This window comes from Lepisma saccharinum, chromosome 15 (assembly GCF_977018435.1).
Source record: "Lepisma saccharinum chromosome 15, izLepSacc3.1, whole genome shotgun sequence".
Classification (NCBI taxonomy): domain Eukaryota; kingdom Metazoa; phylum Arthropoda; class Insecta; order Zygentoma; family Lepismatidae; genus Lepisma; species Lepisma saccharinum.
In genome coordinates, this window is record NC_139243.1 from 297,682 (window position 1) to 874,397 (window position 576,716).

Genomic DNA, 576,716 nt, shown 5'->3' on the forward strand with positions numbered 1-576,716 from the left:
GAAAATTAGTGACAATTTGTATTTTCAATAACTCGCAGAACATTTAGACATTTTGTATGCTATGGGGGGGGGGGTGCGGGTCTTGTCTCCAGAAGAATATCGACCAGATGACGCTGTATAATTTACCTGTTTCATTTGAGCATCATTAGAATTGAGGCGTGAGTATATTAAATACAAAGGTGTTTGCCCTAAATGACTAATTTATCCCTGTAAACAGATGCATAGGCTTCCAGTACAAGATCTCATTTCAAGGATCAACAATCGTTCAGTTTCAATTCTCTTGTGCCTAGAAGTGCCTTTTTGACTGTGCCTATTTTAATTATTAGTGCCCAAAATGCTTAAAAATGGGAGTATTTTTACATACATGCAGATTAAAACTGTTATGATAATGTATCTCTAGAAATAGTTATACTGATGAAATATGTCCTAATACTTTACTGCAAAGTTGGGAGAATTTCTTTTAGTAAAAAATAAGGGAGAGAAATTCATTACTTGCAGAGAATACAAATATTCTCTTATCTCAGAACTAAATTTATTAGTTTTCTGTTTTAAAAACAAATACAGAATGTAAAAATGTACAATACTGTTTTTTTGTTTGTTAGTGCAAAATTCTTAGGTTAGGAAAGTACAATTGATCAATATTATAGCTGTAATAAGTTTTACATGTAAGGGTTTCATTATTCACAATATTTCAAGCTAATGTCTATTGCTTCTTTCACATATTTATGCCTATTTGGGCAGTTGTTATTCCTTAGAAATCTGTACTCTAGTAATGAGTAAATGGTATGTATGTATATGTATAAATTCTTATATTTACAGTGAATTTTATAGAGAACTTAACATGGCTTTCTTTATAACACATGATCACATGACCCTCGTAGAACTGTGGGCCAAAGAATTTACTTTAATGAGGTAAAAAAGGTCCTGCATCGCCACGTGGTTATCACTCTTGGCCAGGGTGCAAGTGATTCTGGATGTGATTCCAGTGGGGGCTCCTACTAAACTTCTGGTGTTGGCCCAGCATTGCGGAAAATAGTAGCCTCAAAAGACAGAAAAGGGCAAGGATAGAATTTGATAATTGACCACCCATTTCCCAGCATAAACATGTAAGGCTGTTGAACCCCAGAGTTTAGTTTTATGTACATTCAATGCATCCACGTGACTGTTGGCTTCATCATTTCTCAAACAATTTCCATTTTATTCTTACACATTTTACATGGAATTCATTGTGAGCTAAAAGTTAGTGATATACTCTTCAGTTTTTTCCCCAAATCTCTTTTATTACTTTCACCTCCATTGGTATGTTTTTCATTTTGTCTTTCTGTATCACTTTTGTTTAAATATACTACCACCTTTTATGAAATTTGTTTTCCACTCTTCAAATTATCCACTTGTCTCTTCTCACAGCAGTTCGCAGCAACTTTCAATAATAATAGTTACTTTTTAACACTTGTTACTAATTTCTAATCATCTAGTCAAGATTTTGTATTTTGTCTAAATCTTGCCATGACATTGTGTTTTTTCCAGCACATGATACCATTTCCAAAACTGAAATTTGTAACAGCTGAAACTTATCAATGAGATTATTAATCCTAATAATGACGTCATGAAAAGTTATCTGGTGAAGATTGTAAGCATTTAAACTTTACTAGCTTAGTTGTAAAACAAGTTTTAACTGTGACCAATTACTGGTATCTCCTCTGTATACCTCGAGAGAAACAAATGCCTTTATACCATGTAGTCATTAGAATTGTCAATTCTCAGATTAAATATCATTTATTATATCAATATATGCATTGGTTAGAAATATGAAATGATTTTTGACTGTTTAACTTGTAACCTGAAGTAAATGTTGTGGAGGCTACGTAGTAGTTCAATGAGTTTGATTTTCATGCAAATGGTTGGATTGCTCAGTCCATGAAGTTAACGATCTAAATTGATAGCATTTCTCGGGAAGTTTGATTAAGGGGGGTGGTTCTTACAGAGAAAATGTTAAGAATTGGTAACTTACTTATTTCAAAGTAAGCTCTTATTCAAATTCAAAGTAAGCTCTTATCTTGCACTTACGCGGTCATTTTTCTTTGCATAGTAACACACTAGAATGTGACAGTGTAAGTGACCCGGAAATTCCAGTTGACAGAATTTTTGTTACACAAAGGGATTATGCATGCATACAATAACCAACCAAGCAAACTTGGATTCCACAGAAACTCTTGGGATTTTTTTCTGCTTCTCCTCTCTTTATTCCATTTCTCTCCAATATTTCTGGTAGTTTTGGAAGAGAGGGACCTTGGGAGGGAGGGAGGTGGTCATTGTTGCATTTGCTGTAAGATTTCATGAAACTATAAAACATTCACATATTTTGTCACAAAATGTTCATCTTTTCAAATAATGAAAAACTGTTTTGGCATTTAAAATTACATGGTGCCCCAACCCCAACACTTTAATAATCATATTCTTAATGATAAGAATAATGGAACATCTTTCTGTGCACAATGATTACTCTAATTTGTCTAATTGTTCATTCTTCCCCATTCATAGTATACTTTTGATAAGTTGTAAGGTTCAGTGAAAAGTGAAGCGTCAAATTACTGCCTCTGTACAAATAGAATTCAGTATTCAGCAATTTTTCATGCAACAATAGAAACAAATGCTGATCATTGCCTTTCAAATGAGAAAAATGCACGTGACTATTTGAATTAAGATAAAACTCTACTAGAATCTACTATTTATGTTATTTTGCGTAACGATGAAATCAAAAGTATACTACCTCATCACCTAATAGATTCTAGTAGTCCACCTCTCTTTGGCCAACAGTTAGAACTGGTGATGTATTGTTCTCTTTGGGATATTATAAGTTCGTTTCATTCTCAACACATGGTGTTTCTGAGTAGTTGGAGTTCAAGGCAACAATTAGGCATGAGTAGGAAACTTGAGTGTTTCAGAAGAAATTGATCTCTCGCATTTTTCCAGACCTCTTGAAATGACCTGAACGTTTTTGGTTCTAGGCCCCTTATCTAGGGAGCGCTCCCAAACCAAAAATCAAGGTGATCTCAGACCTTGTTTATAACTTTTTTAATGCTTAACGCAGAAATTATGCTTTTATAATTAAATCAAAATTGTATCAGTCCAAGCAAGGAAATGCATACTGCAGATAATTTCTTCATGAAAATATTATAAATACAAGATTTTTTCCCCCTGAAGTCCACAGTTGGAAGAGCTTCACATATAACATAGACAATCAGTCCTAAATCCTAGCATCTACATCGATACCTCAATCATGACACTTATACTACACAAGATGACATTTTATCGAAAATTTGAATAGTTGTACATTGAATAGTGTTTAAATTGTATTTAAGATCTGCATATCTTGTCCATGTTTGCTACATTTGGTAATTTGAAAATATTTCTACATATTATCTGGGAGACATGTGCTAATTTTTGCAAAGAAATTACGGTGGTATGTGTTAACTATTACCAGAAAATGAAATCTGCAAGATCTTTTTTTTTCCTTTCAATGTATGGCTATCTTAGAAGGGCTTTTACTGTAAGTTTGTCAAGTGCTTGAGGTACATTGCATGTTCAACAAAAACAAAACAATACATTGTGTCAACATTTTCAACAATAGACTTGCTATTTGCAGGTACTGAAGTTAGAACTGGTACTTCCATCTACTTATAATTTTCCTTACTGTTGTTTTCTTTCTTGTATAGTCAATTTGTTTTGTACAGTCACGGACAGTTCTGGATTGTAATTACACAATAGAAAGTCAATTGATTCACTACAACACAGAACTGTCCGTGATTATACATATGTATATCAGGTTGATCAACTGTACTGATATGTATGCAAAAAGGCACACACAAATACTGAATCCCATTTCAAAACATAAATGCATTCATGTTAGGTGGAATAAAAAACACTGTTGGTAATTAGAAGACGTAAGTGAGTACTGAAATGATTTCCACGAAACTTAACTTGTAAATGTTCTATTAATTTTGATGACCTCTGCCACCATCCACTTGTGAAACTCGATGCTTCAGTACTCACGTCTTCTAAATAAATGCACTCATTGCATTTATTGATCAATATCTACTTATTGTACATAGTTGAATTTTTTTTAATATTTGCATAATATGTAATTTGTCAATTATAATATTTGTATCTATTCATACTTTTTCTCTATTATTTTCCCCCTATTGCTCTATATCTTTTGAATATGAAATCTCGATACCAAATAATTTATTAACTAGAGCAAATAATTATCTAATATCTTGTATAATTTTAATTCTCTTTCCACAAATAAATAAATAGTTGGTAATTCAGTGAGCCATTCTTTCATTTTGTTTTTATAAATGTAGGCATTAAATATCTGCATATATTGGGTTGGTGCGAATGAAATGTCCGGCCCAGGTGCGTCATTGACAAAGGCCAAAAAATCAAAACTACAATACCTGGTTAATTAAAATAGTCGCCGTCTGCAGCCACACACTTTTGTCATCGCTCAGCCAACAATTGGATTCCATGGCGAAAGAAGTCTGGAGTCTGCGACGCAAAGATCTCCTCAACGGCATGTTTCACCGCCCGATCATCAGCGAAGGTCTTCCCTATCAGGAAGTGATCGAGATGCCGGAAGTGATGGTAGTCAATGGAAGAGAGGTCGGGAGAATATGCTGGATGAGGAAGGGTTTCATATTGCAACTCATGGAGAGCCTGCACCGTCCTTTGTGCGACATGTGGCCGAGCATTGTCGTGCAACACGAGGACACCATGTCTGTGGACCATTGCTGGATGCTTGTGGAGAAGTTTGTGGTGCATTTCATGGAGTTCAGCACTGTAACAATTTGCATTGATGGTTTCACCTCGACTGAGAAAGACATGATGGATCACACCCACCATAGACCACCATACCAGCAACAACACCTTCCGTGGGTGGAGAGGTGGTTTCGGAAACCGTCCTGGACGTTGATCACGATCCAACCATTGTCCTGATCGTTTACGATTGTCATAACAGATCCATTTTTTATTTGAAGTGACAATCCTATGCAGGAAACCATCCCAGTTATTCCTTACACTCAGAGAACTGCGACGGCGAGTCTTGTTGACCGGTGTCAAATCATGTGGTACCCATGAGTCCAACTTTTTCACTTTACTGATCGCAGGGAGCCGCCAAACGACAGTGGTATGGTGTATGCCTAACTCGTCTGCAATGGCACGAACACTTTTCCGAGGGTCCGCTTCCACGGGGTTCCTGAGGAGCTCATCCGAACATGATGTTGGTCGATGGCCACGGGGCTCCTTTTGCAATGCTGTGTCACCGTAACGAAATTTGACAAACCAGCGGCGAATGGTGCGTTCATTTACCATTCCTGGCCCAAATGCACTGTTAGTGTCTTTGGCGGCTTGCTGAGCAGAATGTCCAAGTTTGAATTCGTAAAGACAAATCACTCGCAATTGTGTGTTCTCCATGGTGCACTTTCAGATGACCCTGTTCAACAACACACTGCCTCCTGACTGTCTGGGTGCTCCAGCCTGTTTGCTGGACATATACAGAGTTTATGACGTTAGACCTGTGACCTCAGTCAATCCCTGTGTTGTGTGGTTGAGCTGAGTTTCCGACCAGACGTCAAAACGGACATTTCATTCTCACCAACCCAATACTTTCAATTATTCTTCTAATTTACTGTTACGAACATTTTATACACATTTTTTTTTATTTAAATATTTTCAGGAGTTCTTCGGTCAAAGAAATGTTACTCAATTAATTTAGCTGTTGGGCTCCAACCTTGTAACATTATTGAAAACATTCATTTTGTAACTTTGGTTTTTGTTAAATTTATTCTCTTGGTTGGTGTACTTTAATAGTGATCATGATAGAAATGTCTGAAGGGAGTTTATTTCTCTTGAAACCTTACACCAAAAGTGTGTTAAATGCTTGCAAAAATTGTAAAATAGAAAAATAAGTGTACAATGCAACAATTCATACCTACAAAAATCATCTATTTTTTTTTTTAATTTTCAACATCACTTTTTCTTTCTTTGATTTAGTTTATTTTACTTTGCATTTCTGCTACTTTTGGCCAATTACAAAGATGATTAGGAGTGATGATATGATGAAATTGATAAAGGGACACTCGCAGAGAAAACCAATGTGCGGGTTGGGATTCGAACCTGGGACCCCTGGCGTTGTAGCACGCTGTACTGACTACTTTGCCACGGAGGCTGGCTTTTATTTTCTTACCATATGAAAATTTGTTTACAGGTACTAACAGGGTAACAACTTTTTCTTATTAGATGGAGGGTTTCTCCTCACGTTGTAGTGCTGACATTGTTGTCTCCTGGTAGTGAAGCAGTCATTGGGTTCAATACCCAGTAAAGACATTGGTTGGGATTCCACTTTGAACTGTAGGTTATGCCTATCTGTGCATAAAGTGGACCCCACAGAATTAAATAAGTTAGTTGAAGGGTGGGGTGGGAGAGCTTTAGTTCATTGCCCCCTCACACCCAATCAAGCAGTGGCTATGAACCAGCCTGACTAGACCAGACATTGTGAAGGGAAAGCTTTCCACCAGACCCCACTGTGGTTCAACAGGAGGACAGTCAATGACTGTCAGCCTCTACTGCATGTTGGCAGTTGCAGCATAATTTACAGTTAGTCGAAACATGGTGGTTTTGAGCTGCTAAGATTTTTGATTGATTTGTATATTCCTAACAAGTTTTGTAGAAGTGCAGACCCTTATTATTCGATATTTCATTGGCACACATTGGAGCGGACGGGGAGGTGAGTTGGATTACCACCAGCCTAGATTGTGTGGCCCCCCTTGGCACCTGGTGGCAAAAATGTAAACTTTTTTCGGTCATCATTTACTTCCCCATGGCCTTCATACTGTCTGTACAAAGTTTCACCACAATCCATTGCTTCGTATGGGTTCCTGAGTGGAGTAACTTTAATTCCAACCACCCAGATTGTTTCAACCGAACAACATTTATGCTAACCCTGTATATGTTTCGCATGCACCAAGTTATCCAGTTTCCCTATTTTTTTAGCATCTCATCCAAAGTTGCTTGAACTAACAATTCTTGTTACATGATGGCAGACCATGTTATTGTGGTGTCTCCAGATTTTTTAAGTGAGGATTTGTCTTCAGTTTTTTAGACAGTAATCCCATTGTTGCCCTTTTTCTTGTATTTGATGTTCTATTTCAATGCTAGGCCCAGTGGAAAACATGTCCCCTCCCCCTCCCCCTCATTAGGCAACCACACTGATTAGAAAGCATGTCACTCCCACTTTAAACTGTATGTCCAGTCCTGATTAGCCTTTCTGTGCATAAAATGGACATAAAACTAAAGCTCTATAATTTGAAATAGTATAAGCAAACAAAAATATTCATCTTTTCCGTAGTGGTACAAATTATATCATTGTTATTTAATATTTATGCAATTTAAACATGACTGTTGATTGTAACAAATAAACAAGATTAGAGTTGAAACTTGAGAACTGGGAAGTCCATTATTTGCTGTATTTTTGCTGTCGATGTGAAAAATGTGATAAAATTCGCAAACTATAAAGATAAGCTCATACTTCATTTTCCTTCGAAGGCGACAGAAAACACCACCCTGTTGCTTACTACGAATATTTGTCACCATATGCTGAGAATTTTCTCACTTGTCAAGTGAAAAGAAAAAGGGTTATGGGATAGTTTGCAGTGTAAAAAAATTAATGCACTTGGCTGTACAGTTTCACAATTGAAGTAATGTAAACAATGGAAGAAAAGTTGTGAAAAAAATGTACTTCAAATAAATGAGGTGAAAAACTAGTTTCTTATATTTAATATTTAAAGTGTTTTCTTACCAAGAAATATGCTTTGTAGTTTGTAGGGCAAAGAGAACTGGCAGAAGTAATGAAGTGCTACCATCTGGTGTGAATTGTGCAATCCACGTTGTGCTCACCGCCTCTAGTGTACATTTAATCAAGTTATATTCTGGGTTTAAATCTAAAGAAATGTTTCATTGCAACATGGTGCAGTCAGCCGTTTACATAACAATTCTACCCCATCTGTGGGTAATAAAATTAGACTTTGTAATATATGTAAATATATTACATAATACATAATATAAAAGAAGCTGACAAGAAGCTAATTTTGCGTGGTTTTTAGTACCGTAAATGTACTTTGAGGCAGAGGGTGCAATTCTGGAAACCCCCTGTAATACTGTTTCTTCCGTTGCCGAACGAGTCAATGCTTGGGTCCTGCAATCTGCACGTGCAAGTCTGAACTTTCAGGTAGTTTGCCGCAAACTGCAGACGACTGGTGTTTGTAATGGTGTGAAACTTGTCTGCAAGCATTTATTTGTGTATGTGCTCTGAAGCAAGAAGTGGAAGAAGTTTCGTAGGTGTCGGAAAGAAAAAATAGTGAATAATGCGCTCCTGACGTGTGCTCGATGTTGCTTCCTTCTTCCATGCCAAAATATTCCATTATGCTTCTGTTTGTGAACTTAAACTGGAAAGCATTGTATACTTTCACTCTTATTTATACACTACAAATTGCAGGCACAAAGTCACACCTATGCATGGAGGGTGATTAGGGGTAGTTCTCTCTCTCTCTCTCTCTCTCTCACACACACACACACACATACTTTATTGCCGCCGCACTCTGGCCTCTTAATGATAACAAGTGAAAGTAAACTGTGTCTCTCCAGTGTTGTCACACACTTTGCAAAATACTTATCAGCATTCAAAAGTCCAAATTTAAAGTTCTTTACTAGGATGCTTCAGCATGATATTTTCTTGTGGTATATAAGAAAAGCATGAAAAGTCTCACAATGTGGCCATAATTTACGGAAAAACTATTTCACAGACATTTCACACGATTTGAACTGCCACCCTGCCCCCCCCCCCCCACACGCACACACACGCCATGCAACATCACTCTTGCACTAAGTTCCTTATAATGTTTCATTTACTATAATTTTAACTTGCTGAAAATCATACCTAAAGCATAGAAATATAAAAGGATTAACTGTTTTGTCCTTTGCTGTAAGTTGATGAGAGCAACTAAGTGGATGCTGAAAATTTGCAATTTACAATTGACATGCTCAAGTCAAGAATTATTTATAAATTTTAATTTCTGTCATTTTTATGTTTAATAATATTTCCAGATGAATTATGTATAAACATCTAGTTATTTTTAAATGCTTTTCAAATATTTATCATCGAACATAAAAGTTTAAGTAAACAAACTTTCAAGCATGTTTCATTTTGTTCGAAACGATTGTCAAAAAGTTACATGTGCATGCATATATAAAAGATTAGTTGAAAATTATTATTTCAATTGCTATAAAAAGACCAAATTCTTATTTTAAGTCACTTTTTGAAAAAAACATAGAAAAAGGAAAGTAAGAATTAAAATATTTGTTGTGGCGAAATAAATAAATGAACTACTACTGCTTGTATTCAACTTCATCACTGCTTTAATTTTATGTTAAATAGGATACATTTAATTTTCTATTTTTCTATTTTTATAAGATCCTTGAAGAGAAAAGAGAGCAATAATTGAAGGGCTTTTAGATGGTGCTCCTGATTCACTTTATTCTTTTCTTATTTAGATTTTCTATGAAGGAATTAAAGATGTTGATAAATTTATTCATCACAATGTTCTTTGACTACTAAATTTCGCAATGTTTGAAGTTACGTTGGTTCCATACACTATGCGGGCTCCAATTTACTAATGATACCTTCTAGTAATACTAAATAAATGGGAAAAATATCACTTTTAAAATCTTTCTTCTTGCTTTGTTACAGTTAATATTATGCTCCAAAAAATATATCTTGTATATTTACATAAATACTTTGTATAATACCTGTTAAAAGCAAAGTTCTCTGTACAATTTCAGTGATGCAGTTTTGAATCCGACAATGGAATTTTCTTTTCTACATATCGACATGCTTATATATCTACAACATGAAGTAACCATTTCCTTTGTTGAAGATGAAGTGGAAAGTTGCAATAACAAACAACATTTAAACAACTTTCCGTTGTTAGAATAAGGAAGAGAAACAACAACATCAACGCCAACAGACACTGTATATGCTTGGAGAGTATTTTTTCAACAGCTATATATCTTCTGCGTAGCACCATGTTGATTTCTTGAGCACACTTCCATTCTCAACAGTTTTTTTGTTCCCATTCCATGATATATTTAACAACATGATAAAGCACGTCCACATACCACGGAGGGAGGGGAATAGCTTCACATAAACTGCAACATACAAAACAAAACAAATACTAAATTGTGTTGGTTTTTTTTCGCATGTCAACTACTCACTTTCTTGCTAGCTCCATCTATTGGCCCTTTTTTGAAACATTTCTTGTGTATCTTAATACTTGCCTTAACTACAATAATGATCTACTATATATATATATAATTATATATATGCTTGTGTATATCCACAGTTTATTGTGTCCATGAGAAGTGCACTGGTGAAATTCCTTAGCGATGACTTCGTTGATGGGAACAGCAATTTCACGCTTTATCAGAGAACGGTTTCCATTTCCGCTATTTCCGTCCTACAGGGCCTGCAGGATAAAGCACGGATTATTAGATTATTGCAGAATGTCATGTTCATAATAGAATAAATACCAATAAGGATGGACTTTTTAATCATTCAACATTTTGATCCATTCCACATATATCATTATCAAGAGGTATAAGCAGACTGAAATGTTTTTCTTGTTAACAATAACTTATCAGTCAAAATTGACTAAATATTTTAGTGCTAAAAATTCTCATTTTTATAAGCTAACAGTTTATAATAAAAGTTCAAAAGCTCTTTCTTTGTCACACTTGAATTTATTACTTAACCATGAAAACTAAAAACACCTTTAATACCTTAGGTGTGTCCCTTCGGGTGAACGTTAGTAAATATAACTACTGGCTTTAACAATGTGAAACAGACCACTTGGTATGTTTGAATAAGTAGCATAGTAGAGAATCAGTAAGTTGTATGAAGTATTCGTTTATGTCACTAACCATAAGAAGGGACCCAAATAAAGCGCTCTTCTGGTGATCGACTTCCAAAATTTACCAAACTTTCAAATTTCCAATAGTTATAAAAAATAACGTTCGCAGACCAAACTTTTGTAAACGGCCCATCTGTTCAAGTAGTTCGCCACCAGTCAGATGTTCGACATACTACCGCATTTTGATTTCTAAAGCTTGCGACATAGCTATCAATATGAAAATGGCTGAGTTTATCAAAAAGAAGGTGATGTTGATTATAATAGTGTACAGAAGTCACATGAAAGTAAGACCAAACATTTTTGTGTATTTACCAAAAGAACACACCAATGTGGTCCCCCCTAAGCCTAACCTGTTTTTCTATTGCGACCAATCGTACCCAGCCTAAATCCTTTACTTTTTATACGGGGAGATAAGGGACTTTTGAATCACCCTCTAGGCCCTTACATGTGGCTTTGTCAACATGAGATCAAGAATTACACACACACACACACACACACACACACACACACACATATACATATTATATACGCGTATGTGTGTGTGGGGGGTGTAATATAGTAGAATATATGCTCTTAGAGCTGTCTAAGATACCCTGTTCTGGTTTCCACAAAAATGAGCAACGATCTCATTTCTTTCCTTGAAATAAGTAGATGTCTGTAATGACTATAATAAATACTTCCTTGAATTCTTTCGGTGTCTGAGATACATTTAGTTTTGGCAACAATTTAGAATATGAGTGGAAATGTACAATAATATGATTTTCTAAAAATTACAGACCAGTTTAAGATTGCTACATATTTTATGAGCCCATGCTAGACAATAATCCAGGTTCTACAAATTTTCTGTAGATATAAGAGATAGGAATAGAGAAATTGGGCTGTTGAATAGTACCTGTAGAAGTTCCCTCCTCCTTCGTACCGCCCCGAGTATTCTGTGGAGCTGACATAGTTGCGAGTCATGTCGCGGGGTTTTAGGACGTCTGAGGTGTTGAGAAACCTGTCAGAAGATAGGATGTGGATATTAAATAAATATAAGTTATGATATGTGCCAATTTTTTCACATTGAATTCAGTGATAAAACCTGTTTATAAATACATTTGGTTGTTTTACATATTACCAAACAAGAAATATCAAAAAATGTATTTATTTACGTTTTGCACTGCCTTATTTCAATTCACTCAAAATGCAATTTGGGGTGTAAGGGGTGACCTTCCACATAGTACAACCAATTGTCAACCTCACTTCCAAATAGTACACCCTGAACTGCTTTTTGCAGACTAACGAGGCTCTGGCGACTGGCCCTATGGCCAGTATAATTCTGTGTGTTGTGCTGTTTTTTGTCCTTGTGTATGCTGAGTGCCTAACCCCTTTACAGCCTCAGCTTTTAACGAAAGTCAGAATATTTTAATAATTTAGTGACGTGAGATTGCAATTATGCTATTTTAATTATGGTAAGGGGCTAGACCCCGTATAATGTGATGGGTGAAAAATAGCCTAAGTGCTGATGCACCCAAAATTTTAAATTCAAACTCAAAATGCAATTTGTAGTACACCTAAATTTTAACTCAGAAATGGTCATCAATGAATGTTATAATGTAACAGTTTTCGTAATTTTATCAGGTGTAAAAAATGAAGCCAAAAATATTAGGGATCATACTTTCTTCCATATAAATGTCAGACTTCAATACCTTCTGCATATGAGAAAGAAAACGTAAGATCTGTTAAGAAAATTGTTACGTAATTTTATAAATTGTAGTTCCTTATTTTAATATTAAACCAGTAATAGATTCCATGCATTAATTTTCATAGTTGCGTGATAAAAAAATATGAAAATATTATAACGTCAAATTCCATTCTAGTTATTCAAACTTATTTTTCTACTTTGTGATGTAATACATAATTAGAACTTCTACATTATGTATACCTAGGTATATGTTTGTAGTGTGTACATTCTTGCTTGCGCATCCCCAGATGTCTTCATGACATAGTGTGCACAACGACAACTTTCTTTTCTTACATTATTATAACTTTGGATAAAAAAAACAGGGTAGGGTACACATAATTATACTTTACATTTTATCACATGAAAGAAGAAAATATTTTGTAAAGTACTATAGAATAAAAATTTTGAATCACCACTTCTTGTCTTTCAAATCTCATTTGATGAAGAAAATATGATATTTTGACTTTGGTGATGAATACTTACTACACTTGTAAACTATGTTCTCACTGTGTGTTGGAAAGCTTTAGATGTTTCCTGCAATAAATAATTCATCAAAATGCATGCGTTGGGGCAGGTGTAAAAAAATTCAAAGAAATTACAATCATATGTTTTAAGATTGTCGAATTTTTCATCTAGAAAGAAGGAACTTTCGTAAGACATGTTCAAATTATTTTTAAAGACAACAACATAAAACAATTCTCAGTAAGAGTGCGGGCAACAATCCGTGCAATGGGTTATGTTTCCATTTTAATTTTATTATTTGTTATTTATCGCAATAGCGAGGTTTTATCTGAGTATGTTTAATAATCTTGCAAAAATTAATCGAACATTTCATATTGATTTTTTCTTTTGTTTGATACGTCATGCAAACACTTGTTCTAGAAATACCCACTCACTTGTTAAATATTTACACTACCAAGCCTTCTGCCTCTTAATATTTTGTCAGACATTGCACAGCTGCTTTCTGACCAATTCAAGCGTATCTAGTTTTTATTTACAGTGCAAAATAAGCCAACATAAAATAATGCATTAACTAAGGCAGGAAGGCGCTAATACAATGTTTATGAATGTCAGTTTACGTCACAGAGCAATGCCGTTAAGGCCAACATTATTACGAATGACTCTATAAGCTCGCAATATATTAAACAAAATAGTGATGGACATATTTACTTTCCAATCATGTATCTACAGTTGTATGATGTTTATGTTGCTGAAAACGTGGTGGTGTTTTTCAAGATCTAAAAAGTACTTGTCAACGATGGTAATTAAGGTTATTCACATGAGTGTATTTTTGTTTCAAATGAAAATTTAAAGACTTTAAGTTGTGCAAGCTGTATTATTTAGAAAGAAAGTTTAGAAGTTTTGTTATCTTTTTGACTTGACTATATGTTAAATGTGACATTTTAATACAAGGGTTGCACCGTAATAAGATTATTACATTTTTCTGTCGGGAAAATGATCGTTATATCAATGTTTGATCATGCATGTATCGAGTATTTCGTACTCAGTCCATCACTAGTTTCGATCCACACAAAGAAAGCCTCTCTACGCGTGCTACTTCTACCGGCATTGTGGTACTGACATGCATCCAATCATGGCCTACACTTACTGGGGTCTGGTATCACTTGCAGAGTCACCCGCCACATCTCCGATCAAACAGCGAGTCCAACAGGACGTTGCTCTCTTCTTTCTGTGGCAGGTTTCGAAATTTCGGAAATAATTTTGCAGTTGCAGAACACGTGGTGGTGGTGGTTGAGGGGAGCGTGCAAAGAGGGTGAGTGCAGCAAACACCAGGGAAATAAAAGAAAAACAATGAAACACAAAATGAGGTTGAAGTTCCGTAAATGTGCTCTCGTTCCTTCCACTCCCAAACAGTGTTTCGTGAAAGCATATACAATCCACACTTGATACTCTAACACCTGGAAACTTTGGTAACGATGCACGTGATCATGTGCCTCATTTGAAAGCTCCGGTCTTCACTCTGCCACTCAGAAAACATGGTGAGGGAACATAACTTTGGCATAAAGTAGGAAAACATTTTTCAAATAAGGTGTACAAACTCACACCTCTAAATGTATTGAGGAGATTTAAGAAATTGAACTTAAGTCATCTAAATGTTGTGATGCATTGCCTAATTCTCTTCTCCTTCTGAGGTTTCATCACATCTTTCATCTTCAGGTGGACTGTATCTCCTATTTTCTCCTGGTGAATTACTGATAAATTCACTGAATCAGTACCAATTTAATGGAAAACAAAATAGATGAATGTTTTCAAAATAAGAAAATAAACAATTACCATCCTGATACTAAACTTGAACAAAGTTACGTATCTGAATAACAACTAAAAAATTCAGATCCACTTGAATGCAAGTTAACTAACTCTCTAGCATTCTTAAACCCAAAGGTTCATGGCAGCAGCAACACAGACCTTCCATCTGTCCCTATCCTGAGCAAGATCTATATACTCTTTTCCATCTCTACCGATTTCCTTTAGGTCCATCTCAATTATCTCCCCATCTTCGTCTTAGCCTTCCTGCTGGTCTCTTACCTTCATGTTTCCCAACAAGAATCCTGTAAACTCTTCTTTCCTCTCCTATTCATGCCACATGACCTGCTCACCTAAGTCTTCTTGAATGAATCATTCTAATAACATCTGGACATGAATGCCAAATATGTAGTTCTAAATTATGTAACCTTCTCCACTCACCTGTCTCCTCATCCCTTATATGGACCAAGTTTGACATCCATATAATACTACAGGAAAAATATTTTTTTGTATATTTTAACTTTTAGTTTCTTAGAAATTAAACGTTTATGAAGAGAAAAATAACATGCATTTCCTGAATTAAGCCTGCTTTTTATTTCCTCTTTAATATCATTTTCATTTGTTATTATTACTCCTAAGTACTTGAATTTGGAAACTGGTTCAAACGAGTTGTTATCAATAATTAGATTTTGATTATTACCTAAAACTTGGTTTCGGGCTGTAAGCATATATTTAGTTTGTTCTTTGCTACCTTCCAAACGTATCTCTTTAGCTGTTTTAAAAAATATTTTAACATTATTCCTAATTGTATTAACATCATCCCCCAGGAAGTCCATATCATCTACATATGCTAAGAGCTGAGTAACACCGTTTTAGTCCTTCCTTAAACTATTTTACCTTCCTAACAGCATATTGTAAGGCAAATTTAAAGAGCAATGGAGATAATGCATCTCCTTGTTTTAACCAATCATGAATTGTAAATTTGTCAGACACATTAATACCCACACACAGTTTTACTTTCTGTTTCACTTGTGCATACTTTTATCATATTAACAAACTTCTAAGTTATTCTAAACTCGACTAATATATTATATAATTTATCTCTTTTGACTGAATCATACGCTATTTTAAAATCAATGAATAGCTGATGAACATTTTGATTATATTCACACTTTGAAAAATTTGATCTACAGTTGATCTGTTACATTTAAATCCAATCACCTTTAATTTCATTAGCATATGGGGTGAGTCTTGTTAAAAGAATGTTAGATAATATTTTATATGTTGTTGAGAGTAGAGAAATTCCACAGTAATTATTGCAATTCATTTTATAACCTTTTTTATTAAACACAGGAACAATTATGGATTCTTTCCACTGTTGAGGGATTTCTTCTTTATTCCATGTTAAACAAATTAATTTATGAATTTTACATATTAAAGAATTCCCACCATATTTAATTAATTCAGTTGGTATTAAATTAATGCCAGGTGCTATGTTATTCTTTAGCCTTTTAATAGTATCTTTAACTTCAGTGAAGTCAGGTTCTGGAACTGTAGGTTCTGCTTTCTGATGTATCTCCTACATGAACATTTAAGAGATCATTAAGGTAGTACTTCCATCTATTTAAAATATCACTTAAATCAGACAAAAATCACTGTTTTTATATTTTATCATGTTTACTTTAGGCAAAAGGTAAAAGGTAAAGTGTTCCCCTGTGCATAGCACCACGCCATGAAGGCGTATAGGGGGTGTGGGGGTAACGCCCCACACTTTCTTGATCCGGTCGTGAGTGGGGGTGATGTGATCAGCATCACGCCCCTGACCGCCTTTACCCCCCAGGGTTTCCCCCAGGTACCCATGTTATTCGACGCTGGGTGGGCGCCGGGGCCGCTTCCACCGTTAGAAAAGTTCCCGGATTTGAACCGGCCGGGGATCGAACCCGGGACCTTGAGCATGGTAGTCAGATGCGTTACCAACTGAGCCACCGCGGCCACTGCCACCCCTTTCTAAATTCATTTACACCTTTGTACAAATCTCTGATATTTTTGTTTTTGCTGTTTGTTTCAATTTTGTTAATTTTGCTTTTCAAGTAATCTCTTTTTTTACTTCTAAACATGCGGTTAACTTCTCGCTTTATTCTAATATAAGTGCTTAAATTTGTGTCATCAGAGTTATTTAACCACCTAAGTCTAGCCTGTTTTCTTATTTATAATAGGTTATGACATTCATTATCAAATTACGGCTTACTTATTCTTGGTTTATGGTATCCTATACTTTATTTAGCTGCTGACACTATTGCATTACGTATGTGTTCTCAATTCTTATTTACGTCTGTTTCATTTATATTTTTATCATCATTTAAATCCTGCAAAACATCGAATCTATTTGACAGTTTAATTTGGAAATCTTTCTTAATATTTCATCATCAGCAAATTTTCCTGTATTAACTTTTAGAGCTTTTAGAGTTTGATGCTTATGATTTATCACTGAGAGTCTTTCTCTTAATTTAGCAATTATTAAATAATGGTCACGAACGGAAATTATACTAGCATGCCTTCTTTTGTCAATGAGTTCTACCATCTGGAGAAGACCAGGTATATTTATGGATATCTTTATGTTTAAAAGTGGTACTTTTCACAATTAAATTCTTTGAGGTTACAAAAGTAATTAATCTGATACCATTATCATTACTTAATTCTTGAAGATTTTATTTACAAATACTAGGTTTAAATGCCTCTTCTTTGCCAATCTGTGCATTACAGTCACCAAATACACCTTAACATATTCCAATTCAGTCTCACGAAACTGAAGCGTTCGTAACCAGCTTAATCTGAAGCAGGATGCAAGTAACTGCTGAAATATAGAAATGAATCTAAATGAAGAAATTAATTCTTCCTCACCCTAATTTCTTAATAGCAGGAAGACTCGTTGATTTAGCTTTCAAACAAGGCACATTACCACCCAACAGCAAGCAACAGGGACTTATTCCAAAACGTTTCTTCCCATTAAAAACCGAAGCTTAAAAGCATGCTCATTCTGGCGAAAGCAGATAAATACAATATTTCCTATCTCTGGAGATTTAAATGGTTGTAATAAGCGAGATAAACAATACACTAATGAATGTGCTAATTCTATCACTACTTAAGAACTCTTACTCTACTTGCATTAATTATAACTCTGTGTAGGCGATGCACGTTCAAATACAGGGAGGTTTTCCTCCAGGTTCGTCTAACTAGGTCCCCACCCTGTGCGATCACTTTTACAATAAGGGCTGAAGAGTTGGTACTTACCTGCTCTCAGTCGATGCTGCCACACATTTTTATGTACATATTGCAGAATTACACACGTTAACACAAATCATATCTCAGGCTAGGGTTGAATATAATAAACACTAAACATTATACACTTCCGAATGGACAAAATGACAAACTACGAAATCGCTTTATTCTCGACTGCAACATCTATGTAACCTAATAGTCAGGCGTCACTGTCAATCTGGAGGTTAAGAGAAATGATAAAGGTTTCTTCTATATACGCCAGTAGCAGCACGTTCGGTGGGGACCTAGCGAGCATGAAGAAAAGCATCCCTACAAAAACCACGACTGTTAAAAACAACAAATATTATAATTTTTTGTTTTGAGTAATTGATGAATCGATAGTCAATACTCTGAATAAATCTTAATAAATATATTGAATAATTACAAGCTATATGTAAGAAATATAAACAAAATAACTGAATTATCAAAATTACGTTATCTTACCTTTATGTCAATTTGCAGATGTACTAGGAAAGACATCTATCAATATATAGATATAAAAAACTTAGGTTGTATGTACAAAATATGAGTAGCTTGCAATTTAAGAATAGCTGTACATAAAACGAAAGTTACATTTACAGAGGACAGTAAGGTTTAACAGTAGTTATGAACAAATGTTTCGTAGGAACAGAATATACTTATGTGTCTTGATGAACACCTTTCTTTTGCATACACTAGTTTATTTTAAGTAACTTCTCTTCTAGTGCTTTCAAGTTTCTAGATACTTTGCATGTGAACTTGTACTAAACTTTTTAGAAATTAAAATGTACTGCATAGACCCATAATTGTCATCTTAATTTTTTTCAAATTGTGCTAAAAATATATAAATCTAGCCTGTTCTTCGTAAGCATTGTAGAATCCCACATTTAAAATAGTATTGCGATGTGATGTTAGTCATATCTTTAGTATTTACTACAAAAACACGTGAGGTCTACGAGAATGTACCAAAAACCGCATAATTTAATTAAGAATCTATTCCTACTATCAAAATATAGGTGAATATTATACATTTATCTGAAAGATAGTTAGCCAGAAGTAGTATTCAAAAGAATAAAATAACAAAATGACCCCTGACATTAATAATTCTACTCATTCTAATATAAAAATTAAGCATCATTAATGATCCATGACGTGTCATGTGTTCCATTTCAATTTTAGTTGGAATTTTTGAAGATGTTCTGAAGATGTTTGATTTCAGTTCTTTTTCCCGTAACCAAGGATGGAATAAATGCAGGTTTCTCTGTGTCTGGTGATATTCTTCTGACACCAGAACGAATAAAACAAAACTAAATTTATTCATAGATCTGGATTGATTTGAAATAATGTACAAGAGTGACATTGAAAGTCATAAATTATGTTTATTGTAATTTATTTCTATTTATTCAAAGAGAAATCATATTCCGATGTTAACATTGTAAAGAAACTGCCCCAAAGACGGAGTCCATTGAGTTGTTCAATAATACTTTCCACGTCAAATGTTTATGGATTGAGCCCTGGACTGGACATGATCTTTCCATTGTAATTACCCTTCATTAATTTTATTGAATCCTCATTCATTACCATCATCATCATTATTGGATGGTGAATTTAAATGAGGCAGAAAATGAGCATAAAATAAGGAAAATGAAGTAACATTCTTTAATTTTATGCATAGAAAGCATTCCAAAGTTGTATTTCTTGGTAATTATCTACATTCCTCAGGTTTATCTGGTCTCCAACAGTGTGGGGAACCCTGGGAGTAAAGATGACTGATGACCTGAGAAAATGGCCTAGATCGTGAATGTTCTGATGCACTACTCCCGTACCGCACATGTGCTCACATGGCACGTTGTAATGTGCAAGGGGTAGCTTCACCTTTTAATCTAGCTACATTAAAATCCAACACCGCTGCTGTAATCTCTAGAACACCAAAATGCACGAACAATCAACCTGCAGTTATTTCATCTTGGATTGTGTCCTTTGACCACTGTCCAACCCTACAAGTTCTTCCACTCCTTTCACTCAGTTGCGAGCAACAAACCTTCTGGTGGGCTTTATCCCGTGGGACTCCAGCTCCTTCTCCAGCTGCCGGATCTTGATCCTGGCCATGTCCAGCTCGTGCTTCACCTTCCAGAGGTGCGTATCGCAGATGGGGTCCCTGCACCGGTGGTTCCGCAGGATGTCCTGAGCCTCGAACACGGCCCCTCGGAATGTGAGTGACTTGCCCATGCTCTAATGGAACAAAACACAAACAGACGCATCCAAAGTTGTCAATGGATTCCCCGTTTTTAGTTCAATTCATATTTTTGCAACAGAAGGAATAATAATGCCTATAGTATTGATTTTTGACAAAGGCCTATTGTGCATTTTGTCATTTATATTAGAAACCTTTGATAAGTAAAAAATAATAATAATATACATAAGCATTACAGATTCTATTAACAGTAAATTAACATTCAGTTCATCACCCAAAGTGGCAATTCTATTGTTTGATTTTTGTTCATTATGAAACTTTCTTCCATTGTACCCCCAATACTTTCACCTTTTTTCTCTGCAACGTATACTTCAAATTTTCCTTGCTTAACACTATCGAACTTTTACTCACAATGAAAATAATTTATCATAGTTTGTCCTTTTATTAACTCTAACTTTTTAATTGTGTGCTGTCCCTGACTAGTTTGAGGAATAAATATCAACTGGCAAAAGCAATTTGAAAGCAAATGTGTATTTTAATACATTAACTAGTAATCTTAAAAACATTCCCTGAAGGCATGGTCACAAACTTTATTTTACATTTAATTTTCAACAGTTTTTAAAATTGAAATATCAATTATTTAAAAAAATTGATGGTATCTCCCCAAGCCACTTTATAATATTTTATCTGTCTTGAATTTTACATCATTACTTCTCATGGTAAGAGAATTAGTCCAAATCATATCCACCACAATCTATCATAATCAAGTTAAATTTCACATAGAAGAAATGTGTTTCATTACATCAGAATCTTTAAACTTCAACTTTAAACTTTCTGGAAATTACTTAATCTCTAACTTACTCCTACACAGCTTATCATGCAACAGAAGCCACAAGAAAACAACTGCATTTTCTAGAAGCACATTTATGTAAGATGTAACTTTATTTTACCAGAAATATTTTGCACCAAAACCAAGCAGGTAAGGTGAATTTGCTTTTCCTCACAAAGATATCTTTGAATGTACAGTGTGATCCAAAACATTTGGTGGAAATTCGAGTTAATTAAAAGGGAATGTAGAGAGAACATTCAGTCATTGGGTCAACCAGGATTCATTCTTGGGAAAGGGGCCTTCATGTGGCCAAATATTTGGAATGTGGTCCTTTTTTGACCTTCATGTGCCTCTAAACAATTACTTTTAATTTTTATTATCTTTAAACAATTATGCTACATGCATATGTCAACTGTTACAAGATAGTCAATGTGCTTCTTTTCGACTCTGGAGAGTTGGGAAACTTATCTTCTTAAAGAAAAAAAGAGATAGACTGTACCCATGTTGCCATCAAATAATTTTCTGGTTTGATTGTATGCATATATTAAATTATGATAACACTTTGATGTTACTAATACATGTAGCTGTGATATATTTATGCACTTTTAAATAGACGTCATGTTTTATCTGGGATTAAAATTTCAAATCAAAGTACAGAATCAAATATTCATCTTTTTGAAAATTTAATGCTGAGAAACGGACATTTTTAAAGCATTTATATTTTCAAATCCAAAGGAATATATAAATACTGTGCTCAAGAATTGTTATGAGAACTGACATTAATTACCACTCGTCATATCACAATCTCTTGAACATCAGTTTCGTTAAATGGCAAAAATGTAAGGGATATAGAAAGTGTAACACTGATATTTTTTCCTTGCCGTTTCAAACAGAGTACCTTTCTCGAGATTGTACCCAAAATACACATGTAACAAATACAACAGTACTTAATTATGCAATACTTTTATGGAACATTGGTATTTTCCACTGAAAAACATCGAGGGTGTGCTACATGTATGTGAAAGGTCTGTGGTACATAACCTGAAACTTTACTGAATAAACTTTGTAATTTGTAATTGTGAATGTCTTTAAAACTATACTCAACATTTTTATGATGTATAAGCATTTCCTGAACAATCTTTTCTTTGAAATATTTATACTTAAAGCATTATTTTTATTTAGCATTAAACAAATCAAATCATAAAATGACAAATAATCTATCTGGCATTGTATATAAGAGTAATCAACATTTAGACAAGTAGTGTTAGTTGGAATTAATGCTATTATCTATGAATAGGCAAACTTGAGGCTTTATCTAAAGCACAAGTTTTCTATCATGATTAGCAGATACAAGTCAAGATATTTTCTCTTGGAATAAACTAGTTTAATGGTTCTCGATGACCAGAATAGAATTGTGTAGTGACATTCGTTTTAACTATTATTAGCTGAAGAGAATATTCACTACCTGTTGATATGCTGCGAAAATTTTACCTTAACACATACATGTGCATACAACCATTAAGTATATCTATCTGAGGATGTTTATGAAAGTTTAAAGAAAGTAATTTATATATTGCATGAATACACATAAAAGAAATCAGTTCTGAAGAAAAATTTCTAAATATGTTGTTGGATAAGTTATTAATTCCATAGCTTTGCAGCAGCGGTCATGTTCTTGCCAATTAGCCTAAAATTAAAAAAGACTAATACAGGAACTATGCTCAGCATTTTGCACTTTCAAAGTGTTACAGTCCTTGTTCTTTCCAATGTCGCACTGGGTTTTTATTTAGTTCAAGAAAAAGGTATATTGGTTTCAAATTCAACAAAATTAGATCTGTTTAGAAATTAGATCCCTCATCAAGCATTTAAAAGATGGTCCAAGTAAGTGGACTTTGTATGATGGCCGGAACATTTGGTTGCTGGCGAAAGTGTGCTACGTTGTGAGCACGTGGAGTGTTCCAGGGCCAATAATTGCTGATTACAGCACGTCTGTGTGACACGTCAACTTCCTTTGTTGGGTGAGTCTTCAGCTTTTTATCTACAACTTCTAGGTTACTTCTCAGAAGAAGAAAAGTGATTCAAACCCTTGCCCCATTGAATTTATTACCGCAGCACATACAAATATTACAACAGATTGTTACCAGGAAATTTACACTATAATTGTTGATTTATTTTTACATAAATAAAAGAAAATATTTCTTCAGAGATGATTTCTTTCATAGTCTATTAATTATGAACAAGAAAGGACAGCAAACGGTAAACATATAGACGCACAAATTTCACACGAAAAGAGAAATTATTTCTTACGTACAGAGGAAGCCTTTAAATAATCAAAGATTGCAGCAATAAAGAAAAGAACCAGCAAAGTTTCTTACCACAAAGAACCAAATAAATTTTCTCATCTACTGAACAAAATATTAAAGATAGAAAAAAGGACAGAGAATGTAAGCAGAAAAGACTAGATCAAATATTAGTTTGCAAAGTTAAATTTACTTTAATTGTATAATTATAGAAAACACTGAGAAAATTCTTAATTAAATATTAAATTCAACAATATGGTATTTCATGTATAACTACTATTAACAATATTGAGTGCTAGCAAAGTCATTAAATATTTAAAAACTGTATTTATCTATAACTAATTGCATGAGGTAAGAACACTACCGTACACATTAACAAAGATATATGGCAAGCACTTATTACTCAGTATTAATAAATTTAATGAATACGTAAAAAGTATTTTCTATGGTTGCATAAACCCAGAATTTATTTCTCTTTACTTAGCATTCGCAATAATTAGTAATAAAATGCGATGTCTACAATCTCATTGAAATAGCGTTTCATGTTTGTCCTCTGTGTTGAAATTAGCCAATATATTTTTGCATACATTTATTTCTACCTGGATATCTGCTAATATATTTTTAACAATAAAAATCTTACACTTCCCAGATAGATATTCCTTGGAATAATTATAATTTGACACTCGGTGCAATTTTAAAATATATATTTTATGAATGCATGAGTTGTCGAGGTTCCAGGCCCTTACTTACAAGAAATATTATTTGGTGCAGTCAGAAGAAAAGAGTGTGTTCCGTCCAACATAAGCATTACGTCTACACGATAGAATAATTCTCCTCAGTACAGTCTGCACGAATAAATTCAAAAACTTCATTTGCGATTCTTCCACAACGTCGGTAGAGTTTCATCCAGGGTTGTTAAAAATCCAGGAATTTTGAATATATTCGATTCCGGTCCAGGAGAGAAAATCTGGACCGCAAAGAACCGATCTGTAAAGCATTTCAATTCGGTCCAGGAACCTTTTTTTACGGATCAATTTAAATACGGTCCAGGAACCATTTTTTTATCAATTTAACTACGGCCCAGGAACCTTGTTTTCGATGAAACAATACATAACTTGAACCGAATTTATATTGTGAGAGAAAAATAGTCCCGGTTTGCGGAACCCAATTTAACCCATTAGAATTTTTGAGTTTCTGGACCTTTAAAAACCCTGGTTTCATTCACAGTTAATATTAATATGTTAGTGGTTTTAATGTAACTACGTTCGTGTATTCCTTTCTGCACAAAAATGTCTGCATCAGTGGGCTTTTTATTCTTGAATAATGTCGAAGCATACAGACACTTTCTAATTCCGAAGCTCCTGATTATACGGGTCAGTGTCTCGTACTTTACTTTAACCACGTGAAGTACTGTGGTTACAATAAGATACCGATTTCAAAGTAATTGTCTTCTTTATTGTACGGTAGTTTCCTTTTGCGACTATTGTTTTCTTCTTTAAACAAACACACTGACAGTTTTAGTAATATTTTTAATCATATGCCAGCCATTCTTGTACCTAAAATTCAGCTTTTGTGCGTACGATTCATCACACTCTGCAGCTGGAGGAATTAGATGTCTGCGAAGGGGAGTTCCTCTAGCAGATAAATAATATTTACGAATTTCATAAACACTTCTATCAGTTATGGCGCCGCTGTAGTCTAGTCGGTAGGACATATGATAACCGGGGTGGGGGATAATATAGGGATTTAACTGTGTCCCCGTATAAAGCGGCTCTGGGGCTCACCCAGCCTCTAATTAGTGGGTATCTGGGTGTTGCCGTGCGGGATCAAGGCGACCGGAGCGTGATGTTGATCATACGATCTCCAAAATGGTTAAAATTTAAGTATACGTGAGACGCTAGCTCCACATTCCCCTGTGCAAACGGGTAACTTTACCTATATCTGTAATATGTAACGTTGCTAATATGCAAACATTTAAGACTGTTATATATTATATATAGACCTATAAATGAAGGTGATAGGAAATTGTACAGGCACACGTTGTTTCATTACGTTCAAAGGCTCCGAAAGTAGAGAATTAGTAAATAAGATACATATAGGGATGTTTTCGAGAACTGAAATTTCACCGAGTGGAAAGGATGAAGCAGGAACGCACTCTCTCTCTCTTCTGACTGCGCAGTAACTCGTTTAGTGTTCGATCGAGGAACATCCGACTTACCAGGCTGACGAGGGCGCAGCAGCCCCCCCGGTCGGTCTTGGCCAGGTGCTTCCTCACGTACTTGAAGTAGAGGTGCTCGAGGAGCAGGAGGCAGGTGGCCAGGAGGATCCCGGACATGAGCAAGAGGAACGCGGACAGGAACTGCTCCAGGGCCAGAGGGTCGCTGGACTTGTGCTCCTGCTTCCCGGGCTTGCAGGACCCTGTCATCCAGTAACGTCGCAGCCTCTCGAGGTCGCCTGGAAAAGTCACGGATGTCGTTAACTTACGCTGCGAGTCCATTATGTTGCTTGTGACTAAGTGAAAGAATATCGCAGAATATAATTGGTAAATTTATGCAGGATATCGTTAGGTATTTAAACTTAAATTAATTTTAGTTTCATTTAGACGTTTAAACAGGATGGGACAGGTCGATATTCCACGTCGTTTAAAGCTAAAGTTTAACCAACAAGATAAATACTTATGATAGAATGTGGATATGCTTTTATATATACTTATATACAGGGTGGTATTTGTAGGGAGGATTTCCCCCCTCTGGGTACTTGTGTCCCCCTCTGCTTGATAAATTTTATCCATGGGGGCAAATGTTATATGGCATAAAGTCATTATCTCATGTTGTCCCTAGACAGTCAGTAGAATTTCCCCCGCCCCACTGGAAATTTCTTAAATACCACACTGCTTATACGTATGTCACCTTGTATGTTACAAATATAGGGATTTAACTGTGTCAGTCGCTTGCAGCATAATAAATAGGTAAATAAAGAAAGACTTGAAGCTTTCCTGGCGACGAAAGATGAAAAGATTCTGTTTGGTTATCGACTTGGCGAGTTGTGGAAAGCTCTCGAAAGCTTGGAATCTTTTCCTGGTCGATAGCTCGAGGGAATATTTTCATCAAATAGATAAATATTTCGGTGAAAACCTCAACGAAACCAAGGCATTGCGTCACTAGACGAGGGAGATGAAAACGGTGTAGGACTAGTGACACCGATTTCTGCAAGAATCACTTCCAGAAAAAGATGTCCCTCCCCTCATCCATTGGGTGTGGCTATGGAGACAGACAAAGAGTAAAGCTCTGTACACAAGTCATGGACATGCTTTACGGAACCACCAAGGACATCCACAGGTTCTTTTTACCAGGGAAGGGCAAGCAAGGGTTTTTTTCCGGCGAGGTAACCGAGACTTATTTCCTCTCATAACAATCCTTTAATTTGAAGTTATCAAGTTGTAATAATTAACATAAATTACTTGGACTGAACTGAACTACATAATGTTATGGCAACATTCATTTTCCCAGGAGCCGCCGTGCAACCTCCCCCCCCCCTTTCCGGAAGTCCATGTGAAACACCGTTTTGTGTGTGTGTGTCAAGGTGGCCCGCAGGACCTTTCCTCGGGGGGGGGGGCAGAGTCAGTGAAACCTTTTGCATTATTATTATTATTATTGTTACTGCTTTTATTGTTGTTTTTATTTTTGTTGTTGCAGTTATTATTATTATTAAACTTGAAAATTGAATCAATTCAGAAATTATTTATTAGGTTACTTTCTATGAAAATGAAGAAAAGTTATATATCACTAAATTATATGGAGTGGTTGGAGATACTTAATTTAACAAACTTGAGTTCAAGAAGGAAAGATAAAATTAATGTATTGATACAAAATATTTTGTCAAATAAGATTGATAGTGAATACTTTATAAATACAATAGTATATAATGTCCCAAAATATAAAACAAGAAAGAATTTATTATTATCAGTAAAATTGAAAAATGGTGGCGAATTTATAAAAATATTAATCGATGATTTTAATTATGATTTCCCTTAAAATATTATATTTAGGCATATGATGTAATTTGCTGTAAAAATCATTATGAGTTAATCATTTGATATTATTCTTTGTGACATAGTGTGTATAAGGTTTTTAAAACTGTTCTCAGTACTTTAAATAAACTATTATTATTATTACATTACTATTACTACTTCCACTAACTACTACTACTACTGTTTTTTAAATAGCTGTTTTATAGATACATAATCAGTGTAAAATAGACTCTAAGCTTATATGTAACCCTACTTCAAATAATAATAATAGTTGTTGTAACTTACGGCATGTAAGCCACGGAAAACAATACTTTTTGTTATAAAATATATCTATTACAATTTCCCCATTCCAATTACATTAACTCTTTCCAGAAATCTCAGGACGGTGGGGGGGGGGGGCAAGTGCTCCTCCTAGCCCCCATGCGGGCGCGCATGATGTGTATGCAAAATCATGTACCTCGTGGTTACATGGTAGCAAAGGCATTATAGCGGGATACAAGGGTGAAGCAGTTACATACCATTTTCTCTGAAGTCGAGCAGCCTCTTGTTGAACATCTCCACGTACTTGGAGTTCCTGGTGAAGGCGATCCCGTAGCCAGTCTTCGCGTACCACGACCCGACGGTGAGCAGCCGGCAGTCCTCGTCCTGACCCACCAAGTAGTCCAACACCGTCCCGTCGTACAGGAAGGCGTCCAGGTCCCTGCCGGGAGAAAATAAGGATCAGATTACACCTCTCAGACTGTGCCGACGTAGACACCTCCGTGTTATGTACCGTACGTTTCGTAGGATAGATTTCTTGGTAAGTTAGGGGCAATTTGTTGTACACGTGCCAGTTTTTCTTTAATTATTCATCCTCGTCGTCGCCAATAAAGCTGGAGCGGAAAAAGAATAAACGAAATGCAAATAAACATGATTAACCTTTAACGGGGTGTAAGAGGTGATGTTTCCACGTAGTATCCACAATTGTCAACCTCACCCTGGCCTGCACTTGGCAAACGAACGAGGCTCTGGCGACTGGCAGTATGGCCAGTATAATTTTGTGTGTGTTGTCCTGTGTTTTGTCCTTGTGTGTGCTGAGCGCCTCTTAACAGACTTAGCTTTTAACCAGTCAGAAACATTTAATATTTTAATATTTTATTTACAAAACGACGTTACAGTTATGTTATTTTAGTTCAGGTAAAGGGGCTGGACCCCGTATAAAGTGACGGGTTCAAAATAGCCTAAGTGCTGACGCACCCAAAATATTAAATTCAAATTCAAGATAACTGTAACGGATTGCAAAAAGAGGGATCCTGGGTTCGAATCCCCGGTCAAGCGTTTGTTATCTTCTTTCATCAATATAATAATATATACCATTGTTGCTATCATAAGCGTAACTTGGCGGGGGCAGGGGGGGGGCACTTGCCATCCCAAAATTTTGATGTTTCTGAAAATTGACAAGTAAGTGGTTTGCATTTCTATATTGAAAACTCCCATTTCCAAGACATTTCAGACATCATAGTACAGAAACCACCCAGAATGAACCACTTTAAAATACTATCATTTTGAATTTCCCAACTGGCCGTGATCTCGAAATCAGGAAGAGAGTCTTTCCGTGATCCTCGTACTAACTTTTCGGAATCCCGCACACCCCTTTTGTTAACCTCCTGGTACCTGATGAGCAAAAAACGAGTAATTTTTATGATTTTGAAACCTTTTTGAACCTGCCCCTCCCCACCCCTTCAAAAGTTAAGCTCCAACTTCGAACTATGGTTGCTATGGACTCCATATGGAGAGTACAATCGGAAACCAAAGAGTGACATCTCCCTGTCAAGTAAGGAAAATGTAGAAGCACTACTAAAACACTAGGGTTGTTAAGAGCAGTATGGTTACACACCCTGGTATGGTTGGTTGATTCATTTGGTTAATTTTACTTCACTTTTCTGGACCTTCCCGATGGCGTAGTGGCAACGTCGTTACATTGTAATCCGCGGGTCCCGGGTTCGACACCCGGTGGAGGCACACTTTAAACTGTATGGCCAGTCCAAATTAGCCCTCCTGTGCATAAAGTGGACTTTAACCAAAACTCAAACGTCGCTTTTCTGCTACTTTTGGCTAATCGCGAGGATGATGATGAGTGGTGATATTTGATGAAGGAACACTCACGAAGAACACCCATGCCCAGTCCTGGATTCGAACCTGGAACCCCTGACGCGCTGTGCTAACCACTCCACCACGGAGGTCAGCAAAACCTAGTATGGGTAGCATTTATTAACCTCTACACTCCACCAGAACAATTCCACTTCAGAAACACTCAGGATGTCAGAGGAAAAAACCTACAATGGACAAATACGTCTGAGCCCACTGTATCACAATCGTCTGCCAGTGCGTCACTCACCCGTTGAGGACAGATTCCACTCCTCCCGCAACGACACTCCTGTTGTACGTCTTCATGTAGAGAAACATCTCATGCTTGTATTTCCTCAGAGTGGCTTCCGTGTGAGTCCACGGGGACGTCCCGAACTTGAACATCGGCCTGTGGCTGAACGGTCTGTCGAGCTGCAAGAAATCAACATTTACTTCAGTTTACAATTAAACACTACTACACTGTGTAAGTGAAGAGTTACTTGAAAAAAAATTACTTCTTAACCGTAAATAGTTACGGTTTGATTGATTTGCCGCTTTTGGCGAATTTGCGAAGATGGGAATGAGTGATGATACGATGAAATTGATGAATGGACATGCCCAGACCAGGATTCGAACCTGGGACCCCCGGCGTTGTAGCGCAATGTGCCAACCACTCCGCCACGGGGACCGACATAAATACATAGTCACTGTGAATCGGTTACGTTTTAAAGTAACGAAATTAACAGTTAGCTTCACGTAATTTTTCTATGTGATCGGTACCTCATATTGTTGAATTGATTTATTGAATTGTTGCTTTCAGTCCACTTTATGCACACAAAGGCTAAACGGGACTAGACCTACAGTTTAAAGTGCAATCCGAACTACTGTGTGTCTCCCCAATGGCGCAGTGGTAGTGTCGTCGCTTTGTAATCAAGGGGTCCCGAGTTCGATACTTGGTGGAGGCACATAGTGATTCGGATCCCTAGGTCCAGTCCTGATTAGCTTTACTGTGCATAAAGTGGACTTAAAACACCAGCTCAACCACCTTGATTACAAGGCGATGACGCTACCACTACGCCATCGAGGAGGCCTGGTGCTTCATATACCGATATTAATGTTTATTATATTTTTTCAAATGTTCGCATTTTCTCTGAATGTTCTTACTTATATTCTTATATTTAATATACGTTAATTCTAATTCTAATTAATTTGGTCAACATTATTTTTTTATTATTTTAGACAGACATAAGTGAAAAATCAGATCTTGCTTGCAGTCCATGCATTAAAATGTGTTACACGAGCTATATCTCACCTACGAATAACAAAAATTAACTGAAGTATTTTTTTAATAACGATGAGTAAACGAGTACATTTTCAAAATGATCAAGTAAAACTGTAAAAGTTGGTAACTCTTCGAACAAATAACTGTAGCTGTAAACCTAATTCTGTGACAGGTATGCCATCCTCTTGTTTTCTTCAGAATTTTCCTGTCTCTTTTTATTCCTTGTTTGGCTTCCTCTAGCTCCCGGGGAATGTAAACTCTGTACGTGCTTGGTGGTTCCACCTAGCGGTGAAAGCCTGAAGCTCTTGTCATTCAGGTTGCCTGTTTGCGAGAGTCATGGTGTTCCAACCCTTCCGAAGTGTGCAAATCCTACCGTAACGTGACCAGCATTCCTTTCAATAGGTACTGTGATACATCCTAATAGGCTTTAGCAACTTATAGTTACTATACTGCAAGGCTCAGAAATAAAATAAAATATGCGTACGTTTTTGTGGTTTGAAACTAACTGTTGTGTTCTATCCTATTAGACCGAATGAGACAAGCAGACTTTCATGCTGACAGAAGCTGGCTCCGCGATGTAACAAATGCAGTTATTATTTTAATCAATGTATCGTAACTCGTGAAATTGTAAATCCGTTTCGTATACAATTAAGCACTCAACTATCCAAGATTTAATAACGCCTCAAACATGTTTTATACGTGATTTCCTTAATCTTGAACCTTTTTTACAGTTTTAATATACGCACAGCGTAGCTGAAAAAGCAGTATGTACGATATATTAATCAGTTTTCAGTGTAATTAGCCTTTTTAATCAGTGTAGAAAGACTGTTCCAACGTTGGTCAGGTGTTCACGTGTTGTGTTTCTCCCTTCAACTACGCATTTCGTTAGTATCATCGCGATTACTTTCCGTAACTGTTCTGTGGAACGGTGAGGTTCAATGACGAAGTGGCAAATTGTATGATAGGACAAACGCACTGGCTCGGTGGCCAAGAGCGTCACGTGGTCGAAGTTCTCGGGTTGGAATCCTGGTCTGGGCATAGGTGTTCTTTGTGAGTGTTCTTTTTCTCATTTTCATCAGATCATCACTGGTCGGTGCGATTAAGCAAAACTCAAAGCAACGCTAAAAGTAAAAAAATAGGACATCTCTCTCCGTAGCAGAAAACGCTAACCATCCCGCCACGCCACGCAGGTTGGCTATGAAAGAAACTAAGAAAGTCACGTAAATTATCTAACAATAAAAATATAATGTAGAATGAAGTTCTTTAACTTGCTTATATAATTGTTGTGGCAACGAAAGTAATTAATTGGGGACTTTTAATCAAATATCGAACCTTTTGTCATTACATAATACACATATAATCACAATTATTGCATGCTGCAGCTGCATTAAAAGCGCCAAGCCGGTCATTTTGACCGTTTTTCAAATTGCAGTTTCTGCTTTGTACAGAAAACGTTTTCTTCGTGCGTTGAAATTTTGTGACTTTTCCTCAAATTTGCAGTACATTATTACTGCTATGCGTTATTTACAAAAAAAATAATACTAATGGAAATATTTGTGTTTCTACCTAGAAGCGCCGTTGCCGGTCATTTTGACCGCTAATGTATGTAAATGGAAAACCACTTCTCGATTGGAACGTTGCACTTACAGTTTCCACCCCTATTCTTCCTTCCTCTTTTGGACTCGCCCATATATGTTGGCGTATTGTCGAAGCTGATAAGAAGGAGAAAGTGAGGACTCAGTTTCGTTTGAACACAGCAGTTTGTAAGCATGTTTTCTAGACAATATGTCCTCAGGGGACACTCCAGGGGAAAATCTGACAGTTGACGATAATTGTTTCCTTCGAAAGCGAGGTGTAGATTTACACAGTATATGCCAAACAAACCAGAAAAATTTGGTATAACATTTTGGATGCTAGTGGAGGTACATTCCAAATACATGTGCAATGCCTTTCCATACCTTGGGAAAGATGAATCAAGGAATGATAATGTTACTGTACCTGAAAATGTTGTATTGAGAATTACTTCACCTTATCTAAATGCGGGTAGAAATGTAAATACTTACAATTATTTCACTTCGCTAAAATTCGCTGAGAAGCTAAAGGAGAAGAAGACAAGCCTATTTGGCACTATGAAGAAAAATAGAAAGGAGATTCCTAATGAAATTGTGAACATTAGAACACAAGTGTATGAAACATGTTTGCTAAAAAAGAAGGGCATTACATTTTGTGCATACCAAGCTAAACCAAACAAAAATGTTCTACACCTAAGCTCCGTGCATTCAGATGTAGAAGTAGATTTGCAAATCCAGAAGAAACTCCCAGAAACAATCAAGTATTACAACAAAACTAAATGCGGTGTTGATGTTGTTGATCAAATGGCACGCAAATATTCAGTCCGTGCTTCATCACGTAGATGGCCGATACATGTGTTTTACAATATCTTAGATCTGGCAGCAATAAATGCATGGGTAGTTTACAAGGCAGTCACGGGAGGAACGTTACGAGACATCACTTTTTTATAGAATTAGCTGAGGAACTGAGAGAAGCACATTTGAATGCAAAGCCCAATAAAATATTGTCAACATCAATATCACATGCACGGAATGTAAGTGGCTCTGTTTCCAGAAAGAGGCGTCAATGGCAGGTGGCATTGTGCAATGAAAACAAAACAAGTGACATTTGTTCAATGTGCAACAAATATGTTTGTGGGAAATGTGTATGTGGTGTAGAAAAGGTACTGAAATGCAAAAAATGTAATATGTGAAATTTCATGACGGAAACGTATTTCCTTGAAAAAAATTAATATTTATTGTTGTAATTAGTGCATGGAAAATAAAAATCGCTAGGTTTCATGAAATTTTTGTATTTTGTTATAAATATTGTGTTTTATTAGTAATAAGATGATTATTGGCAATAGCCATTTTGAGAAATGGTCAAATTTTAAATACCGGTCATTTTGACCGGAGGTGGAGCTTCTAGGTAGTAAAAAATCCTGGCGCTTCTAGTGTTAAGTAGGACCTTGTTTAGGTAAATTGGGCAGTGTGCAAAAAGGCGGAACATTAGGAAACGGGAAGGAAAAAATTTAACTGGCTTCCGCCGAGAAAATGCCCGTCGGGTTTCTGACTACACAGTTGCAGTTTTATTCTGAGCAATTTTGAAATAAGATAGCATACTGCAAAGAAAAGGAATTCGACGATCTGTAGCTAGGCGTTCACTTTTTCTTACTGTTGCAGCGAAATCTTTACGAACGGGACACGATCTTTCGTAATATCCTGGTCACGCTTTTATCAGGAAACAAGGCAGTTGCTAAGCAGACACAGAAAGTGAAAAGATGTACGTTTGAGACGCATTCAGAAATAACTCGCACAAAGTTTCAATCGTAGTTAAAAGAGAAGATGACACTGACGCTGTTGACGCTCGCGGGGAGCAAAGAAACGTTACGAATCAAACCACCTGCTCGTTTTACATTGTCAAGAATTCTGGGTGCAAAAACGTATACTTTGATGAAACAGTAAAAAGTGGACTACAATCTTTCACTATGTCGTTGGATAGTAACAATGCAGTTCTCGGTTACTCGTTTGTGCATGAAAAGTATTGTCCTCGTACAAGGCTTGTTTCCATTTAGTCAAATAAATCAACTGCTTCGTCCTGGCTTGGCCTTTCCGGTTGAGTCATCGTTCTTCGTGGCTGGAGCGAAAGCGACATTTAACAGTTTTGAATCGTTCACTTCAGCTTTTAATCACTAGTAACCGACAGAGCCAAACACGTACGGCGTTCCGACTGTTGTTATCGCCATGTGACGTCATACATTTATTACCAAATTACGGATCAAACTGGAAAATTGTTAACTTAGCTAAACCCTGTTTGTAGATTGTGACATCTCGTGTCAAGGGGTCCCGGTTTCGATACTCGCTGGAGGGACATAGTGGTTCGGATCCCACTTAAAGTGGTAGGTCCAGTATCAAGTACCCTTACTGTGCATAAAGTGAACTTAAAAACAACCTCAAATCAAATCGTGTCTGTTAGCGTGATCAATGTTAAATGTCTTACGGTTTGCGAATGGTGCCTGGCTGGATGTGTAAATTAGCGGAATTCCATTTCTGTAGTTGTTCAGCTTGTAACAAAAGTGCAAGACATACGACCGCATAGAGTTTGATTCAAGATTTAGTTCATTTTTACTTCGCTTTTTTGCCACTTTTAGCAAATCGCTTTCGTCCCAGTTGTGTCAAAAGCTTGCTTTGAGTTCACTTTATGTTCACGTAGGCTAATCGGGACGGGGCCACTAAAAGGGGCAGAGGGGGCAATTTCTCTTGGTACCTCAAACGGTTCCGAGGAAAAGAGAGTTCCCAATAAGAAAGGAAATAAATTCTGGGTGAAAATGTCGTCGGATTTACACTTATTGCTTGACAACAGCTACTCTACAAGAGTGATGTTTGAAAATAGTGCAGCGACAATTTCAAAATCGGAAACGCCAACAATACGTATTCGGAGTTTTCTGAAGTTGTTATGCGTTCTAGGTGCATGAGAGACAAAAAATCAAAGTCATCATAGTGTTATATTATGCATATTTAAAACTCACGTGTCCCTTTGTAAAATGCCGAAGTAACGTAAATTACCCATGGAAACAGAAGTAAAATGCCTTTCGAACTTCTTTTGGAGGAGAATGTTGTTTTATTAAGTGAACTTTTAAGTGAACAACTGCCATCGCCCCCAACAAGCGGAAAAAATAAAACTTTTGAAAGAGTTAGGGCTTTGTCATGTAAAAGTATTGGTTTTCACTTGGCTCGCTGTGCAACGTTTATCTAACATTCACTCTTTGCTTTGTAACAGTTCATTACAACGTTGTATAATTCTGTATTTTTTTTGGAGGGAGGGGGATTAGAATACCAAAAACTGCCAAACTCTGCAAACTCTGAAAATACGTGTTTGTCGTTTTGATGGCGTGATAATGAAGGGGTAAATTCTAGGTACATTACGAGACAAAAATAAAATTGTAGAATTCTGTTGAGGTGAAGCAAACGTTGTACTCTGCTTATTGACGTTTTTATTTCAATCAATGATCCATCACATTGTGGAAAATAGACCGACTGGAAATCGTGAAGGACAATTCTCCTACTGTTTCTTCTGCTGTTGGGTGTACCTTGCTTTGGTAGGGCAGTGCGCTCACTCGGATCAATATTAATGTAATTTTTGCTAAGAATTTCTTATGGGGTTGGCGGTTAGTGTTTGCGTATGAAAGGTAAATAGTGGTGTAAACTAGAATGGCTGCTGAGGGTATGTGCTGCAGGGGGCGTCAAGTTCTCTACTTTATATTGTTGTACGTATTTTGTTTTAACAAATCTCGACTGGCCAGGCTGTTCTAAGGGACCAGCACCCCGAATCAATTGCGTACCCCTCGCTTAGATTTGTTTCCAGTACCACTTCCCTTCTAACACTCGAAATTCCTTCCAATTCTGCCACGGTGTACATGCATGTTTTTGTACAGGTAATTATATTGAGAGTTCATTACTTACACATTACATACATCTTCTATTAACTTTGTATGTTATTGAAAAAGGAGAATATGGGACATTGCAGCGTTACGTGTTTGACATGTTACACGCAAAATTTACGGTTCTAGACATGATATTGTTTGAATTAAAATATTCATAATGAACTGATTTCATGGAATTATGTTGTTGTTTATGGTGTCTGCTAACAAATGATAGGAAAAAGTTGAGAATGATGACACAGCCTGAATGCATGAAAAGCATTAACGAAAACGTCTTACGTGTGTGACGCTTTAAAAATCTAGCAAAATTTGACTTCGTTTGTCTCTAAAGCATGTAGGCTGCAGATGCTAGTAACTTGTATTGGTGAAATTTGTGAATTATATGCATTCACAAACATCTACACATTAATGCAATTAAAAACAATAATAATAATTTCCATATTAATTCATTTTCATATTGACATGGAGTAGGACCACTTTTCGTGGAATGTCCCACGTCATAGTTACAACGAACGAGAATGATGATATTTCTTCTAACAACATTTGGCTCACCCTATCGTCGTCGACGCCCGAGAACTCGTGGAACTCCTCGCGGGTGATCATGAAGGCTGCGAGGTTGGCGGTGTAGATGGCCAGGAACACCACCGCGAACATGGCCCACACGTTGGTCATGAATCTGCAAGAGACAGAAGAATGGGTATCATGGGAAACGTACTTTCTTTAAGAGGCCATAAGTAAGTAGCCTGGCCTCAGTCTCTCTGCTTCTCCCCTCTGAAAATTGAGAGTTTCATTTAAATATAGAAATTGAAAAAAAAAAATTATTAGAATACCAAAGAATGATGAAAGATGCAGAAGCCAGAACCGAACCAATTAATTCCCAATATTTTCAAGTATTAATGTTTCAAATTAAAAAAATTGTAGATGCATGTGAAAAATCACCCAACATAAACCACCTGACTAAAATTTCCTCAAAACTTTCAAACATTTACCTTGACTGAGGTGCATAAAGTTATAATGTTTAGAAATCTCAAATAAATAAAAAGGCGCAGTTGTGGCAGATATAATAATAATAATAACAATAATAATAGCAGCAGCAGTAAGTAGTATATTACTTTTGATTTGATAATAATTATATTTTTTTTTTTGAAAATATTATTTCATATTCAAACAAAGCTTCCCAACGTCCCTAAGGACATCTAGGGACTCCCTACAAGCATGGCTAAGTGCAGTGCTAATGCGATGCGACACAGACGTGGTGTCCTGGGGGAGAGGGAAGGAGGGGAGTCCCTCGGGAGACTCACCTGGAAGTGAATCCCCGTGGGCAGTCCACGTGGACGGCCGCCTGGAAGAGCACGGCCCACACCAGCCAGTAGGTCCTAAACAGCGAGAAGCGGTGATTGGCCGAAGGAGCCACCTGACGGGAGAAACAGTACCTTCAGTCCAACCAACACAGAGGCAATTACTATTTGTAATGGTTTAATTTTGCAACGTTATTTAAAAAAAAAAAATAACCTAAACAAGAAACTTGTATGTAATGTGAAAAGTAATTGATAAGTAAATATGGGCGTCGGGACGGGGTTGGTTGACCTTCCCTTATAAATGAGCATTTTATGTTCATAGTCGATAAGAGGATTAATGTTCTTTCATTAGTATTCTATCAGAATATACAAAACAAAAAAAAAGGAAAATGATTTAGCTCCAAGAATTTCATGTTTCCATTTTCTACTCCCTTAATCCAAAGAATAAAATGATTTCAGAAGTTTTAAGAACTTTGAGAATCGAGTTAAATCCACATGTATATTGCGGCAGTAACACATGCTACCCGCAGAAGTTCGATCTAATCATTAGCATCCTTTTCCTTGAGGTACGTCTTAATATTGTCATTCCGCCTTCATCTTGGTCTTTCTGGAAGTCTAGTACCATCAGGTTTCTCAACTATCACCTTGCCTCCTGCCCATCGAAGTCTTCTCGATTTAATTGGAATAATTTTACTGGGGTACAGAAGTATACACACGTGGAAAACCTGTCAACCATCTAATCCCAAAACATTTAATATCGGTGACAAGTTTGAAATAAAAATATAAAGCTGTAACATTTCTTCCTTAGCAAAACAAAATATGTATGGTCCACTTCGCACAACTTTCACCAGTCAGGCAAAATCATTATTGATGTGCGTAGATTACACTGGTCAGTATTATGTTCCCTTCTGCACGCAACTGATATTTCATATCTTATGAGTTTAAATATTTTTTTTTCTAAAAGCTCTTGGTTTTCAGAATTAGATTTCCTTCCGAACTGAAGTTTGTGGAGTTGTTGAAGGTGTCCCGTTCCTTGACAAAGCACGTGTTTCAAATCTTGCAATCCAGAAAACCACGACAAAGTTCTTAAAATAAAAGAAAGGTTCCCCACCAACGCACTCGGAGATTGTTTTTCGTGTGTTTCAACTCACGAAATGCCGTCACAAAGTTGAGGTCTGGCTTTGCATCTGTTTCTCCGTGGTGGAGGGTGTTCGAGGCGTCGAGCACTTCGTCAGTCCATTTCCTGCCGCCTTCCCGATTGCATCAGGCACACCAACTTCATTTCCTGCCCGTAACCGGGAACTCTCGGGAACGTCCAGAAACAGAGAAGCAGGAAGCAAGGGAAAACCAGCAGACGACGTATCGCAGCTCAATGATCAAATGCAACGCAACAAAAACTGACGTTCTATTTAATTTCTACAATTTCAATTATTTTTCAAAATGTGACGTTTATCTGACGAGCTAAGCTAACATTCAGAAAACCTCAAAAGCCAACACTTATTTTTCTGCACGGCTAATCACCTTGAACAGGAGTCCTAACGTTAATAATGGCTTTTGATTGTCGAGAGTATTACAGACAAATGAAGCATTCCACCGAATAACGCTATATGGCACTTTTGGGAATGTGCTGAGTTACCAGTGAAATCATGCTGCGGCCCTGTTTCTACAGGCTACAAGCTGGCCAGTCATAAGGTCGGATGTTGCCCAAAGATTGCTACTGTGTTTGCATAAGGTTTTATGTTGTTTCTACTGTAGTCCAGTAACATACATCAGGTTTTATCCGTTGTTCTCGCATTCACTGAAATGTGCCATACAGCGTCATTCGGTGGAATGATTCAAATTATAAACAGATTTTAAAAGAAAGGTTTTATCCTATGTAACCATAGAAAGAATTTGAGCTTTCTGAAATTCGAATATATGCATTTCGAAGAACTCGTTTTGAAAAAGGCATTGAAAGCTTTTAGAAGTAGGTTTAGAAAATGAATTATATTAGTTATGAGTTAGAAGTTACTTTAGGGCCAAGTTATTTCCTTCTCCGTTGAGGAATCTGATGTGTCTGCTGGGTGTGTTTAATCCCAACAATGCGAGCTGAAACATGTTTGTTAATTAAAAAGAACCTCGTTACGTGTTTGTTAAAATTCAGGTTTCGTGTCACAAACGACCAATCAAAATCAGAATCTAAACTTTGAAACACACCCAATCGGCTTCAACTCTGCAATTATAATGATCTTACTGCAACATTTGCAGGAGATTCGATTACAGAGAGTTTCACACAACTCATGTGTGTCTCTTCGAAGTGAGCTTAAATGCAGGGAACACCTAGCACGTATCCTATTTGTTATCTCTTCTTGCTGGAATTCCCTTTTATTTGAATGCAACATGGGAAGACCACGTGGAGAGCATTTTCTCAAATTTGTTGATGGTCGTCCTTTCCCATTAGATCACAATTGCTCTTTATATAATTGTATCACAAAGTTTCTACTTTCCGCTATTTAATACAGTTGCTCCGCAACTTAATGATGAAGTTAGTTTTGTCGATAATTCCACTTAAATAAATATCCCCCCTTCTACATTAAAATATAATCAGTTGGCAACATTGCATTCTCCATCTTACAATCCTTGTATGTAGCTCTCGATTGACCCGCTATTTCAAAACGTTCCACTGCGATTCAGAAGACGCTCAACCGTAACAGTCATCATTTTCACACCAGAACAATATTCACACCAGAATCGTTGAAATATTTTTAAAATATTTTCCATACCTACTAACAGCATCCAGAGTTTGTATGCAGAATAGAGATACACAAGTTTATATCGAAGTTTTTTTTACAATGAACTGAACTTTGAAAATCGGTGCCAACCTGTTTCGAAAATAAAAAAAACTTAATAATTGTTTTTTTCTTAAAACACGACGTGAAAGGAATACAACAATGTTTACCTTCATATCGAATCCAGAAGGACTGAGCCACTCGAAGAGGAAGATGGAGAAGGCGGACGCCTGGATGGCCACGACTCCTACCAGCATCCACGACGCCGTGTCGAAAGGCTCTGCAAAGATTGCAAGGAACACATTCAGACCCTGTTGGCATAAATATTGAAGGCGAGCTACAAAATTTCCAAACTCGACTTTTCGATGTGAAGTGTAATTTTCCAGCGTGCTTCTTCAACAAACAATAGTAGGACAGTCTTTCGAAAACGGTCATAAACTGAGATGTTATTGTAATGCTTCTTTGAGTGAGACACAGCAGCTGTCGCCTACAATGTCACTGGCAACAAAGTAGTATTTTGTTTTATTTAGTGTCGCTTTCCTTCCGATTTTAGCTAATCGGGACGATGAGGATGAGTGATGGATGAGTGATGACAAAATGATGAAGGGACTCGTATAGGGGAACTCCTGTGTCGACTGTCCATATTCTCGATTTGGTGGACTCCTAGAAGCAATATAAATTATCTCCATTGACTCGTTTGGATGCTCACGTGACCTTTCGGCACCTGTGAAAGGCGAAATCGTAGATCATCTTGGAACCAGATATCTGACTACACTCTATGCCAGCGAGAACTTTATTCCCCAAGACCATAGTGATGCCTTCCGTTCAAGACAAATATCATGTCTTGCTTTCAAACGTGACCAGTGAAATATAAGATATTCGACGTTATTTTCAAGAAATACTAAATAATATTTTAAGTGTATCTTAGAAAAAGTTCGTAGAAATGGAAAATCGACATCACTACAAGACTTCTCGTTTGCTTATTCCCGCATTGAATCCTTGTCATACCTCCGAGTAGATAGCTTGTTTTAATGACAATTCTATCATGACGCAATTGCGTAATCTTACCAAATGGTTATTGGCTAACTTATTAGGTTTTTAATTCCTAGGAGGTGTTTCTATCCAAGTGATGTGAATGAATCTGATTCCAAAATTTATGGTTCGTATTTTGTGGAATTTTGACAAGAAATGTAAGGAAGTTTATTCGATGTTAATGTTGTTATTACTTGCTTTAGGATGTAAAGTATATCGAACTAATATGAGTTAAAACTGTGTTTAATGTTCATTGGCAGGAAATATATACGGCAGTGTGGATGCTTCAAGTGTAGAGCCTCAGAGTAAGCTTTTTTATTATATAAAAACCCTACAAATGTTAATTTAGCTTGAATTAATAGTAATTTATTAAAAAGTTAACTTTTCAGTAGGTGAAATAATCACTAGGATACAGGTTACAAAATACAATAACTGCGTGCAGAAAATGAAATTCAGTGAGGGCCACGATATTTTTTGTGGTGGTATGAATAATTATTTTATTGAGTTTAGTTAATCATCATAATATTTTATTTGTGCCAGATATCACGATAATAATTATTATAATAATTTTCTTTTTTGTGTTCAAAGACTACTCTACACTAGTTGATGTTAAGAATAACACACGGAAGTTCAAATTCATCCATTTTCTGTGCACAAAGCCCTAGCTCCAACAGCCGATGGAATCCTACAAAAGTATAAGTTTAGCACGCGCTCTGTCTTGCAATGGCAGTTGAGTGAAGCACGTTGAAGTTAAAGTGAGGTTGTTTCAGGAGGTTCACGTTTCCCGTTAGCTGACAAGGAAAGGTCAGGTCTCGCACTTACCGAGGAACGCCGTCGGGGAGATGATCCCGGTCCTCTTGGCCACGACGATCCCGATTCCCGTCTCCATGAAGGGAACGGTGAAGTCCACCACAGACTCCCTCTCCGAGTTGATCATGAGTGACGTCATCACCATGTCAGACTTCCTGTTGACCAGGTCGGCTATCAGCCCGTTCCACTTGCCACTCTGAGGAAGAAGAGACAACCACTTACTTTGACGTTTAATTTTTGCCACAATTTTAAATGAACAGTAAATTTAATGTCATAATTTTGTATTTGTGGTTTCAAGGCAATTTTAACCCACCCTTTTCCTTTTATTTTTTGCAGTCATTTTAAAAATCGTTGTTGAAAAATCAAAGATATTGTATTGTCATGTTCTTTATGTCCAAGTCAAGAGAGGAATTTTGCTCCTTTGGAGCGGTTTGTTCAGTGTATGGATCATATTATTCAATAACAATTGCGAATTTTTAATGGTACAGGGCGATATATTTATAATTTGTTTCAAACTATCTAATGTTCTTTCGTGCTGCACTACTTCATAGAAATAAAAAAAATAATTATTTCTCTTGTAAATTGGAGCTAGTAGTTGTAGCCCCTCCCGCTCCCTCCTATCTAGCCTAAGCTAGAGGGCTGCATTACAAATTCATGAAGGCTTTATGTTAAGTTTTGAGTACACAGTTTACCTGAGAGGGAAAAATATATCTTCCCTATGAGAAGATGTTCTACAGGTATGGTGGATATCTTGCATTATTTATCAAACATTTGCGAATTAGAATTTGTTTTATTTTGCGTCCAATTCTGGCTAATTGCGACTTTGAGGATCGGTGATAATTAGATGAAATTGATGCAGGGAGACTCATGGCCAGGCTGGGACCCACTTCGATAAGGAGGTCGGCCCATGCAATATGGGTCACTACATTAACTACTTGATGTTTATTTGTTACCAGTGAACGCAATTGCACTGATCAAAGAGGCACCAATTCTAAACGGACATAGGGAACAACCATCTGCAGGCTATGCAGTTAGAATCTGACAAAGCGAAGTTCCTCTTGTTTCTTCCTGCCATATTTAATCAAGAAAAGACAACGTTGCGAAATCTATTGTGACCGTTCGAGTTTTCGTTCGACAATCTCATTCAACGAGAATTGAAGTGAGCGATCCTTTGTGCTGAGAACGCTCTCAGTCAATCTTTCTCCAATTGTGCACGAACGTCTGAAACGGCTGAAATGTTTCCAGCCCCATTCTCCGCACTCCACCTTCAGCCGGGATTGAAGGAGCGGAGCAACCGTTTCCCTCGACAAAGATGAGTTGCCTTATTGTTCTGGGCCGGCCTAAGGAGATGTGGGGACTCATTTTCCCCTTTTCCTGATTTATATAACGCTCGTGCATTTTTGGCAGGCGAAGAGAAACCCATTTCTCCAGATGCTGTGAAATGTTTTCAAGGAAGGGTGTTTTCCTTACGTTGCCACGAGAACAGGGAAGAAGAATAACTGAATCCCCAAGGGAGAGATGAAACAATGTTATCGTTTATGGATGTTTTCTTTAATCATCTTCGATCGGAAAGTTATATCAGTTATATATATCGGGAGGCGCCGATCGAGTGACATAGAACAAGTTGAAAAAGATTAAACGTTGCGGTATCCTGTAAAAGTATTGCCACTCTATTAAATTAATAAAGTTACCATTTTCCCAACATAACCGTTCCTGTAGAAATTACATCAAGTGGTTGAAAGTAGACGATTTGTAGATGTTGCCAAGCACAAGGGTAGGTTGAAAATAATAAATCAAATCTTAATAAAAATTACTAGTTTGGTGTTTAAGTGATCCTGAAGGTGTACTCATTACTTTAATTGCATCAAGCCGTGTTAAAGTTTTTATTAATGTCATTTATAGGACAATGCCTCCTCGTCCAGGCAGTTGAGACAGAGGTACATCATTTTTACAATCCTTTTATACGAGGAATACTATTAGATTAACAATGCTCTTTGTGCTGTAATAATTGTACTCAATATAATACATAATAATTTATTATAAATTAACCAATAGAACAGACAAATATAGAATGGTAAGGTTAACTTATAACCTTTTGTCGAAGAATAATTTTCTCTAAGAGGCTTGACTACGTTATGGAACCAAAGTTATCTTTCCTTTTTCATTTTCGTTAAATAGAGCACGCACACTTGAGACAATGTCATTTTTAATATGCATACCTTGTGGGTTTGTAGAGTTGTTGTAAGTTAGGATAAATTTATTTCGCCATACGCGATTTGATATTGCCAATAGCGAAGATTTAATCATTTCTGGGGGTGTTTATTTCTTACGATTTTGTGTGTACGCTTTATCAGGCTGTAGAACCGACTCGTTCCATGTGATGTTTTCCATAATTATTTAAAATGGAAATTTTAACTACCCTTTGAACTTAGAACCAAAAGTGGTAGAAAAGATAAATCGTAAAATAAAAAGTATTAATGAAAACTATAAATTCTGTGCTGACATTAACAATGACTTATGCAACCTACGTAAATGTTCCGCTCACCAAGTGTGTCACTTACCTCGAGCGTGCCCCACTTCCCGTCCTCCACTCTGACCAGCTCGTAGGTGAAGCCCAACTCCTCGGCGAACTTCTCCAGGAGATCAATACAGAAGCCGGAACAGCACTGGTAGAACGTGGAGTTCTTGTACGCACTCGAGATGTCCACGCTGCAAAAGACAACGCTTGCTCGCTCTTTCACATTTCTCTCAAACACCGTGCAACAACGACAAACCTTCACTACATGCAAAAGACATCAAGGGAAACAAGATTTCTTAAGAAACGTTTTGCTTGTTGACGCTACCAGTCTTTGGTAGCCTACAAGTTCCCCTTCTTTTAACAAATTCAGCTGAGTGTACAGAAATATGTTACACTCTCGTATGATTTTTTTAGAGTATCCACCATTCAGTTACCTTAAGAACACAAGAGGAACAAAAAATAATTGAAATCTTAAAAATGTCAAGATTCTATCCTAAGAGAAAGTGCTTCAAATATGGAACACCGCAGGGTGCTTATTATCGCCCATTTTGCCATGGTGTTATATATCGGGCAAATCTCCCTGCAGGTGCGGAGCAAGTTGCCAAGGTCGAGTGAGTGACGTCACTAGCCAGGGGGGTGGGTAACTACGGTATAAAATAATTTCACCTGATGCTTCATTCTCTTAATTATTTTCGAATATTTCAGTCAGAACACATACTGGAAATATATATTTATAATGAAAGTAGAAGCTATTTTTAACCTGCAGACAGTCACCAGTCCTCTATCAGCCGCCAGGGATGAAAGATGTGTTGGGAATTGCTTATTGTTTGTCTGTTGCTGTAGCTGAAGATGAACATTCTTACAGGTGATTGTTTAAGCAATGCAGTGTTCGGAAAGTTACTTTCAAAAAGGTAACTAGTTACAATTACAGTTACTTGCTTTAAAAAAGTAACAGTTACAGTTACTCAATTCAAAAAGTAACTCAGTTACAGTTACATGTACTTCAAAAGTAACTGTAAGTTACTTTTAAAGTTACTTTCTGCTGAATATGTTCTTGCAACCAAATTACGCAAATCGATCATTAATAAATAAAATATTTTGTAAAGACTAACATGTCTTTTACTTACGTTACTGGTATATAATATAAGTCTTCGTATATTTATATTTATCACAAAATAATGTGCTCTCCTGTGCTTTGCGCAACGCCATGAAGGCGTATAGGGTGTGTGGAGTTAGAGCCCCACACTTTCTCGATCATGGCCGAAGGTGGGGGTGATGTTATGAGCACCACGTTCCTGGAATCCTTTACCCCTCAGAGTTTCCTCCAGATACCCACTTTATACGATGCTGGGTGGGCGCTGGAGCCGCTTCAACAGATGGAAAAAAAATCTCGGGTTCTCCCCCACCGAGGATCGAACCCGGGGTTAAACGCATGGTGGTCAGGCACCCAAACAACTTTTGTGTCTTTCTTTTTTAAGGAATACCACTATGAGGTAGTATCACCCGTTATTAACATTTGCTCAGTTTTCACGTATGTCAATTTTCTGTTTTCTGTATTCTCATTGGAAGAAACACATACGTCCAGGTCCGAAACGAACTAGAATCCGGAGCTCCTGACATATAGTGCGTTGTGCTAACCACTCCGCCACGGAGCTACTTCGACTTAAACATTTGTATTTATTATCATTGTTGTTCTTAAGGAATGTCCATTGGAATGGGGTTGGGGATTTTAGAAACTGTATAGAATGAGAGAGAGATATCACTCACGTAGAATATATTCTAAGAAGGGAGGTCTGTTTCGCAAAAAGGGCGTGTCAGAGAGAAATAAATTTGTTGCACAATTTCAAGTGTTTATGAACCAGAAAATGATATAAAATATAATGTAGTAGCCTATAATTGTGCTTTATCAATGAAGGTGAAAATGGCATTTTAAACTTACCCCTTCAGTTCTCTGAGGCGATTACATAAACAAGCGAGAATGATCGTTAGGATCTTCCTGATTCTTTCGTTTGCCACTTGAGTGTTGTAATTCACTGTTGTATCAATAATAATGTTGAGATATGTCGTATCTGTCATTGCAAGAAAATGGGTTCTCATTTAAATCTTAAACGAATAGCACTTACCAAAATATATTACTTCTTTTCAAAATGTCCAGAAATGCTGAATAATCATAAATAAGCGAATTCTAACCGGAAATATTTTTACTTCCATTTTTAAATTTTCAGGAACTGAGATAAATGAAATCACATGGAAACAATTACTTTGTTTTTCATTCATATGCGCATTTGCCAGCTCTCGTCTTCTTCAGTTTCGTTCATACGACCGGTATCGTTGAATTATTTCGTAAAAACACTGAAATATTGCAGTACGTCCCTTCTTAGCTTAATCCGATATTATAGCAAAAAAAAAAAACTATCGGATGCTGTTTACAGAAGGGGAAGTTATAAAGTCACAGAGAAACACCACAGAAGAACAAACTACAGAAACAAGAGACAATTCACAGCACACATCTAATAATTGCAAACTGTCAGCAATAGGAAGGAATTTTCCTCCCATAGGCTTATCTTCCCGCTTCAGGGAAATCCATTCCTCTTTTGAGGCGTGTACATCGCTTTGGAATTCAGGTCTACCAAACGAAAGATGAAGCATACGATAAACCTTGCAATTCCTGGCACCTACCGACTGACCACAAACAGGAGACAACTTTCTCTTTTCCTCTTCATCTCTTGTTTGCAAGATTTAATGTATCAGGGAATGGACTTTTATATCACAGTAATAATATCGCCAATAATTTATGACACTTACATAACAATTTAAGTTTCGCAATGTAACTGTCAAAGTAACTGTTAAAACATTACTTTTATCGTAAAAAGTAAATCAGTTACAGTTACTTCCTTTTAAAAGTAACTAGTTACAGATACATTTTCTCAAAAACAGTAACTGTTATTTGTAACTAGTTACTTCCAAACACTGAAGCAATGTTATGTGCAGACTAAATTCCATGAAAGGTGGAAACTAAGTAAACTCTAGAAGGTTTTTGTGCTACCACTTGAAGATACGGTGCCTTGGAAACAATGATACCATGTGACTGAGAAAGTGCTGTGTATTTTTCTTATTTTCATAAATAACTTTTACTATTTTTTACATTTGGCCTCACAATAAATTATGTATATATCAGAAAACAAACCTGTCCATTCCTTAGTTTTCAGTACGTTGGGCCAAATTAAAACCATACGTTGGTATGTTTTTGCTTTGGGCCAACCGTTGGCCAACCATTTTCAGTACGGTTGGCCCAACGTTGGGCCAACCACTTTTGGTTACTTGGTTAAGCATTGTTATGGAATTCCCAAAAACTAGCAAAGGTAAACGTCTTTTACTTCACGAGAGATTCACTTTGTGTGCGTGCGTGTGTTACTGCGCAACGATTAAACGCTGGCCGCTCAGGACATGGCCCTTAGTCTCACAGGTGACGTCACTCACTCGAGCGTGGCAACTTGCTCCGCACCTGCAGAGAGATTCATCCGATAGACAAGACCGTGGCAAAATGAACGATAATAAGCACCGTGACAACTTACACGCCACCCAGGAAGTGAAGAAAAACGGCTTGTACCATAGAATACTAGAACATATCCATAACTCTGAGGTAAATACAAGTAATGCAACTACGAGTTATCCTGTTTCTGACATTACAATACTATATCTACAGGATTTACGGGGGGCATGAGTCCTTAAAATTTTCGCAACCACTTCAATTGTATCTTTGACACTGAAGAAACCGTCGATGGAGTTATTTTCTTTGCCAGATGTAGTAGGTGTGTTTAACGTTGCAGCGATATCTTGGTTGGCAGAGCTTCCTACAAGCATCAGACAGGAGCGAGAGGTGGTCCAGAGGTAGCAACCCAAAAATTATCTCTAACAGTAAGATTTTCATAACTACTTTTAATTTTCTTACCTTTTTACTTTATACTTTTTTGTCGCTGAAATATATGAAGGCTTCGCTGCGAAATAGTTCCAAGGAACATAGAAAAACATATCCACAAAACTGAATTGACACTTGATATTTCTTTTGACATTTGAAGTTTGTAGTCCAACGGAAGGCAAGAATCTTAATAGTCATTTCATTTGAAATGTGTTACAAGTGTGTGGTCAAACAAAATGTCAAACTATCTTGCTCCGACCTCTTCACCTAAGACATTCTTCTCATGAAAATACTTCGACCATATTGAGAATATTCAATTTATTCTTTTAGAAATTATTTATTATTCCTACCTCTGTTGGAATTACAATGTTTCCAACATCACCATTTTTTAAACATTTTTGGACGTGGAAAATGAACGCCACTTGAAACCGCGAATCTCTCCGGCGTGGTTGCATACGTGCACAATATGAAGTGGACCATTCACATTGCTCGTACAAGTCCTTAACAAGCAAAACTTTCATATCTTCTGCATGTAGTGAAAACTAATCTGTGTTAAACGGCGAAAATCTGTATATACAATTTACATATACGCATCGTTGTATACTTATTAAAACAACCTTTATGATAGTGCATAATTGCAATAATATGAAGAAACTATTTTAAATATTTACAGTTGAAAAATTACAGTTAAACATGGTAATTGTAACACTGGCGATTAATATTACCAAGCAACAAATATCAAACTCAGCTGTAAGTACATTCCAGAAATCATTTATCATAAGCACAACTTAAAGAAAGAGGAGGATATATTTTAATAGACACCACATGATCAAGAAACATAGACTCATAAAGCATACGAAGTTAGCAAAATTGGAAAAATGCTATCAAATGTAGTGTGGAAAATTGCAGACAGTAACCAAACACTAATTTTGTGAAGAGCTTTAAGAATAGAGAATAGTTAAAGCAAGATTAATATACTTACGTTGGTAACATTGTTTCCCAATATATATGTACTTATCCGGAAGATCCAGAATATTCATTCCTACAATTGGATCGGAGGTATCGGACCTTAAAACTCTTTGAAGCTTTCATTGAAGCAAAACATTCTTGAAGGTAATTATACACTCACCGACATCACTCTAGCAAAAGAAGCACAACACCGAGATCTAGGTATCCTCATAGATTCTAAACTAACTTTTGAAAATCACATATCAACCATCACAAAAAAGGCAATGCGTATGCTAGGCCTACTTTACAGATTCACCGAAATCCATAACCCGAAAGCACTTTCTATTTACTTCAAAACATTTGTGTCCCCCCTTCTAGAATACTTTTCACCCATCTGGAACATGGCTGCCCCTTCTCATACCTCCAAGATCGACAATGTTCTCAGCTTTTTCCTCTCCATCCTTCGATATAGAGTGCCGGCCCTGAGACACCTACCTAAGAGAGATCTGCTTGTAAACTTAAACATAAATACTTCAGAATCACGTAGATACGTTGCAGATATGAAATTACTACATAAGATCATTAATGGAAACCTAAGATGCAGCATCCCACACCACGAACTCTCCCTCAGATTGCCCAGACACAAAACACAGAGCAAGGAAACTTTCCACACTGCAACTCCAAGACTCTCACTCATTCAACGTTCACTATTTCATAGGCTACCAAATCAGTTCAATGTCATATCAAACCAAACCGATATATTCCGTTCATATCCATCTTTTATCACCAACATTGAAAAAATTGTATATAAGTAATGCTTTTGTGGAACAAATCTGTTTACCTTGGAACTGTCTTGGCTTGTTTATGTTTATATTTATATTTTGTTTATTTTATTTTATCTTGTTTCGTGTGTTCATTTTAACACTAGTGTACGGTTTTACTGTTGTTTCTTTCCGGTTTAAAATGGCTTCTGCTGTACTGGAAATTTCAATAAATAAATAAATAAGAGTCGCATTTTTAGAATGTAGACTGCATCATCTTATGTATGCGGAACGTAATATTAGTCAATTACATGTGTAAAACACATATAAACACATGTTTTACACTAAAAGATACTTTTGCTTCTGCATTTTGACCCTACCGGCATTTCCTGAATAGTCAATGTTTTAATAACATAAACATGGAATTTTTACTTTCTGAAAAGTCGTATTGAATTTACCAAAGTAGAACGTAAGGAACAAACGATTGAGATCGCAACTTAGTTCGTGTTTGCTCAGTTTTAATCCAATTGTCAGTACCGTTACTCGCTGAGTAAATAGTAGAAACACTTATTTTTTTCTGACTCCTAAGTGGATGTTTACAATCCGTATTATCATTATCTGGTCCTTTTTTACAATTCTTGTAGTAATATTTCATATTGTTTGTCCCGAGAGCAGGCTTGACATGGGAATTGGATGTGACGTTTTAAGTCTGACTAATATGTTATGTAACATTATGAGTGCTTGACTGTGCAGTGGACATTCTAAAACATGTTTATAGCTTGACTTATTTTCGCAAGTGAAGAACTATCACAACATCGATTTCCGTTTAAGCAAACATAATTTAATCTCAATCCCAGACAACAGAATACCGATAATCAAATTACAACCACAGTCCACTTAACAAATCTGTGGACGTTCACATGTAAACTTTCAAGAAGCACGTTCCAGCTACGTCTGGTTCTAGTTCGCAGCACTTTTTCACTCTCTTTGCACCCTCACGTCTAGAGACACCCAACTACTTCCTCGATTTGGTGTCACGTGGTGTATTCGGTGTCTGCATTGTTTGCACTACGTTTTTCAGCGATTTGTATAATTTATTTACTTAGTATGAATGAAAAATGTGTTTAGCATGTCATTTTATTGATTGTATTGGTTGGGATATGGTCACGTGTTACTCAATAAAATGTGCATTTAGAGCAGCACAAAAGCATTTGTTGAATCTGCGCAGCTATTCATGCGTGCAGCGCTTACTTGGTCGAACGCAATTTCCTTACACAGACTGACACTGGAGTGCACTTGGTGTCAAAAAGTGTAGCGAACTATACTCTGTCTCGGATATCTCTAGAGCAAGTGAACGAAAACAAGTGTCTGCGCAAGTAGTGACGCGAGACGGCTCCACCAATGAATACGTGAGAGGGAATGGGATTACGTGAAGGGGGAGCGACTGCAGTTACCAGCCTTCGCAGCAGCGTGTACTGATTCGCTCTGCACACTCGATTTCTCCCCTTCTCTGCCGCTAAACGCGGCCTTGCTCCAGAGATATTGGGAGAGGGTATGCTTGGTTGAACGGAGTTTCCTTACACCTTGCACCTGGTGACAAAAAGTGGACCGAACCGGACGGGGATATTGTGTACCTTCTTAGTTTACAAAATTAATTGTCTCTCTTTAATGATTTGAAAAAATGAGTCTTAAGTGTTCCACTTAAAATGCTGGTTATACTTGTGAAATAGAAAGAAGTATAAATTTTCGTCACTAAGAGCGCTGTCTTTTTGATCTCTGCATTGGATGTGCCCACAGAGGCCTTAGTTGCGTGCCTTACTCGTGAGTCGTGATCCTGATTGCAGCCAGATATCCATGCAAAGGAGTCCCGCTCAGATAAGACGAAGGGAACTTTTAGGTCGAAAGGGACTCGCAGCGAGGAAATTTGAGTCCGGATCGGGTCGAGTTACAAGGCACAGGATTCCCTTATTACCAAGAAACAATGATTCCCATTCACGGGATGTCCTCGCCTTGAAAGGAGAAACTTCCAAGTAATCCTCACAAGTAATGCTCACAGATAAGAACAAAAATTTCGAACTCGGCCATTTGCGAAAAATGGACTCCGAAATGTTCCCACCGAGGGGAAATTAGCCGCTCAAAATAAATGGGACGGGACCCAATTCCGCTTCCCTTTTGTTTCGGGACGAGGATTTTTTTTCTGAGGATTTCCTGAAGGAAGAGGAAACGGTTTGAGAGGAGGAAATGAGGCCGCAGTGTCCTCCCTTGAGGGGCGAGGGTTAATAGCCTGCGGAAGATTTGTCATCGGATCATGAGCGAAATTTACATTACGCCGGCGGCCACGGGTTTTGCGTAAATTCTCACGTAGCGCTACAGGACACGGGCTTATTCACCCTTTCTATTCCAGGGGCGTGATAAGGATTGCAGAGAGGGGGAAAGGTAAATGTGCGACCACAATAAGTGGGGGGTCGTTTGCTTTGATATAGCACTAAGGGGGTTCTAAAATTTTGCGTGTTTGGAAGTGATGGTAAATTACCGATGTATATTGTAATGCCCTGAACATTAGAGTTATATACTGCATACCTTTGAAATTTTGAGTTCATTAATTTTAATTTCCTCAACTTCTTAGTTTACGTCGTAGCCTTGTAATCAAGGGGTTTCGGAATCGATATCTGTGGAGACACATTGCACAGTTGTTTGTATCCAGTCCCGATTAGCCTATCTGTACATAAAGTGGACTGAAAACAACAATTCTATTCATTTGTTTAGTGTGTCACAGACAAACAGCATCAGAAGAAATTGTGTCAGATTTTATCATTGGTGTCACCTCATCTTGACTAAGTTGATAGACCAACCTATTGATGTCAGTCTTACACATTATTTGATTATTCAACTGGATAGATCAACCTGTAGATGCGAATCTAACAATGAGATTGACAAACAATTAATTTATTAACAGTCTGCCAAAATCCATGGCAACGAATGAACAAGGGTCGCCATAAAACAGGTTTCTTTTCTAAGGTAGAATTACTGTATTGTGATCTAGTATAAGAGGGACAAATCTCATGACTTGAGATTACGAGAGTCTTTTGATCATGGCGTTAGCAGAAAAGGTAATTCCTGTAGTAATTACTGTACTAGAGACTTGAAGGTACGTTGCATTATTTCTTTACATTTACATAAAGGAAACTCGTTCCTTCCTCCATGTCTCTAAGAATATATGTGAAGTTTTGTTCAATTCACTCCGACGTTATTTGTAAATTGTTATCCAACACAAAACCGTGTTGCCCAATGAATGGCGGCATGTAGCAAGCAGTCGAGCATGTCACATGTAAATTTCAAAATACAAATTTTATTAGGATGAATTATACATATGGAAGCTCAAAATATCCTAAAATTAATACATCGAGCGCTTGTTGAGAATGTGTTGCAAAGGCTCATTTGATCAGATAATATCTGATCTTTATCTTCAAAATAAGACCGGTTTAATGTTAATAATGTGCTTAATTCCCCAGATATAAGTATTTACAAGTACCATGTTTTGTAAATACGCGATTATTTAAAAACCCTAAAAAAAGGGGAAAATTTGATTTTTTACCGGTTTAGGGAGCTTCATAAAAAATATACGATCTCCACCAGATCACAAAAAATTTTTCAGGAATCGATCATTGTAATTCATCGTGTCGTTTATAGAAATTATCAACTTTATCCATTACCAACGATGGTACTTAAGTTTGTGTAGCGTTTGTAAAGCTCTTGGAGTCTACAGACATGACATAGGATGTGTAGCTCAGATTTCAGACATTTGACAATTTAAGACACTCTTTAATATATCTTATAATTTATTCAACAAAACTTATACATAGTATGATGAAAAGAAAATAGCAAAATGTCCTCCTGTGTTTTTGTTTACCAGTAACCTTTCAAAGTCATTTCTATCTCAGTGGCTCTTTATACATAAGTCCATTTCCTCAATTTGCTCATGACGGGTAATCACCAGATTCCCATATTTAGTCCTAGAGCAATTATCCTTATTTGGGAAATCACATGTTCACTGCTTTCCTTGTTTTCAGAGAACCTTGAAGTTGTTTACTACTCCTAAATTAGTTCACCCTTTTATGAGTTAGCCACTCCTTTCTATTCCAACCTTGGCCTTTAGCCAATGGATTGGGCTTATTCCTTTTTCATGCTGCTGGTTCGCAAAGAGATAGAGACTGTATGCTTTAGTGTTACACGCTGATATGCGTAAAATCAAGTAGACGTCCAGTATTGTTGAGACTGGCAGCAAATCAATACCCGTGAGCTCAAATATTTCGATAAAGATAAATGTATTCTACTAAATGATCCGTTATAAAAGATGGTTGAAAAATCCATCCGTTACACGTTACCCCCACACCCCCTATACGCCTTCATGGCGTGGTGCTAAGCACAGGGGAACACTTTACCTTTTACCTTTTACACGTTACAATACCGTTTCCGAGTTCTCGTGGTGTAAAGGCTGACACTTTTCGAAGACACCCAAATTACTGAATTGTTGGAATAGTCCTCTGTGGGACCTGCAACGGTGTATTGTCCATGTGCGTTCGTAATTGTCTTTTCATCACTTTGATCATATCATCATTCATCCCCATCTCGATTAGCCAAAAATGGCATAAAAGCGATGTAAAATGAATCATACCCATCGAAAGTTCTTGGTGTCTGAACGACGCATGGAGCAGGAAAACCTTATTAAATCATTCCCTAAATGCCCTCCACAGGCAGAGGCAGTCGCTCGCTCTTTACGTTGCTTACACTGCGTATGTGGAAACTTGCGATAAGAAACTCCGAATATCGAGCTGGAATCCCACTTTAAACTGTAGGTCCAGTCCCGATTAGCCTTACTGTTTATAAAGTGGAATTAAAATACCAAATTGAACCAATCAAAGGACGGGTCTCGCTCATCGCAGCCAAATTGAAGATACTTCGTGTTCTGACGTCATTGGTTCATGCGTTCGTTGTTATGTCAGGCTTGTTAGGTTTGGCTCTCTCAGCAAATATACCAGCCCCCGTGGCGGAGTCGTTAGTACATCGCGCTACGACGCTAGGGGTCCCGGGTTCGAATCCCGGCCTGGGCATAGATGTTCGTGAGCGTCTATTCATCAATTTCATAATGTTATCACTCATCTCCATCTTTGCAAACAAGCCTAACCTAATAACAAAGTCGTACACCAGTGACGTCAGATCACAAAGTGTCTTCAAGTTTGCTGAGATGACTGAGACCCTACTAGTGTTGGGCGATAAATCGTACAGACGATATATCGCGATATTGGAAAAATATCGTCCAGGCGATATCAACTAGACGATATATTATTGTCACGATATTTTGGCGATATATATCGTGTCGGCGATACGTCGTTGCGATATATGGCGATATATATATATATATATATATAGTTCAGACGATATGTCGCCGATATCACGATAAGGAAAAATATTGTATCGTATCGTCTGTGACGATATATCGCGATATCAAATTTCCGATATAGTCCATCCCTAGACCCTAATGTTTTGAAGTGGATCGGGATGCTTGAACTTGGGGGGGGGATTACAGAAATAAGCAATTCCTTTTTTAAACGTGACGTCGTTGCAACCTTTACCGAAATATAGCTCTTTTAAGCGTGTTTTTGCCGACATCAGAAGACTGAATCCATCCGAAAGATCCACAAAGGCGGAAAATGCCTTCCGCTTGTAGACGCTGCGTAAACCGTAAGAATGATTGACAAAGAGGCAGATGGGAATCCTGCGTCGTAATGCTTCTTAGCTTGCATTTTGAAGGGGCTTAGGGAAAGTCGTTTTCCCCCTCAGCGACTCCGATTTCTTCTGCGGAAGAGCCGCATGCGCACTTCGTCTTGCTTAAGAAAACAAATTCTAGATTCCTCTCATCATAGAGAAGGCCACGCACCTGTCGGTTTTCCATTGAGATGCTGCACCCAGCATTTAATGGAGATGGGTCTTCCTGGACTTTCTAACGGACTGTCGCACACGTGCCCAGTAATACGGGCGCACTCGTGAAGATAAGCACTGGAGCACGTACCGGGTCGCCACAATTTAAATAGCCCTCGGAGCACATTTGAAGCAACGGTTTGCGCTGAAACTTGGTAAACATGCTATGTACACCCTGGGGAAGCGAGGGAAGAAAAGAGTTAAAGTTTTCACCACCAGGTTGAAATGTGGCGCTGAAGTCTGGCTGAACAACATTCCGGGAAACGCTTCATGAGACGATTGACAATTCCCTTACGCTTCCAATGGCCCATTCATGTTGACAGGGCGCATATTGAACACTGCTGTACCGACATAAACTCAAAATATTGGTTGTTAATTCAGCGCCACATTTCGGCCTAGTGGTGAAAACTTGAACTATAGCTATTTTATTCATCAACATTCACTTCCCCATGCCCTCCCTAGCCTCTCTACCAAGTTTCATTGCAGTCCGTTAATAAAAAGCGACACATTTGCACCTGGTGGTGAAACTTTGAACTACTTTTTTCGTCAGCATTCGCTTCCCCATTGTCTCCATAGCCTCTATACCAAGTTTCACCTCAATCCGTTTGCTTCGAACGGATTCCAGGAAGCTCTGAGTAGGAGAACTTTAATTCTTGTCGCCCGGTACTACGCTCTGAATCTGAAGTCATACGCTCCCAGAGGTTGACCAAAACATTTGGAACAGCCAAATACTGGGTGAGTCTTTTAAAAGAGGCCCCGTGGAAAATGTGCTCCTTGCTTGTAGGCAACCCTGGTACACCGAAGAGAAGAGCGGGGCAGAGAACAGTCCAGGATATGTCATGTCATGTCATGTTGTCGAATATGCTTGACACCGATATCCTGGACTGTTCTCTGCCCCGCTCTTCTCTTCGGTGTACCAGGGTTGCCTACATGCAAGGAGCGCATTTTCCAAGGGGCCTCTTTTAAAAGATTCACCCAGTACAAGTGCGTGATTTTTCACATTTTAAAATGCTGTTTGACAAGCAAACGTAGCTTGGTAAGCTGCAATTGCACCAACAACACGGAGAAGCATCGATGGGAAAATTTTTATCGTTTGTGTCGGAATACTTGCTCTTGAGATGAATGGCGCCTGATGGCGCCGATCAGTAGAGAACTTTCTCGCGCACGTTATGCGCTCTTGTTACGGAAACAATACTCGGCTAAGTTTCGTTGAACAACCAAAGAGGGTCGTCCCAATGCCATTGGATAGCGAGTGTGGACCGTAAGTCCACGTATGCATTCGTTGTCTGTATGTAATCTACGTAGATTAGGACACACTAAAATCAATTTACAACGCTATGTTAGTTCCCTGAAAACTACGTATTAAATGTAAAAGAAAAATTGTTGCATTCCCTTTGGAACACCTACTGCTCGGAAATGGTTATATCACGTCACACGGGACACTAGGGAAACATGATATAAAATAATTGTGTTCATTCATTTATACCTTTTATACTGTTTGTTTCAAATATAAAATTAGTTTTTCTTTTCATATCATCAATTGCTGTAAATATTTAATGTGAGTGAGTGTCAATTTATTTTGCATTTTTATCTTTTTATTTTTTTCCCATTTTCTGCCTCTTTCGACAGATTGTCAATATGTGGGGCCTACCTCCACCTCACCCCCATCTCTGTGCCTTCATGGCATGTCGCTTTCCCTGTTTATTTAGCACAATATCAGCAAGGAGGATGAGTGATGGAATTCATGAAGGAACCGAACACTCACATATCCAGGCCAGAACCACGGACCCTGCAGGCACAATTAGCTTGGACCAAAGGACCTGATCTTTACAGACTTCCGCGTTTCATTCACATCTTCACAAAGCAACCGCAGAATGGCTCAGCAGGAAATACCCGGTGCCGGAAAATGAACTCGTTAAGCAGCCCCCGATTATATAGAACCCGTGTCCTCGTTCCATTCTGCCTCCAATTATAATATTCATACAAGCCAAGTAGATTACTGCGTTAAATGTTTAACTTTTCTATGATAGTAACAACAAGAAAATCAAAATACGTTAAATTATGTAACAAACTCCATGGACCATGTAGGTAGAGGAAGAAATAATGTGTTTGGGATACGTTTGTCTGCTGGTGCTATTAGTTACAGAGATAGTTAAAGGTAGCTGACCGTTAGGGTAGGCGCCCAGTTGACTGGTCGCGACGGTCGACAGAAGCTGAGCGATCGGTCGCAAAGACTAGCGAATTCACAAGCTTAAATTAGTATGAGTAGGTAGCGCATTCCCTAATAGAGAGGTCAATGTAGAATTCGTGTTCTGGTGCACATTTAACTGCGTGCTTTTTCTTCAAAGTTAAGAAAGAACCACGGAAATGATCATAATTCAAATCCAGAAACAATCCATTTGAGGCATAACCAGTGAGGAATTAAGAAGTCAGGATTTTGATCGCTCAGCGCAGCACAGGCATATTTTTATATTAAAGATATACTAGGATTTATAATTACAATCTTAATATTAATACAATTTTTATAAATATTTCCCACAACATTAGGAGATCCAGAAAACTTTACTCCCGCAAATCCTCTAGTAACACCAGTACACATCCAACCAAAATGATACTAGGCAGATCGGAAAGTAACGCACAATATTTTTTTTTCTCCCCAGATATTGCAGCTGGAATGCTGAAATTGTACGACGAGAGAGTTTGAAGTTTGCACCACAGAGGGTATTTTTTTCCCCTCTGCAGCTCTAGCGAGATAAGCCTGAACTACGAAACAAACATGGCTCGCATGTTACTGTCGTCCACGTGTGAAGAGCAGCAAAGTGTGGTTCGATTTTTGTGAGCCAAAGACCATACACCGAGTGAAATTCACAGGGACATGCGTGGGGACGACTGTCTGGACCGTAGCAATGTCTCCAGGTGGTGTGCATTCTTTCAAGAGGGCCGTGTGAACCTTAGTGATGCGCCACGCTCCGGGCGGCCGGTTACAGCTTCAACTCCGCAGAATATCCGCGCCATTGAGGCAGCAATTGTGAACGACCGGCGTGTGCACCTGCGAACCTTATCGCATACGTTCAACATTTCCTATGGTGCGGTGTACCACATTGTTCATGATACGTTGAAATTCCGTAAAGTTAGTGCTCGCTGGGTGCCTAAGATCCTGACAGACCACCACAAGGGCCAGCGAATGATGACAAGCATGGATCACTTAACGCGTTACGCCGCAGAAGGGCATGACTTTCTGAAAGAAATCGTCACTGGTGATGAGTCGTGGGCGTACCACTACACGCCCGAAACCAAGCAGGCCTCTATGGAGTGGAAACATGCTGGTTCCCCAGTACGAAAAAAATTCAAAGTGACTCAATCTGCTAGGAAAGTGCTTGTGACAGTGTTCTGGGACATGTTTTGTGTGTTATTGGTGGACTTTGCTGAACACGGGACCACTGTGAATGCTGCAGTCTACATCAAAACTTTGGTTAAGTTGCGTCGTGCCCTTCGTGACAAACGCCGCAACATTCATGCTGATGGTGTCAAACTTCTTCGTGAAAATGCCCGTCCTCATGTTGCTGCTCCTGTTCGTGAGAAACTCACCGAATTTGGGTGGGAGGGGCTCCAGCATCCACCATTCAGTCCGGACCTGGCACCATCGGACTTTCCTCTGTTTGGTCCCAAGATGGAATTCCTGGCCGGCCAACACTTTGCGACAGATGCGGAAGTGAAATCAGCAGTCCGCAGATGGCTAAACTCCAACCAAACGGATTTCTACGAACAGGGCATATTGAAACTGGTACCACGATGGGAGAAATGTGTTGAGAAACTTGGTGACTATGTAGAAAAGTAGGTCAAAGATGTCAGTTCATTTGTGATTTGTTTGGTTTTTGTTACATATTACATTTTTGCGAAAAAAAATATTGTGCGTTACTTTCCGATCTGCCCACCACGTATTTCCCATTTGCATATGCAATTCTACGGTCAATTCCAAATAAGCTGGGTGGGGTATTAGCACTAGTCCTATCTATTATGATTCTATTAATTATACTAATACATAATAAAATAAATTTTCGAGGTCTACAAATGTTCGTTCAGAAAATCATTCCATAAATACGTGGGCATTAATAGTCCTACCCTTTTTTTAAAGAACTTAGGCCTGCGACGTTGGCTGCATGACTGGTCGTGTTGGAGGTGTGGCTCCGCGCCCATTGCGTGTCCGCCTTTATCGCCAGGATGACTCCGCCATAGACATCTAGAACCAGACGGGAATAGTCTATCCGTGCAGGAGCGGTCAGAGTAACGCCAGGGAATCCTGGGTGAAGGATGGATTGGCTCCGTCCGATTACATTCCGTACTTCATCTACAACTTTGTGATTAATGAAAGATGTAGAACATCGACATAACATAATGCGTAAAATGCCACCATTATGATCGTTGGATCAGTTTACGTCACATTTGCTGCCTCAAGACAAGTAAAAATTTGGTAATTAATATTAATAATACACGTCATATTTCTACCTCATCGTTCATAACTTTATCACTTACCTTCAATGTTTTAATTCTGATGCATTTAATTTGCATTATCACGTTCTGGGAATATCAAAAATGACTTTTTAGTTAACTTTCTTCCAACATTCCCCAGCAATGTCAAAATACAACAAAAATAAATTTTTAGAGGTTGGTCTGTCAGATAATCTTGGATCCATCCATTTTTAATGCTAGAGTCTCTTTCAAGTTTTCCGTTTTCCCAAAACAATTGGAAAGGATAATTCAAAGGAATTTAACGTGCATGTGTGTGAAATTAATTACATGACGTCATACAACAATGTAAGTTGAATATTCAAGACTGTTCCTCCTGAACAAATTCTTCCTTGGCTATCCGACGACGTCACTTTCCCTTGGCCAATATGCTTTTGCTATACTGAACGAAACTCCAAATGGCGGCTGGGAAACAGCGAATCAGCGATCAGTTGAATTTTCCTCGAATGAGATCGGGCATTTTCGAGTCACGAGGTACCGAACGTTGTTCGCGGGACGAAACAAATGAGCATTGGTTGGGTCCACCACATGTTGCCAAACGTACCGTAAAGCGCGAGAGAGTCTTCTCGGGCAACGATATTGTCAGCACTAGAAATCAGCGGAGTTAATGGTATAACTGCACACGGGGTCCTGGACGGTGAAGTTTCCGAAAGAACCCACCCACAGGTCGGAATGCAGGCGGACACTCAATCATATAAAGGCAACTGGCAAAAACAGAACCACGCTTGGCAATGTTGCTTGGGAAGAACGATGTGATCCCTTCAGCTTTCACTTCACACACGCCACGGAAAATGATTGGGGAACGGGACGCGCCAGAAATAGCCATCCAGGTCAACCGCCATTTGGAGTTGCGACCAGTATAGTCTTCGACGCACAGAATCAAATATTTTCTTCCGTGACCATCCCTTGCAGACGCGTTCTATCGGGGTTTTTCTTCCTCCCAGAGACTTTGCAGCAACATCTCGCCCCGCAACACCCCTGCAGAGTTTCCGCCTTATTCACGTCGGAACAATGTGACAATCTTGCCTGTTAACCAGGTATTCATCTGTTCCTCCCTGCCAACACTTCCTGAATACAAACACGCGCCTTCGCTGTCAAAGGTAGCACGCTTATTAAGTTGTATTGTGACACCAGTTGGCATCCCTTGTCAAAATTCCATTCGCACTATTCAACATGAGGTTATTATGTTAATCTATTCCATTCCGACCCTCCAAAGGTATAAGGTTAATATCTAGTTGCTTTCAATATGGCGCCCGAACAGGGATTATTTTACGGACATTGACTCTCAAAACTTCTTCCCATCCCCTTCTTATATCGACAAAGTCATTTTCTTTCTTCCGATTTACACTTATCTAATATTTTTTCCATTCACATGGAATTAAGCAAGATGAAATTAAACATTGGAACCTAACATATATTTTTGTCGAAAGTAATATATTGTGTATTCCGAAAGAATGAAATCAGCATATGGATCTTAAGTTATTATGTATGTTTTGTGCTCTGTCGCTATGTACATAACTTGACAGCTCAGCTTTGAGGCAGGAAGAAGTCAAATGTGAACTTAGAGGAAATGTCGAGGAATACATCTGATAATCCCTTTCTTGTCTGCAAACATTACCACGGTAACAGTTTATTTATTACATTATCCCATTTACTTCTTGCCGTACAGAATGGCTTCAGTTCCCACAAGAGAGTCAGTCAATAATGTAGAACAATAACATTATTCCACTGTAAATGTAAAGACATTTTATCACATCAATCACCTTTGCAGATTCTTAATTTTTAATATTACTAATTCAGTTGGTAAAAAAACAATTTTATTTTTCTTACATCTTTAATAACAATTCATTAAACGAAAAGTGAAATTTCCTATTATTAATGACAGTTTACAAATATTTAAATTAATACTGCTTTCTTTTCAATTAACGTAAAATAATAACACAGTAAGTTTCTCCATTTACATGTATCACCTCCAAGTTTTGCGTTAGTAGACCACAATTTCTTGTTTTTATTTTTCACAATTTATTTATTTACAATTTATGTCCTCTAGAATATGAATTTATAAAACTTTTGTGCTTGTCTATAACTTGCTAGTCCTTGTAAACACATAATTTCACCTTGAACTTTCCGGCTGTTTTTGTGTTGCAGGTCAATTCGACGTCTAGTTTTGCGTAAGGTATATTCCTACATAAAAGAAAAAAGAAAAGTAACAAAAAACAAAAAATAACAAAAAGCAAAAAAGGAAATTATGTGAAGCAAAATGACTGATAATTTCAAAAAATAAAAATTAAACTAAAATGAAAATTTGAGAACTGAAACAAGAAGGCAATAGGCTGTTAAAAATTTATATTATAAATTAAGAAAAATTAGGCCCATCATTTGGGGAAAATATCTCTCTTCTTTAAATAAATTCTGACACCATGCATTTACCTCACTAATAAAGCATGCTCATGCACAGTTATATATAGTGGAACCACGAGCAACACAACCTGCGCAGACCCGCGACTCCCGTGCACCGTACTCCCGCTTGGAGGGAAGGGGCAGAATAAAGCATGCTTTTCGGCGAAGGTTTTTTTTCTTTGTGGTCGCTCTATAGTATGAAACATCCTGATAACACCTCGTGTTAATTTAACAAAAATACTAAGGAAAATTGCCTTCAGGTTATGAAAAAGGAGTGGTGTCGCCTTGAAGAGCAATGCATTCAACTTTATTGTTTTGTGTGAACCAGAAGAATTTCTTTAAAATTACATAAAGCGATTCATTTCGAGAGGCAAGTGGTTGAAAACAAAGGAAATTTGTTCTGGACGAAGCAATTAATATCTGCCAGCTTTGTGGTCTCCCTCCCGCGGTTGAACCAGCAGGAATTGATTTACTGCACACAAAACACCTGGATGAATTTCGCAATTTACGGTTATCGTAAATTACGCTGCGATATCGATTGAAGTGGTTTCATGGCCAGATCTCTATCTTCCGCTCCTGGTCATTTCGCAGCTTCCGTCAATTATAGATTTTCAGATTCCGGACGATTCTTTCTTTAACCTTAACACTGATAAGTGTTGATTGTTCTTAACATCATAAACTTAAATTCGCTAGTAAAAGTAAACTCAGTAGATTCACCAAATATGCAAACACCTTCATAGCATTTTTAATGTTCTTTGTTTAATGTCTTTGTTAATGTTACAGGCCAATAAAATGCTATTGCTATTAGTATTAATGCTGCTTTTGATATGTAAAATAATTGATATCGATTTGAGAAGACATTAAAACATACGATCAAAATTCTGAAGTTCATATTCTTTACAGGCAGGATTTTGATAATGCTTATCGAAACTGTAAATAAACAAACAATATGTTTGCAGCGAGTTACAGACTACTAATTCATATATCACCGCACGGCAGAACATGTTATTTATTTCCCACAAGCATTCATTTTTATTAGTAACATCATGTGATTTTTGCATATTTGCCAACTTATAGCACGGTCTTATTATAGCCATTTTAGTGTGTGTAGTGTTCATTGACATTATTTTGTGCCTAAACGCCTTCGCTCAATTCACATCTCTTTATCTGCTTTTATACTTTGCATGATAATATTAATACCGGATTAATATCAGCATCTAGAAACAGATGAAAATTATTACATATACAGGGTGATTGAAAAATATCCTTATACTTTCACAATGGCATGACTGACTCTGAGTTGCGATACGACAACATACTACATACTCGTATGAATAAAAAAAAGAAATTCAAAGTCACAAGCTATGAACCACTTGGTGCAGTCTTCCTAAAACGGACCCGAAGCTTGCCTTAAATCACCGTAACGCAGTTTGTCTTGCGGAGCTTTATCACACAAAACACATTCTCCGCCTCCTGTGCCATTTTCGCTGAAAGAAAATTGAATGGGATGAAACCTTTCAGAGTTTCCCTTTCTATTCATGTATAGCATGTTACTCTTTTGCAGTTCATTAAAAAGCTATGGCCTTCTGAAAATGTAAATATGTTTTTGGAACACCCTGTATTTTAATTTCTCTGTTAACATTACTTTATATAGCCCATTTGCTTAGATTTACCAACTAATTTGGACAAAATTTCCATTTTTGTTTCTAGTTTCCAAATAGTTCAAACGTATCTTTAAGGAATCAGTATTTTTCTGTGGGTATTGGATTGAGAAGCATTCCTGTCTTTCGTAAAATGCGAAATGAAAGATATCGATTCTGAGTGATGCTTACATGATCTGGAACAGCGAGGCAATGAAGGAAGACAGGAGCATATAAATAAACGTGGGGGTCTGAAGAAAGTATTTCGCGAGACCCAAATGAAAGAAGAAAGCGAACGTCAACAGAGATTTTGATAGGATTGGGGTCTCCTTGCCTCGGAGAAAGAAAGGGAGGGGGTGCGACGCTTCTGAATTTATTCGCTCAATTTGCCCCGACGCTTTCTATTGCCGAAAGCGCAAAGCTTCATGGGAAATAATTCACGGTCTCAGCTTTCCTTCTCCCGTTCTCGGCTATTCACTGGGATTTCCAAAACAGCTCGGCTTTCAAATGTTTTGATTTCTTCGCTTCCAAGAATTGCAGAAAGTTTTAGGTTCCTCTCATGCACGGTCCTTCAATTAAAATCAGAGAAGCGACGCGACCTCTTGAAGTTGTCCTCACCAGAAGGATTGGGTGGGGGTGCCCTCCCCTCCCCTTTCAAAAAATCTAGCACCGCTGTCGATTTTGTTAATGCCCTCCAAAATTGTATTCGTAATACTAATTTGAAAGATTTAATAACGTGACACGACAATTTTTCTCCATGTGGAAAATAAATAGTTCATGGAAAACATGAAAGTCGAAACGGAAAAGAACATGAGCAGGCATGAGAAATGCATGATATTTTAATTTTGATTCTTTAAAATTCTCATTCAACGTAACAACATTCTTAACTTTGAGAAGGTAGGAAGAAAGTATTTCGCGACACCCAAATGAAAGAAGAAAGCACGAAGCCATGAAGGAAGCAAACGCCAACAGAGATTTCAATACGATTGGGGTCTCCTTGCCTCGGAGAAAGAAAAGGGGAGCGACGCTTCTGAATTTATATTTATACTTAATGATTTAAAAAAATGTTTTTTTATTATTTTAAAAAGTAAAGAAAAAGAATTAATGACAATGACACGACTTTACTCACGTAACTCTCTTTGCATCAAATAAGTTTACAAGTGGCTTTCCATGCAGCTTTCAACAAAGCCCTTTCGTAACAATTGCTTTACAAAACCATGCACTGGAGAACTGTTGAACATACAAATGCTTTAATTGGAGCTCCCGGAACTATCCTAGCATTTATTTAATCTGACCAATTTTAAGAAACACACATCAAATACACGACAAAGCAGAATTAAGATGTTTTATGAAATGATGAAATTCACCAATCTCGGATGTTTCCAAATTCAAGTCGTCTACCACTTTATTGTACGCTCGCAAGACGAAAGTAACAAAAGCAATAGTCGTCACAATCATCCCGTTTGGGTGGTTGATATCTCTATCAAATTAAGTGGAGAATCACGAGCAGTGGCTGAGGCTGCTGCCAGCTATTTTACACCCTTCAAAGTACATGAGTCCCCTTGCTACTGTGCAGCTTGGCTTGCTCGTGGTTCGCCTACATAGATACAGCTCTTATCTCTACTAGTTGCAACAACTTTATGCATTCTGATCTCTCTCGTCTTCATATACGTTAAGAAACAGAAATTGGTGTAATTTTGCAGAACTAAAACAATTCAATAAATTTGGTAACATACATATAATGCCCCGGCGCCCACCCAGCGTCGAATGACATGGGTACCTGGGGGAAACCCTGGGGGGTAATGGCGGTCAGGGGCGTGATGCTGATCACATCACCCCCACTCACGACCGGATCAAGAAAGTGTGGGGCATTACCCCCACACCCCCTATACGCCTTCATGGCGTGGTGCTAAGCACAGAGAAGCACTTTACCTTTTTTTACATATAACATATACATATATTTTTGTAAATGCGACTCGATTATCAAATTATTTCGGTAAGCATTAGGGAAAATCGCGGGTAAAATATACATATATATGTGAAGGAAGGCACAAATTTCAACAGATGCAGTTGAAGAGGTTTTCCTATTTCAACATCACCTGCAACCCATTGTGAACTGATCAATTGACCCAATGCTGTGCCATTTGAAGAAAGCTGTGTTCATAATATTATTATTTACACTAAAATAGACAATCGTAGGAACAAAAATATAAATGGGCATTCTAGTTCAATACTAATGATTTTTTTTTTACCTAGACCAACGGAAATGAGTTATGAGCTTAAAATGATCGTGCTAAATGAATAAGTTGTGAACTCACCCGACCATCTGCGTCTCGTTGGCCACGCGGCAGAGCACGCCCCTGTTCATGGAGCACTTCCCCGTGACGGGGTCGGACGAGGCGAGGCTGATGTAGGGCGACTCCTCCAGGAAAGAGATCTTCAGGTGGAACTTCTCGGGGACGCCCTGAGGCGGCGTGTGGCTGTTGCCCGGCCACACGATGTCCTTGATGTCCAGCCCGTCTTTCTCCCACGACTTCCACACGCCGATCTGCAACAGGCACGTCATCCTTTCAGTCAGTCATAGCAAAAATTTCAAAGAGGGCGCCATATTCTACTAAAGTAACGAGGCATGCAATTTACGATTTCAAATCACATGTCGATAATTTTGAAGCCAATTCTGATGCGAATATTTAAACACAAAATCACTACCAGTATGACAGAACCATTCACAGTAAACCAGGACCTGCTCAGTAGTGTAGTAGCTATCGCTATCGCCTTGTATCGGTACCGGTATATTGGATTAAAGTGGACTTAAAGATAAAAGCAAAAACATTAATTATTCCTATGAAATGTCATTATAAAAATATAAAAAAAATAGTATAAAATTGCCACATTTTCAGATAAAAAAAATAAATTGAGTTGGTGTTTTTAAGTTCACTAAAGCTAATCGGGACTGGACCTACAGTTTAAAGTGTTACCTGAACCACTATGTGCCTCCACCGGGTATCGAACCTGAGACCCCTTGATTACAAGGCGACGACGATACCTCTGCGCCTTCGAATACAAACCTAAGAAATGGCACTATTTCGGTTTTGTCGAAAAATATGACTTTAGGACTTGAAACGTTTAAATTGTACCGAAGTGATTCCAAACGTTTTTCGCAATCCCTGAAAACATTATGGGAGAGTGTTTTACATTCCCTACATGAAATGAACAGTTGCTTGGACACATGTTTATTTAGCTTAATAACCGATTTGATATCTGCTTCGAACGGCGAATATTCGAGGGCATTTCGACAGATTTCAAATAAATGTACAACTTAAACGAATTGTGTTATGTGGTGGAAATAAGCATCTTGTTTCGTACTGTATATATGCGAGAGTCTCTCCTCTATGCACTCCACCTTCCTCCGTGCTAGACGATAGCCGGTGAACAAAGGCGCGTCCTTAGGAACAGATTGATTTTGGTTTTGAAAAATGGGTTTCTGCCTTGATCGTTCCATCCGAAGACAGCCATAGGAGATTAATTGCGTTCCCTTTCCCTTCCTTTCTCGCATTGATCCCCCCCCCCCCCGCTTCCTCCCTGCATTTGCATATCCATATTCTTCTCTCTATGCAAGGGAGAAATTTACATGAAAACTTTGCCCCTGCAACTTCGAGAGCTCTTCTCCCAGAACTTCCTCCCCAGTTTTCTCTCAGACTTCTCCCACCCAAGGCTTCGTGGAGAATGCGAGAACGCATTTATAAACGCTGAATGTATCAAATCGAACTCAGCGCTGTTCCTCGGTGCACGGCTATGGCATCTGATAGTCTAGCGTTTCCTTTCAACTTTTTTGCATGCTTCAAACGATGAAGTTTGAGAAATAATAACATTTCAAATAACACAATTAATCCACCATTATTTCGAAATAAGAAAACGTTTGAACGGATATGAACATTTGAACACAAGATATCCATGGAGCATTGTTGGAATGTTATCTTTCTGTAATCGTTTGCACTTATACAATAACCAATTCCAAATGTTGACATTTTCTTGTCTGAAAACTGTTTCCGACAATCGTTAACAAAGTATGTATAATTTTTTCATGTGCCATCTTCTCCTTTTGTTGTTCTTATTCTTGTTCAGTATAAAATTGCCTTCAAATAAGTAAATAAATTATACGAGAAGAAATCCAACTATCCAAAAAGCTTAAACACTCACAATTGCAATACCCGACAAAAATATAACTTTCACATTCGCAAAGTTCGTCTAACTACATACGACCCATTGCTTTGCTTTTTTCTAATTCGCTTTTTGTGCCACTTTTGGCTAATTTGCGAAGATGGGGATGAGTGATGATAGGATAAAATTGATGAATGGACACAAACAAACTTCCATGCCCAGGCTGGGATTCGAACTCGGGACCCTTGGCGTGTTAGCGCGATGTGCAAACCATTCCGCCACGGGGGCGGGCATTACTACATACGAAAAAGGACCAATTATGCAATTCGTTACCAAATTGTTTTCGAAAGTAAAATGGAATATGCTTTATATTCAGTTAGAATTTCAGTAATGATATAATTTTATGAAGACGTTAGATCGTATATATTATGTAATATTGTATTCTTGTAATACTAGTGCTATATTATGCTTTTACATTAGTTTATATTATATCATAGTTATAGTACTGTCAAAATATAGTGCCCAATTGATGTATACATATCATATAATATCCACATATTATAATTTATAATGTACCTATGTGCATCTACCAATGCTCCTAAGGGATATTTTTGGTGTCAAATGTTGTCAAATAAAGTTCCGAATGTCACGGGTTAGGCTGAGATAGACCCACGTCAAGTAATGAAATCCGACACGGAAATTAGCAACTTGCACTTACGTCTTCCCACTGCAGCTGGTTGTTCATTTTGGGCTTCAGATTCATGATCTTGAGTTTGGCCGCTTTAAGAACCCCGTCTTGGGTGAACTCCAGGTTGGGTTGGCCGGGTTGGGTCTCCACGCTCACGTTCCTCAGGTACCTGCAAATGCGTGGGAGTCAGGTGCTGTGTCAGGGCTGTTGATCATACAGTTAATCGATAACATACAGGGTGGTGTAGAAACTACTAACAAAGCACAACAACAAAAAAATCTTTTATCTCATGTTGTAAAATAAACTCTTAATCGCAAGTAAAGAAGGTGCATTTTAATCAAGCGATTGTTGCAAACGATTCACGAACCTCTGCATAACTTTATTCAGTATTTCCTGCAACCTCCACTTTATGCACTCTTCCAACTTTAACTTCATCTGTATTAAAGGGGCTTGATTCTAAGTTCTGTCTGCTCACATATCCTGGGTTCGAAAAAAAGTCACCCCTTTCACTTTTCACGTCACTGGACCAATTAAACCGTTCGTTATTTATTGAAGTAGGAAAGTGAGCAGCGAATCAGAGATGGATAGTTGGTTAGACATTTCATTATGTTAGAGTAATTTCGCAATTAAACAGAAATATAATGACTATTGCTCTGCTAAAGTAAGAAATTGCATTTCACATTCATTTCGAGCTGCATATTGTGACTAAAATGTTATACAGACTAGATAAACATTGAAAAAAGATGCGGATTAATCAAATGCAAAAAGTATGTAGGAATGTACAGGTGTGTTTCACCTACGTCACAAACTGTTGCATTGTGGCTTCGAGCAGCCATGATTGAGACCAGTTCTTGTAAGCATTCAAGCGGGCGGGTGGGAGACACTAACACAGACGTGCTCGAAAAAAATACCTAAGTAATACCTAATAAGTAATACCCCTCCTCCCCCCATAAAAAAGAATGGAAAGAAAATTGTAATCTTCATTTGTGATGAGGAAATGTTTGTTGTGCGGTTCTGGATGTTTATACTTTGAATTTTTCCTGTCAATGTTTCTGCCATTTAAGCATTTGAGTGAGGACTTTTATTCTTTTGCTAAAATCGTTGAGATCAGCGAGAGGAAACTAACTGCTATCAAGAGACAGTTTTCACCCACTTTTAAAGTAAGCCAGAGCTCCCGTGTTGCCCAAAGGTTAGCGCTCTAAGTTTCTGTGCGATATCCCGGGTTCGACACACAGCATAATCGATTTTTGACAAACTCCGTTAGCTGAGGGATAGCAGCCCCATTTTATGCACTCATGCCCCCCAAGGAAAAATCTTTGGGCGGCCTTAGCGATGGCGGTTGTTTTATTTTTATTTTTTTTGCATTATTTCGTGAGAAGAAGTGCTTTGGTTATCATTCCATTTACAATCACTTATTGGCGACAATTATTCCCCAGTGCCATCCAATATATACCCTGTTCCACACAACTTAAGAAACACCAAGGGATTATGGGAGCAGCAGAGTATTAGAGAATATTTTAAATCTTTAGAATAACATTACAATAAAGTATATCTTTTGCACATAATCGTCCCAAGTTTATTTAAGCTTTGTCACGCTACACTGGTTTACGTAGAGAGGGGTTCGTGAGGCTTTAGCCCCATCCAAATTTGAGAAAAACAACACTTTGCGTTCATATGTTCGCAATTTTCGTGGTACACTTGATTCGAAGTTGCTGTTTGTGGATGTCAATTCGGAATTCCTGGAAACAAAAGACGTCACCCGTATTAAGTGGCCTGAATGCTCACCGGACCTCAATCCTATCGAGCATGTTTTCGGATGCTCTTGATCAGGGCTTATGACACCAATAAGGTACAGATGCAACATGCTACGAAAATGACCAGCAATATTGCAAAATGGTACACAGGGTGAACCCTGTTTTTGTGTTTGTGTTTCATTCTCTTCCCTTGGTGTGTGTATATATATAGCCCCAATCCCACTGACTCACTGACATAAATGTTCTCCATGAAGGAAGCCCCGGAGGCCAAAAATGCCACATTACGAACCCCCCCCCCATGAAATTGTCAAAAAACGCCAGGAAAATTAAGAAATCGCTCACTTGGCCTTTTTCTAAGGGTAAAAATGCCCCTTTTTTTGACGTCCTTAGCACCCGTTTCTGCGGGCATTTTTTGCAGACACATTGTTTCCTTCAATTCTTAATTGTCTAGCTACATTATATTTCTCACAGATCACACACAGATGAATGAACTCCTGGTTTTGAAAAGGTGCCTCAAAGGTGCTTGTTTTAACTAAATGTTTAGGGGTATAATAACAAATAATTCTTTAGAGCTTGGCGTGCTTGTTATTGTCCATGGAAACGGACGTTGCTAGGGAAATTAAAGAAAGTTTATTTTCACCCCGAAAACTACTGTAAGGGAATTATGCTAGACTTTTCGAATTTCAAAACGTGAACATCAGAATTTATTATAGAGGATAAGTAGGAATTTGATGGGAATGACGGAAAACAATTATTTTTCAATTAAGTTTACTAATGTGAAAATGACAAAAGACGTAAATATTTCTTTTCCAATGAAATGTCGCTATTGAATTCCTTTATATGAAATATTTAACTATTTTGAAACGAAAAATATTTACCAAGTTTATTATTATGAAAATAGACAAAAATGTGTTGAATATTTGTACAGAATTAGAGTACACACATAAAGTTATTTTTTTAAACTTTGACAATTAGCGAACTTATAAATTTGTTCGCCTTCATCCAATACAACATGCAGACATTTTCAAAGTCATTACAATCATTGAGGAACCCCATCTATAATGAGATTGAGTCTACAACGTGGCCGAAGGTCACGCATGCGAGTCCGCAGTATATTTGTCGGTATTGCAATATTGTAATAGTTGATACGCAGGGTGGCATATGTCGCCGAAAAAACAACAACTTCCAGCATACAGATACCATGTGTAGTTGTATTCCAAGGTGTACCTAATATAACAACATTCAAAACTTTTTGTGAGGAGTGTACTACGTACATAAGTGTCTACGACAGTCTTCAGGATATCTAGTTTGTAATCCTTCAATCCAAAGGATTGCCATTAACGCCAAATGTTGATGTAGTGCGAGGTTATGTTCGTGGCGTACGTACCTGAAGAACCGCTCGCCCACCTTCCAGCGGGACTCCCCGGCTCCCTCGCACGACAGCTGCGTGTTGAGGGAGAGGTTCTTATTGGCTGCGTCGTTCACGAAGTCCTCCACGCCGTAGCCGAAGACCTTGAGGGCCGTCGGGATCTCCTCCACCAGGCGGTTCAGGCTCGTGTCGAAGTGGACCCCTGGAACGGGAGAGAAGAGGTCGGTCCTGTTTACGCTTCAACCTTAGGCTACAGGAAACTGGGAAAGATTTGTGTATCTCGCCTCGAACGCACGTTCTGTTCAGAAAAATGAAAACCACTCTCTGCAAATAAGCCTGCACCGGTTGTATTAAACTAGGGATTCCTTGATCATGAGGCAAAGCTCTTGGGGATAACTTGAAAGAATGAGAGCTGCGGTAGTGGCGTGCAATTTCAAGTCAGCAATGTCAGATATTAGCCCCGTCTAGTTGGGTGCACTTTCTGACTCGCTTTGACTCTCTTTGCACCGAGGCGTCTAGTTTGTTGATTTCGAGTCAAGTAGTGTATTTGGTGACTGCACCGTCTGCACTACCTTCCGGACCGGTGTATGTTTGGTGTATGGTCACGTGGTGCGTGCTAACTAATCAAATGACCGTTTAAAGCAGCAGACAGACATTTGTTGAATATTCTGAACTTGAACACCGCTTTCCGTCTAGTTGGTTGAACGTCATTTCCTTGCACCACCCTGACACTGATTGCACCGTGCACCTACAACGAGTGTCAAAAAGTGCAGCCAACTAGACGGGGCTATTTGCAACTTTCAGAATGAGTTAATGCTATTGCCTTGTAATGAAGGAAGTCCTGGGTTCAATCCCAGACAGAGGCACACCGGGAGCTGAGACAGTCCGAGGGTAACATTTGTGTAGGATAAATTAATTACTTATCGGTTGAAAGTATTAACCGTGTGTCAATTGTATTTGTCAGCGATTTGCAGGGTTAAAATAGCACATTGAGGATTTAACTTATCATCGTATCATTTGGACTTACTTTATGTCTCACCTTTCTTCCTCTTCTAACTTTTCCCCCTCACACACCTTCTTCCCTTTCCTTCCATGTATCTCTCCTCTTTTTCTTCTTGTCTCTTTCTCCCTTATTTTGAAGTTTCTATTTTTACCCTATTATCTTATTGTCCTTCTCTACCTTCTCTCTCTCCCCTTCTCCTTTAACCTTTGCTTCTTTCTCTCCTTCCACTTCTCTCTCTGTCTGCCTGCGACTGATGTAATGGCAAAGAACCAATTAAGGTACGACCGCTGCAGAGCAGAAGCGAAATCAACCAATTAAAGGCAAGAGGCAATTAAAGTAAGCTTAGGAATGGAATCGGCGAAGATGTTATCTCGATTGCAGCGGTGAAGTTGCTCCGTTTGCAGATTAATTGGTCTGTTCACGGGACGCTGATTGCCAAGTGCGGATTTCCAAAGGAAATATGGATTTCCAAGGTTTTCACGTTCACGTGCACCGACGAGCATTCCGGGAATGGGTGAGCGTAGCTCATTTGAGCTGCCAGATTGACCAGGGTTTTAAAATGGAGAAAATGACAGGATCTTGAACAGATAACTTTGATTTCCTGGAATTTACGGGATTATCTTCACAAATTTGAAATCGGCGTCGTTAGAATAGGTTGGAACTGAAGATTGTGAACGTTCATCATCGTTTGTGCAAACCACGCCATATTCTGCACCACACCCACACCTACAACAGTGGGCCTGCGGCCTGTACCTGGCCCGTAGGCCATAAACCAACCAGGCTTTTGATTAATATGTCTGGCAATTCAGCGAAACCATAATTGAATTGTTTTCCAGGTTACACTTAATCAGAATGAAACTTTTCTGTACCTGGCAACACTGTTAAATATGATAACACATCCTACACCGTACATCCTCCAGTCAAGGGTTGCAGCATTAAACACATTAATATCAAAGCACACCCGTTACGATAAACTACAAGAACAGCGCCGCAATGCTGTAAGGGTGGGACGTGTTATCATATTTAACAGTGTTTCCAGGTCCAGAAAAGTTTAATTGTGATTGCTTGTAACCTGGAAAAATGCAGGCTAAATCAGTACTCAGGCGGGCTTAAAAATATAGTTAATATTATGTGAAATCGCAATGGCATTGTTTTCCAGATACGATCGACCAGAATCAAATTTCTGCAGCCTTTGCATCAATGATGCACGAGTGAAGGGGTCTAACATTAAAACACATTGAAATCCGAACGTACAAAACTAAAAGAAGAAAGCCAAATCATATTTAATTTTATACAATTTTTCTAGCACTGTCTCCCTTTTTATTTATTTCTTTCACTCTTTCTCCATCTTTTTTCATTTTGACATCCATTTACTTCTCTCTCTTTCTCTCTACCTTCATTCTCTCATTCTTTCCTCTCTTTCTTCTCATTCTCTTACTTTCTATCTCTCTTCTTCTTTCTGTTTCTTTATATATAATCTCCCTCCCTCCCCCTCGGTCTGTCTGGTTTATATTATGTTCTTCTTACTGCATTTCTCCTTTGTCCCTGTCTTCATTTCCATGTAACTTTGACAATTCAACTCTTCAACGACTTGTTTTATGTACTCCGTTTTGAGCTTACTAATGTGTTTCTTTTGTCTTCTTTCCATTCTCCAATTGCAGTTTTCATCATTTCTTCGTGTCTCATGATGTGACCTTCCATCTCCCAGCTTGTCACTGATCAAGATCCCTCTCCAATAACACGTCGTTGTTTAAACCAATTACTGGCAATGAAGCTTTAACACGTTTCCTTTCATTAATCTAGTTTTTATGTTTGGTAATTAATTGATTTCTGTAAACCTTTATCACAAATTCTCACGGTTGTTGATAAATATTTTGGGGAACTGTTTGTCCCTGCACCTATTTAATCCAAAGAGTAATCTCCGTGGTGCAACGGATCGAGTCCCACCGTCGCTGATGTCTCGTTTTCGATAACAGCGTTCGCTATTTCTTATTTGGAAATAAACTGTCCTTGCTCGTCAACATAGAAATTTTCTGGGTGCCGTCGGAAATCGAACACGGAACCTTCCTTGTTCCCGTCACCTCACAATTCCGCAATCTCGGAGCGTAATTAAATAATAGGTGATTATTAATGTGTATTTAAACGTAACAGATCACATCAAACAATTGGGGAAAAGTAAGAATATAATCCATAAGATATACATTGATTTTAAAAAGCATATGCTTCGGTTAAAAAAGATAAATTGCATATTATTCGAGTTTGTACGTAATACGTAAGAAGGTTGTTAATATGATAAGTGTATGCAATAATGAAACAAAGTAAAATTCGTATGCGTTAATATTGTAATATTTGTCTCACAAATTTACAATTCATGATGGGTTTAAACAGGGAAATGTATTATCTTCATTGCTCTTTAAATTTGCTTTGTTAGGAAGATAAAAGAAACTAATGAAGGACTCAAGTTAAATGGTCTGACTGTTGTTAGCATATGTAGATGATGTAGACTTACTGGCGGATGATGTAAATACAATTAAGAATAATGCTAAAGTATTTTAAAGCAGCTACAGAGATATGTTTGCAAGTTAGAAAAGAGATGCTTACAGGCCGAAACAAAGTGTTAGGTAAAAATCGAAATCCAATTATTGATAACTTTCAATATCCTGTATAATACCTAAGAAACTAAAAGTTAAAATTTTACAAAACAGTAATTTTGACTGTACTATTATACGGATGCGAAACTTTGTCCCTTTTATTGAAATTAAGATGACTTGAAAATAAAATCCTTAGGAAAATATTTGCACTTAAAAGGGATGAGGAGACAGGTGAGTGGAGAAAGTTACATAATTTATAACTACATAATTTGTATTCATGTCCAGATGTTATTAGAATAATTAAATCAAGAAGACTTAGGTGGGCAGGCCATGTGGCATGAATGGGAGAGGAAAGAAAAGCTTATAAGATTCTTGTTGGGAGATCTGATGGTAAGAGACCTGTAGGAAGACCAAGACGAAGATGGAGGGACAACGTTGAGATGGACCTATAGGAAATCGGTAAGGATGGAAAAAATTGGTTTGATCTTGCCCAGGATAGAAACAAGTGGAAGGCTTGTGTTGCTGCAGCCATAGATCTTCGGATTTAATAGGGCTAGAGAGTGAGTGACTGTCTGCTATCTCGAAGCTGCACTTCAACACTCCTCCAGTATTATCTATATTTATCCTTATTCACTTTTCTGCCTCTTTAGGCTACTCCCACCGATGAAGTTGATGAAGGTACACTGGTCTTATCACGAACCCTCAGGACATTGGCCACCGCGACATTTGGACCATATTTTCATGCACACGAATTGCATCTTTTAATTTTGTACAAGTTTACAATTTTCCACCTAAATTTACATTTAATCTCTCCTAAAACTGATCTTGTACAGGCAGTTGCAGTTCTTAGGAACTTATTGAAAATAGAGCTGAATTTCCTGTAACTTTCACCCTAGCTTGAACAACAATCTTAGTTCTTGTATTGCCTTTTGATTTTTACTATTGTTTCTTCCTTGCATATCATGTTTCTTTTCATCTTTCTTTCTCTCTCTCTCTCTCTCCTAGACTGATATGAAGGCAAGGGAATTGAATAACCAATTAGACTAAGAATCTCTGAAGAGCAAAAGCGAAATCATGCAATTAGAGACAAAAGGCAATTAAAATAAGATTAGAAATTATAGGAATTTTGGTCATTTCTTAATGCTCTCATAAGAAGGGCCTCACCCAGCATCCCGACGGGGAACATGTTGTTGGTGTTGGTGTTCTTCTCGTCCTCGATGACGCTCTGAGTGACGACCCACACGTAGTTCTCTCCGGTGATCTTCAACTCCTTCGCCGCCTTCAGGATCTCGATGGCCTCCAGCCGCGTGGAGTAGAGCAGCATCACCCGCGACTCGGAGTTCACCAGCTCCTGAAGGTCCGACGGCTCCGACACCTGGATCTCGTTCAGGATGGTGAACCTGCAAGGAAAGAGAGACATTCCATCAGATCCAGATTTCCCTCTGCTTTACTCCCTTAAACTAAGGCCTTTCAGACGGAAGCATTTCCTTTAACATTTTTGCAAGCATAAATGCTACGAAAATGCTTCCAAAAATCTCATTGCAGACGGTACTTTACACGAAAACATTTCATGTAATATTTTCGGTTAACGTTTGCGATTACAATGTATATCATATATACAGCACGAAAGGCACATCGAGTTACACCATCTATGGTGAGTGCCCGGTGTTTACAAATGAAGGGACTAAATATTCTTCCATGCGTGTACTGAATACGTTACAAAGTAAGTACAGAGTATGACTTAACTATTTGCGATAGAAAATCAAACAAGACCTCAATATAAAGAAAAACTCTGGAAGTTCTTACTAAGTGAGCTTACGCTGCTTTGCCGCTATTCCACCAGGATCGGCAGTGTTGCAATATGGCTAGTGACCAGTAGAAGGTGTATTGTGTGTTGGAGTTATCAAGAACTGATTAACTCACAATAATGCAAGGACATTTCCACATGCGATTTGGTACTAATGCACACGTTTCACCCTTCCGAAAGATTTGCCAAAGTTACAAATCTAAATTGTTAGTGTTTTCGAAACCATGGACAATGATCTGCTGTCTCGTGCATGACACGTGGTTCCCATGTTGAATCTTTGTAATGTGAGTCATGTGAGTAAAACTTCCACAGTTTTTCTCATGTTGATGCCTTGTCTGATTTTCTATCATAAATAATAGTAACGTCATAATAACTGTGTAAAGTTGCACTATTCATTTTGAATTACCCTGTATTTAAGCAGCGCCATTGCTTTGTACCTAAAATAATTTAATAGGAAACGTTATTCCTCTTGGTTGAATAGTTATCGTCTTTTACATTGTTTACATCTCACTCGGCCGCCATTACATCTGCACTCGTGACCTAGATCTTGCTTCTGATTGGTTATGCTACGGAACCAGGATCGATTCTATCCTTGAGAAATGCAATGAAATATGCCATTGCATCTGAAATGCCATAAGATTTTTCATTTTACACGGTAGCTTTTTGGTCATAGCTCAAATGTTAACAAAAATGCTATGGAAAAAGCTTTCCTCTAAACCGGGTCTTAGACTTGTTCTACGTATAAGGTAACCACAGGTATTTCCGTTAAGTACGTCTTGTTCCATAATGTAACAAGGAGCTTTTTCTCGTAGTATGTGACTTTTGGGACATACAGTGACTCGGATAATGATCGGAGATACATGTTTTGAGAGTCTTGAGGTATATAGTTAGCAATTAGTAAAGTTTATTTCCATTCTTGCTATATTTGGGAGGGGCGATGTCCTAAAAAAATTGTGAATTTTTTCATTAATTTTTAGAACATCGCTCAATTTTGACAATATATGCGCAATCTTTCCCACGGTAATGGAAAACATATCAGGCAATATGCAGGTACTGTTTTGTATCTTTACGTCGTGGCGTTGCCTTCGGGGGGTGCGATGAATTTCAAATTTCGTACATAAAATAGATTTTTCTTCTTATAACTGGGTTCGGAAAATTTGTTCTTATTCCTATCGCGATTATAGTTTAATGTGTACTGAATGAAACGAGATGTAACTTTAACGTTCTTAGTTCAAAAGATATAAAATATTATTTAAAGGAATGCGGAACTTTAATTTCTCCGCTGAAAAAAACATGTCTGTAGTTCGCGGGTTTACCGGCAGACACGCTCCGTTGTTTAAGGGATTTCAGTAGTAAAAGTAAAGTTCCCCGTGCCATAGGTGGATGTGGAGGTATGGCCCCACACACATTCAATCTCGGTAATATTTGGAGGTGATGTGATCGGCACTACGCTCCGGCCACATTTACTCCCCAGGGACCTATTTATTTGAGGCTAGGTGAACCCTAGAGCCGCTTTATTTAAGAATAATGCCGACCTTATATCATCCACTCCGGGAATCGAACCCGGGTCTACCGCGTGGCAGCCAGACGCCGACGGCTCCACATTTCAGTGTGGTGGTGAACTCTAGTAGCTATTTTGTGCCTTTTTACATGTTGCGTAAATTCTGGAAACAGATACATAAGAACACCCGTCGACCTCTGCTGGCGAGCGCTACGAGAAATTCTTTATTCATGTGCTGCTCTACCACTTAACCCACATGATGGGGATGAAAATATGATGAGATGAAGTAGATGATCACACACACATATGGGCAGCACAAAACACAAGTCTCATGGAGGATTATACTAGCCTCGTTAGTGGTAAGGCATATACTATATATCATTCTGTTTTTCCCATCATTACTCCCATTGTTGCAATTAATTCTCACATAGGACTACCGCAATGCAATCGTGAAGTTTTCTGTCCTTAGAGGTGTAGAGGCAGTGTAGCGTCAAACTGAGACCTCAGCCAGCAAAACGTTATAAAGTAAAGTTGTTTCTTTTGATGTCCTTTACATGCATTGAAAGTGTGCCGGTGTTATACAGTGGAATGCACACGTATTGTTTGGCAAATTGTCCACGGATATTTTCATTAATTTTTCTCTTGCATCCTGTGTGTTTCTAAGTAATATGATTTACGTGTGCTGCGTCAGATCTCAATTGTTGAATCTCTCTTTGGGTAAAAAAGGAGAGAACGAGCTTGGTGATGGACAATTTGCTTGGGAATATTTACGCATCCACTCTAAGACAAAGCAATGCTTAAAAGACGAAGTCAGTAAATTGCGAGTGATCATTTCATTCACCTTGATTATGACGAAATTTGCTAGAAACCTGAAGTGCAATTTACGATTAAGGCTAAGGATTTTCTTCTCGCCTCTAGCATGTAATTCACATTACATTGAAAATTGATTGTTAACTGAATATAAAATGAGCGCCCCTCTGCTCATTAGGCCTGCTTAATTAGTTCCTTGTTGCAAACATTAATTCCTTTGACAAACGACGCCGACTTGAAGAGTGGCTCCTCGGGGTATCGTTATGTCGACAAATCAGGCCTCGATTTTCAGTTTTACTGCTTAGCGATGCGTGTAAAAGGAACTCCGTGAATTACTGGAAACCCAGAGTTTGCAACAGTAAAACCGGAACCTTTTGTAGACCTGCTATGGTTATTTTACGAGTGGATGCTTCCGCTTGCGTCACTCATTAACCTACATACTCTATTTGATGTAATTTTTCGTCAACCATTGACCATTCGGTACCAGCGATGGACTCACCTAGATGTACTCGCCTGGGTAATAATTTCTAGAGCTGCTGCAACATTCTAAATAGACTCAGAAGGGAGAACATACCATCACTTATTTAAAATACACATTTTGAACTCCAAACTGTGACTGTGGTAATTTAAGGGCCGATGCTCAACAAATTATTTTGGAATGTCCAATTCACTCAGAGAAACGAAAGACTTTATACAAAACGTTATCAAAAATTAATGTTTCTTTTCCCATTAATTTGACTTCAATGTTGTATGCACCAGATATTAGAATTGCATATATTATACTTGCTTTTTTTAGACAAGCTGTTATAAAATTGTAATTTATTTTTGTTAATGAATGATTGAATGTAGTTATATAAAAAGGTAGGGTCAAGTACCCTAATATGAGACACTATGGGTATGGCATGAAGGAGGTGCTTCAGCTAAGCGGAAAGAATTGGAACGTGTCCTTCGAGATACGTGGAAACATCACAACGAGTTTGGTGCGTGAGCTGTGAACGTGTCGTCTGTAGTGTTCTACGTTTGTTTTGCCAGCGTTCCGAAGTTTATGGAGTACCTGTTTAAAAGTTCCACCAATGAAGTAAGGTATGTGCAATATTTTCCTGTGTGGATACGTTAGCGACGAAAGAGTAGATATTTTCAACCAGAGTAGTGTGCATGGTGCACGTGATATTATCATCGAACAAGACACGATTTGCTGTAATGCCGGTCGTGTCCTAATATGAGACCCGAGTCTCACAGGTACACTGTCCACGTTTAATGTAAGAAACCGGATTATATCCCTGCAACAGACATATCTTCAGAGGCCATGCTTTCTCCATCCACGTGACGAAAGACGACGATGTACAGGGCCTGCTCTTGCTTCTACGTCTGGCTGACCATCGCAACCTCCAAGCGAGCTTCATGGCGAACCCTCAACTATCGCTGGACCATCCACCACACCTTCTTCATCTGCGAAGAATGGAGACATGCCACAGACATTCGACCATTCCCTTCATTGCAGCCCAGGTCGTCGAGAGGAAGAAGGGGATCAGCTTGTGTAGTCACTTCATCCCCTTACAGAAATCATTTAATGGGGAACGTCAACAATAGGCCTACTGGAAAGAAGGGGAAAGGACAGCCACAGAAAGGAATGGTGAGGAAAGTACCAACGGCGAAATGTGCACCGAAAAGGAAGAAGCAGAAAACACCCAGTTCTGATGAATCAGACGCAAGTGAATATCTCTACACTTCCTCTGATGATGATGATAATCTTCCTCGGGACAATGGTGATGCAGAGTGTTTATTTTGTGGTTGTTTTTTTTTTTAGTGAGGACAAGCATGAAGAAAAATGAGCGAAATGCACTGGTGGATGTCACCGATGGGCTCACGAGGACTGTGGTGCCACCGATCCTTATTTTGTGTGTCGTATGTGTTCCTAAATATGGGACAGCTGAGAGTAAATTAGTAATTACTGTTGCGCCTCAGTGTCATGATACATACCTTAAACAACCATATTTTGTTCTATTGTACGTACTACATTTGTAGATGTGTTTTCAAATATTCATTTCTTCCTTTTTTAGCATACAGTTTTGTTTACAATATTGTCTTTCTACTGTTTTGTTGTTCTTAGTTCACATGTATACGGTTTTGCATTGATTAATAAAAGAATGAAGAATACGTCTATATCACTAACACAAACCTTTCCTGTTTTCTCAGCCTGCCAAGAGAGAAAAACAAAATGGGTCTCATATTCGGGCACTTTACTCTATTTAAGAGCTGTATTGGAAGTTTGAGTGTAAAATTTATGGTAAAATGTATCTTATGTATTTAAAATGTATACTTTGCTTAAAGAGCCACATGTAAAGCTGTAAGTCAAATAAATTTGTCGAGTTGAGTTGCTGCAATATGCAACCTGTATGTGCAGCCTAGCTTACCGGGAGCCTATAATACTGAACTCACGCGAGCATGTGGGTTCCTCTCCGTGGCGGAGTTGTTATCACAGTGCGCTACTGCGCCAGGGGTCCTGAGTTGGAATCCCGGCCTGTTCATGGGTGCTCTTTGTGAGTCTCCCTTCATCAATTTCATTATATCATCAAAGTGGCAGAAAGGCGAAGTAAAATAAACCAAATCAATTAAGCAATCAATCAATCCATGTGGGTTCCTTTTCGAGTGTTCTTTCATCAATTGCGTATAATCCTCAATTATGCTGGTCGTTTTGATTAGTTTAAAACAGAAAAATCACGCAAAAATAAAAACAATTCAGACAGTTTGTTATATAAATTAATGTAAACACGTAAATCTGGACATCACAATAATCCTCCCTCTCTTGCACCAGCCATGGACTTTGAAATATTGAGAATAAGTAAGTTGTTTATTGCGTTGGAGATTGTCGTTGTCGTCGAGTACGACCCCTGGCTTCAGTAAAATGTGAACCATACTATTCCCCTTCTTCTGACTGGTATGACTCATTGCACAAAACTCAAACACCTATCATCTTCTGATGTCATCGCGTTGTTATGTTAGGCTTAGCATAAATACGCTACACTAGCCTAACAACACTATAGCATTTTTCCTGTCGTCAGAGGACGAAATACGGTGCTTGGCCAAGTTTGGTGCGATCATGCCGTCGTAGTAAGGTTGCAAGTCATGCACCACCTGCTACAATGTTACTACACAAAGCAATTTGTTACTTCGAATGTTCGTTCCGATTTCTGGTGATAAAAATTAGTTGGAGAGGCGTTAAATATCCTGACAAATGTTCATTTCGTAAGAACTAAAAGTAGAGTATATTAAGCGGTTCTACGCAATCCTTTGTAGGTGTCCCCTATTTCTATGGATTTAGCCTCAGTTGTATCATATGACGATTTTTTTGTGGATTTTATGGCGTTCGACGACGTTCCAGTACAGTTTTCACCGCAACTCGGTTTTTCCATCTCATCCTTTGTAGGTATGTCACGATCTTACGTGATATAACTTAACCTATTCACTTTTTTACGAGTTAAGTAACATACTTTCACTCCAGTTGTGATCTGTCATGAGGATTTTTTTAGATCTTTTACACACTAAACTAACCTACATGTAGAGTAGTGTGTTTTGCTGCGTTCTGGACACACCCTTTGACCTACTTTTGATTTTAAGACCTTTTACGTGCTAAGCTAACCTACAGGGACAAAAAATGCACAGTATTATCTCTGGCAACTGTTTTTCACCTATTGCAAATTTTCACCACGTTTTTTCTTACGTTGGCTGCTTCCTTTGACCTACTTTTTATTTTTACGACCTTTTACGGACTAATCTAACCTACGTATGCATGTCCAAGAAAAAAACAGATTGTAACAGTTTTCCATTTCCGGTCGCATTTTGAATTTCTTCCAGTCAGGGAGGACATAGAGACGATGTTAACGCAAAAAACTCCATGTCCCTACGATCATCCCTTCGAAAGTTACGAGTTGTCGAAAAAAATAATTTCGGCAACTGGAACACCCCTTGACCTCAGGACCACCAAATTTTCTACGCGTACTCTATGTTCTCGACAAGGGGATCTACGGGGGAGAAATTTCGAGTTATTTTCGCGCTATCTTTTACCGTTTTCCAGATACGTTCCCTTCCGGTCGCCATTTTGAATTTCGGAAATTTTCTCGGAAGGGTCACGGAATTTTGATAGGCGACGACAGAGTAAAACTCGGATGTTGGAATTTTCTGCCAACTTTTTTTTCTCAGTACGTCAACATTTTATTTAATATTTAGTATTTTGAATTTTTATGATATCTAAAATGGTGATACTTGTTCTTAATTTTGAAACTTCTTGACGTTAGAACTGTTCCGTCACTCTCTCGTTTTTAACATCTTGGACGAATGATTTTTCTACCACCAGGATTACGCTGCACACAGTGTCGTCGGGGAGGCCGTCGTGAAATTCACACACTATTTTGATGTTGGTACGATCGTTGACCACAACCTGCTTTCTTTTTGACGTGTTGATTACGAACATGTGTCTCTGTGCTTTGAATTAGCTTGGAGTGTAGTACATGTCCACACTACCCGTGGTTACCCTTTTGTATGCGGTGTACGCTTCGTATAGTTTGAGGTAATCGATGGAGGTAATGTCTAGGTTGAAATTCTCGCGCGGGAAAACTTCGTTTCTTCCGTTTTTGAGGTAGGCGTTCTTGATTTTGCAGTCGTCGAATTTAATGGAATCTTTTCCTGGGTGTTATCGCGTCCGGTCTGAAAAAGCACAACCACGAAATCTGGCATGTCGAACTGTATGTTGTTGAATTGCGTCATGTCGTCGAATTCTTAAAGGTTTCCTGAAGATGGTTTCTGCACGCACTGGTAACTGTAAAACTGAATGGGTACTTGTGGATTTTTCAAGATTTCCGCTTTGTACTTGAGGGCGTAGTTGGTTTCGCATTCTACCACTGGCATTCTCAACTCCATGCTCTGAATGATGCTTCGGGTAGGGAATTGGGCAGTGGCGTGCCGTCGGCGTTCAAGTTACTGTATCGCATCAAAACATTTTTGTCGTTCGAGGCTCTGCGAAAAGTGATTCTCAAACCTCCTTTCCACTTGATCTCCTTGTAGTCTGAGAAGAAACCCGGAAGTAGACGCATGGGAAACAGTACTGTGTGATTTTTTGTCAAGATTTTCGTTCCCGATTCGAATCCTCCTACCTGGTAGTAAGTGGCATTTGTTTTCGATAGTTTCAATGTTCCCACTACCGTGGAAGTGATGACTGGATGATTGACTCTATCGATGATCGTTCCGTGTTTTCTGACTTCAACCTGCGAGAATAGGTGAGGCACGACGTTGTCTACGAGTTTCAAATTTGCGTTGGTTTGGAATGCTTCTCCGTTTTACTTTTTCACTACGTCCAATTTAACGTACAGGTCTGCTCCGTCTCCAACGTCGATGTCCACCTCGATCTCTCGGTTCGGTTCGTTGAGATTGGCGAATTTACGACGGTTGGGAGGGAAAGATTGCAATTCGTAACTTTCGATTTGTTCCATTTTTATGATTGTAGTTATTTATATGTTGATCTCAACGATGGCCGTTGAAGTGGCTCCTGCAAAATCTACAACCTCTCCTTTTTCGTTGGTCATCACTAATTCAATCTGGTCGATTCTGTTGCGGCACACTGGAAAGTAGATTGGTGACGAGGGTGTGAAGATGAGTGGTTCCATGAATTCTGAATTTGGTTTGAGGGTTGCGATCATTCCCGTTTCTTTGTGACTGCCGATATTGTCTGCTTTGGTGATCATGCCTTCCGCTACGTTGCAGTGCACGTTCAAAGTCTCGATGATCAGAAATTTAGGAATGTTGGCGCCGAAGTGTTTGATGCCAGGTTCGAGTTTGGTGTTGTTCTCGAAACCTAAAAGCTCTCTGATCGTACCAAGGTCCACGGTTTCTGTTGAGGACACCAACTCAACTCTGTGGATCACGGGATTTTGAGAGAGAAGTACTCCTTTTGGTAATTCGGATTGCAGGTGGACAAATTGTACTGTCCTGGCATGATGCTGATTTTTTCGTTTCCGATCTTGATGGTGGTGTTGTGTTCGGTGACGTTGGGAATCAGGTACAAGCTGTAGAATGCACGAAGAGCTATGGATTTAGGACAGACGATGTCGTCGTGTAACGTGAGTTTCAAGACCGAAGTTTTGCTTGTGAAATGGAACACTCCCATGATGATGTTTCAAGTTCCACAGTGCTTTCTGGAAGTCTTGAACTGATGGGTTATTTATTCGAGACAAAAAGGCGAGCATGGAAACGCAAAGATGACCGCAGTTCACTTCCTCGAAACCTTGGATTCTTTCGTCGTTGTAGTAGACGTTGGAAGCTTTGAGATATTTTACTAAACCCGACGGTGGAACACCTCCGAAAGAATCGAAAACGGAAGCGGTATTTGAATGTCTGAGATAACATATCCAATGTGTGCCTGGATTTTCGTAATTGTCCAACTTGACGACTCCACACTCCTTTTTCCTTATGGCGGAGGGTAAAGAATCTGACATGAAAACGCCTCTGAAGTGTTTGACTCCCAACGGTTCGATCAGAGGTTCAGTGTCGTGGGTTACTGAGTGGTTCTTCCTTTTTTATACTTGCTCAAAGCATCGATTTTTTTCTCTTTATGCCTTTACCTTTTTTCTCCATTTCCAGGTTGTGACGTTTCTGTTCTTCCAATTCCGCCTTGTTCTATTTCGCGTCGATTACGGTTTTTGCTATGGCGGCGCTACCACCCGCTAAACTTACCACGGCACACAAAGCTGCTAATTGCTGGAATGCTGAATATGAAACCTCCCGTGTGAGTTTCTTTCCTCGAACGCTGCAATATTTTCAATTGAGGAGTGCTGAGCAACAATTTCATTTCGTGACCTTTGGACAAGCAAGAATGTTTCTTTTCGCGTTGTTTTTTGGGCACCCAGAGTTCTGAGATTCGAGTACGGTACTCGAATCTCAACAACCTTGGGCTTCATGAAGATTCTATGTTTTATATATATATATATATATATATATATATATATATATATATATATATATATATATATATATATATTCTGGGGGAAAAAATATAAAAAAAACTTTTCCTTGCCTTGCCTCGTGAAGCTCATCTGTTGTCCAACTTTTCCCCTGTAGTCTGAAATTGGATGTCGAAATCTTGCAAGCTTTTTGTGCCGCATATTTTCCCAAGATGCTCCATGAGAACTATCTTGCACAGTGATCGAAACTCCGACGTTATTTTCGCCAAGTCGACGATTTTTGAGACATCCTCGTCACCTCCGTCGAACGTAATCGTAAATATTTTATGCAACAGTTCGGGAGGAAGTTGAGTTATGCGAGACTGCGTCATTTCCCAATTTTCGTTTTGTGTTAATTGAGATGGTCGTGCCCAAAGCTGCAACCCGTTCCCTCAGAGAAGCGTCCCTGCTGATGAGTCTCCCGAATGCTGCATGTTCCAATTTTCTATCTGCTTCGTGACGTGCATCTAGATTTGTTTGAATGTTGTAAGCGATGTCGTGATCTTTGCATGCGACGTCTAACGCATTCACTCCCCTGTCACCTTTTTCCAAGCGTTGTTCGAGTTTGGTACCCGGTCCGCAGTACTGATAACCTGGGATATGCGTTTCGAACGGTAATTTGTTTATGATGTCGTGGAAGAGTGTTGATTATTTTGATCAGGTAACCTATTCCTTTATTGTCGTTCACGATGAAGTTGGAGAGTTTGATGATGATCATGTCCACGATGCCTACCTTCTTGTTGTGAAAGTTACGATTACCTGCAGTTTCTTCGCCTGCTATGACATGTAAACGATCCACGAGTTTCCTAACATCGTCCACCCACACGAATTCCTTTGGCAATGTGTTGTAGCGTTTGACACCGCTTCCACTTTTTATATCGTTCCAAATAGGTTTGATGAGATTCCTGTATTTCTCTCCGCTGCTGGACTTCACTCGATTCTGATTGGTGTCGTTGTTTTGGTACAGAACATCCGATAATATTAGAAGGTCCGTGTAACTTTGATAATCTTCGTCCGTGTAATGTTTCGGATACTTTTTGGTGATGAGTTCCCACAGTCCTACGGTATCGGGATACCTGGCCCAACTATTTTTTTCATGTACCAGGTGGTTATAATTAAAGTGACGGTGTTCAGAGTGGTACAGCACGGGCTGTAATGAGAGTAGCAGTCTGTAACTTCGTAGATATGCTAATGAAGCAATGCGCTCGCGAATTATGCAAAAAAAAAAAGTTCCAATTCTCGCCACCAGGGTAAAAAATGGCGCTGTAAGCAGTCAAAACGTGGTATAGTTACAGGAAAAACACTATAAATCGCAGAAAACAATACTCTTTGTAATAAAATATCGCTACAATTTCACTATTCGAATTACATGAACATTACTAAAGGAAAAAGCAACAAGCGTCACCAACGACAACCAGGGAGCTCACACAATGGTTAGGCAATGTCACCAACTTTGACGTCAGAGTTACGGAAAATTCCACGTTTCGACTGCTTACAGCGCCATTTTTTACCCTGGTGGCGGGAATTGGAACTATTTTTTTTTTTTTTTTTTTTTGCATAATTCGCGAGCGCATTGCTTCATTAGCATATCTACGAAGTTTCAGACTGCTACTCTCATTACAGCCCGTGCTGTACCACTCTGAACACCGTCACTTTAATTATAACCACCTGGTACATCAACTTTTACGTCGTCTCCTTCGAATTTCACTTTCGATTTTCCAATTTTCCAAATCACTCCTTCGTTATTTTCCAAGCTTGGATACAATCCGAACACCTCGTCCTTGTCAAACTTTGCGGTGCTCAGGTAATCTCTTTGAAGTGGCTTCACGTTTCGGAGGCGGTGGTTGCCTGAGTTCGAGAGGAGTGTGAATGCTACAAAGAGGCGTGGATGGAAAATCGACATAATTTCGAGCGGCAAGAGGTACGAGTTCCGTGATGGAAGTTGTAATTTGATCCATTATGAAAATATATTGGGACAAACTTAGGTCTTTGATTTTTAAGGTTGCAGGTGTTACATATTCCACTGATGAAGCGTCCATCTGTATGTGAATGGTGAAACACCGGACAGACAACGGCAGCATTGTGACTTTGCAACTCTGTAGCAGATAAAGGATGCATTGGTTTCGATATTTGCAACACGCTGCCAATTTTCCCAACCTCCTCGACCATTTTTTCAAAGACGTGTTGGATTGCATCTTGTCCGCGATATATGCATGGTTCATCTATTCTATCCTGCCACACGACAACGTAACCAAAACTATTTGGTTCATGAAGCTGGTACGGCGTGGTGGAGGAAATTTCGTGATCCGGCTTGCAGTAGGACAGCGGTTTGAGAAGAGCCTCAAAATCTGCAATGATTATGGCTGGAGTTCCAACAAGGCCCTGTGCATTTTGAATTCTTCGACCTCCTTCGAGTTTGGCATCAACATTCGAGCTGGTCTGTTGACTCCACAATCGATTTTATTGTCGGCAAGTTTTTGAGCAACAATTTGGCGTCCAGTGTATTTTCGGTAGTTCAGTTGTTTTGATCATTGAATGTTGCTAAGCACCTTGGACAAACTTCGATGTTCATACTTGGTTGTTTGACTTCTGACCAATCGGGAGAGTGAACGAATCAGACAGTAGTGGAAATAAGAAGGAGCTTTATTACACGAGCATTGTCGTAATCAATATTGCTTATTCTGACGGGATGTATGACATGCCTATCTGATGTATAGGAATACACATTGATAGCTAACCGTTTTCCTTCTGCATCTTGTGTACTCGACTCTAATTTTGATATATCTTTAAGAGCAACTGGATACTCGATACCCGCCATAGCATATTCAATTTCATCAACATATTGTGTGTAATGACTAACCTGCTCTGGATGATTTGATTAATAAACCGGGTACAGTGCAGGCAAAACGCACCAAAGAAAGCACTTTGCATCATTATTTTGAATATTCAGCACAGCCCTCTTATGTTGAATGTCCGGTGGAAGAGGCACATAGCTGGATGCGTGAAGAGGTGTGAATTTGTTTAAATGAGCGATTAATGTGTGAGGACTATTACATATGACCAACCTGATCCCTTAGCCTCGAAATCATCCTGTTGCTTAGCCAGTTCGTTTGGAAAAATTAGAATCGAAGTCGTCCAAATTATCGATATCTTCCATATGAAGAACTTGGGTTTTCGTTCTGTGATAAAAAATATTCGTTGTGCCATTGGGTTTCTCGTATTCAGAAAATAGATCAACATGTACTTTAATGGAATTGTTTTCCAGTTTATTTTTCAGAATATTTGTTATAGATGTTTTTATTTCACTCAAGAAACTAGGAATGTCACGGCCTGGTTCCGACGTGTCGAGCTGACCGTTAAATGCAGACCTAATTGGTATATGTTCATTGGATAACTTAATTTATTTTGAAGTAGAAGCTTGAGTTCCTGGATTATCAATTTTCCCTTTCGGTAGAGATCCGGTCGATAGTTTGCAAATTTTCAGATGCCTATTTAGATTAGGAATGCTAACCAACTTTCCACATTGAGGACAGGGCTTAGAAGGTAACAAACGATTTATTCCTGAACCAGTTTCGCTACACCTTACCTTATGTACTGATAAATTGTTTCTTGAGATTAACTTTCCACAAGTAACGCATTTGGTTTTTATCATTTTTACGAGTGAAACTGGTCGATGTCATTTTTAATGCTGTTTTCTAGGGAATCATACAAACAAGTAAACAACAATAGAATTTCCAGGTATGTTATTTATAGAGAATTTCTCGGGGACAACACGAAACGTCCGATCAAGTCAAAATTCAATCTGACCGAAATCATTATGAAACGCCTTCAAAAGACACTTTAAACTTGAAATATTTGTCGAATGTAGCTTAAAAACAAGTTCAAAAACTGTTTTATACGTTTTGTAAAAACGAGGAGCGCTGCAACAGGACGTCCGTACTCTTCAACCGCTCTTACGGAACTGACTGATCTGCACTGTGTACCGCCTTATATAGACTTTTTCAGCCAATCAGAAGAGGCCACGTTAGATATGAGTCACCACATTACGTAATAACTTGTTGAAAAATGTTGTGCAACACTTTCTCAGCCAATCAGAAGAGACCACGTTACACATGAGTCACTACATTACCTAATAACTTGTTACAAAATGTTGTGCAATAGCTTACCCTTTTAAGTAATGAATCATCACATTACGTAATAATTTGTTGCAAAATGTTGTGCAAAAGCTTACCCCTGTAAGTAATACAACAAAAAAAATAGATGACTAGATGGTAGATTTTGAGAACGTAGAGTACGCGTACAAAATTTGGTGGTCCTGAGGTCAAGGGGTGGGCAAACTGCCGTAATAATCTTCTTTCGATCACTCGTAACTTTCGAAGGGATGATCGTAGTGACATGGAGTTTTTTTGCGTTAACATCGTCTCGGTGTCCTCTTTGACTGGAAGAAATAGAAATTCAAAATGGCGACCGGAAGAGAAAAACGGTTACACTTGGTCAAAATCTGTTGTTTTTTTTTTTTGTTTTTTTTTTTATGGACATGCATACGTAGGTTAGTTTAGTCCGTAAAATATAGTAAAAATAAAAAGTAGGTCAAAGGAAGCAGCCAGCGTTAGAAAAAACATGGTGAAAGTTTGCAATAGCTGAAAAAGTGTTGCCAGAGCCTCTACTGTGCATTTTTTCTCCATGTAGGTTAGCTTTGTACGTAAAAGGTCGTAAAATCAATAGTAGGTCAAAGGGTGTGTCCTGAACGCAGCAAAACACACTACTCTACATGTAGGTTAATTTAGTGTGTAAAAGATCTAAAAAAGAAAATTATCATGACAGATCACAACTGGAGTGAATGTATGGGACCTAACTCGTAAAAAAGTGAATAGGTTAAGTTATATCACGTAAGATCGTGATATACCTGCAAAGGGTGAGATGAAAAACCGAGTTGCGGTGGAAACTATACTGGAACATCGTCGAACGCCATACAATCCACACAAAAATCGTCACAATATGATACAACTGAGGCTAAATCCATAGAAATAGGGGATACATACTTGGGATTACTTTGAACCGCTCAAACTACACTACTACTAAAGACCAGTTAGAATCTGTATAATGCAGATGGTAACACTGTCGAGTCGTCGCGAAGACTCGCATTCAAGTTGTAAATGAAAATTCTCATCTGCCGTACTTTGTCGTCAAAATGCTACATACTTCTGACCCCGACTGTACACCTAAGTGTCGATGGAATCTTGGGAAACGGGTCCTGCTTAAAATTTCAGCAAAAGAGACTTCGGACGTATCACTTGGAAGGTCGGCGCAGGGTTTAGAGCGAGAGCAGCGTTGTTTCGCGGCTCTCTCGCCGACAAACAAACCTGGCGAGCAACTGCTCTGGGGGATTAAGGCAGCAATTAAGTTTCCGCCACAAATCAGGCGCTGCACGAGGCCCCTGAAAGCCCGAATGAAAATTAATTATCCTCCTCCATTTACACGCATATTCCTCTGACGTCACGCGGTGCTAAAAATGGTGTCGGGCCAAGCGTCCCGGTAATTGCGCGGCGTTAACTGTTAATAAAGGGAAAATATTTGTAGTTTTCGCGCTCAGGCTGAGAGCCATGTTTCACGGGATTTCTCCGATGCTAATCCCTTGTGAAGAAGGAAGATGTATGGATTATGTCCTACCAGATCATGAATGCCCCTCGGTGGCAGTTGAAAATTTACACTGGAGAGAATTACAGTAATGTCATGTTTAAATATAAAATGCATGCGTGTCTTTAGATCTAACACTTTTCTTGTAACGCAGTTACTAAACGCACTGCCATGAAATTAGGCGGGAGGCAGAAGTTCGCTCTGTTGCCACGTCGGAACACATCCGTGTGTTCGGGGGTTTAAGAGAATGAAATATCTCGTTGTGGAGTTGGTCTTTGTAATCCATGTGATACAAGGTGACAGTATTTGCTCGAAAGGTCAGGTGTGACACAAAAGTGCCCCGAAGAGAGGTCGGTGTGACGATTGAACTAGGCAACGCAGCCCGGTCGACGTTGCCACATTGTGCACGGGAACCAGCGACTTTCGTCCCGCTCTCGCTTTACTTTTCCCATACGTGGCACCAGCGCAATTCTGTCCAGCTGCCTATTTTCATGGCCGTGCGTTTAGGGGCGACTTAACCCCTTAAGTGTGGAATTTGTTGAACAAGTCGCTTCTGGAAAATTTAGGTTTTGTCGTCAAATTCAATATATGTGCTCTCCGCATTCTGCTGCTGTAATGAAGAATACGTCTTTTTCCTCTCTTGCTACTATTTTTTGTTTCTACTACAGCTAGAACTATCTCACCAAACGTTTGTGTGACTATATACGCCACAGTAAATCGAATATAGTTCAAACAAACATAAAGCGTATATATACACCATCCACACTTAAGGGGTTGGGCCGAGCGAACCGGGCTAATTCTAACAACGTATTCAAAGGTAATTGCTAAAATCGGATTTTGTCTCTCAGACTACATATCAAATATTTGCAAATCTTGATGCAAGGTTAATATCTACAGGTTAGTCTACCTAACGACGCACCAACGATAAAAAATGTTACTAATAATAGTTGTTTGTTTTATACACTATACGTTTCTGTGGTCACTGGGCGCCATAAATATAACAGCAATTATAAAAGAGTTAAGATTTTTGTGAACAAAAATTAATTGGATTTACTGCTCCATAACATGAGTTTATTTGAAAATCATGTAGGAACTTAAACTGAAATCACTGTTCTTTTGATATCTTGACGTAGGTATGTGCGTATATAGCGTGTTCTTTAACAGTAACACTTAAGGTATGATATATCAAAAATAAGACTTATGACTTACTTTACCTCGTTAAAACCGTAAATATTTTTATTGAGGGACGGTGACAAGTAGAAGGAAAAGGATGGCAGCGTAAATATTTGGGGGCTCGCCAAAAATCCAGCTCTCTCGGGTTACAAAGTGAGGGGCCCGTCAACCAACAGCTACTATTTTCAAGTAACCTCGTAGAATGGTGGCTACATCTGCCCAAGTGGACTTCATATTAGAACAACTGGAGCCTGGGAAACTTTCCCCGTTCGAGGAAGAGTGTTCTCACAGGCACGCAGCGAGAAACATAACTGTAGTGTTGTCAGGGGTAAAGGAGCAAGGACTCACTTGAACTGGTCCTGCATGTCGAGGATCCTCTCCCTCACGGCCTGGATGAAGTCGTCGTGACCGGCAATCTGGCTGGTGACGATGGAGAACTGGTGCCACTTGTAACGCTCCAGAATGCTCAGCATGGCGGCCGTCTGGTGCTCAAGCGTCGGCGCCAGCTGCAGCTGAAGACTCGACTGCGATGCCCTCTGCGGGGAAACACAAAAAAACAAGTGTTATTATATGAAATATTCTGTATTTTTACAATTTCAAATACTAATTTAAGGTCTACCTTGTTACATGGTTCTATCAATAATTCATTGACAATGCAATAAGGGCAAGGGGTCGGTTAAGAGCAAGAGGTCGCTACAGGACAACGGGACGCATAAGGAGCGCGGAATGAAATTTTGGAAACATTTAATAGACTTTTATCAAAATATGCCAATGAAACTGAAGACTACTAATGACTAGTTTCGGTTTTGTTTGCTTTGGCCACAGGCTGAAAAACCCCTCGCACCTTCTTCCCCGCGCCACCCATGCATGAGAGCAAGGAAAGTTTGGTCAAAAGCAGAAAGAAATATATATGACATTTTGTGTTATACGATTTCAATGCTTGAGCTCCGAAGCATGTAATCTCAGAAAGCAGATGCAAATGATTATATCCTTTCGGCGTCAGAAAGTTCTTGCGCATTAAACTCAAGCGCGAACTTGTCCAATTTATCAAAATATCGCTCTTGTGCAACTGCTACGACAGATAAGGAGCCATCGAGCAATGTGGTCATGTTTGGCCGAAACAAAGAACTGTTAGACAATACTACTGCAACAACACTGATCACATTGCTTTTCAGTTACCCAACTATTCCTCTTTCTCAGTTTCGGATTAGCTGCAAACATATTCAGTAGACTTAGTTACGTGCTATTTAAAAATTTAAAATAAGCCTGAGCCAGGAAGGATCGACTTCGAAATCTGGATTCCTTCCGAAATCCGGGGAATTCGCTTAAGGGCAAGAGGTCGCTTAAGATGAAGAGGTCGAATCAGGACAAGAAGTCTCTTAAGGGCACGAGGTCGCATAAGAATAAGAAGTCGCATATGAACAAGAGGTCGCATAAGGACAAGAGTTCACATAAGAATAAAAGGTCGCATATGAACAAGAGGTCACATAAGGACAAGAGGTCGCATAATAACAAGAGGTCGCTTTAGGGCAAGAGGTCACATAAAGACAAGAGGTCGCATAAGGACAAGAGGTCGCTTAAGGGCAAGAGGTCGCTTAAGGACAAGAGGTCGTCTAAGGGAAAGAGGTCGCTTCATAACAAAAGGTCGCATAAGGACAAGAGGACGCTTAAGGGCCAGAGGTCGCATAAGGACAAGAGGTTGCATAAAGACAAAAGGTCGCAGTGCAAGAGGTTGAATAAGGACAAGAATTCGCTTAAGGGCAAGAGGTCGCATATAAACAAGAGATCGCTTAAGGGCAAGAGGTCGCTTAAAATGAAGAGGTCGCATAAGGACAAGAAGTATCTTAAGGGCACGAGGTCGCATAACGACAACAGGTCGCATATAAACAACAGGTCGCTTAAGGGCAAGAAGTCACATTAAAACAAGAGGTCGCATAAAAACCGGAGGTCGCTTCAGGGCAATAGGTAGCATAAGGACAAGACGTCGCATAAGGACAAGAGGTCACATAAGAACAAGAGGTCGCTTAAGGGCAAGAGGTCACATAAGGACAAGAGTTCGCTTAAGAGCAAGAGGTCGGATAAGAATAAGAGATCGCATAAGAACAAGAGGTCGCATAAGGACAAGAGGTCGCATAAGGACAAGAGGTCGCTTAAGGGCAAGAAGTCACAAGTAGGGCAATCAAGCCGGTTCACAAACCGAAAATGAGGCTCGGTGAGGCTCGCAGTGTTGCCAACTCCTCACTCGAAAAAATCACCAAGGTTGTTTTTGGGTATAACCTAACCTCAAGCAAGAAGCTGGCAACACTACTTGAGGCTTGCCTTGCAGTGTTGCCAACTCCTCACTCGAAAAATCACCAAGGTTTTTTGTTTTTGGGTCTAATGTAACCTAAAGCAAGGAGCTGGCAATACTGCTTGAGGCTTGTTCTGCAGTGTTGCCAACTCCTCACTCGAAAAAATCACCAAGGTTTTTGTTTTTGGGTCTAACCTAACCTAAAGCAAGGAGCTGGCAATACTGCTTGAGGCTTGCCTTAATGGTTTGCTCTTGTAAGGCCGCGTCCGAATCGGCAGCAGATGTCGCCTAGAGCACCGTTCCATCCGGGGACTCAGCCAACCTCCGTTGTCCGAATTCGCGGCAGACGTGGAGTCGGAGGGGAGAGCAGAAAGGTGCGACAGATGCACGCTTGAACTCGCTGTGACGCTGCGCTTGGCAGCCATATTCTAACTTTCACTTTGTACAGACAACATTTACTGATTAGAGGATGTAAAACTCAGTTATATTTTAACATTTTATCGATAATACTCAATGTAGAAAAATTATAAATGATGAAATAGCGTGTTATATTTTTAATATGAGTAGTAAATAGGTGGAAATTATTGTGATGTTTGTTTGGCGTCTGTCTTCTGCTTCCGTGCGATGCGCCTGCGCCCCCAGAGTGCGGTGGGTGAAGTTCGGGCTGACACCTGGTGGGAAAAGTGACAACCGTACTACAAGGGGACATGTAGATTCGGACGACTTGGACGTGACTTCGACGGCACGCGAGAGCAACGGGAGAGAACGGGACGGAGCGCTTGCCAATCCGGACACGGCCTAAGGCATGAGCCTCATTTTCTCGCAGTGTTGCCAACATCTTACTCGAAAAAATTACCAAGGTTTTTGTCTTGGTATAACCTAACCTAAAGCAAGGAGCTAGCAACACTGCTTGAGGCTTGCTTTGCAGCGTTGCCAACATCTTACTCGAAAAAATCACCAAGGTTTTTTTATTTGGTCTAACCTAATCTAAAACAAGAAACTGGCAACACTGCTTGAGACTTGTTCTGCAGTATTGCCAACATTTTACTCGAAAAGTCACCAAGGGGTTTTTATTTTGGTCTAACCTAACCTAAAGCAAGGAACTGGCAATACTGCTTGAGGCCTTACAGTGCATAAAGCAATTTGCCAACCTACTGACACTTTTACCATAGCCTTTTACAAAAAGAGAGAGAGAGGGAAGAGTTAAACAACCGACAGTGTTGCCAACACCTACCTACAGCTTTTTTTTACTTGGCAAGGGTTTAGTCAATTTATACACTGGCGCAACATACACACACTGGGCAATAGAGCCGGCAACAAATATATACTGCCGTAAAAAAGAGAGATGGATGGATGGCAACACAGTATGTGCGTGCGTGTGTGTGTATAATATGTAGCATTATTAACTAGAGTGTGTTGGCAACCCACCTGCAACTAAAAAAAGATAGAGATGCCAACGTTGCTGTAAGATAAAAGGAGAGAGACCTATCGTGACTTTTGTAAACCTCTCTCGCGGAAACGATGTGCTGCACATGTATACGTGCGCGCGTGCTTATTTTTATTTTCGTATTGTGAGGCAAACAAACAAATAATAATTGTTGTTTTTTAGGATGCCTGGCCCCTACAACCTCGCCAGGGTGCGTGGTGCCCAACCAAAAAAGTAAAAGGTTTTCTAATGGCTGCGGTTCTAGATAGCCGCACCTCTGTAGAGTTTCACGTGTTTTTTTTTTCTATCTACAATCATATTTTTCTTATATATTTTTTATTTGTTTATAGGGTTGATTAAAGCACATATTTGAGGAAGACAGCACTACCCATATATAAATAAACCCCTCAAACTAACACCAATTAAAATTAGCTTACAAAATTTTTCTCATAAGGCATTTTTGTTTTGTAAACACTCTACCACCAACAGATCACATATAAATAAACATACCCCGAAAAAAAATGCGCTCCATGAAAAGTTGCCCTGTGTGCAAAAGAACTATATCGAGTAAAAATTTTGCAAGACATTGTCGCACCTGCGTGCCAGGCAAGCATTTGGCTGCCACCGAACTGTGTTCCGGATGCAACAAACATATTACAATTGCATATGCCAGGAAGCATAAGCTTACTTGTTTAAGCAGAAGTACATCTGGGGCTCAACCGTCGACCAGTTCAACCAAGAGGAAAGCGGAAGCCGACTCGCCACCATCCGCCAAGCGCATCAAGACTGTGGCGAAAGCAGACCGGTCTGCTTTCCAGCATTTGTTAGAGGACTTTCCTCTTACTTCGGAGGGCTCATGCGATGTGCGTAGCTTTTTGGAGAACGTGCAAGCCCAAATTATTTCCATCCTCGGTGATGCGCTTGCAACGCACTCCACTAAATTCTACGCATCGCTACGTTGCTGGTACAAGAAGCCGTCTGGTGAAATTTACAGGTTCTGCCACAACACCAAGGCGAAAACGTTGCATCTGGCGGATGTCGACAACCTCGAGGTCATCTACAACAAGTTTGTCGAGGAGCTGGTGGCAAAGCAGGAGGAACATGAAGCCAAGGGCTCGGGGGGTTCGCTGTGTGGTGAGCCTCACGAACTGTGCGTCAAACTTTCCAAGTTTGTGCCTCTCTCCGCCTCCAGCTACGTCCCCTTACCAGGTACGATTGTGGAAAAAAAGGCTGTCCTGAACATTCAGAACAGTGACGCCAAGTGCTTTCTCTGGTCGGTGCTTGCAGCGTTGCACCCTGTTCACTGGAAAAAACAACCACGCCGAGTTAACCACTACCTACCCTACGAGCCAGAGCTGGAAGATGCAATGGCTGGGATCGACTACCCGGTGAAGGTCCCGGACATTCGCAAGTTCGAGGCCCGTACACGCAACCCTCGGTTGGCCATCAACGTTTATGGCCTCACCGACAAAAATGTGGTGTACCCTATCCGGGTGAGCGACGTAGACGACGATGGTGTGCAGGAAATTCATCTTCTGCTCATCAAGGATGAAACTCGCCATCACTACACCCTTATTCGCTCGCTTTCTCGGCTTGTTTCGAGCCAAACAAGCAAACACGAACACCACAAAGAAGTTTGTCGCAGGTGTTTGTCAATGTTCGACGGACAAGATCAACGCAGTTACCAACATGTTCGAGGTCCCAACATCGCTACCGAGAAGCTCGCTAACCACAAGCTCTACTGCATTGCCAACGAACCGGGGGTGGCAGACTTGCCCGAACCTGGCACCGTGGAGCGTTTCCACATGCACGGTGCCATGGTGGAGCACCCTGCTATCATCATCGCAGATTTCGAGGCCTTCCTCAAACCCCTGTCCACTTGCGATCCCGATCCTGAAGTTTCTTCCACCACCCCTTACCAACTCCACAAGGCATCCAGTTTCGCATACGTTGTGGTGCGACGAGACCAGCACATCGCCCCCGAGCCCTACGTGTATCGCGGTCCCGACGCAGCCAAACACTTCCTCGAGAGGATGGTTGACGAGGCCATCGAGATAGGGAAGGTACTGTTGACCCCCAAGCCTATGCTCCGACTGTCCCCCGACGATCAACGTAGACATGACGAGGCCATCACTTGCCCTGTCTGCGTCGAGGAGTACACCGCCAACAACTGTAAAGTCCATCACCACGATCACTTTAACGGTAGGTATGTTGGTCCTTGGTGCAACAGATGTAACGTTAATGCCTGGGACCCGCATTTCATCCCTGTGTTTTTTCACAACGGCTCGGGGTACGACTTTCACCACCTGATCAAGCATCTTGGGTACGACAATGCAAGAATCAATGTCCTGCCACAAAACGAGGAGCGTTATATTAGCGTCAGCAAGTGGGTGCCGATCCCCGCCGACTCAAAAAGCAGGAGCATCGAGCTTCGCTTCCTCGACTCCCTGAGGTTCCTCCCGGCCAGCCTCGATGCTCTTGCAGGGAAGCTGAGCAACGAGCAAATGCTTATTACCTCTGCGAATTTTCCAAACTTGGACGCCGGTCTCTTCAGGCGTAAGGGGGTCTACCCCTACGAATACATCACAGACCGTACCAATTTTGCGGAGACGTCGCTACCTCCCCAGGCGAAGGTCTACAGTCAGCTACGAGGCTCGAACATCACCGACGAAGAATATCATCACGCCCTGTCCATGTGGCGCGAGCTAGGTTGTCGAACTCTCGGAGACTACCACGATGCCTACCTCAGACTTCATGTGACGCTCCTCGCCGACGTGTTCCAGACGTTCCGGGCGACCGCAATGAACATCTACCACCTGGATCCCGCCTACTTCTATAGTCTCCCCGGACTGGCGTGGTCAGCCATGTTTCTGGTGACGAAAATCGAGCTGGAGCTTCTTTCGGACGTGGACATGATGCTGTTTGTAGAACGTGCCGTGCGGGGTGGAATGGTCCAGGTGTCGCAACGGCACGCGTGCGCCAACAACCATCACATGGCTACTGGCTACGACTCCACCCAACCGTCGAGCTACATCATGCACACGGACGTGAATAACTTGTACGGGCACTCCATGATGCAGCCACTCCCTTTTAGAGGGTTCGAGTGGGCTGATCCCTCCAACTTCGACGTTGAAGGTTTCGACGATTCGGAACATGGGTTCTTCGCCGAGGTGGACCTTGAGTTCTCCGAGAAGCTGCAGGATTTGTTCTGCGATCTTCCCCCTACACCCGAGTTCAAGTGTCCACCCGATTCCAACCAGACGAAGCTCGTCATGGATTTCGAACCCAAGAAGAATTACGTCCTTCACTACCAGAATCTCCGGTGGTTGATGCAGCAAGGGGTCACAGTCCACGCAGTTCACCACATCCTCAAGTTCGAGCATTCTCCATGGTTGCGTCCATATATTGAAGTCAACACTGAATACCGCACCGCAGCCACGTCCGAGCTTGATAAGGATTTCTTCAAGCTCATGAATAATGCGGTGTTTGGCAAGACCATGGAGAATGTACGGAATCGCGTGGACATAAAATTGGTGACGAGGAAAGAGCGATGTCGTCAGCTTGTCGCGAGTCCATTGTTCAAGTCTCGAACAATCTATAACGAGCAGCTGGCTCTGATTCACATGAGGCAAGGTGTGGTGAAACTCACCAAGCCCATCTACGTTGGAGCCACGGTTCTGGATCTGAGCAAGCTCCACATGTTCGAGACATACTATGACATATTACGTCCACACTACGGCCACAACATCTCGCTTCTCTACACGGACACGGACAGCTTGGTGTACCACGTTCGCACAGCCGACGCATACGGGGATATAGCCACAGTTCCATCTTTGGTTAACCTCTTTGACACGTCAGGCTATCCCCAGCCAAACCGATACAAAATCCCGACTCGCAACAAGAAGGTGCCCGGCAAACTCAAAGACGAGAAGGACGGAGACGTGATTCTTGAGTTTGCAGGTCTTCGCGCCAAGGCCTATACCATCAAAGCCGAGGGCACCGTTACCAAAAAGGCCAAGGGTGTCGGCAGACAGGTGGTTCGCGAGCATCTCACATTCGAGGACTTTGTGGATTGCATCAAGACCAGGTCGTCGGTTCTAAGAGCAGAACAGCGCATCCAGAGCGTCGATCATGTGTTGACCACCAACAAGGTGAGGAAGATTGCCCTGGATCCCAACGACGACAAGAGGTGCGTCCTCGAGTGTGGTATTCACACACTGCCGTGGGGGCACTATCGCTTAGCAGAAAGCAAAACCTGCAACATATGCCCATCTTCAACAGAAGATTCATAAAACAAAACAAAAAAAAAACAAAAAAAAACAAAAAAAATCATTTTGTTAGTCATTACAAAAAAAAACCACTGACTGTCATTACAAAAAACTTTGACCGTATTAAATAACCAGCATACCTATGAATCTCTTTGGTTTCCGAAAACAAACCAACATGGAGACTGTACACCACACGACGACAGATCATGAATTTCTACCTTCCATGTTAACTAAACTCAACGGTCTACTGATTGTTCACCTTAACAGCATTTGGACGAAATTGGATGACGATGTGGGCAAAATGTTTTACGTCTTCAACAACAATTTACATTTTTACGAAATTCCGATCGATGGAAAACTTCAAATCACCGTGAATCCAGAAAACGTAGGCGAAATCAAAATATCTACCGGCAAGAACATTTTTCGAATCAAGCACGACAAGATGCTTTCTAACATTACGTACGATGTTTCTGCAGGAGATTATCTTTATGTGGAACTCCTAGGAGATTATGACAAACTCATTCCTCTCTTCGTAGAATTACGAATCGTCTATCCTATTATAAATAACCGTTAACCAAAATGCCTAACGATATTTTCGGCAACACTAAGCGTGTAGACCACGCAGAAGAGATTCTCATGTTGGACGTCCGAATTAAAAAGTTGAGGAGCGATTTGATCGCTTTGCAGGAGACCTTAAACAAAAGTTTAGAGTCGGAGATCGCTACACTCCAAACGCAATGTCTCGACCCCATTCTAAAAATCGATTCCGAACTGAAAACACTCATAAAAAATTATGTCGACGTACCTTCTTACGACAACGTTCAAAATATACAGTTGAGCGTAGATAAGCTTCAAAATGATTTGGCCAAATTGCAGCAATTTCAATCAAAAAATGAAGATTTGGAAAAATTGAAACTCGAAATCGAAGAACGAACTTCGGCAATCGAAAAGAATTTCTCTGAACTTCAAACCGTCGTGAAGGATATTGATGTAGAACGCTTGCATGTTGTTGTTTCCAAATTACAAGAAGAATTCGCCAGCACGTTGGAAGAAATTAAATCCAAGTTACAAACTTTGGAAGATACCATGACGAACCTACCATCGTCAGACGAACTGCAGGTCATCGGCAAAAGCGTCGCGAACATAAAAATTCAATTGGAGGCTTATCAAGATTTTGAACACATTCAAACCACCATCGCTACGCTTCAGGCGTCTCTGGAGTTGATCAACGAAGAAATTAAAAATATTCACGCTGAAGCCAGTGCGTTGACGAGCATACAAGACACGTTGAGCACGGTTCAGCAGAAGATCGAATATTTAGAAAATTTGAACGTCGAATCGAACCTTGCTCATTTTCATCACGTACTAGACAACATACAGGGTGACTTGGAATCGTTACGGACGAGCGTACCTTCGAGCGAAGATTTGGAAAAATTGAAAACGGCGGTGACGGCACTATCCGATTCGAGCGACATCAAAAGTTCATTGAGCGATCTCGAGAGTAGGGTGGCCAATCTCCCCACCTCAAAAGAATTACACGCTTTGAAAAGGAGCATATCACGTATGCTGAAACGACTGGAAACGGAAACAGCGAACGTGGAACAGATTCGAGACGAACTTGCTTCGCTGGTGTCGACGCTGCCCACTTCGCAGAGCGTCGCCGACCTTCACACACAGTTTACCGAGATGCGAAGTATCGTGAACGATCTTACCGAGAAAAGTTCGAAATTGAATCAAGTCGAGAACCTTCAGAGTATCGTCGTCAACATCAGAGATCAAGTTGGAGTGCTGGAATCCACGCAGGAATCGACGCTGGCCTCTTTCGGCGCCAAATTACAAGAACTCAACGAAAACTTCAAGCAGTTGAACGTGGAAGTGAAAATCAAACCGTCATTTTCTACAGTAACAAATACCATCGTCGAACATTTGTTGCCCATACAAAATACACTGGGACAGCTTCACAGCAACCTCGTTAGCGTCGATACTAAATTCGCTAAACTGCATTCTCTGCAAGCCATCGAAATCAACAGCGTACCCAATCAACAGAGAATCTCCACGTTCGTCGAAGGTAACAAACTGTACATGTTACATCCTTATCATCCGTACTACAAGTTTCTCCTCGATGGCACGATTCAGATAAATGAATTTTCGTACTGGTCTCACGGTAGAAAAGCTAGCGTTCCCACCATGACCTTGATATCGAATCGTGGTGTCCAGAAAGCAGGAAACATTCCTCTGGCACGTTGGAACGAAACGCGCAACATATATGAAATACACGAAGACGAAGATCTCACCGTTTTTGACGTGAGTGCCGGCGATAAGCTGATCATTCAAAACACGAGCAAAGTGCCACCCTCTTTGAATCCCATCACGCTGGTGCTTCTCTTCAAACGTAATCTCTAAAAAATGTCTAGGCAAGCCATCGTCGAAGAATTGCATAAACCTGCACGGCGCAACTACGAACGTTTGGCGGTGGTGACCAAGGGAATCGACGACCTCTGGCAAAGTGACCTTGTGGAGATGAGCAGCGGCAATTTGAAAAATGTGCATAAATTGAACAAGGGCAACAAGTACCTCCTCACCGTCATAGACACGTTTTCGAAATTCGCATGGGCTCTACCTTTGAAAGCCAAAACGGGGGCATGCGTCACAGAAGCATTCAAGACAATTTTTCGCGAAAGCGGCAGACGACCACGGTTTTTGCAAACAGACAACGGTAAAGAATTCTACAATGCCGTATTCCAAAAGTTTATTCAAAAACACGACGTTCGACATTACTCAACCTTCAGTCACATCAAAGCCAGCATCGTGGAAAGATTTAATCGAACCTTGAAAACACACATGTGGAAACGATTCACCCTTCGGGGGAATTACAAATGGGTCGACATCCTGCCGGAACTCGTCGACACCTATAATGATACGGTACACAGAACGATAGGCATGAAGCCAGCTGACGTTACGAAATCCGACGAGCAGCGTTTAATTTCTACAGTTTACTGTCCAAAGTACACTCCCACGACTACTAAGAAATCAAAATTCAAAATTGGAGACCAGGTGAGGATCAGCAAATTCAAACGCACCTTCGAGAAGGGGTTCACAAAAAATTGGAGCACGGAACTTTTTACGGTGGTTCGAGTTTTACCCGGAAACCGACACACGTATATAATAAAAGATAGTAGCGGCGAGATTTTGAATGGAAGATTTTACGAAGAGGAACTCTCTAAAACAAAACATCCTGGCACGTACCTCATCGAGAAAGTATTGCGTAGAAAAGGTGACAAACTGTTTGTCAAATGGCTGGGACTTCCGGAAAAAAGTTGGATCGACGCAAACGAAGTGATCTTGTGAGTACGTGGAACGTGGTGAAACGTCTACCGGATTCGGAAAGTCAAACAAAAAAAAAGAACGGCGAGTTGCTTCCCGACAGCATCCGCTGTCTAATCGTAGGTCCTTCAGGGTGTGGGAAAACAACACTGCTCGTGGACAATTTTCTCCTCGCACCTAATTGGTTAGATTGGAAGAACAGGCACCTGTATGTGTTCTCGAAAAGTTTGGAGCAATCCAAATACCAGCAACTGATGAAACTGTACGATGGTCTGGACATTGCAACGTTCTCTTCGGAAATAAACCCACTCGACGATTGTCGTGAAAATTCAGTTGTTGTGTTCGACGATGTCATCCTGGAAAATCAAAATGAAATTCGCAATTTTTTCACGCAAGGTCGTCACAAAGGAATTGATTGCTTCTTCCTAGCTCAAACGTTTTCCAAAATTCCAAAACAGTTAGTACGCGACAACGCTAATTTTATATGTTTGTTTCGTCAAGATCACACCAACCTCAAGCACGCGTACGATGACTACGTAGGCGGAGACATGAACTACAATCAATTTTCGGAACGCTGCTGCTCCCACTGTTGGAACAGTGACGATTTCGGATTCGCGACGATCGACATGACGAGGAAACCCAACGACGGAAAATACAGAAAAAAAATCAACGACTTTCTAAACGTTGCAACGTTGTGAGAAACGATGTGTATAAATAACGCTATGACGAAACGAAAAATCGAAGACGAAAATCTCAAGCTTCGCGATTACCTCGCGAAACGTTTCAAAGGTTGGAAATCCGAGAATCGCGGATTCTACGAAGAGAAAAAACGTCAAGATCAACCTGTGATCGACGCCATCAGCGATCTAGGTAAAGAAATTAAAGGCGTCACGGAACAAAATAAAAATTTGATCAACGAACTCGTACCACTTGCAGCTAAAAGTTACATCGTACCCACGCCCATTTCGAGCATTCCTTCGACGCCGTTCGAACTGAAGGACGTACCGCCACGACGTCGAGCCATAGGTAGCACGCCGTCGTCTTTGGATAAGATCGAGTTGGGACCTTTGGCACGAGACTACCTGAGCACGGGAAAATTCGACAAAGATGAAGTGTTCGGATTGTATCCGAGCATGGAGAGCAACGAAGGCGGCGGTGTGGTTTGGAAGATTGGAAAATCGAAGGTGAGCTTCGAAGGCAACGACATTAAAGTTAATTTAGGCGAGAAGGATAGTTGGAACAGGTATCCGGGTACGGTGGGACTGTGGGAACTCGTTGCTAAAAAGCAGCCGAAAGATTACACCGACGAAGATTACCAGAGTTACAAGGAAATTTTGATCATGACGGATGCCTTGTACCAGAACAACGACGCCTCGCAGAATAGGGTGAAATCGAGCAGCGGCGAGAAGTACAGAAATCTCATCAAACCGATTTGGAACCAGGTGAAAACAGGCAGCGGCGTCAAACTCTACAACACCCTGCCCAAAGAGTTTGTGTGGGTGGACGACGTGCGCAAGCTCATAGACCGATTGTTGGTTATTGCAGGAGAGGAGAATGCTGGCAATCGTAATTTCTACAACGAGAAGATAGGAATTGTGGACATGATCAGCACCAAATTTTCCAATTTCATCGTGAACGACGACAAAGGCATAGGGTACCTCATCAAAATCATCAACACGCTGCCTCCGAGATTCTGGAACGTGGCCGAAGGAAAAGGACTCGTGAACGACATCATCAACAAGTTACCTTTCGAGATGCATTTACCCGGCTACCAGTACTGCGGACCGGGTACCAAACTCGAGAAAAGATTGGAGAGAGGAGACAAGGGTGTGAATCCGTTGGACGCCGCATGCAAAGATCACGACATCGCCTACAACACCACTCGCACCGATCTGTCTGCACGTCACGAAGCAGACAGAAAGTTAGAGCACGCAGCTTTCGAAAGATTCGTTAGCAGAGACGCTTCGCTGGGAGAAAGAGTTGCAGCACTGGGCACCACCATCGCCATGAACACGAAACAAAAATTTGGATGGGGTGTGTAGAAATAAAAAAATTTCTCGAACCGTGAAAAAAATTTCTTCGGTATATAAATAACACTACGTAAAAAAAAAAAAAAAAACTCCAGTTGTGTTTGCCATTTATAAAAATGAGTAAACAATCACTAGATGCCCAAGCATTAAAACAAATGCTAAATTCATCAGTCGAATATGTAAAAATTCAGGAATTGGAAGTGGACAAACCTTACACGATAACTTCCGGTTCAATTGTTTCTACCCAGTATGGTCCCAAGGCGCGTCTGTTGCTCAACGCACAATACAGTCTATTTTTACCAGATCGATACGCTAACATGTTATCCGACGAGAAGCTAGCTATTTTAATCGAGAACAAAACTCAAATCGTGTACAAGGGTACAAAGGAACTTCTTGGTAAGAAAACAAAGCACGTAATAGAATTTGTGTAACGGCTCTGCGCGGAGTATATCCTTGAAAAAAAATTACACGGAACAAAAAAAATCTCAGAACATTTATATATAAATAACATACCGAAAAAAAATTACACAAAACAAAAAAAAATCTCAGAACATATATATAAATAACATACCGTGAAGATAACATATAAAGCATCAACATGAAGCCTAAAGGTGTCGTGTACCAGATACCATACTCCAATCTGAAAAATCTAGGTGCCCTCGATGGTTTACTCACCAAGAAACAACGCGAGAAGAAACGTTCTTGCTTGACGAAAGGACACGGAATGAAATTACTTCTCAGCACACCTCAATTGAGACGCTTGCAGCGTTCGCGGAAACAGCAAAAAATCGGAGGTTTCATATTCAGCATCCCAGCCATCCTGGCAGCATTGGGGGCCGTTGGAAGTTTGGCTGGCGGTAGCGCTGCCATCGCGAAAACAGTCATCGACTCGAAGAAGAACAAGGCAGAATTGGAAGAACAGAAACGTCACAACCTGGCTATGGAAAAAAAGGGGAAAGGTATAACCAAAAAACAAAAAAATAACCTCGATGTTTTGAAGAAATATAAAAAAAAGAAGAAGCCCTGTCCAACTTCGATATTGAATCTCTGATCGAACTGTTGGGAATAAAAAACTTCAGGGGTGTTTTCATGTCCGATTCTCTACCCTCTGCTGTGAAGAAAAAAGAGTATGGCGTGGTCAACCTGGACAGTTACAAAAATCCTGGTACACATTGGATATGCTACCTCAAAATTGACGATAACAATGCATTTGTTTTCGATTCGTTCGGTGGCACACCACCTGCCAGGTTGGTGAAGTATCTCAGTGTTGCCAACCTCTACTACAATGACAAACGCATCCAGGGTTTCACCGATGTTAACTGCGGCCACCTATGCCTTTCCGTTCTCGCATACATGTCTAAAATAAATAACCCGTCGGTGGAACATTTTCAGAAAGCATTGTGGAATCTTAAACACGATGGGCGTGTTCCATCTCACGAGCGAATCTTCGATCTTGAAACTCACGCTGCACGACGACATCGTCTATCCTAAATCCGTAGCTCTGCGTGCATTCTACAGCATGTACCTCATACCTAACGTCACGCAGCACAACAACAAAATTAGCGTCGGAAGCGAACACATCGTCGTCACGCCAGGCCAATACAATCTTTCCACTTTGCAAGCTCAATTACCCAAAGGCACGTACCTTTCTCAAAATTCGGTCACGCACAGAGTGGAAATCGTATCAGCGACGGAGACCGTGGACCTGGGTACCATGGGTGAACTTTTAGGTTTCGAGAACAACACAAAACTCGAAGCTGGCATCAAGCACACAGCAGTCAATATTCCTAAATTTCTAGCCATAGAGACTCTAAACGTTCACTGCAACGTGGCGGAAGGCATGATCACGAAATCCTCGGACAGATTGTTAGGAAGTCACAAGCAGACGGGAATCATAGCCACTTTCAAACCCAGTTCCGAATTCATGGAACCGATCATCTACACGCCCTCTTCGCCGATCTATTTTCCAGTATGTCGCAACCGCATAGACGACATAGAGTTGGTGGTGACGAACGAGAAAGGAGAGGTGGTGGATTTCGCAGGTGCCACTACGACGGCCATCGTGGAGATCAACGTATAATAAATAACACGCATAGTGAAAATGGAACAAATCGAAAGTTACGAATTGCAATCTTTTCCTCCGAACCGTCGCACGTTCGCCAATCTCAACGAAGCAAACAGGGAGATCGAATACGACGTGGACGTAGGCGACGGGTTCGTTCATCCTCACAGAGCGGACCTCTACCTTCAATTCGACGTGGTGAAGAAGGAAAGCGGAGACGCGTTTCCGCCCAATTCAAATTTGATACTCGTGGACAACTTCGTGCCTCATCTGTTCTCGCAGGTGGAGGTGAGGAAACACAACACCGTCATCGACAGAATCGATTATCCAGGCATCACGTCGACGGCAGTGGGAACATTGAAATTATCCAAAACAGACGCGGCATACTACCAGGCGGGAGGATTCGAAGCAGGGACGAAAATATCAACAAAAAGTCACACGGTACTCTTTCCCATGCGTCTGCTACCGGGATTCTTCTCCGACTACAAAGAGATCATGTGGAAGGGAGGATTGCGCGTCACGTTTCGAAGAGCAGCCAACGACAACGACGCGCTGATGCGATACACCAACTTGAACGCCGACGGCACGCCGATAGCCAACACATTACCCGAAGCAGCCAAGTGCGTCATCCGGAGCATGGAGTTGAGAATGCCGATCGTAGAATACGAAACAAACTACGCCCTCAAGTACAAAGCGGAGATCTTGAAGAGTCCGCAGGTGCCGATTCGCTTTCACGGTTACCAGTGCGTGCAGAAGGTGGCGTCGGGAAGTCACATGGAATTCGACGTGACAACGCAGTTCAACAACATACAGTTCGACATGCCAGATTTCGTCGTGGTACTCTTTCAGACCGGGCGCGATAAAAATCAGGAAAAAAATTCCAGCAAATTCGACAACTGCAAGATCAAGAATGTTTATCTGAAGAATGGAAGAAACGAAGTGTTCCCGCGCGAGAATTACAACCTCGACATGACCAAAGACGATTACCTAAAACTTTACGAAGCTTACACCTCTTTCAAACGTGTGACCGAGGGAAACGTGGACATGTACTACACGCCCAGCGAATTCATAACCCACAGACCCATGTCCGTCATCAATACCACGAAGAGGAAGCAGGTGGTGGTCAACGATCGCACCAACATCAAGGTCGTCTGCGAGTTCAACAGTCCGTTGCCCGAGGACACCGTATGCAGTGTGATCCTGGTCGCCGAGAAGTCCTTCGTCCACGACGTGAAGAACGAGAGGGTCACAGAGCAGTTTTAACAAGTTTTTTAACATTTTTTCTTGCACAATAAGAAATTTTTGTACTAGCACAATCAGTTTCAATGGCACAATACGAAAATTTCACTAGTTCAAGATCAGTTACAATATCAATTTCATCAGTTATCAGTTACAATATCTTTTTTCTCATCAGTTTTTGCACTATAGCACGAGACAATCAGAAATTTTTGCACAAAAATTTTGTTGTTGTTGTTTTTACATGAGAAAATTAACAATAAATTTTTTTTTTATCGTTTCAGATGCTGTCGAACATCAAAAACACATACACACACACTAAAAAATAAGCATGCAACTTTATTTGTAACACACACACATACATTCTCCATCTTCATCAAAAAAATATTATAATAAACATAATTATTTTTATCTATCACACAATAAAACTCTATATCCAAAATATTACAACATCAAATAACACTAGAGTCGTTAGTACATGTTGCATGCATTACGGAGGTCCTCTGTAGGGTTTCATGGAAGTTTGGGGGGAAAAAAAAACACGTGAAACTCTACAGAGGTGCGGTTATCTACAGCCGCAGCCATTAGAACCTTTTTGGGTTGGGCACCACGCACCCTGGCGAGGTTATAGGGGCCAGGCATCCTAAAAAAACAACAATTATTTATTTGTTTGTTTGCCTCACAATACGAAAAATAATAAGAAGCGCCAGCGCGCGCGTGTGTATAGCACATCGTGTTTCCCCCCGAGAGAGGTTTACAAAAGTCGCGATAGGTCTCTCCCTTTTTATCTTACAGCAACGTTGGCATCTCTATCTTTTTTTTTTAGTTGCAGGTGGGTTGCCAACACACTCTAGTTAATAATGCTACATATTATACACACACACGCACACACATACTGTGTTGCCATCCATCCATCTCTCTCTCTTTTACGGCAGTATATATTTGTTGCCGGCTCTATTGCCCAGTGTATGTATGTTACGCCAGTATATAAATTGGCTAAGCCCTTGCCAAGTAAGAAAAAAAGCTGTAGGTAGGTGTTGGCAACACTGTCGGTTGTTTAACTCTTCCCTCTTTTTCCTCTCTCTTTTTTGTAAAAAGCTATGGCAAAAATACCAGTAGGTTGGCAAATTGCTTTATGCACTGTAAAGTCTCAAGCAGTATTGCCAACTCCTTGCTTTAGGTTAGGTTAGACCAAAATAAAAACCTTGGTGACTTTTTGAGTAAGATGTTGGCAATACTGCAAGACAAGCCTCAAGCAGTATTGCCAGCTCCTTGCTTTAGGCTAGGTTAGACCAGAATAAAAACCTTGGTGATTTTTTCGAGTAAAATGTTGGCAACGCTGCAAGGTGAGCCTCAAGCAGTATTGCCAGCTCCTTGCTTTAGGTTAGATTAGACCAAAAAAAAACCTTGGTGATTTTTTCAAGTAAAATATTGGCCACACTGCGAGAAAATAGAGCTTATGCCTTAGGCCGTGTCCGGATTGGCAAGCACTCCGTCCCGTTCTCTCCCGTTGCTCTCGCGTACCGTCGAAGTCACGTCCAAGTCGTCCGAATCTACATGTCCCCTTGTAGTACGGTTGTCACTTTTCTCGCCAGGTGTCAGCCCGAACTTCACCCACCGCGCTCTGGGGCGCAGGCGCATCGCACGGAAGTAGAAGACAAACGCCAAACAAACATCACAATGATTTCCACCTATTTACTACTCATATTAAAAATATAACACGCTATTTCATCATTTATAATTTTTCTACATTGAGTATTATCGATAAAATGTTAAAATATAACTGAGTTTTACATCCTCTAATCAGTAAATGTTGTCTGTACAAAGTGAAAGTTAGAATATGGCTGCCAAGCGCAGCGTCACAGCGAGTTCAAGCGTGCATCTGTCGCGCCTTTCTGCTCTCCCCTCCCACCTCACGTCTGCCGCAAATTCGGACAACAGAGGTTGGCTGAGTCCCCAGATGGAACAGTGCTCTAGGCGACATCTGCTGCCGATTCGGACGCGGCCTTACAAGAGCAAACCATTAAGGCAAGCCTCAAGTAGTGTTACCAGTTCTTTGCTTTAGGTTAGGTTAGACCCAAATACAAAAACCTTGGTGACTTTTCGAGTAAGATGTTGGCAACACTGCAGAACAAGCCTCAAGCAGTATTGCCAGCTTCTTGCTTGAGGTTAGGTTAGACCCAAAAACAAAAACCTTGGTGATTTTTTCGAGTGAGGAGTTGCCAACACTGCAGAACAAGTCTCAAGCAGTGTTGCCAGCTTCTTGCTTGAGGTTAGGTTAGACCCAAAAACAACCTTGGTGATTTTTTTAGTAAGATGTTGGCAACGCTGCAAGACAGACCTCAAGCAGTATTGCCAGCTACTTGCTTGAGGTTAGGTTCGTTGGTGATTTTTTTCGAGTAAGATGTTGGCAACGCTGCAAGGCAGACCTCAAGCAGTGTTGCCAGCTCCTTGCTTGAGGTTAGGTTATACCCAAAAACAAAAACCTTGGTGATTTTTTCGAGTGAGGAGTTGGCAACACTGCTTGAGGCTTTCTCACAGTGTTGCCAGCTTGCTTGAGGTTAGGTTATACCCAAAAACAAAAACCTTGGTGATTTTTTCGAGTGAGGAGTTGGCAACACTGCGAGCCTCACCGAGCCTCATTTTCGGTTTGTCAACCGGCTTGATTGCTCTACTGTCACATAAGGACAAGAGGTCGCATGAGGACAAGAGGTCTCTTAAGGACAAGAGGTCGCAGTGCAAGAGGTCGAATAAGGACAAGAATTCGCTTAAGGGCAAGAGGTCGCTTAAGGGCAAGAGGTCGCTTAAGATGAAGAGGTCGCATCAGGACAAGAAGTCTCTTAAGGGCACGAGGTCGCATAAGAATAAGAGGTCGCATATGAACAAGAGGTCGCATAAGGACAAGAGATCGCATAAGGACAAGAGGTCGCTTAAGGGCAAGAGGTCACATAAGGACAAGAGGTCGCATAAGGTCAAGAGGTCGCTTAAGGGCAAGAGGTCGGATAAGAATAAGAGGGCACATAAGAACAAGAGGTCCATTACGGGCAAGAGGTCGCTTAAGGGCAAGAGGTCGGATAAGAATAAGAGGTCGCATAAGGACAAGAGGTCGCTTAAGGTCAAGAGGTCACATAAGGACAAGAAGTCGCATAAGGACAAGAGGTCGCTTAAGGGCAAGAGGTAGGATAAGAATAAGAGGTCGCATAAGGACAAGAGGTCGCTTAAGGTCAAGAGGTCATATAAGGACAAGAGGTCGCATAAGCACAAGAGGTCGTTTAAGAACAAGATGTCGGATAAGAATAAGAGGTCGCATAAGGACCAGAGGTCGGATAAGGGCAAGAGGTCACATAAGGACAAGAGGTCGCATGAGGACAAGAGGTCTCTTAAGGACAAGAGGTCGCAGTGCAAGAGGTCGAATAAGGACAAGAACTCGCTTAAGGGCAAGAGGTCGCTTAAGGGCAAGAGGTCGCTTAAGATGAAGAGGTCGCATCAGGACAAGAAGTCTCTTGAGGGCACGAGGTCGCATAAGAACAAGAGGTCGCATAAGGACAAGAGGTCGCTTAACAAAAGAGGTCACATAAGGACAAGAGGTCGCATAAGGACCAGAGGTCGGATAAGGGCAAGAGGTCACATAAGGACAAGAGGTCGCATGAGGACAAGAGGTCTCTTAAGGACAAGAGGTCGCAGTGCAAGAGGTCGAATAAGGACAAGAACTCGCTTAAGGGCAAGAAGTCGCTTAAGGGCAAGAGGTAGCTTAAGATGAAGAGGTCGCATCAGGACAAGAAGTCTCTTGAGGGCACGAGGTCGCATAAGAACAAGAGGTCGCATAAGGACAAGAGGTCGCATAAGGACAAGAGGTTGCATAAGGACCAGAGGTCGGATAAGGGCAAGAGGTCTCTTAAGGACAAGAGGTCGCAGTGCAAGAAGTCGAATAAGGACAAGATTTCGCTTAAGGGCAAGAAGTCGCTTAAGGGCAAGAGGTCGGATAAGAATAAGAGGTCGCATAAGAACAAGAGGTCGCATAAGGACAAGAGGTTGCATAAGGACAAGAGGTCGCATGAGGACAAGAGGTATCTTAAGGACAAGAGGTCGCAGTGCAAGAAGTCGAATAAGGACAAGATTTCGCTTAAGGGCAAGAAGTCGCTTAAGGGCAATAGGTCGGATAAGAATAAGAGGTCGCATAAGAACAAGAGGTCGCTAAAGGACAAGAGGTCGCTTAAGGGCAAGAGGTCACATAAGGACAAGAAGTCGCATGAGGACAAGAGGTCTCTTAAGGACAAGAGGTCGCAGTGCAAGAAGTCGAATAACGACAAGATTTCGCTTAAGGGCAAGAGGTCACATAAGGACAAGAGGTCACATAAGGACAAGTGGTCGCATAAGGACAAGATGTCGGATAAGGGCAAGAGGTCACATAAGGACAAGAGGTCGCATAAGGACCAAAGGTCGGATAAGGGCAAGAGGTCGCATGAGGACAAGAGGTTTCTTAAGGACAAGAGGTCGCAGTGCAAGAGGTCGAATAAGGACAACAATTCGCTTAAGAGCAAGAGGTCGCTTAAGGGCAAGAGGTCGCTTAAGATGAAGAGGTCGCATCAGGACAAGAAGTCGCTTAAGGGCACGAGGTCGCATGAGAATAGGAGGTCGCATAAGAACAAGAGGTCGCATAAGAACAAGAGGTCGCATAAGGACAAGAGGTCGCTTAAGAGCAAGAGGTCGCTTAAGATGAAGAGGTCGCATCAGGACAAGAAGTCTCTTAATCGCACGAGGTCCCATAAGGACAAGAGGTCGCATATAAACAACAGGTCGCTTAAGGGCAAGAAGGTACATCAGGACAAGAGGTCGCTTAAAAACAGGAGGTCGCTTAAGGGCAAGAAGTCACATCAGGACAAGAGGTCGCATAAAAACAGGAGGTCGCTTAAAGGCAAGAAGTCACATCAGGACAAGAAGTCGCATAAAAACAGGAGGTCGCTTGAGGGCAAGAAGTCACATCAGGACAGGAAGTCGCATAAAAACAGGAGGTCGCTTGAGGGCAAGAAGTCACATCAGGACAAGAAGTCGCATAAAAACAGGAGGTCGCTTAAGGGCAAGAAGTCACATCAGGACAAGAGGTCGCATAAAAACAGGAGGTCGCTTAAGGGAAAGAAGTCGCTTCAGGACTAGAGGTCGCATAAAAACAGGAGGTCGCTTAAGGGCAAGAAGTCACATCAGGACAAGAGGTCGCATAAAAACAGGAAGTCGCTTAAAGGCAAGAAGTCACATCAGGACAAGAGGTCGCATAAAAACAGGAGGTCGCTTAAGGGCAAGAAGTCACATCAGGACAAGAGGTCGCATAAAAACAGGAGGTCTCTTAGGGCAAGAGGTTGCTTGAGGGCAAGAGGTCACATTGAATTGAACTGAATTCAATTGACTTTATTGCTGGGTGAGGTTCAGCTGATGCTGGTCTACCACCTAACCGCAAAAGGTACAGATTAAAATTAAAATAATATAAATTCAAGATTACAAAGAAATTGATCTAAAAAATACAATACCATACAAATGGAATAGAATCCCATACAAAGAATAGATTAAGATAAAAATTTAAATAAAATTAGATTACAATGAAATTAAACAAGTACAATAAAATACAACAGGAATAAAATCATATACAATGGAACAGTGAATTAGATAATAAAGTAACTGATGTCGAGAAAGTTGATGGTAAGAAAAAAAGAAATTCTGTCAACTCACAGTAGTTTTCATTATTCATAAGTTGATTTACCCTGCTTCTGATCGTTGATCAGGGATTCACGGAGCATATCGCGAAAACTTCTGAAATTTTGATTTTTGGTTAGATTTGGTAGTGCATTCCAGGCTTTGGGTGCTGCTTAACTGAAGGAGGTCTTACAAGCTGAAATTCTGCATTGATGTAAGATGAAACTGGCAGCGTTTCTGGTTAAATGAGAATGAATTTTGCTTCTGAAGTTCAATTTCGAAAATAGGTACGCTTTTGCTATTAATTATGTTGTGCAGTGTACAAAAGAAATGCAGTTTTCTCCGTCGTGCCATGTAGAGTATTCCGTGCCCATTAAGCACACTTTTTTGTTCTATATGCATATCTAATGCATGCGTTTTGAACGTTCTGTATTTTTATTGCAAGCTTTTCTGTTATTCTTAGTCCGTAAACGACATCACAATAGTCAAATAGGTGGAAGATAAGAGACTGCACTAGGCGAGAGGAAGTCTACCAGAAGATAGAGACTTTTTAATATCGAATACGCCTTGCCACATTGTTGTATCACGTGCTCAGACCAATCGAGTCGCTTGTTCATGGTCAGTCCTAGGTTTTTACTGTTCGAGAAAATTTAATACGCTGTGTGTGAAGAATTATTTCGCATTCATTGATGCCAATATGTTTCAAGAGACTGCCTGTTCCGATGATGATAAATATTGTTTGAATTTATTACTAACCCATTTGAGGCGCACCAATCGCTTATGTTGCGACCGCGTCCTGCAATTTTAATATACGTGTGGATATATACAATTGAGTGTCGTCAGCATAACAGTGAACGTTGCATATTTTCACTGACTTGACTAAATCAGCGGCCGAGAGCGTGAATAGCAGCGGACCAAGGATCGAGCCCTCAGGCACCCCAGCTCGTACGTGAAGTGGAGAAGATAGCTCCCCTGTGTTAACCCGCGTTTTCTCCCGCTAAGATAAGTTTCGAACCATTTAAGTGCAGTCTGCGAGAATTTATAATAATGAAGCTTGGCCAGAAGGACCTTATGCGGTAGAGTGTCAAAGGCCTTGCTAATGTCGAGCAACACCAGTAGTGTTACGGTAGATTGATCCATCGAGTTAAAGATGTCGTCGGTTACTTTTAAGAGCGCCGTTTGTGTGCTATGGTGAGGGCGAAAACATGAAAGCAAGAGGTCGCTTAAGGGCAAGAGGGTGCTCAAGGGCAAGAGCTCGCTCGAGGACAAGAGGTTGCATAAGATCAAGAGGGCGCATAAGGGCTAGAGGTCGCTGAAAGGCGATATGGCGCATAAGGACAAGAGGTCGCATCAGGACAAGAAGTCGCTTAAGGGCAAGAGGTCGCTCAAGCGCAAGATAGCGTTCAATGGCGAGAGCTCGCTTGAGGACAAGAGGTCGCATAAGGGCATAAGATTGATTTTGATTCATTTGTTGTTTTAAGTCCACTTTATGTACAGTAAGGCTAATGGGGACTGCACCTACAGTTTAAAGTGGGATCCGAACCACTATGTGCCTCCACTAGGTATCGAACTCTGTTTCCCTTGATTACCATAAGGGAAGAGGTCGCAGAAAGGCAATAGGGCGCATAAGGGCTAGAGGTCGCTTAAGGGCAAGAGGGCTCATAAGGGCAAGAAGGCGGATAACGACAGGAGGTCACTTGAGGACAAGAGGGCTATTAAGGGCCAGAGGTAGCAATAGTACAAGATAAGGAACGCTAAAACTCCCGCCGCAAAAGTTAGTGTCACCGAAATGAGCGTTCCCAAACACAGGATCGCCGAAAGTTATCCTTTCTGATTAACGTCTCTGAGTGTCAATGGTTTGTGTGTGCCAATGTATTTTCTGCACGTTATCTTTCAGTGACCATGTCTTTTGGGATCCTCTATTTTACTGTCCATGTCATTTTGTGTTCGTGTTTTTTAGGTTTCGTGCTAAATTATCAGTTCCATGGAAATATGGAAATTCTTTGTTCTGTATTAAAACAACACTCTTGTTCATGTGTGTGTGTTCGTTGCGGGAGACATAGGCGTACGTCACTGCTTAGGTTTCGTACTCTACTCACAAAAAGTCTGGAATATTATTATATTAGGCAATAGGTGATAGGCAGGGTGGCAGATGTCGGCGAAGAGACGAGAACGTCCACCCGACAGATACCATCTGTTGTTGCATTCCAAGGCCATGACCATCACATATTGTCTAACGTCAAGGTCATGTAGTTTTAAGACATTCCAGCTTTTGCATGGTATTATTATAATAAATTATTAATTAATTTAATTATTAATTATTAATTAATAAATTAATTAATTATTAATTACCATTACTGCTATGCACCAGAAAAGGGAATATCTCACAACCACTTTTCTTTTATTTCAGATTGTGTACCATTGCAATCTTATCTATTGTGATGGAAAATCAAAAGAAGGTCTCTGAGGTTGTTTCTACATTTTGCACTCCTCTACACTTCAAGGTAAGTAATTTCTTTCATGGTAATTCTAATGGAATACTAATTTAAGAGATATTTACATTATATCCTCTTTTTCGAATTTCTTATCAATTTCCAGAGAAAGACGCATCAGCCCCCTTCGACCCCCCTGCGACACCAATGTGACCATGATGGGAGTGATATTTAATGAAGCACCAAAATGTGCCTCCCTGATGGCGTAGTGGAAACGTTGTCGCCTTGTAATCAAGGGGTCCCGGGTTCGATACCCGGTGGGGGCACATGTGTTTCGGATCCCACTTTAAACTGTAGGTCCAGTCCCGATTAGCCTTACTGTGCAAGAAGTAGGCTTAAAACAACAAATCAATCAAACACCAAATTACATTTGCAGGTCAATCACTTTAAAATATGCTTATCTGCCGGCTAGGTGGCCTGGTGCTTCAAGTGCTCTCGTTCGCGAATTCGAGTCCTGTACTGATCACTGCTATTCTTTGTGAGTCTCATCCCATCTATTCATCACTCATCGTTGGTATTAGCCCACGGTAAGATAAAAGCGACGCTAAATTTCATAAATACAGATACAAAATATGTATTGCAAATGAACATAAAAACAGAGAAATTGACAGATTTTTTCAACTCCAAAACTCGCAATGTTAGTTAATTTTGGAGCAGCAATTATTATTTTAAAGGATTCATTACAACCCAGACGTGTCGGTGAGTGTACATGAAGTTGAGAACGAAATCTACTGATATAGATGTGAGATCCTTTCCTCACAAACCCAGCCGTTGAATCTTTATAAAGACCTCATTTCCTGACATTATCCCTCTATCTCGCATCCGCGGTTCGCAGCCTATTGAGGCTCTCCAGGAGATTTCCAGTTGTCCAGGGGGAAGGCATTCCAGAGGTGCTCGAAAAGGTGGACTCAAGGGTAGGCGAAATATTGACAGGTAGGCTCTGCTGTTTTCCTTTTGCGGTCAATCTTATCTTTTCCTTCTTTCTTCATCTTCCTCGGTTCCTCTATCTCTTCCTTTCTCCTTCCCTCTCTGTTCTCCTCTTTCTTTCTGTTTCTCTATCCTCTCTTTCTCCCTTTCATTTCCCTCTTTTTATGTCTTGGTTTCTTTTTACTTCTTTCTTCCTCTCTCTCTCTCTCTCTCTCTCTCTCTCTCTCTCTCTCTCTCTCTCTCTCTCTCTCTCTCTGTCTTTGTCGCTTTATCCGTCTTTGTTTATTCTTTCTCTCTCTCTTACTTTCTATCTTCCTTCGTCTCCTCTCTTTCATTCTGTCACGTCTATTTATTTTTCTCTGTTTCTCTCTTCCTATATTTTTCGTTTCCCTCTCTCTTTTTCTTCCTTTGTAATCTTTTCCCCTTAATCCATCTTTGTTTGTTTTTCTATCTTTTCTCTTTCTTTCTGTCACTTTCTATCCCTGTCTTCCTTTCTTTTCTATCTTTTCCTCCCTTGCTCCATCTTTGATTGTTCTTTGTCTTTCTTCTTCTCTCTCCTTCATTCTCTTTCTTTTCTTTCTTTCTCTGTTTTTCTCTTCCCATATTTCTTACTCCCTCGCTCTCTTTCCCCTTTCCTGTTTCTCTCTATCTCTTTCCCTTCAGTTTCCTCTCTCTTTATCCCTATCTATTATTCTTGCCGTACTCTAAATGATTCCGAAATTCCTCTTTCCTGCTATTTCGATGAGCGTTCCATCCACCTTGCGACCGCGACTGCCGCATCGGTGGCGTCGAAGAGTAAAGATCTCTGACGCCCTAAGCAGATGAAGGATGCTCGGAACAAGGAGGCTGGAAGCGAGAAGTTGTCCTCGGGAGAAGAACGAGAGGTGTCAGCGCATTTGGAAGCGACAGCTGAGCTCGCACACGCACGGAATCAATTGCGGTCGCAAGTGATTCTGGTTTCCGGCCGATCGCGAGACTAACGAATCCAATTTCTGCCTCGCGAGTCCAGGATTAGATCCCGACCGCATTCAGGGTTCATTAAGCGAGGGGGTCGTGGGAGGAGGGCGCCGAGCTGTCCGTCGCTTAGCGGTTAGCGGAGTGCAGGATTCGAGTCCCACTTAACGCCTGGGTGTTCCTTTTTGTTTGCCCTTTTGTTTCCCTTGTTTTCGTGTTATGATTCTTTTACAAGGGCAATATGTGTTAAACAGCCCTTATTAATTGATTGATTTGCTTTATTTTACTTCGCTTTTTGTGCCACTTTTGGCTAATTTGCGAAGATGGGATGAGTGATGATATGATGAAATTGATGAATGGACACTCACAAACATCCATGCCCATTCCAGGATTCGAACCCGGGACACCTGGAGTAGTACCACGAAGTGATAACCACTCCGCCACGGGGGCCGAAACAACCCTTATTATAAGAGCCTGGTCGGAGACTTGGCTATCATGCAGCGTCATCATTGGTACGTCACGGATCACAATACCATATCAACATCCCGGTCTTGTTGTATAGGAATATTGAAATTTCACATATTATTATAAAGAAAAGAGCTGCCCCGTGGCGCAGTGGTTAGCACATCGCGCTACAACGCCAGGGGTCACGGGTTCGAATTCCGGCTTGGGCATGGATGTTTGTGAGTGTCCATTCATCAATTTCATCATATCATCACTCATCCCATCTTTGCAAATTAGCCAAAAGTGACACAAGAAGCGAAGTAAAATAAAGCAAATGACTACACATAAAGAAAAGAGGATAATTATCCAAACACAGTACGTTCAAACTATACCAATCATCACCTATTGAACACCCGTATCGTGTTCTAATCCGTAACCTACGAATGGTGACACTGAATTAAAAGGAAGGCCTTGTTATAAGAAGGCACTGGACCACCATGCGTGACGTCATGCCTAAAGGAGTGGGGAGACATATTTAATAAGAATACACTGCAATTATTTATTCAGTCAGAGTACGTAGAGTAAATTCCTCTATCACAGGCATTTAAGTAATTGACGGTCACTTGAGCGTATTATTATTATTATTATTCTAACAATATTTCAGAACTGTACAATTGTACCAAATACTTATATATGTAGTGCGTACAGCCAGCTGGCTCTCACATTAGAAGAAATAAATGTTATATCCTGGCGGCGATTAGGAAGGGCCAGGGGTCAGTGGCTTCCTCATTTTTCGCCATTTTTCTCCCCGCACTGTGCTAAACCTTATCTACAAAAGGAAATATGCCGTCTTCCCCCCCCCCCCAGTATTGGAACCTTGCCCCTCAGTTTTGGAACCCAATCTCCACCACTGGTTATATCATATTATCAACAAGCAATGAAACAAAACTTTTGACTTCTATAAAAGTTAGAAATCTTGTATTTGTGTTTTTTGTCAACAAAAGTTTCTTCCAAAGAAACTCTTCGTGAGGAAGGCATTCAACCGTCCTTAAGAGTCACTGTGGAATAAGCCAATCAGAAACGGCGTACTGGGTTCTGCTTGGAAGTAGTTTGGCGACTCGACACAGATGGCAGCAGTGAAAAATATTACATGAGTCGTGTATACGGGGAAATGCAGGTTCGAGGAGTTGAATCCTTGCCTTTGATGGGTGCTCTCATTGGCGGAAGGACATCTTTTGTCCCAAAAGTAAGAGGCGAAGTCTCTAGCTCCAGTGAGGAACAAAGAAGTACACTTCGCAATCTCTTCCTTCCAAAACCATATCAAATTTCGCTTTGCTAATGAATAACGTCGTCTCTCAAAATGAGTCGCTCTGTTTTATTTTTTCAATTCCTCCCGCGAAAATATTAACACTCCGTCCGCCCGCCCCTTGATTAGCTGCTCAGGGCTGTTATGCTTATTCCCGTTTCCACCTGAATCGCAAAGGACGGATGTTGAGGAATTAAATGACTTCCAGGAGGAGGAGAAGAGGCAGACGAAAGCCCTAACTTTTCTCATTTTCCTTCCAGACGCAATGAATGTCGCACGAGCTGTCTTCAGGCAGGAGGAATGACCTTTGCGCAGTGTTGCCATACCGTATGCAATTGTCGGGTCAAACTGATATTTTTCGGGAAACTGTATTTCGAAAAGGTTTGACAGTTTTAGAAGTATTCGAGGGTGGTTCATCCTGACCTACTTGCAGAGATGCTGCCCCATTTAATTTTGGTGGACGTTTGGCTCATTCTTCCTTCGATGTAAGTCGTGATTTAGCTCATTTAACCATGGCTATTATGTAAATGACTGTACCATCATTCGGAAGTTCATCCCCGTAAGGAAGAGAAACACGAAGTTTGATGGTGCAAGATCCGGCGAGTAGATTGGATGGGGCAGCTACTCATCGCATTGAGACCTGTGAGTCGTGGCATTATCTTGAAGCAGTTTCCACCTTTGAACAGCGCAGTACTTCCTCAAACGTTCGTCCCTGTAGCAGAAAAACTAAACGAGACACGGAGATGAAATTTTCTACATTTAGTACACTGATATGTATCGTACTTGGTACAAAATATCATCTTCCTGCGATAAGTGTAAGTAGGTTGGAGTTATTCTTTATTGCTATGTAAAAGTGACTAGCTAAACGACGGCTCAGCGTGTCGCAAGCGAGATTGAAGTTCTACGAAGACCAATCATCCAAAAATCCTAACGCTTGTGATTCGTGCTTTGGAGCTACGCGAAAGATGTTGCGTTGCTGCCAACACTGCCTCGTCGTTTGAATTGACTAAGGCTACTGTCGCGGAAGGTAAAGGCGTACTGGCCTGGAAGTATTTTCGCGTCTAGACACAGATGACAGCAGGGGAAACTATACGATTCGATAATCGAGGATGTAGCAGGAAGGGCAACAAAAAGTAGGGAAACAGTGAGGTGTATTGACTAACATAAGTCTCCACCTCCAGTGAACAAAATAGAAGTACACTTCACGCCTTATCTTCATTTTAAAGCTATATCAAATGTAATGAATAACGTCCATCCTCAAAATTTGTGATTTCTTGCTTTAAGTCCATTTTATGGACAGATAGACTAATCGTGACGACCTAAAGTTTAAAGTGGTTTTGTTGTGACGCCCAGCGCGGAAAAGAATGCTTCGGCAACTTCCTTGTGAAATGAAGAAAGAAACGGAAGCACAAAAATACCGACAGAGTAGGAAGAGGATCAAGAAAAGAAGACCAGTGAGGTAAAAGCAAAATAAATAAGAGAAAAATGAAGAACAGAAGTAACAGAAGAAGCTCAGAAGGAGAGAAGATTTAATTAAGAACAGAAGAAAACAAGGCGAATAGAAGGAAGATTAAAGAAGACAAGCGGAAGATAAGAGCAGAAGAAGAAAGATGAAATGGATAGAGGAAAAGAAGAGAAGACAAAGTGAAATGAAGAGCAAAAAGGAGACCGAGGCGAGTAGAAGGAACAGTGAAAGAAGAAAGACGGTGTGTAAAGAGGAGCTGAAGACCAGGCGGAAAGAGGCGATGAATAGTTAGAACAGAAAGAGGGATGAAAATTGAGCTCATTCCCCACCGACAGCCTGTCTCCTCTCCCAGGCCAATCCGCGAAAATATTACCCGGTGGACACAGAGCTTAGCCTTTCCCCGTTAACGGTAATAAATTCTCACCGTTGCCTTCATTACACCTTCATCTGGGGGCTGCAGCCTTTCTTCTCGGTTCCTCGGTTTTTATCTCGGAGAGAGAGAGAGATAAAATATTACTTCCACCAACCAAAGATCGTTCTTTCACAGGAGTTATCTTATGGCGCAATGATATGCAATAATCCATTTCCCCCAGGACATGATATTAAAAGTTGGTGAAAATGAAAAATGTGTTATTACAACAGACATCTTTCATCCATAAAATATTTTCCTTTTAAGGCATTAAACAGTATCTTAAGAACTGCAACAGCTACAGAGACTAATTTTCGTTCTCATTAATTTGATCGGCCGTGAGAGACTACAATCGCCTGTATATCTCGGGACCAAGCAGATGGGAGCTTGTTAAATTTTATTTTCCAAAATTATAATGTAATAAAGTAAAAAGTAATGTAAAGTACTCCCCTGTGCATTGCTTATAGGGGGTGTGGAGTAGGAATCACATAGCTTTCGGTAGCAATTTTTGTCTCAATACCTTGAGAGACAGAAGAGTTTTTAATGGTCGAATATTTTTATGTAAATGAATATGGCACGATTGGTTATATTCAACACTTTTTAGACGCCATTCTCAAGGTTAGACTTAGACCAAAGCTTTCTAATAATACTTTGAAGAGTACATGATTAGCTATATACTTCTATACATACATTATTATTAGGTGCATAATCTGAAAAACTAAGTTATTGGATTTTACTTCAAATGTAACTAAATATAAAGCGTTTCCGTTCAAACCTCCCACATTTCAATTCATTTTTATTGCATGACCTCGAAGTTCACCGTTCTCTCACTATGCAGCGCCACAATCGCATAAAGCACAATGGCGGCTCCGCAACAGCGCGCACAATCTCTATTCTGGTACGCAGAGACCAAATCAATCATTACAGTGCAAATAAATTACCGGAGAGAATATGGAGATGACGCACCTGATGGGAAAACCATTAATGCATGGTGTGCGAAGTTTTTGGCGACTGGAAATGTTAATAAAAGATCCGGAGGTTCTCGTCGACGTGTTTCGGAGGAGAAGGTGGAAGAAATTCGTGCGGGATTTCAGAGAAGCAGTTCAAAGTTCCAACAATATTTTTATTTTAACATAATTGGGCCCTGTGTCCTGTGATGGACAAATAATTACAGTGGAATAAAATTAAAATAAAGGCTAACGAAAAGTTAATTAAAAGTACATAAATTACGTATATCGATTCGCCAGCTCGTCGTCTGTGGCAGTAAAGTAATCGAAGGGCAACAATCGATTTTTGTTTATTCCGAAATCATCCAAACTACAAACATTTACCTTTGAAAAATATAAAAGCAAGTAATGGCTTGATGCGCCGGCCAGTGTTCAAAAGTATACAAAGAAAACTATAACAACAAATGCCAAATGACAAATAAAATAAAGAAAATAATTTGAGTGAGAAGGAAACAGTTATTACAAGATCTGAATATGCAGGTAGAAAAGACTGTTTCAGAGTTTAAAATTCATTTAAACACTGAGATCGCAGAACCGTTATCTGCAGGAAAGTGAAAATGAAACTAAAAATTAAACAAGAACAGAGCGAAATGCGAGAAAAATTAAAATAGAAACGGAAATAAAATAACAGGAAACGGCGGGAACATGAAAACACGGGGTAAATTGCCCCCAAGGTAAGAGGAAAGGTAGTGAAACATAATCAAAAGTAAGCAAGAAGAAGTAAGTTCTATAAAAGGACAAATATCTATAAAGGAAGAAAAACAGAATGGATTGGATTGGATTGATTTGTTGTTTTAAGTCCACTTTATGCACAGTAAGGCTAATCGGGACTGGACCTACAGTTTAAAGTGGGATCCGAACCACTATGTGCCTCCACCGGGAATCGAACCCGGGACCCCTTGATTACAAGCAGTGATGTGCGTCTACGCGTAAATAACGATAGTCTACATTCTACACGTAGACTATTTTATACAAGTAGATTACGTAATCTATGTAAACAACATGGCGAAAGGTGATAACTTAGCAAAGAGCGCCGTGGAATTAAAAGAAAATTATACTGCGTATCAGTTGCTGATGTGTAAGGATAACTTTTCATACTCTTTCTTCCAAATTCGAACAATTTCTCACCTAGGAAGAAACCTAATATAGGAAATATTCTAGTGTTTTATGGGAAAAAGACCACTCTTGGCTCACGACTGCCATCTGTTGTCTTCCTTGCATACTATTTATCTTCTTCCATAGTTGATGATGGAAGAGAAGAGAAATTTTGTTGTAAATAGGATTCTTTTTAGCTCGTTAGGAACCAATATAGTTGAAAATGTCACTTTCCTTTCATGAAAGCCTTAAAAATTAATTTTAATGCAATTTATATTGTCTACGTAGTCTATGTAAACTACAGCCCAATGTAATCTACGCGTAGATTACGTGTAGACAACGCATGTAGACGTAAACGTATAGTCTACGGCACATCACTGATTACAAGGCGACGACGCAACCACTGCGCCATCGGGGAGGCCCAAAACAGAATGTAGGAAGAAAATAAATAATTAGTGCAGCTCTTGAGTATGCAGAAGGGAAAATTAAACGAAGAGGGGGAGAAAGTAGAAAAATTGAAGACACAAGTGTGAGAGAAACAGGAGCATAAATTCAAAAGGAAGAGAAAATGAGACGAAGAAGAAACATTGAATTAAGTAATGGTAGAGGAAATAAGAATTGAATAACGTGAGTGCATTAGGAGCTGTTGAAAGTGAAGTTTGAAAATCCTTCAGAACAATTAAGCTGGGAGGAAAGCTTTTGTGCGGAACATGAATTTATAATCCACCGAATTGGAGAAACGTTCATCGGGATGGAAACCCTGGATGAGGCCGAGAAGCTATTGGAGAGTTTCCCCCGTGCATGCTAAATGAGGAGCCAGGGAGCAGCTCGCATTTAAATTAAACAATTTTGAGTGGAGCACGTTCTTCAGCCTTTTGTTCCCGCCCTACGCTCGGCAAACTTTGCTCTCCCGATCTCCCTCTGCAGCTTTTGTTCTCAGGTGAGCGGGAAACGCGGAGCTCATGAAATGTTCACAAATATTAACTTGGGAAGAAGGTTTTGCGTATCTTTTTAATGGCGAGTCATTGTCTTCAGTTTCTTAAGAGGAATGGATCTTTTGACAAATTCCGAGAGCAAAATGATATTTCCCTTTCAACTTAGAGAAGCCTTGATTGTTTATACAGAAAATGGGAAGCTTTTACAGTCCTTCTCTGGATGGAAGCGCTCTTCACTAAGTTATCACATTTGTGTAACCTTCCTGCTTTTCAATGTACTCTAACAGTTGTTCGAAACATACTTTAAAAGAAAAAATACTTCCAGTTTTTTTCAGTCGAGAAGTAACTCACAGTTTATTTAAAGAAGTAACTGTAAATTAACAGTTACTACGAGTATATAGTTAGCCGTCGTAGCAACACAGAGCAGAACGGTTATTTTCACAAAAGCCTGTTTCCCAACTGGCTGCTTTGGGGAGGAGGCTTTTTAAAGTTGTCGATTCTTGTCCAAGCACTATGTCTGATTGGTTGTTTGACCGCTACTTCCTTCGTAGGGAAAAACGGCAACAGAAGGTCACTGGCAGAAAAGCGGTTCCCGCGCCGGATATAAAAGCGGCGGGAGTGTAGGGGTTTGGAGGATGGTAGGCCTATCCTGAGGCAGAAGGGAAGAATGAAAACTGTAAGCGAAGGAAGGACAGAATGGAGAAACCACATTAGCAGACCCGCCGTGGACTAGTCGGTAGGGTGTCTGACTGCCCAGCTTTAGTTCCCGGCCTTGTCCCCACATCAAGCGGCTCTGGGTCTCACTCAGCCTCAAGTCAATGGGTACCATGGGCAACCCTGGGGGTAAAGGCGGCCGGAGCGTGGTGCTGATCTAAATGGCCGACATCGAGAATGTTCCCTATCCCCACACCCCATAAATGTGCCTTTACCTACCTTACCTTACATTGGCAGGCCCAGGATGGAGTGTATCAAGCAAGACATCCATGGAGTATTTCTCACGGTATCACAGGCAGCAAGGACTATTGCCAGCAGTGCTACGATACGCGGTTTTAAATATACAAGGCGAATCTTTCAGTTGTCCACTGTCATAGGCAGAGTTTGGGCTATTAACTAAGAGACCTGATTTTAAAGGGAATTCCTTTTTTCCTTTCTCAACACGGATCGTGGAATAAATAGCAGGGTTGATAATTACCTTCCACCAACAAGATTCCCTTTATCAGCCCACATTCCCTTTTCTTCCCTTTTTATAAAACATCTTCCTTGGTCCCTTTATTGACAAGATATCAAATATTTTGTACTACCGTTTTTCCCTGAACAACATATTAAACAATTGTCTATTTGGTGCAGTTTAGAGGAAAGAAAGAACAAACGCTTTCTATACCTCACCTTCCCTCCATGAATGTTGGGAATACCTTGCACGGATTTTTTGCAACAGTGCGATCTGGGCTTAAGCAGTAACAAACGCATTGTAATCGACATGCTTGTTGAAAGTGTTCTTATCTGTTAGATTTAGACTGTTAATGTGAAGTTTTTAGAATAGTTTTAACTTCAATGTGTGACAGTGACGACAGCATTGAGTGTCAGTGAAATGGCGAAGCCACGTACAAGTGGTGGTAAGTTGTTGCAAGGAAGGTTTCATCGAAACGGATGGTAAGATTATTCGCTGTACTTTACCTTGAAAAAAAAAGGATATGAAAAAGGACTATAGTTTATTTTTGCACTCCACTGAAAATATTATTTTTAGTGAAAGCACAATATATACCATTCATATATAAAAAGGGATACATTTATTCGAAATTTAATGTATCCATTTATACTTATGAATGGTATATATTGCACTCTCATTTCAAGTAGTATTTTTTGTGGAGTGCAAAGAAACTATAGTAATTCCCCCCCCCCCGTTTTTTGGCAATAATTTACCCTTCTTTTTGTCCTTTTTTGAGAAAATTGTTCCCTTTAAAATCTCTACTCATAACTTATTTAAGACGCATTTCCGGACCGGGTTTTCTCATCTATTGGTTCATCTTGCCAGTTTGATTGAAGGTCACGGAAACACCCTGTACATAAAATTTTAGGAAGTTTGAAGCCATTTGAACACCTAGTAGAATGATATCAGATGCTTTTCGTCGTATTTTGGCAAGCTTTTGGAGAGACTCAACTTCCCTCCTTTAACATGATTGGGCAATTCGCTTCCACACCCAACCACGGCCCTCTCCTGCAATTATCAACCTCTTCCATTAAGATTCACCCAGTGGATGTCTTCTCCCTCCAATCTGGAACTTTTGACAAATTCAATCGAGTGTTGAAGCAGTCAGCCTTCGGCTCCAGTTGCTGCTCGTGTCACGCGGTTCTTTAGTGGAACACCCGTCAGCCTTCGCCCCTCATCAGAGCCACCGAACCTCCCCGATAATCCTTTTATCGCACAACGACGTCATGGTTATCCAAGTACTACTCCATTTGATTCAGTAGATGTACATGGCTTTTCAGTACACAGCGTTATCGGTACTAGGCTTGCGTGCACTTATTTGCGTGTGCAATACAGTGAAGCAACAATTTATTTAACTAAATTATCAAAAAATATACTTTCTTTCCTAACCAATTTTTTTGTACGAAATAATAGCAAAGTTCGTGTAATTTTCTTGGGAGATATATTTATTAAGAGTTAGAAGCAAACATTTGGAAATAGATTGCTTTTTTGTTTCATTAATGGCAGAAAACGAGTGATGGTATGAAGAAGATTCAACTACATCTATTTTGTTTATAACGTGAACATAACATTAACAGGTGAAAAACTACTCAAAGCGTTTTATATTATATTTTGTTTTAACGGTATACAAATGAATTATTTTGGAAATAGAATACTACTTAGACGCGACTTCCGTAGGGACAGCTTAACAAGTTACAACGCCAGAGGTCCAAGATACAAACCGTGGATGAGGCTTGGGTGTGTCACTGTGCCTGTTTCTCGTCAGTGGCGGCGATTTGGTTCAAAAACTAAGGAGGGCTGGGTCCCAAAACTGGGGCAAAAGTGGTAAAAAGTGGTGGGGGCAACTGCTTTCCTCGCCCCTCCCTAATGACCGCCACTGTTCCTTGTTATCATTTCCACCATCGTGATTAACCTAGGAAATAGAAAAGCGACTTAGCATGTTACTTAAGTCCGCCTCCAACATTATTATGCGAGGGCTTAGTAATCAGAGGCCTCGAATTCGAATCCACTTTAAACCGTAGCTTCATTCCCGATTAGCCTGTTCCAGCAGCAACGAGATTTCAGCTTTCGCAAACTTATTCGTAAAAATCTTTCGGAGGTCCACCCCTCAGCCCCGGACGGAAAGAAGGCGTCGCCAACTCTGAGAAGCAATGGAGATTTGTCCTCGTCAAAATCCGGAACCTCGGGTGTCTAGTTGTCGAAGGAGTTCCGCAGTCATTTGTCTCTTCGGTCATCAATCATCAGGTTCCACGGCACGTGCACGGAACGCCACTGATTTCTCCCACGTCACGTCCTCTCTAGTATGTCGCGTGTGTGACGAGAAAGAAGAATGGAGGGACACGACGTCAACAACTGCCGGCCCACCCCGTGCGGATCTTGCGGAGAATTGATGCGACGCTTAGGAAGGGATCTTGCACTTCCTTGGAGATCAGCTGAAGGTTGCCACGCGAGAGGAAGATCTGACTCTGACCCTCCGCACCTGGCGACTCACACTTCTATGGTAACGAGATTGAACGCACTCCTCCTTCTTCCCCATCGCAATACAGTAGTCACGGACACTTGGATGGCCTACGCGGTAGGGCGTCTGACCGCCACGCGGGAAATTCCCGTGGTGGGTGATCTAACCAGTGTTGCCAAGTTGGCCCTTTTGGGGCCAGAACTGGCCCTTTTGTGTACGTACTCAGCCCCAAAATTCAGCAAAAGCCCCAAGGTTTTTTTTAGCCCGACAGAGAGAAATCTTGCTACAAATCTAGCCCTTTCAGTAATGAAATGTTTTTTGGTATTTTCAGTAAAGTGAACTGCAAAGAAGAATTCACTTAACCGACCCTCCTCTGCAACTGCAAGCTCGTCCTACGACCCCTCTTGGGGAGCAGGTAGCAAGTGCACATTGTCACTTTATCCCCTTGTTTCTGGTTTTGGTATGCTGTGTAGCACGAGGCGTATTACGGATAGCGTCGATTCCAGAAAATTCAAATCTTTGTTCAGTTGCATTGCATCTGGTCCTTGAAAGTTCACAGAAATGCGGTGCGGAATCGACGAAACGTTCGTAACAGTGAGGCTCGACCAGAGACTAGTTCGTGCGTGCGGTCGTGTGTGTGTGTGTGTGAGTGTGCGTGTGCATATATATGAAGGAGGAATATGCCGAAAATGTGTAATGCTTTTGTGTAATCTACTGGGAAATAAATTATTTAAGGTAAGAAAATTTAGTTGAGCGTATGCCCCTCATATTGACAGTTGATTAGTTGTGGTTCTTGAGTTTCAGAAAATTTGCACCAAAACACCCAAGAATTAAGAACCATTTTTTTTTCAGTACGCAGCCGCACCTTTGTACATCTAGCCCCTTGGATGTAAATTTTAGCTCCATTTGGGTGCGATTTAGCCCGTTTTTCTCTCGTGCTGTTGGCAACACTGGATCTAACGCAGGGTTGTTAAAGCTCCCGGAACCCATAAATTCTAATGGGTTCCGCTGCAGGACCGGAAACGTTTTAACAATTTAAATTCGGTGGCCGCGGTGGCTCAGTCGGTAACGCGTCTGACTACCACGATCTCCGGCCGGTTCAAATCCGGGAACTTTTCTAACGTTGGACGCCCACCCAGCGTCGAATGACATGGGTACCTGGGGGAAACACTGGGAGGTAAAGGCGGTCAGGGCCGTGATGCTGATCACATCACCCCCATTCACGACCGGATCAAGAAAGTGTGGGGCGTTACCCGAACACCCTCTATACGCTTTCATGGCGTGGTGCTAAGCACAGGGGAGTACTTTACCTTTTTTACCTTTTATTTAAATTCGGTTCAAGTTGCGTATTGTTTCATCGAAAAAATATTTCTGGACCGAATTTCAATTGATCCGGAAAAAAGGTTCCTGGACCGAATTGAAATACCTTACAGATAAAAAGGTTCTTTACGGTCCAGAACCCATTTACGCTTACTCGTTTTCTCTTCGGGACCGGAATTGAATTTATTTAAAATTCCTGGACCTTTAAAAACCCTGATCTAAGGTAGGAATTTTCCCGACCTTGTCCCTGAATTAATCGGCTCTGGGGCTCGCCTAACCTCAAATCAATAAAGGCGGCTGGAGCGTGATGCTGATCACATCACCTCCGAAATGGCCGAGATCGAGAATGTGTGGAGCCCTACTCCCACATCCCCTAAATGTACCTTCCAGGGTTGGTGCTATATGCAAGGGGAACTTTACCTTACAATTGCTTCCAACGTAATCGTTACGACACAGAAGGATCCGTAACTCTACAAATTTGCCTTTCTGTGTGCTTGTGTAATAAAGGGAGGAAATGCTTAAAATATAGTGCGATATTGCGTAATCCCTGAACTGTAAATTGTAAAATGTCTGAAAAATGTAGAAGACATATACTCTGTCCCGGGAATCAATGGAGCACGTGAACGAAATCAAGTCTCTGCGCAAGTACTGACTCGAGAGGGAATGGGATTGCATGGAGGGGAAAACGACTGTTACTACCAGTCTTTGCAGCAGCGTATACTGCTTCGCTCCGCCCACTCGATAGCTCTCTTCTTCTACCGCTATGTGCGGCCAGAGATTCCCACTTATGACACCCTAACCTCACTCTTATAACGTAGTCACAGTGGTCAAGGGTGGCTCCCAAATTCCAACACCTTCCACAGCGCAACCTTGGATGGAACGTCATATTTTCAGATCAGTAATGTTTTGGATGGGAGCAATTCAACGTTTTGGGTAGCAGTGAACTTACTTCCTCCAAGAGTCTAACCGAATTTAAAATCCATTCACCCGGACAGGGAAGAGGTCCACTTTAAATTTAGAAGATTTAGCCTCGTATAGACATTGCGAGTGCTAGGGTCGGTTCTGCACACTTCGGTTCAGCGAAAATGTTGAATGCCTCTCCGAGAATTAAAACCTAATCTCCTAATCCCCCCGTTGTCCTTTGCTATGCCGACCGTTCATGGTTTTCTTCTCAATGATACAAGGGCTGATTTTTTGGTAGTGGCAATTATGCTATGGCGACACCGTGCAACGGAGCCAGGCAATGTTGTTTACACCAAAGCCTAGTTATATGCGTAACCTCCCTCAGAGCAAATGAACTTACTCTTCCCACTCCATTCCCGTGCTCGGTGACAGCAAGAACAAACGCTTGCGTTGCGAGCGAGCGTAAGTCGCGATGTTTACGAAGCAGGAGAAGCGGAGCTAGAGGTGTCACAAACAGTGCATAACAACTTGCGAGCAGCTCTGAGAAGAAAACGGCGACACTTTATGCATAACTCACCCATCATTCTGCATGACAATGCTCGGGCGCATGCAGCAGAAGGGGAAGTGCACTCTCCGGATTTAAGTTCCTGGTAATTCGACCTAATCCCTAAGATGAAGGAACCACTTAGTGAGATTCGCTTTCGAACAGATCGAGACATTCTTCTGGCAGAAGATTGTTCTCTTCACACTAGGAACAGATTAGGCAGTGCCAAAGGCTTCCACATCGCTAGCAACACGTTGTACGCAACGCTGGGGACAACATCGAAGGCCTGTAAAACTTAAAACCATGTATGTATGCTGTGTTTCTAGAAAATAAATAGTTGCCACTACTTAAAAATCAGCCCTTGTATATTGAAATGTTCCCGTGGAAACTTCGGTTACAAGCCCATAATCGCCAACCTCCGTGGCGGAGTGGTTTGCACAGTGCGCTACAACGCCTGGAGTCCGAGGTTCTTTGCGAGTGTCATCACATCATCGCTCATCCTCATCTTCGCGATTAGCCAAGGATGGCAGAGAAGTGAATGGAAATGAACCAAACCAGCCTATGAAACAAGCGCATGGCCACTTAGCAAATGGAAGAAGGGTACATCGCGAGTAGCACCGCATTTGCAGTGCAGGTTGTCCGTATGAATCCCGCTAATGCCCTTTGCACAGAAGGACGTCTCCGTCTCCAAAACACTTAAGCGCTGCGGCATTTTTATTCCGGTGGAGGAAAAACTTTGAAAAGAATTAATGGGAAGCTTTCAGAAACGCTTTCCAGCATCACGGCTGTCCGATGCCGCGTATTGACATTCCACAGCGCCTATGCAGACCACGATGAAGGGCTCTTCGGGAGAGAGGGGTTGACGATGTACAGAGAGAAAGGGAAATCGATAGAGAAGGAGATAGCGATAAAGAGAGAGGCACAGCGACGGGAAGAGTGGTGTAATGGGGGGGGGGGGGCTTGTGGGAATGAGTTCCAACGTCAAACTCTCTTCCAGCGGGTACAACTCTTGCATGCCATAGAAGCTCTGGTACTTTTAGGATGATGGATTGTGTCCTTTACACGTGTTTGTCGCTTCACCCACTTCAACCAATCATCCTTCATCATTTTTGATTAATTTTGTTCATTTTACTTCGCTTTTCTGCCACTCTAATCGCGATAATGAAGGTGATTGATGAAATTGATGAAGAGACACACGGAAAGAACATCCATACGCAGACCGAGATTCGAACTCGGGACCGTATCCTTCATTTTCATCGCGCGAGTGGTCAAGAACGGTAAAAAAAAACTATTTTAAGTAACGTAAATCTGTTGTTTTACGCGACTAATCGGAACGATGAGGATCAGCGATGATTAGATGGAATTGATGAAAGAACTTAGCTGGCGAGATTTAAGGACAGCAGGAACAGTTTGTGTCCAACCAGACGCGAGGGCCCTCTCCCACCGATCTTTTCCACGGCGGGGGAAAAGACTTAGCATTACGCTTATTTTACTTGTTAATATCACACTTCCGATGGCGTAGAAAAGCACATGAACGGAAAGAGGACACGTTAAAGATTTGATAAGTCGTAGTAAAAAGTGGAAAACTCCAATTTCATTAGCCGTAACTTGAAGTTTTTGCGTTTATTCTCCATGAGGAATGCACGGGAATCGGAAAATTCTTATTTATCATATTTTCCAAATATCGTGTCCAGCTTAATAATCTACATGAAAAATGCATTCCACTTGCAACATGGAGACAACTTCATACTCTCTTGCATAGTGCGTTTCTCTTTAGTAGCAGTAACCATTCGGACGATAATGAGATAAATGCACACCTCGTGCGAACTGTCAGTCTTCGTCTGGCTAATGAACAAAAAGAGGAAGAGATGGAGAAGGAAATAGAGAAAAAGGAGAACAAGGGAGAGAGAAATAGGAAGGGGAGGGAGCACACGAATGAAAAATATAGCAATGGAATGAGGGACATAGAGAAAGAGGAGAGAGAGAATGCGAAAGAGATGAAGGGAAGAAGAGAGAGAGAGAAGCCGAGAACGGATGGGAAAGTTATACAAATAAAAACCGAGAGAGAGAGAGAGGTGACGCTGTTTCAGAAGAAGTTAATTTTCTCCCTAATTAGTCAGAGGCCACGCAATAATTACGAGCACAAAGGGCGCCTGCCCCTTCCACCCAGCCCCAACCACAGGGGGAGGGGCTGCCGTCATTTCCGCACGTTTTACGGGAGACGCATTCTGTGGCCTTGGTCCTCAGGCCAACCACACCACTCAAAATCTCATGTTAACGGGGGAAAAAATATCAGCTGAAATTCTCGTTCGCAGATCAAGAGGACGTGAAATTGCAAGTCGAATTCTGCCCACAGAGCGTTGAGCGCGTAATACTCAAATGCCCTTTGGTATTCATATTAGACGCCCTTGTAAAATCAGCACTTCGATTTTCCCTCCGTTCTTCAGATGTTTTTACAGAGGATTGTGTTAATTTATTTTACGTTTTTCTTTAATTTTCTTCCAGTTGTACAGACTGAAGTACAGTGGCGCAGGAACGTTTTTCATTTGGGGGGGTACAAAATTCAGCCTCCCATATATATATGTCCAATCAAGTGTCGCAATAATAATAATTAGGATAATTATATTTAATTAAATTAATATATTAATTAATTAAATATGTACATTAATTAATATTGTATTGCTATTATTACATGAATAGGTAAAAGATAGTAAAAGAATAGAAATATAACAGCAAGTATTCGTTATCTAGCTTACGTGTAGTTAAGATCGCCAAGATTTGCACAAAAACAACTGCCCTGGCAAGGAATTTAATGTCAGATAGAAAAAGAATTGAATATTTATTGAATAACAAAAAAGGAGTTAGATCCAATTAACGAAAAGTAAAGTTCCTGATTAATATTTTATGATATTATCATTAGTAGTGTGCATAAATCTTTGGAAACCTTCAAAGCCGTATGAGCCAAATTCCTTGCCTTCCAATAAGTTCAGCGGACAAAACCATCGAGTATACAGGGTGCAGCAGAAATAACTCCCGGATTTCATTCGTGAATAACAAAGCAACGATAGATGTTATGCAAAACTTTATTTCACAGTTGGAAAGAACAAGGATTACCATTTTGTTTCCCACATGTACCGAGACAACTCCATGAACGCCCCTACTTTTTTGAGGAAGACGGCACGCAGTTAATGTAACGTCTGACCGTTATGTATGGATGTTACGCAACTTCCTGCAGCCGCAATCGAACGAACGTGGCAAATTGGCTGTGTGGTTCCAACAGGATGGTGTCACAGCACGCGTATCGATGAACGTGCTACGTGAAATGTTTCCAGGGCGTCTGATCTCACTTTTAAGTCACCTTTCATGGCCAACTCGTTCCCCCGAGCTCGCATCCTGCGACTTCTTTCTGTGGGAGTACCTGCAGGCTAAAGTTTACCAAGGAAGGCCGAGAACAGCCAATGATCTGAAAGATGGTATCAGACAGGAAAGAGCGGCAATACGGACCAGACATGACTAGGAGGGTAATGCAGAACTTCAGGGCGAGACTTCAGAAATGCGATCGGCATTTGGACGATATCATTTTAAAACAAAGTCAACTATGTCACCCAAAATGGTGACTTGTGGCAATTTTGTAAAAAAATAATTGGAACATTTTGTTCTTTGCAAATGTGCAATAAAATGGTAAACCTTGTTCTTTCCAACTGTGCAATAAAGTTTTGCATAACATCTATCGTTGCTTTGTTATTCACAAATGAAATCCGGGAGATATTTCTGCCGCACCCTAACTTTTAATTGTTACGCTGTTCAAGCATGGTATTGGCATTGATGAAAATTGAGTATAACAAATGCTAAACAATTATATTTTGATAAATTACTTTTACTACTTGTTAAGTCTTTTGGGGGGAAGGGGTCCGGACCCCCACAAAAACGTCCTTGATACCTAGGTATAATGTGAAGCCATGAGAAATATTCTCTTTTAGAACAGCACACACGAATGTCCTGTTATTTAATGCAAAATATGCATAAATATTTTTCATTGTTTTCGTTAGAATTTAAAATCAGATAATTCTGAAACATCTAAGGCTAAGCTCTGGACCTCATTCTGGGCTTATTTGGATTTCACGGAACAGAAAATCAGGAGTGAGGGGGATCTTGAGCAACCCCAACCATGAATAATCATCTCCCACCCACTGGATATAGAAACTACATTATATAGAGTTCCACTTCAGTTCCGTTCTTTCTAATTTTAAAAGTCCCATAGCTACCCATAAAAATATCTTTAAACAATTTATGGCAGGTGTGTACCGTATCCAATGCCTTTTAGAAGCCATGTATTTGGTATTTTCTCAGACATCAATAGGGTGTTGTATTAAAAAAGAAAAAAATGAGTTCAGATGGTTCCCAATCAACTCGTAAGAAGTCTAACTTTGAAATATTTGTGAAAAATATGACAAATCATTTATTTGTAATATAATTAGCTGTACCTAATGACGCTCTTCAAGTACTGAAAGTAATATCATTCGGTTCATTTACAAAACCGAAATCCTTCAGCTCTCAGAAGTGGCAAGGAAAGCCATACCCTCAAAAGTTTATTCTTTCTTTTCAATTTTTGGTGGACAATGTGAAGAGCCGGCAAAGGTTTATTTTCGTATGTAGTGGTATTAAATGCAGATACATGCGTGTGTTTTAGGATGACATGCCAATTTCTCGTTTATGTGAAAATGTAAACTTTAATGTAAGCAGAAGCATGTGCGCGTCACAGTTAAAGATTTTCGCATCTACAAAGAAAATCCAAAACACATTCCCACCTCGCCGTACTCCGTGGCGGAGGGGTTAGCATAGCGCGCTATGACGCCTGAGGTTCCAGGTTCGAATCCTGGCCTGCCCATGGGTGTTATTTTTGAGTGTCCATCAATTTCATCATATCATCATCACTCATCCTCATCTTCGCGATTAGCCAAAAGTGCCAGAAATGCGAAGTAAAATAAACCAAATCAATCAATCAAATATTCCCATCTTACACCCAGAGACCTTGTAAATCCAATCCAAAATCTACCAATAGAACCTGCAGTGAGTCTCATTTATCTCGTGCATTCATCTGACTAATGTAATTTTCTTACAATTTGACTTTAGAGTTTAACATAAAATGGCGTTGTGTTTGTGTTGCATTCGATATCACAATTAGATTTTAAGCAATTTATGTCCAATTAGGGTAAAACGAGGAGAGACGCCGCACATTTTCATAACTGAATAGAAAAACAACATCTCTGCTTTTGTGGAAATTTATTGACATGAAAACTTAACTACAGTCCTTGCACTTTAAGAAAAAAAATAATTGGCATCCATTACGAAGAATTTAAATGGATATTTTTTCAAATTACAAAAGCATTGAATTTTGAGTGTCATGAAAAACACGAGGAGAGATGCCGCACTGACTCACTTCTGCCTCTTTAAGTTCTTCTCACGAACATTCTTTCTTCCACAGTCCACACGCATTGTTCCATACACAGTGCAGGTTTCGTGTAACCATTTCGAACACGTAACACACTGGATCCAGTCAGATTTGGAAGCCGTGAGGAAGTAATTCTCCAAGCATTCCACACAATTGTTGATGTCTTGCTCAGATCAACTCGCTGTAGCATCTGGCGCAGGTTGCTTTGTGCCGGTTGTTTTTTCTTTCTGTCCTGTCTTGATCCTGGAAGTTGATTGTGAGTTTTTTTGTTTCATATTTGCAAGTCTGAAAACGGAATTGACCACTTCGGCTGACTGTTTGAACCTTTTACCTTGGCGAGGAACTTCTGGAATGGGACTCAGCTGGCGGAGGTACTTACTGGGGCTTTACGTGGGTATGGAACTACAGGTAGCCTAGATGTCGAAGGGTTTGAATTTATTCCTGGTAATTGATTCTGGGGCACAAAAGGAGATTGTTGAGTTACTTTTGGTGTCAGTTGTGTTGCTTGCGAGGTTGTTGGTTTAACTGTGACAGGTGAGAGACTTCCTGATGTACTCGATGAAGTGACTCTAGATCCTGCGAATCAATATGGTCAGATATTTTGGTGTGGGTGGATGAAAGTGGACTAGGACCTGATTGACAAGCATCAGAAATGGAAAGAAGTAGTCGGGAATAGCATTTGAATTCAAATGGTAAATGCCACAGGCTCGGAAACCTGAAACGGCATTTCTAACAGAAGCAACTTTATTCCACGCCACACCAATGAGAGAGCCTGCTTGGTATCTTGTGACATTCCTGTCTTTATGGGTTCTCATCCATGATGTTGCTTCCTTGTTCTAATATGATTGTACTGGACCAAATACGGTCCAAGGGTTGAAGGGCTTGTGTAGTGTGACTTGGCAAACACAAAACGATAACACCAACTTCAGCCGCATACTCCAGAAGCTCTAATGCATAGATATGTGATGAATGGCCATCTAGGAGTAGAAGTGTTTTGCCTGGATGTTTCCTGGGAACGAAGTGTTCTTTGAACCATTTCATGAACAGATCAGCACTGATGTACGACGATTTAGGGTTCATGTAGACATCGGATCCTGCAGAAAGTCCATCAACGAATTCAGGTTTTTTATTCACACCTTTCATAATAAGAACAGGAGGAAGAAGTGTTCCTTCTGCACTGCAACACCCTATCATCATTACATTTTCTCCCCTTTCTTTTGGAGTCAATGTGTGCACAGTCTTTGAACCTTTCCAGGTCTGTTAATGAGTGGGAATCCTGTTTCATCGATGTTAAAATGTTACCTGGTTTATTCATTAGATCATGTTCTTCCATAACCTTTTCTAGCAACGTAAAATAGTTTTTCACGTCCTCACGATTCATTCCTTGAGCTCTGTTGATAGAGAGGCCTTGAGCTTGTCGCAAAGAAAGTTCACGATTTCTCCTCAGGAAGGAATTTAACCATAGGTTTCCTGCCATCTGCGATTCATGCGAGAACGTGTGTTTAATATTTGATTTTTCAGCAAATTTGTACCCCAACACCCTGACTGCTTGTCTGTCTGGAGCAAAACCTGCTGCACCTAGACGCTGAATATGGGAAACTAATTTATTTTCATTATGTGCACCGAAAACTTCTTCAGGTCCAAGACTCTTCTTGGAGAAATCGCCTTTTTCAATCCTTCGACATATTTTTCTTGCTGGAATGCAGTAATATCGTTCAGCTTCTCTTTTTCCTATGTCCCCGGCTTTCACTCTGGTACATGCCTCTTTCAGGGTCTCATCAGACCACGAAGCTCTAGCAGATCTTCTTCTGTATGTGTTGGGCATCTTGAATTCTGAAAAGAATAAGAAACGAGTGCTTAGAAACTTTTAGACAATTTAATATTTAAGTACAATCTATTTTACATAACTTATATACAAGCACAAGTAACATGTGTATAATGTTGTGTTTGTATTGCATTCTTTGTTAAAATACATAGCCTACAGTACATGTAACACTGTGTTCAAAATATTCAATGTGTCAAAAGGTGAAATAAATGACACTGTACACCTTATAATATGACGATGAGAAAAGTGCGGCATCTCTCCTAACAGAAAAATGTGCGGCATCTCTCCTTTGTGTAACTGCGGCAACAATCCTTTTTCTCGAGGAGAGATGCCGCACCAGTTGTTTTTTACTGGTTTTGTAGTTTCGGTGCAAAATCGTGCGAAAGGTAATTGCAATACTCTAAAAAGTATTCTATAAAATATTTGTCACGTAGAAACTAGCGTGCGCTCTATTACGATCTATCACACTTACCTTTCATAAAATTTCGACGGTCAATTCACCAGGAAATTTTCATATGAAGGCGCCCCACTCCTTTCCACTTCACTTGACTGGTCTCTACTGCAGTGGCGTGGTGGAATGAACAACAGTTACACATCCTTGCAGAATATTGCTACCATCTGATGTGTACTAGGCAAGCTACAGCATGTGCGGCATCTCTCCGCCTGCGGCGTCTCTCCTCGTTTTACCCTATAAGTATACCTAATACATAGGTAAAAAATAGTCCCCCCTCTGATAAAATCGCAAATTGCACCCTGTTTAAATGTCTAGGGAAGATTTCATTTCACCTAGGAATGGTATCGCGAGAATTGTCACAGCCTCATCTTGTATCCTGTGTGGTGAGGTCCTTCTCGTTCTTGTTTGTGCTTATTTTTCTTTCGGTTTCCACTCTGAAGTTATGAAAACTTTTTCCAAATTTACCTCATTCTCAGATAGGCTAATCGGCACTCTATTTTTTTAAAAAAAATATATCTTAATATATAGGTTTAAGTATAGTTTTCCCAACAACATCTTACAAATTTATGAAAAATATGGGTGAGGTACAGGAGTGCATTGTAACCCCCCCAGTTGGTCTGTCGTGTCTCGTCTCGTTCGTGTAAGTGTTCCGTTTCGGAAAATTCCATTATAAATATTCAAAAGAAAATGGGGTCAGTCATATACTCTTCTGATGAAGATTTGTATCTTATCTTCGAATCGACGCGACCACTGCTTTAGAAATGTGTACCCCTCACCCCCCTTTACGCAAAGCAGCAATTGTCTGAGAGTCAATCTGATTCCATCGTTCCACACACATTTTAAACAATTTTCATCTCGTTAAAGAGGTTTCCAAGAACTTAGGTCAATGAACTAACTATAGTAGCAAGCACAATGTAGTATAATAAGTTTACAATTAAATGTTTTGAATTTCTGTGGTAAGGACTATAATGCTTAAAATTTATAAAGAATAATACATTTTTTATTGGGCGAATTGATAATAGGTAATTTTAACAGTAGCACCTTCCGTCTGCTGTTAAATTACCAAAGGGGGGTACAGGGGGTACAACTCGATTTACGGATTTAGGGGGTACAGTACCCCCCTTCAAAAATTTGCGGGGGTACAATGTACCCCTGTACCCCCCCGTTCCTGCGCCACTGCTGAAGTACACCTTTGGACTCTTTTTCAGTTCACCAGATTTTATTGTAGTACAGGGTCAACGAAGTTAGTAATAAGTTGTGTTTTATACAGCGTATTTTCAATTGTATCTTCTGCAAATATGCTGTATAAAGAAACAAACTGCCGGAGTACTAATTGAGGAGTGTACGTGTAGTAGCTTTTGAGAAATCCGATTGGTTCCCAAGTCTAGATTGTCGTCTGGAACCAACAATATAGACATGTCAAGACTTGCCGTTCGAATCTCCTATAAGCCGACTTCCGTGGCGGAGTAGTTAGCACGCTACGACGCCAGTGGTCCCGTGTTCGAATCCCAGCCTGGGGATGGGTGGTATTTGGATCTGTCCCTTCATAAATTTCATCATATCGTCACTCATCTGCATCGTTGAGATTAGCCAAAGCGCAGAAATGCGACTTATAATAATGTAATTCAATCGAATCTCTCTAAGACCAGCAACCATACTGCATGAACATTGCACAGGGCTTTTAATCCCACTTGAAACTGTAGGTCCAGTACCTATTAGCCTATCTGTGCATAAAGTGGACTTAAAACTCAAATAAAATCTACTCCATCGAAAGATAATTTGATTTCAGTTATTGCCACTCGCGTGCAGGCAGAGCTAATTTACTATGGATTTACACATAAAGGTACTTAGAGCCAATAATTACAAATACAATTGTAACTACCAGGTTACATCCTTACGCAAGGATTTATTCTTTATTTATTGCGATTATAATGCAAACAGGCTTAGTAATAACAGAGCGTATAGAAGGAATAGTGTGTGCACTCCCTGAGTTGTAGTGGTCCACCGCCTAGATGGCAGTGGTGACGTTTGAGACTGCGCGGAAGATGCTCGCGTTGCTTACATAGCTAACTACATAAGAAACAAAAATGCATGTTACTTACGTTTGGAGAAGAGCTCAGCAGCTGGATAGTTTGAAGAATTTCGGAGATGATTTTGCTCTCTTCGAGGCACTTAATTCCTTTCTTATCTCCTTGGTGCGGAAGAAAAATCGACATTTCAGATAGTGAAATACGAGTTTAGGTAGCGTACGCAGCACATGATCTTCACAGCATCCTAATTGCGAAGTTTTTACAGCAATTATATTTAAATTGTCCAAACACTCAAAAAATATATCCCCCCATAAACTATTAGCACATGATAATTTCTCTGCAACAACATCTTCCACTCGTAACAGCACATCATAAACACTTTTCGATGCATAGGTAAGGTATTTACAGCCGTCACCCGAACCATAGTCTTGGACAGGGTCGCCGACTTGTCAAAATTATTGGGGGGGGGGGGGCCTCTGATCACTGAAATAAATTAATGAATGAATCACTCTCCCTTTTTTAAGTTTTGGCCTCAGTGTTCGGAATCTCATAAAAGCCCATGAATTTCTCAAAAATATCAATTTTAACAATACTCATAATTACATACTTAGTATATAAGTCATGTGTTTTGCTGTCTCTGGTCATAGCCCCCCCCCCCCCCCCAAAGTTGATGGTCTAGAACATTTCAAATGTGAATTTAAAGTTAAGTTCATGGGGCACAATTAAGCCCCATGGAGTCGGCGCCTATGGTCTTGGATTAGCGTAAGTGAGGCAGGTACGTTAGTTGGTTCCCCGTGCAGAAAAGTTGTACACAGTTTACAATGCGTCACTTTTGAAATATACCGCACTGTGTATCCTGCCAAATGATACACCAAGTATTCTTTACCAACACTTTGTTCATTTAAGTACGGTATGTTGCTTTCCCAGTCCGGTATTTGAATTTCATCTTCAACAATGGAAATTTTTTCCCTTATTTTATTTTCAGGTTGCTTCTTCACCGAAAGATTTTTATTTTCGGTTGCTCTTGCCAGAGTTCGCATTTCATTAACAAAAGACGTCAGAGGACACTGTATTCACAGTTTCCGCCCGAAAATAAAGCAAGTTTTGCTGGTACGTAAATTGATTGCACATATGTAAGTGCAGAAAATCCACAGTGGAGGGATGATCATCACAAGTGAACGACCGCAATATACCAAAATGGCGTTCTAGAGGATCTTGATTAAATTTTCCTGTCAAAACGTACTTGTAATTGTTCTTCCACAAATATTCGGACACTTCTAAAGTACTTTCTAAAGTCACTCTTAAGGACTCTAGCGTTTTTTTCTGAAGCGAAGGAATTTCGATTATCTCTAAGGACAGCATTCCATTTTATTAAAGTTGTATGTGCTTCTGATCCTTTATATATTGCCTGTGCAGGAGTCATATCCAGATCTACAGCCGGGTACGAAACACGTAGGCATCTTGTAGTTTTCGCTCGCTGCTGTCTCAAACACAATAATAATGCGTTGAACACAACACAAACTAGTCACAACGGATCAATCACAAATCTAACGACACTAAACTGAATAACGTAACAACGTTGTCATTAATAAAAGTGCGCAATGTTATTCTAGCACAACAAAACACAACGCTCTACATAATGCGCGGCCGCACTGCAAGCAGAAGACGCTCGTCGCAAGCGAAGGTGCTGCCAGTGTTTCGGTGGGGCACCGCTCTATTCACTTGGCTTACGGGAAGAAACCGAAGTGCGCACACTTCCTCTTCTATACGCTCTGGTAATAAGGTGAGGATTTCTCTTTGACGATGACTTGACTCAACTAGAACGCATATCGGCATGTCTATGATCACATAGACCTAGCTTGCGCCCCGAACTACCACACCAAGAGATTTGCAATAATAACTGAGCCAATTTTGCTCTTTAGACTTTTATCAAAATTAATCATTAGGCTAGCTTTATTTCTTAACGTAGAATGGTTGCAGTATTGTGCATAGCATCAATGCATGGTCATCGGCATACCTATGGTCACATAGGCTTAGCTTGCGTCCCAAACTACCATACCAAGATGTATGCACAACACCGAGGAGTTTTCTTTTAAGTTTAAAATCCTCAATGATCCGTGGCGAAAGTGTGATATTTCTTACGCGATATACTATTTTCGAGAACACAGATTCAAGTACAGATGAATCACTCATTATCTACAAAAGGATGCTATCAACAAAACTGACATCTATACATGTTTAGAAATACAAATTCACATAGTGCACTCTTGCAAATCCAAAGATACATTGAACTACTCATAATAGAGCATAAAATACAATAAATATTAAACAAAAGATATACATTACAAACAAGGTGCAATATTACATATACACGAAAATTACGCTCTCTTTGCTCCAAATAAATATATTAGTGACATATTTTAAAGTTGTGACGTCACAAAAATATGGATCATATCATGTGCTTATTTAGTACTTTTTACTTATACATTGTTTCTGAATTTGAAAGTATAGGATACCATAAACCGAGAAAAAGTAAGCCATGGTTTGATAATGAATGTCATAATCTAATAGAAATAAGAAATCAGGCTAGACTTAGGTGGTTAAATAACTCTGATGATACAAATCTAAACAATTATAATAGAATAAAGCGAGAAGTTAACCGCACGTTTAGAAGTAAAAAAAGAGATTACTTGAAAAGCAAAATTAACGAAATTGAAACAAACAGCAAAAATAAAAATATCAAAGATTTATATAAAGGTGTAAATGAGTTTAGAAAGGGGTGGCAACCTAAAGTAAACTTGATAAAAGATAAAGACGGTGATTTTCTAGCTGACCCAAGCGATATTCTAAATAGGTGGAAGAACTACCTTAATGACCTTTTAAATGTCCATGTAGGAGATAAATCAAAAGTAAATGAAGTACACACAGCAGAACCTTTAGTTCCAGAACCTAACTTGACTGAAGTTAAAGATGCTATTAAAAGGCTAAAGAATAACAAAGCACCTGGCATTGATTTAATACCAGCTGAGTTAATTAAATATGGTGGAAATTCATTAATATGTCAAATTCATAAATTAATTTGTTTAATATGGAATAAAGAAGAAATCCCTCAACAGTGGAAAGAATCCATAATTGTTCCTGTGTTTAAAAAAGGTGATAAAATGAACTGCAATAATTACCGTGGAATTTCTCTACTCTCAACAACATACAAAATATTATCTAACATTCTTTTAACAAGACTAACCCCATATGCTAATGAAATTATAGGTGATTATCAATGTGGATTTAAACGTAACAGATCAACTACAGATCAAATTTTTCACATCAGACAGACACTTGAAAAAAAGTGGGAATATAATCAAAATGTCCATCAGCTATTCGTTGATTTCAAAAAAGGATATGATTCGGTCAAAAAAGATAAATTATATAATATATTAGTCGAGTTTGGAATACCTAAGAAGCTTGTTAATATGATAAAAATATGCACCAGTGAAACAGAAAGTAAAATTCGTGTGGGTATTAATATGTCTGACAAATTTACAATTCATGATGGGTTAAAACAAGGAGATGCATTATATCCATTGCTCTTTAATTTTGCCTTAGAATATGCTGTAAGGAAGGTAAAAGAAACTAAAGAAGGACTAAAATTAAATGGTGTGACTCAGTTGTTAGCATATGCAGATGATGTAGACTTACTGGGGGATGATGTGAATACAATTAAGAATAATGCTAAAATATTTTTCAAAACTGCTAAAGAGATAGGTTTGGAAGTTAACAAAGAGGAAACTAAATATATGCTTACAGGCCGAAACCAAGTGTTAGGTAATAATCAAAATCTAATTATTGATAACAACTCGTTTGAACCAGTTTCCAAATTCAAATACTTAGGAGTAATATTAACAAATGAAAATTATATTAAAGAGGAAATAAAAAGTAGGCTTAATTCAGGAAATGCATGTTACTTCTCTCTTCATAAACTTTTGTCTTCTCGTTTAATATCTAAGAAACTAAGTTAAAATATACAAAACAGTAATTTTGCCTGTAGTATTATATGGATGTGAAACTTGGTCCCTTACATTGAAAGAGGAACATAAATTGAGAGTATTTGAAAATAAGATCCTTAGGAAAATCTTTGGATCTAAAAGGGATGAGGAGACAGGTGAGTGGAGAAGGTTACATAATTTAGAACTACATAATTTGTATTCATGTCCAGATATTATTAGAATAATTAAATCAAGAATACTTAGGTGGGCAGGCCATGTGGCACGAATGGGAGAGGAAAGAGGAGTTTACAGGATTCTTGTTGGGAAACCTGATGGTAAGAGACCTGTAGGAAGGCCAAGACGAAGATGGAGGGACAACGTTGAGATGGACCTAAGGGAAATCGGTAGGGATGGAAAAGAGTATATAGAACTTGCTCAAGATAGGGAAAGATGGAAGGCCTGTGTTGCTGCAGCCATGAACCTTCGGGTTTAAGAAGGCTAGGGAGTTAGTTAGTTAGTTATTTTTAAACTTAAGGCGAGCAACCTTACCACACTAACTGACCGTTGCAAGTGTTAGATAGGTCTACATTCTGACTTGGGCACCGATGAAAAATCTTGAAACGCTAAGCTCGCCGTGAAACGAAAAAGTTTGGGAACCCCTGGATTAACGTATACATTTTGCTTCCATATTACGTCATGCGCGCGATAATAGAGAATTGCACTTGTGCGCCTTCGTCTGGTCAGAGATGTTTTGCTCCGACAAGTTTGAGCATTGTACTCGAAGGACGTAGAACTTGGAGATGTTCAAGGACTGTGGAACCCAGCGCCAAGATGTAATTTATTTGTTTTCCTTTCATAAGACACGAGCAGAAAGATCTTCAACACGGGAAACGCTTGCTTGAAATATTCCCCCGATCCTTCAGCGTCTGCGGAAGCAAACATTTCATCATGGCCATAAATCCCTTCCCTCGCATTCTGAGACCTCTTCCTCCTTTGTCTTGCACATCGGACACTCCTATTGCGGAAATGGATTTCTTCTCCAGGCACAGAAACAACATCATATCGGTGCTACGTATATGAAAGCTGCACCAACCGCTACGCGTCGCCACTCAATTGAGTTGGTCGCGGATGCCCTTTTGGGGGATGGGGTTAGTTAGGCCATTATATGTTAATACTATGCAAATTATTAATGTTTAATATTATTTCATTTGACATTTATGTCTGCTAGTATTACTTCACGATTACGTTGGTTGCACCATCACAGACCACAGCCACCTCAGAAATTGTGTGAAAAAGTTTTGAAATGAAAACACTAAAAACTCCGGAAAAACAAAAAAAGACGAGTACCATTTTTGTATTGGAACGACTTGTACAATGAAAAATAAGAATGGTCATTACTAAATGTTTTATATTTTACCGCCTTTGGAACGCAGCTATGTAAATCCATCTTTACAATTCCATTCCCCTTCCCCCCCAGAAAAAGCCATGCGTACGCTAATGCCCGCGACGTTCTTTTAGAACATGTCGGATTCCATACCTGGTGCAGGCACATAGTGGTTCGGATTCCACTTTAAACTGTAGGTCCAGTCCCGAATAGCCTTACTGTGCATAAATGGACTTAAAACACCAACTTAATTTTGCCACATGTCTTCCAATCTCGAACACTATAAACAGCGATATAATTAATACGATTTTATTTTGTTCATTTCCATTAAATAATGATATTCTATAGTACCCATCGGTGTCCAGGTTAACCAGTTATGTTGAATCTTTCCAAAGAAACTATATTTTTCAGCAACGATTATTTTACCAAAGCGCGATGGGTGATGTGCAAAGTTACTAGTTGAAGCAGACCTTGGCAAAGACACATTTGATTGCTCACGCTTCAAGTGTATAATACTTGTGATCAGCTGTATTTGTTGTTATGAAGAGTATAAATTATTCAGTATTGATATCAAGATGTGATATCTGAATAGAATTGCCCTTGATCAAGACCCTTGAACATGTTTTCGAGATTATATTGATCTGACCTGCCATCTTTGGACAATTTTCTTCAACTATTGTAAAAGAAGCATTTCAGGCAGAAAATGACACAACCCTTGTAAAAAGTGCATAACGTATTTTAGAACTGATTATTTGTAGTTTCTAATGTTATAAGTTAAAATACACAGTATCCCAAAAGGCACTTTACAACTTTGATACCACACAGCGCAACTTGTAATTGACATGGAGGATTGTGTAGGGTGAGCCAAAAGTCCGGCACCTCCCTTTTAATTTGAAAACGACTTGACGGAGGGCGATGAAATTTCGGATTGGGTAACTGGGGTAAGGGCACAGCAGATGGAGCTAGTATGTATCATGGCGGCCATCTTGAAAGTCGCCATCTTGGAATTACATCCAGATTTTCAAATGGGAAGGGGTTCATGTAGCATATCATTTTACATGTGCGTTTTCTCAGAAATAAGAATATGCAGTTAATTTCCCCTAATTATTTGGTGAGGATACTTTCACAGTTGAAGCTCACATTTGGCGTAATGTAATGGGTTGGTATTTATTTGTTCCAGGCGATCCAACATGGCTCTAACCTCCAAGAATGGATCGTAATTGTTGTTATAAGTGCGGAGCGCAGTGCCAGGGTCATTGCAGAAGATTTCAATGCCCGCATTCAGAGAGAGACGTCTTCTCACATATCACAGTGTTGCGTTGTGCTGCATAACCATTAATTTCTTTACTAGCTCAATGTTTACTTTCCGTGAGCAGCCCACGTGGAAATATTTTGTAGGAATTTTTGTTTAATCATATTTATAAACCCCAATGCTTCATCTTTCAAATGATGCTAACTTTGGTTATTTGTTACACGCAAATAAATTATAAAAATTAGTTTCCCGATGCCGTACGTTCCGCAAGAAACATTGCTCTTTTCAGCCACATGTGACGACCTCTTAGCACAGCGCGCTACTAATCCAGTGGTCATAAGTTCGAATCCTGGCCTGGGAATGACTGTCCTTTGTAATTGTCCATTCATCAATTTCATCATGTCACCACTAATCCTCATTGTCACGATTAGCCAAAAGTGGCTGCAATGCGACGCTAACCAACAAAAATCAAATCAAATTCGGGCCTACCCGATGGCGTAGTGGTTGCGTCGTCGCCTGGAAATCAAGGGGTCCCAGGTTCGATACCCGGTGGAGGCACATAGTGGTTCGGATCCCACTTGAAACTGTAGATCCAGTCCCAATTAGCCTTACTGTGCATAAAGTGGACTTAAACACGAACTCAATCAATTAATCAATGAAATCAAATTCAGGCGCGAGCAAACTGCTAGACCTACGATGTAGAGGTCTGATGTGTGACGTCAGACATAATACAGGGACTGTGCAATTTCTGCCCCCCCCCCCAAATTTCTGTTAAGTTGGCGCCTCTGGCAGTAAGGACTACGAGCGTTGTCTGTAGACATAAGGTTCATTTACGAGATCTGAGGTTTCAAAGAACAGTAATGTGCGAGTGTGAAGATAGCAAAGAATGCTAAAACAACAGTGTTGCAATATGCAGATGTTAGAAGCCTAAAAAGACGAGCAATATATCAAAACGCATACGTGTGGTAGAACACGACAAATGTGAAAAAAATGTAAACGAGTTGAGATCATATGAGGAAGAAAGCACGTTACACATGACGTAACTTCGTGCTTTTAATTGAAAGACTTTTCATATCGGCCAATGAAATGGTACAGCGCAGCTTCCCGTGTCGATGTAGTTAGGAATCTCTTTGATGAAATAGAGAAACTCTGATACGATCATTTATTGCACTGAACGTTTTTGCACGTAACTGAGGCCTGTTACCAAGCTGCTGAATATTTCGACCAACATTCGACGCGACACATAGACGGAAATTGCGAATTGACCCGACTGGACAATGACATCTGGCGGGAACGAATGCCACCCCAGAACAGGTGCGCCTTTGAAGGGGAGGGCAAACGAGAGAGAGATTTCTGTTCCCACACAACAGCTCCCCATTTCCATCCAGTCACACTGTGAGCGTTCCTCTGTTTTTCACCGATAAGCTGTTTCTGACACGAACCAAATATCCCCCCCATTTTTTTAACTCCTAGCGACCCTTGCAGGTAAATAATCACGTGGATGTTCCGCGCTCGATATAACTTTTCAAAGCTACTTTTTTTTCAGAAAATAAAAGCCCAGCAGCCTTTGCGGCAAATATAAAAAGCAAACTACCGCGTCGATCAGTGCTGGTCCATCGGTTGGAGGCTTTTTATATCAATCGAACGTTTCCGCTGAAATGAAAATCACACAGACCGATCGCTCAAACAAGCTTCACAAACACACTTAGCTTCATTAATTTATTGCCACTCGTTTATTTTTGAATCTCGCATCCCCGACGGTCTCTGTTGCACAGAAACACTCTTCATTTTCGTGTTTCTGATTTCATGGAACGAATGGTGCAAGGATCAATTTAAGTTTGTAGGTAATACATGTAGATGGATTGCAGAATTTAAATCCAAGGACCCTTGGTTCAATTCATACACACTCCAACGACAAGTTGTAACGAACCTGAGAGTTCAAGGTTTTATATTTGTAAGAAGTTAAGATTTATAAAATGTTTGTTACTTCAAATAATGTGCAAGTTGTCACAGACAACTATAGTTAGATTGATACAGTTGTGTTTGGAACTTGTATAGATGTTTATAAATACGTCATAATCTGTTCGTGTTGACGTCACTTGCTCATCTCAGCAGAGGAAGTGAATCCACCTGAATGCTTTTCACCTGACGACAGACTCAGTTAGAAACCAGGTGAAGGTGAGAAATCAACAGAAACGTGGTAACAGTTAATGGAATGCCAGAATATTGTAATTGGTTTTTATTTTCGTTTCATTCTGGCTATACTCGGAAATAATAATTAAGTACAGACACTTTCGTGTATTTACGTTCGTTTTGTCCAACGTTAATTCTATATGAAAGTGTGTTTAGTGATTGTGATGTGATTTAATATGCTATGGAATTGTTCCTCTTCAGGCAGCAACGTAAGCAAATCTGTACCTTGCTTGTAAGTCCACATATGATAGAAAATATATTAAAAAACTGTGTTTAACTTTGAAAACAATGTTGTGTTTCTTTTCTACCCAGCAAGCTCTGATGATTTGCAAAGATTCTCATGCTCCCGACTAAAGGAGTAGCGGACTAACTTTCTGACGACTGGAGTACGTTGCAAAGTTATAGTTTTTATTGATAGATTAAGAACAGGACATGTGCGTACACCTGCCCGACCCTGTGGCCGAGTGGTTAGCACATCGCGCTGTGACGCCAGGGTCCCGGATTCGAATCCCGGTCGGGCTTGGTTGTTTGTGAATGTCCATTCATCAATTTCATCATTTCATCACTCATCCCCATCTTCGCAAATTAGCCAAGAGGCACAAAACGCAAAGTAAAATAAACTAAATCAATCAAATCAATCAATCAATCAATGTGCGTACACCAGCACATTTAGCAAAAATAAATATTAAAACTGAAGAAAATTGTAAATGTGGCAATAATAATCCTCATGCGCAACATTTATTCCTAGAATGTCCAATTTTTTTCAAATCACACTCTACAAAGATCTTTTTCCACATCACTCTCATCCATTATAACAGATTTAATTTCGCAAATAAGCGAAACGTTACGTTGCCGGCATCTGCGCAACGTCACGCCCTATCTTGGCCCACAGTCAAAACGAACGCACTGTATTTCTTTGTACTTTCACACATCTCCATTTTTCACAATTTACATTTCATTTACATTTTAAATTTATTCCGAGTTCGATAATAATCGACGGCGTGTCAATGCTTTCGCTGCACAGAAAAAACGGAATTGTTTGAATAACAAAACACGTTTGACTAAGCTTTTTAATACCCGTAAAGAATCAAAACTCGTAGCTTTACTACATTTTATAATATTTTCTGTAACTGTAAGGAAATGTCCACAATTCCAAAAAAATAATAGGTTCTGGTGAATGTGTCCTATTTAAACAAATATTTGGTTATTCTCAACTACTTGTGTTGAAGCGTGTCTTTAATAACCAATGTTCGTTTACTACCAGTATTGGTCATCCTGCACGTAAGCGCCGTGGGCCGAACCATTAAACATTATCAGCTCTTAAAAGTTCATTTCAACATCTAAACCGACCGAAATATTGGTTTCTGGGAGGTGCAAATTGTCCTTTAACAGACACAACTAGCCGTCAGGGTGGAAATCTCGCCGCCTCCCGTGGACGAATAAGACAACCGCTAAATTGCTTCGACGATGATTCCGTCGATTGCAAGCGGCGCCTTCCACATGACGTAAGCAAAGCGTTATAACAGGATGACGGCAAAATCAATGCCAGGATGTTCGGGGGAGAGCTTCGTTATGTCTGAAACCAAGGAACCGGAAGAGCTGCTATTTCCTCGCTGTCTAGGTAGCATGCCGATTTTTATATATCTTACAAATTCCGCGCACATTCAACCGATGATCTGCACGGTAACACAAAATCTAGGGATTGACTATTTAGGGAAATGCAGGGTGTCTCACAAGTCATCGCACTATTGGCCTCCCCGATGGCGCAGTGTCGTCTTGTAAACCGGGTTCGATACCCGGTGGAGGCACATAGTGGTTCGGATCCCACTTTAAACTGTAGGTCCAGTCCCGATTAGCCTTCTGGGTATAAAGAGGACTTAAAATTCCAACTCAATCGATCATCGCACTATTTCCTTAGACTGAAAGCTGTGCACAAACTGAACTACCTTCGATTTTTTTTATATTGAGTGTATCGTCTTAGGACTTTTGGAACATCCTATATATTTATGCTTGTATTTTAATTACAGTTTCTGGTGATTACAATTAGCAAACAAATACCATAATTAATTCCGTACACAAATATATATATATTTCTTATTCCCTCCAAAATATTCGTTTCTACGTATAGGGAAGATTTCCCGCCAAAGCGACAGATGTCATTCAAGGATTTCACCAATAGAAATCAGGCTTGTGTGACCTTTTATGTCACTACGGTGTGAATAGTGTCTGTTGATTTGATCTTTCCTAAGTTACATGTGTCGTTCGTCACTTCCGTGTGCAAGCTCCCTATAGCGCACATTATCTCAGAAAAATGTCGTTTCGTAAGGCTCACTTGATTTGCTTTACTAGATATGCGAGAAAGGAAACGAGGTCTCACACTTTTTTATGATTTCGGAATGAATGCTGGTTGAGATTTTGCCACTGAAGGTATCATCCCTTACCATCGCCGTGCTTGGCCCAAAGGCGACGTAAATGTTGAAAAGTTACAAAAATACAATTATTATACACGTAACATTGTTATTTTGGAAACTTCGCAATCATTTGCCAGTGCCTTCACAATTGAAGCATGTGTAACAATTTTAATTTCCAGTAGGGAATTCTTCTCTATTAATTGAAGTCAGAGCTACGTTTTTTAACAAATTCCTACGTAGTGCGACTTGATTGGTCCGTAAATATAGAGCACATTTCTTTCTAAAACTTTGTACAAAATTGTCGTAAACATAAAAAAAAATACTCTCGTATCCCTCTCGTGCTTGCAAAGATAACTGAGACTTATGAATAATTTAGAATGTTAAAACTGATGCCACAGTAATTCTTTCTGGAAGTGACATTTTTGTACCTTTGTACACATTTCCTCATATTTTGTTATATATTTGTAACCCCTCCCCGCCTTCTAGTAGCGTAAGGGGCGTAGTAGCACCCTCTGTCCCATCCTTCAGATAAACGTCGTTCGTTGCTCAACTAAGGGCCCACGGTTTTAATATTTTCAGTTCTTCTTTTGTTTAGTTTTCCATCTTATCTCACGTGTAAAAGATGGCTCTCTTCGAAGCCACTCAAAAGCAGTGATGTGCCGTACACTATAAGTTTACGTCTACATGCGTTGTCTACACGTAATCTACGCGTAGATTACATTTAGCTGTAGTTTACATAGACTACGTAGACAATCTAAAGTGTATTAAAATTAATTTTCAAGGCTTTCATGAAAGGAAAGTAACATTTTCAACTATGTTAGTTCCTAACGACTAACTAACTAATTCCCTAGCCTTCTTAAACCCGAAGGTTCATGGCTGCAGCAACACAGGCCTTCCATCTTTCCCTATCTTGAGCAAGATCTATATACTCTTTTCCATCCCTACCGATTTCCCTTAGGTCCATCTCAACGTTGTCCCTCCATCTTCGTCTTGGCCTTCCTACAGGTCTCTTACCATCAGGTTTCCCAACAAGCATCCTGTAAACTCCTCTTTCCTCTCCCATTCGTGCCACGTGGCCTGCCCACCTAAGTCTTCTTGATTTAATTATTCTAATAATATCTGGACATGAATACAAATTATGTAGTTCTAAATTATGTAACCTTCTCCACTCACCTGTCTCCTCATCCCTTTTAGGTCCAAAGATTTTCCTAAGGATCTTATTTTCCAATACTCTCAATTTATGTTCCTCTTTCAATGTAAGGGACCAAGTTTCACATCCATATAATACTACAGGCAAAATTACTGTTTTGTATATTTTAACTTTTAGTTTCTTAGATATTAAACGAGAAGACAAAAGTTTATGAAGAGAGAAGTAACATGCATTTCCTGAATTAAGCCTACTATTTATTTCCTCTTTAATATAATTTTCATTTGTCAATATTACTCCTAAGTATTTGAATTTGGGAACTGGCTCAAACGAGTTGTTATCAATAATTAGATTTTGATTATTACCTAACACTTGGTTTCGGCCTGTAAGCATATATTTAGTTTTCTCTTTGTTAACTTCCAAACCTATCTCTTTAGCAGTTTTGAAAAATATTTTAGCATTATTCTTAATTGTATTCACATCATCCCCCAGTAAGTCTACATCATCTGCATATGCTAACAACTGAGTCACACCATTTAATTTTAGTCCTTCTTTAGTTTCTTTTACCTTCCTTACAGCATATTCTAAGGCAAAATTAAAGAGCAATGGAGATAATACATCTCCTTGTTTTAACCCATCATGAATTATAAATTTGTCAGACATATTATTACCCACACGAATTTTACTTTCTGTTTCACTGGTGCATACTTTTATCATACAACAAGCTTCTTAGGTATTCCAAACTCTACTAATATATTATATAATTTATCTCTTTTGACCGAATCATATGCTTTTTTGAAATCAATGAATAGCTGATGGACATTTTGATTATATTCCCACTTTTTTTCAAGTGTCTGTCTGATGTGAAAAATTTGATCTGTAGTTGATCTGTTACGTTTAAATCCACATTGATAATCACCTATAATTTCATTAGCATATGGGATTAGTCTTGTTAAAAGAATGTTAGATAATATTTTATATGTTGTTGAGAGTAGAGAAATTCCACGGTAATTATTGCAGTTCATTTTATCACCTTTTTTAAACACAGGAACAATTATGGATTCTTTCCACTGTTGAGGGATTTCTTCTTTATTCCATATTAAACAAATTAATTTATGAATTTGACATATTAATGAATTTCCACCATATTTAATTAACTCAGCTGGTATTAAATCAATGCCAGGTGCTTTTTTATTCTTTAGCCTTTTAATAGCATCTTTAACTTCAGTCAAGTTAGGTTCTGGAACTAAAGGTTCTGCTGTGTGGACTTCATTTACTTCTGATTTATCTCCTACATGAACATTTAAAAGGTCATTAAAGTAGTTCTTCCATCTATTTAGAATATCGCTTGGGTCAGCTAGAAAATCACCGTCTTTATCTTTTATCAAGTTTACTTTAGGTTGCCACCCCTTTCTAAACTCATTTACACCTTTATATAAATCTCTGATATTTTTATTTTTGCTGTTTGTTTCAATTTCGTTAATTTTGCTTTTCAAGTAGTCCTAACGAACATACAACAATCCTATTTACAACAAAATGTATCTTCTCTTCTATCATCTTTGAAAGAAGATAAATAGTATGCAAGAAAGACAACAGATGGCAGTCATGAGGCAAAATTAGTCTTTTTCTCATAAAACACTAGAATAATTTATGTTAGGTTTTTTCCTAGGTGAGAAATTGTTCGAATTTGGAAGGAAGAGCATCAAAAGTTCTCCTCACACATCAGCAACTGATACGCAGTATAATTTCGTTTTACTTTCTCGGCGCCCTTTGCTAAGTTATCACCTTTTGACATGTTGTTTACATAGATTACGTTATCTACGTGTATAAAATAGTCTACGTGTAGAATGTAGACTGTCGTTGTTTACGCGTAGACCCACATCACTGATCAAAAGTATCTTCAAGAAGTATTCCCTCGAGCTGCATGTTCATGGCTCTGGTACTTAGACCCATAGCCCTGTGGCTTCTCCATTTGCATCCCTTGGCATCTGTCAATGACGCAGCTTTTTAGATGTGACTGACTTTGATCTTTACGCGGATTGTTTTAATCTATAGCATAGTGATAGGCATGTTAGTTCTTGCTTACTAAACATTTCAGTTTTTGTCAAGAGGATCGACCGAATCCCGGAATTGGCATGGGTGTTTGGGAGTGTCCATTCATCAATTTCATCACATCATAACTCATCCCCATCTTCACGATTAACCAAAAATCGACAGAAAAGCGAAGTAAACTAAAGCAAAAATCAATCAATCAATTTTATCAATATGATATTGATTTTAGTTCTTCAAATGTGTTTTAATGTGTTCTTGATAAATAGTTCATCTCCATAAGATGTTCTTCTTTTAATTCACTCATTGTTGCTTTTGTTGAGGGGCTGACATACCCCGTATTAAGAGGAGGGGGTAAATAGTCTCAGCGCTGATTAGGTTTTTGTTATTTAACGTCGCTTTTCTGCCAGTTTTGGCTAATCACAACGATGAAGATGAGTGACGATATGATGAAATTGATGAAAGGACACTCACAAAGAACAAAGTCAGGTCGGGATTCGAACCCGGGACCGTTGGCGTCGTTGCGTGCCTCCACCATGGAGGTCGACGCCTACTGTGGTTCTTAATGCACAAACAAGCTTTCTCTGATGTCCACAGCACAGAATCAAACCTTTCTTTAAAGTGTGGCAAGGGCGGAAGGAGACGAGGACATTTGCAAGAATGGAAGGTGTAATGGAAAATCAGAGAGCGCATCTTCCCCTGCGAATCCAATTCCTTGTCTTTCTTCTTCGTTTATTTAAAAGGGAAGCTTTCTCTTCCCCGATCCCTTTATTTTAGCGGCCGAGTGGCTCCAAATGGAACGCCATTCCCTAGCTTCCCCCGGGAGCCCTTGGAGGTGGACAATCGGAAATCATCGCATCGCATGGCATCGCGCCAACTACCACAAACGACTGCGCAGCTTCATGTAGCGGTCCAGACCGGATCGAAATTTATTCTTGTAGCAAAAAGGGTTCTTTTTTTGGGCCAAGGTTTGTGACTGCCCTTTATGGTGACCATCATGTTGAGATCTGATTTCTAATTGGAGGAATTGGAGTGTAAGGGGGACCTTTCCAGGGACACACAAATATTCTACACCCTGACTGCATCTTCCAGACTAGCGAGGCTCTGGCGACTGAACTCACTCATCCATTTCATCTTATCACAATTCATTCTCATCTTCGCGATTAGCCAAAAGTGTCAGAAAAGCGAAGTAAATTAAATGTAATAAAAAATTAAATCAGTAATTGGAGGAATTGTAGAGAACTGGCGTGCGAAAACTTTAGTAACTCTCTCCTTCATGTTTCAAGATTACTAAGTTTCATTTCCAACTAATATTTCATACGTAATTTATGAAAAATATTTTTCTTTATTTATAGTTTTAGAATTAGATTTAAGCATATATTTCAGTATATGAATTTGTATTTTCTTTTTAGGCCTGTTTCTCCTGCCAATGTAGCCTAATCGCGACGATGAGGATGAATGATGAAGGGATGAAGTGACGAAAACAGATACACTGCACAGAACACAAACGTCACAGAGGACTGTACATGACGAAAGAGCTTCGGTAATCTACACGGGTGTAGTTTCCAAAGTGCATAACGTGAAGAGAGCATATGTTTTAGATATCTACACTCTCACGCGCTTCCTGAAAGTTTTCAAACATACAAAAACAAACGAAAGCATTCACACTTCATAACTCTACGCGACGTTTTCTGCGCGTATTGAAAAAGAAGATACCTATTTCCCTGAGTAATTTCCCTGGCATGTTAACATTATTGTATTAAATGCCCCATTTCGTAAATAGATGACGTTGTATTTAGATTTTGTGTACTCTCACCTTGATTACAGTGTTCATAACCGACACTTTTAAGTAAAAGTTGACCATTCCTGATAGTATATTGGGTAAGACCTTGTAAGCAAGAGTTCCTGTGTTCGATTCCCTGTCGAAGCTTACTGCACAGTGGTTCGGATCGATCCCATTTTAAACTATGTAGGCCCAGCCCGCATTAGCCTATCTGAGCGTGAAGCGCAATGAAATAAGACCGGATTCATATGTGTGGACGCCTGAGTAACAACACCGCGAGGTTCCCTGTATACAATTTATTTTATAACTGTGTGTCTCTTTTCAAAGCAATTTCCCCCTTGGAGATGGGGTACGCGGCTATAGCCCCTCAAATCCACCATCAAAGCAACTCTCTATCATTCCTAAACCCGAAGATTTGTAGCCTTCCTAACACAAACCCTCCTTCCATCTCAGCAATTTCCTTCAGGTCCATCATAATATTGTTATTCCATCTTCGTCTTGTTTTTCCCAAAGGATCCATACCATCAGGTTTCCCAAAATGAACTCTGTAAACTTTTCTCTCCTTTCCCATGCGTGTTACATGACCTGATGAAACACCTATTATGCAATTCAGAATTAGGGTCAGCCTAACGCGCTACAAGGCTAGTCGTGTCTGGTTTAAATCCTGGTTGAAACTTGGATGGACAGTAAACGGCAAATTGCCACCCTGTGTTGTTTTAAGGAATGGGATTCTCTTCGTGTTGTCCTCTGCTTGTTGAAGTTCTCCTTTCCATTCACGATCATCGCGATGTGGAAAACAGAATGAATGAAAAAGATTATGGACAATTCGCCTACTAATATTTTTGCCGTGAGGCGTATCATAGCGTTTCTCCCATTATCTATACAATGTTCGACCATTGAACTTCATGTCAGGATGTAAGGAGGTGGCTGTCTCCTAAATGTCAACTTCCCTTCCGCGTAATACACCGTGGACTGCATTTTGCAGACTAACGAGACTCTGCCATCTGGACCCACAGCCCTCTATACGCAGCCATTCCCAAACTGTGGTCCGCGGACCCCTGGGGGACCGCGACGATAATCCAAGGGGTCCTCAACAAAAATGTAAGTTGTAAGTATTTAAAAAGCGATTATATGCAATTATAATTTTATTTTGGAAATTAAGAAACGATTCATATGATTCGGACAGACTCAATTAGTAATGTAAGTTTCTAACATATGTATGTGTGTGTGTATGTGTGTGTTCCGCCATAACTCTCGAACGCCTGGAGCAACTTCAACCAAACTTGGTATACATATCACAATATGGAAAGAAATACTGTGGAGGTATGACACCCCTGGCCCCCGGATGGCATGTAAAAATAATCGAAAACGACGGATATTAGTGTGGAATCCATAGTTTTCTGGGTCGTTAGGATGAATAGTGACACTCCCAATGCCGTTCAACTCCAAGACACCTCTGGTACCCCTAGGGGTGGGATTGAGAAGGAGGTGACATTTAAAAATAATTAAAAAACAACCGATATTAGTGTGGAATCCATATTTTTCGGGGTCGCTAAGACACTCCCAATGCCGATCAACTTCAAGTTCATTTTACACTATAGTTAGAATTCATTATTTTGCTGTCTAATAGAAGATTGGGATAAATAAATACCCGGGCAACGCCGGGCAATCGGCTAGTTTAAAAATAAAAATAAAAATGTCTTCACTGTTGTATAACTTACATACAGTACATGTAACTCTTAACTTGGCCGATAGATGCACGTATCTTTTCTGCTCTCACACAAATCAAAACGAAGCACAGAAACAGAGCTGATCTTCGGCTTCGAGTGACTGCGCTTGAACGAGAGCTACAACGCTTGGTCTCTGGAGGACAGAACAGCATCATCCGGCCCATTCATCCAACAACTGTTCCAAGTGAATTTTCTCAAGTAAGTTTCCAGATCCAGACTGTTGTAATTATTAGCCAAGTGTCACATTGTTTTATAATTTTTATGCATTTAGGAAGTATGTTTATGTAAATGAAGTTTAATTAAACTTAAAGAGTTTAAAGGAAAGTAAATAGGTGGCGCGGAGCAGACTTGCACATTTGAAAGTTGAATATATTACGCATGCGCGATAGTTTGAAGTGGATTGCTGTTGGGATGAGAAGAGGATAGGACGTCATTTCATAAGAACACAGCAACAGTCATATTAGACCGTTGTAGCGTTGAACATCGCGTTTTCTGTGTTCGTAGTTATTGCGAAACGAAGTCAGTGGTTAAAGTGCAGCGATTGTTCAGAAAACAATCCATTGTTAGCCGACATGGTAACGTATCGTCTCGGAATACCATATTGGCTTGGGTGAAGAAATATGAAGAAACTGGCAGTGTATTGGATGTGAAACATGGAGCTCCAACAACAGTGCGTACGCCCGAGAACTTCCAGAGAGTGAGGGAAGCATTTGAACGGCTCGGCACGCCAGCAGTCTCGGATTTTAGACGTGAGTAGGAAAAGTTTATCCGGGGATTCTTGAAAGACCATGTGTTCAGAAGGCATATCACGACTCTTCAACAACTGAAAGAAGTCATTGTTGAGGAAGTAACGGCTATTGATGAGGAACTACGGAGACGTGTGTACAATAATTTCCAGAGACGTCTGCAACAATGCATTGATGCCGAAGGAGGCCACCTGTCTGATGTAAGTTTCAAAAAATGAGCTTGTAAGTTGTTAGTAATGAAATTGCATACTTCAATGTACAATTACATACAGTTTTCCTTATTGTCCTTCCTTTTTTCATCATCTATGAGCATATCAAATGTGTCAGTCGGCTCCGCGCCACCCTGTATTAGGCCTATATTATATGAATAAAATCAAACATGCTAACATTACAAAATTCTGTCTTTTGTTTACTGAATTAAGTATTATGTTCTGTGGCTAGGGGGACATGCATGTGATATGCTGAGAGGGCCTCAGACACAAAACCTTGGGAAACCCTGCTCTATAGGGTTCGTGTTGTGTCGTCTCTATATGCTTGTTCCTTCGTCACTCTTCCTCATCTTCACGACTAGTCAAAAGTAGCAAAAAAGCGAAGTGAAACAAACTAAATCAATCATGTCAGGATTAGCCTTACTAAAATAAAATCTAGCGATGGATAAAACCGTAAAGAAAGGGTTTAGCATTGAACACTTGCTTAGAACCTTAGCCCTTCCCGCTCCGTTTCGTTGCAACACTCCCGCACTTAGTCCCGTTCCCGAGGGAACAGCCGGGATCCGTCCGAAGACAGAAATCGGATCGGGAGCTTGGAAGCGTTCCAGTCCGGGAGATAATTCAATGCAAGGAGGTCGACCTGCGAAGGGGGTGCCACAGCCCCGCTCGGGGGAACCTGAGACCAGGAGATAAGGGCGTATCTCTCCCCCAGACCCTCCAAGGAGCTCCTCTTGCACGTCTGCCTACCTTTCAGGATAAAAGTTGGAGTTGCAGACGCAGCTAGAAAGTTTCTGTTATGCCACTTATAGGGTAATCTCACCAGGACGTGCCTCGCCGATTCAATCTTGGGGCGAAGGGCTGTATTGCAATCGAAAGCTCTTCTCCTGCTTCGTTAGATCCACTTACCTACACGATGAGAAAGAGCACAATGATTCGGGATTTCTTGATTGATTAATTGATTTTGATAATGTGGGCACATAGGCACACAACCTTTTCTTTGCCCGTCAGAAAATACGGTGATAAATCCCGAACTTGAACAAAACTGAACCACAGGCCCTTAACAAAAATAAATAAATATGTCTTTTAATCTTCCTAAATCAATTGCTTGCTGATTGATATCTTAAAAATTTTACTTCGCTTTTCTGCCACTTTTAATCGCGAAGATTAGGATGAGTGATGACATGATGAAATTGATGAAGGGACCATTGTTTCAGGTTTCCATATTTTATTTAACAATGGGCAGAGTAAAAACGCTAGTCCTTTAGGAGCGACGACAATACGAAGATGTAAACAATGGGCTATTTAAGAATAGAACTTCAGACGAGAAGTAGATACAATTGCTATAAAAGTTAAATTGAGTAATTCTTAAGTGGCATTTGTTCCATAGGTAAGAAATTATATACTGTATGTTTTCAATTGCATTTTATATTAGGGGGATAAAAACATCCCTATGGCAGTGATTGTAAACAAATTATTCTGCGGGGATAAAAATTTGTGTTGGGGAAATCCCCGGCATCCCCCCCGTTAATTCTCACACTGTCAATTAACGCTACTCGTACGAACAAATACTTTAATTAGTAAATTGAAATAGTAATAACTTTACTACTGCTACTGATAATAACAATACTATTAAAATTTTATGATAGAGGAGAAGATCTAAATATGGGCCCCCCCTTTTATGTTGTCATTTTCGGAGGGGAAAAATTAATATATCAAGCACCTCCCTTTAAAATGCATATCTATGAAATATATACTAAAATGTAATGGCATGCTAAAGTATAGAAGGATTCTATTTTTTTTAAAAAAAGAAGCAATTTCCAAAAAATGGTAAAATGATGTATTTCAAAATTGTGGTCTAAATATGGGCTACTAGTGGCAATGTCACAAAAAGCAATTATTTTTTAAAAAAAACGTGATTTATCGCTAAAACATTATAAGATTTATATTTATGAATAATCTGTTGTTTTGAAAATCACGCGGAATGGGATAAATCGAAATTAAGAAAAAGATCCAAATATTTGTTGAAAATGTGATCTCAACATGTCACAGCCCATATTTAGACCATGACGCTATTTTTCTTCTTCAATTTATTTTCGCTCTCTGTGGTACATAATTCACAAACAAATTATGGCATTATAAAAGCCCACATTTGTTTTATGTACCGCTAATATCATAACCTATACAAGGCAGATGAGAATTCAAGAAACGCTGAGTTAAAACATATCTGCAGAAAGTTTTCGTAGATTGCAATTCTATAACAGCGTCCAAGGCCGAAACTAACCACCACTTTCTCTTGCGAATTGGCGCCGCAACCTTTGTCCTTGACAGATAACTAGTTCCAATAGCCTCTGCCAGGCTGTAGCACCCGGCAGCGCTGATAACTCTAAAACCCATACTTTTCCTCTGGTGATTTAAATGTTTATACAAAGGAGGGAAAACGAACATTTGGAAGTTTGCAAGGGAGATTCTGGCCCTGGCAACACTGGATACAACTTCAGTAGAACAAAGAAACAATGGATGTCGTTGCAACAATAACTACAACGCAGGGTAAACACTGGTGACTCTAATTCCATTGTAGCCCTGTATCTTATCTCTCGGAAGAGCGATAGTTCAGTGGCAGTGGCGGGCTCTGTGTCCCAGCAGAGGAAGCTTTCAGAGGAACTGCGCATGCGTGAAGTGGAGCAGAGCATTATCTGGTGTTTTCCGCCTAAAGGCGCGGCAGATGGCGGGGAAAGGTGCCTCTCCGTGTCTGTTGCAGGAAACAAAAGAATTCGCAGCAAATGCGAGCTGACGGATGCGAAATCATCTCATCTCTGGCGCCGTAGCCTGGCAACGGAGATCACTTCTCCGGGAGACTCGCAAAGCATATTCGGTGGCTCGGATAACCTTCGGCGATGGCAACGAATATTTACGCCCTACCAACTGGCTCTAAAAGGGGCGGGGAATGCGTAGAGTAGCAGTTTCTAAAGTGTGGCCCGCGGCCGCTCCAGGGATCCACGAACGGTTCAAGATGTGTGATATGATATATATTGCCATTTGCGATACGAGCCTTTGGGCTGTGCGTATCATACAATATTATGATATACCCCGCCTTAAACATTATAACCGCATTTGTAGTACTGTTCTTGAGACAAAGATGCTAAGTCACTTCGATCATATGCAAAAACAACAGAAACATAAAATTATATTACATATATGCGAGGGTTACAGCAAAAGTCATGGCATCTTTATTGTTTCTCAAAGTTAAGCGATGGTACCACAATAAGATCGTATGTCACTGACAACATGACACCCGTAGTATGTGGACACTTCACTAGATGGCAGTGTGATGAACGGTTATTGTACAGAGAGCAGTGGTAATTCATTGTTAAGTCAACCGTGCGTCGTGCCACGGTGTGAACAACGTTCGTGTATCAAAATAGCCGTTCTTCGGGAAAGAAATGCCAGAAAATGCCACAAGAAGCTGGTGGAAACTGTGGGAGAACAGTGTCATATCGCAGTATGAGCCTCTTTTGTTCCTGTAATGTTCCTGTGCTTTCAGACTTGTAAACACATGTGGCACAATACTATCTTTAAGAATGTTTTCTCGCTTCCCTATCCGACACCTGGTATGCTGGATCTGCACTGTTCGTCGTTGCTTTGTAATCAAGGGGTTTCGGGTTCGATACCCAGTGGAGGCAAATGGCACAGTGGTCCGGATCCCACTTTAAACCGTAGGTCTAGTCCCGATTAGCCTTACTGTGCATAAAGTGGACTTAAAACACCAACTCAAACTCAAAGATCTGCACTGTTCATGCATTCCACAATACCATATCCATATCCATTCGTATATTTCGGGTTTTCGTGCTGGGGCATTCCATGTGAAAGAGCTCTTGAACCTCAATTTTTAATATTAAATGCAATGTTGTAAATTTATCCTATCTTGTGAGTGAACATTCTAAAATTCTAATTTACGTAATAATTCGAGTATTTTAGGGAATTATTGTTCGTTTATTTTAAATTTTTCATTTACTTGTGTTTTCTATTGTGTGCTACCCGTGACACCAAAATACTTTTAATTTCTCCTTTAACTGTTACATTCCCCCCCCCCTCAACTCCCTACACTATTCAAAGGTCAATTGCCTTCTCTTTTTGTCTCAAATAATTTATTTTTCATAATTTGACATTTCACAGGAATCAAAATAAATTTCTCATTAATTAAAGACGCAGCCATTGTTTTATCTTGACACCCATGACATAGAAGTGCTCACTTCCAGCTATAAATCTGTGAAAGTATTTTAAGGATAGTTATGTTTAATCAACAGTGTTAAGTTTCATATTTAATTGCACAGGAACTGTAAGAAAAATGTTGCTTAACTACCAGTAATATCAAAAATGTAGTCTCTGTGTCTCACTCGTGACAATGGAATGCCCCATATATAGTATAATAATAACATTATTCCCATCTCTTCTAACATTCAAGATTGTCCACTATGACTACCGTAGCCGTCAATCTCACTGACCCCTTGTAGCCTTCAATTCCGGTCACAGAGAGCAAATCAGTAAGCGTAAACGGGTTCTGTACCGTAAATAACCTTTTTATGTGTAAAGTATTTCAATTCGGTCCAGGAACCTTTTTTACGGAAGAATTTAAATTCGGTCCAGGAATATCTTTGTCCGGATCAATTTAAATACGGTCCAGAAACATTTTTCCAATGCAACAAAACGCAACTTGGACAGAATTTAAATTGTTCCAGAAAAAAAGGTTCCGGCCCTTCAGCGGAACCCAATAGAACCCATTAGAATGTATGGGTTGCTGGACCTTTAAGAACGCTGCTTGTAGCATCTTTTTTGCTTTCCCATCATATTGCGTGTAGATACGAGCCCACTGCTTTGATGTTCCCTTGCGTCATATCTTTTCTCTTGTCAGCTTAATGTTGTCCCTTGCATTGTCCTCCCATTTACGTTGTAGGGTGCGCTCGTGAGCAGTTGCTGTCACGGCGTATATATATAGCGTGGAATATATTGGAAAACTCAGTATCTCGGATTTTGTTGACATTTCATATTTTAACTGGTGCAACGTACACATTGCTAACTAGTACAGAAATCCTGAACACCCTCCTCAGGTTGAAGAAATGTAATTTTTTTGGGTCATTTTTGGTCATTTTTTAAAATTTTTCGGTCATTTTTTAAAATTTTGCGTCATTTGTAGGTGTTTTTTTAAAATTTTGCGTCATTTTAGGTCATTTTTTAAAATTTTGTGTCATTGCATGCTGAAACATAAGAAGTTCAACAATTTCTGTTTTGTCTGAATGTTATCTTGCTGTACTTACTCTGTGTTTAACTACCAGCGCAACAAAGCCTGTCTGAAAATCGCGAAATGCAACATTGTCGAGTTTCTTATTCACAGTCCGTACAACACACCAAGGTGAAGAAGCAATTCTTAAATTGTTTGTCTTGGAATATATATACTATTTTCAATAAGCAGATTCAGTTTTGTACGAATTTTTGGGTTATGTTTCAAAGATTTTAGGTCATTTTACAGGATTTTTGTTGTCGTTTTAAAGGTCATTTTTCAAAGATTCTTAGGTCATCAAAATCCGGGCCCTGGATCATTATATATGCGCTTCACACTGTGGCAGAGTCATCAGTGGTTCCATGTTCGAATCCTACGTAAGTGTTTGTCCTGTCATCCGTTGCATTACTTCATAATTTATCCTCATGGTCGCGATTAGTCCAAGAGGTAGAAAGTTATGTAAACAGAACTAAAATTTGCAATTGTATTGAGAGACAGAAGAAGACTGTGAATGCAGTAGCATGCTCAAAGGGTGGTTAGTGGGGACATAACCCCCACGTTGCTCTAAAAAAGAACATCAAAGGCTGGAAAATACAGCAAAGTTAGGAATATCTACTAATAAAAAGTATCCGTAGCATTCCTCTTTTCAAAAACCTGGATACGCCACTGCGTGAATGAATTAGCGTGATGTAACAAAGTGATATTTCATCAATCAAGACTTGAGATAATACTCAGAGATCAACGTTAACCACGGTTCCCCATAATTATTTTTACTAGAAATTTGACTTAATCTCCCAATTTTTCTTTTGCTTGAAATGTTAACAATAAAGGATGTTTCAAAAAGAATCATCCGATTTCAAAAGGCTATATACTTTTTATTTATCAAACCAGGAACTTGGAATTGCTTTTAAAATGCACAGCTGTACATACATTTTTACATAAAAAATGTTCCTAAGTGCTCAATGTGACCCCCGTTGGACGGTAGGAGAATTCCTCTGGAGTCACTGCTGCCACAGCTGCTGTGATCCGATTTCTCAGTTCATCCACAGCAGTCAGAAGTGGAGGCACAGAACAGTGCCAACGTCGAATAGTCTGTGCGGTAGGAGGTTCAACACCATACTTTCGCCGAACTTAACGCTGCACTGTTGTAACAGATTCACACACTTCAAAGCGCAGTACACAGAAAGCTTTTTGTTGCGACGTCGCCATCTTGCTTGAATCTGATGTGAGCGCGGAGGGGGGCGCTACTGCTACCTGCCGGCAATCATGTGAAACTCACGAATATCCTCTTCCTAACAGTACGTTGTTCGGTGTGTTTTAGCGAACGGTTACTGAGTTAAATGACTTCGAAATCGCATGATTCTCTTTGAAACCCGGTACTTATGTTTAAAATCAGGCAGTGATTAAGCAAACGTACGCACAGAAAACTAAATGTATCATATCGATTGATCACCAGAATGCAATGAGTTTTAATGCGCTTTGATGCATTAATGTGCATTTGACTTAAATAAATCCTCAACTGCCTTTTACGCCATACAAAAATGCACCAAAATACATCAAATGTGTACCTGATTCTTCGCCGAGGCCATAAAACACACTTTAATCCATCAATGGACACGATGCATTTAGTTTTCTGTGTGCAATGGAGGTGTCTCCTTTAGGGGAATCCCTTTAAAAGACGGTTGAAAAATAACGCCATCTCCTCACCCGCGCCGGCGGTCAGGGCCCCTGAATAATTGACGCGTTTGTCGCCCCTGGCTCATTTAAGCTCCAGGCCGATCCGCTGTTGTTTCCAGAGATATGGAATGATTTAGAGCGACACATTACCTAAATGTGCTACTGGAAATTATTAATTCACAACCTTACTGAGAATAACTGCATTTGTTCCAGTCGCTGTTCAACAGTTGCGCGGATAGGTCGGTGAAATATCGCTATGCTCGTTCCCATTCAAGAGAGACAGCTTCAAGAAATTATTCGTTGCGAAGAAAATGGCAAGAATGAGGAAAGATGATTTGTTGAAGCCGTAAATATCTCATGGAAATACGCAGCACGCTACGACGTTGAAGGTCCCGGGTACAAATCCTGACTTGGATGTCAGTATTTGTGAGTGTCCCTTCATCGTTTCATCACGTCACTTCTTCTCATCGTCGCAATTAGTCAAGAGTCGGAGAAAAGCGACGTTAAATTACGAGAAATAATTAACATCGAAATAATGCTCAGCGATATCTACAACCCAGAGTTCGTTAATTGAGCAAGTTTTTTTTTTTATCAGACCCGTAGCGAGGGTTGTGGCTGAAGTCTAGGGCACCATTCAAAGTCAGAATATGAGATGGAGAAATTTACACTTGACAGAGGTTAACGGAAAAAGGAAAACATACATCCCATTGAAAAAATGTTCAAGGGGGGGGGGGGTGGACGTCACCACGTAAAAATAGATGAAAAAGTCATTACTATAACACCGTTTGGATTTATACTTGCCTACCGACGTTCTCAACTTGCCCCAAAAGGTATTTTTCTGTAATCCCTTTCCGAAAAATAAAATCCAGGCTATGCCGCACCATGTAGGCTAATTGTTGTCATTCGCTGACTCTTCTGCCAAGAGATCGTTGTTCAACAATGAACATAACTAAACATATACGTATATTCAATTGCGTTTGATCTAGCACATAAAATGTAGCTTGAGTCTTTCTTTGTTTCCTGATTTCAATATTTGTAGGATGTGAATATCACAAACCATGCCATAATAAGAAAATATCGAAGGCCGCACATAAAATGTAGTGGGGAGGACAAAGTCTTAAATTACATTCTTAAAACGCTCAAATCGCTGTTCGTTCTGCTGCATACGAGAGCGCAATTCCACAGTTGATGTGGGTTGTCCAGGCTTGTCCTAAAAGTCAACAAGTTCATTTCTTAATCTCTTAAAATATAGTCTCGACAGATTTGAAAATTGCAACACTGGGAAAAATCTGTTTATCGTCCAGTCTTCAACAAGTTGACCGATTTCGCTTATATGCATTATCAAACCAGCTTTCGCATCTGCTCTTTTGGTAATTTTAAATGGCATATTTACCAGTGCTCCAGAACTCGAGATTAATTCCTAAAACGTGGTCCAGGGTTTAAATATCATCCTGAGGGTTTTCACAAAACTGTATATTCGTTCGGTAAAACGCTAATTGAAAAAGAAAATGCTTCAAGGTACGTCAAGTTTTCGAATTTACGTCATGCTCTCGTTGACCGACCTGTACGTATCTACCTTGCACAGCCTATGACCAGCTTGATCTAATTGAGTGTAGCGTTTCCATACGTAAGAACTTAATTGTGTCTCTCCACCGTACACTGTAATGGTGCTTCTTGTTCATTTAGAGAACCAATAAGGAAAGTCTGCGGCAGAGAAGATCCTCAAAGACATTCTGAACGCGACCCCTTCCTGTGAGGTCCATTAATGCAATCGACTTATTGCTATCGTTCTGCGAAGAGCTTTGTCTATCGAGTTTGGAACTTCCCTCCCATTAGCCAGGGACCGGGCTAATTGCTAAACTTGCCAGAAGGTGGCAGCATCAAAGGTCACAGCAAGCAACAGACTCGAAGCTTCCGGGCGCTCGCACTGAACGCGTCGTAATTGCAAGAAAATCAGCTCAAGTGGCCAATAGAGTCAAGGGACTGATGGACACTTCACTCAGACTGCGTCAACTAATCAGAGGAGTTCTTCTGCAATCAGAGCACGTTTCCAAGACACAAGAATTATCTTCATAAGTAGGCTACCTCTTGTATTTTTTACTTTCCTTATATGTTGTTCGAAAACACGAATTAGTGATTTCTTTATTTTGGTTATCTATTTATCCTTAGATTGATTGATTGTTATTTTACTTAACTTTCTACCACATTTGGCTAATCACGAAAATGAGGAAAAGTGATGAATCTGATGGAATTGAAGGGATGTTCGGAAATAATAACCATGTCCAGGCCAGAATTCGAACTCAGGACACTTGTAGTAACGCACTGTGATAACAGGGACTACTCTATACAAAAGTAATAGTTCTCCAGACGCTGATTTCATTGTTTTTTTGTTATTTGGTGGAATTAACGAATAGAATACAATTGTCATTAAATTACTAATTTCCATGAAAATTGGTCTGATGCGGGGCACACCCAGGCAGGGTTGTTCAAGGTCCAGGAACCCACAAATTCTAATGGTTTATATTGGGTTCCGCTGCACGACTGGAACCTTTCTTCTCGCCCAATTTAAATTCGGTCCAAGTTGCGTATTGTTACATTGAAAGAAGGTTCCTGGACCGTATTTAAATTGATCCTGAAAAAAAGGTTACTGGACCTAATTGAAATGCTTTAAATATGAAAAGGTTATACACTGTCTAGAACTCATTTACGTTCGCTGATTTACAATTCCTGGACCAAAGTTGACCGATTAAAAGTTGCCTTCTAAAAATGTCCGCGAGTACGTTTTACATTGGAATGTCACGCTGCTGTTGTAGAAAGCGTAGCACAGGGAATAAATAATAACGCTGTTGTTCTCTCGTGGGCCAGGTTCAAAAACTCCTCTGTCGAAGAATTACTGTACATAACGCTATATTAGCGTTATATTAGCGTGGCGTCACATTAAGCTCAAACAAACCCGTTACGTGTTGCTCCGGCATCCGATCCAGGAACCGCAGACAATAGGAGCCGCCCAGCAGATATCACAACAGGGACAGGTAGTGTTGCCAGAGGGGTTGCTACAACCAAGTGAAGAAACACGTGCGAGATAATGGGGCTAAATAGAGAAGGGTAACGTGACTCCAGCGTTTGCGTTTCGCCCATTTCAACCTTGTACCTTAGATTCTCGAGGCAGCCAGCACCTGGATTAGTCTTTCATTCTCACAAGTGGATAATTGTTTATCGTCAGGTCCGTAATCGATCCAAGTTGCGTATTGTTTCATTTCAATACCGAACTTGGACCCTATTTAAACTCATTCGGGAAAAAAAGGTTCCTGGATCTAATTTAAATTGGTTCGGAAAAAAGGTTCCCAGACCGTATTTAAATTCATCCGCAAAAAAGCTCCTGGACCGAATTGAAATACTTTACAGATAAAAAGGTTCTTTACGGTCCAGAACCCATTTAGGTTTGCTGATGATTTTCTCTCCGGGACCGGAATTGAATTTATTCAAAATTCCTGGGCCTTTAACAACGCTAAACGCTAAGAGCTCCAAACCTGTCCTCATATCCTACTAATTCCTGACCAAAAATTTCCCCTTAGGTCTAATAATACATATGAATGGCTTATTGCAGAAAGGGACCTGAGTCACATTTTTGAGGTATCGTAGTTAATGGTATTTTTTATTTTCCTAGTTACAGACACATCTTTTAGTGCAGAAAGGACGTCAGTCACACGAGGCTATAGCCAAGAAAATGCACAGTGAAAAGTGTACTTTAATGCAGAAAGGTACCTGAGTCACTGACTCGGGTCCTTTTCTGCAATAAACTAAGCCGTATTTATACGTTGTGCGAACTGTGTACGCTAATCTGTAATGCAGCTCGGGTGGTAAAAATACTGTCAAACTTATTGACACAAGTAACATTATTGATTTCGCAACGTGGGGGCCTCATGTCTACAAAAAAATGTGGCATCTGTGAAAACTACCATGTGTTTCTACAAGAATAGGCAGTATTTTCAGATTTCCAAGTATCATTACTTTGAATACTGTGTTGAACATAAGGGAACTGTCAAGGTTTCAGAAGTCATCAAAGGTTTGACGTCTCACACGTTCTATCTGTCCAAAGGTGCAAGAATTGTAATTCCTACGCCACGTACGTTCCCAGTTGCACGTGCCGATCAAGCTTACTAAATTAAAAGACATACGAACTGCCTTGTCGTATGTACCAGACGACGTCAAAGGATTTTATGAAGATATTCTTCAGTGGCCCACTACACACGGCAATGAAACAGTCTCAGATGTAGAGTAACTCATGCATGTATGACCTCGTACATTATTGTACTTCAAACACCGACAATAAAGTCCATAAAGTGCAGTACACTGTCATTCATTAATGAATATATAATTTTCTGTGGCATATATAACATAACCTAACCTAACCTAGCTTATGTGGCAACGACAAACGTGCGTTTGTAGGATATTTCTCGTCTTATTTCTCAAAGTTTCCACTTTTATTGCAGAAAGGTACCGGAGTCACAACCTTTTCATCTCCACTGTCTCTAGCATAATACTGCAGGGGGGCGCATTGAGGGTTGCAAAATTAACATTTCTTTATGCTGAATATTTGAGCCAACAGCGGTACATTTCTTTCTTACACTATCAATATTATACGATTTTTCTAGTTTTTCTCAGAATTGTGCAAAAGTGACTCAGGTCCCTTTCTGCAATAAGCCATTCATATGAGTTTAGGTTAGGAGACCCAGGTTTAGAGCTTTTAGCATTTAGTTTCGGCGTTTGTTGTAAGCTGGGTGTTCCCCGCACCAGACCCATGATAGCTGGGTTGAAACCAGCGACATCTGTAGGTGAAACAAGGGAATTGTCGGTACATTAATTTTTCACAAAAACATTGGTACTCTTTTATCGTCGATTAATTAATTCCAAAACTAAGATTATTTCAGGTGCGCGTTAACTAAATACATTGCAACTGCAGCGGCAACGTTAGATTTTAGTAATAACTTCATCAAACCCCAACAATCATTTTCGAAAGCCCTATATTTAAAAGAAAACAATCAAGTTCAATTGTCACTTCTTTTCCCTTTCCATCACATCTGCGCCAAGATATCTTTAGGAAATTTCTTCTACTACCGCAGCTAAAACTCGAAGTTACGATCTTTAAACGTACGTTCATGTCTTGTTTCATGAAAATGAGACATGTACTATGTCTGCCACAACTTTCTTATTGTTGTCCAAAGACGCATTTTTACCAATCAGATAATAACTTCCAGTACAACGTAATAGTCGCTACGAAAGAAGTGCTGCTACACTTTCTCCGAACTGCTGTGCTCTATCGAAACCGGTTTTCGGCAGTTGAGTGCAGTGCCACCTGCTGGTTGTTCTGGCGGTTTGCTTCGTCCGGGATATGAACGAATGCAGTCGTTCGTTATTGTGCATTAAGTCAACACATTGATTCTTACTAGTGCAGTTCGCAAGTGAAAATAGTGTATTTCCTTGTAGAAGAAACACGGAAATTGTCATGACGTTTTTGCTTTTGATGTCGCCTTCTTGTTCTCGAACCTTCGTGGGATCACGAGGTAAGTGTTTGCACACATACGTAGACATGTTTAATAGAAAATGTCGGTCATACAGCTATTAGTTTGGTTAATATAGTTTAGCAAACAAACACCAGTGTTGGCAAAATCCTGATGTGTGTTGCACTAATGCGATAGCTTGCCATTGTATTAAGCTTTGCTGTTTTACATAATAGAGTACGATAGTGTTGACGTGGTGTTAATTGAAGTATTACGATAATTACACGAAATTTTGCACTTTCTTGGTGTAAAACTTTACGGTATTCAGTGAAGAAGACAAAGCACTTCAGTACGAGCTTTCCTTTCAGCTACTAAGCCAACACAGTAGTGTGTAAACAACTCGTTATTTCGTTAAACCTTGTCGAACAATCTTTTCAGTGGACTAGAGTTGTGAATGTGAGGGGTTAGGGAGGCGAACTGTCTCAGAAATAATAATGACAATATTATCAATGTATACTGTAAATGTTTAAATGAATCCGTTAATATGATTTATACGCATATTCATATGTAAATTAATTAATAACATTAATTGTTATAATTAAATAAATTCATTATCTATCTTACGTTTTAGTTAATTAACTTCGCTAAAATGTGTGTAAAAACAACTGCCCTGGCAAGGAAATTAATGTCAATAACAATTGAATAACAATAAAGGATGTTGGATCCAGTTGACGAAAAATAAAGTTCCTGAATTATATTTTATGCATATTGTTATAATTAGTAGTGTGCATAAATCACCTTTGGTACTGTCATTCAAAGCCTACCAGTAAGTTCAGCGGAGGTAAATAACCCTCCATTACACTACAAGTGCTAAACAAGTATGTTTTCATTATTTAATATTAGTACTTCTTAATTCTTTCGGGGAAAGGGGGAGGGGTCCGGAGGTCTTTCTCGCTACAGAAGTTTTCGGGTTTGAGCCACGGCCTGGGATATTTATGACTAGTCGCTGAATTCTTGAACAATGTCAGTAAAATTCCTGGTTCGAAAAGTACATTCAATTCTAAACAGAAGGAAATGAACGGTGTCGGAATTTAGTATGTACAGACATAGAGCGTAGAATTATTTTCTGGTAGGTGTGCTGAACAGCATGCCTTGTGATTGATTTGCTTTATTTTACTTCGCTTTTTGTTCCACTTTTGGCCAATTTGTGAAGATGGGGATGAGTGATGATATGATGAAATTGATTCATGGACACTCGCAAATATCCAGTATGTTTAGTATGCTCTGTGAGAATGCATGTGTGTGTGTGTGCGCGCGCGCTCGCTCGCTCGCTCGCGCATAGGACGGGTCGTGTACAGGTTGTCATCATACACTTGCACACTGTGTAGAGAGCATGAAGACGAAAGACTTAGTAGTTTTTACGTGATTTGCCTGTCTATACAAATTTAAATGCTGAACTGTAATAATGAGAGGGAAAGGATTAATCGAATTTATTAAATTGTTAGAATTCCAAAATAGTTTGTATCGCGAAGCAAATCCTCGAACCTGTTTATTTTTTACTCATTTTTAACAGTGTGGACACAGCAACTCAATGCAACTGGATGGCCATGAGAGACAACAATCTATCTTTAGTGACTTTCCTGTAACCTAGAATCTAGAAAACGTGGAAAGATCCTACAAATACTGGTCTGTGCTTTCCGTATATTAAAAGGAAAATATCACCCATTCTTTGTAGCTCGCCATGTACTTGCAAATCTGGGACGGTCTCTACATCAAGGTGAAGAAGTTACAAGTATTACCTTGAAATGCAATTTTTGCGATTAGCTGGCACATAACTGAGATTCTGTGGAATGTGTGTTCAAAATACCTAAATTGTGCAATTCATTCCCAGAAGACTCCATTTCATTAATTTTTACCTGAACCTTTTGCAAAATATAGCACCTAAAACGTCATTCCAGATTTTATCAGCGATGGTACAGTCAACGGCAAAGATAATGGTAGGCAAATTGTCCATCGTTATATTTTCATTACTATTTATTCTACATCCTGTGTTGTTTTAAGGAATGACATTATGTTGGTGCAAAACAGGCATTGCCCTCGGTTTATTGATGTCATTATCATCATATTGTGCAATACAGACCGAATGAAAATGATGATGCAATTCGCCTGCTGTTTCTTTTGTCGTTGGGTGTACCAGCAGATCCTGTGAAAACTACATCGTTCATTTTGAATAACTTCATCCAGGCATTCACGGATCAACATTTGTGAATATCTTAGTTATAACTTGCCTAATTGCAAAAAATTCTAATGCTCAGGTGCATCTGGTGTGACGTCACATCAAGGGGAAACTTGATACATGCATCTTGTCGCCCAAATATTACACAAAGTGAACATGAAAACCGATATTTTTTAAAGCGAGGGAAAAGTTGATGAAAAGTGACGTTGTACATGTGTAAGAACATCTCTTACGGGGGTTGAAAAAATCGTTAGTGACGCCACTCACCCTCTCCAGACCGGAATTGTCGGCGTTCCAGGCGATGACTGGAATCCCGAGGTAGCCGGCCAGCTGGAGGAAGTATTGAGCAGAGGCCGTGCTCCTGCCGTACGACTGGTAGTGCATGAGATACAAGATGGCCGACACGTTGGCTTTCAGGAACTGCTCGCACAGGATGTTCAGGATAGCTGCAACGAAAGAGAAAACGTTATTTTAATACTCTATACTTACACACAATTTGTTTCATGTTTGTAAAAATATTCAGAATTCCGGACTGGGCATTTCAGGGGACGTCAAAGCAAATTTCTTATTAAAGCGGATGCAGTTGAGACTGCTTTATACTTAACTCAGTTCTGCGTAATACTGTTTTATACGTAAATTACTGCAGGTCCCGGCAAAATATAATTGAAAAACATGTTAATTAAACCTTATTTGTATGTAATTCGGTGTTATACGTACTAATTTTCATAAAATACAGTTGATTTGGACGTAACCAAGCTACAGCAATGTCACAAAAGTGATACTTTTCAGTTGGTATACTGGTTACCCCTGGACAACAGAAAGAGGAAAAGTTACACGCTTCACCAGAAAGTAAAACGTATTCAGGAAGTGGACGCTAATCCACATAAAACTAAGACTGAAATAGCTGCAGATTTAGGTATCACGTATACCACAATTTGAAGTCATTAGTAAAACAAATACTATTTTAGACGACTTTTTATGATTGGGAAGTAAAACTATAGTGTCTGCAGTATCAAAATGTTGGCTAATAAAGTGGCAAATGTAATGTATTTAGGAATCAAACTTTTAGATTCGTTAATTTACCACTTAATGACAGAAATAGTCTTTATTAATTATATCTTGTTTCTCAAAATAGATAAAATTACAGTATTTTAATAATTATATGGCATGGTATGTAAATCTGATTTGTAAGTAAGCCTCAGTTATACACAGGGTTGTTAAAGGTCCAGGAATTTTAAATAAATTCAATTCCGGTCCAAGAGAAAATCAGCAGGCGTAAATGGGTTCTGGACCGTAAAGAACCTTTTTATCTGTAAAGTATTTCAATTCGGTCCAGGAACCTTTTTGCCCCATCAATTCAAATACGGTCCAGGAACCTTTTTTCAATGTAACAATACGCAACTTGGACCGAATTTAAATTGTGCAAAAAAAAAGGTCCCAGTCCTGCAGTGGATCCCAATAAAATCCATTAGAATGTATGTATTTCTGGACATTTAACAACCTTGGTTATACATATTAATTTATCTTCACCATGAATACATGTAACTCAGGGAAAATTAGAGGACAGACAATCCATGATAAAGTGGTCCTACCCCTTCAAAAAGTAAAGTTAGCCCAAATACTATTTAAACAGCATTAAACTTAAGCTTAAAGTCTATGCTTTGATGAACCAATCTCAAAATGTCTTAAATTTCCAATTATGTTTTAGTTTTAAGTAAGTCTTTAGTAATGAACATCAAGGGGCTTGATGTACCAAAACGTGGTAAGTTGGGAACACTGTCAGGAACAGCTTAGAAGTTGTTTCCTGCCAAAACAATATGATGGCAAGAAGCTGCTGATGTGAAATTTTTCTCAGTTTTTAGAAAGTGTGGATAAAGTATAAATTGAGATTGTTTTGACATATTTAAAAATATACACATTTCTGAAATCATATACTAAATAAGGTATTTCATGATAATTTCCTTCAATTATTTTAATCAAAAATTGTTAATATTCACTATTGTAGAATGAAATCTTGAACAGAAAATATGAATGAACGTAAATTCACTACAGCTTCTAAATTCAGTAAACAAAAGATAATTATGATGGAGAATGTTTCTGAATATGATAAAAAAAATTGCCACTTTGATACGTAATTTGATATTGACGCATCGGAATGAAAATAAACACTAATTTAGATACTTTTATTTCGCTTATTGCTCTAGATAATATTGCGCATAAATTGTTTATTAATTGATGTTTATATTAATATTATGTAGGGCACCTGTACTTCAGACTAAGGGACTAATATCTTTGAATGTGTTTAGGCATCTGAAAAATGTCTGTTATAGGGTATGCCCTAGGGCCACGCCCTAGAGCAAAGGGCATTGCAATGCATGCCGTTTTAAAATTATATATAATACCGTGCGTTCATTTCGATCTGCAGCCGAGAGATCGGGAGAAGCGTGGCGGGCGGCGCTGACGGAGATGCCGACATTTGCGGCCTGTAATGCCCGCTTATTTTTATAGACATATGCAGACATTTATATAAATATTGCTAAACGAGCACTAACCTGTGTTATAACACGCAAAAGTTCTTCTGTAATTCATCCAAGTTCTGCTCTTATATACACAAATATATACGCTATAGAAACGATGTTAAGAGCCACAGATAATAAAGCATTTTAATCATAGTTTTGACCAGTAACGTCCTGTTTAAGTTTATATCCTTGAAAGAGTTTTGTGGCCATGGGAATCGTTTGGAGGTTTCGAATGTGCAACACTGTATCAGGATTACACTGCAGACGAAACCTATAAAAGTGAATGGTTTTCGTGAGCTTCCTTGCAATCCGAAATATCCGAGCTCGAGTTTTTTGTTCCTTCGCGACTAAATGAAGACAGAGTTGTAAATATAGTGGCGAGCAATGTAAACCAAGAGCGTGTTAATTTCGTACTGTGCGCAAGAGTGTTATTCTTGGTTACTTACAGTTACTTGTTTGTGTTATTGTAGTGTGTATGTGTGACGTGTCAGTGAGACGATTGGAATGCCAGCCGCAAGATTCACGTTAGAACAAAGATTTTTTTATGTATGACACGTACCTACGTGAAAACAAACTCGTGTCGAGACGTGTGTAGGTAATTTGTACAGAAATTCCCATGCGTTTCAACTCCACACAAGATACGGTTAGACATCTTGTCCTTAAATTACGAGAAACTGTATCGTTAAATTTTAAAACACCTAAGCAAAAACGACGGATTCTAACCGAAGCAAAACTTGATGATATTGGTGCAGCGTTAGAACGTTCTCCAAACAAACCTCTACGCAGTGTTTCACAAGAGGTGGGCGTGTCAAAATCATCGGCACATACAGTCACTAAGCTACTAAAATTAAAACCATACTCTTATAACACAGGTTAGTGCTCGTTTTGCAATATTTATATAAATGTCTGCATATGTCCATAAAAATAAGCGGGCATTTCAGGCCGCAAATGTCGGCATCTCCGTAAGTGCCGCCCGCCACGCTTCTCCCGATCTCTCGGCTGCAGATCGAAATGGACGCACGGTATTATAGCGGTCACCTGCATTTTTTTAAAAAAAATACTTCATGTACTTCGGTACAAAATGAGGTTTCCTTCCGCTATAAATATATTTTGCTTCCGTTTTCTTCCTATTATAAAATCTCGCATCATAAAAAATAAAACTCTTCCTCAATTTACTACCAACTGGCCTGCGAAAGCATCGCTGTAATCTAGCGGAGTCTCAAGCGCACCTTGCATTGTCTGCTGTCACGACACACGTGCCATTTCCTGCAACTTGCAACAGTCTTATCTTTTCTTCGCTTGTTGCTTCGAGCGTGGTAGATGAATGGGGCTTAAAAGTTGCAGTTGTTCGTATTATGGGTGTGATCCTTTTCACCTTACGAACGGATTCTGGACACTTGAGAACCACCATTTTCGGAAGTTTTAATGTCCTGTCCTGTGGCGATATCGCGACTCTCTTATCGCGATTACCGAGATTTTGGTCATGCATTTTATAGTCTAACTTTTAAGACTTATTTATAGTGAAGTCGTAAAATAAACTGATTTGTTTTGCTTTATTTTACATCGCTTTTTGTGCCACTTTTGGCTAATTTGCGAAGATCGGGATGAGTGATGACATGATGAAATTGATGATTGGACATTCACAATTAACCATGCCCAGGCCGGGATTCAAACCCGGGCGTCGTACCGCGGGGGCCGGCAAATAGTAAAATTAAAATTTGCTGCTAATCTGAATCTCACGTTAGTCTGCATATAACGGTTGAACTCAATACAACGGCTTAGTGCTACCAAGCTTCATTTGTGAATTGCACGATCTTCATAGGCGACATTAACTGCTTTGAAAGAAACCTTTTGTGTCGTGAAGTAAATTGTCAACTGAATGCTTTCGCCTGGAATCAAGTCTCTGTAAAGTTCGATAAAGTTTCACAAAAAGCATTTTTATACAGTTCAAGCCGATTAACGTCCGAACTAAATCCTTTTGGCGGTTTCATCGTTGCTTCGAACTATGAAAAGCTACGAACGACTGTGATTTTTGTCGTCCTGATTTATTTTTTCAAAGCCAGACGCATGCCTTATAAAATAAGCTGCTCTACTTAATCGAAATAGCCTCACTTGTGAACTTTCGTATGAGAGTAAAGCTGTGTTTACACCGAATGTTACCAACAAATGTTATCAACTTTTTGTTATTAACACGGTTAACAACAGATGTTGTCAACAAATGTTAGTAACCAGAACACTAGTTTGATTTTATTTTTGTTATTAATTTTTCTTAACAGTTTGGCTGCAAGATGTCGAGCGTGGAGGAAATTGTACTGTACTCGCTGCGGCAGCATTTGTCATTTTGACGCAACGCAGAAGACCGAGAAGATTCTGGGTGAGACCTTCACTGCGGGCAAGAGCTAATTGTAGCGGAAGTGACCTGTTGGTTTTTGTCTTTAAATTGTGGACACGTTTGGTCCCAAAGGACAGGCTTCTTGCGGAACAATTCAACTAAGTTGAGCACTTGATCCTTTGACCACTCCATCTCACTCAAAAGATTTTCCATGATAAATAAATTACAAAACAAAACACACCTCGCACTCGCTCTCACTGGCGTGATGCTGGCGGGAGGGGAGCGGGCGAAATGTTGCTAACATCGAAGATGCTCTGTTAACATGTGTTGGTAACAAATGTTGCTAGCATTCTTTGATCTTTACCGACTTCTTGTGGATAACAACATTTCTGTTGCCAACACGGGAAATCTGTTGCTAACATGAGATGTTGATAAATTCACAAGCGTTTTTCGAAATATTACCAACATTTCCTGGTAACATGTGTTAGCAACCCCGGTGTAAACACAGATTAAGAGGATAATTACCGCACAAAAAAACGACAAATGCAACCGACTTGAACCCTACATCTTAAAATTACCAGCCCTTTTATAAAATTTGAAACTAATGATCCAAGTGTTCAATTCCTAACAAGAGCATCTAATTTGAAAGGTGTAAATATTACTGCATTGTAAACGTCTTACGATAAATGTCATAAATCTTGTTTACGTGAAGGACCTCCCCGATGGCGCAGTGGTAGCGTCGTCGCCTTGTAATCAAGGGGTCCCGAGATCGATACCCGGTGAAGGCACATAGTGGTTCGGATCCTACTTTAAACTGTAGGTCCAGTACCGATTAGCCTTACTGTGCATAAAGTGGACTTAAAACACCAAATGAGTCAATCAATCAATTGTATTACGTTAACGTTTGCAGTTGCGAAATACTACTCTACTTTACAAACATTAAACCATATTGGGGTAATTCGTGATGAACCTGCCGATATCTGTCTAACTTGAATATTCTTAACGGGATGGGGGAAATTGAAAGTTTCAACATTTTGTTGGGCTAAGAAAATTTACTGCAAAATGTTGTGACTGGCGTTTGTCACGTCAGACTCATTTCTATTCTTTGCAATGAATATATGCGCAATTACCTTCACATTAAACCTAATGTTTTGATTTTGAACTATGATTTCAAACCTGCATGTGAATCATTCATGAGTGTGACATTTCTTGTTATTCAAAATATTAAATAATGAGTGTTAAAAAATTGATAGAGAGAAACATACGTTACGTGCACAAAGTATTTTTAATAAATCTAGAAATTGTCCGTTTATTGAGTTTATTGAGCAATTTTCACACCGAAAGTACCCCTGTGGGGCATTGGTGCATGTACATTACAAAACACATCATGTTGACATCTCGCATAATATATATATATATATATATATATAATATACATCAATTTGGCAGATTTTTTTATAATAATATGACATAATATAATAGTAAAACGATGACAAATTATTTCTTGAAGTGAACTAGTGCTGTAAAAGTACATATTATATATATAGTGTATACAATCTAAATTTATTTTATGAAGTTATTTAATTCCTGAAATTCTTGAACTGAATATAATGTGTATTCCAATAACAATTTTTTCACTTTACTTTTAAATATTGTGGTAATTTTTGTAACTTTTTGGTAACATATTGTATAACTGGATGCCTGAGTAAATTGTTAATGAGTGTTGCCTTGTTGATTAATGTGATCTTACAAAAATATTGAATTGTCTCTTCGGAATTTGCCTAATCGGCGTAAATTGTTGAACGGTTCGTATAATATGCCTTTTTTAAAGCGAGAAATGTGTTGTTAAATTATGCATATAAATTACAACGTGTTTGCTAATTGTTTTATAATTAAATTTGTTGACGCAGTATTTTACGTACTTTGTTTAACAAGTTTTAATTGTTAAAAGCCACATTATTGTTGTTTTGCGTCATTCCACTACTAAATGTAGTTGGCTAAGATAAAAATGTCGAAACTGGTAACAAACCTTGACATTCTTTTATTAATGAATCCACTAGACGTAAGCTATATATGGTAATTTTTACTTGCCTCTCTTACAATTCACTAAAACAATCGAACAATTCTATGAGTTTTGACTTGTTTATAACGATCATCTTGGTAAATGCTAAACGTACAAAAAGACAATAAAGTTGTACAACAGATCTTTTATGACAAAGATCAAGAAATTGCAATGTACTAAAGTACTGTCCTTTTATATTTGCTAAATTTTATAACTTATTGCGAATCAAGGAAATTTGAACTAGTCTGAATAACAAAATAAAATGTTTCGGGAAGAACCTCTGGAAATGGCATTAAAGAAATACCATCGTTAAATAAGTAAACGAGGCTGTTATTTCACTGTCTAGCTGAATATTATTCTCATAATCTGCGTGGGCCAACGATTGATATAATTTTAAGCAGTATCCTACGCAGGATTTCATAAAGGGCTGGGGAGGCTGATTGTAAAGTTTTCTCCAAATTCACATTACCATTCTTTTATTACACTTTAATTAAATAATAATAATCATAAATAAATAATACTTATAATTTATTAATTAGTTGAATTACTACTAAAAGCACTACTACTATTAATTAGTAGAGATCTACATAAATGTAGTATTTATGAAAGGAATAGAACGAAATTACTTTCTAGTCATTCCATTTTGACAAATTCTAGAAGCATTTTTTTTTTTTTTTTGTTTCTTTGATACGAAATAATTGTCTAATCAACTAGGTGAGACATTTTAAGTGTGAAGAAAATCCATAAAATCAAGAAAATATATTAAAATAAATTAAAATAATCAAAGTATGCAACGCATCCAAGGAGCTGCGGTGGGCTGGTCGATAGGGCGTCTGACAACCAGGCGGGTGATCAGGGTTCGATTCCCGGAATTGATTGGAACTTTTCAGTTCTTTTCCCCGCATAAATGTCTCCGATAATTTACATCTGGAATGTCTCGCTGTTCTTAAACAATACATTTTACAATAGTTAATGTTATTGTCGTTTGAAATCAGAAATTTAAACGTGCCAGCGTAAACAATGGGAAGGTGGACTGATGACTGTGTATTGTTGTCCGCCTAGCTATACAATGCTCATTGTTCACACACACACACACAAATACATGTTCATTGAACATTGATGCAGCTGAGATACAAAACAACGTTTTTCTCTTTTAAATCAAAGGTGCCCTCATATTTTATTTTCAAGCATTCACTCTGAAAGACGCGTGTGTTTGGAATGCTGTGCTTTTCTCCATGCTGCATGATAATAATAATTCAAATTATTATTATTATTAGTAGTAGTTTTGTAGCAGATCTTTTACTGTGATAAATTGGCCATTTTTAATTTTCTGCACAGCATTTTTCATATTATTTCAAAAGCTTAAGGGGCGGTTAAATCTCGTAACATCCCTTGCGTACGCCACTGATTGGAAGCAAGATCGCGTCACGAATATAACTTCAAACCGAAGCACCTTTTTGATCGAAAGAGGTCTTGCTTGTCCCCCTAGAAAGAAATCCTATGGACGGCTGTAAATTTCGAGTTTAGAGTTACTTTTCGCTAGATACGCAAAAATTCAGTGAAATTGTTCTGGAACACAACATAGTGTATGGAAGACTAAATTCGTATAACTTCGTTATTTCTGCGCCCAAAAATTGGTTTAGCACATCATTTGATCCGCTTATAGACAACACTGCGGTGGGTTCTCTTTTTTCTTATTCGTGTGTTTCTTTATCGCTTTCTGTCTATGTATTTATCTTTCTCTCCCCTTGTTTTTCGTTTAGTTCTCTTCCCCTCTGTTTCTATATCTCCATTTCTATATTTTCTTATTTCTTTCTCAATTTATATCTTTCATTCGCCTTTTCCCCATCTTTCTTGCCACTTTGTTTTATCTCTGTTTCTCCCTCTCTCCATTTCTATATTTCCCTCTCTTTCTTCCTCAGTTTCTTTTTCCTTTTGTCTCGATTTCTTTGTGTCCGTGTTTCTCTTTCTGTTATCTTTCGCTCTGTTTCTCTCCTTTCATTTCTAACTTGGCTTTTCTTTCCTTCTGCTTCTGTGTGTGTCTCTCTAGATTATTATCTTTGAACCTCTCTCTGTTTTTGTATGTCTGTATTTCATTCTTTCTCCCATTGTCTTTCCTTCGTCTTTCTCCCCTTCCTTTCCTACCTACTTCCACTGTTCTCGAATTTCTTGAACTCTTTCTTTTTCTTTCATACTCTGTTTCTCCATCTCTTTTCATCCATTCGTCTTTCTTCTTCTGATCGGGATTCCCCTATGTTGGATGTCCTAGGCACCAAGCAGGAGCCCAACCTCAAAGACACGTAGGTTGAGACGACCTTGACCCGGAATTACATTCTTCTTGCGAGAGACTTTGAAGGATCCCCTATCAGCGAGACATAAACTCTTGGAGGCTTAGCGCACGTGTGGAGATTGACAAGATGCCCCTCCCCTCAATTAGCCCCCCTTGTAATCCCGAGTGACCTTATTACAGACGATCGCCGTGCGGATGCTTCAACAACCGGGATTCCGATGTTATCCTCCCAGCGCGGGAATTAAGCCCTAATTTCTTCAACAGATGGCTCTGCATTCGCGTAAAGGCAGCGGCCAGATTATTTCCCGCTCATAAGACTTCCTCGCGCGATATGGCTGCAGGTGACTCTAATCCCTCGGTGCAAGAAAGCTGTTGTAAACTTGGCTGCAAGAACAACATGCGTACGTTACAAATTGCTACCCCTTTTCAAATCCTTCTTGTGAAAGTTACTGCTTTGGCCAGAATTTTGTTGCTGTAAGTGCTTATGCTGTTTCTAGCACGAACGTACGTAGGTTGGTGTGTGTTCTCAATTATGTATTGTGAGATGTGGCGAAAAAGGGGGCGGGGGGGAAGTTGCAATCGCCCCAACCCACTTTTTGCCAATTGTTGCCCCTGCATTATAGCATCTTTGTGGTAAGCCTTGTCTACCAAGAGAACGTAAACTGTCACCCTCCCCCCTTCCCCGTAATGGCAGCAACTCCCTCTACTGTGTATTGTGCTGTATATTCTTGCAAGTACAACACCTAAGAAGATGAAACCGATGAGTTCTAAATGTCAAATATTCAAAATAAATAATAGATACGGTAAAGTTCCCCGTGTATACAGCACCGTTCCTGAAGGTTGGTTATTTGGTTGAGTTGGTGTTGTAAGTCCACTTTATGCACAGTAAGGCTAATCGGGACTGGACCTACAGTTTAAAATGGAACCCGAACCACCATGTGTCTCCACCGGGATTCGAAACCGGGACCCCTTGATTACAAGGCGGCGATGCTACCACTGCGCCATCCTGGAGGACCGTTCCATGAAGGCACATAGGGGATGTGGGGGTGGTGCCCCACACATTCTCGATCTCTTCCATTTTGGAGGTGATGAGATCAGCATCACGCTCCGTCAAAATAAATAATTTGAAGTTTTTTAAAAATAATTATGAAGGAAACTTTCCTCTAACGCAGGGAAAATTTGCCAAGCAGGTGAAATTTTGAAGTTGCAATGGCACTGGGTCCCTTAACGACATCCCTGGTTTACAGTTCGAATCAGTAAAGCTTCCATTCCTCATTTTTCAGCATGTCTGTTTCTATTCAATAATATTCTTCTGCGGTTGCCATCCATGAGCCGGCCTCCGTGGCGGAGTGGTGAGCACAGGGGTCCCGGGTTCGAATCTTGCCCTGGTCACGCGTGTTCTTTGTCCGTTGCTCAGTTTCTACATATCTTCACTCATCCTCATCTTTACGCTAAATATGAAGAATGCAAATAGAGAAGGGGCCTTCCCGATGGCGTAGTGGTAACGTTGTCGCCTTGTTATCCCGGGTTCGATTCCCGAAATAAAAAAATATTAATATGCAGTAATATAGCAAGTGTGTTGTTACACGTGCACTTTAATTCTTAAACTCTAAATCAAATGATTACATCATGGAAAGTTGACCTTTGCATTTTGCAACCTTTTCCTAGAAAAACACAATGCACAAGTTCTGAATAGAAAACGTTCCTGCTCAGTCAAAACAATGAACTCAGGACAGTTCACTCACCGTGATGCATGAAAATGTATACTTTCCGAAGACCCAACAATCATCGCAGCGACCAACAATGCATCGCAACAAGCACCTATTAACTCGAGAGTGTAAGAAACAATGGAACGTCACACGCAGTCTCCTTTTTCCTAGCGGTAGTGTCATGGCTGGCGAGAGCTAGCTCAACAATTGCTTTGGAAAATACACATAAAGGCTACACTGGAAGTGACAGGACGTTCAATACGCCACAGCAGCCATCAAAAGCTTCTGGTGAAAACTGTGGCAAAACCCAGCAAGTTATTGTCCAGCCAGCGTGGGCGATGGCGGAAGAGGTGTGGTTGGTTGGGTTGTCTGCTGAAAAGCCAATGAAAAGTCTAGGTCTTCTAGATACAAACAAGGGAGCTCACTTGCCAGCTGGAAGCTAGTATTGTAGTCCCAAATTTTCACAGAGTATACGGTAAGTTTCGTGAAACGTTACGGAATAAATTAATAATCGTCTACAGAAATGTCATTCATGGTATATTATTGATAATGATGTTCCCATAATTGGTATAAAAGAGGCATGTTACAATACAGAAGACTATTTTAAAATAGCAAATATGAAACACGTATTTTAATTATTGCATTTAAACATAAGGACTACAGCATGTTGTTATATTTTATTTTCTTGTGGATTAAAAATGCTAATTGCAGTAAAAGTGGGAAACTTGGAATAATTGCTTTATTAAAAATCGAAAAAAAAAATGTCTGTTTCTTTACAAGAATAGACGTGAAAGTTTTTTTAAATTTAAATTTGAATATTTTATCATGATAATAAATTAGTTGCGTGCATCAAATATATATTCTTAAGAGTTACATTAATTACACACAGAAAACTAAATGCATCATATCGATTGATGCACTAAAGTGTGTTTTATGGCTTCTTCAATGAATCAGATTCACATTTGTTGCATTTGGGTGCATTTTTGTATGTCGTGCAAGAAACACCAAAGTGTATCATTTGATTCAAGTGAGGATTTTTTTCAGTCGAGATGTACTTCAATGCATCAGTTGATGTTCCTTTATGCACCTTCCTGCATATTTTTAGATGATGCACTTAAACGTTTGGTCTAAGTTACAGAGTTTATGTAGCTCAGACAAAACTTTTAAATGCATCATCAAAAAGGATGCATTCTGGTACAACAAAACGCATAAAGGTGCATCAAAACGCATCAACTGATGCATTGAAGTGCATCTCGACTGAAACGAATCCTTACTTGTCAAATGATGCACTTTGGTGTTTCTTTCACGGCATACGAAAATGCACCCAAATGCATCAAATGTGAATTTGATTCATTGAAGAAGCCATAAAACACACTTGAGTGAATCTATCGATGCATTCTGGTGTATCAATCTGAGTGTAGGCTAAGCTATGTAGTAGCCTTTATTTCTTCAAACTTTCATGGTCATTCTATTACGGTGCTTGGACGAGAGCGAACATTATCGACCTTAGAGCGTCATTCCTCGTGTCGACTTTGTACAATTTATGGTAGTCAGGGATGGACATTCCGACCGGAAAATGGAGAAACTTTTCTTCTGTGCTGAACTGTTATCATTAGCACCTTCTTCTAACGACCTCCACAGAAATCTCCCCCGAACTCCTTCCAGGCAGGTAGTGACAGGGAATCCGGGAAAAGGGATCATGTAACGGCCTCATCCGATCTCCCGAGGGACGAGACGGGACCGATTCTTCAACGACAGGGAACGCAGCCAACTCCCGAAGTACCTATCTGCTTTACTTCGCAGAAAGCGCTTCTTAGAAGCTCATAGGTTTGAGCTACGTTTATGGCAGCAGATGGACAAGGTAAGACTTCACCCAAAACTAATGTAGTTATTTAATAATCTAGGATAGGGACTTTATAAACTTTATAGTTAAATAAGGCGAAAGTGACAGTTTTGCAACAGGTGGGCATCTATTTGAATATCGTCCGAATGGGCACTGCTAAGAAGAAACTCGACTATACAATAGTATGAATTTCTCCCCATAGTGAATTCCTTATGGAGAAACAAAACACAACAACTTCAACTTCAAATTGCGGCAAACGAAATAAGAATTTTCTACTTTTTCTATGGGCCTCCCCGATGGCATAGTAGGAACGTCTATCCTTGTAATCAAGGGGTCACGGTTTGGATACCCGCTGGAGGCACTTTAAACTGTAGGTCCAGTCCCGATTAGCCTATCTGTGCATAAAGTGGACTTAAAATAACAAATCAATCAATCAATCTACTTTTTCTACGACAAATCAAATCTTCACCGTATCCTCTTTTCGTGCACGTCTTTTTCGACGCCATCAGACGTCATATTCCTAAGAGAAGAAGTAAAATAATACTCCCATAAGCTTAATGCTAAGTTTTCTCCTCATCCTTCGACCGTCCAGCGCTCAGTCCTCTCTTTCCCCAGCTCGCCGCGGGTAAATAAATATCATGTGTGTGTGTGGGGGGTGGGGGGTAGGGACACAAGATATTACTCCTGTCCTTAAGTGCTCAGCCTTGTGACATAACTAATAAAATCATTTCATATTCTGTAATTTCAATGAGAATAGAAGCAATGTGAACAATTTGATGATGAGTTGTCTGTCTGAATGCAGGTCTTTTGAGCGGAAGGTCGCTGGGCAAGGTGAACCCATGGTGGTTTGCCATTGCCTTTCATGGGAGTGAACAATTTAAGATAAGTTCATTGCAATTGTAGGGATACAGGCGGCCGGAGCATGATGCTGACTACATTACCTCCGGAAATGGCAGATATTTTGAATGTGTTCCAATGCGCTGGGGTTAACTTTTCCTTTAGGTTTATTTATTCAACTTTACGTCAAGTTGTTACGACGCGGATAAACTCGCCGATGCTGGTATTGCTTTGTAAGCAAAGGGTCTGGGGTTAGATCCCCTGCGGAAGCACATTTCAGAGTGGTTCGAATTCCACTTTGAACTGTAAATTCGTCCATATTAGCCTCTCTGAGAATTTGTATTATTGTTATTTATCGTCGCCACTGTTCGAATTAACGGGGGGATGCGGGGGATTCACCCCATCCCACGAAAATTTTTATGCGCGACAAAGAAAATGTATATGTATCCCTGTCAAGGATAATGAATGAAAGCGTATGGTGTACCATTTCTTAACTAAAGGATGTTCCATATAGAACGCCGAATTTGAATCGAGTGCTATTGTTTTGTTTCGAGGATGGCAGACTTGATCTTACCAATGTTGGTATCTGTTGTCATGCCGATTAATGTAGCCTCAATTGTTTTGACTTGTTTCTTGTGGTTACGATATGGAACAGTTTACGATTGAGCAACGTGTTCTCATTGTGAAGACATTTTACCAAAGTGGTGACCAGGAATGGCCGGCAAGGTCATGTGATCTTACACCCTTATGGGGTTTTGTGAAATCACAGGTGTACGCCAACAAACCACGAACCATTTTGGAACTGAAGGCGGAAATCATACAGGTGATTGGAGGCATCGAGACAGACATCTGCGAGAGGATTATCAATAATTTTGTGGAGCGTATAATTGCATGAGGACTCAGTAAGGGTGGACATTTGCCTGAGATTGTCTTTCATACGTAAATGGGAGATGTTACTGTGTGAAATATAACTATTTTCATGATATTTTTCCTACTTTTATTTAATTTTCTAATTCGGCGTCCTATACGGAACACCCTATATATAAGAAACACAATTGATAAAACATTCGTGTCTATTAATGGTCCAGCCCTTGAAGATTTCTGTCCGAAAAGTATGCAGCCGTGTGGATTAAAGATGAACACCATTCTGCAACTGATCGACCTCACTGAGCCAACAGCAGGCTGCTTTCCACTTACTTCATAGCACAGTGCTGATATTTTGCATGTATTAAAAAGTTCACAAGAAACTTGTAGGTTGGTTAGGTGAAAATTAAATTTGAACTTGGCAATAGAAATTTGATAAAGTTTTCGATGTTACTCCTTCGATATCTCTTTTTTGCGCATGAGTTTGGGTTTCCTTAGAATGTAAATATACTGTTTATAAATTCAAAAATGTTTTGATAAGATTTGATGACGTACGTTAGAACCAGTGTACTAAAGGTCCTTAGAACAGAATGGCAATGGTTTAGTTTGCTGACACGTAACATAAACCAATTTGTATACACACAATAAACGAGCTCTAGAAGTGAAACCACAAATACGCCGGGTGGGCATTCCCCACAAAGCGAAAAGCTTAATTTGCACAGTGGGCGTCGCTTTTGGCAACATTTGGCTAATCACGACGATGATACGATGAAATTTAAGAAAAGTCACAAAGATCAAAAATACTCAAGCCAGGACTTGAACACTGGGACTTAAATGGGGAGATCGTAAGTGTATCACTTATCTCGCTTAGACACCGTGTAGGCTTCTTTGGCGGAAATTCTAAAAGAGAGGAATAGCTGCAGACTCCCTTCTGCCACTCCTGATGGTTCGATTCCACCCCATAAACATCCGAACGTGCCGAAGTGTTTTCCAGCAGGTGGAGCCTCCTGCCCTCAGGTGGTCGACGGGAATTGCCCTTCCGTTCGGAGGTTCCTGTAGGATCGATCCCCAGGGAACTCCTAATCGGTCCCCCGAGGATACGGTCAGGAACAGAAGGTCTGGGACCTCAAGAATTCCAGGCCAATAACTAGTGGTCAACGAACGAGAAACAAACCACAACATCAAGCATCACTGCAGTTCATATGGGCTCTGCAATAAGTGTCTCAGAAATAATATTTAAATTAAATAAATTACAATTACAGTTAAATTAAAATATTAATAAAATATGTGAATTAATATTGTGTTCTTATTATTCAAAGCAAGGCCTATAACAACACGTATTCATTGGGTGTCTACCTGTGAATAATGTTAAGAAAGTCAAGAAATCAAGTAAGTCAAGAAAAGGTCAATCGATTTGTTGTGTCCACTTAATGCACAGAAAGGCTAATCGGAACTGGACCTACAATTTAAAGTGGGATCCTAACTTCTATGTGCCTCCACCGGGTATCGAACCCGGGACCCCTTCACTACAAGGCGACGACGCTACCACTGCGCCATCGGGGAGGTTGGGAGAAGAAACGGTCAAGAAATGATGCTTGTGGTCAGGAATCCTTATGTTTTACAGTATAGTGAATTTACATTGTTATATACCTGTACTGGGATTTGATAAAATTGAATGTTTGGAAATCTAAAAATTGTATTGCGTTGTGGTTAAGCTTTGTTCAGTTTGTTTCTTAAGAATTCCATTCTTGTACGCGTGAAGTTTTGTAAAATATTAAATGAGGTGATGTGGCCATTCCCCATCTAGGATGAAGTCCGAAGCTATAATTTGTACATGCATTAATAATTAAAGAAAGTCTTGTTAGAGTACAATTTCAGTTTTCATCTAAGGGTTTATGGTAGGGATTTCTCGTTGAATAAAACTATCTGTTTTCTAAATTTCCAACTATACCAAAGTAGGGGTCGATTAAATATATGTTAAGGTCAATAAAAAGTCATGAAAAAGTCAAGAATTTTAGATTTGTTATTTTGATAAATTATCTAGCTTCCCTGTAGTTGAAATGGTCCATATGTGTATAAGAGCAAGTGCCCTAGCAAGAAAGTTAATGACAACTAGATAAAGAATGGAACATTTATTTAATAGCAACAAACTATATTAGCTCCAGTTGACGAAAAGTAAAGTTCCTGATTAATATCTTATGCGTATTGTTATAATTAGTAGTGTGGAACAATCTTATTCGCTACTATCATTCAAACCAGTACGATCCCAATATAATCCTTGCTTTCCAGTAAATTCGATGGAAATACGTAAGCATCGATTATATAACAGATGCTAAACAAGTATATTTTCATTATTTAATTTATGTAGGCTACTTGGTAAGTCTTTCTGGGGGGGGTCCGGAATCCCTAAACCGCCTCTACTCTAAATGTGTCCTTGGGTCTGCTGTAACAGATACGTGAGATGTGCCAATCAATAATGAAAACGAATTAGAGCTTACATGACATGTAAAGTCAAGCACACTTCTGCCTTGTAACGATTCCATTGAAAGCTAATGGGATTGTTACAACTCAGAAGTGTCGGTGACTGTACCAAGATATATGAAATTAACATTCAAAAAATAAAGCTGTGCACAGTCCACGAGTGATAAGAAAACTCAAGTGAATCCGTGGCAACAGCCCATCGCTCCAATTACCGCTTAAGTAGAGAACCTAATGTATACTGGGTATGTTAAAAGCTGGCGTTAAATTGGCATTTCGTGCATCTGCAATCGTACAAAATTTTTAAATCTTCACATTTGTCACATTCCGGAATGTTACTTTTGATGGATTGTTCTCTCTCACACCGACAGATAGACGGGCTGTGCTAGTTTATTTATGTTGCCTGATTTTCTGGGAGTCCATAAAGTCCTGCAAAAAACTAAAACTCTATAACTTGAAAACTATTAAGTTTATTAACAAAATATTTTGTGTTTACTTACAGCAAGGTTCAAAGTTTATTTCCTGCTTGTTAGGTTCATCGCCAAACCTTCAATTGTGCACCATTCACGTCCAAACACTGTTGCAGTATTTTTGTGAAACCGAGAATTGCGTGCTGATGGTGCTCTCCTGGGATATTCAGAATCACATCTCTCATTTTTTTCTTTTAGGTCATCCAGATTAGCTGGTTTCTGTGAATACACCTCGGTCTTTACATGTCCCCACAACCAATAATCGCAAGGTGTTAAGTCTGGTGATCTTGCAGGCCAAGGTGTGGGCCCTCTTCGGCCAATCCATCTCATGTCACAGTCTTCGAGTATCAGCTCGTGTACAAATTTTAACTTGTAGGGCCGGCCCTTCAGCTTCTTGCGTACGATCTTGGGTAACGTTGACTTTGGTATTCCCAGTTCCAGTGATCTTCGTTTCAGCGATTTCATTGGACTCCGATGTACGCTGTCCTGCACTGACTGAATCACATCGTCACTCGATACTGGCCTTCCATTGCGTGGCAAATCTGACACACTTCCCGTTGCCTTGAACTTTTCATACCATCTCTTGATACTTGAATTTGCTGGGGGTGGTTTCCCATATGTTGTCTGGAACTTTCTCTGTACTGAAACACAAGAATTTAACTCTGTAAACCACAGAACACACTGTGCCTTTTCCTGGATGGACGCCATCTTAAGTCACATGATCACGTGATTACCAGTGCAAGCGTCACTGAGAAGTGTGGCCAGAACAAAACTTTAAACTTCCACCCTTCTCACCAAAAAAATGTGTATTGTTAAACGCGACAGCTAAAAAGTTATAGAGTTTTAGTTTTTTGCAGGACTTTATGGACCCCTGTACGTCTGCTCCAGAGATATTTGGGACAGAGTGTACGTTAGGTGGACACTAATGATTGATTGATTTGCTATCAATTCACCAAATTTCGTCGCATTGGTTCTGGTCCAGTCGCGGCGATTGGTTCCAAACCTGAAGGGGGAAGGGCAAGGACAGTTTACTTTCCCTTGGTAGATGAGGTTTAGCATAGTGATGTGGTCAAGGTAACTGCCAACACGCCCCCCCCCCCTCCTATCGCCGACACTGTTCTGGTCGTTTCTGAGTTGCTCATACGAACACAGCTGTTTGCCTTTGCTCGTTAGATCCTCTATAACAGGGGTTTCCAACTGGCGGCCCGCGATGTCTTCTTTTGCGGCCCGCGAAACGAGTTTGCAAAATACATCAATTTCATGTATTTTTATTAAAATGCGTTATATTTTTACTGAAGGAACGGAAGCTCTGTGAAGAAAGACAATATCACAGATAGAATTGATTTTGCAGTCAATAATGATCATTAGAAGAATCTAAAGTGACGTAATGTTCTCTTCACACCATGCATTCCAGATTCCACCCCTTCGCTATGCGGAATGAACTCGCCCGTCAGATTTAATGGGAAACATAAATGGGTTTCGTAATAAACTGAATAATTTCAACGTTACTTTGGAGAGGAATAACCTGGTCCATTTTCAAGCTGTCGGCGCCTAGCAGAAGATGATGAAACACTGGACTTTTCTGAATTCATTGCAAATATTAAAGAAATAATGGATGAGTTTGACTCCAGATTTAATGATTTTCAAGAACTTGAAAGCACCATCCGGCTATTTAGCAATCCTCTTGGCGTTAATATCGAAGAACAAGAAGCTTCTCTCCAACTTGAATTGTGTGATTTGCAAGGCGATGTGTTCCTTCAAACTAGCCAAGAAAAGGGGCCAGAGTTTTTCAAATACCTTTCGAAAGAACGCTTTCCAAACCTTCGTAGTTTTGGGCAAAGAATGACATCGATGTTCGGCAGCACATACGCGTGTGAAAGTGTTTTTTCTTCAATGAAGTTCATCAAGAACCGCTACAGAAGCCGACTGGCAGATTCTTCACTGCTTCACCTTCTGAGACTTTCAAATACAGAAATTGAAGAGGACATTCCAACTTTAATAAAAGAAGCAGATCGGCCTCAATTTTCACATTGAACACTTAGTATGAAGGATTCTTATTTGTATGGTGTGTTTTTCATTTCTTTCAATTCATCCATAAGTATTGGGTTTTGGTGAAATAAGTTGTAATTATACAATTTTGATTTGTGATTCCATTGTTTTTATAGCCTCATTTTAGAAATTTAAGTCATGCGAAAGTACTACATTTTCAGTTCAGTATTTACATTTTTTGTAATTTTTAATCTCCCACCCAAAAAAAAATGCGGCCCGCCAATCAACTGCTGGATATAATTTTGGCCCTCGGACCTTTAGAAGTTGGTAACCACTGCTCTATAATTAGGGTGACAAATTTATGGTAAATAAAAACTGAGGAGAGCGGTAAATAAAATGTTAGATCAGCGGTATATACCAGCGGTGGAAAAAAAACAGACTAATCTTATCGCTGCTACAGCTAGCAAGTTCAATGAAACTGGAAGTTGAGTAGACATTCGGGGGAAGAAAGGGATGCAGCTTGACAGGGAGCGAAGTTGTCTAACTGAGATTATGTGCATGGGAAATCCCAATTTGCAACGTCTTCCTCATGTGATCGAAGGTAAAACGTTCTTCAGCTGGAAGTGGTAGGAAACTTTAGGCAAACGTTTCGTTACAAATCAACAGTTTGCACGCACAACCTCCATTGCCGGTTTTTGCATGTTTTCTACTTAATTTGATGATATTTCACGGTTATTTCGCGAAAAAGCGTTCATTTCGTGGAAAAGCACACATTTCACATTACTTCGCGAATAAAACTAATGCATATTTCATCATTGGGGGTGTAGTTACGTCCAGAATGTTCAAAATTGCATATTTTTTTTCACATATCGCGATTTCGCGCATCGCGAAAATTCAATGTCCCTACCTATATTCAATTGACCGAATTTCATGTTTCTAAGCGTCGTCGCCTTGTGACCAAGGAGTCCCGGGTTCGATACCCGATGGAGGCACATAGTGGTTCGGATTCCACTTTAAACTTTAGGTCCAGTCTTGATTAGCCTTACTGTGCGTAAAATGGACTTAAAATAACATCTCAACTTCATATTTCTAAGTTATTGTAAGGACGTGCCCCCTCCACCCCCTGCTTCCGACGCGCACTTCCAATTGAACTAAACACTGTTGTAAACTGAGACAGTTAAACCCTTTTACCCACAACATCTGTCAGTTGATCCATGTAAACAGTTAACGAAACATGACGCAACGTTATACGTGTAACCCTCAGAGATTTCAACAATGACCAACATCCTTTCTCTTCTGTTTGTTGCCGCTTCGTTATCTCGCCATTGTTGTAACAACAAACGCCGGTGTGGCAGTCAATATGGCGGGCGTCTGATAAGTGACGAAGTGCCGAAGCGAGAAATGCGGTTTCCACGATGCGTAAGGGAGACTTTGCCCTTTGACGGCGTGGAACAATGTCCACGTCATCAATCTCTTCCACCCGCGTCGTTCTGCACTAAGGACGCCACCTCACGCCCAAAGGATTCTTGACACGTGCGTATACAGGGTGCACCTAAATTATTCCTGCATTTTAGTTATCTTTCAGTTTCCGCTGAACAAATCGTAGTGTTTCGTACTGTTACGTTTTTCAGGTAACAATTGAACGAATCAAGAGTTAAGTTTCTGTACGTTTCAGCAGCAATAAACAAAACATGATTTGATAAAAAAAAAATATGTTAATGTTGATCAATCTGTTCCGTTACATTTGTGATGTAACTATTTCAAGTTTCAGCTTTTTGATTGATTCATTCATTTAGTTTATTTTACTTCACGTTTTGTGCCTCTTGGCTAATATGCCAAAAATGGGGATGAGTGATGAAATTGATGAATGCACATTCACAAACAACCAAGCCCGAGCGGGATTCGAACCCGGGACCCTAAGTTTAAGAGTTTACATAAAAGTTGTTATCTTTCTGCCGGTTCAGTGAATCCTCGCATTATGATTATATGTATATTAAAATTATTGATTTATGTAGGACACTTTTCTGTTATGAGTTGAATATTTGTATAATTATTACTTTTGTACAACGAGATGTGATTCATTTTCGTTAAACGCTGTATAACTGATGAAATATTTAGAATTTTGACGTTGCTATAGCGACAGAATTCAACAGCCATGTAATGGTGATATATGTGATGGAAATCTAAATAGAGTGGAGAGTGAATTGCATTGTTTTGTTTCAAACAAGTAAACTAAAAGAAGTACAGTAATATCTTCCCTTCGTGTTTTCTTTTAAAGTATTTATGAACTAATTGCAATCGCATACAATAATTGAGAAGTGATCATTGCATGTTAAAACATGCGAGGTTTACATAACTTACTCGTTAATCCGGACCCTGATAAGCCAGACAAGCCAAAAAAAAGGGGGGGCAGAATGCAAAGTTTTAAACTGTTCCAACAGAATATAGACATGTACTTCAAACCAACTTCCACAGCAAGAGATTCCAGTGATGCGGAGCCAGGTCCGTCGAGCACATCATAATAATATTGGTATCGCGTTTGTACGTACTGCATTGTCGTATTGATTTACATTTTACTGTACTGTATAGTGTATTTATGCCTATGCCCTTTATACACCATAATAAACGTGTTTTTGTTCTATAAACTGAGTTTTAATGCACTATCTACTGTTCTTTTCAGTTAATCCGGAATTTCGTTAAACCGATCAACTTATCTCCCCCATTATTCCGGATTAGCGAGGTTTTACTGTATTCTATGCTAAACTTATTTTAAAATCAGAAATGCAAACTAATATCTTTAAAGTATAATCTATGTTGTTTTGAATGAGTTTTTCTTCGTTTCCTCATTTCACTTTGTAGGGTGTATATAGCACAAACCATGGCATAAGAAGAAGAAACTATCAAAGAACTCATGTAAAATTTAGTATTGGGGACGCCAATCCACAATCTAGCCTAGGGCGCCAAAATATCTAGCTACGAAGGCACAGCCAAGATATGATACAAGGGTTGCTATTTATGTATCCGGAAGTGGCAACACTAATGTTGCTAGGTAACATCTAATATATCCATCGTAAAGTTGGACATTTCTATGGTATATGTACCCAGAACGTTGTGCTTACGGGTGTTATTTTTGTTTGTTACAGGGACTTGAAAATTTCATCGGAGGCCAACAATGGAATTAACTCGAGAACATTTTCGAGCAATGATTTTCTACGACTTTCGACGTGGATTATCTCAAGAACAGCGTATCGATCAACTCACTTCGACTTTTGGCAATGAAGCACCATCTAATAGCACTATATATCACTTGTTTAGTGAATTCAATCGTGACCGTCGTTCGCTCACGGACGAATCTAAAGATGGCCGTCCAAAATCGGTTGTTGTGCCAGAAAACATTGATGCTGTGCGAGAACTGACGATGCAAGATAGTCACGTAACATATCGTGAGATTGAGGCATCCCTTGTCATTAGTATGACTAGCATACATAAGATATTGCATGAACATTTAGCCCTGAAGAAGATTTGTTCGCGTTGGATCCCGCATAATTTGACAATCGCTCAATAAAAGGGCTCGTCTCGATTGGTGCAAACAAATACAAAATTCAATCGTGGTGCTTCAAAAGCCGTGTATAACATCTACACAGGTGACGAATCTTGGATCTATGCATATGAGCCCGAAAGCAAACAGCAGTCAACGGTGTGGGTGTTCCAAGATGAGCCAAACCCAGCAAAAGTTGTTCGTGCAAGAAGCACTTCGAAGCAAATGGTCGCCTGTTTTTTTTATGGAAAATGGACAGTGCCACTAGAGAATCGTAGAACCGTCAATTCTGAATGGTACACGACCATTTGTTTGCCAGACGTCTTTGGGGAAATCAGAAAAAATAACCAGCGACGCAGGTTATGACAATGCGAGTTGTCACACATCGGTCCAAACAACTCAGTATTTGACCGGTGAAAACATTGAATTGATGGGTCATCCGCCGTAGAGCCCTGATTTAGCACCCAATGATTTCTTTCTGTTCCCGTACGTGAAGAATAAGCTACGTGGTCAACGATTTTCGACACCAGAAGAAGCGATTGATGCGTTCAAAATGCATGTTTTCGAGATACCTTAATCGGAATGTGCTATGAGAATTGGTTCAAACGTATCCAAAAGTGCATCGATCATTATGGAGAATATTTTGAAAAACAATAAAACCATTTTCAATTATACATATTTTTTTTGTTTGTTATTCCGGATACATAAATAGCAACCCTCGTATCAAGTTTTCAGTCATGACTTGAACTATCCAATACATAGCTTTACCGTTTTCAGGGGTCAAGAACATTTTTATAAAAAAGAGCTCACGACTTCTTAAGCAGTTTTCGCCCATAAGCGCAACACCAACAGCTGCTAAACCGAAACAATATAACCGTTTAAGCCTCTCCGCTGTCAACAATGAATCGGTTCTCGCCACTCCTTGTCTCGGAGATTAGATTTTAATTAAATTCTGGGCGTGGGACGAGCACATATAATAAAATTCCAGACAATCTCGTCGCTGGGAATACGAATTCCGCTTGATTAAAAATATTTTTTCTTCTACTTCGCCCCGAGGGCAAATGAAATCAGCCGCCAGGAATTGAGAACAGAAATTGGTCGACGTCTTTGCTTGCTTAAGGGAAATCGTGTTTTTCGGGGAAGCAGGAAGAATTTGCCCAGAAATGTTGACGAGATTCAATTTCGGTTTTATGTTTCGGCGAGCTGAAATTTCCAAAGTTTACCGGATTGGTTTTCGATTCTTCTGGCTCAAGGACCCACGGCCGATGTGCTACAGGACAGCGCCTGTTTCCTCCACTTTTCTGTTCCAAAATGTCTTCTTTATACTGTGTGTACAGTTGTGGAAAAAATACCGGGATGTTTGGAATGTCATAAAAGTAAAGGGTTATACACACAAGGTTAATGTACATATCTCTGAACAGTTTGCCGAACTCTAAGCAGTAAGGTCGTAAGTTTCGAGTGAGCGGAGGTTTGTAGACTTCACCCGCTTGGCGGCGCCAGCGTGCGTGGATGAAAGACAAGATGGTGGTCAAGCCACAACAGCGTGTTCAGTGCGTCGTATGGTATGCAAAATTGGGATACTGGACACAATTATCTTTCAACAGGACGGTGCTCCGCCACATTGGGCTCTCATAGTGAGAGATCATCTTAATGGAATATTCAACGATCGCTGGTGTGGCCGTGGTGAGCCCATTCCATGGCCTGCGAATAGCCTTGACTTAACGTCTCCAGATTTATTTTGGGGGGAGAGGTACACCAAGTCATTGGTGTATGCACAAAAGCACAGAGTGAAGCCGCCGACCTGCGATTGCAGATTAGAACAGCTTTTCAACAGGTCACTCCAGAAATGCTGCACGCCACGTGGAGCAACATGTCTGCGCGGTATGAACTGTGCCGTGTCTGCAACGGCGGACCTGTTGAGTGCTAATGTGTTGGGATACAAAAACTGTGACTCTCCTACACATGTACAGGGTGGGCTGAAAAGTTCGTAGGCTGACTCATAGATGGCGTTACTAGAATTAAATCCATGTGATTTTTACTTAGTACTAACCTTCAAAAGATACGTGTATAAATTTCACAGCTGCCGGATAATTAGTTCGTGAGATATAGCATTGTGAGTGAAGCAGCTTTTGTTATTGTGAAAAAATGGATAAAAAAGAATTTCGTGTGTTAATAAAGCATTGCTTTTTGGCGAAAAAAAATACTGTTGAAGCCAAGGCTTGGCTTGATAAACATTATTCGGACTCTGCACCAGGAAAATCAACCGTTGAGAAGTGGTTTGCTAAATTTAAACGAGGCGAAATGAGCATCGAAGACGATGCACGCAGTGGACGCCCCAAAGAGGCTGTTACCGACGAAAACATCAAAAAAGTCCACAAAATAATTTTAAATGATCGTAAAGTGAAGTTGATCGAGATAGCTGAGACTTTAAAAATATCAAAGGAACGTGTTGGACATATTGTGCATGAATATTTGAACATGCGAAAGCTGTGTGCAAAATGGGTGCCGCGCGTGCTCACAATCGATCAAAAGCAACAACGTTTTGATGATTCGGAGCAATGTTTAGCGATATTCAACCGTAATAAACACGAATTTTTCCGTCGATATATTACAATGGATTAAACATGGCTCCATAACTACACTCCAGAGTCCAATCGACAGTCAGCCGAGTGGACTGCACGTGATGAACCGAACCCAAAGCGTGGAAAGACGCAACAGTCGGCTGGCAAGGTTATGGCATCAGTATTCTGGGATGCGCATGGTATTATATTCATCGATTACCTCAAAAAGGGCCAGACCATCAACACCGATTATTACATAGCGTTGTTGGAGCGTTTAAAGGATGAAATCACGAAAAAACGGCCCCATTTGAAGAAGAAAAAGTGCTGTTTCATCAAGACAATGCACCGTGTCACAAATCAATGAAAACGATGGCAAAATTATATGAATTAGACTACGAATTGCTTCCCCATCCACCATATTCTCCAGATCTGGCCCCCAGTGACTTTTTCCTGTTTGCAGACCTTAAAAGAATGCTCGCTGGAAAGAAATTTAGCACTGATGAAGAGGTAATCGCCGAAACTGAGGCCTATTTTGAGGCTAAAGAGAAATCGTACTATAAAAATGGCATCGAAAACTTGTATGACCGCTATAATCGTTGTATCGCCCTCGAAGGCAACTATATTGAATTGAATTTTGACAAAAAAATATTTTTTACTATGTTAGCCTACGAACTTTTCAGCCCAACTGTTATGTACCATTAACAGGCAATAAATTTGAATGGTTTCTGGTATATGACACTTTTTATGACATCCCAAACGGATCACCCGGTACTTCCCGATAGAGTCTTAATACCAGTAGTCTTATGAGGAGAAGTATTTCTTTCCAAGACTGTACATACATATACAGGACGTCCCGAGAGCCGCGTGAGATAAAAATAACTGTTTGTGTGGTTTATTAAAAGTTTATAAAACGCTGGTGCTTCCAATTTAGTAACAAATCCGATTTCTCCTGACGTCACGATTGTTTTGACACGCTTAAAATCCGGCCTCCCCGTTAGCGTAGTGGTAACGTCATCTCCTTGTAATCAATGGATTCTGGGTTAGGTACCCGGTGGATGCACGTAGTCGTTCGGATCCTACTTTAAGCTCTAGGTCCAGTCCCGATTAGCCTTTCTGTGCATAAAGTGGACTTCAGACAACAGTTCAAACAAACAGACATGCTTAAAATATTCAAAATTACTGAATTCGTGTTCTAAACGTATAAAAGCATGATCAAATATTTAAGCCGGCTTCGGTGGCGGAGTCGCTACGATGCCAGGGGTCCCGGGTTCGAATCCTGGCCTGGGCATGGATGTTTGTGCGTGTTCATTCATCAATTTCATCATAACATCACTCATCCCCATGTTCGCAAATTAGCCAAACGTGGCACAAGAGGCGAAGTAAAATGAAGCAAATCAATCAGATATTATATAAAAAATAATATTGCACTCTAATTTACAGAATGAAATCATGAAGTAAAAATATTATCTTATATCAAACGATGTAAATTCACTGCAGCGTCAAAATTCAATGAAAAGTAAACAAAAGAGATTTCTGGTGCAGAATTTACATTTCCCACTTTCATAGCTAAAATAATAATCACATATGGATCTCGCCCAGTCTTGTAATTAAATATAATGAACGTCCCGTCCCGCCAGTGGCACATCTGAAATGAAGGAAACAACAATTTGGAAGTTCGTATTAGCTTCTCCTAATTCTTGGTTTTAATCTTCAACATGCTCAGCTTATTACTCATAAGTAATAAGGGGTGTAAGGGGTTCTCCTTCCACGTAGTGCACCCAATAGTCAACCTCACTTCTACGTCGTACACCCTGGACTGCAGACTAACGAGGCTCTGGCTACTGGCCCCATTTTGTTTGTGTTGTTCTGTGTTTTGTCCTTATTTGTACTGAGTGTTCCTTTACAGCCTCAGCTTTTAACAAAAGTCAGAAGATTTTAATATTTTATTTTATGATTTTAGTTATGCAACGTTAGAGTTGTTATGTGTAACGATAAGGGGCTGAACCCCGTATAATGTGACGGGTTCAAAATAGCCTTAGTGCTGACGCACCCAAAATTTTAAATTCAATTCAATTCAATTCATAAGTAATAATACGAAACATATGAATTAATTGATATGTTATATATATTTATAGGACACTCGTACTTCCCACTAAGGAACAAAAATTATGATTCTTTTGAGTTCTCTGAAATTGTTTTGTAATAGGCCCCGCGAATATTGTATGTTCAAGGCCCCGCCCCCAGATATAGGCCTGGCGTGGGTGTCTTCGTACAAGGCCTCTATACTTGTATTCACCTAACCTACTCACATGTTTATTTTTGATATGGTACACTTACGTGAGTAGGTTAGGTGGGTCAGGTTTGGACATTTAGCATACGTGTCGAAGTTGCTACAGCTGCCGCTAGCCGCTCGTTGGAAAATAAACACGCGAGTAGGTGAAGCCAGAGAAAATGTATAAGTTTTCCGCAATAAACTAAGTTAGGAGAGCCCCTTTCTGCTCTCCCTCAATCCGAGGAAAGTTTGCTTCGCTGTATGCCACACATTACATCGCTTCAGAACTGGGTGCAAACGGTGCAGACACCAAATACACTACTTGACTCCAAATCAAGAAAGTAGACGAGTCGGTGTTGCACCGGGTAACCAACTACCCGCGAGTGCAGAGAGAGTCAAAAAGTGCAGCGAACTAAACGGGGCTAGAGTGCGCGTCAAATCTCCTGCATATGGCGATAGCCAATAGCAGCGCACTGCAGCGTTGCCATGTCGAAATCTCACACGGAAGAGAGACAGCGTGGTTGAGTGAATCCAACAGGTTCTGAACTAGGCAACGCCACACATCTGTGATTCGCTGGTGCTGTCCAGCCGTTCAAGGTCATATGCAGGAGATTTCACGCGCACTCGTATATGCTTACCTGAGTAGGTTAGGTGCGTTTGCAGGTTTGGTGCCGTTTGCATATATCTCGAAGTAGCTATGGCTGCCCCACTTCCCACCAAGTGGCGTTCCCAGCTTCGCTCCAGGCATGACATCGTCGAACAAAGTTCTGGCGTACACCTGTAGTATACTGAAGAGGATCTCCTGGCAAGAATTCTCGCTGCCTGTGACATTGTTCGAACGACCTCGGGGTTGTTCCAATCGGTACACCAGAACTTTATTGCGACGATGTCATGCCTGCAGCGAAACTGGGGGACCCCACATTGAACAACTGTTATAAATGTAGCAGCTTGTGAAACTTGTGCAGGTAATAAAAGTATTACATCTTCATCCACCGATTTTCGCTTATAACTTTCGACTAAGTCGTTTCTGGACCAGGGTTCCTTATCTCAAATTCATACATATGCCCTTCTCCATTATCACTGAAAGTTTGTTTCATCAGCCCGGAAACACCCTGTGTAAGATTTCGGAACTGTTCGGTGAGAGCCTAAGTTAGGAAAGCCCCTCCTGCTCTGATAGAATGCTGCTAAACCTCGTGGTTTGACGAGCCTGACGCCATTTCTCCAATCATAATTCGCTTTTATGCAAATGAAGGCAGCGAACCTTTCTAAGTTTTGCGAAACCGGAAAAGCTTTATTAAAATGAGGCTAATATTATTCGCAAAAGGAAAGTGTCCCAAACAAAATGCGCGAGTAAAGAAAAGAAAAAAGAGGCGATTGGAATTATGAAACGGTTGTCTTATTGATTCGATATTCCCAGAAAGAAGACGAATAATATTTCTCCAGCGAATATTCTTGAGCATAAACTTCCCCAGTCTAGAATATTCCCACGGGTCCTGGTCCACAACGTTCAATCAGTGCTTCCTCGTATCTTCGTTAAATGAAGGGGGTCGAGGGGGGTATTAGCTCGCTCCGCATTTAATCAGACACTCTTTCCAGCTTCTTAATCAAGTTCTCAATTCATCAATTTCCTAATGCACAACAAATTGAAATCTTCTACCAAAAAAGAAGACGGAAGCACCAATACGCAGACGACTTTTTTTCTTCTTGATTCTGATCTTAAAGTCGCAGCCTCTCTTCCGATCTCTGGTGCATTAAAAAGTTCACGTTCTGCTTAACGATGGATGGGATATCGTTTATTTCTTTCCACCCCGCCTCTTTCCTCTGTTCTTTCCTTCATTTTATTGCTCATCTTTCCGGAATTTGTATCCCAGGGGAATTTTCGGAACGAGTATTTCAGCTTGTAAATCGACGTAACTGCAAGAAAACAAAATATTTATTCGGGCAGTGCTGTAGTAAAAATTCAAACACAGGAAAGGAAATATTGTTGTTTAAATTTGCTGTAGGAAAGTCATCCGACTGACTGTAAATGCGAGCTGTGGGAAAATTACTTCTTACATTTCCTCTTGAACCGCTCTGTAGTCAGAAGAGAATGATTGAATGTTAGTATACCATAGTTCACAGTAGATGTATATTGTTGCAATAACTCTATGCCGAAAGTCATTGTCAGCAAGAAAGGGCCATTTGGGCATCCCGTTTTACGTTCAAAAACAGTGGGGGGGGCACACTAAAAACAGGGGACTGTCCGAGCTAATAAGTTTTAACCTTCAGAATTTTGACCATGCCTACGTGACAATTTGTTATAAATTCACTGTTGGTTGCAAGAGACAAGCCTTCTTGGGGAAAGGAGAGTGTCTATACATTTTTTTTTAATTTCGAGCATTGTTTGTTTAAGCAGCTAATCAATATTTCCCTGCCAAGGTTTGACAGAGAAACCATATTAATTCCCAGCGGGGACTCGGATCCATTTAGCATAGATCTGTCAAACGTCTGAAGCTCGATCGAAAGATTGAAGTCGGCTTCCTCGGGAAATAAACAAATTTCCATTTCTTCTTCCGATGCATTATCGACTCTTCCCTTTGACGGTAACTTCGTTATCGCCTGGAAACTCGGCAATGAAGGAAAGAGATTCTCGCTCCTGGAAAGGTCAAACGGTAACGATATTTCCTTTCTGACGAGGAAGTCTTTCGGACTGACAAAGGGGCTCGCTTTGTTCCACTATCTCGTTAGAAGGGAATCGAGACTTTTGTCTGGGACGTCGATCAAAGGGCTAAGCCCTTATACGTACAAGTGGCCGTGTTCGGTGGCGCTTTGTAACCGCAATGTTTGGAACCAACTTTCTTACTTCTGACGGTGAATTGTTATATACTTGTGGCTTGGATTTTTATGACGTCATATTTTTTTCCCGGCCTGTTTTTTCGGTGGCAGAGGGCGTTAAGAGGTCGACTTTCGAATTCGCCACCGAAGTCTCAAGATTCGAGCCCCAGCAGGAGTTGGCAGACGTGTAATAAGGGAATTATAAAGGAGAAAAGGCATCAAAGCCTCATGTAGGGAAGCCAGTCAGAGCTATCACGCAATGATGAGGGATTTCGGTCCCAGAGGAAAAGAATACACCACGTAGTTTCTGTAGCAACATTTTAAAAAACAGCGACAAGTGTTTTTTTGCGACTCCGAGAAGGGGGAATCTTCCGACAGATTGCGGTGAAGAATATTTGAAGCTATCGGACACTTCATCACGAAAGTTCTGACTTGAATGTTAACCCTTTAGAGGGTCTGGTGCTGGCCACGCCCACCTTCCACCAAAACTAAATGCTAAGAGCACTCACTAAACCTGGCCCTCCTAACCTAACCACACATGCATTCTTAGACCTAAGCGGAATTGCAGGTTAAACCAGTCTCACACGGTAGTTAGGTACGTCCTCACTTCGCCATCGACTTCTAGCTTCGTTACTTAACGATCGTGTGAGAGCTTTCTCTTATTCAGTTCCCGACAGAATTAGAAACCGTTTCTAAATCCATCGTTAATACCATAGAACTACCAATCAGAATTGAGGAGCACACTGGCCAGCTGAAGTAGGAAGTAGAAGAAGAAGAAAGACAATAGACGTTCGACTGTTGATTCAAGGCAGCTTAAAGAAGAAAAAGATTCGACCAATACAGCTATATGATTTGTTGAGTAAAAAGTCTACTGATTATTATTGTTTTAAATAAATAATTATGATGTCTAAATTTCCTACTGTGATACTGTTATTTTACATACACAACCGACGCGAATACTATTTTGAACTTGAAGTAAGCAGTAAACACTGAACACTCGCGTACGTATGTATGGCTGTAACAAATATACTGTGCTGTGTGTAGCACCGCAGTAAATTAATCTGCTAGTGTTCTAATGATATATAAATTATGAATTGTAATTAGTTCTTCATGGACTTCAAAGTTAATTTCACAATAAATATTTTAGAAGCAAAGAAGTGTCAATGAAATATAAATATAATATAGTAACTTAATGTAAACACCACAATTTTGGCACTTTGAATGTTGTGTTATGTACTTTAATCGACTAGTTCGTATTGGGGAATATATTTCAAAACCGTACGAGAAGGGTTTCATTAGAATATACAACTTCTATCGTAATATACGGGTAATGCAACTTTATGCTAGTGTGTCCGTAAAGTGGTATATTAACACAACATATGTTATATGCTCACATTCACTGCCACGAGTTACATGTGCTACATTTTTCAACAGTGCCAATGTTATTCTCTTATTCTTTTAAAGAGAAAATATTATTTTCCCAAATCTTCAGCAGTTATTAGCAGCTATACTTGCTCAGTGGTATACGAGTACAGTGTTTGTGTAGTCGCCATTTTTAAAGATGCGATTTTAAGGATCGTGCGAGGCCCCTTTTGCAGCCTTCGCGAACTGAAGACGTAAAAAATCTTATGGTAGTTTCGAGTCGGAGGTGGGTCGAGAAGTGGGGACCTACCTAACCACCGTGTGAGGCTGGCTTTAGGAATCGTTATCAGGGACAGGTTTAAAGCATTTGGTGAGATCTGGGTGTGCCCCGCACCAGAACGACGTGGCGTCGAGGAACATTTTCTCAACAAGCATGAGATCATGAGCAAGGCAAGGAAAGGCCTCAAATTATCTGCTCCACAAATCGCAACCGAAGTGGAACGTGGACCCCGAAAAGCCACAGGGAGCGGATTCCCACCACCGCACGGCCCGACCCCATCATCCTTAACAAAAAGACTAAAGGTTGCGCAGAAACAAAAGCAGGGACCTCATTGACTTTTTTTCCTTTTACAGGAAAATGGAAAATCCACATCAACAGCCTAACAACGTGCTTTGTAGAGGGAAAATCCAGTTCCAGCGGCCTCCCACCGAACGGTGAGTACCAACCATTCATTATCTAGTGAACAGACCATATACGATATTTCCACATATTCGACGACCCGTTGTAGTAATTGTGTGAAGCACAAGGTAACCATTGAACTTTAAGTATGTTTGCAAAATAAGTATCTTTCGGTCATAGTAATTCTTCGTTATATCTTTCTAAAATCGGTGTTATTGCACTTGTCGATGTTATTTTCCCCAAAATTCGCGTTTTAATTTTACCACTCTTTTTGCCAAACATACCTGCAAATTATTTATTTCATTAAAGTGTTGTTTTTAGGTCGTATAAAGTATTTTTTCCCACTCAACCGTATAAGTAAAATTATATATTATGCTAAACACAAAGTGCATGTCCAGACACACACACAAACACATACACTACACTCATACATACAAATCTTATCGCTCAGGATAGAGCATAGAAAATACAAAATATGCGAAATATAGAAGATACGAAATATACAGTGCAAAATCTAAAATTGTATTGAAGTAACTACAAGATATTTTAAGAATTCATTCACATGCGTATGCCTTCATTGTGCTGTTCGTGACAGTTCGATGCGCTGGAACCGATTTTTGAGGAATTTATTTTGCATTCTTTCTCGCGCGACAAATACCGATGTTACGGCTCCTGTCTGACGGTGCGAACTCGATCTGCTATCAAAACCCCGTGACTTTGCTCTGTGATGCAAAGCGTTCCGACAGAAGGTGAATAAACTTGGGGAATATCCATTTACAGGTGATTTCATGTATCTGTGGAATGTATCCATGTATAACAAGCATTATAGTTTTCTCTTGGGTAAAATTTTAGAAACCGTTCCCGTTATACATGCGTAAATATGATGTGCTATTTTTTTAAAGCTAATAAGTAGGACCCGGTACTTTATGTCCTGTAAAACTGTGAAATATGTATGTAAATATGTCATAAGAAATGAAAAATGGCAGAAAATTTGAAAAATGTCAGAAAGATGCAGAAATAGTCCCAGTACTAACGAATTTCTCATTATAAGAAGTCCAGGGAAGGTTGACTAGGGTAGGGGTGGGGTATTAAATGAATTCAGAATCCATTTATTGTAGTGGAAAATATCGTGAGGTTCACTGCAATTATACTAACATTCATTTACTATTATGTCAGATTTACACTCTTATGGAAACTGTGTGGTGGAGTCGTCTCGCATCAATACTTGGGCAGACACTTTTTTCCTTTCCCTGCTGCAGAGACAGAGTATGCACGCTGATACGTGCGTAGCTCAAGCGACAAGTGATCTTGAAACTCCCGTACTGGATTGCCGATAGAGTAGGGGCTGCAATATACCGAATGTTATTTTTAATTTTAACTGACAGTTGGGAGAAGCCCAAAAAACGTAAAGAAATTAGAACAATTCAAACTTGTTTACCGTGATTTACATGCACACAACAATAACGGAGAACATTTTTCCTAAAAAATGTTTGCATGGCTATCAATTGTCTGCGGGATAAAAGACAGGTATTTTTTATTGTGCTGTACTAGTTGCTGAGAAAAGACTGCATATGCTTTTAATTTCTTTGTCCATAATTTCCTTGTTCTGTCATCGATAATATAAACTATTCGTTGCTTTAAGGATAAATTATGAAATAACCGATTATGTGCAAGACAATTACGAAATTTTACAGAAACGTGTCTTACTACGAGGAAATTGAAGAAATATATTGTAAAAACGCGAAATTGGTAAGATATGTCAAAATATGCCTTCTCAAGTTCGTCTATTTCGGCTGATTTTCATCAGATAGGTAAATATATCACCCCAGTATTCGCTTAGATAAAAAAAAAAGGTAAAGTGTTCCCCTGTGCATAGCACCACGCCATGAAGGCGTATAGGGTGTGTGGGGGTAACGCCCCACACTTCCTTGATCCGGTCGTGAGTGGGGTGATGTGATCAGCATCACGCTCCTGACCGCCTTTACCCCCCCAAGGTTTCCCCAGGTACCCATGTTATTCGACGCTGGGTGGGCGCCGGGGCCGCTTCCATCGTTAGAAAAGTTCCCAGATTTGAACCGGCCGGGGATCGAACCCGGGACCTTGTGCATGGTAGTCAGACGCGTTACCGACTGAGCCACCGCTCCGATGCCAAACAAGAAATGTGTTATAACATAAAGTCCCGGGCCCTACGTATAAGACACGAATGTTGCATTTTCGAGGTATTATTTCTTGTTTATGTGCTAAATGTGTTACAATTCGCGGGAAAGGCCACAATTCGCGTTATTTCGCGATTTTGAATGGGTGAAAATGTATTCACATGTCGTCGCACATTCATACAAACCTTTTTTTCGCAGCAATTAACAGTTAGGTGTTATGGCGTTTGCGAAAATTCAAGGTCTCTACCCAAATGTAACTTTCTCACTCTTCGGAGTTGCACGTTATGTTTTAAATGTATTCTCTTTTCTGGCATAGTCGTTGGTTGGTTGATTTGTTGTTTTAAGTCCCCTTTATGCACATTAAGGCTAATCGGGACTGGACCTACGGTTTAAAGTGAGATCCGAACGCCTTGTGCCTCCACCGGATATCGAACCCGGGACCCCTTGATTACAAGATGAAGACGCTACCACTCCGCCATCGGGGAGGCCTTTCTGTCATAGTCAAACGAATGCAGCATGTGGGGAAGAATTCTCTATCCAAGAAAAGGCAGAGAATGCGCAATGATGTGTGCTCTCTAACTTTTGCGCATGCGCACATGTAAAGAAAAGCGTTAAGGAGGAGGAGCTAAAGTCGTAACAAGTAGCTGCTAACGTGCCCATAAAATACAGCGACATATCCACCGAAAATAACGCATCAGTATCGAGACCATGAAAGGCGAATTTAGTAACACAAGTAAGACCCAGCTCTTTTTCTCTGCAAAATTTACCTGCTAGAAGTCACTAAACTGCAACAACGCATGCTTCTTTGTACCTGTTTGTCGTTCACCAAATTATCCTCGCTTTGAAGATGTCGCCCGCCCTTCCATTGACTCCCCTCCCTTACGGAGAGATTTCCTTTGGCAAAACAATTCTCTCCCTCCCCGCTTCCCGACCGCCTCGGTTCGACCTTCCTTTGTCTTTTATAAGAGCCTTTCCAATCTTCGATCCGGCAGCCATAAAAGTTGAAGGCCTTTGTTTCTTTTTTAATTCTTTGGGCGTTCACCGTAAAAGTTGGCGGCGATTGTGAAGAATGGAGGTTTTCATGTGAAAATTTCACGAGTGGCGAGGAAGGAAACTTCGGGGACTGTTTATTGCTTCCTTCCTTTGCGAATCTGAAACGACTCTTCTTCTCTTTTGGAAGAGGGCGCTGGGGGAGCATCACTGAGACAAATGTCCTTTCTTGTTCTTGGAGAAATCCAACTTTACTTCTCTTGTTTGTCCTTTCTAGTATTTCAGGTAGAAGGAGATCTACTTTCTTTTGCTTTACGCGGACTCAAAATTCGTTACAAAACTCAGGACCTTGCCATTTCTTGCAGGTAGAAGGTGGATGTACTGATTCCTACTTCACTGACGAAGTAAATAGAATTTGGCATCTAGAGCGTTGATTGCTAGGGAATAAGGAGATGCACTTTTCCACCTTTAAGGAACTGCGATCATCTCGTTTTCTTTTCACGAATTTCATGTTAGAATACGCCGACCTCCGTGGCGTAGTGGTTAGTACAGATGGCTGCAACGATTCATGCCCGTTTCGCCCAGTACCGAAGAACTTGTTTTATTGGCCCAAGTGATAACCCGCGCCAGAACGGAAGTACCGTTTCGCCCAGAGGGAAACGTGAAAGCAAAAATTCCCAATCGTATAGAACTAAATTAACCAACGAGGAGTATGCGAGAATGACTAATTTCAATGGCGTTAATCACAGCCTTTATAATGTGCGAGGAAGACATCGGCCTGCAATACCTAAAACCGTAGAAGCTTTGCCTAACGTACCCTCACTGGCTAATACTATTGTTGATATTGTGTTTGTTCTGTGTACATGTATCTGTATTTCTGTTGTTAATGCATTAAACAATGCGACAAGGCTCCCCTCTGGAAGCCACATCTGATTATTTGGCTTTTTACTTTCACATTTCCCTTCACATTCAAACCATCTTTTAAAAATTCCCTCTGAGCGAAACGGTAACTGGCGAAACGTAAGGGGGGACCGGGGCAGCGTGATCCCCCTAAGCTTTGACCCTTCCTACAGAACACTCTATGGCGACGAATACATTGAAACTTAACACAGTTGATACCACAACATTTGTTTTAACATTGATACATGTTTGAAGTTATTTCATTGTGTATTTAAGAAGTAATTTGGCCAAAAGTAAGGTAATGCAGGGCAAAGTGATCCCTTTTCAAATTGTTATCAAATACGATTTTAAAGTATAGAATTAATTAATTTTATTAATAAAAAGTAAATGCATTAGAAGTAAGTAACTCACAGATACGTTGAAGAAAACAGGTCTCATTCAGAGAAGAAAATATGAAACAGGTTACGTATACACGATATTGTAAACTGCTTACTTTAGTTCAGGCGTGGGTTGTTGTTCACAACCCACGTTCCGCAACACTCATCGGCTACAATACTCAAGATGGCTGCTCTGCAGTTGACACGTTTCCCGCTTGGAAGCAGCACCGTAAAGTGCATTTTTTTTTTCGAGGGATTACTTTGCGCCGGCCTCCCCTACTTCCATTCTGGCGCGTGTTATCACTTGAGTCAATAAAACAAGTTTCTCGGTACTGGGTGAAACGGGAAGACACAGCCTACAATATCAGTGGTTTAGGGTTCGAATTCCGATCTGGCCATGAGTGCTGTCAGCGTCCCTTCATCAATTTCATCACGTCATCGCTCATCCTCATCTTCGCGATTAGCTAACAGTGGCAGAAGAAAAATGGAATCATAAACCAAATGGAATCATGTTAGATTACATCTGAGAATTATATTTAGTAGGCAAATCTCAACAACAGAACGAGTAAACCACAGCGGTAGGTCCTGAGATCGAATGTTTTGCTTCGTGTTTGCGTTTGATCTCCCATTTATGCGAAAACTTTATTTCTCACTCTCACCGTAATGATTTTTATGGGGAATCTAGTAAATCAAGAAACATTTAGTGTTCGAACCCGTGCTCATTTGCACCAGACACGAAAGCCTCCCCTGCAGCCACTAAATGCACTGAATATCCCCTTTATTGGAGCTTGTTTCGAATGCAAACGACACGTCACGCGAACCACATCGCACCTCGCGTCCAGTTGACGAGCGATAACGATTTGGCGAATGGCCGTGAAGCGCGAAAAACTAACGATGGGTTAATTTTTACGATTTTTTAATCGGGGTCGAAATTACACGGCGTGACCGCGCGCCCCTCTCAGCGCCGGTTTAATTAACAGTCCTCTGTAAATCATCCACATTCTCACCGGAGTTCATAAAAGAATTAATTGGCTTCTGCCTGCAGTCCATTAGAAACCATCCGGTTGTTCAGACACTGACGTCATTTCCGGTTTAGGCACTGGGTGCTGGGAGCTATCGATCACTGGCAAACTTTAAGTTGACAATTTATTGAAACAAACTAGGTGTCTGTTTTATACCCGTATCCCCTTTTTTGTCATACATGAACTTTTGACATGTGGAGCGTGCAGATTAATGACGAGAGAATCTACTTGTAGAAGTAGTAACCCTTGATAATTGAGTGCTTTTCGGCTTAGTACAGTGGTTAAATAATGTGGAACAATAATGAAAAGAGTTTTGGGAAACATGTCAAAGTAGTGTGCGTAAACATCCGGAAGGAGGGCAAGGGGGCCACGCCCTTCCTGGAAAATCAGTCAACCAAAAAGTACATATTTCACACAGATAATTTAGTTTGTCACAGTAATATTTATTAATTATTGTAAGGGCGTTGCAGGAACATGATAACTTAAAACTGAAGCAATGTTTTTTGAAGGGACAATAGTATTATGCGGGAGAATGCATCTCGTTTGCCCCTTGGAAAAAATACATTGCTTGCCCTTCCCTGGGAAAAATTATGCGCACATCCATGTGAGCTGTGTAATGACTAATTTCCAAAAATATAAAATTTAAGCAGAAAGAGCAGTTCAATACATTATCACTGATTCTTAAAAAGTAAGATTTCGAAACAATATTATATTTGTGAAAAAAAAGGTCAACTTAACAACACTACCAATACTCGTAAAAGTAGTTTCGTTTTTAAAGTAATATTATTTTCCATTGTTGTGTCTGACAACTAATATAGATGTTATTTTAGGCTTGGGAGATACATGCTAACAGCAGCAAACCTGACCTTCCTAAACTACAGCAGCAGAAATAAGCATCTGGCAGATTAAGTTTTGTTTGTTTAAGCTCAGGTGGATATGTTAGGCAGGTCAGGTTTAGTGCTGTTAGCATATATCTCCCAAGTGTCTCCGGTGGGTCCCGGGTTCGAATCCAGCTCGGGCTTGGTTGTTTGTGAATGTCCATTCATAAATTTCATCATTTCGTCACTCATCCCCATCTTCGCAAATTATCCAAGAGGCACAAAACGCGAAGTAAACTAAAATAAATCAATCAAGCGTTCCCGATGGCGTAGCGTCGGCTTGTAATTAAGGGGTCCGGGGTTCGATACCCGGTGGAAGCACATAGTGGTTCGGATCACACTTTAAACTGTAGGTCCAGTCCTGTTTGGCCTTGCTGTGCATAAAGTGGACTTAAATCAACAATTCAGTTCAAGTTGCTAAGTCTGTCGCTAGGGGCTCGCTTTTGGCCAACCCTTTCCACCCTTGAATGAGTAAGAGTTTTGCATTTGTATATGTTTTTTGTTCGCTTATCTTCCACTTTTTGGCTAATCGCGACGATGACGACGGTGATGACAGCCATGCGCAGGTCGGGACCCTAACCCGAGAACTTCCCGCGGAAGTCGACCAATCAACGCGCTCAGCCTCCAAGGAACCTTTCTTCCGTTTCCGCGGGAACCTCTCCACGGCGATGCTGTAACGTGGGTCTGAGGAATGTTGGCTCCACTCCATGCAAATAGCTTCCTGTGGATTTGAGCCGTGGAAGCTCATTGGACAGCGACCAAGAGGGAAGGAACGAAGGTGACCAATTAATGTCCTTGTATGCGAAATGATAGGATCATCTTGAGAGGAAAAGAAAAATGACACATTCAGTTTTCAATGGCAATGACAGTTTCTCGTGAAAATGAAGGCTTCGTATCAATTTTCTTATTTACTCTGTCCGCATCGCCCTGTGATTGGACACCTGTCGCCTTCCGCCTCTTGGGACTTCGTTGGTCTAAGATTTACAAAAACTTCAACCCAGGTTAAGCTAAGCTTAGCCCCCATAATTGTTGTTGTTGAGCCATGGAGGCGCGTAGGGGTTGTGGATGTAGAGTTTCACACATTCTTGACCTCGGTCTTAGTTGGAGTTGATGTGATCCTTGCCGCTCTAGGACAGGCGTTACTCCCAGGGTTGAAAGTAATTTGGAACGTATACTGGCCACACGTAATTAAATAACCATGGGGTTTGGAGAAGAACGGAAGTGACCGAGGTGTCCATGCAGATGAAACGACGGAAATGGAAGGGGATAGGACACCCATTGGAAGGGAAATTGCATTAGATTGGAACCGCAGGGTAGAAGGGAAAGAGACGGACGTGTCCAATAACTGTTCGGAGCAGGAAGGAAGGAAAGAGGACGGCCGTCAGCAGCGGTGGTTTGTTAAGGTCCTGCGTTCCTTAAACAAGAACGCGTTGGTAATTTCTTAAACATATTCAATATTGTTCATTGAAGTATTGCCTTGTCGGAAGCGACATCACTTAGTTCATTTCGAAAGTGGCACTTAAACGAGCATTTGAGTTTGCAGCACGCACGACTCGACAATGCGGTCTCTTTTACTAGACTTCTGCACTCGTTGTTCAATTGTTTGAAATTGGCAGTCGAAAGTCAACCAGATGTTGGCTGATGCGTGCGAATATAAGTATAAGAACTTTTTAAGATGTGACTTCTATGGTGAAAAACTAGTGTTCTTAGTTTAATCTACTGATCGTATTTGCCGCTGCAGTCGACGTGTAATTCGTAAGACTTTCACTTGCAGTCCAAGCTTCAAGACTGAACCGCGAGACCATTTTGGAAGGGTGCTTGCACATTTCGGACACGGCCTGAGTTGCGGTAAAAACGTCTCACAAAACAAATGTATGAGTAACTCGTTAGCATTTGACATTAACGTTTGCTTCCTTCCGAACGGTATGGATCTTTATCGAAAAAGACCACGAAAAATAAGGCAAATCTATTATTAGATGTCTCGCGACTTTATACATCGGGAATCTCCGCTTCTAGACGACTTCTATCATGCGAAGAGGAAGATATTGATAAGCATAATCGATAGATGTCGATATTCAGAATCGATCTACAGCACGACATGAAACTAGAAGCAAGACACGATAGGAAAGAATGTCCTGCTGGAATTTCAGTTTCCGTTGTTTATTGAAAAGTTGCTCTTTGAGAAGAAACAATATCGTCTAGTCTCGCAAGGAAATTCTTTGCGTATTGGGTATACATTTTGTCAAGCATTTATTATATCTAGAGTCGTTATCAACCTTTTTCAGTCTGAGACCCAGGCTGAAAGATATTACACTTCAAGGAACCCATAAGCATTGGTGCCTGCAGAATTACTTGTAGAGGTGTGCATCCAGTTTATAATCATATTTTTGCTAATATCTAGTACTTTAACGCTTGGTTAAACAAATTATTATTATTATTATTATTATTATTAAAGTAGGGTTGAAATTAAGCTTACAATATTCTTTACATTGATTCTGTAACTACAAAAACAGCTTTTTGCTATTTGTTTATAAGTATACATAAAATGGAATATTATAAACGTATATACTTGAAAAATATAAGAAATAGAATAAAATAAACAATTTGCAGCTACGTTATATGAAGGAGGCATATGAGGCACGGTGTCAGTATTCATAGATTAATGTCCTAATCTGTCGTTTAAATTTGGAAATATTTGTCTCCTTTCTGCAATTTACAGGCAGTTGGTTCCACGCTTTACTTGCCAGAGATGACAGGGATTTTGGTCCGTATCTTGCCATGTTACATTTTGGTACTCATGTTTCCTTCTAGAAAAGTAAATATGTAATTTAAAAGACTAATTTACTCTAGTCTAACATCTAACTAAACACACATGCTGAAATTGGAAAAAAAAAACCTTTTTTTTTTTACTTATCGAACTTTGTGACGGTTGGGGCTGGCTTTTCAGTATAAGCTGACGTATGTTGGGTTCAATGGTCGCAAATCTGAGTGCGCGTCAAGTATATTTGTGAACTTGCTTTTCATTTGAATCAGAGATGAAAACCCCTTTTACACAAATATGAGATGGAGAACGGCATGAGCAACTTTAATGTCTCATCCGAATGGCGGTCGGAAATATGAAGCGACACCTTAACCATTAGACCGCCGAGCGGGTTTTTGAAAGTAACCTTTCTCTGGCCGCCGCCTCTGCGCGCGATTTTAAAATTTTACACTTATTTCAGAAAAACGTTATATCTCGGAGACTATTTGAGCAATCTACTTCGGGTAATTTTTGTTCTGCAGCTAGAACATCAGGGCATGCAACCGTGCAGGAATAAAAATGCCAAAGCCAATAAGAGGGGTTAAACGGGCCGCGGCACCCAACTTTCAATGAAAAAAATCATAAAAATGGGGAGTTGTTTCACATATTCGATGATGTAATTCAGCCAGGAACATGAAATGACTTTCATTTCGTTACGAAAGGACCATTCTTTGAAAATAAGGCTAAAGTTTACCTCTCGTTCCCAAAATGGCGGGAAAAGAGGGGCAAACTCTCCATTTGTATGATTTTTCATTGAAAGTTGGGGGCCACGGCCCACCCAACCCCTCTTATTGGCTTTGGCGTTTTCATTTTTGCACGGTTGCATGACCTGATGTTTTAGCTGCAAAACAAAAGTTACCCGAAGTAGATTGGTCAAATAGTCTACGAGTTATACATTTCTTGTCAAACAAGTGTACAAAATTAAAATTCGCGACAGCTTCCATACGTAACTTTTGAGTCGGGGGGAAGGGGGGTCCTGGGTGGGTGGGTTTTATTCCACATGAAATTTCAAAGTCTTATCTCAACATCTGTCAGCGTTTACAACCTCACATACAAGTATGAAGGTCCTAAAAGCACGTGAATGTTGTAATCGGCACCATGGGTCATATATGACCCATTGACTGTTTTCGCCTATACTTTCTATGGGTCATATATTACCCATTGGCTGTTTAAAAGTTAAGTCGACGTGCATGTGACACAGAGATAATAAAGAACTTATTGCTGCGACCGAAACAAAAACGATAGATATCCGATTCCTTTGAGTTAAACATCAGAGAGATGCCGGTAAAAAGCAACGGTACAGGGCGAATAACAGGGGTTGAATTGAAATTAAAACAATATATCTTAGTTACTGGAATGTAATAGGTTTCTAAGACAGAGTAAATAAATTTTCGAGCCCGACTTTGCGACCCATCAAACGCCCCCTCGGGACCCAGCAGTGGGTCGCGCCCCATAGGTTGAGAAACGATGGTTCAGAGCATAAAGCGATTCTTCGTATAGTTGGCTTTCGCTGCTGTTTCGTGGCACCGCTAGCCTGTTTCATCTAGATAGATGAAAGGAAAAGTCCAACAAAAATGTTACTTGAATTATTTATGAGAGATTCTAACCAGGCTCAAATTTTCAGGATTTCGAATTTTAAAAAGATCTGAAGCCCTCATAAAGTGATGTGGATTTCACTTGTTCACATTAGTATTCGAACCACTGTACAAGGTACTCTCACCTGCATTAAAAATGGGGCCCATGTGCGTGTGTACCCTTGCCATAAAGACATATGGAGTGATGCTGAGGTAGAGCTCCACATATTCTGGATGTTGCCCATTTTGGAGGTGATGTGATGAGCATCACGCCCGACCGCCAGGGTTGCCCCTAGGTACCCATTTACGAGGATGGATGGGCCTCAGAGCCTCGCAGAAACAGGTAAATGACGGAAAAAATTCCTGGTCCACATAACCTGTCCCATCATTCGAACCAGGGTCTTCTGCATGAACCCAGATGCTCTATCAACTTCTTTTAAACGAACACTTGTAATCAATAGTCTTCATAACACTCATGTCAATTAATGCCGGTCCCCGTGGCGGGGTGGCTAGCATATTGCGCTACGACGCCAGGGGTCTCGGGTTCGAATCCCGGCCTGGGCATAGATATTTGTGTGTCCATTCATCAATTTCATCATATGACTCATCCCCATCTTCGCAAATTAGCCAAAAGTGGCACAAAAAGCGAAGTAAAATAAAGCAAAATCATGTCAATTAATCTCAAATATCATTTTCATTCAGGACAGACGAACACAAACATCCATGTCCGAACCGTGAATCGAGCCCAGGGGACCTGGAGTCGCTCACCTGTCCGCCACGGAGGTCGACAGCAGGGTTGTTAAAGGTCAAGGAATTTTATATAAATTCATTTCCGGTCCAGGAGAGAAAATCAGGAAGCGTAAATGGGTTCTGGACCGTAAAGAACCTTTTTATCTGTAAAGTATTTCAATTCGGTCCAGGAACCTTTTATCCCGCATCAATTTAAATACCTTCCAGGAACCTTTTTTCAATGCAACAATACGCAACTTGGACCGAATTTAAATTGGGCGAGAAAAAATGTTCCGGTCCCTCAGCGGAACCCAATAGAACCCATTGGAATTTATGGAGTCCTGGACCTGTAACAACCCTGGTCGACAACTAAGCTACCGCGGCTGAAAGAAATTGAACATCTGTATCCTGAAATGCTAGATTCACTGCAAGGCGTGATGCGTGTTGCATAACCCTACAGCGCCAAGTGAATTTTAATAGCAAATGTTCAATGGCAACTTCCACCACCGCCGTAAAGTTAGGCAACACACACAACGCCTTGTAGGAAAGCCGAGTATTTCAGGATCTAGGTGTCTGATTTTTATTGCTGGTAACTGTAGGCTACATCTATCGGCCATCGAATCCGAAATTCTAACATTACAATGTAATAGCGTTACTGCTAGGCTATCAGGGAAACCCAATTTGGAATAACGAAGCTGTTCTCGAAATATCACTGCCACAAGATCAGATCAGTCGGAAGTCTTCCCAGTAGTTTTCCTCAGTCGCTCGCTGCAATTTTTTGGACGGTATAGTCCCAGTCCACATTGCAACGACACTTTATTTCAAGGAAAGTTCCGAAAGATTAGTTTTCCTTCTAAGAAGTCAAGTCCACGTGGAGCCCAGTACATCCTCCCCTCAAACCTTTCCCACCAATAGCGTCCGTTGTAGGAACTGACAATACTTGTCAAGTCCACGTGGAGTAAATGAGATATTGCCTTTTCAGTGTCGTTAGAGATTTCTTAACTAGGTTGTGTTATGGTGTCGTGGTTATATTTTTTCGATACAATGTGGAGACCTTGGGAGTGTAACGTGCATGTCTAAACACTGCAGGAAAGAATGACAACAGCGCTTCTCAGAAAAACAGGCGCCGCGTTCGGTCGGCTTCCTCTCCAGCTACGTCAAAGATACTGAACTGGCGTTCCAATGAGGACTTGAACCAAACCCGTAACCCTTTTCTTCCGTTATTCTCGCTTCCCGTCGCGGCTATCCCAGCGGTACAAACAAGAACATCATTTCGACGCCTTGATGCACGCAGCAATGCCCCGCCCTGTTTCCATGCAGCTCAACAGGTTCTTGTGCTTTGACCTCGGCCGTTGTCATCGCAACCGCTGTTCCGGAGAGGAAAGGGGAAAAAATGCTAATGCAATTCTGCCGTTTGTTCGCCGCTGCTGACGAGCTCAAGTGAGATGTTTAGGGCCGGTGCGACTCTCCCCTTTGTCCCGAAAACCCGCGTAGTTTATTCTCCTGTCATATTGGACTAACCGCAGGGCTTGTGGCGCTGGCCGGTTGCGCAGCCATCCGGGGACGGGGGAGGATTGCGGTCAGCGCGAGGGATTTCGCCTCGGCGCTCCATTCGGACACCTCGTACGTACATGCAAGGCAAGGTCCGTAGCAATAGGGATATCATATCACTATAAGGAAAAAGTACGACGTGCCGTCCCAAAGTCAAAGTATAGGACACGAATCATTCACAGTAAATAATTCACATTACCAGAACATGTTAGCAAATAATGCAAAATTGACACATTTTCAGATTAGAATATAATGCATTTGAATGATATCTAAAATATAAAATTCCCAAACTTGTAATCACTATTTCATACTATACGCGTTTCAAGTCCTCAGAGAGGTTACACTGCCCCCCCCCCCCCCGCAAATTCTAGGTGTCAAAATATAGCTACTTATGAAACTACGAACATTCAAAACTCTTTGAAATTATACTGAGCTAGTACCATATCCTTTACGGGAAGACTACCAGGGTGGATGATATAAAGCCCTGTCCCTGCATAAAACGGCTCTGTGGCTCACCCAGTCTCAAATTAATGGGTTCCTGGTGGAAAAGGCGGCCGGAGCGTGGTGCTGATTACATAACCTTCAAAATATACCCCCCCCCTTTCAGGTGCCCTAAATATGCCTTCATGAGACTGTGGTATATGCTCGGGCAACTTTGCTTCTTACCTTGTAAGGAATGTATTCCTCTCATGAGTCCATTGTGCTGACAGTTAAAGTATTCTCTCAACATTTGCATTATGAGCTGGAATTGTAACAATTATACCCGGTGGAGGTACATTGTGGTTCGGATTCTACTTTAAACTGTAGTTCCAGTTCCGATTAACCTTTCTGTGCATAAAGTGAACTTAAAATATAAGCTGAAAAATCCTAAAAATATTCACTTGTTTTTTTAATTAATCTTTTTTAATCTTTGATTGGTCTTCGTTCTAGCACAATACACTTATTGTATTATTATTATTATTATTTTTGCAATGTCTGAATCAAAATAAATTTCACTATTGAGTTTGGGAGCGCAGTCCATACATTTGTAACGTTCATGAAGTTTTCCTACGATTTATCTTTGTAATTTCCTAATTCGAGTTGTGACGCTCAAAATGTAGGACATTTATGATGTTTTAAAAAATCCTCCCGGACGCCGGACATAAGGCTAAAATATAGGTAACACTAGGGAGAAAAGCGCTCTGAACTAGTTTCCACACTCAAGTGTCCTTCAAACTAGACGCCTTACTTACTCGGCTCGTTTTCATTCGACAGAGCTAAGTGTCGCACTAGTTCTAATTATTGCTTTTCATAAGGTTTGGTTAGGTTAATTCGATTTATTCCTGATTCAGAACTTCCCGATTCAGTTGGATATTTAAGTGAAATCTCTTTCCAACTCAAGAAGTCCTACTAATTGCCTCGAGGGAGGATGAATTGGCGTTTGAAATGGTTGATATTGCGGACACCTGTGTAACGGCTAACCTATCCTAACCTACAAGCCAGAGATCTGCAATATACACAAAATACATTAGAGGAAAGGAGAAACAAATGTACGTAGGATTTCAATGTAACGTGCAGCAAAGTAGAGGTTGACCGACTTAAAGACGCTCGCTATTTGATATTCGCAGTTTATTTCCACGTACTTAGAATTCATTTGCAAGTACTTGTAAATAAAGTTGTAAAATAATTAGTTAAAAGTTGAAAAAATATCTTTGTGAGTCCAAAATTTAATAAAAAATGTTGCCTTAATAGTATAAATAGTGTTATTTTGGTAAAAAATTAACATAAAGTTGTAAAATAATAAGTTAAAAGTTGAAAAAAATGTCTTTGTGAGTCCAAAATTTAATAAAAAATGTTGCCTGAACAGCTGAAATTGTGTTATTTGAGTAATAATAAGCCTAATAAACAGATAGAAGTTGAGAACACACACTTAGTGTGTCGAAAATGTAACTAAAAGTCTTTCCTGAATAGTACAAATAGTGTTATTTTTGTAAAAACGTAATATCAATTTGTAAAATAATAAGTTAAAAGTTGAAAAAATGTCTTTGTGAGTCCAAAATTTAATAAAAAATGTTGCCTGAATAGTACAAATAGTGTTATTTAGGTTAAAAATAGGTATAAAATTGTAAAATAATAAGTTAAACAGTTGTAAAAATATCTTTGTGAGTCCAAAATTTAATAAAAAATGTTGCCTGAATAGTATAAATAGTGTTATTTTGGTAAAAAATTAACATAAAATTGTAAAATAATAAATTAAAAGTTGAAAAAATGTCTTTGCGAGTCCAAAATTTAATAAAGAATGTTGCCTGAATAGTACAAATAGTGTTATTTGAATAAAAATAAGGATAAGCTGTGAAAATGTTTGACATAAAGTCAAAGTTTGGTAAAAAAATAAACTCAAAATTAAGTTAAATAGCACACAGTAACATACATTTACTACCTAAATCAATAATCAAAGGGTCCTAGGTTCGTTACCCCGTGATAAAAGCAAATGGTGAAAACTGTAGGCCCCGTCCCTGATAGCTCTCCCTTCTTCCTAGTACAGATAAAAAAAAACCTGCGCTAAAGCGTCCTGTGCCTTGGGGCAACCCTGAGCGGAATATTAATTGGCGGCGGAAACCAGTTCTACAAGCGACGCATAGCTTCAGAGATTTGACCCTTGCTGCGCATTCCAGACATCCTTTGTTGTCTGGTTGAATCCCTCCCCTGCCCTACAGTATTGCATAGCTTTCCCCTGTTCTTGCGTACTGGTTAACCTTGGAAAAACCGGTTCTGAAAATCTACCGACACGTTCTCTGATTGGTGAATCAGATTCCTTCTTTGTTCTGACGTTGTGACGTCATTTGACCTTGACCGCACATCCCCCAAATTCCTTTCTCCTCTACCTGCGCGGAGTTCACCCTTGTCTGTCTGGCATCAGAATCAGCTCACACATTATACACAGTTCGTCTCCGCTCAATATATTACATACCATAATAACATACATTATTACATAGTACTAATTATTACCGTTGCATATCGCGGGTTCGAGTACCGGGACCGTCCCCAATCGTAATTGAACCTGTACCTACACCCATTACCACCATTCATAGCGGTTCATAAACCATAGAAAACTTATTTTCAATACTATAAACATTAATATTATCGATTGATACATTACATACTTTGCAGTAATGAATATAAAACCATATGCATAGCGTTTAGTACCTCTAATTACCTTCTATATACATATTTTTCATAAAATAAATAATTATATATTCATAAAAAGTTATAAACATGCAAATACATAAATGTAAAGTATTCTAAGTACTTGCAAATGAATTCTAAGTACGTGCAAATTAATTAAAACCCGTGCAAATTAGTTATAAGTACGTGCAAATAAACTGCGAATATCAAATAGCGAGCGTCTTTAAGTCGGTCAACCTCTACTCAGCAACGATAAGGACCTCTCAAGAAACGGTCCTTTCCTCTTCCCCTTCCATCCCGAGGCAGCGATTCCTGAGTTGGGAACATTCCACTTCAAACATTTCACAAGAAAATATCCGTTCATGATTTCCGAACGTTTCCTTCCTGAATTTAGACGTCTTGAGTTGGGACATCGATGCTTATTCACGCAGTAATGGCAAAATACGAAAGAAGATATCCTAACTTCGAAAGTCTTGAAAATTGGAACAAAATTGTAAGGTGTAAGAACGGACTGTACGCTCTTTATTATTTGCGAAGGCTAACTGTACCTCAGAATGTTTATTCTGGCACCGCTCCCGCCACTCGACGGTTTGCCGTCTGCCGGAAGACCACGTGACTGCTTCCATCCAATGAGAGAAGCGCTGGAGACATCACGTGCTTTGCTCTCTGCCAGCCAGAGCTCACCGTTCCCGTTGAGAGGGGACTTTGAACACTTGGCTGTCACGAATGGGAGACGAAAGAGGAGTTGTTGAGGAACGTGATTGTGAGAGACCTGGTAGAAAGGCCAAGACGAAGATGGACGGACAATGTTGAGATGGACCTAAAGGAAATCGGCAAGGATGGTCTTGTCCAGGATAGGGCAGCTACAGACGTTCGGGTTTAAGAAGGCTATAGAGTCAGTTAGTTTGAATAATCATTTAAAAATAATTGGTTGATTTTGGTTTTTGAACTAGCATTAATACAACATTCCGAAAGTTTTCAGAGGGGTTGAAATTTAATACCAGCATATTATCTGGTGATATATGAAACAATAAGCGTTGAAAAAGTGCGAGCATGGAAGACTGCAGTGAAAATAAATCCCACAATTGTTTATTTTCATATGCCTTAACTGGAACTTGCAATTTACAATTTATAATATTCCATTGTATGTATACTTATAAACAAATAGCATAAGTGTATATTAATTCATGTAGGGCAAAAAGCTGTTTTTGTTGTTCGGAATCAATGTAAAAAAAATGTAAGCTTAATTGTAACCCTACTTTAATAATAAATAATAATAATAATAATAATAATAATGTTTGAGAGAAACGCGGTCGTTCGACCACTCATTCAATCATGCTACAATAAGTTTTTGAACGAGCATTCTTGAATGGTTGTTTGTTGTAGCCAGAGGAAACGGGAAAGAGCAGCAATAACAATCGAGCAACGCGACGCCAGTGCTCTCTGTCGGCCATGATTGCAAATTGCGGACGAAAGCGAGGGTGCTTAATGTTGCTGGTATTCGCCAGGAATTGAGTTTTCTATGTTTTTGCGGAGTTAATTAGGGAAAACAATTCCAGCAGATATTGTATTGCAACGAGAGGGCTCTCGCGTTTGCCATTTGAAACCAAAAGCTCTGCCATTTTTCCGCTCTTCCCTTTCTACCAAATGCTACAAAACCATTTTCGAACTGTGTCTTTGGCACGTAACTTTTCAGAGCACAATTTTTGGAAGTAAGGAGTTACTTTTTCAACAATGAGATTTTGTCAATGTTTGTGTTGAATGCACTTTATGCTCAGAGACTAGACGGTAAGGCTTCACTCTGCCCCCCCCCCACCCCGCACACACACACTTTATATTTCTCTGATATATCAATGAGAGCATGGGCGTAACTTGGGACTTGGGTGGGGGGCAAGTTCGAACGTGAGGCTTAAATTGGGGGGGGGGGGCAGAGTCGAAAGGTTTTTCATCATATAAAAATAGTGTCCAGGATTATTTGCTAAATAACTGTTACATTTGCGAAATCATAAATATTATTATTTATTACTTAGCTCTTCAGGTCTTAGGATGTTAACAAAAGTATCTTTAACTTGTAAATTTTAGCTAACCTGAAATTTTTTTAGGGACAAGCGCCCCCCCTGTCCCCGTCAAGTTACGCCTATGTAATAAATCCATATACACAAATCTATGTTGAACAAGTAAAGTATTGCACAATTAGTATCAAGATTAAAAACCAAAAGAACATTTATGAATCAACGATAAAATAATTCAGGGCTGACTTTCGGTCCAAGCCTTTCCCTTTTTACTAACGTAACGGAATTATATCGCATCGGAACATTAATATATAAGATTGTTTATAATTATAATGTGGTGTACTTAAAGTACCGAAAAGAATACAAGACATAAGAAGTACGTAGAATTTTCAGCGAAAATTGCAGACTCGACCAGCACTCGAATCTGGGACTTTAGCATACCTGACCATTGCTCTACGAACTTCGTTTTTTTTGCTAAAAGGAAACACACTATGCGGAACTTTTCCCCTGTCATTCTCTTTTCTATGTTTTACTCAATATCCTCATTATTTTAACATTGAGGGGGAGAGGGACAATTTCCCCTAGGTCCTTCTCTCTTCGGCAGCTGCCGATCACCGTTGCCAGCTTCGATATTTTGGAGCCAGATCTCGCTCTTTCGTTCACTCGTTTGGTTGTAAACTATGGCACCCGTCCCCTGCCCCACTATGATGCCATCACTGACTCTGGTTTACATAGACATTTTGCACGTGACGTGATATTGTGATATATATATATATATATACACAATGTTAGAAGTAACTATTATGTAATCTTGGTTGTAACAAGTACTATATTATTCATATAAAAAAAAACTTATTGGATGCTAAAATAAACTAAACTAAAACTGCTACTACTTCTACTAGTAATAATAATAACAACAATTTAAAATACCGAGAATGCAATAATTTTAAAAATGAACCCCCCTTCACAAACTTCTGTATATGCCGCTGGTCTGTATCACAATATTTTTGAGAGGAGGGGGTGTCCTCGACATCTTCGATTCGACCCGCCCCCCCTAGCAAAATTTCTGGCGACGCCCATGCTGGGGCAGAATCTCCAGTGGTCTTCAACTCGTCAGACAGTGCGGACCTCATTAACAATTTCAATGACGCTCGCGGGCCACTAAGCTATACTCTGGTATTGAGAACTGCAAAAGATGCTGCCATTTACGAGTCCCAAGTGGTACTTTGTTAAGTACTTAATTTTTCAAACGGGCATGGGCCACGGCAATGGGCTCTGCGGGCCACCTCTGGCCCGTGGGTCATGGGTTGAAGACCCCTGGTCTAGGCCCTATAGTAAATCGGAGATATTGAAGTTTGTATCCTCGCCACAGGCAAAAGGGCCTTGTTAACCCAAAGACGAGTAGATGAAGCAGTAGACAATGGGTAAAAAATGCCAGTATATTGAATTGGACGTGGAAAGGTAAATATCTGGCGATGAACTGTTTCGAGACGTCCAAGTTATCTTAGCGAGCTCAGTTCTCTCTTCTGCACCAGCGTGTCTCGTTCCCTCACCTGTGTAATTTGCATTATGAACAATGTTTAATGCCGGTCTACAAGGAGACTGCATTAGACTACGGAGCGCCCCGAGTGATTCATGGCCCGCGTGAAAGTTTCCTCGAATTCCTCCTTTTTAATGGCCGCCCGACCTCTGCCACCTGTTGCGCCGTCACAGTTGTGCCGCAGCTCAAATTAAACTTGGATTCCCAGATCTCTCACCGAAGGCAGCGACTCAACTGCTAACAAATCACCTTCTCATTTCCTTCCAACAAAAAGCCATCTTCTTGTAGCAAAATTCCAAAGCCTCGAAAGAAAGAATTACTCGTAACTTTTTTGTGACTGTTAAGTGAGTTACTTTTCAAAAGAAGTGAGTATTTTATATAACAAACAAGTTAGTGTCAAATGAAGTTACTTAAATATAAAACACGCCACAAAATAACCTTGAAAAACTAAATTTGTATTATAAGATCTTTCTAAATTCGAAACTGCCCTGTTGTTTCTAAAAAAGATACTTTCCAAAATAACTATTAGCCAACAAAAAGATTTGGGTGATTATGCTGAAACATTGCTTTAAAAATTGCCACGCGAGGATATGTTGTCGGGCGGTTTAAGAGAAACATCACCAAAATAATGTAAATCTGTTTCGAGAACTACACACGCAGTCAACCGTACAATTGCTGTCAGAAACTGCGATATACGAGGGTTACAGCAAAAGTCATGGCAACTACATTTTTTCACGATTATGCAGGTCAGGCAAGAAATTGTAAAATATACAATTGGGAGGTCACGATATATATAATGTATGAATTTTGAAGAGCATAGAGATCTGTATCAGGATAGAGAGAAAGACCAAATACGCGCAGTCGCAGGTCGTCCAGAACGTTGCATGTCGGCAGTTGCTTCTCGCAACAGTTCGGTATGGTAGAGCATCATTTCCTATAGCTTCCACAAGCTCAGTGTGACATTCTCTCGCATTCCTTCAACGGACAAATGCTATTTTCACATAAGAACGCTGTTTAACATCCTGCACGACTTCCCACTTCACTCAGCTCAATGTCTTGGCAGCCACTGCCATCTAGTGGCGTCACAATACATTGCATGTAATGGGGTCTCCACTGTATATTTTAAAATTTCTTGCCTGACCCGTATTATCGTGGGGAAAAAAGGGTTGCCATGACTTTTGCTGTAACCCCCGTATTTTGAAGGCTTTGTGAGCTGTGAATTATTTCTTAGTCTTAAGAATGTTACAATTCAAATGTTTTATTGTGTTAAAAAACTTTATTATCGACATTTTTCTAGCAAAGATAACGTTCAGAAATCTCTACAGAAACTGAGTTGGCAACATCTTATTTACTCCACGTGGTCTTGACAAGAGCTGTCAGTTCCTAAAACTGTCGCTATTGGTGGGGAAGGTTTGAGGGGAGGATATACTGGGCTCCACGCGGACGTGACGGATGATTCTTTACCCCTGTAACTTTTCTTTTGGAACTTTGTTTGAAGTGGCGTTCGAATCAGGACTTCAACTTTAGCGTCCGAAATGTGGACCGTATGCAGGGTTCCTAAAGGTCCAGGAAGCCATACATTCTAATAGGTTCTATTGGGTTCCGCAAGAGGACCGAAACGTTTTTTCACGCACAATTTTAATTCGGTCCAAGTTGTGTATTGTTTCACTTCAATACGGAACTTCGGCCCTATTTAAACTGATCCGGGAAAAGGGTTTCTGGACCGAATTGAAATACGTTACAGGAAAAAATTGTTCTTTACGGTCCAGAACCTATTTATTGCTGATTTTGTCTCCTGGACCGGAATTGAACTTATTTAAAATTCTTGGACCTTTAACAACACTGACTGTATGACCGTACGACACATAGAATTACCGTACACGTGTGTCCAGGACCGTAGCAACGGTTAAGTTACGACGGTTTTATTCCGCTAATGAATAGAAACTTTCCGCACTTTCAGTCTTGTTTGGGCTGTTAAAGCAGCAGAAACAATGACCGAGTGTTACCAACAATGGAGGTCAGAATTAACCATGCAATCGCCGAACATGACGCGCGGTCGGCAACACATGTGACACCCATATCCATCCGGGACTTCTCGCTCTACATCAGGTACAGGCCTCTACATGCAATAAACGGCCGAAATTCCAGCTCCAGTCACGTCCGGCGGTTTTTGTAATTGGAAGAGGAAACACCATGAAATCTGGAAGGGGCAGTTGCCAACCCCGGTCACGTTCGAAGAAGCGCCGCTCCACAATCGACGGCTGGAGTATTGATCTCACTTCACCCACCACGCCACTAGATGTCTCTGCTAGCGAATACTTCTTGTTTTCCCAATTAAATATAAGTATTTCATAGACTAAGCAAATGAGTGCCGAAAGAAATTATTAAATACCCAGCGCTTTACTAGCTGTGCTAACAACATTATGAAAATACACCCTTTAGTTTTATATCTATCTAAATCCAAAATGTTAATAACGCTTTACTGTTTGTTTCAATTACAACCAGGAGACTTCTTTCTAATATGGGTAATCTCGATACAGACCTTGTATTTGGTGTGTTTGTAATTTTCAAGTGATGTTAGTATTGTATGGAACTTTTGTTCTCTCTCATTTTCTCTGTATGTTTACTTTTTCCTTTTTTTGACAATTTTCGTTTCTCTTTCTCGCTGTCAATGTTTGATTGATGGTCCTGGTTTTTTTTTTTTGCTACGCTTTTATGGCACTTTTGGCTAATCACGAAGATGAGGATAAGTGAACGGATGAAATTGATAAACAGACCTGGATTAGAACCCGGGACCTCTGGCGTGATAACCACTCTGCCAAGGAGGCCGGCTTGCTGTCAAGGGTCTATTGTAAGAACCGCCACAGCCTGTTGTTTTCCTATTTGAATGTCTCCTATTGGCCCTTCTCTCAATTGTGTTGTTCTTATTTCCAAACTTTCAATACAACAAAAGCAGGCGAAATTGCCAAAGAGATTTATCCACTGGATGAAGCAACAGAATAACTTGTTTCCGCTGTCAAGTGAGTATGGGCGAGTACTCGGGTAAACTCTAGTTGCATGTTTGATGCAGAGGCAGACTTACAGGTAAACCTAGTGGGTATGGGCGAGTTCCTTGGCAAAGTTGACTGTACAGACGGGTTCAAATGAAATGTACTTCCCTTTTCCTACCAACTTAGAAGCGAGTTGGAAACTCTTCATTGCTCATGCATAGATAAGAAAGTGGGGGAGGGCAGTAGCAGACATGGCCAGCACGCAAACATGTTTCCAGCAAGCTTTCTGTTGGAGTCTTGGCAGTTTGTGGAAGGATTTTGTGTTCCTACCCCCCGCCCCCCCCCCCCAAGGTTGCGACGATTATGCGATGAAATACGGTAATATATAACGATTAAGTTTTATTTGAAGATGGTAATAATTAGAGCCCGGATTTATATGCGAAATGTATGTTTCATGTAGCATGCAAAAACGTAATGGAAAATATTTTTTTCTTTCCGACGAACTTGTAAAGAGTCTTTTGAGACGCATATGATAGCGCATATAAGTGCATATTTGGAGTGAATTTTGTTGTGCATGCATATTTCTTAAACTTTGCAGGCTAAGGCATATTTCAAATTTTATTGCTACATACTAGCATATTTCATAGTCTATGAAGAGAAAATAGCGTTGAGTTTGTCGCCCACAATCGTTGGTAAATTCACTTTCGACTGCACGGCGATAACCGAATGGCGAACATACCAACACTATAATTTTTTTTAAAGTTTTTTTTCAGCATTTTATGTAGCGCTTTTTAAACAACAGCGATCTAGCACCTTCTGATGCTTTTACAACTGTCAACTAGCGCGAAGCCTTTCTCGCTACTTGGCAACTATTTGGAAAGGGTTTCTGCTGTCAGTGTCAAAGGAGTTCAAGAACGTGTAAATGTTATTTTGTGTTCTGTTAAACATGCCACCTGAAAAATCCAGTAAGGCGTTATTGTTGCATAAACACGTACAATAATTTGGAAGTGGTGTATTCACAGAAGATGGGTCAGTTTTGTTCTGTGTGGTGTGCGAAAAAAGTTTTAGCAGAGAAGAAATTTCAAGTTACTCAACATGTTAATACAGCAAGACACAGGGAAGCCCTTCAAAGAAGATCGCGCAGTAAACAACAACTGCTTACTATCGCGTCCACTAATTCAAGATCTGAATGCACAGTAAATTCATTAATTTGTCAAATTCATAAATTAATTTGTTTAATATGGAATAAAGAAGAAATCCCTCAACAGTGGAAAGAATCCATAATTGTTCCTGTGTTTAAAAAAGGTGATAAAATGAACTGCAATAATTACCGTGGAATTTCTCTACTCTCAACAACATATAAAATATTATCTAACATTCTTTTAACAAGACTAACCCCATATGCTAATGAAATTATAGGTGATTATCAATGTGGATTTAAACGCAACAGATCAACTACAGATCAAATTTTTCACATCAGACAGACACTTGAAAAAAAGTGGGAATATAATCAAAATGTCCATCAGCTATTCATTGATTTCAAAAAAGCATATGATTCGGTCAAAAGAGATAAATTATATAATATATTAGTAGAGTTTGGAATACCTAAGAAGCTTGTTAGTATGATAAAAATATGCACCAGTGAAACAGAAAGTAAAATTCGTGTGGGTATTAATATGTCTGACAAATTTACAATTCATGATGGGTTAAAACAAGGAGATGCATTATCTCCATTGCTCTTTAATTTTGCCTTAGAATATGCTGTAAGGAAGGTAAAAGAAACTAAAGAAGGACTAAAATTAAATGGTGTGACTCAGTTGTTAGCATATGCAGATGATGTAGACTTACTGGGGGATGATGTGAATACAATTAAGAATAATGCTAACATATTTTTCAAAACTGCTAAAGAGATAGGTTTGAAAGTTAACAAAGAGAAAACTAAATATATGCTTACAGGCCGAAACCAAGTGTTAGGTAATAATCAAAATCTAATTATTGGTAACAACTCGTTTGAAACAGTTTCCAAATTCAAATACTTAGTAGTAATATTAACAAATGAAAATTATATTAAAGAGGAAATAAAAAGTAGGCTTAATTCAGGAAATGCATGTTACTTCTCTCTTCATAAACTTTTGTCTTCTCGTTTAATATCTAAGAATCTAAAAGTTAAAATATACAAAACCGTAATTTTGCCTGTAGTATTATATGGGTGTGAAACTTGGTCCCTTACATTGAAAGAGGAACATAAATTGAGAGTATTTGAAAATAGGATCCTTAGGAAAATCTTTGGACCTAAAAGGGATGAGGAGACAGGTGAGTGGAGAAGGTTACATAATTTAGAACTACATAATTTGTATTCATGTCCAAACATTATTAGAATAATTAAATCAAGAAGACTTAGGTGGGCAGGCCATGTGGCACGAATGGGAGAGGAAAGAGGAGTTTTCAGGATTCTTGTTGGGAAACCTGATGGTAAGAGACCAGTAGGAAGGCCAAGACGAAGATGGAGGGACAACGTCGAGATGGACCTAAGGGAAATCGGTAGGGATGGAAAAGAGTATATAGATCTTGCTCAAGATAGGGACAGATGGAAGGCCTGTGTTGCTGCAGCCATGAACCTTCGGGTTTAAGAAGGCTAGAGAGTTAGTTAGTTAGTTAGAATGCACAGTAAGTGATACATTCTATGTAGATCTGTGTTCTGCGTTTGTGAGTGCTAATATTCCTTTGTGGAAACTGAGCAATGCCCATCTACGAGGTTTCCTTGAAAAGTACACGGGAAAGAAGGTGCCAGATGAATCAACGCTACATAAAAACTATGTGCCTGTTTGTTTTAATGAGGTCATGGGAGAAATTCGGGAAGCGTTGAAGCACGAGAAAATATGGGTGTGTATCGATGAGACTATTGACGCGGCGGGACGTTGTGTTTGCAATGCTGTTGTTGGTGCAATGAAGGCGAGTGGTAAACCCTACTTACTGAATATCGAGGTGTTTGAGAAAGTGAATCATTCCACAATTGCCAAATTCTTTAACGATTCGTTAACTTTGTTGTGGCCAGATCACATCCAGTATGACAATGTGTTACTGTTTGTTACTGACGCGGCCCCTTAAATTGTCAAAGCAGCATCTGTTTTGAAAGTGTTGTATCCTAAATTAGTCCATCTGACTTGTCTTGCACACGGTCTTCATCGCGTAGCAGAAATAATCAGATACCAATACCCGGAAGTAGATGCACTTGTACCAAATGTAAAGAAAGTATTTGTGAAAGCTCCTTCGCGAGTACTTCTCTTTCGAGAACTGGCGAAAAAATACCTCTGCAACCGGTATTAACACGATGGGGCTCGTGGCTAGAAGCTCTGTCGTATTATGCAGAACATTTCAATGAAGTGAAGGCAGTCATACTCACTAAAACCAGAAGATGCAGCCGCTATTTGTGTGTCACAGAAATGTTTCTCTAGAAGTGTGCAATTATTACACACATAGGGTCCCGGAATAGCTAATCCTTTGCAGCATTCACTGTCCTTGTTGGGCAAAGTATCGCAAACTTTGTCCAGTGAAACTCACGGTGTTGACAAAATAGCGTCAGAAAACTTCGCCAAGTATTAGACAAAAATCCCGGGTACAGAACAATCTGTGACATTGGAAATGTACTGAATGGTGAAAATGTGGACTTTGAAGAGGACCTAACACAGGAGGAAGTTTGGTGTTTCTCACATGCACCAGTGACTTCTGCTGATGTAGGAAGGCACTTCTCGATCTACGAAACGTTTCTCACTGATAAACGCAGAGGGTTTACAGAAGAAAACCTAAGAAAGACGTTCATAGTTCATTGCAACAGAGGTCATTAAGGTAAGATGTTAGGAAAAAAATTAATTGTATATTGTTCATGCATATCTTAGTGCATATTTTTGATATCTTTTTTAAGGTAAGATGTTTGGGGAAAAAATGTATATTGTTCATGCATATCTTAGTGCATATTTTTGATATTTTCGTGCATATTTGCATGCATATTTTGCTGTTTGTTTGTGCATGGAAATCCGGGCTCTACTAATAATAATAATAACCCGTGAGGGCCAGGTCCTACCTACCGACTGCCGGCCTCACTTCCACTTGCCGAGATGGGAATTATGGGGTGACGTGTGGTCAGCAAGACAAGTCTTCAGTTGTTGTAGGTTCCCGTGACCGCGTCACGCTACTCATTTGTAGCTCCCCAATTTCCTCACGACTGTGGATGGCCACCGGTCCCATACACAAGAGACCAAGTGTCCCGGGTTTGAATCCCGGCCTGGGCATGGATGTTTCTGAGTGTCCATTCATCAATTTCATTATATCATCACTCTTCCCCATCTTCGCAAATTAGCCAAAAGTGGCCCAAAAACCGAAGTGAAATGAGAGCAAATCAATCAATCAATAGTTAGGGCAAAACCATATATCACACAATACATGTGAAATTGTTGTTGGTTGACGTGAATTTTTAATATGCCTAAACTCTTAAAATACTCTAATGTCAGGTTTTCTGTTGCAATTATTATTTCAATTTTGAGGGCCTCCATGACTGAGTGCTTTGCATACTGCTCTATGAAACCGGAGACCCTATGTTCTATTGATTGATTGATTTGCTTTATTTTAATTCGCTTCTGGTGCCACTTTTGGCTAAACGCGACGATGAGGATGGTCGATGAAATTATGAAATTAACGAAGCGACACTCACAATGAACACCGAATGAACACAATGCCAAGGCCGGTCATTAAGCAAGCTGTGCTAACCACTCTACCACGGAGGCCGGAATCCTTTTCAATGTATAAGAAAAATCGTTCCTTAACATCGAACTAAGAACAGTTAATATGCGTCACCTCGGAGTTATTATATTTTAAATTTCGAACAATCAATTGAGATTTATTCTTAACCATTCTTTTGCCTACATCAAAACTTCCACACAAGAAGATCAATTACGCTAAGCACAACAGCGTTAGAGTCGATGCTTCAAGGAATGATTAAGCACACGATGATGACGGAAAATAATTCACACGATTATAGTGATGCAGTGAAACATTAATTTTCGGTCATGGTGATAAATTGAAAAACGCAGGGACTCAATAACCGATTGATTGATTTATTTTATTTCGCTTTTCTTCCACTTTTGGGTAATCACAAAGATAAGGATGAAAGGTGTGTTAAGATGAAATTTGTGAAAGGACAACTACAAATAGATGGATAGGAAGGACACAGTCCAAACCCCACAGACCATTATACGGGCCTTATGTCTAGACGCCAGATCCTCGTTAGTGTGCAAAATGCAGTCCATGGTCACAATGACGTAAGCATTCGTAGAATTGATTTGTATATTTTGTTTTCATTATTATTATTATTATTTTCGGAAAACGCGAACCAAACTATTGCGCATTATGTGATATGCTCATTACTTCTCAGGAACACTCGCGGCCTTCAGCCAGTTTTATTCTTAAACAAAATTGCGGGTTAGGATGTTAACACACACTTCCAAGACAATATCCAAAGAATACTGTCACATACGCGAAATGTAAAATATTTTTATTTTCTCGTTTCTACTACATCGCTGGGGAGTAAAAAAGGCTGGAGCGTGATGCTGATCATCGACCTCCAAAATGGCCGAACTCGAGAATATGCGGCGCCCTACTGCCACATCCCCTAAATGTGCCTTCATGGCACGGTTCTATACGGATGACGAACTTTACCTTACCTTTACTGCCATTCATGCCAGGAATTTTGGTATTTTTGATCCTTCATTATGTCTCCATTGCTAACCTGGTTCATATCCAGTCACAACAGCAATTAGTCAATGCAATAAAATACGTCAAACGTAAAATGAAACAGGTGTCGGCGCGCGCGCACACACACACGCATACACACACAAACACAAGGAGAGAGCGAAAGAGGCGGGGGGGAGGTAGGAACACAGAATCCTTTCACAAACTGCCAAGACTCCAACAGAAAGCTTGCTGGAAACATGTTTGCGTGCTGGCCATGTCTGCTACTGCCCTCCCCCACTTTCTTATCTATGCAGGAGCAATGAAGAGTTTCCAACTCGCTTCTAAGTTGGTAGGAAAAGGGAAGTACATTTCATTTGATCCCGTCTGTACGAATCATTGAATGGAACAGGATGCGAATTTGTTTAAGCGATGTTCGAGCATTCGAGTATATATGTCTCATTTGATTCAGAAGATATCGCAGGGAGGGGGAAGGACTTCTTCAATTGTGGGAACGAGCAAGTAATAAGCTGGCATGATCAGTATCCAATTACCGAACTGGTACCATTAGTGGATGTGTAGGCCCCTTAATAACCACCCCTTCCCCCCACGAGCGCCGAAGGGGAAATGTGTTTCCGAAACTGATTGCCCAATTACTCGTACGAAGTTCTCGCCGAGATCAGAGTCAACATGGCATCTCCGGCTCCAATCTCTTCCACAAACAAACCTCGTTGTCTTCCGTTTCCGGCGCCACGTTCGACGACGACTGCAGCCCCAACTGCACCGAGTACCTGCAGCCAACGAGCAACTTTCGGCACTTCTCCCCCAAAAGCACGCACCCCTGTCTTCTGGCCATATATTAGCATAATGAGTTCCCCGCTGCAGCCATGGGTGGGAAGCTTATCTTCTGGTTGCATTGCCTATTCATGCCATTAATATGGAATTCAATTAGAATTCATTCCTGTGTACACTGTACAGTCGCTTTCAAAGGCAAAATTACACAGAAACTTCTTTCGGGCTTGCGAGCACAGCAGGGAAGAACTTCCATTTGCATGCATTGGACACGACGTTAGTAGAGCCTTCGGAACAGTATTGTGCTGCAACTTGAATTTCCATTTGGTACGGCCCTTTACATATACAGTGACGGAATTGTCCTACTTCTCAGGAATGTGGGGTCAGTTATCACTTATAAAGTGGCTTTATCTATGTTTTGAATATGTTGAGTATTAGTTACGGTTGTCCTGAAGGGGGGCAAGGTGGGCCACGACCCCCTGGAAAATGAAATCGACCTAAAATTGTGTGTTCCCCACATATAATTTCATTTCAGTCACTGATTTATATTAATTATTATAAGGACGTTGCAGGAAGATGACTTCAAACTGAACTAATGTTTTTTGAGGGTTTGACGCTATTATATGGGAAAATGTTTTGCTTTCTCCTCCCTTTAAAAAAATCCTACAGACATCCATTAGTCAAATTGTACATGGGAAAAGACGTAGATGTTGAAGAAGTGTGTAAGAATAAGAGAAACCGGAGAAAGGTTCCAAATGAAGGATTGAAACCGAGGAGACCTCAGCCCACTTTTGTCTGGGGGCCATCAGATAAACAAAAAGACGGTTGACAAGAATTAATGACTGTGCCAGTGGGAAGATGGGGTGCCGGGTGCTGCAAGACCGAGTTCTGATGAAAACGACAGTTCAAGGTTTACCAAGAATACACAGGACAGTGTCTGTATCACACAATGAATTGGTTTTAAAGGCAGTGGATGGAGCTTAAGTTGGTCAGCGTAAGATGGCTTCAGAAGAACATCGCATCGCGTGCTGCAAGAGCACCCAGCCTGCCACTGCAAAAACAAACTACAACTAGCTTTATTTGCTTAACTAACTAACACTCTAGCCTACTTAAACCCGAAGTTGGTGGCTGCAGCAACACAAGCCTTCCACTTGTCCCTATCCTGGGCAAGATCAATTCAATCTTTTTCATCCTTACCGATTTCCTTTAGGTCCATCTCAATTTTATCCCTCCATCTTTGTCTTGGCCTTCCTATAGGTCTCTTACCACCAGGTTTCCCAACAAGAATTTTGCTTATGGAATGTTACGGCGACTTTCAATGTTTTAATCAGTCTTAGCCGGTGCCGTCACGTGACCCGGCTTCAGAAACAGCGCGCTGGGCTTACTCCAACCCCTACCTACCTCCATGACAAGTACTGTCAGGGAAGTGATTCGGTTTTGCATGGCGAACTCGTCGCACTACTTTCATCATTCCGCCTTTGCTTCCGCCTTTCCTTTGGCTTAGCTCGGAAACCTTCTGTGGGAGACTCTTTGATCAGTTCTCAGAACGTCTTCCGAGTTGTACTCTGCGAGAAGCAAACATCCCTTTCCGATCTATGGACTGAAGCAGGTAACCTGGGTTTTCGGGTACACAAGCTCGTACGAAAATAAAAGATTTGGGTTCTCAAAGGAAACTTTTTTACCTGCGTTTCGTTTCTGGTATCGCTAGCAACACTGAGTGCTTACGTATTTGTTGTGCATTCTATCTCGTCTGCGGTAAACTTGTCTCGATTTTGCTCTCCCTTCAAACAAATGTAAGAATTCTTCCCTGTGCTTCTACCAAAAGAATTCAATTCACACGTATCTGTAGTGCAGTGACGTGGCGTGACTTTTTCAAAAGTGTTACCGGCCATCAGACGTTAACACCATCACCCTACCCCCCCAAAAAAAAGCCTTTGATTTTTTTTAAGCCTCTCAGTGATTTAGCCACAATCAGTCGTGAGAGAGTTACCGCGAAAATCCAGTGAATAGTGGTCAAGCCTTGTCAACCATCTCTGTTTCTTTGCAAAGACGTTTGTGCGGCGAGCAGACGACAGAATTCCCCTCCTCCAGCGGTGGAAGAGAAGTCACGTCCAGATGTACGTACTACTGTTGCCAACATAGTTTTTTGGAGCATGGTTTGTCCAAATCAAGAATCGCATATGTACATAATTGCGAGTACTTATCTTTTCGTCTATTACGTCAACGGTCTCAGTTGTAGGTAAATCCAGTTTTTGGCTTTGCAGTCTAGCTCTAGTTGCTTCAGAGAAATACGAAGTCTGGTCCCGGGTTCGATACCCGGTGGGGGCACATAGTGGTTCGGATCCCACTTTAAAATGTAGGTCCAGTCCCAATTAGCCAAGTGGACTTAAAACACCAACTCAATCAATCAATCAAATACGCGTAGTATCCCCGTTTTAGGCGGGATTTAGCTCTTTTCTGGAAATCCAAAGTGACAACACTTGCTGATCCGGTAGGCTGAACCGGCCACTGGGCCCCTAAACATGCATATGAATAACCCATAGCACATTTGCCTCTAAGTCTTTCCCCTCTCTTCCCTTGCCTTGGCGCCCCTTCGTCTTGTTACCTCTTGAGGGTAGCGGGACGGCTTGCCTCTTCTCTTCTGTCGGCTGCAGAAAAAATGTCCTCTGCAATATACACTCGACTGCAACGCTGTCGATTAAACGCTACGGGCCCTCGAAAACACTACAGTCTCTGTTTTCTGCAGGAATGGCAGTTTCTCGTCTCGATTTGTCAATTCCCCCCCCCCTCTCTCTCTCTCTCTCTGTGTGTGTGTGTGTGTGCATAGCTTCACCGCAAGAAATTTCACTGCATATGGAAGTCATTAAGTGGACAACTATTTGAATAACGTCTTGTCTGTTTACTGTCTCGTTCCGACACGATGAACTCTCGAAAGACGCCCTCGAAAATAGACCAAAAGCGCTATGACGCCGGGGTCCCGGGTTCGAATCCCAGCCTGGGCATGGATGTTTCTGAGTGTCCACTCATCAATTTCATCACATTCGCAAATTGGCGAAAAGTGGCACAAAAGGCGAAGCAAAATAAAGCAAATCAAACAAACAGACAGACCAAAAAAAAGTAGTGCTTTCCAGAAGCTCATTTCATCACGTTCTTCCTGTAGTGCACCCTAAAGCAGTTTTTTCGAACGTGTTCTCCTCATTCCTTATCTTGATGAATCTTTCGACTCATATAGGAACCTCTTTTTTTGTTCGACGATGATTGCAAAGTATAATCTCTATTTGTGTTTTTATTCTATTACGTCGCTTTTCTGCACTTTTGTGTAATTGCGACGGTGAGGATGAGTAAGGATTAGATAACATTCATATAGGGGCACCCACAAAGAAGACCCATTCCAGGCCAGGATTCGAATCCGGGAACTTCGCTGGCCAGTCCACTCAGCCATAACTGTGACACAAGTAACATTTCAGTAGAGTAACTGATATAACATATTTAGAGCCGCGGTGGTTTAATCGGTAGGACGTCTGACTGCCACGCGGGAGATCCGTGTTCGATTCCAGGGGTGGGAAATCTGAGGTCAAAATTTTTCCGGCCTTGTCCCCGCATAAAGCGGCTCTGGTGCCCACCCAGCCTCAACCCAATGGATACCTGTGGGGAATCCTGGCTGGTAAATGCGGCCGGAGCGTCGTGCTGATCAAACTGGCCGAGGTTGAGAATGTGTGGTACCCTACTTCTACATCCTCAAAATGTGCCTTCAAGGCACGGTAAACTTTACCTTAACTGATATTTTGAAAAGTCACTTTCCGAAGGTATTTTTTATGCAGTAGGCAGTTGGCACATATAACTAAATATGGTATCTGCGGTGCCGTAAACGCAGTTCTCTCCTCCTTTCCTCCATGAAATATTTAACGATCCACTTACACTCCTCGTAGCGGATCGCTGAGCCTTCCCTAAATTGCCTCAGAGCGCCTTAGTTCAACTCCCGGGAAAGCAGGGCTGAGAGTTATCCCGTCGCAAGGGACTTAATCGTCTGGAGACTCCCACGGGATCCTGCAGGGAAACCTGGACAATTTCTGGAGCTCGTTTATTTATCGCTCTCCATAAAAGTGAGCGTATCTCTGCCTTCGTTATTGGAGGGAAGAGTCTTTAAGAGACGCATGTCTGGCGGGCGAGCCCGGGCAAGGTGTCGTTCTGCGTCGTAGACTCACGCTTCAGTTCCCAAGTGTTCCTTTTCCCAGGGTTTTTCGGAAGCTGCTTTTTTCCCGGCCGGTGTAGGTAAATTGGGCGGGTTTTTTCTTTCACATTTTCCATTCAATAGTTTCTCAGAACTATTAGTTTTGTTGTGATAAAGTAATGAGGATAGATGTACAGTCATCGGCAATACAAACTGGATATGTAGATCCTGAAATACTCGCAAAGCGTTGTGTGTGTTGCCTACCTCTACTGCGTTAGGTGGATATTAATAGCACTTGGAATTAGAGAGGGGTTGGAAAACAGAAAGGAAGGGAGAGAGAGAGAGAGATTGAAAAAGGGAAAGAGGAAGGATGAAAGAGGAAAAGAAAGAGAGAGAAATTGGAAATTAAAAAGAGTAAGAGAGAGAGATTGGAAAAAGTGTAAAATAGAGAATTAATGGAAACAAGAATAAAAAGAGAGAGATGGAGATTGCAAAAATGGAAATATGAAGAATGAAAGAGAGGAAAAAGAGAGAGATTGGAGAATAGAAAGATTAAAATAGAGAGAGAGAATGCAGAAAGGGGAAGAGGAAGGATGAAAGATAGGAAGAGAGAGAGAGAGAGATTTGGAAATAGAAAAGGAGCAAAAGAGAGGGGGAGAGATTGAAAAATAAATGTAAAAGAGAGAGATATAATGGGAACAAGAAAGAAAGAGGAAGGAAGAAAGAGTAAGAGAGAGATATATTACAAAAAGAGAACGGGAAAAGATGAAAGACAGAAACAGAATGTTATAGCCATGACGAACGAAGCACGTGAAAATTTTTGTCGCCCTTTCAGCCCACCCGAACGAAATTCCCCTCCGGCGCCCTCCATATGGAATCGTGTGCTGCCGTGTAAAGTGTTGGATGTCGCTGTCAGTTTCCGACGCTCCTCCGAGGAAAGGAATCCAACACGCCAAAAGAGAAAAAGAGCCTCAATATTTGACCAATCGATTTCGTTGGGAGCTTAATATTCGCGGCGCCAGGAATAGTCCGGTGGACAAAGTGGAAGTTCTTCGTCTCGAGGGTTTTATGTTTCCGCTCGTGTTCACCTCCAGCCCTCGTCACGACGCTCAAACAACTTTCTCCGTTTCGCGGTGATTGGTTTTCTCAGGCGTCTTCTTAGAGGCGGCTACGAAAACATCCCTCGCCTCGCAACAGAAAGGACTCTGAGCGTAACCCAGTAGACGAAGCCAGTTACAGGAAGGCCCGTTCGGAGGCTCTTTGCTCACATTCTACGTCATCATTTTTGGTCATAGATATCAAGAATGCCGGAAATTGAACGTTAAACTAACTATCTTATAGGACGGACAGGAATTTTATCTAACTACATACTTTTACCTTTGTATGTAGCTAAGCAAAAACTACGAATGCCACCGAATTACGATGTAAGCACGATGTGATGGAACCACATACGTGAATTTCATGTTACATAGTTTACATATTTTGAAGTTTATTACATATTTTCCGTTTACATTACATATTTTTACTTACATATTTGGGCCCCTTCTTTCTGCTTTTCGTTCAGTAAGGACCTTTTATTTCTCCAAAAACCAACAATCATAAATAATTTCTCAAAATATATTTAGTGCATCACATCGACATGGTATGGACAGAAATAGAAGCACATTTTATTTCTTTAAGAAATAATTCATTGTTACAATGCATTTTATTATTATTTTGCCTCGCAAAGCATTTTCTTCATTCAATGATAATATTCCCCCACATTTGAGATATTTGAATGCATCTCGCGGTGAAAAATATCTGGCAACACTGTACTGAGAATTGTAGCCATTCGCGCTATAAGTTTATTAGATTACGAATTTCCCAATGTAATTTAGCACATTACAATTTCATTATATCAAGGTAACTTTTTAAAATATATTGAAAAATTAATTTAGCATAATCACATTTTTTACGTTGAAAGCGGCCCCGGCGCCCACCCAGCGTCGAATAACATGGGTACCTGGGAGAAATCCTGGGGGGTAAAGGCGGTCAGGGGCGTGATGCTGATCACATCACCCCCAACTATGACCGGATCAAGAAAGTGTGGTGCGTTACCCCCACACCCCCTATACGCCTTCATGGCGTGGTGCTATGCACAGGGGAGCACTTTACTTTTTACTTTTACATTTTTTACTGTCAGGAATCTAAAAACAGCGAAGAAATTAGATAGAAGAGAGACATTAGATATTTTTTTATACTTACATATTTATTACTTACTAGCTGATTAGCCGGCGTTGCCCGGGTATTTATTTATACCAATCTTGTATTAGACAGGAAAATACTCAATTCTAACTATAGTGTAAAATGTAAGTAATTTTAAATGCGAATGTCACCAATTAGCTTAGCGACTCCGAAAACTATGGATTCGACACTAATCTAGGCATTTGTGGCATTTTATTTTTCACCCCCTCGCACCGCCAATGCCGATAGGTGATGAACTTGGAGTTGAACGGCATTGGGAGTGTCAAGAAAACTATGGATTCCATTCGCAACACAGCCTGAATGTTAGACAACCCGAAAAGCACGATCGTTGTGCGGATTGCATAGGGTCATGAATGTCTGTTTGTGCGGAATTTAATATCGGTGCTTCTCGATTATTTTTACATGTCACCCCTTCCCACCGCAACCCTAGGGGTGCCAGGGGTGTCTTACCCCAAAATATTATTTCCAGATTGCAAGTGATACGTGTACCAAGTTTGGTTGAAATTGCTCCAGGCGTTCGAGAGTTATGCCGGAACAAACAAATATATATATATACACACACACACACACACACATATATTCATTTTTATATGTATAGATTTCATCGATTTTTCTACATATTTATGTACAGTCACCGGCATTAAAAATGGGACACCTAGATCCTGAAATTACTCGATTTTCTGTAAGGCGTTATGCGTGTTGCCTATATATACGGCGGTGGTAGAAGATGTCATTGAAAATTTGCTATTTAAGTCTGACATTACGCCTTGCAGTGAAGCGAGTATTTTTAGAATTTAGATGTTTAATTTATTTGTACATATTTCGCATGTTTTGCCCACATAAAACATTGGATGTACGTTATCATTGGTAGGCACAGTGAGCTTTGTACACTCGAAGAAATATCCGTAATATTCGCTCAAAAGCAGATATGTGCGCGTTTGGAGTGCACAGCGAGCAGTGGTACTGTAGAGCGGCAATAGAGGCTGGAAAGAGGCAGGAGGCTTCGTCGGTCACGTTCTTGCAGTGGAAACCTCTCGTCATAATATTAGTATGGCATTGTAATTATGGCAGAGAAGCAACAGGTGGATCCGTGAAAGCAGGGCTTGACGCCCACTGAGAAGCCAAGAAACGCGGCATCAGAATCAGGGTTGTTGTAAACGTCCAGAAATTTAAATAAGTTCAATTCCGGTCCAGGAGAGAAAATCAGCAAGAGTAAATAGGTTCTGAGCCGTAAAGAACCTTTTTTATCTGTAAAGTATTTCAATTCGGTCCAGGAACCTTTTTTCAGGATCAATTTATTATACAGTCTGGGAACGTGTTTTCAATGCAACAATACGCAACTTGGACCGAATTTAAATTGTGCGAAATAAAGGTTTAGGTCCTGCAGCGGGACCCATTAGAATTTATGGGTTACTGGGCATTTAACAACCCTGAACAGAACGCAACAGACCTGTTTCCGGAGTCTCAGTGGGTAATAATAACATTTAAGATAACCTGCAGACTTCTGGCATGGAAATTCCCGCCTCGGTCCCGCGCTTATCCTTGTATTCGGCGTTACATCATTTTATTTCAATAAAAGCAGTACGCACACCTTTTTTACCCCTGTAAGGAAGCAGCTTTCCTTATCCTGCTCTGCTGCTTATTGGCCTTGAATTTGACTGAAGAAGCATTCGCTAGCATCTACACATTGTTTTTCACAGTAGATTCGAGAAAGTTGAAGCCAGTGATTATAAAACATCTATTTTGTATGCACAATAGTGAGGAAAGGGCGATGGCGGACCTACATTCGAATCCTAAACCTTCGTTGCCAAATTCGTGACTCTCTTTCTTCTCCTGCCTCTCTGTTTTTCATTCTTTTTTCCTTCTTTCGTTCTATCTTTCTTTCATTCCCTCTGGTTTTCTCTCTCTATTTCCTTCTTTGTAGCCTTCTTCCTTTCTTTCTTTCCATAATCTTTCTTTCTTTCTCTCGTCCTTTCTTTTTCTTTCCTTTTTCTGTTCTTTCTTTCTTTCCTTGTTTTTATTTCCTTCTTAAGTTCTTCTTATTTATTTATTTATTAAGTTATTTTTCTTTCTTTCGTTCTTTTTTCTTTTCTTTTTTCATTCTTTCTTCTTTTGTTCCATTGTTCTTTCTTTCCTTCTCTTATTCTTTATATTTTATTATTTCTTTCTTTCCTTCTTTCTATTTTTCCCTTTGTTCTTTGTTCCCTTCCTTCCTTCTTTATTTCTTCCCTTTTTGTTTCCTTCTTTCTTTCTTTCCTTTCTTTCCTCTTTCATTATTTCGCTCCTTCCTTCTTTATTTTACTTTTCTTTCATTCTTACCTTCTTTCTTTCCTTCTTTCTCTTTCTTTCTTTCTTATTTCTTTGTTTCCTTCTACTGTTCATTCGTTCTCTCTTCTTTCCTTCTTTTCTCCTTCATTCCTTCTTTCTTCCTTTCTTTCCTTATTTCTTCCTTTCTTTCCTTCTTTCTTCCTTTCCTTCCTTCCTTCTTTCTTTCATTCCTTCTTTCCTAGTATATTTCCTTCTTTCTTTCATTCCTCCTTCCTTCTTTGTTTCCTTCTTTGTTTCCTGTGTTCCTTTTTCAATCTTTGCTTGTTTTCTTCTGTCCTTCTTTCTCCTTTCTTTCTTACCTTCCTTCTTTCTTTCTTTCCTTTATTCTTTCGCCCTTTCCTTCTTTCTTTTTCCCTCTTTCTTTCTATCCTCATTCTCTTTTGTACTTCTCACTTGTCTTTGTTATTTTATTATTTCTCTCTCTCTCTCTCTCTCTCTCTCTCTCATCATTTCTCTATTTCTCCCTTTTTCTGATTCCATGCTTTTGCTCTTTTTATCTCCCTCTCTTATTCCCTATCCTTTTCTCTCCCTTTATCAATGTGCGTTCCCTTCTTCCCTCTCTCTCCTTCTCTCACATCTCTATACATCTGTTTGTGTCTTTCCTCCTTCACAAATAAGGAATGTGGGAAGTAGAAGAGAAATAGCCAAAGCACTAGAATTGAATTCTTGTTTCAAGCCCTCTTTATGCACGGATAGACTAATCGGAACTGGACCTGGAGTTTAAAATCCGGTCCGAACCACTGTGCATGTGCCTCCACCAGGCATATGAAGCAGGGTTGTAAAAAGGTCCATTGAGTTGCACAATAGGAGCGGAACCTTTTTCTCGCACAATTTTAATTCGGTCGAAGTTGCGTATTGTTTCATTTCAATATGGAACTTGGACCGGATTTAAATTGATCCGAAAAAAGGTCCCTGGACCGTATTTCAATTGATCCAGAAAAAGGTTCCTGGACGATATTTAAATTGATACGGAAAGAAATATTCCTGGACCGGATTTAAATTGATCCGTAAAAAGGTCCCCGGACCGTATTTAAATTGATTCAGAAAAAATGTTCCTAGACCATATTTAAATTGATTTGGAAAGAAAGGTTCCTTCATCGAATTGAAATAATTTAAACATAAAAGGGTTCTTTACTGTTCAGAACACATTTTCGATTCCTGATTTTCTCTCCTGGACCGAAATTGAATTTAATTACAATTTCTGGACCTTTAGCAGTCTTGATCTAAAGTATTAGAAAATAAGAATAAAAAATACATTTTTCAGTGTTAAATGAATTCATACGAAGTCAAAACCCCAAAAAGCATGGTCTTTGGAAACAAACCGGAAGAATTCCGATCACGTTACAGTACCACGTCATGCAATAGATAAGACATTTCGATGTCTACAATGACGTCACTACAAGCTTTGTGCCTGATTCCGATTCCCCTCGCAAAGAACTTCCAAATTCTTTTTAAGCGTGTCGTCCACAACTATAACCCCATTTGGGAAGAAATTCCGGCTGGGACGAAATTTCCAAGCTCTTCGCCTCCTTCGTAGAAAATCCCGAATTTCTTCCTCCAAGATTTGTCTCCCGTTTCCCCTGACAACCGGTTCATTCACCTCGAGTAGGTCGAGAATTCCTTGCGTAGCTTAGCTTTCAAATCGTCCCGCACCGAGATGCCTGGATTTTCATCCCATTTGCATTTCTTTAGCTCCAGTGACGAAGACCTTCCACGTGCCGAATCTCCCCGCAAGAGATGCTGTTTGTTGCCTGCAAGCACGATGTTACGTGTTGTTGTTCCAAAACACGAAGAAACGAATTCTGGGGCACAGAATCCAGATATATTAGGAATTTAAATTATCCAATATCCGTTTGGATGCAACGGATAATCCGCATAACCTAGTAATATGGATAATTCTGATATCTGAATTGCTGTTTACTTTCTGAAGTTCAGTAAGTTGTTGAGGAAATCACATGTATATGGAAATATATTTCAGAAAGGGGTCCGAACGAAGTATTTTGTTTTAGCTTGTGTGTAAAGTCCACTTTATGCAGAGATAGGCTAATCGGAACTGAACCTACAGTGTGTGTGTGTGTGTGTAATTGTAGTTCCCGGATATTTATGCATATTGCATATGCAAATGAATAATTTAAACGTTGCTTTGAGAAATGTATACAACATATTCAAAATGAACGAATCATATGTGTACCACTACTAAAATTATATTTTACGTCTGGGCATCGGACGTAAATAATAGAACTTTCTATTTCCTTCCATCAATGCTGTTTATTCTCCACTTCTTTTTACAAAACAAGATGACACTTCTTTCGTCGTCCTCGGAGGAACACGCAACAACTACTCTCTTTGAGACACAAACGACAACAATGCAATTGACAGTCTGATCATCTTCAAGGTTACGTGTCAGACATTGTTGCCTCAAAATATTGTCCGATTGTATCTTACGAAATAGACCGGTTTCTTTTTTGTGAGTATAAAAATATTATTGCTGAAAACATGAGTTTCAAGGTTGGCAATTTCGGATATCATGTAATGAAGAGCAATCATGGCCTGTGAGGAATGTAATTTTTCTTTCATTTATAGAACAGAAGAGGAAAGTCAACAAGAGTGTGTGGAGGAAGTCAAAACTGGAACTTTGCATGTTAAATCGTATGAGCTGAAGGGTTTAGCAGTAACCCAAAAGACATTTAAACAAAGTGAGATGCTTTTCTCTAGTGCACCTTTTTAGTGCATATTTTAAGAATTATAAGTGCATAACTATCCGGCCCTTACCTTTAGGTACGTTCTGTTGCGGCGATTGGGTTCCTAAACCGGGGGGGCAGTATATTTCCCTTTGTAGATTAGGTTTAGTGCGGGTGCAAAAATGGCAAAATGAGAGGGGGGCAACTGCCCTGTTTTCGAAGAATACATCTACGAGTAGCTTATTACTGTTTCCGCCTAGACGCACATCAGTACTCGGCGTTTACTAGAGCATGTATTAGGAACTCTAGATAAATCCAGATGAGCTCGAATCAAAGATTACACCTCGCATTATAGATGTCGTTCTGTGACGCGTTTTGAAAACTTCCCTCTCTGTCCTTCGGGTTACTCATTGTCGATCTTCCAGAAGAGCTATCACGCTGTAAAAAATATATAATCCAATTCTCGTGGGATGCAGAGTAATTTGCCGGACGCTCTATCGCGTAATCGGCTTACGGAAGGCGAACCGTCGGAGGGATTTGGAAGAAGGCAGGATTACATCACAAGGCATTCGGCCCTCGTGTCCAGATCGACATTCAAACGCCTTCTCTCTCTCTTTGGAAACTTTTGAGGGTCGGGATTCGGCTACTCAATTTCAGTTCAGGCATAATTCCCGGCAACCAATTAGGAGAGACGAGGGTAAAGTACAGGAGCTGTAGCTAAAGGGGTGAAGGGGGCTCCACGAAGTCGACAGGGCGTCCAAAGAGGAAACAGGTAAAAAGGAAGGTTGGAAAACAATAGAGGAAAAGGTCTAAATATGGACCCCCCTTTTTATGTTGTCATTTTCGGAGGAAAAATTTACCATACCAAGCACCTGCCTTTAAAATGCATATCTATGAAATATATACTTAAATGTAATAACATCCTAAAGTATAGAAGGTCTCCATTTTTTAAAATTCCTTTTTTAAAGAAAGAAATTTCCAAAAAATGGTAAAATGATGTATTTCAAAATTGTGGTCTAAATATGGGCCACTAGTGGCAATATCACAAAAAGCAATGAAAAGTTTTAAAAAACTACTGATACTGATAATAACAATACTATTAAAATTTTATGATAGAGGATAACGACTAAATATGGGCCCCCCTTTTTATGTTGTCATTTTCGGAGGGGAAAAAATTAATATATCAAGCACCTCCCTTTAAAATGCATATCCATATCTATGAAATATATACTAAAATGTAATGTCCAAAAAATTGTAAAATGATGTATTTCAAAATTGTGGGCTAAATATGGGCCACTAGTGGCAATATCTCAAAAAGCAATTTTTTTAAAAAAGAAATACGTGATTTATCGATAAAACATTATAAGATTTATATTTATGAATAATCTGTTGTTTTGAAAATCACGCGGAATGGGAAAAATCGAAATTAAGAAAAACATCCAAATATTTGTTGTTGAAAATGTGATCTCAACAGTAGACCTCGTGTCATAGCCCATATTTAAGCCAACACGCTATTTTTCTTCTTCAATTTATTTTCGCTCTCTGTGGTACATATTTCACAAACAAATCATGGCATTAGAAAAGCCCACATTTGTATTATGTATCGCTAATATCATAACCTATACAAAGCAGATGAGAATTCAGAAAACGCTGATTTAAAACATACCTGCAAAAAGTTTTCGGAGGTCTCAATTCTATAACAGCGTCCAAGGCCGAAACTAACCACCACTTTCTCTTGCGAATTGGCGCCGCAACCTTTGTCCTTGACAGATAACCAGTTCCAAGAGCCTCTGCCAGGCTGCAGCACCCGGGAGTGCTGATAACTCCAAAATACATATATTTAAACCTTTTAATCTAAATGCTTATGGGCTCAGTGAAAGTATTGTACATTCTTATATTAATATTTACTTCAGTTTCCAAACACATATATTTAATTTGTTTTAGTTTGAGATGAGCATGAGTACTGATATGATGATATCAATGAAGAGCACCCATTTCCCGGCGGGGTTACATAATAAGTTTCCTGGTAACTACACTTCCAATGCAACAGTTTCTATAAGTGTAATAATTGTTTATTAACTTTCATATTTATAATATTAGCACATACTACACTGGTGTTGCCGGCCTACGTGGCAGAGTGGTTAGCGCCAGGGATCTCAGGTTCGAATCCCAGGCGTGGAGAATGGCTGTTCTTTGCGAGTGTCACTTCATCAATTTCATCATATTACCTTTCGTCTTCATCTTTGCGATTAACCAAAAGGGGCAGAAATGTGAAGTAAAAATAAACCAAATCAATCAATACACTGGTGTTCATGAAGAGGTGATTTTTCTCACCATTTTTGTTACAGGGCTTCCCACCTTCCCACTCTGCAGGTGTGTGTAAGGAATATGTTCACTGTCGGACGCCCACCTCGCGCGGAGTAGATGCTACTGGAAAATAGACCCTTTGATTTCTCCGACTACATCCTGTAAGGTGGCCATTCCGCCACGAGCACCTATTAACAATCGAGTGGTTGCGTCGTCTGAACGATCTCTAGAGACAACTATGAGGATTAATAATATATAGATATAAACAATCAACATACTATGTTTATAGTGCAAATTTGTGTGTGTATGCGTAGAGGGAGAGGTGCAAATACTGTATTGTTAGCAGTTGCAATCAATAATTATATATTTAACACTATACCAGTTAATTAAACATTATACTTGTTTATTGACATCCACAGGGGCAAAGTGAACCACAGCCATTTTTCAAGCAGACTGCTAATGTTGTGATTTTTGTTAACGTCTCTTTTCTACCAATTTTAGCTCATGGTGACGATAAGGATGAGGAGATGATCAAACTGATGAGGGAACACTCATAAAGAACACACTTGCCCAGACCGGAATTCAAACCCGGGACCCCTGGCGTCGTAGCGCGCTGTTCAAACCACTCCGCCACGTAGATCACTCTACTATTCTTCTAACTTACGTAGACACCGTTAATTGTTAATTCTATTTTCAGTTAATACATTTGTAAATTATATTATCGACCATTTAATCTTAGTTTGCTTCCATTCTTTAGTGAATTAGAAACACGAACCTTTGAACCTGAATCATGGCTGGGTTATATAGAGGTGGGACAGACTGAGAAGGGGCTGACTTTTGTTTTAGATTGAGGAGAGAGAGGACCTTAGAGAAAGGAGTTGAGGAAAAGTGAGGAGAGTCCTGGTCAACGAGCAACGAAGCCTAGAGAGGATTTAGTTTATCGTATTCTTCGAAATTATCTTCATTCTTCAGATAGACAGGTAATTATCCTAACCCAGCCATGATTCAGGTTCGAAAGTTCATAAAACCCAATGAGTGACCATTGTCTTTTCTAGTTGTTAGTTTTAGTTGCTAGGGGTTTAGTTTTAGTTGTGCCTTTCGCACTGCCAAGCGTTTAACTCGTCATGGTAATGACGAGTGCTCTCATCATCGAGGATGAAGGATGAATAAGTTACATCGCCCATCGATTTATTGTGGAAGTAACTGGTTCTAATCCCCATCATTTTGTAGAATGATACGGTATTGTAACCAACCATATCTTCACTCACCTCAATACCCTTGAAGGAATTGCATAGGCCTACTCTGTCTGCCTCTGGAATCTATGAAGAAAACAGAGGGGGCGGGGTCGAGGGTATGCGCTTAGTGTCCTGGTTGGTACCTTTAAATAAACCAGAACGTCAGTTGCTCTGAATTTAAATGCTCCCCCGCCTTTTATTTTCACATTTATTTAGTTATTTATGGTATACGTAACACAGACAAAATACAAAGTTAATTACAGAATTAAGGTAGGTAGGAGGACTAATTATGTGAGTTCTGCGGACCACAACGGAATTAAAAAGTACTTCGTGAGTGAAACAACAATCGGTAATTAATGGATAATTGTATATAATTTATCAATATTGACATTTTCTAATTATTACCATACATAATTTTCAGTTTGTGGTTGATGGTAGCATATTTGAAGTTGATAAAACAGATATTTATTGATTCCCGACTAATTTTCTAGTTTTTATATTATTATGTAATCCAGAACAATTTAATGTATAATTCCAGCGGGACCCAGACTTCGCCGGCCACAACGTGCCTATTTTCCCTTGTATATCGAAATAGAAGGGGAGAAAGCGAGGGGGTGGAGCACTGGTAGCTGCACTTACTTTCTCTTTCACGTTCTCATTGGTCGAGCCCTTTCGCAGAGACTGTTTTCGTCGCTCCAAATATTCCCGGGACAAAGTTTCTTTTTGAATTAGACCCTCTACGATGGCGTAGTGGTAACGTAGCGGTTCGGATCCCACCTTAAACTGTAGATCCAGTCCCGATTAATATTTCCGTGCATAAAGAAAGTGGGCTTAAAACCAGTGATGTCCGTCTACGCGTAAACAACGATAGTCTACATTCTACACATAGACTATGTTATACACGTAGATTACGTAATCTATGTAAACAACATGCCGAAAGATGATAACTTAGCAAAGAGCGCCGTGGAATTAAAAGAAAATTATACTGCGTATCACTTGCTGATGTGTGAGCAGAACTTCTCATACTCTTTCTTCCAAATTCGAACAATTTCTCACCTAGGAAGAAACCTAATATATGAAATATTCTAGTGCTTTATAGGGAAAAGACCACTCTTACCTCACGACTGCCATCTGTTGTTGATTTTTGCATACTATTTATCTTCTTCCATAGTTGATATTAGAAGAGAAGAGAAATTTTGTTTTAAATAGGGTTCTTTTCATTTCGTTAGGAACCTACATAGTTGAAAATGTCACTTTCCTTTCATGAAACCCTTGAAAATTAATTTTAATGCACTTTAGATTGTTTACGTAGTCTATGTAAACTACAACCCAATGTAATCTACGCGTACATTACGTATAGACAACGCATGTAGACGTAAACTTCTAGTCTACGGCATATCACTGCTTAAAACACAGACACAATGAATCAAAAAAACTTTATGAATTAGAAATTCCTAAACGGGAGAAATTTCCGAAAAGGTCTTTCCTGGCACAGGTAAAAAGGTCCAGCATCTCCGGCCACCAGCTGCAGTTATTAATGGAAGGCCGTTAATGGAGGGTGGCAAATGGCGTTGGCCAATTGGAGCGAGAGAGCTTCAAAAGCACGCGTAGAGTTCGATCCGTCACTTGCAGCCGCGGACGACATGGAAACCAATCACCCACACTCGCTGTCGCTTATGGAATCCATGTGTGGACGCTGGGATTATACATAGCCGTCCTGCAGCTAATTCTGCTTTGGGAAGTTAGTCTCGTCGATACCCTTTCCCCCCAGAAACCTATTCCATGAAAGCACCGTGTGTCGTGACGAGTAAGGGATAGGAAGTTCACGAAAAGTCATACTTTTTTTTTTCTGGACCTTGAAGACAATACTAAACATGATAGTAGCCCGTTAAGTTATTTTGTATTTTTCAGTTTACGGCCTTTTTTGGCTTTTAGGTAATTTTTCAGATTTGTTCCAGTTTTTGTTGCATTTTTATCATTTTGAGGTATCTTTTCGCTTCTTCCCTATTTTTGCATGAATTTTAAATGCATTTGATATAATAACTTATGTATTTAAATTCCCTCACAAGTACGACCGACCTTAATTGAAGTCAATACAAACACAATATTATTCTAAACTGAAATCTTTGACAATGCACGTATTAAATAACTATTTGCGGTAAGTTTCCTCCAACAAACTTAAAATACTTTGGTTGAAGCTTGCTGCGGTGGCTCAGTCGGTAACGCGTCTGAGTACCATGCTAAAGGTCCCGGGTTCGATCACCGGCCGGTTCAAATCCGGGAACTTTTCTAACGATGGAAGCGGCCCCGGCGCCCACCCAGCGTCGAATAACATGGGTACTTGGGGGAAACCCTCGGGGATGAAGGCGGTCAGGAGCGTGATGCTGATCACATCACCCCCACTCACGACCGGATCAAGAAAGTGTGGGTCGTTACCCCCACACCCCCTATACGCCTTCATGGCGTGGTGCTATGCACAGGGGAGCACTTTTTATCTTCTTTTATTATAGGTTTAATCTGTGCTTTTAAAGTACAATGAGTCAAAATATTTAAAAAAAAATAATCTGATGCATGCGAAATACAACTGTATTTTCAGATGCAGCCCACTAATTGTACCGTGCAAGGCCCAGTCGGAAAGGTGAAAAACAGGAAAACTATATTAGCACATAATATTGATTTTTTTTTCCTTTGCTTCGATATGACATTAGAAAATCAAGCTTTCATTTCAAGAGCAAAAATTATTTTTAGGCATTTTTTTTTAAAAAAAATGGCAATTTTGTAATAATTTTAAGGTCATTGTACAGATCATTTTTTGAGACCCTTTACGTAAACTTCCGAGCGTTACTCATGAGTGTGTAGGCTATGCGTTTCGCGGACCTGTGTTGGATTGCACAAGTGTGTAGTCATACTGGCTGTGAGGATATTTCCTCCAGTTCATGGGGAAAAATCATGCACAGTCCATCAGATAATTATGAAATAATGTCCTGGGGCCACTACATTGTCACGGGCGGGACACGTGGACTATTTTTTTAAAATTAAAGTAACTATTCTATTCATATGTCCTCCTCTGTGGTTTGCGGTCTAAGGCGCTGTGCTTTGGGCTCCGACTGTTGGACGACAGGGTTCTCGGCCTGTGTATAGGTCCGATGGCCACCCGTGAAGAAATTGGGGAGCTACGTGTGAGTAGCGTAACCCGCTCTCAAAAATCTTATATAACGGCTGGGTGTTCGACGTGCTTACCCTACGTCACTCCGTTACCGTCACCTCTAGGTAGGATTGTGGGAGGAAGACTGACGGTCGGGAGATAGGCCAAGGTCCTTCCAGGGCTGTAAAGCTACGGGTTAATTATTATTATTCTACTCATAGTGAGGCAACATTTTTATTATAGTTTCTGTGCAATGAAATATGAAACTTAACATTGTTAACACTTAGCCTATGTTGATTAAACATAACTACCCTCAAAATACTTTCCTAGATTTGTAGCTGCAAGTGAACACTTCCGTGTCACAGGTGGGACAGGCGAAACACTGCGTCTTCACTTAATAAGAAATTTGTTTTAATTTCTGTGAATTGTCAAACGATGAAAAGTATATTATTTACGACAAAGAGAGAAGGTAATTGGCCTTTGAATATTCTAGTGGAGTTGAGGGGGAAGGAAATGGAACAGTTAAAGGAGAAATTAATTGTTGTTTGGTATCATCCAGATTTAACATCCATGGCAAATTTCTCTCTTTACTCCAGGACTACCTCCATGAGCGTGAACAACGTGTTGTTCTTTCAGGTACCTCTTCTAACTTTCTTCCCGTTTTGTCTGGAGTTCCCCAGGGAAGTGTCTTAGGGCCGCTCCTATTCCTTCTGTACATGGATGACCTCCCTGAAAAACTGTCCTCCCTCCCTATCAATATACTTTTGTTTGCGGATGATTGTAAACTCTTTAAGGAGATCTCATCGCATCATGACATGATGATTCTTCAAAATGCTCTCACAGAACTTGTTAAGTGGTGTCGTCAGTGGAATTTAGAACTAAACCCTCAGAAATGCACTTTCCTTAGTTATTCCCTAAAAAAGAACAAAGTGGTGTCTACTTATACTATTGAAAACAAACCAATCCAAAACGTTTCCACCCAAAAGGACCTAGGTATTATCATGGATGAAAAACTCACTTTTAATTATCATATTATTGGTACCACTAAAAAAGCCATGCGCCTTCTCGGTCTTCTATACAGATTTAGCGAAATTCAAAACCCATCATCTCTTGCTTTATTCTTTAAATCTTTCATCTCGCCCATCCTTGAATACTGTTCCCCAATTTGGGCAATGGCCTCAAAAACCAATCTCACCAGAATAGATTCTGTTCTCAGTTTCTTTCTTGCAATTGTTCGCCATAGAATACCTTCCTTTCGACATGTATCCAAATCAGACACCATGGCTGCTCTGAATATTCACACTCCATCCTTTCGTCGTGATCTAGCTGACATGAAATTTTTATACAAGATAATAAATGGCAAAATCAGAACAGATCTCCTAATCAGTGAATTCTCACTTAGGGTACCCCAAAAGCTAACGCGCAACCTGCAACTCTTCCACAACCCAACCACTAGGCTATCCCTTCTACAACGCTCCTTGTTTTACAGGCTCCCAGAAATCTACAACAAACTTCCCCTGAATGTAGATATTTTCCTTCCAGAACGTAACTTTTGTATATTACTGACGAAGAACATGTAAATCTATCCCATCTTGTTATTGTTTTTATCTTTTGTTATTTTTTGTTTCTACTTTATGATGTTTCAGTGTAAAATGGCCAAATAAGACTGTATCTGAAACTCTGAGTAAATAAATAAATAAATAAATAAATAAACACAAGTAAGTAATAAAAGTAAAATAAAGTAATATGTAAAATACGTACCTTCTACTTTCTAACTTAATTATGTATATATAATACTTGAATTTTTATGCAAAAGACAATGAGATTGTTCACTCACAAGATAGGATAAAGATTCAGCACTGCTTTTAATTTTAAGAAATGAGGCTCAGGGGCACTTTCATGGTGGACTCCCCCCCCCCCTTGGTATAATTTTAGTTCATCCGGAAAGTTTCCCAAATAGTAGTATGTTCTCCATCTGTTAAATAATATTTCCTTTAAGCTGCTTCTCTCTTGATTTCTCTGGCTTCCTCATTCTCCTCCTTCGCCTTTTATCCCTTCTTTCTAGGGCTCAGCCGATACCACTTTTAACAGATACAGTTACTTGAAAATTGCAATAATTAAAATTTGTTCAAAATATTGATCAATATTTGTGTGTAAATATTCGGACAAACGGCTGAAATTTGCTAGTTCGTTTAATTTGAATTTTCGTACTTACGTATTCTGCATTGAGAAACATTGCTGAAGGTGGCACTTCGCTTATTTCACGGAAATAAGCTCTATTTGCGACATATCGAGTAAGTTTTCTTCGTTTCTTTTTGCCTTCGGTAACACGCAAAATGGCGGTCACAGTTTCACTACCGTACTCGGCATGCAGTGTTTCCACCCACTGCACCCAAAAATACCTACGTAGCCCCACAAACCATTGTCGCATAGCCCCACGAACCATTTCCGACAAGGTTAGGTTAGGTAGGCTCACGTTTAGGTTACAGTAGTTAAAAATTTGTTTAGAAAAAAATGCGTAGCCCCACACACCATTCTCGCATAGCCCCACGAACCATTGACGCATAGCCCCACGAACCATTGACCCATAGCCCCCACGAACCATTGACCCATAGCCCCCACGAACCATTGACACATAACCCCACGAACCATTGACACAGCCCCACAAACCATTTGCGGAAACGTGCCTTCTTCAGTTACAAAAATACGTGTTTGGAAACACTGACCAGCATTGACCGTGATTACATCACACACAGGCAACATCCGGCTGGAAGGAAATGGATGCAAGAGCTTCCGTGCATCGGTCACACATTTATATCGAAAAATAGATGATTTACCGGCAAAATTCAATGAACGATGCGAGAAAACACTTCCCCGAACTTCCAGAAGTATAAAGAAACTGCATTCGGTAAGAAATTTCTCCTGTAAATTTGAAGAAATCCGTTTGTCTGATACGAGAAATTTACCAAATATTATTCTCCAATCGTATGCATCAATTTACCAAGAAACTTCATTTAGAATTATCAACAATAACATCAGAATATTAAAATAGATACTATGTAATCACAAAATATAGTTTTGCGTGCATAATTTCCAGGATAATTATACTCCGCGAAAGACCAATATGCCGGAAAAGTATCTGCTGGTATCGGTAGATGAATTCCAACCGATATTTTCCGATACCGTTACCACTGATATGGGTCCATACAGATACATCGGCTCAGCCCTACTTATTTCCATTCCCTTTCTATTTTTCACTTGCTCTTCATTCTCTCTTCCTCAATATTTTTTTTTTCATCTCCCATCAACTCTCTACCCTGGTTACGCACTTGTAAGAATGTAAATGCCAGTGTAATAAGTATTGTAAAAAATCAGTCCTAAAGGTTAAAATACGAGGAAGGATCACATGAAAATCTTAAAAGTCCGAGACGAAAGTTATGCAGCACACTGTATACAGCTCAAACTTACATGAAGTATCGACTGTTATTTGTAAAACGACCTCGAGGCTACAACACGCATCTTGTGAGCTTCGAAACGCTGTTTTTGTCATTTTAAAGAACTACTCACTTGCAACAGTGAAGACGAGTGGTTTCTTGTCCTCTGTCAGCCTAAAACCTACAGTAATTTCTCGGCAAATTAAAATTAAATATCTGTGTGCATACTTAAACACACCAGCAAGTTTACTGATGGAGGAGAAAGTTCGACAATGACCTCAGTTTGCAGGCAGATGGGTGGAAAGGCATTCGCAGTGTCTCACAAGCGACTGCACGTGGACCCCAAAAACTAATTCTTCTCAAGGTATACAGGTACAAACTCAAAGTTGAATATACGTATATGTAGATCAGATGTAGGTCTGTGCTAAAATTCAGCAAACTTGTGCCACCCTACGTACAGAAATCGGTCTTGAAGATCATTTGAACATTCGCCACTCTACCGTTTATCGGTTCCTTGCACCGCTGCTCCCCCCTTCCCCCCGGGGGATTATTGCCCTGTAATTTATGAATTACGGCGCCATCTAGCGCTTGTTTACCTGCGAGTAATTGCCTTTCGATTCCCCATTACGGGGAGATTTCAGGGACTTATGGACGGTGCGGTGGGGGGGGGGGATATTTAAGCACGAGGAACAATAAGGGTGAGTCATCGGCATAAAGGGTGTGTAGTGTGTTTAGGCACAAAGTTTAATAGTCTTCTTAACGCACAGAAGCAGACTATAGAGTAGTTCTACAGCAAATGCATGTCTAGATCTCGTCTCGATTGATTGATTGATTGATTTGATTTGTTTTATGTCTCATTTCTGTCACTATTAGCTAATCACTAATGATTGATTTGCTTTATTTTACTTTGCTTTTTGTGCCACTTTTGGCTAATTTCCGAAGATGAGGATGAGTGATGATGTGATGAAATTGATGAATGGACACTCATATTCATCCATGCCCTAACCGGGATTCGAACCCGGAACCCCTGGCGTCGTCTTGAATATCGAAGTAAGTAGTTGCAACGACTACTTCGACACAATCGTACAAAGATGGTCATTACGCAAACAACTTATCCTATTATTATTTTTGTTTCATGCCTCGTTTCGACGCTACGAACCCAAAACGCGGCAAGTTTATAATTGCTAGTAATTGATTGTCTTCGGTTGATTGATTATTGATTTTTAAATTATGGGCACATCAGCACATAGGTTTTTACTTTACTACTCAATGTCTGTTAGGTAATTTCAGACTGAAGTAGTGTTTTTTGAGTAGGAATCACTATTATGGGGGGAAAATTTTTTATTTTGCCTTCCTGGAAAAATTACCTTCCTTGCCCCCTCCTGGAAAAAATCCTGCGGACGTCCATGGGATAAAATCTGAGGCTGTAAAGGAGCTCTCAGCGGACAAAATGCCGTTTTTAGTTACCTCAGTGGTAAGTAGCACATTGAGTGCTGGACCTCAACGGTCCAAAGTTCGAGTCCTAGTGTGAGCATAGATTCATTCGCATCATTGTTGAGATCGGCCAAAAGTGGCACAAAAGCAACAGTAAATAAAAAGTATAAAAATAAATCTAAATCGACAAGGACACGCAGAAATAACCTATATTTTGTACCCTTTGTGTCATGTCCAGATATTATTAGAATAATTAAATAAAGAAGACTTAGGTGGGCAGGCCATGTGACACGAATTGGAGAGGAAAGAAGAGTTTACAGGGTTCTTGTTGGGAAACCTGATGGTAAGATACCTATAGGAAGGCCAAGACGAAGATGGAGGGATAATGTTGTAATGGAACTAAAGGAATTCGGTAAGAATGGACAGGATTGGATTGATCTTGCCCAGGATAGGAACAGACGGAGTGCTTATGTTGCTGCAGCCATGAATCTTCGGGTTTAAGAATGCTAGAGAGTTAGTAGTACCCTTAAGCCAAGCCCAGTCGTTTAACCGTTCGATGGGCATGCATTTGAAAACTTTTGTCCGCCCCTATTTAAGGTGTTCTTCAGAGCTTTAAAATATGGCGTGAGTGAAGGCGAGAACATTCCGCGGATTTTTTTGAAATTTTTATTGAAATCGCCTCAAAACTTAAAAATTCCTTTTAACATCAAGTGTGGAGCTTTCACACAAATGACATTTCTGCCCAGTCCCCATCAAATGGGAGAAAAAAGTCGTGAAAAAACAACAAATGGAGCTTTCATGTAGGCAATGGCCGCGTCTGTCGCCCGCCTGACATCCGGGAAGCGAGTCAGCCGGCGGCCATGAATGATTAACAAGACGTCGCAGAGAAGCGAGGCCGTATCTAGCGCTGTCTTCGCCCACCAATCGCGTGGGAGGAAGGGGCTAATTGAAAAAGATTATTTTAGCAAATGGGTGGAATTGACAATGTAACGCTCTACCAAAATATTCTGTGTATATAAACAACAAGCCGTAGTCATAACCTATACAACAGCACTTTCTATACTCATATCCTAGTTTGTTCATTATCTCAAAGCAATTTATTCAGTAGTTACAGCTTGCTAAAGCTTTGAGCAAATTCATCGCAACATTCGCAGCTTTGAAAAAAATTCCCTTCAGCCCTGGCGCCCCAACCAAACTGCTTATGAATCTGAAACATTGGAGGTCTCTAGGTAGGATGCAGATGCACAACCAGTGGAAGTTTCGTCAAAATTGAAGAGGGTCGAGCAGGGACCCCTAGGCCACTAGACATGGAATGAATAGTAACACCATTAAGCCTTGTTCCCATGATATGATAAACTCAATATGCTGACCAAGGCAGAAATTTATTTCATTATAAAACATAAACTAAACGTAACGTTTCAACCTTCTAGCAAGGTCTTCTTCAGACTCTGCACCAAGTACAAATGTAACAAGGTACAAAATAGGAAGATATTATATACACAAAAATCACTCCCCTCCAGACACAAGACTATTAGAAAGTTTTTTCTTTCTGGAACATTCCAGCTGGTGGCCTTCCCTTGTCAAGAAAGGAAGAAGGTGTCAGAAAGAGTGGAAAGGACAAGAGCGAAAGAGGAGAGAAGAAGGAAGAGGGATAAAGAAAGAAAGGAAAATGAGCGTGAGGTAGAGTGCCCAACCACTTTCCAGGTGATAGGGAATGTTTAGCTAAATCAGGTGAAAGTACAGTTGACAAGGGAAGGCCGCCTGCTGGAATGTTCCAGAAAAAACAACTTTCTAATAATCTTGTGTCTGGAGGGGAGTGATTCTTGTGTATATATATCTTCCTTGTTTTGTACCTTGCTTCATTTGTACTTGGTACAGAGTCTGAAGAAGACCTTGCTAGATGGTTGAAACGTTTAGTTTAGTTTATGTTTTATAATAAAATAAATTTCTGCCTTGGTCAGCATATTGAGTTTTTCATGGAATGACTGTATTGGATTGAGCAGATTCAATTCTCGGAGAGGCATTCCAGCCGATACGCTCATATGCCGAGCTGAAGCGTAGTTAAATGAAATTTACAAGAGACAGAAATCAATGTATTTTTTAAGTCTGACTCTTAAAAAGAGTTAGTAAATTGGGGATATCCTACTCTATTTTACTGTAAAGGGTTAGAAGTGGAGATATGGCGACCTGACTTTCTTCCGAAGAGTTACGTTCCTCTGGTTCTCGTGTGACGAATTGGGAGTGTTCGTCTGTTACGTGCGTTGCCGATGGTTTGCATTGGGTTTCCTATCTTTGACGTTATCTGGAATATCGAAAAATCTGGAGGATCTCCGTGGCGGAGGAGTTAATACGACGCCAGGGGTCCATGGTTCAAATCCTGACCTGGCGTGGAAGTTATTTATGAGCGTCCCATCATCACTCATCCTCATCGCCGCAATTAGCCAAAAGTGGAAGAAGAGCGACATTCACATCAAGGAACAGTCAGACATGTTCGATCTTTTTCCATTTTAACCATGGACGTCCGTAAGGTGGGGTCTCTAGAAGGTCATTGCCCTTCTGGAAAAGGAATGGTAGTCTTAAATTATATAATTCACACACATTATTTCAATTTATTTTTTTAAAAGGGAAATGCGTAGTTTGTTCTAACCCCCGGAAGAAATTTCACTGGTGGTCCCTCCCCCCCGGTTTTCAACCTAGGCAAAAGATTTGTTTCCCGTTTGAGAATTTTGGGACAGGATGGAGAAAAAAATATTGAAATGAAATAAAAATATACTGAAATAGTGAAAATGACTAGCATCTCAAAAATTCTCCAAAGAGTCAAATAAGAACAATGCTCTCTGGTTGCAAGTGAAGGCTGTATCACAGTACTTCTCAACCTTTTTCAGTCCGGGACGCACCTTGAAGGATACACTTCATGGGACTCATAAGCATGGTGTGCAGCCAGTTTATAATCATATTTTTGTTAACATCGAGTACATTATGAAGCCCTCTTTTACTTTGCTTAAATAAATTACACATACTTCATTCTAGAAAAGTAAATATGTAATTTAAAAGACTAATTTACTCTGTTGAAGATTAGACATACACATGAGATGTACTACGTAGAAATTTTCAGCGAAAAATTAAGGCTCGAGCAGGACTCGAACCCGTGTCTCTGGCATACCGTGCCATTGTTCTAACCACTGAGCTACCGAGTCGACCTGGCCTTCGCTGTCGCTGTTTCAAAGGCAACAGATCCCGTTGCGATAACACTTGCAGAGACGATTCCACGCAGGTAAAAGAGCAACAGCGAAGAATCAGGCGAGGCCAGGCCGGCTCGGTAGCTCAGTGGTTAGAGCAAAGGCACGGTATGCCAAAGACACGGTGATCGAGTCGGAATTTTTGGATGAAAATTTCTACGTAATTTACTCTACTAACATTTAACTAAACACACAAAGCTGAAATTGGGAGATGCCGGTAAAAAGCAACGGTATAGCGCATATAAGAGAAATGTAGAGTTTAGACTACGAACAACACTGGTTGGATTTACATTGTTAAAACAATATGTCTTAGTAATTTAAGTTTAATACGTTTTAAGACACAGTAAATAAATTCTCGAGCCCGACTTCGCGACCCACCAAACGCCCCCTCGGGATCCAGTTGTGGGCAGCACCCCATATGTTGAAGAACCATGCTGTAGCATCTTGAAGACCCCGTAGTGCAACCCGTGAGAGGTTTCAGTGTATAACTATCGGGAGCAGTTCTCCCCGGCGTCCGGTGGGCGGGAGCTTCAAACGGCTCGGGTTACGAGGCATCAAAGCGGCGATTGTTGCTCTCGGAGGAAGGGTTTTTATCGATCCTTCTGATATCGAGGGAGCTTCGCTGTTCCCTCACCTCATTCCGGAGGCAGGGGCGAGGAACAGACGACGCTCGTTCACGAATTGATGAGATCTGAGTGGAGAACGTTGGGACTTCGACGCAAGTCTCCCCGTCTGCCGTGTTTCGGTTGCTGCTTTGGTGCGAGTGACCAGAGAACGTATACTATACCGGGATGCGAGTGGGGACTCGAGAGGGTTCGACCAATGAAAGCGCGAGGGGGAAGTGAGGATGATGCAGCTGCATCTACCGGCCGTTTCCAGAAGCTTCGCTCCGCACACTGTTTCTACCGTGAGACCTTGCTCCAGAGATTTCCCACATGGAGTATACTTGGGGTGATCTGAAGGGTGAACGACACTTTTTCTTTCTAGTCAGGAGCAGTGGCGTACGCAGGAGGGATCTGAAATGGCTAGTGCCCCCTCGCAAAAATTTTCAAAAAATAAAGATTTTAAAAATGATAAAAAAGATTTCTGAAGAAACAAAGTGTTGCCCGAAGTTCCCTTAAATACCCCGGATTGCCATCTGCGCCTTTATTCAACTTTTAAAATGAAGATGAAGAATGGTGAGGCGATCGGCCGATAGCAGTGGTATCGATTAGATTTTATTTACACAAAGGCCGATGCTTTCTCGCGGAGTTCGCAAAAATACTACGCAGAAAATTCTTCTTCTGTTGCACTACAGCCCTTGGTGGGCTCTGGCATCCCAAACAATCTTGGATAATAAACCTTCTCGAGCAAGGCCTCATCTCCAGGAAGCTATCAACTCGGGGCAATCCCCGGCAGCTAGCGACCTGTTGAGTGAGATGAGTCAAGGCAAAATGGATAATAAACCTTTTCCTGCTCCCACAAAAATAGGCAATAATTAGGCTGGAGCGTTCAATGAACTAACCGATCTCTAACTACGCACTGGTGACGATCAGGCTGTAAAGTTCATACGAACTAACCGAGCACTGAACTTGTGTTTGTGTGAATTTTCATCCCAAACAATCTTCCTGCACTTGAGCTACATTCTTCCAATTAAGTGAATTCATCCTTTTCAAATCATTCTCAACCGTATCGATGCATCTTTCCCATGGTCTTCCTTTCGGCCTTGTTCCCCATACTTTATGGTTTAATACCAAGTGTGGTAACCTGTCCTCTCCCATTCTCATCAGATGTCCATCTTAAACATTGTGATTTGATGTTCATGTTGGATCAACTCTTCTAGCTCCATGTTATTCCTAATTCTATAGGATCCATCTTCATTGTTAATGGGTCCAAAAATCTATCGGTAAGATTTTTCTTTCAAAAGCACATTGCCTTGCTTTGGATGCAAGTTTCCAGGATTCTACACCATAAGCTATCACCGCCGAAAATTCGCAGAGTCTACTTACACTACAAATTATGCAAAATTCGAACTTTCCATTAATTTGGCACCAATATTGTGTGGAGAAACTGAATTTTGTGATTATACATCACTTTCAGTTGCCAATAACTTTTCACCAAATGAAGTTACATGAAATCTGATTTCAGATTTGACATCCTGAAGAAATTCTGGCCTATGGTCATGTATCACATGACACACCTATCATTTTAAATAAAAAAGTTGAATTCAAGATGGTGGAGCCAAGATGGCGGCCGTCCCCGTGACATAATCCAAAAGGTGTCCCCCTAGGCCTATTTTGTATCGCCCATATCAAATTCAATGAAAATACATCACTGCGGATTTTACAAGGGATGGTAAGGGACTTCTGATACACCCTGTGTAAGAGTTTTTTTTAATGTTTTTATACCTGTGATTTTACTACAAATCCCGTGCCCTAACGAATCACTCAACGACAATGGATAATGTTCAATTAACATTGCATACTAATGTAGACCATTCGGAGGTTTATTGGACCTCCTCTTCCTGGTCGCTTCAAGTATCAATCCGTTTTACCAAGTCTTCCGACACTTTTCCAGTTCGTGCGCGGCAACGGGCAGAGATTCGAACCGAGAACCTACGACCTCGTGGCGCGAAGATAATTAAGCTTGACGTTCACTGACACGCGGAGAAAACCGGCATCTCGGTGGGCGATAACTCTTAAGATAGCCTGTACACACAGAAAACTAAATGCATGTTATCGATTGATGCACCAGAATGCATGGATTTATGCACTAAAGTGTGTGTTATTGCTTCCTCAAAGAATCAAATTCACATTTGATGCATTTGGGTGCATTTTTGTATGTCGTGAAAGAAACACCAAAGTGCATAATTTCATTCAAGTGAGGATTTCTATCAGTCGAGATTCACTTCAATGCATCAGCTGATGTTCCTGCATCTTTTTGGATCATGCACTTAAACGTTATGTAGCTCAGACGAAACATGTAAGTGCATCATCAAAAAAGATTCATTCTGGTGCATCAAAACACATCAAGGTGCATCAAAACGCATCAACTGATGCATTTAAGAGCATCTCGACTGAAAGAAATACTCACTTGAATCAAATTATGCACTTTGGTGTTTCACGACATACGAAAATGCACCCAAATGCATCAAATGTGAATTTGATTATTTGAAGAAGCAATAAAACACACTTTAGTGCATCAATCCATGCATTCTGGTGCATCAATCGATTTGATACATTTAGTTTTCTGTGTGTAGACGCCTGGTACAGAAATTCCTTACCACGCTTTTCCCTGTAGTGGGCGTTGCACCATTAGATTTCAATAGAAGCAGACAACAGAAGTTCTCCGTGCCTCAGTGGACCTTAAGCTTTAAAGAGAAACAGACGGAATCCACCGTGAATATACGCTGCTGGCTTACTGGATTTATTCGGGAGGATGAGTGCATTGTTGAGTCCTAGCCTCCGAGGTATCCCGTTCCTCCCTTAATGAAGCCTGAGGGATTACAGAGGCTTATCTCGCTTTCTTCTCAGGAAGCCACTGGATGGAGCCACTGTCGCAGCGGCGGCGTTTCGCAAAAAAACAACAGTTTAGGGCGATCGACGCTTGGCGATTAGCATTCGTAATAGGCGACTTGGAGGATTCTACAATCAATAGCCACTCCGCAAGCCTTGAAGCCAGAATGGAATGCTTTAGCACCGTCGAAGTGGTATATTGTCTGTTACAAGATAACTAACTATTCGTTTAAGTAATAGTAATCAGTCAAAATATAGTTCTTACTTTAATGTACTTAAATGTAAAATAAGAAACTTTTCAATCGCGTGGTTGAACATAAAATAATAATTTCCGTTACTTATACCGGAGCCAAACTAACTTCCGGCGGCCATTCACAACGCAGAACGGTTATGTTGACAGAATCCTGAGTAACAGTATCATACATCGGAGACACATTTCTTCAATTTTACACGAGAAACTACTTACGGAAATGAGTTTCTCCAAGGTTTACAACGTTCGTTGAGGTATATTCCTTCATCGTGGAATATATTTGACCGGGAAATCATGTATTTTTCAAGAGAAATATCGCACCGACGCACAATTGCCATTTCTTTCATTTACTTGCCCTACGACAACCGGATACTCTGATGACGTAAGCCCCTGGCAGTGTTTCGAACCCCCCTTATTTACTATGCTTGCCTAACGTAATCAAACCTAACCTAACCTTATCGGAAATGGTTCGTGGGGTTATCCGTGAATGGTTCGTGGGGCTATCTGTGTATGGTTCGTGGGGCTATCCGTCAGCTACCCGTGCATAATGTACAATTTGCACGAGTGAAGAACACGATAGTAGGTATTTTTCGGTGAAAGATGTTTGAAACACTGCATGCACACTACGGTAGTCAAGATTTGCCCGCGAAAAAAGGAGTCAAGGAAATTACTCTCTATGTGAAAAACTGTGATGTTTTTTTCGTGTAAAAAGAATAATGGCAGCTTGAACTATGTTCCGTAATACACAATTGGTAAGTACGAACCATGCGAAACACAAAATATCCGATTTTAATGTGTCTCCGATCTATGAAACTGGTACCAAATCCTGTTTCCCTGCTGGCCGTTTCGGGGTTGATGGGTTCTAAGGTTCCCGCTTGTCGAACAAACAGACGGACAGCATCTGTTTGACTGCGAAGTTCTTCGTAGGGAAACGCGGCAACAGCGCGTCACTGCCAGAAAGGAGATTCTCGTCCCGGCAAAAAAGCTTGCTTTATTTTACTTCATATATTTTTGTACTTTTAGATAATCGCGAACGTGATTAAATTCATGAAGGGACACTCGCAAAGAACACCCACGCTAAGTTAGGGATTTGAACTCGAAACCCGTTTGACTCCGGCCTCAGCCTCCGAAGATGGAGCCCATGCGTGCATTGAATTTTGACCACTACGCCCCAAGGAAACAAGATGAATGGATGCATTTTTTTGCGTTGAATTTCTAGTTACATCGAACGTGTTTCCCCCTTCACTACTGCACACAGTCCGACCAGAAGCTCCCTCCAGCCCGGAACATCGGTAGCTCCATTACGTAATCGCCTGTTTCCTGCACGTCACGGCTGTCAGATGAAGAGCTCTCAGCCAATCTCCATGATCTGCTATTCGCTCTCCTCTACCCACGTCATAAGGGTCCTTACAATTACGTTCCAAGCAATCAGCATTAACTTTATGGAATTGTGCGTCCGTCTGCCGCTGTCATTCATGTCAAAGGTTGCCCTGTCGGACGACATATCGCGATATTGAAAAAATATCGTCCAGGCCATATCAACTAGACGATATACCGTCACGATGTTTTGGCGTAGTACACAGAAAACTAAATGCATCATATCGATTGTACTGGTAGAGCAATGACACGGTATGCCAGAGCTTTCATTTTTAGCAGAAATTCCTTGTATGTTTCGCATCCGCTTGCACACGTCCTTTGGAGGATGAGATCTGACCTCCGCTTGGGCAATTTCACTCGAAGAGAAATTTCGGTCACTCGACTGGTATTTCTCGATTCTTGCAAGAAGGTCTCGGCTTGTGGGACCTTGGGATAAATCCGTCTCCCGCAGAAATGACCCATTAGCAGGGACGCTCTGTTAAACCGACATCAAGAGCGAGTCTAGCGTGAACTTAGGCCCGCTATTAGCTGTCCAACCTAAACACAGACGACTCAACCCTCTCCGCCCGGCAGCTGTTCCACGGGCCGTTTGCTTCCTGGCCTGTCGCCCTCCTGACACACCCACGGTCGTCAGCAGGACCATTCCTCTCCACGACTCTAATCAGCGAAGCTGGATTTGTCTACGGACGGAAAATCAAAGAGCCCCTGACCTTAGACTTCTCTACATTAGGGACGGCCAAATCTGAACGTTTTGTTTCGGATATCGGATAGTTTTTTATCCGGATTTCAAATATCCAGATATCGGATAATTTTCTATCCGTATTTCAAATATCTAGATATAGCTCTCGTCCCCAAAGAAACCTCACTTTACTTCAAAGAAAGTTCCGAAAGATCAGTTTTCCCCCTAACAACCACATGTCAGGTCCACGTGGAGTGCAATAAATCGTCCCCTGAAACCTTTCACACCAATAGCGTTCGTCCAAGAAATGACAGGTCTCGTCAAGCCCACGTGGACTAAATGAGATGTTTGCTAATTCAGTTTCTTTTAGAGATTTCTAAACGCGAGGTTGCGGTTCTCTATATTTGCTAGGTTGTGTTATTGTGTTTTGCTATTTTTTTATACATTATAAAGACCTTGGGAGTAAAACGTCACAGTGAATGAATGGATGACAACAGCGCTCTGCCGAAAAACAGGTGGTGGCTCGAAAACAGATACGATTCTGGTCGGCTTCCTCTGGGGTTCTGTCAAAGATGCCGAACTGGTGATACGTTCAGGACCAGCAGTATATCGGATAATTTTCTATCAGGATTTCAAATGACCGGATATCGGATAATTTTTTGTCGAGATTTCAAATATCTGGATACCGGATAATTTTTCATCAGGATTTCAAATATCCCGGTATTGGATAATTTTCTATGCAGATTCAAAATATCCGGATATCGGATTTTTTATATTCGGATTATTCGAAATATCTGAAATATCAGAATGTGTGCATTATCCGGACAGTTTTATCTTTTATCCGTTTTAGTGGCTTTTCGCATATTCTTTTATTCGTAATCTTCGTACTGCTACTGTACGGATACGGGGGAAGGGAGGGTGAATTAGAGCCGAGTATCGACATTAAACATCGTTAACAGTAACGACGCGCTTGCGTAACACTTACAGCTCGGGGAGCAAAAAATAACTACGAGAAATTGGTCATACATTTCACGATGGGAAATGTATGAAAAAAAGCTGAGCAAAACCTCCACCACGTGTCAAGTGTAAGAGGGGGATCGAAGATATGCTGTGACAGCCTTCAGCCACTCGCTTGCTAAGCGAGAGGAACGTTGTAAGAGAAAGGGGGTAGCTCTGAAGAGTAACGTTGACACTCAAAGTGCAGAGGGACTAGCCCGTGAAATAAGAACACACTGACATCTATTTAACAACACTACCTTTGACTGAACAGGCAGGGTGAGGAAAGACATATGGAATGTTCGTTTACCTGTAGCCGTTGGAAGTTCTCGTCCTTGGAGGTCCTTGCTTCGATGTGGTCCTACCCTGTAACAAATCGCAACTCGGTTTCTAAGCGCACACTTATTCAACGTAATTCTCTCCTTTTCCTTTAATTTCGATTATTTTAAGAGCTCAATTATTACGACTTAACTTCAGTGTGAAACAGAAAGCGATTCAGGAGCTTACTAGCAATTACTACAGAGCATTCCCTGACATTCGCTACGAGACTCGGCGGCAGGCGGCCCGGCATCAGAGCTTGTCTTTCCCGGTGAACGAGTCCGCGACAGTCGCTTATATTAAACCTCGTAAAAAAGTTTAGAGTAACAGGGTCAGTTCTGAATAAAAGTGGAAAGAAAAATAGAGAAATAAAGTATACAAAGACAATCCGAAATTATACAAAGACAATCCGCACACCATCCGTGAGTTAAAAGACAGTATTGTACAAGAAATCGGGAGGATTACGGTAGACGAACTTGCATGTGTAAATGCCAATTTCCTTGGGAAATGCAAGGCATGTGTTGCAGCAGAGGGACATCCTTTTCAACACCTTCGGTAGTCAAGGTTAGTACACAATATGAAATCTGTAATTTTAATAGCCGACTCTAGCGACTGTCGCTGACCCGTTCACCGGGAAAGACAAGCGCTGATACCGGGCAGCTTGCCGCCGAGTCTCGTAGCGAATGTTAGGGAATGCTCTGTACATTCGCTGAAAAACTAAAGGCAACTAAGAAAGATATTTTCTCACGCGACCTATTTATGAAATTCGGCTTACTCGATCGCGTCCTTGGCAACGGCGATTCTGAGAAAGAACGCTGAATCCCAATTTCATTTTCTAATGCAATGTCAGCGGAGTGTTTCCAACTTCGATGAAGGTCGCTGTCGTGATGAACTTTTAAGAAGCTCCTTTCCAATGCTTTAGCGGGACCTTTTTATAATATGATTAGCTTATTTATTTATGATGCCCGGGTCCTAGGTTCGACTCACGCCTGTTTCAGCCTAAAACGGATATCTGCATTACTAAGTTCAGTATAAATGCACAAGGTTTTTCACAGTAACAAAAATGTAAAAGATATTTTGTTTAGAATATAATGTTCTTAGTTTGATCTTTTTTTATAGCCATTTCCTTTATTTCAGACACCATTCTTACCAGAACAACTGGTCTTGAAAAAGTAAATAGCGAACTGAATGCACAGACTACATGAATACTCAGTAAGAACCGTAATAGTCTGATATCCGTACTATCCAGATACCAGTATTATCCGGATAGTCGTAGTATTCGGAAATCTGAAATATCCGTTACTTCCAAATCGGATAATTTGAAATATGGATATCCGTTATTCGGTCATCCCTACTCTACATCCATGTCAACACACAGACTGGACCGGACCTACAGTTTATCCGAACCACTGTGCAGAACTAGGATCGAACCCAGGAGCCCTTGATTACAAGGCAACACTGTTACCACTACGAAGTCTATCAAGAACTTGAATTGAAATCCACTTCATTATCTGAGCAGTGCCAACGCCTGAGCTGTAACTTGGGACCTAACTTTGGGGGCGCAGAATCGAACTTTGGGCTTAACTTTGGCAAGATCAAAATATTTTCTGACTCATAAAATATAATCCATGACTATGTTGATAAATAATCGTTACATTTGCAAAATCTTCTAATATATAAAAATGTATGTATGTGTGTGTGTGTGTGCGATTTCAACCAAACTTCGTATGCGTATGATTTGCAATCTCGAAAGAAATACTGTGGGGGTAAGACACCCCTGGGACCCCTAGGGGTGTGGGTGGGAAGGGGTGACATGTAAAAATAATCGAAAACGACCGATATTAGTGTGGAATCTGCAGTTTTAGGGGTCGCTAAGATGAATACTGACTCTCCCAATGCGGTTCAACTCCAAGATACCCCTGGCAGCCCTAGGGGAAGGGGGTGGGAAGGGGTGACATGTAAAACGACCGACATTAGTGTGGAATCCATAGTTTTCGGGGTCGCTAAGATGAATAGTGACACTTCCAATGCCATTCAACTCCTAGACACCCCTGGCAGCCCTAGACGTGGGGGTGGGAAGGGGGTGACATGTAACAATAATCGAAAACGACCAATATTAGTGTGGAATCCATAGTCTTCGGGGTTGATAAGATGAATAGGGACACTCTCATTGCCGTTCAACTCTAAGCCACTCCTGGGTGTGGGGTGACATGTAAAATGACTGATATTAGCGTGGAATCAATAGTTTTCAGGGTCGCTAATATGAATAGTGACACTCCCAATGCCTTTCAATTTATTTATTCTTGCTCTTGGAGGTGAAACTAAAAATGTTGTTCATTAATTGTTGTTACATGTATATTATAGTGAATTTGTAAAATATATTACTTTATAATTTGTATACAGTACTTATACTTTTAAATACATGTAAATTAAATTTGTTACATTTTACGCTGTAGTTAGAATTCATTAAACAACCGGGCAACTCCGGGTGATCAGCTAGTCATAAATAAAAATTACTCGTTATTTTGCTCCTCAGGTTCCACAAGGTTAAGAAAACAGCCATATTTTTTTTTAAATTTCCATAAACCTGAAAATTTGGGGAGAAAGGGCACGTACCCCCTTTGCCCCTTCCAAGTTTCGCCTATGGCAGACACAAAGGTGAGGAGGCAGGCACCAGCCATGTTGGTGCGCCGGTTTGTAAACGTCATAAAATTCAAGGAAATATATCCATCTCGTGTATATGCACTTATAGTATAAAACACAATGAGACTTGCGAGAAGTTTTGCAGTGATATAAAGTTTCCCGCCATAGAACTTTTTTCATTAAATTTCATTAAATTTCAAGACGATTTATTCTATTACAAAATTATAATTAGTAGTCGTAGAATACAGAATACATAATTTTGTTTATTCGCCTCACAAATATTCTATTGGCTCCACATGGCGAGGAGACAATCCAATCCCCGCCATGTGTGATCAAGCAAATTTGTTGTCAACTAAGACTTCTAACCTTGAGTTCATCTAGCGTTGTGGGCAATTATGACACATGCACATGGGCGTCGGGAAGGGTGGGCCGTGCCCCACCACCCCCCCCCCCTTTGGATAATGAGAGTCAACCAAAAATGATATATTTCACACACATAATTTCATTTCAGCCACAATAATATATGTTCATTATTGCACGAACATGGTAAATTCAAATTTAAGCAATGTTTCTTGAGGGAACAACACTCTTATTGGGGAAAATGTGCCGTGTTTGCCTCCCCTTGAAAAATAAATACTTTTCTTGCCCCTGCCTGGAAAAAATCCTGCGGACGTCCATGCACATGCAGTATATCCTTATCGTAGCCTCATGAGAAAAAGTCGCTGGCGGTTAGATCCGGAGACCTTTCAGACCAATTGCAGAAGGTATTATTCGTGTGTAATAGAGTTACGAACGGCCATACATGGACACGTATGGCGTGAATTGTATTATCGTTTTTGCCTGCACGTGACATTTGAAAGGCATGTAGACAAAATTCTAGACCGTTTGCTATATTCATTGTAATATTGCTTGTAATCATTGCATCTTCATAAACACAAAAAGGACAGTCATTTGTAATCCGATGAATCATTTTGAAGCACCCTGTACGTTACTCGTTTCTTAGCAGGCGCGGCTCGTGCATTATTTACCCGGGGGTTCACTGAAGTGATGTGACATATATTTACTTTCCGCAAAATATACTTCCTTCGCCCAACAAAAGGATAGGGGAGGGTTTAAAAGCTTTGTCAAGAATTCTTTTTATCTGGGAGTATAAGGTTTTGTTGTAGGGGTGTGCGAATAAATTTAGGGCTGAAACTACAATAAATTGTGCCTTTATGAAAAAAGTTGAGTTTTGTTGGAATATCATGGACGTCCTCAAGTAGGGGCAAGTAATATATTTTTTCCCCACGAGGAGCAAAAAAAAACACCTCTTGTCTGAAGTTACTGCAACGCTTTAATAATAATTACCAAAAATTACTGTGACTGAAATTAAATTATATGCGTGTAATATATAATTTTTGGTTTACATTCAATTTCCATGGGGGGGCGGCCCCCTTTTCCCCTTCCGGACGTCCATGCTGACTAATCAGAACTGGTCCTACATTTGTTAAAGGGAAATGGCAACTAATGGCATGCGCATACTAGAAATCGAACCTGAGACCCTTCCATTTATACGCGACAGGTTTGTTCAAATTTGGGGCTGGTCGACCAGCACACGCTTTTTTTCAGTGGACAAGGAAGTTTGTTTACGTTAATTATGTGCATTTCTATCGGTCATTTCTTACCTGCGCGGACAGCAACGCCTACACTGCATCAAATGACATAACCTAGGTAAAGTCCATCCCTCGTTTCACTCGCAGCATCACTTAATACTTTCCAACAAGTATCCAAGCACTTCAAAAACTAAAAAAACTTGAGACTTTGACACCGAGCGACAGCGAGTCACGTCTTCGCGCCATTCTTTCTCTTTCGCGAACCCGAAGTGTTTCCACCTTTAAGGAAAAACCTCTGAATGCATGCACAAGGTATTTTGGTAATGTATCTCCTTTATTTTAATTCATCGCATCTAATTCCAGCTTCTATTTGTTTCCACTCATCCATCTCTGACACAATCTTGCATTTATTCCAAGAAGTTCGGTGCAAAAATGATACAAGAGAAGATTGAATATGTAATGTGTGCGCTTCAAACTTGAACCGCACACAGCAACACTGGAAGGGAGGAAGCAGCGAGAAAGGAGCCTTGTCCCGCGGCTTCTGCGAGAGAACGAACTGCGCATGACCGTTGGGTAGAGACATAGGTTCTGGAATCTCATCTCCCATGTATTTTGTCCTATACCCTCCTCGCGCTTCTGCTCCCGCACGAAGCTTTCACAATGGCACGAGCTGTCCTGTGGGGGTTCAACTGAGGGTCTGTATCAGGGCGGCCGATTCGCGGTTTCTTCTTCTCAGCAAGAGAGTTCGCCGTGTTATGGGCACAAATACATGACTTATTGTGTAGAATTTTTAGCGAAATAATGTGAAAATTTAAAGACATTGTTCATTGTTCATTCTCGAGGTGATTATCGTATATTACTGGGGGTTCACTGATCCTGTGCGCTATAGGGCCAACCGCGCCTGTTTCTTAGCAAACACTTAAAATAATAATATCTATCTCAGTTTCACAATATTTATGTCGATGGCGTTTCAAAACATGAAACCATATCCTGAACACGTTTGCACATAAATATTGGTGTTGTAGCATTAAATAACATTATTGTGTTGGTATGGGAGGTGAATCCATGACAAGCGTGAAAGGCCGGGCAGTGGCGGCGATTAGGTGGGCGTTTGCCCCCCACTTTTTGCCACTTTTGCCCCTGCACTAAGCTAAACCTTATCTACTAAGGGAAAGAAAACTGTGCAGCCCCTCCCCCAATTTTGGAACTCAATCGCCGCCACTGTTGCCGGGGGTTGGGTGATGGAACCCTGCCTTCCGATCACTTACTTGAATTGCTGGGCGAAAACTCCATGGTCTCCAGTATGACGTCATCGTAGGTGAAGTCGTACTTGTCGAAAAAGTCCAGCCACGATCTTTGCAGAGTCGCTAGCGTTTGGTACGTCGCCTTCGCGTACGACCTCTTGAAGAAGATGCTGTGGGGCATCACCAGGCCCACCCTCAGCCTGGGTTTTCCGGTAGGAACCTCCCTGTTGGTGGACCACCTCTTCTCGTACGAGGCGGGCAAGGCTGCCAGAACGGCCAGCACGATCAGCAGGGCTCGCATTTCGGTTCACGAAACGAGGGAAGAACGGTCAGGTGTCTCGCCGTGTCGCACCGAAGCGCCGTTTGGTGGGTGACGTGCGAGGTGTAGGATTCAACCACCGACTCGCGCGGAAAGCAAAGGACGCGCTGTTGATTGGACGTGATTGAATCGAGTGTGACCTTGGCAGCGGTCCAAGGCAGGGATTTAAGTGCGTAGTGCTGGGGGAATTATCTTACAAACTGTGTCAAGCGAGCGAGTCCCGTGCAGCTCTGGGTCCTGCAGTCGTATCTTCTGGATATTCGTGTCGAATGTCTGGATATCCTATGGATATCCACGAATGTCCTGTAGACATCCACTGGATATCCACGAATGCTCTGTAGACATCCACTGGATATCCACGAATGAGCTGTAGACATCGATTGGATATCCTGGGCCTCCCCGATGGCGCAGTGGTAGCGTCCTAGCCTTGTAATCAAGGTGTCCCGGCTCGATACCCCGTGGAGGCACATAGTGGTTCGGATCCCACTTTAAACTGTAGACCCAGTCCCGATTAGCCTTACTGTGCATAAAGTGGACTTAAAACACCAAATCAATCCAATCCAATCCATTGGATATCCACGAATGCCCTGTAGGCATCCATTGGATATCCACGTATGCCCTGTAGACATCCATTGGATATCCACGAATGTCCAGTAGCCATCCATTGGATATCCACGAATGTCCAGTAGCCATCCATTGGATATCCACGAATGTCCAGCAGACATCCATTGGATATCCACGAATGTCCAGTAGACATCCATTGGATATCCACGAAGGATATGATTTGGGCATTATCTGGATATGTTTTGGATTTCTGTGGATCATTTTTGGACATTTGTTGGACATACTATGGATCAGTTTTGGATATTTATCGGACGTTGGTGCGACTTGGTTCACGTGAACGGGACGTTATCTGCATGTTATAATTTGATTGTGAATAAAGATATTAATTGACTAGTATTGGACCTAATCTTGACATTATCGTGATATTTTTCTCACTCATCTTGGTTTCAAAAAGAACATTCCTGAACTAGATTTACGGGCACGCATATATCTCTAACAAGTACCCCTCACTCTCTCTCTCTCTCATACACACACGCACACCTGAAAAAGTATTATATATTTGCACACAATAAGCAGAGCGAGACTGAACCGAGTACGTTTATTTTTAACCTTTCAACGGATACCAAAACATGTATGTCAATTTTTTAATAACACATGAACACATACACCATATCCCATAAATATCCAGCACTGGAGATCTCATAGATATCCAGGACGGGACATTTTCTGGATATCCAGAACGATATATTCGATGGACGTCCTATGGATATTCAGAACTTGATATCCAGGACGGGATTCCTATGGACGTCTAATGGATATCCATAATATCCATGGATCTGATCTGGACATTTGTGCTGCATGGGTAACTTCAATTTATGAAATTTACAGGGGGAGAGAAAGTAATGAATGCACTGTTAAACAGTGTCAGTAAATTGGAGAAACGTGACTCCACCTTACTGCTAAGGATCAAGATTGGAGATGTGGCGATATGACTTCAAATAGAGGTCTTTTGAGGAGTTTATTTAAACAAAACTAAAAGCACAGTTTTCGTCATTACGTTCCTCTGGTTCTCATTCGACGAATTGATTGATTTGTTTTATTTTACTCCGCTTTTTGTGGCACTAATTTGCAAAGGTGGGGATGAGTGATGACATGATGAAATTGACGAATGGGCACTCAGAAACAACCATGCCCAGGCCGGGATTCTAACCCGAGACCCCTGGCGTCGTAGCGCGATGTGCTGACCACTCCGCCAAAAAGGGGGGGAGGGGGTAATCATGACGAGACTGATACAGCGGCTACAGCCGGATTGCGCACACTTTTCTGGTTTTATGAATGGTATCTGATAACCCGTTGACAAGGTGTTACAATTCACAGGATTGCGCACAAAAAATGAGGCGATGTTGTCAGATGTAAAATATTATCAAGGCGTTCTCACTTCTGTTGTGTTTCTTTGTGAGTGTGTGTGGACTTACACGTGTTTGATTGTGGAAGGGTAGCATTAGATAGGCATAGAGGATGAACCTGATTGGTGGACTAGAATGTAATGGTCGGTTTGTTGTGCAGTCATTACCCTAACCTAACCTAACTTTTGAGTTTGAGCAAATTGGCATGAAAATTGTACCTTGAAAATATCAATAGTGACTTTCTGTATTATGTAAATTATGTCAAATTATATTTTTTATTTAATCCTTAAGAGATTTACTACTTAATTTCTCTCTCTCTTCTTGTCTAAGGAAAGAAAACAGTTTTGCGCACAGACTTTAAAGCTATCAAAGTGGCAACGTTCGATCAAAATCTGTGCGCAAAACAGGTCAGTGAGATTTGTGCGCAATCCTGGATCTATAGTGTGCGCAATTGGTTTTGCGGCGATTACAGCTGTTTATAAATCGTGACTCAGACCACTGCGAAACAACTTACAGCGGTCAGACTATGTCTTCTGGCCTTAGTACACAAGGATACATCAAGCATAAACGATTAATTGAGTGTGATTGATAACCATAAGTAAAGATTCGTTTCCTGAACTTGAATAAATTGTTTGCTAATTCTGAAAATATTGATCGGATTTGGTCAATGTAACTAAAGGAACGACAGTAATGAACAGTCATTTGTTTGTCGTCTATTTACACAAACACTTGATCAGCGCCATCTATTTGTGTTCTCCAAAATAATTGTGTGTAATTACTAGGGAAAGGATTTTAAGGTGCAAAATTAAGGTCAGGAAAGGAAAAAGAAAGGTTCTGAAAATGTTTTTTTTTAAAAAGTGCAAAGAAAAGGTGATGATAAAATGCCTCTCTTCGATTTCTTCTGGAGCTCTAGGACATGACTTTTCTCTGGAGTGGATATTTAGGTGGGATCATGTTGGAGGATATTCTTAGGTGTTGGGTTTTCCCCTTGCGACTGCAGCAAAGGGGAGGGGATATGTGGTGAGGATATTTTGCCCCTTGATTGAGGCTGAAGAGGATAGTTGAGGGAATTTTTGTCCCCTCCGAGTGGCTGTTTTTTGTTTAGCCATGGGTGTTTTCTTCCTTGGAGGTTGTCAATGGCTGTGTGTATGGCTCCTTTTGAGGGTTGGGGATTTTGAAGGGGTTTTGGAGGTTTTCTTGTGCGGGGAAGCAGTAAAATGGTTAGGGTACGCGCTGGTTCCGTGGGTCGTTTGGTCTTGGGATCTTATGGGCCCAGCGATGGATAGGTGTTTCATCATCATCATCATCATTCTCTATTGGTTTTGAAGGGGTGTAAGTAACGTCCCGTAGGACTCAGCTTTTCTTGGGAATGAAGTTCTATATAGAACAGGAAGGTTGTGTGGTGATAATTGGGGTGAGTTGTTTCCTGCTGCAACTGCAACATCTACAGCTGAATAAGTCTATGGTGGGGGAAGGATGTTGCTCCTTATACTTGGCTGGAGCGAAGAGTTTTGAGGTTTTTCCCAACCTAGAAAAAAAAGGGGGTGCCTCCTTGGAGGCTGAGCGTTTTGGCATTTCGTTGCTGGAGTTGTTTTGCTCCCTCAGCTGGTGTGAAAGGTTTTGGTTGCACGAGCCGTGCCGGTGTGGTGAAAACACGTACATATTTGGGATGCAATAAATTACAATGGTAACAGGTAATTGACATACATGGATCCATACTTGGTATAGACACTTTACAGGAAAAGTTATTTTGTGGACATGAGGTAGTTTTGGTGACGTATGTGGATTATACAGGGTACAAGGAGTAAATATACATACAGGTTACAAGGAAATATATGGATTTTACAAACAAGGATTAGATATACATACAGGTTACAGGGATATATGTGAACACTCAAGGTTTAGGTTTGAATTTGAAGTAGAATGGTGGAGGCAGAGTTCTGCTTTCGTGAGGTAGTGGGTTAGTCGTACAGTGGTTCATCTCTCTGTCTGTTTCTTGGGTGTTTCATGGCATAGCATCTCTTATGGAATGAAAGGGTTGAAGTATCGTCCCGTAGGACCTAACTTTTCTTGTGATGAGGAGTTTTGGTAAGGGTTTTTTGTTGGAGTTCGAGTTGTTTTTGGTTTTCTTCCTGCAACTGCAACGGGAAAAGGATATAAGGAAAGGTGAAGGTTTTGCCCCTTTTATTGGCTGTGGTAAGGTTTTGGAGGTTTTCATCCATATTAATGCTGCTTCCTCCTTGGAGGATATATGGTATTAGGTATTAGGATATTATAGGTTGCTCCCTCGGCCGTTGGTGTGGTGTAGTGGTTAGAACTTGAAGGGTTGTTCGGCAATGGGGAAAAGTTGGCATTGCGTTTGCAAGGAAATACATGGATATACATGGGTGTATAGGGTAAGTTTATGACATAATGAGGGACTTGGTAAATACAAGGCAATAAACAAGGTAAAAACAAGGTGAGAAAAAACAAATTGATACTTGTAGATATAGTGTTAAGGTTGGAATTGAGTTAATGTGGTTAGGAAGTGGTGTTTTCGTCAATTTGTCGGGTTTATGGGTTTTCGGGAAGCGGGTTTGTAGGGTCGTCGGGTCTCGTGGTGCGGTGTGTCCATCTTAAGATGGGGAGTTGTCCGATGCTGCGTACAGCAGGGTTGTCATGTAAGTGTATGTCAGTCTTTTTCTGCGCCTTCTGTATATAATGCGCGCGGACTTTTGCTACATTATCAGATTTTGCTACATTATCTTGGGAAGTATTGGGGCTGCAATGATTATATTAATCCATGGTATATCTCTCGTTCTGCTGCACAAAATGAGTCTGTAGGATTTTATGCAGCTGCTCAAGAGGTGTGAAAATTATTTATTTTTCTGACAAATTTCTGAACAAAACATGTAAGAAAATGCAGGAAAAAGGTGCTGAAGCATAAAGGAGGGGGTAAAAAGGGAATCTCAAACGGTCGGCATGGAAACAGATATATTTTTCGAAAGCGCTGGACTTTAAAATCCGTTGCCCAGTTATTACACATTTTACTGCAATGTATTTAGTGACATACCAATGATTCACCAAAAGGGCTGTTATACCCTTTCTGTTTTTCATATTTCAATCGACTACATATTTGTAGTGAATTTACATAAAAAAATAAGTGGCCGCGGTGGCTCAGTCGGTAAGTCTGCCTGCAGATCGTGCAGGTATCAGTTCGTACCGAGCTCCGCTCTTCGCGTGAGAAGGCTTAGTTATCGAACTGTCCGAGTTAGCTAGGGCCGTATACGGTTTGCTAGTGTTGTGTTAGTTCTTTTTCCTTCCGAGTGCAAGCGAGGTTTTGACTACAATTACCGTGAGCCAGTGAAGATACGATGAAATAGTTCACGATGAATACACAAAGAGAAAACACCTTGAAATTTGTTTTCCGTGAGGTCAAAACGCGACCTACGTCATTGGATTTTCATCGATGGTTTCATGATGTCTACCAAGTGCCTACGAACCAAGTGCTCAGTTTTGAAATAGATTACTTTCGTAAGTGTTTGTACGTGAAATTTGCGACAAAAGTGGTAGGAGAAAGGTTACTAAATGATTTTGGTGCTGAGGTAATCTACAGTGACGTAGATGGTGATCATAAAGTTGAAGTAGAATGGGCCCACCAGCGGCATGTAATCGTCAGAATCCATGTAGTCCCAATTGAATTAAGTGCAGAAGTGATAAGTCGTGTTATGAGGTCTTATGGGGAAGTGTTAAAAATTGAAGACGAGACATACTCTGTAGATCACATTTACCCTACTCGAACTGGACGTGTCTTGATTAAAATGATACTACGTAAACCCATACCCTCATATGTAACAATGAATGGAGACTCTTATTGGGTAACATACCCTGGGCAGGTGCGTACGTGCCTCGCGTGTTCGGGGGAGGATCATGTAGTTGCTCAGTGCCCTAAGCGTCGATCCTCAGGGAACCAGCCCCGCAGGGGTCCGGTTAATATACCCGTTGACAATGTACCGATGGTATATGAACCAACTGTGCTACCCGTACGGACTAAACCAAGAGATTCAGCTCCGTTAGTTGCAGTCCCAGCGCCAGGAGATAGCAATGGAGGGAACACGGATAGCCCCAGAATCACCGACGAGGAGACAGGTACCAGACAGGAAGTTAGTGAGAAGAATGCACCAACAGAAAGGGAAGAGATGGAGCAGCCAACATTGACCATTTCAGAGGAGATGCATCACATACCCCCGCCCCCACCCCCAAGTGCTTTGTTCCCGGAGGCAGAATTCCCCGTAGTTACCTCTCCTAGGAAATCACGGTCAAGATCTGTATCAAGGTTACGGTCAGTGGCGGAAGAGTCCATGGTGCTACGTAGAAAGAAGAAGAAAAATAATGAATGCGTAAGTTCCACAAAAGTTCATAACGAATTTAGAGTAGAACCTGGTACCCCAAAACAAGATGTTTCAAAGGGTAGTTTAACAAGTCATTCAGGAAATGTAATTAAAGAGAAACCTTCGACGAGTAACAAACTTACCCCCGATTTATTTAGTGGAAAGCATAGTTAATGCATTCTAGGCAGAAATTAGAGTTTAGTAATGTTGAAGAATGTAAGTAAGTTTAGTTTTCTTTTGTGGACAGTTCTAATCAGGCAATTAGGAAAAATACTTACTTTAGTGTAATTGAGCATCAAAAATGCACATTTACGTGGTATTCTTATATTCAGTTTATTATAACTTCATATTGTGCATGAATTACAGTACTCGTCTGTGTACCCTTAATATCAATGGGATCTTGACTCCAGTGAAATGCAAATTGCTTGCGGACTTTGTCCGAATTCATTCGATTGACATTTTATACTTGCAGGAAGTTTGTATTGTAGATTTTAACTTCTTGTATGGGTACGAGGCTATTGTAAACTTGGGGACAAGCGGGAGAGGGACCGCAATTTTAATTAAAAGTGGTATAGAAATACAAAATGTAAAGAAATTAGTCGATGGGAGGGGAATTAGTTTTCAAAGTCAACACTATACTTTTGTTAATATCTACGCCCCCTCAGGACAGCAAAACAGATGGAAAAGGGAACAATTTTACCAGACTGACATAGTATACTTACTTCCAAATAATGATTCGTGTATAATCCTAGGTGGTGATTTTAATCAAGTTCTGCGATCATGTGATTGTGTAGGCAAGTTTCAAAATAGTTTAGCATTAACAACCTTAATCAGCGATTTACAGCTGAAGGATATCTGGACCGAAAAACGAAAGGACATAGTGTTTACCTATTTCAATAACAAAGCAGGTTCTAGATTGGACAGATTCTATACACTTGGTCATACTATAAAATATGTGACGACAATAGATGCTTTGCCGGTACCTTTTTCAGATCATATAGCAATCAGAATGAGTATTAATCTACAAGAATCTAAATTAGTTTGGGGTCCGTCCTATTGGAAAATGAACTCTGGCCTACTTCACCAGCCTAATGTTAATGATATGTTTGAAGAAAAATGGAAGTATTGGTGCCGGCAACAAAAACACTATACTGATTACAATACGTGGTGGGTAAAATACGTAAAACCTCGAATAAAATCCTATTTTCAATGGCTAGGGAAAGAGAGTGCACGTGACCGGAACTTAATGTTGAACTTCTATTACCAATGTTTACATGAGTTATGTATGCGACCTGACGTCATCGAACAATATCCACAGATACAAAAATACAAAGCACAAATCCTTACGTTGCAACGGCATCATTTGGAGGGTATAAAGATAAGAGCTACTCATGCGTCATCCTTGCAAGATGAACGAACCTCTTTATTTCACTATGTACAAACACAAAAACAAAAGAGAGCTCTTTTGATAAACAATATTGTCGATTCTGGCGGAGATACCCTTAGAACTCAACAAGATATATCACAGGCGTTTTACACGTATTATAATAATTTGTATACTGGTAAAGAAGTAGATCAATTGGCTGTACAACAATTGCTCACCTCGGTAAATACATTTTTGACGGACGAAGACAGAACTTTGTTAGATAGTGACGTCACCGTCGATGAGGTGTATGAAGCATTGCGTACTTGTAACGTTAAGCGCACTCCTGGGAACGATGGCATAGGCTACCAATTTTATATACGTTTTTTTGATATTATAAAACATGAATTGGTCAAGATAATACAAGATGCTTTTCGAAACAAATGCGTGCTTCAAAATGAAGGTATAATTGTACTGATTGCCAAAAAAACGCGTCCGAGTGCAGTGACTGACTTTAGGCCCATTACTTTACTAAACAGTGACTATAAGATTATGGCCAAAGTCTTAGCTAATAGACTGAAACCTATATTATCTTCCTTACTCAGTTCACAGCAAACATGTGTCAGTAAAACTCAAAATATATTTTCAACGGTGGCGGGTATACGTGATGTCATATCTTATTATGAAATGCAACAAACATCAGCTTGTGTACTATCCTTTGATTTTACAAAAGCTTTTGACCTTGTAATTCACCAATATTTGTTTGAAGTACTTCGAGCCTATCGCTTCAGTGAAGCTTTTATATCTGTTTTGCAAAGTTTCTATAGAAAGGCAACCTCCCGTCTTCTTATCAATGGATTCGTGACTCCTGCAATACACGTGACGAGATCCATTCGCCAGGGGTGCCCCTTGAGTATGCTTCTCTTCGCTTTGACCTTGGACCCGCTACTCCGATATATTCAGTGCCGAGCCCCACCCGCAGCGAGTGCTTTCCTTGAAACGCAAGTGTTTACATTCGCAGACGATTTATCAGCTTGTGTAACAACAACGAACCAGCTTCAAAATATACTCAATGCAATGTGTTTGTATTGTTCTGCCAGCGGAGCGGAAGTAAACATGACAAAATCAAAAGCTTTACCTGTTGGCAACTGGAAGCAAGAAAATCCGGACATAGGGATACAATATGTAAACGAACTCAAAATACTGGGCATTACTTTTCATACTCTCGAATCCAGAATGCTGGATCTAAACTGGACGAAAATTGTAAGTGAAATCAGGTTACAGTGCTATCAAATGAGAGGTAGACAACTCAATTTAATTCAGCGTGTTTGGTTCCTACACACTTTTATTTTTAGTAAATTAAATTATGTCGCTCAAGTGTTGCCAATCACACAGAAATATCTCCGACAAATAAAGTCTGCTGTGGGATGGTTCATGTGGTACGGACATTTTTTTCGGGTACCTTTCCCGATCATGTGCCAAACACAAATGACAGGTGGTCTAGAACTATGGAATATTGAAAATAAATGTAAGTCGCTATTTTTAGCTAGAAATTATAAATTGTACTTAAGCGAACAGTCGATTACATCAATGTGGTTGCGTATATTTACCGATACGTTGCCACCGCAAAATCCACCCAACTTGTCTCAACTAACAAAGCACCTTATGTATGTACGAATTTTTGTACAAGAATGGAGTTATGTGGAGTTTCCCATGGATTTGAAGGAGAATACTTTGTCCAAATATTTGTATGAACATTTTCAACGACAACTTATCTTGCAGCAGAGTCGAATAGAGAAAAAATTTCCTAATGTTATTTGGTCAAATGTATGGCAAAATCTCCACAAGCCTTTCCTTGACACGGACATACGAAGTTTGTGGTATACCCTGGTGCATGATCTCGTTCCAACAAATGTTCGACTAAATGAAATAAAAAGATTACCAACAAATGAGTGTCGACAATGTGGAGAGGTGGATACAAATGAACATCGCCTCACTACATGTAAAGGAATTCCAGAAATTTGGGCCTTTCTCATTATGTGCCTTGCCAAAATATGTCGTATATCGCCAAAATGCTTTCAAGCAAAAATATGTATATTACCAGACTTCAAACATTTCCCTGTGAAGAAACAAAATGCTATTGTGTGGCTAATAGCACATACAATATACTATATATATAGCAAAAAGTTTGAACCAAATATCACAATATATACAATGTATCTTAAAAGATCTAGATGGAAACAATCAAAAAAAACAAAATGTCAAATTGTCACAATATTTTGGTAAATATCTGGATGTAATGTAATTGTATGTATACATGTAGGAAAAAAATCCATTGATGTAAAAAGAATAGTGAAATAAAAAAAAAAAAAAAAAAAAAGTCGGTAACGCGTCTGACTACCATGCTCAAGGTCCCGGGTTCGATCCCCGGCCGGTTCAAATCCGGGAACTTTTCTAACGGTGAAAGCGGCCCCGGCGCCCACCCAGCGTCGAATAACATGGGTACCTGGGGGGTAAAGGCGGTCAGGGGCGTGAAGCTGATCACATCACCCCCACTCACGACCGGATCAAGAAAGTGTGGGGCGTTACCTCCACACCCCCTATACGCCTTCATGGCGTGGTGCTATGCACAGGGGAACACTTTACCTTTACCTTTACATAAAAAAATCAGTTATTTTTTTTATCATGGAGGGATAACGTTGAGATGGACCTAAAGAAAATCTGTAAGGATGGAAAAGATTGGATTGATCGTACACAGGATAGGGACAAGTGGAAGGCTTGCCTTGCTGCAACCATAAACCTTCGGGCTTAAGGAGGCTAGAGAGTTAGTTGGTTAGCTGTTTTTACGAAATGCCTATTCTATTCTACACACGATCTGGTCAAGTCGGCAGGTCATCTTACTGCCGTACGGAATATCGGAGTTCGATTCCCGGTGAGGAGGATTATCTGACAATGTTCCTGCGTAAAGTGGCTGTTGGACTCACCCAGCATCTCAATAGCTACGTATCGGCAACCATAGGGTGGTCAAGGCAGCTGGAGCATGGTGCTGATCACATCATCTTCACTGCGTATTTGTATGTATTGTTATTTTGCGTAGCTTTTCTGCACTTTAGGGTAATCCCTACGATAAGTAAACAGATGAAATTAATGAAAGGTTGGCAACAAAAAATACCCATGCCAAGGACGGGACTCGAACACGGGAACTTCAGTGACGAGATCGAAATTTGACCAATTGACGCGCTCGGCCAACGACCCGACAATTGTGGCCGTTATCACACGTTGCAGCGGGCAGAGAATAGTCCTTTGGATCCGGTTTCTATTCCCAATGGCCGTGCATTGAACAGTGCTTCTGATTCAACTTTAACCTGTAGGTCCAGTCCCAATTAACCCACATAATCTTTACGTGGGCCAGAAACAAACACAGGGGATGCCTTTGTCTTATTTTAACTACATTGATCTACGAAGCATGACGGTAGCAAAACAAGATTACAACATCTAGGACAACACACAACTGCAGACGACTTACCATTGGGCGTTGGTGTCGGTGACAGCATTTCCGACTTATAAGGCAGGGCATAGTGCTCAATGAACTTAAGTCCGGTCTTGTTAAGTGCCGTGAGACCCGTCGTGATGCTTCGCTGGTACTCGCGTCGCTTGAAGAGGCTGTGGGCCAGGATGATGCCGAAGGAGACTTTGGGAGTCTCTATCAAGGGCGGACGTGAGAAGTTCTTTCTGGGGGTCGGGGGTCTGGCGGTCGCCGGTTCGATGACGGTCGCGAGCAAGAGGACAGGGAGTGCCACGAGCACCATGATGGACAATCCCCTGGGACAGTTCGGCAGGAGCATTCTTTAAGGGGACATCTTTCGGGAACAGACGGAAACGGAAACGATTCGACCACTAAGTCAACTACAGAAGAGAGAGAGAAGAGAGGGGTCGAAACAACCCTCAAGACATCACTACGTGGCTTCCTCGCTGCGTACACAGGGGCGTATCCTCGGAACGATCGTGATGGGGGCACCGTTGGTCATTTTCCTGTCCAGTTCAAGGGATGTCTTGGTCCACGTATCCAGTTCATGGCGTATCAAGCGAATGTGACGTCAAGCGATTCCCTTTAAGGGCGTAGAACTTGATTGTCCAAGTAGGTACACATCCGAAGCCACACTCGCGACAATATCGTGACGTCCTTCAAAGGGGATGATAAAAGGGAACTCAGAATTTATTGTTGTTTGTTACTCGCAACGCACCGCTGTTACCATGACGCTTGCACCGGGATCCACGTGTCCTACGACCCCCAAACTTTGCTGCAGATGACCCCGTTCGACGCTGCTGCCCTCCGTGGCGACCTTAGGAACTTAGAGAGTGTCCTCTACAGCCGCGCCCTTCGCAGTCTCTCTCCACGGACGCCCTGGATATCTTCCCTCGCATCCACCGCGCACGCGCCGTCAATCTTAATTCTGCCTCTCTCCGTTTCCATGGCGACCATCTGTGCACATCCTTTGCTACCTGGATGCTGGGGGTGCCAGACGGAGCGCCAGAAGCGTCGGTTGCTTTCGTTTAATTCGGTATCGAAGGGGCGACAACCCCCTCGGACGCGTTGACTGGTCCTCTCGTCTCGGTAAAGGGGGAGACCGAAGTGCGGCGTCATCTGTCGCCCCGCTCTGGAAACTATCCACCCATTGCGAACGCTTTGAGTCGCATCCGCAACAGGGTGCTTCAAAACTAATACAGTCGAGTCCGATTATAATTAATCTTGTAATTACTGGGTAGGAGAGGTACGAGGTAATTGATCAAAAGCTTTCTAGAAGTCCACACACATACGACTTAACTATCTCACTCACTCTCTAGTCTTCATAAACCCGAAGGTTTATGGCTGCAGCAACGTAGACATTCCATCTGTCCCCATCCAGGGCATGATGAATCCAATCTTTTCCATCCTTACTGATTTCCTTTGGGTCCATCTCAATGTATTTCCTCCATCTTCGTCTTGGCCTTACTACAGGTCTCTTACCAACAAGAATCCTGTAAACTCTTCTTTCCTCTCCCATTCGTGCCACATAGTCTGCCCACCTAAGACTTATTGATTTAATTATTCTAATAATATCTGGGCTGTATTACAAGGGCTGTTGTTAATGGTCCAAGGACCCATAAATTCTAATGTGTTCTATTGGGTTCCGCAACAGGAGCCAGGACCAACAATTTAAATTGGTCCCAATTTGCGTATTGTTTCATTTCAATTCGGAACTTGGGCCGTATTTAAATTCATCCAAAAATTAAGGTTCGTGGACCGAAAAGAAATACTTTAGAGATTAAAATGTTCTATACGGTCCAGAATCCATTTACGCTTGCTGATATTCTCTTCTGGACCGGAATAGCATTTATTTAAAATTCCCGGACCTTTAATTGGTTCAATATATTCGAAGTCGGTAGTGACAGAGGAAATAGAAGCCTCGAGACAGAAGTAGTTTCACTGGCAAAGAATCTTGTCTTGACGTGTTGTCACAAATCCACAATGTTACTCGATTTTCTTCAACATTTTACAACCGTACAGGGGAAGAGAAACAGGAAAATCAAAGATTTTTCTTCCTTATAATCACGACGATGAAGATAAACTGCTGAAATTGGGTGATCAAAAAAATTGCAAAAGTAGGAGTTATGCCTACATGAATTGACATGATAATGTTTGAAATTTGCTTTGGATTTTTATATTAATTGCTTCATCAATTTATCATTAAATTGATGATAAATTGATGAAGCAATTAATATAAAATTCCAAAGCAAATCAATTTATCATTAAATTATGGCCGCGGTGGCTCAGTCGGTAACGCGTCTGACTACCATGCTATAGGTCCCGGGTTCGATCCCCGGCCGGTTCAAATCTGGGAACTTTTCTAACGTTGGAAGCGGCTCCGGCGCCCACCCAGCGTCGAATAACATGGGTACCTGGCGGAAACCCTGGGGGGTAAAGGCGGTCAGGGGCGTGATGCTGATCACATCACCCCCCACTCACGACCGGATCACGAAAGTGTGGGGCGTTACCCCCACACCCCCTATATGCCTTCATGGCGTGATGCTATGCACAGGGGAGAACTTTACCTTTATTTTACCTTTTTATTTATCATTAAATTAACTAAATTAGAGAAAATATATATTTTAAACAATAGAGGATAATGAATTTTTAGCTGGTGAAGTTGCAAGAACAGAATTTTCAGAAGGTGTGACATACCTTCGAAATGGATTAGGTCATGCTGTGAGTAAAGTAAAAAATATCCTGTGTATAGTATTTTACAGCAATTGATGATATTTCTTGCTGTTGATCTGCGGGAAAGAAAGGGGAACGGAAATGGTGTAGATAGCAGAAGGTGATATAGAAGGAAAGAATAACAGGTAGAATGAATGAATGAAGTAGATTGAAAGGAACAGAAGAGACACATAGATGAAATAATTGAGAGAGAGATGAACGAAAATAATGGGACAAAGAATGAATGAAGTGAATTGAAACGAAGGGAAGATGTAAGATATATAGAAGAAAGAAGGAGAAGAACAGAGGAAGGTGAACTGAAACGAGAGCGACTAAGAAAGAGAAGCAGAAGGAAAGAAAGGGGTAGATAATAACAGGTAGAGAGAATGAGTAAAGTAGATTGAAAGAAGGAAAAGAAAGAGAAGAGAATTATAGAATAAATAATAAGAGGAAAAATATGAACGCAAACGAGGGCAGTAAGAAATATAAGCAGAGAAAAAGAACTGTACATAGAGAGAAGGGAACCTGGTGAGTAACGATAGATTATACAGTAAAACCTGTCTATCCCGGAACATGATAGTTCCGAGCAAACTTTTCCGTCTTAACAGTTTTCCTTCTTTTACAGGGTTGACTTTAAATACAGTATAGAGCGTTGCAGGAAATAATGGAAAGACAGATTTACATTTCGTATTACTTACAATGTAGAGTACTAATGCATGTACGTAGTACATGAATAAAAATGCGATAGATACATCAATTTCATCATATCACTCATTCCCATCTTCGCAAATTAGCCAAAAGTGGCACAAAAAGCGAAGTAAAATGGACACTCACAAACATCCATGCCTATGCCAGGATTCGAACCCGGGACCCCTGGCGTCGTAGCGCGATGTACATAGAGGGAAAGAGAAAGATTGAAAGATGGAATAAGAGAGGTGAAGAAAGATTGAGATAAAAGTGAAGAAAAAAGAAAGAAACAAGAAAAATAGAAAGATGACGAAAGAACAGAGGAGAAATAGACAAAGAAAGGCGGAGAAAGAGGGTAAGAGATGCAAGAAAGAAACGGAATCGTAACAGCTATGAGTATTGTAGCGCATTCTTTCATATCGACAATTTTACCGATAAGCGAGTGGCAACAGAGGCGTGCTCCACTTACTGTATTGCACTGTTTTCTTGCGAGCGAAAAAATAAAGGAAGAAATTTCCGTCTTACTGAGAATAAAAACATCTCGTTGGTCTTTAAATGGTGTTCCGTTTCCGCCTTAAGCAGGCCATTTTCAGGTATAAAATCGGTCCGTTCTGGGGACTTTTTTTCTGTATTTACAGGTTTCCTTCTTATAGAAGTTCCGGTATATGCAGTTTTTACTGTATATATATATATATATATATATATATATATATATATATATAGAGAGAGAGAGAGAGAGAGAGGAAGAGAGAGACAGAAGCTATCCGCTTAACTCGGACTCTGCTTGATTGCTAAGTGTTGTTTACCCACTATGCGCGAGCGAGGGGAGGGGGTGATGAAGCTGCTTGAGCGTGGAATGAAGCCGGATCTCTGAAACACATCGCAAAAACCAGAGGAGCTGTTTGCTCAGGCCGGCCTCGTGCCTGCAATCCGGAGGTTTTTTTTTTCACGATATTCAAATAACGCATTACCTTCGTATTCAATCTGCTTTTATTTACATTCCCTTTGGGGCACGCTGAAAGAAAACACGCCACTGAATCTCGCAAACAAAATGGTGCAGCACAACTAATTTGAGCGTGTTACATGACACCACAGTTAGTGCTTTGTAAGCTCAACACAGTATACGAAGCCTTACTTCTAACAAGGCCGGTGCAGAAACCTTCTTCAGATGCAACGTCACCATTAGTAGGTATCTATACCAAAATGATACCAACTGCATCCCAGTCACACTACATCATCACATTGCAATTACCACACTTACACACGCACACTAAATACGATATTCAAACTATGTTGGTTTCACATATATTGAACGAGGGCCTCCCCGGTGGAGGCACATAGTGGTTCCGATCCCACTTTAAACAGTAGGTCCAGTCCCAATTAGCCTTACTGTGCATACAGTGGACTTAAAACACCAAATCAATCAATCAACCATATATTGAACGCACGTTTACGCCTGTGATGTTTATATCCTATTGCTACCCATGAGCTAAGTGATGACGTTGAATGCAACAAGAGTCTCTGAGCAGGCCTTTATATTAGAAGGCATCGTTCTTACACCAAACGTCTTAAAGCATTGTAATGAATAGAAACATTTCTTTACACGCAAATACCACAAGTCCCAAGATGAAATTTGGTAGACCTGTAAGACACTGGCTGCATGAAGTTACCCGATTGGTCAGCGCATGCCAACATAACGTGGTTTCCATAAATTCACTCTGGGGAATAGAAGGCAATGGATGAATGAATTGTTGTTTTGTAAGTCCACTTTATGCACAGATAATCAGGACTGGACCTAGCTACAGTTAAAAGTGGTATCCAAGCCACAGTGGAATGTGCCACCACCGGGTATCGAACCTGGATACTCTTGATCACAAGGCAACGACGTTACCACTACGCCATCAAAGAGGCCAAGAAGAGAGAGATGAGACGAAAGTAAGGAAATAAAAGATAACGGAATGAAACGGAAAGAGATGGAAAAGAAATGAATAAAGTAGATGGAAATGTGAGAGAAGAGATAAGAAAAGAAGCGAAATGGTAGTGGAGAAGGGATGAGAATAAAATAGAAGAAAGTAAGATATATATGGAAGACAATGGATAATAAAATAGCAGGAGAGAAGGGATGGGAGGAAAGGACGGAAGAACTCAGAGTGGAGAGCAGTAGAAAAGGAATGGAATAGAAGAAGACAAGAAAGAAGGACGAGAATTGAAAAGAAAAGACTACAGAAGGGATGCGAACTGATGAGAAAAAGCAGAGGAGAAGGGATGAGAATGGAAGACAAGAAAAAGGAGACTGAGAGAGATGCAAGTATAGTGAGCCTAGAAGCTCATGAATGAAACGTGCAAAATAAACCAAACAATAAATGGCAAAGTTGGTGACAGAGGAACAGTGCAGGGAGCAAGCGGAACGAATTGAATATATTCATGTTTAGAAATGTTACGTCTTCTGGGACGGTTAGTTAAAATGATCTTCCTTCGAGGCTTGAAGAGCGTGAGTGGAGAACGAGAATCGATACGAGCCGAGATTATGATAAATACATTCTGCTTATACTCGAGACGTGTCCATTCTCCGTGGCATAGTGGTTAGCATAGCACGCTAAGATGTCTGTGGTCCCTAGTTCGTATCCCGGCATTGGTGTGGATGGTCTTTGGTAGTGCGTCTCATCAGTTTCATCATATCATTCATCCTCATCTTCACGATCAGCCAAAAGTGGCAGAAAAGTGAAGTAAAATCAACCAATCGGTACATAGAGACGACGAAGCAGCCGATGCAGACGGCGCGCTCTTGTTTACCTTCTGGCAGCCACAACGTTTCGTTGTTCCCTCCTTGACACTTGGCACGAGGAGTGGGACGAAGTAAATGGGAAACAAGCTTCGACCATTGGTGCATTGCGTTCCTCGTACCGTCCCTCCCGACGAAAAAAGTTGCTCTAACTCCCGAACGAAATAAAACAACTGAACCACAAACAATTTCGTAGGGCAGTATATGTTTCCTGTGAATTATTGAAAAAAAAAATGGACCGAAACTAAGTCATTATACATGTATATTATTTTTTTCATTTATTTGCACACACGCACTGTATATAGGTATTTCGTCATGTTTTCGTTTTGTGATTTTCTATGTGTAGAAGTAGTTTTTTTTATATAGTTTATTTCGTAGCTTATTTTTAGTTCCGTAGTGTCTTATAATCTTCATGTATAATAATGTACCTAGGTACTCTGCTACATCTTTCCTTGTCGGGTCAGGTGGTAGATCAGTATTTGCTGAACCTGGTCCAAGAATAAAGACCATTGAATTGAAAGTGTCGTGTCTGTGATGTCATTTTAAGTGTTCGGCATATTTTTGTTGACTTTGCTTTCCTCAGACAACTGTTTATCATCCCTGTTGAGAGACGACAGTTTTTTAACAAACGTTTTTAATTTTTTGAGAAGAGCTGGTCTCTTCCACCGTCTGTGAGGAAGCTTATAATACATTCTGACTTTTTAATGTATTGTGTTTGTCTTGTATAGGTCTTTTTACAACGTGACGCCTTTAGCGTTTCCCAAGGGGCTTTTTACACCCCTTTCTTAGGTAAGAATTTTAGATAAGGGGCGATTTTCCCGTATACATTGAAGGGTGAAAAATGGCCTAAAATGCCGACGCATCCAACAATTTTAGCCGCCCCCTTGGCGGAGTGGTTAGCGCATAGGTCTACGATTTAAATATTTTAAATATATGTACCATTTAATTGAATTGAAGTTGAATATTTTGATACATTAGAATATCACAGCTCCTTTATATTATTAATATATTTATGTGTGTATGTGTGTGTGTGGGTGGTGGTAGGTCATAATACGTAAAGGTTAAGATAGAGAAAGCGTCATCTTGTGTACCCTTGAATTCTTGGAAAGTTCGACTTGAAAACCGGGAAATATACTTGAATTTTATCATGGTCCTAGAGTGGCCACTTTCATGGGGCCTAACTTTCAGGGGCAGAATCAATCTTGCGACTTACCATTGGGAGGCTGGAAGAAACTTGGAACTTAAGATCAGAATCAAACTTGGGATTTAACTTTTTGGGGCAGAATCAAACTTGGGACTTAAGTTTCGGAGACAGGAAAGGATCGACAAGTTTTCCATCCCGCAAAAAGTCCAGAACTATTTCGCTAAATAAACTACTTTTGCGCAATCATAAAATATATTTTTCAATACTTAGCTACTCAGGACCCAGGAGGTTGAGAAAAGTACCTTCATTTTTAAATTTAGTAACCTGAAACATTTGTGGGGCAAGTGCCCCCCTTGTCCCCGCTAAGTTACGCCTTTGGTCACTTTGAACCACTTTTAACTTTTTGAGAAGAGCTGGTCTCTTCCACTGTCTGTGAGGACGTTTTTAGTGTATTTTTACGTTTTAATGTGTTATGTTTGTGCTGTGCAGGACCCTCTCAACCTTTCACTTTCAACATTTCCAAAGGGGTTTTTACACCCCTCCATGAACTGTTACGTTAGAATTTTAGATAAGGGGCCATTTTCCCCACGTACATTATAGGGTGCCAAATGGCCACGTGCCGACGTAACCAACAATTTTCATAAATTCATTCGATTCAGAAACACCTTCACATGTCTCGTCAACATATCATTCGCACCCACACGATTCCGTTTTATTAAACATGTACAATTTTCCAATCTCGAACAGATTCAAAGCAACGGCTGTATATTTGCGGTATCTGGATGAACACAGGAAGGAGAATTTGGGAACCAATATTTATCCTGGGTTCTTGAACAAAGGTTTGTAGTTTCAATTTTCAGGAACCCTGGGTAGTCATACTTTCTCCTTGCGATCAAATACCGGATACAAACGTCATATTGACAGCGCTTGTTTGGAGAGTCAACGCAGCGGCGAATGCCAACCGACAGGTAGATAAACAGAAGGGTCATGGCACTAAGTGCAGCGAACATGATGTGCTGCATGACAAGCAGACATTAGCAGAGTTCGATTCAAGCGAAAGGAGAGGACCAGCTCCGGTTCCCCGACAAGTCTAAAAAACCTTGAAATATCAGGGATTTTTTTTTTTGGTAAAAGATAACATCTTTGTAGTAGTGCACTAAAAGTAGGTTTTTGAACAAAGAAAGAAAGAGAGGACAAGAAATAAATTTAAAACTTAAAACTTGTTGTTGACAAACTATACTTCAGATTAACATACTGATTATTACCACTAGTTACAGTACAATTCGAATTATTTCTATGTAGAAATCTACTACAATAGATAGGCAAAGGTAAAGTTCGCGTGCATGTAGCACCGTGCCATTTAGGGGACATGGGAATACGGCCCCACACATTCTCGATTGCGGCCATTTTTTAGGTGATGTGATCAACACCACGCTCCGGCTGCATTTACCCCCCCCCCCAGGGTTGTCCCCATGTACACCTTGATTTATGCAGGGACTTACCGCTTTCTTCTTTTGTGCTTGTTTGGTAAATACTTAATGGAACCAATGCATTTGTTACCAAGGTAAGGTAAAGCTACCCCTATGCGCATGCACAAATGCCATGAAGGCATATGGAGTGATATGATATCCAGATCACGGGCCACGGGATTCGAACACGGGTCTTCCACGTGGTAAATTTTACTGTATTTATGTATTATGTATTCAGAACTTTAATTTTTTTTATATAAAAAATGATTCTTTGTCAATCATTAGTAGAGCTAGGACTTTTAGGTGCAAAAATGGGTGTCACTTGGAAACTATCTTAGGGTTGGGATAATCACAAAGTTTTCCATCGCATAAAAATAGTGTCCAGGATTATTTGATAAATACATTTGAAAAATCACAATTATTACTCTTTATTCATTTGTTCCTCAAGTGCCAGGAGGATCATAAAATATATTCAACTTGTAAATTTTAATTAATATATAAATTTGGGAGAGGGCAAGAGCTTCCCTTTGCCCCCACCAGGTTATGCCTATGCTTACATTCACACATAGTGAACATAAATTTTGAATATTGTAGCTTGAAATGTAATGTACTTCAGGCTTTGTGCTAAATACATAAGCATTTTTAATAAGATTTACTTTTAATGTCATTTTTTGCAAATGATTTTTTTATCACCCTGTCTCTGAACCGCCCATCCCAATTTTTCCATCTGGCATTAGTACACACTCTGAGCTACCTACATATAAAATTGTGGGGAAATTGAAGGGGGGGCATTGCATGAAATTCGCTCTTGAAATTAGTCATTTATTTTTCTAAAAAAATACATAAAACTATATATAAAAATACATGTTTATTGATGCATTTATCTGAAACATTATTTAAATGAAAGCTTATACTATTGTGAACAAAATAAAACAAACTTGAATTTCTTCGGCAAACCCGAGGGAAGATACGATCGTTTATAACCTAATGCGTGTCATTCAAAGTGGAGCTGCATGTGGCGTACAGGGAGTTCTTAAAAAGCTCGTAACTTCTGAACCCCTTGACCAATTTTAAAAAAGTTGTCATTTTTGTAATCAGCATCAAAAGTTCTATAAGCATACCGAATTTCATCAAAATCGGGGATGGTGGGTGACATTTTTATAAATTCTGGATGATTTGACATGGAATGACCCATGAGTCACTTTTTTTACCCATTTTCACACAAAAAAATTTAAGGTGCAGCACCTAAAATTCCTAGCTCTGATCATTAGTCAATGCATGGCAAGCATCACATAAAACCTCTGCCCAGATACTTCCTTTCCTCCCCGTCAATTAGTGATGAGTTTCCCGTCTCATTATTACCTTTACATGTGAAGTAAATACTCCAGTGGTTAAGTGGGATCTAAGCGTGCATTTAGCCGAAACATAGTGACCTTCTTATCAGACATATATACTCTAATTGCCCTCACGATTCGGTCTGGAAAATCTTGAAAAATCAGGTAATTTTGTTTTTCTATTAATTTCCTAACCAAATTTTAATTTGTAATATCATTTTCAAAATGATCCTCAAATTATTGTAACACTATACTTGTGCTTTTACCAAAAATTAGTTGTTCGTATGAAGAATGATTTACGTATGGATAATTTCCTGCACAATACCACGGTGGCTACTCGCTTCATGAATTATTGCCTCCGTTAATTCTTCATGAATATTCTCCGTGGATTGAGAAATTGCAACTTTTATTAACCCAAATCCCATTGAATTTACACATATTATAAAATGCTCTGAGGCACGTTTTCACAGTTAACTTTTATTCTTATCGAGGAAGGAAAATAGAACTGAATTCTCTCAATCCGTTTACTTTTTTAGTACAATCTTTCTGGCGGACGGTAGATATTGCAAGATAAATACGTATCTTCAAGTTGATTAGCTAAAATTTGAGTTTGAAATTCTTGTACCATTTGTGACTTGCGTTTGAAGATGTGTTTCGAGTCTGAGTATGTGAAATGACAAATGTAAACTCTGTACTTTAAATATTTGGTAAATTTCTCGTAAGGGACAGACGGCTGAAATTTGCTACTTCATTTAATTTGAATATTCGTACTTACGTATTCTGCATTGAGAAACATTGCTGAAGGTGGCATTTCGCTTATTTCACGGAAATAAGCTCTATTTGCGACATATCGAGTAAGTTTTCTTCGTTTCCTTTTGCCTTCGGTAACAAGGAAAATGGCGGTCACAGTTTCACTACCTTACTCGGCATGCAGTGTTTCCACCCCACTACACCCAAAAATACCTACGTAGCCCCACGAACCATTGACGCATAGCCCCACGAGCCTTTTCCGGTAAGGTTAGGTAGGGTCACGTATAGGTTACAATAGTTAAAAATTGGTTTCGAAAAAAATATGCGTAGCCCCACACACCACTGACACATAGCCCCATGAACCATTTCCGGTAAGGCTAGGTTAGGTAGGGTCACGTATAGGTTACAATAGTTAAATATTGGTTTCGAAAAAAATATGCGTAGCCCCACACACCATTCTCGCATAGCCCCACGAACCATTGACACACAGCCCCACGAACCGTTTGCGTAAACGTACCTTCTTCAGTTACAAAAAACACGTGTTTGGAAACACTGACCGGGATTACGTCATCACACACAGGCTACATCCACCTGGAAGTAAATGGATGCAAGAGCTTTCGTGCATCGGTCACACATTTATATCGAAAAATAGATGATTTACCGGCAAAATTCAATGAACGATGCGAGAAAACACTTCCCCGAACTTCCACAAGTATAAAGAAACTGCATTCAGTAAGTAATTTTTATTGTAAATTTGAAGAAATCAGTTTGTCCGATACGAGAAATTTACCAAATATTTTAAAATATGTACCATTTAATTGAATTTGAATTTTTTGATACATTAGAACCTCCCAGCTCCTTTTGATTGTATTTGATTGTATTAAAATTATTCAGTGTTTAGTGAAGCTGTGTTTGTATTATATTATTTTTGTATTTAAAGTCATGCTTCATTTACTTTCATATGGATTTGATATTTGTACAATTTGTGTAATTAATCTTAGTGTTCATCGACTATTGTGCGATGTATTATATGGTCGTATTTGGAAGTATTTAGCGATACTCTGTTGTGATTGTACTATATTGTTTGTATTTTGTTCTGTATCTTTTTCTTTGTATTTTGTAATTCTGTAATTTTTAAAATGTATATTTTTTCTTTATTATAAGTGTTTTTAATATGATCTTTATTATTGGAACATTATGTTCTGTTAAGGATCTTTGCGAAATAAATAAATATATTTGTGTGTGGGTGGTGGTAGGCGGTAATACGTAAAGGTTGAAATAGAGAAAGCGTCAACTTATGTACCCTTGAATTTTTTGGAAAGTTCGACTTGAAAACCTGGAAATATACTTGAATTTTATCATGGTCCTAGAGTGGCCACCCTCGGTGAGCTGATTAAGAAATATGTCGACAACGAAAGAGTTTTCACTGTGCGACTCATTTGTTTTGCAATCCAGCTGTGTTACAGAAGACGTCTTTTCTTTCATGTAGATGTGACATGCCTGATGAATCCTCTGTGGAGAAATCGTTTTCCACGACGAGAAAACAAAAATCTTCTTACGGAATCGGATGAATAACGCCTGACTGACAAGCAATCCTTTGCGGGAGTTTGCTAATTGTTCAGCTCTATCGACGCTGTACTTCATCACACTGCACTGTATGGTTACAGTACGGTACATACAGAACAGTGGGACTGAACCTACAGTTTTAACCCTTCGTTGGGTGTTTCAAAGTAACGTTGTTGGTATACGTGTTATCGTGGAGCCCATGTTAGAATTGTATCGACTTTTGTCATTTCTTCGTGTATCTTTCTACATTCATCATATTAAGAATAGATTTTAAATATTTTTTGCCTAATATATATCACTTAGATATTCTTGTATTGCAATATTACTGATTATTTATTATGAGAGACAACTTCTCAAGAAAAACTTAACTATTTTTATAATTTTATTTGGAATTTAGATGTTAACTAATTTGCATGACATTAGTAATGAATTCCGTACTTTATTACTGGATGACCAGAGGGATGTGCATTCTAACTCGTAGTTTCAATCCATCCAATGAGGAGAAAGGACATGTTTAACAATGTACGGTATGTAATTTTGCTTTCCGCTCCTCATTTGTTTTTATTTTACTCCCGCTGGGAACGTCTTGTGAGAAAACTGAATTGTGGGAGCAGGAATTCATAGCGGCATGGTCCATGTCGACTCGCGACAGCGAGGAAAACATTTCAGTTAACCTACTCAGACATAGGCATTTGCATAATTCAGGAGTGTGTTCAAATGGGTTGCCATTATTGTATATAGTATGTCACTGCATTAAAGGATCTGTATTATGTAAAACACGTGCCCGTAGTTTCAACCCATGGTAAAGCGTCCATATGGCGCAAGCCCAAGAGAGAATCGCCACAGGACACTTAAATTACGTTCGTCTTCATATCGTCATCACTGTTCAATGATTCCTCAACGGCATTATTTTCTGGGCAAGGGGTTCCGGGTTCGATTCCCGGTTTTGGCACATGGTGCTTCGCAGCCCACTGTAAACTGTAGGTCCAGTCCCGATTAGCCTTACTGTGCATAATACACCAAATCAATCACTCTTCTGGGCCCTGAGAATCGAACATTCTACCGTTTTCTCTTACCTTATCACTTGGTTCGGCAAGCAATGCTCGGATCTGCTGTTCCTCATTCGTGACGATTATCAGATTTCAGAGTTCTTTTTGCCAGAACCAGTAGCATTAATACAGCGCGAATTCAGTGAGCACAGAAATATAATATGTTTGCAGAAAATGGATACGCGGTTCATTTAAGTGTGACCGTGACGCTCACAAAACACGGACCGTCATCAAAGTGAAGCGTCTACTCAGACAGTGCAACAACCTATAACTGACATCATCTGGCCATGGACATTACACAAGACCAGAAAGTGGTAAAATGTTTTGGGCCTGAGAAACTTAGAATTATATCCTGGGGTGAGCGCTGAGCTCACACGTATACAAGTGATATATTGAGATGGGATTCACACCATTTTTCATGGAGATCGTATCCGGGATAGGAATGCCCACGAAATCCGGATAAGAATATCCAGATTTCAAATTATCCTATAGGCATTTCGGATGCAACATGCGGGCAATTTGGATATCTCAATAAACGGAACATTTTGGATATTCTAATAATACGGACAATTCTGATATCCTAATAATCCGGATATCAGAATATCCGATATCCGGATATTTGAAATACGGATAGAAAATTATCCGATATCCGTTACCACTATATCAACGGTGAAGCCCAAGCTTACATTTACGATATATTGTTACAATACGAATGTAATATAAGAAAAAAATAGGATTTAGCTACATATTACTAGTATTGATAAAATAATTGACACAAAATAAAAATGACAAATAACAGAAGTATGTAAGAATTTAATCGAAGGTTCCATTCTAGGGTCTACAGTTTTCTTCATGCATTAGAAACGGTCCCGTGTTCGAATCCCTGCCTGGGCATAGCTGTTCTTTATTACTGTAATAGTAACCAGTGGCAACAGCCTTCGAGGGTCAAGGCCTACCTAGCGACTGCCGTCCTCACCCACACCAGAGGAGGCAGAACATCCAACCTGTTACCTGAACCCCCAGTCGTTGTTGTTGGTACTTCATGACCGGGTTATGCTACTCATTAGTAGGTCACCCATTTCCTCACGATGGTAGGTGGCTACCGGTCCCACATACAGGCTGAAATCTCAAGAGGAAAGTTGTTACGCTTCCACAGGAGACTTCCGTACCCTTAGCCCAAAGCTTGCGCCTTAGAACTCACGGCCACGGTGCGCGATTCTTTGTGAGTGATCTGTCATCATACTCATCTTCGTGATTAGCTTAGAGTATACTTCCGCCATAGATCTTAAAATAAACAATTTGTCTATTGTCAGGAGTAACACTGCCAGAAATCTTGGTCTGGTCTTGGACGAAACAATGGACTGGTCAGAACACGTAAAGACGCAATGTATGAAAGCTTAAGGAACACTCAGAAGTCTAAATCGTTTCCGTGACTTCCTCCCTGTTGAATGCAAGCTAAGACTCATCCAAGCATTAATATACTAATTCTTTGACTATTGTGATAATATTTACGGCCCTCAACTCTCGCAAAAGCTCAGTGTAAAAATACAAATGGTGCAAAATGCCTGCATCAGATACATTTTGCAACTAAAAAGATCCGATCGTATTGTTGAGATTTTAAACAACAATCAGGTTTTTAGTATGGCAAACAGAAGGAAAATGCACTAGCTCTGTTTCGTCCGCGGTATATTAGCAGAAGGTATACCGCAGTATCTGTTCGAAAAAATGCATTCTCGTAGGGATATCCATGAATATGCTACCCGCAAGCGGAACAATTTCGATTTACCCCATCACTCTACCACGGCCTACAAATCATCTTTCTCCTTTTCGGCTCCCAAAGCATGGAATGCATTGGCTGCAAACATCGCATGTTTAACGAACCCCGTAAATTTCAGAGGTAAAGTAAACGATATATTGTTAATGGAACAATGGCAGAGTCGCGGCACATAATGAAGGTATCAAGTCACTACATGAAATTGTATTTTTATTATTATGTATTACTTTTGTCTTTTATTATTACTTATTATTTTGTCTTTTGTATTTCTATTAATCACTTTGTCTATTCATTTAGTATTGTGTATCTCTTACAAGTATATTTATTATTTTACATGTAGCTCACTGCTCCACGTGCAGTTTATTATATATGTAACATTACATTGACAAGGGTTAGGTGGCAGAACAGCCTATAGGCTGATCCTCGCCCGCTTAATAAAGAAATTTATTATTATTATTATATAGCGGTAAAGCGAAGTTAAATAAACCAAATCAATGATTAGAAACGGGATGGGACAAGTTTCAATATACATTTTTAAGTGAACAAAATAATTCCAACGAATTTTAGTTTTTGGTGCATGGTTCCGAGTGAACAACTAAATGTTGGAGCTGCCATTTGGAATGGAACCTGGGACTTGTAAAACACTGCGCGACTTGCTTCCGTCGCTTGCAAAGGCCTCGGAACGGCACGACACGTTCCGCATTATTATCTGCTCTCTTTTGTTAAACGGGCTCGTTTCCATGACGGTTGCTATAGTTACAGCCTCTGACAAACGCAGCATCCGTGTTCCCAACGCTTTATGCAGAATTGCCAATTGGGAGGTGCAGAGGAGAAATTCATTAGGTTCTGCTGAAGAATTTTAGCCAGGTATCAGGAAAAATTTCGAAGGGCTGTCTATAGACTAGATGTTGAATATCAATTTTTAACAGTCTTATTTGAAAAAATTCCAATGGTAAGAAATTCCAGTAACCACTCCTGAAAATTAGCTACGTGCAAGAAGGACATGTAGATATCAGAGGAGTATTTCCACCTCATACCCCTTGTTTCTAACTACCACCCCTTTCTCAGTATTGGGCTAAAGTTCACTTCGCTCGACATAACCAGTGCGTGTAGTTTGAGGCGGTATATTTTTATAAGGAACTAGCTGTTTTCCCGGCGTTGCGCGGGTATTTATTTATCCCAATCTTCTATTAGACAGTAGAATGAATTCTAACTATAGTGCAAAATGAACTTTGAGTTGAACGGCATTGGGAGTATCACTATTCATCCCAGATGCCCCGAAAACTATGGATTCCACACTAATGTCGGTCATTCTACATGTCACCCCTTGCCACCCCCACCCCTAGGGATGCAAGGGGTGTCTTGGAGTTGAACGGCATTGGGAGTGTCACTATTCATCTTAGCGACCCCGACAAGTATGGATTCCACACTAATATCGGTCATTTTCGATTAGTTTTACATGTTACCCCTTCCAACCCCACCCCTGTGGGTGCCAGGGGTGTCTTACCCCAACAGTATTTCTATCCAGATTGTAAGTCATATGTGTACGAAGTTTGGTCATCGTGAATGTCACCAATTAGCTTAGAGACTCCGAAAACTATGGATTCGACACTAATCTTGGTCATTTTTGACATTATAATTTTCACCTCCTCTCAACCCCCATCCCGATAGGTGATGAACTTGGAGTTGAGCGGCATTGGGAGTGTCACTATTCATCTTAGCAATCCCGAAAACTATGGATTCTACACTAATATCGTCGTTTTTTTTTATTTTGACATGTCACCCCATTCCCACCACCACCACCCCTAGGGGTGCCAGGGGTGTCTTGCCTCCACATTATTTCTTTCGAGATTGCAAGTGAAACCAAGTTTGGTTGAAATCGCTCCAGGCGTTCGAGAGTTATGGTGGAACAAACGCACACACATACATCCATTTTTATATATTAGAAAATAGATTGGCCAATTAAGCATTAGTTATTTTATTGGAGTAACAATGTTACAGAAGACACTTTGAGTTAATGAGGGATTGCAGGAATTAGCCAAGAGTGAGATAATGTGGAATTGCAAGAAGCAGCCAAGAGTGGGATAATGTGGGATTGCAGGAAGTAGCCAAGAGTGAGATACTGAGGGATTGCAGGAAGTAGCCAAGAAGATACTGAGGGATTGCAGGAAGTAGTCAGAGTTATCGAAGATACTTTTGGATAGATATTGCAGGCAGTAGCCGTTCTGGCGGCAGTCTTTGAAGTGATTATCGTTTCCTGAAGTTCCATTATGAGCGTGGTGGATCCTTGTCTCATACAAAAGTGCAGGTATTGACGAAAGTAGGAAAACCTTTTCCTTATCCAATCCAGTAAAGATTGAATGTAGCACTCGGAGAGCGAACCCTCCGAATGCATCTTTATTTACTGCCTCGTCATTAGTCCCTGGAGGCGGCGAAGGGTAAATAAGCGATTGAAAAAAAATAACGACGAAGGGTCTCCGATCGTAAGCCCGGACAGCAGTAAATTGGTTTCTGGGAGAGGAGGCTCAGCAATCGAAGAGGGTTTATAGTCAACGGCCCCGACTTAAATGCAGAGTTACGACCTGCCGTTAAGGGTTCATAGTTCATTTGGGAGATGCCATCCCGACGACCGAATTCCTGCCACTTTTATGATCGGAGGGAATCGGGATGCGAAACGGGGGGGAGGGAACGTGATCTATTTTTAGACAGGTAATAGCAATGCTTGCAGAATGACCATTCGCCAATGGGATACAACATACACCCTACAACGGATGTAGTTGGCAACTCTTGAAAATACAATCTGTTGAATCCCTGCTTATGTGGTAACCAGGGATGTACAGGGTTCCCAGACAGCCTACGCCCCAGAGGCAGTATGTGTAGGATTTGAAAGTAGAACACTAAATAAGTCCAAACATTGTGATTGTAATTCGAACAGCGTGTGGTAGCCTATGTGACTTTCACCAAGAAACATTCCTCTTCTTCCTTATTCTCTTAGCTGGGTCGTGTCAAATCAAAAAGATCTTCAACCTTACATTTTCTATTCATTTGAAATTTGGCATACCTGATGTAGGAAAATATGCAAAGTTGCAGATCCATATCTTTTGTATTTCCGAAATTACAGTGGTGCAAACTGTGCGATTTTGACCATTTCTTAAAACATCGTCTTAACTTTAAATTGCAATATTTCAGCAAGTGACGGCGTTGGAAAGGTCTTGAAGGGCTCTTTCAAACGAGATATCAAATGCATTGGTCAGGGTAAAAAACAATTGAAGACCTCCAGAGGGCTGTGGGTACGGCAACTTTAATTGTTGCCACGCAGTACAGCGGGATTCCATTAAGCATTTTCCACTGTTGCTCAACGTTGAGGTAACAAAAAATGCAAGAATGTTGCAATGGTATAAGATTACTCGGACTGGCTACAATTATGCGTGAATTGTACTTGATTTTTCCCCCGTAAACGTGGGGGAAAGCTGCATGGAAAATAAATCGTAATTCTCTTGGTTTGTTAGTGTCCTTTGCTGAAAAATCTATCTTACATAACGAAAGATTATTACAAGATACGGTATCTTGAAGTAGAGAGAGAGGTAGAGTGCTCCCCTGTGCTTAGCACCACGCCATGAAGGCGTATAGGGGATGTGGGGGGTAACGTCCCACACTATCTTGATCCGGTCGTGAGTGGGGGTGATGTGATCAGCATCACGCCCCTGACCGCCTTTACCCCCCATGTACCCATATCATTCGACGCTGGGTGGGCGCCGGGACCGCTTCCAACGTTAGAAAAGTACCCGGATTTGAACCGACCGGGGATCGAACCCGCGACCTTTAGAATGATAGTCAGACGCGTTACAGACTTTTTTTTTAAGGAAAGCCCCTATGCGGAAGCTTTCCCCATCACACTTCATTCACTCATATCATTTCATTCATATTTCAATTTCAGGACTTTTCAGGACAGATAATCACAAACATCCATGTCCGAGCCAGGATTCGAACCCGGGACCCCTGGCGTAGTAGCGCGGTGCTAACCAATCCGCCACAGGGGCCGACGACTGAGCCACCGCGGCCACGGTATCTTGAAGTTGATTAGGTAAATTTGAAATTATTATATAATTGACAATTTTTCGTAGATTGCTATATCCCGTAACATTTGTGACTAGTTGTAACATAATTAAGCCTTGTTTCCATATTAAAAGAAACACCAAGTTGCTGACCAATGAAGTTTATTAAGATGTAAAAACACTTAACACGTGACGTTTCAACCCTCTATCAGGGTCTTCCTCAGACGAAGAACTAAACTAAAATGAAGAAATATACTACACACAGCCACACAACAACAAATCAAGTTGACAGTCCTTATCTTGGAAGATTTCTCCAAAGGAATTAAACATACGACCTCTTGACAGTTGACTAATGGGTCTACCACACTTATAGGTGATTGACAGGTTGCTGTCCATCGCCACTGAACTAATTTCCGGACACACGTGGCAGAAACTGGAGGATTCAGAGAACGTCTAGGGGATGATGGTCATACGGTTTGATCAAAACAACGGCGGACAATCTCATTGGGCCAGAGGGACACGTGATCCACCAAAAGCTACAGTTTTTGGGAAATAGTTTTGAGGAGAGCACAGTGTGCGACGAGGCTCGAAAAAGAACATTACCCGCCAAGATTTGTTACGGACAGATGCGTTAAGAACACGAGAGTGCGCCAGTAAGTAATACGATAGAGTGTGATAATAAGAGTTCGAACCCGGGACAGTATTGTGCTATGAGTAGACAGTCGTGTGTGGCGATAAGAGCCAATTGGAGAGAAGTTTCTGTTTACATGTGTAACAAGTGTATCCTTTTCCTTGTGTAAGTATGTTAGGACCGTTGTTAACTCCCCAAATCTGATGTATGTTTTTTGTGACTAGTGTTTGTATTTGTAGTCTGAGTATGAGAAATGGCAAATGTAAACTCCGCACCTTAAATTAATTATATATATATATATATATATATATATATATATATATATATATATATACACAGGGTTATTATAAATGATGGACCCATTTTCAAAATGTTATCGGTAGGGAAGTACAGATCCAAATTGAACAAGCTATATATCAATGGAAAGAGGAAGGTTCAAAGTTTCTGGCGGGCAGCGGCCGGCGGGCTGTGGTGGTTGCGGAAGCGGCCGGTAGAGTTCGCGAGAGGACCGTCTCTGTCAGCAGTGAGCGAGATGGCGACCTTGGAGCACAAGGTTTTTCTGCGTGCTTCTTATGGGGTTATGTGAAGGAAGCTGTTTACGTCCCGCCTCTACCAACAACTCTGAACTATCTGCGTAACCTGATCACTGCTGCCGTGCACTCGGTAACAGCAGATATGCTTACGCGTGTGTGGAACGAGTTTGGCTACCGCGTCGATGTTTGCCGTGCAGCCAATGGTGGCCACATTGAACATTTATAACAGTTACAAACATTGTGGTAACATACTTTGAACCTTCCTCTTTCCATTGGTATATAGCTTGTTCACTTTGGATTTGTACCTCAATAAATATGATGTTTTGAAAATGGGTCCATCATTTATAATAACCCTGTATATATATATGCCGTTCAATTGAATTGAATTAATTTTTTTGGATACATTGGAATCGCACAGACCCTTTCTATTGTTAATATATATTTGTGTATGTAGGATGGTGGAGAGGCGGTAATACGTAAGGTTGAAATGGAGAAAACATGTGCTTCTTCTTCTTCTTCTCTTCCATTCCCTTATGCCGTTAAGCGTCGGGTACCTCGTTCTGTCCATCTCATCCACTCCGTCCGGTCTCGACTCATTCTTCTCATTTCGTTCTTAGTTTTTCCATATTTTAATCCTATCTTTTCTATTCTATCTTCCCATGTATTTCTTGGCCTGCCTCTTCCTACTCTACCCTCAACCCTCATCTCCATCACTTGCTTGGCTTTCCTATCTTCATTCATTCTATTTACATGTCCATACCACTTCAGCTGGCGTTCCTCTACTACGTCAGTCATTGTCTTCTTTTGTTTTACCTCTTCTCTTATTCTTTCATTTCTTATTCTGTCTCTTCGAGTTTTCCCCACTGTTCTTCTAAGATATTTCATCTCTATTGCTTGAAATTTACTTAGATGTTTGTCTTGGAGTGCTAAGCTTTCTGTGCCATAGCCCATGATGGGAACTACAATTGAGTTGTAGAGTTGCATTTTTGTTTTTATACTGATCTCTCTTTTTCCCACCAAAGTATTACTCATTTGATAATATGCTGATGCTGCCTTCTTTGTCCTATTCATTATCTCTTGATCAATTTTCCCACTGCTACTTATGATAGTTCCTAAGTATTCATATGTTTCTACTTTCTCTAGTTGTTTCCCTTCGCATATTATATTCAGGGCTTCATTTTCCTTGTCCTCTTTAGTCACCCGCATGATCTTACTCTTTTCTATATTAATCTTCATGCCTTTCCTTTTAAGTTCTTCATACCATTCTTCCACTGCTTGCTGAAGTCTCTCAGGTGTATCTGATATCAGTACGATATCATCGGCATATAATAGTGCTTGGATATATACTGGCCTTAATCTCCACATACCTATTTTCGTTCTGTGTGTTCGTCGTTTGCATATTTTAGCAATTTCGTCTAAAAAGACGTTAAATAGGATTGGACTGAGGCTATCTCCTTGTTTTATGCCGGCCTCCTATGGGAGGGGCGAGCCTCAGCAACCGGGCGGGTCGCAGGTGGCGGATAGCGAACGGCCATCAGATATGGTGGTTAGCTGCGAATAAGGCAATGCCAAATAAGCAGTCCCGGACCGAGGCGGCAGTGCTAACAGGGTCTGGGGGTTTGGTTTGTGGCAGGACCATCCTCATTAAAACCCAGAAAAGCCCATTGACAGCACTGTGACATGGCGAGGAAGTGCCGCCATTAAATAAGCACTGCCCCTGCTGCCTTGCAGGGAGGGGAGGGATCCCCAAAGGCTAAGGGAAGGATACCCTGACAGAAAACCAAGGGTGGGGCAGACTCAAAAGGCATGGTAAAGCCAACTGCCCTAGGGGAGTAAACCCTAAATAAATCCACCCTGCGTTGGGCCAATCCCCCACGCAAGGGTATTAACGGATTCAGAGAAAAAACAGGAGCCTCGGAATGGACAGATCAACACAGCAACGACCGGACTGGAAAAGGAAAACGAGAATGGGAACATGGAACATTAAAACTATATTAGGAAAAGAAGTTGAATTAGTACAGGAAATGAAGATACGTAAGATAGACGTAATGGGAATTAGTGAAGTAAGAAAGAAAGGAAATGGCATACAAAGGCTTGAGGAGGGATATACCTTGAGATATTCAGGTGTTGGACAGGGAAGAAGAGCAAAAGAAGGGGTAGGAATTGTAACAAGTCAGGAATATGAAACAAAGGTCAGTGGCTGGGAACCAGTTAACTCAAGAATAATTGTAGTTAAATTTGATATAGAATATAAAATATCATATATCCAAGTATATGCACCAACAGAAGATGCATCTGTGCTTGATAAGGAAGAATTTTATGTACAACTCCAGAGGACAGTAGATAAAGAAGTAATGGAGGGACGGTATGTAATGATAGTGGGAGACTTAAATGCAAGAACAGGTAAAGATAAGAAGGTAGCCCATGGTAGTATGGGAAGCTACGGGGGAGAAAAGACATTGAATGAGAATGGCAAAAGATTACTGGAGTTTTGTGTAGAAAATCAGTTGCTTCTTGGAAACTCCTTCTTCCCACATAAGGAAGTACATAAAATAACCTTCCAGGCTGAAGGAAGAAATGCTAAAAGCATAATAGACTACATAATATATACCAGTAGTATTAGGAGAAACATAATGGATGTTAAAGTTATAAGAGGTGCTGAACTGGGTACAGACCATAGATTATTAATAGTGGACACACGCTTCACGAGACCACCAAAGCCCAGAATGAAAAAATACCAAACAATTAAGATAAATGAGCTACAGAAAAAAGAGAAGAAGGAAGAGTATAAAGAACAGGTAACAGCCAGACTGACAGAAGGACCAGATGTAGAACAACTAGAGATAGAAGAAATATGGAAGAGAATTAAAAAGGCACTCATAAAATCTGCAGAAGAAGTATGCGGAAAGAAAATAGTAGATACAAGAAAAAAGAAAACATCTTGGTGGAATGAAGAAGTGAAACAAAAAGTAAAAAACAAAAAGGAAGCATGGAAAAAATATATTATGTCTCAGACAGAAGAACATAGAAGGAAATACATTGAAAAAAGAAATGAAGTCAAGGAAATAGTGAAGGAAGCTAAAATAACATCCTGGGAAAAATTTGGAAATATGGTTGAAGAAAAAGCTAGAGAAAAGAATACAAGGCAATTTTGGAAAGTTGTAAAGAACTTGAGAGGAAAATATGGAAAAACAATAAGAACCATTAAAAATGGAGATAAATTGATCACAGAAAAAAAGGATGTGTTGGATGTATGGCGGAAACACTATGGTGAAAAATTCCAGAAAGAAAATAATAACCCAGAGGAGGTAGGGGTGATATATGGACCATACATGGAGGTACAAGACTCAGATATAGAAGGGGAAATAAAGGAAGATGAAGTACAAATAGCAATAGAACTGATGAATACAGGAAAAGCAGCAGGATCAGATGGAATAAATCCAGAATTAATAAAATATGGAGGTATGGTAGTAGTTAAGAATTTAACCAAGATGTTTCAAAGAATATGGAAGGAAAACAAAATACCAAATGAATGGAGGAAAAATATCATTATCCCACTACATAAGAAGGGCAGTAGCTATGACTGTAATAACTACAGAGCAATATGCCTCTCATCAGTCGCTTATAAATTATACACAAGGATACTAGAAAGACGTCTCAGAAAAGTGGTGGAGGAAGATATGGAGGAGGAGCAGGCAGCATTCCGCCCTAAAAGGCAAACACAAGATCATATATATACTATAAGAACGATTATGGAAAAAAGAATTGCCAAGAACAAGGACACATATCTAGCTTTTATAGACCTAAAAGCTGCTTTTGATTCAGTCCCTAGGCAATATGTATGGGAAGCATTGGAGGCAAAGAAAGTACCAGTAAGATTATTGAATGCAATAAAAATTGTATATAATAATCCTGTAGGAATAATTAGAGTAGATGGCGAATACATGTGCTTCTACCATTGAATTTTTGGAAAGTTCGTCTTGAAAACTGGAAATTATACTTGAATTTTATCATGGTCCTAGAGTAGCCACCCTGTTACTGAAGAATCTGTACTTAACAGCACGTAGGGGGTTGAGACATGTACGGCTGTAAAGGATCATACTAGAAATAGATTCTGTTTGAAGCGGATGAAACTTACGTGCTTGGAAAATGAGGGAATGCCTCCACAAAGCAGTATGTACTTAAACCGTTGGACTAGAGCCGTGCCAGTTTGGGGAGACAGTCTTTTGTCTTGTCTTCCCTGTGAAATCGCTGCTCGGCTCCACAAAGAAGGTAAAGGCGTAACGACGCGTCTTAAGAAAAAGGGCGCTCACCTACAGACGCTCCCGGGGGCCACTCCACTTATTAAAGTTTCTTATTTCTCTTTCGTGCCGGGATAAAAGGAAGGAATAAGAAAATGGAAATTGCTTCTTGCTCGCGCGAAGGAAATGGCATCGGAGAACGGTGGCTCCTCTGTCGGCCACGGGTGGAATTAATTAAATGTGAAACATGAAAGGGACGCTTAAGTAATGATAGCTAACACCTCGTGCACGAGACAAGGGCCCTCTCTTACCCTGTAGAAGTACGCCGCTGTGTTCGGTAAATGTTTTCCGACGGAAATGTTCCATCACTGTAATAAAATATGGAAAATTCAATCTCTATAGAACAGCATTATCTTTCTTTTGCTGTCTCCTCATTATATTCAGTCTTCCCTTTCTCGTTTTCTTTCTATTTTGATCTCTCTCTATCTTTTCTTTTATCAGCTTTTCTCATTCATTCAGTATTTGTATTCTCTTTCACTTCTCGTATCTTTTACCCCTTTGTCAATTTCTGTCTCATTCCTTTCTCTCCATTTCGATCCTTTCCCTCCTCATTAACTATCTCTTTCTTCTCGTTTGATCTATCCTCTGTCTCACTTATTTTTCTGCTTTCCTGTCTCATTTCCTACTTCTTTCTTACGTCATTTTCCTCCTCATTTGAACTGTTTCTCTCTCACACACTCTCTTTCACTCATCTTCTATCTCATCCACTCTTTCTATATGTCACTCTTTCACGCATTCTCTCTCTGTCTCACTCTTTCTATTTCTCTCGTTTCTTTTTTTCGTTCTCCCCTCCTCTTTCTATATTAGTCTCTCTCTATCTCATTCTGTTTTTTTCTCGTGCTCTTTATACTTATTTTTCTAATTCCCATCACTTTTCCTGCGAGTTTTGCTCTGTTATTTGATCTATTTCGTCTCTCATTCTGTCTTCTCCATCATCACTTAAACTCTTTCTCACACACTTTTTGAAATCAAGTGGAATTGGAGCCAATGAACGTACTGTGCATAATGTAAAGCAGTTGAGAACTACCTTCCGATTTGGATATTGTTCGACCTTTCGTGCAAACTTGCTCTTTCACTTTGGTTGTGTCGCAGTTTGCAGAACGTATTGCGTGACATTTTTCTTCACATTTTGTCACGTGTTTGTTGACTTTTTTTTACTCAATCTTACTCTCAAACGCATTATGTTCGAATTTTAAAATTTATTAATTCTGCATGCCATGCTCATGTGTGCATATCAACAATTAATCTGTAGACTCGGAATTTTGGAATTTTCTATCAATGGTCAGAGTACAGCAATGCAAATAGCATCTATCCTGATACACTCACCCTCACTCATTCTCTCTCTCTCACTCACTCATTCTCTCTCTCTCTCACTCACTCACTCACAAACACACACACACACTCTCTCTCTCACACACACACTCTCAAACTCAATCACTAACTCACTCACTCTCAATCACTCACTTACTCACTCTCAATCACTCACTCACTCTCTCAATCAATCACTCTCACTCACTCACTCTCTCGCAAGCGCGCGTGCGCGTATAATTGTAACGACATAACTGTTTGCAGCTATTCCAGCTCAATTTTGCATGATATTTTAGTCTCTCATTCCCACGATCTCCTACCATTCCTTGGTAATTTTTCGTTTCATTTACAGCTTATAACAGCACTTATTTCAGCGCGGAGGAATACAAGAGCCATTTGAGCCAACCTCCACGTGTAACCCCGGACTCTCGGATCCATAAATTTGCCTCTCCGGGACATAAACACAGGCCCAGCGCCTCATAATACTCTCACTAACTGCTTCGCCGACCGTAAACGATGTGTGCTGGACCGAAAGCTGTTAAGGGGCGTGCTTGTACCACGTGATGAGGGGACGAAGATCAAGCCTGACTGTTGGCAGTGGCGTATTAGCGGCGGCATCTGGGGGGGGGGGGCTACACTCCAGTAGTGGAAGGACCAATACTTAAAACAAAAAAATACAGCTTCGGTTTGAAGTTATCGTGGTTTTGTAACACTATGCACCGGTCTTAAGTGTGTTTATCAGTACTTTATAATAACGCAGAGATTGAAAATGACATGACCTGTGTGAAATATATATAGGTATTTATGTTGGAACATATTGCATTTCAGAGCAAGATTGAATAAAAACTTCTAATATATAATTTTAATCTGACATACATTTTCTAGAAGGGACTACGCCCCCCCACCCCTTTCCAGTCAACGATGCTATTGCCTTATGTTAATGGAAGACTTATTATCTGCGAAGTGGGAGTCAGGTAGACCTCCGGGGCGTAATGGTTATCACAGCGCGCTACGACGACAGAGAATTCGGGTTCGATATCCCGATATGAGACGTGGATATTTTTGGCTATTAAATATTAAGGAATAAAAGTTAAAATTTGAATAAAAAAATGGAAATGAGAAAAGTAAACTTTTTAAAAATGTAAGTTGGTCGTCTACGGATACGACCCCAAGTGGGAATTTTTCCAACATCCCTACATTAGGTTCTGGGGTTCACCCAGCCTCAGATCAATGACGGCAGCTGCAGTGTGATATTGTCCGTGACAAAGATGCAGAATGTATTGGTCCTATCCCCCAGCCTACCTTCATGACATAGCGTCTCGTCTCTGGGTGTCCAATCGCTTGGAGAGGGAGTCTCACGATCTGGAACTGAAGGTTTCTGGTTCGAGTCTTGGTTCCGTTGGGTCTATCCATTTATTAAGTTCATCTAATCGGGTTCGGGACACTTGCACGAATTCTGCCCCAGATGAATCGACCTTGGCTGAATCACTATTTGGGTTGTGACACTTGCACGAAAAGTAAGACGACGCGGAGGAGGGGGGATTTCATGGATTTTCTGGTTCCAGTGGAAACCATCGTCTTTATTTTTCAGTTCATTTTTGTTAAAATAGAAACAGTTTATTCGTATGTACATTATTTAGAAATTTACATTTTCCAGGCGATTACTCCAATTTCTGAATATAAGCAATTGCTTTAAGAAATTTTTCAAGGCGTCACTTATAATCTTATTAGTCCTAATAGCAGATTTTTTTCTTCTTTTGCCGTCCTGGTTGAGAGTTATTTGTGTAAGTGAGGCCATGGTATTCAGCGTCTTCTCGGAGTGTGTTCACTAACTTCCCAGATCAGCATGGATGCAGAAAAGTTGTCCGAATGACTTACTTTAACTTTTGTATGTTCCATCAACAAAAATAGACCACGTTAATGCTTCCCTTCCTTTGGCTCTGGCAAATACAAGTACCCTGTCCTGAGTTCCACGTTGGTCATCGTGAAGAATAAAATTTAGTGTTGGGCAGGTTCTAACATGCCTTTAAAGGGACTCTATAGAAAAAGGCGGGTAGCGAGAGGGAGGCGGGGCAGCGGTAGCGGTAGGTCAATTACCCCAGGAGCGGAGCCAGGAACCGGTTGTCAATTTTAAAGAACTTTGTTTTTTAGCCCTGAAAGAGAGACTGCTTGTTATATATCCATTGGTAAGGGTGCGGGTGGCTGCTACGAAACTGACATGACCGCAAGAGACTTCCACCTCGCAACTTTAAACGGCTGTATCTCCACTTTTTCCCCGCTCCACAATTTTGTTTTTCATAATTTCCAACACACAATCTTCGTAAGAAATAAAAAAAAATCCTAGCGAAATCGAGATTGAGTTTCCAAGGTTTCTGGCGAGGAACAAGCTTATTTTGCACTTCCGTGCAAGCGTCATCGTCGCAAATTAAACGGTCATGGACATTGATCTCTCAGTGCAACAGTCACTAAATACACCTCCGTGCAAATGTAACTACGGACAAGTGTCACAAACTCCATCTCGGGTGTAAAACATGGTAAGTTAAAATTTGGTCATTTTTGAGTCGCAAAGTAAAATGTGCCATTCTTCAATTTTCGAGTGAAATTGTCATGTCATACAATTTTCATCGGACCTAGTGAAGCCTTCTGAAATTGTTAAACGCAACACGAAAATAATTATCTACAGCATAGCTTCTAATAACCTTTTTTTTTTTTCTTGAGGCCTCCTCGATGGCGCAGTGGTAGCGTCCTTGCCTTGTAATCAAGGGGTACTGGGTTAGATACCCGATGGAGGCACATAGTGGTTCGGATACCACTTTAAACTGTAGGTCCAGTCCCGATTAGCTTTACTGTGCGTAAAGTGGACTTAAAACGCCAAATCAACCAACCAACCTTTTTTCTTAATGAACTCAGAAATGACCAAAATGTCACTTACCATGGTTTACAGCCAAGCTCTTCAATTCGTCGTCGTCGATGCAATCAGTCGAAAGTGGCAGAAATTTTATGGAAAGTGAAATAAAAAAAAAGCAGTTCATCATTCTCTATTAGTATCTCCTGTTTTCCATTGTTTCTCTAGCAACACTACTTACAATATATATTTTCCTCTCTATCAAAGCACCTACACACTTTTCGCCTGTGGACGACGCCTTGACAATCTTCCGCTTATCAACACCGCATCAGGCCATAGCCAGAATTGATATCCAGGGGGGGCTTACGGCTTATCTGGGGGGGGGGCTTTGTAAATCAAGACCATTTTCAAAAGTTTAAGTGTTAAATGAAGGTAAATTATGTGTGTCATTAAGTTACATAAAGTTTAGAAATGTCACACAAATACTACGTTTTTCTGTATTTTTTAAAATATCACTGGAAGTGTTAATTGGGTGCTACTGAAATCATTCCTTACTACAGACTCCATACTACGTTTGATGATACAGATAACCTATTTATATTACACAAGAAAAGATGGATAATATTCAATCATAGTGTCTACCGTACATTCCACTGTTCGGCCGAAACTATAAAACTCACCTTCGTTCCCGAAACGTGGGAGCTGTTAACCTTTGAAGCAGATGTGGAGGGAATATGCATAATGACATCAAAGTCATAGATTTCTGTATAAATGGGAATTCGCAACAGCGGCAACGAAGGTACAGATAAAGAAGCTCCCCTGTGAGGAAACTTTCTGAAGTATAGAGAAGAAAAATCTCCTAAATACTTGCCGCTACTTAAGACGTCTTCTTATAAATAAGATGAACGAATGTAATAGCTGCTGTTTATGCTCCCTGAATTTATCCGTCTACATTTTCACTTTTCACTGCAAACAAATTACACAGAATAGGTTTACAAAATGTCAAGGGGCTGACCTCAGCCCCCCCCCCCCGGCCCCTGCCTGGCTAAGGGCCTGCACCGCATAGACAATCTGTTGACTACCAGCACACCCTATACAATTTCCGCCCTTCAACACATCCTAGACGATCTCCGATCCATTAACACCAAATAGACAATCTCCGTCTATTAAAACCTCCTAGACAATCTCCTGTCCCTCAACACCGCCTCTGCAATTGCCATCAAGTGAATCCCCATCCACCGGCATGTGTTGAAACACAACTCCTCTTCTCTGATATTCATCCCTGTAAGTAACGAATGTTTCCGTCCATAAGGTAAACAATTGTCTCTCTTCATTTAACGATCGCCCCTCCCTCCTTTTCCCGGCCAGAAGAGCCTCTTTACAGACAGCAGCGCCATCCCTTTCCAGCGGGCGCAAGCGACAACTGCGACAGGTGCAGCATCTACCGGCAGAAGGACGAATGTCTACGCCGGCGTTTTCCTCATGGCCCACCAAGGTATCAAGCGCGTGTGAAGGATTACAGAGATGACGTATTCACCCATTTCGTGCAGAGCGAAGGGAAACGCAACAGGTTTGGTTGGAGCTCGGTTTACGACGTGCTTCGTAGGAACTACACGTTCCACTAGACTCAAGACTATAAAATGTTAGCTTTCGAACTCGTCGCGGAACTATTTTTTGCCAATTGGATCTTCTCATTTTGCCATTAGCGTACAGATATTTACTCGATGCTGGGAGGAGTCTGGTGCGGAGCACACGCTCCTCCTAACTTAAGGACATATGTATTATTTTCTAGATCAGGAATTGTTAGGTTAGGGGCATGGTTGTTAAGGTCCAGGAAATTCTAATGGGTTCCGCAAAAGGACCGGAACCTTTTTTATCGCACAATTTAAATTCGGTCCAAGTTGCGTATTGTTACATGAAAAAAGGTTCCTGGACCGTATTTAAATTGATCGGGAAAAAAGGTTCCTGGACCGAATTGAAATACTTTACAGATAAAGAGGTTCTTTACGGTCCTGAACCCATTTACGCTTGATGATTTTCTCTCCTGGACCGGAATTGAATTTATTTAAAATTCCTGGACGCTTAACAACCCTGGTCAGGGGTCCCAGGTTTAGAGCTCTTAGCGTTTAGTTTTGGCGCTTGTTGCAACCTGGGTGTGCTCCGCACCAGACCCATGCTGGGAGCAGACAGTAAGGGCCAATCTTCAACCATACCCTGAGCGGTGTATAATGGGCTACGTGTCTCTCATTTTACGCCGCTTTTATACCACCTTTGGCTAATTGCGACGATGAGAATGAGTTACCATAAAGGCTGGTTTACATGTTCGAGTGAGCGGGAGAGTTACTCAAGAGTTACTGGCCTGAATTGTTTACACGGGAGAGTAGCTCGCTTTACCTACTCGCTCCAGCACTCTCCCGTCTACTCCACCAATGTCAAGAATGCTTTACAATGAATGGATAAACGGAACACCAAACCGGGACTCGTATCCGGAACTTCGAAGATCGAGAGTCGACTACTTTTCCACTCGCCGTCGTTCGGCAACCGAGCAGATTGTTATTTAGTGTCGTTTTTCTTCCACTTTTGACTAAGCGCGACGATGAGGATGAGTGATCATATGATGAAATTGACGAAGGGACACTCACTCAAGACACCGATGACCAGACCGGGATTACAATCCGGGGCCCATGGCCTCATAGAACTGTGCTAACCACTCCGGCACGGATTTATTTATTTATTGATAGAGCTCAACAGACCGAGCCCAATTATAGTGCTCTAATTACATAATATTACTACAATAGATTCAGTGTTCCAGAAATAGCATTTTTAAAATTGTATAAACTCATTTTAAAAATATCAATTGTGTTATTTACACATGAAATTGTGTTGAAAGAGTTGCACGCCCTCCACACCGGAGAGGTAGAAAGAATTGATGTTTTCGCTCTCTGGCAATGAAAGATGTTGTGCTTGGGACGTGTTTTGGAAATGGGAACATTAAACGATACGGCTGATAATAAGTTGGAATCGTCTATTATACCGTTAATTACTTTATACAGAAAGAGCAGGTCATTTACTTGTCGTCGGAGTGCTAGTTTGCTGAAGTTGGTCTCTGAGACTAGATCATCGTATGAATCGAATGTTGGATATTCTCCACAGGCTTTGAATTTGATATATCTAAGAAACTTTGACTGAATACGTTCTAGTTTATGAATTAAGTCTATTTGAGTGGGATTCCAGATTACTGACGCATATTCTAGCTTTGACCGTACGAGGGAATAGTAAAGCATTTTCACTGGTTCTATTTTCGTGAAGTCGTGGCTTGATAAAACCTAAGTTTCTGAAAGCTTCGTTAGCAACAGTTTCAATATGCTTATTGAATTTGAGTTTGGTGTCGAAGGCCACTCCGAGGTCTTTAATTTCATTTTTGCGCGTGATATGTACATTTTTAATACGGTATCACGTGCCAGTTTCGATGACACAATGAGAGTTGCAAGGAGGAATGGTTTCTCGGAATCGACGAGAGATGGCAGCACGCTATATAAAAAGGAGCAAAGGAAATTATAAAAACTTAGAGCGGAGAAGAGGGATTATATATATTATAGTAAATTGAGAAATATATAAAAGAAGAGTTTCAAATACTATAAAAGAAATAAGTAAAATGTTGTATATAGTAAACTAAAATAATTAAGAATATGGCCGCATATGAAACGTTTAGGAAAGTTATTAAGTAAGCGAACGAATTCAGAAAATCTAATCTCCTTTTGATTCCCTGGCGAGGAGAACGTCGCCATGTTTTGGTTGCTTGTCCCCGGTGGCGCTGTTGTCAAATTAGACGCCCCGAAGCACTTTACGGTTGCGCTCTTTATTAGTCGCACTGGGCCATTGGCAGCGCTTGTTATTGTTTTAGGAGGAAGCGCTATTGTCAGATTAGACGCTCCTAAAAATCCTCTATAGCTTTGGTTCAATTCTCTACAAGGCATGCAGCATAATGATTTGTCTATATTATTGAGAAGAGATATGGTAAAGAGAAATATTTGCGATAAATGAGAGAAATAAGACTTTTTTCAGTGGCAAAGAAGAATAGAAGAAATAAGAATTTGCTGTGGAAGGAATAAATAGAAAAATTTATCGAGAATATAAGAATATCTCGTCGGAATATAGAAGATAATAAGAATTGCTGCTGAAAGAAGAAATAAGAATTGATATGAATAGAGGAAAATAAGAAACAGCGATGAATAAAAGGGGATGACTATTATTTGTAAATAGAAGAAAGAGATTGTCATAAAAGGTAGAAGAAAGAAAAAGAAGATTGTCCTTATACCAAAGAAAAGAAGTGGAAATTGAAGAAAGAAGAAGCCATCCATATATTTTGTCATAGAGGAAATTGAAGAAAGAAGAAGCCATCCATATATTTTGTCATAGAAGAATTTGATGAAAGAAGAACGAGCCTTTCCATATTTTATCATAGAAGAAATTGATGAAAGAAGAACGAGCCTTTCCATATTTTATCATAGAAGAAATTGATGAAAGAAGAAGAAGCCTTCCTATTACCATAGAAGTTTTTGATGATAAAAGAAGAAGAAGCCTTTACGATAATGAAAGAAGAAGAAGCTCTTTGTTGATAAAAGAAGAAGATGCCTTTTCGATAATCAAAGAAGAAGAAGCTTTTTGATGATAAAAGAAGAAGAAGCCTTTTCGATAATCAAGGAAGAAGAAGCCTTTTTCCTATAGAAGAAATAGATACAAGAAAAGAATACCTTTTCGATTATATATATATATATATATATATCTGTATTTGTATTGTTATCAGAATATAGATCCGCCTTTTACTATATCCTCTTGGCTTAAAACGCTTTTTTATTTGGAATTCTCGAATAAAAAACCTATCCCCCTGAGATTAAGATATCTGTAGCCGTGGTAAATAACATGTTAGTATGCAACCCCAAGGGGCGTAGCATTAGTGGCGACCAACGTTGCGGCTAGCAGAATTGTGAATAAGAAAGCGAAGAGAGAGAGAGACAAAATGGAGGAAGAAAATAAAATTGAAGGCGAGAACAGAGAAACTATAATGGAGGATATGGAAGACAGAAAGGAAATATTAAACTGCTGTGGAAGAGAGGGAAATAATGAAGAAACCATCCTATGCACCTCATGCAAAGAAATGAAACATTGGCTATGCGAGAAGATAAGAAGAGAAAAGTACATAGGAATAAGTGAAAGAGGAGATTACGTATGCAAAAATTGCAAGGAAGAAAGGGTAAATGAAAAAGAAGAGAAGAAAAGGGAAAAAGAAGAAGAGAAAGTGAAGGAAAAACTAAAGAAGACGGAAGATTTGAACATGATAGAAATGTTCCAGAAGTTATCGATGCAGATGGAAGAAAATAGCAGAAGATTAGAGAGAGAATTAAAAGAGAATAGTAGAAAGTTAGAAGAAAGTAATAAAAAGATGGAAGAAAGGCTCGAGGAAAACAGCAGGAAATTGGAAGCATCGAGATCAGAAACCCATGAGATGTTCTTGAGATTGAATGAAACGTGTGAAGGAAATAGAAAGTCGCTGGTAAGCAAGATAGAAGAAACAAACTTGTTAATCGAAAGTATAAGTTTAAATACAAACAAAAGAATAGAAGAGGAGGTTTCAGAGATTAGAGAAGAAAATGAACGAAGAAATGAAAGTCCGGAAAGGAAAACGGGGGGAAAGCGATTCTCAAATAGAAGTAGATGTTTCAAGAACAGAAGAAAATGACAGCAAGACAGAAGTAGATGTTTCCAGAATAGAAGAAAACGAAAACAAGATAGAAGAAGCTAAGGTCCTGATAGAAGATAGAAGTTGGAAGATGAAAGAAGAAAGTTCCAATGACGAGCATGACAGCAAAATAGAAGAAGTAGCTATAAAATTACGAGAAGAAAACACTCAGGAACTTAAAGAGGTCAAAGAAGAGGAAGATGAGAAAATAGAAGAAGAAGAAAGAGGAATAGAAAGAGATGAAAAATTTAGTTGTCAATGTAATGATGAAGAGATCAATGTCGAAATGAAGATGAAAGAAGAAAGTTCCAGTGACAAGTCTCTGACGGAGGAAGAAAAGAAGCATACACATAACCGAAGATGTAAACAAAGAAGGAAGAAAAGTAAAATGAAATTTAGATATATTCACGTAAAGACATGGAAGAAGAAGAAGAGAAAGAAATTAAAAATAGAAAGGAACCTGAAGAAAGTTAATAATATGCTAAGAAGGGTCGACCTAGATCAAATGGATTTTGATTCTACTTCGCCAAAGAGAAGGAAGAAGAAGACGAGACGGAAAAGACAAGGAGAGCATTCATTTGATGAAGATCTAGAACAGAAGAAGTCTTGGCAGAAACCAGACTGGAAGAAGAGAGAAATGAAAGTAATTTCTTTATTAGAAGAAAGTTGGAAGAAGAGGAAGAAGGATCTTGAGAAGAATAGAAAAGAAAATCGAAGAAAGAGAAGAAAAAGAGGAAGAGAAAAAGAAAACAAGATAGTGACAAGCAACGGGTATTTGAAAGAATCGGAAGAAACAAATAAAACTGACTAGTGCAAAGGAAGGAGATGTTTTGATTTACAGACTGGCAAGCGTTTCTAGAATTATTAAAGTTGTAGTTCGCCAGAAGAAAAATTCGTGGAATTATTAGTTTGGGCAAATATTAATGATCTATTGAAAAGAAGAAAATTTTTGTTCTTTAATGTTAGTTCCTGTAAAAAGATATACGTATATATATGATGGTCATCGTTGGAGGAAAATCTATTCTGCAAGTGATATCTTAAGAAAGAATAATGAGTGTTAATTTATGTCACCACTCCATTGAACAATGAGACCGATAGTGGAAGATTAAACCTGTAAAAGGAAAGATGCCAAAGAAAGTAATATGAAAAATGGAAGTAAACTTTTTAATTGTACGAATAGAAGAACGAAGAAGATAGAACAGTTAGGCAAAGAAGGAAGTTAATTACGAATTACGAAGAAAACTCTCAGGAAAAAAGGAGAAGACAATATGAAAGAAGTTCGAATAGTATCATTAAAATGAATTCTTTGTAAGCTTAGACGATTAAAAGTCATCGTGTATTTAGAAAAGTACAAATGAAATGGGTTGTAATCCCAGAAGTTAAAGAAGATTCGGTTGTATTCCGAGAATGGGTTGTAATCCCAGAAAATAAATATATCTAGATACATGCTGATATGAAATTAAGGCTGATGTGAAGAATTGTTGTAGCTGATAGAAACACTTAGATGGTCAACTTAGAGAACAGAGAGAGTTCTTTGAAACGGAAAAATCTGAGCTAACTGATAATCTGTAGAGAGGTTGCTGAAAGAAGAAAAGTGAAATGAAAATTACTATTTTGGCAGGACATCGTCAGGTAAAAACATCTCGGAGAAATTAGACGAGTAGACTTGCAGGAGGTGAACTATTAAAGAATTATATTTTATATTTAAAATTAACTTGAGAGGTCACGAATATTTCCGGAACGTGGGGATAAGATATCTAGAAACGAAAATAGAAAGAAGAGAGTAATAGAGAGATGAGGAAAAATGCTGCATGCCAGGAGATATAATTGCACAGAGAAAGTGAAAAGGAATGTAAGCAGTAGAAATGAGAGCCACTGAGAAGAGCCAAATGAGATGTAAAGTGCAAAAATGTATAAATTTACAAATGAACTTTCCAATATATAAATTTTTCATCCTCAAGGAGGAGGATGTTGTGTCACGTGCCAGTTTCGATGACACAATGAGCGTTGCAAGGAGGAATGGTTTCTCGGAATTGACGAGAGATGGCAGCACGCTATATAAAAAGGAGCAAAGGAAATTATAAAAACTTAGAGCGGAGAAGAGGGATTATATATATTATAGTAAATTGAGAAATATATAAAAGAAGAGTTTGAAGTACTATAAAAGAAATAAGTAAAATGTTGTATATAGTAAACTAAAATAATTAAGAATATGGCTGCATATGAAACGTTTAGAAAAGTTATTAAGTAAGCGAACGAATGGTATGCGGCCATATTCTTAATTATGGAAACACACAACGGGCTTTGCGTTTTCTGTAAGTGACTACGCTGCATTTGGTTGGGTTAAGATCCAGCTTGTTACTTTTACACCAAGAGATCACTCTGTCTACATCTTCCTGTACTTTCAAACAGTCTTCAGAGGTAGTTATTTCGTGGAAAAGCTTAAGATCGTCGGCGAAAAGCAACTTTTGAGAATTTTGTATGCAATTGGGTAAGTCGTTTATAAGTAATAAAAACAAAAGCGGTCCAAGATTGGACCCTTGGGGAACACCAGAATGTGGTGTGAAGGGGCGACTTTTGATTTTCCAGTATATTACAGTTTGCGTTCGATCGGCTAAATATGAAGCAAATAAATTTAAAGTATTAAGTGAAATATTGAATGATGCAATTTTCTGTAGTAATATATCATTGTCATTTTGTGAAATGCCTTAGTAAAATCGGTGTATATTGCATCGACTTGTCCTGTGTTATCTAGTACATTGCATGCGTAATGGGTAAAGTTAGCTAAGTTTGTTACGGTGGACCTCTTTGGAGTATATCCATGCTGATAAGAAGAGATAACTGGATTGACGTGTGCTAACATCCTCTTGTAAATGATTTGTTCAAATATTTTAGCAAGACTAGAAAGGATTGCTATCGGTCTATAATTTTGTAAGCTTGATCTTTGGTGAGACTTGGGGATAGGACAGACCGACGATGTTTTCCATTTTGAAGGGAAAGTATTGGTATCGAGGGAAAGGTTAAAAATTTGCAGCAAGAGATATTTTACTATATATGGTGGTATGTTGTCGGAGCCGGTCGTTGATATGGATTTCAAATTCTTGATGGCAGCTTCTACTTCGCTTACGCGGATGCTGGGCAAAGTGAAAATATCAAGTTGTTCGTTAGCAATTTCTATTTTCAGATTATTTACTTCATATTTAGCTCTTTCGGCTGCGTACACAGAATGAAAGTAAGTTGCAAAGACATCCGCGATGTCATTTTCGTCTGTCAATATGTCTGCGCCGACTTTAATAACTTCGCAGTTTTGATGGGACTTTTTACTTTTGATACAAGACCAGAATCGAGAAGGGTCCACACTTATCTGGTCTTCAGACTGTTTTATGTCTGAGAACAGCCAGGTTCATGTGCCACATAAACGACGTGCCTGGCTAAACCAAAATCCATGCTTTCGCCACACCACGAAGTAATGTTACGGTGTTTTCAATGCTAATATTTGATAAAAAGTGTTCCCCTGTGCTTAGCACCACGCCATGAAGGCGTATAGAGGGTGTGGGGGTAACGCCTCACACTTTCCTGATCCGGTCGTAAGTGGGGGTTATGTGATCAGCACCACGCCCCTGACCGCCTTTACCACCAGGTTTCCCCAGGTACCCATGCTATTCGACGCTGGGTGGGCGCCGGGGCCGCTTCCAACGTTAGAAAAGTTCCCGGATTTGAACCGGCCTGGGATCGAACCCGGGACCTTTAGCATGGTAGTCAGACGCGTTACCGACTTTTTTTTTATTTTATTTATTTACCAGTTTTCTTTCATACAGTAATTTTACAGGTTTCGGATAACAATAGTTCTTGTAACATTCCATCAGCACCTTTAAAAAATGTGCAAATAATATTGTTCTTTTATCTTGAGACACTTTATGATATTCCTGTTTAACATATATTAAAAATTGATCATGAAAATCTATACCTTTATATATGCAGACAAACATTATATAATGTCCAACCAACCATTGTACACTACGCAATTTAGTACATGGAAAATACGAAAACGTAGGTAACATTGTGTTATGCACAGTAAACGCATTGGGATGGGTGCGACAAATTTTTCCTAATAACACATAGATATTTCCATGTTTCACGTGTCCCTATGCATTCACTTAGCCAGTGTGAAATCGAACCATTTTTTTACACCTACCACATAGTGGGTCTTGTAACAGTTTTAATTTATGTAATTTCTCTTCCGTCACCACTATATCCTGTACCACACAGTACCACGCAGATTTTACCAAGGGCGATAAATGTGGTGACTGAGCCACCGCAGCCATAATATTTGATATTGCATGATTATATTACCGCGACTAGTAATTAATGATTATGCCAGTATGATGTTCTTTTATTGGCAATAAATTAAAAAGTGACTATAATTATGTATCGAGGAGTCGCGGTTGTCTAGTCGGTAGGATGTCTTGACTGTCACACGGGAGATCCGAATTCGATTCCCGGGGTGGGTGATCCGGGCTTCTCCCCGCATAAAACGGCTCTTGGGCTCAACCAGCCCCAAATCAGTTCGTACCAGGGGGGTAATGGCGGCCTGAGAATGGTGCTGATCACATCACCTCCAAATTGGCCTACCCCCACATCGCCTAAATGTGCCTGCACGGGGAACTTTGCCGTTTTTTCTAAACCTTTATCTTTAATTATGGGATACTGAAGTTTTACAATAATTTTCTGTACTTTTATACCAATATACTGGTACACGTATCATAGTTTGAGAAAAGAAAGACAAATGAATTATTTTTTGTTAATCGTGATTATTCTCTTCGTTAGAATTCCTCTTAATTTATTAAGTGAGAGATAAGCTAATTTTGTTCTACACCTGTTGTTAACCCCGTTCTCGTAGCCATGTTGTTTACATAGCCTGCGCGTAAATGAAGCCTGTCCTTGTTTACGCGTGTCACTGGTTAACGCTGCTGAAAGCTTGCCGAACGCACCTCCATGCACGTGGAGACCTCTAGCGAGTGTTTGGTGCAACTTTCTGTCGGTGTTTCTCGTCAAAAGGGAAAGAGCATTGCTTTTCCCGGTTCAGGAATATCGTAAAGACTGCGTACGTCCCAAGTTGCACGTGGATCGCCAAGGTCAAACGTAATGTGCTAAACCTTACTTCCTTCTTCCGTGTTCAACATCGTGTAAAGATAAAAATATTGATTGAATTGCTTTATTTCACTCCGCCTTTCTGCCACTTGAAGCTAATCGCGAAAATGAGGATGAAACGTCGGAAGATGACATTGATGAAAGGACTATCAACACACAGGGACATGACAAAACGAGCCTCAAAGGGCAAGGGCGGACGCAGGATTTTTTTTCTCAGGGGGGCAAAGTCATACAAACTTTTATTATTATTATTATTATTATTATTATTATTATTACTGTTATTATTATTATTATTATTGCTATTACCATAGGCGTGCGCAGACCCTCTGATTAGGGGGAGGGGCAAAAGCCTTGATGAAACTTCAGTCGGGAAAGATTGAAACCTCATTTTATCTCACTCTTTTAGTTTCATTACATATATACATATAATTTTTAGAACCAAATTTTTGCAAACTGATTTAATATGGCACAAAATATTTCGTGGAGCACCATGGTAACCTCTTTTACTATTTTATTCATTAAGAATAAGATCGTTCGGCGCCAAGGGCCAACTCCCGCCGCCTCCTAGCTACGCTCTGAATTTGACAAGACTGCAAGAAAATGAGAAACCGCGAGAGAAGGCAGCAAGAAAATTTTACGAAATGTATTTTTATTTCTATAAAATTTGATATCGATAGGGCCAATTGCCCGTCTGTGTCTCTGCAGGTGCTCTCGGCCCTCTGGAAGAAATAATGCAAGAAAGACGCGAAAACTAATTCCATCTTGAGTATCATTTTGTCCTTTTACTCTTAGATTCTCCTTGTCTTGCTTTTCTTTACCTCAATGTTTGCCCCCTAGAATTGATTTTGTCACGTGCCAGTTTCGATGAGACAATGAAAGTTGCAAGGAGGAATGGTTTCTCGGAATCGACGAGAGATGGCAGCACGCTATATAAAGAGGAGCAAAGGAAATTATAAAAAACTTAGAGCGGAGAAGAGGGATTATATATATTATAGTAAATTGAGAAATATATAAAAGAAGAGTTTCAAATACTATAAAATAAATAAATAGAATGTTGTATATAGTAAATTAAAATAATTAAGAATATGGCCGCATATGAAACGTTTAGGAAAGTTATTAAGTAAGCGAACGAATTCAGAAATCTATCTCTTTTTGATTCTCTGGCGAGGAGAACGTCGCCGTGCTTTGGTTGCTTGTCCCCGGTGGCGCTGCTGTCAAATTAGACGCCCCGAAGCACTTTACGGTTGCGCTCTCTATTAGTCGCACTGGGCCATCGGCAGCGCTTGTTATTAGCGATCCTGGTTATTTCCCTTGGTTGTTGTTTTAGGAGGAGGCGCTATTGTCAGATTAGACGGTCCTAAAAATCCTCTATAGCTTTGGTTCAATTCTCTACAAGGAATGCAGCATAATGATTTGTCTATATTATTGAGAAGAGATATGGTAAAGAGAAATATTTGCGATAAATGAGAGAAATAAGACTTTTTCCAGTGGCAAAGAATAATAGAAGAAATAAGAATTTGCTGTGGAAAGAATAAATAGAAGAATTTATCGAGAATATAAGAATATCTCGTCGGAATATAAAAGATAATAAGAATTGCTGCTGAAAGAAGAAATAAGAATTGATATGAATAGAGGAAATAAGAAACAGAGATGAATAAAAGGGGATGACTATTTTTTGTAAATAGAAGAAAGAGATTGTCATAAAAGGTAGAAGAAAGGAAAGGAAGATTATCCTTTTACAAAAGAAAAGAAGTGGAAATTGAAGAGAGAAGAAGCCATTCACATATTTTATCATAGAAGAAATTGACGAAAAAAGAAGAAGCCTTTATTTCCTATAGAAGAAATTGATGAAAGAAGAACGAGCCTTTCCATATTTTATAATAGAAGAAATTGATGAAAGAAGAAGAGGCCTTCTTATTACCATAGAGGAGATTGAGAAAAGAAGAAGAAGCCTTTTCCCAATTAGAAGGAAGAATAGAAGAAGAAGCCTTTTCCCCAAAATTGTGAGAAGAAAAGAAGAAGATAATTTCCTTTCGATTTATATTTATTTATATATTTATATACAAGCTTCCCTATAAATTTTCTCTGTATTGTGTATAGTTTTCAGAGATATAGATCCGCATTTAACTATATCCTCTTGGCTATAAAACGCTTTCTTATTTGGAATTCTCGAATAAAGAACCTATCCCCTGAGATTAAGATATCTGTAGTCGTGGTAAATAACATTTAAGTACGTACCCCCAAGGGGTGTAGCAATTTCCTTTCCAGGTTGGGGACAGGCAATGCCCATTGCACCCCTGTGGTTTCGCCACTGCACCCCCTTCCCCCTTAGTTGCTTTGAACTTTAATGGGCTTGAAAATACTTAATTTTCTTGAAGAGTATAATATCGTTTAATAACGGCGGTAGGATTCCTCTCCACTAAATTTCTAAGTCAAAGTACAATAATGTAGGAGAGACATAGACGTCTGGAAGGGGGGGGGAGCAAGAATGGCCACACCTCCCCCTTAGAAATTTAATGTCAACCTAAAAGTATATATTTCACACGTATAATTTGATTTCAGTCATAGTAATTTATATTGTGCGATAATTTGAAATTCGTGGCCGCGGTGGCTCAGTCGGTAACGCGTCTGACTACCATGTTCAAGGTCCCGGGTTCGATACCCGGACGGTTCAAATCCGGAACTTTTCTAACGTTGAAAGCGGCTCCGGCGCCCACCCAGCGTCGATTGACATGGGTACCTGGGGGGTAAAGGCGGTCAGGGGCGTGATGCTGATCACATCACCCCCACTCACGACCGGATCAAGAAAGTGTGGGGCGTTACCCCCACACCCCATATACGCCTTCATGGCGTGGTGCTAAGCACAGGGGAGCACTTTACCTTTCTTTTTTTAAATTTGAAATTCAAGTGGTGTTTTTTGAGGGGGCAACACTATTATCAGGGTAATAAGCCCCATGGAAAAATACCTTCCTTGTCCCTCGTGGAAGAAATCTGCGGATGTGCATCCCCCCCCCCTTGCCCGCCGTGCGCACGCCTATGGCTATTACTACTACTTTCCAAATCATAATATTCAATTTTTTAAAAAAATACTTTGCCTTTGTATACAAGTTCAGACTCGAGTCTATTATTTATACTCTGTCCCAGCTAACTGTAGAGCAGGCAAACGAAATCAAGTCTCTGCGTAAGTAGTGTTCCTCCAATGAACACGTGAGAGAAACGGAATTGTGTAGGGTGGGGGAAAGCGACTACCTTCCCAGCAGCGTGTACTGCTTCGCTCTTGCCACTCGATTTCCCTCGCTTCTCTGACGCCACGCGCTGCCTTGCTCCACAGTTGGCTGGGACAAGGTATAGACAGAAATTGGATTCGCCTTTCTTCCTTTAAATAAACATCTATCACTTTGTTGAAGGCTCAGATATCAATTAGTCAGAGACGACTTAAGCTACTGTAAAATAATAATACTAGGGTAGCCCGGGGCTATATCGATCACGGGGCTATATCGATCGACGAAAGAATATTCGATCCTAGCTCATTATTAATGCTCGGGTAAATTAGTGTGCCTGTAAAAAATTGGTTTTGGAAACAAGGTGTGTACTCTGCATGTGCATTTTCGCATAGTTAAACAGATAAGCTTTAGAAGGTAAGCTGTACCAGCCACATTATTATGAGCAAGTGAGTAAATATATATGGAACAATGGGGTATATATTAGTTGTTAGTCATACACGTTCGTGGCGCCAAAGTTGTATAGCGCAGTGTAGCCAACCAATGAAAGACATATCGGTTTTTGGGGCTTTTACGATCATTACGTAATTTTCTGAAATAACCCCATCTCCCACCACACAGCCAGAAAAGACAAAACGATGTAGAAGGAAAGGGGGAGCATGCCATTTAACGTCTGACGAGCGTACGCCTGTAGGAAAGAAAATTAAAAAAAGCGACAGCAAACTAAGAATGTAACGATGAAGACAATATCCCTTGCGGTTTTTGCGGTCAGTTGTACTACTTCAACGAAAGTGATGTTAAAGGTGAAACTTGGTTTCATGAAATATGTGTCGGGGCTTTTGGAAAGAAACAATTCGGCAAAATTATCTAGACAAGTGATTTTGCAAGTGATCAGAATAGCCCCGTCAATGATCAGAATTACCCCGTAGTTTTGAAAAATCTTGCAATGTGTAGTGTTTCAGTTTTTCCATTTTTACACTATCACAAATATAAACATAATTTTAAAATGTGCCCTTTTGTAGCCAAAATAATGGTGTTTCAGAATAAATTAACAGTTTTAGGAGGAAAAGTTTTTTTCAATTTTTTATATACTGTTCAATGTGAAATGTTCGATATAGCACCGGGCTAACATATTAATAATAATTAACTTACTGCCAGTAAGTCACAGAAAACAATATTTTTCGTTTTAAAAAATATCCACAATTTCACCATTAGAGTTCCATTAGCTCTTTCCGGAAATCTCGGGGGGTGGGGGCTAATCCCGACGATGACGATTAATCATGATTTGATGAAATAGGCGAACAGGGTGTGAACCTGGGACGCCCGGCTCCCTGCGCCACGCAGGCTGGCAATGGACTAAATACAGAGTAAAACGCAAAGAGGCTTTAATAATTCACAGTGTAAATTGATTGATTGATTCATTTGATTTGTTTTACATTACTCTTCTGCCACTTTTTGCTAATCGCGTAATCACATTAGTTGTGCAATTCTAGTTTGGGCTTTTCTAAAAATGACTGCAAATAAAATAGGTAAAACAGTTTACCAACTAAAGTTATGGCTGTTAGAAGATTATATGCAACAACATCTCCCCTCGTATTGTATGAAGCTATTTCTAATAGTTTGGCTTCGTTTGCAGCATAGAAGATGAGGAGGAAGAATCGACACTCAGATATACTACCGCTCAGGCCGGGACCCCTGGCATCATAGGGCGATATGCTAACCACTCTGCCACGGAGGCCGGCTGGATGATATTCAGCGAACAACTTCCCTCACAATTCATTGCGCGAAAGCACGCCCGCTGCCATGATTCCGTCAAAACGTTTCTGAGCGTGTTGGAAACGCGTTTTATAAGCATTGCGCTCACAGATTTTGTGGCAGTGATTCAAGGTACAAATATAACGATTATATGCCAAATGTAGTCTTTCATATTTTTCTAAGACTAGTAACAGAGTATCTAGAAAGATGCCACGAAACAACGTTGTACGAAAAAAAATACAGGACTATGGAGCCTGTATCTTACGGAATCAATCGGGCCTATCCGATAGTACAGTGGCTAATGCTATCCCCTTGTAATCGAAGGATCCAAAATTCGACTCCCGGTGGAGCGGAATTGAAAAAAATAAAAAAATAAAGTGAATTAAAAAACTTTGTCTCGTGAAACTAATAATTTATAGAAATGTTCCGAAGTACACAATTGTGCACTATATTTTTTAAGGCCGTAACGTTTCATTATCACTTTTCGTATGTATATATTCAGACAGCCATAGAAAATATGCTGAAAAGTATATACGCTACTGCAAACGTATTCGCTGATTGATAAGCAGCATTGCATTTTTTGTGAACGTTGTTATAGATCGTACAGCAACCACGCGCGTTACAAAGCATGCGGATGTAAAGAGTAGCATAAAGGTCATATAACGCTAGCCATAAACACAGTAGCCTACTTGCCTTAAAATACGATTCATATTTCACCCTGGATTGGAAAAATCACGCCATCTTAACCACCGAAGAAACTGTGTGAAGGTATGATGTTCTCTCACGATTAATACATAAACAATAGCATACACAGAACACACACACCTGCACACAACGTATTAATTCACCAAAAGTAAACTACATTTGAAAATCTACAATAATACAATTAAAAATGTTAAACATCAGGTCATTTTCATGCTGTAGCATATGCTTCGCTTCACGCTTGCTGTGGTTTGCCGGTCTTAGCCGGACCACGTGCGGATTTGGCCAGATTTCCCATCATGCTCTGCGCCGCTGACTTCACATTGAATATCATCCATTGAACGAACTTGCAACAGACGGGCGGAATACAGGGCCAAGGATGGCGCACCTGGAACCAGAATCACCGACCCAGGCGACCTACTCACGAGTGCCAGCGGAAGACAATTTAATTACTCCTTCTTCTTCGCTCCAAGACGAGGCCTTTGTGAAGTAGACGAAAGCTGGAGAGTCCGACCAGCGCTCGCTGTAGGACTGTCTCACTCCACAGGGACAGCGAGAGTCGAGCACAAGTAGCGCAGACCCACTGCTTCAAAGCAAAAGGAACCGTTCTGAATGAACATGTGCGCTGCAACGAAATACAAGTCTTAAGCCTCTCTCGAGATAACATGGAGCCCAGCCGTTACTGGGTTGTCAGCATATAACTGATTGTTGTAGGACTTATGTTTCGGAACGAACGAGGATGAAAAAGGCTTCACTCCCCCCCTTAAATAATAGACTGAGTTCCAAAAGACAATGGAAAATAAGCGCCCGTGAATTTCAGCGTAGGTTTGTTGCAACAGTCGGCGAAAGAGAGTTACAGCGTCTCGGCTTTGCAGTTGATGTCCGCGCGCGCGTTGCTGGAAAAAAACGCGAAAAGTTTGCAGTCATTCGAGCTGTCGACATTTTTTATATTTCTCACCGCGAAACACAAAAGGACATGGATAGTTCGAGCCCAAAAGGGAACTAGAATGGTGAACTCGTAGTTTGAAAGACGAAAAGACTTTTAGTGTGATGATCAGCGAGAAGTGGCTTCTACCGCAACTTTTTAAGGATACAGACAGGAGGAATGAAGAGGAAGTGGTAACCAGAAGTTGAAGAATAGAAGTGCTCAGTGATTTTGATAGCGAGTCTTGTTTAAGTGTTGAGAGCTCTCAAATATATGGCCTTATTAGCGTCGATCATTACAAAGCTAAAAGTACAGCGCTGAACTATACAACTGTGAGTAATATTTCTCAATGTGTTATATTAGCTTCTATCTTGTGCTATAGTGCGCGTCAAATCTCCTGCATATGGCGATAGCCAATAGCAGCGCACTGCAGCGGTGCCATGTCGAAATCTCACACGGAAAAGAGACAGCGTGGTTGAGCGAAACGCCTTGTCACGGAGAGCACGGAACATTAGATAATATAACATATAATAAACTTAATGGGAGAAAAGAACATACCTGATTATGCCAGAGGGACTGCATAATTGTTTCAATATTCTCAAGGTGGAAGTTGTACAGCCTTTGTAAGATATTTTGTCCCGTGAAGAATACGTTATCTTTTTGGCAGTAGAAAATTCGCCACAATCGTAAATTTCAAAGACGGTTCTACGAACTACGTCTTTTTCAAAGTCATCTAAGTTTGTCGTTCTTTTTTGGTACGTTAATGTGCTTTCTAGGTGATTGAAACATTGGAGCAGGCCCCGATCCACATTGTTTTGCCCCCGAACATATCCGAGAAACGGTAGCTTGATTCACACCACACGCTTGAGCTGTTAGAGCCTGGCAGTTCTTAAAGTCAATTTTACTGCTCTCTTCTTCACTCGAACATTTTTTTTAAAAAAAAATTGTACACCTAAAAAATCACCTGTCGTGCCTGGCTTCGTACAACACTGCATTGTTCTATCTTCTCTCGCTATCACTACCACTTGGTTTACTCAACGACATGCTGCACACACACACACACACACACTAAATACGTGGGAAAAACGAACAGTGACGGTATCCTCTTCGTCAATTTCTCCTTCTACCATCACTGGGAACGAACCTGCTCTGTTCCCTTCGCTAATCGGAAAGTTTCGGAATGCGACAGGAACGAAGGGAGAACAAAAACGATACAATGCAAATACGTTTATAATAACATTGCTTCTACAGAGGGAACGGTATAAGCTACAATCACGCATGTTTTTCGTACATACTCGCAAAATCATTATCTTTCCATCTGTTGAACTACTGACACTTGAAATAATATATTTATATCCGAGCGCCAGGTACACGATTTAGTGGCGAGGTGAAACAGGTTCTGAACTAGGCAACGCCGCACGTCTGTGATTCGCTAGTGCTGTTCAGCAGTTCAAGGCCATATGCAGGAGATTTGACGCGCACTCTAGTTTTTAAGTATGGTTACATTTTTTAATCTACATCGAGACGATCAGGCCATCTCTGTGAATCTCTGTATATGGACCTTTCCGCGTAAATCAGGTGAAGGAGACTTACCAAGGGCCTGCTCATAATTGTTTGTTAGATATTCAGAAATAAAAGTTTGTAAAAGGTTATTTTCATCTTTGCTTTACACAGTAAATTAGGTTTTGTGAAAAGCTGAAAATCCTGTTCGTAGCTTGAACGAAAGCAGTAAGCTCTTTCTTAAGCTAAATACAACTTTTAATGTTATAAGCATACAGCGGAATTCGAACCGCTGTTCAATGTTTCTACAGGGAAAGCAAGCAGCGACCATTTCATTCAATGGTATTGTTTCAAAATCATTTGTGGAAGTGAGAAGATTAGCGCATAAACTCTATTTCACACATATACGCACACAGGGTATGCCTCGTGGTACGACACCAGAGGTCCCGGGTTCGAATCCCGCCTGGGCATGGGTGTTATTTGTGTGTCCCTTCATCACATTATCACTTACGCTCATCTTCGCGATTAGCCAAAAGTAGCAGAAGAGGAATGTATAATATACCAAATCAAATCAAACCGTGTGTGTGTGTAAATTTTCGATAATTTTTTTTATGATACAATGAAACGAAATATTTACAATTCCCTTGAATATGTCTTTTAGAATGTGGTTTACTTTGGTGCACTTGTATGTGACAACACCGCAGTGCTCCCAGCATTCCTTTGTTCCACGAAACGCATTCTGCAGCATAGCTAGAGGAATCATCGCAACAACATTCCTAACGTGATTCACAAGATTACCGTGAATTGCCTGCACCCGAGATTTAATAAAACAGTTGTAATTCTTATTTTGGTATTTCGCCTCCCCGCTGGCGCAGTGTAATCAAGGGGTCCCGGATTCGATACCCGGTGGAGGCACATAGTGGTTCGGATCCCACTTTAAACTGTAGGTCCAGTCCCGAGTAGCCTTGCTGTACATAAAGTGGACTTAAAACTCCAACTCAATCAATCTATTGCTATGGTATTTTTGTTTCTTTCTGCATATTGGACTAAATGTGATAATCTTTAGAAATCATGGAATGGGTATAAATATAATGACGCACTCGTGTCTGACCTGTGTTTAAACCTAGCACCTCTGGCTATATGGAACTTTAGCTTACCACGTAACTACAGAAACCAGAAAGGGGGTGTAATAGTTCAGTATTTTCCCCCCAAGTTAAACAGGTCATTTTTACTTTTCACTACTGTCCACCTCTGCAAGGGTACGTAAATCAATTGTGTTTTGTGCAAGTGTAACATTTTCTCTAAATGCCTTAGCGTCGTGGAAAACAGTGGACTGTGCTGCCAAGGAATGTTTTAAAGGCATACATTGGCAGTGAAATCGGAAATTTTATACCTATGCCAGAACAAAATCAATCGTCAATATACTCGTATAATATGAAAATAACTTTTTGACATTGTCTGGTCAATAAAGTATAATTTTATACATTATGCAAGAAAGTATTACATCTAAATACAGTCAATTATTGTTTAAAATACGGCATTATGCCGTATTTTTTTAAAATATCTTGTTAAAATTACGGTATATTACCGTTTAATATACGTGTATCAGTTAAAGAAAATTTACGGTCACTGTAATTTTTGCAGTATCTGGCTCCTATAGCGCAATATTGGGCCCTGGCTTACCTACCGACTGCTAGCCTCCCTACCATACGGGCCACCAGGGGGCGTGGAAATCTGCAGCCAGAATAGGGGGACGGGTGGTTTGTCCGACCAACCCCCAGCCGTTGTAGGACACTCACTCGGAGCTGCCCAATTTCCTCACTATACACAGGCCGGAAATTCCCGGAAACTGACAAATTATTATATTCAATTTATTTATTCTTGCTCTTGGAGGTGAAACTAAAAATGTTGTTCCGTCGTCGCCTTGTAATTAAGGGGTCCCTGGTTCAATACCCGGTAGAGGCATGTAGTGGTTGGGATCACACTTTAAACTGCACTTTCACTCCCGATTAGCCTACCTGTTCATAAAGTGGACTTACAAAAATTGAATTCATCACCTCACCTCATCATTATTCCGATAAAAATATCCATTCCATCTCTTAACTGCCCGTGCCTTTTACAAATATTTCAAATTATTATATTTTTAGCCGGGAGGGGTGTCTGACAACAGAATCGTGTCTTTGAAACCGATGAGCCCTATCTGATACAATGGACCGAGATAACGAGAGTGTATTGTTCGGGTCATGACGCTAACATTTAACAGTGACCACAACAATGCAGTAATAATGAGATGTATTTCTGCGAAATCATTACGCAGCTACGCTTCCATTGTCGTATTTTTAGGTCTACAATTCATTTGTAATGTTCATTGTTGAAGTGGGCGGGCACCATTGTTGCCTTGACATGCGGTCAACGCAAAAACAACGGAATAATATGGTCTTTGTTCTTCCCTGTTTAATTGGAAAGCCGCGACAAAGGTTCCTGTCGGGAAATTATATAAAGTGAGGCTCTTTTCCATTTGACTGCCTGCAGAGTTGTTAAATTTACTGCGGACGAATGAGCAAGACGGTGACATAATGACGGACGAATAGAGCGTAACGTTTCCGGTAGAAAAGGAGCAAGGCTTTTTTTTAACTCGCTAGATTGCACAGAATAATTGGGACTGGCGTGTATCATCGAAGTTCGGTTGTCGCTTTGCAATTAACGGACTCATATTCAGAAGATTCTGTTACCAAGGAGTGGATAATTTTCATATCTAAAGTGGAAATTGCATTTGGACAACCCATTTAGGATTTGCGTGTGACGCGAAACGTGATGAGCTGATTGGTATGTAAATTTAGGCGCTGCATAGGAAATTAGAGCAAATGTGGCCGTGGTTCTCGCAATAAAATAAATTACCATTATTTGGTGTTTGTATTTGTTAAATATATAAATCAAGGGCGTACCAGAGTGGAAGATATGCCTTTGAAACAAAAATACTAAAAATTAAGTATGAGGAATTAGCAATACAGAATGTTTTAAAAGTCCTGCAGGATTCTAAAAACCTGTAACTTTTAAAGTAAAGGTTTTTTACAACGAAATACAGTTGAACCTGAGTATGTCAAGGTGAAGAGCAAATAATGCGTATAACTGAGAATTACTTACAAATCAGATTTAGATACCATGTCATATCATTATGAAAATACTGTAATTGTATCTATTTTGAGGAACAAGGTACAGTGTAAATGCATGTTATTCCTGTCATAAAGTGGTAAATTAACGAATCTAAAAGTTTGATTCTTAAATAAAGTACAGTTTCCACTTTATTAGCGAACACTTCGATACTGAAATACTACAGTAGACGGTATAGTGTGATAGTTTATCTACCCAACTTTAAAAATCGTATGAAAGAACATATTTTTTCTTATGACTGTGGAAAGTGTGGTGTAAGCGATGCCTAAATCTGCAGCTAATTCAGTTTTAGTCTTATTTGGATTTGCATCCACTTCCCGTATAAATTTTCATTTCTGGTCAAACGTGTAAATTTTCCTCTTTCTGATGTCCATGGCCGAGAAGTAGCAACTGAAAACATTCAGCGATTGAACCGCTGGTTTTTTATTATTATTATGGAACACTGCAAACGTCCGTTATGACCAGGCACGTATCTAGAAATATGTTTCGGGGTGGTTCCGAACCAATTGTCTCAGGAATAATAGATAATAATAATGATAATAATAATGTTTAAATTAAAATAATTTTATTTAATAAAATTAATAATTAATACAATATATAAATTAATATATTATTATTACACGAATAGGTTAAAAGACTGTATAAGAATAGAGATATAACAGCGCATATTCATTACGTACCTTACCTGTAGTTAAGATCGGAATAATTTACATATAAACAAGGCAATGAAATTAATGTCAAAAAGATGAATAATTGAATATTTATCGAATAACAAAAATGATGTTACATGTAGTTGGAGAAAAGTAAATTTCTGATTAATATTTTATGCATATTATTTTGAGTAGTAGTGTAAATAAATCTTCTTTGTAATCTCATTCAAAGCAGTATGATCCCAAAATAATCCTTGCCTGGTAAAAAGTTCAGAGGAAATTAATTACCATCGATTATGCAACAAATACTAATATTTTCATTACTTAATTTTAGTACTTGGTAAGTCTTTTGGGAGAGGGGGTCCGCACCCCTGGACCCTCCTAAGTACGTCCTTCCTGTCCTTCAAAGTCGTATGATCCCAATATAATCCTTGTCTTTCAATGAGTTCAGAGGAAATTATACAACAAAGGCTTACTTACTTACTTAGTGGCGTCCTCTTCCATCTGCCGGTGTCGAGGGGTTACAGAGAGCTCTCTAGACTTTTCTGTCCAACGCCTTTTCCTGTGCCTCTTTCCATCTTATGCTTCGTTTCTCCAAAATCTCTTTGACACTCATATTCCATGTCTTTCTTGGTCTTCCTTTTGGTCTTGCTTTTGGTCTTGTTCCTTGTGGACGTGCTTCCCACATCTGCTTTGGCAGTCTCGTCTCACTCATTCTGCTCAAATGGCCGAACCATCTGAGTTGATTACGTTCAACTGTTTCTTGTAGTGGCTGAGCATTTATAGATTGCCGAATGGTTTGATTCCTTATCGGATCTTTCCTGGTTTTCCCACTTATTCTTCGAAGGTACCTCATTTCCATTGTTTGTACACTTTGCAGGTGTTTTCCAGTCATTGTCCAATTTTCACTCCTATATGTAAGTGTTGGTATATAAATTGTTTTATATACAGTGAATTTTGTTTGGGTAGATATTTATTTTTTGCCTATAAATCCTCGGCTTATCATTTGATATAGCTTTCCTGTCTTCATGATTCTATCTCTTATTTCTTCCTCTTCTTTTCCTTGACTGTTTATAATTACTCCAAGATACTTGAAATTTGTCACTTGTTCTAAAGGTTTGTTATTCAGTTTTATCTTATGGTTTGTCTTTTCTCTGCTAATTATCATTGTTTTAGTTTTCTCTGTATTTATTTACATATTCTTTTTCTTTAATTCTTCATTAAGAATATTTAGGTTATATTGTAAACTAGCCTGTGTATTAGCTATTAGTATAATATCATCAGCGTATATGAGCTCTGTTAGTTTAATTGATTTCATATTCCAGTATCCTACATGAAATTGTTTCATTTTTATATGGCATTCCTTTATTACTTCATCTAATAGTATTATAAATAGATATGGTGATAGTATATCTCCCTGTTTAACTTCTGTTGTTATTTCAAATTCCTCTGACTGGTGGTTTCTCGTCCTCACGTAGCATCTGCATCCTTTGTACCAACTTTGGATTGCTTTTATTAGGTTTTTATCCACTCCTTTCTTCTCTAAGGATTTCCATATCTCATTCCAAGGAACTCTGTCAAAAGCCTTTTGTAGATCTACAAAACATACATGTGCCTTTTTATTGTATTCTATTGTCTTGTCTGTTATTTGTTTGAGGGTGAAAATATGGTCTTGTACACTTCTTGCTGATCTAAAGCCTGCTTGACTTTCTTCTAATTGCTCTTCGACATATTTTCTGAGTCTATTCTACAACAAAGGCTAAAAGAATATATTTTTCATTATTTAATTTTAGTACTTGATAAATCTTTCAGGTTTGGTCCTTGGTTATGACCTACCCTGTTTAGTATTTGAAAGTCGCCTTGTGATTTTGTAATCGTATCGACAAGAAATGCGTACTTCTGTGATATCGCTGCAGCTTCGTTACGTACAATTCGACTGTATTTTATGAAAATTAGTACGTATAACACCGAATTGCGTATAAATGCATTACGTAGAAATAAGGTTTAAGTATCACGTTTTTAAATTATATTTTGCCGGGACATACAGTAATTTACGTATAAAACAATTACGTAGAACTGAGTTACGTATAAAGCAGTCTCAACTGCATTCTTTGTTACACAAAGCCGAGAGCGAGTGAAACATCCTGTACTGTTGCCGCTTATATATTTTTACTTTTGTAATTACTGATTATAATTATTATATATTCAAAAGTAAAGTTCTCCCCTGTGCTTTACATCACGCCATGAAGGCGTATGGGGGTGTGGAGTTAGGGCCCCATACTTTCTTGGTCACGGCCGAAGGTGGGGGTGATGTGATCAGCACCATGCCCCTGGCCACCTTTACCCCCAGAGTTTCCTCCAGGTAGACACTTTATACGACGCTCGGTGGGCGCCGGAGCCGCTTCAGTAGGTGGAAAAATTGTCGGTTCTCCCCCGCCGGGGATCGAACCCGAGTCTCTCGCAAGGTAGTCAGACGCCATAACTGAGCTACCGCACCTTTATTATTATAGTATTATTTAAATCACATAATGCTCCTAATAATCACGTATACTTTGTTACGATTTGTCATCAAAAATATCAATAACAGTTTAATGAAACAGAAAAATGAAAACACGTGCCTAAGATGTGATCCAAGAAAGTGTATCACTTAAGAATTTCGCATTTCTAACACTTTTGGCTAAGATTTCCCTAAGAGAGACAGTCACGTGACACGACAAACTCAGCTCGCCCGCCCAACTACACTTAAGTTCACCTTACGCCTCCGCGCACTGGGATAAGATATGGATTACAACTCAAGGCAGACTTTTAAATAGGTTTTTCCACACCAGGAACCCGAATCCTTACATCTGAAGAAATACTCATTCCCAACAATTTATGACCGAGATAAGCGGCTCCGAAAGTGGCTTCATCTTTTTGTGCAGCGAGGAATTCAACTTAAAACCCGCTCGGATAAGAAAATGTGGGTCTCCCTTTTCGGACAACACTAGAGCAACGTGAGTTCTGACGTCACCGAGGAATGCTTATATTGTCAGTCTAAATGCCTAAGTTGTTACGTTAGGCTAGCTATGTTTAGTTCTCGTAGCATAAATAATACATTTGAAGGGCCAGGGGGAAAAACGATGAATGTCGATTTTTCGCCCATTTTGAGATCGCAACGCCATCTGATAGTTCAGAAGCTGTACTATAAGAATGAGAACGGCCTTGGTTGGGAAACGATGAGAAGTGCCTGAAAAACGCATTATTATTTTGGCATATATTAACGTTCTTATGGAAAGAAATACTTTGTTTTTCATTTCCTGGCAAATTGTCTCGAATGAACATTCATCGTTTTTCCCCCTGGCCCTTCATTTGCAGTGTATTTATGTTAATAGAACCAAATCTATAAGGCCTAACCTAACAACGTAGGCATTCCTCGTCTGACGTCAGAACCCAAAGTTGCTCTATTGTCGTGCGATAAGGGAGACCCATAAGAAACCAGTCGGGGTGACCGTCCCTCTTTATTCCGCTGAAAACGCAGTCGTAAAGTTATTCGCCTGCCTTCGCGGAGACATTACATCACCCTTTTACGTCCTAAGCAGAAAATATAACGCTTAGGGCCTCTCTTTCGAATCGATTCTCGCGGCATCCTTCGCGACATAGTTTCCCGTGTTCCATGTGTGGGCCATGCATTATGCAGCGTCTCGCAGACGGAGGCGGACGTCTTTTGTTTTCGAAAGAGAAACAGCCCAAGGAAGGAACTGCACCAACAGAAGACCGAATATAAAGTATGCGCTCCCCTCCGTGGCGTAGTGGTTAGCGTACCGTGATGTAATGACGAGTGGTCTTCGGTTAGTATCCTGTTCTTTCTTCGTATCTTCAACCGTCACCTCGGCGGGTGAGCATCGTGGTCTCGCAACCGAAGGTTCAAGTCCCGGCGTTACAGTTGTGCTACTCAGCCCTCTGGAGCCCGCCCCAAGTAACGAAATGAACCGAAACTTGGTGTAGACGCTAAGAAGACCATAAGAAAGCGAATGCTGACGCATAAGTAGTCCAAATTTTCAACACCAGGTCGAAATGTGGCGCTGCACAGTGAACATCATCACGGGAGACACTTCGTCCGACCGTTGGTCAGAGTGCCTTACGCTTCCAAAGGGTAATTCACGTTGACAGGGCGCATATTGAACACTCCTATTACGACCGGAACTGAAACTACTGGTTGTTACTTCAGTGCCACATTTCTACCTGGTGGTGAAAATTGGAACTATATTTTTTTCATAGGCATTCGCTTCTCCATAGTCTCCATAGATTCTATACCAAGTTTCACCGCAATCCGTTGCTTCGAACGGGTTCCAGAGGACCCCGAGTAGGGAAATTTAATTCTAAGCGCCACATTTCCACCTGGTGGTGAGAATTGGAACTATTTTTTTTCATAGGCATTCGATTCTCCATGGTCTCCATAGCCTCTATACCAAGTTTCACAACAATCTGTTGCTCCAGAGGGCTCTGAGTAAAGGAACTTTAATTGTGGCCATCCGGTATGTATCCATGGGGACGTTTGCCTACTCGATGGCGTAGTGGTAACTTTGTAATCCTGGAGTCCCAGGTTCGATACTGGTGGAGGCACATATTGGTTCAGTTTCTACTTTAAACTGCAAGGCAAGTCTAGATTAGCCTATCCCTGTAAAAAGTGGACTTGAGAAACAAACTCTAAAGTACAAAGGGAAAACCAGTCCAACCTTAGAATAAGGGGAAATACCTTTGAGTGGGTGCAAAAACCTTATTTCTAATTACATAAGCGTGATTGCTTGTTTCAATGAGAGATGGATTTGTGAAGACAAAAGTTAATTGAACTTACTGTTACATAACATAATAATGAAAAACTAAATATGCTGACCAAGGCAGTAATTTATTTTATTAAAAACATAAACTAACGTAACGTTTCAACCTTCTAGCAAGGTCTTCTTCAGACTCTGTATCAAGTACAAAAGTAACCAGATACAACAAGAAGGGTAAAATATATACACAAACATTACTCCCTCCAGACTATTTAGAAAGTTGTTTGGAACTTTCTAGCAGATGACTTTCACTTTCCAACTTTACTTTCACCTAAAAGGCTAAACACAATTACTTCCATATAGAATGTGGTTGGACTTTTTAATCTCGCGCTCTTTTCCCTTCATTTTTCTTCCTTCTCCTCTCCTCTTTTTCTCTTGTCCTTTCCACTCTTTCCAACACCTTCTTCCATTCTTTGTTTAACTTCAGTCCCCCATTCCAGTTCATCGTGTCTTCTTCGCCTTTCTTCTCTATTTCCTTGGCTTCCTTCCATTTTCTCACTAGCATTTTTTCTCTTAGTGAGAAAATGGAAGGAAGCCAAGGAAATAGAGAAGAAAGGCGAAGAAGACACGATGAACTGGAATGGGGGACTGAAGTTAAACAAAGAATGGAAGAAGGTGTTGGAAAGAGTGGAAAGGACAAGAGAAAAAGAGGAGAGGAGAAGGAAGAAAAATGAAGGGAAAAGAGCGCGAGATTAAAAAGTCCAACCACATTCTATATGGAAGTAATTGTGTTTAGCCTTTTAGGTGAAAGTAAAGTTGGAAAGTGAAAGTCATCTGCTAGAAAGTTCCAAACAACTTTCTAAATAGTCTGGAGGGAGTAATGTTTGTGTATATATTTTACCCTTCTTGTTGTATCTGGTTACTTTTGTACTTGATACAGAGTCTGAAGAAGACCTTGCTAGAAGGTTGAAACGTTACGTTAGTTTATGTTTTTAATAAAATAAATTACTGCCTTGGTCAGCATATTTAGTTTTTCATTATCATGGAAACAAGGCTTAATGGAGTTATAATAACATAATACGTATACTGCAAAATTATATAGCCATTTATTCTAAAATATTGCTGTTATGTTCATATCACTACGTAACAGTCTATAAAATCATTGTAAATTAAAAGTACAAAGAACTCCAAATATCAGACATTTAGCCATCACTTTTCCAGACAGGAAACATATAGAAACATCTGAGGAATGCCTTGTCAGACTTTGCCGAGCTTCCTTGATCGCCATCGTTGCAATGAGGGAAGAGACGACAGGTATCCGATTCGGCATTTTCAGTAAATTCGATCGGAATAAATGTCTGGAAGCAGAGAGGTCATTGGTCAGTCAATTACGAGCAGTCAGCGAGAGAGGCAGATGTACGATCGATAGGAAGAACGTGTCGGAGCGAGTCAGACTCTGTCGTACAGTCACGGCCATAACCATTGTTCTCAGAACTTCAGTTACTATACAGAGACAGGTATACCTTTCTTTAGCCATGCTAGTCCAGTCTTTAGGGGAGTAAAACTCAGTGTTGTGTTATGTCATTCATGCGTGTGTAGTTAGTACCTCTCACACCTTACCATCAAGCTTACCATGAATAGCGAGTCGCTCCATACTCAAGAATGAATTATCAGTGAGCTACACCAACGCAGTTCGATCCCACGTTCCGTAAGGTATGTTACGACTATATCGATATGAAATACGTACAGTCGTGGAAAGAAATACTTCCCCCATAAGACTACTAGTATTAAGGCTCTGGGGGGGAAGTATTTTTTTTCCATGACTGTACATACAATAAGCTTGTTATTTAATGGGTAATACCGTACTTACGTTTGAACTCGTTTTAGAATAAAACATAATCTTCTCACCCATGGTCACTGCTGCAAGGGCTGGGCTACCCTTACCATTTGTAAAGTGTAGGGTTAGGTATGTAAAGGTCCCTTTACGACCTTGAACCTTTACCCCTTCTCAATGGCCCTTTGCACCCTTTTTTAAATAAAGGTAAGGGTTTTAGATAAGGGGAGTTTTCCTCGTGTACTTTGAGAGTTGCAAATGGCCATACGTGTTCATTCATTCGTAGATGGTGTAAACTATAAGTCAAAGTAATCTACGCTTATATTACGTGATACATCACACATACCAATTCAGGCCCGTAGCGAGAATTGATCTCCAGGGAGGGCTCACGGGTTATCAGGAGGGGCTTTCTAAACCAAGTTCATTTTTTATAAATTTAACAATATTAAATTAAGGTAAATTATGTGTGTGTGTGTGTGTCCGGGGAGGGGGTAATAAGTTATATAAAATTTATAATCATACAAATACTGCACTTTTCCACATGTTTTAAAACATCTCTTGAAGTGTTAATTGGCTGATACTGAAATGATCCCTAACACACTCCATACTACTATAGATGATACAGATATTTATATCACACAAAAAATGCACAATATTCAATCACAGTGCCTACAGTATATTCCACCCCCGGCCGAAGCAATGAAACTCCTCTTCGTTCCCAAAACTTGGGACCTGTTGACCTTTGACGCAGATGTGCAAGTTATGTGGATGATGACGTCAAAGTCGTAGGTTTTTGTCTAAACGGGAGGTCGCAACGGGAAGTGAAGGTGCAGATAAAGAAGGTCCCCATGAAACAAATTAAAGTCAAGATAATCTTCTAAATACTTGCAGTTACTTAGACAAACATAAACAAGATGAGCGAATGTAATAGCTGCTCTTCATGTTCTGTGGATTTTTCCGTCTACATTTTCACTCTTCACTGCAAACAAATGATACAAAATAGTTTTACCTAATGTCAAGGGGGCTGAGCCCCCTCCTGGCTACGGGCCTGAGCACAAAGCAAACGCATAGACCCAAAGCGCTTGTTTAAGAATCTCCACTACACAACACCCGGGCCTCGTTAGCTAAACCGTGCGGAACTGCGCTCCGGCTTATTATCACCTGCGGTGCAAGCATGCCGTAAATTCAGCCGCGCCCCACGCGGGAGACATTCTGGCCATTTAATTATTCACCGCAACCACGTTCAGCACTTCATTCCCAGTGCTTGTTCATGCGACGCACAGGCTGCGACATAATCATTTCATGAAGCTATTCTAGGATGCTTGCTGCAGGTTCTTCTGCGATTGGAGCAGATGGCCACCTGTCGATTAGATTGCTATTCGACGAAAGAAAAGTTCACCTTCTAGCTTGTCGACAAGATCCAAGTTAATTTTGTACCAACCACTCTGCAATGGGCTTCCGCCGGGAATTCACTGCCACTGCACTATCGTGGAAGGAAAGAAAGACACGCATAGGGACGGAAAGAGGGGAGAGAACAAGGCAGGGGAAGGAAAAGTAGTGGGAGAGAAACAGACAAGGAGAAGATGATGATCGTCTTAAGACGGAGTGAATTTTTAACATTAAGAGGCCATAGTTCGATGGCAAAAAAGGCAAAATATTACAAAAAAGAGGGGGCTAATGCCCACGATCCCTCTAATCGCCGCCACTAGTAACAAAATATAATGAGAGGTAGACAGGTGTGGAGTGTGAGAGAGGGGGAGAGAAAAGTCACGACAGTGAAACAGAAAGGAAGATTGAGAATTATGACACCATTAAAACTTGTTTCCATGATATGAAAACTAAATATGCTGACGAAGGCAGTAATTTATTTTATTATAAAACAAACTAAACGTAACGTTTCAACCTTCTAGCAAGGTCTTCTTCAGACTCTGCACCAAGTATAAATGTAACAAGGTACAAAACAGGACGATATATATATATATATATATACACACACACACACACAAACATTCTAGATGGAAGAAAATATGTTTAGCCATTTACGTGAAAGTACAGTTGACAAGGGAAAGCCACCTGCTAGAATGTTCCAGAACAACTTTCTAATAGTCTGGAGGGGAGTAATATTTTTGTATATTGTTGTAATCCCGTCTTACCTGGAATCTGAGGTCACAGGGATGCTTCAATAACACATTTAGGTAGAGCTTAAATATACTTGTGAGTTGAACCTGCTCCGACTAAGAGGAAGGAGATATGGAAGATTGAATTTAAGGTTATTTACGCTTGTTCATACCTGGTAGGCGAATGATGTTCTTGTCCAGATGCTTCTTGCAGACCGAATTGTGACTGATGCCAAGGTTCGATACTGTGACCCTTGACTCACTATTCCGAGCTATCCCGCGCGAAGGGCTGCAGGCTTACGCAGCCGTAAACTTCGTACTCCGTTGTTGTAGTTTAGTTCGTTGTAATGTGTACTAGTAAAATAAGAGAAATGAGAGTCAGCTCCAGGCTGAGCTTGCTTTTATAATCTTTTGCTTCGAAAGGTTGTTACACCTTTCGAACACGCTGGATCGTGTTAGATCCACGTATTTGCCTCTCAGTCATTGCTTCGAGGAAGTTACGAAGTTTGCGCATTCTTGAGATTGCTCGCTGGTCGGACAATTCCAGTGAATAAACAAGCATAAAATAATCTCTTGACGAGGTTTTCTCGTATTTTTAATCACCATATCTCTACAATATATATCGTCCTATTTTGTACCTTGTTACATTTGTACTTGGTGCAGAGTCTGAAGAAAACCTTGCTTGAAGGTTGAAACGTTACGTTTAGTTTATGTTTTTAATAGAATAAATTACTGCCTTGGTCAGCATATTGAGTTTTTCAAGATTGAGAATGGAAGAAGAAAACTAGGATGGAAAGCAAGGTGGAGAGAAAGAGAAAGGAAAACATAGAGACAGGAGGAGAGATAGGGAGAGAGATCAAAACACACACACACAGAGAAAAGGAACTAGTGAGAGAAAGAAGGAATGGGAGAAGGGAAGATAGAGAGATGGAAAGGCATCGAAGAATGGAAGAGTGAATGTAAAAGAAATGGAGAAATTGTTTAAATTCCATTTTATGCTGAGACGCTAATCTGGACAGTTTTGTACCTACGTTTTAAAGTGGAAGCCGATCCAATATGCCACCTGGAATCGTCTTTAAAGTTACCTTCACCGCATTCACTCGAACCCTTCCATTCCGTCTTTTGGAGGAACTTGGATGTGAATGGATGAACGAAGCGCGATTAAAGTGTAAAAATCAAGACGATTGAGGAAAAGTTAATGTACGAAAATTAATATATTTCTAAATAACTATCAAATAGTCCAGTATTGGAACCTACAAATAAATTACCACATTTAACCAAAACATTTGAAAAGTACACAGTTTATTAATTAATATTTGAAAATCTATCTCAATTATCCACAACTTTAAAAATCTACAGCAGATAACCAATTCCTTTGAAACCTTTTGACTCAAGACCGGAATTCGTATCTTCATTTTCTTCTAAATGTCGATAATTTCGGTCACAGACAAATTACGAGAAGGATATCCAGAAATGACGTAAGAATTTCTCTAAATATGTGACTACTGGTGCGAAATCAAACTACCCTTGTTTTGAAGCCCCTTCTACAGAAATTAGAAAAAATGAATGCAAAAGTTAACAAATTGTTTTCTCTGTTTTCTGGAAAAAGTCAATATTTTTATAGTAGTGCACTAAAAATAGGGTTTTGAGCAAAAGAAAAATAGGACAATCAAGAAATTTTAAATTTGATATGGGAAAAACTATTGTCAGTTTCATATAGTAAATACTCTACGAAAAGGGACCATGATTTGAACTAATAGTGTTCTAAGTGGTTGTTGGAATTTGCCATTTTCTTATTCCAATTTTTGTTTTGTGTTCAGTAGATATTATATAATTCATACATATATTAATAAATTTTACTATATTTTTATGTGATATGCATTATTTATGCCAAATAATCTCTGTTAACCAAGACGGAGGTACAGAAAACTAGTGTTGCTATATAAGTTACTTTATACAGGAAGTCCTTTATATCTCACAGACAGATTGCTTCCCATAGGAAACCCAGAGTTATCATACACAAGATCCCAAAGTTCCAAATTTCTGACAATTAAAACTCACAAAACTGAATTTTTTAGTAACTCTTTTTCTGTATCAGTAGTTAGGGACTGGAATGCAATTTCACATGAAATGAGAAAATCAATTTCCATAGGTATCTTCAAAATAAGATTAAGAGAAAGTTTCATGGAGTGATTTTTTTTGTTTTGTCAAATTAATAAATTGTGGCCTGTTATGTATATAAACCTATGTATGAGTGTGTGTGTACATGTATAATATATATATATATATATATAATGTTTTATGTATTTCATTGAATTACATATTTTTGGTTTGACATGAAAGGTATATGTGTGATAGTTATTTGCAATGTTTATATATGAATCAATTTATGAATATGTTCTATATTATGAAATTTTGTATGTGGTTGAATGTAAGGGAAGGTATGAGCCTTAATTGACGCCACAAATAAATAAGAGACAAAGAAATAAATAAATAGTCAGTATGTTGCAAGTATCTCGTAAAAGTTCACCCTTGACACTCCTTTCAGACAGTCAATTTCTGTTCAGTTTCTCTTCTCATTACTTTTAACATGTGAAGTGAGTATTTTAATAACTTCGTTAAGTGGAATTCTAAGTGTAATCTATCAAAAGTATAGTGACCATCTTGTAAACATATTTAAATACAAGAATTGTCCTAATGACTTGGTCTGAAATATTTGGCTTCTTGGTCTTGAAAACCTGGAAAAGTAAGGGAATTTTGTTTTTATGAAATGGCAGACACCCTGTTACATTTATCAACACCTTTGGAATAAAGTTGCAATAAAGATAGGAATCCAGAAGCAATTAATGGAGAATTTTGAAATTAAGTACCAATGGCAATAATTAAGCCATGACCCAATTAATTAACCCGTTTTGTAGTTCTTAAGAGGGGTTCGAACGTAACAGAGATAATGACTGCCGTTTTGAGAGATCGTTACGTTGTCACAACACGCTCGAATCTTTAATGCCTCCCGACGAAACAAGGCATTAATATGCAACAAATGAAGGACCAAGAAAAGGTTCCAATCCCCAGCAAAGCTCCCGGCCGATTCCCCCAACAGCCATCAACATGCATTGTGGATGCTGGATACATTATGGATGCTGCAAAGAAAGATGCCGGAGTCTGTTTTCCTCTTCGCTGTTCTTTGTATTCCGAACACGTCCGGACTTGTCGCGGGGAGGTAAAAAATTTACCTCCGTTGCAAATTTAATCGAGTGTTTTCGTCCGTGGATAACGCGATGACCTTATAAGGATGCGAAAGTCCGTGCAGTCGCACCTTTATTTATTCACGAGCGGAGAAACGGCCGCCGTTTCTGGGCGTTCTCCTACTAAAATTGTGTTCAATCGATGGCTTAATTTCGGGAGCATTGTTGTGGATGTTGAACACGCAGCTCTATATTGTTGCGGCCAAGGAGCAGAGTAGGAGGCCTTGCTGAGGAGTTCTCCGTCTCGATTTCGACTCTCGGAAATACTTGAGCGAAGCAGAGAAAACCAGAAGAGAGAGAAAAAGGAACGGGGTCTGGGGCGGGACACACGCAGCTTCCTACAAACTTCCAGGGATGATCTTCAACCTCACTTCCACATAGTGCACCTTGGACTGCTTTTTGCAGACTAACGAGGCTCTGGCGACTGCCCCTACACTAAGAGAACTAAATGCATCATATCGATTGATGCACCAGAATGCATCCATTGATGCACTAAAGTGTGTTTTATGACTTCTTCAAAGAACCATATTCACATTTGATGCATTTGGGTGCATTTTTGTATGTTGTGAAAGAAACACCAAAGTTCATCATTTGTTCAAGTGAGGATTTCTTTCAGTCGAGATGCACTTCAGTGCATCAGTTGATGCACCAGAATGCATCTTTTTTGATGATGCACTTAAACTTTTCGCCTGAGCTTCATAAACTCCGTAGCTCAGACCAAACGTTTAAGTCCATCATCCAAAAAGATGCAGGAAGGTACATCAAGTAACATAAACTGATGCATTGAAGTGCATATCGACTGAAATAAATCCTCACTTGAATCAAATCATTCACTTTGGTGTTTGTTTCACAACATACAAAAATGCACCCAAATGCATCAAATGTGAATCTGATTCTTTGAAGAAGCCATGAAACACACTTTAGTACATCAATCGATGCATTCTGGTGCATCAATCGATATGATGCATTTAGTTTTCTGTGTGTATGGCCAGTATAATTCTGTGTGTTGTCCTGTTTTCTTGTCCTTATGGGTGCCCGTTTACAGCCTCAGCTTTTAACGGAAATCAGAAGATTTTAGATATGGACTTATTTATTGGAGCTAAACGCACAAGTGACTGCAAAAAGGCCATCAAAGTACTCGCTCATTTGTATTTCTCTCTATTCCTTACACGCTTGATTGATTGATTTGCTTCATTTTACTTCGCTTGTTTTGCCACTTTTCACTAATTTGCGAAGATTGGGATGAGTGATGATATCGTAGTGTACATCACATTTTATGAGCTATCTTGGCCTTCGTAGAATGCGCTTATGACAGCGATATACATTTCAAATATCATGAGTTGTAAAAAGGAAGTAGGGAGAGAGAAAGAAGGGGAGAGAACGAAGGAAGGAGATTGGAGGTGAGAGGAGTGGACATTCGGTGTTTGGCTTGGAAAGGAAGAGGAACATTGAGAGGACGGGGCTGTCCAACTAATTTAAGACGAGACAGGTAATTCCCTTGCTCTTAATAATGTAGCAGCCGGTTCAGTCTTAAAGATCATAGAACCAAATTTGAGTGTGTCGCCATTCATTTAAGACCTGTATGGAATCACATTTATCTAGGTACCTTTCCAAATGAAGCCAAGCGAGTAGCGATGAGCTAACGTCACCCAGGTTCGATCCCCGCACCAAGAGTTGGTGCTTTACGATATGATGAAATTGATGAATGGACACTCGTAAGGATTCGAACCCGGAACCCCTGGCGTCGTAGCGCGATGTGCTAACCACTCTGCCACTCTGCCGGCTCTTACAAGTTTGAGTTGTACCGTACATCACTCTGCACTCTTCCCCCACCCTAACGCTCCTTGTCGATCATACATCATGAGAAACGCAACAATAGCGCCGAGAATGCGCTAAAAAGTTCTGAACTGAACCAAATGTAGGAATCTATCAACATACTCAGTCAAAAAGACTTTTGAATCAAATCAGTAACGTGTTTAGAATTGTATATAATATTGGTAAGAAAGGACGGCCTATTACAGATTTACCACATGCCATAACTTGCAATATGCAGTAAAACTTCTCAATGACGGACAGGTCTGGGGAAAAAATAAATGTCCGTTATTTAGAAGTGTCCGCTATTCAGAAAAAAGTGTAGAGTGTTACACAATAGGATAAGCATATTACAGCACTTACGTACTTTACGAACATAATGTTTTTTCCCCCTACATTCAAGGAACAAAATACTAGGGTGACCAGATCCTTACCAGCAAAAAACAGTACACCCACATACCATGACAAACTTTCTTCAAAAAAGGAAAGTCATAAAGGACAAAAGTTTTAGAAATAATTATTCTTTTATTTGATGAATCCCCAAAGTATATGAGTGGCATAAAACAAAAATGAAAACTAAATGTATTTAAAATTTGACATATTAAACAAACTAAAGTTGTGAGAAATTTTTTGTTGAGAACATGTCACTTACAGTTTAAGTATTTAAAACAATTCCAATAACTTCAAATTAACAAATATTTCATAATCAAATGTACCAATATTTAACATCCTTAATGGTTCTGTACTTTTGCTTCGAGTGAATATCATGTAATAACTTTGTATTTTCCATAACCATATCATGGAATTCACTACAGGTACAACTGAAATTATATTTAGTTATTATTAGGTGTTTCAGAGTTTCAGTTTTCAATTTAGATTTCTCAGCAGTCCACATGTTATTCATTAATGAGAAAACTCTCTCAGTGGATGCATTTGTAGCTGGAAGGCACAAACTGAACTCAACAATATCAAATACCTGATAAAAGGAAATACATTTTTCCTGAAAATATTTGAATATCTCACCCCAACTTAAATCTACTCTCATTTGAGCAGTGTTCCATGCTTTCAGTTTTTCAAGAGTAGCATACGCTCTTACATTTGAAATTTCATCAAAGAGATAAGAATCATGAAGTTGCTTTCCTGACCATTAGTTGAAAAATTGTACGCTATTTTGCACCCTGTCCCATTCGATCATCGAATCCAGTTTTACCCAATCCAACACAGTCATTTCAGAAAAGGGAGAGGACCACTGCTTAATATATTCAATACAAGTTGAATAAAATGAACGCACATGTTCCTTAAACCTTGACATACAAACAAACCCATTTTCCTCCAGACTCTTCAGTTTCGACTGCAAGAGGCAAAAAAAGGCAGTTATATCTGTCAACTAATTTTTGTTTAAGTTCTGCAATCAATGCAGAACCTTCTATCACAAAACATATTGACCCTCAAGAAAGTGAACAAAGTCATTAAAAAGTGCTGCATTGGAATGGATAGAATAAAGCCATATTTCAGATAGGGGGTCCTCAAACAACATTTTAATGATTGTGGGACGCTTGTCCTGTGATAGAAGGTATGATTTCAATGCTGGATAGAGTTTAAGTATGCGCTCTACGGCTGGCAACAAACAGAGCCGCCTAGTTTTGCTATAAGAAAGAAGCTTTGTGAACTCTATCTCCACGAAGTCACAAAATTCACGTAAAGCATGTTCACGTACTGTATATATGTAAAAATATGAGTATATTTTGTGCACCACACTTTCTATGCAAATTGTAAACAGTTCATAGCAGTTTGTACACAATTATTCACTATATGTGCAGAACAACCTACACTTACAATTGGTTTGTTTAAGCATTTCTGAACAATACAGTAAACATTTTTTTTTACCTTTTCTTGCTCCTCCAAAGTTGCAGTTGGTGTTGTCAGCACATAATCCAACAACTTTAGTTTCAATGTTGTATTCATTTAATGTCTTCAGGATATACGGAGACACAATATCGAACGTTTCACCACACTGATCTTGAAAATCCAGAACTTTAACGTGCGCTCCGCTCAAAGGAAGGAAGTAGCGCACCAACGATGGAAACAATTTCGTAACTTTATGGTTCGACGAATCTGTGTAAACTGTAATGTAATTTACCTGATCCAACTATTTCTGAAGCTCTGCAATTGCATAGGGGCTTATCACATTTGTCACGATCGCTTCACATTTTGTTCTTGCACAAGCATATTGTGGTTCGAAGCACTTCTTAACAAGTTTCGAACTACAGTCTGTGGAACGAAACTATTGATTATGTTGCACTGTATGAAATGCAAAACACGCTCTGCTGCTGCGAATTTTTGTTCTTTAGCCAAAATTCTTGTTTCGAAAAAATGTTGAAAGAGTAGCACTAGATGCAGCAGCAGCGTCGGTAGATTTGTGTTTTGCCGTTTGCAGATGTGTTATTTCAGACCTTCCACTGTTTGCAATTGAAAACTCACCTGAACATTTTTCACAGTGAACATCACTATCTCTTTTGCCTCTCTTAAGAAATGGATAAAGAGATTTCAGTTCTGAATAAAATGCACATTTCCTCCTAGGAGGCATCTTCACCGGACAGTGTTGAAATACGAGACGTGCACTTCAGGAAGGAGACTTCCACTACGCACCCCGCAACAACTGGACAGATCGGCGCCACCTGACCCTTTTGTTCGCAACTGTCTACAACCTGCTCTCTGCCGTGGTAACTACGCATTGTTCTAACCGGATGTTCATTTTCTCCAGCCCGACCACAACAGAAAAGTATGTACTGCATAAACTGTTGACATGGAAAAAACAAAAGAAAATATAAATCGAAAATAAATATTTGAACTTCGGAGACTGGAGTAGAAATCAGGACATTTCGCAGGACATATGTGAAAGAAAGGACGTATCTTAATTTTATACATGGCTTCGCATTCTGCAGGACAGCCCATCAAAAAAAAGGACTGTACTGCGAAAATCAGTACGGATGGTCACCCTACAAAATACTGTACTACATACGGTGAATATAAATTTACTAAAGTTTGCGTTTCTGCGACATCGTTTCAGAAGTGACACACACTTCTCAAGAAAATCACAAAGAATACTGTCTACACTTTTAAAAAGAAATACGTTCGGTGTAACATGAAACAATGCGCGCTAGTTCGAAATACTGGACATTGTTGTGTCGAATTCAAGGAATTGCGACCGTTTTCTTTCAGGCTGTCCGTTATAAACAAGTTCTATTTGCGTTGGGGAGGTAGTTTTCAGTGTCCGCGTCCGTTATTAAGAATGTCCGTTATTGAGAAGTAATATTGTTATTAAACTCCATTTATTTCTGCCGGGGAATTTAAAAATGTCCGTAATTTAGAGGTGTCCGTTAGGAGAAGTTTTACTGTGTTACACAACGTATCGGTTGGCGGGATTAATCAGTCATTAGAACTCGGATTTGTATGTAATTACATATTCTATTCCTTTCTAGATACACACCTTGAACAGGAAAATGTTAACGAATTTTATAACTGACATGATTTTGCATAGGTTTTATGGTACATATTTTCACACATGTGCCAGGATATTACATATTTTCATATTTGCCAATTAACTTTACATAAAACAACATAATTTCATATTTTTGTTACTATCTTCGTCCATTTTCCTATATTATCGATCTCTTAAACATGATGAAGAAAATTTGTAGCTCATGTGATGTCATATTTTCTAATCAATGAGATGCATAGTGCTTAACGTTCACCTAAAATTGACTGCCAAGTCGAAAGACAGGCTGAAGAAAGAATATATATATATATATCGGAATTGTTATTATTCGAAAGATGATGGAGTCCCCCAACCCTTTCTGGTTGCATATTTTCTTTTCGCTCTTAGGTTTAGGCAAAGAATCTAGAAACTTGGAATCGGTGGACAAGAAAGCTACTTTCCTGTACGTAGCGAGTTACGCAATATATTCCTTGTACAAAAAAGTACAAAGTAGCCATGTATTTTCATTATTTCTGGATATGCTATTAAAAGGAAATGTTTCGAAAGTTACAAAGAGCTCTCTTATATAGTCTACAAAAATTTGCAATGTGAGAAGCAATTAATAGTTGACAAAATTAGTTTCTTAAATAAGTACACGTAGCTATGTTTCTTTTTAGTTTAAAATTTGATGCAAATTTTAATTTGAAAAACTTATGTCATTAAAATTATGTTGAATGTGTTCAAATGAAATAAATATCTAGCAGAATTCTTCGAATTAGTTACATATTCTTTGATATTACATATTTAGCTACATATCCTTTGGATAATACATATTTAGGTAAAAAAAGGTAAAGTGCTCCCCTGTGCATAGCACCACGCCAAGAAGGCGTATAGGGGGTGTGGGGGTAACACTTTCTTGATCCGGTTGATCAGCATCACGCCCCTGACCGCCTTTACCCCCCAGGGTTTCCCCCAGGTACCCATGTTGTTCGACGCTGCGTGGGCGCCGGTGCCGTTAGAAAAGTTTCCGGATTTGAACCGGCCGGGGATCGAACCCGAGACCTTTAGCATGGTTGTCAGACGCGTTACCGACTGAGCCACCGCTGTCACCGGTAAGACACTGTATGTGACTTTTGGTTAATATTCTCTGAGAGAGAATGAGAATAGATGAATTATTTAATACATCACAAAAAGATACCGGCATTAATTTATTTCCAATTCGTCCACTGTTCGAAGTGCTCTAAACCCGCCTCTCCTAACCACACATATTTATTACAAACAGAACCCAAACCGTGTCAATTGACACATGCATGTTGACTCCAATAACACATTATCGTACATATACTGCAAACGATGCACTGTTTCCTGTCAAAATACACACAGGAATGCATCAGCTGGTGTGACGTGTGATACACTAAAGTGCATCAAAATATAACAATTTTACACTTTTAATGCATCGACTGACAGTTAAATGTGTAATTTTGTTATCTGTGGAATGATCTTGTGTGATCTTTCCAAATGATGCATTTTTAGTGCATGACGCGGAACGTCAGCTGATAAAAGTGCCCTTTTATGCATTCCTGTGTGTATTTTGACACCAAAAAGTGCACCATTTGCACGTTTATGTGTTATTGTATGTGTCAATTGATGTTTCGGGTTCTGTGTGGAATGATGCATGTGTGGTTAGGTTAAGAGGGGATGGTTTAGAGCTCATAGCATTCATTTTTGGCGTTCGTTGCAGGCCGGGTGTACCCCGCACCAGATCCATGAGTACTGGGGAGATACAACATTCACTTTTCTGCCACTTTTGGGTAATTGCGAAAATTGGGATGAGTGATGATATGATGATAATAGCCCCATTCGGAGAACCAGACAACTGCAACATACATCTGAGAGGAAGGAAACACGTAACTACCAACTGTGGTATGTGGATGAAACTAGTCAGTGCAACAACTAGCATACAAGCTGTAAAGGGGAAAATTACGGAGAAAAAAATATATTTAGGAAAGAATGAAAACATTAGTTACTACTATTCTCGGGAAGTGGATAAATATGGTATATCTTCTTTGGTCATACGTTTAATTGAATTTAAATAATTAAAATCAATTTTGAGTTCATTTTCACATTCAGCTTAATAATATTCCGATATCAATCAAAATATTTATTCTGAATAGAAAAAATCTTACCACGTTAGGTCTCATTATGGATATATACTTGTCATTAATTAAAGTACGTTGTATTGTTCAAATCTTGCGTCGAAGTTACGCTCTTCGTTCTCTGAAGCAGACGAGATATTCAGTGAACGTGGTTTTCATATAAAACAATCAACTTCTCTCTTCTTACACTTCAAACCATTATTTAAACATTTTCCAATTATCATTTATTTATATGGAATACAAAGAATGTTGGCAGACATCGCCAAGTATAACCATAATCATTCCAGCAATAACATTATCCCAAAACCGCATATGTCTCCACGGACGCCGCCATCTTGCAAGATCTTGTGCAGACGAAACGAGACAACTTTTCCTTGGCTTGCTCCGGCTGCAAGGTGGCTGTAAGCAGTCTGAATGGCCGGATGCTCTCACTCACAAGGGAGGTTATCTAAGTGTCCCCCTCCGATTTCCATGAAACTAGGCAGGTGTATAAAGGGGCCTAAAGGAAGAAATACGTGTTTCTTTGTTTCAGCTAAACAACTGTTTTAGGGGGCAAAACCCCCTCAAATGTCAAGTTGAGGACAAATTGAAGTGAGGATCTGACCCCTGTGTCCCCCTCCGATTTCCATGAAACTTGGTAGGTGTATAAAGGGGCCCAAAGGAAGAAATACGTGTTCTTTTTGTTTCGGCTAAAAACAGTTTCAGAGGGCAAACCCCCCTCAAATGTCAAAATGAAGACAAATTGCAGTGGGCATTTGATCCCTGTGTCCCCCTCCGATTTTTATGAAACTTGGCAGGTGTATAGAGGGGCCCAAAGGAATAAATTTGTGTTGTTTTGTTTCGGCAAAAAACTATTTTAGGGGGCAAAACCCGCCTCAAATATCAAGATGAGGACAAATTGACGTGGGGATCTGACCCGTGTGTCCCCCTCCGATTTCCATGAAATTTGGCAGGGCTCTATGCCTCCTGTTTCTTCCTATACCATATTTACATGGTTTCGGGGTCAGATCCAAACTTCAATTTCTCCTCATCTTGACATTTGAGGTGGGGGAGGGTTGTCCCCTAAAACTGTTTTTTAGCTGAAACACAAAAACACGTACTTCTTCCTTTGGGCCCCTGTATACACATGCCAAGTTTCATGGAATTCGGAGCGGGACACTTAGATAACCTCCGTTTTCAGTAAGACGTGACGTCAACTTCAGCCCGCCGAAGGCTAAACGTGCAAGATCTTCAAGCCGACTTGAAGTTGTCTGGCCCGGCGAACAGGGCTATTGATGAAGGGAAACCTCTCAAACAACCATGCTCATGCAAGTATTCCAATGCGAGACCTCTGGCGTTGTAGTGCGCGGTGCTAAACACTTCGCCACGAATGCTGCAGACAGGGAAATACGTATTTTCGGACGTCGAATTCGAGTCTCCACCAAAAAACAGAGGTTCCCTTTTAACATTTCAAGGTGACCCCTGCCCCACCCCCTGGGGGTGGCGGAGTGGGTTCATTGTAGCGTAAGTGACTAGCCCCCCACAATACAATTATACACTCATACGGAACATTTTTTCGTTCGATACATATTTGTCGCGATGTTTCAATTTGTCAAGGTATAGGCAGGCACATAATGCAGCATCGAAACATAAAAAACTTTCAAATTTAAGTTTTGGGTATTTTTTCCAGGGTTGTTAAAGGTCCAGGAGAGAAAATCAGCAAGGGTAAATGGGTTCTACCGTAAGTAACCTTTTTATGTTTAAATTATTTCAATTCGGTCCAGGAACCTTTTTCCCGGATGAATTTAAATACGGTCCAGAATTGTTTTTCCAATGAAACAATACGCAACTTGCACTGAACTTAAATTGTGCGGAAACTAATTAGAATTTATGGATAATGACTATAAGTTGCAGTTGTGTGTACAATGTATATATTAAGAAGCGAATAATTAAAATTGTATTAATTACGATTAGATATGTAATGGCTGTTAACACCATGGTCATTCTATATGGTAATTCACTATCTCTGGTAAAGGCCCAGATGATATTACCTTCACAAATACCAAGTCTGTGGGAGAAAATTCAAGCCATAAAATATTTCAGGATTACTCTCCTGAACCAGAATATTTATGATGCAGGGTCGTTGCTACGGGGTGGGCAAAGTTGGGCTTGGCCCCCCACCAAATTATAATCTCACCCTTTGCCCAGCCACTGACACTGAGGAAAAAGGAGATGAGAAAGTAAAGAATGGATGTATTTGTAGAAAATTACTCCCGTTCAGCAGGAACCATTTGAAATCGGAAAGAAACTATGAATGTGGGGCAAACGAAATCCAAATCAAAAATACATTATTTATGTAACATATGCTTGTGTCACCCCTGTCAACACATGCCTTTTAAGCAATAAACTATTCAGTTTATGTTATAAAAATCTATGTTGTTAAGAATTAGTGTCGAATCTTTTCTCTAAAGATCGTTTCCGTAAAAATGTTATTGTTAATGTTACAATAGGTAATGAATTGTTTAACTTAAATCAGGAAAAAATGCTTAAACTATGGAAATATAAAACAACTATGTAGTAACCATGGTAAATTGTAAACAAAATTAGGATATAAAACAGCTAGACTTTTGTACGCCTACGGGACATTCTCCTGGTTGCCGAAAGGCTGATGGTTCAGGGGACGTTGGGTAATATCTTGCTTCAATCTTCGGATTGATTGGCTGGTGTACTTGTACTCCATTTGGCAGATATTCCACAAATCCAACTCTAAATAAGGCGTTCTCCTGCATCATCAAAAAGACCAGGGTTATAATCTTCGGTATAACTAATAGGTTTAGGCCTACAAGTTGTATCGGGTGAATTGTCTGTTTGAAAAGTGTTTGTATATCATCGGAAGTTCAAATACATTTTCGAGTAAAATATCTTAATGATCTTTCATTTCAAACCTACATAGGTGATAATTAAAAATAAATCCTGCACCACAGACCTCGCAAGGGCTTGGTCCTACCAACCCTTAGAAGCCTTTGAGAAGTCCGATAAAAGGGTTGTAACCGACTAACATAAAGCCCTAAAGGCAGAAGGTGCGTCATGCTTCCATATTAAATACACTAAAGTTGCTGATCAAGGCAGTTTATTTAAAATTAAAGACACTAAAAGGGTAGAAACGTAACGTGTAAAGTGCTTTTAATTTTTAAGAAACTGCCTTGGTCAGCAACTTTAGTGTATTATTTATGTAAAATTCTCTGCAAGTTCTAGTATGTGAAAGTTGAGTAAAAATGTTTAATTCGCTGGATATATAGTACATTGAACATTCGCCTTTGGGTTTTTCAGGTTTGAAAGAGAGACGGAGATATAAAAGTTGATCAAATGAGATAGGAGAGAGAGAAAAACAGCCAGAAAAAAGGAGAGAGAAAAAGAGTGACAGGAATAGACAAATAGGCACTTGGCCAGGGGGTGTACTCTGGGGGCGGAAGCCCTACAAAAAGATTTCCTACAAATATTTCGTTGGAAATAGTGTATTCAAATGACCACAAATTCAACTTTTGAGAAGACGTTTAGGCAGTGTTGGAGTAAATGTAAGGACACTGGCGTACGCAGGTGGGAGCTCATAGGCTACAGTCCCTCCAGAAATTTTGAGAAAATCAACATATTCAAATAAATGCAATAAAGAACTCGGGTGGTGAATGCAAAATCCTTTCAAAATGACCTCCAATTGCAATTTTTGTTTTTTTAAAACGAAGATTAAAAACAGTAATTATAAAATACTTGATTTTGTATTCCACCCCCGCCTTAAACATAGCTATGCATTATCCACCTGTAGAATTCCAGCCTCCTCCGAAAATAATATCCTGCTTACCCCACTATGTGAGGAGTTAGTATATGGTAAGAAAAAGAGAGGAAGTTTGGAATAAGGAGTATGGGGAAGACCACAGAAAAGATATGCAAAGTGCTTAGGAAAGCGGGCATTAAAACTTACAGGAAGGGAGGGAGAAGCATCTTAAGAATAGCGAAAAATGCAAACAAGAAAAAGGAAAGCAGAGAAGAGGAAGAGGAAGGGATTTTCTACGAAGTGAAGTGAGTTTAAAGGACAAGAGAGAAAGAGGAGAGAAGAAGGAAGAAGAATGAAGGAAATAGAGTGTGAGATAAAGAGTCCAACCACATTCACTTTCCAGTGAAAGTACAGTTGACAAGGGAAAGCCACCTGCTAGAATGATCCAGAAGAACATTCTAATAGTCTGGAGGGAAGTATTTTTGTGTATATATCGTCCTGTTTTGTACCTTGTTACATTTGTACTTGGTGCAGAGTCTGAAGAAGACCTTGCTAGAAGGTTGAAACGTTACGTTTAGTTTATGTTTTATAATAAAATAAATGTCTGCCTTGGTCAGCATATTGAGTTTTTTATATCATGGAGCCAGGCTTAATGGTGTTATAATTAGTATATGGTGTTGGTATGGTCATCCGGAAGGTTGGCCAAGAGAGCGGCGACCCATTCCTATTAAATCATGTCAAACTACAATTATATATTTCACACATTTCATTTTAGTCACAGTTGATTAGAAAGGTATTGCAGGAATCCGATAACTTCAAACTGAATGATTGTTTTTTTGATCAGACAATATTATTGTGGTAGGAAATATCCCTAGTATACCGCCCCCAGGAAAAAATATTTTGATGTTTCCTCCCTGCAAAATATCCTGCGGACATTCATGTATGTTGGGGGTGTATGGATCCATCATTGCCCTTCAGTCCATGGGCACAGTTGGAAATGGGGGTTTACGGTAACTATACTCTGTCCCGGCCATCTCATAGCAGCAGAGAAGGGGGGGGATGGAGTGGGCAGAGCAAAGCAGTACACCCTGCTGCGAAGGCTGTAACTGCTGTCGCTTTCCCCCCTCCACGCTAGCTATTCCGTTCCCTCTCACATGTTGATTGAGTTGGTGTTTTAAGCCTACTTTATGCACGGTAGGGCTAATCGGGATGTACCTACAATTTAATGTGGGCTACGAACCACTATGTGCCTCCACCGGGTATCGAACCCGGGACCCCTTGATTACAAGGTGACGACGCTACAACTACGCCATCGAGGAGGCTCACGTGTTGATTGGTAGAGCGTCACTAGGCCAGAGACTTGTTTTCGTTTGCTTGTTCCAGATTTATCCGGAACAGAGTATATAATCTTCCCTACATCTTAGAGGTCTTTTCAATTCTTACGGCGGGCGCTGTGTAAACTGGCAAGGGAAGTGGGGAGCGGGGAATACGCAGCAGATCAACCAGACAAGAGCGGTTGTGCCGAGATATACGACGCGGGATGAAGTACTGTGTGCACCTCGTTCTACAGACTGCTACGTTTCTTATCGCGCTTGATTGGTCGCTTCCCTTGCCAGCTTGTAGAACGCCCGCCGTAAGAACTGAAAAGACCTATAGTAAGCATTAGATAGTATTCCATGCGAGACTCACCAGTGGGGCTAGGTGTGGCCTCCACCTGCTTCGTGTTGACTTCGTTGTAGGTGAACACGTACTGGTTGAGGAAGTTCAGTTGTATCTTGCCTCTAGCTTTTGAGTTGAGGTTGTTGATGGCCGCCGAGATGCCCCGCGGGTACACCCTGAACTGGGTCCTGGGCACCACGAGGCCCACGTTCAGCCTTGGCTTCTTCACGCTGGTCAGCGTGTGGTTCTTCAGCCAACATGTCGAGGGCTTCAGTGTCGTCATCAGCACCACGAAACCAACCAGGAACATGACTTCGAAAGTGCGCGGTCTGCAGTTTCTCGTCGCCATTGTCACGACGTCATAAGTTTATCTGAATTAGACACTAGAGGCGACACTGTAGCTTTCACAGTCACACGAATTAGCAGTCACTCAATGTTCACACTTTACACCACCCCGCCTATTGGCAACGCTGTCTGAGGTTGAGTTTTTGTTTTAAGTCCACTTTATGCACCGATAGGCTAATCGGGACTGGGCCTAAAATTTAAAGTGGGACCCGAACCACTATGTGCCTCAACCGGGTGTCGAACCCGGGACCCCTTGATTACAAGGCGACCACGCTACGCCATCGGAAAGACCCCCAATAATTGAGTCAAGAGATCACTAATGAACTAGGAATCATTAACAGGAAGACTCGATAACATTGTGTTCACTACACTGAAGCTGATAAAGAAACTTTGTAACAATGGAAGCTTTTACATATGGACTTAACAACAACGGCTGATGCTTCGATAATAGAGTACACAAGCTATTCACACTGCACATTCCGAGTAATGTTTAACGAAGAACTGAAAATCTGAACGTAACAATGTAATGTCAACAATTTCCCATTGTTACGACGACACTGAAATTAATAACGGAACTTTGTAACTGTTAGATATGAACTAGAGCAGCAGTTGTGGTTTGAGTGCAATCGTCCCAAGACACTTGTGAGGAAGAAATTGTGAAGACCATCCTCACGTCGGTTGGAGACGCACAATCCTGTCTCTCTCTCATTGCGAAGTTGAAGGCAACAGATCGTTGGATGTAGACGAACGCCGCAACATCTGCAATGCTGAGAAGCGGCAGGTTCAACAACTGTTTTCTCTCAGTTTCACTAGAATTCCTCGCTGTACTGCACTAGACCTAGGGAAAAAAATAATGTGGTGTCTTCAGTTACGTCGTCGATAACCGCGGTGATGATTTCGCGCACTAACCGAGAAAAAAACGTGTAGGTAGGAGCGGTGATGTCCACGTTTCTTCTGAGGTGATGCTGCGATTTCCCAATCTCTCGCTGCCTTTTTCTCCTCACTTTCCTCCCAAACTTGATCCCCCTATGATCTGTAACGTGACCTATCTCTAGTACTACGGGTGCGGCAACTTTGGACCAAAACTCCTAAAGCGCCCCCTCCCCCACTCCCGAGCGTTGCATCCCCGCCACCGGCGCATGCGCACGAGTCTCTCTCGCGCCTCCTCCGTTAGCGATCTCCGCATCTCGCACACACACATGCACATGCAGCTACGAGCCACATGCGTTTTCCCGTTGCCGTGGCAACCGTCATACCACAGGACACGGGTAAAAAGAGGAAATTTTTGACTGTTTCTCTGCGGGAACAAAAGAGCAGGGACTTCAAATCGGATGACAAAGAAACAAGACGTGATTCTTATACTCCATTTCTCGGAGAGTTGTTCCCTGATTCTTAAGATTTCTTTGGAGCACTCAGCGTTTCTCTCTCTCTCCCTCCCTCCCTCTCTCTCTCTCTCTCTGTGTGTGTGTTTTCTTCTCACGTTCTTATTCCCTTAACTCTCTACGCTTTCTTTCCCATCTCTCTCCCGGCCGCGTATTTACAAACCCTATAGTACTGCAGAACCTCCATTGGCTGCCATTCCGGAAGTTGATGCATCGTTCCTTCAAGTTAACGCTAGATGGCAGGGTTCAAATTAACAGTGTAGATTTCAGATATCCATCCCAATAAGATAAGAAACCCATTTACAATAAGGTTCATTTTTTAGCAAAATTATTTAAATTAATGTTTTAGAAGACAGAAATCAGAACTCTTCTTGAAGTGAATGGTTTTTGTATTTAAAGTCACATCAGTGCAAACATTGTAACTACCAATGACTATTGAGAAAATTATGTATATCCAACGTATAGCATTTTAAACATTATATTTTGTTGTATAAACGTACATTTTCAGAAGAAGACACGCAAATGCCAACCTCGCACGTAGTGCACTGGACTGAATTTTGCAGACAAGCGAGGCTCTGGTTTCTGGACTCATGGCCAGTAGAGTAGACCGGGGCAAAAGTCCTAATTCGTAATAATAGTATGATAAAGAAACAGTTGGCACCACTGCAACCCACCAGAGGACAGTGTCATGGCCGCCTTGTATTGACGAAGTTTGGAACAGAAGCAAAAAAAAAACAACTCAACTATGAGGTAAGATACGTTTTTTCCTTGGTTGATGTAATATTACATAAGCATGTGAACATGTAGAAACATTATTTAACTTAATGAAAACAACTACTCGTGACTGTGACATAAATAGCATTAATTGTTTTCAATGTGTGCAACATACTTCCCAACGGCATCGCCAAATGACACCACCAAACAGATTGTACGAGTCAGACACTCAGGGGTAAGATTCCCAATTCACTTACAATCGAGCGACGAAGACGAAAAGTCTCCAACATCACAATCGTCACACCATGTTTCACCAAGAGAAATACGACCGCTTCCACGAGTTACAGAAAAAATAAATGGAAGATGTGTAGGTAAAAAATCTGAAATTATCTCCGGATCACCGTATAAATCTACTCTTGATAAACAAAAACCGAAAAGGAAAGCATGCAAAAAGTCAAGTCCGGTGAAAAACTACTTCGCAAAACGAACGCAATAAAGGTAGTCAAAAAGGTCCCATCAGATGACTCAAACACGACATGACCTGGTTGTGGTGAAGCATTTTCAGATCCCCCTGTTGAAGATTGGATCCAGTTTCATCGCTGTAGGGATTGGTGGCATGAGGGCTGCTCAGCATATGAAGGTATTGGTGAATTCACATGTGACCATTGTTAGCCTAATTGAAGACTTGTAGGTCTGTTTAGACGTTGGTACATCTACCCAAGTGTGTTGGGGACTTTTGCCCTAGGCCTGGGGCGAAAATCCCAAAATGCTGTACTATGTTTTTTGCTTGTATTACATATACATTTTTATTTGTGTATAAATAACATTCCACTGTATTCTACTAACTCCAGTTTATCTCAGTCAATGAAAGTTTGATTAGAAAAGTTTCACACAGTTTCTCAAAAATTCAAAATCCCTTAGGGGCGGGCTTTTGCCCCAGTCTACTCTATATTCCTCCTTGGAGCTCGCGTTGTATCGTCCATATATATTTGTGATTGTCCCTTCATCTAATCATCATTCAACCTCATCTTCGCAATCAGACAAAAGTGGAAGAAAGGCTCAGTGAAGTCAATAAAAACAATTAACCAAAACTTTCTTTTTCCCACTTCGTTTATGCTTTTCTCTACCTTCGATTTTCCTGTTCTCTTTTCCATTTTTTTTTAAAAAAATTGTCTCTCCCCATATCTCTCCATTTCGTTCTCTCTATCTATATTTTCTCGTCTTCTTGTTCCTCTCCCGTTGTGCTTCTTCTGCTCTCTTCCTCACTTCATATTCTCTTTCTCTTTTTCTACGACGTCTTTTCCTCCCTTTCTACTTCTATCTCTGTCACTCGATGTCTCTTCCTTTCTTTGGTAACGTCGTCGCCTTGTAATCAAGGGATCCCGGGTTCGATACTTGGTGCAGGCACATGGCACAGTGGTTCGGATCAGAGGCGCAAACAAGAATTTTTATCTGGGCGGGGTCAAGTACCAGGATAAACGTACCAACAACAACAACAACAATAATAATGATAATAATAATGATAATTACAACAACGATAATGGCATTATTATTATTATTATTATTATTATTATTATTACCAACATTACTCTCAATGGTTTACACAGTTGAATATGTTTACCTTAGAAGAAAGAAGAAAAATGAAAAGGATAAATTTTGTACAGAAGATCTTAACTTTCCAAGTTGACAGTGAATACTTTTTGAATAATATAGCTTATAAAATTCCCAGAGGTACATCTCAATTCTCACATGTCTAAACAAGGCAAGAGGTTTAGTAGCTGATCTTGTTGAAACCTATAATTTGAATTTATGTTGATGTATAAGATTGTAGGATTCACTGTTTTATTTCATAATTATGTATTCAGTTTTTTAATTTTGTATAACTAATTTTGACATAGTTATATACCTGATTGTTTAATCGTTATCATCACTTTAATAAATATGATTATTATTATTATTAGAACAATACACAGTTAATTGCACAATATTATATAACAATTATTAGTATCAGAAATATAATAGATCTCGTTGAAAACTGTAACTTGAAGTGTAAATATGCTAACTTATTATGTTATTCTACAGCTTATGTATTTTATTCGTGTAACTTTGTACTTTTGTATTTGACTTAGTGCTGTATTAGGTTTCATACTGTACTCAACACTTAAAATAAAATAAACGATTATTATTATTATTATTATTATTATTATTACTATTATTACTAGTGGTAGTAGTAGTAGTATCAAAAATGTTATTATACTCATAAGTTACGCAAAGAGGGGGTAGAAGTCGGTACTAAAAATTTGTTTGGAACAAACTATTTGATTTTTTTTTTCAACACCGTCAATTTCATATTAGCTAATATTGGAAAACAAGGTCACAAACTGTATTTTTGAATGGCATAAAATGAATGATAAATGCATTCCGAAGATAATTATTTTTGTACATAAAGTGGAGTCCTCAAAATCGGATCGGCCTGCAAACCGAATCGCCCTAAGGTTTACCGTCTCCAGCGCTGAACGTATGGCGTGGTGATGTGTTGTACTATTCTCACTGAGTGACTTCCATGCCTCGTGCAGACAGTAGCGGACGGGTACAGTGTTCACTCTGTATTCATTGTGACAAAGCGATTCGAAACATACCGTTGACGTGAGCCATTGTGTGTGTTGGCTGCTGTGAAATATTTCTTCAGTACTTGGTTAACCTCATACGGTAAGCATAGTGTTGATGTTTGTGTGTTATAAATGAGAGGAATACTACACAAATACGATGTCATTGACTTTTTCATGGTCGTTGTTGGTGTTGCTCGTGTAGGCGGTACTTTGCAGTTCGTATACCAATCCTTTAAATCGGATCATAAGAAGTAGTGCAAATCGGATCACCACAAAATAGCACAATATGTAAACAGAATGTAAGATTAGATGTTAGAAAAAAGGATAATACGGATAGGACACACACACACACACACATATACATATAAACATCGTACCCTCAACAAAGAAGCAAATTGCCCAATAATGTGAGAGAATTACGAGATGTTGCAGTAGCATCTAAAAGTCTAGAAGTTCTGCTAAAATCTAAGTAGCGACAGAACATCACATTATAGAACAGAGAGAAGGCATTTCTTCAACTGATAGCTCCACCAGTTCTGATGACGAATCGTCAGAGGAAAGTCAAGGTAACGACAAGTGTGGATTATACTCAGCTTTAAATTACAGTTTTATCGGCGATTGGATTTCTTGCATGCGGTGCTCAGCGTGGTATCATGAACAATGTGTTGGAGCACAAGGTAGAAAATGCATTCATTTGTGGGATGTGTTGTGTAGGGAAAAGTGTTTTGTGTAGTGAAAGGTGTTAGTGAAATTTTGGACAAATATGTTTGTTACTGCACTTATATTTCAGCTACTATCCGCTTTCAAGGACACGTGATCCGGTTTGCAGGACATTTCTACAAAAAAAATATTTTGTAGTTCCTTTAGTTTTCAATATGTAACTTCATTAATATTCAAATGTAAAAAACAGCGTTTCGGGAACATGTGTAGCAATGCTGTACCTGTCGGATGCTGTTCAGTTCCTGTCGAGAAAAATGACTACTTTCTATTTTATGTGTGTTTCATTTGAAGGTGATCCGATTTTGAGGACTCCACTCTGTAACTTTAATTTACAACATATGTTTTACACCTATGCAACATGGAGCGACATAAAATAATAAAATATATATGCAACATGCTAACATTATTTGTGTACGTATGCAAAGTTTATGCAATACATATATACAACATATATATATTATTTAAATACATTACAGAAAACAATTATATAGCGAGCGAAGCAAGCAAGAAACTTTTACGATATGTACTTTTATTTGCACAAGATTTGAAATCAAAGGGGGCAATTCTCCTCTGTGCCCCACTGCAGGTGCCCTTGACCGTCAATGTTTGTCCCCTTGCCCCCCTAGAATTGAATTCCGTCGAAGGTTTGGGGGCAATGCCTCCCTGTGGTTGAGCCACTGGTTCGGATCCCGCTTGGTCCAGTCCCGATTAGCCTATTTTTTAATAAAGTTGGCTTAAAACATGAATTCAATCAATTCTCTTTGTTTCTACTATACACAGGTTGCTATTTATGTATCCGGAACTGGCAAAACTAATGTTTCTAGGTAACATCTAATATATCCATCGTAAAGCTGGACATTTATATGGTATATGTACCCAGAACGTTGTGCTTACGGATGCTATTACGGATTGTTTGTTACAGGGACTTGAAAATTTCATCGGAGGCCAACAATGGAATTAACTCGAGAACATTTTCGAGCAATGATTTTCTACGACTTTCGACGTGGATTATCTCAACAACAGTGCATCGATCAACTCACTTCGACTTTTGGCAATGAAGCACCATCTAATAGCACTAATATCACTGGTTTAGTGAATTCAATCGTGGCCGTCGTTCGCTCACGGACGAATCTAAAGATGGCCGTCCAAAATCGGTTGTTGTGCCAGAAAACATTGATGCTGTGCGAGAACTGATAATGCAAGATCGTCGTGTGACATATCGTGAGATTGAGGCATCCCTGGGCATTAGTATGACTAGCATACATAAGACATTGCTTGGACATTTAGCCGTGAAGAAGATTTGTTCGCGTTGGATCCAGCATAATTTGACAATCGCTCAAAAAAAGGCTCGTGTCGATTGGTGCAAACAAATACTCACAAAATACAATCGTGGTGCTTCAAAAGCCATCTACACAGATGACGAATGTTGGATCTATGCATATGAGCCCCAAAGCAAACAGCAGTCGACGGTGTGAGTGTTCGAAGATGAGCCAAACCCAACAAAGGTTGTTCGTGCAAGAAGCACTTCGAAGCAAATGGTCGCCTGTTTTTTTAGGAAAGATGGATATGTGGCTACAGTGCCACTAGAGAATCATAGAACCGTCAATTCTGAATGGTACACAACCATTTGTTTGCCAGAAGTATTTTGGTAAATCAGAAAAAATAACCGCCGACGCAGTATCATTCTTCACCATGACAATGCGAGTTGTCACACATCGGTCCAAGCAACTCAGTATTTGACCGGTGAAAACATTGAATTGATGGGTCATCCGCCGTATAGCCCTGATTTAGCACGCAATGATTTCTTTCTGTTCCCGTACGTGAAGAATAAGCTACGTGGTCAACGATTTTCGACGCCAGAAGAAGCGATTGATGCGTTCGAAATGCATGTTTTCGAGATACCGCGATCGGAATGGACAAAGTGCTATGAGAATTGGTTCAAACGTATGCAAAAGTGCATAGATCATCATGGAGAATATTTTGGAAAGCAATAAAACCATTTACAATGATAGATATTTTTTCCTTTGTTATTCCGAGCTTTTACAATAACTGTTGTAACTACATCCGTACAAGTAACATAAAATCTGATGAATTTTATACATCAACTGGAGTAAGACAAGGCTGCATTTTAAGTCCACTTCTGTTCATAATTTTAATTGATGAAATTACAAAAACTTGCAAAAGAAAGATTAAACCCTTTACTGTTGGGAATTGGCTCATGAGACCTGTACAAATATCAGAACTAGCTTTTGCAGACGATCTCGTTGTATTTGCTAAAACTGAAAAGGACCTACAATATAATTTAGATGTATGGAACAGAGAACTACAAAAGGTAAATATGAGAATTAACACCAGTAAAACAAAAACAATGATAACAAGTAGAGAACGTAGAACTCATAACATTAAGATAGGAGGTGAGAGCTTGGAACAAGTAACAAAGTTCAAGTATTTAGGGTCTATAATAAGCAGCAGTGGGAAAATAGATGAAGAAGTAAATAATAGAATTTCTGCAGCAGGAAGATTATATCATGCTCTAAATAGAAACTTCATAAATAGAAAGGAAAATTACGAAGAAAACAAATTTGACAGTTTACAAAACAACGTATGCACCTACACTAATTTACGGGTGTGAATCATGGCCACTAACAACTAATTATTCTAGCAAACTTCAAGCAACTGAAATGAGATACCTAAGAAGAATAGAAGGAAAAACAAAACGAGATACAGTAAGGAATCAGACAATTCGAATGAGCCTTAAGACCCAACCTTTACAACAACAAATAGAAGCGTCGCAGTTGAGGTGGTTTGGTCATGTTCACAGAATGAGTGAAGAAAGGATACCTAAAAAGATATGGCAAGCTAAAGTAGATGGAAAGAGACCAAAGGGAAGACCAAGGCAGACCTGGGATGGCTGGATGGAAGAAGTTTTGAGGAGAAGAGGATTGGATACCAACAGGGCAAAAATGTTAGCCAGGGACCGAGAAGGACGGAGAGCTCTTTGCAAAACCTCTACACCTGACGGTAGAAGAGGATCGACTAAGTAAGTAAGTAAGTAAGTTATTCCGGATACATATCTCGTATATTTTCCTTCCCATCTCCATGTTCTCTTTCACTCCTACTTCCTCTTTCCCCTTTCATGTATCTCTTTTTCTACCTCCTGTTTTCATATCTTCATTTTCCATATCTTTTTAAAATTTCTCTCTCGCCCATATCTCTCCATTTATTCTATTTATATATTTTCGTCTTTTTCTCCCCTTCTACATCTACGTCTTGTCTTCCTGTCCCTTCCTTTCATATCTCTCTGTGTCTATCTACGCAGAAGATCCCTCTCAAGATATCTTGATGGAAAGTTTTGAAGTTATGGACGTCAAGTTGCGTCTTTTGAAGCCGCTTCCTTGTTTCTAAAAACTGCCTCTTCAAGCTTGACAGCACAAGGACAAGCCTGGGAGAAGAACGGTACAAAATATCTGGCACTCAAAACTCAATTTTCTCCAGTTTTCTTTTATGCTCACAATGCTCTGTTGCAACTTTAGCGGTTCACTAAAGGAAAAGCTAATCACGTGATAGCCTGGCTCTTTGACGTAAGAGCCATTCACTCAATTATCCAGAATTAGGGTCTTCCAGGATGTACCAGTTTGGAAATCCTGGAAATGCCACGGAAATTTACTGTGTTTCTTGTAAAATCAACATTTTTGTATTAGTGCACTAAAAGTAGGTTTTCGAACAAACAAGGAATTGAAATTTCTTGTGGACAAACTGTACTTCAGTTTGATACACTGAGTATTACAAATAGTTACAGTGGACATTGTATGTTATATACTCTAGGAAAAGATGTAGAAATATGCTACAGTACGTGGCTATTTGAATATACTAATTTTTTGTTCCAATTTTTTGTTTTGTTGGTAGATATTAATACATATATTAGTACATTTTACTATAATCAGGTATTATTTATAATATAATTGCCTTCAATTTTTATAGAAAACCGAATTCTTTGTTACAATGGCGCCCGCAAGATTTTTTCTCAGGGGGCAGAGTCTCAGAAACTTTTATTATTATTATTATTATTATTATTATTGTATTTACATAACTGCATACTTAACATATTAATTCATGTATGACAAAAAGCTGTTTTTTATAGTTTGATATTAGAATGAAAGCTTACTGTAAATGTAACCCTACTTCAATAATAATAATAATAATAATTGTTGCTGTAACTTACATCACAAAGAAACAATATTTTTTGTTGTAAAATATTGCTAGAATTTTAACATTCGAATTATATTAACTAACTTACTAACTCTCTAGCTTTCTTAAACCCGAAGGTTAATGGCTGCAGCAACACAGGCCTTCCATCTATCCCTATCCTGAGCAAGATCTATATACTTTTTCCATATCTAATACCGATTTCCTTTAATTTGATTTGATTTAGTTTATTTTACTTCGCGTTTTGTGCCTCTTGGCTAATTTGCGAAGATGGGGATGAGTGATGAAATGATGACGTCGCAGCGCGATGTGCTAACCACTCGGCCACAGGGTCGGGCCGATTTCCTTTAAGTTCATCTCAACGTTATCCCTCCATCTTCGTCTTGGCCTTCCTACAGGTCTCTTACCATCAGGTTTCCCAACAAGAATCCTGTAAACTCCTCTTTCCTCTCCCATTCGTGCCACATGGCCTTGCCACCTAAGTCTTCTTGATTTAATTGCTCTAATAATATCTGGACATGAATACAAATTATGTAGTTCTAAATTATGTAACCTTCTGCACTCACCTGTCTCCTCATCCATTTTAGGTCCAAAAATTTTCCTAAGGATTGTATTTGCAAATACTCTCAATTTATATTCCTATTTCAATGTAAGGGACCAAGTTTCGCATCCATATAATACTACAGGCAAAATTACTGTTTTGTATATTTTAACTTTTAGTTTCTTAGATATTAAACGAGACGAAAAAAAATTATGAAGAGAAAAGTAACATGTATTATATAAACTCTATCCAGAAATCTGAGGGGGGCACGTGTCCCTCCTGGCCCCTCTGCGGGCGCCCTTGCTTTGTTAGCCATAAGTAAATACATACCAAGTATTATGAAACAAACTCACCACTGATGCCCCCTTTCTCCGACAGTTAGTTTTTGTTCAATATCCCTTCTCGTTATTACTTTTTACATTGGATTGGAAATTCTAAAAAACTTGATTAAGTGCGATTCCAAGTGGTGATTGGCTAAAACATAGCAACCCTCTTACAAACAACGTTTAAAATACATGAATTACCCAATGGTATGGTATGGAAAATGTTGGTTCTTACACTGCAAAAGCCAGGGAATTTTGTGTTTATGAATTTGTAGACACCCTACCCTGTGTTGAGAAAATACACAATACTTTCCAGTGCTCGAAATGACGATTTATTCAACCATACAAAAATGTAATTTAAGCACTAACGTGGCGGGACTTGCCTTAGAGGTGTCTGCGCACAATTCAGGCATAAGATTGATTCAAATGAATAAATTAAAGATTTAATTTTACAATATCGTAGTGATGTAAATATCCCATGCTGCTTTTTTTTCTCCGAGTCTTATATATACCGTATTCATGGCCTTTGTGATGAAAGGGTCCCTGTATTGATTCCGGCTGGAGTGCACGTTGCCACGTTTGATTTGTGGGCCTAGTCACGCCTGCCTATGGAGCATGAAGGTGGGTTTAGGCTTTACGTCTCCCGTGAGACAAATAACACTGATCGGCATGAAAATCCTCCCACGAGGATGAAAGGGTGTACCTTATAGATTTCGAGTCACTGATTACGAATATCGCATTGAAAAAGTTCCAGCACGTAAGGTTTTTTTTTTGAGGGGGCATTTTCCATAAAACATTACCGAAAAATTGTATTTTTTTAATGAAATTGTATTTTTTTAATGAAATTGTATTTTTTATGCTTGGAATGCATAATTGTGTATTTTTACCTCAATCCAAGAATTGTTTCTATATTCTAGGAACATTCTTTCCCCTGCCCCCACAACCCCCCCCCCGCGAAATAGAAAAAAATCCAATTACACCCCACCCACTCCAAAAAAAAACAGTGAATTCTGCCACAACACACATTTTTTTGAGAATTCCAGATAAATGTCAAAACAAAAATGTGAATAATATTGCATTTTAACATTACTGCTGGAAGAAATATTTTCACGATGTCCCATGAGCCATAAGTGACTGGCTCTAAAATGTATGGTATCTTACAGTTTTTAACTATGTGTGGCAGGCTTATTTGTGTACATTGAAGTTCAACGTTTTATTTTCGTTACACTCTTCCTACACTGTCACCTCGGCTTCCTTCAAGGTAAAAGGATCAACTTGTGGTCATTCGTTGGCACCCCCTTGTCTAAACGACAAACAGGATGTGGCTGGGAAAAGGTGCCAAGACATCCACCTCGTTGTCCCATGAAGCAGATATTTTACTTCCGAGGTGATCGTGGTGTAAGAGAGTCGCGTTACTCTGTGTCTGTTTATATCGTTAAGGAAAAATATTTCTGCGTGAAATATTGACATTTGTGTTAAACCAACATGCCACGAACTTGCAAAAACTCGGTAGATTCATTCTGCTACATATGTGGGGAAGTGGTCTTCAAGGGGTAAAGTAGGGCATTGTCACCGTTCCTAAAGACAGCGTACCTCCTGTACTTTGGGTGTGAAGTCGGCGACCAGGATCGCGATTGGGCTCCCAAACAAAGTTGTAACTCGTGTGCGCGTACTCTAAAAGGATGGTTGAAAGGTACACATAAATCGATGCCGTTCGCCGTACCTATGGTTTGGCGAGAGCCCCGGGATCATGTTGCAGACTGTTACTTCTGCCTGACCAATATTACAGGTTTCTGAAAAGGCACGAAGCATAAAATACAGAATCCTGACTTGGATTCCGCGAGGAGACCTGTCCCACATGATGTTGTTCTGCCTGTACCCGTACCACCAGACTCATACACACTGAGCAGTGTTTCATCCGACGAAGAACCTGCGACTTGTCAGGATTTTGCACAATCTTCGAGTACGCATTCAGATCCCAATTACGCCCCAGTGTCTGACACTAAGGAACCACATGTGATAAGTCAGGAAGAACTGAATGATCTGATCAGAGACTTAAACCTTCCGAAGACCAAGGCCCTGTTGCTTGCATCACGACTTCAACAATGGAATCTACTTGATCTAGATGTGAATATATCAATGTACAGAAAAAGAGAGGTGAGCCTAGTTCCTAATTTTACAAAGGATGGTGATTTGGTGTATTGCAGTGACATTCCGTCGCTTATGGAACAACTGAAATTTGACTACAGCACTGAAGAATATAGACTGTTCGTAGATTCGTCGCGGACTAGCCTGAAGGCAGTGTTACTACACAATTGCAATCAATATCCTGCCTACCCTGTTGCTCATGCTGTGCATATGAAATAAACATACGAGAACATGCGGAACCTACTACAGAAATTAAATTACGAACAGTTTAAGTGGTGCGTATGTGCTGACCTTAAGGTTATTGCCATCCTCACCGGTTTACAAGGAGGTTACACCAAACACTGCTGTTTCTTGTGTCATTGGGACAGTCGAGCCAAAGAGCAGTACACCATCACAAAATGGCCACCAAGGAATCAACTGGTCCCAGGAGAGATGAATGTGGCTAATGAACCTCTTGTGGATCCGGAGAAAGTATTCTTACCACCTCTCCATACAAAATTAGGTCTAATGAAGGTATTTGTCAAGGCCCTGAAGCGGGATGGTGAAGCATTTACTCATATCAGAAAACTGTTCCCAAGACTTAGCGAGGCCAAGGTGAAAAAAGGTGTTTATACAGGGTCTCAAATCAGAGACGTTTTGAAGGATCCTGCATTTCTTTCTAAGCTGAGTGATGTGGAACGTGAGGCTAGGGACGCCTTTCGAGACGTGTGCAGTAATTTTCTCGGGAATCATAAGTCACCTAATTACGAAGACATTGTGGGCAGGTTAATTACTTCATATCATACCATGGGGTGTAATATGTCCCTCAAGTTACATTTCCTGCATTGTCACTTGGACTTCTTCCCTCAACAGTACAGCTTGGGGGAGGTCTCCGACGAAGACGGTGAAAGGTTTCATCAACAAATAGCTACCATGGAGAGGCACTACAGTGGGAAATGGAGTGTGAATATGTTGGCCGACTTCTGTTGGAATGCGACACGCGAGACACCCTGTACAAATTACAAGAGGAGCAGGAACACCAATTGACATGCAAATGTTGAACTTTTACTCTTTATATAGTTGTATCTGCTTGTTTTATATTGAAATTCTGATGATAGCATGCAATTTTATATGGGGGAGAATAGCACCTTTGCGTGGTAATTGAAACCCGCCCCCAACCCCTCCCTCAAAACTGGTACGTCTTGGAGAAAAACGGGTTGCGGATTCGAACTCAGGAGCTTGAAATCTATAAGAATCACCTAATTTGGTTCATGGGAGCGACAAAAAGTTTAATTTTGCCGAACAGTGTAATCCGTCCACTCGACTTGTCACAACGTCATACGCGAACAGGAATACCAAACGGAACACATTCAAACTGAAATGTGGTCCGATATATTTATGCTAACTTTATTTATACCTTTTTTAAATTGGCGGCAGGAGACCATGCCCCCCTTTCCCCCACCCTCTTAAGGATCAACAACATCCAACTGACGTTATCCTCCCCTCGAATCTCCTCTGCTCAGTGTTGCCAGTACCAACAGGCTAGTGCACTTTTCATGCTACTGGCAACACTGCAGCCAGGTCACATTCTCCGGTGGAGAAGTAGAAAGAAGGGAGGGAACTTGGCCCCGAGCCGCCTCTACTCGCGAAAATTGTCGATCGTGTACGTCTGTCTGTCAACATTCAGTATCCCAGAGGCCACCAGGGCTTTAAATGCAAAATTGGTTGGATTGATAAGACCAAATAGCAGCCCAAAACAGCATAAAGTAACCTGTAAGACACAATCGATCAAAATCGACCTATCGATATCTCGCAAACTAACAAATATGAAGATTTAAAACGTCTACAATAACTCTAGGCCAGTGGTTCTCAAACTTCTTTCTCATTGTATCCTTTAGTCTTAACTAATGTACCCCCACCGTAGGTTATCTCCGAATAGTGGGTTTTGGTGAATTTTTCGGTGTTTTTGATATGTTGGAGGCGTGTATCTGCAATACAGCAAAATGGCATTCGGCGGAAAGTTGGTAAAAAGATAAACATTAGAATCCCACGTTTATTATTTCATTGGGTGTTCCTACGTTTAAAAACTTTATGATTAGTTACAAGAATAAAAATGTGAAACACATGCACGCTAACAAATATGTATCAAATACTAATTTTGACATATTCTTCTAAAGTTATTGAAGAAGAAGTAAAGAAGACAATTAAGTTTGTAAACAAACTCCGAAGCACAATTTTTGGAGTTTTTAAAATTGTAAATCCTCTGAGTTTTTAGTAAGAAGGATGTGTCTGACACTGTTTCTTGATTTCTGATGGTGCACTTGAAACTTTCAAGCGGAGATTCGGCTCCAAATTTAGTCTATTATACAGGGAGGTCACAAAGTGGGCGTAACCCCCTCTGTATTTTCGACACTACGATGGTTATGGTTGAATGCTTGACATGAACACATACCTGATGGTTTAAGTGTCCGGAACATCGGTATGGAGACCGTCTTTTTCGTAGCACGGCCGAACTCTGCGTCATATTGTGGCACACTTCGCGATGCAAGTGTGAATAAGACCTTTCCTGGCGATGAGGTTCCCCTCAATAACGTTCTGAAGGGCCTCCGAGAAGTCCCAGAGGTTTTTAATCAATGACAGAGGTAATCCGACTATTACCATCGTAGTGTCGAAAATAAAGGGGGGAGGTGATAGAATTTAAGAAACAGATAAAGGATTTAAGATGATATACTGTGAACAAGTCTAGTTGGAGATAGATTGTGTTTGAATGTATTTCATGTAGTTTTTATAACATGAAGTTATAAGTTAGATAAATGTTGTTTTTTCTGTTAACGTTTTGCCTTTCCTCCTGTCTCAATAAATGGAACTTATACCTTTCAGCAATGACATTTCTTTTAGGCTTAAAATGAGTTAGTAACAAAGTACATAATTCTTCATATGTCTTGTGTGGCACTTTTGCTGGTGCTACTAAATCACTTATCGTACTCTCTTCCGCCAGCTACGGCAATTAATGTACAAACTCTTTTATCTGCTGCAATATTATTTGCCAAACAGAATTGGTCAAGCCTTTCAATGTATGTTTGAATATTGCCACGTTCCACATCGAACTGTTCAAAAAACTGTACATGATTACTAACCTCCATTATTCATAGCTTCTTATTCATAATAAGACTAAGCTTCTTATACACATTATTCTTGTTACCTTCGTTCCATTTTTATCCTCGTCGCCAATTGTAATGATCTTCAATTAGGCAAAACGTTAATTGAAAAAACAACATTTATTTAACGTATAACTTCATGTTATAAAAACCACATGAAATACATTCAACAAAGACAAAACACAATCTATCTCCAACTAGACTTCTTCTCTATCTTTATCTTAACTTCTATCAGGGGGTACGCTCACATTGTGACCACCCTGTACAATTTCTATCGAGTATTTTATTTCAAAAATATATGAAACAAATATGAGTCTGTTGAGTTAAAGCTACGAGGTCTGAAACAATGAAGTCTGCTCTACACACCTGTGGCAAAAATGTTGTGGTGTGGTTATTCTCCATCGCATACCCCCTTCAAGTCGTTAATGTACCCCTGTGGGTACGCGTACCACAGTTTGAGAACCGCTGCTCTAGGCTATCCACTGATTCCTAGCGAAGTGATTTAATTTTAGACGTCAAGGGGCGAGCATGTAATTTTAAATGTCAATGTAAAATGTTAAACATTTTATAGTGTATTTCTCTAGATTGCAGGTATGCAGTATAAGCAGTGATGTGCCGTAGACTATAAGTTTACGTCTGCATGCGTTGTCTACACGTAATCTACGCGTAGATTACATTGGGTTGTAGTTTACATAGACTACGTAGACAATCTAAAGTGCATTATGCAACGTCTCATTCGTGGGTAAGTTAAGGTAAAGCTCCACGTTATGGGCGCCACTATGCTACGACCCTGGGGGTACGTACAAAAATGTTATTTACCACGGCTACAGATATTTTAATCTCAGGGGATAGGCTCTTTATTCGAGAATTCCAAATAAGAAAGCGTTTTTATAGCCAAGAGGATATAGTTAAATGCGGATCTATATTCTGAAAACTATATACAGTACAGAGAAAACATATATCGAAGCTTGTATATACATTGAATATATATATATATATATACACCGTGCGTCCATTTCGATCTTCAGCCGAGAGATCGGGAGAAGCGTGGCGAGCGGCGCTGACGGAGATGCCGACATTAGCGGCCTGTAATGCCCGCTTATTTTTATGGACATATGCAGACATTTATATAAATATTGCTAAACGAGCACTAACCTGTGTTATAAGAGTACGGTTTTAATTTTAGTAGCTTAGTGGCTGTATGTGCTGATGATTTTGACACGCCCATCTCCTGTGAAACACGGCGTAGAGGTTTGTTTGGAGAACGTTCTAACGCTGCACCAATTTCATCGAGTTTTGCTTCGGTTAGAATCCGTCGTTTTTGCTTAGGTGTTTTAAAATTTATCGATCCAGTTTCTCGTAATTTAAGGACAAGACGTCTAACCGCATCTCTATGTGGAGGTGAAACGCCTGGGAATTTCTGTACAAAATTGCATACACACGTCTCGACACGAGTCTGTTTTCACGTAAGTGTCATACATAAAAAATATTTGTTCTAACGTGAACCTTGCGGCTGGCATTCCAATCGTCTCACTGACACAACACACATACACACTGCAATAACACAAACAAGTAAGGGCAAGTAACCAAGAATAACACTCTTGCGCACAGTACGAAATTAACACGCTCTTGGTTTACATCTGCTCGCCACTATGTTCACAGCTCTGTCTTCATCTAGTCTCGAAGGAACAAAAAACTCGAGCTCTGAGATTTCGGATTGCAAGGAAGCTCACGAAAACCATTTACTTTTAACGGTTTCGTGTGCAGCGTAATCTTGATACAGTGTTGCACGTTCGAAACCTCCAAACGATCCCCATCGACACAAAACTCTTTCAAGGATATAAACTTAAGCAGGACGTTACTGGTCAAAACGATGCTAAAAATGTTTTATTATCTGTGGCTCTTAACATCGTTTCTAAAGCTTATTTATTTGTGTATATAAGGGAAGAACTTGGATGAATTACAGAAGAACTTTTGCGTGTTATAACACAGGTTAGTGCTCGTTTTGCAATATTTATATAAATGTCTGCATATGTCCATAAAAATAAGCCGGCATTACAGGCCGCAAATGTCGGCATCTCCGTTAGCGCCGCCTGCCACGCTTCTCCCGATCTCTCGGCTGAAGATCGAAATGGACACACTGTATATGCTGATTCCAAATTTACGTCGGTTATATTCTTCTTGAAAGGAAATCTTCTTCTTCTTTCTTCTCGTAATTTTTGGAAAAGGCTTCTTCTTCCTTCCTATCTTTGATTTGGGAAAAGGTTTCTTCTTCTTTTCTTCCTTCTATTTTGGAAAATACTTCTTCTTTCCTTCTTTCTGTTTTTGGAAAAGACTTCTTCTTTTTCTTCTCTTTGATTTTGGAAAAGACTTCTTCTTTTCTTCCTTCTATTTTGGGAAAAGGCTTCTTCTTTTCCTTCTTCTAATTTATTTCTTCCCTTTTAAATCGTAATCTTATTTATTACATATATGCGCTCGCTTTCCCCGTTTCTTTGGCAAACTATACAAGCTATACTTATAGAAAGAGTAGGGTCGACTAAACTGACAATAGCGCCACCTCCTATGTAACGACCAAAAGGGGAATAGCCCAGGATCGCTAACAGCAAGCGCTGCCTATGGCCCAGTGCGTCTAATAAGAAGCGCAACCGCAAGTGCTTCGGGGCGTCTAATTTGGACACAGCGCCACCGAGGGACGGACAAATACAAAAGCTGACGATATTCTCCTCGTCAGAAGATCAAAAAGGAGAGAGATACATTTCTGAAATAATTTGCTCACTTATTAACTTTCCTGATTGTTTCATATACGAGCATATTCTTATTTATCTTAATTGGCTATTTACAACGTTTTATTTACTCCTTTTATACGCTTCCATTATGTATTTTGCATTTACTATAATATATATAATCGCTCTTCTCCGCTCCTAGTTTCTACAATGAACTCTGCTCTTCTTTATATGCCATCTATCGTTGCTCTCGGGAAACATTCTTCCTTGCATTTCTCATTGTGTCGTCGGAACTGGCACGTGACAATTAAAATTAATTTTCAAGGGTTTCATGAAATGAAAGTGACATTTTCAACTATATTGGTTCCTAACGAAATGAAAAGAATCCTATTTACAACAAAATTTGTCTTCTCTTCTATCATCAACTATGGAAGAAGATAAATAGTATGCAAAAAACAACAACAGATGGCAGTCGTGAGGCAAGAGTGGTCTTTTCCCCATAAAGCACTAGAATATTTCCTATATTAGGTTCCTTCCTAGGTGAGAAATTGTTCGAATTTGGAAGAAAGAGTATGAAAAGTTCTCCCTCCACACACATCAGCAACTGATACGCAGCATAATTTTATTTTAATTTCACTGCGCTCTTTGCTAAGTTATCACCTTTCGCCATGTTGTTTACATAGATTACGTCATTTACGTGTATAGAATTGTCTAAGTGTAGAACGTAGACTACCGTTGTTTACGCGTAGACGCACATCACTGAATATAAGCCTTTACAATTCCAGCCCCCTCCGAATAAAATCCTGCGTACGCTAATGCGATTGAGTGCTGCATAAAATATTTTATGAAGGTACAGATTGATACAGATTTCTTGACAAAATGAAGTACTAGTGATTGGTACCAAATGGTATTATTTTTTAATTTTTAAAAATTTTAATCATTGCTAATGTGAAAATTCTTGTCTATCGTAAATTGATACTCTCTCTCTCTTTATAATTTAGATATAATTTGGCGACTAAATCGAACACCAATGTCTACTCCCATCCTACGAGGAAATGAAGGACCAGGGGAGGAAACCAGGTAAGTCAATTTTCTGTCTTAAGCGAGGTAGTGGCGTCATTTCATGACATATAGATGCTGTGCTGTGCTCTACAACATGTTCTATTCGTTTCATACATGTGACACTTCCACTCCTTGAATCATATGTATTTTGAAACTTTTCATTTGCATGTCGAATAACATTTTGCAATTAAAAGTTTATTTTGCTGAAGTTTAACCAGCGTTAACGTATACCCTGTCCCAACTAACTATGGAGCAAGGCCGCGCATGGCGTCAGAGAAGCGAAGGAAATGGGGTGGCCAGTCGCTTTCCCCCACCCCACCAATTCCGTACCTCTCACGTGTTCATTGGTGGAGAAGTCTCCCATCCACTACTTGCGCAGAGACTTGATTTCGTTTGCCTGCTCCACAGTTAGCTGGGACAGAGTATAGCTGATATTTTCCTCTGTTTCGTAGATGAAGCTATTTCGGCGCCCGCCCAGTGTCGATAAAGCGGGTACCTGGATGAAACTCCTGGTGTAAAGGCGGCCAGGGGCGTGCTGCTGATCGCATCACCCAAAACGTCGGCCGTGATCAAGAAAGTGTGGAGCCCTAACTCCACATCCCCCTATACGCCTTCATGGCTTGGTGCAAAGCACAGGAGAGCACTTTACTTTTTCTTTCATATAATTTAATTTAAGTGTAAGTAATTTCCATTAATTATTGCAAGGGACTGGTAATTTCAAGTAAAAGTTATAAAAGGCCGTCGCTAACTTTTGTTTTTGGTTCAGAAAGTCCTGCTTTTGCCACGCTGGAAAAATCCCTCACAACCCCGTGACTTGTCTGGTCTTCCCTGAAGTCCGATGTGACGTCCACTGCCCAGCGCATATGTTAACCTCTGCTGGTGCAACAGGAAACAATGCCTTGTTTCAATAATAGAATTACTGGTTACAATTGTTCGCAAATTGGGAGGAGAGCTTTGTGCGGTCGTGTCAAAGGGGACCGCTTGAAAAAGACAAAAAGGCGGCTGAGAACTCGACGTGTGTGCCATCTGACCATCGCGGTTGTCAAACCACAGTGACGTCATTGCCGATGCGATGTTTACCTGAATAACGATCCCACTCACCATTCTATGAGGTGAAACTTTAAACATTTTGGAAGCCAGAGCGCGCCAGTGGCGTAGGGTGACTCAAAACAAGTTCGGTTAAAATAAGTAGATCAAGTCGCATTGATGTCCGAAATGACCCATTGAATGTAAAAGACGTACCCAAGAGCGATCCACCGTGTGTCGAAAAGGTATCCAAAAAGGAGTCGCAGAATATCCTGAATATTTCCTTCCTGGATATCGTATGAAGGTCCCCAGAAAGGGTATATTAATATATAATGGATGTCTACTGGGTATTCCTCTAATCATCCAGAACTTTGGTATGAATATGCAGATGATATCCTTCAGATGTCTCCTGAATATTTGTGTGCGTATGGGTAACATATGAAGGGCCAGGGGGAAAAACGATGAATGTTCATTCGAGACGATTTGCCAGGAAATGAAAAACAAAGTATTTCTTTTCATAAGAACGTTAATATATGCCAAAATAATAATGCGTTTTTCAGGCACTTCTCATCGTTTCCCAACCAAGGCCGTTCTCATTCTTATAGTACAGCTTCTGAACTATCAGATGGCGCTGCGATCTCAAAATGGGCGAAAAATCGACATTCATCGTTTTTCCCCCTGGCCCTTCATATAGTTTGATGACAAGACGCTACGAATGAATCTTTTCAAGCGCATCCAAGCATTAGTGCCGATTTTGTATGACATTTAGACATACCGGTTATCCTATGGATATCCAGCATTAGATGCGTCATGGATATCCAGCATTAGATATGTCATGGATATCCAGCATTAGATATGTCATGGATATCCAGCATTAGATATGTCATGGATATCCAGCATTAGATATGTCATGGACATCTAGCGTTAGGTATGTCCTGGATATCCAGCATTAGGTATGTCATGGATATCCAGCATTAGATATGTCATGGATATCCAGCATTAGATATGTCCTGGATATCCAGCATTAGATATGTCATGGATATCCAGCATTAGATATGTCCTGGATATCCAGCATTAGGTATGTCATGGATATCCAGCATTAGGTAGGCCACGGATATCCAGCATAAGGTATGCCATGAATATCAAGAATCGGAAATTTTATAGATATCCAGGGTAGAATATCCAGTGGATATCCATGATTGGAGATCTATTTTATATATTTAGGACCGGATATCCTATGAACGTCCAACGGATATCCACTGTTCTGATCTGGACATTGTGAATATCCCATGGAGATTTGTGCTGCATTCTATAGTGACTATAGCTCTTGTCCATTCTCACGGCGGGCGCTCCACATGCTGGCAAGATGTGGGGAGCGGCGAATACGCCGCAGACCAACCAGACAACAGCGGTGGCGCCGAGAGTTACGACGTCGCGGGAGGCGGTGCTGCGGGCACCTCATTCTACAGACTGCCGTGTTTCTTATCGCGCTGGATTGGTTGTTTCCCCGCTCTCCATTTCTCTTACCAGCATGTAGCCCGCCAGCCGTAACACCAACCAACATTATATGGCTATTATTTATTGCAGTTCCTCGTGTAAGTTAGGTAAATAAATAAGGAATTCATATTTCCTTTAAGTCTTAAAGAATCTGAGTTGACACCAGGTGGAGGCACATAGTGGTTCGGATCCCACTTTAAACTGTAGGTCTGGTCCCGATTAGCCTTACTGTGCACAAAGTGGGGTTTAAATACCAAATCAATCAATCTGAAAAAATGCTTCATTACAATTGATTGATTTGCTTTATTTTAATTCGCTTTTTGTGCCACTTTTAATTTGCGAAGATGTGGATGATTGATGACATAGTGAAATTGATGAATGGTCACTCACAAACATCCATGCCCAGCCCGGGATTCGAACCCGGGACCCTTGTCATTACAATTGTGTTGATATTAAGTGGCAGACGTTCAATTTCTCCATATTTTATCAGATCTTCAGTAATCGAATATTCTACTGTTCACTGTTCCGTATTCGATTCCTGAAGCAATGGAATTTTTAGATATATCAACTTCTTCCACATAGTAACATCTGGAAGGCTTCTTGAAGGCTAACGAAGCTTTCCTGTCAAGACCAACAGCCAACAGAATCTCACATATGGTTGACATGGATGAACACAATGATACATCAGTGACCGAGGTTTGAACAAGAGACCTCTTCGCTATGTAGCGCCTCCATCGTGCATTGTGGACGTAAACTGTGTAACACTATTTGCAGTCATGGGCGTAACTTGGCATGGCAAAGGGAAGGCACTTGCTCCACACCCATTTTCAGGTTTATTAAATATTAAAGTTTAGACCCGATGAGAAAAATTAATCAGTAATTTTTATGATTTCAGAAATGTAATAAGAAAATAGACATGGACGCTATTTCTATGGGATAGATAGGATTTCGATTCTGCCCCCCTCAAATTACACTCTCCCTCCTTCGAGACAGGTACAAAATTAAGACCAAACTAAAATGCACTTTATTTGCTAGACATGATAAAAAAATAACATATTTGTCCCAATGTGTTGTTCCTTCCACTTTCATAACATGACATGAAATGTCACCCTGTACAAAATTCTATTCAGTGCTTGGGAAGTTTATTGTGCTTAAAGTGACGGAAATAAAATATATTTCTCTTGCATATGAAAGATTATATATTACGTGAACAGGAAAAGGCTTCATAAGAATGTCGAAGAGACAAGAATTACCTACTGCACCAACAACTTCACCGACATTATATTTGTTATCGCGCTTATTTTGTGATTGAGAGGCTCCAGGTTCGATTCCTGTTGGAAACCTAAATGGGCATAAAGTAAACTTTAAAAATATGATCTTTAATAATTATGCTTTCACTTCTGTCGCAGCACGCTACGACGGCAGGGGTCCCTGGTTCGAATCCCGGCATGGGTGTTTGTGAGTGTTCATCAATTTCATGGTATCATCCTCATCTTCACGATTTGCCAAAGTGTCACAAATGCAAAGAAAAATAAACGAAATCAATAAATCAATCAAAATCTTTTGACTTCTACGAAATCGAAATATAACCAACAAGAGAATTGCCTCCCATTCGCCTTTTTAATCTGCATGATGTGCAATGTATATGCCATTGAATCCATGTTGTTATCAGGCGTGTAATGCTTAATAAAAAGTTTCGAACATAGCTGTTTTTAATCCAACATTTCGACGCCGTCATCTTGTCTTTACTTCAAATATTTGGTTGAATACATGACTCAAGTTTTGTGATATGTTTCAAATTTTCATACTGGAATTTAAAACATTTTATTATTATTTCTAAAACTTGGGAAAATTCATGTCATTCGTAGTTGCATAGATATATCGTATCATTGGTTGCGCCAGCCATCTAACGGGAAAACGTGAAAGCTCACTATTCTTTTTCGCCTCGCAGCGTTGCTAGCAATACGAACCATCCCGTGTATGTCCGATAATTTCAGTGACAACACCAACGTAGGAGAAAATTGTACATATTCGGAAACCGATAAGACACTGCTCAACTGTAATACGAAATTACTATTTAGGATATGCATCAGACATTCCTGCTGACTTCTAAACCTGCCAATATTGATGATATTTTTCAAATAAATAAAACTTTAAACAAAAACAGTTTAGATATATTACTAAGAAATAATTTTATCTAGACGCAAATCTCAAAATTGGCAAAAATATAGAAAGCTTTCAAATAATAACTCCTATCGGACTCTGCCTGTAATTTGAAGGTTGACAACGTAACTCACTCTGGAGATTTAATAATTTTCTTGAAGTTAAAACTCCATAAAAATACTTTCCACACGTTACTCTCTCTCTCTCTCTCTCTCTCCTTCCCCCTTTGTCTTACACAGACATTCTCTCTTTCTCTCACTCAGTCTCGCTTTCTTACTCTCGCTCCTGTCTTTTCTTCTTCTCTTCTCCTTCAACTCCTCTCTCCTTCCGCCGATTTGTCTTGTCTCTTTCTCTCTCTCTTTGTATTTGTTCCTCTCCTTCCCTCTCCCTCTCTTCAGCATTGTACAGTACAAATATTTTGTCGCCCGAAGGCGTAACTTGATGGGGTAAGAGGGGACACTTGCCCTTCCAAAATTTTCAGATTAAACATTTAGAAGTTAATATTGCTAACCTCCTAAAGCCCAATGAGCAAAGCAATGATTTCACAAATGTAAATTATCAAAATAGTCCTGGATGCTATTATGGGATAGAAAGTCTCTGCTCCTCCCAAAGTTAGGTTCAAAGTTACGTCCATGGTGTCGCACTGCCAAGCACCGACATTTTATTTGCGTCCTTCCATATTTTTTCTTATGCCATGGTTTGTGATATTTACATCCTTCAAATTTTGAAATGAGGAAACGAAGAAAAAATAATTAAAAGTAATGTAGGGTATATTTAAAGATTCGTAGTTCAGCATATTTAAGAATCAGTGGCGTATACTGAGTCAGAGATGTGGGCTATGTCACGTGGTCCTAGGCTATGAATAGAAATAAATTTACCAACTCCTAAATCAGGTTGCCAACTCATAGGAAATCAGGTTGCCAACTCATAGGAAATCAGGTTGCCAACTCATAGGAAATCAGGTTGCCAACTCCAGAATCAGCATCACCATCTCACTGATATGAATAATAATATTTACAATTTCTGATCGATTTTTATCCTGTATTTTATTCTCTACATTTCAGGCTTCGCAGATAGCCTAGAATATACGCTCCTGTTAAGAATGTTTCAGCAGTTTCTGAAGAACATCTTTAAAAATATGGTATTTGTACTACTTTGGGAAAGAAAGAATTCCATCTTTCGCCGACGCCCAATTTCCTCTCCTTTCGAATAACCGCTACGATGTTCCGAATTATAAGAGATTACATTAGACAGGGTGGCGACAGACCTGGAAAACCTGGAAAACCGGGAAAAGTCAGGGAATTTGAGGTGACAAAAAAAGTCAGGGAAATGTCAGGGAATTTCGTCTTCATTGACTTTTTTATTTATTTATTTATTAATTTAAAGATACTCGTTATGGAACTCTGCACGGGAACAGGAAATCTCGTTCGTAAGTTTCGGCCTCAGCTTTTAGGCCCCTTTTATGCGCAACACAACCACGGCGCCAGAAACCAGTGATGGCAGGAGGGGAGAGAGAGATAGAGAGAGAGACAGATAAATTTCTCTCGCCCGGGCTTCTCGGCGGGAATTTTAAATTCGAACACTCTTTGGAGGAAAATTGTTATAACTCAGGCACTATGGGATGAATCTATTTCGGATAAATTTTGTTTTGCAGCTAAAACATCAGAGCATGTAACCGTGTACAATTTAGACCGCCGGATCAGGGAACGGGGGCTTGGGGGGCACGACTCCCGAATTTCAATTAAAAAAACATAAAAATCTGGAGTTTGCCCTCTGTTCTCCCGCTGTTTTGGGGAGAAGGCGCGAACTTTAATATTCTTTTCAAAGAATGAAACATGTTTCATGTTCTTGGGTACCATACAAGTTGAATAATAAGCCAAAATGTGAATTATTTTTTTTACGAAAAATAGGTAATTTGCATTTTTGGAGGAAAATTGTTATAACTCGGGCACTATAGGAGCAATCTACTTCGGATAAGTTTTGTTTTTCAGCTAGAACATCAGAGCATGCAACCGTGTACAATTCAGAACGTCGAACTGAGGAAGGGGGCTTCGGGGGGCGCGACCCCTGAATTTCTATGAAAAAAAACAACATAAAAATCTGGAGTTTGCCCCCACTTCTCCCGCTGTTTTGGGGAGAAGGCGCGAACTTTAGTATTCTTTTTAAAGAATGAAACATGTTTCATGTTCTTGGGTACCATACAAGTTGAATAATAAGCCAAAATGTGAATTATTTTTTTTACGAAAAATAGGTAATTTGCATTTTTGGAGGAAAATTGTTATAACTCGGGCACTATAGGGGCAATCTACTTCGGATAAGTTTTGTTTTTCAGCTAGAACATCAGAGCATGCAACCGTGTACAACTCAGAACGCCGAACCGAGGGGGCGTTTGGGGGGCGCGACTCACGAATTTCAATGAAAAAAACATAGAAATCTGGAGTTTGCCCCCTCTTCTCCCGCTATTTTGGGGAGAAGGCGCAAACCTTTGTATTCTCTTCAAAGAATGGACGTTTTCAAAGAGATTGAAACATGTTTCATGTTCCTGGGTGCCATACAAGTTGAATAATGAGCCAAAATGTGAATCTCTGTTCGGAAATGTGGCATGGATATGTTGCGGAGGGGGGGGGGGGGGGTTGGTCATCAATATGAATTTCTCAGGCTTGCTCCAGACCTGTGTCAGAGTTTCCACCCAAACATAAGAGTAAGAAGGTTCAAACATTCATTTCGTAATCAGCACCATGATACCATATGGTATTATCGGGCCAGTACGGCCTTACTCTGGTGATACCATATGGTATCATTGGGGGAGCAAAGGTTAAGCCTCTAAATATTACGTGGAAAATGCATTGAATTATCATTTTTTCTTGTCCGTATGGGAGTAGTAAGGGAACTTGTCAACAGATGGAGGGGATAAAAGCGGGTGACGCCGTCCGATAGTTGTTTGACGTCGTAGTAAGGCATTTTGTTGGGCAAACTGAATGAACATGGAAACAAATAGGTTCCATTGATACATATGATTTTTGTCAAATATCGCTACCCGACAAAGCATGTCACTACAACATGCGACAGAAATTGCATGGACTGCAACATCCAACAAAAATCGCATGCATAAACAAGAAGAGCTTTAGACTGCAAATATGCTGCTGGAATTTTATAACTCTTCTGGCTCACTTCACCTTATTTAATGTAGCAGTGCTTACGAAGGTTTTCTTTAATCATCCTGACGTATTACTGGTTTCACACAAGTTAACATACGTTTACAATGGCATTGCACTATTCTTAGATATCAAGAAGAATCCAACCAAATGGGATATATATTGAATACTATCACGAAAAAGTGAAATATAAATCTTGGTGAACGTTATAAAAATTGGCAAGTGCATGCTCCGAAACTCAAATTTACTGCAATACTGGTATTGCAATGAAATTAACGCCACTCTCTGTCCTGTCTGTTTAAACTCTGGAGAGATGGTCATTAATCTCTCACTGAGTAAGGTTAATGTCCAATATTATGAAATAAATATTTTAATATGATATTTACTCGAATCATTCCATCATAAAAGCAAATAACTTCTTCAAGAATTGACTTTTCTCTGCCAGACCTGCTAAATTTTCACTTTCTATCTACTGATTTATACGAGGGGTGGCCAGAAAGTAATTTCCAAGTAGTAGGGACATTGATTTTTCGCAAACTCGAAAACCGAGAAAAATGGTAATTGCTGCGAAGTTGTGTTTCTGAATGTGCAGTGATGTCTGGACACATTTTTTGCCCGTTCGAAATATCGAAATAATGCGAATTTGGCATAAAATGCAAATTGTTGGCGTTTTTAGCGATTTTTTAAAAGAAATATCCTAAAACAATGAAAAATTCCATGAAATCTAAAATTCTTGTCTTTTCTAGGCCATGTTTGTGTACATAGAACATGCAAGTTTTCCAACATTTTACTCAAGAGTAAACTATAGAGTTATACGTACATGATATAATTCCGACAGCCACATTAAATCATGTATTTCCCACGATTTTTTCAACTTCTATCAAAACCATTTGCATCACAGAGCAAAGTGGCAGGGTTCTAACAGGAGATCGCGTGTGTATCTACCGTCACACGGGAGCCACAGCTTCGTATTTGTCGCATGAGATATGTTTTGAATTACCAAGCTAAGTGCGCACCATCGGCATTTGTCGAGCGAGTAATAATGGAGCCCAGTCGTTAGGGCGTCTGACTAATATGCGAGAGACCCGTGGAGGCTCCCCTGTTGGGTAAAACCGGGATGTTTTCCACCTATTCAAACTGCTCCGGTGCCCACCCAGCATCATATGAAGCTAGTACCTTGAGGAAACTTTGATGGATAAAGGTAGCCAGGAGCGTGGTGCTGATCACATCACTCCTACCTTCACCCATGATGAATAAAGTGTGGGGCCCTAACTCCACTCCCCTCTACACCTTCATGGAAAAGTGATGGGGAGCACTTTACTTTTACTTCCTCAAAAATCTGTTTCAACATATCAAACTGTCACGAAAATACGTAGGCCATGTAACATACAATTTAAAATAATAGTTTAAAAGCACAATGGAGTATTAAGTTTCGGTATATTTGGCAGATAAATGTTCTAAAACAAAAATGCGAATTTTGGGAAACGTAACACTAACAAGTCAAAAAAAGATAATGCCAATTGTTGGTGCCATAATATATCGGTATCTGTCACACGAGATTGATTGATTTTAATTTTTTGGGTGCGTCGCTACTTATGGTCATTATGCACTCTTCAGTATATACGGGGAAAATTCCATTATCTAAAATCCTTACCTTAAAATTAAAAAAGGGGTATGGAAAATAACTCTCCCAAAATAACTTCCAAGATATCAAACTCTCACGAAGAGGCGTAAGCCATGTGACTTACAATTTGAAACAGTAGTTTAAAAACACCATGAAGGTATAATTTCAGATATTTGCCAGAAAATGTGCTAAAATAAAAATGTGAATTTTGGGAAAAATAACACCGTATAGTAAAAAATAAAAAATAAGAAAATACACCAATTTGAAAAAAAATAACAAAATATCAAAGTCCCTACCGATTAGGCATAAATAAAACAAGAATATCAGTTGTAATTTATTGCATTAGTAACAGTGAGTCCTAACCTAATTTTCGGCATAATCACCACCGTTGTTCTGGCATTTGTCGTAGCATGGCACTAAATTTTGTATGCCCATGGTATATGTGTCTGACAGCAAAGACTGGAACTATCTCTACCGCAGTGTAGCTGTCAAATCCTTGCCCTGCCAGAAACTTCTTCAGTTAAACAAAGAGATGAAAGTGGGTACATTCAAGGCCAGTGCTGTACGGGGAGTGGTCCAAGATCTCTCACCTGAAGTGGTGCAAAGGGCCCGTGTGCACTCAGCTGTATGGGGTTGTGCACATTCGATTGACCGTCCGTGAATTATCTGCACCATCGTCTGACCATACTATCACTCACGACGTCCGGTCTGCACACCTCACACGATTGCTGGTGGCTCTGTGCCAAATTCTGAGCGTACAATGTAGGCTACATTGCAGTCGGTGGGAGACTCTATGACAGCTGCAATCTTTAACCTAGAACTGTCCTAAAACAGCTGCATTGCAACTGTACCAGATTACAGCTACATGCCACTTCTTCCTGCCTGCATGTGTGTGTGTCGCTCTCCGGCCACTAGTGCTGCGTATAGGCACCATTGGAGCTTTTTTCAGGATGCCCCTCGTATATGAACTTTCAGAAGCTTTTATTATTAGTGTTTCTGTTTTAATGTGTGGTTAGCTAAATCAGGTACCTATACAATGCAATTCTATAAATTCCTTGCGTTAAATTTCTAATACCTACATACCCTCTTCGTCAGCATTAATGGTATAACTGCGTGTTGTCAGTTTCACAGTACTTCACTTGGATATACTGCACTGAAGCAGAAATCCCATTGATAATGCAAGGAAATATGACACTTTATTTTGTTCGATTCAATTGTTTCACTTATATGCAAGATTTAAGTTGTTTGCTTTACAGAGAAGAGAGAAGTAGCTTTATGCATTGAACAATGAGTCCGCACTCATGGTTCTTGCAAGCAGAGGGTTCCAAACCTCAGTGGAAATATCAACACATAATACCGAGAATGGATAAGGAGAGTGATAAATTACAAAATGTATTTCTTAGTCAATCACTCTTCACTCTAATCTCATTTAGTCGTAACTTTAAAAATAATCAAGTATTTTATTTTAAACTTATGCATATGACAAAATTCCGTAATCCTTCCCTAGCTTTTGAATTGTACTAATTTTCAAAATTCACTATTTGCAGTTTGAATTCAAATCATACAGAATAGAGAAATTAAGTCAATTTCATAAAATATAATATTGGTACTTAACAAAACCATACGTGGGTCTGTATGAGTTTATTATTTCTATTTGCAAAAACATCGATTTAGTTTAGTTTGTAATTGTCAGGGAAAAATGTAAATTTTGTCCTGGAAAACCTGGAAAAGTCAGGGAATTTCATTTCTGCTTGTTTGTAGCCACCCTGATTAGAGCATACACGTGAATCTTCATGTTCCTTGCTCTCGCTTGCTTGGCTAGGCAAGCCTTTCAAACTATTGGAGATATCTACACAAGATTCCCTTGACGTACTAGGGATAAATTGAAGCATATGTAATTTTCAAGAATTTGGAATATCGCAGAGGTTTTTCGAAAGGAAAGGAAAATTCGAAATAGCTTCTAACAAGGACGCCCGGAGGATATTATCTCAGGGGAGCAGAGTCACACAAATTATTATTATTATTATTATTATTACTATTTCTTATTTTTTTTTAATTATACATGCATTTGTAATTTCCATATTCGTATATCTACAGGGTGTTTCCGGGATGATGATACAAACTTTCAGTGATAATGGAGAAGGGAACATGTATCAATTTGAGATAAGGAACCCTGGTCTGGAAACGACTTAGTAGAAAGTTATAAGCGAAAATCGGTGTACGAAGATGTAATACTTTTATTACCTGCACAAGTTTCACAAGCTGCTACATTCACAACAGTTGTTCAAAGTGGCGTCCCCTAGCTTCGCTGCAGGCATGACATCTTCGCACAAAGTTCTGGCGTACCCGTTGGAACAACCCCTGGGTCGTTCGAACAATGTCACAGGCAGCGATAATTCTTGCCAGGAGATCCTCTTCAGTCTACTACAGGTGTCTCGTACACAAGACTTTTCACATGACCCCACAAGAAGAAATCAAGTGGAGACCCCACTTTGAACAACTGTTGTGAATGTAGCAGCTTGTGAAACTTGTGCAGGTAATAAAAGTATAACATCTTCATACACCGATTTTCGCTTATAACTTTCGACTAAGTCGTTTCCGGACCAGTGTTCCTTATCTCAAATTGATACAGCTGTTCTTCTCCATCTTCCCTGAAAGTTTGTATCATCAGCCCAGAAACACCCTGTATAAGCAATTTGCATAACTGTATACTTAACATTAATTCATGTAGGACAAAAGTTGCTTAAATGTAACCCTACTTCAAATAAATAATAATAGTTTAATAATTGCTGTAACTTACGGTCTGTAAGTCACAAAAGACATGTTTTGTTGTAAACTTTCGCTACAATTTAACCATTCAAATTACATTAACTATTTCAAGAAATCTCAGGGGGGCAATAGCCTCCTGAGGGCGCCCATGGCTTCTAATCTTCTTTTTATAATGTCTACAAGGCTCAAAACTCTAATTGAAGATGTTAAAACATGAAGGGAATGTTGCCCATTTGTTTCAAAAAGGGGAAAATAACTGTAAACACCCTCCTTGTACTCGGAAATCAACTCTTCCAACATGTGACTCGCAGATTATAACACAATACTGGTCATTGGGCATATGTGCCACAACTTTGTAGTTTGCACACGAAATACTAGATGGCATTAGATTCCAGCTTCAGTACGTATACGGATTCGTATTTATGGTATTTATAGTTGCTTTTCTGCCTCTTTTGGCTAAACGCGGCAATGTGGATGAGTAATGATCAGATGATGAAATTGATGAGAAGACACTCACAGAGGAAATAACATGATTACAGCAGTATTTGAACACGGAAACTTGTGTGGCGAGATCCAAAATAACTTCACTCTAGTCACATTTCTAACCGGAAAGAGATATATGTTCTTCTTGCCTTGTTCTTGTTGATTTATTAGAGTTGTCAGTGTAAAATCTGAAACTTGGAATAAATAAATAAATAAATTACCTGCCCCTTGGCGGAGTGGTTAGCACATCGCACTACGATGCCAGGGGTCGCGGGTTCGAATCCCGGCCTGGGCATGGATCTTTGTGAGTGTCCTTGCATTAATTTCATCACTCATCCCTATTTTCGCAAATTAGCCAAAAGTGGCACAAGAAGCGAAGTAAAATAAAGCAGATTAATGAAACCGCCAATTACCTTTAAATAAAAGATTGTATGTTGCATATTTTTACATTTAAATGCACAATGTTAACTCAATCCTTCAGACTGTCACTGTGCTGCCAACGAGAGCTGATTTGCACGCACGAGGCTGGAATTGTGCACGAGTTCACCGTAAAATTAGACGTCACGGTGCGTGCCTTGTTTCCTGCGTGCCTTCATTAGGATTGGCATCTGTCGTTCGCTGATTGGCGTTTACACGCAGACCCAGCTTTTACCGCACCAATTACACATTTCTGTCCGAAGCAGAAATCGGCAATCGCTGATATGTTTCCCGTCATGCACTTCCGAGAAGGATTTGCGAATCGAACCACCATGTTTCTGTGCATTTGGTAAAGTGAAAAGGCGTGAAACAGCCGGCCTCCGTGGCAAAGTGGTTAGCATAGTGCTATGCAACGGTAGGAGTCCCGGGATCGAATCCCGGGCTGTGCGTGGGTGTTGTTTGTGAGTATACGTCACAAGGCGTGGAATCGTAAAACTGCCCCAGCGTTGGTAGACAGTCATATGGCCACGTGCACCAACGCCGATTATTTCGAAGTTCAGATGAACGGGATTAATTTTAATCCACTCTAAATGAACTTGGTTTAAAGATTTGCATTGCACCAACGAAAAACGACGTTCACGAGATTCCGTTCAACTGATCCGAGATTAATTTGTAAGGCTATGCCTGATTGGTTGGCTAAAATAAATGACAATCAAGAACCCCCCAGAGTAGTGTGGTGTGTTAAAGTATCAACATGTAGGAGAAGATAGTAATTCGGGCCGCAAACTTATCTGAATTTGAGAAATGTACTCATCAACCTTGTCAATATGTACAAGGATGTAGTGGAGTGTAAAAAAAAATTATAATATTAAAAAAGAACTGACGGCACAACACAAAAGAAGAAGTAGAAACCATGGAACCTTCTTCTACGGGACTTACGAAATGCATTCGATTATGAGAGAACAGCGTACGCTGAACCTCGCCCTCTCAAATAAAGATATATATTATTATTATTATTACTGTACTGTGGTAAGTATTTGAATTTTGCATTTCTTAATTCATATATATTGTCGTGTCATGTAAATAGCGAGTAACATGTATTTTCGTAAATTTATACAATCATATTTCCAACATCATGTAGCAATATCGTAAACATTGCTCTGTTCTAATTTACCTTGCACGTAATATATGACACTTATATATGTTTTGTGTTCTGGGATTAGAAAGTACAGTATTTAGAAACATTACGACTTTGCAGCACAGAACCACAAATTATTATTATTATTTTGGCAGTTTTTAGTTTACCGAATCATCAGCATTGTACATCCAACATGTCTAGCGTTTGCACGCCCTCGATATCACTTTCCGCTCTTTTTATATTCAAAAACAACTGCCTGCAGTCGAAGCGTCGGTATCGTGAACCAGGATCAGACACCATAAGGATGGCGAATGGCTGATCAGAAGATAAACTCGTTTTGATGTTCCTATATCGCGATCAAGTGTTGAACCGTCTTCGTGCAATGGAATTTTCCAGTGATCCTTTCCCGATCCGAGTTTAAAATTTGATATTCGTTCGTGCACACGGCCAATAGACAATGACGTATATTACTGATTAATTTATGTCATTTGTGCATCTCAAATGAGTATCAAATAAAAAAAACTTTCCCCACTGTGGAAAAACGCTACGAACTTATGCATCAACCCAATAGATAAGCGATCTTTTAGACCAAATATGCACTTTTGCATGGTATTGCGGTTACGATCAATGTGAGGTCACGATATTTCCGCCTCCGTCACTGGCACCCACTGCGCCGTGCATTAAGTGAATCTGAGTGGAGTCAAATTTCAACGAAAGCTTCGAAACGACCTTCCTTAGAAATCATGGGCGACTCAAGAACGAGTCTGCTCGCAATTACTATCGCCAGCATCTGGAGACGATGGCAGCGCTATCCCGACGCGACGGGAGACAGACGAAGCAGCCGTCTCAAATGTGCAGCGGTTCAGACCTAAAAGTCGAAAGGTGGGTCGTAAAGGCGAGATAAAGAGGATCCGTCGAAGGTCGGCATTTGATTGGCTGCCTATCCTTTGGCTTTCAAAATGGAGACGTAAAACAACGTCCAAGACAAAGTAGGAGGACAAATTCACGTAAAGTTTCCATCCTGAGAATTCCTAACTCTGTCTTACATCTCTGGAGAAAGTCCGTGCATGGCTCCAGAGGAGGGAAGGGGGACAAAATCGAGTGGGCAGAGCGAAGCAGTGCACGCTGCTGCGAAGGATGGTAACTGAAGTCGCTTCCCCCTCCACGCAATCCCATTCCCTCTCACGTGTTCATTGGTGGAGCCGTCTCGCGTCACTACTTTCGCAGACACTTGTTTTCGTTTGCTAACTCCAGACATAACCGCGATAAAGTATAATCAACAGGGTATAGCAGTGACAAATCGAAAGGCGGGGCCAGATTGGGCCAAGCCCCCTCCTTCGACAAGAACGGATTCCTTGCCTTTTTTTTCGATTTTTTTATAAAGATGATGCCTACTATCGTAATACGATTGTTACTAGCATATATCATATTATGTGCGCTCCTTATCATGGGAGGGGTCCCGTGTTCGAATCGCGACCTGATGGAAGTTCTCTCTCTTAGTGTCCCTTCACTGTCTTTTTCTTGTTTGTTTGTGCCCTTTATGCACAGTAAGGCTAATCGAGACTGGACCTACAGTTTAAAGTGGGATCCGAACTACTATGTGCCTCCATAGAGGGAACCTGGGATCCCTTGATTACAAGCCGACGACGTTACCACTACGCCATCGGGAAGGCTCAGAGTGTCTCTTCATCAATTCCATCATATCATCCCAAAATTCGCGATTAGTCAAAAGTGGCAAGAAAGGGAAGTAAATTAAACAAAATCAATCAATCAATCAAAATCAACCAACGTTTCTATCAGCGATAGGATGGTCAGGAGTGTGCATGCTACGAAGCCCGAGGTTGCTGGTTCGAACCTTGGGCAGGCATGGATGCCATTTGATCAATTAATTGCCATAGCTGCGATTAACTCAAAATAGGGAATCGGATAATATTAACTTTCGAACTTCTGATAACTTTTGCATGCACTCTGTATATCACTTTAGCCCTAGGCCCTTCAATGAATTTTCTTGTCGCAGTTCCATAGATATATGCAGGACGGAAGAGCGTATCCAGGGGGTGGGTCCAGGGGGACCAGACCCTCCCCAAATTAATTTTTTTGTGTGTGGATTCTGAAAATGACATACACTAATGTTTATTTTTTAACTGTTTGGTACAGTAAGTGAAGTTGATGTATTTTTTTAATAATACATGCTGAGCTGAAATACTAAAAACAAATACAGTACATTGCATTATGTACCAGACATTATGTACACCCAACGGCGAAAGAAACAGTAGGCAAATTGTCCACCACCAGTTCCATTCGGTCTGTATTACACAATGTGATGACAATGAATTGAAACAATGACGTCAATAAGCAGAGAACAATGCCTGCCTTGAACCAACATAGTTTCATTCTTTAAAACAACACAGGATGTAGAATAAAAAAGTAATTAAAATAGCTGTGGGCAATTTGCTTACCATTATATTTGCCGTCGACTGTACCAAAACTATTGTCAATGTGTGAAACTCGATTTCTAGAAAAACATGATTCACTTCCATGTTTTTGTTAAATTTCTTCAACGTCATCAGTTAAGTGGAGCTCTCCGAGTGAACCATCACAAGCAAGTGATCTTCTAGTCGCAGTTGAAAAGGGGACTTTCTTAATTGTACTCTTTATCTGAGAAAAGTTTTCAGATTTACTGAACAGTTTTAAAGTATTTAGAGCAATCATCATGCTCTTTCTTAGCCAAGAGACGTCACAGAACTGCTTCAGAGACTTCGGAAAATTTCAGTTCAGTGAAATATTTCATACTGCTTCTGAAAAGTTCCAACAGGCATTCAATTCTGAAATTACGAATCGAAGAATAACAACATAACACAATAATAATAATAATAAACGAGTAACAATCATCATATAATTATAGAAGGGGACACGCCATTGGCCTTGGAGGATGAGCAGCCCTGGCTGGACCCCTCTGGATACGCCCCTGGCAGGATGGTATCCATGTCTTACCCAGAAGTTGAACCTGAGACCTTAGCACGTTATGCTGACCATTTTCTCACGCAGCTCAGCTTCAGACTGACTTATTGGAATGTTAACGTCCACTCCTAATAATGCTATCGGACCATACTTAAGACGAACATTGTAAGAAAATACAAACTTGAAGAAGAAATTTTCCCTTGCAGTAGCCTCGATAGAGAATTTCGTTCGAGTGTGGTCAAGGGTGGACGAAATACTTGGTGTGGTCAGCCTCTTTATCTTCCTTCTCTTTCCTCATTCTCTCTTTCTCGTTTATTTCTTTCTCCGCTTTCATCTCTCATCTCATCTGGTTAAACTGTATGCCCAGTCCCAATTAACCTTTCTGTGCATAAAGTGAACTTGAAACAAAAACTCAAACCAACTCTCTCCCTCTGTGTGTACGTGTGTGTGAGTTCCTCTGCTGTAAACGATTATAAAAAAGATATCTTGCATACCCTGTCCCAGTTATCTCTTGAGCAAGCGAACGAAAATAAGTCTCTGCGCAAGTAATAACGCGAGACGGCTCCACCAATGAACACGTGAGAGGAAACGGGATTTCCTCCCATTCTCTGCAGCCGCAACGCGCGGCTTTCCTCCATAGATATCTAGGACAGGGTATAGGTTGTGTGTGTGTGGACCTTGTGACAATGCTACCAACCCTTTAGTCCACATAGCAACGCTACATAGCTTACGTGGATGTTTCAGTGAAAACCAAGCTGATTGGACAAACAGACAGACGTAAGCAGTACGAACCTCGTGGAAACTTTCCCATAAATCAATATTAAGCGTATTAGTCGCGCTTACCCTATGCAATCCTGCAAATATATTTCCGCTCCGCCTGATCCCAATTCACATAATTAAAAGGCATGAGAGAAGCTGATCAATTGCCCGCATGTGCGCACACAGGGATGTTTTTTTTTTTTTCCTGTGCTTTTGGGAAAAGTAGTGCAAATAAATTTATTGAACATCACGTGACTAGGACGTGTGAAAGACCATTACGCATTTAAAGCGTTAGAGACTAACTGCACAGGGTTAATGTAGCCGTGTGTGATGATATAGATGAAGCGTTTGATAAGTTATTACAAGGATGACGTTTATACCTAACTAGCTGATTTCCCGTCGTTGCCCGGGTATTTATTTATCCCAATGTTGTATTAGACAGGAAAATAATGAATTCTAACTATAGTGTAAAATTTAACTAATTTTAGATGTGATCGTGAATGTCACCAATTAGATTAGTGACTCCGAAAACCATGGATTCGACACTAATGAAGGTCATTTGTGGCATTCTATTTTTCACCCCCTCTCACCCCCCATGCCGATAGGAGATGAACTTGGAGTTGAACCGCATTGGGAGTGTCACGAAAACTATGGATTCCATTCGCAACACAGCCTGAATGTTAGACAACCCGAGAAACAATATCGTTGTGCGGATTGCATAGAATCACGGATATCTGTGCGGAATTTAATATCGGTGGTTCTCAATTATTTTTACATGTCACCCCATACCACCACACCCCTAGGGGTGACAGGGTTTTCTTATCCCCACAGTACTTATTTCCAGGTTGCAAGTGATACGTGTACCAAGTTTGGTTGAAATCACTCCAGGCGTTCGAGAGCTATTGCTGAACAAACATACACACATACATACATACATTTTTATATAGAGAGAGAAATATAACGAGAAATTGTTAGAGCACGATTTAAAATTCGAGGCGAGTTCGAAGCCGCAGTGGAGGTACAGTCACCGGCAAAAAAGGGACACCTAGATCCTGAAATGCTCACTTCCCAGAAAGGCATTATTTTTTATGTATTTATTTCGTCTTGTTTCACATGGCGAAGTTAAGGCTGTGGACCTTTTTCTTGACCATCTGCAACGGCCTTTTCAGTGATCACTGACATTTCATGCGTATTACGCATTTCTGAGAATTTGTTGGTTGACGACTAACCTTTATGTGGGACTCTTAAAAAAAATGTAATAATCTAGATGGTTCGTGCAGATTGACATTGAAATGAAAGTAACAATTTGTAAGTTACATGTTAATTAATTTTTCAGTGTTGAATGTGATTTACGTTGATAAAATGTAATATTGTGCACAAGTATTCGTGGTACCAGTTGGATATAGTGAAAACACATTTAACTCGTTTATTTCCGAATTATTTAGATTTGTACTTACCTTATATGCACAGCGGAACATTTTTCAACTTGGGATCATGTTTTATCGCTGAAAAAGGATAATTTTTCACATTACAAGTATTTATTCGTCGTTGCTAATTCGCTTTCGTTACGCACAATATTGCGGGCAAATCTTGACTCACGTTGTCTATCGTCAGCTGATATGCAGTGTTTCCAAACTTATGAACCGAAAAATGCCGCACAAACTATTCACAAAAGGTTTTTAAGCTTAAATTGATCCACAAACCATTCACGGAAGGTTAGGTTAAGTTCAGTTAGGTTAGCCAAACATAGAAAATTAAATTGAAAAAAAAAATCGCTCGCACGTCATCTTGTAAAACTACCGCGTGGTTGCTACAGTAACAGTGGGTTACATATTTGAACGCACGGAACATTTGATTCACGTAGTCGACGGTAATGGTGGCACGAGCTATCGTGAAGCGGAGATGCATTAATGTCAAAAATGACATTATTTACCGACCGAATAAGTTGCACGAATGGAGAAAACACTATTCCCAGCTTCCAAAAGTCCACAGGAACTCATTGCCGTAAGTACTTTCCCGTCATGTCTCCTGTAGATTTGAAGAAATGTGTTTTCACTATTACCGTATTCGTTTCTATGAATAGAGGAGGGAAAATGTTGAAATGTGTTTGAAGTGTGTTGTTTGTGAAAGTAACATAATTTTTTATCCTGCACGTATAGGAGTTTGTGTAACTTAAGTTGTCGTAGTTCCTTGCCGTACAAAAAAGATGCTGAGAAGTCTGATTGAGGGATTTTAGCAAACTTCGGACAATTTACACGAAGGTCATAGGTGCGTGTCACATGTTTACACAATTTTTGAATGTAGAAGTTACAATATAAGAATTTCAAAGGAGTAAAAAGTACAAAGAAAGAATTACATATAAGAATAGGAATCTAACCTACACGCACTCACACACATTCTCGCCGTTACACATGCACACACACGCACGTGCAAGCAAATATATAACATTACGCTTAAACATGGTCCAAAATGGTATGCATTAACGGTTCACCTTAAATATTACATACTAGCTAATTACTCTGCGTTGACCGGGTATTTATTTATACCAATCTTGTATTAGACAGGAACATAATGAATTCAATTCTAAGTATAGTGTAAAATGTAACTAATTTTAAATGTGATCGTGAATGTCATCAATTAGCTTAACGACTCCGAAAACTATGGATTCGACACTAATCTATGGATTCCATTCGCAACACAGCCTGAATGTTAGACAACCCGAGAAACACTATCGTTGTGCGTATTGCATAGATTTACGGATATATGTTTGTGCGCAATTTAATTTCGGTGCTTCTCGATTATTTTTACATGTCACTCCTTCCCACCCCAACCCTAGGTGTTCCAGGGGTGTCTTACCCCCACAGTATTTATTTCCAGGTTGCAAGTGATACGTGTACCAAGTTTGGTTGAAATCGCTCCAGGCGTTCGAGAGTTATGCCGGAACAAACACACACACGCACATACATCCATTTCTATATATAGAGATATTATTATTTTATGTGCTTACTTTCTTCTATCTGCACCTGCTACCTAGTTTGGGAAGACAAATGTTTAATTTTCATTACTTAATAGGTGCAATTTTAACAGTTATGTGTGTTGCCTAAATCAACGGCGGTGGTAGAATTTGCCAAGAAAATTTGCTATTAAAATCCACTTGTGGCCGTAGAGTTAGGCAATACACATTACGCCTTGCAGGGAAAAATCATTTCAGGTGTCCCATTGTTATTGCCAGTAACTTTACATTGCACAGTGTACGGATGCCGATTGGCAGATGTAAGCTTTAAGTCGACTATAAACACATCTTAAGAACGAGACTGGACGTTCGAGAATTGTTGAGACGTGCTATGCAAAAGTGTTGTCTTGTTCCAAGGCCAACCTTTGCTTTTGAGTTCCCTTTATGCACATAAAGGCTGATCGGGACTGGACCTACATTCAGAGAACTAAATGCATCATATCGATTGATGCACCAGAATGCATCGATTGATGCACTAAAGTGTGTTTTATGGCTTCTTCAAAGAATCAGATTCACATTTGATGCATTTGGGTGCATTTCTGTATGACGTGAAAGAAACACCAAAGTGCATATGATTCAAATGAGGTGTGATTACAGTCGAGATGCACTTCAATGCATCAGTTGATGCGTTTTGATGCACCAGAATGCATCTTTTTCGATGATGCACTTAAACGTTTCGTCTGAGCTACATAAACTCTGTAGCTCAGACCAGACGTTTAAGTCCATCATCCAAAAAGATGCAGGAAGGTGCATCAAGCAACATCAACTGATGCATTGATGTGCATCTCTACTGAAGGAAATCACTTGAATCAAATGATGCACTTTGGTTTTTCTTTCACAACATACAAAAATGCACCCAAATGCATCAAATGTGAATCTAATTCTTTGAAGAAGCCATAAAACACACTTTAGTGCATCAATCGATGCATTGTGGTGCATCAACCGATACGATGCATTTAGTTTTCTGTGTGTAGAGTGTAAAGTAGGGTTCTAATCACCATGAGCCTCCACGGGAATCGAACCGTGAGCACCTTGATTACGAGGCGAGGGTCGTCGTCGCTTTCTTTTAAAGATAATATAACTCATGTGAATATTATACCTTGAAACTTCTTATTCGTCCTTAACGTGGCTACAACACTACAATAAATATCGAAGCGAATGCACAAACGTCACAGCCCCTTTAAATTGGGTGAAGCCACGAATAAGCGCTGCTATCAATCTCCCTGAAACCTGTAACTTTAGAATCTACTAAAGAATGCCCCAATAATACAAAAATACTACGTGTTCTCTGGATATCTCAGAAAATCATACAGAGGTAAATTACTATGTTTTAAGACCTGGATTGGGACATAAATGATCTTCGTTGGTCCGTTTGTCTATCTGCGGACGTCAAACAGTCGAAACGTAAAACATTGTTTTATCTCCAAGAACTCTTCGAGCTACAAATATGAAATTTGATACACATAAATCTCAAGGGTTACTTACTTGTGGAACCTACAACCAATAAGCTTTCGATACTTCAAACTCTTGTAACATACTGCGCTTACACAGCAAGTTAGTAAGACGTGGTTCTACTTGTACGAATCTTTGAAATACGCGGCGTTTCATGGAAGCAAAAATCCGACTTCCAGTCAAGACGAACAAAAGGAAATAGGAAAAGAAAAATACACCACGTGCGCTACACGAATAGGCCAAAGGAGGAATAAATTCCTTCGGCCAAGACGTCAAAGTAAATCTGCGGAACCGAAAACCATAATTCTCGGATGGAACACGGCCTTCGAACCTCACGCATGAGGACATCTCTGGCTTCAGCCCAAGCGCCACTGGACAATATACTGGCCAGCGTTTCTGCATTAAGTGCTCGCTGGTAGAACATATCGAAGCCACTGCCGGGGCATTTCTTTATTTTTCTCACTGCTTCTTCCATTCCGTCTGACTCAGTTTGCTTTGTTTCCTTCTGTCTGTCTCCATTCACTTCTCTGTCTCCGTTTCTTTTTCATTTCGTCTTCATTTGCTTCTTCATGCAATTTTGTCTCCATTCACTACTTTCTTTCATTGTGTTCCTTTTTGCTTCTTCTTTTATTTTTGCCTTTACATCTTCTTACATTCTCAGTTTTTCTAATTTTTCTCCATTCTCCGCTTCTTTTCTTTCCTTTCTTTTTATCTCTATTTGCTTCTTTTATTTTTCTATATTTGCTTATTCATTTATTTTTGTCTGTATTTGCTTCTTATTTTATACTTTTATTTCTATTTGTTTATTTTATTTTTGTCTCTCTTTGTTTATTTTAATTTTATCTATATCCTTCTTATTTTATTTCTTCTCTAGTTGCTTCTTATTTTATTTTTGTCTCTATTTGCTGATTATTTTATTTTTGTCTCTATTTGATTCTTTTTATATTTTTGTCTCTATTTCTTTATTTCATTTTTGTCTCTATTTGTTTATTTCATTTTTGTCTCTATTTGATTCTTTCTTTATTCTTGTCTCTATTTGCTTCTTATTCTATTTTTGTCTCTGCTACTTATTTTATTTTTGTTTCTATTTGCTGCTTAATTTATTTTTGTCTCTATTTACTTCTTCCTCTATTTGCTTCTTTCTGTCGCTTCTTGCGTCCTTCCTTTCTTTTATATGTGTCTCTTCTTGTCTTGTCTGTCTGTAGTTGTTCCTTTCTGCCTGTCACCTTTCCCTTCTTTTCTTGACTGACTTTGGTTCTCTCCTTGCCTCTCTCTGTGTCGTTATGTGCCTGTTTCTCCTCAGCGCCATGTGTTCTATAATGCATGAGGTTTCCACCCCTTCTTCATTCCTCGTCCACGCACGGAGGCCCTCTGGGCAGGATAACTTCCCAACAAGTTTTTTGGGAAACTTCTCGTCTGGCCTGGTTCCAAGAGGGCGAAATCTTTAGATTGGACGCCGTCTGCAAGCGACGGGGACTTCTGATCCACTAGTGCTCCTTGCAAACCGCTGACGGTATTTACAGATTTCTTGCCTCCCTTTCAAATCTACAGATTTTTATTCACCGGCGTAGGAAAGAAGGGGACACAGGGGATGCTTTCCCTCACCAATTCAAATACTCCCTCTGTCCCATAATTATTGTCCGGTACACCTTTGTTGATTGTCTCATAATAATTGCCCGATATTCAAACTGTGACATTGGTGTATACAGAAGAAGAACATGAAACATGGGACTGAGTCATACAACTTTATTACTCAAGGATCAGTACAAATTGTGCTTTCCATCTGCCTCTTCGTCTGTCATTCCTGTACTACCATTTTGGAATACCGGACTATAATTTTGGGACATAGGGAGTACATGTTTTTCCAGATTAGTGAAGAAATTAATTTCTAACTTAAATATTCCTGCCATGTTAAATCTTGCATACTTCATTATGTTGCAAAATAATCTTCAGTATGCGTGTCTGTCTCTGTAGTGGCCATGAGTGTCTCTAGGGCTCAACCAACCTCAAATAAATGGGTAGCTGGGAGCAACCCTGGATGGTAAAGGCGGACGGAGCGTGGTTCTGATCACATCACCTCCAAATATGTCCGAGAATATATGGACCACTATCTCCACATCTCTTATTTGTCTTCATGGCACGGTGCCATGCAGAGGGGATAACACAAGTTTTTTGTATTAGTATGCTTTTAAATGTAAGCTACATTTTACATGGTGTTGTTTATTCATTAACATCCTGCTCCCCCAGCTCTCTTTCTCTCTCTCTCTCTCTCTCTCTCTCTCTCTCTCTCTCTCTCTCTCTCTCTCTCTCTCTCTCTCGGGAGAAATACGGTGGTTGTGAGAATGGACAGAATGAAACACACACACGGAGAGATAGGAAGGATCGAAACTAGGAAAACATAAAATCCAATGAATACAAATTGTGCTGGTTAGTATAGCGTGCAACGACGTCAAGGGTCCCGGGTTCAAATCCCGGCCTAGGCATGCTTGTTCTTTGAGAGCTTCCCTTCATCAATTTCATATTATCATCATTCATCTCATCGTTGCGATTAGTCAAATATGGAAGAAAAGCCTTTTAATCAAGATGTCTCTGGTTCAATACCCGGTGGAGGCACATTGCACAGTGGTTCAAATCCTACTTTAAACTATTATATAAGCCAAGTCCCAATTAGCCTATCTGTGCATAAAGGTAAATTTAAAAAAAAAAACAGTTCAGAAAAACAAACAAACGAGAGAACTCATTTCAACGAGGTCAGACACAACGAGGACTTGGATTTCACAATGCCAACTAAATGGTGGTATCTTGAGTTCAAAGAATACTGCGAACATATTGAAGCACGTAAATACACGAGTGTCAGCATTTTCTATATCTTAATTATTCCTATACTCATATGTTTGTAAGCAGTGTTTTCGAAATGTAACACTTTGCAATATGCGTTTGAAATTGTGACTTCCATATCTCTTTACAATGTATTTACAATCATATTACGTGGTTGTTCAAAATGATGTCAACACTTCGATTCGTTTTTTGTGAATCATTATTTAAATGAAACTTAGTTATACAGAGAATCTATATCTATCTATTATTTTTAAATATATAAAAATGGATGTATGTGTGTGTGTTTGTTCGGGCATTACTCTCGAACGCCTGATACACGTTTCACTTGCAATTTCGAAAGAAATACTGTGGTGGTAAGACACCCCTGGCACCCCTAGGGATCGGGTGGGGGTGGGAAGGAGGAGACATGTAAAACGACCGATATTAGTGTGGAATCCATAGTTCTCGGGGTCGCTAAGATGAATAGTGACGCTCCCAATGCCGTTCAACTCCAAGACACCCCTGGCAACCCCTAGGGGTTGGAGTGGGAAGGGGGTGACATGTAGAACGACCTATATTAGTGTGGAATCCATAGTTTTCGGGGTCGCTAAGATGAATAGTGACATTCCCAATGGCGTTCAATTTATTTATTATGCAACGTAGGTAAAAATACAGAACATATACAAGTCAGATAATATCTTCAGTTGGCACATTAATGCTGAATTTTGAGAATTTTTCCAAAAATATTCAATTTTCACCTCTCCTGTATAATTAAATTAGTTCATTTAATAAAGCTTTTTCATCGCGAGGAGTTTAATTGGCTTTGTTATAAAAAATGAATAACATCAAATGCGCTACGTAATCTAGTACTTATATTTAATTCTTACATTTTGTCGCCGCCCCCGTGGCTGAGTAATTAGCAGATCGCGCTACGACGCCAGAGGTCCCGGGTTCGAATCAAGACCTGGGTTAGGGTGTTATTTATGAGTGTCCTTTCATCAATTTCATCTTGTAACTTGACAAGTTTAAAAACAAGACGCTGCAAATAGCTGTTGCGCAGCTCACACCACATTCCGAAGCGACGTTGGTTCGCACTGTTGAAACCTGGAGGGAGCGGAATGGTCTGAGGATTTTCAACAAAATTTGTATTCGCTTTATCCTGGGCTGTTTTATACCTGTCGGAGTACAGAAATTCAGCTCACCTTTCGCCAACGACTCTTTTCCTTCTTTTAAAACTTGAACTCCCCGATGGCTCAGTGGTCAAGGGGTCCCGTGTTCGATTCCCGGTGGAGGCAAATAGTGGTTCAGATCCTACGTCCAGTATCGATTAGCCTTACTGTGCATAAACTGGACTTAAAACAACAAATTTATGCAATCCAATTCTTTTAAAACTTGAGAAACCATCCATTTAGATACTCCCGTGGCGGCGCTTGTGGACTCGACAACATTATACTTAAGTTTATGTAACTCCTTCTGATTTCGCAAATATATTGCAATATTGCAAACAATTTCTCTGGCCTGTCCTCTAAAAGGCTTTCCAGAGCAGATTGTGGATTTCGTTGGACCCGGCATGATTTGAGTTTTGCATTTCAAAAATATGCAGCCTAGATTAAAGAGGAAGAACATTTCCATGCTTTAAAAAAAACACAGGCAAGCGTGTTATCAGATTGCCTTCTCGTAGCGATTGTTGTACGATAAACAAAATAACCCCCACCCACTCGGCTTTTAAAAAAAAACAGGCCACTGCTCGATGTCGCATTTAGAAAATGAAGTCATTCGCCCAGTAGTTTCTCCTCGTTATAAACGTTAACGCGCGTGCGTAATACTACAGTTTACGATCCGCGCACAGCACGCATTTTCATATATCGGATTAAATCAAATGATTAACTAATATGAGCCGTCACCGACAATTTACACAGTAAAAATAGTTTGTCATATTTGTTTTAGCTTAATTTTGCTGAGTTGGCACCACTCGTACTCTCAAGGCCATTACCAGTACGTAGAAGAGTGGTGGGGAGGATGACGTAATAGGAAGTGCTCCGCAGCGATCTGCGCATATCGGGACTTAACTTGTCAGGTTATACCATCATCACTCATTCCAATCTTCAGGAGTAGCCGAAAGTGGCAGAAAAGTGAAGTAAAATAAACAAAATCAATCAGTCTTATATTGTGTCCAAATGTAGGAAAATTACAATTACAATATCTAGAGTACCAAGATACGTGTGTACTTTTAAGACTGTTACTCGATGTTTTACAGACTATTAAATGTATTTCAATGTTCATCTTGGTTATGTGAACGGAGAGTTGTGCAGCTCTTCGCCCATTTTATAGCTTAGAAACAACCCATAACTCACCACGGAAAGCGACTGCACTTCGAGTTCCACCCACGCACTTCACAAGCACCCAACCATTCAGAGGGTGTCTTCATCTTCTTGTTTCCTATTTCAAGCGTAATTGATTTCATTTAGTTTATTTTACTTCGCTTTTCTGCCACTTTTGGCTAATCTCGAGGATGAATGATATGATGAAATTGATGAAACACTCGCAAAGAACACTCGAACCTAGTCCGGGATTCGAACCCAGGCAGGATCCTTGGCTTTTGTAGCGTGCTGTACCACGATGGTCAAATATATTTCAGGTATAAATTTGCAGTCATATTTTCTTATTAAATGTTGACATTACGTAATGCGTCAATAGGATTATTCTAACAAAACCGTCTCTGTTTCAACGCTCTGAATCTTCACACATTTTTCGACTGACTCTGTCTCACGTGGAAAGTTTATGTAGACGAATTCGTTCAATGGTTGGATGGGAGTGGCTGGAACTGAAAGCACTGTGCAGCCATCTCCTAGTTGCGAGTTCTGGGTCGATTACAAACAATGAAATGGGCTGCGGGGTGAAGAACTGTTCGTTTACGTATACAATAAAACAAATATTGAAATAAATGTAATTTTCTGCAAAACATTCTATCATCGAATAAGGGCCTTCACGTTTCAAAATATTGTAAGTTCCGCAATTTTCTTACATTTTGGAATAAAATATAACTAGATTACGTACTGATTATTACACATGCAATTTGTGATATTTTTGGTTTATTATAAAACCAACCAACTTATTTGCAGGACACTGGAACAGACTGCCCCCCGAAATCCAAGCCTCCTCCTCAGTTGTAACATTCAAAAGACAATTAAAATTCTACATGCTAAACAATTGGACCTAGATTAAATTCCCAGGAAGAAATACGTTATACATTTAGCCCACGAAATATGCTTTCTATGTAGGTACTTGTGTGTGAATGTGTGTGTGCATGTAGAAACTGTATTGCTTTTCTTTTTAAATTCTTCTAAACTACATTTTTTCATTGTGTTAGTAAAAATAATGAGCAATGTACGTAATTAATGGTTAATCCAGGGCTTGACTGCTCGTATTCAAACTGTATTGCTTTCATTTTTGTTTTCATTTTACTTTCATTACTTTATTTTTCTTTTATTTTATTTTTCATTTATCTTTTTTAATTTTTTAATTGTATACAATTTACTGCAAAAAAATGATCCGTGTAATTAATGGTTAAGTGGAAGAGAAGGCATTAATGCCTTAACTTCGCCATGTAAACAAAGTCGTAAATAAATAAATAAAAGCTAATGAAATTAATTATTCAAAGGGAGTTGAAAAATTTAATATTTTTGACAAAATATTTAAAATTTGTTCTTAAAGCACCAACTGAAGATGTAATTCGATTTTCATTTGCTACGTTGCTTTTTGTATACTGCAATTTTCCCGCACTTGATGAAGTTCATTCTTTCAACCCATCCTAACGGAAAACCCTACCCACGTAAAGTGTTAGACAAGATCAAGCACTCTGGTAAATGGGTGGATGCGCACTCAGTGGCGTACTTCTGATTTCATTTCGGGAGGTAGTTTTTTTTCTGTCTTTGCATATTTGTATATGTTAGCGGTTAGTAAATTAATTACTGCCTTGCAGTTGTAAGAACCCTATAACATTAGTCTTACCTAGGTCAATTAATCTTATGATAACATTTACACGTAATTTAGAAGCACTTAGTAGTTAGTACCGGGTGGACAGAATTAAAGTTACCCAACTCAGAGCCCTCTGTAGCCTGTTTGAGGCATCGTAGAACTCTGGAATTTGGTGAATCCACTATACAGACCATTGGGAAGAGGATGGCGATAAAAAAATAGTTCAGTTTTCCGCCACCAGGTTGAAATGTGGCGCTGTACTTCCATGATGGGTTGTAAAAATGACGTAAACTGCCCCAATTGATTATGAATTTGCCTTTACCTTGCAATCTTGCAATAAACGATAGTATTTTCTCGCAACTTCCAGCCGCTAACAAATGTCTTTTATTATTACAGCGTCACATTTCAACCTGGTGGCAGAAAATTAAACTATTTTTTTTATATCGCCATCCTTTTCCCCATGGTCTGCATAGTGGATTAACCAAATTTCAGAGTTATGCGATGCCTCAAACAGGCTACAGAGTGCTCTGAGTTGGGTAACTTTAATTCTGTCCACCCTGTATAATTACATTATAAGAGAACCCAAACTCTCACACAAAAAGTGCTATCGAAATAGCAACACCGAAAACTTGACCAAATTAAGTTGAAAACTTAACGTTCACCTAACCTACTTACAAGTTTCTTGTGAACACTTTAATACGTGTAAAATGTCAGCTGTTGGCTCAATGAGGTTGTTCAGTTGCAGACTGCATATTTTTCGACATGGAAAGTTTGATGACTGAACCATTGATGGACAGGAATGATTTATCAATTGATTGTTACATCGTTAAGAAATGTTATATTATATGATTTAATTCACATAAAAATACTTTTCTTTTTGCCGGGGATAACATTTTTTGTGGGTGGGGGAAATCCCCAACACCCCCCGCCAATTCGCACGCTGAGTTGAAACCATGGTTTCTCCAGCATCTCCCGATCGACTTGTGCGATTTCTTCAGTTACGCGTCCTCGCAAGCACTTGCGTACGCAGAGGGGGCTGAAAGGGTTACAGCCCCCTCCGAAATATTGAAAAATCAACATTTTCAAATAAAATAGTATAAAAACGCGGGAAAACCCAGTGGTAAGTGCATAAAAATGACCCTCAGTGGCCATTTTTGACAGGGGAACTTTCTAAATATACGAAATATTGTGCATACCGACCTCTACAAAGCGACCAGGGGGCGACAAGTTTTGAAAAACATTTGGTTCTTGCAGGTTAAGAAATCTTAAATTTCTCCCTTTCAGGTATTATGATATTGATGCTCACCATACTCGCTATATTAAATGTTATTTATTTCTGTCAATACGCAAATATATAACATAACAAATATAATAATATCGAAAAATTATTAGGTGCGCCAAGTTCCCACGGGCCCCTGTAGTTGGCGCCACTGGCTCAAATTAATTGATCGGCGAAAGGTACTCAACCTCACCCTTCTCTATAGGACAATCAGTTCAAAGGAACCGGCTTATCTCTCGAGCAGATTCTCAATGCTTTCCCAATCACACAGCCTCGAGACCAGATCGCGAGGGAGAACTCGAACTACTCATGCCCCTTCATAACTCAATTTTAATTCAAAATCTTTCACCGTTTCTACTTCTCGTCTTTGGAACTCGCTGCCCCTCGAAATCCGGAACTCATTTTCAGCATATGTCTTTAAGATACAATTTTTTATTTTTTTATTTGGCACAAATAGTTAGCACATTATATTTTAGTGATACATTGAATACAGTTAAGCGCAGAGAAACACAGAAAACCCTTATTCACCTTAATATTTCAAATCACTGACTACTGTCAGGAATTGTGTGTTTGTGTGTGTGTATGTTTTGTTGTATGCTCGTGAGTATAGGTTAGGTTTTTATTCCCGTATGTATTTTTCTCTCTTATCCTTCTTTTTTGTATTTTTTCTTTGTAATTTTATATTTCTCTTTTTATTTTAATATTTACCTTTGTGTGTAATGGTTTAAATGTTTTCTAATTTTCTTATGATTAAATTTCGATGTAAACCTTGTTAATTGGTAGAAAAGGCTACAAAGCCTTAACTTCGCCATGATAAACAAGACGTAATAAATAAAATAAATCAATACAATTCCAGCCCCTCCCGAAGAAATATCCTGCGTACGCCATTGCTCGCAAGTCCTCCAATCTATCAGTAGGGAAGGGTGGGGAAAACTTCTTCAGAAACAACCCAATGAGGGAATTCATCAACGTAGGACCGGAAGACCTTTCCGCAGCTTAAAAGAAGCTTTAATGTTATGCATTTCTGCTCGAGTTCTTTGTCTAAGAAACGCCTATTTTAACAATTCTTAACGTTACTTGTTTTAACAGATACACAATATCATAGGCCTCTTCATTTCTTTCCTTCCATTTTGTGTAATGTTCTTGATTGATTGATTTGGTTTTCTGCATATTTTGGCTAATGTGAAAGATGAGGATCAGCAATTAATTAACGATTAATTAGCAATATCAATACAATGAACTTCCAAATCCCAGTTATTCAGCCACCATTTCCAGACGGGAACTTGCCAATCAAGAATGCAGTGTCAGACATTACTTTTGCTCTTCCTAGTCATCAGCGACGTAAACAGGCTACTACCAGATCTAACTCTGCATTTGCTTAGTAAAATCGATCAGAATAAATATCTGGGAGGCGAGAGGTCATTTGGAAATATGACCAAAATGTCCATCAGCTATTCATTGATTTAAAAAAAGCATATCATTCGATCAAAAGAAATAAATTATATAATATATTCGTAGAGTTTAGAATACCTAAGAAGCTTGTTAGTGTGATAAAAGTATGCACCAGTGAAACAGAAAGTAAAATTCGTGTGGGTATTAATGTGTCTGACAAATTTACAATTCATGATGGGTTAAAACAAGGAGATGCATTATCTCCATTGCTCTTTAATTTTGCCTTAGAATATGTTGTTAGGAAGGTAAAAGAAACTAAAGAAGGACTAAAATTAAATGGTGTGACTCAGTTGTTAGCATATGCAGATGATGTAGACTTACTGGGGGATGATGTGAATACAATTAAGAATAATGCTAAAATATTTTTCAAAACTGCTAAAGAGATAGGTTTGGAAGTTAACAAAGAGAAAACTAAATATATGCTTACAGGCCGAAACCAAGTGTTAGGTAATAATCAAAATCTAATTATTGATAACAACTCGTTTGAACCAGTTTCCAAATTCAAATACTTAGGAGTAATATTAACAAATGAAAATTATATTAAAGAGGAAATAAAAAGTAGGCTTAATTCAGGAAATGCATGTTACTTCTCTCTTCATAAACTTTTGTCTTCTCGTTTAATATCTAAGAAACTAAAAGTTAAAATATACAAAACCGTAATTTTGCCTGTACTATAATATGGATGTGAAACTTGGTCCCTTACATTGAAAGAGGAACATAAATTGAGAGTATTTGAAGATGAGATCCTTAGGAAAATATTTGGACCTAAAAGGGATGAGGAGACAGGTGAGTGGAGAAGGTTACATAATTTAGAACTACATAATTTGTATTCATGTCCGGATATTATTATAATAATTAAATCAAGAAGACTTAGGTGGGCAGGCCATGTGGCACGAATGGGAGAGGAAAGAGGAGTTTACAGGATTCTTGTTGGGAAATCTGATGGTAAGAGACCTGTAGGAAGGCCAAGACGAAGATGGAGGGACAACGTTGATGCACCAGAATGCATCTTTTTTGATGATGCACACGTTTCGCCTGAGCTTCATAAACTCGGTAGCTCAGACCAAACGTTTAAGTCCATCATCCAAACAGATGCATGAAGGTGCATCGAGGAACAACAACTGATGCATTGAAGTGCATCTCGACTGAAATAAATCCTCAATTGAATCAAATGATGCACTTTGGTGTTTCTTTCACAACATACAAAAATGCACCCAAATGCATCAAATGTGAAACTGATTCTTTGAAGAAGCCATGAAAGACACTTTAGTACATCAATCGATGCATTCTGGTGCATCAATCGATATGATACATTTAGTTTTCTGTGTGTATGGCCAGTATATTTCTGTGTGTTGTCCTGTTTTTTTGTCCTTGTGTTGCTGAGTGCCCGTTTACAGCCTCAGCTTTTAACAGAAGTCAGAATATTTTAAGATTTTAGTTATGCAACCTTAGAGTTGATATTTGTAACTGTAAGGGGCTGGACCCCGTATATTGTGACGGGTGCAAAATAACCTAAGTGCTGTCGCACCCAAAATTTTAAAACCAAATTTAAAACAATTCAAAACTTCGAGGGAGCATTTCCACACGGTGAGAGACAGGCATTTCCATTCACCATGCTGATCCAGTCTATAGGGGTTTAAACTCAAGTGTTGTGTTTTGCCATTAAGTGTATAGTTGTTACCTCTCGCACCTTACCATTAGGCTTACCAAAAGTATCGAGTTGCTCCAGAATAGGGGAATGAATGATTAGTGAGCTACATCAACCCAGTTCGATCCCGCATACTACCTAAGGTTTCACTTTTGGTGAATTTGAGAAGATGGGGATGAGTGATGATTAGTGTTGTCCACGGGACGAGACGGGGCAGGCTTTTAAAAATTCGAGACGAGACGAGATTGATCATGTGTCCCGAGACAAACGAATATTTTCGAGACGAGACAGCATTTCACAGCATTTCCACGAGACGAGACAGGCCAAAGTCTCGTCTCGTGGGCAACACTAGTGATGATATGATGAAATTGATGAATGGACGCTCACAAATATCCATGCCCAGGCCAGATCCAAACCCGGGACCTCTGGCATCGTAGTGCGCTGTGGTCATTGCTACGTCAGGAGAAAGTGCACTAATTTCAGTGTTCCAAACTGCGAGACCGTGTGCGAATTGTAAAAATTTAGCAGGGTTAAAAATTAATCCACGGAAAACTCCTACAAGCATGGCAAAACTTGTTTCTTTTCAATAATAGAGGTCTAGAAATGTGGTACTCTTCTATTGCATTAAAACTATGATTGTATTATTATTCCACGGTGTTTGCAGTAAATTTATCCATCTTTTTCAAAAATACACACAGAGAACTAAATGCATCATACCGATTGATGCACCAGAACGCGTCGATTGATGCACTAAAGTATGTTCTATGGCATCTGCGAAGAAACATATTCACATTTGATGCATTTTAGTGCATTTTTGTATGTCGTAGAAGAAACACGAATGTTCATCACCTGATGCAAGTGAGGATTTCCTTCAGTTGAGATGCATTATAATGTATAATTTGATGAGTTTTGATGCACTTAAACGTTTCGTCTGAGCTACAGATTATATTTAGCTCGGATGAAACGTCCAAGTGGATCATCGACAAAGATGCAGGAAGATGCACCAAAACGCATGAAGGTGCATCTAAAGATGCATTATATTGCATCTCGACTGAAAGAAATCCTCACTTGCATCACATGATGCATTTGGTGTTTCTCTTACGACATACAAAAATGCACTAAAATGCATCAAATGTGAATCTGATTCATCGCAGATGCCATAAAACACACTTTAGTGCATCAATCGACGCGTTTTGCTGCATCAATCGGTATGATGCATTTAGTTCTCTGTGTGTAGGAGCATATTAATGTGACAAGGACAAAGAAATAGTTTCAGGTATCTCGGTGATTCAGTCTGGCTACTGAAGAATTTGGGTTCATGTCTTGGGCGGATTATTTCGTGACGTCAATTTAATTTAATAACCTTTCATTCTCATCGCAGCGACCTCCGTGGCGGAGTGGTTAGCACCGGGTGTGTCTGCTTCGATTAATCCATTTCATCGTGCCACTCATCCTCATTGCCGTGATTAGCCAAAGGTGGAAGAAAAGCGACGCTAAGTTAAAAACCAAATCAAATCATCGTGGGGATTAGCGTACAAGATCGAAGGTAAGTGTATAGCACCGTGCGATGAAGGCACATTAAGGTGATGTGGGGGTAAGGTCCCACACATTCTTGACCTCGACATTTTAAAGGTGACGTGTCAGCACCACGCCACCTTTACATCTCAGAGTTGCCCCCAGGTAACGATCGATTCTGAGGCTGAGTGAGTCCCAGAGTCACTTTATGCCGGGAAAAGGCCGGAAAAATTCCGACTTTAGATCACCGCCCACCTCGGGAAACGAACCCAGGTCCCCCGCGCGGCAGTCAGACGCCCTACCGAATAGACCACCGTGGTTCGTACAAAAGATAAACAAACAACGCACAAGTATGAGCTTTCGGGATATCCTGGTCTTATCTGGTGACCTTTTTTTGTGGCTGACACCGAACAACAGGCCGCATCCTATTTATGGCACTGTTTCGAGCACAAGAAACTGTCTGTATTCTGTTCTGCTCTATTTCTCTTCTAGGGAGAGTACCCTGCCTTGGCTCGACCTGTTACCTGTCTTCGTTACTTCCCCAGGCAAGATAATTAGCATAACACTTCAATAACTAACAAAAACGGTTCAATCGGATTAAATACATATAATAACTTCCATATTATTTACCATGGATATTCTTTAAATCATGATAGATCAGACGTTCTGTTTAAAAATATATAAAAATTCTATATATTTCGATGCTTCATTGATTGATTGATTAAGTTGGTGTTTTAAGTCCACTTTATGCACAGTAAGGCTAATTGGGACTGGACCTACAGTTTAAAGTGGGATCCGAACCAGTATGTGCCTCCACCGGGTATCGAACCCGGGACCCCTTGATTACAAGGCGACGACGCTACCACTGCGTCATCGTGAAGGTCCATTTCGATGCTTAAATATGTACAAAGAATTACATATGGAATAACCTCCACATAAAAAATGACACGATCCTCTTTAATTGCAACACTGTAATATATATATGAGAGGTTCGTACGCTAGCCTAGACCAGCAGTACTATCTAGCTTGTCATTAGCATACATGACGTTTCTCTAATTCCCTCCCTTTCTTGAAGCTAATGTAAATTGCCACGCAAAAAGAGACTAAATTTGGTTGAAATTACAACTACCTTGAATAACGTAGTGTGGAAAACGACCCAAGAAACTAGTTCCCCAGACGGATGACAAACATAGATGGCAGTGTGATCAGTACGAATGCTAATTTTCTTATGAAAGTAATGTGGCTTAGTTAGTTTTTGGAATATATTGTGTAGATTTGTTTGTCTTGAAAGGCGGTACGTGAATTGATGGAAACAGTTATATTTGTGGAGTGATTTGCAGTCACGAAATGGCATTAATTTGGAAAGAAAAGTAAAATAAAATTAATAAATAAATAGCATGCGTAACACAAGAAGAAACATCGCAAAGTGATTCCGGACGTCAGGTGTTGGATTGTGTACTAGAGTTTTATTTTTCTATGTTATTAGAATATAAATAGTATCCTGAGAGATATTTCATACCGAGGCGACAAACCACAAGTGTCGCTTGGAAGCGAACAGTCCGTAATCAATGCAGCCTTTCGAACCGTAGGGACACAAGCTTTGACTGCCCCGTTTCCTCAAGGAGATTTTGCACCAAAGCGACACGCGACAAACGGTACGAGGATTTCACACCAAAGCGACACGGGTCCTTCGGTTCAAGGCAACTTTCATACCGAAGCTACACATGTCGCTTGGAAACGAGCCAATCAAGAGCAACATTTCACATCGTAGCGGCATGACGGGAAGCACAGGCCAGCGTTCGGTTGGTGAAATCCTCAAGCGATAAGTGTCGCGTGCCGCTTGTCGCTTTGGTGCGCAATCTCACTAAAGCAAGACACTCATTGCATCGCGTATCCGCGAACAACAAACCACGGCAACATGTTGCAAGCTATTGAGGAAATGGCCCAGTTTGAACGACGCAGAAGCGACAAAGCGACACGTGTGGCTTATCGTGTCGCCTATCTGTTTTTCGCAAGCAACACTTGCTAATAGACTGAAGGCACCATGTCGCTTGTCACTTAGTTGGGAACTCCCCCTGTAGCGCGTCGCTTCGGTCTCAGCACCCTTCCTTTAAGGAGCTTTCCGACCGAAGTAACAAGTAGCACGCGAATACGCCATTTGAACGAATCGTTTGCTATTTGGACCCTCATGTGCAATGAATGCTATTTTACAGTCCGGAAGTGTGTGTCACTAGTGTGACAATGTGAACATCCCGTGTCGCTTGTCCCATTGGTTTGAAAGTTGCCTTACACTCATGTCGATGGCACTAAGAAATTTTGTGGGGTTCCCCTTGTCGTTTCATGCAATCATCATTATCATCATCGCCGCGATTAGTTTAAATCGGAAGAAAAGAGACAGTAAATATCCAAAATACAAATGCTTCAGTGTGTATATCTTTAAAACAAATGATGATGATAATAATAATGAACCTAATTCATACACAAAAATTTAGTTGCCAAGAACATTCCACGCGTATTTTTTTCTCCCGTATTATTAACGAAAGTATGACGATAACAGGACGTGGTCGACTGTCTAGAATGTTCGTTAATATCTTCGCGACCACTGTACCAAATATCATAGCAATTATCACATTCATAGAAATGCTTCATGTAAAAGAATCAGACGTTGCAGCGAAAACTCCATTTACTTCCATTATAAGCAGACGAATGCCAAGCACCGGGATCAACACCAGCGCCTCTAGCGGTATCCTTTCTGAGTGGAACCTGCCAGAGAGGCCAAAACCGTCCGTTTTCCACACTACATTATTCAAGGCACTGTAATTACAACTAATTATGCGCTATTCTTGAAATTATATAAAGCAAAACTGGTATGATTCTTTTTCCACCCTGTCACAGTCCCTTTAATCCCTGATTAAATAAAAACCGGACACCTTGACGGTGTTGAATCTACAAATTGAAACAAATATTTTCGCGTGGCTTGTCACCAACGGATGGACATATACTTGTAATTAAACGCGTTCCTTAATCCCCTCGGACACGACTTTTTCCTAAGAATAATACAAATCTCCACCGAAAACTAAGCGTTGGCTTGTCACCAAACGAATCAAGAAAAATTGCGTGGACTTATCTATGTATTTCGATGTAAGAAATGGTTGATCCGTGACCGCTAGCCGTATGACTAGCCCAGCCACTCTACCGGCACCGAAAGAACCTTCCAAAGGTCTTCCCTCTTGCCCAAAAGACGTAAGAATGCCAACCCCCGTTGCTCAACCGGTTCCCTTATATAGGCGATTCGAAAAAACTAGTAAACTGGGCTTTGTCCACCCTCCTTCAGGATTGAAAGGACAAGATTTTGAAACTAGCCGCCTTCTGCAAGCTGGCTTTCACCGTCACGTAGGCCAGCTCTGCATAAAAAGGAAGCATGGTTGTCACTAAAAAAAATAACATTGAACATACATAAAGGGATCCTGTAGTGATTCTATCATTACATTTCCAACTGCATAAATAATTAGTTGATTTCTGGGAAGCATTCGATCTTGTTTACCTCTGCTTTGAGATTCTCGATAGCAGAGGACGTTGAGTGATCGACTCGACTCACGGTGTCACAGCCGTTCCGGGTTAGAGCATCAATTCACTCTAATCATCATACATCGTCACGATTAACTAAAGACAGCTAATCAACGTAAAGTGTGAAACATACCAACACAGATTCCGTATTGAAATCTACCACAGGGAACGGTTTTGTACTTACCATTCGGACTGGGAGTTCCAGGAAGCACTTCAAGGTGCACTTCGTTGATTGAGAAGGTGTACATGTCGAAAAGAGCCATTTGTTTATTGTTGAACCTGGCTTTGTTCAGGAGACTGATTCCCATGGACGCCTTCTTCACGTACGTTCTGTGCATGAAGACGCCGTGGGGAAGGACCAACCCGACGTTCAACCCAGGTTTCGATTTATTTGACGTCGAGGATGGTCCCCAGGCACCAGCCAGGTCGCACATCACTAGTAACAACACTACAACTACTACAACACTGGCGATGGTTGTTTTCTGTGTGTGTATTCCTGAATGAGTCATCTTTACCGTTATTCCCCCACTATGTCAATATAGACCAGCTTGAACATGTTCACTCGAGCAGTTAGGACATGTAATGAGGGTGAGAACAGCTGATGGCAATTGCATTTCTTGGTCGTTAGGAATCGCCTGAGAACATGGCGAGAACAGTTTTCTAAATGCACACGCTTTAGTCTTGAAGGGCAGTTACAATGCAGGCAAGTACAGTTAGCGAAATTGGTTCTCTAAATCCACACACTTTAGTCTTAAAGGACAGTTACAATGCAGGCAAATACAGTTAGCATAATTGGTTGTCTAAATCCACACGCTTTAGTCTTGAAGGACAGTTACACTGCAGGCAAGTACAGTTAGCGTAATTTGTTCTCTAAATCCACACACTTTAGTCTTCAATGATAGTGAAAATGAAGGCAACTACAGTCAGAATAATTGATTTTCTAAATCCACACACTCTAGTCTTGAAGGACAGTTACATGTAATGCAGGCAACTACAGTCAGAGTAATCGTTTCTAAATCAACACACTGTAGTTTTGAAGGACAGTTATGGTTGAAGCAACTACAGTCAGAGTAATCGTTTTTCTAAATGCACACACTCTAGTCTTGAAGGACAGTTACATGCAATGCAGGCAACTACAGTCAGAGTAATCGTTTCTAAATCAACACACTGTAGTTTTGAAGGACAGTTATGGTTGAATCAACTACAGTCAGAGTAATCGTTTTTCTAAAAGCACACACTCTAATCTTGAAGGAAAGTTACATGTAATGCAGGCAACTACAGTCAGAGTAATCGTTCCTCTAAATCCACACACTCTAGTCTTGAAGGACAGGTAGGTACAGTGCAGCCAACTACAGCCAGCATAATTGATTTTCTAAATCCTCGCACTTTAGTCTTGAAGGACATTGAAATCCGATTCGGAGGCGCACCCCTTTGTCTCGGAAGGCGGGAAAAGGAATTACGTGGACGCGATCAGCACTCTTTGGCCATCTGGCGGACCGGGGTCGAAACAAGTGTCACCGCGCTGGGCACGGCGGTCGGTGCACGCTGTGTCATCTCTGGAGAAGCGTGGTTCGGGACGGGGGACCGGTGCGTGGCAGACGGCAACGGGCGGATTCGAAACAGGGCGGGGTTACGCGAGTTTCTTTACGCAGCGCGTTTCGCTTCTTTCACGGAGCGTCACTGGACGCCGAGGGTCCTGGCATCCGACTCGCCCCGCGTCGTTCCTCGGATTCTCTTTTCCAGGCGTCTCCCTCCGTTAGCCGTCTCCGGGCAGTGTTGCAACACCCTCCGACGCTTCTAACTTCCAGTCGGCGCAATTAGTATTTCCCTCTTCAAGCCAGAAATTTCCCTTTCGATGCAGGGCTTAAACTCGCCTCGTTCTTTTAGTACAAATATAATACATGCAAATACAGAAACCAGGAACTATCTCGGTGGCGGAGGAGTTATCACAGTGCGCTTCAGTGTCAGGTATCCCGGTTCGAATCCAGGCCTGGGCATGTTAGTTCTTTGTGAATGTTCCTTCATCAGTTTAAATGTATCTTCACCCATCTTCGCGTTTAGCGAAAAGTGGCATAAAAGCGAAATAAATCAATCAATCAGGAGAAGAATAGATCTTTTAACTAAGGAAGTTGGAGCTTCGTTTACTGCGTAACCACGGACGGCACCGTGAGAAGTAATTAAAACCGTTGAGGAAGAATCCACTTGTAATAATCACGTGTTTCAGTATGCCATATTTAATCAGTCTATGTTGTAGTTTCTACGTAATCAATACGTCACCACTAGATTGGCTGTTGACAGGAATCGAGTGTGTTTATACATATGCAAATTTATATTTTAGGACATTTAGTTCGTCAAATTATATATAGGGTGTTGCAAGAAAGTTACCTGTATTTCTTGTTAACAATAAAGGTAAAATAAGGCGCGGACTTAACCGTGTGTGACGTTTTTCTGTGGAGCACGGTAAAGGAACGGTGTTTCAACCCGGTACCATGTACCCTTCAGGACCTGAGGGAAAATATGGATAACTCCTACTACTCCATGTCAGTGTGCTACTATAATAGTACGGAGTGACCAATAAAGGACGCATGAAGTTGTGTAAGGACAGCCAGACAATGTCTTTTGTTTTGCTATGGATACATCCTCCATGTGCAACATTATTTACCCCCTATATAACATACTTGTCAATTGAGCTAATATATTTTGACTGCCCTTAGACGAACCTCACCTAACCTAACGGTTGATATGCCGCTGAAGTATATTGGGATCTTTTATTCTAAATTGCGTTTCTCTCCTTAACTGAGGACAATTGAACAAGACCGGCCTCCGTGGCGTAGTGGTTTGCACAGTGCGCCGCGGCGCCAGGGGTCCCGGGTTCGAATCCCGGCCTGCGTACGAGTGTTCTTTGTGAGGGTCCCTTCATCAATTTCATGATATTTACTCACGATAAGCCATAAAATAAGGCAAATCAACAACAACTGGACAGGCATGGACAGTTGGTTTAGTGTGCCTTTTTCAGTTTTATTGATAAGTTCGGTAAAACAATGCTGGTTTGACAATAACACTCATCTGCCACTGAACCGCAAAATTCAAAGAAAAGGTGTTAATCTTTTTTTGGTACATAAAGTGACTTAATATCACGGAAACTTTTTTTTAAATATAAATGGACTGTTACAACTATCGTTTACTCTTGAAGACCTATTTCACTCTGATGAATGCGTTCGTTAATTTGTGGAGGTTGAGAATTAATTAAATTGAGTTTGGAAGATACGTTTTATCTCAACCGCAAGCAATTACTGAAGGCTTGTGGTGGGCACGAATTTACACACTAAAACACAATTATGAGCGTGGTACTTACAGTTTGGAGCAGGAGTCCTCTCAACCGTTTTAAGATGCGTCTGCGTGAGGGTGAACTCATACATGTCGAAAAGCAGCATCCCTTTGTTGTTGAATCTTGACTTGCCCAGTAGACTTATTCCCTCGGAGATCTTTGTTCTGTATCTCCTTTGGATGAACATTCCGTGAGGAAGGACCAGCCCCACGTTCAGCTCTGGTTTCCTAGATTTCCTCGACAACCCTGGAGGACCCCATCCACTGGCAACATTGGCCACCAGCAAGAGCACTATAACTGCTACAACACTGACGGTTGTGGATTTAGGAAAGGGTGTTCTGAAAATTGTCTCCACTTTCATCTTGAGCGTTATTTTCGCATGGCGCCACGAGAGAGGACAAGTCGGGACATGTTCACCCGGAGCAGCGTCTCAACGTGGATTGAGAAATTGACTTGAGTAAGAAAAGCAGCAATTGCATTGTATTGCCGTTAATGGTTATACGAGACGATTCACACGATTTAGTCTTAAGGGACAGTCGAAAATAATTGGAGGCAATAACAGTTACAATATTCGGTTTTCTAAATCCACAAGCTATAATCTTGAAGAACAGTCACAAACGAAACAGACTACAGTCAGAGTAATTTATTTTCTAAATCCACAATATCTAATCTTGAAGGACAGTCACGAACGAAACAGACTACAGTCAGAGTAGTTTGTTTTCTAAATCCACAATGTCTTATCTTGAAGGACAGTCACGAACGAAACAGACTACAGTCAGAGTAGTTTGTTTTCTAAATCCACAATGTCTTATCTTGAAGGACAGTCACGAACGAAACAGACTACAGTCAGAGTAGTTTGTTTTCTAAATCCACAATGTCTTATCTTGAAGGACAGTCACAAGCGATGCAGACTACAGTCAGCGTAATTAGAAGGCCTAATTCACACAAGTTAGTCTTGAGGGACAGTCATGAACGATACAGGCAAGTACAGAGTGGTTGGTTTTCTAAATCCACAATCTTTCGTCTTGAAGGACAGTCACGAACGATGCAGACTACACTCAGAGTAATTTATTTTCTAAATCCACAAACTCTAATCTTGAAGGGCAATCACGAACGATGCAGACTTTAGTCGGAGTAGTTTGTTTTCTAAATCCACAAACTCTAGTCTTGACGGATTGTTAACGTAAGATGAAGTTAGAACAACCGGTTTTTTTTAAAATCCACACACTGTAGTCTTGAAAGATAATTATGCCAATGCGGGCAACTACAAAATGATTGGTGTTCTCCGTGCAGACACCGTGGTCTTAGAGGTTAAGAGTGAGAGTGTCCAGGTGCTTTTCTCTGCCCTCGAAGACGCTAAACGAAATTACGCGGACGCGGTCAGCGCTCTTCGGCTATCTGGAGGTAAAGCATTTAAGCGAGGATCGCCACCCGCTCGGACGGTTCATGTCAAACACGGACACGTTTTTACGCCACGCTTAACGTTTCGTCCACGGAGCGTTGCAGGTCGCCTAGGATCCCGGGATCCTGCCCGCGACACGTCCTTCTGCGAATACTCTTTGCGGGCGCCTCCTTCCATTCGCCCTCTCCCGGCAGTGTTGCCAACCGCCGTGCGGCATCCCAGGTGAAAATATTTCCCCCTTCTGTCTCGAGGATTACGGAGGTAAGCACAGCGCGCTAGGACGCCAGGGGTCCCGAGTTCGAATGGATGTTCGTGAGTGTCCCTTCGTCAATTTCATCCTATCAATTCAATCAATCAATCAGTTAATTTATATTTCCCCTATTGTCTATTTTGCACAGTCTTGCCTACATTGATTTTTTGATATATGTTGTGCGTTACACCGGACAACGTAATCTCTTGTGTTTTGTGAATATCGCTTCACCTACGGATGATTCATTATTATTATTATTATTATTATTATTATTATTGTTGTTCTTGTTGTTGTTGTTGTTGTTGTTGTTGGTGGTGGTGGTGGTGTTGTTGTTGTTGTTGTTGTTTGTTTATTTCACTTCGCTTTTCTGCCACTTTTAGCTAATCGCAAAGATGAGTGGTAAAAAAAAAGATGAATAGATGAAGGGACAATCACATTTGGAAGACACAGTCCCATAGAGGATCATACTGGCCATGGGTCCAGACGCCAGAGCCTCGTTAGTCTACAAAATGCAGTACAGGGTGTATTGCGTGGATGTGAGGTTGACATTTTGGTGTCCTGATAAAGGGTCACTCCTTATATATATTTTGTGCGATGTCAAAGTGATGTATTTTATAATGTACATTCACCCGGTGTGAAAATTACTTTAATAAACTTCTTCTGATGGTGCTGAGACCAATAGTCTTGTAACCAGGGCGCATAAAAATAATTTTTGTAGATTCTTTATTTAAATCGGATTTTTTATTGAATTTTTATTTTCTTTAAAGAACACGTTTCTGGCACCATATATGTAAAATATTTGAACAGTTTGATTAAAGCAAATAAAAAATAAATTATATGTAAATATACATTTTTCTGTTTCTGATACTATATATAAGAACATGGACGTAACTTTGGTCCTAACTTTGAGGGGGCAGAATTAAACTTGGGCCTAATGTTTTGGGGAGGGGCAGAATCAGACTAGGGGCCTAATTTTGAGGAGGCCAGAATCAGACTTTGAGCCTAATTTTGAGGGGTCAGAATCAGACTAGGCCTAATTTGGAGGTGCCACAATTAAATTGGGCCTAATGTTGAGGGGTCAGAATTAGACCTACGGCTAAACTTTTGTATCAACACCGGCATGATACGGTTTGGGGAAGAGACTCAAAAAGTTTTCAATCCCATGAAAACAGCGTCCAGGATTATTTGTTAAATAACTGTGCCGTATATTACTCTTTATTACTTTGCTCCTCAGATACCCTAACTTGTAAATTTTAATAAACATGAACATTTGGCGAGGGCAAGCGCCCCTTCATTACCTACGCCAAGTTATGCCTGTGTATATAAACCTACTATGGAAATGTTCTTTGAGTGTGTTAATGAAGCTATAATAATTTCAGCAACTTTTCTTCCAGTGAAAATAAAACATTCTGGATGTACTCTATAATTGTAACTTAAAACCTTTAAAGTCTTTGTAGATTAATTTTGGTTATATTTTTAATGATAGTTTGCAAAATATCAGCTACTATGTTTATTTACAATTTAATAATAATGACATTATTTACAGTATATCATGATTAGTATTTTGTATGTTTTTCCACACAAAATATTTGCTATTTTTGCTTATAAGAATTATTTAAATTATATGAAGAGAAGTGTAACTGTGTTTACAGTTGACATATTACATTTCCTCTCGTATGAGCTTCACCCCATCTGTACATGTATTTCGTTTCCTTTATTTTCCTTTCTTAGAGCCTAATAACCACCATTAAATGTTTGCGAGATTAATGGACTTTCACCAAAAGTGATTCTGATATATACTAAATCCTTATCTACATTATTCTATAAATTATTTATTTAAAGTCATATAAATCAGTGATTTTTAAAAAAAAGATCACCTGATTTAAATCTTAATTTAAATCGATCCACTTCGCTTGTAACCATGGAGACGAGATAAAGACTTACACTTTCCGTCTCGGTCTGGTCGTACAATATTTGAAAAATCTATCCGAAACAAATTTACTTTACATGTTCGGCGGATAGATGATTCATTTACTTTGTGTGTACTTTGTCCCAGGAGTCTGTAGAGCAACGAAGCCCTTAACGATAAAGAAGGGGAGAAAGCAAGTAGTCGGAGCGAAGCAGTGCAAACTCCTGTTATCTGCAGTTGCTTTGCCACTCTATGCACTCAACTTCCCTCTCACGTGCTCATTTGTCGACCCCTCATGCGTCACTATCTGCGCAGATGAATTGTTTTCGTTCGCTTGCTCCACATACTTCTGGCACAGGGTGTACAGTAATGAATAAGCTATTTGGACTACAAATAACTTTCGCTCTTCCTTCACACACTTACACATAAACGAAAACTACACAGTAAGGAACTCACCAAACAACAATACAACAAGAGAACTTGTCCACACAACGTCACATCTACCCACTAAACTCCTAACACTATCTTAGTCAAATAGACGTGCTGAATCACACTCTACATACCTAAGAAAACGACCACAGAATAAGTATCATACAATTAATTAATTCTATTAATTATTATTATTATATTAATGAACTATATGAAATAAAACCGTCATAATTTCTGAACGGTTCGCGTGATGACGTCCAAACTGCGTGGCTGGCCACAGGGCATGATGGGAATTCGTATGCGTATGCGCACGCAACGTGTTGATGTCGGCCATTTGCAAGTGAAAATGTCACGGTCGGGAGTATTTTGGGGACCGCATTCTGGCTCTGGGGTACCCAGAGGCCACTGGAAGGGGACTCGCTTGGCCGCCATATTCCCCGGATCTGAACACATGTGACTCATTTTTGTGGGGCTATGTTAAGGACAAGGTGTACAGAAATAACACCAAAACCATTGCCGAGCTGAAAACTGCCATTCAGGAGGTCATCGACAGCATCGATGTTTCAACACTTCAGCGGGTCATGCAGAATTTTGCTGTTCGTCTGCTCCACATCATCGCCAGAGATGGCAGACATATCGAACATGTCATAACCTAAATTCGAATGTCTGTAGTGCCGTTTACATGTGCAATACAGTTTGTGTACTATGTGGTTTGTCACTAATTTCCGTTTGTTTCATATAGTTCATTAATTGTCACCCTGTATAACAAACTTTGTAAAAAGGTTAGTTCTGGACTACAGAACAACCCCGGTACTATCGAGTATTACATTTACAACGCAACCCGGACTTGGTTATAGTACAACTTTTGAACCGGAAGTGGTACACACATAATCCTTATAACAAATTGAAGCCTTGTTCATGCATATATTTTTAAACCGGAGAACAAGGATTGGATTTCATCAGTGTCCACTCAGTGTTGCCAGATGTAACGGGAAGTGTAAGTGACTTTTTTTACAAAGCATGAAAAATGGCACATAACACACATGTACGGACATGCCGTCGGTAATTTTCAGTTTTGTTAGGTGGATTAGCTCGGTATCTATGGCAGTGAAAAACAAATATTCATTTCTACCCATAGCCAATCGGATGAGGCGTCTTTAAGGGGGAACTAGGAAAATCGTTGTTTTTAGAAATTAAGACTGTGCATTGGCAACACTGCTGGTGTTTCAGTGCCACAAAAGGTGTGTTTCAAAACTGTATACATCATGCAATTACTGAAAACAATAAGAAAAAAACTTGGAAATTTTCATGAAAATAGTGTTACTTACATGCACCTGGCAACCATGCGATGCATCAGGAATTTATCACAATGAGCTATTCTAATTTAACATTGACAGCAATTACATATTCGGATGAAGAAACAAACTTATCGCAACTCCGGGTTGCGTTGTAAATGGAACACCCTATAGATCCTGCGGATTACATTGTAACCTTCTGCAGGACTGTATCTATATGTATTCTTTGAACCATATAAAGTCACCAGGAAACAAAAACGGGGGATTCGATATTCCGTGGAGAAGACGTTCTGGTCTTATGTACCAGAATCTATTTTTATTTATTTATTTATTTATTTCGTCCTCTTTTACATGGCGAAGTTAAAGTTGTGGAGCCTTTTCTTTCATTTGACCATGTTTACAAAAAAAATTGAATGTGGAATATTGAAAAAAGAAAGAAAGAAATAATATATAAAAATTACAGAGGAATAAAAAATACAAGAAAAAATACATGTAAGAATGGTAATCTAACCTATTGATACGGGCACACACTAACACATACATATTTTTGCCCTTACACATACACACGTACAAGCAAATGCATAACATTACACTTACTTAAGCACAGTCCAAAACGGAATACTTTGACGATAATTCATCTTAACTATTACGTTAAATCATTTTTGTGCCTTAAGTCCTCCTATCATTCTCTGCACCCATCACTTCTTTAGGGAAGTCAAACATTTAATTTTCATTATATAATATGTGTAACTTTAACAATTTTTTGAACGTCACAATTGAGGAAGAGACATGCATTTCAGGTGGTAACTTGTTCCAAAGGCCTGCTGAGGTAACAGTAAAAGAATTTGCATAAAAGTTGGATTTGTGGAGTGGAATGCAGAGCAGATACTTTTCGCGCGATCTGGTGTTGCAGCTGTGAAAGTCAGAAAGAATTTAAGCGCATATCCTCGAATGTATGCGGGTGGAGACCGGCATCTACCGGGGGTTCCCCCTTTTCTGACTAATAACCTGTCAAGTTATGAAAGCTTGTGTGGTGAAATGCTGTATGTGTTGCTTATACTTCATACCGAATGGTGGTCTGACTGATACGCGGGAGACGGGGTTCGATTCCTGGTGTGGGCGATCTAAGGTTGGAATTTCTCCGGTCTTGTCCCCGCATAAAATGGCTCTGGAGCTCACCCAGGCTCAAATCGATAGGTACTGGCGGCAACCCTGCTGGGTAAAGGCGGCCGGATCGTTGTGCTGATCACCACCTCCAAAATGGCCGAGATCGAGAATGCGTGGGTCCTACCACCACATTCCCTAAATGTGCCTCCATGGTAACTTTACCTTACCATACCATGTTTCTTAACTTTCGTGCCCACTTTAAGCTGTAGGTCCAGTCCCGATTAGCATTACTGTACATAAAGTGAACTTCAAACACCAAATCAATCAAGAGAGAGTATATTTTGTTTAAAGAGACGATCCTTACAGTTTAGCGCATTATTTTTAACTTTATGCACTAATATGTACCCTTGGAATAAAATACTAAATTCACTTCAGGGTACAAAATCGTAGCCTCTGAGCTTTCGACTCATTCAATAATATTTACACGAAAAGGTATAACGTAATTAATGAAAATTGTTGCTCAGACTAAAACAACAAATTTCAGCAGAACATCTTGTTTGTCTGTTATCGAAGCCGAGATCCGGCAGTTGAGAAGCATTGATCTAGGTTTCGTGAATCGAGACGAGAAGGAGAAAGAGTACGAGATAAGCATGTACAGTCACAGACACCTACTGAGTTGTAACAAAACCATTGACTTTCAATGAAGACATTACAATCCAGAAGTGTCCGTGATTGTACATTGGGATCCATGAGTATTACCGTGCAAATTGTCCATCACCATGTTCGTCCACTTTATTTGACCCAATAAGAGCTTTGAGAATTAAAAGAAAACTCAAAGCAAGCTGTTGACAACTTCTGCACCAGCATACATAAAAATCCATCGCTTAAAAATACATAGGATGTAAAAGAAAAACGTATGAAAATAGTAATGGATAATTTGCCGGGCAATACTAGTGGATCCCACTGTACAACTCGTAACCAGACGTGCAGTCTCGTCCCATCACCTTCATCCAGTTCAGCTATTCACCACTCATTTGTGATGTAAGGGGTGACACTTGACGACACTCAACCTCCCTTCCACGAAGTACACCCTGAACTGCATGTTACAGACTAACGAGGGTCTGGCGTCTGGACCTGTAGCCAGGATAATTATCTGTAAGGGTCGTGTTGTGTCGTCCGCATATATTTTTTGTTGATTGTCGTTTCATTCATTTTTCACCGTTCATCTTCATCCTCGCGATTAGCCAGAAGTGGCTGAAAAGCGAAGTAGAATAAATCACATCAATCAATCAATTTCTTTCTCTCTCTCTCTCTCTCTCTCTCTCTATCCGCCTTTGTCTTCATCTACTTCTCTCCCTTAACTTCTCTCTATCTCTTTCTCCGTCCCTTAAGTTCTATCTCTTTCTTTCTCTCTCTTTCTCCATCTATCTACACACCGCGCTAGGAAGCATGAAGTCCCTGGTTCGAATCCCGACCTTTGCATGGGTGTTCTTTGTGAGTGTCCATCAATATCATCCTCATCTTCACGATTAGCCAAAGTGGATGAAAAGCGGAGAAAAATCAATCAATCATCACTCAGACTCATCACGGCGATTAGTCCATGTTAGATATTTTTCGAGAGCAAAGTTTAATGTCTAATTTTTTAAGTATCTTCATGCCACTAAAACTTTGTTCATAAGTCAACAAGTGTTAATCTTATTTGTTTTTTTTAATTTTGAGAACATAAATTTCACTGGTGTTTTTTTTAAGTTAATCGGGACTGGACCTCCAATTTGAAGTCGGGACCACTGTGCCTCCACCGGGTATCGAATCCTGGACCCCGTGACTACCAGGCGACGACGTTACCACTACGTTATCGGGAATGCCAATAATTATAGAATATAGTGGTATACAGTGACTTTTATGCTGTAGTTTCTACGTAAGTGTATATATAAGTGCTTATATTACGACACACAATTAGAATTAATTAAAACAATCATATTTTTAAAATCTTTTATTATTATTACAAAGATTTATAAGGATAAACAAAAGATAACTATCATGAAATAAAAGAACAACTTTATTGTCGTAAAATATTTAAAAATGTATTTAAAGTATTGATTGTGTACTTTTTAAAATTGAACAAAATATACTAATTCTATTCACTAGATTACGGAATATGAACATAAAAAGAGTAAGTGCTTAAGTAAAGAAGATAGTAGAAAACAAATGTGCAATAAAGAATAAAAATAAAAACCAGGTTTGTTGTGGGGCCCAAGTTGCCCCGCAGAAGTTGCGGCCCCGATGCCTTTTCCTAGTCAACTGTTATATTTTGTTTTCCATATCATTGCAGTCTCATATTTTACTTCAGCAAAATTTAACGCACTGCCTTTTCAACGGAAGGAAAGGGTTACAAAACTTCCTTGCTACCCCCAATTCATTCATTCATGCCCTGCGGGGACGGAATTCTCCCACTTTTTCCCTGCATCGGGTAAAAGAGCCCTGAATATGGATACACTGTTGCAGCATCCCCAAAAGGATCCTCGCGCGTGCGTTGTCGGATCGCCTCCCACATCTCTCTCTCAGCTGGGCGGTTGCCATGGTTACCAATCCAGCACGTCATATTCAGTCGTTATAACAACTAACCTACCCAGTGACGTTTCTTCTTTGTTTCTTCAACCTTTTTTTCTTTTCCCTCCCGATACTTTTCTCGTTCTTTTATCTATCCAATTCTTCCGGTCTGAAACCGAACGATCTAATTGTTTCGTTGTTGGAGTGGCTTGAACGGAACAAGAACGGTGAACAGAAGTGGTTTTTTCTCTCAGCGGGGAACGCCCATTTCTACCAGAAACGCATGCCATGAATATGTAATTTTATGCTCGTTTGCCCCTGGGGGCAATATTCTGTTAACAATACTCTGCTGTTTTGTATCTCCCTCGGGAGCAATTGCTGGTAATACAGCAATTGAGATGCAATTGTCCTACTAAGATGCCGCTCGGGGTATAAGTCCTAACCGAAGTCATCGATAGTCAAGAACGCTGTTTGGTCGCCAAAGACCCGGGCATGTATAACTTTGATGCTGAGGCTGCCGCCATCTTGGGGGTCCTGGGTTGCGTAAACTAGCATTATGCAGTCAGAAAACAAGTGTAGTCACTGGGGTACGCACGATTTTATTTCGGAGGAGGCTCGAGTTGTAAAGCTGGATATTGCACATGTTATAAGACCATTAAGCCTTGTTTCCATGTAAAACTCAATATGCTGACCAAGGCAGTAATTTATTTTATTATAAAACATAAACTAAACGTAACGTTTCAAACTTCTAGCAAGGTCTTCTTCAGACTCTGCACCAAGTACAAATGTAACAAGGTACAAAACAGGACGATATATATATATACACACAAACATTACTCCCCTCCAGACTATTAGAAAGTTGCTCTGGAACATTCTAGCAGGTGGCTTTCCCTTGTCAACTGTACTGGGCTAAAACATCTGTAATATTATTTATTTAAGCTAGATCAGTTAACTTTATCTGGCCCCTTTCGAGACCAACGTTGCTAGCGAGTGGTACAATTTAGGGGATGAACTACTTCCCCATTGGTTCGATCCGCCGTTCTACAGGGTACACACAGAAAACTAAATGAATCATATACATTGATGCACCAGAGTGCATCGATTGATGCACTAAAGTGTGTTTTATGGCTTCTTCAAAGAATCGTTCACATTTGATGCATTTGAGTGCATTTTTGTATGTCGTGAAAGAAACACCAAAGTGCATTATTTGATTCCAGTGAGTGTTCTTTCAGTCGAGATGAACTTCAATGCATCAGTTGATGTTCCTTGATACACCTTTCTGCATCTTTTCGTATGATGCACTTAAACGTCTGGTCTGAGCTACACAGTTTATGTAGCTCAGACAAAACGTTTAAGTGCATCATCAAAGAAGATGCATTCTCGTGCATCAAAACTCATCACGGTGCATCAAAAAGATGCATTGAATCTCGACTGAAAGAAATCCTCACTTGAATCAAATGATGCACTTTGGTGTTTCTTTCACGACATACAAAAATGCATGAAATGTGAATCTGATTCTTTGAAGAAGCCATAAAACACACTTTCGTGCATCAATCTATGCATTATGGTGCATCAATCTATATGATGCATTTAGTTCTCTGAGTGTAGAACGCTACGATATTAAGAAGGGTTTTCAGTTTTTTTCCCGACTTATTTACTGATTTCGTTTCAAACTCTTGATTTTCTCAAAATTTGTAGAGGGGCTGTAGCCCCATCAGCTTTCCCCTGCGTACGCCAGTAATTGTGCTTAGGAACTTGCTGACAAACGATGAGATTCCTACAACTTACACCATAACCTGAAAAACAATATTTCCTAAATTGAAGGGTTTGCTGCAAAAAGGAGGTAGCCCACTTTTGGAGGTTTTAGTGTTCTGTACCTTATCGTGTGCAATCAAACCGCCGCTTTCAGTTGGTGCAAGAAAGGTGTAGCTCCAAGCGGAAGTTCTCGCGTTACTCACGATATGGAGCTGACTGTCATGTTCGTTTGCTGCAAGAAGGAGGCACCTCCTTGGAGCTGCCTGCGTTTTGCGCCAAATGCCTGGTATGGTTGGTTGACATGGAGGGTACACCAAGCCTACAACCACTCTTTACCACTCAAGGCTGCCAAATACAGTGTGTCTATAAAGTCACTTAACATTTCAATGAACTAATTTCATAATTTCAATGACAAATCTTTTCTTTTTTCCAAGTGATCTGATAAAATGTACTCTATAGAAGAGAGAATAGCCGCTGTCTGTGCTCATCTGCGTGGAGTGAGATGAACAAGAGCGGACGGACTTTACTCGGAAATTCAGAAAACCAGGCCCCACCAAGCTGGCTATTAAGAACCTGGTCAACAAATTCAAGTGAATAGGTAGTGTTGAGGATGAAGAACATCCTGGTAGGCCAGCCATAACACCACCAATTGTGGAAAATGTACAGGACGCGATCACACGTAGCCCCACCGCATCGACCACGCGACTCAGTATCCACAATCACAGCATCTACCAACTGTGGCTCATAGCACGGTGGATTGGGGCACACCAAGCTTCTTACCATGCACCAACAGGATGGGGCACCACCCCATCTTGCCATCATCGTTCGTGATCACCTAAACGAAGTTTTCACCGGTAGATGGATTGGTCGTGTCTCGCAACTGGTAGTTGGGCCCCCCTTCGATCTGACCCCCTTAGACTTTTTCATTTGAGGGCTTATCAAGTCTAAGTTGTACGGGGCGAGGATCCACAGCATAGACCAGTTGAAACAACGCATTACGGCAGCAGTTGCTGAGATTACACCAGCTATGTTGGAGAAGGTGTTTCGGGCTGTGGTGGATTGTTGGTATCTGTGCCTAGACTTGAGGGGTGGTCTCATTGAGTTATACTGATTTTGTGTCCTACTGTGATATATGGTTCAGTACATATTGTATTTTGTACCATAAATCCTGTTCATGCAGAAATGTTAAGTGACTTTATAGACACCCTATATAGAGATGTAATGGAACTTGCACGCAAATGAGATGTGGTTCTACAACGGGCCGAGATCTGACAACGCAGAATTGGAATTGGATGACTGAAAAGAGTTATTTTCTGTTCTGACTTCATTATACAACTGCATTCGTATCTATTCCCAAAACAACATTACACATGGTATCACTTGTTTGCACCAATCTTTTCCCTAACAAACAGCAGACCATCCATTTTGTGGCAACAAAGAGGTATCTCCGCCAACAAGACATGTGCCAGGTCATGTAGAACATACGTTTTGGGTGAAGATATTGTTCCCATTCTGAAGGAAGACCTATAAAATGTATTGAAACAACTTTTGTTCAAATAACTCTCCATTTCAGGTTTCTATACGTTTTTTTCACTTTGACAATAATTTATCAAATTGGAGCTACCTCCTTTTTGCAGCAAACCCTTGATTAAATTTTTGTCTTTAAGCCTCCCCCTCTCCCTGTGTGCTGTAACCGGTCGGAGAGAGACTTTTTTGTGTGTACAGTCACCGCCAATAATAATGGGACACGTAGATCCTGAAATAGCTGCTTCCCTACAAGGTGTTGTGTGTGTTGTATATCTCCACGGCGATGTTAGAAGTTGCCATTGAAAATTTGCTGTTAAATCCACTTATCGCCGTATAGTTAGGCAACACACACAAAGAAACAGGTATTTCAGGATCTACGTGCCCCGTTTTTATTGAAGGTATCTGTACATAATGGTAATGACCTTCATCTTGAATTGCATGAGTTGGTCTACTTGGTTTCGCCAAAAGATATTTCCCTTCCTCTGCCTAGGTTATTGGTCCCACGGATTTCGTCTTAAGGGAAGGAGATACAGTTTCAATATCGCCCGAATGGGCACTTCTACCCCTGGGTGTATCCAAGAGTATGAATCTCTCTCCATGTTGGAAGTGGAAGCGTTTTTTTTATGTTGATTATTAAGCTGGACACGATATTTGAAAATTATGAAATAAAGAATTTTCATAATCCCATATATTCCATATGGGGAATCAACTTCGATATCAAGTTACGGCTAATCAAATGGAAGATTCGACTTTTCTGCTTGACAATCACTTCTTCAAACTGCCCTCTTCCCGTTGATATCATTTTCTATTGCATCGGAAGTTTGATATTCCCAAGATAACAAATCACAAAATACTCTCATAAGCCCAATGCATTTCTCCTTGCCTCCTGGCAGTGTTGCCAAATCTGGTGCGCTTAAAAGAGCTAAATTCCACCTTAAATGGAAACTGACTTTCAAGGAGCTACATTTACGAAGTGCTTGCTAGAGTAATGTCAAAGGCGTGGGGCGCTGCTATTACCGATAACTCTAAATTGATGACAATGTATTCTTAGTTTTCACCATCTAGATCCGGCGCATCATCCGTCTCATGGTCGTACGAAATCGAAAATAAAGTATTCCCTGATAACAATATTAAGCCAATTTCACGTCAACACGGTACTATAAAAAAGTAGTTTGGGAGATAAGAGGGGGGCGACGCAGCCAATATAACAATATCACGTCACGTGCAAAATGTATAATCATGGCAAAAGTTGATCTATGTGGGCCGGAACCAGTGATGGCATCATAGTGGGGCACGGGGCCATTCGTCCCAGTTCACAGCCAAACGAGTGTATGAAAGAGTCAGATCTGGCTCCAAGGGAGAGAAATGCCGGGCAAAGACTGTCCCGCATGTCCTTAATATTCAGATTTCCTCTCGTCATTTTCTAGTATTTTTAAAGCATTTATGATGTGTTTATTCATAGAAATCTCATTTGTTTCGTATTTCTTGTAATTTTCAGGTTTCTTGCAGTACCTAGAACTTATACTAGATGGCAGTCGTGTCGTAAGTACAATATTTGTTTCACACGTATTTACTATTTGCCCTTAAGTGTAAATGCCCACAGTATTTAGTCCATTTGCATTGCTTATTTTCTCCAGAAATGTAATTTAGGTCTCATAAACTAAATCAATCAATCAATCAATGATTCAGGCATGAGAAATCTTAACGAACAAGGGGTATAAGGAAAGCACAAAGGTGGACAGTTGTAACCACCTAACTTATTATCTATTTTGTATTACATAACGGTATATAAGGTTTGATTGGTTTGATTTGCTGTTTAAGTCCACTTTATGCACAGTAAGGCTAATCGGGACTGGACCTACAGTTCAAAGTGGGATCCGAACCACTTGTACCTCCACTGAGTATCAAACCCGGGACCCCTTGAATAGAAGGCAATGACGCTACCACTGCGCCATGGGGGAGGCCCCCGGCATATAAGGGAGTTAGTGTGTCCGACTATACGGAAGATCCAAATATGTTTTACAGAATTTCATAAATCATTCTATATGTACTTATAGCATTTGTTAGTGAAAAAAATTCTTAATTTTTCGCAGACACTATAACTATTAATCGCTGCAATAAATGTGATATGCACATATATGCACACTGTATTATATCCTAATGATATTTTTCATGCACACAAAATCACGAAATAACCTGGATTTTGCATAATTAACCTTTTTTGCCATTCCCACCATATCTTGCTACCAACAGCGATAATATAGTCGTCAAAACATAACATTCGTAGCTGAATGAGTCCAAACAGATGCTTTGTTAACATGTCGTCATATGTACGCTATGTTGTTCCTGGCTGCACTAGCATAACATTTCCTTTTGTAAGCTATTCTGTGTAGGCATGTTACGATTTTTAAGTATGTTTATAGAGTACTACGTTACCATGAATATTTAGATCATTTACTAGTATTTACCAAGGAAAATAATGTTAGTGATTAGTTAAGAATTCTTGTGATCATTTCTTTGCTCATACAGTAAAACCTCGTTAATCCGGAACCCGATAAGCCGGACTTCGCTTAATCCGGACAGGCAAAACTCCCCCAAGAGAAAAAGGAAAGCAGAATGCAAGGTTTTGAATGTGGTTAGAAGTCAACAAGAGAACTTCCTAAAAAAAAAAGGCAGTCAACCACTGATGAAATTCTGTTTCCCGCAGACTTTGTACTGTACTGTATAGTGTATTTAGGCCTATGCCCTTTAAATACACCATAGTAAACGTGTCTTGTTGCTATAAACGGAGTTTTAATGCAATTTCTACTGTTCTTTTAGGTTATTTAAGTTAATCCGGACTTTCGTCAAACCGGTCAACTTATCCCCCTCATTAGACCGGATTAACGAGGTTTTACTGTATTTATTTAATGACAATTTCGGTATACGTAGAAGTTATTATGAACCGGAAAAAATAAAACTAACACAGTAGACGAGTGTTTAAAAAATCAATACAATACCACGATTACTTGTGTACATTTTAGTGGGTTGGTGATAATATACGAGAAAGAACTGAAGATATCGTTGGCTTGAGATGCTGCTAAATTGATTCGGTAGCGTATCTTGAACGTTGTATGAGCGAGAGTCTGGAAGTTGCTGTGTGGAAAGATTCCTTAGTCCTTGTTTTATGCCTAGGCACTCTGAGGGAAAGTTTCGTTGTGTGGGATGCTGCATCTTAAGTTTCCATTAATGATCTTGTATAGCAATTTCATATCTGCAACGTATCTACGAATTTCTGAATATTAATGTGCAGATTTACAAGCAGATCTACCTTAGACAGGTCTCTCGGGGCAGGCACTCTATTGTGAACAGAGAGGGTGATTTTGACGTATGCAGGTGCGACTTCCTATCGGGCAATGATAACTGGAGACATTGGCCGGGAGGCGATTTTTTTTCCAGTCAACTTGTGAATGCGAGTTCATTTCTTACTCTCTGATTGGCTGTTGGAAAGTTACGGTGCTCTGATTGTGAGAATATCTTATTTCCTATTTTCAGCGCAAATTTTCTGCTTTCTAATCTAACCTAACCTAACCAAACGTACAGCGCAAATAAGATATTCTCACAATCAGAGCACCGTAACTTTCCAACAGCCAATCAGAGAGCAAGAAATGAACCCGCATTCACAAGTTGACTGGAAAAAGAAAAAGCGCGGCCGGGGAGGAAGTCGTGGCTGATCGTGGAGTAGCGTTTGGTGAGGCGTGAGGAGAAGGTGGTGTTGAGGAGATAGTGGCGTGCTGGAAGTGAGAACTGGGGAGAGAAGGAATTAGGTACGCGAGAGGGGTGTACTTCTAGTCCACATTCGGGTCCGCACCGTCAAGGTGTTCTAATAAATATTAAAAAGGATCAAGAAGCGAGTGTGTCTACTGTTACATCCCCGGGCTGCCAATAGGTGGTGCAACACTATTCGAACGATGGAGAGGAAAAAGCTGAAAACACTCTCGATCTTGGAGGTATGAGAAGGGACAACCATGTTCCAGATGAGTGAACAGTATTCTAGAATGGGGGACACAAATTTTTGAAGTAAATGGAAAGTGCTTTCAGTGAATCTGTACTGTAGGCCTAGCATCTACATTGCCTTTTTTGTGATGGTTGGGATGTGATTTTCGAAAGTGAGTTTCGAGTCGATAAAGACACCAAACTGAACTCTGGGAATCTGACTTGCACAAGGGCTTTTCACACACCCTGTATTAACATAGATCCAGTAACGTGTGCTAAATGCAAATCAACGGAAGAATAAATGCGGGGAAGAACACATGAATCCCGCACTGACCCCATAAAGGCCGGATTCAACGTTTGCAAAATTTATTTACTCCTCCGCAACATTTTGCATTTTTTGCGGCGGAGGAAATTTGGAAGTACCGCGCCCGTCATCCAGTGTTCCATAATTAAGCTGGCTGATCACGCTCCGTGTTCAGCGACGGACGACGTGTGGAATCCTAATGACGCCAGCCGCGAGTTGCTCTTCTCTGCATTAAAGTAAGGGATTCCGTGTTGATCACCGTCTTCCAGTCTTCTGGAAAGTTCGCTTTTGTGTGGTTCCCAGAAGCAAGCAACACTATAACGTTCTACTTCGTGATGTAATCTGAACCAGACAAGTCTGGTTGCAAAACTTATGCGACAGTTGGATCCGTGTGCCTGGCTAATAGCAACAATGCAGCTGTCCATCTAGGACGTTCAGTGCTTCATGAACCACACGTGTACTTTCTAGCCTTTTATGAGCATTTTTGGAGGATTTTGATACAAAAATGCGGTCATATGTAGTCATATGATTAGTGATTTCGCCTTTGGTGCGAATGGTCCTTGGTTCGATTCCCGATAGGACCCCTAAAATTTCGGCGTTGATCCTTATAAAAATTAGTCATAATGCAATGAAATTTTCTACGGACAAACTTGGTGTATGCGAAACATAGTGACGTCATTGGAGGTGACGCCACAGTCTCTCTAGCCCAGTGGTTCCCAACGTGTGTGCCGCGAGAAACTTTCCTTCCTCCTTTTAACCAAAAACTTATCCATGCTGAAGCTATATAACACCAGAATCCGGAGAAAATACGTTACGACTGCCAGCGTACAAGCAACTGACTTGTGAAGGCAAGTTGTGCTGTTGCCAAGTCGAACGTCAGTCATCACTTGCACTGTGTGCCGTGGGATCTCAGTACATAATATAGTGCGCCGTGAGCAAAAACAAGTTGGGAACTACTGCTCTAGTCCTTGGGTGGGCATGCGCGTGCGTCTGGGCGATTCTGCAATTAAATGCCAATCGTACGGACGTGTGGTTTCAGTCTGAGTTCTTAGCCAGTTGGATGACAGTAGCGCGTTTGTACACAGTGTGCATCATCATAATATCAGGTTTATTATTTAAAAAGTATCTGCAACACAAGAATGAGGTTTGATGTATAACAACGAGAAATTTTAAAGTTTTGTTTTCATGCGCAGGACTTTTCTAACGGTCATTGTGGCGCTGATAAAGTGTTCAAGAAAAATCACGACTTTCACAGGTGCAGAAAAGCAGGCTCTGTCTTAAAAGTTCCCAGACCTTACATCCCTAGATTTCTGCATTTGGGGCTTTGTGAAAGACAAAGTCTATGTGCCACGTATTCCACAGAATGTGCAACAGCTAAAGGAGAGAATTAGAAACGCCCTTGCTTTGGTCGACAAGGAGTTCTTGGAAAAACTGTGGCAACAACTCGAATTTCGATGGGATGTGTGTCGCATAACTGGTGGAAGTCACATGAACATTTGTGGCCATTCATAGTAACTTGAAGTGTTACTGATTGATACATGACAAATATCATTGTTGTATTCTATATAGTTTAGTCGAAACACATTCTTAAGCTCTCATCAGATGCGTTGAGTGTTACATGAACTACGAATGCCGCAAAGCAAGTCCGCTTCTAAAGTGTACTTCATATGTTTTTATCAGCATTTTTGTATGTTTTAGTAGTATAATTGATGCTATAACCAGGACGAGAAATGATGAACCCCCCTCAGGCAGATTTGCCTACACTTAAAACTAGCTCAACATGCCTATATGAGCTTTTTGCTCAAGTGTGGTACCCTGTCTAATCCAAGATTTTTGTAAAAATGCCCTCGAGAATTTCCTGTGAAATGATGAGCCCCCTCAGATTGATTTGGCTACACTTACAAAAGCCACATCTGTGAGATTGTTGTCCATAAGCTTGTTAAAAATATGCCCCTCTTGATATTTTTTTTGGCTACACCTAAAACTAAGCCACCCTCACCCACACCCACCCACATACACACCCACACACACCCCTCACACACACACACCCACACCCACCCACACATATTTATTTCCGGTCCACTTGTGGCCTATTTCTGGTTTATTTATATTGCATCATGTTTTGCAACAAATTATTACCCAATATTATGCAATAAATTATTAGACATGTGTTGTTTTCTGATTGGTTGGTTATGACATAATGTGATGATGTGTTATATTCTGATTGGCTTATTGTTTCAGATGTTTTCAATGCGGTCTGTGCTTAGGCTATATAAAGAGATTTTGCATTGCATATCAGCCAGTATTGTGAGAGTTGTTGAAGAGTAAGGGTGAGTTGTTGCAGTGTTGCTCATATTTTTAAACACAAAAATATTGCAGATTTGTATAAATTGAATTACAAATCTATTTGATTTAATATACAGAATTTTTGACAACCTGTCATAGGTTTATTAAGTATAGAGTTTTGATTTGAACCCCAAGAAATTTTATATAAATACCAAAGCCAAAAATATTAACACACATACACACACACACACACACACACACACACACACACACACACACACACACACACACACACACACACACACACACAAATCACACTACTGAACCCAACTGATATTTTTTATTAAGTATAAAGTTTTGATTTGGACCCCAGGAAATCTTATATAATAAACAACAACAAAAATGCCAAATCAAAAATATTGTAATCAATGCAATAAGAATATAACCAGCCCCAATTGGGCCAGGCACCAAAAGAATTGTAATCCAGACAAATGCAGAACTCCCACAAAAATATGCCCTAAATGCCATAGAAAATATAGTCTGGAATATTTCACATATAAACATAAAGGTACTTGTTCTGCACAGTCATCAACATTGCCCCCACAACCATCTACATCTGGTCTGAAAAGGAAGCATGAAACACATGTTAATGCTGGACCAGCAAAGCAGCCACGCTATGCACCACCTATCCATAGCAGTTTTAATGGCCAACTTAGGGATCACCGGTTTGTATCAGAGCCAAAATGTGACATTAAGAATTTTTTGAACAGTATAAATCCTGATGTGCAGGCAATTCTAAATGCACAAAATGGCTCTTATAAGCTGTCCCTCAAATTGTTTACACAATATAAGAAGCCAAATGGCTCAAAATTTACACAGCCCCACATAACAGAAACTGTACCGGTATATTCAAATGCAAATTCAGACAAAATAATAAGCAGTTTGATAGATCAATTGAATATTAAACACTCTGAATTTGCTGGAAAAGAGTCAGGATGGAGCCTATGCGGATCTCCACACAAGCTCTATGTTAATATTTCTGAATTCAGCCCATTACAAGGATCTATATATTTGCCATTACCTGCCAATATTAAAAACAAACAAGCCGTGGTTAATATAAAAAATAATGATGAGAAATGCTTTTTGTGGTGTATTTTAGCTACTTTGTTTCCAGTTTTAAGGCATCCTGAGAGAATAAGTTATTATAAACAGCATGAAAATGATTTTGATGAAGCAATGGAGGGTTTAGAATATCCAATGTCTGTTCAGAATATTGATAAATTTGAAAAAGAAGCCAGGGATATTAATGGTAAACAATTATCTATTAATGTATTTATTTGTTCTACTGGCCGTGGCAATTGCTTGATAGCACCTCTCAGAATCAGTACATTTGATGATGATTCTGCTGTTCCGATTGATCTGCTCTTAATTGAAGGGGATGATACACACCATTATACTCTGATACAAAATCTTGAAGCTTTAGTCAGAACACAACTAGACAAATTTAATAGAACATTTAAGTTGTGCCGAAGATGTTTAACTGTATTTGATGGTCAAAAAATGGTAAATGGGGTTCGTGAAAAAAAATTCAGAAATTGCTAAAAACAAGTTAATTGAGCATCTGAAATACTGTGGCAACCATAAACCTGTTCATATGCTTATGCCTAATCCAAGTGAAAATGCCAAATTCAAAAAATTTGAAGCCTTGTTGGAACACCCAGCATATATAGTCTGTGATTTTGAATTAAACCTCAAACCCCTTGCATTCTGCAGCCCAGATCCTGAGGAATCTTCAAGTACATCATACCAATTACATGAACCTTCTAGGTTTTATTATGTTGTTGTACAGGATGGTGTTGTTAGTAAAGAATATTTATACATGGGAGCAGATGCCATCAAAGAATTTGCACATAGAATAGAAAATGAGTGCCATGACATAGCATCTAATGTCTTATTAAAATCAAAACCCATGTTGCCTTTAACAGAGGAACAGATTGAAGATTTCAACAATGCAGAAAAATGCCCGGTATGTGATTCTGAATTTTCAGATGCAAATATCAAGGTTCATCACCATTCCCATACAGATGGTAAATTCTTAATGGCCCTGTGTAATAGCTGTAATATTAAGATCCAGAGACCAAAATTTGTCCCCATATTTTGCCATGGTGCATCCGATTATGATTTTCATCATTTGATCAGGTACGAGGGGTTTGACAAGCAGAATTTAAATATTTTAGCTGAAAATAATGAGAAATATATTGCCATTAGCAAGATAATTAAAGTTCATGGTGTTCCTATTCACTTAAGATTTCTTGATTCATACAGAATTTTATCGGCTAAGCTGGCTACACTGGCCACTCAATTATCTGATGATCAATTCAAAATCACATGTGCTTTGTTTCCAAATCAGGACCTGAAATTAATTAAGCGGAAGGGTGTATATCCATATGATTATGTTACAGATTTTTCTAAATTTGATGAGTGTTCTCTGCCACCACAACAAGAGTTTTACAGCAAAATCAGAGCATCTGGAATTACTGATGATGATTATCACCATGCCCAGTTGATGTGGAACAATTTAAAATGCCAGACATTTGGTGATTATCACAAGGCATATTTAAAACTTGATGTGACCCTCTTAGCTGATATACTTCAGACATTTAGAAAATCTTCCATGCAAAATTATAAGCTGGATCCAATGTATTTTTACAGTGCTCCGGGCCTAGCATGGTCTGCAATGTTTTTAAACACTAAAATGCAATTGGATCTGATCCAGGATCAAGATATATATCTGTTTATGGAACAATGTATAAGAGGAGGCATGGTGCAATGTTCTCAGAGATATGCCAGAACAAATAACAAATATATTCCTGATTATGATCCAGCACTGCCATCAAATTATATACTTTATGTGGATGCAAACAGCCTGTATGGTTATGCTATGATGAAAAAACTGCCATATGCAGGGCTTGAGTGGGTTGAAGATTTTAATATTGAAGATCTTAAGGATTATGATGACAGTAACTATGGCCTGTTCTTAGAGGTTGATCTGACAATTCCTGATGATTTACACAACATATTTTCTGATCTGCCCCCAATTCCCGAGGTTAAGTGTTCACCTGGCTCTAAACAGAAGAAATTGATGATGACTCTAGAGCCAAAACAGGATTATGTTATATATTACAAAAACCTCCAGTTCCTGATGAAACATGGTGTTCAAGTGACCAAAGTTGGAAAAGTTTTGAGGTTCAGGCACTCAAGATGGTTGAAGCCATATATTGATACAAACACAGAGCTTCGAACATCTGCAATGAGCCAATTTGATAAAACTTTGTTTAAATTGATGGCCAATTCAGTGTATGGCAAAACAATTGAAAATGTCAGAAAACATATTGATGTTAAAATAATTACTGACCCCAGCCGGAGCAAAAAATTGATTGCAAAACCCAACTTCAATTACAGAAGAATTTATGATGAGAATATGGCACTTTTCAACATGAAAAAATCAAAGATGAAGTTTGATAAGCCTATTTATGTAGGGGCTGTGATATTGGAATTGGCCAAATTACACATGTTAAAATTGTATTATGATGTGTTGAAGCCTTTTTATAAGGATCGTGTAAAACTGATGTACATGGACACAGATAGTTTTGTTCTTGATATTCAAACAGAAGATGTTTATCAAGATATAACACAGCCTGAATTGTTTAAATATTTTGATACCAGTGAACATTCAAAGATTCAACACCACAACAAAAAGGTGCCTGGCAAGTTAAAAGATGAGACACTTGGTGATGTTATTGTGGCATTTGTTGGGTTAAGAGACAAGATGTACAGCTTTGAAACATGTAGTGGCGCTGTTGCCAAAAAGGCCAAGGGCATTGGCAGAGTGACTGTAGACAAAGAGCTTGAATTTGAAGATTACAAAAATTGCCTCAAATCATGTAGCACAATCAGAACATCAGAAAATAGAATTCAGAGTGTGGATCACTTGTTGACTACAAATATTGTAAGAAAAGTGGCTCTGGATCCACATGATGATAAGAGATGCATTTTGTCATGTGGCATACATACTTTACCATGGGATCATTGTGATTTGAAAAGTGGTAATCAATGCCCAATTACAGAGCATGATTTGAAATAAATAAACATGCCTATGAACTTATTTGGGTTCAAAAAACAGGCTATTATGGACCTGCCAACACCACAACCCTCTTCTGATATAATATCTAAACTAAGTGCTTTGTTAATTATTCATCTGAACAGCATACTTACAGATGTTGATGATGAAACAGGTAAAATATTGTACATATTTAACAATAATTTAAATCATTACCAATTACCTGTAGGTGGTCAATTGCAATTTATTACAACCCCTGAGGGTAATGTCAAGATTTCAGTAGGGAGAAATATTTATAGAATTAAGCACTCAAACATGATTTCTGGCACTGTATATACTGTTTCTGCTGGTGACTGCTTATATATTGAGGTCCCTGGATCATATGACAAGCTTATACCTTTTTTTATAGAATTAAGAATTAGATATTCAATAATAAATAACCACTAAAACAAAATGCCTAATGATATATTTGGCCATACAAGGCATGAAGATCACAGTGATGAGATTCTGATGCTTGATGTCAGAGTCAAGAAATTAAGAAGTGATTTACAAGCTTTACAAACCACACTCAATGCCAGTCTTCAACTAGAAATTACAAATTTACAAACACAATGCATGGACCCTCTTCTTAAAATTGACTCAGAACTCAAAGTGCTGCTTCAGAAATATACTGATTTGGCAACATTGGATAATTTTCAAAGTTTAGAAGAAGCTGTAGCAGCTCTTCAAGCCAAATTTAAGACCCAGGCCACCAACTCTGAGCAATTGAAACAACAATTGGAAGAGCAGATAAATAATGTCCAGGCACAGCTCCAAACAATTGTCAAAAGCATAAAATCACAAGAAGATTTTGATCTAGTGATTTCCACTCTAAAGGAACAGATTCAGTCACTACAGATACCTAATCTGGGCCTCTGAACAATGCCATAGCCGAGGTTAAAGAAAAAATTGAGACACTTGAAAATTTTATAAACAACTTGCCATCTTCTGATGCTTTGAGTGCAATAACTCGGAGTGTTGCAAACATTAAGCTGCAACTTGAAACATATGAAGATTTTGGAAAAATTCAAAGTACCATAACCCATCTTGAGGGTCCAATAGCAGCAGTGAAAAGTGATTTGACAAATGTACAAGAAACTCTAGAATCCCGATTGCCTGGGATTGTAGATACCCTTGTCAGTGTCCAGCAACAGATCACAAAACTTGAAAACCTCAACACTGAATCTGAGCTATCTCATTTTCATCACTTGATCGATGATATCCAAACAAAACTTGAAATTTTACAACAATCAACACCTACTCAGGCAGATATAGCCCTGCTTCAAGATGCTAAGCGTGGTGTGGTTGATGCTTCTGAATTAAATGATGTGAAATTAGCACTTGAATCTTTGCAAAATACTGTATCAAATCTGCCTACATCACAGGAACTTAAAAATATTAAGAGAGCTGTGAATCGCATATTGAAATCAGAAGATATCAAGAATATCCAGACAGAGATCAAACAACTTACTCAGACAGTGGCCACTCTACCAACTAATCAACATATTAATGAACTGCATGCCCTGTTTGAGGATATCAGAAGACAGGTCCATGATCTTACTGCTCAAAATTCAAAATTGGCAGTTGTTGAAAATTTACAGCAAATTGTAGCTAATATCAAGCAACAGCTAGGGACCATGGAATCCAATCAAGCAAATGCTTTGTCTGTTTTTGCCACCCAGTTACAAGAGATTGTGCAACAATACAAGAAACTTGTTGTGGACATAAAGATCAAGCCAGGCCATGATGATGTTGTTAGGACTATCAATGAGCACCTTGAATCTGTAACAAGTAGATTGCTTACAGCAGAAAAAGAAATAACTGGCATAATTGAGAATCCTAAACATACAGTAATTCTTGAATTGTACAGTATCCCCAACAAAGAATATGATTCACCATTTACACCAGGTGGCAAAATATATATGCTGTCCCCTGCACAATTTTATTACCAGTTTTTTGTTGGGGGCACAATGAGACCAATCGAGATCAAATATTGGCTACAATCACAGGCACACCACTACCCCACCTTATCAATAACAAATGCTGACAACAAACCAAAAATCACCAGTGTAGAGTTAGAGGATTTTACAGATCCCAATACATTAGAAACATCTTATGCTGAAGATGATGACTCTCTGGAATTTCATATACAAATAGGAGACAAATTATATTTAGAAAATCCTGTAGTATCAGCTGCTGAACACCCCATAGTTGCAATATTCCTGTTTACATATTATGTCTAGACAAATTATTGTTGATGAATTACACAGACAAGCCAGACATAATTATAAGAGACTGCCAGTAGTTACAAAAGGCATAGATGATTTATGGCAGAGCGACTTGATTGAGATGGCAAGTGGACAGCTGAAAAACTTAGACAAAATCAACAAGGGCTACAAGTATCTACTCAATGTAATAGATACATTTTCAAAATTTGCCTGGGCTGTGCCACTCAAATCCAAGACTGGAAAATGTGTTACAGAAGCCTTCAGGACAATCATCAATCAGAGTGGAAGATCACCGCGCTATTTGCAAACAGATAATGGCAAAGAATTTTATAATTCTGTGTTCCAACAATTTATTAAAAGCCAGTCAATAAAACATTACTCGAGTTACAGTGATCTCAAAGCCTCAATTGTAGAGAGATTCAACAAAACCCTAAAAAATATTATGTATAAACAATTTACACTTCAAGGAAATTATAAATGGCTTAATATTCTTCCAGAACTTCTACATAAATATAACAACTCGGTCCATTCCACAATCAACATGAAACCCTCTGAAGTAACTTCATCTGATGAGCAAAAATTGATCAGGACTGTTTATTATCCTAGATACCAGCCAACAACAAGAAAAGCCAAATACAAGGTGGGTGATCAAGTAAGAATCAGCAAATATAAGCACTTATTCAAGAGAGGCTTTACAAGAAACTGGAGCACTGAATTATTTACAGTGGTTCAAATTAAACCTGGGACCCTTAACACACATATAATAAAAGACCACCGAGGAGAAATTCTCAAAGGCCGGTTCTATGAAGAAGAACTCAACAAAACTAAACAGCCTGACACATATCTCATAGAAAAAAATCATCTGCAGAAAAGGCAACAAGTTATTTGTCAAATGGCTAGGACTTCCAGAACACAGCTGGATCGATGCAGACAAAGTGATAATATGAGCACCTGGGATGTTATAAAAAGGCTGCCAGAACCTGAACAGCAGATTAAGAGAAATGGCAAGTTGCTGCCTGATAATATTAGATGTCTTATTGTTGGGCCATCAGCTTGTGGTAAAACTACACTAATGATTGATAATTTTTTATTGGCACCCAACTGGTTAGACTGGAAAAACAGGCACTTGTATGTTTTCTCTAAGAGCTTGGAACAATTAAAATATCAGCAGCTGATGAACTGATGGACTGGATATTGCCACTTTTGAATCAGATGTTAATCCACTTCATGAATGTCTCGATAATTCTGTTGTTGTGTTTGATGACATTATACTGGATAATCAAAACAAGGTTAGAAATTTCTTTACACAGGGCCGACACAAAAACATTCATTGCTTCTACCTGGCACAGACTTTTTCTAAAATACCGAAGCAGCTGATCCGAGACAACAGCAATTGTATATGTGTGTTTCATCAAGATCATACCAACCTCAAACACATACATGATGAATATGTAGGTGGGGACTTGAGCTACAATGATTTTTCCAAGTTTTGCAGTAGGTGCTGGAATCAAAACAGTTATGGGTTTGTCACAATTGATATGACAAGAAAACCCAATAGTGGCAAATACAGAAATAAAATCAACAATTTTCTAGACATTGAAACATATATAAATAACCATGAAAAGGCCAATCATTGATGATCTTAAATTAAGAGATTATCTTGTAAAAAGATTTAAGAGATGGAAATCAGAGAACCGAGGAATTTATGAACAACACAAACAAACAGAACAGCCTATTATTGATGCTATTAGTGAATTAGGTAAAAATATCAAAACTCTTACAGAGCAAAATCAAAATTTGATCACAGAGCTTGTACCTGTAGCTGCAAGGAACATATTAGATTATCCAATCACCCCACTTTCTAGTATTCATACACCTAGTCCTGTTGCTCCTCGAAGAATTGAAGCTACTCAGGATCCTATTGAATTGGGTCTTCTTGCTCAAAAATATTTAAGCACACCTAAAGACAACAAAGATGAGGTCTTTGGCTTATATGCTGACACAGAGCGTGATGGTAGCATCATACATAGAATTGGCAATTTCAGAGTAACATTTATGGGAGATGATCTCATTGTATATTCAGAATCTCATCTTGGACAAAGAGGTGGTTTTGTTAAATATCCCGGCACACCTGGATTGTGGGAACTGATGACTAGGAAAAGGCCTGGCAGCTATACAGATCAAGATTATGAGCATTACAAAGAAATATTAATAAAATCAGATGCTCTATACCAGAACAATGATCCCACACAAAAAAGAGTCAAGTCTAGCAGTGGAGCAAAATACAACAATTTAATCAAGCCCATATGGTCACAGATCAAGACAGGTAGTGGAATCAAACAATACAACACCCTGCCTAAAGAATTTGTGTGGGTTGATGATGTCAGGAAACTTGTAGATAGGTTGCTGGTGATAGCTGGGGAGGAAAATGCTGGCAACCACAATTTTTACAATGAAAAGGTTGGAATTATGGACATGATAAGCACAAAATTGTCTAATTTTATAGTGAATGACACTAAGGGCATTGGATATCTTATAAAAATTATTAATACTCTACCACCTAAATTTTGGAATATCTCTGAGGGTCGGGAGTTGGTTAATGATATTATAAACAAGCTGCCATTTGAACTACACATTCCAGGCTATCAGTATTGTGGTCCAGGCACAAAATTGGACCATAGATTAAACAGAGGTGATCCTGGTGTTAATCCCCTAGATGCTGCTTGTAGAGACCATGACATAGCATACAACACACATTCTGATCTTGACAAGAGACATGTTGCAGACAAGAAATTAGAAGAGGCTGCATTTGGTAGATTTGTAACTAAAGATGCTTCTTTAAGTGAAAGAATAGCAGCATTGGGGACCACCATAGCTATGAACACCAAACAAAAACTGGGGTGGGGGTTGTGAATATGTATATAATAAACCTAGGATGAAGGCCAAGGGTGTTATGTATCAAATACCTTATGCAGGTCTTAAATCTCTTAAAACTATTGATAGTCTTTTAACCAGAAAGCAGCGCAAGAAAAAAAAATCTTGTATTGCCAAGGGCCATGGTATGAAATTGTTGCTTAGTACCCCCCAATTAAAAAAAATAGAGCAATCTAGAAAAAATCACATGTGGGTGGCTTTATATTTACTATCCCGGCCATCTTAGCAGCTTTCGGGGCTGTTGGGAGCTTGGCTGGGGATCAGCTGCCATAGCAAAAACAGTAATAGATGCCAAAAAGAATAAGGCAGAATTAGATGAATTAAAGCGCCATAACCTGGCCATTGAGAAAAAAGGCAAAGGTGTTAAGAGAGCCATGAATAAGTTTAAAAAAAACAAGAGCCGCTTACAAACCAAGATATTGAAGCTTTAATCAAGCCACTGGGCATCAAACATTTTAGAGGTGTGTACATGTCTGATTCTTTACCAGAGCAACCACTCAACAAAGAGTGTGGCATTGTTAATTTGGATAAGTACAAAAATCAGGGCACTCACTGGATTTGTTATCTTAAATATTTAAACAATGAGGCATTTGTGTTTGATTCATTTGGAGGTGTTCCTCCTGAAAATTTAATAAAATATCTAAAATCAACTGATCTTTATTACAATAATGCCCGTGTTCAAAATTTCAAAGATGTTAATTGTGGACATTTGTGTTTATCTGTTCTTAGATATATGTCTCAAATAAATAAACCATCAATTGAAAATTTTCAAGAGGCCCTGTGGTATTTAAAACATCATGGGGGTATTCCATCTCACCAGCCAAAATTCAATATTGAAACTCAAATTACATGATGATATAGTGTATCCCAAAAATAGCAATCAGAGCATTTTATGGCATGTACTTGATCCCTAATATTACACACCACAACAACAAAATTGCAGTAGGGGATCAAAAAATTGTCATCACTCCAGGGCCATATAATCTGTCCACTCTAAATGCTCAATTACCCAGAGGTATAGTATTAACTCAAAATTCTGTCACTCACAGAGTAGAGATTGTATCTGCTACAGAAACAGTGGATCTGGGTACTATAGGAGAGCTGTTAGGCTTTGAGAACAACACAAAACTTGAACCAGCCATCAAACACACTGCTATTAATATACCTAAATTCTTAGCCATAGAGACTCTGAATATTCACTGTTATGTTGTCGAGGGTATGATCACCAAATCAAATGGCATAGGCACTCACAAACAAACTGGCATCATTGCAACATTTAAACCTAATTCTGAATTTATGGAGCCAATCATCTACACTCCATCACCAACATATTTTCCTGTGTGCCATAATAGAATAGATTACATTGAGTAGATGGTCACTAATGAAAAAGAAGAATTAGTTGATTTTGCTGGAGCCACAACAACTGCAATCATAGAGATTAATATTTAAATAAAAATACATACAAAAAAAATGGAAAATATTGAGAGTTATGAGCTACAATCATTCCCCCCAAACAGGAGGACATTTGCAAATTTAAATCAACCCAACACAGAAATTGAGGTTTATCTTGATGTAGGGGATGGCTTTATACACCCCCACAGAGCAGATCTATACATCAAATTTGATGTTGTAAAGCTCGATGGTACAGATTATCCGGCAAATTCAAATATAAGATTGGTAGACAATTTTGTGCCACATCTATTCTCTGAAATTGAGATCAGAAAACATGGTGTTGTTATAAACAGAGTAGATTACCCCGGCATTACCTCCACAGCTTTGGCCACACTAAAATTATCCAAAACCGAGGCTTCTTACTACAAAATAGGTGGATTTGAGGCTGGTGACAAAATTATATCTAAGAGCCACACAGTGCTGTTCCCTATGCGCCTGTTGCCAGGATTCTTCTCAGATTACAAAGATATTATGTGGAAGGGTGGTTTAAGAATCACATTTAGAAGAGTTGCCAATGATAATAATGCTTTGATGAGGTACAGTACATTAAACTCTACAGGGGAAGCTCTGCCTAATACCCTACCTGATGAAGGCAAATGCATTATTCAGACTATGGAGCTAAGAATTCCAGTTGTTGAATATGAAGCCAGTTATGCTCTTAAATACAAAGCTGATATCCTAAAAAATCCACAGATTCCTTTACAATTTTATACATATCAATGTGTCCAGAAGCCTGCCACTGGTACCTATTATGAGTTTGATGCTACAAATTCATTCTCCAGTATACAATATGACATGCCAGATTTTGTGGTGGTATTGTTTCAGACTGGAAGACACAATAATCAGGAAAAAAATTCAAGTAAATTTGATAACTGCAACATCAAGAACATATATCTTAAAAATGGCAGAAATGAGGTATTTCCTAGAGAAAATTATAATTTAGTCATGTCCAAGGATGATTTCCTTAAATTATATGAAGCATTTATAGCATACAAAAGGGTCACTACTGGCAATACTGACATGTATTACACACCAGATGAATTCAAAGCACAGAGACCCATGTTTGTCATCAACACTTCAAAAAGGAAACAAGTTGTGGTTAATGACAGGACAAACATTAAAATTATTTGTGAATTCCATGATGCACTCCCTGATGACACCATATGTAGTGTTATTCTTATAGGCGAAAAATCATATGTTTATGATGTAAGAAATGAGAGAGTCACAGAGCAATTCTAGAAGGCCTCTGCATATTACATTGTCTTAGTACTAGATATGCAAGTTGAGGCTGGTGTTCAATTGAACTTAAACCGGAATTGGACCGGAAGTAAATATGTGTGGGTGTGGGTGGGTGTGGGTGTATGTGGGTGTATGTGGCTCTTATGAGCATTTTTGGCTTAATTTCAAGTGTATCCAAAACAATATCAAAAAGGGCATATTTTTAACAAGCTTATGGACAACAATCTGGCTGATGCAACTTTTGTAAATGTGGGCAAATCAATCTGAGGGGGTCATCATTTCACGGGAAATTCCCGAGGGCATTTTTACAAAAATCTTGGATTAGACAGGGTTCCACACTTGAGCAAAAAGCTCATATAGGCATGTTGAGCTTGTTTTAAGTGTAGCCAAATCTGCCTCAGGGGAGCTCATCATTTCTCGTCCTGGTTATAGCATCAATTATACTACTTGTTTTAGATACGAAAATTGCGTCCTACGTAGTCAAATGGTTAGCGCTTTCGTCTTTGGTGCGAGCGGGCCCGGATTCGATTCCCGATAGGTAAATGGTTTGATAAAGTTCCCCGTACATATAGTACCGTGCCATGAAGACACATTTAGAGGATATTTGGGTAGGGGCCCGCACATTCTTGATCGGGGAAATTTTGGTGGTTTTGTGATCAGCACCACGCTTCGGCCACCTTTGCCCTCAAGGGTTGCCCCCAAGTACCCATTTATTTGAGGCTGGGCGAGCCCAGGAGCCGCTTTATGCGGGGACAAGGCCGGAGAAATTCCGACCTTAGGTCACCAATCTCGGGAGTCGAACCCATATTTCCTGCATGTCAGTCAGACGCCCTACTGACTAGATCACTGCGGCTTGATACCCGATAATAGTCTCTAAAATTTCGGCGTTCATCCAGCGCCGTGAGGACAATCGAGGAACTACTTAAAAAGAAGAGGTAGCCAGAAAACAGCTGCGATGGGACTCCATGCGCTGACGACGCGTCACCCAATGCCTACATCACGAGACACTAAGTACTGATACAATACCCATTACAGTTGTACTATACGAGAGCAACCAATTTCAACATCACCCGCCCTAAGCAACGCTTTCATTCAGATTAACATCTTGCACAATCCTTTTCCGGTACGTTCTACTGATGTCTCACGATAAACACGCGTGTGATTCCTATTTTATCTGCACTATTCGCAGTCACACTTAATGGGGGTTATTCCTGAGTAAACAAAAAATGATCGATCAGACAATTCGATTATTGATGGCGGGGAAAGAACTTCCGGTTTGGCGAATTTTACAATGTAAACAAGTGGAATACAGATCGTCATCGAGCTTATTTTCTTATAAAAGATCGGAAACAAAATGGACCACTTGAAATTTTTGAGTGACGTAGAGAAACAAAGGTACCTAGAAAAGATTGGCAATTTCCCGGATCCTTTGGATGCAGATATAAGAGACAATACTAATATTTTCCAAGGCAATGTTGATCTTCAACCAACAGTTCCGTTTTTTAAAAGACTTCTCCAGGTTGAAATTAAGCTTACATTAATTACAAACATTGACATACTTAGATCACACCAGTGAAATAAATAATAATAATTACTACGGTTAAAATTAATGTTATACACTAATAATATATAAAGAATTAAATAAATTGTATTAAACTTTCATTATTATTGTTGTTGTTTATTATTATCATGCTATTCGGTCCCGAGTGAATATCTAGCCAGCACAACTATTTTCCATTAATACTTTTACATTTCATAGTTATTATACTGAAATACACAGTTATTGTATTTTTTACTAACTTTTGCAAGTGTCGTTAGAAGTTAGAAAATACTGACAAAGTTTATAATGTGTGACCGCATCTAAACCATTTATTCTTTGAATTAAATGGTTTAGATGAGGTCACACAATATAAACTTTGTCAGTATTTTCTTTGAATTAAATGGTAGAATATGAAAAAAAAAATATCCTGGTACTTGTATTTTTCACTCATTTTTTCGATGTAATGCATATTTTACATTAATTACTCTATTAGAATACTAACCAAGTGAACTTTATTTGTGTTATTAACAATAGAAATAACAAACTACCTGCTTTCTTGCAACTTGAAATAAAGGAAACCAATTTCCAGAGGCGGAATGAGGGGACGACTGACCTACCGACGCCCATTGAGAGAGCGCTTATCAACAACCAAAAGGCAAATGCTTTATAATATGATTATAAATAGTTCCAACTTTTAAATTTAGTCAACACATGTGCGTTAGACAATTATAATTTTCGAAACACGTAAAATATTTCCATTTGATTTGATGAAGTGCCGACTGCAGAGCCTACTCCCTCGTGTTTGTGTCCAATCTTCCCGCTTTACTGCCTAAATCCACTGATTTTTTCCGTATAGGGTCTGTCTGAAAACGATACCTGAGAACAATTGTTTGTTCCCTATCTCATGTTGAAACCAAAAGCCACACAAATATTGTCGCCTTTTCCGAAGACACTGCCTTTACACCATTGAATTCAATGTTATTCTTTTCAAAACCGGAAGTGCAGTCTCCGCCAGTGCCAAGGAAGCACTGAAATGTAAACATCCAGTGAATAGCGCCCATACAGTGTCACTGGTGATCTTGGACCAACCCAAGCGTTCTCCAGTTGGCATCTGGCTGGACTTTATAAGCCTCATCTTCAGGAAGGTATGATCTCAGAGCAAGCCCTGGCACTGTTGTGTGAGATGAGTCAAGGCAAGGACTTTCATAAGCCTTTTCCTGCTTCCTGGATAGTCTAATGCACTAACCGATTAGCTATGCACTGGTACTGGCCACAGATAATCTGACACCAGCGCTTAGCACTGTTATCTGTAACTGATGGACTGGCTCACTGTTGCATCTTATACACCGTTTGGGGCCGCATAACACCCTATGTGTTCGTTCATATAAATCATACGGCTAAATACAATGACTTATGACTTCCAGTAAGAGCTTATAATGCACAAGGAGTGGGAATAAGGCCAAGGGGGAGACCAAGATGTCTGTAGAAAGAGCAGATAGCGGAGAGTGTTAGGAGAAGAGGACATTGGAACACCGTGGAAAGAGAGGAGTGGTGGAAGTCCAGAAAAGTCTCCATACAAAAAGCAGGCCTGGAAGCTCAAAGACAGCAACGGAATCTGTCCTTCTGAATTTCTTGATAAGATTGGCCACGGTGTCATGGGTTATCTGCGTTCTGTGGGTTGCATTGAATGTACGTGCTACAGGACGGGTGTTACCACTCCCAGCCAACAGAATGATGTCAATCCGTTCTTCCTTCGTTAGTGGCATCTCTTTTTCATTGGTTCACCTGCCTGAAAAGGAAAAAATACACATTAGTCACCGTTTTCACCACTTGTATGGAGACTTAAGACTTATGTCTCACCCTGTAGATACAAGAAATTTATTTCTATCGCTTCGCTGCGCCCATAGTGGACAAGGACCCGCAGAAACGAACAATTTCGATTCACCGTTTCTTCGCTCCAGTGCGCAACCAGCTTAATATAATTGTAGTTATGTTCGAATTGGCTTGTTCCACTGAAATATGACACGATTTAATTACCAACTAGTCTCCTGTTGTGAACTGAATAGTATCTAGTTTGATTTCCAGTTAAGCATCCAGTACGAAATTACATTTCATGCGCTTAACGCTCTGCCCTCTCCAAAATAAAGAAGTTACGCTAGACAAAAAAACTGACGAAGCTTCTGTTTTCGCCGAAAACTGTGCCGAAACCCATTTCCGACGTCCACCGTCACCGAAACACACGTTTCGTCCGAGATAATCACCTCGGACGGCCATTGTAGTCGCAGAATAATGAAACCGCGTCCAGCAAGCAGTTAGTACCGGCGGCTGCCCACAGGTGGCTCATTCCCAGCCCTCCGCTGAAAAATGTCCAACGGGGCACGTTTTCATTACCCACGCAACAGAGAAATTTAATATTAGCTTGCACATGTAAAACAGAAAATTGCATTTATATCGCCAAAATGATATTTTTACTTGTTTTCCCATACGTACAGAGAATAATGTGTATCTTTCTGCAATTTGATTGGATATTTTCTTCATTAAGTTGGCATAAGATCATTTATTTGTGTTGAAAATGTGGCCTACATTAGTCAACCAAGATTTACTTTTTTTCTGTATGTTTGATAAAAGCAGCTAATCTTTGTTTTCGAGGATGCTGAACATGAATATGATCATAAAAATGCAAATTTAGCTCTAGTTTTTTTTTGTTATTTAAGCTTTTCAGAATTGCCCTAAAAGCATAGCCACGAATTTACCTTGTTGTTCTCCTTCGGAGGAAGGTCACTGAAGCCGCAATCGCTTTGCCTGCCGTTTGTATTCTGTTGCTGGTGATTCTCTTATGAGTGTCCAGCAGTAATCGTCTTACATTCATTCACTCCACTTTCCCTGGTATCTTTCTTCCATGTCCGAAATTTCTTGGTGGAAGCATTCCTCATGTTCGTCGCTAACAGCACCACAGTTTTCGGGGAAGAAGTACAAGTGAGAATGTAAGAAGTGTAACTTTAAGCACATCGTAACGCAACTCCAATGATGCGTTTGAGATCGAACCAAGAACCTCTAGATTGAACTGGGTGATGTAGTTATTTCTCATTCATCTTGCAGATGGTTATCCCTCGCTTGGCCTAAATGTGATAAATGCAAGAGGTTACATTTAAAGGAATGGCGATAGAAATTAACTTAGGTTAGATATGGGTTTTATACTCTCCATGACTGAACCGATATGGATTGGTTTAGAAAAGGAAATTACTTGCGTTACAAATAGATGAAGATTGTTCCTACACTTGTCCTCTCAAATGTCACTTGTCTGACCTCCCTGTGAGACATCGATTCAATCACACACCATCGTCCAATAATCGTTCTCCACTTTTCTTCTCTCTCACAATCACCTTACTCTCTCTCGTATTCTCGCCAACTGCTCACACCTCCTGACAATTCCAACCCTCATTCCATACCTGTCTCCCAAGTTACTCACCTAACGTTTGCCTAATTGCTTATTCTGCATTCCTTTCTCTGCTTCCTGCTATGCTAAGAATTTATACTTCTTACCCAATACCTTGGATACGATACGACATGTTACACCCCATTCTATCGAAGCAATGCAGATTTTCCACAAGATCCATATAGTTTTCTGCCTTTTCACCTCCAAGGAAGTTGGTGGAGACTTACAGTTTGCGCATCTGCGGATCAACGAAAACCCCCTCCGTTATTTTGGCTTCACTGAGACGTGGAAATGTCTTACGCAAATACAAAATTGCTTCTCCAGTCTTATCCATGGCCTTTACAAAGTTTTTCATAAGGCCCAGTTTTACATGAAGAGCAGGGAGTATAACTTTGCCGGATTCGACAAGTGCTTCGTTAATAACAAGGCCTCCCCGATGGCACAGTGGTAGCGTCGCTGCCTTGTAATCAAGGGGTCCCGGGTTCGATACCCGGTGGAGGCACATAGTGGTTCGGATCCCACTTTAAACTGTAGGTCCAGTCCCGATTAGCCTTACTGTGCACAAAGTGGACTTAAAACACCAAATCAAATCAAATAAAAAAAATCAAAACTTCGTTAATAACATTATATTTTCCAGGTTGAAGTCATTCACGCATAGGTCAATATTTCTGTTTGTAGTGACATGCCTTGACACGGCTGTCTCACATAGAAAAGAAGCAACAGAATTTGGTGAAACCCTGTTGCAGGCGAAGTAATATGGCAATAACTTTGAGATCACCGGAAATATGATACTTTACTTGTCATAGTCTACTCTGCATAACAGTTGCTTCATGTTGTGATACGTTTCCTTCATGTAAGCTGCGTAACCAATCGGAACTGATGGAAACAAGTTGGCATTATGCAGAAGGACAGCCTTTAGACTTAACTTTGATGAATCTGTGAACAGTCTTCAATCATCTGTTTTGTTGTCAATTTTCAGAGCTGTCATGAGACCCTCTATATTACTGCAAAATAACAAGTTACTTCCACTTTTGAAAAATGGAAGGAATGTAGTATGGCGGTCACGGAACGCAGTCACATTTACCATCTGGTCAAGACAATTCCACTGCTGCAGTCTAGACGCCAACAGTTCTGCTTTACATTTAGACAATTGTAGATCTCTTACCAGATCATTCAACTCACACTGTGTGATTTTATGTTGCTGTGTAGGTTCCTCGTTACACTGGAAAGCAGGATCTTTCGATGTACTCTGTTTTGAAGGTGATGGAGTAGCACTAGATCCACTACCGCTCTCGTCACTTACTGTATAAGACTGAGGTGGGATCGGGACAGAGGCACGGGTCGCGTAGCCGATGATATGTTAAGATATGTCAAGGCTGACTTTTTCTTCTTTGAAATACCGTGTGTTAATGGAGTTGTCATACAAAAAATAACAATCATTTACGTGGTTTGATGGTTCTCTCCAGATTATAGGGACAGCAAAGCCCATTGATGATATTTTATGATTCAACCAGGAACGAAGACTTGAGGCACAATATATGCAACATATGCGAGGGGCCCAGGGCTTGTTATGGTCTCCGATTTCGCAACCAAAGTACAGACTGTAGGCTTTCTTAATCATTGGTCGCTTTTGTGATTTCAAAGTTACCTGTCCAAAAATGTAGCAAAAATTGTCAGCAGAGTTTACTGATTTGCGAGGCATTGTGAATCACGTGAATTAAATTGAACTGAAGCACTACTACGGCACTGTTGTAACACGTATTTAACCGCACACGCAAAGAACACAGCCGCTACAGACAGAAACTGCGTCTCAATGTGTCAACCAGCACAGCCACCACACGCCGCCCCTCTCTTCCCCTGCCCTGTGGCTACCTACCTTGGCTGAAAATAGACTACAATCAACAACAATACACCCAGCATGATTTCTGAAGTGGACAATATCACTCTGTTTACCATCCACGGGATTTTGAAGGCAATATTGGGAAGGTAAAAAAGGAATGTTTATCATTAACTGATACACCCCCTCATATCTTGGAAACTAGAGCAAATCGGAGATTTTCATGGTCATTTTCATCAGCACCCTCGAAAACATAAAAATTAGCTGCTTGCGTTCAAGATACATTTTCACTGTTGACTAGTGTTATTGGTCTCGTCGGGAACTAATGTAAGGAATCCGATTATGAAGAGTCTACCTGTACTTTCGCTACCATCTTGAAAAATGGTGCTAAGATTTTATCTTGAAAATTTAAAAATGTAATATCTCGAAAACGGTGCATTGTATACACAATGTGAAGATAACCAAAATGAAAGAGCAGTAAATTTACTAAATTATGGTTTTATTTGATAGAGCTGTCATAAATCATAATTGAATTGGAAAGCTTCAAATATTTTCTTTAATTTTTAAATTAGCTTTAAAAGTTGATTTCCGACACAAATACCAGCAAAAAGTCAGTGAACCAAATTTCATAGATCAGGATTTCATTCAGAGAATGTTTTTTGTTTTCTGCCTGTAGAGTCAGGAGTTGAAGAGATATGTAGTTTAAAACAGTCATGTTATTTCCATATATGACGTGTTCCATTTCTTGTGATATTGGTGAGAACGTAATATATTTTTCTTCACATGCGTTTTTCCAAGGCGGAAAAATTGTTGTTCCCTCCGGCAGGAATTCCTTGTCATGTCATCACTGTCAAAGAAAGTGATAAGCATCGTCTTGATGCGTGATTTTTACGCCTTGACCTTCTTCCGACGGGGTGATGCAGGAGAAAGCCATTCCATGCTTTGGCGTTTCGTTTCAGGGTCGTACCTCACACACCAGCTCTCATCCTCTGTAGCAATGCTTTGCAAGAAATTTGGATCTGAATCCTACAGATTTCTTTCTCTTCCCACGCCTCGAAATCGCTTTGAAAGTTCAGAGATTTGAAGATATTCCGGACATCCAACGGAACGTGACGAGGGTCTTGAACACCATCCCGAAATAAGACTTTTCTAAAAGTTTCCAGGAAATGTACAGCCGTTCTCAACGGTGCATAGCCATGGGAGGGGACTACTTCGAAGGACAGTAAGGTAGGTTTCATTAAGAATTCGTCTACTTTCGATATTCAGGATCATTCACCGAACTTAATTGTCAGAGGTTGTATATAAGATTTAATTTCGTTCACGACATTCTCACTTTTCCCCTGACTATGCTGTAGTTTCACCCACGTAAACATATGAATATACTTTTAAACCCGAACGAGATAAAAATATTGATAGACCAGCACACACATGACGTCACGGAGGCTATCCATGACACGTGTCCCATAGGGGAGAAACCTCGGTTGTCGACTCGCTTTCATGCTCTGGATCAAGAGCGGTGGGGAAAAATGAAGAAAGCGATGGAGAGAGAGAGAGAGAGAGACAGAGAGGTCCTTCTTGTCTTGCAATCTAAATGCTAATAACTCTGGCGGGTTTCGCCAAACGGTGCAGGGAAAGCGGGGATCTGCCCCAGGGAGGGACTAAATGAAAGTGCTGTATGAAAGCGTTGTCAGGGTAATGTGAAATACGAGGAAGAAATCTAGGGCAGTAGTGGTTCTCAGAATTTAAGGTTGCTTCAACTCCTATGAGTCCAGTAAACTAGTATGTGGAGAATATATAAAAGTCACATTGATTTAAACCAAACTATTACAGTTTTGTGATTAAAAGTAAAACACTTTTCGCACTAAAATTTCGAGAAGTAATGTGATTTATCCAAACGATTACCGTCATTCACTACGGGGAATACGTCACAACCCTTCTTCGTTTCCCGGAAGTCATCAAAAGGTACCATGTGGAGACACATTGCATGTATTTTGGGTTTCCACTTTAAATTGTATAATTTAAACTTTTAGTGAACCTGAAACAAGCAAATTAGATGACTGTGTTCGTCAGTCGTGCAAAGTAGTTGGTGTTCGTCAATTTTCGTGTGACGTAGTTGGTGTTCGTCAAATTTCGTGTGACGTATTTGGTGTTCGTCAATCTTCGTATGACATAGGTTGGTGTTCGGACATTTTTGTGTGACGTAGGTTGATGTTCGTCAATATTCGTGTGACTTAGTTGGTGTTCGTCAATCTTCGTGTGACGTAGTTGGTGTTCGTCAATCTTCGTGTGACGTAGGTTGGTGTTCGTCAATCTTCGTGTGACGTAGGTTGTTTTTAGTCAATTTTCGTATGACGTATGTTGGTGTTCGTTAATTTTCGTGTGACGTAGTTGGTGTTCTTCAATCTTCTTGTGACGTAGTTGATGTTCTGATGTTTTTGTATGACGTATGTTGGTGTTCGGACATTTTTGTGTGAGGAAGGTTTGTGTACGTCAATATTTGTACTTGATACAGAGTCTGAAGAAGACCTTGCTAGAAGGTTGAAACGTTACGTTTAGTTTATGTTTTTAATAAAATAAATTACTGCCTTGGTCAGCATATTTAGTTTTTCATAATCATGGAAACAAGGCTTAATGGTGTTACAATATTCGTGTGACGTAGTTGGTGCTCGTCAATTTTCATGTGACGTATGTTGCTGCTTCTCAGTTTCGTGTTACGTAGGTTGGTGTTGTCAATTTTCGTGTGACATAGGTTAGTATTCGTCAATTTTCATGTGACGTAGGTTAGTATTCGGACATTTTCGTGTGATGTGCGTTGTTGTTCTGGATTTTCGTGTAACGTATGCTGGTGTCTGACGTGCAGTGAACGCGGCACTTGGGGTAGCAAATGATTATTGGTAAATCTATAAAGCATCTTGTATGTTCCCCCTTCCATATACACACATATATATTTCAATTGAAGTAATTATTTAGCATGAAACCTGACAAGGACCCCAAAAGACATGGGAACTGAAAGATTGGGTTCAGAAAGGACATAGGCACTATTAAAAAGAAATGAGAAAAGGCATGGACACTGAAAGACGTGAATACATAGTATTTCGATCCTGTATTTTTGGGACCCTGTACTTTCACTTCCATGTCTTTTTGCGACATGTTATCACTACCCTCGTTGTCCTGAAGGAAACACTCCCACGCGGAATCGAGGCTGATGTGACCAAGCAGTGGAAACGTCCCACAGAGTGTCCTATGCGTCTTGAGGACGTTCATTGTAAATGAGGATCTTATAATTACTACCAGCATTGCTTTCAATTAAACAGATAAATACTATCACCTGAAATTTATTCATTGTCTGGTGGTAACAAACTTTTCAAAATTCATTAAATATAACAAAGTTCCTTTAAACCCTTTTTATACAGATTCATGATACACTAACGTACTTTAACATTAATACACAAACAAAACCTGTAACATCTCCACTTTCAACTGTTTTACCAATTGTACATCAGTAACAAATTTAAGACGTGTGTGAACGTGCAATAACTATGAAATGCGTTTGTCACTAACATAAATGTTGCCCCTTTTTACCAAAAGGCCTACCCATTACCTGAAGTGTATTCGAGCTGTGTATGTGTACGCTGTGCTACACAGAACACTCTAGTTCGTATCCGGTAGCACCAATCAGAGCTCACCTGACGTGATATATATTTCTTACATTTAATCATAGAGTTCGCTAGTAACACCGAAATACACTCTAAGGCCAGTTAACAATAACATGGAGTGGTCTTAATGTCTTTTTGCAACCACGTTTTTTTGCGATTCTGTATTTTTGCAACCATGTCCCGTTTGGCTGTTTGGGGGTGTTGGGGATGTGTGTATAAATGACTGTAAATAACATTTGAAAAACCACTGTATACAAGGGTTGGATAAAAAGTAATGGCAACACTGCTGTCCCGTGAAAGGGGTGAGTCACAGCGCCAAAAGCGTTTCGTGGCTGATAAGGGAATGTCAGACGAGGAAGTATAGTGAGGGGGAGCGATTGTATGTTATTCAGTCAAAAACAGCAGTGCACTGAAGCAGAGGACGAGAGTGCAAGCGCCCTAACAATATGTTTAGGCAAGAAGAACAACGTCTCTCAGGCAGACGGTCAACGCAGCCTACTTCTGCACCTTCTTGCAACACCACCTTCGTCTCGCATTAACAAGGAAGCGACGGCACGGTGTCCCATCATCCTGCTTGACAATGCAAGGTGTCACACTGCGAACACTGTGACGGCGCTCCTGCATAACTGGTAGTGGGAGGTACTGGAACATCCGCCGTATTCACCGGTATGAGACCGTGTGATTACGACCCTTTTGTCAAAATGAAGGAACCACTGGGCGGGAAGCACTACGACACGCGCGAAGCCATCATACGTGCTATAGGGCGGTCACTGCGGGACATCGACAAAGATGGACGCGCTGACGGTGTACCACGCCTTCCATACGTGTGACAGAAGGTCGTAGAGATGTGGGGCGATTACTTTGAAGGAATGTAACACGTGCTCCTCTGCCAATACAGTCAAGTACCAATTATACCAGTGTTGCCATTACTTTTTATCCAACCCTTGTATTATATCGCACGTTGTCTCGTTTCAAGTAGAGAAATGTGTGAAGGTATGTTACGTGTGGTCTCAACCCACGGTCGTTTAAATGTCATCTGCATAGTGTGCGCTCCGCTCACGTAACCATATTATTAGACATCAGCGGTTGTTTGTCAACAATGCCAGAAGAAATCCCTACGCGAGCGGTGACCTATTTTTTAATCGCAGCGGAAGTAGTTCCCGTCGTAGCATATAAATGACGTTATAAGGTAACATCTTTATCGGAAATTGAATTCCCGTTTAAGTCAGCGAAAAGTCCTCGGCACGGAAGTTTCGGGAAATTCCGTTCATGAATTGCCACTTAAAACGTTCCGCTTCCAAGACGGTTCGCTAATAGGGCGCCCCCTCCTCCGGCATCTCCAATCAGAAGCCATTGTCACGGCTTCCTTCGGGAGTAGGGCCGCTGTCTCAGTATTGGAGCGGCCATGTCGATTTGTCGCTGCGTGTGACTTATCCCAGTCACCGTACAATATCGACAACCGGAGTGCGAAATCACTGAGGTGGGGGGGGGGGCTTGAGATCTTACTTGGCAAACGCATACACAGAAATATATTGTATCCAATCACCCTGAGCATCCAGGTATCACTGCCATCATTGTGCCTATTCCCGAGTCTTTTGACGTAGAAAGAAGTTGACTGCTGTCGTAGACGCTTCAGGACATATTTTGTCCGTGCTCCCTCTTGTCCTCAACAAATCCGATAATCACTAAGACCTAGGTCCGGAGGTGTAAGAGCATGGAGCAAACCTCTTTCGGAGCGTTGTTGCTCTCAAATTAACCATGTGAGGCCGTGCATTGTCATGGTGAAGAATACATTTGCAGACAGCATCCCCGGCCTTTTCTTGCGAATAACATTACGTACGGCACCCTTCATCAATGAATGTGGAGGAATACTGGTCATTGATCATGAATCTTTCCCAAAATATCCACATAAAGAACACCTTGAATGTTGCAGTCGAACAAATGTGTCCGTGCTGTTCATTCGTCAGAAACTGGCGTTCTTCGCCAGACTCTTGACATCATTCGTACATTCTTTGCCGTGGCATGGTTTATTTCCCTTACTGTGCTTGCAATCTTCTCAAATTTTCAGCTGGCTCCACGTTCTCCGTCACAAGGAATTTGACCGTACACCGCTACAGACACACTACACCATTTTTGTTATCACTATTGCGCATGCGCCAACTACCACACAATGCTCACGAATGATGAAAGTACATCCTCTGGCAGGTTTATTGATCTACGGCTATTAACCTTTTTTATTCAAAAATGACTTTGTTAACCCTTGTATGTGAATTATTACATGATAGAGTGACTTCCCGATAGCATAGTGGTAACGACGTCGGCTTGTAATCAAGGGCTTCAGGGTTGGATACCCAGTGGAAGCACATAATGGTTCGGATCACACTTTAAACTGTATAGGTATATTCCCTATTAGCCTCACTGTGCATAAAGTGAACTTAATATAAACTCAGTGTTACATGATATACATATGTATTATATTATTGCATACGAAAGCAAATATACAACCTTAGTGACAATGAAGTTCGACCAGTCACAAATATAGGAGTGCGTTGTGAAAGAAGGAGAACACATGCATATGCTGAACATATTTTATTCAGCAGGCTACATGGAACAAAGGAAAACATAAATTTCCGCTGCAACGCAGCAATGTATGGTGTCCACACAAAATATAACATTTTCGTCCATCTACACGTGACATTGAAGTTCGGCCACTATTAATGGGGATCCTGTTTACCATGGTGTGACGCCGCCCCGTCGGCGAACAACTGTGGCAATGCGTCGGGGCATGCTGCGGACGAGTCGTTCAAGGTATTCCACATCGATGCGGTGCCATTCCTCCTGCAGGCAGACGATAAGAGCAGCCACTGTCGTGGGTCCCCTCTGTTGCACACGTCGCTTAAGAACACGCCACACATTCTCAATGGGCGAGAGGTCGGGACTCGATGGTGGCCATGGCAGAGTTCGCACGTGATGGCGAGTCAACCATTCTCTTGTCAGCCGCGCTGTATGAGGCCTGGCATTGTCGTGTTGAAAGATGAGACGCCGCCTGTGGAACAGGTGCCTTCGCACTGTGGGAAGATGCCGCTCCAGTATGCGTGTATAGGCGTGTGCATTCACAATGCCCTCACAGACGTGTAGTGGGCCAACCCCAGATGCCGTCATGCATCCCCATACCATCGCTGACGCAGGTTTCTGTACACGACGTGCATAACATTTTGCTTCATTCTGTTCCTCCTTCCGACAAATGACTGTTTTCCGTATTTTCCCGTACACAACATTGAAAATGGATTCGTCCGTCCACAAAACCCTGTTCCACTGCCGAAATGTCCATCCCCGGTACATTCGTGCCCACCGTAGTTGAGTGCCTTTGTTCAACATGGAAAGGAAGGGTTTACGTTTCGCCTTGTACACTCGGTACCCGCATCGCTGTAGGTAACGGCGAATGGTTCTGGTTGACACTTCAATGTGAAATCGTTCTCGAGTCCACAGTCGTAATTCGGCCACAGAAACATGATTGTTGGTCTGGATATAGCGCCTAAATATCCGTAGGTCACGCACGCTCAGCAGGCGTTTTCGCCCGGGGGCCTTACCTGGCTCTGTAGTACCCGTATTTTGGTGGTGTTTGATGATGCAGTGGACGGTTGACTTGGGTAAGTTCAGTTGGCGCCCTATTTCCCGTTCACTGAGTCCATCCCGTTGCAACTCCATCACTCTTCTCCTCACGGTGTTGTCAATAGGTTTTCCCCTGGCCATGGTGATGATTCACTGCGGTTCCTCGGTGCCTGGTCGAAGTTCAATGTCACGCGTATAGTTCCCCATTTGTTTCATTTTTGCTTTTTATTCATATAAATCAATCAATTAGATTTCATACTTATATTTGTCTTGCAATGTTGTTATACTATTATTGTGCATATATTGTTATTGGCGTAGATCTGTTAATTGTCTCTTGAAGGAGGGGAGAGAGAGCATGAAACGAACACAAATGTCCACAGAGACAAATATTATCCCTCGTTTTCTCTGTGAGTTTTCGAAATTATCCTTACGAAAGTAAATTTTAACTCAAACCGATTGTTTATATTTGTTGTTGTAACAAAAGCTCTTCTACCGAAAGATTTTAGTGGGAAATTTTTAGGGCAGGATTGTTGGTGCGGACAATATTCCCTGTCCCCCAAGATTTTGCACCCTGCCAACAAATATCGCAGCGTCGACATCAAGAAGAACAATTTTTCGTAGTAACGTTTTCCTCGCTACGTGACCTCGGAAAACGTAATTTTGTATCCTGCATGCACGCACCCGTGCATAACACGGGATGATGCGAAAGGTATCTGCGGCAGCGCACAGACATATTGAGGGCCAAAGACAAAGAGTAATTTGATACGCACGCTCTCAAGGGGTACAAAGAGGCGCGTATCAAATTCCGAGTCAGGAGCGAGGCGGAAGTAGATTGTCGGTCCTTCCATTAGAATCCGAAGCTAGCGTCTGCCCTTGGGAGCTCACAAAGACAACTTCTCTACCGTCTTTTGGGCTTCCATTCGATCAACGTTTCGGACGCCCAGCTATAACTTTTCAGTGTAATGATTTGAACACTATTTTTGCAGAGCAGAAACAAAGGCTTTTGGTTTGCTGATGGAGGTGCCCATTGGGGAATTATAGGCCTGATACCTCTCCCGCCAAGAATAGATCTGTCGTCTACGAGCCGTTGTTGTAAAACGCATGTCTCGTGTCAACATGGCGACTAACCGTTATGTTGTGAGAGTCCTTGAGTGTAAACATCTAATAGCAATGAGCTATTCCCCTGTGAATGTGGCAACGGAGCCTTCAAATTCCCCTCTGGAAAGGAGTGGCTAGCTCTGGCTGGCAGAGAACAAAACATGTGCTGTCTCCAGCTCTCCTATTGGGTGAAAGCACTCAGGTGATCTTTGTCGAAGTTTTCCAGCAGGCGACAGAACACCGAATGCAGGGAGCGGTACCAGGATCAACGTTATGAGGTATAGAACTTATAACAGCATATCACGAGCCATATCGCATAAAATTAGGCGAGTTCCCATGATGCAATACTCTTTCCTGAAAGGAACGTTACGCTATGGGAAATGCTCGTATGGTACAACATGGTGCTTTTCATAAATTTCCCAGCTGGGGATACCATTGCTTCTCGCACTTTCTCCCTGCTCTTCGAGCACTGCAAATGCTGCAGAACAAATATACAGTGGGATCCATGTGTATTACCGTGCAAATTGTCCATGACTATTTTCATTAATTTTTCTCTTACATCCTGTGTGTTTTTAAGCGATTGATTTTTATGTATGCTGGTGCAGAAGTTGCCAACAGCTTGTTTTGAGTTTTCTCTTAATTCTTGAAGCTCTTATTGGTAACTCCATTAAGCCTTGTTTCCATGATTATGAAAAACTAAATATGCTGACCAAGGCAGTAATTTATTTTATTATAAAACATAAACTAACGTAACGTTTCAACCTTCTTATTGGGTCAAATAAAGTACACGAACATGGTGATGGACAATTTGCACGGTAACACTCACGAACTCCACTTTCCGTACCTCATACAAAACTGCTAACCATGTCGCCTTGTATGGAAGGTTTCCGGAGTCCCGCAGTGGGACGAATTTCATACAGAAGTGTGCAACCAGTCCTGTGCCACGTCCTCTCACGTGAGCATCTGCCAGCTTAGCACAGGGTAGAAATAATGAGATACCTCAGGGTACAGATCAGGGTGACTAACACTACGAATATATGGAAAGAAACAATAGATTTAACCCACTACGGAGGGTACAATTCGTAATATATTCTTGAATAATCGTGTACAAATTTTAGATAACTTTGGAAATCTTTTCATACAATATTTTTCTTCTATTTTTATTTCTTATTAATTGTAGCCAATCTTCTTCTTTGGCCTTCTTCTTCTTGTAATCACTAAGGCTTCTTCTTATAATTACTAAGTCTTCGTCTTCTTATAATTGCTAAGGCTTCTTCTTCTTGTGAATAATAAGGCTTCTTCTTCTTGTGATTAATTAGGCATCTTCTTCTTATAACTACTAAGGCTTCTTCTTGTAATTACTAAGGATTCTTCTTGTAACTGCTAATGCTTATTCTTCTTGTAATTATTACATAATGTGTATTTTTCTTCTTTCTTTTCTTTGTCGATCTTATCCAAATTGACGGAAATTTTAAGAAAATCGATCTCCCAGACAAACAAACAGAAAGGGGTAAAGATCGCCACCTGGCCAGCGCTAACCTTAACTTGGAGCTGCAATAGATGCGCCTACCAAAAGTGCTTGGGTGCCTGCCGTGAAATGGCGCGACACCTTGGAAAACAACCCAAAAGCCGCACGAAACTCTCATTTCGTGGGAACCGTAATAAACCCAGAATCGTAATTACAATTCGACTTCTTTACTTTTATATAATGATCACTTATGCTATTACTGAATGTTAATTACCATTTCCACCTTATTTATATACGGTTATTGTACTAAGTTCATTTATTTATTTCATTATAATTATTATTAATATCTACGATCATTATTTTAACACACCAGCGCTTTCCTTTTTCCTTTTTTACAATGGTAGACGTTTTCTTGAGTACTGCCATCTCTGGCCCACTTTCTAAACTGCTTTATGCATCATCAAATATACGGTCGTTTTTTTTTGCATGCTGCCATCTATGATCCTCTACCTCAAACAACAACAATGCAGTTTGTGTACGTGACACCTGATGAGCCTATCTCAAAAAAGAAAAGATAGAATGTTAGAGTGTTGGAGTTTAAGCATGGGCGTATTTAAGGGGGAGGGGGTTGAACCGGTCCAAACCCCCCTCCCTTTTTCAGTAAAATTACCAGATTACCTATTCTATCCGCCTATTTATAAAAATTTCTTCGGACTTATTTTATTCTCCTAAATTCGAGACGTATTGGACGGGATACGGATGGGAAGGAAATTACGAAATTCCACAGACGAGATGGGACTGCAGATCAAATGTTTGCAATTTCCTGCTAATTTCGGAATTTCTGCGATAAGAAACTGCATTGGGTCTGTCATATCAGTTATAATTTTTCCCTCGAGTCGTCTTACAGAAATTTGGTTTTTAAAAACGCCTTGTAAGAAAACCAGGTAAACATCGTCACCTTCTCAAGTGGTTTGACCCAAGATGACCAGAAAAGTACCAGTACCAACAATCCGTATTTAAATTATTCTTCTCTGTATTCCTTTGTACAGTCTGAACAATCTTGCTATATTTATCTATCGAACACTTTCATCACTGTTTAGAAACCCTTTAAAATACTAGTTTCAATTGTAGCTTTACAAATATTCTCCTCTGTTGGGGAAGTCCCACATTTGCTGGAAAACAGAGACAGGAAAATCAGTGGAACTTAATTCATCGCGGGCACAGCCGGAAAGCATACGCAGGTAGAGACCCTGAACTTTTTACAGAGAAAAATCTTTTCCTGCAAACGCAGAGGAAATAAAAGGGCGCCATTTGCATATATTCCCGGGTCACGTGATTTCCCACAGGACTTACAACAAGGCTGGGAACGGGGTTGCAAAATCCCACGAACAAGCGACCTGCTCCAGAACGCAATTAGCAATTAATTAATTTACGGGTGTTTTAAGAGATTGGCCCTTGCCCCCGGGACGTTCCCTGGGGAGAGGGGATGGAACCTCCCGTGGAAATTTCCTCACCTGGAAATCCAAGTTCGCGCATATCAATTGGAGCACCACCCAAGTTTCTAGTAAGGAGTGTCCTCGATGTGGCACGTTTTATTTTCGTTGGAGAATTGTTGGATAAGTTACTCAAAAAGAGTAATGTGCTAAACTTATTATACGATAAGGATAGAGGCTTAGAGGTAACGTTGTCTACATGTAATCAAAGGGTCTCGTGTTCGATTCATTGATTTAAATCGTAACAGTGTATAAAATCATTGCAAATATTAAGTACAAAGAATTCCGAATCTCAGACATTTAGCCATCACTTTTCCAGACAGGAAGTATCTAGAAACATCTGAGGAATGCTCTGTCAGGCTTTGCCGAGCTTCCTTGATCGCCATCGTTGCAATCAGGGAAGAGACGACAGGTAACCGATTCGGCATTATCAGTAATTCGATCGGAATAAATATCTGGTAGCAGAGAGGCCATTGGTCAGTTTTAGAACGAACATTGAGAGGAGAGCTTTAGATGGGGAGAGGCAGAAGTACGAAGTACGATTGGAGGAAGAACGTGTTGAAGCGACTCTCTGTACAGTCACGAGCATAACAACACTTCGCAGAACTTCAGCTGCTATGAAGAGACAGGTATACCGTTTCCCTTTAGCCGTGCTGATCCAGTCTTTCGGGGTTTAGAACTCAAGTGTTGTGTTTTGCTATTCACATGTGTGTAGTTAGTACCTCTCGCACCTTACTATCCAGCTTGCCATGAATAGCGAGTTGTTCCATAATCAAGGATGAATGATCTCACATACCGAAGTGTATATTACGAAATTATTTATTGTGAATTGATGTGTTTTTTACCTATGTAGCGTCGCTTTTCTGCCATCGTTGGCTAATCGAGATGACGAAGATTATGATGAAGGGACACTGGCAAAGAATATCCAGGCGAGGATTCGAACGCGGGTGTTTACCCCTTCTCCACTTCTCTTTTATGCTACTTTTAGCTAATCGCGAAGATGAGGATGAACGGTGATTAGATAGATGGATGAAGGGACAATCACAAACTTGTAGGGACCACATAACACGAGCCGCGTGGAGGGTTATGCTGGCTGTCTAGACGTCAGAACCTTGATAGTGTGCAAATGCAGTCCAGGGTGTATGTGCTACGTGCAAGGGGTGTTGACATTTGGGTGTCTGCAAGGAAACCTTACACCTCGCCCGGTTCTATGCCCGTTGAAGGTACATACTGGTTTTTCCGCACTTTAAACTATGTTCATTCCCGATTAATCAAATTGTGCATAAAGTAGGCGTAAGGATATATAGCTCTTTGCACAAGATAACAACTGTTGTCTGTAGTGCATACATTGTAATTGGAATTTTAAATGCACAAATTTTAAACAACACATCGAAGCATGTTTCACCCAGGCAAATAAACCCTGAATAGGTGACGGTATCGCAAAGTAAGTACGTACCATTAAAATTACTCTTGTGATTTCGGTGATGCTTTACTGACGCACGAACCGAAAAAGTAATACCTTACGCACATGGGCGTATATGTAGTTCACGTAGGGGGGGGGAGGAGGGTCCAACTTTTGGTGTGACTATGGTTGCTTTATTTCATCCAGGACACTGCTGAACGGAAGCTTGTTGGGGCGCGGTGGGGGGGGGGGGGGTAAGGCCGGACCCAACAAAGTTGTATGTATGTAGTCACGAAGTCACGCTACTTATTGTGAGTTGCAGTTACTTATGCCAGAAGGTGACCGAGTTGCAGTTACTCATGACGGAAGGTGACTTGGTAGCAGTAACTCAAGCTAGACGGTGATTGAGTTGCAGTTATTCGTACGAAAATGTATTTCGGTTGCAGTTACTCACACCGGAAGGTAACAGACTTGCAGTTAGTCGTGCCAGAAAGTGGCTGGGTTTTGGTTATCCATGCCAGAAGATAATTGTGTTGCAGTTATTCGTACCAGTAGGTAATTCAGTTGCAGTTACTCCTGCCAGAATATGACTGCGTATGCAGTTAGTGATGCCAGAAGATAATTGGTTTGGTTCTAATTACTTTTACCAGAGAGTAAGCCCTTCGTAGTTACTAACAAAGAATTTGTGATGAAAATGACTTTAGCGTTGAGATAGACCAGGCATGTCCAACGCGTCAATCGCGGGGCGTGTTTTGGTCGATCGCAGTTGTAATGATACGAACATAGCTACGTAATTTGAATTCAACTTCTATAATGTATAATGGCTGTGTAGGTACAAATTTTTGCAAAGATTAACGATTAATAGTAGCTCATTGCCTGTTGTGACAATAAAAAGTCGATCACTACTTGATTGAAGTTGGACATGCCTGATGATAGACTATGCGGGGCTGAACGTTTCGCTTGAAGGTGGAATCAAGACGTGTGAAATGTGCCGCATTCTGGAAATTAACCCAAGGCTTCTAAATTACAAGATATATTATTATTGATTATAGGTATTCCAGAAAGTAACTGTTACTTGTTACTTTTAAGACGGGCAGTTATTTCAGCCATGAACATCTTGCTGAGAAGTGAAGAGTTATCTTATTTGCCCTCCTCATAGAAGCCTCTTGATGAAGAGCGCCGGGAGAAAAGCATAACGGAACCAGTGCAGGTGTTGAAGGGTGGGGGGAAGACCTCGCAATGTAAATATTGACAGAGGGGGTTGCAGGTGGAGCCCATCTACCCCTTTGCGATCGTCTTGGCAGTCTTAGAATAACAAAACGTCCCTTCTGCGCTCTTAGAGAAGTGGCCTTTGATTTCCATAGCTCCAGGAAGAGTCTTTTGCGACCGTTTTGAGCAGAAAACGCCAGGGAGTTTATTTAATTTAAATTCCGACCTTGCTCCAGTCTCGCTTCCTGATATTCTCACTAGAGCGCGCTGAGTATTGCTTCTGCTTTGTTTCCAAGGCGGCGCAAAGGCCTCAGTTCTTCTTTAGTCGTTTTGTTACAAGAAATAAAGCCTTTTGTGTTCTTTGATACAAACAAAACCAATCTCTTCAAACGTTTTAGTAGTTAACATTTACTTCCGTTAACCTATTAGTCCGTAGACAAATGTGAAACGAACTTAGTATGTAATGCTACGTTTCTCAGCGCACGATCTTTTCACATTAGGTTGACACGCACCTTCTGCCTTTAGGATTTTAGGTTAGTCCGTATACAACCCTTTATCGGACTTCACAAGGGCATCAGAGGGTTAGTTGTTAGTAGGACCAACCCCCTGCGTGGTCTGTGGTGTAGGATTTGTTTTGTTATTTTACGTATATTGGTTTGGAATAAAAGATCATTAGTATCTCTTAGAGATTTATATGAGCTTCTGACGATATACTAGGGACGTTCAATATATAAGTTTCTCTGTGCTATAAAATATTGTATAAAGCAATGCCATTTAAAAGAAGCACATGGTTGACAAACGCCATCCTTCGTCTACAAGGAACAACAATCGATTCGTTATCAGACGTGATGGCGCATGCGCTCAAGGGCGAAAAGTATATGCTTGTTCGGAAAACACGGGCTCGCCTCATAAGGAGTTCAGAAGCATGGATGCTAAGGGTGTTCTGCTGATGGACTTTTTGGAGCGAGGAAGAACAATTAATGCTGACCGTTATTGTCAAACATTGGATAAACTGAAAAACGCAATTCGACATAAGCAACCAGGTCTCCTGTCAGCTGGTGTCATTCTTCTTGACGATAACGCTCGCCCCCACTCAGCAGTGCAAACACAACAAAAAATTGAAGAATTTGGATGGGAACGGCTGCCCTACCCTCCAGACAGCCCCGATTTACCGCAGAGTGATTTCCATCTTTTTCCGGTGTTAAAGTCTGAATTGCAAGGTTACCGTTTCGAAACAGATGAAGAAGTGAAGCGGAATGTGAGAATAGTGCTCAATAGCCAGAGCCCTGATTTTCTTGCAAAGGGTATGGACAAATTGGTGCAACAGTGGGACAAATGCCTGAATCTCTATGGGGATTATATGGAGAAGTGAGGAAGGATCCTTCTACACATGTATGTATAGTTTTCTAATGTATCTTAAAAATAAAAACGTTTACAGCATACAGAAACTTATATATTGAACGACCCACGTACAAAAACATTTTAAACAGACAATTCACCCGATATAACTTGTAAGCCGAAACGTATTAGTTATACCGCAGTTTAAAACCCTGGTCTTTTGGTGATGCAGAAGAATCCCTTTTCAGAGTTGGGTTTGGAAATATCCGCCTTGGAATGCAAGTACCCCAAAGCCGCTCCGAAGAGGGCGGCAAGATATTTCCCCAACTGACCCCTGAATTACCAGCCTTTCAGCAACCAGAAGAGTGTCCCACAGGCTTACTATCTCGCTTATATACAGAAAATTTGTTTACATTTTTCCAAGGTAACCGCATAGTTGTTTATACATTCATAGTTACAGAACTTTTACAACGTTTTACAATTTTCTTTTAATTTAACAAAAAACAAAATCTTCTAAAATTATTTTTCAGTAAGAATAAAAAAAGGTAAAGTGTTCCCCTGTGCATAGCACCACGCCATGAAGGCGTATAGGGGGTAACGCCCCACACTTTCTTGATCCGGTCGTGAGTGGGGGTGATGTGATCAGCATCACGCCCCTGACCGCCTTTACCCCCCCCCCAGGGTTTCCCCAGGTACCCAGCCTAGCTAGCCTAGAATATACGCTCCTGTTCAATAGGTACCCTAAAACTATTTTCCTATTCCTATAGATCTGTAATTTCGTTGCGGAATAATATTTTATTTATTTCGCCATATTTCGTATGTTTCTTTAATACTTGTATTTTCTTTTTCACGTTTCCCCAATTCCTCTCTCGGCTTTTCTGTTTATATAGTCTCGTCTCTTTCTATCATTCTTACTCCCCATTTCTCCTGTTTCTCTTTTCTCTTTCTTCCTCCTTATTATCCCCGGACCAGCTCTCTCCCTTCTCTACTTTATCTCTCTCTCGTCCTTTCTCTCCCCCTTCTCTCTCTCTCTCTCTCTCTCATGCTCTCTTTCCCCTTCTCTCTCTTTCATCCTCTGTACCTCTCCCAGTGATGTGTGTCTACGCGTAAACAACGATAATCTACATTCTACACGTAGACTATTTTATACACGTACATTACGTAATCTATGTAAACAACATGGCGAAAGTTGATAACTTAGCAAAGGGCGCGGTGGAATATAAAAACAATTATGCTGCGTATCAGTTGCTAATGTGTGAGGAAAACCTTTCATACTCTTTCTTCCAAATTTGAACAATTTCTCACCTAGAAAGAAACCTAATATAGGAAATATTCAAGTGTTTTATGGGGAAAATACCACTCTTGCCTCACGACTGCCATCTGTTGTTGTTTTTGCATACTATTTATCTTCTTCCATAGTTGATGATAGAAGAGAATAGAAATTTTGTTGTAAATAGGGTTCTTTTCATTTCGTTAGAAACCAATATAGTTGAAAATGTCACTTTCCTTTCATGAAACCCTTGAAAATTAATTTTAATGCACTTTAGATTGTCTACGTAGTCTATGTAAACTACAACGCTATGTAATCTACGCGTAGATTACGTGTAGACAACGCATGTAGACGTAAACATATAGTCTACGGCACATCACTGACCTCTCCCCTTATCTATCTGCTTTTCCGATGGTAACGTCGTCACTGTAATTGGTTTCTATACCTGATGGAGACATGTAGTGCTTTGAATTCCACTCTAAACTGTATGTCCAGCCTGATTAGCTTATCTGAGCATAAAGTGGATTTCAAACAAAAATTTCTCTCTCTCCTTATTTAGTTTCCTCCAATGTGCCCCTTCCTTCCTCTCTGCTCCCCTTCCCTCATCTCACTACAACTTCAATAGCCACTCATTTGACTTAGGGAGCTGAACGCAATCTGATAGAAATAAGATTTCCATCGTAATACGGTCGATAATTTTATAATCTGATGGCGGACATGTTGAATGAGTTGTTGAAGTTGGAGAGAAGAGGATGGAGACTCCGATGACAAGATAATAAAATTCATGGAGAAGCTGAGAAGGGATTGGATCTCAAAAGTTTACTGACTCTAGAGAAGATGTGAATTTTGGCTCCTCCATGCATGCGTAACAACCCTCCTGATTGAAGAGCCGCGGCAGGTGATCCGGGTATTTCCACTTAAATAAACTCGCTCCGGAGGTCTGTCGGATGGGTTCAGGCCAGAATGCTTCCCATACAGCTCTTTGGTTCAGAAATTTGTTGACCAAATCAGAGTACAAAAACGCTTTACACTACGAGAACTATTTCCGTTTGTCAGTATCTTGAATGACTAAAAAACGACACAGGTGTATTTTTACTGGGTGTCCACAATTAACGTTGACCTGCAGAGCCCTCTGGCGCTCGTTCGAAGCAACGGATTGCGCTGAAACTTGGTATAGATGCTATGAAGACCATGGTGAAGCGAATGTTCATATTTTCACCACCAGGTAGAAATGTGGCGCTTAGAATTAAATTCCCCTACTCAGAGCCCTCTGAAGCCCGTTCGAAACAACGGATTGTGGTGAAACTTTGTAAACAGGCTATCGAGTCATTCCATACCAAATCAACACAGTCCCAACCTGAAGATGCCCAATTTTCATGAAATTTGGGGAGTTGAATCTACGCATGGAACTTAGTAACTATGGATATTTCGAGTCTCGTGTGTATTGTAATTGTAAAATTATTCAAGGTCAAAGTTGACAGAAATTGCCCTTTCTGAGCTCGTTTAGCTACTGCTCGTATTTGGCCTAGGAAGCTGAAATAAAGTTCATTGTGCTGGGAATGGAACAAGTTGTCCAAATATATGTAACGCCTACCTTGGGATGAAAATCAAAATTTTGTCACGTGACCTTGACCATTGACCTTTATCTCGAAACATTCTCTTCCTTTCTCTTATGCCGTTAAGCGTCGTGAGCGTCGGGTACCTCGTTCTGTCCATCTCATCCACTCCGTCCGGTCTCGACTCATTCTTCTCATTTCGTTCTTAGTTTTTCCATATTTTAGTCCTATCTTTTCTATTCTATCTTCCCATGTATTTCTTGGCCTGCCTCTTCCTACTCTACCCTCATCTCCATCACTTGCTTGGCTTTCCTATCTTCATTCATTCTATGTAGGCTACATGTCCATACCACTTCAATCATTGTCTTCTTTTGTTTTACCTCTTCTCGTATTCTTTCATTTCTAATTCTGTCTCTTCGAGTTTTCCCCACTGTTTTTCTCAGATATTTCATCTCTATTGCTTGAAATTTACTTAGATGTTTATCTGTTTATCTTAGAGTGCTAAGCTCTCTGTGCCACAGCCCATGATGGGAACTACAATTGAGTTGTAGAGTTGCATTTTTGTTTTCGTACTGATCTCTCTTTTTCCTACTAAAGTATTACTCATTAGATAGTATTCTGATGCTGCTTTCTTTGTCCTATTCATTATTTCTGGATCTATTTTCCCACTGCTACTTATGATGGTTCCTAATTATTCATACGTTTCTACTTTCTCTAGTTGTTTCCCTTCGCATATTATATTCAGGGCTTCATTTTCCTTGTCCTCTTTAGTCACCCGCATGATCTCTTCTATATTAATCATCATGCCTTTCCTTTTAAGTTCTTCATACCATTCTTCCACTGCTTGCTGAAGTCTCTCAGGTGTATCTGATATCAGTACGATATAATAGTACTTGGATATATACTGGCCTTAATCTCCACACACCCATTTTCGTTCTATCTCGAAACATATCATGCCAAAAATGGTGAAAAAAATACAGCGTGTCCACAAAGTCCTGCTACCGTTACATTGAAACTTAACTCCTAAACTATATGAGATAAAGACATGCGGTTTTTTGCAACGTGTTCTACAGCTCTCAAAGTTTTATTTACAATTACCAGACTCAGAATACCACACACATTGTGCCTTCTCCTGTGATGTCGTCATTGTCGCTCACAATATAATCAGAAAAAGAAAACAATAAAAAATTCACAATTTTATTTTAAAGAAAATGTCATTTTATTTATTGCTTTTGAACCCGAAATTACCTCTGGTTCTGTACGGAAGTTTTGATTTTTTTACCAAAAATATGTGCCCCTAGTCTACTTCAATATGTGCACCTCTGACGGCGCATACAACATCTAATCGAAATTCCAACTCTGTTTCCTGTACTCTCTCTGGCATATCCCTGTCAATTGTGGCAATGGCAGCTCTTATTCTGGCCTTCAAATCCTCAAGATCAGTGACGGGAGTGCTGTACACCGTGTCTCTCACAAATGGAAGTGCAGGGGTGTAATGTCAGGGGATCTAGGAGGCCAGGCAATTGGACCATCTCTTCCAATCCAACCGCCTGGAAATGTCCTCTCCAGGACATCTCTCACGTCTAAGCTCCAGTGTGCTGGTGCACCGTTTTATTCAATAACTGACAAAAGAACTTTAGGCGTTGGTGAATCACCTAAAACAAAGTTCAATCCCCCATGTCAATTACAAATGGTGCCGTATGACATCAAAGTTGTAAAGTACCTTTTGGAACACTGTGTACTTTTACAACGCACGGCGCATTCGAGTGTCGTAATACGCGAGAAGCTTCACCTTTGTGCAACCAACCCACGTCGCAAATTACGTCACTCGATGCCCAGTGCTTAAAAAAACTCCTTTGAGCAACCAGGAACAACGCCATTCAATTACCGCTAATGCGTTGTCTTCAATTTGTTTTCATATTTTTTCAACCCTTTGCAGGAATTCATAATTGAAACCGCATCCGTGTCACGTGACTAATGCTCTGAGTTTATTGCTGTTTCGTTGTTTCGTCTCCCAGAGAACAATTGATTGGCCATTTTTAACATGGTTCCAGAGTTTTTATTGGCGGATGAAAATTAATTGGCGACTCGCACAGCGAAGCAGGGACACGTGTATCTGCGATGACGGCGCTGCCTTCTGATGGGGAAAGAAGCGAAGCAAATATCAATAACTGCCGAACGGAGGCGAAATTCATTACAACTAACGCCGGCCGTGCATGTTTCACTGTTCTCTGCGGCCTGTGACAGCGGAGGGGGGCAATTTGCACGGTTTATGGAGGATAAAAACAGGATCGGAGACAAATACAGCGCTCGTTTGTCGTGTGTGGCCATTCGACACAGTTTCATTTGTCACGCGTTGAAAGTTGATCAGCTATCAATTCGCTAAACATCATTTGCTTTCTCTCTCTTCCTCACTCTCTCTCTTTATCTCTGTCTCTGTTCTCTCTCTCTGTGCGTCTCTTCCTCTCTGTTTCTCTGTCTTCTTTTCTTTCTTCCTTTTTCTCGGTCTTTGTGTTTGTGTTCCAGTCTTTCTCTCTCTCTCTCCCACTCTGTGTGTGTGTGTCCCCATGTCTCTTTCTCCCTACTCTTTCTCCATCCTCTCTGTCACTCCCTCTCCTTCCTCAATCTTCTTCTTCTTCTTCTTCTTCTTCTCTCTCTCTCTCTCTCTGTATCTGTGTCTTCCCGTCTCTCTATCTCCCTACTCTCTATTATCTGTGTGTGTGTGTGTCTCCATGTCTCTTTCTCCCTACTCTTTCTCCATCCTCTCCCTCACTCCCTCTCCTTCCTCAATCTCCTTCTTCTCTCTCTCTCTCTCTCTCTCTCTCTCTCTCTCTCTCTGTGTCTTCCCGTCTCTCTATCTCCCTACTCTGTCTCTCTCCTCTCCCTCTCCCTCTCCTTCGTCTGTCTCCTTCTTCTCTCTCTCCTCTATCTCTCTCTTCCTACTCTCTCTTTGTCTCTCCCCTCTCTCTTTGGTCGCATCCCTTTTCGCCTAGTGGCTTATCAGCACCTGTCAATCAGATATAACAGATGTCTACCATTTTTTGCGAAATGAAATATCGCGTTTTGCCTAATCCCATTTTGCACAAACCTGTTGGAAGGGAAATACTGCAAGTTAGGGAAATTTTGACGGTGACCAACGTAAACACCAAACAATTCGGAAAATGTGCCCCGATGCTAATCACATGACCCAAATAGTCACGTTTTGCTTACAAAAGGAAGCATCAAATCGAGCAGCCGGAGGCGTTTGTCGAATCTTTTTGTTAGGTAAAATTAAACAAACAAAGTAACACATGTATTTAGAAAAGAAGACATCACAGCCATTAACCTCTTTTCTCTATTTATTCTGCCCATCCATACCACTTCGTACTTTTATCTCTCTGCGTCTGTCTTCTCTTTGTCTATCTTTCCATCTGTCTTTATCTCTGTGCGTGTCTATCCATCTTTTTCTTCCTCTTTTACTCTCTCTCTCTCTGCCCTCTGCACCTCGTTTCTCCATTATCCCTTTCTCGGTGTATCTAGACAGCTATTTTACTTCCAATGCCTCTCTCGGTGTTTTTGTCCGAGCATTATGTGTGTGTGTTATGCTTCAATATTTCTCTTCTGCTTGTGTATTTTTTCTCTACAAACATCTGTGTCTCTCTCCCTCTATGTGTGTGTGTTCAGAGTCGATCGGTTTGGTTTGACTTCGCTTTTGGCTAATCGCGAAGATGGGTATGATGAAATTGATGAATGGACGCTCACAAACATTCATATCTAGGCCTGGATTCGACCCCAGGATCCCGATATCGTAACGACTTCCCCCTCGGAGATCCGATAGTTGCTAAGAGCCTTACGTCCGTAGCAACGGATGGAATACAACTCGCCACTTTTTGTGCGATTCGGCATTAAGTCCACATTTGCATATTGCCACGACTCTCAACACCAATCCACTTTTGCTCGTGTGTGTACAAGTTAACAAATCTTACCTTGAAATTGTGGGACCGCCGAAAGAGTCGCTCCGGTGAAGAACAATTAATCCGGAAAGGAAGGGACTCCGGTTGACGCCCGAAACGAAAATCCGATTCCGGCGCGAGAATACGTCAGCTTGTCAGTCATGAACGGAATTTAATTTTGTTTTCTCATCCATACCCGTCATCCGCATTAAAGCGAGAGAGAGGAGGACCGGAAAGGAAAAAGAACCGGAAAGTCTAGGGTTTGGTAACCGCGATAAACTACGTAATTCTATCTCTCGTCTTCCCTCGGGCAAGCATTGATCGCTTGCATGGACACGGCTGCGAAAGAGATACAAAGCGAAGGAAAGAAGGATATTCGGAAGAGAGCTAAGAGGGTTTGTAAAGAGAGGAGAATTGAGATGGAATTTATTCAGCATAAGTACTCGCGATCGATTGGATGCTGGGAGGACTCAACAAGTTCCAGCTTGGGTCTGGAGAAAGGAGTTGTTCCTCTTGGAAAGAATTCAGGGAGCTTGGCGAAGGTTTGGTAAGCCTGCCCGGAAATACAGAACTTTAGACAAGTTATATCCCTCGACTAAACAGAAAATATCAATATACGCTTGCCGAGTGCTGGCTCACGTTATCTCGTACAATGTTGGGTGATTTGCAAGTTTGGTTGATTTGATGGTTTAGTTGATTTGTTGGTTTTGTTAATTCGTTGGATAGATTGATTTTATTGCTTTGATTGGTTGATTTATTGATGTAGTTTATTCATTGGTTAGGTTATTGTGACGTTCACAAGTCAATTATTTGCACGATTACAACTAAAACGCGAAGGTGAAGATACAACTTCTATAGGTCTATATATTAGTGAAATAACTGAGCAATATGCAGTTCACTATTACCTATATTTCCATTTTTGTCAGACGCACTACTACATACTGACTATTGATTCTCGTTGCTATAGCAACGTTAGAATTATAAATATCTCGTTTATACAGCGTAGAGTGCAATGAATAACATAAAACATAATTAACGTTGTACAAAGTAATAATTATACATTTTTTTAAACGTTAATATAAAGTGAGTTTTATAATATGAAATTAATAATTTCAATAAACATATAATTATATTGTGCGGATTCACAGCACCGTCACAACATTCCCCTCCTCCGGGAAAATGAAAACTACGAAACAACGAGGAGGAGTTTTCATTTATAAATCAGTCAGATGTGTATCAACATAACTACAACAAAGTTACAAATGGACAATATTATCTGACATTCGACAACAACGTGCACATAAACAGATTTGTGCCTAACAGGTAATAACAAATCAGAACATAATACAACATTCAATTGTACAAAATAATAAACAGAATGGTTTCATTTTTTTCAAGTATCTACTCTCATAAATTTAATTCTCAGACAAGAGTTTTCTTCCGAACAGTTAAACACTCGAAGATTTGAAAAGTTCACCTTGTCATAATATTGCTGGTTCATTGTGTAAAGAATTGCATTATTGTCCTTAATTTCCTTGACAAGGAATGGCCCAATATACAAGTTGAACAATTTATGAATCTGGCTGTTAATTTTGGAACTAACTTGCCTATTTTTTTATCATAACCAAATCTCCTGTTTGAAGTTTGATCGAGTTCAATGCATTCTTAATCTTCCTACTTCTTCTAGATTGTCTAGTCCTGATTTCTGCTAAAAACAATTTGCGTTTCCATGGCAAAGATTTAATTTGTTCTGGCCAGCTGATTTCTTCAAATATTGAGTCCTTCATATCTTCATGTAAGAAAAGTTCACTAGGACATAATCCGGTAACTGAAGAGCATGAATGATTTAATAACTGAATAATAGAATTTATTCTTGGATACCAACTGGTGTGATTATCATTGCAGAATAATCGCAGTAATCTAACAATCTCCTTATTGTACCTCTCAATAGGATTAGATTTCCGATTGTATGTAGTGGTAGTAATATGCTTAATTTTTCTTGAATCCATGTAGGCTTTCCACTCATTTGATGTAAATTGGCTTCCACAATCTGATAATAATACATTACATACAGGGTAATGTTTAAAATATTGTTCTTCAAAACGATTGATAATTTCCCTGGCAGTTGCTTTTCTTAACGGATAAATCATAACAAACTTTGACATAACGTCTACAATTGTGAGGAGGTATTCATATGTACGTGATCTTGGTAATTTTCCGATTAAATCAATAGAGAGGAAATCGTGAGGTTGGTGAGAATCGACGTGATATTCATCTCTCCGCAACGGCCGACCTACAATCTTTGTTCGTGCACATTCTAAGCAATCTTTCAGGTAATTTCTAATTGATTTTCTCATGTACGGCCAAAAATATGCCCTTCTACAAGCTGCTAAAACCTTCTGATAACCAAAATGTCCATTTAAATCATGCATTTTGTGCAATACCAAAGGTATAAGCTCACGTGGCACTACAAGTTTACAAATTTCATCTGAATTTGGTTTATAAAAAAGAATTTTGTTGTGAAGAAGATACTTTGAAAAAGTTTTATCAGTTGTACTATCTTCCAGGCGAGAAATTACATTATTGCATTTTTCATCTGCTCGTTGAGCTTTTAACCAAATAGAAGAAGTATCATCTTGTGAATCTTCCACAATTACTTGATTGATATATAATTTATCATCAAGTGCAGAATAAATAGTACAAGGCGGAAATCTGCTCAACGTATCAGCAATATTATTCGAAACTCCTGGGACATGATATAACGTGAAATCAAAACACTGCAGTTTGAGAGCCCATCTCGTGAGACGAGAATTAAGTGATTGTGCAGTTTTAAGCCAAGACAACGGCTTATGATCTGAATATAAGTTGAAATCAGTTCCTTTAAGATATGTAGCAAATTTCTCCAGAGCAAATAATATAGCTAAACATTCCAATTCGTGTGTACTATATGTAATCTCTGCTCCTCTAAGAGCACGACTGCCATATTGTATGACACGAATTTCATCATTATCAACTTGCCAAAGTACACAACCCAATCCTTTCTGGCTTGCATCAACAGAAACACAAAACCTCAACTCAAAGTCGGGTTGACTCAATGCTGGTGCTGAAATTAGAGCATTCTTTAATAACAAGAAAGCTTCTTGACACTGAGGTGTCCAATAAAATGGCACATTCTTGCGTAAAAGATGATATAATGGACTAGCGATATCTGAAAATCCCTGTATAAAACGATTCCTCCAATTTGCCAGTCCTAAAAATTTGCGAAGTGACTTTTTGTTTTGAGGAACAGGAAACTGTAGAATAGCTGAGTCTTTATCATGATCGACCTTAATCTCAGAACCAGACACCACATGACCCAAAAACTTAATTTCCGTTTGGAAAAATTTGCATTTGGCAAATTTTATGGACATGTTCGTCTTCTGCAATGTCTGTAGAACATAATCAAGATGTTCAAAATGTTTCTCTATTGTTGGGCTAAATATTAAAATGTCATCCACATATATCATCAGAAATGAATGAGTCTCTGGTCCAAACACCTTATTCATTCTTTCAACAAAAACAGAAACAGCTGATTTTATACCAAATGGCAAGTAACAAAACACGTGCTGTCGTCCTCGATACGAAAAAGCTGTGTACTTATATGAGTCGGGCGTAAGTGGTATTTGAAAATATCCACAGGAGAGATCAATCGAAGAAAAATATCTTGCACCCTTAAAATGTTGAAGTAGCTCGTTTATCGGTTCAACATGGGTAAGTGGTGAAATTACATGTTGGTTTAGGCGACGAAAATCCACCACTGGACGCCACTCACCATTAGATTTTGGGACGATATGTACTGGGTTCAAATAAGGTGAAGACATGTCTTTAATTATTCCCCAGGCTTTCCATTTTTCTACTTCCTTTTCTAACGCTGCTCTTTTGACGAACGGTACTGGATATATAGGTGCCTTAATTGGTTCCTTTGTGTCTAGTTCAATTTGATAAGGTTCTACGAATGCAGATCGGGGTCGATCAGAAAACAAACTATGATATTCTATTATTAGATTCTCAAGCTGACACTGCTGCTCCGTGTTGAGTGCTTCACACGACCGCACCTTCGTTGTGATCTGATCTAGAGAAACGACAAGTAAATTTTGTACTTCTTTGACTATAGTAACTTCCTGCATCTGGCAGGAATCCCTATCAGTTGTGCTTTTGCTAGAATTTAATGGCTGAACCAATTCGGACCAGTAGACGCCATCAAACTAATTTCGTTTCTTCTAAAATCGAGTACAGCTTTGTATTGCCTTAAAAATGGTATTCCGAGAATTAATTCAGCATACAGTTGCTTCAATACAAACATCTCCAAAGAAAAAACTTCCGAGTTAATTGAAATACTTATAATCTTCCGACCAGCAACACGAAACTTCTGATATACTGCAAACGGCAATAACTTAAGTTGATCCACTGTATCCAGTTTGGCACTCGGAATAATTGATTTTATACTGCACCATAATTCATAACTGACTAAATTACACTGGCTTCCACTGTCGATGACACACTGTATGGTAATACCGCAAACTGTTCCTGTGATCAGAGGTTGATCAGTAATAGGAGTAGGTATACCAGTTCATTTAAAATCCAAGTAGGTTCATCTTCGTACCAATCTAATTGAAAAAAATATTGAAAGTGGATAACAATGATCAACTTCAGATAAAACGGAATTACTTAATACAGCATACTGACAAGTTGTGCCTATATTATCACTACGATATGATTTAGCCGGACCCTCCATTATGTTAGTGCGAGCAAACTGGTCCACGTTCACCCGCGACGTTCGTTTAATGTTGCTTCAGGGACAGAAGAAACGAACTGTTTACAAGAAGTTTCTCTTGGATCGAAAGATGGAGCATTTTCATTTAATGGAGTATTCGCCACTGCAGTTGCATTGCAACTGTTTCCCGTTGACAACTGAGAAGACGAATATCCGCAATTGGCACATACACTGCATGGTTGGAATGAGTGGAAATTATTGTTAGAGAACTGAGAGTTAGGACGCAGTGTAAATTGCTGTTGTTCTTGCTCGTTTCTGGCATTGAAACTGTTGCTCATAAATCTACCATTATTGTTGAAGTATCGTGAGCTTTGTGGACTTCTATTTTGCCGGAAATTTTGAGTTCCTGCACCATTACGTCTGTAACGATTATATGGTCTGTTAGTTAGGTTAGGTTTCCCAAAATTATTATTTCTATTAAATATCATCGTCTTTTGGCTGGAGTTTGATTCTTCGTTTTCAGCAACAAACGGAACATCTGTACGTGGAATCTTAATTCTTTTATTTTCATCGCTAGAAGAAACAAAATGAACACTATCATTAGGTCTTACGTTACGTCTTGAACCTTGATTTCCATTAGGTTCATCATCGTTCACAAACGATGAACTTTTAGCAACACTTTGAACTCTCAGTTTTGCCCTTGCACTATTATTGTCTGTAAAACTTTTCGAATTATTCCCATCATGTCGGAAATTTTTTTCACGTACATTATCATGAACATTAAAACTCTTGTTTGATCTTGAATTCACTAAATCCAACCTCTTTAGTAACACAATTACATCATCCATTTTAACTAATCTAGAAGCTAATATTGTTTGTGCAATAGATGTGGGCAACTGATTGATTAAAATATCAATAACTTCTGCATCATTCGGACGATCAACTAAATTATAATATGCTGAATGCGTACGAATAGCAAAAACTTCCATACTACTCGTCGATTTAGGATCATATTTACGACTTCTAAGTTCAGATAATTGAGCCTGAGTTAACGAATAAGACGTGTAGTGATTCAGAAATTCAACAAACTGTTTGTACGATGTAAACGAATCGACATGAGTATTATACCAACCTTCTGCAGGTCCTTGAAAACAATTAGTAATACATTCAAGCCTTTGCATGTCAGGAACTTGCAGTAAGTCTAAGTAGGACGTTAAAGTTTTAATAAACTTACGTGGGCTTGATTTTTCAGGATCTCCAGAATATTTAGGAAGAACAGTAAGTTCATTCAATCTTACCAACCGTCGAGGTTCTTGAGTAAGCGAACGCACACAATTGTCAGGATAATCACATCGATGATTCTGCGGATTTGCTGACTTTTGGTTTACTTGCCTCTTTCTTTCCTGACCAGAACCATCAGAATATAAAGAACGGGTTGATTGACATAACTTGTTAGTATTACTAGTTCTCACTCGATTATTACTAGAACGTTTGTGTCTTTGTGAAGCAATGCGATTGTGTTCATCATCAGAAACATCACACGCTGAAGAATCAGATGATTTCGGAGAGGTTAGGTTCCGTGCAGGAATACCAGGTTGACAGTTACTATTCACATGAGAACTGTAAACTTGTACAGGATTACTTGATTCAACATTAGTCGAAATATTAGATGTTAACTTAGCAATATTTTCCTCACATGCTTCCACGCGCTTAGTTATTTCGTCCTAGCTCACAACGGCTTCAAGTCTTTGAACTTGCCGAGACAATCCTGAAACATTGTTCTGGCATTCTGTAATCTGATCATTCAAGCCAGCAAGTTTATCAGAATTCTCTGTACAAGTAGTGTTTACTTCCTCGATTTTCTCTGTTAGTCCTTGCACTTCTCTTTCCATTTCCTGATGTAATGAACGTGTTGCTAATTTGCAGGACTCTGCAACTTCAGCTAATTCCTTTCGTAACGATGTACTCAATTCGTGGAAGTCAAGCTTTAGTAGTTGCTGTGAATTTTGAATTTCCTGTTGAGATTCCCTGATTTTTGTAAACTCAAGCTGTTGAGACTCTTGAGTTTGCCTCATTTTTGTAAACTCAAGCTGTTGAGACTTGAGTTTGCCTCATTTTTGTAAACTCAAGCTCTTGAGTTTGCCTCATTTTTGTAAACTCAAGCTCTTGAGTTTGCCTCATAGAATCTTGAGTTTCCCTAATTTTTGTAAATTCCATCTGTTGTGACTCGCTGATTTTTCTTAACTCTGCCAGCAGATCAAACATTTGAAAAGGAACATTACTTTGCCTCGTTGACGTCTCTGCCAACACAGAAGGACGAATGTCAATTTCTTGAACATTTTCTTGACTTCTTTTCCATTGCACAAAAGCTTCAATACTGAACGGATCATAAGATGGATCACAATCTCTACAGAAATAATTTTCATTTAACTGGTATAATTCCCAATGCTTATCGGACAAACCCAAACATTCTAAATGATACCAATGGCCACAATTTTCACAAGCTACCAACCTTTCCTTGTCGGGATCTTTGCAGCACTTCACCATATTCATGGCACCATTCTTATTTTGTGATTCATCAGGTTCATCACCACAATTGATAGATCTAGCTGTAAGACTTGTTTTGGATCTCAGATTATAAGGATTACTTGACGCGTACATAATATAAATTTATGTACAAACTAGATTCACGAGAACAATGGTGTAAGTTAACACGCAAAACACATCACTCAAGATCGTGCTGATAATGTTCCACAATACTGGACCACCAATTATACTGTGACGTTCACAAGTCAATTATTTGCACGATTACAACTAAAACGCGAAGGTGAAGATACAACTTCTATAGGTCTATATATTAGTGAAATAACTGAGCAATATGCAGTTCACTATTACCTATATTTCCATTTTTGTCAGACACGCGGTAGCTCAGTCGGTAACGCATCTGACTACCATGCTCAAGGTCCCGGGTTCGATCCCCGGCCGGTTCAAATCCGGGAACTTTTCTAACGGTGAAAGCTGCCCCGGCGCCCACCCAGCGTCGAATAACATGGGTACCTGGGGGAAACCCTGGGGGGTAAAGGCGGTCAGGGGCGTGATGCTGATCACATCACCCCCACTCACGACCGGATCAAGAAAGTGTGGGGCGTTACCCCCACACCCCCTATACGCCTTCATGGCGTGGTGCTATGCACAGGGGAACACTTTACCTTTTACCTTTTTTTACACTACTACATACTGACTATTGATTCTCGTTGCTATAGCAACGTTAGAATTATAAATATCTCGTTTATACAGCGTAGAGTGCAGTGAATAACATAAAACATAATTAACGTTGTACAAAGTAATAATTATACATTTTTTTAAACGTTAATATAAAGTGATTTTTATAATATGAAATTAATAATTTCAATAAACATATAATTATATTGTGCGGATTCACAGCACCGTCACATTATTTCATGATTTTGTTGCTTTGGTTTGGTTGATTTATTGGTTTGGTTAATTTGCTGGTTAAGTTGATTTCATGGTTTCGTTGATTTTGTTGCTTTGATTTGGTTAATTCTTTGGTTAGCTTTATTCCTTGTTTAGATTTATTTGTTGGTAAGGTTGATTTCATTGCTTTGGTTTGGTTAATTCGTTGGTTAGGTTAATTTATTGGTTTTGTTGATTTGTTGCTTTCGCTGGGTTCGTGATTTCGTTGATTGGGTTGCTTCGTTTTGTTGATTTGATTGTTTCGTTGATTTGTTGTTTTTGTTACGTCGGTTAATTTTAGTGCTTTCTTTGAGTTGGTTTTCAAATCCACTTTATGCAAGATAGACTAAATGGGAATGGGCCTAGAATTTAAAGTGAGAATCGAACCACCAAATACCTCCACAGGGTATCTAACCCAAACCCTACATTATAAGGTGACAGCGTTACCACTGCACCATCTGGCAGGCTGTTGCTTCTGTTGATTTGCGCACTTGTTTGGTTTCCTGGTTTAATTCACGTCCGGCTGCCTGGATGGATGATTTTATTTGTTTTATTTTCCTATTTTTTTTTATCTTTCGTTTCGTACTTTTGTCCTTTCTTTCTTGGCTCATTAATTTTCGCACAGTTACGAAAAAGTACCTTGTGACGTCATCTAATAATTCTGCTTCCTCAATAAAAGATAGCGAAAGCAATTAAGTAGGATGTGGTGCCTCCCCGATGTCGTTGTGGTAACGTTGTCGCCTTGCAAACAAGGGGTCCTGCGTTCGATCCACGGTGGAGGAACATAGTCATTCCGATCACATTTCCGATTAGCCTATCTGTGCATAAAGTAGACTTAGAACAAAAACTCTAGCAAAGAACTCGAATAGGATTTGCCTCGGCTGCGATCTACGTATGCTTCCACGCCTCACAGTCACGGACACAATGAAACGATCATATTAAACATCAATTGTGTCCTTGCAATTCAGAATTATCACAATATTACACAACATGGCTCTTTCATGATTTAATGACAATAAATATTCTTGAAGTTCTTGAAATAGCATTGATGTAAATAAACATAAACATGTCAGTGCTAAAGTAAATGTGCACCATATAGTTACTAAAATAATGAATTATAATACCAATTAGACTGTAAAGAGTCATATGAAATATCAGACTATACTATGTATAAAAATAGCCAATACGAATACAAAATTCCAAATATTATACAACATAGTATTTTTACTCAATATTTCTTATCCGAACCACCTCGCACAAAACAAAACTAAATAACTAACTCTCTAGCCTCCTTAAACCCGAAGGTTTATGGCTGCAGCAACACAAGTCTTCCATCTGTCCCTATCCTGTGCAAGATCAATCCAATCTTTTCCACCCTTACAGATTTCCATTAGGTCCTCCATCTCAACGTTATATCTCCGTCTTCGTCCTACAGGTCTCTTACCATCAGGTTTCCCAACAAGAATCCTGTCAACTCTTATTTCCTCTCCCATACGTGCCATATGGCCTGCCTACCTAAGTCTTCTTCATTTAATTATTTTAATAACACTAGTTATTTTGGACATAAATAAGTAAATTTTCTTCACTCACCTGTCTCCTCATCCCTTTTAGTTCCAAATATATTTCTAAGGACTTTATAACTTGATGATGTAATGAACGGGCGTGCATTAATTACGTTCTGGACTACGGTAAATTAAAATTCCTTTTGAAACGGATTTCCGCATTCATCCTGAGTGTGCAAGGCAAAGTTCTCCGTGCATATATCACCGTGCCATGAAGGCACGCATAGGGCATGTGGAGGTAGGTACCACACATTTTTGGTGATGTGATCAGCACCACACTCGGACTGCCTTTAGTCCCAGGGTTACCCCCCAGGTACCCATTGATTTGAGGCTAGGTGAGCCCCAGAACAGCTTTATGCGGGGACAAGGATCACCTTAGATCGCCCACTCCTGCAATAGAACCCGAGACTCCAGCGTGCCACTCAGACGCCCTAGGGACGTATTTTTAGAGAAAAGGAATACCCATAATCGGTAATATCCCCGTTTTTCATCTCAATTTTCTCATGTGTCAAATTTCTCTATATTATCTGTTTTCTCATTGGGACAAACACAAATATCCATGTCCGAACCGGGATTTGAACCCAGGGCCCCAGGCATTGTTGCGCGCTGTGCTAACCACTCCGCCACGGAGGTCCACATCCTACTAGATCACTAGACCAGAGTATGTGATTTGAGTTAATACTTAAAACAGGGTGGCTACTCACCGGGAATTCCTTGAATTCCGGGAATTATGCGTGAATTATTGGCTCCGGGAATTATGCGTGAATTCTACGTGAATGTTTCTCTGTACACGTGAAAAAATTGCAACTTTCATTAATCCAAATTAATTCATACATTTACAAATGTCCCAAGGCAAGTTTTTAACAGTTTAACTAAGCTGCGTGGAAAATAAAACAGAATTCTCTCAATCTTTTTACTTTGTTGTGTCCTTTGCGGAACAATCTATCTGACAGAGGGAAGATTATTTCAAAATAAGATATCTTGAATTTGATAAGGTAAATTTTAGTTTGAAATCCTTATACAATTAACAATTTTTCGTAATTAGTAGCATTCCGTAACATTTGTGACTTGTGTTTGTAGATGCATTTCCAGTTTGAATTCGTGAAATAACTCCATACCTTAAATTGAATATCTTAAATAGTATATATATACTATATATACACACCATTTTAATTGAATTGTTAGAATTTTTTGATACTGTGGAATCACACAAACGATTTATATTGTTAAGATATTTATGTGTGTGTTGGGGGGTGGGGAGAGTCAGTAATACGTAAGGTTGAAATAGAGAAAGCATATTGTTGTACCCTTGAATTTTTGGAAAGATCGCCTTGAAATCCAGGAATCATACCTGAATTTTATGAAAAACTCAATATGCTGACCAAGAAAGAAATGTATTTTATTATAAAAAATATAAACTAAACGTAACGTTTCAACCTTCTAGCAAGGTCTTCTTCAGACTCTGCACCAAGTACAAACGTAACAAGGTACAAAACAGGACGATATATATATACACAAACATTACTCCCCTCCAGACTATTAGAAAGTTGTTCTGGAACATTCTAGCAGGTGGCTTTCCCTTGTCAACTGTACTTTCACCTAAAAGGCTAAACATATTTACTTCAATGTAGAATGTGGTTGGACTATTTATCTCGTGCTTTTTTAAATTTTATCATGGCCCTAAAGTGGCCACCCTGTAAAAGATAAATCTTCGGTAAATTATCAATTAACTTTATCATAATTTTACAGCTCCTGTTTATTTACTTAGTTATCTACTGTATGTGTTTATATGTCTAACAGAATAGAACAAGTGCATCGTGGTGCAGACACAACTCTCAACCTCCTGGGATGTCTCTCCGGATTTTATCAATCCCCAGAGACGAAATCATTCTGGTCCCACGGAGCTCGTTTCGCTCTCGCTCGCGGTTGATTACTTGATGGTCCCACCCTCCCTGATTGGTCGTTCGTCCGCTCAGCTGTCGGTTCTCACAAATGGGAACGCGGCTATCTCGGAGACGATTGCACATTGGCCCGTGTCCTTATAGGTTTCCCGAGCTGAAAAGACAAATTAGTCATTTGCTGGTATCTCTCGAAATCCTTACATCTTTCATCTAACTAAGGACCTTCGCGGTGGAAACGTGTAATCAAGGAGTGATGGGTTCGATCCCCGGTGGAGGCACATTACACGTAAGTTCCGATCTCGTTTCCAAATGTAGATCCAGTCCCTATCAGCCTCAGAGTGGTTCAAGGGTTGAGCTACAACGCCGTGGATCCTGGGTTCGAATCCCAGAATGGGCGTTCTTTGTGAGTGTCCCTTCATCAATCTTCACTCATCCCAATCTTCGTGATTTTAACTTGAGATGAAAGATATGCAGTATGCACTTGACACCCACAACTATGGTTTTTCCTTATCATGACCAATTTTACTCAGCATAATACCTTCACATTTCATAGGGGACCTTAAGGGACTTTTGACACCCTGTACATCCCGTCTAGTTTGCTGCACTTTTTGACTCTCTTTGCACCAAGGCGTCTAGTTCGTTGATTTCGAAACAAGTAGTGTATTTGGTGTCTGCACTGCCTTCCGGACCGGTGCAAGTGTGGTGTATGGTCACGTGGTGCGTGCTAACTAATCAAATGGGCGTTTAAAGCAGCAGACAGGCATTTGTTGAATCTTCTCAACTTGAACACCGCTTTCCGTCTAGTTGGTTGAACGTCATTTCCTTGCACCACCCTTACACTGGATACACCTACACTGCACCGAGTGTCAAAAAGTGCAGCAACTACACGGGGCTATTACGAGTATGGCTAATGGGGACTGGACCTACAGTTCAAAGTGGGATCGGAACACTGCCATGTGTTCCACCGGGTATCGAACCCGGGACCCCTGGATTACAAGTCGACATTACCACTACGCTGTTGGGGAGGCCCTTGAATATGTATTTCTGTGACTCTCTTTCTTCTGTAACTTTACCTTTGAGCTCAAGTTAACAAAAAATAAATAAAATGATGAGACCATTTGAGGCTCATAGAGCAAGTTCCGGCGGTTGCCTACATTCTAGGCGTTCTCTTTATGGGGAACTAAAAACGCTTGGGGCACGACCGGAAAATGTTGTTAGGTCAATTAATTTGTACCCAAATAGCGTGTGACGTTAAATTGTCACATTTAGTCATGGTTGTTAAAGTTCCAGGAATTTTAAATAAATTCAATTCCGGTCCACGAGAGAAAATCAGCAAGCGTAAATGGGTTCTGGACCGTAAAGAACCTTTTTATCTGTTAAGTATTTCAATTCGGTCCAGGAACTTCTTTCCTAATGACTTTAAATAAGGTCAAGAACCCTTTTTTTCCTTCTTTAAATACGGTCCAGGAACTTTTTTCGATGTAACAATACGCAACTTGGACCGAATTTAAATGTGCGTGAAAAAAGGTTCCGGTCCAGCAGCGGAACCCAATGGAATTAGAATTTATGGGTTTCCTGAACCCTTAATAACCCTGCATTTAGTATTGTAGCATCCCTTGTTGGGAGAATTATCTGTTGTTTGATAAAATGCATTAAAGATTACCGAAACTAAATAGTAATTATATTAATGCTGACGCCAAAGGAAAATAAGTTGATGTTTAATGTATGCACAAAAATTAGTTCTTAAAACAGTTTCTGTGGGCAAGCATATTGAGAACAACCCCGCCATCTATGAACCGGAGTCTAAGTCCTGACTTGATAATATAGACGTTGCTTTGAGAATATACTTTCATCAATTTCATCCACCAGCATAGGCGCAATTTATGGGCAAGGAGGGGCACTTGTCCCCCCCAAATTTTTTTGTTAATGTCCTGAGGCCTGAGGAAGAAAAGAGAAATAGATTGTTTTATGATTTCGCAAATGTAAGAGTTAATTGTGAAATTAGTCTGGCGGAGGTTGAGTGAAGGTAATAAAAATATAGACTGTTTCGGTTTCTATGTGGGGATAGATTGTGTTTTGTTATTGCTTGTCTTTTATGTAGTTTTTGTAATACGGCCTTAATCTTCATACTTATGTCAAGAGTGGAACTTCATGACAGATGTGTTTTAACTTATAACTGGTGGATCAACATTTTAAAACACATAGACAGTTATAACACCATGTTTCCATGATAACCAAAAACTCAATATGCTGACCAAGGCAGAATTTATTTTATTTTAAAACATAAACTAAACGTTACGTTTCAACCTCCTAGCAAGATCTTCTTCAGACTCTGTACCATGTACAAATGAAATAAGGTACAGAACAGCTCGTGTAGGCTATATATACACACTATCTACCAAAAAGTAATTGGGCACCTATGATGGTGGTTAATTTAGTATCTAATTTGAATCATTTAGTATCTAATTTGATTCGTGTGGCCTTCATGTTGTCCCGTGAGCAAGAGAACCACTTGTGAAAGAGATGGCGCGTAGTGCAGAGCTATCAGACTTTGATGAGGGCATAATTGTGGGCTGCCACCTCAGTGGGCTGTCTAGCAGGACCATAGCCGCAAAGTTAAACAGGCCCAAATCAACAATAGCATTTGTGCTTCGTAAGTGGAAGGTGCATGGACGTTGTGACATTGGTGAATGTTCCGAGCAACCGAAAAAACTGGCTAACAGAGATCGGAGAACCCTAAAACGTGAAATTATCAAAAACAGTACACAGCCGATGGCTATCATCAGACAGGAGCTTACGGCAGCAACAGGGGAGTCAGTTTCCATTGGAACATTGCAAAAACAGGCCCACCAACTCGGATATTCCGGAAGAGCAGCGGCACATAAGCCGCATATCACCAAGTTCAATAAATCTCAGCGTCTCAAGTGGTGTTTGGACCGTTGCAACTGGACACTGGAGCAGTGGAAAGCGGTTCTGTTGAGTGATGAGTCGAGATTCACATTGTTTCGGTCTGATGGACGTGTATGGGTGTGGTGGCTACCTAGGGAACGGCTTCTACCAGAGTGTATAGTGCCTAGCAGGAAATTTGGTGGTGGTGGAGTAATGGTGTGGGGTTGTTTTTCGTACTACGGTGTGAGACCACTGGTGGTTGTTCGTGGCACAATGAACTCACAGGCATACTGTACAATACTAGACATTGAAATGCTCCCAACCTTGTGGCGTTTTTACGGAATGGACCCCTGTTACTTCCAGGATGATAATGTTAGGTGGCATGTTTCCGAGGCTACTATGCAGTGGTATGCCGACAACAATGTTCACCGATTGGTCTGGCCTGCATAGAGTCCTGATCTCAATCCCATAGAACACCTTTGGGATGCATTGGACCGGCGGGTGAGGTCTCGGGAGATGCGGCCAAATTCCATTGTCCAACTGAGTGAGATCTTGCAAGAGGAATGGTGACGCATTCCAATGGACGTCCTCCACAAACTAGTCGAGAGCATGCCTGACAGGGTGGCTGCTGTTATAGCAGCAAGGGGTGGCTCCACGAGGTTCTAACAGGGTTCGCACCACCAGACAACCATTTTGTACAGGTTCCAAATTACTTATTGGTAGAGAGTGTGTGTGTTTGTGTGTGTGTGTGTGTGTGTGTGTGTGTATATATATATATATATATATATATACCGGTATATATTACAGTCTGGAAGTGTCTGTGTCACTAGTCACATCAGTGTGAACATCCCGTCTCGTTTTCCAATCACTCTCTGTTCAGTCAGAGACCACGGGACCTAGAATTTCGTAACGTATTAAAGCCTGATATTTATGCAACCCAAATAACAAAATATTCGCTTGAGTTTGTCTTGTGGATCTGAGTTCTCGGGAAGGATTGAGCATTGATAGCAAGAGCCACACCACATGACTCATGACCTAGCCACAACAAACAGCTCGGTGCTACGAGGCCTACAAAAGAAAATTTCAGGAAGAGCTACTCGTAAGGAAATATTCTTTTGAGTGATACTAGTCATTGTGAAGAAGGTTCACTGAAATGATGGTTCTCATCACCGACCACATGCCACACGTTAATTGTTTAAGTCAAGTATATGCACTGGACCTACAGATTAAAGTGGGACCCGAACCAAATGTTCCTCTATCTGGTATTGAATTCGGAACCCTTTGATTACATGTCGAAGACGTTACCACTACGCCATCGGAGAGCCAATGGAACGCCTTGAGAAAAAGACGAGTAAAACCATATTTGGCGTAAATTTTAAAAATAAGACAACATTTTATGGTCACAGTTTCGAACCGTGGGAGAGGCATAGACTTCTTTGTCCCATCGTCCATTTCACGAGTTTATAATTCTTCCTCGCAAACACGATTAACACGAGTGGTAGAAGAAAAGCGAAGTAAAATAACTGAAACAGAAAAAAATTGAAAAAGATAAACAAATTTTATCCATAATATTCTGCAGTCGTGTTCAAGGAATGCTACCTTTAAAGAGAGCCGTGGTCTCTAACTTGTCTTTTCCCCTTCCTTTGTGCTCTCGATTCCCTCTGTCACGATTGGTCTGAAACTAATTAATGCGACGTTAATTAAACAATCCAAACAACGAAACATGCACAATCAACTGCACAAAACAACATGCCAATTGTTTTCGAATCGGAAAACAATTGAGATGCTGTAAAATGAAGCAAGATGCAGTAATAAAGTGGTAATTTGTTACGGTATAGAATTAAATCGGTTCAGATGTTCCATTTGATTGGATGTTTGTTATTTAGTGTAGCTATTATTTCACTTTTGGTTTGGTTTGATTTGCTTTATTCTACTTCGCTTTTTGTGCCACTTTTGGCTAATTTGCGAAGATGGGGATGAGTGATGATATGATGAAATAGATGAATAGACACTCACGAACATCCATGCCCAGGCCAGGATTCGAACCCGGAACCCATGGCGTTCTAGCGCGATGTGCTAACCACTCCGCCACGGGGCCGGCACTTTCACGTTTGGCAAATAGCGTTGATGAAGATTAGTAATGAGTAATGATATGATGACATTGATTAAGGGACTCTCACCAAGAACACCCATGGCCAAGCCGAGATTCGAACCAGGGGTCCATTTTGTCTATTTTGTACTAACCACTCCTCTATGGAGATCGGTTAGCAGTGGACATTATACCATATTTTGTGTGCGCAATTGGGATTAATCAATGGAATGACTAAGTATATTATATTATTAATATATTCATTTCATAATATCACGTCATATTATTCGCCACGAAGTAATATCAGAAACATTCAATCTTGCATTTTTGCCTTTCAACTAATTCTTCGACTTCAGCTTAATCACATCAATAAGATAAATTATGAAACAAGTTATAATGAATGTGGGATATTGACAGTTATTACGAATTACCTGACACAAGCAACATTCAGCAGACTCGGTGGGCAAGCTCATTAAGTGGTCGACATTCGATCTCGTCACCTAAGTTCCAGGGTTTGAGTACCGTCCTTGTCACAGGTGTTTGAGTATTTCGTCATTAATTTCATGTAATGGTCACTCGTCCGCGATTGGGAAGAGAAGCCATGTTACGTAACAAAAATAATAAAAATAAACATGATCGAAGAGTACTTATTTCATATCTCACAAAATCTCCTACGAAACCGGTATATATGAAATATATGTATCTTCACATACGTTTTCGATTTCTATATTTAACTAGCCGAGACCGAGAACGGGAGAGCAATTTTCAATTCGAGAAACCGAGAGACGGAGACACTGTCAAGTTTTGTTTCTTTGTTGACATCTCCTATTTGAGTTGTTGTTCTGTTTGTTATTGGTTTTGTATTGGCAATTATTGTCATTATTCGTCTCCTGTAGGTAAACCATTACGACGATTTATGATGAAATAGAGAAGATAAAAGGGAAAGAACAAGAAAGTCATGCCTGCCCGGGACTTCAACCCAGAAACTTACGTAACGAGGTTTGAAATTCTGGAGAAGGCATCCTTGTTTCACTTGGATTTCTCTTTCCTCTACTTCTGTTATTTTATCATACACGCATAATTAAAATGGATCTGAGAAAATATGTTGCGATCCATAATTGTGTTGGTTAGATGCTACAGATGTGAACTCCAACATGGAATAAATTATTATTATTTGTTTCGTATGTGGTTGAACATGAAATTTTCTTGCACTGTGGCAATTTATGATTCAAGTTTTTGTTTTGTGCACAGATAAGCTAATCGGGACTGGAACTTGAGTTTAAAATGGTGCCACTACGTGCCTCCACCGTGTATCGAACCCGGGATCCCTTGATTACAAGCCGACGACATTATCACTAAGCCATCGAGGAGGCCCCGTGACAAAATGTTATTCACTCGATTTATACAATAATTTATTTCAACATTTCCATTTTCGTTTTCTTCTTTCTTTTGTTAACTACTCTTATACGACTCTTTTTTGCGTCTTCGAATTTCGTCTTGTTTCAGGAAAAAAAAATAATACATGCAGGCTGTATAAAAAAACCAAGTGAAAATATATAGAAAGTACACTACCGAGAACTAATTTATAAGTAACGTAACCATTAGGAAACTATTCAAACGTTAACTGATATAACTGCAGATGAAACAATACTTACAGACGCTAACGAAATATCTATTCTTGTATAAGCTCACAGGCAACAGGTATCTGGTGAGTCATTCACTCTTGCTAACTACGAGCGAAGGTCACGGAACCAAAGGGTGGCGAACAGGCGTCTGCTCTACGAAACTAGGGTTAGCAGACGAGGCCCGTGTTCCTGTTATCAATGACGTACGAAATAAGGAGGAACACAGCTTTCATATCAAACTAACCTGTGTTTTGGTCCCGCCATTGCATGTAAAACACTTTCTCGTCGTGTCCTTGAAGGCCTACGTAAAGGCTTCTCTGCAAGAAAGATATCTTACCATTGAGGGGAGGAAAAGTGTGTGTGTGTGTGTATCGAGGTCCTTCAACTTTCGTATTCTTGTTCACTTCAGAACGCGTGCTGTATCGTCGACTTAATCCAATCGATCCGTTGTAGGTTTTAGGTTCTGTTTCTGATCGGTTATTTCACATTGTATTCCTGCTTATGTTATTCGCGACGAAGCTTCTGGTTTCGATAATCTGGACAATAACGGGATTGTGTTGGTTGGTTGATTTGGTGTCTTAAGTCCACTTTATGCACAGTAAGACTAATCGGGAATGCATCTATAGTTTAAAGTGGTATCCGAACCACTATGTGCCTACACATTACTTTGCTACTAGATATTTGCAAGCTAAGATGTAGGAAGTGCTACATTTTCAGTGTGTAGAATTGAGAGTTATTTTGGATACGAAGAATCGGAGAATGGAGTAGTGGGAAAAGGATCACCTCCCATGTTTGAATTATACCCCTGCCCCTCCCCACACACACACGCAGACAGGACATCGGCCGTGGTTTATATAACGAAATATAACATGGATGAATTGTGTCAAGAACTGGACCTATTCACATCCCTACGGAACTTGGAATAAAGTCCACGAGGAGATTAGAAAGTTCTGTTCCGACAAATCGGGACGTATAGTAAATGAAGAAGCAAAGTGCTACCTTGTGCTTTGCACCAAGCCATGAAGGCGTATAGGGGGTGCGGAGTTATGGTCTCACACTTTCTTGTTACGGCCGAAGATGGGGATAATGTGATCAGCACCACGCCCCTGGCCGTCTTTACCCTCACCCCCGAGTTTCCTACAGCTACCCACTTTATACGACGCTGGATGGGCTCCGGAGCCACTTGAACAGGTGGACAAAATTCCAATTCTCCCTAGTCGGGGATCGAACTCAGATCTCTCGCATGGTAATCAAACGCCATAACGACCGAGCTACCGCGGCACATATAGTTAAGTAGCCTATGTAATTAAGGCAAGAATTGTTTTAGCGTTTCGTTCAGGCGAATCATTTTCGGAGATATAACGTGTAGCTATTGTCGGTTCTGCGACCTGGCTTGAGAAAAGGCGATTTTCTGACGAACAACTTCCCACCTGACAAGTCACGTGACTTTCCTACATTTCCTGTGTCTGTAGGCTATTGCATGATAGACGAGTTGCTCTTGAGACAGACAGAATCACCCGATCACCTAAAGGTGCAATGTGTGTTGCCTACCCTTCCGGCATTATTTACTGCCATTCAAGTCTTATGGGGAAGAACTTTTTTCCACCACTGTACGTACCGGCAGAACTGATTCCAGCCAGAATGCATTGAACAATTTGCATGATTCCCAGCCGACGAATTATATGCACTGGATGCGACGGCATCTCTCCTGATGAAGCGTTCACATTTAACTGGCTTCCTGCGTCACGTTATTACGGGAATTGATTGTCGTTAGCAATTACATTAACAGAAGAGGCCGGAAGTGCGAATATGTCGTTGCTGAAGGGCCTCGGTTGGAAGCTCGTTTCAGGCGGTTGGAAAGGCCTGTTTATAACCCTACCTTAGTCCACCGTACGAGAAACTTACTTAGAGCCACTTTAGACGAAAGCATTTTCATTAAGAGTCATTCCACATGAAATCAACACAGCGCGCAACCTGACCATCTCCGATTTTCATGAAATTTTGGGAGTTGAAACTATGCATGGAACTTAGTAACTATGAACATTTTTAGTTTCGTGCGTCTTGTAATTGTTAAATTATTCAAGGTCAAAGTTAGCATAAATTGCCCTTTTTGAGCCCGCTTAGCTATTCTAAATCTGCTGTAACTCCGCCCCTATTTCGCCAAGGATGCTCAAATAAAGCTTATTGGACAGGAAATTGAACAAGCTTTCCGGTGATATATAACAAGCCTATCTTTGGATAAAAATATACTTTCGTCACGTGACCTTGACCTTTGACCTTGAATATCTCAAAACATGTCATCACCAAAAATCATGAAAAAAATATATTTGGTTCCTCATTCCATACTCTAAAACATCAAAAAATCATTCTGGGACTGCAGTGGGATCACAAGATACAAAATAATATGTGTTAATATGTGACTGATAAAAGACACATTACATGAACTATGGCGAGTCAAATGTCCCTTAACACCCCTACAAAATGAAAAGGAGTTATCCTGGGTATAATTGGTCATGAAATATATAGTTTAGGCACAGGGAGATCCCTAGCCGTGTGTGTCAAACTCAGGTCCGGCATATTGTTGACCGCCATTTTGAATTCAACGCAAAAATTTCAAAGGGAAGAGGGTGATGTGATATATCAAATCAGGCTAGAATTTCACGAGAAATGAAGTGACGAAGGTTTTTCCAACGTATCTTTAGCCAGCAAAAAGTTATACGCATATCTTTCACTTACGATATATGCACATTATAATGTTGTCAATGTTCCTGTGAGCACACTCGTTGACGTCTCTCACACTCACATAGAACATTTGGCAATGTAGCAGGTGCAACAACATCGCAAGCAGCAACTACGCCTTCTCTCAGATGGTCAATATCCCGGACTCTTCGTGCATGCTCCATTCTGTTCAAATGTTTCTGAAGGTAAAAATCCTCCTAAGATGTTAGATCTGGGGAATGTGCAGGCCTTTTAATAGATCCTTCTCTGTCCATCAATCTACCTAGAACTTTACCATGAAGAAATTACCACAATGTCCACATAGTGTGGTCACACTCTGTCCTGTTTCAAAACTCTGGAAAAGTGCCATATCCCGTAAGCAAGGATGAAAAAACTGTTCACTTAACAAATCCAAAAAGCCCTCACCATTTAAGGTTCCGTTGTTGAATATGGACCAACCATTCCAGTTCTCCATACACTATACCACATCATTAGCTTACCAGCAACAACCATTCGGCTGGGCAAATCACAGGTATTGCATATCATTTTATTAACTTCACCGTCAACATAAAAATTAGCCTCGTCACTGAAGAATTTTTGATTCCTAAGGAAGTGTAACGTAATTGTTTGAGATACTTTTCCCAATATTCTTCACTATTCAACTATTTGGTGAATGTCGCTGATTAAAATCATATGGAATGGTGCGTATACTTCTTTCTTTCCCAAGATGTCAGAATGTTCTCGATGAGTTCCGAACACGTTAGGAGCATTCCAATGCTTTGTTTTTAACACCTCGAAAAGGAGAAAATGGTTACAAGGATGCAGTAATAACTTTTTGCTGGCTAAAGATACGTTGCAAAAACCTTCGTCACTTCATTTCTCGTGAAATTCTAGCCTGATTTGATATATCACATCACCCCCTTTCCTTTGAAATTTTTGCGTTGCATTCAAAATGGCGGTCACCAATATGCCGGACCTGAGTTTGACACACACGGCTAGGGATCTCCCTGTGCCTAAACTATATATTTCATGACCAATTATACCCAGGATAACTCCTTTTCATTTTGTAGGGGGTGTTAAGGGACATTTGACTCGCCATAGTTCATGTAATGTGTCTTTTATCAGTCACATATTAACACATATTATTTTGTATCTTGTGATCCCACTGCAGTCCCAGAATGATTTTTTGGTATGTTTTAGAGTATGGAATGAGGAACCAAATATATTTTTTTCATGATTTTTGGTGATGACATGTTTTGAGATATTCAAGGTCAAAGGTCAAGGTCACGTGACAAAAGTATATTTTTATCCAAAGATAGACTTGTTATATATCACCGGAAAGTTTGTTCAATTCCCTGTCCAATAAGCTTTATTTAAGCTTCCTAGGCAAAATAGGGGCGGAGTTACAGCAGATTTAGTATAGCTAAGCGGGCTCAAAAAGGGCAATTTATGCTAACTTTGACCTTGAATAATTTAACAATTACAAGACGCACGAAGCTAAAAATTTTCATAGTTACTAAGTTCCATGTATAGTTTCAACTCCCCAAATTTCATGAAAATCGGAGATGGTCAGGTTGGAAATTGCACTTATCTGTGTTGATTTGGCATGGAATGACTCTTAACATTTATGCCATGACCAAAATGCTACCTTGTCAAGAGAAAAATCTTATGGCATTTGTCAAGGAGAGAATCGGTCCTAGCATAACCAATCAGAAGCAACCTCTAGGTTACAAGTGGAGATGTAATGGCTGCCAAGTGAGATGTAAATAATGCATCACTTCACATTCTTAAAAGCAGATAACAATGGCGTTGTTTAAATACCTGCATACTTGATCACGTATACACTACACGTTCAATTGTATACACTCGTGTAACGCGACGTGCATTTCGTGCTTTATATATTATACATTAGCTGATTGTCCGGCGTTGTCCGGGTATTTATTTATCCCAATCTTCTATTAGACAGGAAAATAATGAATTGTAACTATAGTGTAAAATGAACTTGGAGTTAAACGGCATTGGGAGTGTTACTATTCATGTTAATGACTCCGAAAACTATAGATTCCACATTAATATCGGTCGTTTCAGATTATTTTTTACATGTCACCCCCTTCCCATCCCCCGCTCTAGGGGTGCCAGGGATGCATTACCCCCACAGTATATTTCTTTCCAGATTTTAAGTGATTCATGTTGAAATTGCTCAAAAATAGCAATTCTGTGTAGGCAACCAACATCGCCGTGCTGTGTTGCAGGAAGCATAACTTGCAGGATATGACACGAAAATGCCACACAACAGAATGCTATTCTATGTCCCCTTCCAACCCCAACCCCTAGGGGTGCCGGGGTTGTTTTACACCCACAGTATTTATTTCGAGATTGCAAGTGATACGTGTACCAAGTTTGGTTGAAATCGCTCCAGGCGTTCGAGAGTTATTGCTGAACAAACACACACACACATCCATTTTTATATAGAGAGAGATTGTAATCTCAACAGCTAACCGAAATGTTGCATGAAATGCTTTCGTGTAAACTACTGTCTGCTCTAAGATTTTTGGAAGGATTTGCATAGCATTTATGCTAGCAAATATGTTAAAAGAAATGCTTCCGTCTAACTGAGAGAAGGAGGCACAATTTTTTTTTTCGCTACTAAAAGTCAAGAAATATTGTGTTATTCAATCACTGCATTCATTCTTGTGTATACAGTTGCAGATTACAAAAATTACTATAATTAATAAAACTTAAGAACGAATTATTACACTATACTGATCGCGGTCCCAATTGGTGGCTGACCTACACCTATCCACGAATTGTCTTCGGGGGTGTGTGGTTCGTTGACTGTGAACATCCTCAGTTGCGAAGTGAAAGCTGTAGGGGTAACATTGCTCTCCACTTGCAACGTTGCCAAGCGTACGTCTGTTTTGTCGCTTGTTTTTATTATCTTGTTTGTACAGTGTTTGGGTGTTTTGTGCACTAATTTTGCGTGCTTTGTGTACTATTGTACAACTTTTACAGTAACGACGCTGATCAACTCTCTCTCTCTCTCTCTCTCTCTCTCTCTCTTTCTCTCTCTCTCTCTCTTTTTCACTCTCTCTCTCTTTCTCACTCTCACTCTCTCTCTTCTCTCTCTCTTTCTCACTCTCTCTCTCTCTCTCTTCTCTCTGTCTCTCTCTCTCTGTCTCTCTCTCTCTCTCTCTCTCTCTCTCTCTCTCCCGTTTTACAGTACGTTTGCCAACATGCTGCGTATCGGACGCTGATTTGTTTCGTCCCGCTGGCAACTTTCGGTCCTTGTGACACGAAAATTCCCGATGTCAGTCGAAGACAATTCAACTGATCGCTGATTCATTGTTTCTCAGCCGCCAAATGGAAATGCGAGCAGTGTAGTGTCACACACAGATTTTATCATTCACTAAACTTCGAAAACATATTAATGTCGCATCAATGCTTTTTTGTTTATATACGTTGATTTATATAGTAATTATAATAAATACAATATTACCATCATTACCAACAAATTGTGAGCCGGCCCCCGTGGTGGAGTGGTTAGCACATCGTGCCAGGGTTCCGGGTTCGAATCCCAGCCTGGGCATGGATGTTTGTGAGTGTCCATTCATCAATTTCATCATACATCACTCATCCCCACCTTTGCAAATTAGCCAAAAATGGCACAAGAGCGAAGTAATGCAGAATCAAGTGTCTTTGTCTTCCTATATCTTAGCAAAATTACAACCTGTTTTCCTGTGAGCCGTTTGCTACATCAGAACTCCAGGAAGTCTCTTTACACTTGATTCTACATATTTGACATGCCTAAGAAGAGCAACTGGCTGGTAGAAAAAGTGAACGATTCTCTGTCAAATTGTAGCTTTGAAGCTTTTAGAAAATGTACAGACTTACGGTTTGTTATGAAATAAAGCAAATCAATCAATCAATCAACCAACAAATTGTACACTATTTCAGATTTGAGCGTCATGTCGGAACGCACATAGACCCACCACGGCAATTATACCCGTATTTAAATTATTTTAAGGATTCTTGAACAAAAACAATACATAAATATCGGGAACACCCTAGTGAATAATGTAATTTATTTTCAACTTTTTCCAAAATTTTAAGTTATAAAACCGAAAAAAAGAGGTGGTATGCCTGCCAGGCCCCTTGTACGGCTATTATTTGTAATTAAGCCGGATCCTGTGGCCGAGTGGATGTCGGACCCTGTGGCCAAGTGGTTAGCTCATCGCGCTGCAACGCTAGGAGTCCTGGGTTTGAATCCCGCTCGGGCTTGGTTGTTTGTGAATGTCCATTCATCAATTTCATCATTTCATCACTCATCCCCATCTACGGGGGTAAAGGCGGTCAGGGGCGTGATGCTGATCACATCACCCCCCCCCTCACGACCGGATCAAGAAAGTGTGGGGCGTTACCCCCACACCTCCTATACGCCTTCATGGCGTGGTGCTATGCACAGGGGAACACTTTACCTTTATCCCCATCTACGCAAATTAGCCAAGAGGCACAAAACGCGAAGTAAAATAAACTAAATCAATTATTTGTAATTGTGTTACACATCGTTGATTGTTTTCCCGGTTTTGCTAATCGCGACTATGAGGATGAGTGATGATTAAATGAAATTGATGAAGGACATAAAGATCAACCATGACCAGGCCGGGATTTGAACCCGGGAACTTTTTAACGCACTCAGCCCTGTTCCTAATATGACGTGCAAATCGAGTCACTGCTGACCTGGAGGTTACGGATTATCATATCGCAATCTACGAGATAAATAAATGACCTATTAGAACTTGCATTTTTCCTATTTTACGGTACTTTTCTGCCTCGTAAGGTTAATTAAAACGATGAGATGATGATATTGATGAATGGACACTCCGAACACACATGCACACGTAACGACCCGAACCTGTGACCGTCGCCAGCGAGATTATAAGTACAGAACTCAACAAGCTCGGTCGCCAAGGCAGGTATGGTCTAAGAAGCTTTATAAGCAATTGTTCATTCCACTAATTACAAAGAATGTTAAAGTTTTTCCCCATGGACTATGTTGTTTTATTGATTACAAAGAGGCAGAGAAAAACTATGCTCCGAGACATGTCAACCTTGCAGCGACGTTGCACAAGCCACGACGTGTACGTGCGCCACAATGTAGTTCCGCTTAGATACGCCAACTGGGCAGCTGCTTCTGCGTGAAACTAAAGAACGAATCTAGATCTGGGGCAGGAAAGACTTTAGTGACCTATTTTCTCAGCTCCTATGATGCATTATTCTGTAGTTTATATAAAACTAACACGCGGATTTATACACAATACCCTCCTACAACTTAAGGTGACTTCGAAAATGCATAGGAGGATTTCGTTGAGAATTGAATTTCTTAACTGCATCGGTAGCTATGTTAAGAGTTAAAGCCATAACTTCGTCAATGTTAAAAGTTGAAGCCATAGCTTTGTTAATGTTTAAAGTTAAACCCTTGCATTGTTAATTTTAAAAGTTAAAGATATAGTTTTCAAAATGTTAAAAGTTAAAGCAATAACTTGGTTAATGCTAAAATTTGAAGCCATAACTTTGTTAATATTAAAAGTTGAAGCCATAGCTTTCTTAATATTTAAAGTTAAACTCTTCCTTTGTTACTGTTAAAAGTTAAAGATATAGTTTTCTAAATATTAAAAGTTAAAGCAATAACTTGGTTAATGCTAAAATTTGAAGCCATATCTTCGTTAATGTTAAAAGTTAAAGCCACAACTTTGTTAATGTTAAAAGTTAAAGCCATAACTTCGTTAATGTTAAAAGTTAAAGTCATAACTTTCTTAATGTTGGAAGTTAAAGACATAACTTGGTTGGAGTTAAAGCCGTAATTTCGTTAATGTTAAAACTTAAAGCAGTAAAATAGACAGGTTTAAAAGGCAATTATAGTTTTAGTTAGTAATTCCAGTAACATCAACTTTTGAAAATCAATTTCTCGAAACTAAAACAGTTTCAGAAACTAATTACGCTAACTGAACCACTTCCAAAATTCAATTTCAGTAACTGAGAAAGTTTTAAAGGAGTAACTGAACTAGCATAGATATTTTTGTTTTAAGAAAATGACAGTAACTTGGTCCGTTTTAAGACTCAAATGCAGTTTCAAACGTCAATTGCGGTAACTAAGTTTGAAATATCAGTTGCATTAACCAAGCCAGTTTGAAAAATCAGTTGGAGTAACCAAGCCAGCTTCAAAATCAGTTGGAGTAACCAAGCCAGCTTCAAAAATCAGTTGGAGTAACCAAGTCAGCTTCAAAAATCAGTTGGAGTAACCAAGTCAGCTTCAAAGATCAGTTGGAGTAACCAAGTCAGCTTCAAAAATCAGTTGGATTAACGAATCCAGTTTCAAAAATCAGTTGGATTAACAACCAATCCAGTCAAAAATCGGTTAGATTACCCAAGCCAGCGTCAAAAGTCACCTGATGTAACCAAGGCAGTTTCGAAAGTTACTTGAAGTAACTAAGTCGGTTTTATAGTAAATGTGTAGTACTTTTATAGTAAATTTAGAGTAAATGTGGTCATAGTGCTTTGAAATAAGTAATATTTGGAGCGGACAAGCGTAGCGTAGCGGCCTCACCTTAAACTCCCTGTCGTTGATAGGGCACACGTCTCATTGACGTTGCAGCTAGATTGGACGAAGGCCGGGGGTGTGTGACGTTACAGCAGCTGATTAATCGGAGTCCCCGACACCGCAGTCGATCAGATCCATGGGGGAGGGGGGCTCGGTCTCCTCTCGCGGGAATTCCCAACTCTGCGTCCAAGGTTCTCTATCATCCATGCGGCATTTAAGGGGAGCTTCAAAGGATACGTTCTTTAGTAAACATTTGACATTAATTTTATAATAAAATAATAGAACAGAAAAACTTTACGGGGTTGGTGTCTGAAAGGCTTTCAAAGTTTTGGGTGCGTTGCATCTTCAAAAGAAAAATAAATTGATGTTCACGTTGTTATTACGTAATCTATACACGGAACAAAAAGTTCAAATGTTAAAATAAAAATTATTTGTTTGATTTTTATTTTGTTACTTACCGTCTCTTGCCTGCCACTTATGATACACCCTGTATACTTTCCTTTTACTTTTATCTCGACAGGGTGGGCCAGCCTGATCTCGGCTGGTACCTAGAATCAACTTGATTTTTTCATATTTGTTATTTAGCGTCGCTTTTACGCAACCTTTGGTTAATTGCGATGATAAAGATGGGTGATGATACAATGAAATTGATTAAGGCACAGTCACGAAGAACACCCACGAACATGCCGGGATTCGAACCCGGAACCACTGGCAACGTAGCGGCTGTGCTGCTAACTGGATTCAACTGCGAGGGCGTTAAGGCAGGTGGAGCGTGGTACTGAACATATCACCTCCACGCTCTTTATGGCTTTGCATGACACGGTGCAATGTACAGGAGGGACAACTTAGAATAGTTTCCATCCCAACTTTGATTCTACGACTGGGGCATAACGGAGTCCCGGGATAGGCACCCGATGTAGTAACATTGCACAGTACATTACACTAGACACAGTAACTATAAACCTATAAGGGCCTCCCCGATGGCGTAGCGGTTACGCTGCTGCATTATAATCGACGGATCGCGGTTTTGATAGAGGTTCTGATAGTACTTTAAACTGTAGGTCCAGTCCTCGTTAACCTTTTTGAGCATAAAGTAGATTTAACTAGACTTTCATCGATTAGCCATTAGTGAAACAGAAAGTAAAATTCGTGCGGATATTAATGTGTCTGACAAATTCATAATGGGTTAAAACAAGGAGATGCACTATCTCCGTTGCTCTTTAATTTTGCTTCAGAATATGCTGTAAGGAAGTAAAAGAAACTAACGAAGGACTAGAATTAAATGGTGTGACTCAGTTGTTAGCATATGCAGATGATGTAGACTTACTGGGGGATGATGTGAATACAATTAAGAATAATGCTGAAATAGTTTTGAAAGCAGCTAAAGAGATAGGTTTGGAAGTTAACAAAGAGAAAACTAAATATTAGGTGCATTCAAATGAAAAGGTACATTTCCTTGCAGAAACTTTATTACAGTAGTTGGCTACACATATTCACCGTATGAGGTACGACACCGGTCCCACTTTGAAACATGGTTATGAATTCCTTGGTAGAAGAAGTCCTTGTGCTGGGAATGAAACCAATCCCTGACAGCTTCCTGCAGCTCAGGACTTGTGGCAAAACGTCGTCCTCTGAGGCGTTTCTTCATAGGTCCGAAAATGTGATAATCACATGGACTCAAGTCAGGACTGAATGCAGGGTGGTCTAGCACTTCCAAATGAAATTATTGCAACAGATCCTGTGTCTGTCTGGCTCTATGGGGACGAGCATTGTCTTGGAGTAAAATGATGCCTTTGCTGATTTTTCCTCTACGCTTATTCTTGATTGGTGTCCGTAGACGATGCAGTGGTTCACAGTACGTGTTTGCGTTAATTGTGTGTCCCTCCGGAAGGAACTCCACTAGCAGTGGCCCTTGGTCAGAAAAATACGGTCATCATAAGTTTGCCGACTTATAGGTTATGACTTGCTTTTCTTTGGTTTTGGTGATCCTGTATGCTTCCATTCCATACTGTCCCTCTTTGATTCTGGCTGGTAATATGGGCAGATGGATTCATCTCCAGCAATGACTTTGCTGATAAAGTCCTCCCCTTCATTCTCATTCTGCACATTTGTTGTTCCTCTGACAAACAATTTGGCACCCATTGTACGCACACTTTCCTGTAACCCAGTCTGTGCCTCACAATGGCATGCACACTACCCAATGACACGTTCACTTGTTCGCTAATCGCTGCCAGGGATATTCGTCTGTCTTCTTGAATAAGGTTGTCAATAGCAGCCACTCTCCAATCAGGGATGCGATTTTTCAACCGTCCCGGCCGAGCATCGTCCTTCAATGTGTTTCGTCCACCACGAAAACGCCTACACCACTTTCTCGCTGTTTTGTCCAATACACAACTTTCATTCTCCTATGAATGTCCGCTGGATGTACTCCTTCGGCATAAAGAAACCGAATGACACCCCGCTGTTCTTCCTTGGACACGTCCCTTAATGGCAGCTCCATTGTTCAGCACAGCGTTCCACCTGGGGGGAAGAAAGTGAAGGTGATTAGATAACGGACACGTGCTACCTGGACACACTTGCGCATGCGCAGATGCCTCATTACTAAAACGTCGCATATACCTGTGGGTATACAAAACACATGAAATTAGTGTCTCGTATAAAACGCTTTTTTAGAAAAAATAAAATGGACCTTTTCATTTGAATGAACTAAGTATATGCTTACAGGCCGAAACCAAGTGTTAGGTAATAATCAAAATCTAATTATTGATAACAACTCGTTTGAACCTGTTTCCAAATTCAAGTACTTAGGATTAATACTAACAAATTAAAATGATATTAAAGAGGCAATAAAAAGGCTTAATTCAGGAAATGCATGTTACTTCTCTCTTCATAAACTATTGTCTTCTCGTTTAATATCTAAGAAACTAAAAGTTAAAATATACAAAACAGTAATTTTGCCTGTAGTATTATATGGGTGTGAAAGTTGGTCCCTTACATTGAAAGAGGAACATAAATTGAGAGTATTTGAAAATAAGATCCTTAGGAAAATATTTGGACCTAAAAGGGATGAGGAGACAGGTGAGTGGAGAAGGTTACATAATTTAGAACTACATAATTTGTACTCATGTCCAGATATTATTAGAATAATTAAATCAAGAAGACTTAGGTGGCAGGCCATGTGGCACGAATGGGAGAGGAAAGAGGAGTTTACAGGATTCTTGTTGGGAAACCAGATGGTAAGAGACCTGTAGAAAGACCAAGACGAAGATGGAGGGATGATGTTGAGATGGGCCTAAAGGAAATTGGTAGGGACGGAAAAGAGTATATAGATCTTGCTCGGAATAGGGACAGATGGAAGGCTTGTGTTGCTGCAACCATAAACCTTCGGGTTTAAGAAGGCTAAAGAGTTAGAGTTAGTTAGTTAGTTTCCTCGATTAGCCTATCTCAGCATAAAGTGGACTTAAAACTTTACAAAACGATTGAAGTAAATAGATAAAACCGCATTCAAATTGTGAACGGAGGTGTTTTAGCCTGTGACGTAGTTTTTGCATTGTCTGCTGTTCATCCTTGTTTGCTGTCATGTATGGCTTGAGGGTGGAGGATGTACTTCAGTGGTACTTTAAGTATCATTGGACGAGGCAAACATTTTAAGAAGGAGAAAGACATGAAAAGAGAGAGAATGAGGAAATGGGAGGTAAATTAGAGACGGAATAGAATGGAAACAATAACGGAGAAAGACAGGAGGGGAGAGAAGAGAAATGAAAAAGAAGGAGGAAGGAAAATTTTGAAGATAGAAGTAGAAGAAGACAGAGTGGGTTGAACAGAAATAAAGAAGATTTAGGTAGATTGGCGAGAGAGAGAGAGGAGCATAAGGAAGAAATGGCAAGGAAGGAGGGGAAAGTATATGAAGAGAGATGCAGAGGAAGACAAAAGAAAGTGAGGCAGGAAGAACGATAAAGAAGCATAATAAAGAGAGAAAGATAAGAACTTGCAAGACAGAGAGGATAGGGGGAGAGAATAAGAAAAATTGACAGAATATGATAGAAACACAGGAAAAGAAATTATCAAGGGATGAACTAAGCAAAAAATAGTTTCAAACAATAATAAGTAGACCATTTTTCTTTCCCGCGGGGGGTGAGGGGTGGCAGTGTGACCCCTCGTAGCAGATGCCCCTGTTTGTCGACATGCATTGTCCTCATTAGCCACCTACCTAATTCCTAAACAGCCGAGCGCAAATGTCTCGCACGTGTGATAGGAATGACAATAGCACACCACCTGTATTGAATCTAGGAACACGAATTATGCCTGCGCAGCCGTTCTAGGCATGATGCAATAAGGGGGCGCTGAAATACATTAAACCAAATTGTGGCCGGTTGGGAGCTGGTTTCCATAACACCCGCTGACATTCTGGCGGACACCAGCGAACTGTGTGCGACTCTGGTTAATATGGAAATTACACGGGTGACAGAACGTGCCTCGTATTCTACATTCGCATTAGCACCATTTGATGTTGTCTGAAGCCAATGTAAAGACATGCATGGATTGCTTGATGTTCATATGACAATAGCAAACGACAATATTCGCTTCACTCTAAATCTTTCTGTTCCATTCATTGCCTCCTCCTACATATTTCCCTTCTCTTCTTTCATCGTTCTTCGTTCCTCTCTCCCTTCTTTATCCTTATATTGTATTCACCTTCTATTTTCTGGCCTCCTCGCGCTACAACGTCAGGGAGCCTGGGTTCGAATCCCGACATGGGCATTGGTGTTCTTTGTGAGTGTGTGTTCGTCAATTTCATCATATCATCATCGTCGCGATCAGCTAAAAGTGGCGGAAATACGAAGTAAAAAAAAACAAACCAATCAAGCAATGTTTCTATTTTCTTTACCTCTGTTTTCTCTTCGTACTTTCACTCTCTTTTTATTTCTGTTCTTTTTTATCTTCATTTTTCTTTCTATTTAGTTTTCTTTGTCCTCTGTACTTTCCTCCCTTTATCATTTTCTCTTTCTCTTTATTTTTCCCTCTTTCACATTTTCTCTCCCTCTCTCACATAGGCGTGCGCAGACTCTCTGATCAGGGGGGATGTAAGTTCAGTCGGGAAAGATAAAACTCATTTTATCTCACTGTTTAGATTCATTGCAATCAATCACAGAAAATAATAAAAATTCGAGCAACAAAATTTTTAGATCCAAATTTTTGGAAACTGAAAACAACATTGATTTAATATGGCACAAAAAATTGATGGGGCGCCATGGCATTCTCTTTTACAATTTTTTCATTTAGATCGTTCGGTGCCCAGGGTCAACTTCAGCTGCCCCCTAGCTACGGCTCTGAACTTTAGAAGTCTGCAAGGAAAGCAGATATTGCGAGCGAAGCGATCAAGTAAATTTTACGAAATGTATTTTTATTTGTATTAAATTTGATATCGAGTGGGGTAATTTCCCTCTCTGCCCCCCCCCCCCCCTTGCAGGTGCTCTTGGCCGTCTGGAAGAAATAATGCAAAACGTGAAAACTATTCATGTTGAGTATCCTTTTGTCCTGCTACTCTTAGATTCTCTATAATCTTGCTTTCTTTTACCTCAATGTTTGCCCCCCCACTTTGCCTCCCTAGGATTGATTTCCGTCAGAGGTTGGGGAGGGGCGATTGCCCCTCCGTGCGCACGCCTATGCTCTCATCAGTTTTTATCTTTCTGTAGTTTCCCTTTCCCTGACACGTTCCATTGAAGTAAGAAACATGCTACGAATAGTTGTTACTATTAAACACGCACACACTTTGGATTTGCACATTTTCATGAAAGAAAATATCGGATTGGTTCTTCTAAGACAGTGTTTCTGAACCTTTCCCAGTAAAACGCACAATACAGGATTTGATTGGGAAATGGAGGCGTACAGGATCTGTTGCAAATGCTCCCAGGGACAGACGACCATCTGTCTGCACACCTGAATTACGGAGGCAGGTGCGGAACATAATGGCGAGAAGTCCTCGTAAATCAACGAGGAAACGAAGTCAACAGGTTCCAGCTTGTGAGCGAAGTCGTAGACGTGTGTTAAGGGCGCTGAAGTTAAACCCTTACCGGATAAGTGTAGTGCAACAACTGAGGGAGCTTGACCCGGGGAAGAGGGTGGATTTTTGATCATGGCTATTGACGAAGGTTGCCAGTGGTGTTTTGGATCCATTGATGCTCATCGTGAGTGACGAGGCCTGGTTTCACCTGTCGGGATACGTAAATTCCCAAAACAATCGCTATTGGTCGTCACAGAATCCACACGTAATCCACGAGCAGCCATTGCATGACGAAAAGATTGGTGTTTGGTGTGCCATTTCCGCACAACGCTTTATGGGGCCCATATTTTTTGAAACCACAGTAGACAGTAACGTGTATTTGGGAATTCTGGAAGAGTTTTATGAACAATTGACAGAAGAGGAGCGTCAGTTCTGTTACTTTCAGCAGGACGGATCAACAACCCACACATCAAATGCTTCACTATCTCGTGTGCATGAAATGTTTACTCCAGAGAGGACAATTAGCAAAGGCCTGTGGCCTCCTCGGTCACCCGACTTGTCAACTTGTGACTTTTACTTGTGGGGAATGTTAAAGGGGAAAGTATTCGAAACAAATCCACACACAATTGAAAAACTCAAGACCTCCATCCAGAATATCATGAACAGCATCACCACTCAAGAATTAAGAAAGGTGTACATGAATTTCCTGAAACGTGCTCAGACGTGTGTTGAAGTGGGTGGAGGACACTTTCAGCATCTATTGTGAAGGTGAGAAATCTTAACACACAACATTAAATTTCATTTGGTGTATTGCTTTTGTTTGATTTTGTTTTAATTTCACTTAATCATTCAAATTGTTCATCTTATGATATCTTATGAAGGGACGGGCTGGTTTTAAGTGCCGCACCCTGTATTATGATTAATGGGAATTCTTCGGTGTTCGAAATGGGACATGCGAAATAGAATCAGCACTTACCAAATCAATATTGACCAGACGAAACAAAAACATTCCATTAGATCTAGTCTATGTCAAATACAGTAAAACCTCGTTAATCCGGACTAATGGGGGGAATAATTTGACCGGTTTAACGAAAGTCCGGATTAACTGAAATATCCTAAATGAACAGTAGAAAGTGCATTAAAACTCCGTTTATAGCAACAAAACACATTTATTATGGTGTATTTAAAGGGCATAGGCCTAGGTACACTATACAGTACAGTACAAAGTCTGCGGGAAACAGAATTTCATCAGTGGTCGACTGCCTTTTCTTTGGGAACTTCTCTTGTAGCCACATTTAAAACCTTGTATTCTGCTTTTGTTTTCCCTTTTGCCTGTCCGGATTAAGCAAACTCTGGCTTATCGGGGTCCGCATTAACGAGGTTTTACTGTAATTTAATCCAAATTTTAAATTTGTCAACAAGCCTGCACAAAATCGAAGTAATACTTTCTATAATTATGTCATCATTTATTAATATTGAATTTCAAGGGTATAAATTATTTAACGTATGAAGTTTAAAAATAGAGAGATATTTACGAGTGAAATTCTTGGGATCTGGGCATCGTATTTTATAAGACATTGTTTTCTTTACATATTTACAGAATTTGTATATTTTTTTGAAACAGAAGCCGACCCTTCCTGGTGGTATAGTGCTAACGTGTTCTCTTCGTGATCAAGTGGTCCCGGGTTCAATATCCGGTGGAGCCACACTGCGCTGTGGTTGGGATCTTACTTTAGACTGTAGACCCAGTCCCGAATAGCCTACCTGTGAATAAAGTGGTCTTAAAACAAAAATCAGAAACTAAAGTAACACAAAATCTTTTCCAAAATTGATCAAAAGTATTTTTTCCATTAGGAAAATGCAAGAAATATTCAGATAATATCGTAGCAACTTTGTAGATCAATCACTTAAACTCTATCTGTATCTCTCACTCCTGTTCTATTCATATGCGTCTCCTTATTTCTATGCCCTATTTCCTTCTCTCCATTCCCTCTCTTTCTCTGATTTCCCTTTCTTTCGCCAGCCTCCGTGGTGGAATGGTTAGCACAGTGCGCTACGACTCCAGGGTCCCAGGTTCGACACCCGACCTTGGGAGTGTCCCTTCATCAATTTCATCATATCATCACACATCCTCATCTTCGCGATTACCCAAAAGTGCAAAATCTGCGAAGTAAAATAAACGAAATTAACGAATCAAACCTCTCTTCTTTCGCTGGGCCCCCTCTCTCATCCCTTTCTATTTCATCTCTACATTCCCCATCTCTTTCTATCTTTCATCTCTCCCTTTCTCTTTCCCCGTATCTCTTTTCTCTCCTCTCACACTTTTCACATCTCTCTTCTACAGCTACAGAAAGATTTCACATCACAAACACACGTGAATGAGGGACTGAAGATAAACAAAGAATGGAAGAAGGTGTTAGAAAGAGTGAAAAGGACAAGAGAGAAAAAGGAGAGAAGGAGGAAGAAGGATGAAGAAAAAAGGAAAAAAGAGCGTGAGATAAAGAGTCCAACCACTTTCCAGATGAAAGAAAATGTTTAGCTAAATCGCCTGTCAGGTGAAAGTACAGTTGACAAGGGAAGGCCAGCTGCTGGAATGTTCCAGGAAAACAACTTTCTAATAGTCTGGAGGGGAGTATTTTTGTGTATATATATCGTCCTGTTTTGTACCTTGTTACATTTGTACTTGGTGCAGAGTCTGAAGAAGACCTTGCTAGAAGGTTGAAACGTTACGTTTAGTTTATGTTTTATAATAAAATAAATTTCTGCCTTGGTCAGCATATTGAGTTTTTCATATCATGGAAACAAGGCTTAATGGTGTTATACGTGTCTTCCTGCAAACGCCATATGTCATTCACACAAGAACTTAGCATAAGCAGAACACCTGAACTAGCGTCGGGCATAAACTTCCTCCCAGCATCTTCGAAAACAACTCCCTACCTTCGGAAACTGAAATGACGTCGTCGTTTCAGCAAATAGGATTCGGTCGGAGCTTACGATCGTAACTTTGCTGTGTCGGAGTCGTGCAACGATCCCGTCACTTGAAGCAAGAAAGGGCATTGTTGCACCGAATGGATGTGGAAAGTTTTCAATGGGGTGTTCATAAAGTTCTTGGAACTGAGGGAAAGGGTTGTGTTCAGCTGTTTGTCCGCTTCCTGTAAATTGCGAAAAAAGGAAAACCAGAGGAGAGAGGGGAGAATCCAGGGTATAGATATCACTAGAGCAGCCGAATCGATTTCTCGCGCTATGTAATTTGAACCTCCGTCAGACATAGAGTCGCAAATCGTTGCGACAAAAACAAAATGGAGAAATTGTGATGAACAACTGTGCATGTCAATAGTTAGTTTCTTATACAGGGTGGAGCATTTTCGACTATTTATAATGAAGACAGATGATTTGCTGATTACATTTACTTTCATTATTCATTTCTAGAACAAACATCGCACCTTTGGATTACAGAAAATGTATACATGAACAATGTGCACACAATTATTTCTTGAAAATAACATCTTTCAAATGACGACCCTGGCAGGCAACACATTGTGCAAGACGGTCTTGAAAGCTACGCATGACCCATGTTGTCTGGTGTTCTGACCGTTCTTTTTCTCCCATGCGGTTTATTTTGAACACTTCCAACTTCACGCCATTATTTCCACCATTCATTGATTGTTTTCCTGTTAGGAACTCGTCCACGGCATTGTTGATCACCATACTCCCTGCGGAATGCATGCTGCGCCGCTACAATTGACTTCGTCAACACGAACTGCTCCACACAAAATATACGTTGCTGTAGAGGCCAATGTTCCATTCCTACTGAAATTCAAAGTCACAGTGTACACGAGGCAGGAGGAAACCGCCCTCCCAATGCATCTGTTTTGCATTGTTGCCAACCTCAAACTGTGTAGTCGATTGGTTGATTGATTTAGTTTATTTTACTTCGCGTTTTGTGCCTCTTGGCTAATTTGCGAAGATGGGGATGAGTGATGAAATGATGAAATTGATGAATGGACATTCACAAACAACCAAGCCCGACCGGGATTCGAATCCGGGACCCTTGGCGTCGCAGCGCGATGTGCTAACCACTCGGCCACAGGGTCGGGCTGTGTAGTCGAAAATGCTCCACCCTGTATATTACAAAATTTAAATATAGATTACTTCACATCGAAATTGGCATTAATAAGACCATTTTCCACCTAGCTTGCAACACTGCGATAGTATCGGAAATAAACGCATACGCTGCATCGCCTTCTAGCGTGACGTCGCATTCAATTCTGCCTAACAAAAGACGATCGGTTTCCAGTTCCCGCCGCTCTAAGCTTTTTTCAATGTTTCTTGGGAGAATGTCATTGACACTGCCTCCAACTTGTAACTTTCCATTTCCAGATAGAAGTTTCCCTGGAAATGAGGAATTGTCGTCGAGAATGATGTGTAGTAGAGTACTGGATCGGGCCACTTTCGCTCGCTCAAACTCGTTCGAATCAGCTACGTTCGAACGTACCGCACTCGTAGTTGAATGATTGACAACGTCCCGTATTTCAGAGCCTAATAAGCAGCATGGAAGGAAGCCACGCTCCCAAATTACAGTTCTATATCATAATTCCTTATGTTACGTAAGACTCAAATACAGTACATATGAAAGTATGCAGTATCTACAGACCGAAACGTAAAATGGATGCACATGCTGACAGACCTGCCTAATCAATTACAAATATCGTATCACAGTACAACAAATACATTGTTCACTTACCGAAAAGGATAATCATATTCTGCAAAATAATAAAATGCATTTATAACATTCAATCGAACATCATTTTAGTGTGACAATAATCGTAGAAATATAAAATGTCAGCCTAGGCAGTTTCAGCCCATAATCATCAATTTCATTTTCATATATCTCGGTAAGATACACAAAACTGTATTTTAACATGGAGATGATGAGTATGTTCACTTATTTTTCAATCTCACTTCGTCTTTTACTTTACTTCCATATTTGAGGACCCATTACCATAGAAAAATGACAAATAGTATACTAATAGGATTCTAGAGTTGGAGTGTATTTCGCTCGAGCGGAAGAACTATTAATTCTGCATGCCATCTAGCGTTGCCCGTGCGAACTATTTGCCGCTCGAGCGAAAAACGCTCATTGCAGCACTCTAATGTGTAGACTGTGGGCTCAAAGTGTAAAATTTGGCTAGAGTTAGGAAGTTGACGAAAAGTTATGTTTTTGTGGGCGGGTGGCTTGATGTCTATGCAAGACATAATAGTTATATTTTGTCTTCACATAGAAAACAATGTATGTATTTGTATTTAAATTATTTATATTTACAGTTGCTTTTTTGACACTTTTGTCTAATCGCGACGATTATTATTAAATGAATATGATGAAAGTACACACACAAGGAACACCCACGATCAGGCTTGGACTCTAAACTGGGATCTTCGTTGGCGAGATTGAAACTTGAACACCTAATGCGCGCGAGTTGCCATTTTGTTATATCTAGGTTTCATTTGTTCCAGTTTGATGGAATCATGTTTATTATTGCCGCCAGAGGTCAATAAAATCGTTTACGCAATGACGTTAAGAACTGAGTCTCTGTGCAACCTTGCGGCAGCGCACTTTGGATTCTGGCACAGGGAGAGGAAGTGGTATTTCTTCAACGTAGACATTTTAAGGTATCCGAGGAACCAAGATATGCAGGCGAAGGCTGACCGCACTCTTCGTTCACGTCATTATATTTCGTTCCTGAACTTTCTCTTCCACGTGGAAAAGTAATTTTAAGCCGCGTTTGCACCGGGGTTGCTAACACATGTTACCAGCAAATGTTGGTAATATTTCGAAACACGCAATTGAATTTATCAACATCTCATGTTAGCAACAGATTTCCCGTGTTGGCAACAGACATTTTCTTATCCACAAGAAGTCGGTAAAGATCAAAGAATGCTAGCAACATTTGTTACCAACACATGTCAACAGAGCATCTTCGATGTTAGCAACATTTCCCCCGCTCCCCTCCCGCCACCAGCACGACAGTGACAGACAGCCCGCGAGTGCAAGGTGTGTTTTGTTTTGTAATTTATTTATCATGGAAAATCTTTTGAGTGAGATGGAGTGGTCAAAGGATCAAGTGCTCAACTTAGTTGAATTGTTCCGCGAGAAGCCTGTCCTTTGGGACCAAACTTATCCACAATTTAAAGGGAAAAAACAACAGGTCACTTCCGCTACAATTATCTCTTGCTATCACCCAGAATCTTCTTGGTCTTCTCTGTTGAACCAAAATGACACAGAATACAACTTCATGCACACTCGACATCTTGCAGCGAACTGAAGTCATTCAACCAAAATGTTAACAAAAGTTATTAACAAAAATAAAGTCAAACTAGTGTTCTGGCTCGTTTAACATCTAAGAAACTAAAAGTTAAAATATTCAAAACAGTAATTTTGCCTGTAGTATTATATGGGGGGGGGGGGGAACTTGGTCCCTTACATTGAAAGAGGACCATAAATTGAGAGTATTTGAAAATAAGATCCTTAGGAAAATATTTGGACCTAAAAAGAGATGAGGAGATAGGTGAGTGGAGAAGGTTACGTAATTTAGAAGTACATAATTTGTATTCATGTCCAGATATTATTAGAATGATTAAATCAAGAAGACTTAGGTTTGCAGGCCATGTGGTACGAATGGGAGAGGAAAGAAGAGTTCACAGGATTCTTGTTGGGAAACCTGATGGTAAGAGACCTGTAGGAAGGCCAAGACGAAGATGGAGGGACAACGTTGACATGGACCTAAGGGAAATTGGTAGGGATGGGAAAGAGTATATAGAACTTGCTCAAGATAGGGAAAAAATGGAAGGCCTGTGTTGCTGCAGCCATGAACCTTCGGGTTTAAGATGACTAGAGAGTTAGTTAGAGTTAGTGTTCTGGCTACCAACATTTGTTGACAGCATCTGTTGTTAACCGTGTTGGTAACAAGAAGTTAATAATATTTGTTGGTAACATTCCGTGTAAACGCGTCTTAACAGTGAATCATTGTTCGTTTGGTTATCTTTATAGGCGAGAGATCCGTTTAGTTTACTAATAGTTCGGTTGAACTAATATCAATCAAACGGAGAAGAGACGAAATATTTTTTTACAGCGAGTTTATCAGGAGACCTTTTTTTATTACTAGGCCCAGGACTTTCATGACATTAAAATTGCCAAAAAATTACCTTTAAAAAATGCATTTAAGACCTTATACATGCAAGAAAATGCCCTATAAACTTAGAAAAATGACCTAAAAATTCTGAAGAATTTGTAAAACAAATTTATAAACTACCAAGAGAGATTCAAATTGCAAATTAACATTACAATATCTATCACATGTTCATTGCGTATGGTAGTACAAGTAAGAAACTTCACTTTTTGTCATCTTTTACAGTTTTAGTACTGAGTTGCAGTGCAGTACACAATGAAAATCATATGCAAATTTTCGAAAATGAATGATTGTCGGTTGTGGGACAACAGAGCCTTGTACATGGAACAACTTTTTTTTTCTCTCGATTTCCAATGAACGTGACTTGAAATGAACATTATCACTTGCTGTTAAGTCACTTTCAATTCCATTGAGTGCAAATTGTTTCCCTGACAATATGTCCGATACACGGCACAAAACTTTGTACCCATTGCTTTTGAACAATAATCCGTTCGGCGACAATGTATTTACTGATAGAGGGGGAAATCATGTTGTTTGAGGTGAATTATTACACAACAGCTTGTATCAACAATACTGCACAGAATGTCTTTGTTTCTTCAAACGCAATCATTCAGAACTGCACTGAAGGCAATGAGACGAGAGTCGGTAACCTCTCTCCTTCAAAGGGTTACATTTGCATGTTAAATGACCCTTCTTTCACCAAAATGTAGAAAATGCATAAGATGACTTTTAAAGGGCCGAAAAATGACTTAAACTATTTAAAAGGTTTACTCCAAAAAAGGGTCAAAAATTGCAAAAAATGCCCTAACAAAGGCATCCCAATTTATTCACTTACGTGTAAAACACGTTCCTATCTACTTATGCAACGTTTCTACCTTACCAAAAAATGCATTTGCATTAAAATTCTAGCCCCTTGACGCTAGCGCATTATGTAAACGAACTCGCCTCAACTGTGACAGTGTCATTTCTATACAATCGTGAAGCACAACTGCCTCTTTGAAATTTACGTAGGCCTATAGAACCTAAATCTTCAACTGCTCGTACCGACAGGTTCGAATGCATTAGACAAGCTAGTGCATATTGTCGATTCATATTTCATGTCACAGATCCTGTTACACTGTAGAGTCTTAACAACCGACAATTCATCTTTTACTTTGCGTCAAGTTGCAAGGAGAAACGGTTATAGCAGATAAGGGCAGATATATGAAAGTGGGTAAAGACATCAGGAGACAGGTGTTGATTACATGACCTCCGCTATGTTAGAGACCAAGTGGGTCTGGCTTCCCCACTCTTTATGTGCCTTCATGGCTCTGTGCAGTGTACAGCGGATGTCCTTGTCTTATTGTTGGTTGATTCATGTAAGTCTTGCAAACCGAAAAACAACGCTTCTTCGAAACTAGGACATCTCTTTGAATTGTTAGAAACCTTTCTTAGCGCTCGGTGAAATCGGGTCAAATGTTCATTCCTCAGCAAAGGAACTTTCTTGTCCTCCCGTTCCTAGTTTAATTACCGCTCGAACGGACATCGGGTATAAATCTCATTCGGATCCTGAAGCAGGAACGGATGGATATCCAAGACCAGCGTTCCGTTTTACAACACAACAGAAACGGACGAGGACTCAATTTATTTCCCGGATCCCGCTATGATGGTCCGGATCTCCTGTCTCCAGCATCCCGTTGCCATGGCGACCGGCTTTTCTGATCCCAATCGAAGGGAGCAGCATCTTAGGAAATCGTCTGCGAGGGGCTTATTAGGGCGTTTAAGAATTACACCGCGCCGAATCGAGTTCCAGGCAACGACGGAATGTCAATTGTAAAGACGTTTCTTTGCCTTCTGAGCCTTCGATGGAATCCACAATCGATCATCTCGTTTCTGCTGCAGCGTGGACTCGAACCCTGAATCCAGAGGGACACGAAGCGAGGTCTTAATCCCGACTCGCGGAAGAAGTCGTTGAGAGATAAACTCATGATGTCGCCACCAAAGAGTTTCCGGTGCGAAATCTCGACGAGACTTAACCTTGTCTGCTTCTATTGAAATCAAATGGTGTAACGCCCACTACAGAGAAACGTGCAGAACCAAATCGGGGAATTTCCGTGCCAGAAGTCTGCAGGCTATCTTAGGGTTATCGCCCACTGGGACGCCGGAAACGAGTCTCTTGCGTTCTGTTGCCGCGTCTCGGTGAGCGTCAAGGTCTAGGAGTTCCTTACTGAGTGTGCTTTCGTCAATTCTAACCAACCATCATTCATCCCTAGCCCTGCTGTTAGTTCCAAGGAGCAGAAAGAGGACTAAAATTAAAGAGAAATACAGGATATTCTATTTCTTCTATCTCTCATTCTCTCTATATGTAGTTTTATATAACTTTTCTACTCTCCCTCTCAGTTTCTTGCTTTCTCTCTCTACGCTCTTTCTATCTCTCCCTCCTTTAAGATTTCTCCCACTTTCATTCTTCCTCTCTTCTGTTCCTTTCCTTATACGTGTCATTCCATCTGTATCTCTTCCTCATTTTATCTCTTACTATAAATGCATAGTTTTCTTTCATTCCCATCTCTCTCACTTTCTCTCTCTCTCTCTCTCTCTCTCTCTCTCTCTCTCTCTCTCTCTCTGTATCCCTCTATTGCTCATTCTCTCTCTCCAACTTTCATTCCTCTCTCCGTCTGTACCTGTCATTCCCTCTTCTCTTATTCTCTCTCTAACATTGGTTCGTTTTGTTATTCATTCCCTCTCTCTCCCTCCGGGCCTCCCCGATGGGGCAGTGTTAGTGTCGTCACCTTGTAATCAAGAGAGTGCGGGTTCGATTCCCGGTGGAGGCACAGAGTGGTTCGGATCCCGCTTTAAACTGTAGGTCCAGTCACGATTAGAATAACTGTGCATAAAGTGAACTTAAAGCACCAACTCAATCAATCAATCTCTCTTTCCCCCTCCCTCATTCTCACTCTCTATCATTCTCTCTGTCCATCTTTACCTGGCAATCCCTCTTCTCTCTCTCTCGTTCCCTATAAGGTAAGTCACAATGCTTAAACTTACATCTAATCTAATTATACCTATTCAGTTTGGACACTGCTAACATCGATTGACGAGAAACATGTCGTGTTATCCCTCTTGTATCGCGGTTTAGTAAGAGAAATTCCTCCTTCCTGCTTTGTGGGTTCTCCCCAGGTTCTCTGAATTCTGGCTACGGAAGGGAACATTCCTGCCCCCTACCGTAACCAGGTACCTCGACTCTTATCCTCAATCCCCTCCCCTTTCCCCTCCCCCCGCTGCACTTCCTGTAACCGACCGACGGGGCGCTCTGATGCTTTGACAATTCCAACGCCAGAGATATTTTTCTCCGCCCGCTGCAATTCAATTAAGTGCGAGTAAATGCTATTCTCGGCGTTGTCTTCCCTCAGACGTGGCTTCTCAGTGTATGCAAATGGAATTAATAACGAGCGAGGGTCGTCGTGTGTTCGACTCTCTTCCTTTGTTGAATATGGAGTCCCGTAATGGTGTGTACTCTCTTCTTTGGCGCTAGAAGTTCTGGGGTTGATCCCCGAGGACACTGCGTATGTACACGTCTGTCCCAGTGTGATCCGCTCAAAGCTCATCTACTCCTTGTTTAGTCAGAAGTAAATTGTCGTTGTTATGGACTTATTGAAGAGCATGCTGAACTTGCAAGAACTTACTTACTGTTATACTGCTCGCATTTCCTGCTGACGGCTGAGAAACAACGAATCAGCGATCAGTTGAACTCTCTTCGACTAACGTCGGGCATTTTCGTGTCACCAGGCACCGAAAGTTGCTGACTTGACGAAACAAATGAACGTCGGATACGTAGCAAGTTGCCAAACGTACTGTAAAACGGAGAGAGAGTTGATCGGCGCCGATACCAGATAAAAATTGTACACAAAGCACAGTACAAAGAAGCTGATAAAAACAGACTTACGCTTGGCAACGTTGTAATGGAAGTGCGATGTCACCCCTACAACTTTTACTTCGGAACTGAGGTTGCTGACACTCATCGAGCTACACGCCCCCGAAAAAGATTGGTGAACAGATGGAGCTATGTAGATCAGCCGACAGTTGGCCTGCAATAAGTAGAACACTGAGTAATGACGAGAAACTTGTCGCTGGGGAAAACAAAAGTTAAAAGTGTAACATAACCCGTGACGAGACAGCCCTTGAGGGCCAGGGCCTACGAACCGACGTCCTGTAGGTAGATGCGAGATCAACCAACAAGTTCCGGGGTGACGTGTGGTCAGCACCAACTCCTAGTTGTTATTGTAGTTATCCATGATTAAGTTACGCTACTTTTTCGTAGCTACCCAATTTTCTCACGACGGTGGGTGGCCACCAGTCCCATACACAGGTCGAAATCTCAGGCGAAAAGTTGTTACGTTTCCCCCAGGAGACTCGAAGCAGCGCGCATCCCGTAGTCCGAGCCAAAAGCCTGACGTCTTATATCGCGGTGCGGGATAAATAAAATTGTAGTTGTTTAGTTTTGTGAAGAAGTTTACAAACGTGTTTGTTTCTGTTTTGCATATTTCAATTGTTTTTTGTGTGTCTAGTAATATACTTTAGTTTTCCACAAATTTTAATTTCTCGATATCTCCTAACCGGGTAGTAAGTGCTATGTAAGATCCTGACTTTTCGCACACACAACACGAAGTTTGTTTTAAATCTACGTTTATGCTTAAATAGGCTAAAATGGACTGGACCTACAGTTTCTAACATGGGATCCTAACCACTGTGCACTGTGCTTCCGCCAAAGATGAAATCCAGGACCCTTTGATTACAATGCTGCAGCGTCAGAATGCCCCTCACGACGCTAAGAATCTTCCATTAATTTCTATTGCTTTCTGATTATATTTAGTCCCAGTTTGTTTGCTTCTGCTGTTCTAAATATATCCAAGTGTCTATTTGTCTCTCTTCCAATCATAACAATATCACTATTGTCTGTGTAAATACTACATTGTCTCTTTTGGATGTGCTGTTACGTGCATCGTTGTTTCCAGGAGCACGCAGATTGGTAGTAAAATGCACAGGTACTGTACGACTAATTCATCGTATCCTTGGTCTTATGTTACCCAAAAGTCTGTAGAGTTAGACGGGTTGCATGACTTCAAGGATGAGACTTTTCTGTGATTGTAGTGTTCCTTCTCATAGCCACAGTGGTATATCTGAACTCTTCTTTTTTTTCGATCTTTTAAGGGCTGGAGGAACACATTGTGTCCAGCCCTAAACGGCTCCTCCCTAATAACCTTTCCGCGGCGAGCTAGAGAAAGAGATGTGTGCGCGCTGGATGGTTGTAGGAGAAGGAGAAAACTTAGCATTACGCTGGAATATTATTTTACTTGTTCTCTTGGGAATATCTAACTTCCGATGGTGTAGAAAAGCAAATGAACGTAAAGAGGACAGGTTGAAGATTTGGTTGCCCGTATCTTGATGTTCAGGTTCTTGCCTTTTTCTCCACAAGGAATACATGGGATTCTGAAAATTGTTATTCATCATATTTTTCAAACATGGTAGCTACCTTACCAATCAACTTTAAAAAATGTTTCCACTTGTGTTGAATTTTCAAACACTACATCATAACTGGACTGTCTTCTCAGAAAGTTCTAATCCTTGAGTTTTGGATGTGAGGTTCCGATTAACATATGTGGTTGGGTTGCAAACATATTTCCAAGTTGTTCGATATTAATTTCGACTATGAACTGAATAAGTTAATAAAAATTGGGATACGAGAGTTAGGAAAGTTTTATTGTTAATTCTATTTTGCACCGAGAAAGACTGATTTAAACGAACTCAAAGTTTCAAGTGATATTGGATCCACTGAAAGATGTACCCAAAGGTATATAAAACACGAATCCTTGTTTACATAGTGGTCGTCAGTAAGTCTGAGAAGAAGAACAAAAAATAACTCCGTGGCGGAGGGGTTAGCATAGCGCGCAACTATGGCAGGGGTCCTGGGTTCGAATCCCGGTTAAGACATGGATGTTTGCGTTCGTCTGACCTGAATGAAAAATAGATTTGAGATTAATTGACATGAGTATGATGTGTGGGGATTGCTGTCGCTTAGGGGGTTTCCCATTAATAATAAAAAAAGAGTGGTTAGCACATCGCGCCACTACGTCATGGGCCCCGGGTTCGAATCTAGGCCTGAGCATGGTATTCTTTCATCAATTTGATCATATCATCTCTCACTCATCTTCGCGATTAGTCAAAAGTGGCCGAAAAGCGACGTAAAATAAACCACAGTTCTGGATTCGACTCCCTGTCTGGGCTTGATTGTCTCCTTGTGAGCGTCATCTTATTAATTCTATCTAGTCTTCAATCATCTTCATTGCCGCGATTAGCCTAAAACAGCAAAACGCGACGCAAAATAACAAATATAAATGGTATTGGAAAGAAGTGTTGATAATTTCTGTCGTTGCGACTAGTCCTAGAACACATTATACCGGGTGGTCCATTTATAATGACAGTGGTCCTGACCGCCTTTACCCCCCAGGGTTTCCCCCAGGTACCCATGTTATTCGACGCTGGGTGGGCGCCGGGGCCGCTTCCATCGTTAGAAAAGTTCCCGGATTTGAACCTGCCGGGGATCGAACCCGGGACCTTTAGCATGGTAGTCAGACGCGTTACCGACTGAGCCACCGCGGCCTTTTTTCTTTGAAAAATTTTGTAAAAAAAATTGCAAACTTCGAACATTTATAAACATTTGTTAGTTTCAGATTCATTTTGTTCCTTTATGTAATAACGGTTTTGGTTTCCGTTGAGAACATTGCATAAACGAATTTTATTCACAAAATGGGTGCAAAGAATTCGGCAAAAGAAAATTGTTTGCAATTTATGTTCTTGATTTGATTTGATTTAGTTTATTTTACTTCGCGTTTTGTGCTTCTTGGCTAATTTGCGAAGATGGGGATGAGTGATGAAATGATGAAATTGATGAATGGACATTCACAAACAACCAAGCCCGACAGGGATTCGAACCCAGGACCCTTGGCGTCGCAGCGCGATCTGCTAACCACTCGGCCACAGGGTCGGGCGCAATTTATGTTCTTGTAAAAAAGGTAAAATGTTCCCCTGTGCTTAGCACCACGCCATGAAGGCGTATAGGGGGTGTGGAACACTTTCATATGAACAACACTACTCACTATTCCATTCAGGCTCGAGCCATGTTGGACACAAAGTTTCCAGGTCGATGGATAGGACGTGGAGGACCCGTTTCTTGACCAGCTCGTTCATCCGATCTCACGTCGCCTGATTTCTGCCTTTGGGGACTACTAAATGAAAAGTGCTACCACGAAGTTCCAACAACGCCAGAAAACATGAGGCAACGAATTATTGATTCTTGTGCCTCTATCGCTCCTGACATTTTGGGACGAACAGTGTGGAGCTTCAGACACCGTGTTTTGAAATGCATTGAAGGGAACGGTCATCATTTTGAACATTCATTTATTTGTGTACCTCAAATGATAACTAATTTGTAGTAACATACATAATTTTGTTGTTCATATGAAATTGTTCCTTGAAACCAAAGAGTTGGAACAAATTAATATTATTTATTGTTACACAAGAACATATGCAATGTTCTCAACGGAAACCAAAACCGTTATTACATAAAGGGAACAAAATGAATCTGAAACTAACAAATGTTTATAAATGTTTGAAATTTTCAATTTTTTTACAAAATTTTTCAAACAAAAGTTCTTCTTTTTCAACACGGAATCAATCCGAATATGTAAAACGAATGGGATTGTTCCATTTGAAATTTCAAATTTACCCCCCCCCCCTAAGGGGTGGGTGGCGGCGACGAAATTTTTGCGGCATTGACTTACCCCCTCAATAGTATCAAACTTTTATTCTGTGCAATTTTTCGATTGGATGCCTTCTGCATGCGATGTTCCATACTATCATTATAAATGGACCACCCGGTATACTTATACTTGTCATATTTTCGCACATCTTTTTCCCACATTTTTCTCTCCTATATTGCTACGTCTTCCATTAAAACCCAGAAGTGGAAAAATAACTTGTTTTTTTTCTTTCTCCACTGAAACCCGACGGCATCTAATACGGGGTTGGAGCCAACGCGCTGCACACGTCACAAGAAATTGTGGAAAAGAGATCGAAGGAGAAAAATAAAGAGCATCCCAGTAACTGGGTTTGGGAGGCGCCTGCTTTTTCAAAGTCATCGCCACGATCTGTCAGCCGGGAGGAGAAATTCAAAGAGGCAGGTTCATCTCCCGCGTTCCCTCTCGGCCGTCCCTATAAACATGGATCCACCCAGCACGTCCTCTCCGCTCTGTATCCCGTTCCCTGATTTATGAGAGATGGGAGCTTAACGCTGGGAACTTTTAGTCCAGAAAAGGGAGGAAAAAAGATGTTTGATTTAAAGTCAAGTCTGCTTGAAAAATCTCGCTATTAGTGAAGGAGAATGAACGTCAGTGGTGTACAAAGGATACGCGTTTTAGAGAAAGACGTTATCGTCGCCCGACTTTTGTACAGCGTGTGTAATATTTTGAAGTGTTGTACAGGGAGTAAGCCCCTCCCTAGTTTTAAATGATTGCAGCTTGGCTTGTGTACGAATTTTAAATAAGCAACAAACAATTCATGTTCCGTTTATATTAGCACTGCCCACTTGCCTCTGGTATTTAATAAACTTTTCATTCAACCTCGTCGTTGCGATTAACCTGTTTGTGTGTGTGTGTGTACGCACATAAACTGTATTGCTTTTATTTTTAATTTTACTCGTCAGTTATATTTTCCATTGTATTGGAAAAAATTACCACTGTAATTAATGGTTAATGCACAGCATCTCCTCGTATACAAACTGTATTACCTTTATTTCATTTCTATTTTCCATTTATCATATTCATTTGTAATTGTATCGTATAAAATCCCACCTGGATTTTCGAGATTGAACCTAGGCTGTGCCAGCCTAAGGCAACTCGCCTCTGCGAGAGGCACCTTTTATATACAGGGTGTTTCGTAAGTTCGTTAACAACGCTTGGGAGGTGATTGTACGAGTGAAAATAAGGTTCATGTAACGAAATTCCGGAAACGGATTTGTGGCCGAGTTATTGACGTTTGAAAACGTGGGAAAATGATTTTCATCATCCCTGGAAAGGAGGGAGAGAGTATGAAACGAAATATTAAATTAGTAGCATGTTTCTTTCTATTGTTATGATGACCCCGCCCTGTCCAGTCAATACAAGTGCTAAATGCTCCATGACGCTCCATTAAGCATACTGTGTGTCCTTATGATGTAGTATTTAAAAATTCAACACACGTGGAAGCGTCTTTTAAAGTTGATTACTAAGGTATCTACCATGTTTGAAAAATATGATGAATAAGAATTTTCAACTTGAAACTCTTGGTTTGTTTAAATCAGCCTTTCTCAGTGCAAAATAGAATTAACAATAAAACTTTCCTAACTCTCTTATCCCTTTTTTATTAACTTATTCAGTTCATAGTCGAAATTAATATCGAACAACTTGGAAATATGTTTGCAACCCAACCACATATGTTAATCGGAACCTCACATCCAAAGCTCAAGGATTAGAACTTTCTGAGAAGATGTTCCTTTACATGTAGATTCCTGTAGAGATGATCGTCTCCGCTGATTTGGATGATAAGGATCGGTCCTGAAATGAGACGTTTTTAGGGAAAGCAATCCCCGCTTCTAACTCTAGCGTAGCACCGATATTCAACTATAACTTGGAGACAACCACTGTTGTAACTTTCAGGCTACAACTGGGGCGAGATCTGCTATCGCGATCTATTTAAAGGGGATTCAAATTTCCGATCGTTAAAGCCGTTGAGCCAGTTCCATCCTGTCGTTAACCGTGCTTTTTGCAAAAGGCTGACGTTACGTTATTTCAACTGATTTCCTGGGGATTCCCGTGTCAGCGGAGTTTAAAGGTCTACTGAAAATCGCCGGTGTCATATGCTTGTAACAAGTATAACACCATTAAGCCTTGTTTCCATGATATGAAAAACTCAATACGCTGACCAAGGCAGAAATTTATTTTATTATAAAACATAAACTAAACGTAACGTTTCAATCTTCTAGCAAGGTCTTCTTCAGACTCTGCACCAAGTACAAATGTAACAAGGTACAAAACAGAACGATATATATACACAAACATTACTCCTCTCCAGACTATTAGAAAGTTGTTCTGGAACATTCGAGCAGGTGGCTTTCCCTTGTCAACTGTACTTTCGCTTAAAAGGCTAAACATATTTTCTTCCATGTAGAATGTGGTTGGACTCTTTATCTCACGCCTTTTTTCCTTTATTCTTCTTCCTTCTTCTCTCCTCTTTCTCTCTTGTCTCTTTGCCTTTTAAGTGAAAGTACAGTTGACATGAGTAAGACACCTGCTAGAATGTTCCAGAACAACTTTCTAATAGTCTGGAGGGGAGTAATGTTTGTGTGTATATATAAAGTCCTTTTTTGTACCTTGTTACATTTGTACTTGGTTCAGAGTCTGAAGAAGACCTTGCTAGAAGTTGAAACGTTACGTTTAGTTTACGTTTTATAATAAAATAAATTTCTGCCTTGGTCAGCATATTGAGTTTTTGTAACAAGTTACTTCCAGCGCTTCAGCCGGACCCTTGGGCGAAGTGATCAGACAATCGAGCTGTGACGCCAGGGGTCCCGGGTTCGAATCACGCATTTGGCGATTGGGATAAATAAAAACCCGTGCAACGCCGGGCAATCAGGTAGTAAGTAAATAAACGTAAAGACGCAGACGAGTGACGCAAGATAGAAACATATTAAAAATCTAGAACTTGTGCTACTCGCGTGCAGGATTCGTTTTGTATTCAACAATGCTCTTGCATATTGCACTGTAGGTTCCGTCTTCATTAGTCAATCTCTCTATATAAGTATAACAATGGATGTATGTATGCATATTTGTGTGTTTGTCTATTCAGCAATAACTCTCGAACGCCTGGAGCGATTTCAACCAAACTTGGTAGGCGTATCACTTACAACCTGGAAAGAAATAGTGTGGCGGTAAGACACCTCTTGCACCCCTATGGGTGGCGGTGGGAAGGTGGTGACATGTAAAATAATCGAGAACCACCGTTATAAAATTCCGCATAACCAGACATCCAAGACTCTATGCAATCCGCACAACGATAGTGTTTCTCGGGTTGTCTAACATTCAGGCTGTGTTGCGAATGGAATCCATAGTTTTCGTGACACTCTCAATACGGTTCAACTCCAAGTTCATCTCCTATCGACATGGGGGGTGAAAAATAGAATGTCACAAGTGACCTAGATTAGTATCGAAGCCATAGTTTCCGGAGTCGCTAAGCTAATAGGTGACATTCACGATCACATTTAAAATTAGTTACATTTTACACTGTAGTTAGAATTGAGTATTTTCCTGTCTAATACAAGATTGGGATAAATAAATACCCGAGCAACGCCGGGTAATCAGATAGTATTAGCATAAAGTAGGCTTGAAACAACAAACACCACAAGTCAACATAAAAGCTAAATATTCTCATCATTATGAACGGTCGTCAGGGCACAGCATAGACTTGTATTCTAAATGTTATTTACCCGACCTCCGTGGCATAGTAGTTAGCACAGCGCTCCACGACGCCGAGAGTCCAGGGTTCGGATCCGACTTTGGCGTGAGTGTTCTTTGTGTGTTCCTTCATGAATTTTATACCATCATCATTGTCGCGATTAGCCAAAAGTGTCAGAAAAAGAACGCTATGTAACGAAAATCCAATCCAAATGAAATTTGATTTTAAGGATATCAAACGGGAAGTAACCTCGCTTCAGCTTGGTTGGATCGGCTTGAGTGTCTGCCCGAAAATTAAAACCGTCCGCGGGCGTTCCGCTTAAACGGCCACGCAACCTCTCTCATACGTTCGTCTCCTGATGCAACCGTGGTCTCTTCTTTCAGTACCCTGCCAAACGTTCACGATGTGTCCCCAGTCTTACGAGGAAATTTTAATTTCATAACCCCCCACCCTCCTTCTCTCTGCCTGCCCTTGAGGAAGTTCAAGCGAGGATCTCGTCAGCCAACCCAATGCCATCTGAGGCGAAGTTTCTCCACTCTCAAAAGACGTAAGTCAGACGGCGCTCTTTCATGCATATGCAATACCCGTGCACTTAAAGTCTTTGGCTACAAGAACTCTCACGAGATTCTCCGCGTTATGATTTCCCGGTTTACCCATTTTGCATAATTCCTCCCAAATTCCGACACAGATTTGATTTACTACAGGGTGGCAACAATTAAGGTTGCCCTACTGAAATCCCTCTGGAGCCCGTTCGAAGCAACAAAAAGAGCTGAAACTTGGTGTAGATGCTATGGAGACCATGGGGAAGCAAATGCCGATGAAAAAAAAATAGTTCACATTTTCACCACCAGGTGGAAATGTGGCGCTTAGAATTAATTTTTCCTACTGAGAACAACGGATTCAGGTTATACTTGGTAGAGAGGCTATGGAGACCATGGGGAAGCGAATGCCGATGAAAAAGTAATTAGTTCAATTTTTTACACCAGGTGGAAATGTGGCGCTTAGAATTAATTTTTCCTACTCAGAGCAACGGATTCAGGTTAAACGTGGTAGAGAGGCTATGGAGGCCATGGGGAAGCGAATGCCGATGAGAAAGAAATTATTTAAATTTTCACCACCAGGCTAAAATGTGGCGCTGAAGTAACAACAATCAGTAATTTGAGTTTATCTCGGTACAGCTGCGTTCAGTATGCACCCTGTCAAGGTCAATGACCCCTTGGAAGCTTATGAAGCATTTTCCGTTATGTGTACCAGATTTCAACGCCACATTGAACTACTTTTTTTTCGTCAGCATTCGCTTCCCTATGGTTGCCATAGCCTCTCTACCCGTTGCTTGGAACCGGCTGCAGGGGGCTCTTAGTAGTGCAACTTTAATTGTAGCCACCTGATACAGGGTGATCCAAAAATCGCCGGACGCAGTCTTCGACTATTTAAGACTTAAGGACCGTGGTGGAATGAGTGTTCTTTCCGGAAAGCAGCTTCGTCCTTGTGGTGCCCCAATGTTCGCCACACCACCGATCACAAGTCAAAATCTGCGACTGTATTATTTAGTTTGGCGCCTAACTAAACCTATGAAGTCGCCAATTTTGATGACTCTGCATCCTTACAACCTTAATGGAAAGTTTATATGTTTATGTTTGAATATTTGAATGCAATAACCTAGACTATTTGCTATTTTCAGATTATTGTACACGGGTATTTTTTGTTTCTTTGACACACGATATGCTGATTCTAATTTTTCTCTTTTCTTCCGTCCTGTTCTTGGTTGTTTCCCGGTCCCGTGGAGTGATTACCACAGCATGGTACGACGCCAGAAGTTCAAGGTTCGAATCCCGGCTTGGGCATTCTTTGTGAGTGTCCCTTCCTCAATTTCATTACGTCATAACCCATCCACATCGTCGTGATTGGCCATTAGTGGCAGAAAGCAATATAAAATACGTGTATAAGTCAAATCAATCAGATCCAATCGGTTGTTCCCCTTGGCGTTCTAGCCAGTTTGAGTTTGTTCCTCTTCGCGCTCTATTGTTCTTGGTTTCTCCCTCTTCACGCTCATCTTCATTGCCTTTGTTCCCCTTCTCATCTGTTTTAGTGTTGTTCCCCCTTTGGGCTCCATCCTGTTCATGGTTGTCCTTTCGCACGCTATCCTGTTCGTGACTCTTCACTATGTTGTTCCATCTCTTTACTGTTGTTCCTCTTTGCGCTGTATCCTGCTGGGTTGTTAAAGGTTTAGAAATTTTTAAAAAATCAATTCCGGTGCAGGAGAGAGAATCAGCAAGCGTAAATGGGTTCTGAACCGTAAAGAACCATTTTATCTGTAAAATATTTGAATTCGGTCCAGAAACCTTTTTCCGGATCAGTTTAAATACGGTCCAAGTTCCGCATTGAAATGAAACAATACATAACTTGGACCGAATTTAAATTGTGCGAGAAAAAGATTTCCGGTCCTGCAGTGAAACCCAATAGAACCCATTAGAATGTATGTGTTCCTGGACTTTTAACAACCCTGGTATCCTGTTCGCGTTTTTTCTACTATAATCCATGTATACCTAGTCTTACCATAAATACTGTCCCACAGTTGTAAGTAAATAGACACAAAATGGTGAGAGATATTGTAATATCAGAATAACATGAGGTGCATGGATGCATTATGAACCAAAATCACAAATAATTATTCGAAATGGCCACCTTTAGCACTGACACACTTCTGAATTCTTCGTGGCCATGCATCAATTGAATTACGCAACACATCGACTGGAAAATGAGCAACTGCCGTCAGAAGAGACCGACCGCTTTAAACTGTCAATATTGGGATGTCTCTTCTTGCAAGCCATCTCCTGAAGCTTGGACCACAATTTGTAGTCCAAAGGTTATAGGTCCGGACTTGCAGAAGGCCAATCTGAAGTGGAAATGAAGTCTGGAACATTTGCTATGAGGACATGCTCCATTTCTGTGAAAAAGGGGTAAAAACATCAGCCAAAGTGTACCGGCAGACAGTGCTTGAGAAACGATTCAAGAATCTTACCGACACCATCTTTCATGGAGAGAACTGGAGCTTCCAGCAGGACTCAGCCCCAGCACACAAAGCACGCACTACCCAGCAGTGGTTGGAGGCAAATGTTCCTGACTACATTTCCACGTCAGATTGGCCCTCTGCCAGTCCAGACTTAAACCCTTTGGACTACAAATTGTGGTCCAAGCTTCAGGAGATGGCTTGCAAGAAAAGACATCCCAATATTGACAGTTTAAAGCGGTCTCTTCAGAAGGCAGCTGCGGAGTTTCCACTTGATGTGTTGCGTAATTCCATTGATGAGTGGCCACGAATACTTCAGAAGTGTGTCAGTGCTAAAGGTGGCCATTTCGAATAATTATTTGTGATTTTGGTTCATAATGCATCCATGCACCTCATGTTATTCTTATATTAAAATATCTCTTACCATTTTGTGTCTATTTACTTACAACTTTGGGACAGTATTTATGGTAAGACTAGGTACATGATACGAGAAGCAAGATTTTAAAGGAGATCTTTCAAACATCTGTTCACCACTCTGCAACGTGTCACGCCACTTGTCACTTCCAGAACACGCCAGAGAAGTGCATTCTGTCTAGAGTTACTCTTGACGCCAACTTTCAACCCAAAATAAATTGGTATAAAAAGTTCCGTTTTTCGACTGACGGCGAGAGAAATGGGTTCCATTAACTTCCGAAAACTAATTCTCGGTTAAATGGCCTCCCACATCCAGCCTTGAGCAGCGAAAATAACTTGTAACAAGTTCGCGAGGTAACAAACGCCGCTCAATTATCGCTGCTACGTCACGAGTCGCGTAGGTGTGTGCCCGCAATGGCAATTTACGTCACACACCTGCGTCTGACGTCATAGCATGTGGTTGGTACATTTCAGAGAGGTAGGAAGAAAGGATGATGTAGTGTTTATTTATACGAGTAATTTTTAACTTTAGAGAATGTTAATATGGTTTCATTCCTTCTTTATTCAAAGAAGTGCTCGAAAAACGAATTTTCCTGAAATGTTCAAATTGGTATTCTTTCTGTTTGCCATGTTGATAAGAGTCTGACTGCTGCGCAAGGGACACGTGTTCGATTCCATGCATGTGGAAATTTTATACACAAATCCCTGGTAAAATTGCTATAGGACTCTCCAAACCTCTAGATATTAAGTACCTGCAACAACACTTTAGGTTAAGGCGACTGGTGCGTGGTGTTGTTCACTTCACCGTAACTATTGCCGACACTTCACAGGGGATACTTTTACCTTTTTAAGCCCTTTCTTCCACGTTTGGCTTATCTGATGATGATGAATAAATGAAGTTAGTGCACACCCACAAATATACACCAATGCTAATGCCTGGAATTGAATCCGCAACCATCTGTGTCAAGCGCGTAAATCGTCTATTGACTCGAAGACATTTGAATGCTTGTTCCACACAACGGCCTGGTTACTTATAAAAAGTCATTTTATGTTTAGATATACACATTGGGACGGGACTTACAGTTTAAAGTGGAATTCCAGACAATGTGCAATTTGCTTCTACCAGAGGTCGAACCCAGGACCTCTTGATGGCGATAGCGGTACTACTATGTTATTGGAATCCATTTCATCATCCTCGTAACTCATCATCATCGCAATCATGGTAGAGAAGTTTAAAACGCACACGAAATAACCAAATATAGTGGGATTATGTTAGGTATAGCACCACTGGCGTGTCAAGAGGATCATAAAACAAGTAAACTACATGTTCAAGGGAGGGCGGTCAGTGTAACTCGCAACGAAAGTAGAGGTCCCGGGTTCGAAATCTGGTTGTCATCCTTCATCCTCATCGTTGCGATTAACCAAAGGAGTAGGATCTAAAATAACAGAGATAAAAAGATAGGGTGAAAGAAACAAAGGAAAAGGAAAAAGGAGAGAAAGAATAGAAAAGAAAGGAGAAAGAGGAAGGAATGCAAAAGCATCGATAGAAGGAGTGCAAGAAACAAAGAAGGAAGAAACGAAATGAAGGAAAGAAATAAAGGGAAAACAAAGACCGAAGGGAGGGAACAAGAAGAAAATATAAACATAAACATGACGTAAATGGAAGAAACACCGTCAGTGTTGCAAGCTACGCATTTTTCCTCATAACAAGAGTTGACATTTGAAACTCAAGGTACTCATATTTTTTTACTTCAATTGTAAAGAATGTACATGTATTGCTTTTGGAAAGACATGGCCTACCTTGTCTACCTTGGCGGAGGGGGCGAGGGGATCCGGTGGTCTTATCCGACCTCTCCAGGCTTTGTTTACGCTGGTAGAACTTCCGCTCCGTTGCCAAGGAGACGAAAGCAAGGCAACCAGTCTTCCTTACGAATAGAATTTTTAATGCGAAATTTTCTTATTAGACCAGGGAAACTTGGAAGGAACGAGCGGAAAGGAACCGAAAACAAATTATAAGCTGGGTTTGAATATTAAACGCTGTCTAAACATGAAACGTCAACAATTCTTTGGTTCGGGCTTTTTGATTGTTGTTTGCACGATGGAAGGAAACTGCTGGAGTGCATTTGGAGGCAGGAGCTGTACTCTTGTGGAGAGTTTTGCTACTAATTTAATATTTTGTTTCATACTCTCTCCCCACCTCTCCAGAGATGATTTAGATAAATTTCCCTCGGCGCAGGAAGATGAAAGGAAAATTTCCCTCGGCACAGGAAAATGAGGGAAATTTTCCTCGGCACAGGAAGACTAGAGAGAAATGTCCCTCTGTTGCATGGTTATAGGAAAATGTACTTCAGCCAAGGATAAAGAGACAAATTTTTCAACCAGGATAAATAAACAATTCTCGGCATAGGATTATAAGAAAGTTCCCACGGGAGGATGAAAATATCCCACATTACGTAACTAAATCGAAATTCCCATCGTCACAGTATTATAAGAGAGTACTTTGTCATCTTGCAAGATAGAGGGATTTTTTCAACTCAGAATGAATAGAGGGAAATCTCTCCGAGTAAAATTGAGGTCTAAAAGTGGTAAACGTTGTAAGTGCCAAAAGCGAAAGTGTTGGGAAATCGCATCGTTCAGTACATCAGCCCGTAAGAACGTTCACACTAGTAACCTCTTCACACGCCTTTTCAACTACTTAGAGGGCTACCAGCCACTTTTCACGTTTACCACATTATGAAGCATGGCCCATTTCACAGTTTAACGTGGAAAACGGTGTTTGAATTATTGTGGCACTTACAGCGTTTACCAATTTTAGTCTTCAATTATAACAAGAAAATGTTCAAGTAATTTGAAAGAGAAAAGGGGAAACTTTTATCAACAGTGGATGAAATTTAGGAAAAATCAGTGAGAGCATGACAAGAGTATTTTGGCACAGACTACTTCTTCCAGTTCATCTTCCTTCATTGCTTTTTGTAAAGAGACAGTTTCATTGGGCTGACCTCTACGGCGGAGTGGTTAGCACAGAGCGCGAGGTTCTGGGTTCGATACCGACCTGGGCATGTTTTTTTGTGAGTGTTCGTTCATCAATTTAATCACTTACCGTCACGATTAGCCAAAAATTGGCAGAGGAGCGACGCCGAGTACCAAAAATAAAGAAATCATCAATTTCATTGGCTGTTGGTTTCTTGTGCCTTCTAGGTAGAGTATCATCCTTAGCATTCCTGAGTAGGTGAGTCCTCCTACAGCTGGCAGAAAACTTAAGAATGTGTCACTAAGGTAGGAGGTATTGTGCTTTGTTGGGAGCTTTAAGGAGGGAGAAGTTAAGTGAGGGGAATGAACTACTGAAAGGTTAGGAGTTTGTGGTTTTTGGGAGAGAGGATCGGTTGTTGTTTTGGAGAGCGAGAGAAGAGAGTTCAGTTTGGGTCTGGGAAGAAAGGGTTGATCTTGGCACCAAGTTGGGTGTGAGTCTGTTGATCAATGTTCAGGAGAACACTCAGTAATTGGACTCTGACAATTTATGGACCAGGGGGATGTCATGCGGAGAAAACTTATCAAAAATCTGTAAGACTTTCTCTGTGTATGAGACTAAGGAGCAGCTATCTGACAAGGTCTGCCACGTCTTCTCACATGAGCATCTGCCAGCTTAGCACAGGGTAGAAACGATGAGATACCTGAGGGTACAGATCAAGGTGACTAACACTACGAATATATGGAAAGAAACAATAGATTTAACCCACTAAGGAGGGTGAATAATCATGTACAAATATTAGATAACTTTGGAAATCTTTTCATACAATATTTTTCTTCTATTTTTATTTCTTATTAATTGTAGCCAATCTTCTTCTTTGGGCTTCTTCTTCTTGTAATCGCTCAGGCTTCTTCTTCTTATAATTGCTAAGGCTTCTTCTTCTTGTAATTAATAAAGCATCTTCTTCTTATAACTACTAAGGCTTCTTCTTCTTGTAATTACTAATGCTTCTTCTTCTTGTAATTATTACATATTGTGTATTTTTCTTCTCTGGGCTTCTTCTTCTTGTAATTAGTAAGGCATCTTTTTCTTACAACTGCTAAGGCATCTTCTTCTTGTAATTAATAACGCATCTTCTTCTTACAACTGCTAAGGCATCTTCTTCTTGTAATTAATAAGGCTTCTTCTTCTTGTAATTAATAAGGCTGCTTCTTCTTGTAATTACAAGGTCATCTTCTTCTTGTAATTACTACATATTGTGTATTTTTCCTTCTTTCTTTTCTTTGTCGATCCAAATTGACGGAAATATTAAGAAAATCCATCTCCTAAACAAAGAGAAAGGGGCAAAGATCGCCGCCTGGCCGGCGCTAACCTTTACTTGGAGCTGCAATAGATGCGCCTACCAAAAGTGCTTGGGTGCCTGCCGTAAGATGGCGCTACACCTGGGAAAAACAACCCAAAAGCCGCACGAAACTCTCAGTTCGTGGGAACCGTAAAAGACCCAGAATCGTAATTACAATTCGACTTCTTTACTTTTATGATCACATATGCTATTACTAAATATTAATTACGCTTTCCACCTTATTTATATCCTGTTATTATAACTAACTAACTCCCTAGCCTTCTTAAACCCGAAGGTTCATGGCTGCAGCAACACAGGCCTTCCATCTTTCCCTATCTTGAACAAGTTCTATATACTCTTTTCCATCCCTACCGATTTCCCCTAGGTCCATCTCAACGTTGTCCCTCCATCTTCGTCTTGGCCTTCCTACAGGTCTCTTACCATCAGGTTTCCCAACAAGAATCCTGTGAACTCCTCTTTCCTCTCCCATTCGTGCCACATCGCCTGCCCACCTAAGTTTTCTTGATTTAATTATTCTAATAATATCTGGACATGAATACAAATTATGTAGTTCTAAATTATGTAACCTTCTCCACTCACCTGTCTCCTCATCCCTTTTAGGTCCAAAGATTTTCCTAAGGATCTTATTTTCAAATACTCTCAATTTATGTTCCTCTTTCAATGTAAAGGACCAAGTTTCACACCCATATAATACTACAGACAAAATTACTGTTTTGTATATTTTAACTTTTAGTTTCTTAGATATTAAACGAGAAGACAAAAGTTTATGAAGAGAGAAGTAACATGCATTTCCTGAATTAAGCCTACTTTTTATTTCATCTTTATTATAATTTTCATTTGTTAATATTACTCCTAAGTATTTGAATTTGGAAACTGGTTCAAACGAGTTGTTATCAATAATTAGATTTTGATTATTACATAAGACTTGACTTCGGCCTGTAAGCATATATTTAGTTTTCTCTTTGTTAACTTCCAAACCTATCTCTTTAGCAGTTTTGAAAAATATTTTAGCATTATTCTTAATTGTATTCACATCATCCCCCAGTAAGTCTACATCATCTGCATATGCTAACAACTGAGTCACACCATTTAATTTTAGTCCTTCTTTAGTTTCTTTTACCTTCCTAACAGCATATTCTAAGGCAAAATTAAAGAGCATTGGAGATAATGCATCTCCTTGTTTTAACCCATCATGAATTGTAAATTTGTCAGACATATTAATACCCACACGAATTTTACTTTCCGTTTCACTGGTGCATACTTTTATCATACTAACAAGCTTCTTAGGTATTCCAAACTCTACTAATATATATATATATATATTATATATATATATATATATATATAATTTATCTCTTTTAACCGAATCATATGCTTTTTTGAAATCAATGAATAGCTGATGGACATTTTGATTATATTCCCACTTTTTTCAAGTGTCTGTCTGATGTGAAAAATTTCATTAGTATATGTGGTTAGTCTTGTTAAAAGAATGTTAGATAATATTTTATATGTTGTTGAGAGTAGAGAAATTCCACGGTAATTATTGCAGTTCATTTTATCACCTTTTTTAAACACAGGAACAATTATGGATTCTTTCCACTGTTGAGGGATTTCTTCTTTATTCCATATTAAACAAATTAATTTATGAATTTGACATATTAAGGAATTTCCACCATATGTAATTAACTCAGCTGGTATTAAATCAATGCCAGGTGCTTTGTTATTCTTTAGCCTTTTAATAGCATCTTTAACTTCAGTCAAGTTAGGTTCTGGAACTAAAGGTTCTGCTGTGTGTACTTCATTTACTTCTGATTTATCTCCTACATGGACATTTAAAAGGTCATTAAAGTAGTTCTTCCATCTATTTAGAATATCGTTTGGGTCAGCTAGAAAATCACCGTCTTTATCTTTTATCAAGTTTACTTTAGGTTGCCACCCCTTTATAAACTCATTTACACCTTTGTATAAATCTCTGATATTTTTGTTTTTGCTGTTTGTTTCAATTTTGATAATTTTGCTTTTCAAGTAATCTCTTTTTTTGCTTCTAAACGTGCGGTTAACTTCTCGCTTTATTCTATTATAATTGCTTAGATTTGTATCATCAGAGTTATTTAACCACCTAAGTCTAGCCTGATTTCTTATTTCTATTAGATTATGACATTCGTTATCAAACCATGGGTTACTTTTTCTCGGTTTATGGTATCCTATACTGTTATTATGCTAAGTTCATTTATTTCTTCCATTATAATTAGTATTAATATCTACAATCATTATTTCACCACATCAGCGCTTTTTTTTCTGTCGTTCTTTTTGCATCTGCCATCTATGATCCTCTACCTCAAACACCGACAATGCGGTCTACGTCACGAGATAGGTAAACCCTTTTTTGATCATGACTACCGGTTGAGTCGTAATGGTATTAAAACCAAATTGTGTGCGCCACATTTCATTTCAGTGTTTGTTTAGATTATGTTAGTTGTACATCCTTCGCATTCTCTACGAAAGCCTAAGCTACTTGTTGGGAAGTAACGCATCCCATGGTTCGATCCCGGTACCATTCAGGTAATGCCAAAGTGATAAACCACGCTTAAGAGCGCCATTTCACGCTAGGTACGAGACGGCCTCCGTGGCGTAGAAGTTAACCTAACGTGGTACGAAGCCAGATATCCCAGGTTCGAACCTTGGATAAAACGTGGATGTATCATTACGTTTGTTCCATCATCGTTTCCATCAGTTCATCCTCATCGTTGCGATTAACCACAACGTGTTCTTGTAGAATAACAACCATGTGTGATCTAGAACTTCGAAAAGTTATTTTGTTGTTTAACAGTAGTTGATCTGTGATTTGATGCCACTTTTATCTTTTTGCAGTATCCTGTGACTATTGTGCCCAATTTTGGCACATCAAGCAGCGATTAAAGTAACAATACAGTGCGTTTCAAAATTATTCATCGGATTTTAAACTGTCTTATATTTGGAGCTTACAACGTCAGAGTGGTAATTGATACGTCGATCTGTTGGCCTTTTAAGTCACCGGGTCGTCTTATGCGGATGCATTAAGGATGTTGTGTACCTGTACAGCTATGAAGGAGCTGCGACGTTAGCGAGAATGGACAGGCTTTGTATGACACGAATTTATCTGTCATCCTGATGTTGTTCGTGTAATTGAAGAAAGTGGCATTGAGCACTTATAAAGTAAGATATGAATTGTGATGAGTTCTTCAGATTGACGTGTAACTTACCTCTTTGATGTTGTGTACTGTATCATCATCACCATATGGCGCTACAGCTCCTCGTGAGTTTTGGCCTCCTCAACTATGTCCCTACATCTGTCCCTGTCCTCTGCAATCTCCCACCATCTTTTCACTTTCAAGTGATGCAGATCTTCCAGGACATAATCAATCCACCTCTTCTTGTTGAGTAGATTTCCTCTTGCATCGCCTTCCTTTGCATTCTATCGTTTCCCATTCTCTGTACATCACGCAGCCATCGGATTCGTTGTGATTTAATACATCTCACTATATCCTCTTTTTCTATGATGCTGTTAATTTCTTCATTAGTCCTTTTTCTCTAGAAATTATTTTCGATGATCGGTCATACATTTTGCGTATCACCCTTCTCTCAAATCTGCGCAATGCTTCCCCTTCTGTGTTATTCATTACCCATGTCTCAGCACCGTATGTTGTTATTGGTCTGATTAATGTTTTGTATACGGTGATTTTAAGTTTCCTGTTTATTAATTTTCTCTTTAATAACCGCATGTTTGCGTAATAAGCTCTATTCCCCATGCGTGTCCTTTCCTTTATCATGCTGCCTTTGTATTTTGTTCATTTATAGTCAAACCTAGGTACTGGTTACTCAACCTAGATACTCAAAATATATGACCATTTAAAATCTGATTCATCATTTTAAAACACCCTATATTTTTCATAGTCGCCAACTACAACCGTGGCAGGACCTTGCTTAGATACTAAATTTCAGAACGAAACCCTGTTCAATAAATAAAGATGGGGAAGCAGCCCGCCTACATTAGAGGGTATTCGCTTACGTCCTGGTGCCTTTAAATAGACCAGGACGTCTTTTGCTCTGAATTTATCGGTTCCCCCGCTTTCTTTTCCTTTCTTTATTGTTTTTATTTATAACATACAATTACATACATGCACATCAAACAAAGGAAAAATATACGAGGGCATGAAATCTAAACCACAATGAATAGCAAAATGGTTTTATTGATGAATGTTACGTACACGTATAATCTACTTTTCAACGTAATCACCAAGAAGATTCAGACATTTCTCGTACCGATGCACCAGCTTTCCAATACCCTCTGCAAAAAAGGTGCCGCCTGTCTGTTGAGCCAGCTCTTCATTGGTGTGGAAGCGCCGTCCTCCCAACCATTTCTTCATCGCCGGGAAAAGATGGAAGTCACTCGGCGCCAGGTCTGGGTGTAGGGAGGGTGAACAACACTTCCCAGTGGAATCGTTGAAGAAGGTCTTGGGTTGACCCAGAAACATGGAGTCGGGCATTGTCATGAAGCAAGACAATGCCCGAATACAGTATGCCCCTCAGTTTGTTCTGGATGGCTCTGTGTAGTCTGAGCAATGTCTCACAGTTTGCAGCCGCACTGATTGTGGTCTCGGGCTCCATAAAGTCAACCAGTAAAATATCTCGCACTTGGCGGGAGAGTCGATTGTAGCAGACATCTCTACGCGACCGTCGCTCAGCTTCAACTCAAGCGTTGAACTTGGCAGTGTTGGTGGTAGTGGCAGGGGGGACGCCAATCACGCTGCGTGACGCCCCGCTTCCTAGCGCTTCACGGGCCACCTGGCGGCGTCATCGGAGGTTGAAAAAAAATAGCCCTCGTATATATAATAAGAATAGATAATTCAGTTACATAGCTATATTATTTAGTAATTCCTCCAAGATTGTCCAGACCATTCTGGTGTCCAGAACAAATCGTATTTATTGTTTTATGACATTTGTAAATTGATATTATATATTTTTAATATTAAGGGTGTATGTTATTACGTACATTTTCCGGTGTCGTGGGAGAAGCGCACGTGGAAGGAGCGCACAGTGTGATCTGCGCACAGAGAGAAAAAGATCGTGGGTGAAGCGCACATTCAAATGTTCTTCTTTCTTTCCTTGCAGGTGAATGCGCAATGGAAGTTATTACCAGTGCCAAGGGTAAACCTTGTCTCTTACTGGACGGACATCAGTATCGTGTTGGCCGTAAGACTGAAAATGTTATCTACTGGAGATGTGTAAAGGAACGCCGGATGAAGTGCAAGGGATCACTAAAACAACATTAAACAACGACGTTTTGGAAAGAAATCCTCATCAGTGTGTTCCGAATGTTGCAGAGTTGAAAGTTGTAAAAGCGATGTCTGTATGCAGGAAAAGAGCAAGGGAGGAACTGTCTACGCCAGTGAACGTCGTCTACAAACAAGAATTTGGGAAATTAATGAATAGAGGTTATGAACTAATTACTGAAATTCCAAAATATGATAACGTAAAAACCTCTTTGTGTGAAATACGTAGGAAAACACTGGCAACAACCCAATATCCGATTGGTAGTTCCGAAATCTCCTTCGATGAAAATGTGTTGAGACTCTCCGACGGGACGAGCTTCCTTAGGATTGACCTGACAGTGGACAACAAAAAAAAAATGTCTGGTGATTGCAAGTAACAGTGGCAAGAAATTATTAACATCTTGTGATTCTTTCTACCTTGATGTTGCCCAGTCCCAAGTCTGGAAATAAAAGTGCGAGGGAAGGTTCTTATTGATAATACTGTGCGCTAATCCCACTAACACCTGATATCCTATGCGCTAGTCCCACGAAATCTTGCTGTGCGCTAACCTCACGTGCGCTCCTCCCACGTAATCCATTTTCCATAAGATATTAACATCTGAGTTTAAATAGATAAAATTATAATTAATATTGCAGAATGATATGACACAAAGAATATGATCATACTAAGTAGTTATAATAATTACATGAAATACAACGAACACACATTAAGTTCCTGTTAGTTGGTTACTCAGTTTAATGATACATTTTCAATGAGATAAGTATTTCAATAAGATTTGAACATTATCTAACTTGAGTTTAAGCCTATTGGGAGGGGGGAAACTGGTATCCAGCAGCAATTGGTCAAGGGATGTTTCCTTTGAACTGGCTATTTGCGTACAGTTCACAAAGTTAAAGGCTCTATATCAATGGAAATCCTATTCAAGGACTCCTCCAGCCTATCTCTTGCGGTCCCAACCCTTCCGCTGTGATTTTGGCCTTGTTTGAGCAGGAGCCGCGAACATGTTTACCTTATCCTGTTCGTCAACATATCCATCTCTCGTCGCTCGGGGGGAACGACGAAAAACTGCCCGCCCTGTTTGCCAAGCTAACGTCTAGGCAGCTGCAAAATCCTTCCACGTGAATATTGCTTTTTTAAAAAAACCTCTTCCCCCATTTGAGGGATTCGCCCGAGTGTTCTCAGCGGCAGAAGAGAGCCTCTGTGGTCTCATGATCTCCCCATCGAAGTTTCCAGGATGTACCTAGCTACCCTACGCTAAACTCTCTGCTTAACGTAAAGCAGTGGTTCACAATTGACGGAGCCTGAGGGGTTTCAGTATCTTTCCGCGGCGCCCAAGTCAGAATGTAGTCCTATCTAACACTTGCAACGCTTAGTTAGTGTAGTTAGGTTGCTCGCCTTAAGTTAAAAGAGAAACACACATTTTAAATTCAGACACATTTTAGTGTCGTTTCAGTGAAAAATGTTGGAACATTTCGCGGCGCCTCCGTCAGCCAATCACAGCGCCCCAGAGCGCTGCGGCGCACACTTTGGGTACCACTGGCCTAAAGCAGCAGATATTGAATACGGGTCATTCCATGTGAAATCAAAAAGGGCCTCAACCTTATATTGTTTGATTCATTTGAAATTTGGCTTACTGAAAGAGCCACTAAGGGAGGCACATACAAAGTTGCAGATCCATATATTTTGTATTTCCGAAATTACAGTGTTGCAAACTATGCGATTTTGACCATTTTTTTTCAACATCTTGTTAACTTTAAATTGCAATTTTTCAGGAACCTATAGAAGTGGCGGCGTTGGAAATGTCTTGAAGGGCTCGTTCACACGAGATATTACATACTTTTGTCAGTGTAATAGAACAGTTGAAGGTGGTGTAAGGAATAATCGGGTAGCCATGTTTTCAAAACCAAGTCTTTTAATTTTCTTTTTCAAAACATTATGTCATACAAACACTATTATTCAATAAATATACAAAGTTTAAAAATGGAATGTCAATGAATTAACGTTCATGAAGCTGATGTTTACATTCACAGTAATAAGAAATACAGGATGACTCAAATGTCCGGTTCCATAAGCAACTCCGTTATTAGTGCACAAAGCAAAAAAGAAAAGAGGGGAAAGTTGGTGGAAGGAAGTGAGTTTCAATCTAAAGTGCTTGAATTTTCAACGTAGCATCCACCGTTCAGGCTGTACAGTACACTCGTACACCCAACGGCGAAAGAAACAGTAGGCAAATTGTACTCCACCAGTTCCATTCGGTCTGTATTGCACAATGTGATGACAATGAATTGAAATAATGACGTCAATAAGCAGAGAACAATGCCTGCCTTGAACCAACAAAGTTTTATTCCTTGAAACAACACAGGATGTAAAATAAAGAGTAATAAAAATAGTGGTGGACAATTTGCCTGCCATTATCTTTGCCGTTGACTGTACAAGCCTCATTGGTAGCCATCTTTGTCCCGGAATACTACATGCCATTGCATTACCTCAGAGTACTGGGTATATTAAGAATCGATAACGATAATTATAGGCAAAGTAAACAAGTAAAAAGCGTGACACGTGCAGTGGTGAAGTATGTATTTTAGCCTGAGTCTCATTTCTGAATTTTCTAGTGGTGTGGGGAAGGGAGGGATATGCGCGTCACGTTCACATGTTTTTTACTTGTTTATTTTCGCATTTCATTTTCATAAATATTATTTATTCTACACTAATTGAGGGGTGGTCTTTCCTCAAGACACACAAATATCAACTTCACTTCCACGTAGAACACCCTGGACTGCTTTTTGCAGACTAACGAGGTTCCGGCGTTTAGACCCATGGCCAGTATAAGCGTCTGTGGGATTGGTGTCCATTCATCTATTTCATCTTCATCAACCTTATCCTCATCGTCGAATTAGTCATAAGTGAAGTAAAATAAATCCAATCATACCGTAACATATCCTATCGGTACGAGTAGAATCTTGTCTAAACTTGTCAAAACCTGCTTCTAGATTTTGTTGAGAAAGGGTCTTTTTAGGCAGGAATTTGCCGTGGCTCACCTGCTGGAAGGTCGGTGCAAAGGAACAAAACCAGGGAATCTTGGAAGCTAGGGGGTCTTTTGATTGTGATCGCTGAGAGGAGTAACACGTCTAGGGGAGAGTCTGCTCGTAAGGAAAGGGGTAAGTTATCCCTTTTCCTGTAACCTGCCATTCTCAGCCCTGAGGTTTGGGACTAGTACATCTGTTATGTTATTTAACTACACTTTGGTTTAGTACCTTACATCTGTCCCGGTTAGGGCCATCGCAGCCAGCGAGTGGGGTGGGCTACAACCCCATTGGTTCGATCCCACGTTCTACAAGGTAGAACGTTACGATCCTTATTGATTCGCTAAATTATATGAAATATTTTATAAACGTCCTTCCAAACAAAAATAAGTTGTTTTTTTCATTCCAAAAATACAATTAGTCAATCCTGATATTTAAAATAAGGTTTCGTCGACCTCGTGGCGGAGTAGTTAGCACAGTGCACTATGACACCTTGGGTCCCGAGTTTGAATTCTGACCAGCCGGACCCTGTGGCCGAGTGGTTAGCACATCGCGCTGCGACGCCAAGGGTCCCGGGTTCGAATCCCGCTCGGGCTTGGTTGTTTGTGAATGTCCATTCATTCATTTCATCACTCATCCCCATCTTCGCAAATTAGCCAAGAGGCACAAAACGCGAAGTAAAATAAACTCAATCAATCAATCGAATTCTGACCTGCGCATGGATGTTCTTTGAGTGTCATCACTTCATTACACATTATTATCGTCGCGCTTACCCAAAAGTGGCAGAAATAACAAAACGCTACCCCACGTTACGGCCTACCTACCTACTGCTATGAGGTGACTTGTGGTCAGCACGACGAACCCCCAGTCGTTGTTATAGATTTCCGTGACCGGGCTACACACAGATCCCAAAACGTGTCAATTGACACATATATGTTGACTCCAATAACACATTACCGTGCATAAACTGCAAATGATGCACTTTCTGGTGTCAAAATGCATACAGGAATGCATGAAAGGGCATTATTATATCAGCTGGTGTTCTCTGTGATGCACTAAAAATGCATCAATTGGGAAGATCAGACATGATCATTTCAAAGATAACAAAATTTCACTTTTAATGCATCAGTTTACACAGCTAAATCTGCAATATTATCATCTTTGAAATGATCTTGTCGGATCTTTCAATTGATACATTTTTAGTGTATCACAGAGAACACCAGCTGATATAAAGTGCCCTTTCATGCATTCCTGTATGCATTTTGACACATCAGAAAGTGCATCATTTGCAGTTTATGCACGGTAATGTGTTATTGGAGTCAACGCTACTCATTCCTAGCTTCCCAATTTCCTCACGATGGTGGGCGGCCACCGGTCTCGTACAAAAACCGAAATCTCAGATGAAAAGTTGTTACGCTTCCCCCAGGAGACTTGAACCAGCGTGCATCCCGTAGCCGGAAGGTAGCAGAAATGCGAAGTAGAATAAATCACTCAATTAAATAACCGATTTTAGCGTGGCTTGTTCAGGGTGAAATCATTATTTAAAAAATCGGTCAAAATCCCTACACCGCACTCAGAACTCTACGTTTTCAGTGCTGATTTTTTTAAAACGCGATATCTGCAACCCTGGAATGCGCGAGTCCTCTCGTAAGAAGGGAAATAATCTTTCCCCAACGGAGCAACGAGTTCTGGATTGAATTGCGCTCAATTTTATATCACTCGCTCAATTTTATATCACTTAGAAGCCGTTCACACTTCATTCAAAAGTTTCCAAACGAGACGCTGGCTGAAGCATCCCGGGAAACGCGAGGAGAGAATCGAGATGAATTATCTCCGAGTGGTGTCATCCCTTTCGCTCCGCCGAGAGGAGAAAAGAGAAACGCTATGATTTGACTCACAACTTCCAGTCGTCAACTTGTCTTCTTTCTCTTATTTTGCAAGATTTTCCTTCCTCCATCTTCCAGCAAAGCGATTCTTCTTCCCTCTCCTCCTGCCTCGAGATGTGCCTCACCTTCGCTCAGATTTAACGGAGTGGGGAAATTTTGCTTACAGTTCGTCAGGGCGCAGCAAGTCAGAGGAACGGAAAACTCAATGAAAGGTTCTCTCGGCAGACGGAAACGGAATAATCTAAGAGACCTAAAGAGGCCACAAAGGGAGTAGATTCTTTAGAGGGAACAGCCCTTAAATTGTCTTTCGCCACTCGTACAGGAAAAACTGTATATTGGCCAGAAGATTTTTCCCGTATAAGAAAATATTTGCTTCAGAAGTCAGAATTTTCTCCCTCTTTCTCCTATTTTGCTCTCTATTCCTTCTTTGTTCTAATCTTCCCCGGTCTGCTTCTTTTGCTTTCTCTTCTGTCTTCCTCTCATTCGTTCTTTGTTCTCCTACCTCGGTCATAATGTTATCTTTCTGTCTTTCATTTTTCTCTCGTCTGTCTCTCTCTCACACACACAGGCGCGCGCATCTTATTTTTTTTCTCAATTTTCTCTTTTCTATTATTTCTCTTTCTTTCCCTTCCCCTCTTCTCTCTCACTGTCTATGTAATTCCTTTACTATTTTCTATCTCTCTCTATTCATGTTTTCAGTATTCTCTCCTCTTTGCTGTCTATTTCTTTCGCTATTTTTCTTTGTCTTTTCCGTTTCATTTTTATCTCCATGTTTTCTATCTTTCCTCCTTTTTCTCCTCCTCTCTCTTTCTCTCTCTATCTGTGTGTGCGTGTGTCTCTATTTCCCATCCCTGTAGTTGGCTGAGATAGCACCCACCTGCTGGTGACACCCCGACACAACTTCTTTCGCCTCGCCCAGCACAAGCGGGCGATCTGGCGGAATGAAATGAAGTTACATTCTAGACAAATGCAATTTCCACCAGGAATTAACTTTCTGAAGGGAGGACGATATACGTACTAATATTTCAAAAATAACTCAGGGGAGGCTCAACCCTCATAGCTCCGCTCGAGTTTGGTAGGAACTTAATCCATGTAACGCATTACTTTTCGGTACTTGCGTTACTAACATGTTATTAAATTCCAAGAGCGGTTGTAACGGTACGGTACTTCTCAAATTGTACTTTCTATTTGATATAAAGGCAAGCAGTTATTTTTGTGTGTAATGGTAACGAGCAGCTTTTGGAAAAAAGTGACGAGTTACTTGTGGATGAAAAGTGACGAGTTACTTGCGGATGAAAAGTGACGAGTTATTTGTGGATGAAAAGTGACGAATTACCTGTGGATGAAAAGTGACGAGTTACCTGTAAATGAAAAGTGACGAGTTACCCGTGAATCAAAAGTGACGAGTTACTCATCGATGAAAAGTGACGAGTTACTCGTGGATGAAAAGTGACGAGTTACTCATGGATGAAAAGTGACGAGTTACTCGTGGATTGAAAGTGACGAGTTACTCGTGGATTGAAAGTGACGAGTTACTCGTGGATTGAAAGTGACGAGTTCTTCGTGGATTGAAAGTGACGAGTTACTCGTGGATTGAAAGTGACGAACTGCTCGTGGATTGAAAATGACGAGCTGCTCGTGGATTGAAAGTGACGAGCTGCTCGTGGATTGAAAGTGACGAGCTGCTCGTGGATTGAAAGTGACGAGCTGCTCGTGGATTGAAAGTGACGAGCTGCTCGTGGATTGAAAGTGACGAGTTGCTCGTTGATTGAAAGTGACGAGTTGCTCGTTGATTGAAAGTGACGAGTTGCTCGTTGATTGAAAGTGACGAGTTGCTCGTGGATTGAAAGTGACGAGTTGCTCGTGGATTGAAAGTGACGAGTTGCTCGTTGATTGAAAGTGACGAGTTGCTCGTGGATTGAAAGTGACGAGCTGCTCGTGGATTGAAAGTGACGAGCTGCTCGTGGATTGAAAGTGACGAGTTGCTCGTGGATTGAAAGTGACGAGTTGCTCGTGGATTGAAAGTGACGAGTTGCTCGTGGATTGAAAGTGACGAGTTGCTCGTGGATTGAAAGTGACGAGTTGCTCGTGGATTGAAAGTGACGAGTTGCTCGTGGATTGAAAGTGACGAGTTGCTCGTGGATTGAAAGTGACGAGTTGCTCGTGGATTGAAAGTGACGAGTTGCTCGTGGATTGAAAGTGACGAGTTGCTCGTCGATTGAAAGTGACGAGTTGCTCGTGGATTGAAAGTGACGAGTTGCTCGTTGATTGAAAGTGACGAGTTGCTCGTGGATTGAAAGTGACGAGTTGCTCGTGGATTGAAAGTGACGAGTTGCTCGTCGATTGAAAGTGACGAGTTGCTCGTCGATTGAAAGTGACGAGTTGCTCGTCGATTGAAAGTGACGAGTTGCTCGTCGATTGAAAGTGACGAGTTGCTCGTCGATTGAAAGTGACGAGTTGCTCGTGGATTGAAAGTGACGAGTTGCTCGTGGATTGAAAGTGACGAGTTGCTCGTGGATTGAAAGTGACGAGTTGCTCGTTGATTGAAAGTGACGAGTTGCTCGTTGATTGAAAGTGACGAGTTGCTCGTTGATTGAAAGTGACGAGTTGCTCGTGGATTGAAAGTGACGAGGTGCTCGTGGATTGAAAGTGACGAGGTGCTCGTTGATTGAAAGTGACGAGTTGCTCGTTGATTGAAAGTGACGAGTTGCTCGTTGATTGAAAGTGACGAGTTGCTCGTTGATTGAAAGTGACGAGTTGCTCGTAGATTGAAAGTGACGAGTTGCTCGTGGATTTAAAGTGACGAGTTGCTCGTGGATTTAAAGTGACGAGTTGCTCGTGGATTGAAAGTGACGAGTTGCTCGTCGATTGAAAGTGACGAGTTGCTCGTGGATTGAAAGTGACGAGTTGCTCGTTGATTGAAAGTGACGAGTTGCTCGTTGATTGAAAGTGACGAGTTGCTCGTCGATTGAAAGTGACGAGTTGCTCGTCGATTGAAAGTGACGAGTTGCTCGTGGATTGAAAGTGACGAGTTGCTCGTGGATTGAAAGTGACGAGTTGCTCGTTGATTGAAAGTGACGAGTTGCTCGTTGATTGAAAGTGACGAGTTGCTCGTGGATTGAAAGTGACGAGTTGCTCGTTGATTGAAAGTGACGAGTTGCTCGTGGATTGAAATAGAAGTAACAGGGGATTACTTTTTCGAGAAACTTGCCCGACCCGGTTCTTCTTTTATTCCCTACCAAACTAGTAAAATCAATACAAATAGTGACATATCCTTATGATTTGCTACACTGACAGGTATTTGATGTAGCACTTCCTGGATCAAATCCCACTAGTGCATCTTCTTGTAGTTCCTAGAAATCGAACAGCAAATTCAACGGGACGCAGCCCAGCGTGGCCGGATTATCATGGCATCATTGTCATCGACAACTTTAAGTTGAGGAAATAAAAATAGTAGAAACGTCCCTGTCTCCCTCTATCCAATATTGTTCCCCTTTAGTTCTACAGCATGTTTACTTTACAAATTAAACAAACAATCCATTGTTAGAACGTTTGTCGTGTATGTTTAACGATGCGGGAGTTACATGATCGTCCGTTTACAAACCTTAAACACCAATGTATTCCGGGACACATTTGCATGGCTAGAGTAAGTAAAAAAAATACTCCTTGCTTTCTCCTTTACAGTTATAACTCCTGTGTGTTGTTCTTTTTCTTGTATCTTCTTCCTAGATTTTTCTTTCCTCTTTCTGTTCTTGCTTGCTTCTCTTTTCTTCATTATTTATTTTCTTTCTATTTTCTGTTTTTCTTCCCTTTACTATGTTCCTCTTTATCTCCCTCTTTCCTTTTGCTCTTTCCTTTCTCTCTGTCCTGAATCTCTTTCTTCCTCTCTATCTCTCTTTCCTTTCACCTTGTCTGTCCCAGTCTCTTTATCCACTCTTTCCTTCAAACTTCCTATCTATCTTCTCACCTCCCCAGGTTTGGTAACTGGAGAAACATCGTGGTTCCTATACCACTGAAAACTGTAGGTCCAATCTCGATTAGCCTTTCTCTGTATAGAGTGGACTTAAAAACAAAAACTCCAACAAATATATCTCTCTCAATTTATATTCTGTCTCTCCCTTTTCTCAACCTCTCTCTCTATGTTCTTTCTCACTCTCTCTCTCCTTCCCAATGTCTTTCTCTCTCTCTTCAATCTCTCTCTCTGTCTCTCTTTGCCTGTCTTCACAATCGCTTTCTCTCTCTTCCTCTTTTGGTTCAACACACAGGCAGGCTTTCTTCCCATTTCTCTCCCCTCTACTTTTTCCCAAATGTACATTTTGGGGAAAAATAACACCGAAAAATTCAGGTCTTCACTTATGACGTAGAAATTATATTGCAGTGTTTCCACATCAGAATTGAAAAAAAGTCCAAATCCAGCGTTTCTCAACTTATGATCTCCGACTGCCTTCTGCCTGAAACACAGCTTCTGCCCCCCCCCCCTCCCCCCTTCATTTGCATAATTATTTCGGTGACGGACGAGACGAGTGTCTGGGAAGCATCCAGCGCAGTCTGCAGACCCACTTCTTGGAGTGGAAACCGAATTTTCATACTAGGCGGAGGGAGTCCTTTATCCACGTCCCAAACAGTGGACTGAGTGGGAAGCACGAGGCGAGGATAACTCGGTTTGGAGCCTCTCAGAATTAATCCCTCGGAGTAACTAACAAGGGTTGCCAACCCTGGCTACATTTCGCCAAGCTGCTAGGTAATGAGGATAGAGGGGAACGGAAGAAGTATGGAAAGATTGAAATTTCTTCTTTCACTCTCGTTCTAGGATCATAGAGAACTAAATAGAAGACAGGGATGGAGAGGACAGAGTGAGGAAAAGGAAAAGTTAATTAGAGGAGGGTAGATAACAGATGAGGATGATGGAGAAGAATTTAATGAATAATAAGAGGGGGATCGAAATGACAAGAAAGTGGAAAGAAAAGGAAGAACGAGTGGTAAAGAGGGGGAGGATGAAAAAGAAGAGAAAGTGAAAAAGAAGGAACATAGAAATAAGATAATGATGCTGAGCAGGAGAGGAATATGGAAGGAGGAGGAGGAAATAGTGGGAAAGAGAAGAAAGTCTGTGGAGAGAGATAAGGACAGGGCTAAAATGTAAGGGAAGAAACTGAAAAGGAACAAGATGAAGCGAGAAATATATTCTTACCACTTTCCCCAAACTATTTTTGTTCTAATGCCACCCTCTTCATCCCTGCCGGACCCTGTGGCTGAGTGGTTAGCACATCACGCTGCGACGCCAGGGGTCCCGGGTTCGAATCCTGCTCGGGCTTGGTTGGTTGTGAATGTCCATTCATCAATTTCATCATTTCATCACTCATCCCCATCTTCGCAAATTAGCCAAGAGGCACAAAACGCGAAGTAAAATAAAAAACAAAAATCAATCATCCAAATCCCATTCCTCCACGTCGTCGCGAAAAGACACCAATGAATAATATGAAATGTTACGAAAGTATGTGCTGAAAAATACAAACAAATGCAATAACAGATGTCCCGGGTTCGAATCCCAGCCTGGGTATCCCTTCATCAGTTTCATCATTCATTATCACCTTCGCGATTAACCAAAAGTGTCAGAAAAGGGAACTAAAATATGCCAAAGCAATCAAATGCAATCAGACCCATGGTATACGTAAAGTGGTTCCTGGTTCGAGTCCCGAGCCAGAGTTCGTTGCATCCCGGTTATGAACATTACACACACACACACCATGGAATTCTTATGGAAAGAAACCATCCAGCGAGAGCAACGTCACCTTGAGGTCGGCCGAAATGTCCTTCTGAACCTTTCCCCACGCAATACAAGGCAGGAGAACCCTTCTAAAGTATTGACCTTTAAGTCAACACATCCATCTTGTGTCCAAAGCAGCGCCTCTCGCGGGAGACAGCGAAACTTTCTCTTCTCCCGCTTCAGCCGACGCTCTAGTGTTCGCAATAAGAATCTTGCGATCGAACCAGATTGCTTCAGGAAACGAGCTTCGATTCGGGCGTTTTTTTATGGCGCGGCCTCTCCCCTAGCACAAATTAGTACCACGCACAGAATAGATAGTAGATAACGGTGTTATTGGTTATATCATATAATTAAATCTCGCCAGTCTTGTAATTTAAATTTCGGAGGTATTGTAGAGCGGGTGTGTACACATCGCTGATTCTCGCTCTTTCGCTCATCTTTTCCTATCTCTTCCACTTAGGTATTTATTATTTCTAGGCTGTTCTGGAAGAAGCGCTTAAGTGACAAAATACAATTTTAGAGTAGACAATTATTTATGTTAATTATTTTAATAGCAAACATTACAGACATGATATATACGTTGGATCATAACTGGAGTCCGGATTTTTATGTAATATCATAGTACAGAATATGTACATAAATATGTAACAATAATTGATCAAATATGTGCCTAATTTGATTGTTGATTGAGTTGGTGTTTTAAGTCCACTTTATGCACAATAAGGCTAATCGGGACTAGACCTAGAGTTAAAAGTGGGATCCGAACCACTGTGTGCCTCCACCAGGTATGGAACCCGAGATCCCTTGATTACAAGGCGACGACGCTACCACTCTGCCATCGGTGAGGCCCCAATATGTACCTAAATATGTATTATCAAAAAGATATGTAGCTCTAAATATGTAGTATCAAAGAGTCTATATATATATATATATATATATATATATATATATATATATATATATATATATATATATATATATATATATATATATATATAAATGGATGTATGTGTGTATGTATGTGTGTGTGTGTTTGTTTGTTCCGGCATAACTCTCGAACGTCTCTAGCGATTTCAACCAAACTTGGTACACATATCACTTACAATCTGGAAAGAAATACTATGGGGGTAAGACACCCCTAGCACCCCTGGGGGTGGGGGTAGGATGGTGTGACATGTAAAAATAATCTAAAACGACCAATATTAGTGTGGAATAAATAGTTTTCGGGGTCGCTAAGATGAATAGTGGCACTCCCAATGCCATTCAACTCCAAGTTAATTTTACACTATAGTTAGAATTCATTATTTTCCTGTCTAATACAAGATTGGGATAAATATATACCCGGGCAACGTCGGGCAATCAGCTGGTATGTAATATTAATGACAATCGAGTATCCAAGCAATTTCAAGAATTCTGCTAGATATTTATTTTATTTGAACATATTCAACATAATTCTAAGGATATAAGTTGTTCAAATTAAAATGTGTATCATTTATAAACTCAAGAAAGCACAGGAACTATTAATTACTTTTCACATCGCAAATTATTGTAGAATATGTAAATATGTAAGAGAGGTCTTCGTAACTTTCCATACAAATGCTTAAGGAAAAAGCTACTACAGAATGAACTATCGAATGAAAATACATGGCTACTTTTGTACTTTTTTGTACAAAGAATATATTGCGTAACAGGAAAGTAGCTTTCTTGTCCACCGATGCCAAGATTCTAGGTGTTTTGCCTAAACCTAGAAGCGAAACGAGAATACATAACTAGGAGGGAGGGAGGGAGAAACTCCAGCATCTTTCGAAATAATAGTTCCAGTAATTTTTTATTGGTCTTCAGCCTGTCTTTCGACTTGGCAGTCAGTTTCAGGTGACCTTAAGCAGTAGGCATCCCATTGATTAGAAAATATGACAATCACATGAGCTACAAATTTTCATCATGTTTCAGAGATCAATAATAAGCTCACCCGACAAAAAAATAGTCACACCTGCGCAAAAGCAAGATGGTTTCCTGATGCCCCTACAGATGGCATTGCAGAGGAGTGGCCTGGTGGTGCATTGTGTCTGGATCAGTGCTGCGTGACTATAGCAATAACGTTGAATACGGAAGACGTTGTCCTCTACGGGAATAGTGTGTCAAGTCAACAGTGAATGAAGTTGCCAGATTTGTTGGAGTATTGACGCGAACTGTCCAACGTGTGTACGAGGAATGGTGTACCACTGGTGGCAATGAAACACGGCGTGAGAACCGTGGTCGGAAAAAGATCCTAACCCAGAGGGACCGGAGACGAGTGTCACGTCTTGTGAATAACAATCGGTTTCAGAGCAGACAGGAATTGTTGGAGTCAAGGAATGAAGGTCCATCCCAACCAATTTCCGAGCGAACATTGCGATGAGAACTTCATGTCATGGACATATGGAGTTGGGTACCTCGAAAGAGGCCTTTGCTCACAGCGACACATAAAGTTGCACGTCTGACATGGGCCAGACGACACGGAACTTGGACAGTGGTCTGTGGTCTGATGAATGTCGATTTTGCCTCTTTTCAAATGACGCAAGGCATTGAGTGCACCGACGGTCAAATGAGGCATTTCATCCGCAGTGTGTGAAGGGTGTAGTTCAGGCAGGGGGTGGTTCTGTGATGTTTTGGGGGTGTTTTTCTTACTATGCACTGGGCTCACTAATTCAGGTGACCATGAACGTGAACCAGTATGTTTATTTGAACATTCTCGGTGATCGGGTGCTTCTCTTGTCAAAATCTTCATGATGAGCACGCTGTGGACACACCCATTTACTAAGATGACAACTGCCGTGTTTCAGGGCAACATGCGTATGTGGGTGGTTTGATGAACACTCAGGCACCCTATCGCACCTCGTCTGGGCCACTAAATCACCTGATCTTAACCCCAGATAACATTTGCGTAACTATTTGGAGCATCGGGTGAAACGCCGACATCAGCATCCCGGCAATTTGGAGGCCTTACGTGATCTTCTGATCAGCGAGTGGTGTCAACTGGATGTGGAAAACCTGAAGAACCTTGTGGACTCCTTATCTCTCCGAATCGAGGCGGTTATCAGGGCCAGAGGTATTAGAGTGATGTTTCCAGGGGGTGACTAATTTTTTGTCCGGTAAAATTATATGAAAAAGCATCAAAATAGGAAAAAATTACCGAAATATGTTGTTTTATGTAAATTAAATTAGCAAATATGTAAAATATGTAATATCCTGGCAAATATGTAAATATAGGTAACATAAAACTTACGCAAATGAATGTCAGTTACCGTCAAACGGGGTAACTTCGTACAGATTTTGTCATATTCTAATGTGCCCTGCAAAATCCGTGGCGAGTGACAACACGAAAATTATACGCGAGGAACACTTTGTTCTTTACAAATGTACTGAAGGAATACCAAAGAAATTCCAAAATATTAGGGGCCAAATACGTAAGCATTTTCGTGACGAAGTTACCCCCAGAAAATGGGGTGTCATCTCTGCTTGCATTCCTAGCAGATCAAAATTACCCCATGAAGAGGTAAGATCGTCACGCAAAATGGTATGAATTGCAAAATATATATCCTCTTGTCAAAGTAGTGACGTTTGTGTGTCTTTTATTCTTATTTCATTTTAATTTTTTGTTGGTTTTTAAACATTGAAATCTTACAACGTCTTTGAAAACGAAACAAGTTCGGCGCATGTATCGTAAGGAAATAAAGAGCAAGGTGTTTCGGTACAAAACATAGACAATACCATCAGTCTTCATCTTCACATGCCTCACACCAGTGTTGCCACAATCTGAGGGCACAATTTCCCTTTCCAAGGGACAAAATTTCCCTATTTGGACTATTTTTTCCCTTCACCTAAACAAATATAATAATAATATTTATTATTATTAGCAGTGGTAGCAGTAGTACATTTTTACATACATGTCACCTTAATCGCTTTCTGGCCAGATGTCCCAGGTTTCAATAATCGTTACATTTATCCGAAGATACAGAAAAGTGACGTACAATAAACGTAAGAGAAATATAAATAGATATAAGCTTATATTCAAGGGAGCAGAAATAAGAAGGGTCAGATAAAAATAAAAATATGAATATGAAACTGGAATTTAACATAAACTGTAATAATGTAAAGTCAGAAGTGTTAAAATTTCCCTGAAATTGTGACATTTTTCATCAAAATTCCCTTTTCCCCTTTGACTAAAATTTCGGTCCGAATTTCCCTGCAAAAGGGAAATTTCCCTTCATTTGGCAACACTGCCTCACACGTGTAATATTTGTCTTTGGATCTCTTATTACACACACACCACAAATCCATTTCATACAGGAAACGCACCGAAGTCAATCAGGTCCCCTGTACGTGCTGTATTCACACCTGCATATCACTCAAATATCTTCAGTGGACGATTCCCCTGTGCGACAATTCGTGTTACCGGTATTTCCAATTTGCCATGGCTCAATACTGCCGCCAGGAACAATCCTCCTCTGTGTCGTAGTAGTATTTGCATAGAGGTTCTGCAACACCTCTGCAAGGCTACAATCTATCTCCTTGGGGACACTTGTAGGATCATTGCTCAGTCTTTCTGTTAGTTGCTTCACGCCTCCTATGTTCCACCAGCATGTTACTCCTACCGACATCTATCTGTCTCATGACGAAGTTACCCCACCCCGTTTGGCGGTATGTAATTCGTTGACATTTTCGTGTTCAAAAGGTATGTATATAGAAATTAATAGAACATGTAATTACATACAAATCCGAGCTATAACCATAACTGTTTAGAATCTTTACACACGTCCAATATAAAATTACACTTGATTCAATGTAACTTAAATGAAACCAACTGAAAATCGAAGTTTGTGACGCAAAATGTACTTTTTCCAGAACACCATAGGTTTATTTTTCTTAGTTTTCTCTTTCTCTGTTTTTTCTTGTGTACAGTGGCGTGCCCAGGATTTTCGAAGGGTTAGGTATACAATTTATAGTAGTCAGCCCTCATTTTGCCATCTATTCCTGCATTTCATGTTCTTTTTTTTTAGGAATACTGGGCTAAAGGAAGGAGTTATAACCTCCACCAACCCTCCCTGGGCACGCCACTGTTTGTGTATGTAGTCTTTCACCGTTTTTATTTGTCTACCTCTACTTTCTTCTCCTTTCCCACTCTTTCTCTCCTACTTTTCTCATGCTTCACTTTCTCTTTCTCTCTCTCTCTCTCTCTCTCTCTCTGTCGCTTTCTTTCCCTATCTCTCTCGTTTTCTTTTTCTTTCCATATTTCTCCCTCTTTCTCTTTATATTTCCTTTTTCCTCTTTATTTCCGTCTTTCTTAGAATGTCTCTCTTATTTTTCTCGTTCTTATCGATGGCGTAATGGTAATGTCTTTGTTGTAATCCAGACGTTTCGGGGTGGGCCCAGTCCCGATTAGCCAATCTGTGCATCAAGTGGACGTAAAGCAAAAACTGAAATTATCTCATTTTTCTCCACCGCCATGTCCTAATGAGAGTGTCGACGCTTTCAAATCAAGTGGCCCGTGTTCAGTTCCTAGTGAAGACGTTTTAAGTCCAGTCCCTGTTATCCTATGTGAGCAAAAAATAGACTTAAAATAAGCTTTCTTTCTTCTCACTGCCTTTTATTCTTTATACCCTTCTCTTTTTCTCTCTTAATTTATCCTTCTCTTCTTGTTCCCATTACTATCTGTAATGTATCTCCGTCCCTCCCTATCCATCCTTCCGCCTGCCTGAGACACCGTTGTCTTGCCACCTGACGTCGTTTCTCGTCCATTATGCATTTTTCAAGTTGCCCCTTGCTCATTCTCGAACGTACAATTGGAAAATAATTGCTGCTTTATGACGCGCCGACATCTCCCGTTTTGGCGAAACGTCAAGAGAGGTTGGAAATGGTCCAGCGAGTGGGAGGAGGAAAGGGCAGATTCGCGTCTCGAGTTTCACCAAGCAATTCCAAACCTTCTCGAAACTCCATTTAGTTTATTTCCCAGGGCAACTTCCGTCAGATGTGCCACTTTGATTGTATCGCTGCAAAATTTTGGTGAAGCTTTGATTCCCGTTCATGTACGCGGGGTGCTGTAACTCCGTCTCTGCTGTCACGACGACCGAGGGTGCTTGCTTAATCTTGGTCTCACTTATCGCACACCGTATTGGGCACCTTTGTCTACTGACGTCACCATAAATGTTCTCTCCAATAGGTTAGGCATGTTAGGTTCACAGCTCTTGGCAAAAATATACCTTTTTGGTCAGGCCTCGAAACATTCCAATACAGGTATGACCAGCTTCGTTTAGAATTATTTACACAAGTAATATTGTCCATTAATGCAGGACACAAGGGTTACAAATAAAGCCGGTACAATAACCTAGCAGAAATATAACTCAAAAATGGCAGTGGAAGGCTTAAGCTGTAAAGTTGTAGGTTTTACAGAATTATACGTAAAGGCTTGATAGTAAAGAGGTTTATTCAACATCATGCCTGAAGGGCTTGAGACTACATAAATGATAATAAGAAGAATAAAAAAGGTTAAAGTGCTCCCCTGTGCTTAGCACAACGCCATGAAGTCGTATAGGGGGTGTGGGGGTAACGCCCCACACTTTCTTGATCCGGTCGTGAGTGGGGGTGATGTGATCAGCATCACGCCCCTGACCGCCTTTACCTCCCAGGGTTTCCCCCGGGTACCCATGTTATTCGACGCTGGGTGGGCGCCGGGGCCGCTTCCATCGTTAGAAAAGTTCCCGGATTTGAACCTGCCGGGAATCGAACCCGGTACCTTTAGCATGGTAGTCAGAAACGTTACCGACTGAGCCACCGCGGCCAGAATAAGAATAATAAGAATATAAATCCCAATCTAAATTCAATAAGTCATCAAGAAACAATTAAATTATACAATCAAATCTTTACATAACTAAGACTTCCTAACACTATATTTAATCAAAAGGAGATTATAGTAATTTAATTTAATATCCAATTTTAATATTCCTTTTCCCCCAAAAGACCTATCCCAGAATAGAACAAAGTGTGCTGTGCTTTAACTAAAATATCCCAACTACGTAAATAAACTACATAAAACAACTTAAAAATTCTAAACCACTACAAAAACAGCTACTCCCTGGATTTTGTTCCATTCCGTGTATGTCCCCTTTTACACTCAAAAGAACAAAACTTAAGATGCTCAGCTAATCAGTGGGAAGTGAAGTTCTCACACGAGGCTCGCTTTCCTCCGACATTTCTTAGCCACGCCCCTTTCCAAATCAAAGCCATCTGGTGGCAAACTAACTAAACATTTATCTTTTTTACACTCAAAGACCTTGCATATGGTTATACAGGGTAATTCAAAAGTCTCCTGACATTTTAATCAAACAGCATTTTATTGATAAAATTGACATTACTGCTGAAAAGTACTCTAGAATAGAAGACAAACTCGGTGCATTTCAATGTGGTGACCCTGTAGGTCAAGGCATATCATCCACCTCTCTTGCGTAGACCGGAACGCATTCTCCAAAATAGGGGAAAAGGTTCCTGGACCGTATTTAAATTGATCTGGTAATAAGGTTCCTGGACCGAATTGAAATACCTTATACATTACAATAGATTTGGGAAGTTAGCAACGGTCCTTTCCAGTATTCGGCCAGGGAAGCTAGGGTAATTTATGAGCCAACAGCTCGACCTAACTTTACCGTCTTGTTTACCCGTTGCAGTTACCAACGATCAGATACTTAATTTCTACTTCTTGTACATGAGGGAAACAACTGTAAACTTTTAACATCTAATTAATAAAGACATAAACCTAACATACTTACACAAGAGAAAGGATACACTTGTTACACATGTAAACATAAACTTCTCTCCAATTGGCTCTTATCGCCACACACGACTGTATACTCATAGCACAATACTGTCCGGGGTTTGAACTCTCTCGCACACACACTCTACCGTTTTAGTTACTGGCACACTCTCGTGTTCTTAACGCATCTGTCACACTGTACTCTCTCCAAAACTATTTCCCCAAAACTGTAGCTTTTGGTGGATCACGTGTCCCTGATCCAATGAGATTGCCCGGCGTTGTCTTGACCAAACCGTGGGAACAGCATCTCCTGGTCATTCTCTGGATCCTCCAGTTTCTGCCACATGTTACCTAAATTAGTTCTGTGGCGATGGACAGCGTCCAGTCAAAGGGATGCAGGGCTGGCTCGTTTATCACTTCTCGCATTCCTTCGTCCTGGTCCCTGGCTGGAAAGGGGGGAGGGGGAGAAACGCAGCCCGCACAGAAAGAAACCTAGTTCCCACATTTCCAAAGGAAAGTGTCTTCAACGAATTGCTATAACATGAAGAGATTCTTTGCGGCCTGGAGCCCATTTACATTAACTGATTTTCTCTTCTGGAAGGGAATTGAAGTTGTTTTAAATTCACGGGCCTTTAGCAACCCTGACAGTGAGTGTAGTTATGGCGTTTAATTGGCTGTGTTCCTAATCTAGATGCTCGAGCGTTACGAATTTTGTATTTGTCATCCATTTCTGTAAACACCATTTACCCTGAGAGGCCATGTACCAGAAACAAGCAACCCGATTTTTTTTAAAAAGGCACACATCCCGAAATGCAACGGTGGCTTCTGTGGAAACAACCACTCATCCAGCAATCACGGCTGCGGGTTCGAGTCTTGGTCACCAAAACGCTCTGGAAAAAAAGTGTAAAATGTCCTGGTGCATGAGTTAAACTCGTTATGAACCTTTTAGCACGTGTGTTTCGCCCAACGGTAAAGCGTCCAAATTAGCTTTGATGCTTAATGCATCTCCCATTAGTTCCTTATGGCGCTGCGGTCGCTCGGTATGCGGGGACAGAGGGCGAATTATGTTGCTCGCGACCGTAAGGAATGCATTTTTAATTTGGCTTCAGCGGGACACTTGCTGCATACGCATTCCATATTGGTCTCACTTACCGCACAAGCCTCGACCAACGAACCTCCTTTTCTGCAGTTTTTCGTGGCTTGGCCAACAATGTATTATTTATGCTAAGAGAACTAATCGTATCAAGCACGGGCGTGCCCAGACCCTCTGTTTAAGGGGGGGGGTTGTTTGCGTTCCAGACCGTAAAGGACCATAACTGAATGTAGAACCTGTCCGGCTGTGAAAGACCAGAAATGAATGATGATCCGAACCGGCAGGATCTAAATGTAAGTGAAATTGTAGGTTACCGCTTACATCTCTCTGGTATGGATTGTGTCGCTACAGGGCAAAGTTCACCGCGATCCTCTTGGGAGTTGTAACGAAAACACAGGCACACACACTGATAACTATGACTATGTATTATAAGGTATATACACATAACACTTGATTATACTTCCCATGCACTCCTGTCTAGGGAAAACTGTTTACACGAAGTTGCAGCTGGTGTTACAACAACGCGCCACTAATGAAACGTAGCCACGTTAGGCTTACGGTATCCATAATTGTCCGCGACGGTTTCTGGTTGTGTCCCGAGTGGCTTCTCTACGCACACTGGCTGGAAGTAACTACCGCGCTAAGATGGCGGCAACTAGACACCGCGCTCAGAATGAATTAGCCAATGGGAGTGCAGGTTACTTAAGGCATTTGATATACACAAATAAACAATTGAAGCTATATGCAATATAAAATATATAAAGAAAGAATAAACGTGGTTACTTGTATAGATAAATCTCCAACAGGGGTAAAGCCTTCATGAAAGTTCAGTCGGAGAAAGAAAAACCCTAATTTCTTGTCACTGTTTTATTGTATTGATGAGTACTAAACAGAGGCGTATATAGTGTGTGTCCGGACCCACCGAAAATCTCTCTATTAGAAGAATTCCAGTTCCGTGGCACAAAAGTCCTCTGTTCCCTTGTATTTACCTTCTCTGTGGTTCAGACTAATTTACATACAAACATGATTTCGTACAGCAGATTCAAAAATACTACACATAATTGATTCATTTTCAATGTTTAACAAATTTATTCTGCTACCACGTAGGTGTAACACAACCAGGTTAACGAATAAAATTTAGTCTTAATAACAAGTAATTTGCTGGAGAACGAAGAGAGATAGTCCAATGTCATTGGAAATAAAAGCGACGTAATGGCTTGGAACTCTCATTGGCTTGAAAATACTTTATTTTTTTAAAATAATATTGTTTAATAAAAGTAATAGGATTTCTCTACACTAAACTTCTAAGTGAGAGTATTAGGAGGGGCAACTGGCCCCCTTGCCCCCCGTCCGCACGCCTATTCTATCAAGCCTAACCCAACAGTGAATGCATTTTGGCACATGCCCTACATAAAGTTATATTGTCTTCTTTAATTCATTCAGTGTGACTTAAAGGAAATCATCAAAAAATCACACTTTTTGACTTGTGTGCTTTTCCCAAACACCTAGATGTAGCGTTGTCGACTGAAAATTTACAACGGCTCGATTAATCGACCGATTAATTACATTTTAATTGATTTGAAACTGTTTGTAACCTCGACTAAACTTACCGTAACTAATGTCGTGTTTAATTTTATTCTTTGCAGATGATATAATTTCTTCACTGAAAATTCTACGTAGTCAAAACAGCTGCTGTGTGTCAAAACAGCTGCTTCATCTACAAGCGTGAGTACTATTTCCAACTCTTTATGTACACTATGTGGCTTTCCTGAATTTCTGAAGAAAAAAAAGTTGTTGTCAACACACAAATTTTGCGTTATTATGGTATAACCTACAAATGTTGCTTCGGTACAAGGCGGGATGAGGCATGTCAAAGAAGTGTTCTCGCATTGACACCACACTTCCAACGCAAGCATGCAAGAAATTCTGTGCTCCTATTTTGAAGATCTTGTCAAGCTAATCGCGACCACTTCCAACACTCGCTGTGACGTCACCATGCTCCTCATACACAGTGCGGCAATTTGAAATCGGGACTGATTTTTTTCTCGGTAGGTGGCGCCACTTTGCAAGCGTTCTGTGGCACGAACAAGTGAGGGGTAACTCACGAACAATCGATGCAGAGCTCGTTGATCTTGAGCGAAATTGCCGCTTGTGGCGTTGTTGAATGTCGGCACGTGTAATGAAAGTGCGTCCTGATTTCAACATGGAACAAAGAGCAAACTGCTACGGGAACATTTCACATGTTGCAGAATGTCTATAGGGACAATTGTTTAACCTGAACGCCTGTATTTGAATGGCACGGTCGTTTCAGTGAAGGACGGGAGCCAATTGAAGACGATGATACTCCAGGTGCAGCAAGGACTGTGAGAACACCGCAATTGGTTGAGAAAGTGAGGACAATCATTGCTGAAGACTAAAATTTCAGACAGACTGTTACTGCTGCATTTTATGTTAAGGTGCTGAAATGTATGATGCAAGGAATAAAACGTGTGAGGCTCGAGTATCGGGTTGATGGCAGATGGCGTCTGCTTCATGACAGTGCCCCAAGTCACAAGACTGTGATTGTGAATGACTTTTGGGCCCTGAAGGGACTCTTTCGTGTTGTCAAACACTCCCTAGTTCCCGGATCTGGCTCCGTGTGATTTTTATGTTTTTATTTCCTTAACCGAAATCTGCACTGAACGGTTTCTACTTTTATTATTTAGCAACAATCAAGAAGGCTACGACATGGATTTTAAAAAGCATTACACAAAGCGAATTCCAGCAATCCTTCCATGCATTAGTAGGCATTACGCTACGGTGTGTCGTTGTAGGAGGGTCCTATTTTGAACGGTACAAGGTAAGTAACTATCTGTGAAGAATTGTTTATTTTTACAGCACCAGTCCCGATTTCAAATTGCCGCACTGTGTACATCAAGCTATCTACATTTCATTACATTAAGTCCAAAAGTTTGACTTTTATAAGCGAAAATCAGGAGCCGATTGCGAGTGAAAAATTTCTAGGACTGGTATGTGTAAGTACCACGTCTTGCCTGCTTGTCGAGTAAGATGGGGAAAAATACATTTTAATTCAATGGTTACTAAACTAATTATTCATACTTGTTCGTTAGTTTCAACGTCTGTGACGGAGTCGTTAGCACGGTGCGCTACGATGCCAAGCATCCTGTGTTTGGACATGGGTGTTCTTTGTGAGTGTTCTTCATAAATTTCATCACATCTCGCATAAGGCGGCTCTGGGGTTCACCAGCCTCAAATCAATGGGTACTCCACGTACTGCTGAACACATCACCTCCAAGAGAATATAAAAAGTTTGGTTGTATCTGAAATAGTTTTAATTTTATTTTATTGTAAAATCATATCGTTCTTATTGGTAAACCCTATATAAGCTTGGTATATCTGAAGAGGTCGTACAGTAAATCAAGTTTACTTCAGGTAAATTTTTCCAACAACATAACAAAGTCTGTAACGAGATCGAGAGTGTGGGATGCTTCTCACAGCCATGGCTCTGTGAGATGAAACTGTTCACTTGCCAGGAACAGCCTGTTCTCTGGAGTGCCATTGATGACAGATGTTTGGTTTGACCTCGGAGTCCTTTCAACCCATCGCCGACCCTCGACTCCCAATACCGCGAGTTCATGTTTCCTTTTGCTGGTGGCCGGGAGAACTTCCTTCAGAACTTCGGGCAACTTC

At 40.0% G+C, this 576,716-nt stretch overlaps 1 protein-coding gene across 5 annotated transcripts; it reads right to left on the reverse strand.

Annotated features, from left to right (window-relative positions):
* Positions 1-9,534: 9,534 nt before the first annotated feature.
* Positions 9,535-425,791, reverse strand: Nmdar2 (glutamate ionotropic receptor NMDA type subunit 2). 5 transcript variants are annotated; one of them, XM_083136498.1, is made up of 19 exons: positions 425,292-425,791; positions 178,016-178,194; positions 94,973-95,160; positions 77,869-78,104; positions 73,129-73,312; positions 70,018-70,156; positions 67,457-67,686; positions 45,008-45,155; positions 42,459-42,642; positions 40,775-40,884; positions 37,840-37,952; positions 37,091-37,214; positions 30,037-30,197; positions 28,178-28,359; positions 25,848-26,083; positions 20,348-20,538; positions 14,354-14,434; positions 11,914-12,018; positions 9,535-10,577 (listed from the first exon to the last, which is right to left on the reverse strand). In XM_083136498.1, exons 1-19 carry the CDS (start codon positions 425,614-425,616, stop codon positions 10,535-10,537), a joined length of 3,159 nt encoding a protein of 1,052 aa, XP_082992624.1. In that variant the 5' UTR covers positions 425,617-425,791; the 3' UTR covers positions 9,535-10,534. The 5 variants fall into 5 exon arrangements, with proteins under 5 accessions (XP_082992624.1, XP_082992628.1, XP_082992625.1 ...); XM_083136502.1 differs by lacking the exon at positions 425,292-425,791 and adding an exon at positions 366,515-366,629; XM_083136499.1 differs by lacking the exon at positions 425,292-425,791 and adding an exon at positions 289,927-290,730.
* Positions 425,792-576,716: the final 150,925 nt, after the last annotated feature.

Bases quoted from the DNA above. Each gene is read 5' to 3' on its own strand.
- Nmdar2 (XM_083136498.1), bottom strand. From the start codon at position 425,616: ATGACTCATTCAGGAATACACACACAGAAAACAACCATCGCCAGTGTT. The intron at 40,885-42,458 runs GTAAGTGCGAGA...CAATCTTTGCAG, and splicing joins CTCCCCGACGGCGTTCCTCG to AGCCTTTCGACACGGCGTCG. The intron at 26,084-28,177 runs GTATGTAACTGC...TGACTTTTCCAG, and splicing joins GCTCGACTTCAGAGAAAATG to GCGACCTCGAGAGGCTGCGA.